General features: G+C 41.2%; 4 protein-coding genes and 1 long non-coding RNA gene across 9 annotated transcripts in view; 2 read left to right on the top strand and 3 right to left on the bottom strand.

The window, feature by feature from the left end:
• Nucleotides 1–137,103: 137,103 nt before the first annotated feature.
• On the bottom strand, nucleotides 137,104–188,821 carry RASEF (RAS and EF-hand domain containing). Its single transcript, XM_073345073.2, has 17 exons — nucleotides 188,311–188,821; nucleotides 172,630–172,776; nucleotides 169,889–169,979; nucleotides 165,926–166,021; nucleotides 164,576–164,653; nucleotides 163,779–163,894; nucleotides 161,917–161,985; nucleotides 159,138–159,222; nucleotides 156,845–156,936; nucleotides 153,830–154,061; nucleotides 152,691–152,828; nucleotides 152,439–152,586; nucleotides 150,545–150,626; nucleotides 149,280–149,394; nucleotides 147,466–147,585; nucleotides 146,054–146,130; nucleotides 137,104–143,329 (listed from the first exon to the last, which is right to left on the bottom strand). The coding sequence occupies exons 1-17, from the start codon at nucleotides 188,640–188,642 to the stop codon at nucleotides 143,224–143,226; spliced, it is 2,124 nt and encodes a 707-aa protein (XP_073201174.1). The 5' UTR covers nucleotides 188,643–188,821; the 3' UTR covers nucleotides 137,104–143,223.
• Nucleotides 188,822–193,350: 4,529 nt separating this feature from the next.
• LOC140911634 (uncharacterized) lies at nucleotides 193,351–311,123 on the bottom strand. 2 transcript variants are annotated; one of them, XM_073345075.2, is made up of 13 exons: nucleotides 310,732–311,123; nucleotides 299,194–301,564; nucleotides 298,431–298,545; nucleotides 292,038–292,117; nucleotides 284,985–285,110; nucleotides 261,027–261,196; nucleotides 236,380–236,534; nucleotides 235,700–235,777; nucleotides 226,141–226,330; nucleotides 223,498–223,625; nucleotides 220,867–220,983; nucleotides 210,258–210,368; nucleotides 193,351–193,795 (listed from the first exon to the last, which is right to left on the bottom strand). In XM_073345075.2, exons 2-13 carry the CDS (start codon nucleotides 301,562–301,564, stop codon nucleotides 193,678–193,680), a joined length of 3,759 nt encoding a protein of 1,252 aa, XP_073201176.2. In that variant the 5' UTR covers nucleotides 310,732–311,123; the 3' UTR covers nucleotides 193,351–193,677. The 2 variants fall into 2 exon arrangements, with proteins under 2 accessions (XP_073201176.2, XP_078709006.1); XM_078852880.1 differs by lacking the exons at nucleotides 193,351–193,795; nucleotides 210,258–210,368; nucleotides 220,867–220,983; ... (3 more) ...; nucleotides 236,380–236,534; nucleotides 261,027–261,196 and adding exons at nucleotides 279,016–279,395; nucleotides 280,695–280,845; nucleotides 282,155–282,216.
• Nucleotides 310,433–339,777, top strand: LOC140911637 (uncharacterized). Its single transcript, XR_012159061.2, has 4 exons — nucleotides 310,433–310,603; nucleotides 320,271–320,469; nucleotides 338,370–338,455; nucleotides 339,467–339,777. It is a non-coding gene; the product is annotated as an uncharacterized LOC140911637 (long non-coding RNA).
• On the bottom strand, nucleotides 324,486–546,749 carry FRMD3 (FERM domain containing 3). 2 transcript variants are annotated; one of them, XM_073345076.2, is made up of 14 exons: nucleotides 546,270–546,749; nucleotides 456,850–456,954; nucleotides 440,426–440,468; nucleotides 422,971–423,049; nucleotides 402,990–403,087; nucleotides 399,905–400,028; nucleotides 374,502–374,589; nucleotides 372,304–372,392; nucleotides 368,863–368,926; nucleotides 365,874–365,962; nucleotides 358,501–358,575; nucleotides 357,619–357,687; nucleotides 351,032–351,153; nucleotides 324,486–328,034 (listed from the first exon to the last, which is right to left on the bottom strand). In XM_073345076.2, exons 1-14 carry the CDS (start codon nucleotides 546,417–546,419, stop codon nucleotides 327,436–327,438), a joined length of 1,794 nt encoding a protein of 597 aa, XP_073201177.1. In that variant the 5' UTR covers nucleotides 546,420–546,749; the 3' UTR covers nucleotides 324,486–327,435. The 2 variants fall into 2 exon arrangements, with proteins under 2 accessions (XP_073201177.1, XP_073201178.1); XM_073345077.2 differs by lacking the exon at nucleotides 456,850–456,954.
• Nucleotides 546,750–572,371: 25,622 nt separating this feature from the next.
• The window catches only part of IDNK (IDNK gluconokinase), a 19,522-nt gene continuing 15,177 nt past the window's right edge, over nucleotides 572,372–576,716 (top strand). For 2 of the 3 annotated variants that reach the window (XM_078852879.1, XM_073345071.2), the window contains exon 1: nucleotides 572,372–572,492. In XM_078852879.1, coding sequence (XP_078709005.1) covers nucleotides 572,452–572,492 — 41 coding nt within the window. In that variant the 5' untranslated portion in view covers nucleotides 572,372–572,451. Of the gene's footprint in view, nucleotides 572,493–573,962; nucleotides 574,215–576,716 lie in introns of those variants that run through there. The other variant, XM_073345069.2, reaches the window with a different exon arrangement.

The raw sequence follows: 576,716 nt of genomic DNA, 5'->3' as shown, positions 1-576,716 counted from the left end.
TTCATTCTAGATCATGTTTGCCCTATTTGCTTCTTTGGCATTAATGCATCAAATCTCCTGCAATGTAATCCTTCTCTCAGCAATTACCAATGAACTATGAAATGGTATTAAATAGAATTAATTAGAAGTTTTAATGAATCATGTCTGTCCTCATTTATTATACAATGTAATTTTCAAGGAGTGATTAATTATGATCTACAGATGAGTGAATGGTTAATGTAGTTTGTTAACCTTACTAAGGAGTTACAGTATGCAGTGTGAGTTAGTTCTCCTCTATTATTGGCACATGCTTATATGCCCACCATCAGTTTAAGTGAATGGAAAGGTTTTAGTGACTTTGACATTAAGATGCAGAGTCAGCTAGTTATGCATTTTTCCCTATATTATACTGATGTAACAAAAGAAAATGGCATATTTTCAAAGCAGCACATTGGAAATCATATGCCAAAATCTTGTTACTTCGCAATATTTGTATGTATAATTTCTCAGGCATCACTTACCTTTAGGTAAAACACAGATTATCTGAAATTACTGGTGTTTGCTTAGTTTTTAGCATGTAATATTGCTGTCATTATAGCTTTATGATCATATGCTTTTTCCAAATGTTAAATATGACCTGGTCTTTGCTAATCATTTGTGAAACATATATTCCTAATTTTTCAAAGCATTCCATGGGATTTAGCCATGCAAGTTTCATTGGAAGCTGTGTGACTGAATCTTGGGAGTTGTGTATAGGGATGAGTGCATTGGTTCAGGTAAAGTAAGAATTTTCTCAAAACTAAATCCAAGCCTTTCAAAAAGCATTGAAAAAGTTTGAATAAGTCCCCCTCGGTCCCTTCCTTCTCTCCCCTACACACTCGCCAAACATTATTTTCACTTTGCTTTCTTGGTCTAGCTGGGACAGGAAACTAACAGTGCCAATAAATAACCTGTAAGGCTTGTTGTAGTGACCAGGCAAGGTACTAACAAACTTCAACAGGACTTTATTTTCTAAAGTGGAAACCTCTTTTCCAAGCTGCTGCTGCACCCTCAGTAGCTCTCCCTCAGCCTCTTCAACTCCTCCCTTGTCCTTCCTGTTTCCTGTCCTTTCAGACTCCCAACAGCCAGTGCTCCCAATTCTAATAATTACAAGCAACATCTAAACACCAAAAGGGTGCAGCTAATGTCACAGCACTTCTGAACTAAGGAGTAGAGTAGGAAGTACAGGAAATACAAGGCTCATAGGACTGGTACTCCCGTTTTACAGATCCAAGGGGTTCAGATAAGCCTGTTCAGATGCAGCTGTTTGAGTTTATGCAACACAGTGCTTGCAGTTCACACAAGACATTTAATTGAGGTCCCTTTTTACCCTCTGGCCTCTGAGGTCTGTCCTCATGGAAGTTAAACATCCAATCGCATTTTTAAAAAAGAATTGAGGATAATACTAACACCCTGCCCAGCACTATCCATCTCAATAAATAGGTTCCTGTTCTGTGTGAGGTATTGATCAGCACATGATTTTGGCTCCATTTGTCTACAGAAGTTACTGAATTACTATTCTTAGACTCATAGAGCTTCAGAGCTCTTGTGAATTAGAATTTATTTTTATCTCTCTCTCTATTATACTTTAACATTAGACCTATATTGCCACCAAAAGCCAGACTTCCCACAAAGACCTTAAGTTGTGGTAGATACTGGTATTCTGCTCTATGGTACCATACTATGATTTTGTAATGAACCTGCTGACTTAGTGGGTACATCTTCTCTCTCCCCGCTGCCCCCTAATGAAACGGAGGGAGAATAAACAGAAGATCAGGCCACAGGACATTCTGGGAAGAGCAGAGATCCAGTTCAACATCTAGCCTGTAGAAGGCTCCATGGTGCCTGGTGAACAGGACAAGGAAATTGTATCTGGCATCAGAGGATCAGGTACAGTGAGAATGAGGGGGGCTTTGTGTGAAGGCAAGCAGCAAGGCTGCCTAGCGACATGCATCTCACAGGATACTCATTTGACAACCTTATCATGCATACCTAAGGCCCACTTGATGTAATGCATCCAGAGTTCACTGCAATACCTATTCTGTAGGTAGCAGCCAGGTGGTGCCTGTGGCTTCCCTTCACTGGATCACAAAGGAGCAGCAGACAGTGGCAGCAGCAACTATTAGGGAGAAAAGATGAGGGGCCCAGTGCTGATTTTAGATTGCCCCATCTTAAACCAAACCAGCCATCGAAAAGGTCTTTCAAGAATGTGGCAGACAACTGACATATCTGTCACATGTAACCCCAAGTGTTAAAAAATCACCACAGGTCAGGAGTCAAAAGTCATGAAGTTATTACAAACACAGACAAACCATGATTTAAGCCAGTAATTATAGGGTAGTTTTATTTGCTTTTTGATGTCTCAGCCTTTACATTACACTCGGTTGACATTTTCAAGCTTTTCTCCACAACCATGTGAGCTAGAAATTTACTTTAACAAAACCAAAACAAAACAAAAAAACCACCCACCATCACCCCCCTGAGATTATCATGCAGGAAACCAACAAATATCATGATATCCATGATAAAAATCATGAGTTAGCAACACTGTACATAACTGTTCTTTACTAGATGGATGGATTAAAAGAGGTAAACAACATTACCTTTGTCCCACTCCATTGAATTGCCCCTATGATGCAAGGTATTGTGTAACAGACCAACCAGATTGTGTATTGTGTAACAGATCCAAGGTAACAGACCAACCAGTTAAATAATCAAATTAAATTAATTTCCAGGAATAAAACCAGACCAGACATTTCTTTTTTTTTTCCTGACTAGTCATACATAAAACAACAAACTATAAAACACAAAAGGGAAAATTACAATGAAAAAGGGCTTTGGGGAGGGAGCCGCAGTTTATATTTCTTCACTAGCCTTTCTTCTGCTCTTACTCACTCTGATACTCAGGAAATAAAGCACTTATTCATGCTCAGTCCACATTTCCCCTCTCTCCTCTGATTTCCTCCTCTGCCCAAGGGGGAAAAAAAATCCCTTAAGTGTTCTTTCTATGCTCACTCCATTCTCTCCAAATCTCTTCGACACTCAGAGACCAACAAAAATGAGTGAGATGTCCACATATATCCTATTCAGAACAAGATTATGATGCATTGATTGAATTCAAAACATTACATTGTAGTTTCAGCTCATGGTAGTTGCTCCAGCGCTTGTAGCAGTCAGATGTTATGGCTCACTAAGCAGCTTGACTTTCAATAGAACCTCTCTACTATGCATATCTTAGATTATGTATCCACTATTCACCTGTTTTTACTATTGAGAAATGGAAGTCTCTCAATGTGTATTAAATTCCTTCTCCTTTTGTCAGCTGTTGAAGGAATCAAGCAATGAAACGATGTATGGTTTGGATTTAACATGCACATGATTAGTGAGTATTATTTATGTGTTTTTAAAGGGCAAGATTGTCACTTTCCCAATGCATTCTTGAGGATGGGCACTATTCCCTTTACTGTGGAGTGGGTAGAGTCTTGGCATTAATATAGGCCAGTAGCACATTCTTGATTCCTGGGGAGGGAGTTGGGGATGACGGGAAGGGAAGTATTTTCTCAAGGTCACAGGAGGTCTGGAGCACAGCCAAGGACAGAACCCTGATCTCCTGACACCAAGTACTGTGCCTCCAATATACAGTACATCCCACATGCGGATGCACATATTGTGAAACTGGCATTTATATACCTAAATGCCTATCTGAAACACTAGATTTCAGGGATTGGGCATGATCTACAGGTGCCCATGTTTGAAAATTGGGGTCTGACTCTTTCATTCATTACTTGACTTTAACTTGTTTTTTTTCCCCCTAAAGGAAAGATGGATGGATACAGGTACAGTATATATTTCTTCAAGAAAGAGATAATTCTGGCACTGATATCAAAACATCAGCAAATCAGCCATGGTTTATTATTGTGCAGAAATGTCGCTCCCAAAAGTACTGCTTTTGAGGGGTTGATAATTCTTAAAGTGATATAATTCAGCATTGGGGCACCTGGCCATTCATAGAAAGGATGAGTATTTTTAATTCCCAACCTACTCTCGAGCCTCCTCAATTCCCAGTGTTTGGAAAATCAGTAGGAAGCACGGAGGCTCCTTGCAAGGCCTATATGGGTAGCTTACGTATAACACATACATTTGCCTGATTTTAATACTGCAAGGCAACCATATGCTAAAGAAATTTCTAAATAAAAATCTTCAATAAAAGTAAATTGTAGTCTTTGAGTACTAAGTCTCAGATTTTATCTGTTTAAGACAACTTTAAATGCGGTCACTTACTATAGGTGATCATTTCCCAGTGTAAATCAAAACTATCATCAGAATGATCCTCTGGAGAGTAGGCATTTCTTAATCACCATAAACAGCGAAGCATCACCAGAATGAGCACTCAGGCAGCAGAGTTTAAGATGGCAGGAGTGCATTTGTATGCCAGAAACATAGTAGAGGGTATAGGGGAAGGCCATCCTCAATAACTTCCTGAAACAATTCCATTGTGGGTGAAGTATCTTTTATTGGTCCAACTCCAGTTGGTGAGAGACAAGCTTTCGAGCCACACAGAGCTTTCTTCAGGTCTGGAAAAAGTTACTCCCAGCATCACAGCAAAATGCAAGGTGGAACAGATTGTTTAACATAAGTAGTTAGCACATATTGTAAAAAGAAAAGGAGGACTTGTGGCACCTTAGAGACCAATTGGTTAGTCTCTAAGGTGCCACAAGTCCTCCTTTTCTTTTTGCGAATACAGACTAACACGGCTGTTCCTCTGAAACCTGTCACATATTGTAAGTGACCATTCAAGATAGTGGCCCATTAACACCTCTGAAGTCATAGGACAAAAGGAGGAAGTTAGTGAGTATACAGATTGTTGTAATAAGCCATAAATCAAATGTCTGTTCAATTCCTGATTTTTAGTGTCTAGCAGACTTGTCTTTTTAAAGTGTTGTGCAGGTTTCCTTTGAAGTAGAGGACTGATAGGTCAGATGCAGAGTGATTGCTCTGTAAAAAAGTGTTCACTCACATGTGGTAGGGTGTATTTGTCTTATTTTCCTGTGTGAGTTCATTTGAGAGCATAGTAATTGTCTGATTTCACCCACATAGTTGTTATTGGAGCATTTAGTGCACTGGATGAGGTACACCACATATTGTGATAGGTAAGTGTAGGATCCATGAATCTTGAAAGGTGTGTTATGGGGGGTGTTGATCATTGTAGAAGTTGAGATACGTCTGCAAGTTTTCCATCTGTTGTTCTGTCAGGGTCTGGTGCTACTTTGAGTTGTGTGTCCTGGTCTGTGGGGAGCTTGCTTCTGATGAACTTGGAGAGGTTGGGGGGGTTGTTTGAAGGCCAGAACAGATTCAGGACAGATTTTTCAGGATGGGGTCCCTGTCAAGTATGGGTTGTAGTTGTTTGATAATACTCCATGTGGGTTCCAGTGTGTGGTGATAGGTGACAACTAGGTGTGTGGTTGGAGGGGTTTTATTTCTGTATTGAAGCATGTTCTCTCAGGGTATTTGGGTGGTCTGTTCCATGATGCAATCTACTTCTCTGGTGGAGTTTCCTTTTTTGGTGAGGGTTGTTTTAAGTGTGCTAAGGCATATATCCCGGACTTTCTCCTTGAAGCATATCCTGTAGTACGGTCTGGCTGTAGATAACCAATTTCTTGGTGTGTTTGGGATGGTTACTGGATCTGTGAGGGTAGGTGTGGTGATCCGTGGGTTTCTTGTATGTGGTTGTCTGCAAGGTTCCATTGTTGAATCTGATTGTGGTGTCCTTGAATGATTGCTTACAATATGTGCTAATTACTTATGCTAAACAATCTGTTCGGCCTTGCATTTTGCTGTGATTCTGGGAGAAGCTTTCCCAGACCTGCAGAGCAGCTCTGAGTGACTAGAAGGCCTGAAAAGTCTCTCTCACCAACAGAAGTTGATTCAAATAAAAGATATGACCTCATCCACCTTGTCTCTCTGATATCCTGGCACCAACACAGCTACACTACGTAAAACAGCTCCAATCATTTCCAGCATTCAGTTGGTTTGTCTTCTGTTCTCAGCATTCCAAAGGACTGGTTCAGTATTTATTACAGAGAGGATTACAGTGTTGGATCACCACCACTACAAATAGGAGAACTAGGTTAGGTAAAATAAGAACACACCAGAACCTTTACCCAAAAATGGAAGGAAACAGTTTTTTAAAACTACCCATTACCTCATTTTTTATTTTTAAAATGTCTCTTACTTCCTGGCTCCAGGTAGTACCAGCAGTGGAATTGCCCAAGTAAAAGAAACGGTGGTATTTGGGACACTGCTGTTTCAGGTACATTTGTATGTTAACTGTTGACAGCTCACACACACAAGATGTTATTTGTGGTTATTAACCCCCTTATAAAAATAAAATGTGTACAATAATACCTTAAAACACTGCAGTGCTGAAACTACAAAATAGTGTTTGAAACTGCCATGGCTTGAACGATCACAGTACATTGTTCCAGTATACTTAAAAATAACCTTTTAAAATAAACACAAATAGATTTAGAAGTGGAGATTCTGTTGGCCTCCATAGATCAGATATGATGAGAATTCAAAGGACTGCTATGGTCTATATGGCTTGAAGAGGACTGTTCTCACAGTAACTATTTGCATTGGGCCTTATTCTGAGCACACTTATGTACATGCATTTTTAGAACAAAATGCATTAGAAACTGCATTATCATTTCACTGTGTCATAAATATAAAGGGAAGGGTAAACCCCTTTGAAATCCCTCCTGGCCAGAGAAAAAAATCCTCTCACCTGTAAAGGGTTAAGAAGCAAAAGGTAACCTCGCTGGCACCTGACCAAAATGACCAATGAGGAGACAAGATACTTTCAAAAGCTGGGAGGAGGGAGAGAAACAAAGGGTCTGTGTGTCTGTCTATATGCTGGTTTCTGCCGGGGATAGACCAGGAATGGAGTCTTAGAACTTTTAGTAAGTAATCTAGCTAGGTATGTGTTAGATTATGATTTCTTTAAATGGCTGAGAAAAGAATTGTGCTGAATAGAATAACTATTTCTGTCTGTGTATCTTTTTTGTAACTTAAGGTTTTGCCTAGAGGGGTTCTCTATGTTTTGAATATAATTACCCTGTAAGGTATCTACCATCCTGATTGTACAGGGGGGATTTCTTTATTTCTATTTACTTCTATTTCTATTAAAAGTCTTCTTGTAAGAAAACTGAATGCTTTTTCATTGTTCTCAGATCCAAGGGTTTGGGTCTGTGGTCACCTATGCAAATTGGTGAGGCTTTTTATCCAACATTTCCCTGGAAAGGGAGGGTGCAAGTGTTGGGAGGATTGTTCATTGTTCTTAAGATCCAAGGATCTCCTCTCGTATGCATTACAGCAGATCCTTGCACAGCAGCTCTCTCCATGCCACAATGCTGTAGAGCGGTGAGGAGAAGTGGAAGGCTGGAGGTGTAGCCATTGAGTTCCAGCACAGCATGAAAACACAAGGGTTCCTAATCAATGTATGGATAGAAGGGAACAGCAGATCTTGTTTACTACTATTCCCACTCAATACCCAGCAACAGCTGGCCTTAGTCCAGCCACACATGACTCTGCAGCTCCTGCTGGGATTTGGGATTCCTTCATTCAGTCACACAATGCTTCAGCACATGTATGCTGGAACAAAAAGACCCTTTATTTGGGCTTTACTCAGTTTTGCAGGAGTAGGCCAAGCGATTAGACAAAGTTTAAATAAAGCCAGCAGTAGAGTCAGAATTTAAACCCTTTTTAAACTGATGACAGGAAGTGATTTTTGATACTTTTATAGTTGACTACAAATAGTTATACCATGGCTCACATCAATACCCAGCACTTTAAGCTTTATCAGGATAAACATGCACCTGACTAAAATACTTTCTTTTGCTTAGAATGGCTAAAAGTACAGCAAGTTTTGATTCAATATTTATAATTCTGTACTCAGAACAGTAGACAGGAAAAGTTATTTTTCCTTAAACTGCATGGATAATTTTTTTTATAATAGCTTATATATTCAAAGATGTCATAGGCAGATGGGGTTAGCCAAGCATTGAAGTATCTTTGCCCAAGTTGAATGATTTGAGCAGGACTTGAATTAGATGGGAATCCTCAACAGCTGATTAGGTGATTTCCACTGAACTCAAAACATACGTACACACACACATACAGTTAAAAGGAAAAGGGGTTCTATCAGAAAATATATCCCAGATACTTGCCACATTGCCTTCTTATCCTATTAATATCAAGGCAGCATAGCAAGCAACAGTCCTTTCACAGATTCATAATTGACGTCTCTGCTAAAGGGGTATCTGATCAAATGAGCTATACATATTTCACTCTGTGTTTGCTAACACTGTCAGTTTACAGAGTCACCAAAATAAAACTGTAATTCATTTCTTCTCAGCATTGGGGAGTTAAGAAAACACTGCTGCTTGAAAAATGAGGTTCTGAAAATGCCCCCAGTGGCCATGAAAGATCAATTTGAACTGAACTGTGTGGCTGTATGTCACCATTTATTGCCCAGTCATGTTAATGTTTAGTGTGCTCCAGCCATACAGTAGTATATCTCAGGTGTTAGCATGGCAGCAGTCTGTAAACATACTTCTAAGCTTCAGGAGAGGCCATTTGAAAATATATTTCAATAATTAAGAAACAACCCCAGAATAATGTCTATGGCACAAACAGACTATATCAATCAGAAAAACCTTAAGACAGAAGCATTACATTAAAGCGAGGGAAATAATATCTGCAGCAAGAATCAATTTGTGAAGAGCTGGAGTCACAGGACTCCTGTTAAAGGAAAGCTGCTGCTGAGACACATCAAAAGATCATCCTTATTGCTGAAGAATTGCATGACCTAGTTTCCTGGTCAGCAACAAGCTTTTGTAGAAACTTCAGGAGCTGATAAAAAGCTCTGAAAAGTTAGCATGCATACTTTTATCTGTGACTCTAGTAAGGACGGGGGGATTTGAAAAGTTTCATGGCACTTTTACCTTAGATTTAGTTGTACAAGTCATGTAAACTTAGGGCTAATAAGGTAAGAGTATTTGCTAATGGATGTCAAACTAATTGGACCCTGTGTCAATATTGTTTTGCCTACCACAGACTTATAGTGCAATAAAATGTAGTGGAAAACCTATTTGACCAAATAATAAAGATTTACTCCATACATCTATGGAGCTATTCCACTCCTCAGTTCTATGTCTCCTTCAGCTGCAGATCTTAGTATATAGGCACCTAAATAGTGCACAGTTCAGAATTCTGATGTGCATCATAAAACGAGTGTAAAAATCAACAAAGTAGGTTTAAATGATATTGAAAGGGAGAAAGACAATTCTCTGAAATGGATCTATGAAATGCGGTCTGGTGACAAAATGAAAGCAGGCAGACAAAACTGACAGCCAGATAGATGTATGCTCAGAGCCAATATACAGGAGAGGAGAAAGCTTATGCTGGATCTAGCTCAAAGCAGATCTTTATTTTCATTGTCCACATAGCTTATTAGAAGGCAGAAATCTTTCCTATGGAGACCAAAAATCAAAGTTGTACTTAAGTCGTAAAAAAATGTTTTCTACTGTTCACCAACCCAGCATTTGGTTGTTTTGCTACTTCTTGGGCCAGTCTCAATTTTGACAGGACTAACCCACACCTTACAACTTAGGCTTCCAAGACAAGAAAATTGTTCTGCCTAGAGGTGGCTGAAATAGTCTTCCATTGATGCCTGCTATAGGGTTCCCTTAATTAGGAGGAAATATCACCAAAATTGAAAATATTGTCAATTTTTTTTACTATACTTGTAGGAGGACATTACTACTCATTTTTCTAATCCAAGACTGGATAAGCTGGTTCTGATTGTGCATTGCATTTGGTCTGGTTCCCTTCACGAGTGATCGACTCTATGTGCTAAAATAGAGTTAGGCAATTTTTTCAGCAACACTAAATTTGCCCCACAATACATTTTTCAAGGCATTGAAACTATTTGTGAATTCAGGTCAAATATGGTGAAGAATTTCAGCCAAAACATTATTTTCTCCCAAAAAGTTGGAACAGTTCATTTAAACCAGGTCAAAACAAAATATTTCAACTATTCATTTTGCAACATTTTGTTTTGAAATTGAGCTTTATTTGTTTTTAAAAAAGTAAGACAAAACCAAAAAAGGGTGAACACACCCTGAAACAAAATGAAACTAACAACATTAAAAAAATGTTTTGGGGTCAAATGAAACGTTTAGTTCAAACAGAAATTTGTATCTTTTTCATTGCAGGGAGGGGGGAAAAATGAAAAATTGCAGTTTGAATCAGTTCAGACCGCCACCCAAAATATCAGTGGTTCACTCAGCTCTGTGCAGGCAGAGCAATAGTATTGAGGTGGGATCACTTCTCATACCCCAAAGGTCCATCAAGGTATTGCCTGGCAGCTCCATAGAAACAGACATGGAAAGGGAGAGCAGACAATATAGACATGCAGGGATGGATTAAGGTTATGAGGGGCCTAAGGCTAATGGGAGAGAAGGGCCAAAGTATGAATTACAGATTGCAAAAAAAATTATGAAGTCATCAAACATTTATCTACATACATATTTATTTATGTAAAATTAAAAAGTTTATTCTATTCTCGCAACACTCAATTCTTCAAAAAAACTTTTTTTCCCTAGGTTAGCTGTGGCAAAGTCATTAATGATGTCATTGTAATTCAAAAACCTGACAATTTCATTCTCAAGAGGGACAAAGCACTGAGATGCTCTTGAGTCATGGTGGATCGGAGGACATTTTTGACCCTTGTTGGAAGACAGATGGAACGTTCTCCATTACAGTTAGTGATTATTAGTGACAAATACAGCTGTAATGCAGTTTCAACATTTGGGAAACATTCTATCACATTGGCTTGAATGATAACTCGGTACATCCAAATAGATTTGGTTTTGTCATCTTTTCTCTACATATCTGAGAGCGATGTGAGTTCAACTAATTGAATAAATTCTTTATTAAAATCTACCGGGAGATTGTCTGGGTACTTCTGACACAAACATTTGATACCTTCACTGACTTTGGAACTTGAAATGTTAGGCGAAAAATTTGTCAGTACACTAAAAGTTGTCAACATTTTTGTAAGCCTTGATCCGATGTTCTAATGAACTCTTCAGTATGTCGATGATTGTTATGAAGATATTAACTCTGAAGGCCTCCTTGTCACTAAATGAGTGGGCAGTTGCATTGTCTCATGTCTTCTGTCTTTTGGGATATTTGGCTGACTTATACTCATGGTTAGCAGTCCTTGCAGTCCCCTGAACTTCATACTCATCAAAACTACCCCACATTTGTTGAAGAACAGTTCCAAGACTCCTCATTAGGTTTACGGCAGTGGAAAGGTCAATTTGAGCAATCTGCAAGCTTAGACTGCACCTGCTGAATGGCTGAAGTATATCATTCCAGAGCTTACACAAAATACCAGTTTCCGAAGTGTGCATTACATCACTCAGGATCTTCACATCTTTGCTTGTAGTTGATTTTTGAGATTCATCATCCTTGAGGCTCTCTGGCACTTCAAAGATGTTGGTGGTATCCCAGAACAACTGCATTCACAGCTTGAGCGTTGGCACTCCACCATGTCCCTAACAGTGATTTGGGTACTGGACATCCCTTTGGTAGTGAAACTCTAAGAATTATCCAATGACTGGTTAATGTGGAGAAAAAAATTGTACAATTCTTGGACAAATCCAAAAAAAGAAACTGCTTCAACACAACAATCCATGGCAGACTGGCCAACAAGGTTGAGTGAGTGCAGCACAGGGTATGTAATCAACCAAAGCATTGCGCTTTTTTATTTTTGCTTGCATCCCTGAATATTTGCCACTCATAATACTTGACCAAGTGTGATGTCAATCCCACTTTTGGGGAGGAAATTGAGTAGGTACAAGGCAAGTTTCTCCCATGTGGCTGGGGATGTTTATGAAGGTCATGAAATGCTCAACTGGTCTGCTGGGTAGCACTTAACGCAAGATGACAGTCAGATGATCTACATGTAACACCTCCGGTGTTGTCAATGGACACTGAAAAATATCCCACAAGTTTGATGTCATCTACAATGGCTAATAGTGTCTTCTTTGCCAGCAGTGCAATGAAATCATCACAAATAGTCTTTGGATATGATGTATGGCCTTTTCCACAATTAACATGTTAATTGATGTGCTGAGCTAGGAAAGGGTCGAATTTAACAATAAGCTCTAGAACGCCAAAGTAATTGCCATTGTGTTTCGACCCAACAGTCTCATCTGGGCCATGGAATAGCAGACCACGTTCAGCAAGAAAAACTATTGTTTCAGCTACATGTCTGAGAATGTTCTTCCAATAAGCACGAGCTTCCAAAAACTGGTTTTCTATTTGGTTATCAATTCTGCCACTGACTTTCTTTCGGGCATGGTAGCTGCTAATTGGCAATGCATGCTGCTCACTCATTGCATGATTGGTAATGTATGCAGTATTCTTCCAATAATTGAAGCCTTCGCAGAATATTCCCCACTCTTTGGTATCAGAAAACAGATGGCAATAAAAACAGTACACTTTCTTAGAAGGCGAATAGATGAACCATTCTCACTTGCCAATCTGTTTGTTAGGCTTCACATATTCAAACACTGATTTGGTCAGAATGATTCTGATTGATGTACTTTCACTTAGTCAATGAAAAGTCAGCATCTAGATTCTGGCATTTCTGTGGGCCCTTCTCAGTCCAGTATGCAATGAGATCTTGAGAAGTCATGTCCTGCTCGCCTGGATTGTTGGAGGAGATATTTTTGTATTACTAATCACTGGGAAAGTCTTCATAGGAGTGGGGTGAGGCTGCAGCTAGAGAAGTCACAGGAGGCTGCTCCTTTTCATCAGGTGCAGGAGCAGCAGGTTCACTTGGGCTGATATTCACCTGGACTTCCTCACCACCAGAGTTAGTAGGAGGAAAAAACTTTAGGAGAGAGGGAGTACCTTTCAGCACAACACCTTTTCTTTGCCTTGTTCCTTTGGCCTCCTTCAATATCTGCCATCCTCTTTTCTTCTACATGGTTTCTATTGTCCAGTGTACTTCTGTGTACAAAGTTCAATATTACTTGGGCCCACAAACACTTACTTAGCCCATAAAAGCAAAATCACAACCACCATAAATTGACTTCACAATCTTGATGGATTAATTTGTACAAAGTAAGATCTGAGACACAAAATTTCTGATGGCTCCACTCCATCACTCAGCTGTTACTTCAGTATGGAATGGAGGTCCTACAGTAGGGCCTAAAAATAGGAGGGCCTAAGGCTATAGCCTTATTAGCCTATGGGTTAATTCGTCCCTCTAGACATGCCAACTGTGGACCAGCAGTCCTCTCCAATGAAAGGAGAGCAGCAGGTAAGAGTTAAAAGGAAAGGTGTTGGGTTTTCTGTTCCTCCTTCCCCATCCTATTCACTTCTCACCATAGCCAACAGTCAGCTTCTCTCCATTGCTGCTGCCTCACAGCAGTTCTGCTCACAGCAGAAGAGGTGGAAACACCCACTTAGTTCCTTGCGGGTGAGGGACTGAAGAAGAGAGGATGAAGGTCCCCAGTTAGATAGATAGGGGCCTCCACCCTCATTGGTCTATCTGTCCTGCATAGTTATAGGGTGCCAATCACCATAATTTCTACTTTTAGCTATCTGGGGTGGGACGGGTGGGAGAAGCAAAAGAAGAGAGCTGAAGTGGAGGCCCATTGACAAGGGGGAGATGAGAACTAGTGTGGAAAGAGGAGAGAGTGTGTTATTTCCCCACCCCCTCTCCTAACCCCTTGAGGGAGAGGTATAGTGGAAAAACTAGACTAGACCCCAGGGGAAGAAGAGAGGGAGGGTGGATGCCTACATCCCAAAATTTAAGCAGGGTGAGAAGATAGAGGCATCAGGAAAGAAAGGAGGAGAAAACTAGGAAAGGCATCTTAACACAGCAGGGGAAAGGTGACCAAACAAGAAAAATAAGAAGAGAGATGTAAAAATCATCCTGCGAGAAAGACCCTCCCTTGTCCATGAAACAGAAGGTGCTGACTTAAAAAGCATTGACTCAGGCCATAGGTGCTGTAACTAGGGGTCCTGGGAATGCTGCTGCACCCCCTGGCTTGAAGTGGTTTCCAACATACACAGGGTTTATAGTTTGGTTCAATGGCTCTCAGCACCCCTACAATACACATTGTTCCAGCAATCTGACTCAGGCATCACCAGACCTAATGAAAACAAACATAAAATGATCCCTCAGCTCCCATTGATCTTAATAAGTAGGCCTAGAATTCCAGCTAACCACTGCCTCTACCTACCAATCAGCCATTATTACCTCCCCAGCCTGTGTTGGCATACAGCACCCCACATCTGCCAGCCTGTGCAGCAGATTATCACCTGTGCTGGCCAGCCCACTTCTCCAGTTCACCACAGTTCAACTTCAGATGCACTTCACTTACTTCCTACAACCTTCCTCTACAGCTGCTGTATTTCTCCCCTACTCCCCACCCTTGATATTTCTACCCAATGTGACTGAAAATATTTGTAATTTCTAGGAGGCAGTTTCCCAGAACTGTTGTTATCTACCCCACCTTCCTACCATTCACTTGCTGACTGGACTTTTCCTCACTCAGAAAGATATGGTAGATGTTGCCCCTCCCTGCTACCCCTTGAAGTTTTGGAACCTCAGTTAGGCCCTGTGCACTAGCCAGAAGACAGAAGGATATGGGACAGATTTCAAAGCCACTTTTCTGTGTGAAATGTTTGTAGTTGTTTTCACTCACACATGACTTGAAATGTTTTGGGGGGTGAGGGAGGGAGAGAGAGCGAGCACACACACATACAAATATAAAAATGTCTGTGATCATGTGCCAATCTCTATTCACCACAAGCCAAAATTCACATAAACACAGTTACTTCCAAATCAATAGGTTTTGAATTTCCAGTCCAATCGGTGAAAAGATTTAGACTCTCAACATTTCACAAACAACAATATTTTTGAGGGCTAGAAAACCACAGAAAAACAAAAAGATGCAAACTTTTTACAACCACATTCAGCCATTTCACCCATACCAGCACCAGGATATTTTAGGGTGACCTATGCCATGTTGTGATGCCCTGAAGTAGAGAATTTTCACTATTTACGCTATGAACTGCAAGGATGAGTTAATACAGTACACTGCCAGAGTATCCAGTCACACTTTGAAGCTTTATGTACTGCGTGACTATTTCTTTGAGAAGAGAAAAACTGGTTCCTAAAGCTTCAAGTAACTCACATTTCATCATTTTGATTGTTCACTCAGAAATAAAGACTCTTTCAAGAGTCATATTAGCTTCCTTAACCATAAAAAAAGTTTGTTTGTTTTTTTGTTTTGTTTTGTTTTCTTACTTACTGTTTGTTTCTCTCTGTCCTCACACAGCTCTGTCTAGCCATCCAAAGAACTGTCAAGGAGTCAATATCAATCCAGATGGTCTACCATTTAAATCAGCATATCCCCAGGCTCTGCTGCTTACTTAAGTTTCAGTGCTGCCATGCTTCACTGCACACGTGCTTTCCCTCCCCTTGTGAACATAGTTTTATGAGGCATGTCTTTCATACTGGAAGTACTACAGAGTAGAGGATGCCTGAACTCCAGAAATAGGCAGAAAACTAGAACACTCACTACCCAGGGTAAAGGCACCTGGCTTAAGGCACCTGTCTTCAGGTGGGCTAGAGATTCTGCCAGGACAATTGCCCAGTTCACAGTCATGCATGAGGAGTAAGGCACAGGAGAAATGTTGGGCAGCAATTCTTTGGCCTGTACTGAAGATGGATAGCTGGGGCTGAGTGAGTGGGAGTTTTGAAGGATCAAGTCAGGGAACTTTTGTTTATGGATATGAAAGGACCAAGCTCTCTCTGGAGATTTGCTAACTTTTTCCGTGTTCATCCAGCAGGCGCTGGTTGAGAATTCTTTGAGCAGCAGTGGGACTTGTGCTCCCTAGGGAGATGAGCACAACATCTCTGTAGAACTCCTTCAGTCTCTCACACTGGGGTAGAACTATTGATTTCAGAATCCAGGCTCATCTGCCTATAAGCACTACTCATTTGTTTGATGCTTCTTAAAGGAGGCTGGAATGAAGTGAAATGGATGACAGAGTTAGTTGAAAAGCCAAGTTGATGCAACCCTTAAATAGCGGAGTGGGAGAAAGTCATAGTAAGATATGGAAAAGCTTTTTAAAATTAGAACTTTTTTCTAAAATATTTTTGTCAGATCCCTTAGTTTTACATGCACCATTCTCTCTCCTTTGTGTTAACTGGGCTTTTCAAGTGTGTGCTTCATCATCTCCACAATTCTCTTCTATTGGAGCAGTTCAAAGGCTTTTTGCTGCTCCAACTGGACTTTTTTCCCTGGTACTCAAGGCACAACCTACATCACAGTAGTACTTCCAGACACTTATCTAGGGAAAACTATTGGATCTTCAGATAAATTCTTATTATTAGCTATAGAGTTAGCAAGAGTGCTACCTTTGGACATAGATCAAATAAGCATTGTGCTTATTTCTTATGGGAGTTTAAAGAAAACACTTGACAAGAGATAGCTATAGTCTGTGAAAGGTCACAGGAGGGAAAGAGGCTGCTGTTTGCATGTTTTGTATTTTATAGTGAAATCCTGATTCTCATTTCCCTTCTCTAGATATTTATTATTAAGAGGCGTGTTCAATAACAAAACCAGACCAATACACTAATTTGCAATAGATATTGAGTTTTAATGCGCGTTTAGGCCAAATTATACCCCAGGTTTGAACATTCAGCCCTTACTCCCATGAGTTAACCCACTGTAGTCATTGTTGGCACAATCACAGCTACAGCAGCAAAGGTGGCACAATGCCACTTTTACACTTCCCCTGCTCCTAGGCTAGCTGGAGAGGCACACTGGCTCCCAGCACAAGTTTAGAGTAATCTGAGGACTACTCTAATTTACTAGACCAGCTAAAATGGACCCTAAAGAGTTCTGGGTATCAGAGGAGCACTTTGCACTCTGGCTCACACCCTTTGGCCCTCTTTTCCCCGCTGCACAATACCAGCTATGCTGGAAGGGGCTTGGAGCCTAGCATAAGACCCACTGATTTCAGTAGTGTTACTCATATGAGCAAGTGTTGTAGAATCAACCTATCTGTGGCTCACTGCTGCCTTAATGCGTTTGCAGGGGTGGCTAAACCCAGATGGTGGGCAGCAGTGAACACCTCTCTCTTCACAATCACAACCTTCTAAGATCAGGGACGACCAGGATTAGCATTGAAAGGGTCAATAGATAATCTCCCATGTTTGTTCTGGGAGGGGGTAATACTTTTCAGTACTAAGCAGTTAACTTGTAACAGCTCTTATTAACGTTTTACATTTGCATTACAAATGTAACGAAAAAACATGTTTTCTTCTGTTAGGAACACATCATCAAATATTTGCATTTGGGAAAGGGTAAAATCAGCTATTTCCATCATTAGTTTGATACCACGGTATCAAGGATATAGCAATGTTTACTATCGTTAAATTTCATATAAAAAAACCTAAGGATTAGAATACATTCACTATTCCCTTTGTACAACTTTACCAATTAAACCAAGACATGTATGTTTTTAACAGTAGCCTTCTGTTAATCAATATGGCATAAATATGTCAACAAAATACATAAAATAAAAAGCATTCTTTTCATAATAGAGATTGTGGAGGGGAACTACTGGATATTTCAGGGTGGTGTATCAAGTGGAGGTTTAGAACAGATGACTTTAATAGAACTGGAAACCAAGGACAGGTAACCGACAACACATTGTTTAATGTTAGCAACAAAACACTGATTTTTTAAAAATCGGTAACTTGGTCTTATGTCAGATAGTTTAGAGTGAGGATGCTCCTCATTCTGTGGCCAAAGCATAGATATTGAAAGAAAATCACCTACTTCCCTAAATGGTTTGCTATCCAGAGTAGAGGTCTCCCACACAGAGATTGCTCTTGACAGCAGCCTCCTCCAGTTTAAATTCCAGCTCAAGCACTTCTGCTGGTTTCAACAGTAGCAGTATGTAGGGTGACCAGACAGCAAACGTGAAAAATCGGGATGGGGTGGGGGGTAATAGGAGTCTATATAAGAAAAAGACCCACAAATCAGGACTGTCCCTATAAAATCGGGACATCTGGTCACCCTGGCAGTATGCCATGGAAAAAGAGGAGATTCTTCAGGTGAGACCCCAAATCATTTAGGGCTTTATAGCTAAAACCGATACTTTGAATTTCAGAAACACACTGGAAGCCAGTGGAGATCCCAAAGCATTTGTACCATATGATCTGGACATGGAAACCTACTTAAGTGAGGATCTGCATTGTGGACTAGCATCAGTTTCTGACAGGTGTCAGCCCCATGAAGAGCTCACTACAGTAATCCAGTCTCAAAAGACATTGATCACCATGGCAAGGTCTGCATCAGATACAAGTGTTTATATTGGGGTCAGCTCTGGTTCCTTTCCTAGAAGATGCAGAGGGGTGTGTCTGCAGAATAGTTGTGGCTCTCCTTCTGCTGGGGTGTGAACAGCAATTGTTTATCCTGTTCTGAGGATAGCTTTTTGGGAGCTTGTGATGGAGGAATCGATCCGCCCTTGTGAAGCACAGCAAAATCAGCCACATGGGCTACCAGAGCCATGGTATGGTATGAAGATGACAGGGAGGAGAATCATTTCCCTGTATCCCTGCAGATCTCACAAGAGTGCAGTCCTGTTGTGACAGCTTTAAGATAGGCCTGCTCCTAACTCAAATATGCTAGTGTTCTCTTAAAACTGAATCATTCTAAGGATTAACTGCAAACTTACTTAGCCAGTTTAAAGGAAATCCATTTACTTTTACACGCAGAAGAGTTCACTTCATTCCTTGCCCACCTCTGACCATGGCAAATGGTCTTACTATCTCCCCAGTTCAAGTTTCCCAAAGCAGCAGTGTGATCCTGAGGTGTGCCACCCCCAGCTGCTTAAAACAACCTGTTGTCCATAAAGTGGCAGGCTATACATTGTACCCAGCCTCCAGAGAGACTGGACACCAAGAGGGTTCTCAGCCTCATGTTTAAATCTGCCATAAAGTAGGACTCAACAGCAAAACAGCAAGACAGATGGATATGGCCAAGAATGCAGCCAAAAAGTGAGACATCTAACACAACAAGAGGGTTGGAATACACAGGGTGGAAGGGGGATTAAAAACAGTTGCAAAAGCTCAACAAAATCAGTTTTAGCTGGCATTTTGGCTGTAGATAATGTGTTTCTGAACCCAAGCCACCCCCTATACAATATTTCAGTTACAGTTTATTATATACAATAGTATATTGGATTAATCAGATTATAACAGCATGATGGCAAATTAGTGACCAAATCAAGTTATGATGTCCAAATATTCTATGCCATTATCCGGGTTTACAAGTAGATATGAAGAATCACTGAGAAAAGTAAACACCACAGTATAAATTGCACAAGTTCATTTCTTCCGAATCATGGTACAGAGAAAACACCTTGTTTTTTGATTAAATGTAGAACTTATTTATTTCTCGCTATCCATTTGCATCAAATGACAATAGCCAGTTATCACCAACCGTTGATTGATACAAATACAAAACAATGCTGTTAATCTGCATTATAAACCCAGCAATACTGAGATATTACTGCATCACCCCAGGGAATTCTGTGGTTGAGATTTATAAAATGAAATATCTGCAGTATGTATGTATCATGAATCCTGACAAGCAGGGACTGAAGCGTGTTGTGGATCAAGCAAAAACCATGCTGCTAGTCCTGCTGGAACTGTACCTTTACAAAACCTTGTTCATTCCCTGCACTTGCACACAAACTAAAGCCACTAGCATGCAGCATCGGTGCCCACTTTATAAAGGTAGCGGGGCTGATTCAACAACTGGACACCAAAACAATATGAAATTAGAGAGGGGGAATTAAATCAATAGTAGGTCCAGGAGCAGACAGTATGTTCTATCCTTTGAGCTGTTAGCAGGTGTGCTGGGTGCATACAGATAAGCCGATAAAAGCTGATTCAATAGACTGGTAGCAAACACATGCTTTGCTAGAGATGACTTTTTAAGTCACCATACATCAAACAGACAGTGTCAGCCTTTGAGGATAAACCTGTGATGGCTTGTTGTGCTCTTTGAACTGCCTCTGAGGTCTAGAAACTAAAAAAGTACCTGAATGTTCCTCTGAATCCACTGGGAGGATTGAAAGCTTCAAAGAGGAACACTATCACATCCAAGCGGAAATGCATTGATTGAGGGAACCAGTGTGAAATAGTCTTTAATAATTACCAGAAAGCTGGAATCGACTGGTGTTTTGCTCAGCTATATTTTATCTTTATTGGATTAACTGTGACACAGTAGGTTATGTCAAAGGAAATCTGCATGAATATTAAAAGTAAATGTGGTGTGAATAATAGATAACTTACATTAGATGCACCAGCATGCAGTAATTTTTATTCACCTACATAATTAGATTAAAACAAATCTCCTGAATAAAATACATTGTTTTATAATACAGATTCAAAAACACACCCACAAAATTAGGACTATATGGATGATTGCTGGTATTTAAAGTGTAAGAGTGTGTGTGTACACACAAACATGACACCTAAGAAATAATTTTCAAAGGATTTCTGGAAATAAGAAACAGCAATAAAAGTGAATATTTACCTAGTTTAGACCAAAGTCAATAAAAAGTACTCTTAAGATCTACTGAGGACTTTGATAAAGTACGTGATGGCTATTTTACTGTGGCTATTTTACTGTGATATTAAGATCAATGTCAAATTTGAAAGGGAGTGGGGAAGACAGAAGGTAGATAAGTTTATTACTTATTTAATTCCTGAAATGCATCTAGACGCACTTCTGTAGATGTCCAGAGCTGGGGCATTCCAATTACTCAGATTCTAGTTTGTATGTTCCTGTAAATAGTGGGTTTGCCCTTACGGGAATGGCACTCAAGAAACACAGTTGTGCTGAATACAGTTGTGGTGTATGGTTGTGTTTTGTTTTTTAATGTAAAGAGGCCATATTTTTCAATCCTCAGCACCTGAAGTTATGCTCCTAAAATCAAAGGCACTTGAATGAAAGTGGCCTGATTTTCAAGCATGTTGAACCATGAAAGCTTTTATTGACGTCAGAGGTATTTCTGGGCTTCTGATACTTCTGAGAATCAGGCCAGTTACACACTGTCAGAGTGTAGTTTGAGGAGTATCTTTACTGGCCTTGCTCCTCAAGACCCAATGTTCATCAAACATTTTAGGTTTTAAGCAGAGTTGGACAAACAGCAAATTTTATTCCAGCCATCTATTACTCACAAGGACAATAAAAGAAATAGGAATTATTCCCTATTCTCTCCAAATTCAGTAAGTCTGAACAGAGAACAAAGGACAGGGACTTATATCACTCTCCATGGTCCTTGCCCTTGTTATAGTAATGTTCTATTTTAATAAGTTTGACTGGAATTTATTCAGTTGACATATTCAGTTCTACATTGAACAAACAGAATACTTGAGGCAGAGAGAGAGAAAAAGAGGCAGTCAGTGGAGCTGTATCTAGCAATTCAGAAAGAATACATAAGATAACCTTTCCTGATCACGTCTCTTGGAAGAGTTTCCAAACAAGCTGTCAAGTTTCCTTTCCCACTCTGAACTCTAGGGTACAGATGTGGGGACCTGCATGAAAGACCCCCTAAGCTTATTCTTACCTGCTTAGGTTAAAAACTTCCCCAAGGTACAAACTTTGCCTTGTCCTTGAACTGTACGCTGCCACCACCAAGCGTTTTAAACAAAAGAACAGGGAAAGAGACCACTTGGAGACGTCTTCCCCCAAAATATCCCCCAAGCCCTAAACCCCCTTTCCTGGGGAAGGCTTCATAAGAATCCTCACCAATTGGTACAGGTGAACACAGACCCAAACCCTTGGATCTTAAGAACAATGAAAAATCCACCAGGTTCTTAAAAGAAGAATTTTAATTAAAGTAAAAGAATCACCTCTGTAAAATCAGGATGGCAAATACCTTACAGGGTAATCAGATTAAAAACATAAAGAATCCCTCTAGGCAAAACCTTAAGTTACAAAAAGACACAAAAACAGGAATACACATTCCCTCCAGCACAGCTTATTTTACAAGCCATTAAACAAAAGAAAATCTAATGCATTTTCTAGCTAGATTACTAACTAACTTTACAGGAGTTGTAAGGCTTGCATTCCTGATCTGTTCCCAGAAAAAGCATCACACAGACAGCCCAAACCCTTTGCCCCTCCCCCCCTCCAGATTTGAAAGAATCTGGTCCCCTCATTGGCCATTTTGGGTCAGGTGCCAGCGGGGTTACCTTAGCTTCTTAACCCTTTACTGGTGAAAGGATTTTGCCTCTGGCCACGAGGGATTTTATAGCAGTGTATATAGAAAGGAGGTTATCCTTTCCTTTATATTTGTGACACAAGCCATCCTCGGAACTTCACAAAACAGTAAATAAAAGTCTTTGCTTCCCCAAAGGATTTTAGTGTTCAAGTGAATTTCAAAGGAAGCTAGAGTTTTCTGTTTAGCCATAGCATGGCTATAGTGGTCAACATTAGTACTTTAATAGATACCAAAAGTTTTCTTCCCTACATATAGGCGGTGAAATAGCTGTGGTTACCAGGTGCTATTTGTTGGCAAATACTGAAGCTAAGATTTTCCAAAGTGACCATTGTGGGCCTCAAGTTTTGGGGTAATCAGAAAAGCCCTGAGCAACGCACCTTGGAAAAATCAGGCCCCTTTTAGATTTCTCAGGTTGGTCTCTCCATAATTGAGGTCCATAGTATCACTAGCCACTTTGGAAAAATCTTGGCCTGACTTTTCAAATGGTGATCATGGTGTAGCACCCACGGGCTTCAGTCCCCACATGGAGGAATTAGCAAGTGAGAGAGTAGTTCACTTCCTAGTCTATCTTTGTTAGAACCCCATAACCATGCTATCGGAGCGCCTTTAATGTAGTCATCTTCACAACATTCCCGAGAGGTAGGGAAGGTCCATTATCTCCATTTTATAGACAGGGAACTCAGGCATAGACACGAGTTCCTTGCCCATGCTCACATAGGAAGACTGTGGCCAAGCAGGGAACTGAAGATGGATGTTGCAGCCTGGCACCCTAACCACTGGACCTCCGTGCCTCACTGAGAGCACAAACAGGATGCCTATGTAGTTTGAGAGATGTGAAGTCCTGATCACTAAATACTGAACAAGGCCATCAAATGATTTCAAATAGGACAGTGAACATCTGTCAAGATAACTTTTGATCACTGCCAACATGGACTAAACTTGAACCAATAATTTTTGAGTGAAAAGCATTATCTGCTTTTACTACTCTCTGGAGACATCTCATTTTTCATTTGTTAGAAGATTCTTGTCTTATTATAAGTTTTCGGTTTCAGCTCCAATTTTTAAGTGTAATATGCACAACATACTTTTAACCTTATTTTACAAATTTCAGGCCTCTGTACTGAGACCAATTTTCATTTACATCAAAGGTCCAATTACACCACTCTGGCAGTGTAAATGGGCCTTAAAACTGAATGTAAATGTAATTTATGCACATGTTAATTCCCCTTTAAACTGCCAGAACAGCATACAGGGGCCTTAATATAAGTGAGAATCAGGCATAATTAGCTTTATCTTTTTATTCTAATGATGCAAATGTACAGATATTAAACAAATAGAAGAATGACCCAATAATCAGTGATTAAAACAATGTGTAAGAGCTGAAGGATATTTTATGGTTAATGTTTGAAATAGTGAATTAAAGCAAACATTTTCCTATCAGACCTATATTCTAATTTCTCTACAAGGGAGAAAAATAACCTTGACATGGAATTTTGCTACACATATTAGAAGAAAAGACTATCAAACTCAAGATTCCTTGGTCTCCTAAAGACATTGTTCCCAAGAAGGACATAAGTTGACAAGTTCAAAAGCTGATTTTACTGATTGGGAGCACTCTTGTAGATCTGGTTTTTAAAGTTCCTGTTATTCCTGAAAGCTGACATTTATTGAGATAAAAGCAGAGAGGAGCTTAGTAAAGATGTTGGCATTGTAGTAGCTGATCAGAATTTCCTGTCAAGAGTTGCAAGAGAAATTATTTGAACATGAAGAAGGAAAACATTTTTTAACTCATGCCACTTACGAAAAGGTGTGAAGGTTCAACATAAGGAAGGAGAGTCAGCCATGAGTAACCGGATGGTGTTAGTTGCTATCACCCCAACAACCTTAGAGAGCCACGTCATACTCAGAAACATTCTAGCATGAAGCTCATTGTGATGCCACTTACTTTTATCTTTATTATTGTAATCCTTGCTGATTATGGAGAATATTTATGTATAAAAGTGCTTGCTTTCTAATGGTCTTTCTCCCTTCTGCCTCATTCATTCAATGGTGGCAATAATCCAGTGACATGTACTGAAATTGTGACATCAGAATCACTTCCAAAGTTAACTACTTTGAGTTACATGAGCACTCAAACCATGTACAGTCAGCAGTATGAGCCATATTAGCAAAAGGGTTCAGCATCAAACCAGCTGGGCTCTTTGGAAAATCTGGCCACTTATTTAGGAGCTGAGCTCTCTTGAAAAAAATATCTATATGCAAGGTGCTCTCCTCTCCCACCAACTATAGTAGGAACTGAGGGTACTTGGTATCTCACAGGAAGTGCTCAGCATCTTGTGGGATATTTGCATGTGTGTGATTGTAAACTGATTGGACCAGATCTTCAGCTAGAGCAAATCAGCATAACTCCAGTGATGTTAAATGGAGCTACAGCAGTACTCAACACCCCGCACTGCCCAACACACACACAAAAATATTCTCATGGGTTAGGACTTTCTATACAAATTGTCAGCTCAGGGCACATTTTTACATCTAAGTTAGAAACTCTTGAAAGTACTGGGTTTATAATGGAAATGCTGACACAACTTTAACTTTAGCGTTGTGAATGGCGATTCTATAATTAAGCTTCGATCTTTTGGAAAAAAAAGAGGGAGGTTATTGCTCAATGAACTGCTCTGTCATTTGGTGCAGCGATTCTTAATTGTGTCTCATTACAGCAAGATGATCATTACTCTACTTGTCTATCTGATTTAGAGACCACTAAAAGTGTCTTGTAACGAGCAGTCGTCTCCTATGCAACCGTCCTTTGGCTCTCACCCTCATTACTCAGAATCTGTTCAATTATTTGTCATTAAAGTAATAAAAAGGACCGCAGTAGAAAATGTAGGAGGTAATTGTTGGAGGCCTGCCGAGGAAAAAATGAAAACTGTTTTCAAGGCACTAGGAAGGTGACATCGTTAATTAAGTGTTAGAGAATATGCAAATCAGTCAGAATCTCAAGAGACTGTAATAAAATAGAGAAAACATTATTACCACTTGAGGTAAAGGAAGGCAGAGTTACCCAGTCACTGTAAGGTTTCATCACTTTCTAATGACTGGCAAAACATGTATGCTAAAAGAAAAATGAGCTGACAGATGCATTTTGGGCACTTAAGCCCTCTAATGTTTTGTAGCTTATGATAAGAGTATAGATGTTAAATGCTTCCAAATTTTTAATGAGAGATGTTTGTCTAATCACTGGATTTGCACATTCAGTTTCCTTCAGAAAATGACTGCACAAGCAGATAACTGAACAAGCAAATTTTCATGTTTATTTTTAAGGGTTTGGTTTTTGTTCCCCTGCCTCCCCCACCCCCCAAGAAATTGTAGTTCGCATCTCATCTTCATGGGCCCATAGCCTCAGGCAAAAAAACTAAGCATGAAGGACTGTGAAGAATAGAAGTGAAACTGGGTGAGTATTTTAAAAGTTAAAGTTATGATTTAAAATAAACACTATACACTGCTATGGGGGCCACCTATTACAAATCTCATGCCCCTGCAGGAGCAGAGATCTCTGGGAGATGATAGTACGAGGTGATTTCTAGTTCTTACTATGTAGGGTGAGGAAGAAGCATGATCCTCAGACACAGAGTGTAGGATTTCTACACCCCTACTTGCAATATAACACCTCCCTGTGGGATCTCTACACCCCAGCATGCAAAAGGAACATGGATGTGAAGTGAGGCCATTGAAGCTACGTGAAGAGGCATTGCACCACATACAAATAACATGGTTCCCAGCCTTGACGGAGGATTCCTCCTCCTACACATAGCCTCTGAAGAGAAGTCCTTCATTAATACTGTGTACTTGGCACATGGTACATAACTAAACGGTTAAACAGTTACAAGCAATTATTACAACTATTGCCATCATTATTAAGATACTATTCTATATGGTAAAGTGATCATGTACCCTGTTTTATTGGGACAGTACGGTTTTTCATATGAAGTCTTTGTGTCTCAGGCACTTCTTTTAGCACACCTGAAATGTTTCCATTTTTCATCTTTTTCTTTCTAAAACAACAAACCCTGTGTCCAAAATGGCTACACTGAGAAAAATTGGCTCTGTACTTACCAGGAGCACACGGTTCAGGGGAACAAGTGTTCAATCTGACAAACAGCATTTCAAGCAAAGAGAGCACACAAATAAGTGACCCGCTGAGCTGTTCTTTTGGCCAGACTAAACGTTTAACCCCTGTTCTGTGTTTCACGATAAATTCATTCAGAGCATGAAGTCACTGGGGACAAACTCAGCCAGGAACTGCATGTGGCACGGTGGAGTCAGAAGCTGACAGTGGCAGCTGCAACAGATTGGTTTTTAAAATGGTGTATTTTTGTCTTTTTTAGGAGACGTCTGTGACTACAAGAAGTGCCTCCACAAAAGTAAGCCAGTTTTGAAAAATATGGTCACCCAATATATTGGCAAGGTTCGAGCAGTTAACAAGCAGAATCCCCCATTCTCTTTGTCCATCTGCCCGTGCTAATTGCACTTACAGATATGCCAAACTTGACAGTTTATGGTCCCAAAGCAGGTCTTCTAAGCAACAATTCTTGTGTGTTTTGATTCACATCCCTAAAACTTTGCTTTGAGTTGGGGATGCAATCCCCCAAACACCAATTCCATAGAAAGCAACAAGTTTAAACTTTCAATGACTAGAAACACTAAATCAGTTTTTGAGATCAACAGTCCCCTTAGGCCATAAAGCTCTATATGCTAAACAAAAGCAAATGGCAACTTAAACTTTTAATATGGTCATTATTGCTTCAGGGAAATGAAGCAAAACAATCAAAATAAAATCTCCTTGATATAAAAGTGTCCTGGATATATCTATAATAATGGCAGATGGCCATCTGTGAGACAGTAACACATTAAGGTATAATCCATTACTACAACCCAATCAAACCCATAGAATGAATACTTTTGGTACTAGCCTTTAGGCAGGAGGACAAGTCAGGGAAAGCCCAAACTTGGATGACCAATACCTAAATAAAAGGGAAAAAAGATAGTTTCTTATTTCTCTATTAATCTGACCTCACTGCAACACAGAAGTTTCTGTATGTCAGTTTAGTTTACTAAAACTGAAGTATCAGATTAGGGAATGGACTTCCGGATGAAGGACTGAATGTTGTAAAGAGAATGAGGTTGTAAGCAGGGCTTGGTTTTATTTAACTAATGAGCAACCATAGTCAGCCGTGGTGAACAGACCAATCTAATTATTTTCAAGTAATCAGAATTCACATAGGAGTATTGAATTATAAATAATTGAAATAGGTAATCTGATTTCTTAATGTGACATACAAAGTCATGCCTTCCAGCATTTGAGTGTGTCCAATCAATCACATGTGATGTCTGGGCCATTAAACAACAAAACCACTGTTTACATGAGGAGAATGGTTCTTCTCAGAAAACAAGAAATTTGATTGACTGAGCAGCTGATCATCCACCAGCCTTTCATGTTCTGGTCACTTCTCTTTGAAGCCAGCTTTGAGCTGATTAAACAACTATAATGCTCTTCAGAGAAATAATGCTGGTGATCTCAGTGAAGCTTATATAGAGATTATAAATGAGAAATAAATTTTATGTCTTTGCTCAGAAGACAACTAGAATGCTTCTAGAGTAATTTAAGGAAATCTGGCCATTTTTCCATACAGGTAATGCACATTCATAAATGGATTATATCCAACCATTGATCTGAATCCAAAGCTTCCATTGACTTAATAAGCAAATATACTTATAAAATTTAGGGATCACAGATCTGGATGACTTATTTTAAAATAATGGAATATGAATTTGTGCAGACTGTATTGTCCATGTGAGGCAGAATTGTAAATAGATCAAAAATTATAAGTCAATCTACACATATACCACATTCCCACTAATGGTCACCATGTTGTATTAGGGTCCTACAGAGGGCCTACGGAAGGCATTATGGATGTACAAGCACATCTAACACATACATATATCCAAACATGATATTCCCAGGAGTCACTAGTTTAGTCTCTCTCATAGCTAGGTCAACAATTCAAGGGTGACACAGACCAGTAATGGCCAAAAGTTGAACTATCTGATGGCTTTTCAGTGACATAATATGAAATGAGTGGATAGTGTCAGTGAAAATGAATGAGCGTTTACAACCCAAAAGAGACTTTCGGGTGGCTCCTTTTTTGGCATCCTCAGAAGAGTACTAAATACTGAGGCCAAAGATGCAAACCTGCCATGTCCCATCCATTCATGACACTTATTCTACTCCCTCCCCTACAAAGCTGCATTCCTAGGCTTAGGAGATATTGATGCTGCTCTTTTTATCAGATTGCATGAAAATAGACAAACACTATAACAAAAGCAAAAGCCTATAACAAGGTTTGTTACAAAATTATTTATTTTTAAGGTACCAATGTGTTATATTAAAACCTCATGAAATTTAACTATTTATTTACTCCATCTCCCAATTTCTGGAGTGAGAGTTTATGAACCCAGATAAAAGATTCACTCACCGTAACTACATCTCACTTTACTGCAATATTCACTTCTTTCATCCACCATTTCTCTTCCTCTCCCATCTGTTCTCACCAATCCCTCTTATTTTCACCGGTGTATTAGAATGAGCCACTTTAAAAAAAAATACCCCCTTCCAACCATTAGAGTTTTGAAAGATCTTTTCCAGAGTTAAAATGGATAGCAGCCCAGGGTTAGCTCTAATTCACATTTGCAGATTGATTTTTTTTCCTGGTGCCTAGAAACCTCAGAGAGCTGGCAGTTTTATCAAGCCTATGGATTCTAGCAGGCCTGGAAATAAGACTCTCCTCATCCTCTGTTCTAAGCTTTTCATTAGCACCGAATCCCTGGCTTCCTCCTGAAAATTAAATGAAGACTGGAAACACTGATATCCAATTGCACCTTGCAAAATAAAAGTGCAAATTTTGTGTGCTCAGAGTCTTATAATTTAACTTGGCCAAGAAGTTGGGGGAGAGAATTCATTCAACCCTTGTCATAATATTTGATACATTGAACAAAAAATTGAAACTATGGAAGCAAATTTGTTTTAAGGTAACACACTGCAAACATTTTTTACTATTTGTTGCCCTTTCCTTTTTTCAAATTAAGTATATAATTAGTTTGACTATATTCTTTCCTTAAAGACAGACAGGGAAATCTATGACTTCTGAAGTTAGAAAACAGAGAAATCAATAGGTGCCTGCCTCAGTGCAGACTTGAAGGGAGTTGTAAGTGTGTCAGCTGGAGTTGCCTGGAGTAGTATCTCAGGCGTTTTCACATTCTCTCAAATTAAGTAAGGAAGAATTTGGCACACTATCTGTTGATTCTGTAGAAATAATTATTACAAAATGGAATAGGACAAAGTCTACATCTACCTTCAGCAAAAGGAGGGGGACATTAGAAATAAAAAGCAATCATTTCTACTCAATAAATGGACTGGAATTCAGAGATATTTAAAAAATAATCCCATGTATATTAGTTAACGTTTGTACAGCAGTCTGAAAGTGCTAAATATTATTCAAGTGCTACATACATGCTAAATATTATTGAAAGTTTGGGAATTGATATACAAAAATGATAGGGAAGGGTACAATGAACTCTATAGTTTCTTTAACGCTTTATGCACACGACTAACTGCCCTATAAATACTCTATTAAGTGTTGGAGGGTATATGCTATGATGCGCTCTTGAATGCATATTTCCTTAATTTTCTTGCTTTCTCTTATAGTTTGGGGTAGGAAAATATTAGTTATTTGACATGCAGGGTATCATTTGCTATACACAGAGATCCTCAAGATGAAAATACCGCCTTTCTGTAGGTATAAATTTTCTCAATGAAACAATACTTTCCTATAAACCAGTAGCCTGGAGCCAGCAGAGGAAATAAACAAAATCATTTATTTCAGTTTCTTTGATTTACTGTACTAAAGAACCAACATTGTTTTGTTTCAAATAAAAGCTCGGTTATTTGCTTCTATAGGAAAATACTATGAATGAATGACAGGCTAGCACTATTTGCCTACTTTCAAACGCAATTTTATACATTTCATACCAGTTTATACTGGACTGGGGTTTGGCCCCATCTGTAAGTTCTGAAAGCCTCAGAAGTACATGAATCCAGTTCTGAATTCCATCTGGGCCTTCATGCTATTCCTGTTACTTACTTTCCAAGCATTGTGACTTGGGACTACCTATAATTAATGTAGTAGAAATTTAACCTAGAATAGTCATCTGGGTTCTTGTTCAGCTGCAAGATGAAGGTGTTGTTTTTTTGTTTTTTTTTGTGCGGGTGGCGGGAGGGTTATCACTATATAGCCAAGTGGCATGACCTTAAGTGTAGCACAGGGCACTTTTCAATTCATTTTAGCTACGAATGCATTTTATAATCATTCCACTTTGGGGTGTGAGCTTGTAAAAGTACTTGGACTGAAGACCTCCACAGACAAGCCAAGTGAATCATAACATTTTAAGGGGAAAAGAAAGACAAGCTGTGGGACAGTAACATTTGGCAGCTTGTCTATTTTCATAAGAGGATTCCTGCTGTATCTGGACCCTGCAGAGAAGGAGACAGACACACACAGAGGGAGCTAATAGAAACACAGCTCTTTGCTGTGGTGGTAGCTTTATTGTTCATGCTGCAAAACTGAAACCAACATGAAAGTAAGGCTTTGCGAGGAAGAGGAAGTGCTCAAATCTTTAAAGGGACAGGACATCACAATTCCCGCAGCAGAGTCTGGGGGAAATAGTTTGTGTATTGGAGGCAGGCTGAGCAAACATTGCCCTTTAATTAACAGATTCAGAGATTATAAAACCAGAAGGAACCACCATTATTATAAATCTGACCTCCTGCATAACATAGGCCATGGAACTTCCCTAAATTAATTTGTTTGAACTAGGGCATGTCATTTAGAAAAGCATCTAATCTTGATTTAAAGACTTCCAGCTCTGGAGAATCCATCACAGAACTTGATAAATTCTTCCAGTTGTCAACTACCTTTGCTCTTCAAAATGTGTGTCTTATTTCTAGTCTAAATTTGTCTAGCTTCAATGTCCAGCCATTGGATCTTGTTATATTTTTGTCTGCCAGATTGAAGAGAAATCATCAAATTTCTGTTTCTCATGTAAGCACTTCTAGATTTATTAAATCACTCCTTAATCTTCACTTTGATAAGATGAATTGATTGAGCTCCTTGAGTCTTTTGCCTAAAAGGCCAGTTTTCCAATTTTTTAATCATTCTTTATTTCTCAACAACATCCTTCTCGAATTGTTTACATCAGAACTGGATTCAGTATTCCAATAGCAGTTCCACTGATGCCAAATACAAAAGATAATGCAACCTCTACTCCTACTCGAGATTCCTGTTTCTACATCCAAGGATCATGTTAGCCCTGTTTGCCACAAGGTCACCATGGTGATGCACCAAGGTGATGCACAAGGTCACCATGTTCAGCTGATTATCCTCCATGACCCTCAAAGGCTTCTTCAGAGTCACTATTTTATAAATATTTCATAAACCAGTCGGAGAACACTTCAATCTCTCTGGTCACGCAATCACAGACATGAAGGTCGCTATCTTAAAACAAAAAAACTTCAAATCCAGACTCCAGCGAGAAACTGCTGAATTGGAATTCATTTGCAAATTGGATACTATTAATTTAGGCTTAAATAGAGACTGGGAGTGGCTAAGTCATTATGCAAGGTAGCCTGTTTCCTCTTGTTTTTTCCTACCCCCCCCCCCAAGATGTTCTGGTTTAACTTGGATTTAAACCTGGAGAATGGTCAGTTTAGATGAGCTATTACCAGCAGGAGAGTGAGTTTGTGTGTGTATGGGGGTGGGGGGGATGTGAGAAAACCTTGATCTATGCAGGAAATAGCCCGACTTGATTATGTAAAGAGTTGTCACTTTGGATGGGCTAGCACCAGCAGGAGAGTGAATTTGTGTGGGGGGGTGGAGGGTGAGAAAACCTGGATTTGTGCTGGAAATGGCCCACCTGTTGATCACTTTAGATAAGCTATTACCAGCAGGACAGTGGGGTGGGAGGAGGTATTGTTTCATGATTTCTGTGTGTATATAAAGTCTGCTGCAGTTTCCACGGTAAACATCTGATGAAGTGAGCTGTAGCTCACGAAAGCTCATGCTCAAATAAATTGGTTAGTCTCTAAGGTGCCACAAGTACTCCTTTTCTTTTTGCGAATACAGACTAACACGGCTGTTCCTCTGAAACCTATTTTCCACAAGAAAGAGTTCCCCAGCTTGTAAGCATAGCTAGAATTCTTGGTTCTTAGATGTAAAACACTGCATTTGGCCATATGGAAACACATATTGCCTGCCTGAGCCCACTGGATTGCTGGGTATCAATGATCCCTATCCTCTCCACTACCTACCACTCCAAGCTTTATATCATCCACAGATTTGATGAGTAATGATTTCATATTTTCTTCCAGGTCAGTGATAAAAATATTAAATAGCATAAAGCCAAGAACCAATCCCTGTGGGACACTACTAAAAACACACCTGCTTGATGATGATTCTCCATTTACAATTATATTTTGAGACTTGTCAGCCAGGTTTTATTCCTTTTAAATGTGTCCCATCCTGAGTTTATATCATTTTAGTTTTGTGATACCATGTGATATGTGGTACCAAGTCAGGTGCCTTTTAGAAGTCTAAATATATTACCTCAGCACTTTCACCTTTATCAACCAAATTTGTAATCACATCAAAAAAAGGTATCAAGTTAGTCTATTTTCTGGAACCCCATGTTGATTTACAGTAATTATATTACCCTCCTTTAATTCTTTCTTCATCAATTGAGTTCTATATTAGCTGCTTCATTATTTTGTTTGGGATCGATATCAGGCTGACAGGCTTATAATTACCCAGGTCATCCCATTTACCCCTTTAAAATATTGGCACAATAATAGTTTTATTTTTATTCTTCATTAAAAATGAAAAGCTGTCACAAGCAGGGTATTGTTCAGGGTACTTGACAATCCACAGATACATTGGAATTAGAGAGTGTTCCCAAAAAAGGCACATTTATAGCTCTACTCTCATTGAGCATGGAGGTGCCTGCTCGAAGGACCTTTTTATCCAATTACTTTTTATATCAATGGGACTATAGAAAAAGTGTCAGCAACAGAGAATGGAAGCTAGAATGAAGGAACAGATTGAGCAGGGAAAAGGCTAGCTGGACTATAAGGGAAGTCAGAGAGACTGAATGAAATAGGTCCATGGAGAATATTAAAAACCAAGAAGGCCATGACAACTTGGCTTGTGGAAGGGACATGAAACCAGTAGAGGTGACAGGGATTATCTTGCATTCTGGAATAGTTGTGCTGAAATTGTCCTCTTACTATAATTTCCCACAGCTCACACAATTGGGGAAAAGGGGAAGTTGGCTATCATAAATGACTTTTACATAAAAACTAGATAAATTAATAGAGAATTGGTCCATCAATGGCTATTAGCCAGGATGGGCAGGCATGGTGTCCCTAGCCTCTGTTTGCCAGAAGCTGGAAATGAGCAACAGGGGATTGATCACCTGATGATTACCTATTCTGTTCATTCCCTCTGAGGCACCTGGCACTGGCCACTGTTGGAAGACAGGATACTGGGCTAGACAGACCTTTGGTCAGACTCAGTAGGGCCATTCTTTGTTCTTATGTACATGACTATATTGGCACACGGACAGTTTTTAAGCGTGCTCTCTGGATGGCAATTTTATGCTAGCTGTTGTCCTTGTGTTCTGTCTCAAAACTATCTAAAACCCTAATTCACTACAAATGTTCTTCCCAGACACTATAGGATCTGTGAGGGAGAAGTTGTGTTGATACCACCAACCTATTTTCTTCCTTTTAAACCAGTGGTAGAGCACAAAGCCTTCAAAATGTGGTACCAATGAATGCATGTGCACTGGAGCTATCCATTACCACACTAAAATCTCACCAAGGTATAGAGACATGTAATAGTAATAAGAGTACCCACAAACCACATCTATGCCCAGCTTCTACATACAGATGTCCCTGCTATTGCTCAAGCTCCATATCCCCATCATTTGATTTTTTTCTTATAATTCAACTTTTTGGTAACCTTTAAAAAAAGTTAGCAATAAGCCTTCAGCTAGAGAGCCTGTATTGTAGCCTGCTACTGTAATGTCAGTAGACGGTACCAGCTGTGACAGGCTGAATCCTCAGGGTGTGCCAACAGGTTTCAGTGGATGAACATCCAAGAAGAGTAGTTGGACTCTTGAAGGAGGAAATGCCATTGAAAGGCAGAAGAGTTAAACTATGATTTAACCAATAGCTGACCCAAACCAGAGGGAAAGCAGCAGGAAACCACCCTCTCTATTTTCTCCCATGAGAACTATGATGACAGAACAAAGGCAACGTGATCTACATGTGGCACGAGATGATTAGATTCCCAGTCGAGAAGGCACAATACATTGTACTGGGGAGAGAGTTCCAGCCATTAAGAGTACTGTGCATCATTAAGGTTATGATGTTAGTGTACCAAATCCTTCAGTAAGCATAGTGCCTGATGTTTACACCAAGGAAAAAAATGACCTGAACCTTCATAAATGAGTCATCACAGTAGCAATGTGTAAAGTCAGGAGTATTACTAAGGGAAGCTACCCATTGTGACCATAGAATTGGAAAGATGCGATGGAATGGTAGGGGACATTTCATGATGATGCATGGGTATGAGGCATACTACCCAGGGTCTGGAAAAGTGACAGAAAATTGGGTTGCATTTATCTGATCCAAGGAGACAAAGTGTGTGCTTCAGTATAATCCAATCAATCCAAGGTGTTTCAGTTAGCAAAAAATCAACACAGAGTGAAAGAGCGACTTGGAGGTTGAAGAACATAGAAAAGAATACAAGGAACTGAGCAGGCAGATTCAAAGGCAGATGAGACACGACAAGAGAAAATACATCAATACAAAATGTGAGGAACTTGAGAATTATAAAGAGAATAATAATACAAAAGGCATGTTCACAGTGGTCAAACTTCTTACTAAAAAGTTTTCCCATGGACCCAGCGTAATAAAAGATCATGATAGTAAAGTCTTAACTGAAGGTGATGATATCAAACACAGGTAGAGAGACTACAGTGCCAGTCTGAATGCCTCATCAGAGCCACTTACAACTCAGGAAGACAAAAAGGGGAGCGTGGAGCCAGAGCACTCAGTCCTATAAGAGGAAGTGGTGCGTACTATTATGAAGGCTAGGAAAGCATCTGGGTAGATAATACACCAGTAGAATTGCTTAAAGCAATTGGTGACCACAGAATTAATCTTGTGGAAAATTGGCAGTGATGAATGGACAACTAGCAATTGACCGAACGATTGGATGATAGGACTCTTTCTGCCCTTACCAAAGAAAGGGAATATAACAGGATGGAGTAACTATCAGACCATCTCCCAGATATTGAAGACTTTGAGATGTGCTGCTGGCAAAGATTCTTGCATATATCCTATATGGAAAAGACTATGAACACTTTTGTTAGTACTATTATTGGAGAGAATCAAACTCTTGTTGGAAATTAACAGACAAGCTTAGTGCTTTCGTCACATCAGGCGGAGAGATGGAAATAACATCAAGAAAATTTTCATGGAAGGCATGGTGGCAGGTCATCATAGTAGGGAATGTTCAGTGAGGAGATCGATAGATAGTGGGAGGTCAGCTGCTGAGTGCTTGAAGCTGGCAATGAATCAAGAACAAAGCAGAATTTTTAGAAGTGATGTCACCGGAATTCAGACATGAATCAATGGACTTTACTTACATATAAAGACTGAGGTATGTAACTCATTTGAAACTATATAGAAGGAGAAATTTGATAAAATGCCTTCTCTGTCTTCCCCCATCCTCCCTCCCAATCAAAATTCAAAATGAATAGAGCTGGTGAGAAAAAACTAGCTGGAACCATTTTCCATTGAATTACGCAGTTCTATCAAAAATGTTTCATGAAATTATGTTGATTTTGATATTTCATTTAGGAGAAAAATCTAGGGATAAGGTTCTCACAGTATTGAAATGTCCCATTTTGACATTTTTAGACTGAAACACTTCACTCTATTTTTAAAAAATCTTTTATGAATAATTTCAAAATGAATGCGTTTATGTCCTATTTGAACCAATACAAGATTTCCAAATCTCAAAATTTTTCATGACACCAAATTTATGTCCTCTGAACAACTCTAAAAATTAAATCTGCTAGTAAATGCCAGGCTTTTTAACAAAGTGAGCTGCCTTTGGAGATTTAGGTTAATTTTATTTGTATCACAACTTTGGATGATTCATTAAGCATTGTAAGATTTAGTAATTCCCATGGCTAAAAATAGGTGTAAGTTTTCCCTGTGAGCAACAGCATCTCTAAAATATTTAAAATAGAAATGCCTCCAAGCTGCAAAGCACCTATATAAACTTACCATAGGTTCATGGGGGGCAGAAGCAAGGGAGTAGAAGGATTTTTATCTGGTTAGGCTCAGCCCATTACTAGGGAAAATTAATCAGGAAGTTATAGGATCATAGAAGTTTGTAACCAGGTGAGAACTTTGGTAAAATGTCCAAGTTGTTTTTTTTAAATTCAAAACTCTTGCTCAGAACCTCATTACCTTACTCACAAAATCCATTCATGTGAGTAAGATTAGCTGGAATTGTCCTATTGTGGGGGTTTTTTTGTTTTTGTTTTGGTGGTGGTGCTGCCCTTCACATTCAAGACCATTTCAATTTAAAAAAAAACACTCAAAAACAATAACAACCAACCTTCATAAAAATCTTTATATTAAAATGGAAAATAAATAACCACCTCTCCAACTGAAAATTCAAAATGTAAGGTCGTCTATCCATGTGTTTATACCTCCCATTGTTTCTATAAGTATGAAGTTAAATAGCTCAACCTGGTGACTCTAACAGCTTGTTAGAACAACTCTGATGCCCTCATGTGGGAAAACAATATTTTAGCACCTGCCAAATAGGTTGCATGGTTTGTTTTTGAAATCAATGAACAAAATCTAGGTCATATTGAAATAAATGGGAGGTTTGTCTCCAAGTCAATTGGAGGAGGAGTAGGCCTCCAGTACACACAGAAAACCTACTAACAATATTTTATACATACAAACACACATACACACCCACAAAATAACTTTAAGAAAGCATAATGATTTTCAGGTTGCATAAACAGTAAAATATGCTAGACTAAGGAAAGAGCTTATCTGCTTTCTATGATTTCTTTACTAGATATTGGTTAAAAAGGTCTTAAACAAGAGCTGAACTTTAACTTAGAAGATGGAGAAACTACCTCCAATGGTGAAAGAGTGGTAAACCCAATACGGTTTACCTGAGCCATTAGCTATTATAAATATGGTCCCTTTTTGGCAGTAAGGATTATATTCTAAGGGACTCATTACACTTTTTGTTTTGTTAAATTAAGAGAGACAAACACATTTTTTATCATAGTACATTACTAATTTCACCACATAGACAAGTTTTTGACTTAAATGTGTGACTATCTTTTGTGGATGAAAAAACTTTTTTTTTTAAGTTTGTAAACGTACTGCCACTTCCCCTTGTGGATTGCTCTTACTAGAACCCACAAAAGAACTGAATGGAAAGTGTGTAAACCATACAAATGTAACCAAATCAAGTCATGTTAAATTCTATGAACAGACCTATTGAAACCATTCAGAACAAAATCACTGTTCCTGCAGTGTCTGGATTTGGGGAGCATACTATTATTTATATGGCACAACCCCATTGTGCTAGGTGCTGTGCAAACCCAGAACAAAAAGATAGTCTCTGCCCAAAATTTACTACTTAAGTGAACTCTGTCTGATACCTTCAGATATAAGGAAGGAGAGATGTAGAGATTTTATTTTGTCTAGGTAAATCTGATTATATTAATATGTAAAAGTAAATGTATGGTTTCTATTTCTTTAAGGGTTTGGCTCTAAATTTAAATGAAGGAAAAATAATATGAATAAATAAACCAACCAAATTCATACACATAATATAATCAGCATGCTCCTACCAAAAAATGCTAGAGAGCTTCATACGCTTACTTTTTACTGGAGCTGGGCAAAACATTTGTAGTGAACAGTTTACTTGCAGAATTTAGTCCTTTTCTGTTAACTTATCTGTGAACAGGCTACTGTATGAGTTTATTCATTGTTTCATCATGAGTACCTTATGTCAGGCTTGGGGCTGATTGCAAACTATTCACTTTAATTACTGTATTTTTCTTATTTACTATTCATTATTTGCATGATCAATCACATAAGTCATGTTATTGTTTCTGCTGCACAATTAGATGACTAAAAAAAAATCTTTGTAAAATAGGTGGCAAAGTCTTCCATTGTGAATAGCGTAAACTTGTGCAAATACCCCTGTTTGCATGTTTATATGGCTGCACTGGGGGAAAGCAACTCTGCAGGACAATATCCCACAGCACAATTCCTGTGAGAGTTAATGCAGACCCTATCATAATTTAACTCCTACAGAGCTGTGCTCCATGGACCTCTGCTACGCTTGACAGGTAAGAACGGTGCGGAGGACAGAGGCAAAAAAACCATGACTCCTGAACAGTGCTGCTATTTTGAACATGGACTATGAAAATAGCATTGAAGGGTACCAGAAACTCTGAATAGCCCACAACTTTAAATTCACAGGTTTTCCCCTCCACATGGGCATGATTTTGCCCCCCAAACATCAAACCATCTCAAAATATTATGATGCTAGATTTTTCTCTCCCAGATCTACCAGTGGCAGGATCTTTCTCTCACACACACACCTACCATCCCCGAGAAAGGGGAGTTCAGTCACCTCCATGTCTCCATCCACCCTTTGCCTGGACAGTCCTTGCCATTCAAAGGTAGGTGCTGGCTAGGAGAGGCGTGTAGGTGTGATAGTAGGGGAAGAGAAAACATAGCTCTCCAGCTCTACACAATTCACCTGGAAAACATAAAACAACTTTTTCGAGTGCCTCACTTCCCACCCCTGCTCTCCCCAGCTGGGATCCTGGTGACCACCATAGCCAGTGGAATCCTTGTTAGCATGGGCGCCAAAGAAACTACACTGCCAGTGAGCCAAAATGAGGAGGGAAGCCGAGTGCACTGAGGGGGCTGGGCAGGCGGTTTTCAAAGGCACAAAGGTGAGTTAGACACCCAGTTCCCCTTACCTTGGGAATGGGGTTTAGGCACATCACTCTCCTTGGTGCTTTTGAAAATCTCCCCTGGCAGAGACACAAGTCCCACTGAAGTCAATAAGGCCAGGACTTCACCCAGGATCTGTGTGTGTGAATTTACCTTCCTTACATCCCTCTGGTTCCGCCAGGCATTGGGGTGAGCCTGTTCCCCTAGCAAGATGACTGGCCAGGGACCACAAAGACAATCCCGAGAGATTTCTTCCCACGGTTTTTAATGTGAAAGGAGACAATTAGGTCCTTCATGACAGAGAAAGTAGAATCCGTGATTAGCACAAGACCACCACCGCCAAACACAGCAAACTAGAAAGGAAACCAATGAAGTATGTGGGCAGCTGTGAAAGTAATCCGTATTTCTGGAGCCCTGTCCACTCTGCCTGCTACAGCACTGCTTCTGCATTGTGTTCAGCCTGTTTCCACTCTACACCCAGAAAGAAGATTTGGTATTTGATACAGCTCCACAAGGACATTCTCATAAGGAAACAACAAAATTATATTAATAGAGCCAACCAGATAGTAAGCACTTTTGGGGCAGGGACTTGCCTTTTCATATGTCTAAAGTTCTGTTCACTTTTGGCTGCCATATAAATAATTAACTACAAAAACCAAATAAGGTTATATTAGAAGGTAGTGTTGAGGGGAGTTACACTGGATTCACAACTCAATATTTTCATTAATAATGGGGTAGGTTGTGTGAGCAGCTACTAATCACATCTGTGGATGATATAGTCTGAAGCTGGGAGGGACAGCAAATACTTTCGAGGCGAGTATTAAATTAAAGTGTAATACAATGGAGAATGTAGTAAGATCAATAAAATAAGATTTGATACAGACAAATGTAAAATGATCCATGTAGGTAGGAATAATCGAATGCACAGACATAAAATGGAAATGCAGGCTAGGCAATAGTCTCTCAGAGAAGGTGTTATAATGGACTAAATATTAAATGAGTGCAAACAATGCAATGTTTTTGCAAAAATGGTAAATGGGATAAAGCTCTAGGAAGATCATGTGTAAAACAAATGAGCAAATTATTGAACTCTGTGCTGGTTAGACCTCAGATGGAGCACTGCATTCAACGTTGGGCAGTTCATCCTTTTAAACAAAAATGCAGAGAGAAAAATTGGAGACTTCAGAGGAAAGCAACAAATACAATAAGAGATTTAGAAAATAAGATCTATGAGGAATGAGCTCCTTACATCCACAGAAGAAAACGTATGGAAGATGTGATATCTACAACTACAGAAAGGGATGTTCTAAAAAGGAGCAGGATCATTTATTCTCATTAGTCAATGCCGACAGAACACCAGGTTAAATACTGTATAAAAAGTGCAACACTATCACTACATGGAAATAATTAGGTACTGGAACCAGCTCCTAAGAGAGGCTGTGAAATTGTCACCAATGGAAATAGACAGGGATGGTGTATAAATAATTAAATCAAGCTTGATCAAATGCAAGATGATGTTAGACTAGAAGCCCTGAACTAGATGTTGATTCCAATCCAAATAGTTCTGACACTCCCAGAATATTAATCCATGCTCAATAAAGATTATTATAACAGTCTTCAATAAACTAGGATTGACTCAGTCAGGGAGGAACAGTATCAGAGCAATAGATTTAGATACGTGGTGGCTATTCTCTAATATACATTGCTTCATTAGGAACACAAGCTTCCTCGTTTAAAATTAAATGCTGACAAATATTCTTGCCACTTGGGAGAGATGAAGAAAGATCAACGAGCTAGTGTATTTTACCCTTAGAATGCATAGTAACCCAGCACTGAAATGGCTTCTCAATTTCCTAAGGAATTAGTGACAGAAGAATACATTTCAATATGGTGCATGAGAATTAGGCACACAGCCCCTTTTATTATTAATAGAAGGTAGTAGCTACATGCCTAATTCCCTGTGCTGAAAATTTACTCCATTGCTTACACAGAATTCAGCATCCAGTAGAACAAAAAATGAATCAGTTTTGGTTTGAATACCACCAAAACAGAAGTGTTGTGTGTGATGGGTTCAGTCACAGAGACACCCCTTGGGACTGTCACCTGACGTGCTGAAACTACCTCTGAGCCCATTTTCCCTGTCAGCTTGGAAATCCAGAACCCTGTCTTATTGAGCCAGACATGCAAGCCTGCTGCAACACAGACCCAGGGTCTGAACCATGTCCTCAAAGCTGCAGGCTTTAACTGAAAATCATTCAGCAGGCTACCAATCTCCAGCAGCTGGACACCCAGCTCCCAATGGGATCCAAACCCCAAATAAATCCATTACACTCAGTATAAAGCTTATACAGGATAAACTCAAATTGTCTGCCCTCTATAACACTGATAGAGAGATATGCACAGCTGTTTGCTCCCTCAAGTATTACTCACTTACTCTGGGTTAATTAATAAACAAAAGTGATTTTATTAAGTATAAAAATAGAATGTAAATGGTTTTAAGTAATAACAGACAGAACAAAATAAGTAACCAAGCAAAATAAAGCAAAAACACACAAGTCAAAGCCTAATACATTAAGGAACTGATTACAGGTAAAATCTCACCCTCAGAGATGTTCCAATAAGCTTCTTTCACAGACTAGACTACTCCTTAGTCTGGGCCCAATCCTTTCCCCAGTACAGTCCTTGTTCCAGCTCAGGTGGTAACTAGGGGATTTCTTATGACTGCAGCCCCCTTTGTTCTGTTCCTCCCCACTTTATAGCTTTGGCATAAGGTGGGAATCCTTTGTCTCTCTCTCTGGGTTCCCAACCTTCCTTCTAAATGGGAAAGCGCCAGGTTTAAGATGGATTCCAATACCAGATGACATGATCACATGTCACTGTAAGACTTCATTCTCCATTCTTTTAGGGTTGGCCTGCACATATCTAGGAAGGTTTGCAAGTAAACAGAGCCATTTACAACCAATTGTTCTGGTTAATGGAAGCCATCAAGATTCCAAGCCATTATTAATGGCCCACACTTTGCATAATTACAATAGGACCTCAAAGTTAACTTCATATTTCTAGTTTCAGATACAAGAATGATACACACATACAAACAGGATGAACACACTCAGTAAATCATAAGCTTTGTAATGATACCTTACAAGAGACCTTTTGCATAAAGCATATTCTAGTTACATTATATTTACACTCATAAGCATATTTCCATAAACATATGGAGTGCAATGTCACATGGTGATCTGAAATAACCCTTTATAGGACCCCCTAGCAGAGCTGTGAGCTCATTCTGCCAACAAGCTGCCTTTTTCCAAAACATGGGATTATTTTTGCATTTCACTTTTTAAAAATAAAGCAGTTTCCTAAAACTCCCATGAATAGTCTTATAACCGCACACCTGCAAGAAATTGTAGTTCATTGTTAGCTCATGAAGGAGGAAACAAATATTACATTGGGTTTGCTTCAACCTCTGTTTTATTATCCTCTCAGAGTAAAATCATACAAAGATCCACATACCATGAAAGCTTAATAAACTTTCCCAGCTGTCAATTAAAAGGCAATAAGATTGGGGTTGGTTTTTTGTGGGTGGTTGTTGTTTGGTTGTCTCCCCCTCCCCACACCCCAAAAAGACCACCACAGAAATGCAGTTTCAGAATAATGCCAACAGTTATATTAAAATGCAAGATCTGAAGACCTGGTGTGTTGACTGATACACTCTAATATCCTTCTGGTAAGGTCAAGACTCAGAATCCAAAAAAAGTTTGTATGATAGAGTCTCGGGAAATTCCTGCTCTCACATATCAAACAAAGAAAACGGACGATAATTCTAACAAGTCCCATTTGAAACATTTAATTTAGTACGTCACTGATAGGTATTTGAGATCTTGGTATGCCTTCAGCTAACAACTTTGTACCTATGAAGAATGCTTTGATTGATCAACACTCTGAGCTGAGACATGTAAGCTATAAGTACCGTCTCTCATTTTAACATATTTAGGCTATGTCTTCACAGTGCAGACTATGGGAGGTGAATTACAGAATGTACTAAAACACTGCTTTCTAACTGCACTGGCATGAACCAAAAGGTACCTAGTTTACATTAACACAATCCTGTTTGAAAGAGAACTATGCTAACACAAACTGGTAACTTTTAGGTCATGCCAGCAGCATCCACAGAGGGTGTTAGAGCACAACACTTTGGTGCGCTCTGCAATCCACATATCCATAGTCTGCACTGTGGCACAGTGTGGACAAGTCCTTAGACTGAGACTAAGCCCTCGATGTGCATTGTGTGTGTCTCACAGCTGTAGCCCCCACTCCCCAGTCACTTGCCACTGTCAATACCATGAGGCTTTATGGTCCCTTCCCCTGCCACAACCTGTCAGTCTGGGGAAGCAGTTAGAACTACCCATGGCCTTTCCATGGAAACTGAAGCAAAAGAGTAAATGTGCCCCACTCAGCAGTTTTTACCCTCCCTCATACTCTGTCTCTGGTGAGAGTATTAATTATTTTATTATGTATGCAGGGCTGTTAGCACTTCGTTTTATAAGGCTCTGTTTTCTGTTGCTTATAACTTTGCCAAACTTTGACCATTGGGCTGTCTGCCTGATCATATAAGTAAATTTCAGCCAAGTCAGTTCAGCCATTTCTGAGAACGAGGCTAGAGAAAAATACAGTGTATGTCCCTTGTTAAAGGACAATGGCAAACTTTTCTTTGAACTGCTCTAGTGTCCCCAAGCTTTGGAGCAGCATCTTAAAATTTGGCAGAGTAGCCTTTGTGCTGGGGGTGTGCCTTTTGCGATCCCTGTGAAAACCCATGCACATTTGGCCAGGTTATAAGACTCTGAAAACCTGAAGTTCACACATGCTCAGTAGAGACTTCTTAGATTTTAGCATCTAAATTCCCTAAATATTCCATCTGCACTGAGCATGATGCAGCCCGGGGCTGTGCAGGTCTGGGCTTCTGTGGGTCATACTCAGTGTTGAGCTGAAGCCGGTTCGCACCGGTTCGCGCAAACCGGTTGTTAAATTTTGAAGCAGTTTTAGAACCACTTGTTAACCCGCTTCCCTGCAGGGAGTGCTGAGGCTTTGATGGGCTCCGGCCAGGAAGTGATGCAATTCCTCCTCCGGCCGCCGGGGGCGCTGCGCTGCGGGAGCCATGTGGGCTGCCGCCTGGCTCTGGGCACAAGCCCTGTTACTGCTGCTGCTCCCCCGACCCCTGGCCCTGGGGCTCCCGCTGCTGCCTGGTGGGTCCCCGTCTGCTCTGCTGGGCCTGGGCTGCGTCCTGCTGCTCTCCCCGTGAGTACCCACCACCCTGCCCGCAGCCAGCCCCCGTCTCCAGCCACCCGCGCACCCCCTGCCTGCAGCCAGCCCCCATCTCCAGCCACCCCCTGCCCTGCCTCCAGCCACCCCCGCATCCCCTGCCTGCAGCCAGCCCCTGCCGCACCCCCTGCCCTACCCAGAGCCAGCCCCTGTCTCCAGCCACCCCCGCACCCCCTGCCCTGCTTGCACCAGCCCCTGCCGCACTCCCTGCCCTGCCTGCAGCCAGCCCCTACCTCCAGTCAGCCCCTGCCCTGTCTCCAGCCAGCCTCATACCCCCTTGCCTTCAGCCAACCCCACACCCTCCTGTCTCCAGCCAGCTCCGCACCCCCTTCCCTGCCCGCAGCCAGCCCTGCACCCCTTGCCTCCAGCTAGCCCTGCCCCATACCCCGTCTGCAGCTGGCTCCATGTCCACTGGTGCCCTTCAGTTCCCAGGGCAGTAACCCTGCACACCTGCTTCAATGAGGGGGGCAGGGAGCAGCTGAGACCCACACATGTGCACACCCTAGGGTGACCAGACAGCAAGTGTGAAAAATCAGGACAGGGAGTGGGGGGTAATAGGAGCCTATATAAGAAAAAGACCCCAAAATCGGGACCGTCCCTATAAAATCGGGACATCTGGTCACCCTAGCACACCCCCAGGGAGTGGCGGGGACCCACGCATGTGAAATGAAGCTCATTTCTAGTTCAGGCCCATCTTTTTAAAAAAGAACTTTAGGCAGGGTTAACATACATCTGATTTTCCCGGACAGGTCAGGCTTTTTGGTTCTTAAATCGCCGTCTGGGAGGAATTTTTAAAATGTATGGACGTATGGTAAAATATGGAAAATATTTATGGAAAATATGGACATATGGTAACCCTGTTGGTACAAAAAATACATACTGGGGCACATCCCTTAAATCAGAACTTTTTATAGGGACCCAGTTGTTAATATTTTAGCAGCTCATCACTTGTCATACTGTGTTCACGTCAAAGCACCTGCCCTGAGAGCATGTCTCTCCCGTACTCTGTGTCCTCCCCCCGTTGGGCCCAGGAAGTGGAGAGCAACTCACCTTAATAACTGACAGTGCTACCAACCCCAATTATAATTCATATAAAAGGTGATGAAGTGAAAACATTTGTGGCTCATTCTATTTTTAGTAAATCCTAACATGAACACCAAGACAACCACTGTGACCCTGTAAATAGAGCTACAGACTGGGACTCAGGAAACCTGGGTTTTGCTCCTGCTTTGGCCACTGGCTGAGGGCAAATCACTTCTCTATGTGCATCAGTTTCCCCATTTGTAAAATGAGTCCAATGAGGCCTACCTCCTTTGTAAAGCACTATGTTCGAGGTAAGTATTACTTCCATAATGTAAAACTTTTCAAAAAGTTCTGCAACACAAAATAATGACAGGTTTCAGAGTAACAGCCGTGTTAGTCTGTATTCGCAAAAAGAAAAGGAGTACTTGTGGCACCTTAGAGACTAACACATTTATTTGAGCATAAGCTTTCGTGAGCTACAACTCACTTCATCAGATGCTGTAGCTCACGAAAGCTTATGCTCAAATAAATTTGTAAGTAAGTAAGTGAGCTATAGCTCACGAAAGCTTATGCTCAAATAAATTTGTTAGTCTCTAAGGTGCCACAAGTACTCCTTTTCTTAACACAAAATAAGTTACTGGAATATTAATAGAAGCTACTTGGCACTAAGTTCTAGATCTTCTATTATTACAACACTTACCTGATAAAGCAATTGCTAATATCCTTACATAAACTGAATACATTTATAATGTTATGAATCATAAAGCAAATTTTAAAATACCTGTAATAGTGACTCCAAGATGCTGAACTTGTGGGATGGTGACTGCCTCACAAGATACAATAGTGATAAGCTAAGAAGTTGCACTGATACAATATGTTAGACATCATAACGTATCAGAGAGCAACACTCAAATCTCTGTCAGGAGAAAGTACTACTGGTATGAACACCAGAAATTAGATTACAAATAAAATTAAAAAAAACCTATGAGTTAAAGTCAGGGGGAAGGTCCTCAAATACCCAATAAACCATCAATTTTGGATACCAGACTTTGTAAACTTAGGGTTTGATTTTTAGTGATACTGGATTCTCCCAACTCCAGTGGAAGTCAATGGATGAAACACCAAGCCTCAAGGTGAGCACCCAAAACTAGTGACCACTATTCAACATTTGAGCCAATGATAGTAAAAAAACCTGGAATCAGATGTGATAGGCACTTAAAGTTAACTACAGGGTTTACCCACACTTCATACAACACCACCACACATACTGGAACATATATTTGTAAAACGCCCTCAACCATTCGTTTTAAAGTGAACAAACTTTAAAGTTTTACATTCACCCACTGTAGCTCAATTTTTTGAATAGCGCTCTCCTTTAAAGGATTGTTCCTACTTCAAAACACTGTCCCTGCAAATATTCATCTAGAAATAACTGATGAAATCAAAAGGAGTACTTGTGGCACCTTAGAGACTAACCAATTTATTTGAGCATAAGCTTTCGTGAGCTACAGCTCACTTCATCGGATGCATACTGTGGAAAACACAGAAGATGTTTTTATACACACAGACCATGAAAAAATGGGTGTTTATCACTACAAAAGGTTTTCTCTCCCCCCACCCCAGTCTCCTGCTGGTAATAGCTTATCTAAAGTGATCACTCTCCTTACAATGTGTATGATAATCAAGGTGGGCCATTTCCAGCACAAATCCAGGTTGGGGAGGGGGGTGAGGAGAAAACCTGGATGTATTAACCCCTGATAGAAAAGGAGTACTTGTGGCACCTTAGAGACTAACCAATTTATTTGAGCATAAGCTTTCGTGAGCTACAGCGGATGCATTCTGTGGAAAGTGTAGAAGATCTTTTTATACACACAAAGCATGAAAAAATACCTCCCTCCACCCCACTCTCCTGCTGGTAATAGCTTATCTAAAGTGATCAGTCTCCTTACAATGTGTATGATAATCAAGGTGGGCCATTTCCAGCACAAATCCAGGGTTTAACAAGAACGTCTGGGGGTGGGGAGTAGGAAAAAACAAGGGGAAATAGGTTACCTTGCATAATGACTTCCGATGAAGTGAGCTGTAGCTCACGAAAGCTTATGCTCAAATAAACTGGTGAGTCTCTAAGGTGCCACAAGTACTCCTTTTCTTTTTGCGAATACAGACTAACACAGCTGTTACTCTGAAACCTGATGAAATCAGCAGCTCTTATTTTTATACATTTAACAGTTTGGGAACAACTCTGGTAAATGTATAAAGTACCCAAATATGCCACATTTCAAACTGATGAACAAGAACAATCATAGAGCCAGGCACTGCACTTATCCACATAAGTAACTTAACCCATGAGAGGAGCCCCACTGAAATCAATGGAGCAGCAGTGCCATCCATCAGTAGAATTAGTCAGGTGCATAAGCATTTGTAGTTTCAGGCCCACAATTGTTGAAGCTTCATACTATGGAATAGCCAATTTATTTTTTTTACTAAACTTTAAATAAAATCCTGAGAAGTATGTTTATTACTTTTCTAAACAGAGGATGGAGTTTCCATTAATATTCTGTTCATTTCTGTCCTGAACGCAAAAATATCAATACAACCCCAGCCACACAGTATGCAAAATGAAAAAAAATAGGATCAGTAATATATAAATATTCTTCAGATTGAATAATCATTCAGTTGTAATAAAATACTTCTTCAAAGTCACTTCAACAACCCTGTAAATGGTGTGACTGGCACTCAAACACAAGTAACAATTTGAGGATACTAGGAAACTAGAAATCAGAACATCTAGAAGTTGATAAAATCAATTACTGATCACATTTCAATATTTTGTACAAGCTCCAGCCAGTAACACAGATTCACATCTTCTTGGTGATTATTTCAGAGAAAGCTTTTAGGGACTTTATAAGGTTCGTTGCTCATAACTCACAAAATAAAGTAGGAAAGGAGGTTTGTGTGTTTTTTTTAAACTATTTTAATTTCATCTCAAGGCTTTTGGATTATTCATCCCTGTGAGTTATCCAGCCTCATTAGATACAGTCACTTTCTCTGAATGCTTGGCTAGAATCCAAAACAGTTATTGTTCAACTCAATAATCTAACTTCATTGCCTTAAATAAATCATACCTGACAACTCATGTTTGAGAAAGATCTCTGAAAGCTGGGTTAAAATGATCCTGTGCTACTGGTTTAACCAAACTGCAGATATCTTTCCCCTTAAACACATTTCTAAATTAGCACTACACTTGTGCAAACTACAGTTTGAAATTTGATGCTACTGCTAACAGTGCATTCCCATGTTCCTATTTAAATAAAATTCCCATGTGGGGGGGGGGGAAGCTGCTCAGAAATATGGTATAAAATTATTTAGATGCATTAGTCTTTTCAGGATCTGATTTTTCCTTATCTAGTCATGACCTTGTTCTGCTGCACAAAAAACAAATCAAGTGCATAAACTCGTTTCTTTCATTGATGTGTGCAAGTAACAGCCATTAACACTGTGCAAGTATAAACTGCGATCATTTAACAGAGAACAAAACTTTGTGTTTATGTTGCAACTTTTGGTAAAAAAGTAGAGCAGACTGTCCTAGGTATTAAAAAAACCACAACTTTATTCTAATTAGAAATAGATGTTATAGACTTCTTAGTGAAATGATGAAATACAAAAATGGCAACAAAATAAGTGATTTGATCTGCGCAACATTTTACTAACTCAAATATACTGTGTTAAAAAGGCTAACTTTGAACTGTAAAAGTATTTTAGTAGCGTATGAAAAAAATACAGATTCCACTCACAGGATAAAATTGAGGTTAAAAATCTAATATGGGTATTTTAGCCAGTAACGAAATTGGCCTAACTTTACTTGTATTATTCATTGTTCAATATCCAAGTTAAGAATCTTCTCAGACCACATTATACACTTTTACCCAACAAGTACTTTAATAATCAATTTGTAGTGTTAAACACACCCTATGACTCTCTTTTTCAAGAATAAAAAAAAAATCAAGTAAAGAACACCCCACATAATTTTGGACAGATTTTCATTTATTCTATATATGAGATTACAGGATTGTGTGTATTAGTTGAACAATGCACCCAAATGTCACTCATGACAAAGGGTCACAGGATTTCTATTCCAGTTCTTATACCGTACCTATCACTAAGGTACTGAGCACCTTCCAGAAGTTCATTAAGAGACTTAAAGTATCAGGAGCCAATGGTCAATATCCATTGGAAAAAAGCAGGCCTTTGCTATTCAGTGCAATTAATGGCACTGTTTGCTTGGGAGAGTAACAAGTCACCACTGTACTATTTGTGTCTCTATATCATCATGTATGACTAGAACCATTTCGGAGGCTTAGAAATATTTTACATGTCTTTACATACGATACACAACCAAAAACCTGCTTAAAGATACATCACCTTATAGGTTAGATAGCAAACATTTGCATTCAGAGAGCAATTAGTATTCCCAAAACTTTGTCATGCTGGAGTACAAAAGCAACTGAGATCTCTTCATTTTTTATTAGGCCTAGTTCTAGGAACTCTTTTGCCCATCAGTCCCCATCAAGCCTCTTTAGTTTTGTTACATACAAAATCTAAAATCCCATTAAACTGTTCAAATCTTCCTCCTGTTTTTTTTGTTTTGTTTTGTTTTTTTTAGCACTGTTTGACAATCCTTGCTATATTCTCTACTGGATTTGGATGAATGTCATCATTATTTGATAGTCATTAGGTATGGCCTCTATAGGGGAATATTCAACACAGGGAAAGGACACTATTGGGAGAATTCCTAAACAGACCAATCCGGAGGTCTGGTGACCACTGATAGTGCGCCTCAATTTACTCAGCAGGATTGGTTCAAAAATACAATCAAATGTCCAAACAAATCCCTATTTACAGCATTCGTGTGTCATCATCTGGTTGTATTTCTACACAGGTCAGTAGCAAGTTGAAAACAACAATCTTCAGGTTACATAGGAAATCCCTGATCTAATAAACATGGAACAAGTCACCACGCTCAGGTTGAAACAGCCAATTGATATTGTTACCTTTACAACAGCAATAATAAATAGGTCATTTTATTTCCACACGAAGTGGAACATTCCAAAAATTCCTACTGTAACCTTTCATCTTTTCCTTTTGGACTCCTTTTAGTTGATTTTTTTTTTTTTTGCTTCCAAATCTTTCTATTCATAACCTATAATCTTTTACTAATAGCTCAAACTGTTTTTGTTTGAATTAAACAATCATACTGCTGCTCAGTTAATTGCTCTGAGATCTGAAAAGCTTTTGGGTCTACTAGATATTCCCAGGAAGCAAGGATGCAGTTCCTAATCTTAAAATACATTCATACACCATTGTTGAGTTCATGCAATCTATCCACAGACTCAAAGATCCGGATTAGCTTGGTGTCTATGGGATTACCCCTCTAGACATTAAACATTTTAGCGCATTAAAAAGCATTAATATTTACTTCCTTGGCTGGATGCCGACAGAGCTCAGACTTTTCTCTGCTCTCCTACACTAGAGTGGATTTTTAATTTGCAGTAGTGGATCTGAGCTGTGTCTGATTTAGGCTCTTCATCCATGCCTCTTACTAAATTTGACCCTCCCCTATTGCTATCTTCACATAGAATACCAGTGAAGTGTAACCTTGGAAAGGCTTGTGGAAAGAGACAGATAGCTAAGGGTTCCCCCCCTCACCCCTTGTTCAAACTAAAAATAAAAAGCTCAAAGGCACACACGCAAGACAAGGTGACTGTGTGTTACCCACATATTCCACGACCATGGAGTCTGAAGCAGAATTTTATTCCAGGATCTCAGCTTTTATTAAAAACAGAATTAAGTTTCTAGCCCAAGCAAATATGAACTGAGTGTAAACCTGTGTACATCTGAGTCTGTAAGAGCCTGCAAACTGCCTCCATCATCTCACTCAGGACTACAACATTGTGTGTCAGTGGAATCTGATATAGTTCCAAGATTTTCAGAGTGTAGCATTTTTGCTACAGAATTCCATATTTTGCTGCAACCAGGCATCTGGCATTTTGCTTTTCATCTTCCTGCTCACTGGGGCCTGCCTCTGGCTCTGCATTTTTGCCCACAAGTGAATTAAATGGCATGATCCTTTCACTGTTCTAGAGAACTAGGCAGGAGGGGAGTTAGGGAGCTAGAGTCCAGGTCACAGCCACAGAGCGGAGGGAGGGAGAAGTGCATGTTGTGCAGCTAGGGTGCCTAGAGGACAGAATAGCAGCCTAGGCCTGTGGAACTGAGATGATGAACCTCTGAGCTGACCACAAGTTTCCTCCTTTCGTGGCATGAATGTGACAGGGAAACTCTATTCTAACTAGGGTTGCCAATTTTGATTGGACATATTCCTGGAGGTTTCATCACATGACAATCTTGAAGTAAAAAGACTAATCTTTAATTCCTGGAGACTCCAGGACAATCCTGGAGGCTTGGCAACTCTAATTCTAACACCTCTTCAGACACCATTGTAACTACTGAGGCCCATGGAGCTGCGCTATCTGGAGAATGCAAGTGGTGTGGGCAGCAGGGGAGAAATCAAAAATAATCATTACTGAAAATAGTAATGGATTAATTATATAGCAGTGAGTATTTTCAACTATGAGCCAAAGTCATGTGTATGTTTAGGGATGGGAATGAAGGGTACATTGTAGAGATACACTACATTAATATTTCTGCAGAGTTTAGTGGGGTTTGCTGCAGAATTTGTTGCCCCTATTCTACAGTCCCACTGTGGGGTATGAAAGATTGTGCTTGACCCATTGACCAACAAAAACAACAATTGCCCATTTCAGATGATTTCTTGATTTTCTCTCTGGCTGCACTTATTTAAACGTAGAAAGTAGCTACTTCATACATATGATTAAGTCTTTATATGCCTGATTCTGACCCTACCTCTAAAAATCTTTAAAAGGCATGAAGATATGAAACTCAGACAATAGGTGAGTTTCTTCTAATGCTTTTTCTCAGTGTCTCCCCTACGAAACGGGTTGTCTTAGACATTCTGAATGAGGTGTTGTGATGCTGTATGATTGAAGACCATTTTTATTGTTGTTACCTCTAATAAAATTGCAACAAATCTTATACAAAATATAGCATGTAAGGTGTCAATGGAAAAGTTGCAATTTGTCAAGTATGATTATCCTGGTTAAATCCATGAATATTACTGTACCTGAAGTTATGAATATCGGCTATGTATTTGTATCTCAAATGTGTTTGTTCTTGGGGTGACCCCCACAAGGTAGTTTAGTCTCAATAGTCCATTGTGAATGGACTATTCAAGCTGGATGGCCCATTTAGAAGAATCAACTCTCTGGACAGCTCTTCCTAAGGTCGCCTCAGACAACAAGGAGCCAATGGCCGCCCCTGTGATTCAGCAAAACGTGTAAGGGCATGTGATATGGACATGTGCCCTCAGATGCCATCTTTGTTATACCTTCCCCTATACAGGGGCTGTGGGCTTTGTTTAGGACAGTAAATTTCCATGCACATGGCAGATGATATAAAAGACACCTGAGACATCTCCAATTCTCTGGACTGTGGATTTACAACTAAGAGGAATATTTTGAACTATGGACTGAGGACCTTCCAATCTTTTGGAAGTTACCAGAGAGACTTCTGCAAGCCAGCAGTCTATTCCATCACTGCTATGATCCTGATCTATGAACACTGAAAATCAGGTGTATGTATTATTCCTTAAATATTCCATAACTCTTCTTTTCTTTAATGAAGAAAATCTTCAGTTAGTTTACTAAGGATTGGCTGACAGTGTGATATTTGGATAAGATATGAAATATGTATATTGACCTGGGGCATACGTGTCTGATCCTTTGGGAGTGGTAGAACCTTAAGTATGATGAATTGGGTTTCCAGTAACCTCTCGCTATATTAGACCTGTTTGTCTGGAAGGGAACCAAAGGCTGGAATGCCTAAAGAGGACTGCTTCTGGTTAACCAATGTGGTGCTACAGAAGTTTCTTTATTACTGTTTTGGCAAATCTAATTACAGAATAAATCACCAATTTTGGGAATTGCTCGTCCTGACTGTGGCATTCTCAGTGTGGTCCATTCAAGGCACCCGGTCACAGGTGTATTAAAAGGTTTGGCAAGATATAGTGCTCAGGACCAATTTCGAGAGAAGGAAGTACATTTGGGAAGTTATTTACTAGTGAGTTAGAAGTGTCAGAATGGTCCTTGGGGACTCTCCACAGTTTGTGTCAACTCTCACATGCTTCATCCTAGGTTTAGTTAGCACTGTTCCAGAGGAACAGAGTGGTTCTGGAGGGTCTTGGATAAGGATGTGGTCACTGATGTACCTAAGTCCTGGCACTGATGGCTTTAAGAAACAAGAATAAGGACCTGAAGTTGCAACAAAAGTGGACTGAGAGCCATAGGAAGGTTCTGAGCATGGAATGATAGCCTCACAGCAACTGTCCATCCTGAAGAAAAGGCAGATACAAGAATGGCCACACTGAGTCAGAGGCACTGGTCCATCTGACCCAGAATCCTGTCTGACAGTGGACAGTTCCAGATGCTTCAGAATAAGCTTCTGTCTCAGCATTGCTTCAGCACAGAGTTGGTAAGAAAACTCGATTTTTTTTGTGCAAAATTTCAACAGAAACCCCCACCCAACTGTCATTGAAACTTGCAGTGGAAAATTATGACTTTTCATCAAAAAAAGTCAAAGTTCCCAAACTGATTCTTTTATTAAAAAAATGCATAGTGTTCAGGTTTTTGGTTCAGATACTAAAAAATCAGAACCTTTCAAGGAAAGCAAATTATTTCTGGGGACGAAAATGCCAACATAAAAGTTGAACAGAAAATTATTGACCAGCCCTACTCCCATCTTAATCCCCCAACACTGAGTTACAGTCTAGACTGGATCACTAGGGCCACTTCTCTTTCTCAGATGGTGAAGTCTCCCAGCTTGCTGAAGGTGTTCAGGCATTCTTGCCATTGTCCCTAGTGGTTATATATAGTTATTGAGAAGTCCAGCAGAACCTTGTGGCTTCACAGCACTTTGGCGTGTGGTTGGTATAAGGAGGGCAGATGCTTTTGATGGGAAGGGAGATCAGTGTTACAGCTAGTTCAAGTTGTTCCCTCTCCTGACTATCACTTTAATCTTACCCAGCTTTAGCTTGACATTTACACTACAAGTTAGAGGTGTGATTCCCCTGCTCATGTTCACATACATGGGCTAGCTCTCATCAAGCTAATGCAAATATAAATAGGAGTGTAGTCACAGTAGCATGTGTAGCAGAAGCAGAGGTACAGCTAACCCATGATGAGTATATACGCACTGGTTCAGGTGGTAGATATGTACTGAATGAGAACTAGTGTATGTATGTGTACATGAGCAGGGGAATCACACCCCTAGCTCATCATGTAGACATAGCCTTAGTTTATTAACTTCACATTATGTTGGAAACAAAAATGTGTGTTAAACATATTTGGAGGTCTGATTAATTAAGAAAGCTTTATCAGATCAATAACGTTGCAGTGATCAAATGACCTCCAAGCATATCTTGTGTAGGTGGTCAGAACCATTAAATTTGGGAATCAGCAAGTTTTCTACCAGATTGCACAGCATAGCACACAGATACTACAGGGATAGGGACCAATAGAAATACATCAACCTGTAGGGACAGGACCCATGTCTGGACATGAGATAATTCAGCAGGTTCCAAGACCAATGAGAGAAGTTGAAGCATTTTAAAGTGGACAACTATCTTATTTTTAATGTTTAACCTTACTCCAGAAGGAGTGCTATGTGTTCAAAGTTACCAAGCCAAGTTTTAAAAATCTCCCCACTCTGAAGATCTATAAATATCAAAGGGTTGTTTTAAGTTTTGTTTTTTGTTTTTTTAATTAAAGAAACCTCTCCTATGCTGCCATTTTGCACCTACAAATAATTGTGTGCAGTATTTCCACACAACTGAATGCAGGTGCTAATTGTGTCATTTAATGTCTGACTTATGAGTGGAATTAAGATCAGGCCTGGAATTTTAGTTCACAATCAATTGTGCTTACAAAATTTGCACCCTCAGTTATTTGCAAGTGCAAAATGGGAGACCACTTTTTAAAAATCTTTATCAATATGGAAAGTAAGTATGTTGCAAATACTACAATGCTAAATCTGTTGGCAGTCAAGAGGTCTTCCCTTAAAAGTCAGCTACAACAAACATTTTATTCCCAGAAAATTCCAGACCCTCCTTCAGAGATTTTCAAGAGGCACCAAAAACCAAATCAAAGCTAAATATAAAGTTGTCCTGAGCTGCTAATCATCATCATTTTTCCCTATAATCAAAGAAAAATGAACCCTTTGTTCAGTCTGTAGAAATGTTCAACAGCTTTTTATAGTCTCACTCAAAGGCTAAAATGATTACTGTTCTGTTTCAATTCAGCAGTATGTCTGATATACACATTGATCCAATTTTTGTCTATTTTTATAGACAAGAATATTTTTAAAAGATATGAGTAAAGAATACCAACATTTTCTAGGTGTTAGATAGAAAATTGTTATTTGCAATTAATTACTTTATTGCCTGGTCTCTTTATGTGAAAGAGACAAAGACTACCAGTTCTTTAGAGAGTGCACAGTTTTATGCCTGCATACACATGGTTATCAATGAAATGCGACCTGCAGTAACTTGGTGCAACGCAATGGGTATGTTTTAAAGAAATATTTCTAAGCAAAGAACAGTCAAGAAACAGCACTTAGGCTGCTCACAGATCAGTAAGTATCCATTATTCACTACAGCTCTAATGAACCTTTTTATACAGCAGTTCCTGATAAGTTACTGTAACACATACAGGAATATTCATGACAACAGTGAAAGATCCAGACTGACTGGCACCCAGGGGTTGGATATAGCAAACCTTTACATTTTATTGTACAAATTAGAGATGAACTATTATCTATTTTGAAAAATAAGGCTCCCTGTTCCCATCCAAGGAACTTTTATTGATATGTTCATGCAAAGTGAACATAATTTTGACTGTGAAAGTTTTTTTATATTAACATGAAAAGAGTGTGACAAATAAGAGCCCTTTGAGATATCAAGCTACCAAAATGATGGAGTTGCCCAAATATTTTTCAAACTTTTTCTCCTATATTCTTAGCCTCCCTTTCCACCTTTCTTTAAATAGTCTTCTAGTGGGGTTGTGTGTACCTAACATCTCCAAGGGGATTTCTGGCCTCATCCCCAGTGGAATGGAGAACCCCGATCTTCTCCACTTCTTGTTCTCTTACAGGACTTGATAGGAGATACGTTCCCCAAAACCCTATATCCTCACCTTCTGGGGGGAGGCTTGTTACCTGCCCCCTCCCCCCAATCCTGTAGCAGTCTGGGCCAGAATGGGCTCCATCCCTTCCTGCTCTTTCTACAACTTGTTAAATACACTCTGGAACCAAGACAATTTTGAATTCACCCCTGATAGTGCTGAAGGGCTGGCATCTGCAGCAACAGAAAGGACTGCAATAACCTTTCCAGCGTTTCATGTGCTAGAAGACAAGCCAGCAGATCAGTATTCCCCCTGCAATTGAGGGCATCCTAAATTGAGAAACAAAGAATCTACCAAACACCCCTTATAAGGTGGAGAGGTGGTCAACTAGCCACATCATGAAGATGCAGCAGGGAAGCAGAAGGCCATCAGACTTCTCCGTACTCCATAAGACAAGGCAAAGTAATGTGAGGGAAAGTCTATTTGTAGAGAGGCATAAGAAAGAGAAGATTGTTTAGGTGGGAGGAACAAAAGCCAGTTCTGGGGAAGGGGACCATACTTGTGATGCTAGACTGCAAACTTCAGATAATTCAGAGAAATTTACATAATTATTCAGACTTTTGGATTCTTAATTAGCCAGACTAAACCTGAACTGTTTGGTCTTCATCTTGATATCGCAAATACCCTCTTAATTCAAGACAGCTTAGCTGTAGCTATTTCAATTTACCAGTTGATGGGTCACTGGTAAAATTTGTTAGATGGCCCCAAAGGTAAAACAATTGTCTTTCCAGGGGTCCTTCTTAGGCCTCAGCAGGATGGTGAATATTTGACCATCATATATAAGTATAGTCAAAGACAGGAAGCAGTTATAAAGTGTCATTGCATGTTTGTTACATGCTTATTATAGGACTGTGCTTTCAAGAATTCCCTGTATAAGGCCAAACCACAGTAGCCTGGACATAGTTCCATGAAAAAACATCACTCATCTTTTGTTAAGCATTGATTCAGGATTACAGCTGGGAAAATATTTTCAGCTCAAACTCACCACCAGCACCACCACCAAAAAAAAAATGCAGATTCATATTGAACAAAATGTTTCATGAATTTGTTGATTTTGCCTAATTATTTCACTCAGGGGGAGGAGGGAGAAGGGAGAAAAAAAAAACCAATGGAAATGTCTAAATAAACCATTTTACCCATTTTCAAAATGAAACATTTCAATTTTTCAAGCTAGATTCACAAGGGGAGTTAAGAATCATTCACAAAACAGAAAGAGGAACTACTGTGCCCCCATATTTGGTAGTCCAGTGGTTACAGCAGTGGTTCTCAACCAGGGGTATGTGTACCCCTGGGGGGTACTCAGAGGTCTTCCGGGGGGTACATCAACTCATCTAGATATTTGCCTAGTTTTAAAACAGGCTACATAAAAAGCACTAGCCAAGTCAATACAAACTAAAATTTCAGACAATTAGTTTATGCTGCTCTGTACAATATACACTGAAATACAAGTACAATATTTATATTCCGTTGATATTATATAGTAAAAATGAGAAAGTAAACAATTTTTACTTTTACTTACTTTGATAGTGTGCTGTGACACTTGTATTATGTCTGATTTTGTAAGTTTTAAAGTGAGGTGAAACTTGGGTGTACACAAGACAAATCAGACTCTTGAAAGGGGTACACTAGTCTGGAAAGGTTGAGAGCCCCTGTGTTAGAGCAATCACATTACACTGTGGAAGACCTGGGCTCAAGTCCTACTCCAGAGCAGGGATTCCAACCTGGGTGTCCCACATCCCAGAGGAGCGTCCTAACCATCAGGCTATTGAACATAAGGGGACAGGAGCACCACCACGTTTTTAATCACCGATGCCGAAATTGCCTTAAGAATCAAGCCCTGAGTTTCCAAATTTCCTTTACTTTTAAAATAAAAGGTTAAAGATGTCTGATTTTTTTTAAAGTGTTTCATTTTGGATCAAATGAAGCTGGAGGTCTCCCAACTTCTCAATTTGCTGAAAATTCCAAAATGTTTAGGTTTCATGGTGACTGAAAATTATTTCCCCCACCCCCAAACACTCCAGGTTTTATTTGGGAACTGTCTACTAACCAATAGCTTTGCTTAGGGTGCCTATTATACTGAGATCCAGAGTGGAATTTTATACCCTTGATCATGGAAGCCTGATTAAGCTTTCAGTCACTCATATTGCCTTTATTGCTGTGCCTATAGATATGTTTGAATTTTAGTGGCAGGAAATGCATCGTTCTCTTGCTCCAGGAGCCTCTGTCCACCGCAACTTCGTAATTCTTAACCCATGTAATTTAGGGTCTCTATATTATTTCTTGGACAGGGGATACTTTGGCATCCTATAGAGAGGATATGCAGCAGCATTATATAACTCTCAGTACAGCAGCACTTCAGCACACTCAGTGCTGCAAGCCTACCTGATTCAGTAAGTACTTGGAATGAGAGAGAGACCATTTAGTTAGTTTCCTCACAGTCTCCCAGGAGAGCTACATCTAATTGCTTCTAAAATGACCCCTGTGTCCTTGCATCAGCAACTTTGACCTGTAGGCCATCCCAAACATTCATCATTCTCTGAGTGAATAAGCGCTTTCTTAGAACAGATGTGATTAATTTTTCTTCCCTGCTTAACTTCCATTTTTTTGCCTCTTGGTCCTCCCCCATCTAGGTTTTGTTGAAAGTACATTTATTGATTTTATCTACAGCTTTAATATTTTTATGCTTCAACTAAATCCACTCTTGTGTATGTTTATATCTATGGTATTATTAGGATTCTCTCTCTCAATAGCAGCACCAACTTCTTGATCTTGAGGTCAGCAGTGTTACCGTTTTTCCTACTTTATATAACATCACCTGTTTGGTTCAGCATTTAGTTGGTTTTTGGTTCAGAAAATTTAATTTCTCACAATATTATCTGTAATTCTGGCACTTCCATATTAAAAAAGGATATTTTAACATGTAATGGCCTTAATTTCAAAAAGGTACTGAGCAACTGCAGCTCTCCAAATCAAGCCATACTTCTTATATCCTATTATTTTAGCTATATATCCTATTTTCTCTTTATAGTCTAGAAATCTTAAAGGAAATTTAAATAATCCCCACTCCTTATTTTTGCTCATTTTGTTCTTACTTATGCCACGTGCTTTGTTTTTGGCGGGAAAAACCTATTCACTTCTTTAAAAAAAAATCCTCTTGCCTATGAAACCACTGATCAGAATCCTCTTTGCAGATACTCTCTGTTTTTTACAGTATGATCTAAAGCTGCTTTGTCTTTTTCTGCCATTGAAGGTGTATTGGAGCAACATGGAGCAAGAACCGTTTGTACTTATTTCCAGAAACAATGACAAAAATGGTATTTGAACATCACCAAGTACTTTCAGATTGTTTCTCTCTGCTCCTGCACACAGTGAAGCTGGTCAGTAAGGACACCTTGCACTACCCCATGTAATTTTGCTACAAGTGAACAATGAAGAGGGCCAGTCCATTTTTACTTTAAGATCAGTAAGGGGGGCTGTCATAAATATAAAGGGAAGGGTAAACCCCTTTGAAATCCCTCCTGGCCAGAGGAAAGCTCCTCTCACCTGTAAAGGGTTAAGAAGCTAAAGGTAACCTCGCTGGCACCTGACCAAAATGACCAATGAGGAGACAAGATGCTTTCAAAAGCTGGGAGGAGGGAGAGAAACAAAGGGTCTCAGTCTGTCTATGTGCTGTTTCTGCCGGGGATAGACCAGGAATGGAGTATTAGAACTTTTAGTAAGTAATCTAGCTAGGTACGTGTTAGATTATGATTTCTTTAAATGGCTGAGAAAAGAATTCTGCTGAATAGAATAACTATTTCTGTCTGTGTATCTTTTTTGTAACTTAAGGTTTTGCCTAGAGGGATTCTCTATATTTTGAATCTAATTACCCTGTAAGGTATCTACCATCCTGATTTTACAGAGGTGATTTCTTTACTTCTATTTCTATTAAAAGTCTTCTTGTAAGAAAACTGAATGCTTTTTCATTGTTCTCAGATCCAAGGGTTTGGGTCTTTGGTCACCTATGCAAATTGGTGAGGCTTTTTATCCAACATTTCCCAGGAAAGGGGGGGGGTGCAAGTGTTGGGAGGATTGTTCATTGTTCTTAGGATCCAAGGGTCTGGATCTGTAGTCACATAGGCAAATTGGTGAGGCTTTTTACTAAACCTTGTCCAGGAAGTGGAGTTCAAGGTTTTGGGAAGTATTCTGGGGGGAAAGAGGTTTCCAAACAGCTCTTCCCCAGTAACCAGTATTTGTTTGGTGGTGGTAGCGGCCAATCCAAGGACAAAGGGTGGAATATTTTGTACCTTGGGGAAGTTTTGACTTAAGCTGGTAAAGATAAGCTTAGGAGGCTTTTCATGCAGGTCCCCACATCTGTACCCTAGCCTTCAGAGTGGGGAAGGAACCTTGACAGAGGCTTATCTAATAAGCCCCAAGTAAATGTACAAAAATTAAACTAAAACCAATTCTCAGTATCTGAACTGAAATGGACACACGTCCAAAAATAGCTTAAGGCCATGGTTCCCCCCCCCACATGCAGTAGTCTTCCGGGAAAACTCATTCCGATGTGGATTGACCCACACAATAGTCACTTAAACCTATAAGTGGGCTACCTCAAGTAAATCATATGTATGTTGACTCATAGGACATGGCAGGGGGAAGGACCACAGGGTACATGTCCCATGGCACTGAGCCTCTGTATATGTGGAGTACAGGGTAGCTGTACTGTTGCCCTGTGCCCTAACACTAAGTTGGAAGCTGGATTCCACCTCCCCAACCCTGCCACACTGCCCATACATAAAGTCAGACTACTCCTGCTTTATGCAACTGAAAGTAATTTTACCCTAAATGACTAGATTGGCCTTACTCCGCACCCAACAATACGTTCTGAGTCTACAACAACAAGAACTTTATTATTCAACAATCATAGGTACTTTGTTTTTCAAAACTATTGAAGTCCCTACAACTTGAATTTTACAGTATGTTTTAACATGTTGCATTAATAATAAATGAACAATAGCCTACTACAGAGATTTAAGATTAATTTTAAGTACAATACTCTCCTATAAATTTATGGAAATTTTATCAACACCAGCAGTATCACAAAGGAAAAACCTAAAGTTCATTTTCTACAAGTATCCTCTTTAATACTAATTACAATTCACTGAGATTAGTAGTGGTAGCAGGCAAACTAGCCAATCAGCCCATTTGTTCTTTTCAGACACAACTCTGTATGCAAACTCTGTACAAAAAAGTCAATTTCCAATTGGTAGACCATTTTTAAAAGGCATTGTATGGGAGGTACTCTATGTGCAGATTGAGTGGGTATCCTATATGTCCCACAATGTCTGAAAGAGCAGGTAAGGCGGCTCAGGAAGCCCCACAAGGTTCACCTTGCAACATTTCCAGTAAATTCTCTCATAAAGGGAAAGGATTATGTGGCATCATGGCAGTGGCAAAACTCTAAGGACTCTAAAAACTGCACAGCATAAAAAAAACAAAGAAAAAGAAGCTCAGAACCCACAGGTCCCAGACTAGCCACAGACTGAGGGCCTGACCCTCTATGTTGCTGTCTAGACTTAACCGTCTCATATGGCATGATGGCCTGAGACTACTGCTTATTGTATGAGACAAGGTAGGTGAGGTAATATTTTTATGGGACCAAAAGATATTACTTCACCCACCTTGTCTCTACAATATCCTAGGACCAACACAGCTACAACAACACTGCTCATTATGTGTTCATTTTAACGTTATTATGACACCCTGTTAACACCTTGCCATGAACCTAGAACTATATTTATTACTCGTCATGTAATTTCTAGGGGGCTGTCATCCTTGAAGCCCATGGCACTACTGTAATCCAAACAACAATAAAGAGAAATTCATGATGAAATTTTGTTTGCTCTCAATCCTTTCTGTAGGAAACATACAGAGCAGAATGAAAACTAATGCTGATCCTAAAAGTAGAATACATAGAAAATTTAAAAAAAAAAAAAAAAAAAAACCACAAACGCATGCTTCTCCAGTGGAGATGCTACCAAGACTGAATAGTCTCTAGCCTTGCACTTCACTCACCAAAGAGCCCCATCTGCATGGCACATATTAAGGCAAAGAGCTTCTATGAACGTTGTGGAGTTACTACTCCCCCTTCTTATCTTGTGTGGGCTTTTCTACCTCCTCCTAATCCATGTTACTCCCCACAATACCAGAGTAAAGGGAAACATACAGCCCTGTATTATTCAATAGTAACATTTGTGTATGCAGTACCAACATAGCACTGCTATTAAAATTCAGCAATGTAGTTTTCCCATTTTGAACTTTGCTTTTAAAACAAGACAGAGACAAATATGTGAAATACCATCTCTCTGGGGTCAACACTGTGGTTGCATTCACTACAGATGGTAAAACATTTTCTAAAGTGGAAGTTGGGCGTCAGAGGTAGGGCTCTCCAAATATTCCTATACTTTCTTCAGTTTACTTTTATGTACTTAATGGACTGCACTGCTTACTGTATGTCATTTCTACAGATCAACAAACCTCTGAAGCAGAAAAGAGCACCTGATAGAAACTTCCCATTTTCAATTTTATGTGAACTCACAGAGATCGGTAGGACTTGTAGGGTGCTCAGGAGTTTTGAAAGGATCAGGCAGGTACCTAAACACATGTCTAGCAGCTTTTAAGAAAATTATTTATAGTGTATGTGACAGGGTGCACCACTCACCGCTAGTTTGGTGCCTCCTCCAGGCCACTCTAGGGATTAGCTAATCAGGACAACACCCATTCCCACAGTTGCACACTATCACTCTATCATGCTCTCTGGTTTGCAGCCCCTTTCTCACTCAGGGACTGCAACATTCTCTACATGACTCAGTCCTCTGGCCAGGTCACTCAGCATTCTTCCCTACTGGAGTACATCAAAGTTTTTCCTTCAACAGTCCTATGCAGTCTTTCCATTCACCACCTCAGGTACCACCCCTTCAGTGACTGGTAGGGGAGTGCAAGCACACCAGCAAACCCTCTATTCTGGATTCTGGTCTAGGGACCCTCAACCTAGCAGTTCTGGGCTTTACTCTCCCAGCCCTCTCTACTACTTCCCTGGACTGCTTCCTGGTTCCCCTCCTTGCTCTGGATGTACCAGATCTAAACCCTCCTTCCAGCAACTGCCTAAAGCCTACACATCTCTGTAGCCTCTAAGCACTACTCTCTCTTTCCAGGGAGTGACTGCCCTTTTCCAGCTTTCTGATTTTATAGGCCCCCATCAGTTCCTGCACAGCTGCACCTGCTTGCAGTCAATTCCCTGCACCCTGGTTCTTCCTCCAGGTGAAGCCTGTGGAGTTAATAGGCCTATCTTGCCACCTTAGCCCCTTCCAATCCTGTGTGGGGCTGATACCTCATCACAGATATAAGACCAGAAGGGACCATTGTGATCTAGTCTGACCTCCCACATAACACAGGCCAGAGGACTTCCATTAATTAATTCCAGTTTGATCTACAACATATCTTTTAGAAGAATATCCAACCTTGATTTTAAAATTGCCTGCGATGTAGAATCCATCACAATTCTTGGTAAATTGTTCCAATAGTTAATTACCCTCTCTGTTACAAATCTGCATCTTGAGTCTGCATTTGCCTAGCTTCAGCTTCCATCCATTGGATCTTGTTATACCTTTGTCTGCTAGATTGAAAAGCCCTCTGATCAAATTTCTGTTCCACTTAAAGGCATATAAAGACTCACACTTTAATCTTTTTGATAAACTAAATAGATTGAGCTCCTTGAGTCTATCACTATGATTTCCAATCCTTTAATCACTCTCTGGGCTCTTCTCTGAGCTCTCTCCAATTTTTCAGCACCAGAACTGGACAGAGTTTTCCAATAGCAGTACTGGCCACATGAGACCTCCAGCATATGTCACTCAGCTTGAAGTCCCCCATGATAATGCAGCTTTTATTTTCTTTACACGTTATGGACAGTTGCTTAAGGAACCGGTAATCCTATTAGCTAGTGTGATTTAGTGGTCTGTAGTAGACCGCAATTGATCCCCCATTAATGTGTTTTCCATTAATTACAATGGACAGAAACTCCTAGTTATAACTAATATTTTCAGCGATTCGTAGTATTTTAAAAAGGGAAATGAAAGAGCATGAATGCCTAAGGACACTTGGTGGCATCGCATTGAAGTGATAGAAGTGTACACAGCTTGTACCTTTACAATTATTCAGAAAATGCATGTCCAGGAATACATAAATTCATGGTGCAAGACAGAGTATCCTTCAGTTTGCTCTAATTTGGGCCAGCTACCCTTGGGACCGATAAGGCAGCAAAGTATTACAAGCATGAAGGGATACCTCAGCCATGCCCCCTCTCTAGCCACACAGTCTGCACCATGGGCCAATAAAGAGGCTGCCAGAGAAGCCAATACCACAGCTTCACACCACCCAAAGATTTGTCCGCGGTAGGAGGCCAGGTCCACCAGTTTTATAGCAGTTGCTGGGTGGCCCAATTATTTTATATATTCCAGGGGACATCTCATGGAGTAACAATCACCACTTGTGTTCTTGCTACTCAGTAGTCATGGCCATAAACAAGCAGATTTGTGTTTTAGTGAAACTCACTCAGCCATTCCTGTACTGATATAACTCCTTGGGAATAGTTTCATGCGACTTGGAAACAAAATGCATCTGAATAATCATTGGTTTCAGAGTAGCAGCTGTGATGAATTGAGCTGTAGCTCACGAAAGCTTATGCTCAAATAAATTTGTTAGTCTCTAAGGTGCCACAAGTACTCCTTTTCTTTTTTTGAATAATCATTGTAAGAGAAAATGGGATTACCAAGCAATTCTGTGGATTTCACTTGTGTGCCCACCATCAGATGTGTACATTCCGGCAGAGGGCACATTTTTCTCTAATATTATCGATGTTCTTTCTGAATGTTATCTTTTGTGCATTTTATTCTGCTTGGTGTGCACTGACAGTTCTGCTTGAATGCAGTAAAAGGATATTAAGCTGTTTTTTTTTTCTGAACAATATAGTAGTAGAATCCTAGTCAGAGTTGGTTCACAGCAAGATATTCCTGAGTTTCTTCCACTGATAAATTTTGAGATTCAGGATCCACATCTTCACTCACCTAGAATAGAATTCAAGGGTTATAGTGGTATGTGTCATGGAGTACACTATTGTGGCAAAGTGTTATGCTACCGGGCAAATGGAAGAGTCCCACTTCTATCAATTTCCATTTGTATGCAGATGCTTAGATGAGTGTGATTTCAAAGAGCAGTCAGATCTATGCAAAAAAGTAGCATGAATATAACAAGAAATCAAGCACTCAAAAAGCCTGACTCAAAGTCCAGAGAAGTCAATGGATATATCCCCTTTGGTTTCAATAGGCTTTCGAACAAGCCTTAAGTCAGAAAATTCCAGAAGCAAATCACTCAAACAGAAGTTTCACAAGGACAACGTTGCTTTCCTGCCCTGGCATGAGCGGAGGACAATTAAGTTGGGGTGACAGAAATTTCAGAGTCACTGCTAAGCAACCCCATGGTAGGGATCCAACAAAGCCCAGAAAGGGCTGCAAAGTTTTTATTCTCTATCCCACCTGAGCCATTGCAGATTCTGATCCCTCCTTCTCCCCCTTACCAGGAGCAAGGAAGCTAATTCTACCCCAAGGCATGGTTTGGGAAGCTGTTGGCATCCTCATTGTCTCCCCACTTGTCACTGAACCAAGGAAAGAGGGCAGTGCCACCCCAACATGTGACTCCACTGTTATTAAAGTTGGCTAAGTCAAGCACTCAAATTAAGCACTCAAAGTCAAAAAGCAATGGGCTAGAACATACCTAGATCTAAGAGCACAACTCGCATTGCTTATGTGGGCAAAAAAACGTAAGAATTAAGTGCTTACATTTTTAGAGATCTTGTGTTTGTGTCTTTCCATCTCTCCCTTCGCTGCAACCCTGCATCTACCAGCTTCTAATATCATAATACCCACTTCTGTGTTAATTCTTGCCATTTATACTCTTCAGTCACTTTGAAGTGTTCATTACTATATTAGTCATGGGGTCATATGTTGTGTTGACACAGGAATGATAGTATATGTTCAAGTGCAGTAGTTTGGACTCTAATGGGTGGCTAAATGCTAGTAGCTATGTACGATATTTCATGATAACCCTTTCCCCTTCTAGAACTACAATCTTCAGTTTTCCAATTTCCTTTCATGTACCTCATAGTACTTCCATAGCTATCTACCTGCCTAGCTACTTACATGGCCCTCACCATCTGAGGTAACAGAATGCCTCACAATCATATGAGTACTGTCAGGATAAAGTATTATGCCCATTTTACAGATCAGGAACTGAGACACAGAGAGATTAAGTGAGTGCTCAAGATAATATAGGAAGTCTGTGGCTGAACCCCAATGTCCTCATGCTGCACCCACTAGTTCTTTGGTATCTGGCTTTCTTAATATAATCCACAATCTGAACAAGGTTGCATATCTATAAGCTCTTCTTCCTATAGAGGTATTAGCTGTGTTTGTCTTCCATCTTCATTTAAGTCTTAATTTTCAGTAATACCATATTTCTCAATACCACTGCTCTGTATCAAATGTTTTCCACAATATCAGAAGCACTATCAAAGCAATCTAGTATTTGTGTGAACAGCAAGAGGATAAATTTGTAATGGTGTTCAAGACAATTATTAACTCCATGTAGTCTCACACCTATAGAAAGCTGTATTTATAAGGTTGCATATTTTATATATATTACATGCACAGAGTGAAGTCTTCTTTGCAGTGAATTCTGATATGGTGAAATGCCACTTATACTACTGACTGAATGAAAGACCAGTTATTTTAAATGCATCAGAACACGTAAAATGCAATTTTAATAATAATGAACCCCTAATTAGAGAAGAAGTGCTGTGGGATGGGATGGAGGGGAAGGACTGTTCAAGATGACCATGTATTATGCCCACACACTATTGTAGTTGATTGCAATCTTCAGGAATATTACTTTGAAAATGGTCCCTCATTTTCACAAATTAGAGAGCCCTCAAAAAATACTAGCTGTTAAATAACAACCATTTTAATGCACAGGTAGCATATTAGTTCCGGGGTATTGCACATCAAAAGAGAAATGAATATTTGATTCAAACAAAGTTTCTCATAACCCTGTATCTTGTTCATCTTTTATTCAGAATAATTGGTCTTTACAAAGCTATCACTTTGCTTGTTAGACTTTGCAAATCTGTTTTCCTATTTATACTCTTCCAGGGCATAGAGAGTATTTTTCTTCCCAGAAGAGATGTCATTTTACCTTTTAGTAGTTCCAATTTACACCTATAAGGACTTAATAAAAGCCTATGCATACTGGAATAGTTCAACTAGAAGAAACAGAACCTGACTGAATTTGGCTTAAACTGTCTTTCCAACATCCTGGGGAGACTCTAAGAGACTTGAAATACTTTTATTGACCTGGAAAGAGTATGGACATACTTTTACTAATCTAGGAAGACTCAGTGGGACTTAGACTAGATACTCACTGACCTGGAAAGATTGCTACTTCAGCCTTGGTAGAATGATTGTAAAAGTCTTTTAGCAGCTTTGATTTGCTAACATTTATTCTGTTTTACTGAGCGATTTAGATATTACCCACAAGGCTTTGCTTTCCAATGGGATATAAGGGGAATTAGAAAAGTACTCTCCTAGAAAGAGTCAGGGGTCCTGTTCCAGCAACACAATCCCATTATGGATCTTTTGTCAGTGCTAATGCTGAGCTGGCATCCATATGGGTGAACGGGTCTGGGCTAGCAAATTGCATTGTGAGATCAGGGCCTTGAACAATACTGTAATTCCAAACCAGGAAAAAATTTGCCACAGTTTTTCCTGATTTAATATTACAGTACTGCTCAAGGCCCTTATCCCACAATGCAATCGGCTACGCAGATCCCTTCACCCATACAGACCCCAGCTCACCATTAGCAGGGGCAAAGGCTCCACAGTAGTGGACTGCATTGCAAGAACAAGACCCATGACTGGTTTTATATCCAAAATTCCTTTCTTGCATTTTCATTAGCTTGGTGAATTTAAAGTGATTTAGAGAGAATTAGAGATGAGCCCAAGCTGCAAACTTCAGACACAAACTTCCCCAGTTCTCAAGGGTATTAGGATCCAGGTTTTAGTTTGACCAGCTAAAGAAATAAGGGGCAGCCACTGAGTCCAGTTCTGGTTGAGAATGCTTGACAGTAATATTTGAGAATGCTTGATCAGGTGCTCAGTAAGCTCTGGGGACTCCTTCAGCACCAAAGAATTTTGTTCCCCTAGAACAATCCAGGGCTGAAATGACTTTTAATATGAGCTCCTCAGCCCACTTTCCTGGATGTTTTACTGCTCACTAGACAACCACAAACAAGAATATGCAGAGGTAACCTTGAAGAAGATAAAGGTTACTTAACATAGTAACTGTGGTTCTTTGAGAACGTTGCCTCCATGTATGCATGCTCTCCACCTGCCTTCCCTTATTTTTTAAGGATCCACTCTCATATAACTCTTAGGTTTAAGAAACAGGATTGAAGTGGTTGGGCCCACAATGCCTTTCTCTAACCTTAGCTTCGAATGCTTAGTGCCTGAAGATGTTGTCAAGTGGTTCCGACAGGTAGTGCATTCCAGAAAGTTCCCAGCACTTGGGGGAGGGGGGGGGTAATACCTCACATGTGTGAATATGCAGAGACAAGAGTCCTGAGGAGCCACATTTACCATGGTAAGTATTTTTTTTTAAATGCTAGGACTATCCATTTTTAACCTGCATGGCCACTAACTTCATTTTAATTTTCTTTTAAATTAAAAATGGAGTCCCTTATCAAAAATAAATGTAAGAGGAAGAAAACAGAACTGGAATTATCTATTAATCACCGGCCCTTTTATTTTCTCCACAAGAGCTGGTTTTGATTACTTTCTTCACTGAAAGGGAAAAAGTCTTTCTATTAAAAAGGAAAAAAATATGGGTATAATATATAGCATATAGTTAAAATAATTGACAGTGCTATACAAGGTAATTGCTTGGTATCCAGCATGATCACGATCAAACTATTTATAAAGAAAAATAGTACTCCCTAGGGAGAATTCTATTCTTGAACAGTTTTATGGGAACCTCATTGTATTTGTTGGTAAAAACTAAAGCAGCTTATCTGAAGAAGTTAATGGGCTCTCCTGATTTGAACTAACCTAGCTACAGTGGGCCAGAGCTTTAGCTGGTGTATAACCATGCAAACTCCATTCAAGTGGAGCTACACCGATATACTCCCAGCTGAATGACATGCATTTGAACCATATCTCTCTCTCTCAAGAGAAACAAGCAATAGAACCATCTACATTATTGATAGGCCCTGAGAACAGTTGACTTTCTTATTGGACTAGTAGGCGTTGGGTCAGTTTCGTAAGTCCAGGGGTTTATTATTTCTATTTTACTAGTATGGAAAATAAGGCATAGAGATTAAGTTGCTTGCCTACAGGCACCAGTCAGATACAAGAAATGAACCTAGGAATTCTGACTCCATTCCTGTGTCCACCCATTGCACAATCTTCTCTTCACTTATTCCCCAAACACTTAGTGTCATACATTTGGGCAACTTGTATGTGGAAATTAAAATTCATTGACAGTATTATACTCACCAGACATATGAAATCCCAAAGAAAATTAGAGGCAAATGTGTAATTTATAATGAATAAACTGATTAATTTTGCTTTTGTCCCCTGGTTTGAATTGTCTTTAAACAGACCATTATTTTTTTACCGTTCAAAAGTGAATATTCACTATTCAAAATTTATTAATTTCTTCAAATATTTATTACCCTGCAGATCATTCATAAATTACAATTATTTGCAATTTGAAATCTCTCTGTGTTAGTTAGTTCTGTAAGTCATGTCATCATGTTTCTGTTCCCTGTATGGAATATTTATGTAACTAACCAACATAACATGTACTGCACATTTTCAAATCTGAAGTTTCTTTTGGTGACTATTCAGACATTTCAGCTAAAATTTTCTCTTATCGGAGAGAATCTCAAGTTGTTATGGAAGATAACAATGGAAGGACAGAAAGTGTTGTTAAAAGAAAGTTTACTTTTGAACTCAAATGAATATGCATGGAAATGGCTCCAAACTTGGCTCCAAAGAGAATCATTTACTGAAATGACAAGCTCATCATTGCTTGAAACTGTGAAAGACTGGTGCTGGACAAAAAGCACCTTTTAGTAAAGGATCATAGAAAAATGACCAGAAAATGATAACTGGATTTATCATCAAAAATATGGCAGGTCTCAAAAGCCCATATGGGAAACAAAGTATCCTCTGATGAGTAATCCCCTTTCACTTGAACATCCGTTGCCAGAACATTATGAGTATGATAGAGTCAGCAGCCATGGAGACTGTTGGTCAGGCATGTGAAACTATTTTTCTTCTAACCAGCATCTCTTCTGCCCCTTCCTGCTGATCTCAGTCATAAAATAGTCAGGGAAGAGACAATGCTGGGAAAAGACTGGTACAAATAAAAGCAGTGACTTCTGCTTTTGCCAAGAGCTAAAAAGTGGTCTTTTTTAATTTCCCCGGGAATCCACATGTGTGCTTGTCTAAGTCCATCCGTCCATTTGAAGTCAACCATCAAATATTTGACATTACAAGAAATCTGAGAAGTTTGGGAAACCCAGACAAGAAGATTGGAACTAGATTCTAACTCTGAATAAATTCTATTTTCAATCTGGTAAACAGCCCAGTGTTCTGTTTAATTTTTCACTTGCTCCAAGTTTTTAAATTAGGGATAGATTATTTCCCACTGATTTTTTTCACATCCTGGAAAAAAGAAAAGAAATCTCAGCCACCCATTTCCAAAAAAGAGAGTCATTTTTCTCTTGATTCTGAAGTCCCTACTGAACAAATACAGAAAATCAGACTCCCCAACAAATTCAAAAGATGTGCAGAAGTTTACAAAAAACAAACAAACAAAAAACATCCCCAGCTAACAGTGGATCATCATGGTTTTTTTTAGCACCACTAAAGATAGGAGTTTGTGGTGTTTAGAAGTTGCATTTGAACAAATATCCCCGAAATCAGATACTTATCTGAAGCTCATCCAAGTTTCCAAACATTTCATGGAGCATTGTTTGATCAACCACATTTCCTGCTCCTATATTTGTGAACAATCTTTTCCCACCCACCACCTGAACACAGGACTCATTGAAAGGATCTTTGATTCAGCAGGTATATGTCGCTGAAAGCCTCTATTCTAGCTTTAATGTACAGCTGGAGAAAGAAGGGCAGTAAAAGTCATTTCTGCAGGTACTTCAAGTTGCCTCTCTTCTTTACTTATTCAGGACCTCTTCCATCTCTGCTGTGATTCTTGAGAACTGGAACTCTGCTCGATCACTGGCCATACTAGCAAGGCTATTTCCAACACATAAGGTTCTCTCACGTGTCTAGCTGTTGTTGTTAGGAGTGTGTTGGGTATCGATTGGCCCTCTTTTGGTTTAACTCCAGTACTAACAATACTCTGCTAGTCACAGAGCAATAATATGGTACATTGCCCAGTTAAAACAATAAGAGAAAACACTACCATTTTCTGTAATTGTACTCTATCTAAATAATCTTCATGTCATTCTTTTCTTCCCCTTATTGATGCACATTATAAAAACACTACCCCGGTTTAGTCAGAATTTTTTTCTGCTTCATTACATTAGCTTTTTCCCTCCCCATCAGTTCTGCAATGAACACACACACACACACACCCTCTCAGTCTCTCTGCTTTTAGCAATAATTTGCACATAATGGAACAGCCAGAGGGGGGTTTGATCAATGACCTCTGTCTCAGAGATGCTGTTCCAAGGGAAACACATCTGCCAACATAAAGTATTGAAGCAATCATAGCTCAGTGAGCGCCGTAATAAGCAACTGTTACACTAGAGCCATCAGTCATGTTCAGTTACAGACCTGAAAGGATACGGCACCTCGGGGAGCAATGTCCTTCCATAAATTTGGGCAGCAATGAAGAATGATTTGCAATCAAATAATAAAAGGCCTAAAAAAGGTCCACCATGCATACTAACATCCAGTACAGCTGACAAAGGAAATAAAAAACCTTGGCATTGTTTGCTCGTTATGTAAACTACACAGCTGTCCAAGCAATTAAGATATGATTTTGGGAATTCTCTCGTAAAAATTTGCTAACAGTTCTTCCACTTGTGAAAGTGACATTCTTCTTTATCAGTAAAGTGCATTTCATTAAGGTAATGCAATTTCATCTAGCTTAATAGTAGGAATTGCTTAACCTTATGGCAAGAGTACGTAAACAACATAAAATTAATGTCACTCTGTGCATTGTGGGAATAGATTTGCATTAGTGACAGCATTGATCAAGTAATAGAGAATCTAACATGTCCTTTCAATTTTCGGTGCTCCAGAGATTCCTGTTCACTATCACCAATGTCATCTTTTGGTCTGCTGGCTGTGAAACAGTTAAAATCCACAATGAATGTTGCAATTTTTCAGCAGCAAAGCTAAAGAAATAAGCCTGATAAAATGGACCTGGGTCTGATGTGATGCAATTTCAGCATCAGACTAAGGAGGCAAGAACCTCCAGGGGAAGGAGCCAAAAGTGGCCTCAGGATAGATTTGGGAAGCGGTAGCTCACATAGACTCTTCACAATCAATATTGCCCAAGAGGAGAGGAAAGGTCCCCTCAGATAAGGGGACTGGAAGTGTTGCTGCTACCACTTCATGCTGCGATTATCCGATGGCCCAGATGCTTCAGTGCTTGGCCTACCTCATGTGCTGCCCTCCTGCCATTAACACAGCATTATGGGGGTTTTCCTAAGGAATAAACCCAGTAATATGTTAAAAGCAAAAGGCAGAGGGTAGCCCCTATTCTCCTGGGATCCTCACCTCCTGGACCCCTTCTTCTCCAGTCGTGAGGCCTCCCGCATGGACCTCTATATAAATTATATTGGGTGCTGTGGCCCCCTGCTTGCCAGCACCTGATTCCAGAGATCAAAAGGATCTGCCACTGCTTGTAGAGAATTCATGGGAAGTTTCTCTGTAGGCCAGTATAAGCCTGTACAGCCTTAGGATGTTTTATGAAATTTACAATCAATCATTATCTTGAGCATATGCATTCAATAGTGCATGAGTTGCAGAGAGAGTAAGGGACATTCAACAGATGGAAAGTGATCTAAGGGACATATGACACTTTTGGGTATTCTCTGAAAACTGGAGGAATGAAGGTGAGCCATCAAAACAGGGTTAACTTAGACAGCTAAATTAGAAATGGCACGTGGGATGTAACAAAGCAAGGACTTGGCAGTACGAAGAGTGTTTTTGTTTTGTTTTTTTAAGGTAAAGATTTCCAAACAAGCCAGCGCAGAATAGTTGACAGTTAATCAATCAAATACCTGCCCACTTCCTTCTTGGATTTTGATGAGGATCATTGCAGAGTGGAAAATACTTTTGCTATCAGAGCCAAAGAGGTGTCTATCAACAGCACTCAACATTTTTGCTTCCTTATTAATGGTCACTGATACACTGCAAGCCAAAAGTGACTACATCTACCATTGATTCCCAAATTAATACAATGCATTCTAACATTGTTTAAAATTACTACTATTTATATACACAATACTATACTTGCACTTTCAGCACCGAGTGATTTCCTCCAAAAGAATCATTAAATAAAACTCTTCTGCAACAATCTCACTTTACAGGAAGTTCTTCTAACCAACACCTCTATGTCAGAACATTTGTATATTGTTGCCATTTGCATTTCTCTGCCTCCTCATTTTTTATTCCAGAACTGTTATACTCAGTTGATAGTAACTGTGACAAAAATGAATCCCATCTATTTCCACCAAAAGGAGGATGTAAAAAAGAAGGATTCAGCAGAAAACCCCATTTGCTGATATAACTTCATGCTGGATGTGGTTTTGCTAAGGCAGATTACACACAGTGAACAAGATGAGAAAAAGCAATATATTTGTCTGTATTCGCTTTAAGCTGTATCAATATGAGGTGTTACCTGGAACAATAATGGGTAAGAGACTTTCAGACAGAAGTCTGGCTTGACTTTAAGTTGAAAGTGCCCCTTTCATGTCAAAGTCATTCCCAACAGGAAACAGACTCAAAGTTGGCAGAACAAGACCCTGTGAGATGCTTCTAAGTAGAAGATTTCAAATGCTTGATTGCACAGCGCTGCAGCCAAAAAAAAAAAAAAAAAATCAGTAAGTGAAGACACTGTGAAACTCAGATGAAGGGCAAATGTGCCAAAAGGTCAGTCCAGATGGCAGGACAGCTCAACTGCTCGATTAATGATAACAGGGTAGAGTGAGTATCAGGTCCAGATTAACCACTGTGCACGTGGTACACTTTCCCTGGGCACCCATCTCAACCACCAGGAGGAAAACAAAACTGAGTGGTGCTGCAACCCTGCATGCCAGGTCACAGCACCATTCATTCAAATTTGGCCTGGTCGTCCCCCTCACACATATCACATGTGTCATGATGAAGGGGCAGCCAGGCCAAATCCAGGTGAGTGACTCTGCGACTTGATTCTTAACTCCCCACTTCTAGCATAACCACTGAACCACCAGGAGATTTGCCACCCCTCCTCCCAAAAAAATGGGATCCCCCAATTTGCATAGTGCACAGGGTTCCAAAATTCTTTAATCCAGCCCTGTGGGTATTACAAATTTCAGGAATTAACAGAGTTCAGCCTAAACCACCAAAGTTCACTCACCTGGGGTACTCAGATCTCCTAGGACAAGTTCTAAGAACAGAACAAGATAATAGCAAGTCCCTAAGTGAGTCACCCCAAAGCCAACCAAGAAGGAGATTAAAAGGATGCAACATGTAGATCCTAAGAAGCCCTTCAGCCCTAACTGACTTGCTGTATCTAAAACCAAGACTACAGGATGCTAGAAGAGATTCACAGAGTTTACTTACCATCATAGAAGGCTGATTCTGAAAGATTCTGTACTCTCTAAGCTCCCAGTGACTTAAACTGGAGTTCAGGTGACTCAGCCCCACACAGGATCCAGCCCTCACAGGCTAATAGAGTCAAACTTACGAAGTATGCCTTTGCGCAATCCCCCAAAGAGATGTTCTCTTCCCCACTGTCAGCCAGACTCTAGTGACTGTAGGAAGGCTAAAGCTTTGAGTTTAAAATGGTTACAATTCCCATAATCAGTCCTATAATGCATTCCAGCCGGGAAAATTACACTTCAGCTTTAATCTAGGACAAGCGACTATCTGCCCCCTTCACAAACAAATCCAGACAAATATCCCATGGCTTTAGAGGGTTGAAAGAAGTCAGAGCAGATTTTAGAGGCAGTGCCAATCACACTCTCAGAGGGAAGAGATACTCAGTATGTGCTGTCATGTAGTCCACTAAAGGATACTGCCCTTTTATAAATATAAAACCCTGTTTCTCGGTACTTTTTCAAGAATAGCTTCACAGGCTTACAAATAGGATCAATTTACAAAATCACATTATCTGCCAAAAAGTGGATCTAAACAAAAGCACTGCTCACCATTTCCATGCCTCGAGACTATAAGAAATTCTTAAGGTTTTCTTGAGACTATTACTACACCAGTGAGGTTCACCATAGTATAGGTCCTCTAATGTTGGAGATCCCACTTCCTGATCTCATGGACCCCTCACTTCTCTCAGTGGTACTCTTTGGGCCCACCTGACTCTCCTTTTAACTTGGAGTCCCCTGGCCTCCATGGGACCCACCTGTTTTCTGTTCTTCCCTGGATGGTAGAGAGTCTTTTTTGGGGCAGGGGAGAGGTGAAGTTTTGTCCACACTTACCTCATTAATAGCCAGATACAAATGGCTACTGCAACTAAACAAGACATGCTTTATTTAAGAAAGAGAGAAAAACAGTGGTTTAACTGCTTTGCTTTTCTATCTCTTCTAAAAGATAAAATTGTATAGCACTACTGTAGTTCTCCCCCCAAGGCACAGCTCAAGCCTCTTCCCTCTTGCATGCAAATCAAAGTGCTACTCCCCTCTCCTTGTATGGGTTGGCTTTGGTTCTCTGTTGTGATGCCTGCTGCCTCCATCCAAGTTGACACTTCCTTGTGCCTGGGACACAGTGGGTGCTGACCCTTGGTAAAGGACTAATACTACTACTCTTAACAAGGAGTACAACGTAGTATCCAAACAACAAAATACAGTAATACAACCCCCAACAAATGAAATGCCACACCCAAAAATAATGACTTTATTGGAGATGGAAAAAAGTGGCTCTAGGAAAGGAAAGCGTTAGAACTAACTAAATACTAAATCACCACCACTATAAAAAGTTATCCACCTCCCAACAATCACAACTGCAACACAAACCCCAGCTCCCTCCCTAGCATCTTCCTATGCAGGTGGAATGCCTAGGACAAGTCCGGAAATGGGAACAGCAGCACTGCAATTGATTGCCCTTTTAAAGAGAACAAAGGGGGCCTTCTTGCCATGGTTTTCACCCCTGGGTGAGGAAGGGTCTTCTCCTTTCCCTCATATATGTCATCATGTGTTCATTCTGTATTATAAAGTACTCCTTTTGGTTTTGTTAGTAAAGGAAGTTGCACTTATATCTTTCCCACCTCTCATTTTTTCTTTACTGTATTTTCTATCCCACTTCCACAAATATTTGTGTCATTATTGAACATTTATATTAAAGTACGCCCCTGAAACATGAATCAGGATCAGAGACCCATCATCTCAGGTACTATAGAAACACATAAGACGACACTGTCCTTGTCCAAAAAAGCTTACAGTCTAGGAATACAAGTGACATATAAAGGGTGGATGAAGAGGAATAAAACCAAGTGTATCTACTTGCAATACTCTACACACTGGGGGAAGTAAATGCGAACGTTCCCTTCTTACCTCAAGACCAAAGAAAAACTCAAAGGAGATTTGAAGGAGAGGTCATTCTATGCAGAAGCAGCACCAGAGACATTCTTGTGAGAAGCCGACAAGTGAAAGCCAATAAAGGAGATCCACAGACACCAATTCTTCACACATTGTACATCTCAGCACTTCTCGGTAGGAGTCAATTTTACTTCTGACCTTTGCTGAATAGCCTTTTAGGAGCAGGAACTGATGCCTTGACAGCCAGGAGAGGCTCCTCTGAAGTCCAGCAGCACTATGGAACATAGGCGAGCACGTGGATTATAAACCACCCTGGATTATACTGAAACTGAGATCCTTCCTTTCAATATATTCATCCAGGACCTCAGAACAGAGTTCCAATGAACCAGAACTTCTGGTCACCTTGGACAGGTAGAACACATCTAGACCTTAGCAAAGCATTGGAGATAGTGGCTGAGGAATCATCACTAGAAAAATTAATTTAAATGGATTTAGAAAAGAGCAGGAATCTGAAGCTGGCTGAAGGGCCTGCAACTATGGAATCGTCTCAGAAGAGAAGTGTGGAAGCACACATGCTTGTGCAGAAGCCCAGCGCAAGTCCCACTTAAGTCAGTACAGCCCTCGCCATAAATAAGTTACAATGGTGGAAAAAATAAAGGCTGAGATTTTTAAACAGGACAAGGGATTTATCCAAACATCTTCCATTAAAATTAAACAAAGGCATTTATATCTAGTTTGAAGCCTCCTACATTATATAGAAAACTTGCATCTGGATGTGATTCACATTCAGGACGAAATACAAATAAACTCCATATCAACTTTATACATTTATTCAACAAACTAAATAAAAGGGGTAGGAGCTACTATATTCACTAAGTACAAACAATTGCTTACCATCCCCACAGTCCAGCCTTAAAGAAACAGTACATTGAACCTCACCTTACATAGTTCAAATAATAGCTCATACCGGACTCCTATAAAAGAAAGATTTCCCTCCCTCCATTTTCTTTCCCTCTCCCCCTCCCTAAATCTAACATTTTCTGAAAGCTTAATTCATGACGCAAAATGTATATCACAGCTCAAGGATACGTAAAAAGCACACACAAGAAACTATCACTATATATAGTCCAATATAAGTCACATTAAACTAAACTTTTCTTATAAAACTAAGGGGACCTGACATGTCATGGAAGGTGTGAAGGGAAGGGGGAAAAGATCAACAACATCTTTTTAGCTGTACTTGCTCACTCACTGTGTAGAACGATACTGTGAAAGTATCTTTTTAAAAAAAAAGAATTAAGGTTAATTGATGTCAATAGGAGTTTTCCCATCAACTTCAGTGGGGCAGGATTTTATCCCAAGAATTTAAATTAATCTTAACCTCTTGGGGCTGACCTCAAGAACCCACAACCTCTGCTGATATGAAGAGCCAGTTCTCCCGATTTTATTTTTGGTCTACTTATTCAAATGTTAGTTAAAGGAACGAATATACTAGGGGTCTAGCCTATACAACTGGGATCCTTTGACTTAGTTACAACACTGTTACAGTGTTCCCAACCCCCAATCCCAACCACAAACCCCCACAAACCCCATGTCTGTTTTCTTTAAAATATATTATTAGACTGCTTTTAAATGAGAGGAGATAAAACTAGTAATTTTATTACATAGTGAGACTTGTTCATTTCAAGCTGCTGTACAACTAGATATGCAATCGACAAATCCAGTCATATCAGCTCTTTACTAAGCACACACACTATAATTAGGATCACACTGTAATTAAAATCTTGATATTTTTTCCTTTAACAACTGCAGTTGCTGTATAAAAATACCAGATTCATAAGAACTTAAAAGTTTCAGTGAAAAGAACAAAGTGTTACATTTTGGGCTTACTTTTTGGCTTTCAAATAGCAAGGTTGAAAGAAAAAAAAACAATTAATACATCAGAAATCTCTGCCAGGCTTTTATAGCATTACAGGATTTTCCAGCTATGAAGAAACATATTGAATCTTTAGAGCACAACCCATTCTTCACTGCTTCAGTTGTCTCCTTTTGTTTACAAGTCCCTGCCATCCTTCTTTGTGAATTGAATGCTAAACTATCTCTGGAGAGACGTTATATTGCTTACAGAATGCCTCAGCAGATGGTGCTTCCTGTTGCAACAGAAGGCTGTGATTACACCTGAACTCTTCAAGAACTCTAACTTAAACAGAAGAACAAGATAAATGAAAGTTCTCTCCCTTCTATCCTCAGTTTCCACAGCAGGGGGAGGGTCCTAGGTTTTAGAAATTACTAACAGATCCTTGTCAGCAGACCTTGTTCAGGTATTATTGACAGGACCGGCATTTCTGATGATTGGTCACTGTGCATTCTGCCATAGGACGATCCATTATAAATAGTAAGGAAATGGAATAGACCTTCATCAGGAAACGTGTATAAATGCCACCTGATTTCAGAAATTCTGTGTTATACAGAATATATGTGATGGAACTTTTTTCAAAACATTTATGAAGTCTTAGCAGCATTCACACTGTTCCACTGAGCATTAAATCTCAGTGAAACTTAAGAAAGCTTTTACTTAGACATAACATTGGGGCAAACCTGGAACATGAGTTACATGGCCTTAAAGGATGCACAAGACACCAAAACCTACATAGTTTGCTGAGCACTTGCTGCCCTCAGGTCAGTCTACAGGAATTCAACACGTGTAGAAGCGTGCAGACCCACAACTACTACACACTTGGAACACTGATATAGTTGGAATGAACAACTCACATAAATGACAGGTTTCAGAGGAGCAGCCATGTTAGTCTGTTTGTTAGTCTCTAAGGTGCCACAAGTCCTCCTTTTCTTTTCTCATAAATGATTTCCATGCCTCTTTCACCTCCCGAACAGCTATACACTGATCCAAACACTCTGCCCTCTTGAGACTGCTGAGTTCACTGCAGCCCTACAGCTGTAATAACCCTTATGCAGCTCCTGCAGGGTGCAGAGAGAGGGTCAATACTATGTCCTGACCTGCAGGTATTTTCTACAACAAAAGAGTGTACATTGCCAGGTAGAAGGTGGATGGACGGCTGCTTCCTTCAACCCCCTGTCCCCACCCAATTTTCAATTCTTTATAGGGTAAGGTGGTTGTTTAGTTGGGGGGAAGTTATTTAGCCTGATGGATCCATCAGCTAGATAGGGGCTTAAAACTGAGCTTGTCTGCTCTGCAGAGATCAAGGAGGCTCTAGAACTTTTGAGGTCTCTGTTGCCACGGCAGCAGACAGGGACAGGTCTAGGCCTTTTATCTTAATTTGTTTTTCACAATTTTCTCCTATCTAAATGGCTATTACATATTTTCTAACATATTTCTTCTTTTCCATGACTATTCAAACAAAGAGAACGTAACTACCTTGTTTTATTAAAGCTGAAGGAAGACTGCATGGCTTAGGTGCCACCTGGCTGGTTTTCATACGGCCTTGCTGGCTAAAAGGTTCAATGTGCTGGGTTGTCTGGTTTTTTGTATTCATTTGGCACATGTTAGACTGCTCTGAAATTCACACTCCCCAATAATCCAGACTGCATCGTCATGTTAGGATAGGTAAGAAAAATAATAAAACAAAAAGTGCACATACTGTGGGGGGTTTGTGTGTATAAAATGATTGTCTAAAACATAACCCTAATAATTGCTACAGTCTTCACTAGGACACTTTTTATTGGTTGGGAGGGTGGCCAGTTGCTGAGTTTTCTGCATCTCGTAGGTGGCAACTGTCAAGGTTCCTTCCCCACTCTGAACTCTAGGGTACAGATGTGGGGACCTGCATGAAAGACCCCCTAAGCTTATTCTTACCTGCTTGGGTTAAAAACTTCCCCAAGGTACAAACTTTGCCTTGTCCTTGAATTGTATGCTGCCACCACCAAGCGTTTTAAACAAAGAACAGGGAAAGAGACCACTTGAAGACATCTTCCCCCAAAATATCCCCCCAAGCCCTACACCTCCTTTCCTGAGGAAGGCTTCAAAAGAATCCTCACCAATTGGTACAGGTGAACACAGACCCAAACTCCTGGATCTTAAGAACAATGAAAAATCCATCAGGTTCTTAAAAGAAGAATTTTAATTAAAGAAAAAGTAAAAGAATCACCTCTGTAAAATCAGGATGGTAAATACCTTACAGGGTAATCAGATTCAAAACATAGAGAATCCCTCTAGGCAAAACCTCAAGTTACAAAAGACACAAAAACAGGAATACACATTCCATTCAGCATATCTTATTTTACCAGCCATTAAACAAAAGGAAATCTAATGCATTTTTAGCTAGATTACTTACTAACTTAACAGGAATTGTAAGGCTGCATTCCTAATCAGTTCCCGGCAAAAGCATCACACAGACAGACAAACCCTTTGTTCTCCCCTCCCCCTCCAGATATGAAAGTATCTTGTCCCCTCATTAGTCATTTTGGGTCAGGTGCCAGCGAGGTTATCTTAGCTTCTTAACCCTTTACAGGTGAAAAGGTTTTGCCTCTAGCCAGGAGGAATATTATAGTACTGTATACAGAAAGTTGGTTATCCTTCCCTTTATATTTATGACAGCAACTCTATAGGATTATGTGTCACTGTTTCAAATTAAGTCCAAATCACTACCTCATAGCTATTCGATGATTCACATGAAGTGATTTGGTTGCCTTGGTTCAATTCCTTTATTCACAGCACAAAAGAGCGACCACAAATGGCACTGTCTCTCTGCAGAGACACCTGGATTGAATGGGAATTGTAAATTAAATTACTGTCCATGGGCCACCTTTGAGTTATGCTGTAAGGAAAGTGATAGCAAGTTTGTACCTCCACTGCACCTTTGTGTGGATAGGTAAAGGGATTGGTCTTCAAGGCTCTCATCGTTATACAATATCATTGTTATACAATATCACAGAACTAAATTACTTTAACATTTTTAAACAGGAAAAATCTCTGCATGTGTCATTAAAATACAATTGTGTCATGTCTAAGAATATTATAGGATGAATAGGTATGAGGAAGAATTAGAATTTGAGGGGAAAGTCCTGCTAACCCTGTGCAGTATTTCTATTTTGAGACAGAGACTATTTAAGAATACCCAAAAGGTGAACAAGTTCCTATTTATTGTCCCAATTTTTGCTCTCTCTGTGACAGTTTGCTGCACACTATGAGAGACTGGAACATTTATTCTTACAGAACTGCACTAAGAGGCATATTTAGATATTCAAGCTTTATCTGGCTAAGTTGTACAAACCATCCTCATCTTTCAGACTGTATTTGTAACACACTAAAAGGCTCCTATCCAATACTGAAAATTCTTCCTCCTCTCCACAACATTTAAAATCATGCTACAGAAAAGTTCTATAGGATTTCATACATAGAAATAACCTCCCAAACCTACAGAATTCTATAGCAGAAATATAATTCCCTATCAAATTCTATAGGTTTTAGAGAATTTCTACAGAACCCCATTGGTTTCAATTGGTTCAACAGGTTTTCCCATGCAGATAATCTTTATGTGTCTTCTACTTTTGTTCCCTTCCTCGCCTCTCTCTATATGCTATCTTTGAGTGACCAAGTCTGCTCGGTGGGCTTAATAGCTGAACTCTCAAATCTGGATCTATCTTCTCTAGTTCACCCTTGCATATATCACTGTACCACAAATATTTGATCTTGGTTGGCTCATTGTCTCATATAGGTCACCAAACTCACTATGCTCATTGTTAACTACATTATTGTGGTGCCTGCCCACAATATGCTGCTCACTTACCAAACATCTAAAACACCACAAAGAGCTCACAATCTAAGGAGGGTTAAAACATAGAATCAAAGGGACTTGTTTGTTTCATAGGTTGTTTTCAACCAACAAAATAAATATCTATTAGTCGCAACCAGTTTTCAACCAAAACATATTCAGTAAGATAGTTTGTTGAAGGTGTCACTGTAGAAGTAGTAGTAGTAGATATGAAGAAAGAGCATAATGGCCTTATAGGCTAATTCAGTGAAGGTGCAACAGGAGAGAGTGCAAATACAGGTGTGGGATGATGCTAGCATCATTGGCGGAGCAGGGAGGACAAGAAGTTAACTCATTACTAATGGCTAGGTCAAGGGCCACTTAAACAATAGTAGTTATTTAATTTTTTTTAAAATCATACCATCTTAAGTACAATTGACAATACCATCATACTTGCAATCACCCAGGCCCATAATCTGATGGCTTCCTTGGACGACTCTGTTGTCTTCCAAACCTTGTCACATTTCTTCTATGACATTTTTCAAATCCATTCTCCCTTTTTGTTCCAAAAGCCAAATGGCTCAGCTATTCCCTAAACCTCTCTTTTTCTCTCCCTGAGTACTGAAACCTCTCAGGTCTTTTTTAATATTCACCTGGACTCCTCCAGTCGATCCAAGTGTTCTCAGAAGTCATGTGTCTTCCCTGTTACTTTGACAATATCCTCCTGGATCCCTACTGTGCTACACATCAAATTAAAATGTCTTGTCCTTATCTTTAAGGCCCCACATAATGCTGCCCTTACCTACTTTTCTGAGCTGATGTTCTTTTTGTATTTCCCCTCTTCCCCCTCTGCCAGTTTATAGATCCCTTCATCGTTTCCTCCTAAAGGAGTCTCTGTGCTCTTTTCCATGCTCCCCTAGTGCTCAGACCACTCTCCTCACCCCAGTTCATTCCAGTCATCTCACTCGCTATATTCAAATCCTCCCTAAAGACATCCTTCTGTCATCTCATCTATGAGGCGAGAGCAGGAAGGAACAGAACAAAGGTGATTGCCAAATCATATCATTGTCTCCCTTGTCTTTCCCTTCCTTGTTTGTTTATGACTATGGCAGGCCCACCAGCTATCCCTAGGGTTTGGAGTTACAGCCCCTTTAAGCCAGACTCTTAAAAAGGAAAACAAAAAAAACTTCCTCCTTCTGAACCAGGAGGAAATAATATCATCACAGAGTGGCTTCCTTTGACCACAACTACAGAGCAAACACAGAGCAGCTTCTTTTGCCTAGTCTCAGTTCTCCCAAACCACACAGGGCTGCTCTTCCTTCAGACAAGGATCCACCCAAGGAGAAAAACAAACGAAACAGTTCCTACTATGGTGACAGTCTCTGGTTAGTCATGTACTCTCCCTGATTATTAGGCAAGCCGTTAATTCCCCATTTCCTTCTTTTCCCTGGCCTGCATGTAGATGAGCAGTCACCTGGATTAGGAAGAGACCAGAAAGCAGCTCCTCACACTTCTCTCTCTGTAGCCCTGTGGAAGCCACTGCTTCTGTTCATGGCTTCCTCCACTTAGGAGGCACAGCTATCAGCTCCTTCTCCCAGCAACCTGACAAGCTGCTGCTGTTGACTCTTCTCTCCAGGTCTGACAGTTCAGGAAGTCGTTTTTAAGAGATAGTTTCCTGCTTTCTCCCCAGTGAATGAGTTTTATTCTTCCTGGTTCACACAGCACAAGACTATGACTCCCTATTTGTTGTATGCTCTCCAGGCTAAGCACCATGTGAGGCACTTAATCATTTTTTGAAGAGCCAGAAATATGCTAAAAGCCAGTCAAAATTTTCCAAAGTTCAGTTTTTCAATGAAAAACATGGAATGAGTTTTTGGGGATTTTTTTAAGTATTTTTTTAAATATCAGATATAAGTAGTAATAATGAAACAGAACCTAACTGAGTGCATGCTGACGGTGTACTGTGCTTGTCTGCTGAGGTTTTTTTTAGGAGAAGACAAGGACTGTAGCACATGGTAGTTATCTTGGCACCTGGAAAGTTATCTTGCTGAATACATTGTAAGATAAGTTTAGTGGAAATAATTCTTCCTAGGGACACAGATTAAAGAGCATCCTTTCATCTTAAATCTAGGTTAAACGGGGTCTGGCACCAGCATATTTCAAATGCATGTCATTCCATTTTTCATTGTATCTTTTAATTCAGCTTTTAGGAACCTAACATTAAGGTGTGACTTTCTATGTGCCCTGGAGTCTTTGATGTATTTATCCTCACCACACCCCTGGGCGGTAAGGAAGTATTATTATTCCCAGCTATGAAATGGGAAATTGAGGCATAGCGAAGTTAAGTGACTTACCCAAGGTCACACAGGAAGTCTGAGGAGGAACAGGGAATTGAACTTGGGTCTCACAAGGCCAAGGCTAGTGGCCTAATCACTAGATCAGCCTTCCCTTTTCCAGGGGGAGAGCTACCACTCATTCTCTGACTTCATTAACACACTGTACATAGTCATCAGGAAGGAGATGGGAGGGGAAAGTCCCAAGCTTGTACAGTTTAAAGGAGTTATATCTTCCTCGGCTGCAAAATTCATTGCAAGGTTCTCTCTGAGACACACTGCTGAACCACTCTGGTAAGCGCTCAGCAGAATGAAGAAACCTGTATCTAAGGTTGCTGCTTTTGTTCTGGAAAAGCTGATGTAGAAAATTTCTAGAGTCAATACTTGGTATGACTTAAAACGGAACCAGTTTCAGTGGGTTACAGTGTGGTGATTTGTATGAACCCCACATATAGTCTATCTCCAAGAGGTAGGAGCCAGCTTGAACCACTTTTCAAGATGCTCCCTGAATTTCATAGCAACTTTCAAGGCTCAGATTACAAATGATTATACTAATGGGCCAAATAGCCATCTCATACCAAACCAGCATCCAAAAGTTTGTGTGTACGTTTTGTGTAAGTACAGCCCATTTATATATATCTACACATGCATTAGATAGATATAGACAGACATATAGATCACACACACAAGATCAAGTTGGTAGGTAACTATTCAAGTCCTGTGTACAAATGTGGAGTTTGTGTTCATGAACAATTTGTGTGGAGTTTGTGTTCATGAGCAAAACTGAAGGTGAAATTTTAGAGGCCGGCTTTGGAAATTTGCCTAAATAGATTTTGTGGGTAAATATCTGCATGAAAAAATTAAACAAATGAAAGAGGTTACGGTTAGATCTAGGTCTAAATTTACCACATACATAATCCGGCTTGCTAACTTTGATATGGGTTACAACGATATTTAAATTTAATCAGGTTTTAAAGAGCCTCATCACAGGAACCTGCAACCTCAGCAGAAGAGCTTGTGACTTACACTGACCTGTTGCAAAAGCTCTGTGCATCTGAATAAGCTTTGAGAACCTAACCTTTTATCCCGTCAAATGAATGTCTTCTATTATTTGTTTAAGAGTATTACTTTGTTTGAACAGCCTGCTATGCAAAGTGTAAACAATGGATCCAGAGAAAAATGGAGCTCTTAGGACTGTTCTCTAAGCACAGATGAACCAACAAGATCTGTAAGGTCATGTCTGGATATTCAGGGACTTTGGGGATTGGGGCTATAGGAGCTATGGAATAATCTATATTGTTTATTTGAAAATATTTGGCTGATTTTTTATCTGTCTTGGTGACCCACTCTTGCTTAGTTTCTCATACACTAACTATTGTATCAACAAGTTATTTTGAGTAGGAATTTCTTCTGTATATTCTGGCTGATCTGAGTCCCTGTATAAGATATACAGTACATTTGCAATTGTTCCAGAAACAGCAAGACACTTATTGTGTGTAGGCCTTCATTAGGAACTGGAAACCATGCACATTAATACCACCATATTATACTTTATACGCTTTATTGTTATATATTATTAGATAGTATGGTTAAAGTTAAATAATAACTTTAACAACAGTACACATTGTGTTATGTACATAAATAAGACAGGGAATTTAGGACAAGGTATTAAAAACAAAATAATTGTTATTAAAAAGTCCTACTAATATGAATTAGGAGGCCAAGGTTTTCCAAAGTTGGTGATTAATAGATTTAGGTTTCTAAATTCTTATTTAAGCACCTGACAAGCTGGGAGCAATGTAGACAATCTGGCTGACAGAGTCACTCTACTTTGGCTTGAGCTAGCAAACTAAAAACAGCAGTGGATGTGGCAGCTTAAGTGGCACCTCAACCACTTTGGTCTGAGTTTCGGGGGCTAGCCTGAGCCTTCACTAATGCTGCGACATCCACACTTCTATTCCTAGCATGTTAGCTCAAGCCGAGCTAGTGCAAATATGTCTACCAGGGCTAGGAAGCACGCTCACAGCTGTAGTGTAGACATATCGTAAGCAGCTAACATGGTTTTGTTGCAAACAAACCAAAATCTAGCTGAACTTTTCCTACTGTTCCAATTTAATATCAAAGAATATGAAACCAGACTGGGAAAGAAGACATGAAAAAGACCACAATAAGCACTTGGGGGGGGGGGTATTTTGTATTTTATTTTATATCCAAGGAGATTGGAGTAATAGGTAGGTATGAGAATGTTTTAACATTTCTTAAACTTCTCAGTATCTAGTTCCATAAATTAAAAAGTGAAATGTTCAAGACAGCACTAATATCATGGCAAGCCCCATTAGTCACTGTGGAAAGAGCACAGAGCTCTGCTTTGTCTCAAACTATCAAAAAAGACAAACCATGAGGAACTAGTTGAAGGAAGAATTAAGATTACTTCCCTCAGTAATGATATTACATGTTTTGTCTCTGGACCAGCCTTCCCCCTTCAACCAACCCATGCCCTAACCCAATCTCACAGCGAAGAATTATGGACCAATCACATTGATCAGCTGGTTCTTTTCTTCCATTCCAAACTAAGTGACTAGGTCAGCAGCACTATGCACACAATGCATGTTAGTTACAGGTTTAGATGCTGAAGTGCTTTAAAAAGGATCTATATCAACTTGGTTGCTTATTCCACTTACAGGACTGCAACAGCTTCAGATTTAGTCCCTGGTTTGCTAAATAGGACCTCAGTGGCAGAACAGGCAGATGAAGCAGGATCACCTCTCAATGGCTGCCCCAGTTGCCTTGGACCTCCTTGCCACTGGACACAGCTGCCTCTTCTGCCAAGATTTGCATGGCTGCTGGTGTGCAACAGCTCTAGCACATTAAACTACTCATGTGCAGGCTCCTTTCACAGGAAGAACTTTTTCCCCACCCTTACCCATAAAAACCCTGTGGCAATGGGCGAATGGCGATGGGGATATGTGAAGTGATCACCAGGAGTCCCTAATCACAGACGCACATGCAGGTGGTGACTGCAAGATGGTCGTCACATGCCCCTGGACTGGGATGGGGGCATTTTTGGCAACTGCGTCATGACTGAGCAGGCCTTTTTAGGAACCCCTCTGCTCACCCCATATGGGGAAGGGGCTAGAAAAGGTGCCCCAAACATAGGCTATCCCACCCAGTGGTGCAAGTAGAAATTAGGTCTTGCCGGTACTTCACTCATGGGAGGGACACAAGGGGGGGGGGCATGTGACCCTCCATGTGACTCCTCCCCGCCCCACCCCCCAGCTCGGTGCTGCCACACTCTCCTCATCACCTCAGACACCCTCCTTACCTGTCTAAAATTTTACAACAGATGCAGATGTTTAACAGATGGAGTTGTAAAATGATGCTTTGGGCCCCTGGTGCCACCTGTATTTCCAGGTGTCACTGAGGATCCAGCAGCACCCCAAATTGAAAACTTCTTAAATGAAAGAAGGATAGGAAGGACAATCACTCCACTTTCCCTTAATACACTATCAGTGCCTCCCTTATGTCCAAACTAAGCTTCTGCCAGCTTGCCTGTATCTAAGTATTGCTCTCCGCCAGGCACTAGGAAAGCAAAGATGCTGCGCCATATGGGTTTGATGGGAAAGAGGCATAGAACTGTGTGTGCCATGTACGTCTTGATAGAACTACAGCCCAAACTGTTTTGTTGTTTCCCCTCAGCATGATATACAGGAGGGGCAATCAAAATCAGCCTGGCAGAACATGCATGAGAACTGTCTCTGGACAGATAAGCAATTGATCAAAATCACATTCTCTGATCTCTTGGGGCCAAATCTTGTTCCCATGGAGATCAAAAGGAGTTTTGCTATTGAGTTCAATGGGAACAGACTTTCACATTTGGAGAGGAAAGAACAAAACCACTCAAGCAAGGGCTCTTCCTGTCTCTACAATGTACCTACTTGTGAATGCCACACCACAGCCTTAAATGGACCCTGGATTAAGCAGATTGTCTAATTTTTCCTCTTCTACACTCTCGCCTTTCACCAAGGACAACTCCAGTCCCTTCCCCATCACTCAGACTCAGGCTTAGCTTTGACTCCTCCCTTTCTTTCTCCCGATCCAGGATCTTGCCAAATTCTGCCTGATATCACTTCTAAAACCTGCCCCTTCCTCTCCAGTCCCTCTGTAAGAACCATGGTTCTCTTTAACCTGCACCAACAGAACTGCCTTCTTTCTAAACCCCCAGCTTTCCACCTCTCCCCCTTCAAATCGACTGAATGTTCAGCAGCAAACTTGATCTGCTTTCCAGCCTATCTAAGTCCCTTCACTGGCTCCCTTTCTCTTCCCACAGAGTGGAAGCTGTTCATGCTCATTTCTAAGGCTTTGCTCATAACTACATCCCATCTTCCCAAGGGAAGCCAAGACTCAAATGCCTTAGCCATGTTCTGCTCCTTTCCCCACTGCAGCAGCAGGGAAAGGAACAGATTGCAGCCCCACTCCCCCAGCCTTGTCCTCCGGCAGGGCTATGCAGTTCTGTGGGGGCGGAGCAGCCAGTGTGGGGCCGTCCAGTGGCCCCACGTCTTTCCAGAACCCCGTACTGGCTAGAAATGTATTGCAGGTACTGGGTACCGGTGGATACTGCCATACTTGCACTCCTGATTCCACCATGCCTGACTGGATAACCATGTCCAGAGGGATCACTCCCAATGCGGTCCAAAAACAAAAATGTTTCTTGCAACTTGGAATGTCTGTACCCTACTGGACGAATCAAAAGAGAAAGACCCAAACACAGAGCAGCAATTGTTGCCTGAAAACTCTTGAGGTACAACATTGACATCACTGCTCTCAGCAAAACAAGACATGCAGCTGAAGGCCACTTGAGGGAAGAGGGCAGTGCTTACACTTTCTTCTGGAAAGGAAAACCAGCAAGCAACAGGTGAATACACAGTGTTGGCTTTGCAATCAAAAACCTTCTAGTCAACTGCCTGACTTAGCTCCCCATCGGCATCAATGAGCGCTTTATGACCCTCCACATCCAATTGGTCAATAAGTCATTTGGCACTATCATCAATGCATATGCACCAATCTTGACACTGAAGAACAGAAAGAATCCTCCTACACTGACCTTGATAAAATGTTGTCATCCATTCCAAAAACAGATAAGATAATCCTTTTAAGGGGCTTAAACACAAGAGTTGGAAGGGAGGAGTGGGCAAGATCAATTCCAATGGCATCCTTCTACTCAGCAAATGTGTAGAGCATGACCTAGTGATCAAAAACACATTCTTCAGTCAAAGCAACAAGTATAGAACAACTTGGCAACACTCCCGCTCAAAACAGTGGGACCTCCTAAACTATATCATTATAAGAACACAGGATCTAAGAGCTGTGCAAGTCACTTGTGTCGTTAGAGGAGCCTATGATTGCTGGATTGACCACCTCCTGGAGTAAGCTTGGCCTGGTTCTGCCCACTCAGGCTGAGGGCGTGGCTCCTCACCCTCTAGTTTAGAGGGAAACCACACTGGCTCCCTACACAGACCAAGGTCATGTGGCATCACATCTCTGAGATCTGAAGATGGTAGTACCCTTCTTAAAGATAATGAATCCATCAAAGAGCACTGGAAGGAATACTACCAAAAGCTTCTAAATTGAGAATCGACTGACTGATGACACCATCAATTCCATTCTCAGCACCCAATCTGGGAAACTCTTGCCAACCCACCAACACCTGAGGAGGTCTGCAAAGCAATTAAACAAATGAAGAAAAATAAAGTACCAGATCCTGATGGCATACCAGCTGAAGTACTGAAAGTAGGGGGCAAAACACTGACTAACAAGCTTCACTTGCTGCTGCTCAAAATCTGATGCACCGAAGAAATCCCTGCTAACATCGTCACCATTTTCAAAATGGAACACAGAGCCGACTGTGGCAACTATCGAGGCATTGCCCTCCTCTTCATCGCTGGGAAGATCCTTGCTAGAATTTTTCTGAATCACCTGCTCCCTGTTGCAGAGGAAGTACTTCCAGAGTCCCAATGTAGCTTCAGACCATCACAAGGCACAACCAACATGATTTTTGCAGCCAGGCAGATCCAGGAAAAATGTCAAGAACACCAGGAGCTGTATATGGCCTTTCAACATCTGACCAAAGCCTTCAACTCTGTCAACCATGAGGCTCTGTGGAAAATCATGTCAAAGTTTGGCTGCCCAAGCAAATTTATCACCATTGTAAGACTCCTCCACGATCAGATGACTGCCTCCATCCTGTGCAGTGGCTCCACCTCTGAGCCCTTTGTCATACGAACTGGCGTACAACAAGGTGGTGTACTGACACGCACCCTTTTCTCCATTTTCTTAGCAGCTATTAAAACATTAACCCAAGACCGTTTACCATAGGGCATAGGCATCCAACATCGGATTGACAGCAACCTCTTCAACCTTCCTCGTCTCCATGCCAGAACTATAGTAATATCGGCAACAATAACTGAACTCCAGTGTGCAGATGATTGTGCTGTAGTTGCACACTCAAAGGAGGATCTACAAACAGCCCTTAATTGCTTCTCTGAAACTTACAAAAGCCTATGACTAACTCTGAACATCAGCAAAACAAAAGTTCTCCACCAGCCAGTTCCCAATCAATCACCAGACCCAGCAAGGAAGATCTACATCCACAAAGAAGAACTGGAAAATATAGAATACTTTGCCTATCTTGGCAGCCATCTCTGACAGAGAGCAGACATAGACGTTGAGATTCAGCACAGAATTCACTGTGCCAGCCTTGACTTTGGCAGACTGTTTCACCGGGTGTTCAACAATCACAACATCAGAACACATACTAGACTGTTAGTTTATAAAGCAGTGGTAATCCCAATTCTCCTCTATGGCTGTGAGACTTGGGTGACCTACAGAAAACACCTGAAAAACCTGGAACGCCAGCACCAGCACTTTCTTCAGAAGATCCTCAACATAAAGTGGGAGGATCATCGCACTAATGTCAGTGTCCTCACAGAGGCCAACGTATTCAGTGTTGAAGCCCTGATTATCCAGCACCAGCTGAGGTGGAGCAGGCACTGTGTGCACATGCCTGATGTACGCTTACTCAAACAACTGCTGTACGCCCAACTCACCAAAGGAGAAAGAAAACGAGGAGGCCAGAAGAAACACTTTAAAGACACCCTCAAGATAAACATCAAGAGATATGGCATCGACACCACACACTGGGAGGCAGCAGCCCAGGATAGGGATAACTGGCAAAGACTTGTCTGAGTCTTTTGAGGAAAATCACCTTGCCCTGGTCTCAGAAAAATGCCAGAAAAGAAAGAAAAGACAACTGTCACACAGCAGGTGTGGCCCAACCCTGTCTTCAACCACCACCTGAGGATTGGGCTCCTCAGTCACCAAAGGACCCATGAAAAATAAAATCTGTGAAAGAGATCATCCTCGACCTTGAGGAATCGCCAACAACTGCAACAGCTTCACATTTAGTCCCTGTTTTGCTAACAATTTTAAAGTAGATTCAAGGTCCAAATTTTCAGTCAGGTGCTTGAATCATATCAACAGCACTCGCAGATGCAAATCCTGGCTTTTGCATATGCAGTTACCTGAAATGAGCACACAAACAAGATTATTGTAGGTGCAATGGCTGCATGAAGATTTTTGCAGGCTTCCCTGTTGTGCCCAAGTTTTAATATTTGACTTCACCCTGATGGATAAAATCCTATTGAATTTAACAGGAACAAAACAAATGAAGACTCCATTCAAATTACAACAGGCTAGAGAATGTAATAGAGTATGGCAGCCTCTCTGTAGTCTCTTTTTCACCATCATATAGAATTCAGTCATGTATAAATTTTTCCAGTGAATAATTCACATTTTAGTAGTAGTCTGATTTACAACCACACCCACAGAGCACAGCAAAGTGAAGAATGTTCATAAATACACATCAGTCAGAAGACGGGCGTAATCATTACTATGCCTGATAAAAAGTGCCTTTTTTATTGAAAAGCAGAGATGAGCTAGGTTCAAATCCTCTGACCTAATTTCCTCCAAATTTAGGGCAATTACAAATCTGAATCCAGAGACAAATTTTGTGGTATGACATCACCATCCGTGCTGGAAAACTAATGACTGAACCTGAAACAACTGATTTTTAATTATTACGTAGCCATGCAAAAATCAAGGACTGTCCAGAACATTATTTAGCACACCTAATAATCAATTGAAGCACCATCATGTAAGCAGGCAAGGTGCATGTTAGCTGAGGTGCATCACATTTTTTGTCCTCCAAGATTATTTATGTAGACAAGGGGTAATATTTTCAATAGCATCTAATTGATGTTGGGGCTTAAGTCCCATTTTATAAAGCAGCTAAGTTACTTTTGAAAATGTGACTTACGAACTTTGGAAGATTTACTCCAAGGCCTAATTCATATTGGCTGGCACTTAAACATTGTCATTTGGGAAGATTTTCTTTTCACAGCAATTCTAACAAATCAGAGAAAGCATTTGGGAAAGGCGTCAGTATATCTGCAGGCATGTTATTCATTTTGCATTTAACATATGTATATATTCAAAAACAGTGCGGTTTGCTGACACTCAAGAAATACCGGGATGCTGTGAAGTACAAAAACATAGAAGATTTGAAAGGTGTCTCTTTTCTCCTTCCCGCATTACACTATGGAGCATAATACCAGCTCATACAGTGACACCTAGTGCAAGTGATGGGGGTATAACACTATTGCAAGTCAAGACACGCTTCCTTGTTAATATTACTTTGATTTCCAATAAAATGAGCTAATTCAATCGTGCTGAAAGGCTCCCATTTCTTTTAGACCCCAATTTGCATGCATATTCTAATTCTCATTTGAATCTATTAAAAAAGTAGCAAGCTTATGGACCATGATCTCTGCTCAGTTCATCACTTAACAGTCAGGATTGTTGGGTCATTAATATCAATAATGAGCTAGAACTGCAATTAGGGTCTAAATGAAATATGCCATGAATTATTGATTTATTATTATGTTTGTCAGTACAAATATACCATGGCACAGCAGACATGACTCCAGAACTGGTATTATTGCAGAGGTATTTCAGATTTGCCCATCTTTCTAAAAGGCATCCAGGAAAAATATTCAAGGAGGCTAATATTTTATTAGAAGATCAGTTGTGTGGAAGACATGAAACAGAATAAAATAGTAGAACCTGGCTAATTTGTATCAGTGCTGGAAGATCTATTGCAAATTACTGAATATTGTCAATTAGCAAGTAATTATTTTGCTTTCCTGTTCATCTGTGACTCTCCTCTTTAAACCCTTTTCACTGGCTCCCCCTTACACAATTCGTCCAGTTTAAACTCCTTGTTTTTAAGGCTCTATGTTATCCCATCCCAGAGTGTTTTTCTTACCATATTTCCCCAGGCAAACATTCCATCAGTAAGACCAGCCTCACTACCCCCATTTGTTGTCTTCTCCTACTCCTGCTCCTGCTCCGTGCCTTTTCCACGAGGAAGCCCTAGCACAAGAAGCCTGTAGGAGAGCCAGGCACCAAACCTACATCTCCTGGGCCAGATTCTCCATTGCCCTGCACTTTATGTCGTCATTTACACCTGTGCAAAGTGTGTGTAAAACATTACTTAATGATGTATAAGTAAACTTATGAAACATTACTTCACGGTACAGAAGTACCTTGATAGATGCTGTCCCTTGTGATCCCAATTTACCAATGCTTCACCCTTCTCATTCAAAGCCTCACAAAAATTCAATTCCATAATACCCAAAAGAACTAAGTTAATCAGACAATTTAAAAAAAAACAACAACACTACAGATTACTTCAAACTGGGTTTCTCAGTGAATTCTTTCTTCCATGGATTTCTCTCAGATTGTATTCTCTTTCGGACAGACTGTATATTTGGGTCTTGTACAGTCCCAAACAGAGTTCACTCTTAACAAATAATTATTATGTATGATATATATGAAGTCAAAACACTATAAACCATGGGTAATGAATCAAAAAAAGTACTTAACTCAGTTAGCTTCAACTTACTGTAATATTTCAAAGTATATTTATAAATAAACAGATATGAAGTTTTAGCAATAGTAGATATCACACACCATTCTGCTATTAAATCTTTCAGAAGCAGAGAGACTTTCATATTTGCTTGTGAACTGATGAAATGTGAATTATCTCAAGTTCTGTAACTTTCTTTTATGATTAATTACAAACTATCTCAATTTGAATCTAAAGTATATGTACAAAGCCTTTAAAAAATGGGACTCCAGGAAATTTAACTTACAGAAGAGAACTAGTTTACCGCAAATTATCTTCCACTCAGTTTGATTCTTTCTAGGCTTGTCTACAAGAGCTGCAAGTCACACTACAGGTTTGTGATTTGTAAAGCACACCATTCATGTGGACCCTGCTGGCATGAACTAAGAATTCCCTGGTGCATTTTAACATAGTCAGCACTATCTTAAAGTGCACAAGCGAACTTTTAACTTGTGCCAGCAGGGTCTATACAGACCAGTTAGTGAGGAACACATTAGTGTGCTTTAGAAATCACACCCCCATAGAGCACATTGCTGCTTTGTGTAGACAAGCCCTCTGGTGTTGCCTTTGCAGATTTCCAAGCAGTACAGTACTTTGAAGAAATATATGTAGCATTTTATGTATTCTATCAGGCAGAGAAGAAAGCACAGTTTGCCTGTTCTAATAAATTTGACACTCATTAAACATGAGCAATGAAAGAAAAGCTAATTTTGTGTGCGCACACATACCGTTCAATCTAGCGAAAAGTTTATTTGTGTTTAGATTTAAACACGGCATGCAATACACCCATGCAAATTTTAAACACACGAAGTATCAGTTTTATATATTTGAAAAGCAACCTATGTCTCTCAAAAGAAAATCACGCACTCCAGATCCAAAGCATAACCTTCCACGGCAGAATGAGCTTAAGAAAATTGATTAGGCTTGCAGCATGTCTCAAAGGGTACATCTACCCTGCCCCAAAAAAAAAAAAAAACACCCACCTGCAACAGCAAGTCTTAGCTCTCAGATAAACAGATCTGGGCTCACCCCATGGCACAAAAAAGAGCTGCATAGACTTTCCCACTCGGGCTGGAGCTCAGGCTCTGAAACCTGGTGAGGGGAATGGGTCTCAGAGGCCAAGCAGGAACATCTACACTGCTATTTTTAGCACTGAAGCACAAGCCTAAGGGGCCCATACTGTTCAGAGGGGTAGAAAGGGATTAGGAGACAGTTTACGAGTGTGTCTTGCATCTTAGAAGCAGAGACAAGGGTTTAGTTATTTCCCTACTACCAACGTGGAGATCCTATCTGCCTGGTGTCCCTGTCTTCTCAGTATACAGGAGTTCCTTCAGGAGACTATCTCCCTGCAAGACTCCCTTCACACTGACCCCATCTGTTGAGCTGGAAAGGTGGGAAGTAGACATGGTTCATGGACTAGTGCAGCAAAGTGCTTGTCTGATACAGTGGCATTTCTGAGGGAGCTGCTAACAGCAAGAATAAGGATCTGAAGGGAGTTCACATTGCGTGGAGATGTGTCCCTGTCCCACCATTTCCTGTGGACTATGTAGGGGGTGATTTGAAGCAAGCATTTAAGAAAGGGCTCTGATGATGGCTCGTGATTGTGAGTTACACTTAAATTTACATTTACAAGGGGTGGTGTTGGTGATGTTTTGTTTTTTGGGGGGAGGGTTTAAATAATCTTGAATAATTGATGTTTTTAAGGGAAAAAGTCACATGACAGACTTATAACTTCATAAGCATAATAACTGGTTTACATTTTGAAGACTCTCTTTATGATAAGAAGGTCTACCAAGGAGGAGTGGGTTAAGCTTGTTTACTTTAATTTTACAATAATTTTTTGTTTGTTTTTTAAAAGAAGTGCATAATCAGAGATTACAACAACATTTGCCAAGCCTCTTGTGGAAGTTACAAATCATGCAGACATAAAACAAAATCTCTGCACTCATGTGTGGTTAAAATTTATATCCTAATGCACTTGTTCTCATTGAGAATTAGCGAATAAAAGCAGATTGAAGTTTTTACAGTGAGTTGAGAGTGAACAAGAATTTTTTTAAAAAATGAACACACATAGCGCTCTTTCAAAATGACACAGCTCAAAGATGACTTTTGTAATTAACCTCTTTAACTTTAAAAAACATCTGCTCTGGGCAGGGACCACAAATTAGGAGCAAAGTTTGTGTTCAATGTGAGGTTATCAGCATTAGTCTTGTAATGGAAAATGTTTTCTTACAGTTACTATGGAGCTGCCCCTAAGCATACTTCTGGCCCTAGGTCCTCCTCCTAACCTTTACAGTACAATTATTGGGCTTAAAGTGCATTCTAGTCTTTAGCAATTCCACTTTCAATTCTCCTGTGCTGAGAGATTGGGATCCAAGAAACCACTGCATCCCAGATCATGCAAAAATTCAAAAGGATAGAACACAGATTCAATCTGGCCCTCTATCTAATCTGTAGAAGTAAAGGTTATGGAGAGGAAGAGATGACAGTCTGGATATACAGCAGTAGCTTCCCCGAAGATTCTGCTGCCAGTCAAGGTAAGAAGGCATCGGTCAGGGATCTGGGACAAAGAGTGCATCCTTTCATGAAGGTATAACTTCAAGGTTCAGGACTTTAACTCTACCAACATGGCCACTACCATGGCAGCCTATGTTCCAAACTAGGTTCCTGAGGTATAATCCAGAAGGAAGACAAATAGCAATCCTATGTGGATAGAGGGAAATCTTGGACTGGAACGAGAATGCCTATTCTTACCTAAAGGAAGGTAATGTGAAGAAAGATTACTAAGTTATTTTTACATGAATGACATGCCTGCCCTTTGCCATACTGCCATTTACCTCTAGACATCTTCTAGTCAGAAAGGTCAAAACTTCTATAGTTCCACTTAATTGCCATGGGATGATTCATGCTCAGGGGCTTCCTTTTATCTGGTTTCTTATCTTCAGCATTTATCATCATATACCACCCTTCATCACTGTCAATGTCATAGGAGCTACATCAGCATTAGCAATGGGCAAGTCACAAAAGGTTTGGCAGTACAATTCAAATAAGCATCCAAAAGTTCAGCTGTTTAACAAAGTCATTTTTATTTAGAAATCAGGCTCTGAATCATGTAAGAATAGACTCTTCCATTGTATTTTAAGTATCTTCACTTCTGGCTGAATTTGGCCAAGACAGGTAGAGAACCATGAAAAGGAGAAATAAATTAACCAAATTATTTTCAATAGCCCAAGAAGATGCAGAGCAATTTTTTTTTTCTGGCAAAGATGGGGCAAGCTGTTATTTTGTCCATTTCCGCTCAGTGTCCCTGGTAGTCATAGCAGCATCTTCGACCGGTTTACTTTTTAGAGAACAGCAGGAGAAAGGTCAGGACAAAACTAAAAGCTTGGATCGAAACACCACTGAATTTTGATCATCTTCAGCTCAAATCTTGCAAAAAAATGACTCTGCAAAATCATCCCCATGGAGTTCCCTTTGAATTTTTCTATTGCAGGAAAAGATCCATTGGACACTGGATTAGAATCATAGAATATCAGGGATGGAAGGGGCCTCAGGAGGTCATCTAGTCCAACCCCCTGCTCAAAGCAGGACCAATCCCCAACTAAATCCCAACCCCCTACTCAAACCAGGACCAATCCCCAACTAAATCCCTAGATTGTTGTGGCTGCTTCTCCTCCCACTACCTCAATCACCAGACAGCCATCTCCTCGCTCCACCTACTCTGGGGAGGTTATGGAGCGGTCAGAATACAGATTAGTTCTGGCAAAAATATGGGGAGGCTGACAAAAATAGGAGGGGGGGGAGGAAACTTTAAGGAATATTTTTTTAAGTTAGTCGGATGCAGGCTAAGTGCTAGCAGAGCATTTTACATGCATTCTGCTGAACATTTTCTCTCTCACCCTCTTATGAAGAAATTAATCTAAAACTCACCAGAATTTACACACAACCCTGCATCTTATTAAAAGAATTGTCCCTGGCAACATTTTTTACTCGTTGGCAACTATGTAGTGGAAAATTTATTTTTTTCCACCCTCTCATAACTCCAAATGTCTGAAGGGATTTGGCTCAAACATCTCCCCCCAAAAAACGTACCTTCAGGGAAATTCTCAGTGCAATTCTCTCTGCGTGGAAAATTTCAGTGTAATTGAGGAATGTTTCGGATTGTGGTTGTAAACAGAAACTGTTTGGCAACCTTTCCAGTGTTTAAAGGGCATGGGGTGAGAGGGTAGTCACTAAGATTATACTACCTGTTACAGGTTTGATTTAAAAAGTGTGTAGAACAAGACTTGGGTAGGTAACAGACTCATTATAATGAAATTTTACACACAGGCGTGAGAGAGAAAATTAGGGGTACATAAGCACATAGCCAGACTTTGCTCTTGGATGATGGGGACTATGGATCTTTGAAGAGAGACATGTTTGGGTTTTTTTGCACAAGAATCTTGAAGTCTTTTTTTTTTTTGAGCAAGTCAGCAGCAGCATCGTGTTCACAACGTAAATCTTACTACATTAGCCAACTAGTGAGCGTCAATCTGCTGCTAAATGGGAAAACTCTCCGGTTGTGGAACTTCATTCTGACTCAGAGCTAGCAAAACAGTGGCCTCTTCCCCCTCCCCACTTTCTCAGAGAAGCTGCCAAGCATGTCAGATTATTCATGTTAAATTATGCTTGATAGCTTTGAGATGTGCACTACTGTCATCTAAAGGCTGAGCTGCAGCTGTCAAGTCCTTTTTACTCAGAATCTTGTGTAAGAATCCAATCATGGTCCAAGCAGGTGAACAGGCCTTTATCAGCCTATTTACCCACTAAAACTGAATAGCTAAATCCTGACACATTGAACAAAACACATAACAATCAGAGGTTTGAAAAGGAAAATTAATCCCATCCTCCAATTATCAACTGTTTAATACCTTCTGTTGACCGGTAGATGAACTATTCCATTAAAATCCGAGGGTCAGGTTCAGTGCTGGCATAAGCAGCCACAATCTTGATGATTTAGCCAGCAATGAATATCTCCCTAGATTTTAAACCCTGCTGCCAGCAGACAAGAAAGGGGAAACAAGCTAGAATGTCAAATAAAGGTGGTGTGCACATATTTATACCTCAAACTTTGCTGTGGCATTCTTAACATTTCTTCTAATGTCACAGTTTGAATCTCTAGAACAATTAGACCTTTCCCTTTTACAATGTTACCGCCCTTAGTAAAGACTATATTTATCTTGTAAGCTCAGTTTTCCTTTAGTCTTGCCACAGTTCAATCCATGCTAGAACACCACCAATCTCTCCCAGGTTTTCATTTTCTCACTTCCCATACACCCATCCTTTGACCTGCAGGCAAATGAAGCCATTCAAATATTTGCTTATCTTGTCATCTGTTGCCATCAGACCTTGCAATTCCTGTCATGCCCCACATGTCAGTTTAAAGCATAACGTCATTAATACCTCCAGTTCACTAATGGATGCTTCACACATGAATGCATTAATGAAATGTGTTATTGTTTTCCCCTCACAGGACATTAACAATCTCGCTCACGCTGAGCCCCTGAAGCCCTGCAGTGCTGCTGAAAACCACTAGCTATCAAATGAACCCTCAGTTACGCCTCAGTAACTTTAAGTTCAAGTTTATCACTGAAGCGTCACTCATGTGAAGAGAAGATACAAGCCTCTAAGGTCTTTTGGGCCCAGCTTCAATTACCATAAAGAGTAACAGGAGGCAATAGCTGCAAAGGAAAAAGCACCATCGTATAAATGAAACCCTGTCAAGATAAAATAGGAAAGATCTGGGTGTTGCTGTAGTGATTTGTTTCTTGTTTTTCCCCTTTGTCTATGGGCTGATGGTTTGAATAATGAAGACAGGATTGGTTTTTTCCCTAGAATATACAAACATGTGTGGTCTAGTTTCCAGATAGTGCCACTGACATATTAAGAGGGATTGAAGATTCTGTACACAAGCTAGATTTAAATTAGATTTTTTAAACCTAAAAGAAATAGTTCCAGAAGATTTGTAAGATGAGTCACAGCAAGTTATGCAGCCATCATGTGCAGGTTACCTAAATAAGGCCAATTTTCTTCTATTTAGGTTGCTGTTTCAAAAGGATATGCTACAGGAAGGGGACGGTAATGCCAGAATCTTTTTCTGTAATTAAAAGGAGGATCCTAGCTAAAACAAGCTTTTTAAGGGGAATCATATTTGCCTGTCCCTGTATAATTTAGTACACAGTAGACATTTTTAACCCTTATTGTACACAGGCAACGGGATAAAGGAGTCCTGACCTCAGCATGGGGATGCATTCCAGTTCATCTCCCTTAGCTGTCATGTTACTGTTCTGAATTCCTTATATCCTTCTTTCCACTAAGTGCCAGCGTCATTTGCATTAATCCCTATAGTTCTGGAAAGTTTTTACGCATAAGGAAAAACAACAATCAGTAAGTGTCATTGCAGCTAGTGCCCACTCTCACAGTGCTATCGTTCTTTGGTTGATCTCTTATTCGGTTTTAAGAGGACTTCTCCCTGAAGGCCTGTGCTCTATGTAAAGGCCCCACAGCATATGGCATACACTAGGTCTAATACGTCTCATAGAACAAGTCGTGTGCTCTGAGCATAAGCTTGCAATCATAATTAGCCAACTTGTCCAGGAAATCAGGAGCTTCCTGTGACATTAACACTGTTGTTATCTGTCAGATAGAAACCAGATTTAACTCTTTCCATGCTATCTCAGAACAGTCACTACTTTTCATTCCCAGCAATGTAAAGGAAAGAGGACTATATTTCTCAGCTTTGCCATACAGAATCATTTCTCAAACTCATCTGCTCCCATGGTCCCAGGCAGCAGCCTCGTTCAGTGGCACTTGCTTTTTTCTGGTATTCATTACCAGGTGGGGCGAGAGGGGGGTGGGAGCAGTGTGTGAGGGAAAGGGGGTAAAACAAGTGCCAGCAGAGGAGAGCTTTTTGCTTCCCTATAGATTTATCAGTCAGCCCTGTATCCTCCTCAGGATCTTGAAAATTAGTGATTGATTGCAAATTCTTTGGCTCAGTATCAGTCTTTGTCGACAACATCCTAATCTTTTCCTTTTATTGCTATTAGCTAATCAATACACCCCATAAACCTATGGCTGCCTACTGCTGTTACACGTGTTACTGGACTTCATTTCTTAACATTTCCAACCAAGCATTTTTCATTACCTATCCATTTCTTTCCCTTATTTGCTAATGGGATGGCCTATGCAGAGTGGAGTGTTCTTAACCTATTCACTGCCAAGTGACAGAGAGGAACAAAAACACCACACTTAGCAAGTGCCTCCTGGTGTATCCTTAACGGATTCTAAAAATATAAATTCGCATGACAGTGGTGTCCGTCCTGCTGGAGTTGAATTCTACTTGCTGTACAGACATTGATTATTTTATATCCAGTATCTTCATTTCTTAAAAACAAATAGTTCCTGTCTTAAGTATGCTGAATATAAAATGCTTGCTTATGTTTTTGCAAGGTAATTAAGTAATCCTAAAGGTGTGTTTTTGGAAAAATAACCCCTGCATGTGTCATCAGTGGTTGCTTAATGGAGAAGAAGGATGCTCCAGTGGTTAGGGCACTAGCCTAGGACTTGAAAGACCCATGTTCAGATCTGCCACAGACTCTCTGTGTGAAATAGGGCAAGTTACTTAATCTGGTTATGGTGCAACTCTTGTTCCCCTGAACACTGCTTATTTATGGAAGATCCTCACTGACATCTGTGAGACTCCTTACATGAGCAAGAAGTACTCATCATACGAATAGAAACTATTAGTTTGGGCCCTTAATCTATAATAAAGGCTTTCTATTCAACCAGGTGTTCAGTCATGTCGTCCTAGTCTCTTCAACAAGTACATTTTCCACCTCAAGCTAGGATGGAAACAGCTATTTTTGTGCACAATATTCTTGGGGTGTACAAACCCCACACTGGCCCCAAAGGGTTAAAGGACAATATTGGGCTCAGGTAGCCCCACCCCTCCAGACCTGCAAAGCATGCTCCTACTGGAGAGAAAGCTTGAAAGGGAGCAACCCAGCTCAGTCAGAGGGAGGCTGTGGAGGAAGACAGACCCACCCTAAGGGCTCTTGAACAAGGGTACCAAAGAAGCCTCCCTGCGGGGAGTAGGGCTGCACACTGAGCCCAGTTGTGGCTGAAGGTTTAGTTGTCTTTTCTTTTTCTTTTGTTACCTTATACTGGACTTGTAGCCATAGGGGAGGGACAGATGGTAGGAAGTGACCCAGGGAGGGTACCTCTGAGGGAATTCCAAGGTGCCGGACTTCGTTGAATCTCACAGGGCCATCGGTTGGAGCCCAGTGGAGTGGGAGAACTCTGGCTCCCCTACACACTGTCCCTGCTAGCCATAAGCCACATTCCAATGTTACTTCCCCCACCTCTGATAAGAAGAGGGCAAGGACATTGCAATCCAGGAGAAGCAAAACCTATCCTCAGGTGAGAAACTGGATGGAAAAGCCTTCCTGCTGAGAGGCAATACTGAGTGCATTATCCATTTGACCACCTGCCCCCACAAGGACTCTTTTACAATTCTTTTAACACACACACACAAATATCCAGCACAACCCCAATATTAGAATTTGCTCTCCAGAAACTATCTAGAATTACTGTTTCATTAGTGAGTACTTGCATCAAAATTGTTTACCTCTACTTTTGTTTAACATTTTCCTTTTAAAAAATCCATGACCAATTGTTGTTTACGCTCTTTACTATTCAAACATGCAGTACAGCAACTCGGGCAGGGAAGGGGTTCTCTTTAGCTGGCATTGCCTGCTGAAGCTATTTAATTCTCAATATTTTGAGCCAGGGCAGCATCTAGCCAACATTTTCATTGGAACAATGCCCAGATGTGCTACATTAATTCAGGAAACTACCTTTTGTTGAAGAGTATTAGAGATTATTACCCACAAACCCTGCAGCGTAATACATATTTCTAGAAATATATCCAACTTTCTGCTGAATGTTACTAAGGCCAGATTTGTACAGGTATTCAGACTTGTAAAGATACAATGAGAGTTAGGTGCTTATGTACCTTGTGGGATTTTCAAAAGGCATCTATCTGCATCTTTCGGAGCCCAAATATCTTTAAAAATCTGACCCATCTCCTCAGATCCAAATACTAGGAGTGAAGTCCTGGCACACTGAACTCAATAGCAGTTTTGCCATTGATTTTAATGAGGTCAGAATTTCACCCTAGGTCTTTATATTACCGGTGGCAAAAAAAAATTAAGGTGAGCAAATACTAAAATATTTCCACATATATTAGCTTCAGTAATAAAATTCAGCAGCTGCATTCGGGGTGGGGGGGAGACGATAGTGTTATGATGTGGTTCTCCCTGGGAAAGACAAGGCTAAGAAAAGGAAGGACGTATGGCTATAGTGAGGCTGCAGCTATGCGGCCAAACACCTGGGTGGGATAGGTGATCCAAAAAACCTCTTAATGCCAATTGACAAGGAAGTGCAGAGGGGTTACAGAAATCTCCTGAGTCTGGTGTGTATGTTCTAGTTCACCAAAAAAATATCATGCGAGGTCTCAAATGAAAGCTTGTGTCACACTGGTCGTCTATATCATTGTGAAATGTATGTACCGGTGTTGTGTAAGAGACTGGTCACAAGCAAAGGTGAAAAATGGGTTTGCTGTCCAACAAGAAATATTTATCTAGCTGCCTATTTATACGTATCTTAAGAACTGCATGTTTCACACGGAGTCTCCTTCTACCAGTCTGAACCGAATGCAAATGAAGGATTGTGAAAAAACGTAGAGAGACAAAAGAAGAAAAAAAAAAAAGAACCGGGGGGCGGGGAGGGGGAGAAGGATGCCAAGGTTTTTTTCTACAATATATGGGGGACAAAGACGATGCCCTGTCATCCCTCACCTAGGAGTTAAGTGGACAGTGAATTTACTTCACAAACGTGGGATCTCAACCAGGCTTGAAACTCTGGCAAGAACTTTAGGTAAGATAAGCTTCTTTAAACAAGAGGATAACTTGTTAGTTAAGTATAGTCTCAAAAAAGCATATTATGATTTTGTTTCCAATATTCTTAGTCACTGTCACTTGAATATCTGTTTTTCAATAATAAACTTATTCCTGTTTTCACTATAGACATATCTAAGTGCTGTGGTGTTAAGCAAAGTGCTGGTCCTGAATTGAATCTTACAATCTGGTGTATACTGTTCCTTTGGGAGCAGCAAACCTGGTAAGTCTGGTAGTTCAGTGGATAAGGTGCGGAACACGGAAGGGAATGCTCCAAGAACTTGGGGGTTGGTGTGGGCATATCACTATCTGTACAGAGACAGTAAGATCTGCTGAGGTCTGGAAGGTAGTACTGCCAGAGGAGGGTGATTTCAGGGAGATAATCCACAGCAGGCACAGACAAGACTAGTTCATGTTAAGGGCAGGTAGCGGTAAGGTGCCTCACAGCTCTCCCTCTCCCCAGTCTTCATTCAGGTTCCATAAACAAACTTCATTTACTCAGACTTTCTACAAAAGTCCAAAATTCCTTCCCACACCATGTCAAAACGCAGGGAACTTCCATAGAAACTGGGATCGTGAACAGAATTTCACTCCCAGAGGGCCTACATAGCCAGTGGATCTCCGTTGTTAGACTGATTGCTTTTCAATAGGGAAAAAAGTTTTGTAATAAAAACAGTATTTTTTTAAAAAGTGCCTGTTTTCCACAGAGCATTTCAACTTTTCACCCAAAAACTGAAAAGTTTCAATTTGAATATACCACCATGGTGCCTCATGCTTCCATTCCCAGCTGGACTACATTTCCCATGATGCCTCAGTGAGAGGGAGCCATAGTTTAGTCAGGGAGCCCAGTCCATAGAGGAGAATGAGGTCATGAAGCATCTCAACTACAACTCCCATGAGACACCTAACCAGCATTTCCCAATTGATATGTTTGGTTATTTAGCTAAATCATCTCATGGTAAGCAAGTACTATTTATAACATCTAAATATATAGCTTTCCCTATTCTCAGGACACACATAAAAAAGTCCATTTAAGAACATGGGTTACCCACAACCAGTTTTCCATTTCTAGCCCTAACTAGAATTTTTTGTTGCTTGTAAGAGCTCTTCTAGCCCATCCCTACTTGCCAATATAGACAAATTATTTGTCTCTCTGTGTATTAAAAATAAAGATAGCTGAGACTAGTGAAGTCACAGAGTAAAGCTGTCTTGATCAAAGGTTGACATATTATTTTTTAAATCTGTTTGGAGTTATACGCACATGCAGACTCTAGAGATACCAAATGCTGTATCCAAACAGAATCTAGTTGGAGCCTTTTAGTATTTTTTTCTGGCAAGGTGGTGTAAGATTTATAGAGCATCCTGACCATTGGCTGTTGGTGCAACAATCCAGGGGTAATCATCTATTATAATATATATTCAGAATTCTTGACAATTTCTCAACTCTTGATAGGCATTTTGCTGCAAATCCCCTTATGAAATGTAGCATCAGTCATTCAACAAGTTGTCAAAATTATATTAAAAGCTATGCAAATAGATATTTCACTGATCAGTTATGCATGTATAAATTAAATAGTGGTTCTTTAACAGAACTAGAAACTGTTGTTTAGTGTACAAATTGCACTGTCTAATCCATCTTCAAAAGAAGAGGAGTTTGGGGAGTTAAATGAATCTAGAGTAAGAGCACAGAAAAAATATTAAACATCTGTCCCAACAGAAGACACAGATTTGCTTCAATTGCATTCATAACCCTGTTTGTACTAGGGGCTTTTTGTTCAAGAATACATAAAGAAAAGGGGTTCAATAGGCACGTGACTATATATTGGTAAAAGTATTCAAATCAGAATAATTCACACAGCCATCTTGAGATCTCTTTGTAGGTTTGGGAATCAACAAATGAGGGAACGGACATCATAACATGGGACTCAGTTCAGCAAACACACAGGGCAAATTACAAATATTGAATACTCAAGTAAATAGCTGTGGTGAATAGGTCTCAAGAAATTCTTAGGCTCATATATATTTGAATAAACTGTTCATTAAATTTCAAGTTAACAAATTCATAAAAATCAAAGTCTGTTCTCAGAGATGTATGTGGGGGTAGACAGCACACTCAAGCAACCTTAACCAGTTAAAAGTAATGTTTTTGTCTGTATAGGGGGATTGAACTATATTTCTTCATGCTAGTGAAATAAGGAGTGAATATAGGCACAGCAAACTACAACAATTATAATGATGAGTTTAATAAAATGCCTCATGATTTTTCACAAATTATTCGTCATTCCAGATCATGCTAATGGACGCTGAATCAGAGGTCAACTGACCATATTACTAATACCCTTGTCATATTAACATTTAATCACATCCGAGAAAGACACTAAATTAATCAGAGAAAAAAGAGACTAGACCACTGAATATATTACTGATAATTCTTTTGATAAATATTCTCGGGTAAGGACAAGCTATTTTATTTGTCTGGAAACTATTCATTGAAAAAAATATTTAGTGGTCTTCAAAAAGGAACAATGGGAGGAAAAGCAGTTTAGGACAATATTATCCTTATTACATGCACTTAACTTACAAGATCCCTTTCACTGTGATATCTATATGAACAACATGAAAATGAGGTTAAAATCTATAATAACAATGCAGAATATGAGTAAGAAAAGCTATTATTTCTATCAGTTTCCTTAATAATACACTAGATATTAAAATCATAGACTATGAAGGTAGTATAACACCAAGAGGCTGCTGTACTCATGTTTCTTCCATTGATATACAGCCGATTGGCCCCAAACCAGTTCAACCCTAGACTCTTATAGTAAAACAAAATAAGTGATGTTAATTAACAGTTCCTTAGTGATAAGGCACAAATGAACACTCCTTCATTGCATTTAATTTAAATCAGAAATATTGCTAATCACTAAGTATATCCAAGCAGCACAATTACCTGCTGTATCACTTTATATATTTTGTATTATATTTGCATCCACCAGTTCCTTTCAGTACAGACATTTTCCCCAGTCCAACTGTACTTTATACAAAGCACACTCTTATTTGTATTTTACACCAGGGAAAATGACTCCTCTATAATCCTCAATTCCAGTGTCTAAAATAGTTCAATCTTTTCCTATATCAGCGGTTCCCAAACCATGGGTCATGACCCCATATGGGATCATACTATCAACAGATGGGGTCATGGTGATCCCTAGTGTGCGGAAGATGCCATTTTGATCTGCACAGTGTGACCTCGCATGTACAGTGCGTGCAAGGTCACAATGCATGGATGACGCCATTTTGCTCTACAAAATGGCATCCTCTGCACAGCGTGACCCCATGCACACCATACATACATACTGGGAGGAAGATGCTATTTTGTGGAGCAAAATGTCATGCCACATGGAGGATGCTCTCATACGTATAGTGCGTTCAAGATCACCCTGTGTGGGGTGCACCATTTTTCTCTTCAAAATGTCAAATACCATGCTGTCTAGGTCCTGGCAGGAAATACTTCATTAAAACAGGGTCATGCCGGCAAAATGTTTGGAAATCCCTGTCCTATGTCATGATTCATCTCTAGGATCAGTGTTATTTAGTCCAAGTCTTCTATCATCTTAGAGGAACAGCAAATATTACTAAAAGCTGGATCTTAATTATAAACAGCTAGGGGAAATCAATCACAAGGAAATGAGAGAATCTTCTTCAGGTGGAAAAATCAATAATCAATTATGACAAACATAGAAGGTGTGGGTGTATACTACTAAGCTTTCCTTTTTATTACAAAGATAATAAGGAATGACACTGCTTAATTATTCACAAAGGTTCTTCATAAATTGTAAAAGACCACACTGATTGGAGTATGCCAAGAGCTCTCCAACAACAGTGTCCACACTGTCTAGAACAGGATTGTATGACTGCTGGACTATGAATATTTCTGTGACCCACAAACACTCATCAATATACAACTGTACTTTGATGATAAGGAGATTCAGAAATGGAATGATGAACACTTATGTTTATTAAAAAGGCAAGATGAGAGGCAGCCTACATATAGGAGAAATAGTAGCAGGTAGTTGGGACAATAGCCATATAATAAAACAGTGCAACTTCTCTTAAACATTTGTTCTTGTGATATATTAAATTGCCTGTTTAGCTCAATACTTGACAAAGTTCAGAGAGTTGGGGTAGCAGTACAGCTGATTTTTATATTACAAATAATTCTTAAAACTGACAGCTTTGTAACAGGGATGTTGAATTTATATTAAAAAGGGATACGTCTGGCTTTTCACCCCTTAAGACCAGAGTGAATGTTCTTTCTTAGATCATTGGGGGGGAAAATCAGTTTGGTGGTCTCAGACTAGTCCTTAATCTAGCATAATGCCGTTATACCATGATGAGGTGCAACCCAGACCAGCGAGGAGCTGTGTCACCACCTGGCCTGCAACCCAGGCTACCTCACAATGTTTTGCTGCTATGGCTCCCAGCCTAGGCTTCTCACAAAACAGCATGCATGTCATACTCCGAGCATCTGGTCCAGCAGCTCAGACTCCAGCAGCCTGGTAGCAAACACCAGCCACACACTGGCTTCCAGCAGCCTTGGTTACTACTTGCAGGGTGAACCTAACACACTCCCAGTCCTGAATTTCCCCCCCAAAAATGTGTTCTGCACTGTCCAGCCCTCTCCTGGACTGTCCAGCTATAATAAATAGGTCCATTGCCCATGTAAGGGAACAATATACAACAACTTGCTCCTTTTAAATAGCGTTACCACACAGCCCAGTTTAACCACAACAGTGGATTCATTTTGATTAAAGAATGAAATAAGTTTATTTAACAAAAGAAGATAGGATTTTGAGCACACGCATAGGCATTCGAGTCAGAAATGGTTACAAGAGAAATAAAGATAAAAAGCTGCCTGATACTAAAACTTCACAAACTAGGTTTGTTTCAAAGTAAAATTCTTACCACATGCATCCCAACTGACAAATCTTCAGGTCAGGATCCCTCTCAAAGTCAAAGAGCTAGATTCTTTTGTTTGTCTTCTTAGGTTCAAGAGAGATGGATTGGGAGAGAGAAACTGGGTTATTTTGCCCTTCACTTTTATAGTCCATTCCCCCTTGGAGATGCATTTTCCAAAAGGTTATCCCTCAAAGCAAAGTTTATTGAAACTGTAAAGAAGGTGACATGATGTTGGATGGTGAAAGAAGTTACATTCTGTTTATTTTTACCTCTGTTTGCTGAAATGCAGATTTTCCTGGTCTCCTGCCTTCCCCCTCAGTGACTCAGGACTCTGTTTACAATTAAACACACATTCCTTTGTTTAAGGCCTACTTGCCCAGTTTTGCCTAATCGAGGCTACGTGGGTTTGAACATGTGCCACCAGCATCATATGATATTGCTACATACATTCCACCATGATATTATTGACCAGAGAGTTATTTGTTTTCAAAATGATACTGTACAAGGCATATTTTGTACAGAGGGAGAGGGAAGTTGATTGGCTCTTTGTTCCCCACTATCATAAATAATTGTCCTATGTTGCTCAAGCCTCTTGCCCCATTTTATCTGAAAACACCCTCAGTTCCTATACTAACTACTGGGACAGTGCTTTTAGGATTCGGTGGGTGTAACCTATTTTAGGGTCAGGAAGGAATGTTTCCCTTTAGGGCCAAATTGGCTGAGGCCTGGTAGGTTTTTTCACCTTCTCAAAAACACGGTTAGGTTAACTAGGAATAGGATTTAGAAATTTAATACCAGGAATGTGTATGAATGTTTAGTTTATCTCAACTTGTGTCCAGTGCAGATAAAAGGTCAGAAGGGCCAGTGCCCAGAAATAAGAGATTCCTGGGCTTTTGTTAGTGGACCTCAGGATATGGGAAAAGTGGAGAACTGAAATCTTCATGGATCAAGGTCCCGCTTTGGTACCTTCTGTCCTCTTCACTGGAGAAGGGTGAGAGGATTCAGCAGAGTGGGCAGAGGAGAGCAGGCAGAGGAGGGCTATTGGCTATATGATAGGAACCTTGTAAATCCTGCACTGAACCCACTTAAATGCCTGGTAAAGGGAGATGGAGCAGATAACACTAGGAAGGGGGGGCTAAGTTTAATAAAATTGTGGCCTGCTGCTTAAATCCATCCCTGTGTCTGTCTTCATTCACCTGCATGTCCTGATCAATGAACAGTCCCTGCTGACAAGAGGTTCAAGTCAGGAATAACTGTCGTGTCACAGGCCAAGTCTATAGTGCACTGGCAGAGGAGTAAGGCCAGAAGGCCAATTTCAACAGTACGGTGTTTCATGAAAACTGTTTTTGCTACAGGGGAAAGCTCAACAGCCCTGTATTTGTTACAAAGAAAAAATGTTTGGATACTTATTCCAATAAACTACTGTACCAGAAGTTTGTTAAAAAGAGTCAAAGGCTACAGAATAAATTAAAGAAAACCAGAAAAATTAACTCGGTATATACTGTATTTGCAAAGCCGGTCAGTTATTTCTCATCACTAACACAAATGTTGGAGACCCCAGGGCATGGCCACTAGTTAAGTCGAGGGGATGGAAGGCCATAAGGGTCGAGGAGGTCTCCCTGCTGAAGGCCTAAGGGCTTCTTCTTAACCCCCCTTAATAGAATTCAGGCCTGGCTGGTTTGAGTAAACTCTTTTGCTCTTAAAATAATGTTGCAGCCGCAGATGCCTTATAGTGTAAGGTTTGCTGTCGCCAAGTTAAAGATAATAGGAGATAGTTACAAGGCCAGACAGAATGTGCTGGTTGTTTAAGTTGCTAGGAATGCTTGTTAGAGGTTGCAGGAAATAAACATTGTTGTAACCCATATAAGGAAGGCAGAGTATTTGCGCAAAGTTTTAATTGGCTGATGTGTAGTGCAGTAGCATTAAGGAATATAAAAGTCTGTGTAATGACCTGCTCTGGTGTGCAGGATTTGAGATTCTATTCTCCCTGTACCTTGTTTGCAGCTGCAAATAAACTTTCCTGTTTCTCCACCCCGTTGTGATTATTGAGTGAAACACACCGGGTAACGAACCCCTGCGGTTGTTTTGCCTCTCGGCATTGGGTGCCGGCAACACAAACAATATTCAGACACTAACACTTAATAAGGTAAAGGAAAGATAATAGAGCTATCTTAATCTAGATTTATGTAAATACAGCTCATCTGGAATAACAAAATATTTGACCTTAAAGATCAGTTAAGTAATTGTCTCTAATCACTGAGAAATCAATGCTAAATTCAACTTTAGCATAAGCAGATAGAACTCCCTTAAAGTTAATGAAGTTGGACTTGCCCACACCTTTGCTGACTTTGTCCTTCATTGTCCAAATGTAATGTTCTGCAAATTCTCAGGATAAATTCAGGAATCATTCTCAGTAATGTTTATTGTTTTTGACACAGAATTTCAGTCAATCATTTAGTCAAGGCTTGTTAATTTGAGTACTTTGGCCAGATTTTATTATAGCTGGCACACATATCAACATTCATAGTAAGGTTCTCTGAGCATTTCCATTTTGAAGGGCATTTTCTATTGCTTATAACTTTGTCAAAATTTGACATTTCAGGCTGAATTTTTCCAGATTCAGTCTCTGCCTGAGAGTGACTTTTTTTCTTTTCTTTTTAAGTTTGAGCAAAACCAATGTAGCCATTTTTGATGATCAAGACACTAGGGAAGGTAGTACACTTTTTCCATTAGATTTTTAAAAAACCAAACAAATGAAGCACCTTGTTTCCTGAACAGTTCCAGTGCCTCAGTGGGAAACTGTCGAAATTTTAGATTTGGCACAAATTTGAAATTTGGCACAGAGCTAGTGCCTAGGTCAAAAGTGTCTTTGGGTGGCCTGGTGAATGTTCATTTTGATTTGGCAGCCTTATGGTTTTCAAAAGCATACTTTGGACATGTACACTTTTTAAAAATATGATTTTCCATCTTTCTGTTGGCACTGCCCATACAAAAGTAAAGCGAGTGAGATTTTCAGTCTCAAAAGGTAATGTTTGGAATGAAGCATTGTGCTCTCACTATCCATTACGACCAGGGCACAGATTAAAAAGGGATGTGGGTTTTCAACAGTACAGCCTACCACCATTTCTCCCAAGCGGCTATCTTATGTTTCAGAATTTATCAGTTCATTTTAAAAAGAAAGCCTCTTGCCTTCTGTGCACATATAACGAAATGCATTTGAAAAATTCTTTGTATTTAAGAGTTTATAAGAGAACAGTACAATTTATGGGGCAATTTGTACTCCCCTTTACACAAGTGTAAATCCACAATCACACCAGGCTTCCAAAAAAGTAACGGAAAACAGGATCTGGCCCTTCAACAAAGAATCCTCTTGTGTGTCCAAAAAAACAGAGAAATTGTTAAACAAACAACCAAGACACCGACAAGGTCAATTACCCAGTAGAGGGGCATCTTTAACTAGAGGTCAAACAAAACTGTACTGGAAATCTTAGGCACATAGTTGCTAAAGACACGGGATGAAATCCTGGCCCCTCTAAAGTCAATGGCGAAATTACCAATGATTCAAATCAGGCTAGAATGTCATCCATCCATATAGTTTATGTTGAAGAGCCTTGCATAGAACCCAGGATCATATAACCAAAGAAACAAAAACAAAACAAAAGAAAGAAAGCCTTTACATTTATAATGAAAAAAGGGGAAGAGCTTATAAAAGAGAAATATCTACCAAATTTTATTGGTATATTATTTGAGATGGAATAATCCTTTAGGAAAAGACTATCATTTAAATATCTCAGGGATTGATCATAGTATCAGTGTTTTAAAATTTTCTAATACCCTGAAGAATAAAACCTCACATACTAACATTGGCACTGTGGCATCAGCAGAACATGTGCTCATATAGCTAACGTAAGCTAAAACCAGGAAATATTTCCATATGAAACTCCACAGAATTAATAGTTTATTTTAGGAAGAGGCCCATTTTAAATACATAATAAAGACAGAATCCCATGACTACTTTATTTTAAAAGTGTAAGTTTTGTACACATGAAAGAGAATACTTACAAATCCAGATGTAAGCTTAAAGTTAAACTTTTACAGTATCTTTAGATTCTCTAGTATTTCAAAAAACTCAAATAAAATTGCCACTTTATAAAACAAATATTTAGGACGTACCAGTAAATCTAGCCTTCTTCCAGCAAATCTGTTTTAAAAGAGCCATTCTAATAATTATAAATATGTAGTCTTCAAAACAGTTCCAGAGAATTTTTAATTGAAACCAAAATATTTTCTGCAAAGGTTTCAGAATTGCTACACCAAATTAGGTAATTCTTCACACTCAGGAGGAGACCAGGTGAAACTAATTGAGAACATTTCAAAATATCTGTCGAAACTAAAACGCCTATATTTGGATGACTACCAAATAGAAACCCTAAACAGAGAAAGAATACAGAAAAATTTAAAGTTCTCTATGAACTTTAAATGGAGGAAAATCCCCAGAATCTACTCTCGGTCTTACAACAGATTAATCTAAAATGTTCAAAAGACTTAAATATTCACACATGGGGAACCCTTAAAATGAGTCTAAGTGATGGAGCGCAGCTCTGAACGCCGCATTGCGGTTACACCAATTAAGAGCTGCATGTATGGGAGGTACACATAAGAAGCCATTTACAGTGCACAGGGAAAAGTTTATTTTTTCTTCATTCTCTAGCAGCACTCAGAACACTGCAGGGTATTCTTAAGAGCCATCTTTTGGCACCTTTTCTGTTTATTTACATGCAAACATGTTTTTGTAGCACCCGGGAAACAATACCTAAACCTGGTGTGACCCTGAAAAGACTTTTGGGAAACTGGAAGTTTATTACATCACTGTCACAAACTATGACTCACCTATGCATATATTTTACCTGCTTTAACCTCTCAATAACTCTTATTTCCTTTTCTTAGCTAATAAACCATTAGTTAGTTTAATATAGAATTGGCTGCCAGTATTGTCTTTGGTGTAAGCTCTAGAGTACCAATTGATCTGGGGTAAGTGACTGGTTTTTTGGGACTGGAAACAACCTAAATGTGATGTGATTTTTGGTTTAAGTGACCTTTTATCGCAAAGTCCAGTCTGTCTGGGTGGCAAGATAGGCTGAAGAGTCTAAGGGGACTGTCTGTGACTCCATGGAAAGACTGGTATAGTGATCCCGGAATCCATAGTTGTTACTGGCTTGATGAAATCTAATTATAGAACACACCACCTGCTTGGGGTGTCTGCCAGTCTGTTTCTGCCAGTCTGCCCTGAGGTAGGCACTCACAGTTGTGAGCCACTCCAGACAGCATGACACCTTGAAAAGGGCGTCTATTACACACTTCCTATAGACTCATTTCACTGTTTAATACAGGTGTCAAGATAATTGCAAAGACTATGGCAAACAGATTTGGTCAGAATATTTCCACACATGGAAGTACACCAAATCCATAGCAAGTCAAGCCACTGGAAAAATTAAGACCATTCTTAGTCAGTTATTCAGAATATCAACACCAACCAACAATACTGATGGGTGCTTAAAAGCATTCAATCAATTACAAATGATCATGACAGCCCTAAGATTAGCCAGCCAAATGAATAAGAATCAGAAAGGTATATAAAATTGTGCTGTATACAGATGACTTTCTTATTTTCATCACATCAACAGAAAAAATAAAAAACCTGAAGCTGATATGGAGTCCAATAACTTTGGTACCTAATCAGGCAAACCCTTGCAAAGAAATGGAATCTTTGCAAGGATCATTTGATAGAGATCTCTGTTCGGACATGGAATATGATCTGCGCAGAAAAAGACATGGATCCTGCCTCCAAACCTAGAGGTCTACAGGGCTATCCTGTACCTCAGGTCTATTTGAGCTATGCTGCCAGGGACTCCCCTGGACACAGCTACCACAAAGTCCCTGTGGACATCTTCACATAAGATAACACAACCCCATGACCCACTATTTGGGCCTCTGATGTTCATATGAAACTCATGTTTTATTGCATCTTAAACTGAGTTAATTCTACTCCTCTGTAATGTCCCAAATAATTAAAAGTTACATTTACAGTGCAAATGGTAAACTTGACAATGGCTTATTAATACTTGACTTCACACTGACTAGTTGTAAATTTCTGAGGTTCTTTTAATTTTTTTTTTAACAGGGCTGAAGTTAGTATTATCTATTTATGTACTTTGTTTATTTAATAAGAATATTTATGTCTGGTAAACTCTCAGTAGATCAGTAGTGCTAACCCCAGTACCCATATAAAATGTTTCATATAAATTTATGGTCAATTTGCTTGAATCCGATGCATAGTCAAATGCAGTAAATTACATGTTATAAAGGTTTATGACTCACTCTGTGATAAGTGTGTGTTTAAAACGGTTATATTTTGGGGGGGAGAGAGGGTCACATGCTGATCATAAATAATCACTAAATGAAGCTTATGGAATGAGCAGTGAGGATAGATTGTCAGTGGAAAATTAGAGGATGGTAGGAGCTGATGATAATGGGTGGAAAGGTGGATGCAGATAATGAGACTGGGGGAGGAAAGCAGGTGTCTTGAGGATTAATTAGTTAACGATTGTAAAGTGCTTTGAAACATGAAAAGTGCTTTATAAGTGCTAACTACTATTATTAATCAATTTCAAGTTGGTAATCTATTTTTCTTATAACTCACTGCAATAAGCAGTTTCCCCCACACCCATATGAGCAGCCATGCCTTTAAGACCATTCAAAGTTGAACATGTCATCAGCTTCTTGATTGCTATGCAAGACGAAGTCAAAATGTAGACAATCACTAGAGAACCGAAGGTACTGCAAAGATTCTTTGAAGATAAAAGAACTCAGACAATAATGCTAGCAACTGAGCAATTAAGAAAGGTAGGACAGTCCGCAGAGAGCTAGAGGTTATTTCAAAATCTTTGCAAAGTAACCTTCTGGGTAGAGATGTCCCTATGCAGATAGGTACAACAGCAATTTGCAAGAAACAAAGAAGCCAGATCAGTCAGAAAAGACAGCTGTTATTCACATCTGTGCTGTTGCGTTACACAACTCTAGTTACTACAGAGTCAAACATTTTTGTCATAGAGTAATTGCCCAGGTTTTAATTGCGTAAGTGGTTTTCATATACATCTTTTAAGATTTGGGGGTTATTGGTTCTCAGTGTTGTAGTTTTACACATGAGAACAACAACCAGCATTTCCTAAATTGTGGGCTATTGACCAATTAGCAGAGCATTTGCTGGAAGGCTGCAAGTAGCTGGCAAGTTACCTATTGCTCATTCCTGCTCCTTGTTGTCAGCTGCTTTCACAAGTGTCTAAATTCCTCGTGACAAAAAAAAGGAGTCTAGAGTCTCAGAGAAGCAGCTGGAATAAGAAGGAACCAGATAATCAGTGCATAACTAATTGCTGCAGCTGGAAGGGGGATTTTGCGCAATTGGAAATGGAATCTTGTTTGAGTGGTGAGTTGATCCACAGGACCATAACTCTGTTAATACATACATTTGTGCAATGGTGGCTAAATACTGTTCTTGTTTTTGTCTTGTTGAGATCTGGGTATCATTTTTAATGATAAAGATATAGGATATGGCTGCAGTTAATCTATACTTGATATGCAATATGGCAATCTGCCAAAAACAGTCAAACTAGCAACTTGGGGGCATCTTTTCTTTTTATTCTCCTCTCTTTCAGGTTTGAAGTAGGTTCTCCATGAGCGTGGAGTTTCTGCTCCAATGAGCTGCCTCAGCATGGATTCTGTTGATGATGTTTGTAAAACCATTGAATGTTGCTAGAGCATGAAGAGAATGAAATAAATCCTTTTCTTCAGCAAATCTAAATGCTTTTTTCTTTAATTTTTGCTTTTTGTCATTTAAGACAGACCCAGAACTGCCGAATGTTGAAAATGACGTTCCTATAAGTTAAAGGTTTGATACTTCTGATCAAAGTTATCATATCTTAATGTTCAGAAAGAATAATGCTTAAGTTGGAGCCAGACTGCTAAATGCTCTGAGCTCAGCCACCAGATCTGAGATAAACAGTAGAAATGAAGGATTATCTCAGCTGCAATACATCATTGTTCTTCCAGCTGCCCCAACAGAGATGTGCCAAGGCAAACAGCTCTCCAAAAGGGATGTGGCAACCTAAAGACACCTTCAGTTTCCTCCTTTCCTAATATTGGCTGAAATAAGAGCCAGCTCAGACACAAAAGTCTTCCACCCCATGGTGGAAAAAACAAACAAACAGATGCACATTAGGCTTTGCAATTTGAGAGATCGGTCAGTCAGAAAACAAGTGAGATGGTCTACACATTTCACAAAAAAACTGCACTGTGTTTTTGAACACTGGTATCTTGATGACCAAACAAGATTTGATGGTGGGTCCACCAAAGGAGTTACATATTTACCTAAATGTATATATTTTTAAGTATTGTGTAAGGTGATGCTATGAAAGAGCCATTCAGATTAACTCATGTAACCATACTTTTTCAGCAAAAGACAAATATTTTGTTTCATGGTCTGATCATTCTAGCCTAAAGGATCTTCTGTATATACTTGGTTGTGGATGTGGGGGTGGGAAAGAATGCAAACCTTTTATGTAAGTAGCAACTGAAATACTGCACCTTGTTAGCCCTGTTCGCTCTTTTATTCCATCTCCTCCTCATTACATAGTTATACCTGCTGTATATTTACTAGTGCTCTATCTAGCCTAGCTCTGACTGTGTGAAAGGACTGGACTGGCCTTCCACATTTTTATTGGGAGATTATTCCATGATCAAATAGATCCCACTGACAGGAATTTTTTCCTAAAATCAATTTTGAATTTCCTTTTATATTCCATCCCAACATTCTTAGTTATGCCCCTTTACAACCTAAATAATTCCTCCTTTTACTGATGTTCTTACGCTATTTTATGAATATTTGAAGGGTATCTCCACCCATAACTATACTTTTCATCAATGTCCAAGCAAGCTATATATATCAGTAGTTTGAATCTTTCCTCACATAAGTCAGTACAGGGGAGTACAGAGAGGGACCATTACCTTCTAGCTCCATGCTCTGATGATACATCTGGGTAGTCAGTCCAAACTTGTTAGCTGTTGCTTAATTTGCCCTCCACTATTTACTCTAGGTCTCTTTCAGTATTAGTGCTTACTATTATGTACATCCCTCCCATTGAATACCCATATTTTTCCTCTACCTTGGACTTTTTGTGTGTCACATTTTGGACTTTGAATCTTTTTTTTTTCCTATCCATACTTCTCACTTCCCCAGATCTGTATAGTATTTCTCAATTGTCCCAGATATTCACAACTCTCCCTATTTTAGTAGGGATGATGTATTCCAACCAGGTCATTAATGATACACTGAGACTTTACACCAGTCCCTGTTGCATTGACTAAACCTCTCCCCCAATTCAATACATTGCTGAGCATCATAACCTCCCTTTAACTAATCAATCAGTCCCATTAATAGTCCCTGCATCCAAGATAAATTTGAATTAATTGAGTACTGTATAAAATTTCATGCAACGCTATCAAATGCTTCCCTCAGATTTATATTTTATAGAGTTTCTATTGAATATTGACATACAGTAGGATTGTAAACATATATGATTACATAACTAATTTTTTAAATGTGTACAAGGTATGGATTTTTTAAATAAAAATATATTTTAGTTCATGTGTATTATACGCACGCACAGGCACAAACCCAACAACATACCCACACAGAACCTTATTTAAGGTTGCCTCAGTATGTGCTTCACTGATAATTAAGATTATCTAACTACTTCCCATTATAATCCTGCTTTCTGATGCTTATAACTTTGGCAAATTTTAACAGTTAAGACTGAAAGTTTCATGCTTGATCTCTGCCTATTCAATTTTAAATGTTTCAGCACAAACAGTTCAGCCTGCTCCCAGAGAGGTCAGGAGAATATATATATATTTTAAAATTAGAATACTTTTAACGAGTTCTACCACCTACATGATCTGGGAATTTGGCTGCCAAATAGTCTAGAGGTCAGTCAGGTAGGTTTTGGCTCAGCTTCTGAAAATCATCATTTCCACAAATTCAAGACTGGTCCCTTAATTCTCTGAATAATCCAGCCTTAGAATGTTCCCAAACCTCACTGAGCGGTCTCAACTAGCCAGCCACCTCGCTTGCCAAAATACCCTTCGGCCTAGTGGAAGATACACTGGGTTGGAGACTGGAGACTTGTCTTCCTCCGTTGACTAGTGAGAATTCTATACACTTCACAATGTCAGCGCTGGTACAGCAGGAATGGAACACAGGTCTCTAATATGGTAGACCCAAATCTTATACACTTAACCATGTTGCCTTTCAGAAAAAATGTGCCAACTCTATGTGCTTAGCTATTCTTTCTGTAACCACAAGACCACACTGCTCTCCCAAAGTCACGACTAGAAGCCAGGATTTGTGATGTCAGCAACGGCCCATGAGGAATACATTGGTTTAGTCCCTTTTTAATCTTCCTGGCCTCTCAGGGTGAGAGTAATAAAGAAGAGAAAGCATACATCAGATAGTCTGACAATTAGCTAAGCCATTCTACTAGGAACAATACCAAGGTCATTATCCTCGTCATCCAAATGGCTTAATGTTTATGCTACAATTTTTTGAGGCATTCAACCAGGTGGCAGAATACAGAGATGACTGTGGAGACAACTTTCTCTGGGATACCTCTCAGCCTTGAAATTTGCTCCCTCCTTGGTCCAAAATGGCCCTAATTTATTGGTCTGATTTGCTGTAAGCAAATGGGAAGTAAAAGTAAGGCAGTCACTAACGTAATTTGAATTCATTCAGTGTTGCGTAAGTATTGGGTTAACTGAGAAACACAGTCTTAAATTATATTCAGCTAGTGGATTAACTTTTACCTAATGGTATCTTAGTCACTTGCCAGAAGAGCCTTTTCTATAAGCCAATTCAGCTGAGCCTGAATAATTTTGGTGGGGGCAATTAGAGGATTCTATGGTCCTGATCCTCCAGCATCATCCAGTTGTAACCTCCAGCATCCTCTAATCCTTGCCCCCATGGTCCCCACATGAGGAAGCTCTGTTGCAGTAATCCAGAGATCTGCCTGCCTGGCTTGGCTTGGCTTGCAGGATCAGGTCCTGGAACTGTCCTACTTAGGATGTTTTTAGGCACACTAGGAGATAAAAATCTCTGCATTTGTACCAATTTTGCCAATAATTCACATTTCAAATACAGGGCAATAAATTACAGCATTTACATGTATTATAAACAAGTTGTTCACAGTCATATAATTTAATATGTTAAAGCCTAATTAACCTTTTAAGTCAAACGGATTGTTTTTTAAAAATGTTTGCTTTCCTTGTTTGCTATAAATATTAATTTAAATACATAAAATATACTAAGCAGCATTTCATCTGAATCTTATCACACAAAGTTATTGAAGCATGAGCACTATATAAGCAGTGAAGCAGAAGACCATGCTATTACATGGATAAATGCTCTAGAGTTACTGAAGCAACACAAAAACAATCACAGGAACATGGCTTTCTGAAGCCTCCTAAGCAACTCATTTTGGTGAAAAAATATAAATAGGAAGAAGCCATTTGCCAGAAAACAGCTCTTAATATATACCAGGCTATGCAGTGCATACTAATGCCCTGAAATATTAAAAGCAATGATTAATTGCTTTGGATAAAATGCAGGTGTTGGAAATTCCAGTTTATTGGCTATTAAAACCAGTTCTGCTATTCTGATATCTGACACAATCACAAGCAACCCAAGAGTTAAAGATAGTTAACTATTGTGTAGGTGCACCTGAATGCTTGTAGAAAACAATTATTTTTATATGGTCAAACAAAAGGGAAATAATAGTTCCTGACTCATTCTACCAACAAAACAACTGTTACCTGAAGGTGAGTTAAATATCCAATAGCCTACAAAGCAATCTGGGAAATGAATAATTACTGGACATTATATAACCAAGTATTTTCTGTTCAGCTTCGCTAGCCAATAAACTGGACTTTCCAGCACCTGCATTTTATCCAAAGCAATTAACAGTTGCTTTTTTAATTTCAGGGTATTAGTATGTACCGCATAGCCTGGTACCGTATGTCACTGGTATATATATTTTACATGAAAAGAAAAGGAGGACTTGTGGCACCTTAGAGACTAACCAATTTATTTGAGCATAAGCTTTCGTGAGCTACAGCTCACTTCATCGGATGCATACTGTGGAAAACATCGGATGCATACTGTGGAAACAGTTTCCACAGTATGCATCCGATGAAGTGAGCTGTAGCTCACGAAAGCTTATGCTCAAATAAATTGGTTAGTCTCTAAGGTGCCACAAGTCCTCCTTTTCTTTTTGCGAATACAGACTAACACGGCTGTTACTCTGAAACCTGTCAATATTTTACATGGACTATCAATCTGTCAGACAGTTACAGGATGTTGGTCTGCCTAAACTGGAGTTTTTGACTGACTCAAGTTACAACACAGTTGATTGCGAATTAACTCAAATTAGCTAATATGCCAGTAACTGTTGGTCTAACCACTTCACAAACCTTTGGTAGCCCTGGCTTCACATCTCCTTGGCAGCCAGGCTTCCCAGAGTACATCTACACTACAGCTATGAGTGAACCATAGGCACCTTCCGCTGCAACCCACAAAGCCAACACACTAGATGGGGAACTACCAACCAGAAGGCATGTTGTAAACCGTGTCCCTCTCATGGAAACAGGCACATAAGTCCAGGCTGCAGGGAGGTGCCTTACTCTGCTTACAATCCACAAACTGGGGGGAAGATAGAAAGGTGGTTAAACACCTAAGTAGCATGTAGGGCCTGAAACTAAAGGGCCGGGGAGGGGGGACACTGAGGAGAAGGACTTCCCTTATAACCTTTGACTTAGTGGGCAAACCGTAGTTCAAGTTACCCCTCCTCCTGAAGGTGAGAAGGGATTTGAACAGGAAATGGCCACCTCTCAGGTGAACCACCCAACCATAAGTTACTTTAGAAAATGGGACTTTGTCATCCAAGTCACCTGGACCTTGCAGTGCTGAGCACAGAAATACCCACAAAACTTTAAAAGCTGGGCATGTCCGTGCCCGTGCTCAGGCCCACAGTGGTGTTACACTCACCTGTCCATGTCACTAGGACTTCTGGGATCATATCCCATGAGTCATAGCACTGCACTAAAGCTGAGCTGCTGTATGATTCTTTCCCAATCAATTGTGGTAAAACTTGTCCCTCCTGGGCACAATGGGGGAATTGTGGGAAGGCACTGGAGGACTATCAGCACTCAGGTGGCTTAACCTATATCCACAATGCATGGGGGGCGGGGGGATGGTGTTACCAGCCCAAGTGAAAGTCTTACTCAGGCTTTAGCCTATAGGGGCAACACCTGAGTAAGAGCCAAGTTAACAAGCCCCATGCTATATCTATCTTAGACATTTTTTACCTAAAGTTAATGGATTGGCAGTTAACTAGAGACACTTAACCTGTTTGTAAAAGCTATTGTGGAACACCCAGCTACAAGTGGTTTTTGTTTTTTTCCATTATGCTAGGCTGATCACTGGGATAAAGAACAAACATTTGCAGCATTGATCAAATGGGCAAAAGTACCAACAAACATCTGGGGAGTGATCAGATTGGCATTTACAATCGTGTTAATTCACTTAAATTAACTGTCAGTCAAGTCATAACACAACCAAAAACTAATTTAGACAAGACCCAGTATTGTTTAAGGACATTTTGTTTCTTCCAGACTTTTTGTATTCACTCAACCTTAACAAATTCAGCCTATCAGTATCTGCATGAAAAAGGACTCTTTAACAGAGTAATCTCTCCGACCCATAAGACACTCCAAAATACAAAAATGTGGTGTCCAATCCCAATACTATACAATATATTTGGATAGTGTAATTCAGACAAAGAAGAGTTAGAGTCCATTTTTCTAACCTTTCCTCCAAATACCGCATTGAACTTTCTTCTCATTAGGGGCAACTGACCTGTAGTAATTCATTTTCACAATCATAAAAACCCCAACCCAAACATTTTTTGCATTTTAGGACAACAGCTAAGTCTCTGCAACCACAAAAAATATCTACTACTTCCCACACTGTAACTTAAAAGGAGCCAAGCCAACTGAAATAAAATACGGCAAAAAGAAATCTGCTCCAGGGTTGAGACTTGGTATGTCAGGCTTTGCCTAGAGCAAATTTTCACAGCTGAGTGATAAACCCTTCGAAAAAGGGGGCTTACAGGGGAAATGCTGACAGACTTAACTAGCGCAGCCTGAACGTGCCGCTATAATAACCTACTTTTTTTGATTGCATATATTTTTAATGATGATTTTTTTCTGCATGCCAATCTAACCTGAGGTACTAAAATAGTTAGAAAACATTTGTTATCTAGGACGTTGCTGTCCTCTAGTGGCTACAAATAACTAGTAATTATGTACTATATTTGCTCTTAAAGGTTTTTCACCCAGGTTGCAGTGACCAATTGTGTACTGCAAAAATTGCTAAGCCTAATATCTGAATGAAGTTTCTTAAATGAGGGGTTTGAATAAACAAAGGAGGAATGCTTCAGTATGCAAACTTAACAGAAATTATCACTACTTTCTGTTGTATGATTATGGAATCATAGATTATCAGGGTTGGAAGGGACCTCAGGAGGTCATCTAGTCCAAACCATGCTCAAAGCAGGACCAATCCCCAATTTTTGCCCCCAGATCCCTAAATGTCCCCCTCAAGGATTGAACTCACAACCCTAGGTTTAGCAGGCCAATGCTCAAACCACTATTTCAGCAAACCTGTAATATAGTCTATAGATTAAAAAAAACAACAACAACAACAACAAAATACCAGCAGCTCCTCAGAGATAGCTAACTATCATTCTCTCTGCAGAGTTATTTCCATTACAAAGGCTGCAAGGTTAGATTTGATTTTCAGCCTGAATTTCAGAGATAGAAAATCATTTGGAATTGATTGCTACAAAAGGCTGAACAACTCCATATGGTCTGAGGTTTCATTTTATTGTAAAAATGAAAAAAAAAATTCACAACTGCTGTAGTACTGGTTAGATATGTACAGATTTGTGAAACTCACGTGAGAAAAAAAAATCAAATCTCATGAAAATGTGTAATTTCTAGAATTTTACAAAGGGCAAAAAATGACAGGATAAATTGGTAACTACTGTATTTGTATTAATGGAAATGATAGTACTATTAATGGCCATAATTTACCAAGAAGAGGAAATAATGATTAAACTCTGATCATGCAAATCCAGTTATGTGTGTGTGTTTGCAGCATGGGAGGCATTGGTAAGGCCCTCAGTATCAGATATGTTAATAAAAGGTTTATATATATTTGTTAAATGAAAGACTATTGCCTTAACTCTGAAGATTCTCCATGTGCAGCATTCCAACTGGTTTCAATGGGAGTCCAATTGGGCCTGATATTTTGTATGATAAAAGATAAATAAGTGATGAACATGTAGTGACATTTGATACCTAATGATGTATCTGATACCGAGACTAGAAGATTTTTTTAAAAAAATATGCAGAATTTTTAATGAAAAACCATGATCCAGCCGTAGGGTTTCTTTAAATATATACATATACACACATATTAAAAAAATTTCCAGAGTCTATATTTTGCAATAGAAAAGCTGTTTGAGTGATCTTACCTCTGCATTTCCATACTTTCCTCTGTTTCTGAGGGAAAAGGGTAGGTGGGGGGGGTATTTTTAGGTTTCATTTATTTACTTAAATTTAACCTTTTACTTAGGATCTGTCAATAGTGGGCAAGGTTTACAAATTTACTACATTAATGTACTTACTTTGATGAAAAACCCTAATTCAGACACATTGCTGCTCAAATCTCATTAAGATTGTAATTTACGCTGGTTAATCACCATAGGAAACCACACCAGTGTGAGCCCTGCTTTACACCAGTATGGGGCATCTATATTAGGAATTTGCAAGACCATGACTACAGTAGTACAAGCATTGCTAATGTAGACAGATACTAGCTTTCTAGTTTTCTTAAGGTGTTTAACAAATATTCTTTTAAGGGTTAGAAGGTTTTCCCCTTTAAATTACTGCTAATTCTTCAATCTTTATTTCACTGAACTGGAGATGTCTCCAAATAATTATTATTTAAGCAAAGTACCAAGTTTCCATAGTGTTCTCTGATGGGATAAGCTTTTCAGGTACAACCACTCTCTCTCAAAAAAAACCAAACACTGTACACCTTTTATACACGAGCTCAGTGCCGAGACCTGTCCAAAGGAAAAACAATCTTCTTCCCATAAGCAACCTTTCATATCTTGTGTCTCCAGCAATAGGTAGACCCAGGTGCAGCAGTATGGTGCAGCCAGGGGCGTAGCTAAAATCAAAGAGCCAGGGATGTGCAAGAACACTTTGTGTCAATGTTTTTACAAGTGAAGGTAAAGAGCTTCTTTCTTCCTCAGCCTTTAGTGACTTTTCATGTCTGTGCTGCATTTGGCATAATGGAGCCTTGATCAGGGACACTAGGCTCTACTGGAATCACTCAAATACTATCAACATGCTTCAGCCCTGAAGCGCGCACACACACACACACACACACCCCTATCACTTCCTGTATTTCTCTTTTTCTGCTCACTCCTATCTAAAGGGAAAGAGTAGTAATAATGGCTACCACCTCCCACTATTTTCAATTAGACTGAAGCCAAACTGCCAACTCACGCAGGCAAAATGGCCACCTCCTAGATGCTATGTTTAATGGGCTGGACAAAAACCATGAGGAGACAGAAGTATGTGGGAAGTGGTTTCCCCTTGAAGAAGAGAAGGAGATATGGCTGAGGGAGGTGCAGGGAGGACACTGAAGAGGAATGAGAGAAAATTGAGAGGTGCAAGGGAATAGGTGACAGCAAAGGGAACATTACTGTGAAGGGGAAAACAGGAACAATGTGAAGGCAGGTGGGCTGGGGACAGGAGACTATGGGAAAATGCGAGTGAAAGAGGAGAGAGGTTGTACTGGGAGAGAGATGGGCAGTAGAGGAGACAGGCTAACAACAATCACTGCAGGCTGTGTCAGAAATAAATCAATGGGAACACAGCATGTCCAGCTGATGAAAGAGTGATTTAAGGAAGTATGCTCTTATCTAAAACTACTATTAATTACATTTAAGCACACACGAACATAAGGAATAGGTTTAGAACATCCCAAATAATTACCTAAAATCTGAGATAGTATTGAGTAATTAGCAGCAGGTCAGCGATGGCCGGTTGCTTCGCTGCTGGGGATCAGGAAAAAAATCTCTCAGGATAGCTTCAGAGAACCGCTCCAAAAGTACACTCTATTAGCTAGTCTTTTTATAACTCATTTTTACAAAACACATAGCTCATGGTGACCCCTACTAGGTCATCACTTCCAACTTCAATCAACTACTTATCAACAAAACAATCCTAACAATCTTGGCCATAATAGGCTTCTATCTCAAAGGTGCCCAAACTCAAGGTCTCCGTCCACTTATTTTCAAGCAGTCTCAAAATTTGTTGACACTTTTCTCCCCTCCTCTCATTCAGATTAGCAGAAACTGCAAGCCTGCAGCAAGTATTTGACTTTGCTTCCAAAAGCCCTGCTTGTCCAACCCGTAACTACGTGGTGTTCTATTTTATTAATTCATGGTGGCTGACTGCACACAATATGGCTGCAATTAGCTTGATCAAATTCTGGGGTAGCATACCCCTCAATTACATGGTAACAGGGGAAGGGGAGGTTAAGATTAGGTAAGGGAAGTTCCCCTTTACGCAGCCAGCAGTGAGGCCTGCGTTTTTGCATGTGAATTTTAGATTGAATTTTGATCCTGAAATTCTCACTGTTTGCAGACAGGCAGTTTCCCCTTACAGGCTAAAAAAAAAAAAAAAAAAAAAAAAAAAAAGCAAACAGAAGGCAAATTTAAAATAATATATATGTATTAATTTTTAAGACAATCCTGGACCTCACTTTTGGGGTTTTATTGTTTTTTTTAATACTGAGAAAGAGCAGTTTCTTATTTAATAAAATTGTTATACCTTAGCAGAATAATTACTGAAGTTGTCCTTTAAGAAAAGGCCCCAGGATAGCAAAGTGCTTAAACCCATGTATAACTGTGTATATGAATAGTTCCACTGAATTCAGTGGAAATACAGTCTTAGAATTACACACATGCTTAACAGCTTTGCTGGATTGGGATCTTAGAGCATCCCCACCTTAAGATCTATGGTTTGGAAAAATAAAAGAATTGAACCACATTACTTTCAGCAAAATACTCTCCAAAGCGAATCTCCAAAAATATTTTACACTCAACACCATCTATACACTGAAAATGTAATACTCCATACAGAACAATTTCAAAGCTTTATTTGCCATCATGCTCTCTGGGGAGCCTGTATAGACATGCCGCAGAAACCCCAACAGTCCACCCCAATAGTCACTTGTAAATACACTAAAGAAAGACTTGTATCATTTTTAAGAGGCAGAAAAATGTCACACTCACAGTTACACACACACACCAAATGATCCACGTGCATTCCCCTTTCAATGGGAACAGATTTCATGCCCATCAAAGCACTTCACTGTTCAAATTATTCATGTACCTCTTTAAGGAGCACATTTATTCTGAAAGAACTGTAGTGCTCAAATGATCCATGAAATCTTTAGGAAGACACTATTTATTCCTTAGGACCACCTTGCAGCTTAAATCAGCCATGCCAACCTCAGAAGAGGATCATCTCGAGGCGTTTCTGTACTCAAATGGTGACTCACATTCCCAAGTAATTATGGAATAGAATGTGAATTTTTTATAGCGGCTTTTATATTCAAGGTAGCCCAAAGAATTTTACAGTAAAATACTACTAATGCTCTGTGGGCAAATGTGGTAGCCATTATGTGTTCAGCAAGATCTTTCCTACAGCTTTGGACTCAGAACTGGCTATTACTGAGAGAAAAAGTTGACAAGAATACTCCTACTCTTTTTGAAAACTGCTGGGGAAAAGTTACTATCTCCCTGCATTTTTTTTTAAAAAAAGAAATCAACTAGAGTTTATTATTTACCCCCCGACCTAGTCCTTTGGTCTCAGGATGTCTCTGAATGGTCTCCTGGTGCTGGGAGGAACACACTCCCCTCCATTAAACTGACATCTCTTAAACAAGCACTCAAGAGACTTGACAACGGTTGCTTAACAGAGAGGAGCAACAGCCTACTGAGTATATTTGCGGCCGCCTCTCAGAACTAGAGGTTGCTTAACAAGAGCGGTCTTGCACAGATTTCTCCGTACTCTTTTTGGTTCCACAATGGATTAGGGTGAAAAGGGTTACACCTCTGTCAAGGATCACATTTAGGCTTCAGTTAATTTAAATTTAGGCTCTCTCCAGGATAGGACTCTGACTAGGGATGACTTTACCATTAATGCTCTTATTAAGGTCAGAACACAGGCATTGTTTTTTGGCTAAAATTGAAAATAAGCACGAGCGGTAACATTTCTGAAAAAAAAAACCAAGGAGTCCTTGTGGCACCTTAGAGACTAAAAATTTATTTGAGCATATGCTTTCATGGGCTAAAACCCACTTCATCAGATGCATGGAGTGGAAAATATAGTAGCAGGTATATTTATACATAGTACATGAAAAGATGGGAGTTACCTTACCAGGTGGGGGGTCAGTCTAATGAGACAATTTACTTATCAGTAGAATACCAAGGGAGGAAAAACACGTACTACTTCAACTACAAATGTTTCAAGTTCTCCATTATTTGATTTATTTATTATGCATCCCCTATGCAAGCAGTTGTAAACACAGCACCCTCTGTTCTGAGAGATTTGGCTTTGAGAAGGCACCATACAGTACAAAGTGATTTGTAACCATCCTTTCCATGGCAGGCCTGATCTGCTGTAGGCAGCCTTGGCATCACGAGTCCAGAGATTCTTCATGAAAGTATGTCTCCCACCCAGCTTTGAGCCTGTATAATGTGGATGTTTGTTAATTTATAAACAGTGATAAAACATTTCTTGTAAAAATGAGAGGCAATTGTATGTCACGTTAATGCGCCATCACAGAATGTGAAAGCCACGCAGGTATGTTTTAAAACATGGGATCGCTATTGCCCTTGCTTAGACCAAAAGCCTAATTCTGAGAAGAGGGAAGTCTCTGAGATTCATAAAAAATTTATTTGTGGAGATGGATGATAGTGCCTTGCAAGAACATCTTGATCACAAAAATAATGATAAAATTGTGAGCTACAGCTCTATAATATGGACAGAGTCTGTTTGGTAAAGAACATACATGTATGTGAGTGGTATCAGAAATCTAGATAGTGGTGGGCAGAAAGCTAAGTACACATTTTTATATTGTACTGCATATTGTAATTCTATTTTTAAGAAAGAAAAATTAACAAATACATTTTTTGAAATCCGATATTGATGGGGACCATGTTCAAAATCTGGCATTTTAATTTGTTACATTTATCAATATATTGTACTTTGTTTTAGATTGGACTGGACAGTATATTGAAACTGAGTGAACTTCTTTAATTAAAATAAAAGTCAAACCCAACCCCAGCCTCTACCAGCTACTCAATTTAAAGAGTTTTAGATTAGATGGCCTCTTCCCACCAGTTCCTCCAAAACAGGTCTTAACTGTCTATCTGGCAATTCCAATAAGGATCCCTAAGGAGATACACCTGTGTGACAGAATCAAATAGTCCCACAAAGGCTACACAAGGAAATAGAATCTACTTACCAAAAAGTAGTGGATGTTGGTCTGTTGGGAAGTCAACTGGGAGCGGGGCTGCTAGCAGCAGAGGGGATGTCATAGGCATTGTTACTACCATACAATTTAGCAGCTTTGATTTTTCTTTTAACTGAAATATTCCTGCTGCTCTTCCTTACCAGAATATGTTATGGGGAGGAGGAGCTCAGGGAGGAGCAAACAGTCCACCTTGCTCCCCTTCACCAAAATAATATTTTTGTTTTTTATTATTATTTTTAAGAGAGAGACCCTCATTTACAAGGAAGCGATTATCTTTTTAGGGAAAAATATAGCAAAGCTGGTGGGAACTGCACCCAGAGGCAGCCAAGTGTACAAGGAGAGAGACCTATTTTTAAAGGGCAAGTTAACATTTCCTGCTGCACGTGCCCAGTTGGGTCTGCCATTGTTTCTAAAGGGCGATAGGCAGATATATAGTAAAAGTAAAACTTTCCATCTATAGAAGGATCTCCAAGCACTTTCCTAAAGGCAATAGCTATTGCTATCTCTATTTTACAGAATGGAAAAGTGAGGCTCAAAGGTTTATTGATTTGCCCAAGTTCATCCAGTGACAGTGTTAGGAATAGATCTGCTTGCTTCTTTTTTCTTTACAATAGTGACTTCTGCCTTTGTTTGAAATGCAAGCCAGCTAAAAGGGACCCTTCAGGAGACCTGCAGGATTATCATAAGGGGCCATTAGACCAATATAAAATACACAAAAATGCTACATTGAGAGCCTTTCAGGTGAATGGAGCTGGGGTCTGTATTTATGCAAATGTCCAAAGGGTCTATAGACTGTAGCGCTATTTCATTTTGGGGTTTTTGTTGTTTGTTTTTGAGCCTTGCATCTCATGCTTTCAGCACAATTTAGCACTTTGTGGGATAAGGATAATTACATCCTGTACTCTCTCAGGGTTTGTTTTTCATATAACTAATAGATTATGAACCAGCATACCCCATAAAATCAATAACATGATATTGTCCCTTATTTAGGACAATAACACTTGCTCCTACTGCATGATGAATGTATTGGTTATTAAATATTAACTGTGGTTAAAAAGTATCATCCCCAAAATGGTGTTTAAGACCATTTAAATTATCCTAAGAGGAACAGAAACTAAACATTTATGTTGCAAAGGGGGACAAAACAATTTTCCATTCTATAGTTCTTACAGTTTTAAAGCCACAGGCAGAATGGATTGTAGGAACAGGGGAGAAAGCGGTCTAAAAGTAAAGATGGATGTTAAAGGAAATATTAAATCTCCTGTTTTAACTTTTCACCTTGGGTCCTGGAAGTAGGGTGAATAAGATTAATTTATTCCTTGATTAAAATAGTTATTCCTCTACCCCTGCTCCCTGTCACCCAATTGCCTCCTCTAGTTATAACCCTAAGCATATTGTTCCCATTGTTTACATGGGAACAGAATGTGGCTGAATGTTAGTGTAAGTGAGAGAACCAATTTAAGCATCTCTTGCTTAAATTCCCAGTCATTGCATTGTACAATGTATTCTGGGGCAGAATTTGGCTCTAAGCCTCGGAAAAAAAATCTACTGTATTGCCAGTCAATGTTACTCCACTCTCTAGCCTATCCCAACTGACTCAGAGAATAGCAGAGCAAATCTGGAGACCATTTGTAACACCCAGAACATCACTCCTCTGATGGTTAGAAACCTTTGTCTAATTTCAAGTCTAAACTTCCCCATGGCCAGTTTATATCCATTTGTTCTTGTGTCCACATTGATACTGAGTTTAAATAATTCCTCTCCCTCCCTGTTATTTATCCCTCTGATATATTTACAGAGAGCAATCATATCTCCCCTCAGCCTTCTTTTGGTTAGGCTAAACAAGCCAAGCTCCTTGAGTCTCCTTTCATAAAACAGGTATTCCATTCCTCGGATCATCCTAGTAGCCCTTCTCTGTACCTGTTCAAGTTTGAATTCATCCTTCTTAAACATGGGAGACCAAAACTGCACACAATATTCCAGATGAGGTCTCACCAGTGCCTTGTATAACAGTACTAACGCCTCCTTATCTCTACTAGAAATACCTCGCTTGATGCATCCCAAGACCGCATTAGTTTTTTTCACCGCCATATCACATTGGTAGCTCATAGTCATCCTGTGATCAACCAATATTCCGAGGTCCTTCTCCTCTTCTGTTAGTTCCAAATAATGTGTCCCCAGTTTATAACAAAAATTCTTGTTATTAATCCCTAAAAGCATGACCTTGCACTTTTCACTATTAAATTTCATCCTATTACTATTACTCCAGTTTACAAGATCATCCAGATCCTCCTGTATGATATCCTGGTCCTTCTCTGTATTGGCAATACCTTCCAGCTTTGTGTAATCCGCAAACTTTATTAGTACATTCCCACTTTTTGTGCCAAGGTCAGTAATAAAAAAATTAAATAAGATTGGTCCCCAAACCGATCCCTGAGGAATTCCACTAGTAACCTCCTTCCAGCCTGACAGTTCACCTTTCAGTGTGACCCGTTGTAGTCTCCCCTTTAACCAGCTGCTTATCCACCTTTCAATGTTCATATTGATCCCCATCTTTTCCAATTTAGCTAATAATTACCGTATCAAATGCCTTACTGAAGTCGAGGTAAATTAGATCCACTGCGTTTCCTTTGTCTAAAAAATCTGTTAACTTCTCAAAGGAGATCAGGTTGGTTTGGCATGATCTAGCTTTTGTAAAACCATTTTGTATTTTGTCCCAATTACCATTGACCCCAATGTCCTTAACTACTTTCTCCTTCAAAAATTTTTCCAAGACCTTGCATACTACAGATGTCAAACTAACAGGCCTATAGTTACCCGGATCACATTTTTTCCCTTTCTTAAATATAGGAACTATGTTAGCAATTCTCCAGTCATATGGTACAACCCCTAAGTTTACAGATTTATTAAAAATTCTTGCTAATGGACTTGCAATTTCATGTGCCAATTCCTTTAATATTCCTGGATGAAGAATATTTGGGCCCCCCGATTTAGTCCCATTAAGCTGTTCGAGTTTGGCTTCTACCTCGGATGTGGTAATATCTACCTTCATTTCCTCATTCCCATTTGTCATCCTACCATCAAGGCTTTAGAGTGTCAACTAGCCTAGGTAGTACTCTATCAGTCTTTGTTCTGAAAAGTGTGCATGTATGGAGCTATAAATAATTACCTAGGTTTACGATGTGCAATACCTACATTACTGCAAATACTGAGGTCAAGTTATCTGAGGCAAGTGGCAGAGTCACACCATGAGGATGTGTATTTTTTTCTTTAAAACTATAGCAGGAAGCCAATCAGTAAAGATCTTTTGTGCCCACTCGAGCAGGACAGAAACTGGCATTACCATTTTGTGGGAAAGTCCGACTTTTTTTTAAAAGTGTTCTGCAACTAAATTTTAAATTTAAACATTCGCAACTGAATTGGAATTTCAAATATTTCATTTAAACTTTCAAGGTTTTAAGGTCCCAGAGTGACCCAGAAACCTGGGAGACCACGAGGCCATGAGCCAGCCAGCTTGGACAGCCTGGGAGTTGGGGCTCCCAGAGCTTCCAGGCTGCTAAGAAGCCACAAGGCCTGGAAGTTTGGGCTCCTAAGATATGTCTACACTGCAATTAGACTCCCATGACTGGCCTATGCAGCTAATTTAGGCTTATGGAGCTTGGGCTAAGGGGCTGTTTAATTATGGTGTAACTGTCCGGGTTCAGGCTGCAGACCAAGCACTGGGACCCTCCCACCTCACAGGGAGCTAGAGCTAAGCCTGAAAGCCTACAGTGCAGTTCAACAGCCCCTGAGCCTGTGCCCCACCAGCCCAGGTCAACTGCATGGGCCAGGCGGGGAGTGTTTACTTGCAGTGTAAATATATCCGCCAGAGACCTGCCAGGCAGTCTGCCAAGTAACAGGGATGCTGTGAGCTGTGAGCAGTTTCCTGATGGGCAATTGAAATTTTTCCACAGAAAACTGATTTTGTAGAAAATGAATTTTCCATCAGAAGATCATTGTTATGAAAATTTCCTACAAGCTCCAGTGACAACTTCTAAAGGCAAAATTAGCAGACTATTCTATCCCTGTGATGTACTTACATGCCCCGCCCTCCATTATCACATCACCCCATTAGGAGGGAAGCATTGTTAAGCCCCTGTCACAGATGGGAACCGAAGGAGAGAGACTGGTCAGCCCAAGGTGACACAGGAAGTCTGTGGTAGAGAAGGAACTCTGCCTGATTCAGAACAGGGAGTTGAACTGCTGTCTTCTACAGTTTCGGTATGTACCCTATCTACTGGGCTATTCAAAATGCTGGTGCACTCGTCCCTCTGTCTCTCCTGTTGAAGCTGTTCCACTCTGTATAAAATATTTATTTGAGCAGGATCTAGAACCTCGGTCCGTGCCCTAACTCCAACAGTCTCACTCTCTGGCCCAGTGAATATTTAAGTAGGTCATAAAAAGTGGAACAGCTTCAACAGGAGAGATTGAGAGCCCACCTCAGAGTACCCTATTGCCTGGTGGTTAGGGCACTCTCCTTGGTTGTGGAAGATCCAAGTTCAAGTTTCTCCTGAAGAGCAGGGATTTAAATCTGTTTCTCCCACATCCTAGGTAAGTGCCTTAAATGCTATTGGACATAAGGGAGGTGACAGGAGCTCTTCTATTTTGTGAAGGGTGCTTAAGTCTCCTTGTGGATCTAGCCTGGAAGAAATTTGTGGCTGAAAGTATTCAGCAAATGCAACACAAATTCAGGAATAGTTTTGGGTCAACCAAATTGCATTTTTAGGTGAAAATATTAATCTGAAAAAGTCACCCACTCTAGTTGGTATACTAATTGTTAGTGCACTGCTGTCCAGAGTCTGCCATTCAGTTGCTTTGGGGAAATAAAGTTACTCACTTGTACTGTATTTCATTAAACAACATATTTATGGGTGCAGCTTAGTGGCAAACTGGAAAAAAATAAACCCTATTGAATAGCCACTAATGCACACTTTATTGTACAGCAATATGTAATAGACAACACGTGGTTCTTTTTAAACATATGTAGAAAATCACACAGTGGTTGGAATGATCTGTAGTTTTGAGGAGAAACAACAAGCACAAACACCACAGTTCTTGCAGTCATATTTGTAAACAGAATAAATCAAAGTTTCAAAACAACTGTTTCACACTATAGGGCCTGTTTATTTTATTGCACACTTTTTTAACACATAGTCCGTAATTAAACTTGGCACATAAAACTAAAGTTCACTGAATCTGCTCGCTATACAAGTATGAAAATAAATCTCTATTTTAAATACTTTGCTTCATATTCATTTAGAAGTCTGCACAGCATGGTTTATGCAAATGTTATTTGTTAGCCAATCATTTAACTACTAACTTCACATATATGCAGCGAGTGGGAAGTTAATTATAATCTGTATCTCTAAGGGCTGAAAATGTGAGTGACAGCGCACTCTTTACAACCTTCTGTGGCACAAATTGAACCTAAAATACAAGTGGTTTGGGTTTAAAAAAAATGAAATGCCAGGTAATAGTTAAACAAAAACAAAAACCTTCAGGCTATGATGTCAGATCTAAGCTAAGCAGCATTATGCCTGTCCGTGCATGGATGGGACATCTTTACTCAAATACCGAGTGCTGCAGGAAGTGATGTTGATAGATTAGTAGTTAGAGGAAACTATCACCTACTGTCTCAACACCTTGGGACATGGTGGTAGGGGACACTGAAATTGCAGGAGAAATGAGGTCTTAATCACTAGTGATGATCATAAGAATCATGTTTTTTTGTGGGACAGAATAAGAGATATTAACCCTGTTGTCCTCATCAAATTCCAATGTGGATAAATACATTGTACCTACCTCAACATCCATCTGCTATCTGTCAGAGTTGATATTCTTCACTTCCTGTACTACAATGTTTAGTATTGCTGTGAGTGTTAAACAGGAACCATGTTTAACCCCAGAGGTGGCTACACTTCAGAATATATAGGCTGCATAGCCCCAGCCTGTCAAAAAGCTTTGTACAAGGATCTTCTTGTGAACAGACCTCTATGCTGGCACAGAAGCCCACTGATGGAGTTCTCCACATGGGTGCAGGGGTCTGTCCACATGATGTTCCTTGCAGGATTGCCAAATTAGTTTTGTAATGTGCTTTGGGATCTTTTTGGATAAAGCGTGCTCTATGATCACAACAGTATTTGCTAAAATAAGAGGGAATTGTTCAATGAATATGAGAGAAGATATGTTTTAAATATGGTTTCAAGCAGTTAGATCATAACTACACTCTTGAGTAAGGGAAATAATACAGTAAATTTTAATAAGCAAGCAACTAAATAGTGCTAAATACATGAGAGATCCCTAGAAAAAAATCATTTGATCACCTGGATATTTAACAGCATCCCACAAAAACTGCTGCCTCAAAATACGTTTAACATGTGACCATTAAAAAAGGGAAAGACAATAAAGGACGAAAATAATACTTGTGTGTCAAGTGCATAAAAAAAATCTTATTTACAGATTCTGTTGGAAAAAAAACGTGAAAAGACGTTCCTTTAAAAATAAATATAGGCATTAAGATAACATAGCCACTGACTAACAAAACGACTTTGTGCAATAAATGAACAGCTTTAAGTACTGAACAAAATCATAGAGAAACACAAACACACACAATAGTACAGACATGCCAGAACATAAATCTGCTGTTTGCTGCCATATGTTTTAGGCAGTAGGCAAGACAACTTTTCAAAGCAAAACAAAAGAAAGACCTTATATAAATATTAGCTTTGATTTTTTTTTAAAGGCAGATATTTTAGCTTCTAAAATTAATAATTTCATTCCAAGCCCTCTTATTTTACCATGAATGCCATCTCATATTATGCCAATTGTCAGACTTAACGGGGGCCATCATTGCAGGATTTCTAAATAAGGCCTTGATCCTGCAAAGTGATTCATGGGAGCAGACTTTTACGCCTGCACACAGCCCCCACTGAAGTCAATGGAGCTCTGTATAGAAGCAGTCTCTGAATATGCATCATATTGCAGGAGCAGGGCCTGAACCGATGTGTTTCTAATAAATTGTGCATGCATACACACACTCTCTCTAATATTTAGGCCCAAATCCTACAATTGATTACAGTAGCACAGACCCTTATGCCTGTGTGGACAACCACTGAGTCAGAATGATCCCATCAGGGCTTTAAAAAACTGCTCTAGTGAATCTAATTGCAAAAGGGTGTTATAAAATGTAACTATGACAAGAGCTCTTCACACTGCTATGGCCAGTGAGCAAAATTCTGTCCAGAGCTGCACTCTCTGCAACTCCATTGCCTAGAATGAGTACAGAATTTGGCTCAGTGACACCAGATTTTCATTTCAAAGCCCTTTTTCTAAGAATTTATAAAAGTTGACCATAAAACACATTCCAGGATGAAATCTGGCTGACACTATTTTGACCATCACACTTTTTTAAAATTTTTAAAACAATTGTTTCAAGGTGTGTTTGCTTAGCTATAGCTCACACGAATGCAAAATAAAAAAGTCACATTGTTAAAAAAAATAGATTCAATTTATAAATTTTGGCAAAATACCTAGACACACACGTCCGGTCATTAAAATCAACAAGAACTGCCCAAGACACCAGTCCCACAGAGAGAACTGGGTGATCAGGCAACTGACATTACTGACTTCAGCTGTACTCTGTACAGGCACAGGACTCCATTCGCATGGTTTTCTTTCCAGGATTCGGGCATATCACATTAAATACATTTGGAAAAGCATTTACTGCACATGCACACAAACTACTTTCCATATGGATTTCGAATCTACTTTTTAAAAAAAGTACATCCCACAAATGCCTGTTTACAGGACCCAGATCTACAATGCCAAGAAGAAAATTTCTATGGAGTACGTAATGTCCTATTTTAAAACTGCCAAAATACTGTACATTTTGTACTTAATTGTACAACCCCAGGTTATTAAATCAGTAACACACTGGAATTTTAGATGTCTCAATAATCAATAAAATATACAAACTACATTTAAATAATATTAAGATGGTGAGTCATGCTAATAAGAAAAGCTAATAAATTCAAAAGTTCGATGCGACTTGGTCCTTTCCTATCTTTGGGGAGAAAATATTAGCCATATGCCAACCTTAGATTCCTAGCTCTGGGGCCCTGTCTTATATTTCTGTACGCCTAAATCTCTCACTGAGGTCAATAGCATTCTTGGGTGCACACAAAGTGTCCCGTTCAGGGTTGTGCTGAACACCTTCAGCTTTCAAGCTCAGCATCTTCCAAAATCAGGCCCAACATATGAAAGGAGCCTCAGCTCAGGTTGAGTTACAGTCCTGTGGATCCATATTATTTCCCACAGAAGATGTGTGGAAAAGGCTCTACAGGACTGGGCCCTTAATATTAAATTGTAACTATTTAATATAGATGAAGACACTGTCTTCAAGACAGCTTCACCGCTGATGGGATTTCTCTTTTGAATACTAACATGACACAGTTTCATTACTTTAAAAAGTTCCTGCAGAATTTTCAAGGATAGCTTCTATTTCTCCTTCATTGTCAATGAAATCAAAGATAACCTGTGATTGTTCTGACTTTTCTCTCGCCTATTTTTTAAACAGGAAAGACAGCTATTATTGGGAAAAATTCTGGAGTGGCAGTAAGAGTGAGCAGAAGTTAAACACTGAATGAGCAATAACTTGAATTGAAATAAAGAGTTAATATGTTTCTAGCTTTCTTACTGGGAAGGTCAATTTCAAACAGATTAATGATTTGAAAGCCTATATATTGTCAGCATAGGCTTTAAGAAGCCAAAAGCTGGATTATGTTCCCTCTTGATCAAAGGAGCAGGCTTTGGAGGAGGAAATCTCCATGAAACCCTTGCAGAGCTCCACTCAACTCACTCCTTTGGAGGGGGGAGGCAGAATTAAGCCCTCCCTCCCTTCCCACTCATTTAAGAAACCCTGGATTCCCAATGATCCGCATGGAGCTCTTCCCCTTGACAGCAAAGCCAAGCTCCCGCTGGCCATGGCTGCCTCTGTAGAAAAATGGCTGCATTATCTTTTCTGCTTATATTCCATGGCCATATGCCTAGCTCGCCCACTCTTCTCCCAGCCTCTGTCATCTCCCCCACAACAGACTCAAGACCCACAGAGAGATTTCTGCCAGGTGGGGTAGGGTGGTGCTGCAGAAGTAGGTTACTCCTTACCTCTTCCATGTGTGATAAGGTAGATCTGTGTCCAAAGGTTCCCCTCAGCTCATGGATACTGTGGGGCATGATCCGGTCCCAAGTACATTTTCTTTTATGAGGCCAAAATATATGGAAATAATGGATGTGTCCATTTTATTTGGCATTATAGTCTCTTTGCCTTGCTGGAATAGCTCAGGATTAGTCACTTGAGGACAAAATCTCTGAGAAAACATAGCTTTAAAAGAATACCTAAAAACACAGATCTTTTTACCTGAAAAGGCATTTTTTTAAAAAACCCAGGTGATAAACTACCCTACTCTAGGGAAGTCCATATTTGATAAAATTAATATCAGTCACTGGCTATACTCTGTTGAAATGTAGTGGCTCAGAAAATATCTAATGTTGCTACAGCTAGTATCCACTTTTTCACGGGTTTGAGGTAAGATCATAAAACTTCACTTAAGTCTGACACTAGGCAGACTGGTTGCAGCTTGAAACCTTTTTTAATATACACAAAAAAAAGGCTGAAATAGTTTGCTCAGCCACTAAGGGTCCTAATAGTACTCCCATTGAAGTCAGTGGGAGCTGTGCCATTTACTTTAACAGGAGGAGGACTGGGCCCCAAGGTTCTGATCCTGCAAATATCTAAACATGAACTGGTTTTAATGGGACTACCTGCAGGAAAAGTGTCACTCACATGCCTAAATATTTGCAGGACTGGCCTTAAGTAAGGGAACAAAAGACTAAACAAAGTCACTAGGGTGTGATGCTTTTTTTGTACTCCTATTTTAATAATTATACTATAATAGTGTCATTTTTACATTAATGATTTTAGGCTTTGCGTTTAAAATATGTACTAAACTATGAGATTTTTAGAAAACTCAATAAAACCAATGTCTTGAATTTCAGAGAGAGATTGAGCAGCTCCCACTGACTTCAAGGGGAGTTATGAGTCCTCAGCCTTACCTTAATGAGAACAGTATTGCCTGATTTTTGGAAAGTGGCTCATAGTCAAGCCAACTGATTCCTTTAATAAAAATTTAATATGGAGTCCTGTGCATGTAGAGCAGCTAACAAATGGCTTAAGGCCTAAAGATTCACTAAGAAAACAGATGACGACAGACTCTTCTGTACTATTAGAGTCCATCACTTTAGCTGTCTGAATTGTCATATGTATCAATGGCAAACATTTGAAGAAACAAGAGGGAAGGGACAATTCACATTCCCCTATATTAAAGTAACAGTAACTGTCTCGTTTATAAACGAGCAGGAATTGCATCATTAATTCATCCCAGTGTTCCTAAATCCTGCAGATACTGTGACCTCTCTTGAGGTTGGAGCAGTATATAATTGGTCTTTTTGCTTTGCAGGATTCATGCAAGTATTTCCTCCATGTGGGATCAGACTTGAGTTTTGCTTTTCAGATGGACCACCATATATTTGCCGAGGTTTACTCAAAACTCACTAATTCACTTGAAAAAGTTCAAAAATTTGACAAGCCTTTTTGACAAACCTTGCAGGTTTGTAATGAAACTAGGTAAGTTTCAAGTGGCAGGGTGGTTTGTTGTGAATATTTCATACAGACATAATTGGACCTGCATTTCCTGTCCTAGGCAAAATTAGATGAAGTAATGATGGAATTTCCCCCTGGGTTCTGAATATCCTGGGTTTAACATAAAATTATTACAGTGTCTTCCGTTTGTGAAGCCTCTTTCACTTTATAAGGAAATATCTAGATGAATGAAATGAAAATACAGTACCGTATGTACTATCATCAATTCCTGGCAAAAGTAAAAGCCTTGATTCTGATCTCAGACCATCTTTAAACCAATGTAACTTCTTTGATTTTACTGACATACACTGATATAAGTGAGATCAAACCACAGCCTGCGAGGCTAGGCAAGTGCACCAGTGCAGAGCAGCAGAAAGTAGGAACTGAATTTCTCAAGTTTTGCAACTACTATATACATATAAATCCATATTAAGGAGAACACATTATGTAAATCCTTCATTTTTCATTTAAAAAAGACATAAAAATACAAAAGTAAAATTATTTAGGGCAGAAAGGGCGTTTGATATTTATATATTACAGCAGTTCTTCATTAGCATCGATTTTTTGACAGTTGGCTCAGCCAGGTTGGTTACGGACCCCGTGTCTTCATTGTCACTTCTTTTTCGCACTTCACTGTAAGACAGCAATGAAATAAATTACCAAGATACAGCCTGGGGAATGTATTTCTACTCAAAATATGTTACACAGAGCACTAAAAAGGAATGCACTGCCCACTGTCAGCCACTGCTTTGTAACGTAAATTCACAAACTGTCTAATAGGATAATTGTTTTTAGTTTATGAAATCAATGAAAGTATTGGGACTGAGTGAAATTCTCTACAGTTTCTGCTTTGGAATGGCAGCAATAATTCCATACAAAGTACAAAATTAGCACAAGGAAATAAGTATAGTTATGTGAAAACTATTAATTATATAACTCCAATTTGAGGTCTAAACAATGTTACGTTTTCCATTCCTTTTTAGCCCATTTTTTCTTTTATTTGTACCCCTCCTCATTTCACAGCAGAGGAAAGCATTAGGCCCTAGATATTCATATATTAAAAGTAAGAAACTATTATACAAATATAAATCTATTCTGAGAAATACAGCATATCATTAGCCACTTTATTACAAAGATGCTTGTAATTGGTTTATCTGTACATATGATTTTCAATTTTGTACCAGTATTATTGTGTCTTGTAAAGCCTCAATTCTGCCACTCACTACTCAGACCAAGTAGTTCCATTGAAATCAGTTACTGACATCAATATGGTACTACTTAAAATGAGTAACTGTGGCAAATCAAACCCTAAGTACAGGTAACATGGGTCTGGAAGTCTAACTTTCCCATTGAAATGTTAAGTTAGAGATGATTACTTCCAGAAAATGAGAAATATTAATCCCTGAGTAGAACCATCCTTCTCAGACCAAACTGTTAGACAGCATCTGGTGCATCTGCCATTGCTTTCAATTACAGCAAATATTAACAGATCCCTCAGAAATGAACTTTCACTAAGCCAGTGAACAGACTGGTTAAAATCATATATTCAAGGTACTGGAAAGCAGATAGGCAAGATGGGAAGAGCAGTTTGTCCCCTCACAAAATTGAACTATTGTAATCAAATGTTGCCTGAAACATGTTTTTTCACCTGTGATTTAACATTATGTAACTGTGCTGTATGGCTTCACTAGAAATTTCTAACAGCACAATGCACTGTTGCATTCATAGCCAGGTTCCTGGAAACGAGTCATACAAGTTAACAATTAACTTTGTATTGACATTTGAATATAAATGAATGACTATACCTCTGCTACACCTGTTCTCACTGGACGTATAGGTATTTTTCCATTTTCTGACTGAACAGACAGCATTACTTCTTTCCAACAATCCAATTTTTTATTCAAGCTATTACCATTAAAAATACTGTAGCATGGAATAGACAAATATTGACCTTTCAAGTCAAAAGATTTGATTTTCCTATCAAGCTACAGAATAAAAACAAATAAATATGGTGAGCAATTGACTCCAGTTTGGAGCTCCATGTATTAAATGTAATACATATTGCTGATCCTTTAAAAATTATATATAATCATAATTAATACTAGTTTGGAAACTGTAGGAAAATTGCAATGTTTTAGTTAGAATTTATCAAGTATGTGCAAGCTTTGCTAGATGGGATTGTTTTATTTAATCCAGATTTTTGCAATTTAAGTGTCTTCGGAAAAAATTTACATTCAGTAGACATCAAGGAAAATGTATGTGATTAAAATTGTCTGTAGCAAAATCATGTATAATGATACAAAACCAAACGTGTCTTCAGTGTATGAAAAGATTAAAAGAATAAATGCATGTATCTCATTAGAAAGTATCATTTATCAACCAGAGACATTTTTAAAAGAATGGGATCCATATTTGAGCTCCACTTTAACATAATTTTGTCTGTAAATATGTTAATATTGTTTTCTTGTTTGTGGTGCAGATTTTTTAAAGTCTTTCTGGCCACTCAGTAGAAGACTTAAGAGAGGCAATTCTGCAACAGAAAGCTTCAAAAACAGACTCCAATGAGAAACTGCTGAGCTTGAATTAATATGCAAACGAGATACCATTAACCTGGGTTTGAATAGAGACTGGGAGTAGCTGAGTCATTACACATATTGAATCTATTTCCCCATGTTAAGTATCCTCACACCTTCTTGTCAACTATCTAAATGGGCCATCTTGATTATCACTACAAAAGTTTTTTTTTCCTCCTGCTGATAATAGCTCATCTTAATTAATTAGCCTCTTACAGTCTGTACAGCAAATTCCACCTTCTCTGTATGTGTGTATATTTATATATTTTCTTACTATATGTTCCATTCAATGCATCCGATGAAGTGGGCTGTAGCCCACAAAAGCTTATGCTCTAATAAATTTGTTAGACTCTAAGGTGCCACAAGTACTCCTGTTCTTTTTGCGGATACAGACTAACACGGCTGCGACTCAAACTTATTCAAGTATGAATCCTGTTTTACATTTATTTTTAAAGGTTTTACAAGGCACACATTTTATTTAAAGTCTCGTTTTGATCTTAGTTGATTCCAGTAGAACAATTTTCAATGTCAAATATCTATATTCTATAGAGATATATTTATATACAGATACACACATAATATAAGTGTTTAGAATATAGATATTTAACACTGAAAATTGTTCTACTGGAATCAACTAAGATCAAAATGGACTCTATAAATAAAATAAAATACATGCCATGTAAAACCTTAAGAATGAATCTTGTTTTACATTTATTTATAAAGTTACTGTAATACATATTAACCAACAAAGCTAATATTTGATATTAGAAACGTGACTACATACCGAGCAAGATGAAGAACTGCTTCTACAATATTAGATCCATCTTTAGCACTTGTTTCACAAAATAGTGCATTGTAAGTCTGCCAGAAGAAAATAAAAGGATCAGATACATTGTCTATTGGACAATTAGGTCTAAATGTTTACTGCAAATTATTTCCTCGGAAAATTTAAGAACTACTGAAGAGCAGATTTAACAAATTAAAGTGAACAGGATTTCTTGGTCCTTTTTATACTTTGTAGATGTTAGTTTTAATACTACAGTAACAACATTTATTTTTGGTTTTATAGCTTTTTAAACTTAAGAACTTTTAAGATATGTAACTGATTCAGGAACAAATCCTGGTCCCAAGGTCCAGCCTGAATAATCTTGTCTGCGAGGCTACAAACCAGCAACAGAAGCTTCGAAGCTGTTACTGGAGCTTACATTCTACCTATCATATTTCCAGAACCCCTAAAACCTTGGTATTTAACTAGTACTAGCTACATCATCATCCACAGCTCTAGGCCCACACACCTTTGCACAGAGAATGGCCAAGGATTCTGCACTGTCACAGATCTAACAACTGAGCAAACTCTTGCTCCACTGCTGGCTAGCCATAAAACCCTGCCCGCGGTGGTGTGGGGAATCCCATAAAGCACAGCTCCACAGCAACCAGCATGTTCAGATCCCCTGTACAAGTGCCCAGAATCTTTCTTTTGTTTTTCTATGCAACAAATAATGCCAAAACTGCTGCAGTCATGGCTAGAGAGTGGTGCAGAATTACTCTTAGGCCCAGATCCTCAAAGGTATTTAGATGTCCACATTCTACTGATTTCAAAGGGAGGCAGGCAGCTAAAACCTTACATAATCTGGAAACCAAAATACTTCAACTTCAGAACATCTATGTACAAGAGAAGCAGAAGCTAGTTTCCTCACATCCTCTCACTAATGTGCCTCACACTTGTAGTAGAGTACAAAGATGAACTCATGCTGAGTGGGCAAGATCAGTCTCATACTTAGGGTAACCAGATGTCTAGATTTTACAGGGACAGTCTCGATATTCGGGACTTTGTTTTATGTAGGTACCTATTGCCCCCCACCCCGTCCTGATTTTTCATACTTGCTATCTGGTCACCCTACTCAGACTCATGAATTTCTTGACCAATTTTCTCAGAATGTCAACCATGTGCCAGTTTGTGATGACGACACTGGACTGAGACAACTAACTCATTTCACAAAGACTAGCAAATTGCCATTATCTGGTGACATTTTTCAACCTCAGCAAGTATGCACTAACCATTCAAGGCCAAATTCCATCTTGGTGACCATAAAATGAAAGACTCTTTGCCTCACAATTATTTTTGTGAATTATCCAGACCTCATCTTAAAGTTTTTAAGGGCAGTTAAATTTGAAACAATTAGATATACGTCTTACCATGGCCAATTTTTCTCCATAGTTGATTGGTACACATTTTTGTCCTTGTTCTGAAACTGTTTGGCGAAGATCTGCCTTGTTACCCACCATCATGATTGGAATATTCTCGTGAGTTGCATCCTGTAATAAATATATAGTTTATTTACCTTTGAAAAATTCTGAATACAAAAAAAGGTCAAATATATCAGCAGGTTATTGGAGCACACATCATATTAATTACTTCACCACCAAAACACCTAAAAATAATGTAATGCTAACACAAGAAATGGTAGATAGTTAAAATATGCTGAACACCAGTCATGCTGAACACTTTGCAGATAAAACAACCTACACTATGTCTTAAAATAGCCATCTTAATAGTGAGTCTATCAAGGAGTGAATGCATTTCCAACAAGAATTGTATTTGCTAGATAACTCTTATGGAAATTAACACTATGCCCATTATGGCTCAAAAAAGACACATTTGACTTGAAAAAGGTATAGATAAGGGCAACAAAAATGATTAGGAATACAGAACTGCTTCGATTGGAGGAGAGATTAAAAAGACGGGGACTGTTCAGTTTAGAAAAGAGATGATAAGTGGGGGATATGATAGAGGTCTATAAAATCATGAATGGTATGGAAAAAATAAATAAGGAAGTGTTATTTACCCTTTTGCATAACATCAGAACTAGGAGTCAACTGATAAAATTAATTGGCAGTGGACTTAAAACAAACATAAGGAAATATTTCTTCACATAGCGCAGAGTCTGCCTGTGGAACTCATTGCTATGGGATGTTGTGAAGGCCAAAAGTTTAACTGGGTTTAAAAAAATAGGTAAGTACATAGAGGACAGGTCCATCAATGGCTGTTAGCCAGGATGGTCAGGACTGTAACCCCAGGCTCCAAGGGTCCCTAAATCTCCAACTTCCAGAAGCTGGGACTGCACAACAGGACGGATCACTAGAAATTGCCCTGTTCTGTTCATTACCTCTGAAGCATCAGGCACTGGCAATTGTCAGAAGACAGGACACTGGGCTAGATAGGTAACTGGTCTGAACCAGTATGACCATTCTTATGTTATTTTATATGACACAATTACCCCTAGAAACAGGGGCTAATTCAATTTCCATGATAAAAAAAAAAAAGCATTCTTTCTAAGAGGGAAATGAAATTTAATTCTAATCACCTTCCTTTCTATTAAACACCTTTGGGCGAAGGGGGGAAGCCCTTTTTATTAAATGCAAATTAGTATTCAGGTAACACAAAAGGGTAATAATAAGATAAAGCTAGAGGGGAAAACACTGCTGTGGATTATTGGAAAGATGTTGGTTGTACAGAAAGAAACACACTGTACTGTGGCAGAGACCACAAGGAAAATTGAGCTTGCTCCTGTAAAGTATTTGAAATGGGTGAGTATTGCATTTTCAGATCAAAGGGAATTGAGATAGTCAGACAAGATGGGGGGGATAAGATGAGGGGAACAATATGAAATGGTTGATTACATGGTATTTTGTGATACCAAACACCACATTTCATCACATTTAATGGGAGCCCAGAAGCTTGTGTCAGGATTTAGTTTACTCTCTTTTGTCCTGAGAGCTGTGCATTTAACTTGCATTACTAGTGGAAACTGCATGTTGGCCAATTCTGCAACACAACCACCTTAATGTAGATTTAAAAACAAATAAAACAAGTATCCCTAAAAGGATTCCATGGTTCTGACCCATACCAGAGTTCTCCCAATGGAAATGCCCATTTCCTAATTAAAAAAGTATTAAAAATGACTACATAGTAAGTGTACTTTGCAAATTTCATACAGTTAAGTTCTTACCTCAATCATATCCACCCATTCTCGTACATTAAGAAAACTCTTTTCACATGTCACATCATACAACAGTAACACGCCATCTGCTCTTCTGAAGTATGACTTGGCAATACTTCGAAATCTTTTAGAAAAAATGATGTTTGAAACATTTTAAACACAGTTTTAGTATTACTATAATAATGAATCATTATTGTATTAGCTTAGTCTGATAATTACATGTCTCCCTCACAGCCTTCTTAAGAAAAATGTGACAAACTTGCATGCATTACTGAATTCATATAAAGGTTTCTCCAAATTATTTATGCACTTCTATAAACACTCCATTAAAACTTGCAGTATCCTATACTGCAATCAGACAACACTTCACAGTAAACAGCTATGTACATGAAGGACACCTTCTTTACACTGGAGTTTCAATGATATGGTAGCATGTTTATGTTCCTGCACGAGAGGCAAAGTTCATAAACACAGTGGGCCAAATTCATTTCTCGTATAACATCTCTGAAGTCAATAAAATGGGTGTGGAATATGAAACCAATGGATTTACAACAGGGATGACTCCCTCAATTATAGACTCCCTCCTCCCTCTTTTCTGTAAACGTACAGCGGCCTGCTCCAAAACTAAGATTACTGACAAGGCTTTACATTGCACATTTGAGATTCTTCACATAATGATGAAGAATGAGTGGGCCAAATATATCTTTTAACTTCCTATTCCACAAAATACACTAACTTTACTCAATGCAGAAATAGATAGCATGCTCAATACAAATTCTACTGAAGTGAATGGAAAGATTATAACTGACTTCAGTGGAATTAGACCAGGCACCTTAATATACACACAACTGTGTCAGCTAAAATGTATTGGCTCTTTGCAGTCCAGGATCTCATGAGATTTTATAGGGTTTATAGAACTACACAGATAGTTTAAAAATTCATTTATGTGAGTTCAGCAATTTGTGCAAGTTTATCATGCTTCTCTTAAAAAGACTTTGGATACTACAGAAGAGACAACTGACTGTGCTCAACGGGAATCAAGGTCAAGGACCCTAATAGGAATTTAGGTCATTGAACACCTCATAAGACTGAGCCCTTACAAATAGCAAAAGTAAGGAAGGGACTGAAAGTAAAAATAGGAGAAATAATGTGGACAAGAAACTGTTACAATTTTTCTTACAACTAGGAAAAAAGCCAGATGCTAATACAAATTCTTCACTAAGAAACAAGTCAATTCACATCGACATCCTAATAATCTGTTGAGCATTACTAACCTCTCCTGTCCTGCTGTGTCCCATAGCTGGAGCACTGTAGGTTCTCCATCAACAACCAGCCTTTTCATTTGAAAATCAACTCCTTTAAAAAGAAAAAAAAAGTGTACAAAACTAGTCAGTGGACATAATATTGGCTTTGATTTAAGAACTACATTCATACTATTACCAACATAATTACAAATGAATAGTAGTGTAAAATATTTCAAATAATAGGCTTTAACAGCCGTTTCAAATTAGATGCCATTTAGTACATTGTAAGAGAGCTCAAAAAGTTCAGGCACCCCAAAAAAATGCTGTAACTCCTCCCCCCCCATGTATTACGGTGCATAATCAATTGGTTCTTTTCGCCGGGGGGGGGGGGAAGAGGGGGAATTAAAATATGCTCTCATGAATTTACTCAGGAGTATTGATGCAAATTTCACATCATAAACAAAAAGCTCCACATATGTTACACTATAAAAGCCTTTTACAGAAAGACAGAAAATATTTTGTATAGTAGACCTTATTCCAGACAAGGAGCAAACAAAAACAAAACAAAAAATCAGAACACACAAACATACAAGTGATTTGATGGGCAGACAAAAAAGTCAAGCTTTGAACTTAATAGAACTACAGTAGTTCATGGATGCGATGATATAGATTGGACTGTTGAGACCTCCAAGCTTGTTAAAATCCCTCCAACTGCATTTGAATTAGAGCTATTCCAGGCTTCAAGAACACTTTGAAGACGAAGGGATGAAGACAAAATGATATGAAAAAGGATAGACACGAGGGTTAGGATCCTTAAGTGTCCCCCTTCTGCCTGTCTACTCATAAGGCTGTTTCGGATTCTGGGAGGGTTTGATACATGCAAAGACCTAGATAATAAGAGGTATTGGTAGAGAGGAAGCAGTTCCGAGTATAAGTATTCTTTGGAGAAAATAAGTTACTGTTTGGAGAAAGTAAGTAAGAGTGGGTGTGGCAAGGCTCCCCTCTCACCTGACTAATTGGAGATGAGCTGGGAGAAGGGGACTAGCATATGTGTTGCCTCCCCTGAAGGATGACACCAGAAGGAGAAAGTTTGCCTGCTGAACCCTCCTAGCATGAGGATCAAAGGACTAATTAGGGGAAGAGAGTCAGTTGGAGGAGAATCCGGCTGAGGCACCACTGGTGACCTAAATGAGGATGTACTCCAGATGAGGGACTCCTGGCTTAAGGAGATAATCAATAACTTCTGAATTATCCAGCTCTAGGGAGAAGGCTGGGGATCCTACTTTAAGGAGAGACAGAGTGATTTCTTGAAGTACACCCCGCTCCAGGAGGAGAGCTGGGGGTTCCACTCTTAAGCAGAGAGACCTGTAATTGCCTAAATTATAACCCTGCTCTAAGGCGGGAAGCTGAAGACTCCTGATTTGAGGAGGGACAGAAAGTGACAATTTAAAGTCCAGTTCCAGAAAGGGGGCTGGGAGAGCTCCTGAAGAGGAGCAAGAGACTCTTATATAGATTCAGAGTGGGCATAAACTGGAGCAACTAACAAAGGGAGTTAAACTTTGTAGAAAAAGTCTTAATAAAAATCAGACTCCAGGACGAGGGTACGTGGTTTTGAACCAACCTAATTGACTGAAAGAATCCCAGGGGCCCTGAGTGCACTGCAACTGCAGGGCCATGAGGAGCCACATGGGGGTTAGCAATCATAGCAGGAAAGAGAAAAGATAATGGAAAACTGAAAGAGAATTTTTTTGTAAAGTCAGTTCCAGGATCCTGATACTGCAGCGCCTCCACACCGATTTTAACAGGGGAGGTCTTTGTGCAGTGTGTGTTCAGGACATGTTTTATAGAGATAACTAAATGGTCCTGTTTCCCCCAACCTAATACATATTTAGGCACCCATATGCTTTAGATCTCAAATCCTTACCCAGAGTTGCACTGGTGTTTCCTCGAAATTCATTCTTGCAAAGTCTCATAAGGAAACTGGATTTCCCTACTGCTGCATCCCCAGCAAGAACTATCTTGTAAGCCTTCTCTGAATTAGGGTATTTCAGGTTACAGTCTATTGTGTCTGTCTAAAAGCAAAAAGAGCCCACCAAATCCATATTAAAAATGAAAACAAATTGCAATATCGTTATGTATATCAAACTAAAATATAAAATTGCTCTGGACTGGTTACCTGTGGAGAGAGAGCAGGGAGACACCTCCTTGTTGAAGCACTAGAGCTGCTTCGACTGACTGGTTGTGAGGGTTTCCAATCTTCTGCTGTACTGCTGTTGTCAGGACTATGAGCCTCTTCATCCCTGATCTCTGGAACCTGCAAGTACCAGCAAATGTTATGTTACTATTTTTGTAATATCTCAATTCAGAAAAAGAATAGTGCTTTGAAGTGTTAGGTATCTTGGATTTTTTTCCCCAAAACAAATATCTTTCTCTACTCTAGTGTTCTCAAGAACAATCATTGCCAAATGCCCAGTACTCATAAACAACCCTACAACATCAATCTGGTTTCCAGATGTAATAGGAGTAAAAGATTTCAGTAAGGAAATATTCAGATTCAAAGGGATTACAAGAAACAGTGCAAAAAAATTACTTCAAAAGTTATGAAATACTTCAACTAGTTTGAGCCACCAACTCCTCAATTAAACAAAGTCACAGCAGTTGACTTTAATTGGTACCCTTAGTAGCATTCTCAACACAAAGACCAGGGACTGAAGAGTCAGGGAGACTGAGCTACTTGGGAGTCAGGAGGCCAGTATTCTATACCCAGCTCTGTCACTGCCTCACAGTAAGTCACAACATCTATCTCCATTTCAGTTTCCTCTTTAGTTAAATTAAGACAACAATGCTTTCCTATGTTGTAAAGTTTTTTGAGATCTCTGCATGTAAAATGTTGTAAGCTTTAATCTATTATTATTATTCTCCTCTTTCCACATCACTGCCAAGGCACATTGGCAGGATGTATTCCCTCTATTGTATCTGTTTTGTTGATAAGAGGAGGACTTTAATCTTCAGGGCTAACAATTTATCAACTTTCACAAATATTAAATTCACTTTTACAAACTTACAAAAAGATATAGGGTCATTAATGAGCCTATACAACCAGTTAAAATAGGACTGTTTTTAAATCACAGAGTGTTCCCTTAAGCATCCCACAAAAATATCCTATTAATTCTGTTTTAATGCTTATAGCCCAGGTAAAGACAATTTAGGTTCCCTGACTCATATGAAAAGATCAATTTCACTTTACAAACAGGGGGCTAATTTTGCCTCCAAACAAAAGGTATCTCTTAGAAATGCAGTAAGACTGGAGCTTACATCTGTATCAGAAGCATCACCAACAGAACTGTCCTGCATACAGTGTGGCTTTTGAAAACTTCTTTGATGTCGCCATTCCATTTCTGAATCATATTCATTTGAGTCTCTCAAGGTAGACAAACCACTGTCAAAGCAGCTTTCAGACAAGCTATCAGCATCACAGTTTATCCTTTGCAGAGGGTCACAAAGGGCTAAACACTCATCTTCATCCACATAGGAAGAACGAGATGATCTGGTGACAAAAGTGGGGGGAAATATGCTTTTTACAGGACCCAACAAAAGAAGACATTTCAGCTACACATTTTATTGCCCTTTACTGAAAGAAGGATCTCTATTTTTTTAATCTCCAATAAATGAGTTCCTTAATTTAGGCCCTTAGAAGTGAGCACCCAAACAGTTCATCTAACATGCCATGGTGAGGATGTTGTAGTTATTCAAAGCCTGGCATAATGAGTTATTCTTAAATCCAAAAGGAAATGGTTGTTTAAAAAATTGAACATTGTACCAGGAACATATTAAAAATAGGGCAGTAGAGATGTTAGTGCATCCCAGGACCTGGAAGATGGTCTCGATATACTGAACCTGAATGTAAATGGATGTATCCAGGTTTTAGCTCATAATTTATTGGCCTGCAAATATCTGTGAATATGAAAAAGGAGGCAACAGAAATCACAAGCTCAGCAACAGTAGAAGAAGCAGTGCAGAAATGTGTTCAGTTCCAGTTTTGGTTGTCCTACACATAATCTTTAGCGTAACAGCAGAAACAACTGGTTTCTCCTAAGTATGGGCTTGACTCTCCCCTCCTTTCCAAGCCAATGTTCCCCTTTGATTCTCTTTCCTTTTCCAAGGCCATCTTTGTTTTGCTTTGGGTGCCATGACAGACAATAGGATACTCAAATGGCAATAGTGCTTGAAGTAAAAGTGACTCACTGTCTTTGCTTTTTAAGTTAATTTGTACAAAAAGGGGAAAGGAAACTAGAGAGAGAAATGGAGGGAGGGAGGACAACCTTCAAAAAAGGTATTACGGTCTCCAGCCCCTATCTGCATCAAGCAGGGACAGGAGCAAATAAAAGTAAAGTGGGGTAGAAAATGCCTGAAAGTAGTGTTCTATCTTATAGGAGTGGAGATGCAGGACATCTCAGTTGCAGCTAATATAGCCAATGGCAGCATTGTTCCTTGTAGAGTTTTGTTGCCAGGTGATCTGAGCACTAGTGTGCAGCATGGAGATGCAGCCTTCTGTGGGGCTGGAGTTTCTATTCATTGGGATTCACAGGGTTGCCAACTCCCATATAATTCCTAGCCACTACTGGCCAGCAAGGGCCATTACAGGGACTATTTTCTGTTGCAACAACTTCAGAACTATCTATTTCCATGCTCCCAGGGTAATGAGTTTTCATTCAAATACTCATGATCTTGGTTTTGGAATACCACAGTAGTACAGTAGTACTATTTGTATTTATGCACATAGCCTATAGAAAATCACTGATATACCTGTATGAACAAAGGGTGCAAACTGTAGCAAAGTTAAGAGCATTAAGCATAAATAACCTCAGGCAGAGGACTACATTAGTCAAATTTTCAAAATCAGTAAATCACGTATTCAGTGTTGGGAATCCATACATGCTTAAGGCAACTTAATTTGAGAGACGTTATATGACCAGAGAAAAGAAAAATATATTTACTATTGCAAATGTCTTAAAAGCAACGTTAGAATCCAAACGAGCACCCAGATTTCTTAACACTGATCTAATGTTTCTTGTATGATACGAAGTGTTGAAAATGGACAAGCATTTTGGGAACAGAAGTTCATCTCTCTCTAAATACTGCTAAACCATACCTGCCAGGAATGAGTTTTACCCCTGGCACATGTACTTTCGAAGAAGTCAATTTTTCCACTTTAGATTGGAATACACTAGATTGCACAGAATAGCAGGTTTGTTTAATGCTCTCAGAGAAGGACATCTCTCAGGCCTGCTAAATAGACTTCTTCCTTCCTTCCTTCACCTCAGAAAATTACTCCATTTAATGTGCAACTTAGTAAGGGACATCTCCTTTCAAATATACAGAGGATCCAACAAGAGGGAACCTATTTTTTCTGCGTTCAGCAGAAGGATAGTTTGTTGCAATCAGAATTTTATAGCCTGCAAACAAGTCTCCAACATGAAGACAGCAGATTCAATAACAGTATTGAATTAATGATATATTTGGATATCATTAGTGTAAAATGAAAGCCAATTTAATGTTTACAAAGGATTATCAACTCACTGCCAAAATATATATTTAACCATATAAAGGCCCTAATATAGATCTATATGCAGTTTGAGTACCAAAGGGGGGGGGAGGGGAAGCAAAAAATCTGTCATTTAAGAAAGAAAACACATTTTTCACTGCAGTTCTGGCTAACTCCAAAGGGAATGCATCAGGCCAGTAAAATGGTATGACCTACAGCCTGATCCAAAGCCCAGTGAGGTCAATGGGAGTATTTCCATTGATTTCAGTGGGTTTTGGATCTAGAACTTACAGCCAATAAAACAAAGTAGACAGTTAGTTGCTTTGACCATTTAATAGGTTAGCCCAAGAATTTTTGAAGCTGAAAATTAATTAAATGGTCTTATCCTCTCTAGACATCCCATTCTGCAAAGTGCTGAGCAAAAGTGCTGAGCACACTCACTTAACTGGGATTTCATTGAGAGATGAGGATTTTTAACCCCTTGAAGAACTAGGCCCTCATACACTGATAGAAGTTATTACACAGGGGACACCAGCTATACAGGTTAAAGATTTGGAAAAAACAGTGCTGTCTCTTTTAAGTACTGAAGGGACCATTTAAGAATGGTCCATATTAGAATCATGTTTTGTAAGGCTTGGTCTTGCTGAGTTTCTTGAGTTGGAACTGAGAAAAGACAGAACAGGCTGTTTAACTCTGTCATTTTGTATTAAGTATTTGGCTGTTTGAAGACATGTATAATTGTCCATCCTTATGCTATAATTTAAGTAAAAATGTACCAGGCCTACCTGTCATATCGTGGATTTTGAGGAGACTGGCCACCATTACATTTGGGGCTGTTTCTAGTAATTGTATTCCCCGGAGAGATGTTTGTTAGACGCTGTAATAGATGAGCAGAAAGGTCTATAAATATCTTGTTGTACATGTGTGTTTGTCTTTTTGTACATGTGGGACTACAGCCATCACAACTAACCCTGCTGTATGTTATGATGTAAATCCAACCTTTTCTTTTCCTTATCCTTTAGAACAGGACTGGATGTCAACATGTATATATGTCCAACATATTACATTCAAATATGTAATGTTTGGGGTCCATAATGTCATCCTACTTCTGGAGTTATTGCTGCCTACTCAACTATCAAGCAGCAATGGGATTTCTGAGAGAGTGAAGTGGCTGGTATGTATAACAGTGTCATTTGAGCAAGTGACCTAATTCCATGAACTATAAGACAGTCTTCTAGAAAAGCAGTATTCTGGGGAATGACCAACGATTTCGCTCTCATTTTGGAAGAGCCACCAGTTAGAATATGTAGGTGGTCAAGATGGAGAGAGTGAAATCTCCAGTGTGATTCAAATACCCTCAGGTCATAGACATTCAGGCCCCTGGAAGACATAATACCAAATTTTAAAGGCTCAATATCTATTTTACCAAAACATGCTCACCTTTCCAGCCAGGGTCCAGCTGTGATGGGGCTAGAAGCAGTGGGCTGGAGGGAGAGAATGGAGTTCCCGGCTAGAAGCAGCTGAGACAGTATTTCACATACCCCCTCTCCTTTCCTCTCTTACCCTTCCCCCTTTGCTTTCAGCATGTAAGGGCTGCTTTTCTCTTCCTTGTGTCGCAGGGTGTATGGGGGAGAGGGAGGGAGTCACATGGTACATTTGAGCCTGGACTCAGGGGGCCTGGCCCACCCACCACTGCTGTCACGGGTGGTGGGAATGATGCTGGATCCAGGTGATTGGCTCCCATTTGGTAGGGGAGAAGGGAGGAGGGTTAATACAGTTTGCTATCTAGGCAGGGGAACCATTGTGGGCTTCCTGTTTCAGCCTCACCCTTCCTAACCCATCTAGTTGCTGGATCTCTGGTGAAGCCAGGGGCTTGTCTGACAACCAGTTTTAGGGTCTGGAAGTTTTAGAGTCTTTTCCTATATGGCAAAACTGGCAAACTGCTGGGTGTTTTTTTCACCTAGAATCAGAATGTTTGATTGAGGGGAGGCGGAGGGTTATGTTACAACTATTGCAATGTTGGATGGTACCAGTGCAGTTGATGGGTTAGAAGGAGTCCAGTGCAGGTCCCTGTAGCTCAGTGGACTGCTTAGGCGCATATCTCCTCAGCACACAGTGAGGGAGTTGCCTCTATATCTCAGCATGTAGCTCCTCTCATCTTATCTCACCTACCTCCAATGTTGAGGAGGGGAGCTGTTTGGGACTCTAGCTTCCGATCAAGATCCCTCGGCAGGCCAGACGGTATAGAGGGGGCCTGGCCTTCACAACCATCCTCAAATTTATAGTCCATTGGGACTATTGGGGCCAGTTGACATTCCCATAAGAAAAACCCTGCAGGGTGGTTTGGGGGAGCTACTCCAGCTAGGTAAGAGTTTTAAATGAATAACATTGTGTCCACTACATTTAACCACACTGTGTCTTGCTGTTTCCCTGTCCTCATCAAACCAGACTCCTCTCAGGGGTTGTTTACACTTTGAGCTGGAGGTGCAATTCCCAGCTTGAGGAGACATGCCCACAGTAGCTTGATCAGAGCTAGCATGTTAAAACTAGAGTAGCTGCAGCGGCACAAGCAGCGTGAGAGGCTAGCCACCTCAAGCACATCCGAAGCATCTTGGACAGGTACATACTTGAGGCAGCTAACTCCTCACACTGCTACAGCTACACTCTATTTCTAACACACTGGTTCACTCAGAGCTCACACGACTATTTCTCCTTAAGCTGGAATTTACACCTTGCAGCTCAAAGTGTAGACATACCTTCCTTCAAATTACAGCAAACAGGGAGAATCCAGAGCACAGGAACTATGAGTGGCCTCATAGAGGTGGGGCAGTGGTATATGATATATGTGTGTATAACCCCAATATTTAATAGGAATTACCTACACACACAGAGACAGTAGACAACTTCAAAATGTAGTAACACTGCACCAAAATCTGCTCTCAGTTACATGAATGTAAACCCAGAATGACCCTACTGAAGTCAATGGAGTTTTCTCCGCTTACCCTGATGTAAGAGAGAGCAGAATACGGCCCATTATATAAAACATATTAGTATAACTTATAATTTTATATTACATACCAGTGATCTGTTGCATTTGCTTAAACTGTTTTCTAGTGCACTCCTTAAACCATCATTGCTGTCATGTAGTTTTCTGTTAGCTGATCTAAGATGAAACAGGTAACAAAATTAAAGTTTTCTTGCACTCTACTGAAAAGTGTGGGTCCAGAGCCACTATTGTACTCAAAGAATAACGTGAGCATTTTCTGATGAACAACTGTCAACTGCGGATGTTTACTCTCAAGGAAACTGTGAGCTAAGACTGGGCTCATCACTGCAACTGTAGACAGGGGGTCCTTAGTTGACTGGCCAGAAGACAAGGAGTTATTACTGCTTTAAGGGCTCTCTCTGCTGAAGAAGGGAAAGTTTACCTGGACAGAACGTGAAAGAGCAGGTGGTCACTGGACCAGGTCAGGAGGGGCACTGCCCTTCCAACTGATCTGCAATGGGGGGGAAGGAAGGACTTGACACCCTGACTAATGTGTCAACAAACCAATTAAGAAACAGCAAGGAGAGTCATACCTCTACAAGAGTGTGACGAGAACGGAATTTGCCCAAACAAAGCCGTACAGATTTTTTAGTGTAGGTGCCTCTCTTTCTTTAGAGGGAAGGGAGTTAGGGGTTCACCCATCCAACTGGGGAGTGGATATATTTTTGTCCAATATTAAGGAAGGAATTGGTAAATATCTGAGAACCCAGAGGTAGAGAGAGGCAGCCAAGCTAATTGCTGGCACCTCCATGTGGCAGATGTCCACTGTAGGTACTCATTATGAAAGGGATACAGTTATCACATCAAATGAACTGTTGCAGGGTGATTTAAGGGGATTTAGAAGGAAGCATCCCTTAAAGGAGCTGTGAAAGGAAGGCTTGGGGCTCCTATATCTGGTACAGAGGGGAACCAACCGTCTCCTTTTCCTAGCCCCTTAGCCCTCATACAAGGGTAGAGTGGCAGGGTCTCAGCAAAAGGATGGCTGGGACTAGGTTGGGGGATTATGTGGAAATGATTAAGGGAAGAATTATGACCTGAACTGTGGAATTTAATGTTAGAAACTCCCAGTTATTTTAGATGAATAAATGTGTGGCCGAATTAAACCATATCCATTGCCTCGCGACTTTCTTCAAACGTGGCTGGACAATGTAAAAAACAGAATAGGTTATTTTAATCCTCCTGCTGGGAATTTGACTGCTTTGCAATCTTTACGGCACACTTCATTGTATTTCTTCTCTTTTGACTATTTTGTTTATCTTTATATGCAAACATATGGCTAGCCTTTGATGTACAAAGTTTTATGGTGGGAGGAATTCAGGAGGAAAAGCCCAATAACTTGGTCCACTGTGAAATCATTAAAATATTATATATATTACATTCTAAAAAAACCTACACTGAAATAATATGACTACTCGTGGTAGTAAAGTTGACCACATGTATGTTTCCAAGATCAGGGCCGAAGGATGTAAAGTCAAGACCATTAAATAGGGGCATACCTGCAAAGTTAGAAAGTTACATATAAAGAACGTTATCTTGAATTCACAAAAGGAAGATCATAAATGCTATACTTTTTTAAAAAATGAGTGCCTCTGAGTGCCACTGGGATAACTTTAAGGAGAGATTTGGTTCAATTACTTGGAAGAAAAACCATGAGTATAATGAGGAAACTTGCTGAGGATATAAAACTATTTAGATTGGTTTCAGAGTAGCAGCCGTGTTAGTCTGTAGCCGCAAAAAGAAAAGGAGTACTTGTGGCACCTTAGAGACTAACATATTTATTTGAGCACAAGCTTTCGTGAGCTACAGCATCCGATGAAGTGAGCTGTAGCTCACGAAAGCTTATGCTCAAATGAATTTGTTAGTCTCTAAGGTGCAACAAGTACTCCTTTTCTTTTTATTTACATTGGGTGATTCTTGAAGGCAGCGGTGTTTGTACATCATACAGCACTGGACACATTGTTGGTGCTTTAAAGATAATGATAAAAGAGGGAGTTACTGCAGAGGCAAAGTCAATAAAAACGGAGCCAAGTGATAATATTTAGAATAACATGGATAGACAAGGATCTTATTCAGCTTATTATAGAGAAATGAAAGACAGTGAGGCTAAGAACAAAAATCCCACAAAGTATTAGAGACTCAGCAGTTTCACACACTACCAAATATTGAACTGAAGAAGCTGGCAGTTGTGGTGGTTAAATCTTTAATATTTTTGGCCCCTTTAAGTAAATAGGGAGCTCTGCTTATAAATCAGTGGCATGATATGGTCCAGTATCCCTCTGCTCAACAGCATTACAGAAAAAAATGCAGACAGAACTGTAGGATGCATAAATAGAGACATCAGGGATAGGCTCTCAAAAACCATTCTAGTGCTATATATAAAGGTAATAATGTTTGCAGTTATTCTGTGGTAAAATAAAAATGACGTAGTCAACCAGTACCAGTCCAAACATATCTGAGCCATTACAACTTAAATTTTTGAGGAGTTGAGACAGAATATGCTTTCATCTTTTGTGAAAGGACAAGATTATATAGGGATCACATGGAGGGATACAAAATTCAGATAGTATTTTTACACAGTGTTCCCAGGTTGCTGCATGTGATACTAAAACTATGCTTAAATAGTCCAGGTAGTAGAGTGAAGTCTACTACAACAGAAACAGTTTAAATTGCAGCTAAAAAAACATTTTCCCTTGATAATATTTTCTTCTCCAATTCCATCAAGATATCCCTACAACTAGAGAAATGTGTTTAGCTGTGCACACTTCAGAATAAAGTTTGTAAATATAGAACAGTGAACTATTAAAAACTTACTGAAGTATTTCAATTTGTCTTTCCAGGCTCTCTCTGTCTTCAGTGTATTCTCGGACCATTTCCAGGTCTCTGCAAAATATGAAGTTATACTTCTCTACATACCCTGCTCCATTGTCTAGAGTATTAACTCTTGCAGAAAACAAAATTCAACTGTAACAGATTTTGAATAAGTTAATTAGAAACCTAAGAAATAATTTAGAGGGGTGCAAATTTATGGGGGGGGGAAGCAATTGGTTTGAGTGTTTAAGTTACACCAGGTTTTGATTGTTTTGTTTGTTTATATTAAAAAAGAAATTTGTGCTAAAATATTTTAGCAGTTTGATAACAGACCAGGAGTTCTCAAACATTCATCATGTCTCAAAAGAGATTGTTTTGCAAATGCTTCCCATCCAATTCACAATCACATGGACCACTTCCTCTCCCAATCGTGGTCAACTTTGACAGCTGTGATAATTACTGATATGAAAAAAAACAGTATTAGTAAAGATTTTAATGCATCATTAACTTGTTCTAAATGTAATTCAGCAGCTGGAAACAAGAAGCCAGCACCTTGTGAACAGCCAGGGTTCCACCCACAAGGAAATTCCAAAAGGTACGGAAGTTTCAAAACTGGCTAGTGTGCATGGACATAGACAACCAGGGACTTGGGTGGCTTTTGCCAGTTCCCTCCTGATCCTCTTACAACCCAGGGATTTCATTAATAATGGAAACACTGCGTTTGGAACAGAAGCTCATTTATCTCACTTTATTAAAAGTGGACAAATTTAGTCATGACACCAAACTACGCATTTAAGCAATAGCCAACAGCTATTATTTTATAATTTTGTAACTCTAGCTTCCCCAAAGATTAAAAATTGTCGATATCCCTGCTATGTGTACAAAATACTTTGAATTCAACAAGTATTTTACAGGGGGATTTAGCACAAGAAATTAATGCCAATTTGACTCCGATGTTCTGTAAAGGTTAAAGGACCAATCCTACAATTGATAGCATATGGGTATATTCCTGCTCCCAAGAAGAGCCCCACTGCCTTTCATGGGGCTTTGACCATACATAAGAGTGTGCCACGGCAGAGCCATTTGAAGGATTTGGGCTTAAATTGCTACTCCTCTATTTTAAACATGCTGTGTCTGGTGAAGGACAGAAGGGAGTCCCTATTCTCCCACCAGCAGCCAGCCATAATTTAGCTGCAGGTGCTTAGGAAAACAGGAAGTGGTGTTGATAGTCCAATGGGTACATCTCTGAGTGACATGCAAATGGATTTATGGATCTTCCTCTTCCGTACTGGCTAACCCTGCTGGATAGGTGTAGCAAGACATGCTCACCACCCACTAGCCATTGTGCCTTTCAAATGCGTAACGCCTCTAGCACCATCACGGGAGCAATATGACTCCTTCCATCTCCAGTGTTGCTCAGCCTCATGAGAGGCATAATAGCTCTAACTTTTATTTCTTGTGAAAGGTCTCAAAATAGCCAGACTAGCTTTTGTTTTCACAGGTTCACCCTTGATTTGGAAGGCTTCCATGGCCTTATTTACCATGACAGACAAGGGTATTTCACTGAAATAGAGTTATAAAGAAAGGGCCCAACCCTGTAGTTCTTACTCACTACTGAGGTCCCAGTGAAGTCAGTGAACCTACTTGCACGAATAAGGGATTCCAAATCAGGCCCAAAATTCGCTCTATCAGAGCCATTCTAGCCAACTAAGTAAACACTAGATATGTGGCAATAGATCAGTTTTAACCTATGTACTTGCCAATTATGATCTATTACAAATAATTGTTACTGACTAGTTATACAATATATACAAAACAACTTATTTTCCCCCCAAATAAAAATTTTATAATGTGAAGTATCTTACCTTTCTGAGCTCAAACTTTGATCTGCATAATCACTTTTCAAAGAATCTAATTCACTCTGAAGAAAAGCTATACTTGTCTGTGCTTCTAAAAGATCTTTTTTAAGTTTCTGATTTTCCTAAAGAAAAACAGAAAATGAAGTTTATGCAACAGAGTTGCCTTTACAAATTATGAAGTGCTGTAGTACTAAAATATAAAAGAACATCAAAATCAAATCAAAAACAGTAACAATATAAAATCTCAATAGAGTTAAGAATATAACTGTTAAAAGTGCCAGTTATGAAAAGCTAATTTACAAAGGTAAACCTTTAAGACTGACACTCAAAAACTCTGATGTAGGCAAAAGCACTTAACTACGCACTTAACTTTAGAAATGTTGATTAGCTAACCCAATGGGACTGCTCACATGTTTAAAGTTTAGCACATTCCATAGATATCTGAGTGCAGATGGTCTCCATACCATGAGCCATATTGGAGTCATAGTTCTAACACTCAAAAACTCAATTTAATTTCAGATTTTTCAGTTTGTCATACACAAACACTGACACTGTTCTATTTCAAATGATTAATAAATGGTAGATCTAGAATTCATATCTAAACAGAATTATTTCTTCTTTATACAAGAATAAGCAATCGCACCACCTTAAATATTTTTACAAAAACAAAACAAAACCCACCATCTCTTAGCCTCATAATTCTAATACCAGTTCTGAAGTGGGAAAACAAATCGCTATTGAAGAAAGTACAAAGTGCAGGTTGAATCTATATCTTCTGTATGTAAATTATAATCAGCTCTTACCAACGACAATTCATGTATCCTTTTTTTTAATGCAGCCAAATCTTCTCTGTGATTTATGTTCTTTGATTGTTCTTCCAGCTGAAAGAGCAAATAAAATGTGCAAATTTTAAAAACACATTCTTGACTGATCCAAAGCCCACTTAAGTCAATGAAAGTCATTTGGATCAAGGGCTATACTGAAAGACACCTAGGTGCATTTTCCAGCGATGAAAGATCTAACTATATATGAGTTCGCCGGGTGTAGGCATAAGAAACCGCCTCTTCCAAATGATCCCATTTATTTCATTTCATTTTTAGAAAAAATATTTTGAAAGTTTCTCAAAGTGTGTTCTACAGAATTTCGTATTGCTAGAAATGTTAACAGTCATTTTGCAACACAAGAAACCAACCAAGGGTCAGATCCTCTGCTGGTAACAAGAGCGGTAGCGTCCCTGATTTCAGTGGAGCTGTGCATATCTACCCAGCTCATCTAGCCCCAATTCTCCATAGAGCAAAAACGCAGTAGTTCTCTTATTTTTCATGAGAAACTTCCACTAATATCAGTGGAATTGTAACTGTGATTTAATGATAATAAAGAGGAAAATGGAGTGCAATTCACAGCCAGGATTCATATTGCTTAAAGACACATATAATGTTACTAACAGCTATAGAAAAGGCCAGCAACAAAAGCCCAAATCTGAATTTCAAACACTCAAAGTGAGCATTCAGTTCTGGGGTTCTGGTTTACCCCATCACAGAAATACGTATCAACTGCAAAATTCAGATTCTGGTCCATGCACGGGGAGTTCAGATTTGGGGTTCTCTGCAGTATTAGGAATGTTAATCGTAGAGATAGGAATATTAATAGTAGAGATAAACCGAATACTGCAGAGAACAGTTCCTGCAGTGCCAAGAGGACAGATATGACAACTTATGATACTAGGTCCTTTTCACCTTCCTATGATTCTGTTCATTACAAATACTTATAAATGATAAATTGGATTCTTTCCAATGTATAAAATTCCAGACTGCTACTGGGTAATCAAAATGCCAGCTTCTTGATAATCATAAGCAATCATTTGGTAATATTATTTGGCTAGCAGTTAGGTCCCTTGGCAAAGTATTTCGGTAAACTATACTAAATGGATTCAAGGACAACGACAATGGGTATTTTAGTCAACACAATTTTAAAAACTATTTTTAAGTTGCCATTTAGTGATGCACATTATCTGGAAAATTTTCACAGCAAAAGCCAGAGCACCCTTACCTCCCATTAGCTACCTCAGAAGAAGCACTCAGCATCTCCCCAGGTCAGGCCCTCTTATATCATCCACAGAATTCTGTCCAATTCAACAAGTCCAAACTACCCACCTTTTTAAGTTTTTTTATGGTCACCTGAAGTTCACCAACTTCATTCTCATACTGACACTTGAGATCATTTAGTGCCTCTTCAGCTTTCCGCTTCTCCTATAACATTTGGAATTTTAACAACAGTCAAAACACAGATTTAAACATTTTCTTTAAAACCTTGGTCACCAAGGTATTAAACATTTCATTATTGTAAAGCCAAACAATTTCCTTTAAACCTGAAGTATGTATCTTTAGCTCTCCATTAAGGTTTTACCCAACACTCAAAGTCAATAGGTGCCTTTCAATTGACTAAAATGGGCATTGAAGCCATTACAGACCCATTTATGAAGTATTTGTAGAAGAGAGGGGTTTAACAGATTGGAGTAAAACTTCAGGTCAGTTCACCAATGTTACTTAATTCAAACGTAACCCAATCGTGTGGACTCAGCTAGATTTCACAGAAGACACACACGGTCCCAAAGTAAATAATCTTTCTCCCCCCCTTCTCCCTTCAGAAAACATCACACGTCATACTTCCTTGTTTCAATGTTGCCAGTGTCCACAATGAAACTGAAAAGGAGAGCTCACCTGTTTTGTTTTGGTTTTTTTTTAATATCACATATTCTGGGAAGAGATTATGCTTTTCAAATCAGCCTTCTACTACAAATGCACACTTCAGTACATAATGTTGTAGTATAGCATTGTTGTATAATAACTGGATATAAATATATATTTATATAGTTATAAAAATGCATCTATCCCAAGTGTCTCTAGATACAAGTAAAACAATACTATTATTATCCCATTTTGGAGGGGAGGAAAGTGGAGGTATGAGTATAAGAAAGGATGATGACAGTATCTTAATTTGTAGGGGACTCAGGAAGGTATTGAACATTGGTCCAAGTGGATTACGGGCGGGGGGGGGGGGGAAAGGGTTGTTTGTTTAAATCAATAAGGTTTACACAGGCTCCCAGAGCTGTAGATGGGAGTGTTAAGGCCTCCTCTCTGACTTGAGCACTACAAACCAGAAGGAGTCACAAAAATCAGCATTAGCAAATGAAGATTTTGAGAGAGCTGCCAGATTTGTGGAAAGAAACAAAGACTGAAACTTTACTCAAGTGCAATTCTTTTCATAAAAGAGCCTTTGGTATGCGTGTGTTTTAATTATAGCAACATAGGTAATCACCTGTCCAGCTAGTTCAGGATTTTCCTACTGTTGACACCTGTACAGATTCCTAAAGTATGACTTGTACAGTAATTGCTTGCTTGCCTGGTGGAAACATGAAGGCAGGGAACACTAAAAATACAGATATCACATGGAGGAAGGTGTCACACTGGTGTGAGTCAGCACACTGTCTGAAACAATAGTGTGCTCACTGCAGCCATTAAGATTTTATGGCTTAGAACAATCCCATAAAATAAATATCTCGACAGGTTACATTTGCTCTCAGGGCGTTTTACTTTTTGAAAATATGTGGAGCTATGAACTGAAAGAAACATGTAAAAGAAACTTAATTTAAAGAATGATAGGAGAAATAAGTTACAGCCCATCCTTGATATTGGTACATCGGTATCAAGGGTAAAATTCTGGCTCCATTGTGTATGCCTACACCCGCAACTGGCCTGTGTCACCTGACTCAGGTTTGTGGGACTCAAGTTAGGGGGTTCTTTAATTGCAGTGTGGACATTTGGGCTCAGGCAGGAGCCCAAGCTCTTGGACCCTGCCCCCTTGCAGGATCCCTGAGCACAAATGTCTGCACCACTGTTAAACAGCCCCTTACCTTGAGCCAAAGCCAGCTGACACAGGCCAGCCGCAAGTTTTTAACTGAAATGTAGACATTCCCATTGACCTCAGTGGGAGCTTTGCCATTAAGTTTGATGTTGCCAGGATTTCACCCTAGTGGTCCCAAAAGACTGTCATTTCTCCGATTTTTAGTCCATCCATTCATATTTAGCCTGTGGTACAGACTGATTTGTATTAGGACAAAGATTGCAATCTACATTTGGAAATATGTAGCAGACAGAACAAGTGCACAACTGCAATGGCTTGTTGTGCCTGGCCTTTGATAACACAGATACATGTTTCCTGTTCATCTGTTGATCACATAATGGTTGTTGAGTGTTACATTTTATTACTGCGATTTATTGCTGTGTGCAAAGAGGAAATTCTTCCAGAAGTAACGTATTTGTTTCCTACGTATACATATTCCATAATTTCCCAGCAGGAAATATAGTTGTGCCCATCTTCCACTTATTTTCCTGTGATTTACACTGTCATTTGCCAAACATATTATGACACACCATTTTACTGAATTCACACCTGAGACCTTTATGTCATCATGTGTGTTCTATCTACTCTAGGAAACTGATACATAAATCACTGATTATTATATTACAAAATGAGTATTTACTGTAAACATATTACAGTACAATGACATACGCATATTTACCTGAATACCATTTACCATCTCACCTACTAACCAATCAAATAACCATTAATGATGTAAGTGGTAATGCGTGTTTGGCAGTTTATTATAATAATGTACTCTTAGGTGAAAGGGGCCGTGTCTTCCAGTATGCAGACTGGTCCTAGTATATTGTGTAGGCTACACAAATTAAATAAATAAATAAATAAAACTATTTGATGTATTTATTGGGCATGTGTTAGACCATCTTAACTTTATTTTTGTTCTTATATTATATTATACACTGAAATAGGTTTGCATTTGAATTTAATAATGATTTAACATAACATTATGTTATATAGACAAAGATGAATATGTAGTTTATTGTATTTTCTACCTTTTATTACATAGTTCATTTAGAATTTAATATATATTCACATAAATAATGAAGAGAAAAGGATTGTTCCAACAGTCAATCAAGGCTGCAACTGGATTAAGATAATGGGTGAAACCTGACATCTCTGAAGACAATGGCAAAATTCCCATTAACTACAATAAGGACAGGATTTCTCTCCCTCTTCTGGAAATCTCTAAAAATTAATTGTGGGACCAGTATGCATGAACAGGGGAAGGAAAGTCTTAGCAGATTAAACAGCCCAAATAGTAATCAGTACATAACTTTGTAAAGATAGAAAAATTTAGGGCTCCGGTACTACTGATTAGACCCTTTCCCCAGGGGATGTCATTCTTCCATTCTGTGTCACCTTCAGTGGCCAATCCCTTCCACTCCCCACCCAACAACACAGAAGCACAGTATCTTGCAATTTGCTACTTCCACATAAGCAGCCAATCTGCTTTGTGAGGAAAATGAAAGAATGTCCTTTGGGAAGTTTTATCCTCTTCCTGGGCCCAATTCAAAGCCCACTAAAGTCAATGGGAGTCTTTCCATTGACTTCAGTGTGCTTTGCATCAGGCCTATGCAAGTCCAGAGAATCATTTAGCCCTCAATCCTTCCTTAAACTCAATGGGAGTTTTATCCAAGTATTTTTGTTAGGCCCAGCAAATGTAAATGGAGATGCAAACCCCCTACTTCTACAGAGGAAATGGATGGCTTTTAGAACATTCATGGTGCAAATCATTCCTTAAGAATTATATTCCTCATTAGCATCAAATGTACACTTTTAAAAGAAAAGGATAAGGAAGGATAATTTAATTCAGTACAGGGGCTGGACTAGATGACCTTTTGGGGTCCCCGGCAGTACTACATTTCTATGATATTCAGGCATTTGGTAACCTTAAGTTAGTCCTAAATTCTACAGCCCACACTCAAGCAAATGCCTTCAATGGAAATATTGCTCAGTTACAGCCTGTAGACCTTGACCCACCCATCAAAACCAAACAATAATACTTCCCTATAAGATGATTTGGAAAATGTGATACCATAAACTTTTAGACATTTGTAAATCAAGGTGAGAAACATTCTGTACTTGGGGCTTGAAGCCTGCACCTTCAATATTGACTTCAATAGGGGCAGGAGTAACCTGATAATTATGAAATGCTGGTAATATCTAGTACTCACTTCCTTCTTGACCTGGTGTTCTGCAGCCTGTATCCGCTGATCCATCTCGTCCTCCATTTCACTGAGCTGTATTGCTGCTTTATCCTGAGCTCTAAGATTTAAACATGAATACACTCTAATGAGTCCTCCATTGACTTCAAAGAAAATTTGAGAAAAAAATACATGACCTATCCAGTTCAAACATACACACGCAAAAGTTGAAACCTGGGCCAAACATGAGAAGCAATTATGTGACAGTTTCATTAGTGGCTGAAAGACAGATACGGCAGTACTGACAGAAGGCTATGATGTTTATGCTCTGTTTAGAAGAAAGTTGGTTTCATATTTTTCCCTTTAAAATAAATCTTTAAAGTGAAATTCTCCTCTGAAAAATGATATGTAAGAAATACACCATCTTCTCAACAGATCTAAGCCCTATATACATTTAGTCATATTGACTTACTTAATGAATATTATCACGCCAGTACTGATAAGGCTTATTCAATTCCTTCTCACATATCAATACGTTAATTTAATTTAAAGTTTAAGGTTCAGTGGTGGGACAAAATTCTGCCTTCATTTACTGCTGTGCCATCCCATTGACAATCTGAGGGCTTGTCTACACTTGCTGGAGGATCGATGCTGCGGCGATCGACCGCCGATAGCTCTCCCGTCAACTCCTGTACTCCACCGGATCGAGAAGAGTAAGGGGAGTCAACGGGAGAGCGTCTCCCATCGATGTCACGTAGTGTGGACCCTGCAGTAAGTAGATCTAAGCTACGTTGATTTGAGTTACGCTATTCACGTAACTCAAATTGCGTAGCTTAGATCGACTTTTCCCTTTAGTATAGGCAAGGCCTGAGATTACATAGCCAAAGAAGTCATTTGAAGATGACCATTCATACATACATTTGGACTGATATGTAGACTTGACTTGTAACACCTTTATTGGAGCCTTTACTGGAGAAAGTCCAGAGAAGAACAACAAAAATTATTAAAGGTCTAGGAAACATAACCTATGAGGGAAGATTGAATAAACTGGGTTTGTTTCAGCTGGAGAAGAGAAGACTGAGAAGGGACACGATCACAGTTTTCAAGTACATAAAAGATTGTTACATTGAGGAGGGAGAAAAATTGTTCTCCTTAACCTCTGAAGCTAGGACAAGAAGCAAGGGGCTTAAATTGCAGCAAGGGTGGTTTAAGTTGGACATTAGGAAAAAATTCCTGTCAGCGTGGATAAATGTAACACACACCTCCTGGGTGCGGTGTTCTATCCCATGTAGTGGGGCACTGAGACCACTTAGCTAAGGCTGTAGCAAATTCATTAATCTCTAACAGTCATGTGGCTTTTAGCTCATGCAGTAGAGGCTCATGCATTAAACTTCCGGAGGTCCCAAGTTCGATCCTGCCTGCCGACGACCGGGGGTCTGTCGGTGTTACATAAACACTGGAATCAGGGCCATGCCTACGGGGGTGTGGGGCCCGGAATAAATCAGCCCCCGTCGGCTTGGGGGCCCAGCTCTGCATTAGCGGCAGGGCAGTCAGGACCCTGGGCATGGGGTGGAGGCCAGGGGTGCTTCAGCACCCCCCCGCACTACTAGTTCCTGCGCCTATATCTTCTGGGACCGACAGTGCCAGCAAATTGCACTGGCCTGCAGCGGCCCCCAAAATGCAGGGCCCAGAGCAGTTGCCCTATTCGCGCTACCCAAGAGACAGCTCTGACTGGAATAAATTGCCCAGGGAGGTTGTTGAATCTCCATCATTGGAGATTTTTAAGGGCAGGTTAGAAAAACACCTGTCCGGTATGGTCTAGATAATATTTAGCCCTGCCATGAGTGCAGGGGACTGGACTAGATGACCTCTCAAGGTCCCTTCCAATCCTAAGTTTCTATGATATTACTGGAGATGATGTACAAGAAGGAAAGAAATCAGCTTGACTCTCAAAGCCACGGCTGAGTTTGCAAGACTGGCAATTAAAAGTTTCTGACTTGTAAACTGAGCAAATTTAGACTGGATAGATTGAGACACAATGAACTGGGAACATCATGATGACATTTGCACAGTCACCTTTTAGAACGGAATCATTTTTATTTCCCTCTACATATGGGAATTTTAATATGTAGTATAAAAATATGCCAATATGATATAGTTACAAAACAGGCAGTCCTCGGACTTATGACACAATTGGTTCCTGAAAATTGTATCGTAAGTCAAAACGTCATAACTCGGAACTGCAATCCACTCCATTGCGGGACAGAGTGTCGTAAAGTTGAAACCAAGTGTTGTAAGTCGAATTAGGGTGTCAATTCAGAAACATTGTGAGTGTCGTTCATCATAAGTCGAACGTCGTAAAGTAGAAGCCTGCCTATGCTACCTAAATACTCTCTTTGAAGCTGGAGATACAAAAATAATATTTGTAAAAGCAAATGACAGTCATGTGTATTCAAAGTCATAGTTACAACCAAAAAAAGAAAGATCGTTAAAATCTGGGATCTTAGCCTGCCTTTGGATCCAAGACTGGCCCCAGAATTTATCCAAAGTGTAAATAATTACATACAGAGTCATTTGCAAATTGTCTGGTTTGTATAAAAAAAACGCTTGGATTCTTTCAACTTGTCAGTTTAATATCTAAAAATGAAAATATTCTGTTCAGCATGTTTTGCCAATAGTACCAGGTAACTTTAACCAACACACTGTTCTACAGGCATAAGTGGTGAAGTTTATAACTGCACACGTGTGACATTCAGAACTATCCACTGTACCTTTTTACAGCTATGGCCAAGTTTTCCATCTCTGTGCTTTGAAGTTTGATCTCTTGGATGAAGTTCTTAATAACATGTTCATAAGGCTGAATTAATCTTGGTTCCACTAAGCTGATGTTCGCATACAGAACACTGGCCTGCTCTTGTCTGGAAAAAAACAAAACCAAAAACACAATGAAGCATATTTCCTTACACAAAAACACTACATTTGGCTTCCAAAATTTATTCAAAATGTAAACAACCTGTGTCTCAGATTTTAAAATTTAACAAGGCAAATATATATTTGAAACATGCAGCACAGCATTTGCCCTTTTCTCCAGTACCTAAATCCTTCCGGTCTCTTTACTGCACTATTCTTCTCCCAGAAAAAACCTTCTAGAAGTATTACTTGAATCATTTCATATTACTTATGTTAGTTGTGTAAAGTGCAGGGTAAAACTGGAGTATCACAATGGTAAATCGGTCGCACTGAGTGCTCTACTGCTAATCATACTATATAAGGAGATGATCACTGTTGGAGGCTGCTGCATAGAGTAAAAGAAGACACCACCTCAAGCACAAAGAAAAGGAGTACTTGTGGCACCTTAAAAACTAACCGATCTATTTGAGCATAAGCTTTCATGAGCTACAGCTCACTTCATCGGATGCATAAAGTGGAAAATACAGTGAGGAGATTTATATACACACATAGCCCATGAAAAAATACACATTGTAAGGAGAGTGATCACTTAAGATGAGCTATTACCAGCAGGAGAGTGGGGTGGGGGGAGAGAAAACCTTTTGAAGCGATAATCAAGGTGGGCCATTTCCAGGAGTTAACAAGAACGTCTGAGGAACAGTGGGGGCGGAGAGTTTGGAATGGTTTAGATTTTGCCCTGCAAAAACAAATTGAGGGCCGGATCCTGCCAACGTTTACACAAGTAGGTATCAATTAATTAATGTAGTATTATTATTAGCTGTCACTTTTAACTCAACAATACTACTCAGATGAGTAAGGACTACTTATTTAAGTCAGGATTGGGCCCTAAATAAAAGAAAATGTGTTCTTTGTATATCAAAATCCATCATAGTCAAATGAATCCTTCATCCCTCTAAGGTAGATACATTCAACATGATATGGATCAGCACTTTTGGGTCTTTGGGATGTGAACGTAAAATCTAAAGCTGAGCAAACAATTTGTAGTGACTACATTATTCAATGAGTTTTCTGTTTTTCTTTTTGTTAATTGTCAATAAGACATATCAATAAGACACGTGGGAATGGGCGACAGGGGATGGATTACTTGATAATTACCTGTTCTGTTCATTCCCTCTGGGGCACCTGGCATCGGCCACTATCGGAAGACAGGATACTGGGCTAGATGGACGTTTGGTCTGACCCAGTAGGGCCATTCTTATTCATTAGTAGGTATTATTCACCCCCACAAAAATGAAAAATTCTTGGTCCATAGATGGTTTGTGATCAATTTATTGAGAGCATTTGATATTCAAAACTCTAATTGCATTGGTTAGTTTTGACAGGATACACAGGTCACATGGCATGTTTCTGCCTCCTGAGATGGATGAGCACAACTCTTTAGAATCAGGATTTTGGTGTGCACCTACATCTGAGTTCAAAGTTTGCATTTTGCAAATATTTTATATCTGTTCTAAATTTGCTGCTTCCATGAACATTCCTGACAATAAAACTCTAAAAAAATATTACTACTAAAGCATCTCTAGTTCACTGTCCAGTAGGTTCTTCCTTAGGGTACAGCATATGCAGCTACAATGCCTCATGCTGAGAAACTGAAAATTAACCAAGTACATTGGTCTCTCCCTACAACAAGCTCCTTGCGCCAATAGCTTCAGGAGCCTGTGGAGGAGCTTTGTTCTGTATTTTTACAATTTTGCATTTTTGTTCCTGTTCCAAGAACACTCCTCTCTCAGTTTTCTATTTTGACATCAAAGATTAAACAAATGAACAAACACAAAGAATGGATGTTGAAAGCAATGCTTCACTACCACTGTGTCTGTCTGCGCACTGATGTGGGTAAGCTTTGTATTAAGAGGTTGATGTCAGAAACATAAGGTAGCTGGTATGGTACTTTACGCCAGCTATGTGATCCAAAAACCTCTCTATGCTCATTATTCCTCATTGGCTCAATTACAGCAGTCAGAGCTAGATTCAGAACATCCTAGTGACATGCTTTTATGCAGAGCCAGTTAGGTCTAAGAGGTAAAACAAAATCCACACAACCACAGTAGTGCAACACCCAACAGAAGCTGCAATAGCCACTGGGAGGTATTTTTTAAAAAATGAAACTGACAGTTGGGGATGTTGATGGCACTTATCTGAGCGTGTTAGAGACAGCTTAGCATGAAATCTTAATTAAAAACATAGCCCACAGAAGCAACAGGAAAACACAGAAGATATTAAACATTTGTAACAAATTTGCTATAATTCCACTTGACCACTGGCATCTTGAGCAAGAAGTAAAACATTTTCATCAATTATCAGTAGAGCCATTGACTTAATCACCTCAAGTATCTGAAAACTATATTTTGTAAATTGCAAGCTCACTGTAATACTTTATAAATTCACAGAATTTTAGAAGGATGTGCCCTTGTGGAGTGAGTGTTTGACTGTTATGAAAATAATTTTTCTGAACTGCTCATTTGCATATTTTTCAACCACTGTTCTGCTTTCACATAGTTTGGGACACTTAACTGGCATAATTACAGCAAGACAGAGTCATTGTACAGTACTGAATAATCTAACTGATTAATGCGGTCTATTTTTTCCAACTCTCTATGAAGAGATCACTTTTCAAAAATGTGCTAGTTATTCAAAATTATTTGCTGAATAAACTTTGAAAATAGGTTGTGGTCTGCAGCTTATTCCAGAGCAGTGCATTGTGAATATCTAATATTTGAAACTCAGATTGTTTTGATGGGACACAGAGGGAGACTAACAAGTTTGTATTTCAATGTCAGAAATTTCAGAAAATTCAGAACTTTCAATTTAAAAATTAGCCCAGTTTGAATTCTTTAAGACTGTTCAATGGTTTTTTTGGCCTCCTTCACTTCCAAGTGCAAAGTTTTTAACTCTTAAAAATGTGTACACCCAGAGATGCACATAAATATTAATGCATGGGATGGATGTTTTAAAAATAATGTGAAAGAAATCATTGCTATTCATTGTCACTAGGGACTGAATCCCTCTTGTGCAATCTGCCAGCTGTTGTTCCCAAAAGGTATGTTCCCAAAGTAGAGCTTTGCAATAAATGTAGAATAGAAAAGCATTCTGGGTATTGATGTATACCTGCCCTGAATACACCTTGCTTCATCTTAAGGTCATGCCTGGACAGGTATTTACAACAGTGTTTAAGATAGAGATTGGCCTAAATCAAAACCCCAAATCCAAACACTCCAAATTTCAGATTCGTATCAGCTCAAACCCATCTCCATTTTATGCAGTTGTAGGGAAAGCATGCTCTACCACAGTTTGGCTAGCCACCATCGATGGAGCTAAAGCGCATTAGAGCGAGGCCAGGTACAGATGACCTAAGGTAGAGTTCTTGTTTTTGTTTTGTTTTTTAAAAATGACTCTGCGGTGTGACTCCATGCACACTGACAAATCAAGGCACCTTGGAACCCAGTTCAACCACAAACAAGTTTAAACTGTGTTTATGTACAATTGTCAAGTTCATTTGTAAAACCTGTATAAATAGGGCCTAGAAATTTTTAATCCTTACGGACATGGGAATTCTGAAGCCAGTTAGGATGCTTGGAGTACTCATTTTCATATTACTATGCGACAGGCCTGATTCTGATCTCATGCTTCCTTCTAACTTTATCTTTCAGTTTTACATCTGTGTAACTGTGGAGTTACTCCTGATTTACATTGGTATTAGTGCAATCAGAATCAGGCCCAGAATGTTTTTCAGGCACACAGTTGTCTCATAATAGTGCTAGTGATTGAAGGTCTGGGAACAAATTGGAAGGTCGAGACAGTACCTGTTTATCTGTCTCAAGTGCTTTGAATGAGTGCACAGTGGAAGGTTTTGCCCTCTTTTAGCTATCACTGCTTTCTTGAGGGTTATCCTGAAATGCAGCTTTTTATGCAGTAGACACCGATACACATTTTTCAGTCTTGATTATTTTGTAGATTTTGCTGGTTTGGTAGCTTTGTGCACTCCAGTGTTATGCTGAGTTTATTACATTTTAAAGATCTACTGATATTTTATGGAAAATGAGTTACTTGTATAGTTCTATATAAGAATTATTATGAACAAAATTATTAGCTCCAACTTTATAGAGATGAAATAAAATTAAACTCTTGTCCTGAAGAGATGGTAGCCTACAATCAGGTAAACACAGGCAGCAGAATGAAGTAGGGCACAAAGAAAGGAACAGATAACAGAAGTGGAGCTTTGTGGTGAAAAGCAAGGAAAAAATGGTGGGATTTTCAGAGAGAGAATATTTATAACCTGACATTTAATGACCTTTCTACTTACGTAGCACCCACTTCCTTCCATTTTTAAAAGTTTGTATTTACTTGGGTATATTTCAGACTGAACCTCAGAGTCCTGTAAGATAGGTGGGGAAAGAAATCAAATTTTTCCAGGTAGTGGGATTCAGGAGCTGGCCCTGAAAAGCTCTCTCTTCCCTACCCCTATCCCCTCCTTCCCCCACCCCACCAACTTCTTGTTAGGGGCATGAAATCCCTGTCTGGGGGAGACAAAATCCAAAAGAAGCCACTATCCACAGTTCAGGTTTGGTGTCCACCATTTGCAGACATCAATAACTGCTGGCACATTTAATGGTTCCATGATTTGCAAGCACTAGTTTTCTCGAGGTGTCAGTGGGCGTTGGATCATACCTTATTCTAATTTCAGGGAGGAAAAAGCTGCTGTCCTTTTTATACAGACTTAAAAAATACTCTGCTGTTTTCTTTTAATGTTGGCAATTGAAATTTCAATAGGTGTGAGGGTAACTGAATACTCAGATAAAGTCAAATAGATTTTAGTTGTATAATCTGATGTGTGCCTCAGTTCTCAATAAAGGAGAACTCCTAAGGCTCATGCAACTATGCTCCAATAGGTAGTTCACTGCATATAAAATGAAATTACTGTATTTTTGTGCTTAATTACTCACTGCATTTGATTTAATATAATAAAGGAAGAATGGTTATTTCTTGAATGAAAAGAAAGCAAAAAAAAGATTCAGTTAAAATCAGATGTCTTGCATTATACTAGGTTACTAGTCTGGAAACACTTTCCACTTTTTGTGCTACTGGCACAATTGCTCACTGAGTATAAAGACTAACTGGCAAACAACACTTTGGCTCACAGTGAATGCCACACATAAGAACCTGACTAAACTAATCCCTGGAAATTTGTGGGAAGAAAATCTTTCTTTGGAGGAAAAAAAAGATAAATTTAGTTCTCTCATCTAATTTCAAAAGATAACAGAGGCAGCTATAACACATGCTTTGAAGGCACCCTGACAGCAAGCTAAATTAAATGAATTGGACAATCAATAAATCAAACTGCAGACAGGCAAGACACATCCCATAACATTTATCTAAAAAATTAAGCTAGTTTCAAAATATGCATTATACAGCACACAGAAACAGAGTACTGCTCACAGATACTGTATATCTAACATCTACCACTATACTGAATGCAGATTTGATTGGGAGATGAATCATTAACAGCGAAAACAATTAAGGCTTATTTTGTGCCTTTTAGGGTTACATTTACTGAAATAATTCCTGAGCCTTGCTTATTGAAATCTCTCTGATTTTTGGGCACTGAATATGAGCCATAATCACCCTGAGAACACAGCAAATTATGACACAGTCTAGAAAATATTAATACCACCTGGTAATTAACCTTAAACTGTTTGAAGCAGGAGGCATGTCTTAAACCCCAATCCTGCAATTACCTACACATGTAACTTTACATGTGATCAGCCCTGCTGAACTCCTATATAACATTGGAGATATCAAAAACTTTCCTTACACCTTATCAACAGTTTGATAAGGCAGCAGTAAACAATATAACTTATTGGAGACCACAGCTGTTCAGCAAGGATTTCTCCTTCAGCTGGTGTGATAGGATTTGTCATGACTAAGATTTAAAGGTGTATCATTAGACAGATGTTGTAAGTAGGCTTCATCTTGGCCAGCTGGCATGTGTTAATAGTCTACATGGGCTTGTCTATGCTAGAGTGTTAGAATGTGCTAGTAAGAGTATGCTAGCTAACCTTCTAGCAACACACCTTTTATTTTAATCAAGACAAAACCCATAAGGCAATTTTAGAAAGTCAAAAGTAAGTACACAGAAAAATGTTAACTAGCTGGAATTTCTGATACCACAGGAATTGTGTATTGTCTCTACTAACGTCAGTATTTAACTCTAGAAAATTATTTTTAAAACCTATATAATACTTTTGCTCCTGCATTATAGCTTTCTAAAAGAGTAACTGATTTTAGCATCTTTTGCATTAACCCTACATAAAGACAACATGACTGGAATTCTGTTAAAAACACAAGTTTTGATTTAAAAAAGTGAATATGCCCAAATAAACGTTAGTCTTTGGGGTGCCACTGGACTCCTTGTTGTGATAAATTCCTGGAATATTTTAAACAAAATAAAAACTGAAAATGAAGGGCCTTAGCCACACCGATGCATTACAAACCTTATATAATTTAAATGTTAATAGCTAAGCAGCAGGGCTTAGTGGATAGGATGCTGGACTGGGACAGGAGAACAGGGCTCAATCCCTGGCTCTGCCATTACATTGCTGGGTGTTCTTGGGCAAGTCATGTCCCTTTCTGTGCCTAAGTTTTCTCATCTGTAAAATGGGGATAATGATATTGATCTCCTTTGAGATACAAAAATACTTTGAGATCTGTGGATGAAAAGCACTACATAAGACCCAGGCATTCATCATTATTAAAACACAAGAGAAATTTCTAATCCAAGATTCAGATTTTTTAATGGTTTCATTCTATTTGTATCATATGGTGAAATTTTCTATCATTTCTTGTTTGTAGAATAAAAGGCAAATTGTTCCCTTTGATGCAAGTGCAAATCCCAATGGCAATACAAACAGAGAAAAGTTGTCCTTTCTATCTTACAGGGAAACAGGTCCCATTTCTGTCTTGTTACTCTGATCTTCTAGGGCTCACTCCTCCAAGCTGCTATGCATTTTTATGAGCAATCCAGCAAGGCACTTAATAAGCACATGCTCAAATGCTATGCTGGATTGGGGCCAATTACCAAGTACTCAACACCTTCCAGGACCGAATGCTGAATTATTCCAGTTTACCTGTATAACTGAGGTCAGAATCCAGGCAGAGTCAAATTAGCATCTCTATTGATGGTTCATATTTTAACTAATTACACATCTGAGATGGCCAGGGTTTGTTTGCTTGTTTTAAATTATTTTGCTTGTGGGTCTCAGTGCAAATATATATCAGGAAATACTGTATCAGAGAAATAAAGAACAATGCATGTGCGGGGACACAAAATGCCATTTTGAGAACAACAGTTACAAACTATTATGTCAAATTTCAGGTGCTAGTGAACTGCATACCTTAAAAACAGTTCTGTAATTATTATGGTGAGAAGTTTGCCATTTTAAGATTTTTTTTCCAGTTTTGATTTCAGAAGTATTTCAGCAGTCCTGCTTAACTTTTCCTTTAAGAAAAGTTTAGCAAATGTGGATTTATAAAAAAGTTAAATGTAAAACAATGTAATATTATAAAGTCATCTCAAACTTTACATTTTTTTTGTCCAAGGCCCATATCCTTCAAACACTTAAGTATCTGCATAACTTTGCTCATATAAGTAATCCTATTGATTTCAATAGGACTACCCAGAGGAGCAAAGATAAACACCTGCTAAAACATTTGCCAGATCTGGGACCAGCATGGAGAAATTGAACTATAGCATATCTCGGCCTCCAGTGCTTGAAAACTGTAAACAGAAAGGAAAAATGAAAGAAAACAAAGGATGCCCTGAATTTGAACTGATACATGCCTAACAAATGAAGCGAAGGATTATACATTAGAGAGCTTCAAAGTTATTTAGAAACCTAAAAAGGAAGAGGACTGGTTTGCATGAAGAAACAGTACAGAATTATTCATTTGATATGAGTACACATGCACTTCAATCACCACCATTTCCTTTTGAATGCCTTTCAGTTGGTAATTTGATGTATGAGAATTGCAACTCAATATAATCAGACCACATCATTTATACCAAACAAAGCTATCCCCATTCCCTCCTACTACCCTCTTAGACAAGCAATGGGACAGCATTCAAATTGCTACTGCAAACACAGTAACGAAGACACTGGGATACGTTTGTTAGTGAAAGGAGATGGATGCTTTCACAAAGCACCATGGCGCACAAGTAATATTTTTTGATCTCCTACCGAATGACTCCTACATCAGTAATCATGGTAGGCCCAAAGTGCATGAAAGAGATCCTTTTTATTGAGTGATGCCAGTTCCCAGCTGCCTCTGCATTACGTAAGGTGGGCTTCTGCAGTTCCCTCTCCTCAGACTTCCTGTCTGGGAAGCGAAACCACTTAAAAGCACAATACCAATACCAGCCTTCCTTCCTCTGCCAGCCAAAACTTAAAAATAACATCTCTTAAATGTTTACATAACACAAAATTCCAAACACTTATAGCCAACCTGATTAAATTTACTAACAGTGTTCTATCAATCTCTGAGGAGCCTTCAACTGTCACTTGGACTTGCAGGTTTCCCTTGAACATGAGTAATGCTGTTGTCAGGAGGCAGTGAGTCTATTTTTTCTGGAAGTAGTATATCCTGGGGCTGGTTGTCTGGATCTGTTGTGGCTGTTACCAAACTGAGACCTTCTCAGGCAAGACAGCAAACTCGGTGCCCCTTACCCCTTTCCTTTCTCAAAGCTGGAGAAAGTGCCATTGTTTCCTCCTCAGTATATGTCCATTTCGAGTGACACCCTCCTAAGACAACATTGCTGTTTACAACCGTTGGTTTCCATCAGAGACATTCACTGTGCCATATTCATAAAGTAGTGATAGTTCCCAGAACCCCAAAACATATCCAGTTTTTTATATAGCTTTATCTGCTTCTTTAAATTTCTGCAAATCTCCAGTTCCTCTGACATCAGCATTTTCATGACAGGCATTCTAGTTCTCAGTTTTCTATTAAATAAAATGCCTACAGGTAACCAACCATGTTTCATTGGTGCCATTCTGTAATGTAAAGGTAAAGGTCTGTACTAAGGTATTGTTAAATTACAGACCACCACCAATGATGCCGCAGCATTTTTCAATAGGCACTTTCTTATTTTAACATCATTTTCCACCAACCCATTGAATTGGGGTAATGGGGTCTAGAGGTTACATTCCTAAACCCAAACTTCACTGCAAACTTCTTAAACTCATATCCACTGAACTGCGGCCCAGTGTCAGATGTAACCACATTAGGAATACTCACATCAGGTATACCATGGCTAGCAAAAACAGACTTGATAAGCACAATCACCTGTTTAGTTGTAGTATCTTCTAGTAAAGCTATCTCAGGGATGTGAGAATAACAGTCTTTAACAAATGCATAGTTCCCCCCACCCCCCTGTCATCATAAACAAATCTATGCCTACGCTGCTCCAAGCAGAAAGTCTTTCCTGTGCCACCAACATGGGCTCTTTTGCTTGACTTAGCTAGTACTTCTGGCATATGAAACAAGCCTTGGCAGCTTCCTTAATGTCGCTGTTCTTTTGAGGCCAATATAAAATGTCTCTAGCTCTCCACTTAGATTTTTCAATCCCCACATGAGCATCATTTATCCCTTTTAACATATTTTTCTATTACAATTTAGGGATCTTCATTCTGATATCTTCAAACAAAATGCCACCTAGAACTCAGAGCTCCCCTCTTAATTGGTCACAGAAGCTGGGAACATGCTGTTCTGACTACCCTATGGAAATAGCCTTATTCACTTTCTGCAGCTTCTCATCCTGATCTGTTGCTCTGGCAATCACAGTCCATATTTTGTCTAAGACCAGAAAGGTTATTTTACCAAACTGACCTGCACAAAAATCTAGCTCTGGAATTTGCTCCCCCAGACAAATATTCTAGAAAGCGTGTCTGCAACTACCAAATCACCAGCAGCTCCCCACCCCGTGCCCGGCCCCAGTTCATCTCCGCTCCACCTCCTCCCCTGAACACGCCGCCCCGCTCTGCTTCTCCGCGCCCTCCCCCACCAGCTTCCCACAAATCAGCTGTTCAGTGGGAAGCCAGGGAGGGCGGCGGCTTCCTGCTCAGGCTGAGGGTGGCAGAGGTGAGCTGAGGTGGGGAGCGGTTCCCCTGCACCCCCCCTCTCCCAGGGTTACCTGCTACGGCGCGGGTGGCCCTCCCCCAGCTCACCTCTGCCACCCTGGGCCTGAGCCGGAAGCCGCCGCTTGCTTCTCAGCCTGCCCCAGCTTCCCGCACAAACAGCTGATTCACGGGAAGCCTGGTGGGGGGAGGGGGTGGAGAAGCAGAGCAGGGCGGTGTGTTCAGGGGAGGAGGCGGAGTGGAGGTGAGGTGAGCTGGGGCCAGGGAACTGCCGGTGGGTACTCTGCACCCACCAAATTTTCCCCTTGGGTGCTCCAGGGCTGGAGCACCCGCGGAGTCGGCACCTAAGGCACCACTTTTGGCCGGTTAAATTTAGAAGTCCTTTCAGAATCGGTTGTCCCTCCAGGAACAATCGGTTCTAAAAGGGCTTCTAAATTTAACAACTGGTTCTAGCGAACCGGTGCCAACCAGCTCCTGCTCACCACTGCAGATATGTACAATGTTTTCTAGAGATAGGTACCAGACTATGACACATCCAGCATGGAAAAATATCTGGCATCAGCCATATCCCTCAAAATTTCTCCCCTGGCAAGTAGTGGAAAATATTCTCTATTTATGCATTTATATATATATATTTTTTAGGTCTATACATAAGTGAAGGAGTCCATCTTTTTTTCCCCTTCAGTAATCAACAAGTGTACTCACTCTTTTGGTTTATCTTGTCATTCTGATAACCACAGCAATAAGCCTGTGCCTCTCTGCTTTAGGCCAAAGGAACTTTCCTAGGTGTGTGAACAGTGGGGCAATTAGGCTCTTTCAGCTATACTCTGTACTCATTTGAGAGCCTCCCTATCCCCTGGAAGATGTCCTCAAACTCTCATCATAGATTCATAGATACTAAGGTCAGAGGGACCATTATGATCATCTAGTCCGACCTCTTGCACAACGCAGGCCACAGAATCTCACCCACCCACCCCTGCGAAAAACCTCTCACCTATGTCTGAGCTATTGAAGTCCTCAAATCATGGTTTAAAGACTTCAAGGAGCAGAGAATCATTTGTTCTGGTTCTCTGCCCCATCAAAGAGTGTACCTCTTGATGAGACCAAGAGTTTAACACTTTTAACCCAACGGCAGGTGTTCTTTTCCCTGGCACTACTACAAATTTTATCTTTCCAATTTGTTATTTACCCACATATCTAGTTAATATTCTCCTTTAGTGGGATAAACTCACTACTGTAAGCCCTGGGTTCTACCATTTACCTTCACCACCCACGGCTTTTCTTTTAGTGCTAACGACACTGTTTCTGGCAACTCACTGGCTTGTGCATCAGTGTCCAAATGAAAATTAATAAATTACCAATTTGCTTTCTGGCAGTCAGCCCATTCATCTTCTGCTGCAATGTTGTCCATTGCTTCTATGAAAAATTCCACTGAGCTAGCAGTGATGTTGTCATCCTCTTTGTCCACAATATGCACAAGTTTTCTTAAGCAGGGTGCCCAAAACTCTCTCACACAAAATTAGTCTCCAAGCCTAGAAGATAAGCTACATGGATGGACCCTTGTGAACGCACAGAGCCCTACTGAAGTCAGGATCTCTGCATGAGCACAAGGGTCAATCTAGGCAAGCTAACATGCAACACTAAAGCCTAAATGTACACTTCTGAAAGTGTGGCTACAAGACAAAGACTCTGAACAAAGGTTTTGGCAGGTAAAAAACAGCTTTTATTCTTAATAATCCAAAATATTAAGACTACATCTCTTGAATGCTTTTTGGGGGGATACTATGTAGATTTAAAAAAAGCATTTAAAGTAACTTTCTGGCCTCATTCCTACAAAGACTTACATACATATTTAATTTTATACACAAGTAATCCCACTGAATTACATGGAATGATTCACATATTTCAAATATTTCAAAGCACGTGCACAGGTTTTTGCAGAATCAGGGCCTTAAATAGAAGTTGTTAAACTTTAACTAAGGTATAACATTTAGATGTTTATTAAAACACTACAGATTATTCTATTTTATTAATATACAGACCTTTAAATCAAGTTAAATAGTTGGACATCTTGATTTAAAATTATAACCCAATGAGTTGAGATTCATCATATCTGACTTGATTTTTTTTTTTCATTTCTTTAATATTAAGTCCTGAGCCATTTACAATTGTTTCAATAAAATAGATCAAAGTATGATCTGGACTAAACGTTTAACAAAATGAAAAACTTGATGGTCCGGAAACATGCTGACATTTTCAACTATCTTTAACAGGTTCACTTGCACCAGAGGTTTTGCCTATTTGTTCTTCTGCAAAATCTCTTCCTTGTTTCTTTCTCAACGTTTCCAACTACAGTTTTAGTCTAGGAATGCTTATGCCGTGCTTCGCTTTTTACATAAAAGTTGTCTGTTTTAATTAGATTGCTTGTGATTGCCTGTGCATATGTGTTTGCAGGATCGGGACCTTAACAAGCAAGCCAGGTTGTTACCTTTGCTGTCTAACATGAAGCTTTACTCAGGATGGCTGGGCAAAATTTTTTGCATAAAAAGTATTTCACCAAAAAATGGTCTTTTAAAAACTCTTCACAAAAAAACTGTCAACGTCAACATTTTCTGATTTTATAGAATGTATCAGTTTTAATGAAATTTTCTGCTAAAAATGATAAAAAGTCAAAAAATAGACAATGGATCCATTTTGAACCCTTCAAAATGGAAACAACTTTACAATTATAAAAGGGTTTGTTTTTTGTTTTTTTGTTTGTTTTTTTTTAACAGTTTTCATTGTGAAGCAGGCTGCTGCCAGTCAATTTTCCCCATTATGGGACTGAATATATTCTCATTAACTTAAGTGGGAGCAGGATTGGGGCCCACACAGAAGGCTCAGAGCATGAAGAGAGAAGTGGGAGAATTCTTGCAATGTAGTGAAGTTTCAGTTGAGATCACAGCACAGGAAGTATTGTCCAGAATGAGTTAATTACAGCCTCCTGGCTTATTTAAGGGGATTCAGTCAACTTAAAAATCTCTTCTGTCTGAAAGTGTATCTTCTATTCTAATGACAGGTAACAACAGATTACTATACCTGAAAGAGATTAGAGCGGACTTTCCCCCCCTCATTTGTTAAATTGTGCATTTGACAATACTTTGCATATAGTCTGTTTCACTTGCACAGTCAGTCATTTCCCTGTTTGGGTCTTTTGCAGTCGCGGAGGAGAGGGAAAGCATTTTAAAAAGTCAAAAAATGTGATTGTAAGGACCACAAAAACTGGCAGGGAGACTCAGGGGCAAAGTAGCACCTAAACCTACTTTTAACTCATAAGTGTCAAGATTTCAAGTTGGCAGTGTCCCATTAGTGTGATTTTCTTTTACATCTGTTGCTTTGTTTGGTACTGAATCATTTGTCTCTTGTTCAAATTAAGTGTGGGTACTCAGCAGCTGAGGGACAGGATATTCACAACTGCCTTTGTAAGGGGAATGATGCAGGACTGGAGAGATGAAATACAGTCCATAAGCATCGGCAACTCCAGAATATAGGGCCTGATCTAAAGCTGCCATTGATTTCAATGAGCTTTGGAGCAGGCCCATAGGCTGGAAAAGGGGGTGCTGGCATTCCAAGCCTCTCTCACATACATAGGTTTTGAGTCAACGCACCTACGTTACTGGCCCCTGTCCAGAACACACTATGCACAGCCTCTTCCTAGCAAACTGGGATCCCACCCTCTGTGTGGCCCATGGGAGGCTCATCTCCCTCTGAGTCCAAGCAGGTACTGTGCCCACTGGATAGCCTAAGTGGTTAGAAGTCCTTGCAGTCCTCTACTCCACAGGTACATTTTAACTTACGTACAGAAGAGTGGGTGCAAGATCATGTCCTGCCCCACCGAAACAATGCAGAACTCCTCACCCTTTCCAGCAAACATTGAAACTCTTTAAGCTGTGCTTCCATTGATGGGTCCCTGAGAATTAATCAGGTGGTGTCTCCTGAGCTCACAACATGCACAGGTGCCTACTCTGGCTAACCAGGATGCACCTTGGGATGGTTTCACCAGCATGGAAAACCCAAAAAACTAATTCTCATATAAGACCAGCATAAAAGGCAACAGTGTGTCCTTGTTGCCAAGAAGGCCAATGGCATTTTGGGATGTATAAGTAGGGGCATTGCCAGCAGATCCAGGGACATGATCGTTCCCCTCTATTTGACACTAGTGAGGCCTCATCTGGACTACTGTGTCCAGTTTTGGGCCCCACACTACAAGAAGGATGTGGATAAATTGGAAAAACGTCCAGCGGAGAGCAACAAAAATGATTAGGGGACTGGAATACATGACTTATGAGGAGAGGCTGAGGGAACTGGGATTGTTTAGTCTGCGGAAGAGAAGAATGAGGGGGGATTTGATAGCTGCTTTCCACTACCTGAAAGGGGGTTCCAAAGAGGATGGATCTAGACTGTTCTCAGCGGTAGCAGATGACAGAACAAGGAGTAATGGTCTCAAGTTGCAGTGGGGGAGATTTAGGTTGGATATTAGGAAAAACCTTTTTAGTAGCTGATGATAGCTCAGTGGTTTGAGCATTAGCCTGCTATGCCCAGGGTTGTGAGTTCAATCCTTGAGGGGGCTATTTAAGGATCTGAGGCAAAAATTGGGGATTGGCTCTGCTTTGAGCAGAGGGTTGGACTAGATGACCTCCTGAGGTCCCTTCCAACCCTGATATTCTATGGTGGTGAAACACTGGAATGCGTTACCTAGGGAGGTGGTGGAATCTCCTTCCTTAGAAGTTTTTAAGGTCAGGCTTGACAAAGCCCTGGCTGGGATGATTTAATTGGGGATTGGTCCTGCTTTGAGCAGAGGATCGGACTAGATGACCTCCTGAAGTCCCTTCCAACCCTGATATTCTATGAAAAGGGGGCAAGGGGGCAGATTGAGAAGGAAAGGAAAAGTGACCTTCCCCTATTTCACACAAACGACTATTATCCTGATTTTACAGCCGGGACCATGCTCGCCAGCACGCACTGCTGTGCTTCCCAGGCGTGTTGTGACTGTGGCTTTTCATCCTGAGCCCTACTGTTCCCTTGTGACACCCCCCTCCTCTGGTCCCTGCTTCTGGTCGTGCGGTCCCTGGGCCATCACTTGGCGCAGCGCCTGGCACAGCTGACCCGACAGCGATGCAAACAGCGCCAAGGCCGCCTTGTGCGCACGGAGGGCCCCCTAGAGCAGGCAGCAACCCCGTGCGGCTCCCGTGCGGGGCGGGCAGGCGCGGAGACAGGGGTGGGTTAACTGCTGCGGCCACACACCCGGCCCGCTCTCTCCGCAGTGCCAGCGGCGGCCGGGCGGGGGCGCAGCCTCGCCGCCAGCGCGGCTCTTACCTGGGGATGTATCTGGCCTCGCCCCCGAGCCGCAGCTCGAAATCCCGCCAGGGCTGGGTCGGCCCCGCCGCGCCCCACGCCTCCTCCTCGTCCTGCCCCAGCGGCCGCTGGCTGGCCCCGCGGAAGCCCCGGGCGAACTCCTGGAAGGTGATGGCCCCGTCGCGGTCCGTGTCGAGCCGCCGGAAGATCGCCTCGGCCTCGGCCGGCCGCACCCGCAGCTCGGCGCACAGCGAGCCGAACTCCGCCCGCTCGATGCGCCCGGAGCCCCTCACGTCGCAGGCCACGAAGAGGGAGCGGAGCCGGGCCAGCTCGTCGCCCTCCTCGAGCTCCATCGCCAGCGGCCCGGAAAGCGCCCTCCTGCCGGCCACTCCGGGCCGGGGCGCGGGCTCCGCTCCCGTTCCGCCTGCTGCCAGCGCAGCGAACCGGCCGGCCGCACAGCTTTCCCTGCCGCCGCCGCCGGCGGCGCCGCCCCTCCCTCCGCCCCGAGACGCGCCCCGCCGCCCCAGCCGCTCACTGGGCGGAGGAGCCCGAGCGAGGCGGGGGCCCGGGGGCCCGGCGGGCGGGGCGCAGGAACGTGCTGCTGCGGGAGGTGCAGCGGTCGGCGCGCCCGTGGGTGCAAGCCACTCTGACAAACTTGCCGGGTTCACCTTAGACAGCTGATGCGCTTACCTGCGGCGCTCCCTTCTATTCGCTGGAGGAAACCCCCGCAGGAAGTAATGCAAACAGTGGGGTAAAGTTACTCACTCCGTTATGGAAGCTATCCAGGAAGCTTTTAAGAGTGGACCCTTTTTGCATATGTTTGCATTATATTTTCTTTGGAAAAAACCGTTAAACGGTCTGTTAGAAATGTTTGCTTGCCAAGTGTTCAGGCCACGGGAACCCTGCCTACACACCTTATTTTATGACCAGTGGTCCAATTGAATCTGGGATTCTCTTTAGGCTGTTAGTAAGCTGACACCATAGAAGTTGTTTATTCATTCTCTGCTTAGTCCCCATACCACAGTCCTCTTCTCTGCTGCAGCAGAAACTTTCCAGGTAACTGAAATTTCCCCATCCATTTTTAAGGCTCAGTATTTGAAGAAGGAAAAGGGGCATTAAGGAACGGGTCCAAAGTCCATTGAAGTCCATGGAAGTATGTTTCTTATTAAAAGTGCTTCCTGTATTAATAAATAGTTGTCTTTAGAATATGTTAATTAAGAATGTCATAGTCCAGCGTCTTGTGATCCAGGTACAATGATAGGAATGTAAGAGGATCCTATTAAAATGTCAAATCAACAGAAAATGACATCAGTGAAAGTTTATGGGGACCCTGTTGTAATATAAGATATTGTTGTTCCACAGCCTGACTTCTGAAGAGACTAACAGATCCAGGAACCATATTTCCCCACCCCCAATCATCTTGTTTAATGTAGACCAGAAATGGCCAATCTCACTGAAGTGTAAACTCTATTAACTTCACTGAGGGTAAGTTACCCTTAAACATAGATGGACATAGTGCTCAGTGGTGTGAAAAATCCTAACCCCTAGTGTAGATGCAGTTAGGTCAACAGATGAATGCTTCTGTCAACCTAGCTGCCATCCCTTGGGGAGGTAGTGTTGCTACAGTTCTGAACTAAAACTTTAACTCTGCAGCACAGGAAGTGCTATGTTCTTGGAATGATCTATAACTATGGGATCTGTCAGAATTTGTGCTTTATCATAAATCTCATTTGGGAAGCCACTGTAGAGTGATCCAAAACACTATTATAGGTTGACTGATTTATTGTAGTATTATGCTCTGTAAAAGGATTCAGGGTACCAATTTCAGTCTCTTCAGAAGAAACTGACATGACCTCAGAAGTAGGTTGGAGGAACAAGTTGTGTGTTGTTTTTTTTTCTCTGTCTCTACACAGGGTCAAGCCAGCATAGCTATGCTGCTGTAGTCCACATAATGTAGACATAGCTAAGAATTAACCTTTTGTACTCCAGCAAAATCTTCCTAACTAGAACAAAAGAAATCCTGCTTCCTCCATGCTCTTATATGAAAGGTGGCCCACTAAGTATTGACCTGATGAGTAAACAGACCATATAAATAAAAAAACACCCATGCTGACTAACATAGGAGAGCTTTAAAGAGACTGCAGTTGTTCCCTCATCAAAATGAAACAAATTTATCTTGCTTATGCCTGCCAGCCCTTTGATAACAGGAATTTTTAGGCACTGGCTTTTGATGTTGACAACCTGTTGAGCTGAAGTACTTTTATTTGTGGGTTGAGTTTGCCTCACCAGACCGTGGTATCTCAAACTCATAATCAACATGTACACCCTATCTTGTTTGTCTTTGTTGCCATATGCTGTTCACTAGATTATACTTCTTGGTAATCTTGTATCTTGGGCATAGTCAGATTCACTCTTTCATTATTACATGTCTCCAGAGGCATAGTCTACCATGGATATGCTATCACATAGAGTATAGCTGGACATTACTTTGGTCCTTTATTAGTCCTGATTTTACACCCTGTTCTCAATCCTTCCATGTGTTGTCTTTTCCTATTCTCATCTTCCTTAGGTTTTAAACTTTTTAGACTAGGGCTTCCTACTTTCTTTGTTTTGTAAAGCACCCTGAACATCTAAGATGATATAAGTAATAAATAGCAATACAAGACATTCCCACCTCACTCCGCAATGTGTCTGATCCAAAGCCTTGTGCAGTCAATGGAAGTCTTTCTACTGACTTCAGGAGGCTTTGGAGCAGGCCCTATAAAAGCAATATTTGCAAGAGCCATATGTAACTGTTACATTTTCTCCAAGTTCTGCCTTTAGTTATATGACTGCAACCCCCTCTGTAGTCAGTGGTTATAACTGAGTGCAGAATATGATGTTTGTGCCTTTCTTTCCTCCATTGCTACAGAAGTTTTAATTTGGCAGATTAAACTCAAGCAATAAGATGAAGTATGCAGTCATTTAGCACTGTCATGGAAGAGGTATATCCTCCAAAACAGATGGTACCTACAGTATTATACAATCAGCCAATTTCAACCTATCCTGCTTGGCATCCATGTTTCTAATCAGAGAGTTCAAACATTCCATTCAAACAAACTGACACAGATACAACAAAACAAAAGATGATTCATTTTATGAGTCCTAACTGTGGATATTGAGGGCAGGATTCCCAGCAGGAAATGGCAAAACAAGGCTTTGTTCTGAAATTATGCCCCTATTGTTAGACAGATGTGCTGCCTGAGTCCAGCGCTAGCCTAATTTAATATTCAAAAACAAAATATCACTTCTACAGCCCTGAAAGTGTAGCTTTTACCCCGGAGACAGAAAGAAGCAGTCATATGAATTCAATAGGTAGATACCAAGGTTACAACCATCTTAGAAATACCAGAGAGATAATTTTCAGTCCCTTTTTGTCTCACTATAAACAGGGGTGAAAATAGCATTCAACACTTGCTGGTACGGGGCCCAGCTCTGCCCCTCAGAAGGGGTGGGGCCTCAGGCAGAAGCAGCGGGGCTGGGGATAGCATCCCCCAGCCAGCCCATCTGCGCTGCCTGGCCTGCACCGCCTGGGGCTCCAGCAGCGATTTAAAGGGCCCAGGGCTCCAGCCACTGCTGCAGTCACAGCAGCTGGAGCCCCAGGCCCTTTTAAATCGCCAGCCCCAGGTCGGCAGCGCATGGGGGGCAAAAGGGGCAGCAACATTAAAGTGCTGCCACAGCAAAAGACCCTGCTTAAAGCATTACCACGGCAGCATTTTAACGTCGGCTGCATACGGGCCGGTACCGGCGGCCACTTTTTACTGGTATGCCGTACCAGCCCCTCCTGGCTTACTTTCACCCCTGACTACAAAATATAACTCCAACCACACTTCAAAACCAGTTTCAGCACCAGATAATGTATGGTTGAATAAGACACTAGCATGGTATGAAATCATGAGCCTGTGTGTGAATACAGAATACCTAACATAATATCACAACCTAAAATATTCTGTTTGAACAGAACTTGAAGTGTACATATGATATAAAATCAGTTTCACTGGTGCTATGTTGGTCACAGTCTAAACTCAGTATAAAACAATATCACTCTGAAATGTTAAATTGTGCATTTTGCCACTACATATCAAATAAGTTAATCAGTTATATTATGGGGAGAAACAAGGATCCTACTAATTTTGGCTACAGTTATGATGATATCTGGTGTCATATTACATTGTCTAACAGGAATGAGAAAGAGGAGAAGAGATGTATTTAAACAGAGTTCTTGGGGCTAAATTCTCTTCTCAGTGGCATGCACAAGGGCATCCTAATTAAGGTTACCAGTCCCAGTCTTCCCCCAGCTTCCAGACCCAGTCTCTTTAACTAGCCAGTCTCCCAGATCCAAGTCTTAGCCTCCCCTACTACCCCAGCATCCCGTCCCAGTTTCCCTTTCCACCCCACTGCCAGCCTCTGTTCCCGGCCCCTTGTTCCTCTCCCCCACCACTGATCCAACTTTTGTGGTCTCTACCTTCAAATCAGGCAGCTTTCTCCTCCCCACTGCCTGGCCACAGCAGCACGGTCATTTACAGCACAGAAGAGAGAATCTCCCTGATCTTGCCAGGTACTGGACTCAGCATAGCCCAGAGCAGCCAGGAACAGTGATAATTATTAATTGCACAGGCAACCTTAATTCTGGCATTTCCTAACTTTTGAGTCCTTAGCTTTGCAATCTTAATCATGTTCTTTTAGTGTAGTTTTGTGTGTAAATATATATTCTGCCGTTAAAACTTTGTATGATCAGCATGTGACCAGTCACTACATGGCCACATTACCTGTTTGTTGTTCCCTATTTGTTTTGTCTTTTGACAGTTTAAGCTCTTTAGGCCAGAGCTGTGCCATTTGTTTGCAAAGCACCAAGCAGATTGCAGGTACAAGAGGAAACAGTAACACATACACAAAAAATCGTGTTGTGAAACGATTAAAATGTTTGTGCACACATAACATAGCCATCACAACTCCACAAAAACAAAGAAGTTAAAAGTTGAGCAGCAGTACATACCCTGTACTCCTTTTTTCATTGTTGATTTTGACTCACGTTTTTATTCTTTCCAATCAAATAGCAAGGATAATACATTTAGTAATATTTAGCATGTGGATTGTATTTCTCATCTTAAAAATGTATCACATGCATTATCTTCACAACACCCCTGTGGGGAAGGTAAGTGACTTGTGCAAAACTAGAAACTGAGTCAGTGTCAGGCTTACAGTTCAGGAGTTCATGGTTCCCAGTCCTGTGCTGAGATTACAGGTAAAAATATGTACAAGATTAACTGACATAGCATCTCTTTGCTGAAGCACTGTCATATTTACAAGCCCAGGTGTCCATAGCAATAGGCAGAGTTCCTCATTCAACTAAATGTTAGCAGGTGGGGGACAGAGGTTGTGATACACTTGCACTGTTTTATTGATTTCTTTAATGGACTCCAGATCAGGAGTGAAGCGGCAGCCATAGAGATGAAGCAACTTCAACCTGAAAGAGAGAAAGCAAACCGTTAGGAACAGAATTAAACACAGATGGAAAAAGAATACTTGGCAGCAAAAGCAGAATGAGTCCCTGACACTGTACTGATCTCTTTTAAAGCCGCTCGACTATCTGATCAATCAGGAGTTTGTGAGCCTCTGGAATGACCAATAAAAGTTCATGGTCCTAACTAGGGAGCTCTTCTAGTCTTCCTCACGCCACTCAACCAAAAATATTCGAATGCCAGGAGGTGACAGGAGAAGGATATATTAAGGAGATGCTCTCAAGTAGTTTATTCCCAACATTTACATTACGTTTTGTTAATGTAAAAACTGGGTGGGAGGGCAGGGTTGCAAGCCCTTATATTAAAAGGCTCCCAATAAAATTTTCAGAATTTTATTTTAACATAACATTTTTATATTTTAAACAATAGAATCATAGAATATCAGAGTTGGAAGGGGCCTCAGGAGGTCATCTAGTCCAACCCCCTGCCCAAAGCAGGACCAATCCCCAATTTTTGCCCCAGATCCCAAATGGCCCCCTCAAGGATTGAACTCACAACCCTGGGTTTAGCAGGCCAATGCTCAAACCACTGAGCTATCCCTCCCCCCCAAACGTTTTAAAAAGAATAATTCTCCCTCTCCCGTGCAGTATTAGAAACCTAAACAAACACAAATTTGCAGTGTACAAGAATCAGAAAATGAAATTGACCAGCCTGGGTTTATAAAATTACCAGTCAAGCTATATAAAATACAAAAAGTAAACATCAAGGCCTCAATTCTGCTCTCAGTTACACAAGTGCATCTCCCTAGGTAACTGAGGGCAGAGTGGGACCTATAATGATAAAAGTAAATTAGATTTAATTCTTTTCATTTTTAATAATGTAAGGAGTTAGTGGCAAAAGTCAAGATTGGATGTTTTCTAAAAGACATGCTCTAGTTCCCACAGGAATTAATTCCAGGCTGTCCTATGGCCTGTATTATACAGGAGGTCTGACTAGATGATCACAGCAATCCCGTCCGGCTTTATAATTATGAATATGAAAAAAGCAAATGTTTTGTGTATTAACATACAATAGTGGGTACCATATATATCACAGGGCTCCATTAAACAAGAGTAAAAAGGTTCATAGATTCATAAATATTAAGGTCAGAAGGGACCATTATGATCATCTAGTCTGACCTCCTGCACAATGCAGGCCATCCACTCCTGCAATAAACCTCTCACCTATGTCTCAGCTATTGAAGTCCTCAAATCATGGCTTAAAGACTTCCATGGTCAAGACTAGACGCGATAAATCGATCCCCGCTGGACTGATTGCTGCCCGCTGATCCGGTGGGTAGTGAAGACATACCCTTTAAGGTGCCACCGGCCTCCTTGTTGTTTTTGTGGATACAGACTAATACGGCTACCCCTCTGATACTTGGCTCCAAAATTTAGAGAGAATTAAAAAAAAAAAGAACAGGAAAGTACTGAGAGATATTTTATTAAATGCTTTTTAGATATAAAGGATACAAATTATATTCTCACTTTTCTGAATTTACAATGGTCTGAGAGAAGAATTTGTCGCAGAATGACAACAATTCTCAATTAAAAGGAATACCCTGTGAAGGGGCTTGGAAATTCCAAGCTTCCACATGGGGCATTTCCTTTGAATTTTTCCATCAGTAATGAGTGTGTGCCCTTTTACCCCATTGAAGAACATAAGAATGGCCATACTGGGTCAGACAAATGGTCCATCTAGCTCAGTATCCTGTCTTCCGACAGTGGCCAATGCTGGATGCTTCAGAAGGAATGAACAGAAGAGGTAATCATCAAGTGATCCATCCCCTGTCACCCCTCCCAGCTTCTGCCAAACAGAGGCTAGGGACACTTCAGAGAATGGTTTTGCATTCCTGCTTATCCTGGCTAATAGCTAATAGCTATTGATGGACCTACCCTCCATGAACTTATCTTGCTCTTTTTGAACACTGTTATAGTCTTGGTCTTCACAACATCCTCTGGCAAAGAGTTCCACAGGTTGACTGTGCATTGTGGAAAGTATTTATTTTAACTACGTTCATTTTGTTTAAACCTGCAGCCTATTAATTTCATTTGGTGACCCCTAGTTCTTGTATTATGAGGAGTAAATAACACTTCCTTATTTACTTTCTCCATACCAGTCATGTTTTTATAGACTGCTAGCATATCCCACCTTAGTCGTCTCTTTTCCAAGCTGAAAAGTCTTAGTCTTATTAATCTCTCCTCATATGGAAGCTGTTCCATGCCCTTAATCATTTTTGTTGCCCCTTTTCTGTACCTTTTCCAGTGCCAATATATCTTTTTGAGATGAAGTAACCAGACCTACAAGCAGTATTCAATATGTGGGTGTACCATGGATTTATATAGAGGCAATATGATATTTTCTGTCTTATCATCATTCCCTTTCCTATTGATTCCCAACATTGTTAGCTTTTTTGACTGCCGCTGCATATTGACAAGGATAATGACTCCAAGATGTCTTTCTTGAGTTGTAACAGCTAATTTAGACCATCATTTTATATGTATAGTTGGGATTATGTTTTCCCATGTGCATTACTTTGTATTTATCAACATTGAATTTAATCTGCCCTTTTGTTAACCAGGCACCCAGTTTAGTGAGATCCCTTTGTAACTCTTCACAGTCTGCTTTGGACTTAACTATCTTGAGTAATTTTGTATCATCTGCAGATTTTACCACCTCACTCTTTACCTCTTTTTCCAGATCATTTATGTATACATTGAACAGCACTGGTCCCAGTTCAGACCCCTGGGCGACACCACTGTTTACCTCTCTCCATTCTGAAAACTGAATTTTTTACCTACTTTGTTTCCTACCAGTTATCGATCCATGAGAGGACCTTCCCTATTATCCCATAATAGCTCACTTTGCTTAAGAGCCTTTTGTGAGGGACCTCGTCAAAGCCTTTCTGAAAATCTAAGTACGCTATATCCACTGGATCACCCTTGTCCATATGTTTGTTGACCCCCTCAAGGAATTCTAGTAGATTGGTAAGGCATGATTTCCCTTTACAAAAACCATTGACTCTTCCCCAACAAATCGTGTTCATCTATAGATCTGATAATTCTGTTCTTTAGTTTAAACCAATTTGCCCGGTACTGAAGTCAGGCTTACTGGCCTGTAATTGCTGGGATCACCTCTGGAGCTTTTTTAACAACTGGCGTCACCTTAGCTATCCCCCAGTCATCATCTGGTACAGAAGCAGATTTAAATGATAGGTTACATTCCAGAGTTAGAAGTTCTGAAGGAATTCAAATGTGAAATTGCAGAACTCTTGGGTGAATACCATCTGGTCCTGGTGACTTATTGCTGTTTAATTTATCATTTTGTTCCAAAACCTCCTCTAATGACACCTCAATCTGGGACAGATCCTCAGATTTGTCACCTAAAAAGAATGGCTCAGGTTTGAGAATCCCCCTCACATCCTCAGCCATGAAGACCGATTCAAATAATTCATTTAGTTTCTCCGCAATGGCCTTATCTTCCTTGAGTGCTCCCTTAGCATCTTGATCATCCAGTGGCCCCACTGGTTGTTTAGTAGGCTTCCTGCTTCTGATGTACTTAAAAAAAATGCTGTTAATTTTTGAGTCTTTGGCTAGCAGTTCTTCAAATTCTTTTCTGGCCTTTCTAAATATATTTTTAGACTTCACTTGCCAGAGTTTACGCTCCTTTCTATTTTCCTCAATATGATTTAACTTCCACTTTTTAAAGTGTATGCCTCTAACTACTTTTTATCTTGTTGTTTAGCCATGCTGGCACTTTTTCGGCCCTCTTACTGTGGTTTTTTTTTTATTTGGGTATATCTGTAGCTTTCACCCTCAAACTTGCAGAATTCAGAAAGATCTGCAGGAAATATATGCTTTTGCGAAGAGATCCTTTGTCTTTCCACTGTCATCTGGCCTGGCTAGCTTCTGGAAAACACACATCTAGGATTCATCCTGCCAAGACCTCTTATGGACCATACTGTGGAGGTCATTGGATTGCCTCTCAAGAGAGTTCTGATCTGTGGAGAGAAAACTGAAAATAGGAGGACATTGCCTATTGACTTACCACCTACTATTTCCTCCTCCACAGGCAAAAATGAAACCTAAATTAAACCAAAATTCTCCTCTCCAATCTGAAGCATGAATCTCCTCCATGTTGTACACACATTCTTTCTGCAACCAAACCAAACTGCTACCAAACTCAGCAAAAGAACTACAAACAGAATGACTGCATAAAATACCAGGGAAAATAACTTAAGTTTGTCCTTTAGTGCACTTCCTTCTCTGTTACTAGCAAACACTTCTTCCTCATGACCTCAAAACCACACTGGAACGAAAACCAGCTGTACTGTGTTGTACTGGACTAACATACCTATGTAATTTAATCAGAATGATTAAGAACTGCATTTGAAACTGCTTCCGTATACAGCATTTGAAACTTACTGTACCTTAAAATAAGAGCAGAATGAGGATCTAGGTAAAATTCTTGCTGAGATTTTTACACTGAACATATACTATACTGAAAAAAGGACAGTTCCTTCTCAACAGGGCCGTACTTTTGTTCTATATTAAAATGTACCCTAACAATTTCTACTGTGTCCATATGCCTGGTTACATCTAAATGCTGCAAAATGTAGAATACCTGCAACTTGAGTACTCTAGGCCTAAACAATTCTTTGGCACTCCCAATTCAGGACAGAAAAAGTTCCCTTCAAAACAGCAAATAATTATTTCCTTGTGTTTACAAGGAAACAGTGTTGGTACAATATGGGGAGAAAAGGAAAGAACAGGAATGTGATTATGGTATCTCTCAAGAATCTTCTCAATGAGGAAGTGTTAAAGGAGTTTCATCTGTTCTTTTACACCAAAGAAGATTAAAAGGTTACAAGACTCAGAACAGCAAAGTAAGACAAACCAAATAAGATTTCCAAAGCTGTAAAACTACACTAATTCTTCTGGAATGTAATATAGAACCACATACTCATGGCATGTAAATTAAGGCGTGAGATGCTCACATAGTTCTTTAACAAATGAGCTGGAAAAATCTTTCAGTATTTCTACCATTTTAAGAGATCCTCCTTTCCCATCAAGGCCCATAAAGGCCTTTTATATTTTTACACTATAAATGTTTTATAAATGGTAGAATAAAGAATGCATGTCATTGATAAAGGATTGGATAGAAAAAATAAAAATGTGAACTCTGTTGGGGGTGCCATTTCTTTTTAACAGACAGGTTTTATCTCAAAATGCAGTGAATTTCTTACTACTAGGTTCTTCCTGTACTCCCCGCCAATAATAACTATGAAATAAAGCTGGTGTTCTTGTGCCCTCCCCACCCCCCCCGCCATTCCATGAATGAAGTGAATATTCCCTCTAAAGTTTATACATTAACCTGGCAGATATAGGTGTTAAGCATAATGTTCTAGAACTGGAGAACACTTAACTATTTTCAACAAATATTAGTTCAAATATTTACATATATTTGCTTAGACTTTGCACACACCCTGTTACCACAAATATTCTGGCAAAGATGATACTGATACTCATGTTTGCTTAAACAGTGAATTTTAAGTGAATACTGAACAATTTACACAGAAAGCAAATTTAGACTCTGTACACAGGAGTAGTTGGAATGGAAATATGATCCTATTCTACAAAAACAACTGAGCCCTGGTCTACACTAGGACTTTAGGTCGAATTTAGCAGCGTTAAATCGATGTAAACCTGCACCCGTCCACACAATGAAGCCCTTTATTTCGACTTAAAGGGCTCTTAAAATCGATTTCCTTACTCCACCCCTGACAAGTGGATTAGCGCTTAAATCGACGTTGCCGGCTCGAATTTGCGGTACTGTGGACACAATTCGATGGTATTGGCCTCCGGGAGCTATCCCAGAGTGCTCCATTATGACCGCTCTGGACAGCACTCTCAACTCAGATGCACTGGCCAGGTAGACAGGAAAAGAACCGTGAACTTTTGAATCTCATTTCCTGTTTGGCCAGCGTGGCAAGCTGCAGGTGACCATGCAAAGCTCATCAGCACAGGTGACCATGATGGAGTCCCAGAATCGCAAAAGAGCTCCAGCATGGACCGAACGGGAGGTACGGGATCTGATCGCTGTTTGGGGAGAGGAATCCGTGCTATCAGAACTCCGTTCCAGTTTTCGAAATGCCAAAACCTTTGTCAAAATCTCCCAGGGCATGAAGGACAGAGGCCATAACAGGGACCCGAAGCAGTGCCGCATGAAACTGAAGGAGCTGAGGAAAGCCTACGAGAAAACCAGAGAGGCGAACAGCCGCTCTGGGTCAGAGCCCCAAACATGCCGCTTCTATGATGAGCTGCATGCCATTTTAGGGGGTTCAGCCACCACTACCCCAGCCGTGTTGTTTGACTCCTTCAATGGAGATGGAGGCAATACGGAAGCAGGTTTTGGGGACGAAGAAGATGATGAGGAGGAGGAGTTTGTAGATAGCTCACAGCAAGCAAGCGGAGAAACCGGTTTTCCCGACAGCCAGGAACTGTTTCTCACCCTAGACCTGGAGCCAGTACCCCCCGAACCCACCCAAGGCTGCCTCCTGGACCCAGCAGGCGGAGAAGGGACCTCTGGTGAGTGTACCTTTTAAAATACTATATATGGTTTAAAAGCAAGCATGTGAAAGGATTACTTTGCCCTGGCATTTGCGGTTCTCCTAGATGTAGTCCTAAAGCCTTTGCAAAAGGTTTCTGGGGAGGGCAGCCTTATTGCGTCCTTCATGGTAGGACACTTTACCACTCCAGGCCAGTAACACATACTTGGGAATCATTGTAGAACAAAGCATTGCAGTGTATGTTTGCTGGCATTCAAACAACATCCGTTCTTTATCTCTCTGTGTTATCCTCAGGAGAGTGAGATATAATTCATGGTCACCTGGTTGAAATAGAGTGCTTTTCTTCAGGGGACACTCAGAGGAGCCCATTCCTGCTGGGCTGTTTGCCTGTGGCTAAACAGAAATGTTCCCCGCTGTTAGCCACAGGGAGGGGGGAAGGTTGAGGGGGTAGTCACGCGGTGGGAGGAGGCAAAATGCGACCTTGTAACGAAAGCACATGTGCTATGTATGTAATGTTAACAGCAAGGTTTACCCTGAAAGAGTGTAGCGACTGTTTTATAAAATGTGTCTTTTTAAATACCGCTGTCCCTTTTTTTTTCTCCACCAGCTGCATGTGTTTCAATGATCACAGGATCTTCTCCTTCCCAGAGGCTAGTGAAGCTTAGAAAGAAAAAAAAACGCACTCGCGATGAAATGTTCTCCGAGCTCATGCTGTCCTCCCACACTGACAGAGCACAGACGAATGCGTGGAGGCAAATAATGTCAGAGTGCAGGAAAGCACAAAATGACCGGGAGGAGAGGTGGCGGGCTGAAGAGAGTAAGTGGCAGGCTGAAGAGAGTAAGTGGCGGGCTGAAGACAGGGCTGAAGCTCAAATGTGGCGGCAGCGTGATGAGAGGAGGCAGGATTCAATGCTGAGGCTGCTGCAGGACCAAACCAGTATGCTCCAGTGTATGGTTGAGCTGCAGCAAAGGCAGCTGGAGCACAGATTGCCACTGCAGCCCCTCTGTAACCAACCGCCCTCCTCCCCAAGTTCCATAGCCTCCACACCCAGACGCCCAAGAACGCGGTGGGGGGGCCTCCGGCCAACCAGCCACTCCACCACAGAGGATTGCCCCAAAAAAAGAAGGCTGTCATTCAATAAATTTTAAAGTTGTAAACTTTTAAAGTGCTGTGCTTAAAGTGCTGTGTGGCATTTTCCTTCCCTCCTCCACCACCCCTCCTGGGCTACCTTGGTAGTCATCCCCCTATTTGTGTGATGAATGAATAAAGAATGCATGAATGTGAAGCAACAATGACTTTATTGCCTCTGCAAGCAGTGATTGAAGGGAGGAGGGGCGGGTGGTTAGCTTACAGGCAAGTACAGTGAACCAAGGGGCGGGGGGTTTCATCAAGGAGAAACAAACAGAACTTTCACACCGTAGCCTGGCCAGTCATGAAACTGGTTTTCAAAGCTTCTCTGATGCGTACCGCGCCCTCCTGTGCTCTTCTAACCGCCCTGGTGTCTGGCTGCGCGTAACCAGCAGCCACGCGATTTGCCTCAACCTCCCACCCCGCCATAAACGTCTCCCCCTTACTCTCACAGATATTGTGGAGCACACAGCAAGCAGTAATAACAGTGGGAATATTGGTTTCGCTGAGGTCTAAGCGAGTCAGTAAACTGCGCCAGCGCGCCTTTAAACGTCCAAATGCACATTCTACCACCATTCTGCACTTGCTCAGCCTGTAGTTGAACAGCTCCTGACTACTGTCCAGGCTGCCTGTGTACGGCTTCATGAGCCATGGCATTAAGGGGTAGGCTGGGTCCCCAAGGATACATATTGGCATTTCAACATCCCCAACAGTTATTTTCTGGTCTGGGAAGAAAGTCCCTTCCTGCAGCTTTTGAAACAGACCAGAGTTCCTGAAGATGCGAGCATCATGCACCTTTCCTGGCCATCCCACGTTGATGTTGGTGAAACGTCCCTTGTGATCCACCAGAGCTTGCAGCACTATCGAAAAGTACCCCTTGCGGTTTATGTACTCGGCAGCTTGGTTCTCCGGTGCCAAGATAGGGATATGGGTTCCGTCTATAGCCCCACCACAGTTAGGGAAACCCATTGCAGCAAAGCCATCCACTATGACCTGCACATTTCCCAGGGTCACTACCCTTGATATCAGCAGATCTTTGATTGCGTGGGCTACTTGCATCACAGCAGCCCCCACAGTAGATTTGCCCACTCCAAATTGATTCCCAACTGACCGGTAGCTGTCTGGCGTTGCAAGCTTCCACAGGGCTATCGCCACTCGCTTCTCAACTGTGAGGGCTGCTCTCATCTTGGTATTCATGTGCCTCAGGGCAGGGGAAAGCAAGTCACAAAGTTCCATGAAAGTGCCCTTACGCATGCGAAAGTTTCGCAGCCACTGGGAATCGTCCCAGACCTGCAACACTATGCGGTCCCACCAGTCTGTGCTTGTTTCCCGAGCCCAGAATCGGCGTTCCACAGCATGAACCTGCCCCATTAGCACCATGATGCATGCATTGGCAGGGCCCATGCTTTCAGAGAAATCTGTGTCCATGTCCTGATCACTCACGTGACCGCGCTGACGTCGCCTCCTCGCCCGGTATCGCTTTGCCAGGTTCTGGTGCTGCATATACTGCTGGATAATGCGTGTGGTGTTTAATGTGCTCCTAATTGCCAAAGTGAGCTGAGCGGCCTCCATGCTTGCCTTGGTATGGCGTCCGCACAGAAAAAAGGCGCGGAACGATTGTCTGCCGTTGCTCTGACAGAGGGAGGGGCGACTGACGACACGGCTTACAGGGTTGGCTTCAGGGAGCTAAAATCAACAAAGGGGGTGTCTTTACATCAAGGAGTATTTCAGGCAGGACTTCACGGAGGGTTCCAATAAGAAATGGTGCACCTAAGTTATCGTTCTTATTGGAACAAGGAGGTTAGCCTGGCCTCTGATTGATACATGGCTAGATTTACCTCACTGCACCTTCTCTGTGAGTGACTGCAGTGTGACCTAGAGGAATGAGTCCCCTAGACAGGGGAGGAGGCAAATGAGTACAAAACAAATCTGGTCTATTTCTTGTTTTGACCCACTCCATCTATCTTTTACATCTTTGGCTGGCAGCAGACGGTGCAGAAGGACTGCATGCCATCCACATCTCATGGCTGCTCGGCAGAAGATGGTACAGTACGACTGCTAGCCATCCTCATCTCTTGCCTGCCTGGCATAAGATGGTACAATACGACTACTAGCAATCCTCATCTCTTGCCTGCCTGGCAGAAGATGGTACAGTACGACTGCTAGCAGTCCGTATCGCCTGCCCGCTCACCATAAGACGGTTCAATAGGACTGACTGCAGAACTAAAGAGAATGACCTGGTCAAGTCACTCCAAATTTAGTCCTTGCGCCCATGTCTGCCCAGGCGCTCCCAGCCGACGTGGCCAGGAGCACCTCGGACATGACGATGACGACTACCAATCGTATTGCACCGTCTGCTGCCAGAAGGCAATGGGTTGCTGCTACTGTGCAGCAAAGCCGTACCGCGTCTGCCAGCACCCAGGAGACATAGGGTTACCTGAGCGGGCTCCATGCTTGCCGTGGTATGGCGTCTGCACAGGTAACTCAGGAAAAAAGGCGCGAAACGATTGTCTGCCCTTGCTTTCACGGAGGGAGGGAGGGAGGGAACGGGGGCCTGACGATATGTACCCAGAACCACCCGCGACAATGTTTTAGCCCCATCAGGCATTGGGATCTCAACCCAGAATTCCAATGGGCAGCGGAGACTGCGGGAACTGTGGGATAGCTACCCACAGTGCAACGCTCCGGAAGTCGACTCTAGCCTCGGTACTGTGGAAGCGCTCCACCGAGTTAATGCACTTAATGCACTTAGAGCATTTTCTGTGGGGACACACACACTCGAATATATAAAACCGATTTCTAAAAAACCGGCTTCTATAAATTCGACCTTATTCCGTAGTGTAGACATACCCTGAGTTTCAAGACCCATATATAACAGTTCTCCACTGACTTGGTTACTATACAGTTAGAATTTTAACACAGACAGGAGCAGAGCCTAACCCAGTGTTTTAACGGGGTTGTGAAACTGTGCTAAGGCTTTTGGACATGTCCATATTGTAACCTCTGTTGTATTCTAACTACATGAAATTTAACAAGTTATAGCCAGCTCTGCTTGTCCAGTTATTTTTGTAGTATAGACTGGCCATCATAATTACTCAGTCACAGAACTGAATCATAACAGGTTATATGATTATATATGTCCAATCAAAACTAAGACAGCTCAAATTTCAAAAACTCACAATGGTCTCGTTTATATACACACTACAAACCAATTATTATTTGCAGTGACAACATAGCAAATAATTCTGAATAATAATAAATTTAAGAACAATGAAAGTTCTTTGCAGACAATCCAAAAACAAAAGCAGCTACATTTGTTAATTAAACAATACACTATGAAGCAATCACAGAGCTGAGTTTGGTTTTTGTTTTTAATAAACCTTTTCTTTTAAACTTTGGCTATAATAAGAAAAGTGACGGTAAATGAGACTTGGAGACACATTTATTCTGTTCTCTATGGCTTCCACAGCAAAGCAACGGAGTTTTCAAGTCCAGGTTTTGTAAACGCCAGCTCCGAAAACTCACCACAGCATCTAAAGATCAACCTGTGTCCCTTTTCCTACCTCTTACATCAAAGATTTTGCAATCAAAGTGCCACCCACCCACATCAACAGGTGGGGGACATTGATGGGGCAGGCGCTGAAAAGGGGACAGTCCTAATAGCAAGGGAGGGAGGCATTTGCCAAGGGACAATAGGTAACTCCTCTCCCTGGGACTTTCTGGCACCCATTGGCCAGCTGGGAGAGAGGGGTGTTGTTTGGCCAGCATTCCTCACTCCCAGGATTTGGCACAGTTCAGGGGCCATGTGGAGCCTGAGATCCTTGCAGGCACAAGTGCCTACCTGCGTATAACTCACTGCAGGATCAGGATCATGTTTTGATCATGGTTAGTAACTCAGGAAAGGTACAGGTTTTTAAGACAGAAGTCACTTAAAACTGCAGCCCCACTTTAAAGATATACTAAAATTCTGAAGTGACTATCACCTCAGTTTCACCTCTCCAGGTGTGACACTTTCATTATACACTATAAACACAACATCAGAGCTTGCTTTCTTTCTTTCACCAGCGATGTAAAGATTAGTATCACTTTGTTCTGTATTTCCATGGTTAATTATATCAGCTCATATCTATAGTGAGAAAGCTGGGTCACTTGCACCTATTCTGAGGCCTGGTCTACACTATGAGTTTATATTGAATTTAGCAGCGTTAAATCAAATTAACCCTGCACCCGTCCACACAACGAAGCCATTTTTTCCAACATAAAGGGCTCTTAAAATCGATTTCTGTACTCCTCCCCGACGAGGGGATTAGCACTGAAATCGACATCACCGTTTTGAATTAGGGTTAGTGTGGATACAATTCAACAGTATTGGCCTCCGGGAGCTATTTAAAAGGTAAAAGTGCACCATTGTGACCGCTCTGGACAGCACTCTGAACTTGGATGCACTGGTCAGGTGTACAGGAAAAGACCCGGGAACTTCTGAATCTCATTTCCTGTTTGGCCAGGCGAGCTCATCAGCACATGTGACCATGCAGTCCCAGAATCGAAAAAGAGCTGCAGCATGGACCGAACGGGAGGTACTGGATCTGATCGCTATATGGGGAGACGAATCCGTGCTATCAGAACTACATTCCAAAAGACGATATGCCAAAACATTTCAAAAAATTTCCAAGGCCATGATAGACAGAGGCTACAGCAGGGACGCAACACAGTGCCGCGTGAAACATAAGGAGCTCAGACAAGTGTACCAGAAAACCAAAGAATCAAACGGACGCTCCAGGACAGAGCCCCAGACATGCCGCTTCTACGCTGAGCTGCATGCAATTCTGGGGAGGGGCCGCCACCACTACCCCACCCCTGTCTGTGGACTCCGATGATGGGGTACTCTCCGCCATTCCTGAGGATTTTGCGGATGGGGAAGATGAGGAGGAGGAGGACGAGCTTGAGGAGAACACAGCACACACTTCTTTCTGACAACCAGGATCTTTTTATCACCCTGACTGGAATACCCTCCCAACCCAACCAAGCCGGAGAAGGGACCTCTGGTGAGTGTACCTTTTAAAATATAATACGTGTTTTAAAATATAATACATGTTTTAAAAGCAAGCCTTTTTTAATGATTAATTTGCCCTGAGGATTTGGGATGCATTCGTGGCCAGTACAGCTACTGGAAAAGTCTGTTAACGTGTCTGGGGATGGAGCAGAAATCCTCCAGGAACATCTCCATGAAGCTCTCCTGGAGGTACTCTAAAAGCCTTTGTAGAAGGTTTCTGGGGAGAGCAGCCTTATTCTGTCTTCCATGGTAGAACACTTTACCACACCATGCTAGTAGCAAGTAATCTGGTATCATTGCATGACAAAGCCTGGCAGCGTATGGTCCTGGTATTTTCTGGCATTCAAGCAACATCCGTTCTTTATCTCTCTGTGTTATCCTCAGGAGAGTGATATCGTTCATGGTAACCTGGTTGAAATACGGGAATTTAATTAAGGGGACATTCAGAGGTGGCCGTTCCTACTGGGCTGTTTGCCTGTGGCTGAAAATAAATCCTCCCCACAGTTAACCAAGCAGTGGGGGGGGGCATTGGCGCTGAGCTGTTTGCGTTTGGCTAGCAGTGATCCTCCCTGATACCAGCAACACGGTGGGGGAAGGGGTAAAGCGATCATCCCAGAGAATTGGATGGGGGGGTTAATTTGGTTTCTGCTGCTGCACGTTAACACGAAAACCGTAGCACTAAATGGCCAACTCAATGGGCTTTGCTTGGTATGGGAAAGGAGGGCGCTGCTGTTATGAAGGTCGCAGAAGCCGAAAGACTATGGCTTACCATGGCTGCCTGCAAGCTGAATTCTGTTGCCCAGCACTGCGTGTGTGCTCTCTAACACCAAAGCTGCAGGCACTCAATATAAGATGCAAAATGCGACCTTGTACCAAAATCACATGTGCTATGTAACGTGAATAGTGTTGTTCACCGTGAAAGAGTATAGCCATTGTTCTGTAAAATGTATCTTTTTAAATACTTCACTCACTTTTTTCTCCTCCTGCAGCTGCAAATGTTTCAAGCCTCCCTCCTCCGTCCCAAAGGCTATCTCAGATAAGGCGGCAAAAAAAAAAACGCATGCGCGGTGAAATGTTCTCTGAGCTCATGCAGTCGTCCAGCACTGACAGAGCTCAGCAGAATGTGTGGAGGGACACAGTAGCACAGTACAGGAAAGCGGACAACCAACATGAGGACAGGAGGGACAATCAAGATGAGAGGTGGCGGCAGGAAGATCAGAGGAGGCAGGATGCAATGTTAGGGCTACTGCGGGATCAAACGGACATGCTCCGGCGTCTGGTGGAAGTTCAGGAATGGCAGCAGGATCACAGACTGCCGCCTCCTCACCCAGACACCCAAGAACGCAGTGGGGGGAGGCTCCGGGAATCCAACCACTCCACCCCAGTGGACAGCCTAAGCAACAGAAGCCTGTCATTCAACAAGTTTTGAAGTGGCCTTTTCCTTCCCTCCTACCTCCTCCCATACCCCACCCAAGCTACCTTGTGAGTTATCTCCCTATTTTTATAATCAATTAATAAAGAATACATGGTTTTTAAATGATAGTGACTTTATTTCCTTTGCAGGCAAGCTGTGATTGAAGAGGGGAGGGCGGGTGGCTTACAGGGAATTTAGAGGCAACCAAGGGGGTGGGTTTTCATCAAGGAGAAACAAACAGAAGTGTCACACAGTACCCTGGCCAGTCATGAAACTGGTTTTCAAAGCTTCTCTGATGTGCAGCGCTTCCTGCTGAGCTCTTCTAATTGCCCTAGTGTCTGGCTGCGCGTATTCAGTGGCCAGACGATTTGCCTCAACCTCCCAACCTGACATAAACACCTCCCCTTACTCTCACAGCGATTGTGGAGCACACAGCAAGTAGCAATAATAATGGGAATATTGGTTTCGCTGAGGTCTGAGCGAGTCAGTAAACTGCGCCAGCGACCCTTTAAATGTCCAAATGCACACTCTACCACCATTCTGCACTTGCTCAGCCTATAGTTGAACAGCTCCTTACTACTGTCCAGGGTGCCTGTGTACAGTTTCATGAGCCAGGGCATTAAGGGGTAGGCTGGGTCCCCAAGGATAACTATAGGCATTTCAACATCCCCAGCAGTTATTTTCTGGTCTGGAAAGTAAATCCCCTCCTGCAGCCGTTTAAACAGACCAGAGTTTCTGAAGGCGCAAGCGTCATGAACCTTTCCCGGCCATCCCACGTTGATGTTGATGAAACGTCCCTTGTGATCCACCAGTGCTTGTAGCACCACTGAAAAATACCCCTTGCGGTTTATGTACTGGCTGCCCTGGTGGTCCGGTCCCAAGATCGGGATATGCGTTCTGTCCATAGCCCCACCACAGTTAGGGAATCCCACTGCAGCAAAGCCATCTACTATGACTTGCACATTTCCCAGCATCACTACCTTTGATAGCAGCAGCTCAATGATTGCGTTGGCTACTTGCATCACAGCAACCCCCACAGTAGATTTGCCCACTCCAAATTGATTACCGACTGACCGGTAGTGGTCTGGCATTGCAAGCTTCCACAGGGCTATTGCCAATTGCTGCTCTCATCTTGGTATTCTCGTGCTTCAGGGCAGGAGAAAGCATCACAAAGTTCCATGGAAGTGCCCTTACGCAAGCGAAAGTTTTGGAGCCACTGGGAGTCATCCCAAACCTGCAACACTATGCGGTCCCACCAGTCTGTGCTTGTTTCCCGGGCCCAGAATCGGCACTCCACGGCATGAGCCTGCCCCATTAACACCATGATCTCCAAATTGCCAGGGACCACAGTTTTAGAGAAATCTGTGTTCATGTCCTCATCACTCTCATCACAGTGCTGCTGTCGTCTCCTCGCCTGGTTTTTCAGGTTCTGGTTCTGCATAAACTGCACGATAATGCGCAAGGTGTTTACAATAGTCATAACTGCTGCGGTGAGCTGAACAGGCTCCATGCTTGCCGTGCTATGGCGTCTGCTCAGGCAATCCAGGGAAAAGGGCGCAAAATGATTGTCTGCCGTTGCTTTCACAGAGGGAAGGTTGACTGATGACATTTACCCATAACCACCCACAACAAATTTTTGGCCCCATCAGGCATTGGGAGCTCAGCCCAGAATTCCAGTGGGCAGCGGGGACTGCAGGATAGTGACCCACAGTGCACCACTCAGAAAGTTGACACTTGCCACGGTACTGTGGACGCACACCGCCAAATTAACGTGCTTAGTGTGGAGGCACGCACTCGACTTTGTACAATCTGTTCCCAAAAATCAACTTCTGTAAAATTGGAGTAATTTCGTAATGTAGACAAGGCCTGAGTGTTTTCAGATGTAACAATGTTGATTTAAAAAAATACAATACAGGCTTATGTTCTGCAGATTACATTTCTCTTATTAGTGTTAAAAACACGGTAAATGGAAATAGACACCTGAAGTACTGTATGAAAAGTCACTGAGAGTTGCATCAGCCTCTGCAGTTTTTAAAAGCTATTTAAAAGGGCATGTAAAACATTTGAATACAGATATCTTAACAGCACCTATTATGAATGGAAAACATATATAAAAAAAAACTTACTGTTGGCTGTAGATTCCCCATTAATTTATCAGGATCAAAGTCTATGTCTGATAGAATAGCTTAGTATTTCAGCCAAGCACTGACAGGATAAAGAAATAAATAAATAACCCCTCAGCTGTGTAAAGCCGAAGCTCTTACCTTTTACAGTTTTTGCAGAGTTTTTTAACTGCCTCCAGAGTAACATCCTTGCAGAAACTGAGCTTCACAGATTCCAAGCTGATATGGCAGAAGCTGGCCAACAAGCAGACCCTTAAACCCAAGAGTAAAAAAAGAGATTAACTTCAAGTTCTGCGCAGGCTCTTGAAAAACACCTCTTTGTTCTCCACACAGAGACCTATAAATAAACTCTCAGAAAAATGTGGTCTCACTGCTAGAAAAATATAAGTATATATTGCATAAAGAAATATAAAAACATACATTCAGATTTATATTTTATTTTCCCTGGTTTAGAAAAATAAAAGGAAGAAACATCCATACCGATAAAGCTGATGGAGCTTAAAAGCTCTGTCAGGGAAGTTGACAGAGTTCTAACCTCCTTGAAGCCAAACTTCTGATTATAGCTCTCAGTATTAGCAAAGGATACTACTCCATACTCCCAGTTTAAACAACATAGTTGTAGGTCTTTAAAAAAATAATAATAATAAAAAAAAAGCATAGAGAGACTTCTGAGAGCATCCACCAACATGAACATTTCAAATTGTAAAGTGCAGTCATTTATGAGTTTAAAATTTTACTCATGATTCACTCATTTTCTGAAAGATGCCCTGAACCCTGCTCTGCCAGGGGACCTGCAGCTGGCCACTGTAACCTGAAAAGTGGGCTGCAATGACCAAGGAAGGGCCAGGGGGGGTGGGGGGGAGAGAGAGTACGAGGGTACTTGGGATACACACAGATGGAGCCTGCTCTGTATTACACTAGTCATAATTGTCTCACTTTTATCTTGTGCTCCCCCAGTCAGTTTGCTCTATATGCCTGCTGTGTCTCCTCTAATATTTGGGCCCAAAACCTCCCTGCATCCACATGGTTTTCAGTGCAGGATGGGGTCTTACACTGCAAGATCTTCAGGGCACATGCCATTTTTCATTGCATGTGTTTGTAACTGCATAGCATATCTGGTCCCCAAGTCCTAACTGTGGCCTCTAGGCGCTACAGCTATAAAAATAATAAATCCCTTAGCAGCATCCATCATCAGATTCCAATTGCAAATTAATGCTGCCCTCCGTTGGACGAGCCCTTGGAGAAGGCTGGCTGCACAAACACTGCCCTCCTCCACATTGGGCTGCAGATATCCTTTCTGATACAGATGGGTGCCATTTGATCTACATATGCACAAAATGCTGAAAAAGGATTGTTAAATGGCACATTCCTGGTGAAGAGCTGTTATGCATTCTAGAGATGTATAAATATACTAATCCCTGGGTGAAGATCAAGAACTCACTCTTCCTTCCAAAACTCCCCCTAAAAATAGATTGAAACCTCAGGAGAATAAAAGTTTTGGGTGCTCTTAGCATCTCTACTCTCAGTAGCATTTAGTAACTGAGATTGTGCCCGTGTGTATGACTAGTGGAAGCATGGGGTAAAATCCTAGCCCACAGAAATCAATGGCAGTTTTGCCATTGAATTCAATGGAGCCAGGATTCCACCCCAGAGACTAAACTTCACAATCTTGAGTAAAAGGATATTTTCCTCTTAGGAGACAAAAAATCGTCCATTAGATTCCACTAATTGATCTAAAAAGAGGCATTTCTGCTGCAGTTTTGAGCAACTTGTTAATTTATGACATCTACTTGTTCATTATTTTCCAAATGTAAGCATGAGAAGATTAAAATCTTGCATACTATACATTTAGGTTTGAAAGGAATAGGTTGGGTTTTTTTTGTTTTTTTTTTAAATTGGTAAATGTTGGTAAGATTTCACATTATACTAACAAACCAATGAAAAATATTTCCATCAATAACCAAAATTATCAAAAGATAGACAATGTAAAAAAAATACTGCTTTATTAAACTTAAGAGTTTGATTTAAGGATATTTACTTTGTATATTTTGACTTGTGATGACAATTTGTTCTATGCAAGATCTCACTCTTCATAGGCAACTTCTTGTCATAAGAGATCACTCTAAATATCACTAAACGAAGGCAAGATCATCATCTGTCCTTTGCATTTGTGCAGAAGAGTAAAGGAGCTGGTCACAGCAAAGGAAGAGATCAACCTCTGCAGGCCCACTACTCACACTAAATGAGTGGGCTGGCACAAATAGGGAAAAAGTGGAGTGGTGACTCAGTCTCTTCCCTTATGCACCAGCAAGTACAGCTAAGCTCGTTTGGAGGACAATGCCTGGTAAACAGACAGCATGGAATACTTCCCTCTGGAACAAAGTGGAAACCAGGGAATGAACTGTAACTTCGAAAGTCTTGGGAAGATTGTCACTGGTCTACTGCTAGACTACATGCCCCCTCTAACTCAGTCAGGGCAGATTGTGTCAAAAGCTAGTCCACAGACAGTACAATTCCATGTCACCTATATTAGGAGACTACTATCAAGCAAATGTGTTTTTTTGTAAGTCTCGAATGGTTACTTAAAACAGGTTTCACTGTAGGATAAAATATTGGAACGGCAACTTAATCCTATTTATAAATAACTAATGTTTTCTTTCATCCTCATTCAATATTAAAATAGCACAGACTAATATGATAAAACAAACTCTGTTAGTAATTAAAGGGTTGGGAATGTTCCGTCCATATAATTGATTGATGAGGCATAGCTAACTAACATGTACTCTTTGGGTCTGACGCTACTAGGTGTTGAGCTCTTCCTCAGAGTCAATGGACAGCAGGAGGACGACAACAGACAGTGGAGGGAACCCAGTGCTATGAAGTTGCATCAAAATTACTGCTATAATTTATACAACAGTAGCAAGCTACATATAATTACTAAAAGGCCAGCAACAAGGACAAAGGCACTGTAATCCTCTTGGATCACAGAAGAAAGAATACTAAAAATCTGAATCAACTGGACATTTTATTTAAAATATCAGAGTAGTATATAAATGGACAGAAACAAACTAGATATTCCTGTAGAACTGAACTATATTAAAGAAACATAAAAGCCAACAAAATGGAGACATTGCTAGAAAACACAATGCAGAATCTTAATGCATTGAATCTATGATTCAGGACTGGAAATTGAAAATGTACTTAAAACGCTCTTCAGTTCTTTAGCCTATTCTCCTCTCTGTTTTAATTAGCAGGCTTTTAACCTCTGAAAACATGGAGATGTGATGAAAAGAGAGCACCCACATTACACCTGCTGGCAAAATATCTGTTATCATGGAGCTTTGTAGTCTCTGACGCACATCAACTCCATCAGTGAGGCCATCTTCTTTTTAAATGTAGATATTTTTCTAATTGAAAAACAGACCTGATTTGTTACAATCATATGAAAGTCTACGTCTATAATACAGGAAATATGACCATAATGAGTCAGATGCCGCTCCTTGTTTCACTATAAATGTATAAACAAAAACAGAAATTTTTATAATTGAATCATACAAACCTAGTATTCATGTATGAGTTACATATTCTCAGTTGTTACAAAATGTAACCCCCCACCCCATCACACAGAGACACACTTCATTTAAATTATTGTTCCTGGGTTTTCTAGCCACAGAATAACACAAAGATGTGTAATGGAAACATGGAAAGCCAGCCGGAGAAAATAAATGTAACAACAAAAAGATGCCTTGTTTAAAGTGTGCTATGTAAGTAAATTGTACTGTTATGTACGCTTATGTATGATTGGACCAGATCCTTTTCCTATGGTAAAGCATAAGGGAATGGGCTGAGGGAAGAAAAAATCCACAGGAATCCCCTCACGAAGATTCCCCCATATCATACTATCAGGGAAGCTGGGTTTATTCCTCCTCTTCCTCCTTGTGTAAGGAGACATATGACCCACACAGTTAACCCTGTGGATCACCCCTGTTGAGGCTCTGTGCTTTTGTGGATTTACGGCTCCCAACAACCTGGTCTCTGCCCTTGGTCTCTGCTAACCCAGTTATGCTCTGGAAGGGGAAATTCTGTCAATGGGTCTGGGGCCCAATCTCCTCCCTTATTATTTAACATAGATTTGATGATTTGCACCCTCAGGTCTAGAATCAAGGGAATCAATTTGCCATGACTTCCCACCCCATAACACAAACTGTGGAAAATCTTACAACATGGGCTGCCTTGCCAGGGTCAACTAGTTAGCCGAAAGGGTTTGTATATAGCTGTGATCAATGAAGCCAGCCAGCCAGCTATAAAGTCCCTCTTGGTGGCTGCTTGCTTTACCTGTAAAGGGTTAAAAAGTCCCCCAAGTAAAGAAAAGGGAGTGGGCACCTGACCAAAAGAGCCAATGGGAAGGCTAGAACTTTTTAAAATGGGAGAAAAGCTTTCCCTTTGTCTCTGTTGTTCTCTCTGGGCTGAAGAGACGGAGGCAGCTGGAATGCCGCGTAAAGTTTGGACCAGGTATGAAAATTCATCGTCCATAAGAATTCATTTACCTTTTTTAAGAACAGGATTGGATTTTGTGTCCTTAAGAGGTTTGTGCATATGTTTAATTACTTGGTGGCAACAGCTGATTTCCTTTTTTTTTTTTTCCCCCTCAGCTCTTCCTAGGAAGCGGGGTGAAAGGGCTTGAAGGTACTCCACAGGAAGGAATTCCCAAGTGTTCCTTCCTGGGTTCTCAAAAGGGCGGTGGTTTTTTTGCACTTGGGTGGTGGCAGCATCTACATCCAAGGTCAGAGAGAAGCTGTGACCTTGGGAGTTTAATACCAGCCTGGAGTGGCCAGGCCAGTATTAATTTTTTTAGAATCCTTGCAAGCCGCCATCTTCTGCGCTCAAAGTGCCAGAGTGGGGAATCAAACTTGACAATAGCAGAACCCATTAATAACAAAAGCCAAAAAAGCCCTTTTGTTTTAGGCAGTACAAAGACAGAGAAAGTTGAAGAGGGGAGCTGAAAAGTCCATATCCTACAACACCCAATTCTCTGGCATTTTCAAAATCCTGTGTATGGCTGTGCAGTAGATTTAATAAGCATTAGAAAAAATTCCCTCTGCAACTGTGTATGAGGGAATGGCTCAGAGATCCAATTCCTGACAAACCTAAAGACTATGTATATAAATATTTTTTAACATACTTGTTCGTCCTGTTGGGGGCATCTCCTTTCTACCAGAATTAGGGGGCTTCATACTTTTTCAGTGACTTTTTTTCTATGCCCCTCTTTTCTCAGGATATGTCTAGACTTCGAATTGGAGGTGTAACTTCCAATTTGAGAGGACACACCTACACTAGCTCTCATAGCCCCCATGGCCTAAGCAACAGGTGGAGCTAGATGTCCCAAGTACGTATCCATCGGAGATGCAAGGCACATACCTGGGACCATTAGCCACTCATGTGGCCGTGGCTACTCTCTGTTTTTACCACTAACACGTTTGGAGCTTGCATGGGTATGTCTCCTTGAGCTGGAATTTACACCTCCAGCTCAAAGTCTAGAGGTACCCTCAGAGATAGCTGGATTAAATCGCACAAAGAATAAAGATTAAGCCATTTGGGCTTAAAGTATAACTTGAATTTTTAACATTCTCTTTTTTAAATGGATCTTAGAGGTCATAGGTTATTCAGTTTTTGCACATTTCCCCATATACTGAACTTCTCACTGAATTTAAAACAATGTAGTTTAAAAGAAAGAACAAAAGAAAGAAAAAACCCAAAGGTGGTGGATTCAAATCAGGACATTTCTTAGACTGTAAGTTACATGAAGTAAGATAGCCATACAGCCAGTGGCCAAATTCATTTCATGAAGAGCCCAAAGAGCCTAGAGTTGGAAGGCTCTGTATCCCATTACCACTTCCCTATGGCATCCAGGTCCTCTACCCGGGGATTCCCAAACAATGGCTCACAGACTATGTAGCGAGGCGATGACTCACCGGTGCAGCGCCTCCTGCTGGTCGTCTCAGGAATTAGCTCTTTCCAGCCTCCGGAGCGCCCTCTGCAGGCCGGTGTCTCACCAGCCGCTGGCCCCATGTCCCTCCCAGACCCTGGTGCCTCCTCACCCTGGGGTGCTGCCCCCTGGCAGTGTCCTCACACTCTGGGTCTCCCGTCCCAGGGGAACCCCCAACCCTCTAAAACCACCTTGCCTCAGTGGCTACTGCCAGTCATCATCTAGCCACTGCTTACTGGGGCAGACTGAAGTCTGTAATGGCCACTCATCACAGTCAAGGGGTTAGGACCTGCTGCCTTTGCCTATCTCTGGGCTGCCCCTCTGCAACCCCAGTACCTGTGTAGGCCTTCACCAAGGCCTCCAGCCTGGGGTTTTACCAGGCGGGAGCTCCCCTTGCCTTTGCCCTTGCCCTTCCCCCGCCCCGCCCTGCTCTGCTCTGCTCAGGCACCTTCAGCTCCCAGGCAGCCGGCCCTTCTCCCTCTAGGGCTAGAGTAAAACTCCTCCATCTTCTGGCCCACAGCCCTCTTATAAGGGCCAGCTGTGGCCTGATTGGGGCATGGCCCCAGCTGTGGCAGCTTCCCCCAAGCAGCTTAGCTGTTCCCAGACACAGCCCTCTTCAGGGCTGCTTTTAACCCCTTCAGGGCCGGAGCGGGGTAGCCACCCCGCTACAGACTAGTCTGTGAAGAAGGGATTGGTCATATGATTCTTTCTTCCCTCCTTGTTTCTGGCTGGAACATTACATTAAAAGAAACTAAACATACATAATCAATATCCTAATGTTTTCCATATAAGCAGTTGCTGTAATTGCCACAAGGAAGTTGTGATTGTGACAAGGAGGGAAGAGGATTCTGCACAGTTGGGAATGGCACACTCTCTATTAAAATCTGTTCCACACTCTGCCTTTTAACAACATCAAAATAGATTAACATTAGCAATTTATAGTAGAGAGAAATTCTTCAGCTATTGACAGCTTAGGAAAATGAAATCGCCTACTCTAACACAATAATGAAATCCTTGACACTCTGGGACAAATGTTTAAAGAGTGCAGTTCAACCACTGTGTTGAAGCAAGAACATGTTTGCTCCTTTATAAAAAAAAATGTCCTCTGTATGTAATCGTATCTCTCGTTCTCCTCACACACTACTCCCTGAAACAATATTTACCTGTCCCTAAAGTGATGACATTGAAAACCAGAGAAGGGAGCAGCAAAGAATTTCAAACCTTCACAGGAAATTAAAATGGGAGGGTACTTGTAATGAATGGCTGCAATAATTATCAAATGTCTCGTTTTGCTTAGGTGTTTAATCAACAGCAGCAAAACTGGAGCAGACTTATGTTGAAGTGCTCTTGTTCCACTGGAATATCAGTACTTCAAAAGATGATATACGCAACACAAGCAGTAACACTGGAGTGTTTTTTTTGACTGATGTACTAGATAGATAAGGCAGCAAAGAAGAGGTTAAATTTCAATTAGAAGAAACAAATACAAATCTAAGTGGGTCACAGGTTACAATTAATATCTAGCTTGTTCTAGCCATCTGTAATTAACTGTTGGTTATGCCTAAGTCAGGGTTCTATGCACAAGGCAACTTAGGGTGACCGGACAGCAAATGTGAAAAATCGGGACAAGGGGTGGGGGGTAATAGGAGCCTATGTAAGAAAGACCCAAACTAGGGACTGTCCCTATAAAATTGGGACATCTGGTCACCCTCAGATAACTGTATAATGCAGTATCATTTAGCTCTGTTCTGATTTTCTCTCCTCAACAGGATACTAATACATACTCACATATATGGTAATTATGTGCCATTTGTCATACTTCTATCTAATCTATACATATTTACATAGTACTTATTATAATAGTACTTAGACAACAGAGAAAAATATATTATACAAAAATATACCACTTTTCAAACCACACTCATTTCTTTTTAGTCCCCCACCCCCCAATTTATAGAAACCACAGACCCCTGATCTCCTGAGTCCCATGTGTGTACTGCAAAGCCAACACATGCACATGCCTATATACTGCAAGGCAACAACTGAAGGATGAAAACATATTGCTTTTATGGAATTCATGGTTTGCCCCTCTGTTTTTCAATAAGTCACTAAAATTTGGCATTTTGTTAATGAAAAGAGTTGTAGGGAGACTTAATAATTCCAACACTTCCCATATGCAAAAGCTTTAAGTTGTCACAGCGTCTCTGTGCTGTGAGGATGTGCTTTAAAACCTCATCCAAGAACAGATTCAGAGTTAACCATACAATACACATTTTTTTAAAAATAAAAAAGATAGATGGTTGAGACAATGTTATTAATAGTTTTCCAGGAACATAATGATGCTGCTGGTAAACATTAAGGCAGTGGTTCTCAAACTTTTGTACTGGTGACCCCTTTCACATAGCAATCCTCTGAGTAACCCCCCTTATAAAATTAAAAACACTTTTAAATATATTTAACACTATTATAAATGCTGGAGGCAAAGCGGGGCTTGGGGTGGAGGCTGACAGCTCGCGACACCCCCATGTAATAACCTCGCGACCCCCGGAGCAGTCCTGACCTCGTTTGAGAACCCCTGCACTAAGGGGTTTATTCTGCTATCAATATCCAGATAGATCCCAGCAATAAGAAAATAAATATGGGACTTATGCCATCTGTATTTCAAGAGGCTATACTTCAATGTGTCTGACTACCACAAGACTTTTACAGTGGTGTCACTGCACTGTGTGAAAAGTCTGCTGCAGAATTTATACCAAAACCAAATCTACCAACCCTATGTTCAGAGTCTCTTGCCCTTCACGCGAGTCCTACAGGACAGGGTCCAGGCACAGTGTGTTCTTTCCCAGGAGCAAGTGCTCCTGCCAGGGCCCAAACTTTTTCTTTTAAACAGCCTAGATCCTTAAAAAGACATCACTGCCAGCCACTCTTGCCAAAAGTAACAGTTTGTCTGAAGTGTGGCAGATACTTCTCCTTCTCAAGGAAACTTATTAACCCTTTCCTCTCTGCTGGAGTGGCATATTTTCACCCTTTCACAGACTGCCACACACTCAATGAGGAAATCTCTCACATTGACGGAAGTCTTTGCAAATAGAAGATACTGGAACAACATACCAGCACATGCAAAGATACACACAAGCATGTCACCCTTCCTCCTATATATCTGACACATATGTACAAACAGAGCAAACATATTTCTAAGAGTGACTGCCAAATTTATGTGTCTAGAAAGGAATCTCCAATGTGGGTTTGTATGTGGGCAATTTGTATATACAGATCTTTATCTGCCCTATAAAAAGAATATAAAACATATATACACATAAATGAATATAAAAATATTTTGATTAATCTTAAAACCATTTGATACATGAAGAATTTCAGCAAGATGTTATAAAGCAGCTGGGGTTTTAATTCCAATTTTGAAACAAAAAATGTGGCTATCAATTTAATCAAGGCAATCACTTTAAACAATAAATTTTAAAATGTTCCCTATGCATCTGTAGTACTTAATACTTTGTTACCAACATAAGTAATGATGGGCATAAAATAGTTGAATGCCTGTACATCTCTGCACTGCAAATGCCATTACAATCTTAATGTTTGCAGCACCATGATATAGTATTTATCTCACACATGGATTTGTGGTATTCCCTGCAATTACAGTGAAGAATATAACAAACACTGTGATAATTGCAAAGTGTGATTAGCATATGTCACTATTTTAGTGATGCCCAGTTATATATTCTTTACACAGAAGGGACTATACAGGTAACTAGCATGTTTGTTTTGATGATTAATGAATGATCATACTGACTATTGCAAATCCTACAAAAGAAGCAAAACGAGGTTGTTACACAGAAGACAGGGGGGGGGAAAAGAGAGAGAATACCAAGTATTAAGTGATATCTGCTGAAGTTATATCTTACTGTTAGGATATAGATATTCAGGCCTGTCTGCAAAGGCCTGTACTTTAAGAATTTAGGGGTATTCTTATCAGTTGGCTAGTTCTAGAGGTATAAAAGAAAGAATCAAAATCACTGTCTGCTGGTGTAAGGGCCCTCTCTTACTGTGACAGTTTGAGGCCCTGTTCTTAGGCTAAGGCCTTTGACTAAGCAGCAGAGGCAGCCATAAGCTAGGAAGCAAACAGTCACATCCTCACATTCCAAACTAGTCACATTGAAATAAGGTGCTATTGGGCTGTCAGGCACTATCAGGACAGGATTGTATTCCTATCACCTCCAGAGAAAGGGAAGTGCCTAGAAAATGTAAAGGGAAACTTAGTTTGATAGCATCCTGTCTGGCAAGAACTCACTTATCAATAGCTGGGATGTGAAATCCTCACTTCTGTATTGTTTTGTCATTATAGTTCCCACTTTGCTATTTTTTGTCTGTATAATCTCTGTCTGGTTCTGTGATTGTTTCTGTCTGCTGTATAATTAATTTTTCTGGGTGTAAACTAATTAAGGTGGTGGGATATAATTGGTTAGCTAATCATGTTACAATATGTTAGGATTGGTTAGTTTAATTTCAGTAGAATGATTGGTTAAGGTATAGCTAAGAATAATACTATATAAATTAGGGGCAAACAGGAAGTAAGTTGGGATTCGAAAATAAGGAAAAAGGAACTTGTATTTAAGCTTGCTGGAAGTTCACCCCAATAAACATCGAATTGTTTGCACCTTCGGACTTCGGGTATTGTTGCTCTCTGTTCATGCGAGAAGGACCAGGGAAGTGGGAGAGTGAAGGAATAAGCTCTCTAACACTTACCCTCTCTTGCTTGTTCCTGTAGAGCTCAGATCGAGGTAATAAAGTTGGCGGCAGCTCCCTGCCAAAGCTTGAATTCCTGTGTCAGTCACCCTTTTACAGCCACTGACATCAAGATACCTGTAGGTTTCAGAACAGATTACTACCAAGGAATATCTAACATTGGCACAGTAGTGTAAAGTGGTGAACAAGTTTCATTTTCAGGGATGATTTATAGAGCTTTACCCATTTATACTATTTTTAATAAATATACAGGTAACTCCAGAAAGCATAACAAAAAACCAGCTTGATTATTCAAAAAACTGCCCTTTCTAAATTCACTAATATTTCATTCCTTTTACTCCCAGGAAGCTCAAATTAAAAGAAAAGTGTTGTTACCTAAACGGTTTTCTTTATTCCACCATGGCAGTTTTCCTCTGGATTCAAAAAAGTATCACGTATTAATGTAATCTCCTCTCCCTACCCTCAACCTTTTTTTTAATATATAAACACTTTTAGAAACACAAATGTAATGATTTCTAGAATATGAAATGACTTAGGTCTCATTGAGAGTTATATCTAACAAGCTATAAGCATGTTGCCTCATTTGCATTCTAAGTGCAAGAACCACTCAGCTTGCTTGTGAGCTTCACGCCTAGATGGCCCATGAATGTCAATCTTATACCATAAGACCAAAACCTGATGGTGCGTATTCATTTATGAAATCTCACCAAGGATACATAATAAAACTGGGGGAGCTTTCAACTATGTCTCAGCTGAATGGGATTTTAGGCTACTAATTGACCAATTAGGAGGTAAAACTGTGGAATAATTACCAAGGCATGTCTTTATTAGAATATATATGCTATGTCAGAATTAATTTAATACCAAATCACTATATCAAATAGTACCATGAAATCTTGTTGTTTGTAAAAAGATTGTAGGAATATATTATCCTTGTAGTTCAATCAACTGTCATTAACCATTTGGAGACTACAGACATATGTAGTATCTACATGTCCTACGATTTCATTTGGCCAACAGCCTGGAATATGTTAGTGTTATAAGAGATTAATATAAAAGTAACGTTTCCTTTCATCTTTGATGTCCACATTTATCAGTGATTTGTGTGTTCAGCCAACCCATTGAACAGCACGGTCAACAGGTCTGCAGAAGCAGTGCTTAGATACTTCATCAGTGAGCAGAATAGAGATACCCAAGATAGATGGATAGAAGCCACTTCCATTGTTTCATCTCTTTCATGGACCTAGCCTATACTTGAGCCACTCAGAAGATTAAAGAGACCAGAGGCGAAATCCTGGCCTGACTGAAGTGAGGATTTCATGCCAGGGATGGAAGATCTAATTCTGCAATCCACAATAATTCATTTTCTGGTATTACATTCACTCAATCAGGCCCTAAATAAATTCTATAAAATCCTTATCGAGGTTTGCACTTGTATTCATTTATTTAAGTTCTTTTCTGAAGTGTTAGAACAAGAATAAATGGACACAAATCAGATGTCAAGAATTATAACATTCAAAAACCAGTCGAAGAACACTTCAATCTCCCTGGTCACTCGATTACAGACCTAAAAGTCGCAATATTATAACAAAAAAACTTCAAAAACAGGCTCCAACAAGAAACTGCTGAATTGGAATTAATTTGCAAACTGGACACCATTAAATTAGGCTTGAATAAAGAGTGGGAGTGGATGTGTCATTACAAAAAGTAAAACTATTTCCCCAGGTTTATTTTTCCCCCTACCGTTCCTCACATGTTCTTGTCAACTGCTGGAAATGGCCCATCTTGATTATCACTACAAAAGGTTTTTTGTTTTTTTCCCCCTCTCCTGCTGGTAATAGCTCACCTTAACTGATCACTCTCATTATAGTGTGTATGATAACACCCATTGTTTCATGTTCTCTGTGTATATATATATCTTCCTACTGTATTTTCCACTGCATGCATCCAATGAAGTGGGTTTTAGCCCACAAAAGCTTATGCTCAAATAAATGTTAGTCTCTAAGTTGCCGCAAGTACTCCTGTTCTTTTTTTTGAGAACAAGATGAGTATTCGGAGATATACAATATATAATTAAGATAAATTTCAAATTAACTGAATAACTTTCTAGCAATTCCACATTCACATACATTTTTTCTCTTATTGTAGAGTATTCCAGAATTCTACAGTATTGGTTCAAATGCTGCATATCTTGCCATAGGGGTACTACAGCACTATGATTGGTTACCGCAGAAAAGTGTACTCTCTTTTTAGTAGAAGAGGTTACTCTTATTCTGACTCATGAGTTTTATACATTTGAAAAGCAAGTGACAACATCCTTCTGTAAATCAAAATCACGTAACATGTGTATGTAGAAGTAATAGGTTTTTATTAAGCAATCTACTCTCAAAAGGCCACATATTTGCTTTGATCCACACCTGTAACATCCAATGGGAGCTGCACTTTGGATCCAGGGCAATTACAGTGTGGCTTACACAGCACCATTGCAATACTTTCTGTGAGCAAACCAAAGCTTCTGTTAGCTGGAATATCAATGAACCCAAAATCATCCTTTCTAAATGATAGAAATGCTTTAACTTTCAAATGCTAATTCATTTGCAAAAAGTTTCCTTTTAGTTTTCAAACTTGTACCTGATTGTTTGTAGGTAGGTGCTAATTTCCACTAGGCTTATATCAGTCACTTGTGAGCAGGAGCTGAGAACCAGACTCTCCAGTTTAGGACATTGGGTCACAATAAAGTGGACAACACGGTCTCTTACCTAGGACGCATCACACAAAGGGAAAAGAAATGCAAAAATTTCTTTCAGATATGAGCAACTGTCTGTCAAAAGCCCACAGAGATATTCGGTGGTAGCTAAAGAAATAAAATTAATTCTTTCAGTCATGTTATCAAACATTAGCTGTAAGCTAACAGAATTGGTGATATTATTTACATTATTCTCCAAAATGTGCTAGGCACTGCAGACACTTAGGAAGACATAGTCTCTGCTCCTTGGAGAACTTGCATGTCAAAAGAGGATACAATAATACAGGCACAGTGTTTGAGTCTGACGTTAAGCACATGTGTTGTTAGTTCCATTATATATATAGTTTGAGTTTATAGAGATGATGTGCCTGTATAATGTATCTCCTTCTCACAACCTTTGTCTGTTGTAGCTGTCTGGTGGTTCTGTATATTGACATAACCCTCAACTGCTTCCTTCACTCTTCCCATTTATCTTTGTGCCCTAACCTGGCCCACTCTCTCCCTTGCTCCTCCATTGCCCCTAATAAATACAGTAAGCTGCCCTCCCCTTCCACCAAACCCATCCTAGAACAGAGACATGGCCAAGCGAGAGAGACAAATAAACAACAGCCAATCAGAAGATGCCCACTTTAGTCTAAGTTTCAAGGGTGAGAGGGATCCTAGGCCTAGAGGCCCCAATAGCCAACTCCTGTCCCTGGAATCTGGGCTGGCTCTTAGTGCTCTCTCTCACCCATGTGGAGGAAGGAGACTGGAAACTCCTGTGGGGCATGGCCCTGATAGAACAAAGGAAATTAATAGTAAAACAACAGAAATAATAATAATAATAATAATGAAAATTTGTACAGATTCATGGGTTCTCCATCACACAGCTGGATCCATTTAACCACGTACATCTATGAAACCCATGGTATGATAACTTTACAAGATTGGGGGAGGTTCATTTAGTAGTAGTAGTAATTTATTTGTCATTTGTGTTGTGGTAGCACCTAGTGGCCTCAGTCTGACCAGCTTCCCTTAGGGCAGCTAGGCACTGTATATACATAGAGCAAATTACAGTCCCTGCTCAAGAGCATTTCTTTCCAAGCCGAAAGGTTCCAAGTGGGATTGAAGGGCTCTATCAATGTGAATGACCTAACTCCTCCAATGCTGAATGAGAAGATACAGAAAGTCTTGGATCTCAGCACTACAGCAGCTTTGGCCCACTTATGCAGGATGTTGTTAAATACTTTATTTATTTGGGGATCCAAGTAGCAAATAAAGGAAATGGGTGTTCTACATGGCCAGACACCATATTTCTTAATGAAAGTTTTTCCAACTCTAATTTCAGCTTGGGTTATTTACTTTATGATTTTTCTAATTTTGGTTTTCTTCAGTTTACTGCACTTGAATTTAACAGCTGCTCACTGAACTCTGTCCTTCCTCCATCTTCTCACCATCTTGGTCATTGTTTAAAAATCTCTGTATGTATTGATCTGGAATGGTTCTGTGGACTCTCAATAAGAGTTGCCCATTTTAGTGCCTCTCCTCAGCACCAATGTGATCCTGCTGACACGCCTTGTGACAAATTAAGTGTTATGGTTCTTAGCATAGGAATGTAGAAGATGTTGGACACTTTCCCAATACTTTTAAGGTTAGCTCTGTTATTAAGAAAAAAACTGAGTCAAATCCTGCTCAGTTTTGTGTAGTCATGTAAAGCCAAACAGCAGCAGGCACCCACCATGTGCCACAGAGAGGAAATTGGGGACAGCGAACAACATCAGCTACACAGAACAATGTCAGCTACCCATCAGTTACACAGAGCCTAAACATGGGAAAGGAGGGTCATTGTAAGTGCAGACACTGCTGTAGCCTAAAGGCTATGGTAGTTGCTGTGGGTATTTTGAAAACAGACATGAGTTTTAGCAAGTGCAGTGTTCCCTTCTATGATTTTTTATTCCAGGCCAGGACGTAAGGAGACCTCTGGGACACTACTAGAGGGAGGATCTGTCCCTTCTAAACTCCAGTTAAGTTACCTGTGCAAAGCCCAGCTACTCAGACTTTGTACAGGGGACAAGTGTGAGAAGCTACTGTCTCTCTTACTGTTTAACTCATTTTGAATTTGTATTATATTTGATAATGGGGGGAGGGATAGTTCAGTGATTTGAGCACTGGCCTGCTAAACCCAGGGTTGTGAGTTCAATCCTGGAGGGGGCCATTTAGGGATCTGGGGCAAACATTGGGGACTGGTCCTGCTTTGAGCAGGGGGTTGGACTAGATGACCTCCTGAGGTCCCTTCCAACTCTGATATTCTATGATTCTTTAACCAAAATAATTGGCTATTTGCATGTCTCACAACTAGGTGAAATGACCATAACATGTATATAAAAATGCTGTTTTCCTTCAATTACTTCACTTTGTCTAGAAAAGAACAGAGAATCTCACACATGCCAGTGTGCATTTATTGATACAAATACCATAGACATCAATCAATCTGCTTCTAGTCGATTTAAAACCAATGAGAAAACAGTGAGAAATCAAAGTGTTCTTACCACATTGAGCCCAGATATATTGAGTATAGTTAGCTTTTTCAGACAATTCACTATCTTTGCCAAGCAGACATCAGTAACCTTGGGGACTCTGCCAATGTTCAGTGTCTGCAGATTTGGACACTCTCTAGCCATGAAACTCAGGCACTTGGTGGTAAGAGCATGGCAGCCAAATATTTCTAGTTTACTGAGACTGGGGGAAGACAGATGAGATTAATGAAAAAGTTAGTCCAATATCAACAGTGCAACACATACAAAAACCACAGCTTTGCATAAACTTGCTTATAAGATGTTTCAGTTTTCTTTCTCCTAAAGATAGTGGGCCTGATTCTGATCTCATTCCTGTGTAAATATTGGATAACTCTATTGAAGTAATTGGAATTAGACTTGTGTAAAAGTGAGATCTGAATCAAGTCCTGTTATATTTGAAAACTTTAAGAAGCAACTAGGAATGGCTTATCACATAAATTGATAAATAAAATCACTGATAAAATGCTTAAAAAAACCTAATAACAATGTTCATTTTCCCTACAAAATTGAGCAACAGATTGAAAATAATTCAGATAATCATATATTACCCTAAAAGTAACCCACTTTCAACATTTAAACCTATAGCATTCACTCTGACTTTTCTAACTCCAGCTGAGCACACAGCATCCATTCAACAAAGTAGTGTAATACACAGGAATAACACAGGTGATCATGTCTCCCTCTTGTGGCTGATCCCAGCAAGGATAGGAGCCTGCTAATTAGCAAAAGCTAATTAAGAGAGATCCCTACTTTGTCAAGCACCATTAAACACAAGAGCCTTTCATTTTCTTATTGTTGATGATGACATGCCCTAAAAACCAGGAAACTCCAATCTTCAGACATTTCAACCAATAACATAGAGGGACTGTTGACTCCCCATAATACAGTTCTGGTATAATTTGGGTAGAGACAAGCAAAACAGGAACCTCAAATCTAAACCTAGATAAGGAATTGAATGTGAATCCCTTGATCTGAACCTACTTCTCTTTTGTTCAGCCCCCAGTGATGAAAATGTCATGAGAACAACTATCTCATCAGATTTTCATCATTCTCAGCCATAATCTCAGAAATAAAGATCGCAAGATTTTGGTGGATGCAAATTTCAACTGAAAATCCTAGCCTAAATCTAATCCAGAACATCATTTCCTCAGTCCACCTCCATTTTGTATTTGATTCTCCACTAAGAACTAGGCAGAAACTGTCAGAGTAGAGATAGGGAACAGCTGAGGTCTGCAGCTCAGTGAGGGCACTAGATAAGAGGAGGAGTGAAGATTTAAGAACACAAAAATCCTGCAGCGCCAAAGCATAAAATGAGAAATTCAAGAGGGAATGTCTTAGAAGAGGCTAATTACTGGAAAAGACCAAATTGCTTGAGACGCATTTCACTCTTTGAAAGTAGTAGAAAAATAATTTATTTTCTGCTGTAGTAAATTTCAGAAGGTTCATATTCTGGTTTTGCTATTATCAATATTACATATTGTTCCTACCAGGTTTATAAATGTTACTGTATGTTTATGTATTATAAACAGATTATTTTGCAGGTTATTTTGCAATCATCATTATTCTGTATGCTGGTATATAAATTCACTCTTTTATGTTATTTTATTACATACGGTTAAAGGTTATAAAAGAGAATAAGTAGTCTACAAATCATACCATGTGTAAACAGAAGCACCAGAGGGACATGGTGCTCATCTGTACTCTGATAATGTATAAATGAGAAAAATGTTATCAAGAAATTATAATTATTACAAAAACCTTCTGAACAACACCTAATTACAGATTGATTAGGCACCTGAAGAAAAGTATCTATGTAACAAATGCTACTGACAGATTCAAATCCATGAAAAGGGAAAGAAGCCTGGGGTCTCTTCTGCTCTCACTTAAATCAGTATACATCAGAAGTAAAAACCTCTGAAGGTTTACAGAGTTACTCCAGTATGTCAGTGTAGGTGAGATCAGAATTAGACTTCCTGAATCCACTGCAAATTTGGATCAAGGGTGCAACTCAACTGAAGTTAACTGAATAAACTAGGGTTATTTTTCATCCATTAACTGCAATAAACACTGTATCAGGAAAGATAAGTACCAACATTCAAGGCATACATTTTTTTAAAAAAGGAAGAGGAGGAACCATTTTAATTAACTTAAGGAAACAAAGTCTTCTTTTTTAAGTATTAAATGTAAGAAATTAGTACATTGAAAACTGCATTAGGAAGGGCCTTTCATTTAAAGAAAAAAACTATTTTTCCACCCCAGCACACATTATTCAAGTACTACGAAGCAAAATGCTGAAGTCCCATTTGGATGACAGCACTGAGTTAATCAATACAAATTAGACAAGGAGTGCTACAGCAATTCCCAGAGTACTAGCTCCATTCATATGTGAAGCTCCTAAAATGAAGTGCACTGAACATTCAGTCCTACCTAATAAAAAGAAATAAACAACAGAAGAGCCACTTTCATCTAAATGCTTTGTCTATGGTAGCTACAATGCAACAGATAATCAATGTTCCTCTTAACGGAACAGAGATGAGTTGACTTGCTAAGAACACAAATATACGTGGTATGAGATCATTCTGAACAACTGGAGAAAACAGACATTACGCAGAGAGGTTTTATTACTCCAAAGGTGGAAAAAAATACCTTTCACTCTACTCCAAATTTCTTTCACCTTGACAAGCTGAAATGTATTCCCTAGATTTTTAAAAAAGAAAGTAGTAATGGGCTTAAATTGCAGCAAGGGAGATTAAGGTTAGACATTAGAAAAACCTTCCTAACTGTAAAGGGAGTTAAGCACTGGAACAAATTACCTAAGGAGGTTGTGGAATCTCCATCATTGGAAGTTTTTAAGAACAGGTTAGACAAACAGTTGCCAGGGATTGTCTAGATAACTCTTAGCCCTGTCTGAGTGCAAGGGACTGGACTAGATGACCTACTGAGGTCCCTTTCAGTCCTATATTTCTATTATTCTATGAGGAGGGTGTGGAACCCTTGTGGGCCAGTCTGTATTCCACTCTGGTTCCACAGCTCACCAGGAATGTTAGCTGGTGGCTCCTCCATGGATCTGTAAGCATGGGCGTGTACTTGGTGTGGTTCACGAATTCCCCCGACACCTCTTCTTTTTGTGGTATGAGGAGACCCTGCCACACATCTGTGTAGAGTGCATCAGGTTGCAGCCCTTCTTCAACTCTTCCAGAACCTCATCCTGAAATTCCACCTGAACTTGCCCCCTCACTTGTTTATCCTAGCACAGCCTATCCACTGCCCCACAGAGTTGGCACAGCTCCTGCTTAACCTCCTCCTGGTGCTGGCCAACATGGCCATCCATCACACCAGAAGGAGGAGGCTGCACAGTGGGGGTGCTCTGCAACTGTGAGGCCTATTTCCGGCTTCTTGTCCACTCACGTCTCTGGACAGAGTTCCTCTGGGTGTTGTACACTGACTGCTTGTACACCTTTGAGTCGTGGGTGCTGTTGGGGTGGGAGGTCTCTGCTCAGTGTCCCACTCTGGATTCCTGATTTTTAACCTTTAACCATCAACTCACACCCCTGCTTTTTCATTTATTTTCTTTAGTATTTACTTGTGACCGAGGCTTTCTCTCCCTCATTTGAATGGGTGGGCCTTTAGCTTTAGGCAGGCCTAGGCCTGCCATCTCCCCGCAACCACAGTAGATGCACACCTTCCAACTTCTGCAACTGCACAGAGATCCTACAGAAAACCACCTCATTCACTAGACGACCTGCTTCAGTCTCTGTGTACTGAATGGGGCTTGGGTCTTATGGAAACAATTATATGTGGTCTTAATTAATGGGGACTGTGGGTGCACAGCCTCCCTAAAAAGCAAGCTCCAAAAATATGACTGTTTGAAACCTGCTGATGAGATTTTTGGCCACAGCATGGTGCCTATTTCATTCCTAAAGAAACTGCAGCATGCAGTCATTCTTCATAAAATCCACAGGGGCCATGTAGACTGGATCAGGCATTTCATACTGTATAGGTACATTCACACAATAAAGTAATAGCTGGATTCTCTCAGTATGGGTCTGGGATACTGTAAAATGCTAAGCACCTTGTGAGATGTTCAGCTGCTCAAGTCATTTGGGAATTCAGCTCCTCACTTGATCAGGCCCTATTCTTTTTCCCGTAGTATTCTTTTTTTCACTTTATTTTTTGTTCCTACTTTCAGTTTCATTCAGCATCTTTCCTTCTCTCTGGTACTGTTGAAATGTATTTTTGAGCTTCCTTTTGTACTACATTAATCCTCATTTCTGTTTTTTCTTGTCATGATATTTTTTGGGGGAGAGCGGTATCTTATTCTTTCTCTGCCTCTGATCCTGACCCTATAGGTTCATCCATAGGGTTCATCAAAATACATTCATCAAAATTCCCCCTCCTCTCTCTGTATGTTATACAACATGTTCCATCAGTTCTAAATGTCCAAAGAGACTGACATGTCTCCGATCAGTATTAGAATACAAATGTGTGTGGTTTGGATGAGATGGGGTTAACACTGAGAGGAGGGTTTATTGCGTGTTCTTTGGAAAGTGGTGAAGCAGCAGAGGGTGTGAGTAGGAGGGATTGCAAAGAAACTTTAATTACAGGATATAGATCCTGGCTGGCTTATAACTAAACATTTTGTTGCCCTAGGCAACCACCTGTTCGCAGTGTCTAAGACATCCAGCCTTAGATGTACAGGCACTGCACCTAGAATGCTGTAGACAAATACTCAGTGAGACAACTCCTGCTATGACTGTGAAAACTAGTTTGTTCTGTGAAATCAATGGGACCTGCAGAACTCTAGGCACTTACAAAAAGGGGTTTGGTTTTCAATGTGGATTTTAGGTGCAAAACTTTAGGCACCCAAATTCAAACATTTTGGACAAGGATCCTCTTAAAACTATTATTAAAGATACTGCTGTCACTCTGCAAGTCTGAAAGAGACTATTATTGGGATTGTATGTTTACTCTTATTACAAATATTTGCCTTTAGCATCTCCACCAACAGTTGGGCTAGAGGCTTTTGAAACTACATCAAAAAATGTCTCTTAGCAGCTGAATTACACCTATTTTTTTAAAAACCCCAAAATTCTATATACCATGAGCTCAGTTCTTCCCTCAGAAATAGTCTGTAGAGCCAGAGCCTCATCATTGTAAATCAGGATAGTTCCACTGATTTCAATCCACACAAGCTAAGGATATGGTCCATTATGCACAACTCTGATTGACTGCACTTATGTCCTGTGTTTTAATATGTGCTGTTTTAGTCTAATTGACAAGACTGTGAGATACCAAGAAAGAAAGGGTACATGAAGGCTTAGCAATTTATTGTTTAAAGGCATTTTATATGTCATTCTAAGTATGAATGCAGTCAGACAGACTAAAATAACAGACAACATTTAGGCTTCCTGCTAGCTTTGAGACTGCATGATTTATTCATTGAAGGAAATCAAATAGATGGGCAAGGTTTTTTGTGTTTCCATAATTCTAATTCATGCTCATATACTTTGCAGAGCATGTTGAAGATCTCCTCTGTGGCCAATGTGGCAGACAATCACCACCATCTTTTGCTCTCAAAGAAAGCACTTTTTGAAGTCATCTCTCTGAAGACATGCAACATGGAGCACAATTCGTGAATAATGAAAAAAAAATCAGTATGCATTGAAAATAGAAGCAGCACTGGCATTATGTCTCATCCAATGCTATTTCTTCAGAGTGTCATTTAGGTCATCCTTACTAATAAATAACCCATATGCTGTATTCTCACATGCCCAGTTAACACTGGGCTTCAAATTGCTGAAAACTGACGCAATGTGACCATTGCTGGCAATTCTTAGAAAAAGTCTCTACTCTGAGTGCAAATTGCCATAAACTTTTAAGAAATCATCTTTTGTGAGCTAAGGATCTTGTGCAATAGAAGACACTTTTACAGCCCTGCAAATCTGCAGGTATCTGCTTTATACCCACAGATATCCGTGGACCATGTTTGCGGATCATTGATTGGATGGAGATACAAATTTTGTGTCTGCACAGTGCTTTAGATAGCTCTTTTCTGGGTATGATTTTATATCATTTCCTTAAATTTAATGAGATTTACGAGGATCCACACAAAAAAAAAAAACAAAAAACCCAGTACCAGCAGATCTGTGTCAACTGGTTTTTGCATACTTGAAGCTATCTAAACCAACACTGATTTCATTATGCGGTTTCTTTTGCAAGCAAGCTCAGTGGTAAAGAATTGGAGAGCTGCACTCATTGTGGCCAAACTGTACAGTAGTTTTAGAGCTAAACTTGACTTTAGTGGGACTATATACATTCTGAAAGTTAGGCATTTGCTTAATTAACTTTGAATACTCTCTTCATGTATTCGCAAAAAGAAAAGGAGTACTTGTGGCACCTTAGAAACTAACAAATTTATTTGAGCATAAGCTTTCGTGAGCTACAGCTCACTTCATGCATCCGATGAAAGCTTATGCTCAAATAAATTTGTTAGTCTCTAAGGTGCCACAAGTACTCCTTCTCTTTTTGCGAATACAGACTAACACGGCTGCTACTCTGAAACCTTCCTGTATTCTGATTTCTTTTGACGAATGAACATGCCAAAGGCTTGATGTATAGGCCACCTTATAGTTACCCCCCCTTATACTGTTCCACAGTAATAATACTGCTAGAAGTGTGCTCAGCACACAAAATGAAAACAGTCCTTGTCAATAAGAACTGACTATCTGAAAGACAAACACAGAAAAGATGGGATATTATGGGATGCTTGGAGGAAGGATCCGTTTTGACTTATTATACTGTAATAAGGCTGATCTTCTCCCCAGTTCCCAAAGGACACATTGCCACTTCCAGAGCTCATTGACTATTTCCTCTCTGGTAAACAGGGTATGTCTCTGGGAGATGTCCATGACAAACCCTCTCCCTAAAGATTTTCAACTCCATCTGAATTCTTTGGGTCAAAAATTAAAACATAGGTGCTTAGAACTCGACTTCTAAAATCACATTTAGAGTCCTAAATACTGTAAGTGACCTGACTTTCAGGGGCAATGAGTACCCACAATTCCCACTAATTTTAATGAGACTCTGCACTCAGTATTTCTGGAGCTCAGGACAATAAATTCCGGTGCCTCAACATGCCCAGATTTAGGCAGCTACATTTGAAAAGTTTGGCCTTTATTTCCACAGCTTCTCTCCTGCTGGTCCAACATGCTTCAATTCTATAACTGAGAAAAGCTTGATTGTGCCTTTTTCCTATGCAGCTAAACAGTGGAGTAAGGCTCCCCCTTCATGCCTGCATAGTACTCTCCCAGGTTGCCCTTTCAAGTGTGAGGGGATAGTAGAGGCTGTGAACCCAAATTCACAGAGGAGCCATGACTCTGTGCCCAAATTCTAGTCATTGTTGCATGAGGGAGCGAGTATGTTGCACCTCAGAAAGGAGTGAAGTAAATTACTCCCTGCCTGCAGGTGCAAGAGAGGAGTCTAGGGAGCCACTGAATCACAATTTCTTCAGGAAAGCGGCAAAGAGTCCTGTGGCACCTTATAGACTAACAGACGTATTGGAGCATAAGCTTTCATGGGCGAATACCCACTTCATCGGATGCAATACGTCTGTTAGTCTATAAGGTGCCACAGGACTCTTTGCCGCTTTTACAGATCCAGACTAACACGGCTACCCCTCTGATACTTAATTTCTTCATGGCGTTTCTCCTGGACACGGTGCTGCTATGCAATGCCCCAAATTTAGGACTGAGGTTCAGCATAGCTTTTAGGTGGAAAACAATATCCACTTGACTTGCCATTTAATTTCTTTATGCAAATTCATACTCTAAAGAGCTAGGACTCAGTCTCAGGCCCCAGATCCAGCGGCTTTGCAAAAAATCAATCCATCAGATTTTCAGCCACTGCAGTTGATGGTTACAGGTGGCATAGCTTAAGGCAGCACTGAGACTGCTCTAAGTTATGCCAGGGCCATTTGAGTGCCCAGGATCGGTGAGAAGAAAGTGACCATGGGGCTACCTTTCCACTCTTTCCTTCATCAAACTGCACATACTGTAAACTCACTTTTCACAGTTCAGGACTGAGCCCTTAGACTTCACCCAAAAAAATCTGAGTGGCTGCCTGAGTTATTATGTTGTCTGCCTCCTGATTAGTCAAACCAAGTTTCTACCTAAAAACCAGTTCCAACACAATTCAGCAGAAACCTACATAAACATCTCGGTTGACTTCATTCACCATGTTGTTTTCATTTCTTCCCTGAGCAAAACATCGAAGGAATTAGAACTACCCACAGATTGCAAATAAAACCATAGGTATCAGCTGGCTGGGTTTATTCATCCTCTGAGTCATGCTTATTAGCAATAACAAATGGAATGTCAGAAACACAATAAAACTAGATTTTCATGTTCATCATAAAACATGAAAACAATTGGATGTATTAGAAGGACATCCAATAACAAGCGAGCAAGACCGTCTCAGAGTACCTCTTTGTCTGGGTAGGGAAAAAACTATCACAATTCATGCCCCAGATCTTTTTTATTTATTGCTTGCACAGCCAAGATATGCTTTTATCGCTCGGTGGCACATGTCTTATTATACCTTATTGCTGAAATAGGTAATGTAAAAAAATGATTTTTCATTAGCTGCAATGGGTTCCCAACAGATTTATTGTCTATTCCTAACCTTTATTTTTAATTACAAATTTTTAGCAAAGAGTCTGTATTCAGAAAGTTATTTACAGAATTATCCCATTACCTCTCACTCCTTCACAAAATGATGTGCTACCTCCTACATACTTCATGTTCACTCCAATGCTTACTTAAAGCTTACTATGAAATCTCCTCTTATTTCCTTTCAATCTACTGCCATCAAAGGGCTTGAGCATGATGCCCAATACATATTCTCACACAACAAAACTTTGTTAGCTTTGAGTTAAGGTTGTTAGACTGTGTATAAACCAACACAAATTCTGTAAAGCACACAAAGAAGCAATTCCATCATTCAGTCTCTCTTCCATGCTCCATTCATCAGCTCCCCTTCTCAACCCTGTTATTTCCCTTACATTCCTTACAGCCCATAAATTTCCACCCTCATCCTGAACAAAAACCCCAAGTAGACCTATGTCTTAAATCTAAGAGTATGATTATTGGTTATATGTTCAGGTATTTTTACATATGTTGTAACTGGTATTGTGTTGGTGCATTGTTTTCAGGTGGTTTGAACATATACCATATAAATATGGTCAGAGTTAAGGTTGCATTTTGATTTTTCAGGATGAGCATAGCAGGAAGTGCAAGGAGGGTAGGTGAGCCACTGTAGAGAATGGATACAAGGGAAATAACCATTCTTAACTCTGACCCATGTCAGGTGACTATGACCAGTCTCTTTACTAGCACTCCTGTGTGTTGCATCTTTATTAAAACTATGTTGCCAGAAGAGAAACAACTGTGAGCTATTAACAAACCAAAGAATAATAGCATAACTACCACAAAATGCTAATATCTCAATGCAGGATCATTGTGTGAATATAAATTACCTTTTCCCATGCTTTTCAACCACGGCATTTATAGCATCATCTGTCAGCTGGCATCCATTAGCAGAAAGGCCCTGGAGGCTGAAATGTAAAATGACAGTTATTTCTCTATATTTAAAAAAATCATCCCTAGTTTAAATCCATCAGCTTCAAAGAAGTTACACCACACTTGTATTTGTCCTGTTGCCCTTCTGACACTTAGGAGACATAAAGGGGCTAGAAACTGGCTGCATCTGTCCAGCAGAAAAATTCCATCTCAGAGGAACTCCCAAATTATACAAGTGTGTTGGCTCCAGTCCCTGTGCCTACTGTCTCCTCCTTCGCCCCCAATGCAGGGAGCAGTCAGGGACTTTTTGGAGCCAGGCAGGGAGGGGTCCATGGCAGAGCTCTGTTCTGTTACACCTATAGTGCCTGCATCAGTGGCACACGTTAGAGCTGCTAGGAAGAATCTCTAACTCTACCAAGGTTGTGGCTTGACCTGGGAACCAGAGCTGGAACCCACTCCTGGCCCCCTTCAGTTCCTCCCCACTGAGCAGAGCTTTGGCACAGAAGTGAATCATGCCCAATGAATACAATTGATCTTTTTCATTACTTTGCACAGATAAGCAGATCCACAGGAGAAATGTATACCTATTGCTGTAAAACAAGCAGGTGGAAAAGTGGGGAGGTGTTAAGTGTTTTACCTTAAAGAAGCTTCTGCTAGAGCAATGACCCCTAAATCAGTAGCCCCTGTCCAGCTTATATCCACGGATATCAGCTGGCTGCAAAAGGTGCTTGCATGGAGAAGAACTGTGTCCCCTCGCAATCTAGGACCACTGCAGCTTGTTATGTTCAATTCCTGGGTGAACAAAGAATAAAATAACTGCAGTGCAGAACAACTTTAAATAATGACTACAGCTTGTAGAAGTTTGCCTTCCAAACGACGAACTGGGTACAGTCTCTGTCTTCTTTCATTGTTATTTTTCCATATACCTTCTCATTTTCATATATTCTTACACATACACACACACACACAGACTATTATATTGAGGGCCAGGTTTTTAATGGGCCTCTAACAGAGCCCCTGCAATATACAAGGAGCATGCATTTGCAAACATAACTGTGGACTTTTGCAGGTGGGAATGGATGCCCCCAACATACTGTTGGTAAGTCTTTAGGGTCCACCTTGGCTACTCAGGGTTCAACTCCATAAGGTGTGGAGCACCCAAAATTTTAACTGACAGTGGCTTGCTTTCACTTTACTAACTTCATTGTGAGTTGAAGATATTTAGCATGTTATAGCATACACTCAGTACTTTGCAGGGTTGGTCTCTTAGTGGCCGAGGTCCATACCACTCATTTTTGATTGGCCTGATTTTTTTTAAACAGTGTCTTAAAGAAAAACTATTCCTTTTAAATTACATGCAGAAAAGATCAATTTTTTCTTTAAGTCACCATTATTTAAGAAAAACGATAATGTTGCAGCCTCACAAGGCATAGGTTTACGGATTTTGCTACATACCTTGAGTACTGTCAACCTCAAGTATTCAAAAATCAAGAATCAGGTCGCAAAATAACATGACTGGCTTTAAAATAATGAAATTTTAAAAATAATAAAGTTGGGATTCTTTATATTTGCTTTCTGGTTTCTGAGCCTTTAGTGTTCCCATTTTCAAGATTTTCTCAGCAACGAAGATAAACTTACTTTCTTTTTTACATTAGAGCTGACATCTCATTTTTAGCAGGGGCACTCTCTCACTGTCTCAAACAAGAAGACAATACTGGGTAAGAGAAGGAAGAGAGGAGGATCCTGGGACCCTGAAAAAAAGGACCAAAACAAAAAGGGTCCTGGAGTTGTGAAGACACTGGAAGCAGGAATTTCCATGCAGGTGTTTGTTATTTTTCCATAGACCTGTATATCTCTTTTGCTTTGTCTATGAGTAAAGTGTTTAGGAATTATTTTGTGATAGCTGTCTCTCCCTTAGTTTAACTGTCCCATACTCTCTGAAGGATGAAACAGTAATCCAGAGAGTCCACAGTTTCAGTGGAACTCTGAGAAGCGTGCAATTGCTAATGAGAAGGCTTGGGAGGGCAATATTAATTTTAGGACCTGTGCTGTTGGCCTGCAGAGTCCCATATGTGAGGAAGGAGTGTTAGACAGAGGATCTGCATCCCACAAATGTGTCTAGAACTACAGAGTTTATGATAGTGACTGGACTCTGTCCCAAACTAGCCAGCCTAAACTCAGGCGAAATCCAAGGTTTGGGTCTAATATAGTGGTATAGTGGTGAGCATCCGCAAGGGAGAGCTCTATTAGGATTGTAACAATTGTAACATATTCTAACCTAACATTTCTTTTTCTGAGTTTAAGTACTGCTCCAGATTAAACAAATAATTTCAACACATGCTTAAAATTAAGTATGTGCTTAAGTGCTCTGCTGCACTGGGGCCTGGATTCTGCAAGGCTTACATGCATTGATCTCCCATTGACTTCAATGGGAGTGCAAAATCAGGTGTTAAATCTTTCTTTACTGTCATTACATCTCTGTAATCCTTACCAAGAGATATGAACTACATGAAGTTACTAAAGTTCCTGCAATTATCTTTTGAGCTGTAATATGTGTAGTTGTCCTGGAAAATAACATGGTTTTGCCTCTGTTTTATACAACATAAATTTTTTCCATCAACTAACAAATATTATTTAGATTTCCCATTGCAGTTGTTCTCCCCTTCACATTCTGTTCCCTTCATAATTTATTTTTAGGCAGTCAACTTTGAAGTACAGTCACAGTAATAACTGAAAAATAATTGTAAATGCCAAGAGCTTCATGACAGTGGATCCATTGACTGAGTGCCACAAGTAATTCCTGTAGAACCTTCTGAAGTGAAAAGGAAAATCCACTTCTTGTCATGGGACCCCTGATTGTCATTTAGTTGCCCCTTTTTCGACCCAAGTGGCTTGTCAAATTTTGGGAGCTTTGTCTTCCAGTAGGGGGTAAAAACTGATGATCAAGTCTGGTATTTTCTTTGATGCAATTTTGTTTATTTACAAGGAATGTGCCAGTCTTTGCTTCTCTGAACATAGGAGGAACCAGAAACAAAAGAATATTATTTTAGCTTATAGCTCCAACTCTCTTTAGTCAACCCCAGACCCCAAATACACACTCTCTCTCTAGTGTTTTCCAGGGTCATACACCGTGCTCACAGACAGCTGCTTGACTTTCTTGCATTTTGGCTATCTCTCTCAGTTTTTGTGTTTTCACCCCAGTTAGTATTTTTCACACATAGACAAACATGGAATGGTAGGAATAGAGAGGTCATGGAAGGAGCACCCCTTAAGGCCACAACAACAGCAGCTGATAAAAACAGATAGATGTATCATTTTATCGTTCCAGTCACAGAGGAAAGGGAAAGACAAGTTTCAAAACTCCCTTCCCTTTGTCCCATAAAAATATTTAACAACACATGTTTATTGGCATTTCATCTTTGCAACACCTCAGCACAACACCGCCCTCCAGCCCAGCCACAGTGAATATGGCCCACCACAGGCAAGGGGTGGAAGAAATTTCAATTTCATGAAGCAATACAATTTTGGTCCCTGGTGCACAAATACCAGTAGAGGGCAATGAATATTGGCACTGTTTTCCACAGGCAGTGGTGCTTTTGGCAGATAACTCACTCCTGAGGGTAACAAAAGCACAGAGAGCTGCTACTGCCATCCTGAAGCTGCCCAGGCCCATATGCTGCTAGCCTGTTTACTGCAATGGTACCTGCTGAACTCATGGAGTGGCACAGGAAAGTGTCCCACATGGAGGAAAACATAAGGCAGCCAACCCCAGAAACTGTTGGAAAAAAACTGCAGAGTATCTTCACAAAAGTTGAGTAAAATAATGACAAGTTAATACCTGTGTCTTGTTAACTTGGGGATGGGCTGAAGGCATCTTTAAATTTGAACATTGTAAGGAAAAATTGCATGCACACACTTACCCGAGTTTCCTTTCCTGTCATTGGGCTGGTCCATGCTTGGCTGCTGGAACTGGCTGCACTGTGGTGGAGTCTCAAACAGGTCGTGGCTTCTGACATGGCTAGTGCCCCCCACCCTCCCAATCTTCTCCCTGTTCACTACAGGAGTCTCTGTCTTGAGCTCCTCCAAGGTATCCATGGTGATCTGCAGGGTGTTGGTGGGGGGTCTCCAAGTATGGCAAGCAGTAGTAAAAGCAGCAGGTCTGTGGCTCAACACCAGATAGTTTTTTGGCCTTCCTGACCTCGTCTTATGCCTAGCACATCCTTAGTCTGAGTGGCACTACTACTGATCACAGTTGCCAACTTTCATGCGGTAAATAGGCACCCAGACTTTCACAATATGCCAAAAATCAAGCTAATCTCATTTCAAAACAAGGCCAAAACAAGCCAATCCCTTAGGACCCCATCACTGTATGTGACTAGATCCCGCCGGCGTGCTGTCTGGGACTGTGGTGGGCCACTGTGCACCCCTGACTCTTTCCGCCCCGTTGCCCCTGCTTGCCCTCATTTGCCGGGAGCCAATCAAAAAAAAAGCAGCAACAAGCTACAACAAGCAACAAGCCAAACAAGCAACAAGCTACATGCCAAAAACTAGCCAATGAGCAACTCACAAGCCAATTAAGCCAAAAACAAGCCCAATTTCTGCATTTTTTCCACAAGTTTGGTATGTCTGCTGCTGATCTTTATCATACCCCTTTGCCTGCATTTCCCATTCAATGTTTTCATAGATGTCCATGTTTCTCCGGCTAGTCTGTAGCTGTGCTTGCACAACCTCTTCTCCTCACAGTCCCTGGAGAGCCTATAATTCATGTCTACTCCAGGCCGGAGCATGTCTAGTGCATGGAGCTGGCATGGTTGGTTGGGCAGTTGCACATAGCAAGGGAGAATTGCTAGATGTGCAAGTGGGCAATCAGCAAAAGGAATTTCAAAAATACACAGGAAGTTTTAACATGGGGAGAGACTTCCAGTCTCCATGACCCCAGGGCAGTTTAGTTTCCAACTGTGACCCAAGCAGTCACTGTTGCAGGGAATGGGGCATTGTGGGACAACTGCTGAAGGACCGTTAGAGTCAACATAGGTCATGCAGTGTCTACACTTGCACCTTATTGACCTCAGGAGATGAGCCATGGCTTCACGCCATTCCAGGAGGTGGTTTTACTACTTTGCTGTAACAAAGCCATTATGTTAGCCGGTGATAAATTTGAGCATAGACAAACACACAAGTAGGTCGATGCAAGGCAACCTATGTTCACCTATCTGTAGTGTACTCCAGGCCTAAGGGACAATCCATCTCCCCCTGAAGTCAATAGGAGCCTTTCCATTCACTTCTCTAGGAGCTGGATTGGGTCCTAAATGCAATTACATTAAATTGACAATAAGCAGAAGTTTCAGAAAACTAAAAAAAAATCATAGCCTAATTTCACAAAATATAGATTTCTCAACAAAATGGCAATATTACTTATTATTGCCATTTTCTTGTACTTTAAAATAAATCAAAACCTTCTGAATGCAAATAAATATGTTCAGTGACTTGCTTTAGAAGAGTAGACTTGGTTCTGTTAATTAATCTTAAACTCGTGGGAAAGGGTATGTAATTAAATAACTATTACACAAAAGGTGAATTACTACAGAAATTAACTGAATTATTTCCAGCAGTCTCATCGAATGGCATAAAATATCAGAACACAATGTTTTCATTATGGAATACATGGCAGCAGTCCAGCAATACTTCTGTCTCTGAAGAAGACTATTCATTTCATATCAGCTGACCTTTTATTTACTAGTCGCTATTTTGGGAGAATAGTTTTATTTGTTTATATGTTTGTTTCTGAAGGATTTATTTATATTATTGAGATGATGCATGGTACAGTGTATCTATTTTATGGATCCAAATTTTCCTGATTTTTTAATTGAAATGATTGAGGAAATGTGTTCCTTCAGAATATATAGTATTATTGATAAACTGAAGTGGGAAGAATAAGTTGTATAGATCACTCTGAAACCATATCCTTAAGGGCCAAAATTTCAAAACTCAGAAGCTTGACACAAACATATATTCAAGTTTTTTATGTGAGTATATAAACACTTGCCCATGTAGATATTCTGTATTCCCATTGGCATCAGGGCCAGGATTTCACCCCCTTTCCAAGTGCAAATGCCCTATCTGTACAAGAAAATATGGTACAAGGAAAGTGTACACTTTTGCAGGTTAAATCAGAGCTTATATTAGAAAGTCTGGCATGTGAGACAGCAATCCATACAAAAAGCAAAAATACATTCTGTGCACAGGCAAGTGACAGTTATTCATTCACAGATCCATAGAAAATGCCAGAAGGGACAATTGTGATCGTCTAGTCCGACTTCCTGCATAACAGAGGCCATAGGACTTCTCTGAATCAACTTCTGTTTGACGGAGTAGTCTCTTTTAGAAAAGCATCCAGCCTTATCTGAAAATGTCCAGTGATGGAGAATCCACCACCATCCTGGGTAAATTGTTCCAGTGGCTAAGACCCTCACTGTTAAAAATATGCATCTTATTTCCAGTCTGAATTTGTCTAGCTTCACCTTTCAGCCATTGGATCTTGTTATATCTGTGTCTGCTAAATTGAAGAGCCCATTAGCAAAGTTTTATTCCCCAGGTAGACCCTTATAGGATATGTCTACTCAGCATTTTGCAGCCGACGGGAGCGAGCCTCCCAGCCTGGATCAACAGATTTGAGCTCGGGGGGCTCGCACTAGCACTCGAAAAACAGCTGTACCAGGCAGCACTTGAAAGTTGTGGCTCAGGCTAGAGCTCAGGCTCTAAAGCCGAAGGAGTGGGGTGGACTTCAGAGCCCAACTCCAGCCCAAACCACAACTTCCAAGTGCTGTCTACACAGCTATTTTTAGAGCACCAGTGTGAGCCCCACTAACTCGAGTTTGTCAACCTGGGCTGGAAGGTTCGCTCCCATGGGCTTCAAAATGTTGTGTAGGTATCCACATAGACTGTGATCAAGTAATCCTTTAACCTTCTCTTTGTAAGCTTATCTGTAAAATTATCAGTAACAATTTCAGGGTTTCTTCCAGGTCATTGACAAATATGTTAACTAGAGTAGGGCCAAGAATCAATCCCTACAGGACCCCATTAAAACCACACCATTTGATGATTCTCCATTTAGAATTACATTTTGAGACCTGTCAGTTAGCCAGTTTTTAATCCAATCTTTTTAATCTAATGTGTGTCAAGTTCCAAGACTTATTGAAAAATCAACATTAACAGTCCAGATAGCTCCTCAGCCAGTGCTTTTAAAACTCTCAGATGCAAATTATTCAGAGCTGCTAGTTTAAAAATGTCTAATTTTAGTAGATGCTGTTTAACATCTTCCTGAGTTGGAAAGGAATGTTTCATTATCATCTTATGATATGAATATATTTTCTGTCTTCTTCCCAAATACAGAATAGCATTGTTTATTGAACACTTCTGCCTCTTCCCTATTATTACTGACAATTTTACCATTTTCATCTTGTAAGGGACCAATACAATACCATGGTTAGAATGTTTTTTGTTTCTTTAGAACCACAGAACAGACCATTTATAACCAAGTGAAGGACTTTCCTCAGGTCTCCCTACACAAAAAATTGCTGTTTATGGTACAAAATATTTACATATTGTTATGTTTCATGGCATACAAACAGAGTAGTAAAATAAAAAACAAATTCTCTTGCTGGAAGGTTACAACATAACACTACTTTACTTCTGAGAATTCAGAACAATAACACACAAACCCCAAAACAGAGAAAAACAGGCTGCACCCTCAGGCAGAGAGGTGCAGCTCATGCCACCCAGCTTTAAGCTGGCTGTCTGCAAACTTCCTCTGCTTGTACGCTTTGCTCTAGAACCCTTTCTAGAGGGTTCCAGGGAACATTTCCCTTCCCCCCTGCTCTTAAAGCAATAGCTTGCAATTCCAACATAGTCCTCAACACATCACACGTATAAACACTAAAATAAATCATGATGTATTAACAACTATGAGCCACAGTACATTACAATGCATGGCGGGGGGGGGGGGGCAACCATCCCCATATTAAGACTTTTGATGCATCAGAACCAACGTGCCTAATATCTACCAGATCACACATTGGTGAATGTATTAAAATAATTATATGGATTGCTATGTGGATGTGAATACATTGTTACTACAAAAATAAGACACAACCTGTGCAAAACACTGCCCAGTAATGCGTTAGGTGTCCCAAAACATGGTTCTCTGTTCCCCCCTGCCCTTTTTTTTTTTTTTAAGGAATGAGCTTTTTGTGCCATAGTAAAACAGATCACCACAAAAATTAAGGCCCCTGTTCAACAGTTAGGTGCACGCTTAACTTCAAGCTCACCGTTCATTAAGTTCAACAGAACAGCAAAGACTACATGGCAGTCAGTCTTCTTTCTTACTAGTCTGATGAATCCGTAGCAGCTAGGATAGCGGTATATTCTTCAAGAAATGGATAAGTTTCCTATGTGGAGATGAGCACTGAAATCTTTCAGTTGTGTCAATGGCAGCATTGGTGTAGTGCAGCACACAGTTTTGACGATCATCGGGTGTGACAAATTCTACCTTTTAGCCATGCTGGTCACACAGAGTCGTGGGTTTTGAGATCTTCTTGTGGCTCAGGGAATTTGAAGCAACATAAGTGAGAAGTTAAGGAGAGGCAGCGGGATGCTGCTAGCTTCAGGATCCCTGGGCCAGGACCTGGAGTAATGGGTGGGCCTGCTCCCCCGCCCCACTCACCTTTGGGGAAGTGGCTAGACTCTAGAACTAAGATCTTCCCACCACCCCTCCCTCCCCCTGGAAGAAGGAAAATATGGACAGTGACATGGCCAGAGGGCTAAGTGAAGGCGAAGATACTGCAATACTGAGACTGAGTCAGGTTTGCAGGCGACGATGACAGGTTAGGCACCACCAGGAGGTAGGGTTGGCAACCCTTTAGGATTGTCCTGGAGTCTCCACGAATTAAAGATGAATTTTTAATTAAAGACTATGTCATGTGATGAAACCTTCAGAAATACATCCAACCCAACTTGCCAACCTTACCTGGAAGGCACACCAGCTAGCAGAGCGAAGCCCTGTGATGGCCAGCAGGAGGTGCCACATTGGTGAGTGAACCCCATGACAGTGGCATAGTAACTATTATATTCAAAATGTTTCTCTGTTATCAAACATAGCCTCTATGTTAAAAAGCATAACAAGAACATACAACACTTGCATACACAATGCAAACCACTTCCATGACACTGAGGTGTGATACTCATTCACACTAAGGCCCCTTTACATTGCTCTGGTCCCCTTTACACTGCGAAGTAATGAATGAGAATCAAGTCCTCATTTTTTTAATCCACACTTGCATTTTTTCCTCTGGTTACCATGACTACCCTGAGACTTTAACTGGAAATTGTCATTCTATAAGAGCCCTGAGGATGATGATTGTCTAAACCATCAGTTTTATCAGTAATTTAGGATGGCCAAAGTATTGGCATTAGACACATTGGCCCTGATTATCCTCCCATTTACATTTGTGCAAAGCAAGAGTAATCCCATGAGATATTTAAAAAAAACAAATATATCACTCCATTCTCTACCTTATGCAATATCTTGCTACTCAGACAGCAGACCTAACTAGATTTTTGGTTTCCAAAAATATATTTATCTTTGACTTAAACTCATTTAACTATCTGCTTCCACATCACCATATGATAGAAAGTTCAAATCTAACAACTCCCTCAAAGAAGCAGCTTGCCCCTCATCTCTAGCCTGCACCTTTCCTTCTGGAAATACTAGTTGTTACACTTTTTTCTTGTAGGTACCATATAGGTCTCCACTCTTTGTGTGACCCTTGCAGATTCCTGAAAACCACAAAAAGTTCACATCGTCACCTTCTTTGTTAACTCCTGAAAACTTTTAAAAAATATTCAAGGCAAAAATTATACATTTTGTAGCCTGGTGGATAAAATGATTTCCTTGAATTTAAGACACTGAGAGTAAAATCCTGGTTCCTCTGAAGCTGATGGCAAAATTTCCACAGACTTCATTGGAGATAGGATTTTACACTGTCCCAAACCTACTAGGGTTGCATTTTTATTCAATAAGTGTCTTCTCTTTGCTATGAGCATTCAAAAATATACTGCATCTGATTAAAAGTTTTCACTAGCTCTTTGAAGAAAATTAAAATACATGGAATTATTAGGAATAATTTTCAAGAAGACCACATACGTTTGCATCTTGAAATAAAGATGGAATATCCTCTGCTATGCTTGTATAAAAAATATTATGTCATATTTATGGGGTAATATGGGCTCCCTCTGGTGGTTATTTTTCACTTGCATTTTTCATTTTCCCTCACAAAAATACTGAGCATCCTTTAGGAATAAGTGGACTCCCTTGGTAAAGACAATTATAGAATCAAATCCTAGCAAGATAGTGTTTTTTATTATAAAATATATTATTCAGATCTATTTTTCCTTTATCTTTTATTTTTAAAAAATCATCATCAGAGCATTAATAATTAACAGGTGCAAAAACAGCCCATCTATATAAAGTTGTACTATATGATTTTTATATATAATCAGACATGTTAGAAAAACTTGACTCATTTAAACTAAAGTCAATAGGGTATATTAAATCTGTAAGTATAAGGCAGCTCCAAAAAAAGCTGTTTGATACTATTTTTCCTGCTTCATTCAATGCACAAGATGCATAGTCAATATTTTGTTTTGTCCTTGTTCAATGTGTGACTCCCAAGCCTTATTCACTGCACACTATCCAAACCCTGTTCTGAAGACAGAATTCATTTCCTTATGAACTTCTCTTTGGTTCTCATCACTATAATATGAGTGCTTCACAAACATTAATTTATTTATTTTCACAACATCCCTATGAGGTGAGAAGTGATGTCAGGCGCTGCCTCCCAGTAATCAGGCCTAGTGGTTGGTGTGGCTGTTGAAGCTGGGTGTAGGGTCAGGACTAGGCCAACAATGACATTGGAAGTGAGATCCAGGGACAGGCCAGGGTCAAAACTGAGATCAGAGTCCGTCGTCAAACCAGAATCAGTATCATAGCCAGAGTCCACATGCAAACCAGTGGTCGAAGCTGGGTGTTCAAAGTACAGGAACAAGCCAAGTCAATAGAAAGACACTGCAGAGACCATTGAGATTGAGATGGAAATAGGAGACAGACTTTGTTGAAAGTCTCGAGTTAAGGATAAAAGAGGTAAAAAAACAAGGGTAATGTCATAATAGGGGTCTACTACAGAACACCTAACTAACCAGGGAGAAGAGGTGGACGAGGCTTTTTTTTTTTTAAACAACTAACAATCATCCAAAGTACAGGACTTAGTGGTGATGGGGGACAACTATCCAGACATCTCTTGGGAAAATAACACAGCAGGGCACAGATTATCCAACAAGTTATTGGATGGTATTGGAGACCATTTTTTTCATTTCAGAAGGTGGAGAAAGCTACTAGGGAAAAGCCTGTTCTAGATTTGATTTTGACAAATAGGGAGGAACTAGTTGAGAATTTGAAAATAGAAGGCAGCTTGGGTGAAAGTGATTAGGAAATGGTAGAGTTCATAATTCTAAGGAATGATAGGAGGTAAAAGAGGAAAATAAAGATAATGGATTTCAAGAAGGCAGTCTTTAGCAAACTCAGTGAGTCAACAGGCCAGATCCAATGGGAAGCAAGTCTAAGGGGCAAAAACAGTTCAAGAGAGTTGGCGGTTTTTCAAAGAGACATTATTAAGGCCACAAGAGCAAACTATCCCACTGCATAAGAAAGATAAGAAACATGGCAAGAGACCATCCTGGCTTAAGCAGGAGATCTTCAATGATCTGAAACTCAAAAAAAAAGTCCTACAAAAAGTGGAAATTGGTCAAATTACAAAGGATGACTATGAACAAATAACACAAGTATGTAGGGACAAAATTAGAAAGACCAAGCCACAAAATGAGATTAAACTAGCCAGAGACATAAAGGGTAACAAGAAAACGCTCTACAAACACATTAGAAGCAACAGGAAGACTAAAGACAGGGCAGGCCCATTACTCAGTAATGGCGGTGGTGGTGGGGAAACAATAACAGAAAATGTGGAAATCAAACAAGTGCTAAATGATGTTTTTGTTTCAGTTTTCACCAAAAAGGTTAGTAGCGATTGGACACCTAACATAGTGAATGCCAGTGAAAATGAGGTAGGAGCAGAAGCTTAAATAGGGAAAGAACCAGTTAAAATTACTTAGACACGTTAGATGGCTTCAAGTCACCAGGGCCTGATGAAATGCATCCCAGAATACTCAAAGAGCTGACTGAGGAGATATCTGAGCCATTAGCGATTATCTTTTAAAAGTCATGGAAGACGGGAGAGATTCCAGAGAACTAGAAAATGGCAAATATAGTGTCCATCTACACAAAAGGGAAATAAGGACAACCTGGGGAATTATAGATCAGTCAGCTTAACTTCAGGACCCAGAAAGATAATGGAGCAAATAACTAAGCAATCAATTTGCAAACACCTAGAAGATAATAAGGTGATAAGTAACAGTCAGCATGGATTTGTCAAGAACAAATCATGCCAAACAAACCTAATAGCCTTCTTTGACAGGGTAACAAGCCTTGTGGATAGGGGGGACGCGGTAGATGTGATATATCTTGACATTAGCTTTTTATACTGTCTCGCATAACCTTCTCATAAACAAACTAGGGAAATACAACCTAGATGGAGCTACTATAGGTGGGTACATAACTGGTTGGAAAACCATTCCGGAGAGAAGTATCAGTGGTTCACAGTCAAGCTAGAAAGGCATAACGAGTGGGGTCCCACAGGGATCAGGTCTGGGTCTGGTTCTGTTCAATATCTTCATCAATGATTTATATAATGGCACCGAGAGTACACTTATAACATTTGCAGATGATACCAAGCTGGAAGGGGTTGCAAGTGCTTTGGAAGATAGGAGTAAAATTCAAAATGATCTGGACAAACTGGTCTAAAGTAATGGTCTAAAGTAAACAGGATGAAATTCAATAAGGACAAATGCAAAGTACTCCACTTAAGAAGGAACAATCAGTTGCACTGCATAGGAAGAAGTACTGCAGAAAGGGATCTGGGGGTCATAGTGGATCATAAGCAGGAGCATTGTAAGCAAGACACAAGAAGTAGTTCTTCCACTCTACTCCGTGCTGATTAGGCCTCAACTGGAGTATTGTGGCCAGCTCTAGGTGCCACATTTCAGGAAAGATGTGGACAAACTGGAAAAAGTCCAGAGAAGAGCAACAAAAATGATTAAAGGTCTAGAAAACATGACCTATGAGGAAAGATTGGCAGAAGCTATAAAAGGCCCTGGAAGGTCCTCCATTTTGCCTCTTTCCTGGACTATGGACTTATACTAATGGAAGCATTCTAACCAAGGGACTGAGGACCTTCCAATGATTTGGAAGCAACCAGAGACTTGACATAAACCAGCAGTTTATTCCATCACTGCTACAAGCCTGAACCAAGAACTTTGCAATTGTTGTATGTATTTGATTCCTTTAACCAATTTTAACTCTCACCTTTCTTTCTTTCTTTTTAGAACTAAACCTTTAGATATTAGATATTAAAGGATTGGCAACAGCATGATTATTGGGTAAGATATGAGTTATATATTGACCCCGGTATGTAGCTGGTTCTTTAGGATCAGAAGAACCTTTTGTTTGATGAAACTGGTTTGAAATAACCACTCATCATTAAGTCTAGTGTCTGGGTACTGAATCCAGGACTGGAATCTTGAAGGAGGCTGCATGTCTGACTTCTTGTTAGCCAGTGTGATGAGACAGAAGTTTACTTCTGTTGCTGGTGTGGTTTATCTCATGAAAGAATAACCATCAGTTTTGGGTGTGTCTGCCCTATTTCTCAGCAGTTTGTCATGAATTTGGTATTCTCAGTTTTGACCCACAGAGGCATGGTGACACCTTGCCAAGCATAGTTCCAGGATGTGGGTTTTTTTCGAATTGCGTTGTTAAACATATCACTGTACGGAAACTTCAATAGAGGTATGTATTTTGTATTCTTTGATAACAACTGCAAAGTGATCTAGGCAGTACCTTAATACCAACATATTGAATAATTTGTAAATTGATGGACCAAAGTTTAAAAGGGGCTTCAATCCTGACACTAATTTTGTGAGAGTAATCAATTGCAAGTACTAATTATGGCATTCAAATGTGAAGTTATCTGACTGCACCAGCAAATCATGCAATTAGATGCCTAAAAGCCATAATTTGCACTCTCAATTATTTGCATTATCAACTGATTGCACTTGCAACATGGGAGATGGGTTTTTAAACTTTGGACCCAAAGTTTTATTAATCTTCAGTGCAAATTATGGCATTTAGACATTAATTCCTGTAGATACCCATTTTTATTAGTCCCACTTCCAAGCATTTGGGACTTCGATGGGTCTTCAGACTAGGAGCCAAGTGAACCAGTGAACTCAGTGAGGGGGGTTTGGTTGCTAGCTCCCAATACCAAAAGAAAGGGGAAGGATCGATGGGAAATCGGGAACCGCAGACTGACTGTCCCCAGGAACAATGGGGAGAGCCTAATCCTGGCTCTGCCACTCATTCTTTGAGCTTGATTCTCCTACCACTTACAGTGGTGTAAATTAGGAGTAACTCCACTGAAGTTGGTAGAGTTACACTCCACACTAAAGTCAGTATAATTACAATTGTGAGATGAATCAGGACCACTGTTTGGCCTCATACAAGTCATTTTACCTCTATGTCTCCACTATAAAACTGAGATAATACTTTACAAGGACATTGTGTAGATTAATTGAGGTTTGTAGACTGCTTTTACAATGTAAAGCACTATACAAATACTAAAAACGATCATTATTCCAATGTGGTAAAGATGGAGTATTACTAAACCAACAGAACAGAAATCTAACCAACTAGGACGTCAAACATTCCCACCTGAGGAAAGTAGATTTCAGATTCTTACTTTACAGAATGAATACAAATACTATAAGCCTATTACAGCTTCCTAGTATTTGAAGTAGTCGTCCCCTTTTAAAAGCCTATGTGGCTCCTTTTGTACTACCACACATGGCTGTGGTAAATGTCAGCGAGGGAATGGTCCTGCTATTGTGGGGAACTTTCCTGGCTTCTGCACTACCCCGGTGAAATGGGCTAGCAGAAGGATCTGAGTCCTCGCTCCCACTTCTTTACCCAGAGGCCTGCCTGCCCTCGAGGACTCCCCTTCCACTCTCCTGTCTGGCACAGTCCTCGTAACGCCAGCAAGGCTGGGCCCAGGATTCCTGGGGGGCTCAACCCCCAACCTTGCTGTGGTCACCTAGGACAGGGGCTAGGGTGTCCCCACTCTGGGGTACTCTCTCTGCACTGGACACTTCCCTGACCCACTGATCATTTTGTACAATTTAAAGCAAATACAATTTATTTAATCAGCAATTAATTTAAAAAAGAATAAGGAAAAATGGGAAAGGTTAAAGGAAAACACATCACCCCGCTCTGTGGCAGGGAACATTACAAACAGTGTCTCTGGAACGACAGGGCAGTTCACAGTTTGTTTCTTGTAGGTCCCAGGCCTCCTTCTCAGGCCCTGGCTGTGCTGCAGGGATGCTGTGGGTTGGACACTTGCTCTGGTGGTGGCCACACACCTCCAGGCTTTGGGTGGTGGGACCCTTCTTCCCAGCATCAGACCCCTGTCGGGTTAAGAACCCCCTCCCGGTCTGCCCTACAAGGACCCTTGGCTGGGGGTGTCTTTCTGCACTGGGCCCTTTGCCCAGGGTCTCCCCTTGGCTGGCCCCAGTTGCTCACCGCACCCGGCTCCAGACTGCTCCAGCTCCACTGTTCTAGCTTCGGCTCCACTCTGCCTCAGCAGTGATGCTGCTGCTGCTCTGCCTCCAGCCCCCTGGGCTGCTTCTTTGACCCCTCTGGCTCTGCGGCTCCAGCCCTCCTCTCAGCGCAGGATCTGCTCTCCCTGGGCTATGTCTCTGGCTCTGTGGCTGCAGCTCTGCTCCCAGCACAGGATCTGCTCCTCAGCTCAGCTTGGGCCCCTTCTTTCTCCTTAGTTCAGCCCCACTCTGTCTGACTCAGGCAATTCCAGCTTACACGGAGGACAGGACCCATGCTGGCCTTCTGATTAGCCTGCCCGCCCTGTCAATCAGGCTGACCTGGAGCATTGGCCTCTCCCCATTGTTCCTGGGGACAGTCAGTCTGAGGTTCCTGATTTCCCATCGACCCTTCCCCTTTCTTTTGGTACTGGGAGCTAGCAACCAAACCCCCCTCACTGAGTTTTAGTAAGGGGACAACAGTCCCCTTACATAAAGCTGCTGTAATCTTTGCCATAAACCATTATGAATTAGAATTTAACTATTTATTGGCAAATCAAAATCTAATAAACATTTTCTTACTAACACTGATCTTATTGTCATTGATGAATATCAGAACCAGTATGTTCTAGACTATGCAATTATGGTTTAATTTACAGGGCACAAAAGTAATGTAAAACTATCAGTATGGCAACTGTTGACCATTTGAGTCACATTCTTGTTTACAGGTTGGATACATACATACTTGATGTTTACAGGTTAAGTACTGTTAATTACATTGTAAATACATTTTATTTTGTGGTTCAAAGGTGAACTACAAAATAAAACAAACAAACAAACAAACACAAAGTTTGTACTCTCTACTTCTCCTTTTTTTCTCCTTTATAATGCATAAGGTCAATCTTAGGCTGGAATTTTCAAAGGAACCTAAGAAAGTTAGCTGCCAAACTGCCATTGAATTCTAGTGGGATTTCAGCACCAAATACCTTTAAACTCCTTTGAAAATTCAAGTCTCAGGGCTTGTCTACACACACATTTAGTCTGCTGCAAGCAAGAGTGTAAATCCACCCCACACTAGCCTGCTGCAGACTAGCTGTCATGTAAATCATGCCGATATGCATTAACAATTCGTTAATGTGCAGTGATCTAGCCTGTTTCAAAGAGGACTAGATCAAAGAGCTTTCAACTAGATCAAAGAGCGTTAATGCATGTCAGAGGGATCCATATGGAGAGTTAGTCCTCCTCAGGCTAGTGAGGGTATATTCACATCTCAACTTGTCATGAACTAACTGTTCATGTAGACAAGCCGTTAGTGTTTTTCCAAACAAAAGGATTTTGTTCAGGGATTTGTTACAGCTTGTTTGTATAAACAGAAACATCAGACCTTGATTTTCCTGTTTTTCTGAAGGACCCTTTGTTCTTGAAGAACTGGAAAAGAACTGTGACATCACATTAGGTTGAAACCTGAGCTGCAGCTTTCCCATGACTTAGATGAGGGAAGGAGGGGACATTGAGTCAGACTTCTCTTAAAGTTTTGTTTTAATTAAAACTTCTTTAATTCTAGCTCCTAACATTAAACAGCTGGGATACAAGCTGTCTCTGTGAGAACCCCAATCTCCCCTAAACTGAGGGTTGGGAAAGTTTCAACACATCTGGTGATATCACTATCCCACTTAATTCCCTAGTCTTCTAGAAGGTCCTTTAGCAAAACAAGTGACTCCAACACATGATATTTCTAATATAAAAAACAAGCAGGAAAAAACCCAACAACTTTCCTACAGAGTTCATCTTTAAACAAGGGCACACATTAAATGGCAATTAAATACAATTACCAGGTAATCTGTAGGGATATGCACTGTATTTACTCCATATTCCACAGATATTCCTGAGAATACATAAGTTTATCCATGCAGCTTATTCCATGGGGGGGCACAACGCTTCCCATCCACACTGCACAGAACTGGATCACCAAGAATGCATCTTTGCAGAGGTTTCCTCCCCCTGTCCAGTGAATACTGCTATGGGAAGAGATTACTTGGCCTAGGAAAACTCATTTGTACTGAAGGCACTGATAGATAGTGTTTACATAAGTGGGAAAAAATCAATGTAATGCTTTGGTTATTCTGGATTTGATATTGGTCACATGAATAAAAGCTGTTTCCCCCTCACCCCCAGTGTACTACACTTCCCCCTCTGTCATGTACCAGACAAATATTCTGTTGTCCAGCCAAAAACCCGTAACATCTAGGGGTTATTTAAATGGTAATGTCACATATGGTCCAATCCTTGAAGATGCTCGAAGTTGAGAGTGAGCTCAGAGTTACATAAGGAGCCATAATATTAGTGCCCTAAAAGGTAAGATGATTCCAATATAGTTAAGGGAAGTTGCACTTTAGGGCATGATTCACCACTGCAGCTCTTGAGAAAGTTAATGGACTAAACAATGAAACCTGCAACTTGTTTGTTAAATAAGTTGCTACGGACAAGTGGTAGACTTTCTATTCAGAATATTTTAAATGCGTAGTTAAAATGTTTTGAATTGAAAGGCTTTTATTCAGTTTGAATAGCTAGGCATGTGATACAGAACTGCGCAATTACATGCCATGATAGAAGGATATCCCAAAGTGAGTTTTGCAAACAAAAGGCAGTCAAATAATCTGAAGTATTCAACAGATATCCAACTAATCTACTTATTTCCTGAATACTGTGACCTCGATGACTATTACAAGTTGCTCTTACAGGTGCTGGGAGAGGAAAGAGGGAAAGTTCAAAATAATGGGTCAAATTCTACTCAGTTACACTGGTGCAAAGCCATCAGTAGAGCGCCTAGGGATTTAGACTGGTGTAACTGAAAGCAGAATTTGATTCATTATGCTTAGGAGAACAGTACATATGTTTATGAACTACAATAAGGATCAACAGGATGTGAAAGCACTGCACCTGGGGCTTTTTAATACCTTGATGATAACATTTGTTTTATTTTTTTTTTTATTTCCACAGGCCTAGTATTCTATTTTTAAAATGAAAGTTCTCAAATACATTTCTGACAAAATTTGAAATCCACTATTTAACTGAATCTGTATACCAATACACACTGAACAATTAGATCACTAATGATAGCTAGAATGAGAGAAAACAACGAGGAGTCCTTGTGGCACCGAAGAGACTAACACATTTATTTGGGCATAAGCTTTCGTGGGCTAGAACCCACTTCATCAGATGCATGGAGTGGAAAATACAGGCCATTTTTATGGCTGACTTAGAACAATGCTTCCTCAGCTCTCGTCCCCTAATGCCCCTACTCTACTTGCGCTACATTGATGACATCTTCATCATCTGGACCCATGGAAAAGAAGCCCTTGAGGAATTCCACCATGATTTCAACAATTTCCATCCCACCATCAACCTCAGCCTGGTCCAGTCCACACAAGACATCCACTTCCTGGACACTACAGTGCTAATAAGCGATGGTCACATAAACACCATCCTATACCGGAAACCTACTGACCACTATTCCTACCTACATGCCTCCAGCTTTCATCCAGACCCACACCACACGATCCACTGTCTACAGCCAAGCTCTACGATACAACCGCATTTGCTCCAACTCCTCAGACAGAGACAAACACCTACAAGATCTATATCAAGCGTTCTTACAACTACAATACCCACCTGATGAAGTGAAGAAACAGATTGACAGAGCCAGAAGAGTACCCAGAAGTCACCTACTACAGGACAGGCCCAACAAAGAAAATAACAGAACGTCACTAGCCGTCACCTTCAGCCCCCAACTAAAACCTCTCCAACGCATCATCAAGGATCTACAACCTATCCTGAAGGACGACCCATCACTCTCACAGATCTTGGGAGACAGGCGAGTCCTTGCTTACAAACAGCCCCCAACCTGAAGCAAATACTCACCAGCAACCACACACCACACAACAGAACCACTAACCCAGGAACCTATCCTTGCAACAAAGCCTGTTGCCAGCTGTGTCCACATATCTATTCAGGGGACACCATCATAGCGCCTAATCACATCAGCCACACTATCAGAGGCTCGTTCACCTGCACATCTACCAATGTGATATAAGCCATCATGTGCCAGCAATGCCCCTCTGCCATGTACATTGGTCAAACTGGACAGTCTGTACGTAAAAGAATAAATGGACACAAATCAGACGTCAAGAATTATAACATTCAAAAACCAGTTGGAGAACACTTCAGTCTCTTTGGTCACTCCATTACAGACCTAAAAGTTGTAATTCTTCAACAAAAAAACTTCAAAAACAGATTCCAATGAGAGACTGCTGAATTGGAATTAATTTGCAAACTGGATACAATTAATTTAGGCTTGAACAGAGACTGGAAGTGGATGGGTCATTACACAAAGTAAAACTATTTCCCCATGTTTATTCCCCCCCTCCACCCTACACTGTTCCTCAGACGTTCTTGTCAACTGCTGGAAATGGCCCACCTTGATTATCACTACAAAAGGTTCCCACCCCACACACTCTCCTGCTGGTAATAGCTCACCTTACCTGATCACTCTCTTGTTGCAGTGTGTATGGTAACACCCATAGTTTCATGTTCTCTATGTATATAAATCTCCCACTTTATTTTCCACTGAATGCATCCGATGAAGTGAGCTATAGCTCACGAAAGCTTATGCTCAAATAAATTTGTTAGTTTCTCAGGTGCCACAAGTACTCCTTTTCTTTTTATGAATACAGACTAACATGGCTGCTAATCTGAAACTCCAGTTAGTGAGGTGCGTGCAAGGAGCTGAGAGTGAGAGGGCGTGCTGCTGGAGGACTGAGGAGTACAAATGCTATCTGGCATCATGAGGAAGGTCCTGTGGTGAGGATACAGAAGGTGTTGGGAGGAGGCCATGGGGAAGTAGCCCAGGGAGTTGTAGCTGTCACACAGGTGTTACACAGAATACTATAGACAGCTGTGATCCACAGGGCCCTGGGCTGGAACCCAGAGTAGAGGGCGGGTCCAGGTTCCCCCCATCCCCACAACTCCCTGTTGGATACCGAAGAAGTTGACTTGGACTGTGGGTCCCACCAGAGGGGAAGGTCCCTGGCCTGTCCCCCGACCCACTAGGTGGGCCAACAGAGACTGTGGGGATTGTTCTCCTTCCTTTTCCCCATGCTGGCCAGTGATGAGGTTATCTGAGTGAACGGCAGATTTGAGCCACAAAAGTGGTGAAACTGAGGGCTACTGTGAATCTCTGAGGCAAACAAAATCCGCCAATAAGCACAGGACCCACCAAGGTAGCAGAGGAACTTTGTCACAGTAAAAAAAGAAGAAATGAAATAAACTTGCTAATGTTTGTTTCCATTCACCACTTCTCACTTTCTTTACAGTGGTGAATGGAAACAAACATTAAAAGAAGGGATTACAGGAATTAATTTGAAAGAAGACAGAGAAAAACAGCAAACAAAAAAATTGAGCGAAATGACAAAATTAAGTACTAGGCAGCAAGCAGAGCAGTATCCTAAAACATTCTATGAAAGTGAAGAAAAGTTGTTTTCTACATCATGCAATGTACATGTTGATTTTATAAGTAACACTAGCTGTGATAAGCATCTTGAAAGTGCAACTCATAAGCACAAATGAAAGGCATTAAAAATGAATGCAGATAGAAATTTTAAAAAGCAGAAAACAGTTACAGAGTGGTTTAATACCAACACAGAGGAGCAGCTTTACAGGAGAAATAAAGTGTTCAAATTAACACTCTGCTGTAAATATACCCCTGCATACCCTTGACAATCCAAAACTGAGATGGTTTTTAGAGACCAAGGTAGGTGTTATACCGAGTGCAGATCACTTAAAAAATGTTACCTTCCAAAGTGTTTGACTGTTATATTGAAGAATTAAAGGAAAAGTTGCAGTCCTGTGAAGGAATTAGCATTGTGGTAGATGAAACTACCAATGCTGAAGACAAGGTATGTGCTTAACATTCTTGCCACCGCCGCCCCACCCCAACAAGCAGTGACAATGCAGGCACTTCTGATGCAAATGAAACACAAGCTGGGGGGTTTTTTTGTAACACTGTGAAGTTTTGGAAGCTGTCAATTTTAAAACTGTCCACAAAGCTATATGGGAAACAGTTGAAAAATCTGCCCTACCATTTGACCGTAACACTGCATTTGTGACCAATAATGCCATGTACATGAGGAAAGCTTGGGATCGAGGTTTGAAAACTTTGTTTTTAAATGCTGCACACCTTACATGCATGGCACATTTGCTTAACTTTGAGGGCAGTCTGTAGAGGAAGATACTTTTGAAAGTAAATGAATTCGTTGTGGCTGTAAAACGTGATTTCGCTGCCTGCCCTGTATTTTTCTAACAGAAAGAGGGAACAGTCCTTCGATCCCAACAACAGTTCCCATAATAACCAGATGGAACACCTAGTTCAATGCAGCTCTTTATCACACTGAACACGCTGAGGATTACGTTTCATTTTTTACAAAAGAGAATGGTCATAGCAGTAGTTCAAGTGTTCAAGAGATAGTTGATCTTTGCCAATATGAAGCAGCTATTGAACTCCAGGCTCTAAAAGAGTTTGCACCCTGAATCGTGAACATATCCCCCCTTAGTCTCCTCTTTTCCAAGCTTAAAAGTCCTAGCCTCTTTAATCTCTCCACATATGGGACCCGTTCCAAACCCCTAATAATTTTAGTTGCCCTTCTCTGATCCTTTTCTAATGCCAGTGTATCTTTTTTGAGATAAGGAGGCCACATCTGTACGCAGTAATCAAGATGTGGGCGTACCATGGATTTATATAAGGGCAATAAGATATTCTCCATCTTATTCTCTATCCCTTTTTTAATGATTCCTAACATCCTGTTTGCTTTTTTGACTGCTGCTGCACACTGCATGAACGACTTCAGAGAACGATCCACGATGACTTCAAGATCTCTTTCCAGATTAGTTGTAGCTAAATTAGCCCCCCATCGTATTGTATGTATAATTGGGGTTATTTTTTCCAATCTGTATTACTTTACATTTATCCACATTACATTTCATTTGCCATTTTGTTGCTCAATCACTCAGTTTTGTGAGATCTTTTGAAGTTCTTCACAGTCTGCTTTGGTCTTAACTATCTTGAGCAGTTTTGTATAATCTGCAAACTTTGCCACCTCACTGTTTACCCCTTTCTCCAGATCATGAATAAGTTGAATAGGATTGATCCTAGGACTGATCCTTGCGGCACACCAATAGTTACCCCTCTCCATTCTGAAAATTTGACATTTATTCCTACCCTTTGTTCCCTGTCTTTTAACCAGTTCTCAATCCATGAAAGGATCTTCCCTCTTATCCCATGACAACTTAATTTACATAAGAGCCTTTGGTGAGGGACCTTGTCAAAGGCTTTCTGGAAATCTAAGTACACTATGTCCACTGGATTCCCCTTGTCCACATGTTTGTTGACCCCTTAAAAGAACTCTAATACATTAGTAAGACATGATTTCCCTTTATAGAAACCATGTTGACTTTTGCCCAACAATTTATGTTCTTCTATGTGTCTGACAATTTTATTCTTTACTATTGTTTCAACTAATTTGCCCAGTACTGACGTTAGACTTACCGGTCTGTAATTGCCGGGATCACCACTAGAGCCCTTCTTAAATATTGGCGTGACATTAGCTATCATCCAGTCATTGGGTACAGAAGCTGATTTATGTGGACAGGTTACAAACCATAGTTAATAGTTCCGCAATTTCACATTTGAGTTCTTTCAGAACTCTTGGGTGAATGCCATCTGGTCCCGGTGACTTGTTACTGTTAAGTTTCTCAATTAATTCCAAAACCTCCTCCAGAATTCTTTGTTTCAATCTGTGACAATTCCTCAGATTTGTCATCTACAAAAGATGGCTCAGGTTTGGGAATCTCCCTAACATCCTCAGCCGTGAAGACTGAAGCAAAGAATTCATTTAGTTTCTCCGCAATGACTTTATCGTCTTTAAGTGCTCCTTTTGTATCTTGATCGTCCAGGGACCCCACTGGTTGTTTAGCAGGATTCAGGCTTCTTATGTATTTAAAAAACATTTTATCATTACCTTTTGAGTTTTTGGCTAGCTGTTCTTCAAACTCCTTTTTGGCTTTTCTTATTACAGTTTTATACTTAATTTGGCAGCGTTTATGCTCCTTTCTATTTACCTCGCTAGGATTTGACTTCCACTTTTTAAAAGATGCCTTTTTATCTCTCACTGCTTTTTTACATGGTTGTTAAGCCACGGTGGCTCTTTTTTAGTTCTTTTACTGTGTTTTTTAATTTAATTTAAGTTGGGCCGCTATTATGGTGTCTTTTAAAAGTGTCCATGCAGCTTGCAGGGATTTCACTCTAGTCACTCTACCATTTTAGCAAAAGGGACTTTACTAAAAAGAATCAGTTACTTTTGTAGTTTTTCATTATTTTTGTTTGAAAAATTATTGCACAATATGCATATATAATTTTGAAACAGTTTACTTTGACAAGGAAATGAAAAATATTGCATTAATGTTGTTTGTTTTTGTGTAAATGTTACACTGTAATATTTTATTATTAAACTGTTACATATTTTTGTTGTCGTGACCATTTTGTACATTTTTACCATGACTGTTCCATAAATTTTGCCTAAGTTTACCATGACAAAACTGTATCCATACTTATTATCTAACACTTTACTAATGATTTTTAACATTGTTAGCTTATTTAACTGCTGCAGCACATCGAGTGGACGTTTTCAGAGAACTGTCCATGATGACTCCAATCTCTTTCTTGAGTAGTAACATCTAATTTAGACCCGATCATTTTGTATGTATAGTTGGGATTATGGTTTCCAATGTGCACTACTTTCATCTGCCATTTTGTAACCCAGTCTCCCAGTTTTGTGAGATCCCTTAATTAAGTCCAAAATTGACTGCAAAGAGTTACAAACCTGAATAATTTTGTGTCAGCTGCAAATTTAGCCACCTCACTGTTTATCCCTTTTTCCAGAGCATTTAATGAATATGTTGAACAGAACTGGTTCCGGTACAGATCCTTGTCCACTGAAAACTGACCATTTATTCCTACCCTTTGTTTCTTGACTTTTAACCAGTTACTTATCCATGAGAGGACCTTCCCTCTTATCCCATGACTGCTTTCTTTGCTGAAGAGCCTTTGGTGAGAGACCTTACAAATGAAGAATAAGATGAGAAATGAATAGTACAACAGACAGATGGGGGAAGCACAGGGAATCAAGGACACGCTACTGGTCATCGTGATAAGCATGACATTTTAAAAATACTATGAAAAGTTGGTAAGAAAAGCAGACAGTTGAATGAAATACTTCTTTACTGGGATGCTACTTTTATAGTTTTTGTGCATATGACAGAGCACATGTTTAGAAATCTGTGGACACGTTTAGAAATCTGAAATATATTAGTATTGCTTCATACTACATGTCTCAGAAAGTAAAGCTGTAAGGATGACCTTACCTTAAGAGAGTCTCTGCAGTGCTGAAAGAACTTCATTAACCCCTTATGAGTAATGCTCTGTGTTTCATCATGGCAATGGTAAAGAGTGAAACACTGGGGATGATGTAGTCCCAGCTGGATCAGCCACTCATCGTTCAAGCAATGGCAGTCTACAATCTGAATCTCCCTCCCTGGAAAAAGAGAGCCAGATTACCGAAATGATCAAACACAAAATACAAGCCCATATTCATTGTCTATTGTTTTGATTAACATGGTAGAATATAAATTATTGATTGATCTCATTTGGATAATTCAATTTCAGGGTATGTTTGCATAATGTTTTCACTAATGTATCCATCGTGAAAGTGCAGCTTTCAAAAAGCCATGATATGAACTGAAAATGCAAAATGTATTTTTATATCAAGTGATTACAAAGCCAGTGCTCTTCCAAATAAAGGAGATTCTATCATATATGCTTCCTGAATATTTTCTAGTAAAGAAAAAAAATCTGAAAACATTGCACTGACACTTAACATGGATTGTTTTGAAATATTCCTAGAAAAGCTTACTGTGGAGGTGTCAACATGTTTTTCCCTTGTGTGTATTTTCTATAAAAGCATTTAAATGTTACTAGAACTTTCAGAGATTTATTTTGTCAGCATGAGATGTGGGAGCATTAGTAAATACTAGTCATAACCGTGATATTGACATAGCCCACACTTTCAGGTAGCTATGTAGTCAAAGAATAATCATTGCTAGCCTGGAGCCTTTCGTTTTTAAAATTTTAAAATTAAAAAATTTTGTTTTTAAAATGGCATAATTGGCTTTTAAAATGCAGAGAAATAGGCCCAAATCCTGAAGTCACTGATAGTTTTGCCTGAGTAAAGACTGAGGCACAGATTCTCAGCTGATGTAAACTGGCATAGTTTTGTTGATGTCACTGGCTTCACTATACTCAATAGACGTAGGGCAGGTTCTACAGCAACTGAGGATCTGCTCCTAAAAACGAAATCCTGGTCGTACCAGGTTTCCGCCCTAAATCTTCCTGGATTTGGTATAGAAGGGCTGATTCTGCAAGGTACTGAGCATCTTGTCTGGGGTGCTAAGGGCACTCAGCACCTTGCAAGATATATCCAGTAATTAGTGCAGTTCACTAGCTATGAGCTATGTGATTATTAGACCACAACTGCATGAGCTGTAACTTTCAGTTACTCTGCCAGGGCTATCCATTTTCTTATTTGAATTAACATACCTATATTGCTTTAATCTATTCCAGTTTTCCAGGCTTTTTTCCCCAACTCTAGTTAAAATCTAAAGATTTCTAAGCACCCAGTGCTAGTGACAGCAGCAGATACTGCAAAACTTAACCAGAACTTCTTAAAATCTGTGCTAGATATAAAGAATTCTCATCATCCTCTCTTAGAGGATCTGATGTAATCGACTAATGGTCGCGTGCAGAGTACATATCCCAGTGGCACCCACAGCACAGATATAAGTAGCTGGGTTGCCAGTGAATCATGCCCTGCAGGGTGTGGGTATGTATGCAAGAATATACCCTTCGCTCTCGACACTCACTCAAACTATGCCTCCAGTCTACAGTGCTTAGCAGTGTAGTATCCTCTGCAGGAAAAGACTTTCCCAGCAAGGGAATGGTCCAGTCGGTGGGAGGCAGCAGAGAAAGGCTCTGCCAGCTGCTCACTGATGGACCCCTGCCCTACTGCAGGGAGAGGTTCTGGCAGCTGGGGAGGCAGCCAGGACAAGCTCCGTCAGCTCCCAACTACTGGAGCTTTTCCCCTCCACACCACCCCCCGGCCTCCGCCCGAGCCTTTCCTCAAGCCAGGGAAAAGCTCCAGCAGCAAGGAGCCGTTGAAGCTTTTCCGTGCTTTCTCGCCACTGCCATAGAGCTATACACCACAGTGTGGACACAGCAGGCTTTTCAATAGGCCTCATAGCCTAAGAGGGAAAACTGTCATGTTACAGACCATCACATCAAGCCAAAGGATGAGTTACCCTTTAAGCACTTATCTGTAAATGTGTGGGAAAAAATTGTGTTGTTATCGGAGACTTCAATTTGAGAGATGTATGATGGAGGACTCATGCAGCTACCAGTAAATACTCATTAGATGTTCTAAAATTTATAGATAATTTTCTAACGCAGAAGGAGTGCACTTGACATGAGGTAACTATCTTGGACCTCATTATGACAGATAAACATGAATTAATGACTGGACTAGACATTGGTTGTTGCCTTGGGACAAGTAATCATGACCTGTGCAAACAGAAGACATGCCCAACCAGTCATTCATATATACTTTATGCTTCAAAAGGACTAATTTCCCAAAACTGAGAAAAATTATGAGCAAAATTGATTGGGAGGAAAGATTTAGACAGACAGAACAATGTGAATAAAAATTTAGAGTTATTTAAGAAGAGTTTATCAGATGGCCAGAAAGCCACAATCCCTCAGTCAAGAAAGAGGCCACTTTGACTAAAAGCCCATCCTGATTCAGTAGCAAAGGCAGCAATTAGAAATAAAAAAGTAATATATAACAAATGGAAAAAGGAAGATATAAATAGCAACTGATATACATTGGAAGTTATGAGGTGCAGAAAGTTGCCAAGGGAAGCCAAAGACAACAGAGAAAAACCTATGGCTAGCAGCACTAAGGACATTAAGAAGTTTAACTTGGGTGCACCCAAGTTAAACATTAGGGACATGTGATGCTTTCTCAGGGCATCGAGAACTGCAAGTCACCTTGTTACCCTCTGCCTTAGCAAAAGCAAGATTTGCTGGTGCCAAACTGAGTGACAACTCCCTGCCACGCCAGTTTATTAGTCAGCCAAATAAACTCCTTAGACTCTGCCAGCCCTTACTCTGCTTTTCTTGGTGCAAACCAGTTCCCAAACCACCCAGAAGAGTGTTCTGCAGTATCCAGTGTCACTGGACACTCACAGAAATTACCAAGTCCACTATCTCCAAAGAGAGAGTATACACACTAGCCTGTTAGCGCAGGCAAGGAGTCCCATTGTAATATAACAGCAATGAGATGAACTTCTAGTAAAACCAAGAATAAGCTTATTACAAGTGAACAGATTTAAGTGATACTAAGTAAAGACAACAGAAACAGAAAATAGTTACAAATAAAACAGAAGTATAATATGCTTTCTAGTGACTAAAACTTAATAGGCTGCAATCCTTGCCTAAGGCATTTTCTCACCTAAAGCCACCTCTCAACATTACCAACCCACATGGCTGGAGATCCACCATTCATGGATACAAAAGGCACTGACCTCTTTGTTACCTCAGTGATGGATAACAAAACGTCTTTTTGCTTCACCTTATATTTCCCCAAAACTCATTGTTTTGTCCCCCCACAGACAAGCCAACCCCCTGTAGCTTTAATCTCTGTCTTTCCATGCTGATTTCACATTCTTCAGTCAACCTGGCTTTTCCTGTTGACTTGCATGCCAATGCATCTTCCTTTGTGTTGGTTTCCCAATACTTAATTTACATGAGAAGCAGGGAGATAACTACCTTCCTTCCTGTCTTGAAAACCTGTTTCTCTCTTTGTTTGGCTACAGATTTTAAAACATAACACCGGTAAGTATCCATAATTCCTCAGGTAGTGTTAATATATAGGTTTCACAATGATACTAATGACCCAAGTTTTCCCAGCTTCCATTTGATACTTTACAAGAAACTCTTCATAAAAAAAATACTATGACAGCAACATGTTAAGTGTAGTGAGTTTGACAGGTCAGACAGGAGATAGGAGTTGCTGACATAGTGTAGTCTACTATGAATGAGCCCCTGTGTCATGAGAAATTCTAGCAATGGGATAGGCCCATTTCTAGATGGAGATGGTAAAACTATTATGATGATGCAGAAAAGAGATGTGTTCAATAAATATTTCTGTTTTGTATTTGGAAAAATAAAAGGTTAATTTACCAATATCATATGAGGATTACAAAATACTTTCCAGACCATTTGTAATGGAGAAGTATGTTAGACAATAGCTACTGGAAATAAACATTTTTAAATCAGCAGGACTGAATAACTTGTATCCAACAGTCCTATAACAGCTGGCTAAGGAGATCTCTGGCCCACTGATTTAAATTTTAAAAAACATCTTGGAATACCAGGGAAAGTCCAGAAGACTAGAAAAGTGTTAATTTTCAAAAAGGGCAAGTGGGATGCCCAAGCAAGTAAGGCTGGTTACGATGACATCAATCCCATGCAGAATAATGAAAGAATTAAGGGAAAGGAATATAATTAATACCAGTCAATATGGAAAACAGGTCTTGACTTCCTTCTTCGATGAGAGTATACGTTTGGTTGATAAAGGTAAATGCGTAGATGTAGTAGATTTTTGTAAGACTTTTCAGTTAGTACCACATGGCATTCTGATTTAAAAAACAGTACTATACAGTGTCAATAGAGCACACATTCACTGGATAAAGAATTGGCTAAGTGACAGATCGCAAAAACTAGTTGTCAGTGGGGACTCATCATCCAATGGGGAGGTTTCTAGTGCGTTCTGAAGGGGTCAGTAATAGGCCTGATGCTATTCAACACTTTCATCAATGATCTGGAAATAAATATAGAATAACTGCGGATAACATTTGTGGATGACACAGAGTGGTGAGCTATCCTGTGTTGCTACACTGCAGTGTAAGAAGGATTAAGAAACCTTTCCTTGCTCCCCTGCTGCAGACTAATAGGGAGAACAGGGATTGTGCTTTCAGTACTTCCTGCCCCCTCCCTTGTCCAGGTAGATGGGGGCGGAGAATGGGCAAAACTTTCCAACATGCCAACCAGATTTTAAAAATATGTGCTAGCTACTTATGCTAAACAATCTGTTCCATATTGTATTGAGCTGAGATTTTTTTGGAATATCTTTCCCAGACCCAAAGAGCTCTGTGTGACTCAAAAGCATGTCTCTCTCACTAACAGAAGTAGGTACTATAAAAGATATTACCTCACCCACCCTGTCTCTCTAATATCCTGGGGCTGACATGGCTACAACTACACTGCATATAACACAGTATAGAGCAGTGGTTCTCAAACTTTTTTTTCGCCGACCACCTGAAAATTGCCGAGGGTCTCAGCGGACCACTTAATGATCTTTCCAGATGTTGTTTGTACCATTAGCTAACAATTGTAAAGTGCTTTGGATAAAAGCACTATATAAAAAAACCTTAATAATTAACATTTTTTGTTCTACAAATAAAAGCACACAACTCATATTTTAATATCAGTAGTTTTATCTTTCTAATTCGATGGATGTGCCCTCTCTCCCCCGCTACGGTAGCGCCCGAGCTGGGGTTGGGAAGGAGTGGGGGGGTCTCTCCCCTGCTGCGGCAGCCCCCAAGCTGGGGTAGGAAGGAGGGGGGTCTCTCCCTGGCAGCCACAGCCCTGGAGCTGGGGAAAGTCACCTCTTTCTCTGGCCGCCGCAGCCCTGCACATCCCAAATTCCCCCCGCCCTCTCTTTTCACCCCACTGCCCCCTCCCACCTACCTCCTCTTCCCCCCGCAAGGCCACCACCTCACCTTACATGCGTCTTTTCCAGGGTCCAGGCACTTAATTAGTGGAGTCACGCCTGCGCAGCTCTACTAATTAGGTGGGTGGCCCTTCGTTCTCTCGTGTGCGACTGCCCAGGCACACACCTTAGAGGGAAGTATCTGCAGACCACCTGAATGGAGTTCGCGGACCACGGACTACATTTTGAGAACTTCTGATATAGAGAGAGAAGGTAGGAGAAGTAATATATTTTATTGGACCAACTTCTTTTAATATCGCCCACCTGGTCTCTATAATACCCTGGGACCAACATGGCTACAACAACACTGCATATAATATAATATACAGAATCGTGGCTGCTTTTTGTCACTTTGCCGGAGTATCAGCACTTTTTCTCTTGTGTTGGGTACATATATATTATACCATCTCTATTTTGTAGGAAGGGGGGACATCTAAATTGTACTTATTCACAGAAATGGTGCACATAAATCACCCAGGGACTCACTTTGAGATTGTCCTGCCAGGGAAATCAATAGGTGTTGAGAGCATTTAGTATCTTGCATAATGTAAGCATTTAATGTAAAACTAGTGGGAATGTCAATGATTTAACGATTTGTGGCTTAATCTGACCTCACCCCCATTTTACATCATTATAACTCCTTTTATTCAGTAGAGTTACTCCTGATTTGCAACAGCGTAAGTAAGAGAAGAATTAGACCCTTTTGGTTGACAGGAGGACAAACTTCTTTGTAGATAAAACTCTATGCATAAAAAACATAGCTATATTTGCTATTGCTATTGTTGTAAAGTTTCTAAGAACACTATGATAAAAGTAAGTCCAGCTAAAGCTTAAGGTAAATTAGCAATTTCCTCTCGGATATGTCAGGCTTTGCGTAAAGAACAGTTCACCCTCAGTCATGCTCTGTTTAGTGCCCAGAATTAGATCATAATGTTCAGGTAGCTCATGTCATCTTTATCCACTACCAAAGCAATGTCTTTGATGTCAGCTAATTAGTACTGTACTGCTTGAGCCTGTTCAACAAGACACAGTTTATCTGGACTAATACAAAAGAGTGTATTAAAATCCCAATAATAAACTCATGATTTTAAATGTATTTTTTCTCAGATTATACCTGTAACCTTGTTCAAATAGATTCCAACTTCTCTCCTGAACACGGCCTTGATAGAATCAAAGAATTTTATCTGAGCAGGGCCTTTCCTTACTAAAAAGCTTTTAATACTTGTCTTAAAAAACTCCTGTTTCCCATGGTTTCACTTTATTTCTTTCCTTCCAGCTGAGACCCTTTCTTTTTCCTTGATCTCTTCTTTGTGTTTCAGGATGCTGCTTAAACTGGTTCCATCAGGATATGTAGGATTTGAGTGATTGATCTGTGACCTGTGCATGTGACTTGGCCAAGGGAACATCTGAATAGAAAGCAAACCTTAGAGAACCTGAGCTGATTTTAGCATTCTAAACATGAAATAAAATCACCACCACCACCGGTAAGGCATTTTAAAATGAAATTGCTTTATTACAATGAAGAGTAATTTGACTTCCACTGTCAGAAAAATTAGACTTACACAGGTTCAGGACTCTTTAAATAACTGAGACTTATTTCCAAGAATGGGCCTCAAGGTTTAGCCCTTATTTGTGTTTGATACACCATTACATAGCAATGCCCATAGCAACGCAACAATGGAACTGAGCTGCTGAGTAAACTTTTATATAGCCCTAGCCACACAGCAGTGGGTGTGGCAAGAGAACAATATAGGTCACTGCAATTCCTTTCCCTTTTCACCGACTTTAAAAAACTGTTATTTTGGGTGTCACCTCAACAGTGAGAAGTTCTCTGCTGTAAACAGACATTTCAAATCCTAATCTAATTGGCTACTTTAACCTCAACTGTCCATAGATATATAAGCACTGTTTAGCACTTCTAAAATAAAAGAGAACTCAAACCCATGACCCCTTTGACATGTTCTGTATGCTGAGATGATCAATACATTATAGTCTGACTGATTACATATGACTTGACTCAAAGTGCACCAAAGAATCCAGAGGAAACTGGACACAAAGGATCAAGATAAAGCCTTTTTTTTCTTTTTGTATGAGGGATAAGAGAAGATACAACTTTAAGTAAATAACATAGTTATTTAAATCTTTTGCAGACAGTGGCTTTAGCTGGTAAGACTGGCTCACTTGTCAAAGCTGAATGACATTCTGCTACAGAATCCAAAGAAATGGGATACAGGATAACAGTTGGATTACATTACTGAATCAGGTGTTTTCTTCATCTCTTTGTCCCTACATAATCCTTTAGGGTTCATGAACACAGGTCTATTTTTCCTTATGATTTTTATGCAAAAGCATTCTTAAATCCTACCTGTATTACTAACGAGATTTCTTTTGAGCTGTCTTGGGGCAGCAGGTATGTCCCTTGCTTTTTCTTTTCTTTAGTAGTAGGCGGGGTTTTATGACAGAAATGCTGGCAGTCTGGACTTTTTTTTTTTTTTTACAGTCATCTGATATATGCCAAGCAAAGTCTTACTGATTTAACCCTTTGGCATTAAGATTCATTGATATAGTTTCCAATGCTTTTTCTAGTTGTTGTGCACTTAAATAACCACAGCTCAGGTTTATTAATAATTTCACAAAACCTCATTAGATTCTGAAGTCAACAGGAGCTGAGGGTGCCCAGTATTTCATGGGAGCGAGCCAAAAATGGGCATCTATTGTACTTTTTCCATCGTTATTGATTACACAGAAATAGAGATGTAAATAGCTGTCCTTAACAGTTAGCCTTTTTCTTTTAGTAGTTATAACTCAGTGTTTGTGACATCACATTAGAAACACCTGCGATGTCACAAATCCTCAACTGTGTCATTAGTTAATGATGCAGGTAGGAGGAACTGACTGTTTACAAAATGTAGAGCTTCTACTATGCACTTAAACAATTTTGTGACCACAGCATCAGCAGTGCAAGAATACAGAAAGTTTCTAAGCTTGATAGGAAAATATTTAGGGCCAAATCCTGGAGTCCTTATTTTGTTTGTACTCAACCCAAACTCTGACATAACTCAATTGCCTAAACAGATCAAATGCAGAGACCTCCAGATTTGACATAATATATTTTAATGTATGCTTGAATGTTGAAGTAACTTTTGATAATTCTAACTGAACTACTGATGTGCATAAATTCAGCTGTCCACATTCATTCCCTGAAAACCCTTTGATTAATATATGATTCCAATGAGACTGAAAAGATATCCTAGCAGGGTCTTCCCCATTACCCCCCACTTGTCTATAAAGTATGATGCACATCTCTGGTGCTGTAGAAATAACAATCACAACCCCAACAAACAATTTAGAACATACACTTCAAGAGTTAGTTCACAAAGGGTCAAGAACCTTCCATTTCAGACTAGGAATGCCAAGTTGCTTTCAGTGAAATAGCTCAGAATCTTTCTCTGTGTGCCAAAAGCCATCATTTAACTATCAAACTCCCCTAATCTATAGAGTCTGACTGAGATGACAGCAACACAACACTGAACCAAAATCTTTCACCTTTTTAAAATTAAACAGTGGTTGTTAAAACAAGAAAGGAAAGTCCAAATGGGATCCTATGTTAAGTATCAGAAGAGCCTTCATAGGATCGTTAGATTGATTTACTCCCTTTCATGCCTTGCGATACATGATGTACCTCATTCAAAACTGCACTAATATAAATGCCCTTTGACATATACAGTAGCTTCTCTAGCCTCTCTATCTGAGTCATACTTGTGAATATAGGGTCTGATCTCTCTCAGCACCAATTGCTTTCCTTGGAAGCTGGTGGAGCTCAGCACATTTGGCCCTGAGCGCTCCAATACAAGTAAAGGGGATACAAATATTATACAAATGAAATGTTCATCGTGAAAGATAATATTAATCCTGAGCAAATGCAAATCATGATACATCAATGCTAACTGAAAGATTCACTTACCAGTCCGCTAAGTCAAGGAAATATGCAACTGTTTTAATGTAATCAGAGGATGTGTAAGTATTATTATTACTTAACTCTTTATTTTCAGACATTTCTAACTCACAGATAAAGATTTATTCCTCATGAAATTTTACCCTCAGTATAAACAACGAGGAGTCCTTGTGGCACCTTAGAGACTAACAAATTTATTTGGGCATAAGCTTTCATGGGCTAAAATCCACTTCATCAGACGCATGGAAAAATACAGTAAGCAGTATATATATTACAGCACATGAAAAGATGGGAGTTGCCTTACCAAGTGGGGGGGTCAGTGCTAATGAGGCCAATTCAATTAAGGTGGAAGTGGCCTATTCTCAACAGTTGACAAGAAGGGGTGAGTATCAACAGAGGGAAGATTACTTTTTGTAGTGACCCATCCAGCCTCAGTATGTGCACATTGCAATTAGACACCTGCGGTTAGCCTGTGCTAGCTGGCTCGTGGGGCTCAGGCTAAGAGGCTGTTTAATTGTGAGGTAGACTTTCAGGCTCAAGCTGCAGCCCAAACTCTTGGACCCTCCAAACTCGCAGGGCTGCAGGGCCAGCCGCAGGTTTTTAACTGCAGGGTAGAAATACCCTAAGAGCTCATGTGAAGCACTTTATAAAAAAAATAAACAAAGTTTTCAAAGCTTTGTATCCAGTCATTTTTCAACTAGTTCTAAAAAGAATCCAAGGGAAAAGATACAAGCACACTAAATGAATCTGCTATTTTAAATATTCAGTCAACAATTTATCAAATTCAGGCACTCCAAGCAGCATCCTATCCCTCAGTAAAGTTGCTTAAATACACCAAAACTGACCTGTGTACACACAAACATAATCCAAACTACACACCATATTGGCAGAACAAATACTCCACAGAGTGATATCCAAGACGACTATTACAGATAAAAATATGAAGATGGCACTGAGAACTGAAGCTAAGAGCAGGGCAGAATTTACAACTTGCAGGGACCTAAGCTGTAGGGTTGGGAAGAAAAATTGGCTGGAGGGATGCTTCCCACTCTTGCTGCCAAAGGGAGACTGAGTCAGCCCATGAATTGTGAAGTCCATAGAAAGCTACACATAGTTGTTTGTGCTTAGCACTAAATGACTTCATTACTTCTGATGAGCCTGATTAGAAGGTATAACTATTCTTTTTAGGATATTGGATGAAAAACTCCTTATATTAGGCTTTTCTTATTTCTATACTGAATAAGTCCTTAAATACAAGATGTTTGTTAGTAAAAGCAAGCAATCCCTTAGGCCGCACTAACGTATAGCAGCCTTACCTATAGGCTGTGGAGCAGCTCAGAATCTCCATAGCACTGTGCTATAAGGGTACTACTCCTCTGATCCACAGTATGCCCTTCCCTCCACCCCCGATTGGGATGGGGGACTGAAGAAGGCCACCTCCCATGTTACTGTAAAACTGTTCTATCAATATCAACTTGGCACTTGTGAAAACTTACAAACAATTCTCTTAGGGCTGGTCTATGTACAGTTTTTGTTCTGCTATAACTGTGTTGGTTTAGAAACCGATAAAGTGGTACAATCCCCTTGTGTGAATGCAGTTACACCAGTGTAAAGGTGTTTATAGCCATACAGTTTATTTCTGTAAATGTATGGAAATAAGCATCTTTATGCAGGTATAATTGCATCTACAGTAGGGGGTTCTACCATGATATGATATCATTTTCTAAACCCATATAGTTAAGACTAGTGTAGACTAGGCCTCAAAAAGAAAATGCTTCTGCCTCGGAAAAACAACCTAATTCCTCTTGCTAAAGTCCCCAAAACAGACTGATAAAGGCCTACACTGCTTTAATATTTGTAACACCATATGCTAGAGTATAGCTGAAATACATGGGCGTATGGAAATATACTATACATCCTCTAAAACACTTTCTCACTTGTAAAAAGAAAAGAAGTACTTGTGGCACCTTAGAGACTAACCAATTTATTTGAGCAAAAGCTTTCATGAGTTACAGCTCACTTCATCGGATGCATTCAGTGGAAAATACAGTGGGGAGATTTATATACATAGAGAACATGAAACAATGGGTGTTACCATACACTCTATAACAAGAGAGTGATCACTTAAAGTGAGCTATTACCAGCAGGAGAGTGTGTGGGGTGGGAACCTTTTGTAGTGATAATCAAGGTGGGCCATTTCCAGCAGTTGACAAGAACTTCTGAGGAACAGTGGAGGGTGGAGGGGGGAAATAAACATGGGGAAATAGTTTTACTTTGTGTAATGACCCATCCACTCCCAGTCTCTGTTCAAGCCTAAGTTAATTGTATCCAGTTTGCAAATTAATTCCAATTCAGCAGTCTCTCGCTGGAGTCTGTTTCTGAAGTTTTTTTGTTGAAGAATTGCAACTTTTAGGTCTGTAATGGAGTGACCAAAGAGATTGAAGTGTTCTCCAACTGGTTTTTGAATGTTATAATTCTTGACGTCTGATTTGTGTCCATTTATTCTTTTACGTACAGACTGTCCAGTTTGACCAATGTACATGGCAGAGGGGCATTGCTGGCACATGATGGCATATATCACATTGGTATAGTGTGGCTGATGTGATTAGGCCCTTTGATGATGTCCCCTGAATAGATATGTGGACACAGTTGGCAATGGGCTTTGTTGCAAGGATAGGTTCCTGGGTTAGTGGTTCTGTTGTGTGGTGTGTGTTTGCTGGTGAGTATTTGCTTCAGGTTGGGGGGCTGTCTGTAAGCAAGGACTCGCCTGTCTCCCAAGATCTGTGAGAGTGATGGGTCGTCCTTCAGGATAGATTGTAGATCCTTGATGATGCGTTGGAGAGGTTTTAGTTGGGGGCTGAAGGTGACGGCTAGTGGCGTTCTGTTATTTTCTTTGTTGGGCCTGTCCTGTAGTAGGTGACTTCTGGGTACTCTTCTGGCTCTGTCAATCTGTTTCTTCACTTCACCAGGTGGGTATTGTAGTTGTAAGAATGCTTGATATAGATCTTGTAGGTGTTTGTCTCTGTCTGAGGGGTTGAAGCAAATGCAGTTGTATCGTAGAGCTTGGCTGTAGACAGTGGATCGTGTGGTGTGGGTCTGGATGAAAGCTGGAGGCATGTAGGTAGGAATAGAGGTCAGTAGGTGTAAGGGACTGCGGAAGACTTTGTTACGGCCTAGCTAGGGAACTTCCGCTTTCTTGAGGCCACCCGGTTACTGTAGAACATGGAGAACCAACTTAAACTGGTTTTAGGCCGACTTTGTCTGCCTTGCATGGTCCGTTGCCAGGTAGCAGAAAGCCCCTTTGGGGAAGTACCTAATTATATATTCATGAGCTGTTTCTGTGTACTGCTTATTAGGGCTCGCTGTTTACCCCTTCGTTGGACTCCGTCCCAGGCAAAGATCCGGTGTGCTGTGTTCTCCGCCTCCGTGACAGCAACGCTTGGAGTCCCCGTTGCGGGTGTGTCACTAACCTTCAATAAAGCCAATAACTCGCTGCTTAGCTGCGTGTGGGTCTTGTTTTCTCAGAGTACCTCTGCCAGCCTGTGGTGCTCCAAACACCTTGGCCCAGAACAGTAGGTTTCCGGTATAGGGTGGTGTTTATGTGACCATCGCTCATTAGCACCGTAGTGTCCAGGAAGTGGATCTCTTGTTTGGACTGGTCCAGGCTGAGGTTGATGGTGGGATGCAAACTGTTGAAATCATGGTGGAATTCCTCAAGGGCTTCTTTTCCATGGGTCCAGATGATGAAGATGTCATCAATGTAGTGTAAGTAGAGTAGGGGCATTAGGGGATGAGAGCTGAACTTGTGTTTGCCATGTGGAGTTGAAAAATCTTCCTAATAGGTTTTCCAACTTTCCTTTCTAGAGTTTAGTTCCTGATGCTATACACCATATGCACAGCAGAGATAAGATAAAACAAACACACGAAGAAAAACCCTGAGTAGAAACTAAGCTGATTCATGGCTAGTTGGTTAGTTCAGTTACCTCATACATGAAATCCTACAATACAATTCAAAGATTTTACAGATAGTACTGATGGCTTCATCTGGAAATGCAAGCCCCTATGGCTACACAACAGTTATAAACATCACAGCTTCTCCATCAAGTTGCAAAGACCATTCATGACAGCTGTTGCTTCTTTAAAAGAACAATACACTTAGTTCCTAGAACATTTGTTCAGCATCACTGAAATGCAACACTCAACTACGTCTAATGGCCCACCTTTGTTTGTTCAAGGTGTAAGTATTTGCCTTGGAGTTCACCGTGGGAATGTGACATAAGCCGAGAAACAGGCGTCTACAGCAGGTGACCTACAGCTTTGTTTGCCTCCCCAGTCACAGCCTTGAGTTTGTTCTTTTTTTAGAAGTCTCTTTCTTTGTTAAATGTCTGGCATTTAGTTCATTCAGTGCTTTTTGTTGTTGTTGTTTTAACTATGTATCTATCTTTATGGTTAGCTTTTGGATAAAAGTATGCTGGATCAGTTATTTTACCCGAAGGAAATTCTGAGTGTGACTGGGATTCCTTTGTTTAAAGGATATAAAAATCCAGATATGAACTACTACTACTGATAACAGGATACAGAATTTTCCATGGCTATCCAGGTCACTGGTTCAAATTAGGCCCTAGTCAGCAGTGAATGAAAAGTAATCATATTTCTGTGGAGCACTTCTTTACAAAGATTAACTAATTAATGCACAAAACACCTTTGGAAGTGACACCTACATATTATCCTCTTTACTCAGATGGAAAAACAAAAACATGATGGATGGGATCCACAAAAGGATTTAGGCATTGCAATGCTGAGCTTCATGGTGCTTAACTTTTAGGCAACCAAAAAAATCACAAGAACAACACTGTGATCCACAAAGCCAAGTTAGGTGCCTAGGCTCCCTATACAATGAACAGGGAGATATAGGCATCTAAGAATGCAATCCACAAAAGCCAGTGCATTAGGCGGGGAGCCTGTACCCAAAGGGAGGTGCTGAGGAGATGGGTGTGCGCACTAAGCCCTGCCTCTCTTTCAGAGATAGGCCCCTAAGTCTGGGCTGCAGGGAGGCACCTAGCTCTTCTTAATGATCCACAAATGGGAACCCATTTGGAGTCAGGCCGCTCAAGTGCTTAAGGTGTTTTTTTGGGACTGAATTAGGCACTCCACCACACAAAATGGTTGGAGAAGGTGGTGGTGCTACCCACCTGATTACTTTTAGCCCAGTGGTTATACCTCACCAGGGAGGTTAAAGACCCTGCCCAGACCCCCTGTTTTAACCACTCATTCATTATTTATCCACAGGTCAATAGCTTCAGCAGGAAAGACTGAGGGAGCCCCATATCAGAACATGCCATAGCCCAGTAGTTAAAGCACTCTCTTGAGAGATAGGAGACCCCAGGTCAAATCATTTCTCCCCCTCTGGCAGAGAGCGAAACTGAACCTGGGTCTCCCACATTGAAGATGAGCGCACTAACCACAGAGCTAAACGTTTTAAGGTGCATACCACTATCACCTTCTCGATTTTGAAAGGGACATAATACTGCTACTCCTCCTAGAGTTTGAAATGAGACCCAATCCAGTAGGCATGCTCAGAGGCAGCCTACCAGATCAAGCCCCCAGGGCATGTGACTTTGGTGGCCAACTACCTGTCTTTCCCTGGTTTATGGCACTTAGGCAGCAGATAGTAATCCAGCTGCCTAGAGGGAGGCAGCACTGCGAATGCCTAGAGGCAGGAACTTACGCTCCTAGGGAAAACTGAATTCTAAAAACTTAGGTGCCAAGTGCATTTAGGCTCCTACAGGGTTCAGTGAGAGTTTTGTGGCTCACAATGGAGTTAAAACGGGGACCTTCATAGATCCCAACCAAAGGAATTTCCCTAAAGTCACAAAAAGCTCATTTCACTCTGCAATCATACAGGGTCAAATTCTACACTGAGGAAACGGGTGCAGCTCAACAGGCTTTAAAGGTACTGCACTCATTCGCCCATACCATTTATGGAGTAAGGGCCGTAGCAATTAGCCCAGAGATAGTATAATCTTACAAAATATATTGGTACTTAACTACCAGTATCTTCTTGTTTTCAGTGTGATCAGGTAATCAGAATCAGTAAGGCCACTTGGATACAAATATCCATTATTAATGACATTTTGCTCAGGCTGTCTGTTCTTTTGAAACAATAGATGCCATTTTATCAATTTTTGTTCACACTGTTGTGTGAGCATAAACTCAACCACAATTTGCTTGGATCACTGAATGTAGGAATAATGATGGTATCTGGAGCAAGTACATGGACAGCATATCAAGGTGAACTTAGAAATAGAGAGGGCACCTTGCAGGAACTAAGTTATCAAAGATAAGCATGACAGAATTTTCCTTTACAGAAACACTTCTTGAGCACTTACCCTATTGAAAAATTCCAAGCAGGGTAATTTATAACCCAGACATGGACAAAGCACAAATAAAAGGCAATTATAATCCCAAAATTAAAAACATGTCATTTTTAAGTCAGAGAATTAAAATAAATTACAAAGATGCTGACATCAGGCATAATAATATGGTTTTGGAAAATCTTTGCCTTTTTTTTTCTTTTTTGTTATAACTTTTCAAAACATTTTAAAAACGTTTTTAAAATACAACAGTAATATATTTTAAAACAGCGACAAAAAGTATCATACAAAGTTTCCATCACAAGTTATCATTGACTTGACCTACAATATTTTGTGAAACTGAAAAATTTCCCCCAGTGTTTTTATTGAGCAGCTTGTCTTGTAACATTATAGTTACCCCTCTGCTTGGAGAAATTCCAAATGGAATTATGGAATGATATTGTCTTTTTCACAGTGGTTAAGAACATCTGACAGGCCAAGGCTGAATTTAAATGTCCAAAATCAAAGCAGAGCATGTCAAAAGTCTCTTTTGTGTGTGATATATGGTTTACTCTGCACACAAACTACTGAAATAAAAGGGATAACTGGTGCAAACAGGTAGGGCCACAATTACACATCACAAATGAAATCATTACACTTTAACTACAAATTGCAAGTAAGGGTATAGAATCATAGAAGATAAGGGTTGGAAGAGACCTCAGGAAGTCATCTAGTCCAACCCTCTGCTCAAAGCAGGACCAACCCCAACTAAATCATCCCAGCCACGGTTTTGTCAAGCTAGACCTTAAAACCCGCTATGGATGGAGATTCTATCACCTCCCTAGGTAACCCATTCCAGTGCTTTACCACCCTCCTAGTGAAATAGTTTTTCCTAATATCCAATCTAGACCTCCCCCTCTGCAACTTGACACCATTGCTCCTTGTTCTGTCATCTACGACCACTGAGAACAGCCTAGCTCCATCCTCTTTGGAACCCCCCTTCAGGTAGTTGAAGGCTGCTATCAAATCCCCCCTCACTCTTCTCTTCTGCAGAATAATTAAGCCCAGTTCCCTCAGCCTCTCCTCGTAAGTCATGTGCCCCAGCCCCCTAATCATTTCCACTGCCCTCTGCTGGACTCTCTCCAATTTGTCCACATCATTTCTGTAGTGGGGGCCCCAAAACTGGATGCAATACTCCAGATATGGCCTCACCAGCGTCGAATAAAGGGGAATAATCACTTCCCTCGATCTGCTGGCAGTGCTCCTACTAATACAGCCCAATATGCCGTTGGCCTTCTTGGCAACAAGGGCACACTGTTAACTCATATCCAGCTTCTCGTCCGCTGTAATCCCCAGGTCCTTTTCTGAAGAACTGCCACTTAGCCCGTCGGTCCCCAGCCTGTAGCAGTGCATGGGATTCTTTCGTCCTAAGTGCAGGACTCTGCACTTGTCCTTGTTGAACCTCATCAGATTTCTTTTGGCCAAATCCTCCAATTTATCTAGGTCACTCTGGACCCTATCCCTACCCTCCAGTGTATCTATCTCTCCCCCCAGCTTAGTGTCATCCGCAAACTTGCACAGGGTACAATCCATCCCATCATCCAGATCATTAATGAAGATGTTGAAGAAAACCGGCACCAGGACGGACCCCTGGGACACTCCACTTGATACCGACTGCCAACTAGATATCAAGCCGTTGATCACTACCCGTTGAGCCCGACAATCTAGCCAGCTTTCTATCCACCTTATAGTCCATTCATCCAATCCATACTTCTTTAACTTGCTGGCAAGAATTCTGTGGGAGACCGAACCAAAAGCTTTGCTAAAGTCAAGGTATACCACATCCACCACTTTCCCCATATCCACAGAGCCAGTATCTCATCATAGAAGTCAATCAGGTTGGTCAGGCATGACTTGCCCTTGGTGAATCCATGTTAACTGTTCCTGATCACCTTCCTCTCCTCCAAGTGCTTCAAAATGGATTCCTTGAGGACCTGCTCCATGATTTTTCAAGGGACTGAGGTGAAACTGACCTGTCTGTAGTTCCCCGGATTCTCCTTCTTTTTTTAAAGATGGGTACTATATTTGCCTTGGAAAAAGGGGTCTTTTCCCTTCTCCTCTCCCCAATGTACATTATGGGATAAATTTTGTTTTGGCCTCCATACATGCAGACATCAGTAAAGAGAAGAAAATTGCTTGAAAAGTAGTACATCTCTACAAACAAGGGCCAGAGTTCCTATTTACATTAGTTTGGGAAACAGCTGAAACCCATCTGCATCTGTTCCTTACCATTGCTGAGCAGCAGAGAGAGAAAGGGAAAGTCTTGGCAAAAATAGATATATTACCTCCGCCAGGCTCCTTCAGCACAAACCCTGCACAACTTATTCCATCTAGAAGATTGAATATGTCCATCCAGAAAACTAAGCCTGCTTCTTTTCCCCTCCAACCTCACTACCAACTAGTAAGGTCCTGGCTGGTTTGGAGCAGTTCATTGGACTAAACATCTCATCATGATAGGGGCTGATGCAGCTCTCCTTGAAGTCTATGGAAAGACAATGAGAGTTGGATCTTACCTTTAAATCATGCTACAAGAATGTGAAATGCTTCCAGGAATTAACATTTTGTACCTTAAAACTTAATGGTATTTCTGTGGTATTTGTATGAGGGAGAATATGCAAATGTTCACCATTTTGTCACTTTAGTACTAGTTTTTTTTAATATACCAGAACAGATACTAAACATTAAGGTCTAGTTACATGCCAAACTCAATGTGTAAGATTCAGCTGTTTTGAGTTATTTCACACACATACAAGTTATTTCAAACACATAGAGGAAACGTATTTTCTTTTCTCCTTTTCATAACTGAAAGGTCAAACGTCTTTTTGCTCAAACTTGCCAAAATATTCACCTCTGTACAAAGATCAAAACATGGAAAATGTATGTCCCTAAGGTGAATATTTTAATTAGTTATGGGCTTTGAAAATGCTGAGCTAGCAAGGAAACAGTTTGCAACCTAAACTTTGACACTTACTTCCTTTCGTATTTAAAAAAAGTATATGCACCACAGTTCTTAGGAACACTTATAGCTGTTTCTCTTTAGCAATGGGTTTGGGCCACAAAGTTTAGATCCGGCTCAGAACTTGTTTGGGTTCTTCCAATTCAGGGTTTTGGGTCAGTATCCATCTCTAATTTCAGTATACATATTCAGTGAATTAGTCTGTTCTCTTTCAGGAGGAGATGCCATTTTGATGACACTTCAAAGCAAGGATTCAGTTTAATTCAAAGTACAGTAGGTTTGAGAGACAGCAGCCCCATTAGAAAGCAATTTGACTCTATTCTAAATTATCAAGTTTTTTAAACAATTTGTTTAATTTAGCATTTGATTTAATCATTGTTAAATCAACTATTTTCTTTTCAATCATAGATCTTAATTTATAATTCCAAAGCTTCATAATTTCCAGTGCCTTCACAGTTTTCTTTACACTGGTAAATGTATACTGTTTGCAAGGTAGCATGATGACCATCAGCTAACATTTTCAAATGCTGAAGGCAATTCTTTCAATTCAACTTTGTAGGAAACAGACATCTTCCAAACTGATTGGTAATTATCATTTTTATTTTATTTTAGACATTTTTATAAACAATTTTAGTGATTTACTCCTCTGTGTAGTTCAACACAGAAATCTCTGTTCCTGCTGCTATTGCCTGTATCCTGGACCCTAGGATATTTTTGATATAACACTAGAGATTTCCTTTATACTGGCATTCTTAGTTACCTTGGAGGACCTTCCTTTCTTTCTGCTTACTGACCATTACTAGCTAGGTATTTTAAAGTACTTACAAAAGGACTCATCCCTCACAAGCTGGTGGAAATGGTGGCAGACTTGGGCAACCTGAGAAAGCTCTTTATGGGAAAACAATGAGAAGATGCATAGCCACAGTTCATCAGGAAGAAGCAGCCACAGTGAGAGGTCACTCTCACGTTTACTATCCTAAAAACAAATCAAAGTAACATGCTATTACAAGGAACAGCGAACAAATACAATGCATTTTCTTGCTGACAGCTAACTCCCGTCCATGCCAAACAGTAAAATAAACAAATCAGATTCAGGTACCGAAGAGAAGAACATTTTCTTCTGTTTCACTGGCAAGCAAAGTGAGAGGAGACTTTAATGCAAGGTGACAGTCTATTTCTCCTCTTCCATTTCCAATCTGAGGCATCAGAACCATGTATTTTTTAATTTTACCCACCTGGATTTTGGGTTAGCTGGCCACAAAATCTGGGGCTTAGCCTGCTGGTCAGAAGGAATGGGGATCTAGCATTCTGATCAGCCACACCCTTATTAGCCAGCTCAGTTTATCAATACAACTTTCTGAATAATAATAATGATAACAATAATTCCAGATCTGGAATCTGTTGGTTCTGCTTAGCTCTCCCAAGTTCGAAACACAGCCTGGAACACACTTACGCCACTTTGAGGACACATGAAGAAAATGACCAACCACCTCTCATTTTTTTAAGTGCTTCCTATGGTTTGCAGACATAGGGCCAGATTGGCCTCTACACAGGAAAAGTACAGGAGACAGGAAAACTCAATGTATAAAAATCTTATAACATTTACACAGCATTGACCTGTATGGGCAGAGATTTGACTCCATACGCCCACAAATCCCCTGAACAACAGTGCTTTCTGGTACCACACCCTCCATGATGACAGAGCTTCTGAAGAACAATGTTTTCCCTTAGGAATGTACTAAACTTCACCATGTTACTTTTATTTTATAAAACTTCACCAGAGTTGTCATTCAAGGTAGCCGTAGATGGGCTTCAATCCCCATCTCTTCTACAAAATTCTCCATCTGAATGCCAATAAGACTTTTTGTCTGCAGAATAGAGAGTCTTTTTATTACCTAACAACTCAATTTTAAGACAAGTCTCATAAAAGCTCTCCAGTTCTCTCTTTTTCAAAATATAGTTATAAAATTACCATTTTGCTGTTCTTACAGCAGATACATCATTAATAGAAATTTGTTCACATTAGAAAACAGATTCAAATGACCAGATTAAATAAAGTACTACAAACTTTTCTAAAAAAGGTAAATAAATACATAAAGAAGTTACTGCTTTGATGAATTTGGCTCTGGGTTATTAAGGCCTGATCCAGAAGGTGGAATATTTTGGGCAGACAAGATCCTTTATTTGTAAAGACCGGATTTGTGGTTAGTATAAAAAATAGATTTCAAAATTCTGAAACACCAGCATGTTTCATATACAGCTAAGGAGCTGATGCAGACACTTACCCAATTTACTGTTTCCTCAAAACCTTGAAATGTACTTTTGCAAGGTTGCTTGGAGTCAGTGCCTGGGTGAAAGAGAAATTATTCTGGAATCCCAGAGCTACATGAAAGTCTGTTTGTTTGGTAATAGAGAGCAACATATGAGGAAAAGATGAAGCAATATTTCCATTTGGCCATACTATAAATAATCAGAATGACAGAAATTAGAGATGAAAAAGACCTGGTAAGGTATTTAGTTTACCTCCTGTTAGGGCAGGATTCTTCCCACCTGCCTTTAATGTAAAACAAACAAACAAACACAGCAGCCACATATAGAAAAATATATTTGGTGGTTCTACGTATCAGTATCTTGGCAGTAGCACCAGATTTTCAAAAGCTGGCCTCCCTTTTTATGACTGCAAATTATGGGGGCAAGTAGTTGCACGCATAATTTTGTGCCATAATTATGTGTGTGTGTAATTATTTGGGCACAAACATTGTCATATGTACGTCTGAGGAGCAATTCGATCATTAGACATCCATGTAACCTTAACGTAACTATGCTGACAATTTTACAGGTGAAAAAAAAGAGGCTGATGAAGGCAGGAAGCAAATGCTGGTACTTAATCTCTAAAACTAACCTAAACACAGAACTAGATAACGATATTCCCATATTAGTAGGAGGATAGATTTCGTGGCTTTAACAGCTCTTTTCCATCTCTAATATATCAGGCATTCCAACGGAATAATGTGTTTTTGGCAAATATTCAAATCAAACTTTTTTCTGTCTTGGTGAGTGGTACAATTATTAATTGAATTACATTAATTTTTTCTGTCACTACAGCTGCTAACAGACCAGTTGCCTTATACTCACTATACATTAAAAAAATAATCAAACATTTGTCAGTACAAAGGCCACTCACTAGAAAGCCTTTTAATCTATGCAATGTCATACACTATTCTAAATACATTATTAGCATCTTTTAGAAAAGCAAAAATGGTTGAATGCCAAAACTGTAATGCCACTGCTGACACACTGATTGTCTTTGTACGTGGAACACCATATCATCAGATAGAGATTCAAATGAACCATAGCTGCAAGTATTCATTTCAAGAGACTATTAAGAGTGCAAATGTCTGCTATATTTCTATTTTAGACACAAGTTATGTAAATAGTTATGCAATCAACCAACACATAAATAGCTGCCTATCCTGATTACTAGGGAGCACCTTAATACTAGGCACTGATGCTCAACAGTGAGTTACAAGACAAAGCTTTATGGATCACATCTACACTAAATGAGCATTCACATAGCATTGAATAAATTCCCAAACTCTTGTCCCATCATTCAATGTACCACTTCGGATAGATTTTTTGAAGGCAGACTCTTCTTTGGCTGGTCAGGAACTGGAAGAAGCAACCCCCAGCGCATTATGAGTAGACAAAACAGATTTGATTTATTCAGATGTCCTCAACTGGCTAAAAATCAAATAAAAATACTTCACAAAAAGCACTCCTTATACCGTAATCATCTGCACAGATTAGTGCTGTGTTTGTTAAATAATGTTCACACTAGAAAGAACATTCACCAAAACATGCAATTTTCTCTGCTACTTTGGATGAGCACAGGAAACTCCCTTACTCTCAATTTTGCAGTTATAAATCTGTGGAGCCATAAATATCCCCAGGATATTTCTGTTCTGCTTGCATGTAACATACCCTTGTTCAGTTTTATGGATCTCTTGACTGGCCTATTTACATTTCACTTGCCTTTAATTGAGGTCCACGCTGTTAGGCTCAGAAAAGCCTTTTAATACTCCAAAGAAATGCTCTTTATGCAGCCAGTAAATTCATTCTCTTGTTTATTTTTAACATTTTAAAGGGTGTTTATTAAAGCCATTGTCATGGAATGGGTCTCTGAAGAGTGACCACTTATTTTTAAAGGAAGGTGATCTGTTTACCCTCTGGAAGACATTGATTTCTACCTTGAATTTCCGAAATCATTTTGTTCATTTAGGATGTAATGTAACCATGTTATATCAGGCTGTGATGTTGTTAGAATTTCCATGGCAGAGTCAGGCCTGACGATATTTACTGGAGGTCTCCAAGGAAAGCCAAAGGTGCTGCAGGAAGTGGTACTGGCAATTTACAAGAAGCCATTTCCCTTCTAAATCAGGACTGTCCCAATGTCCAAACACACTGTAAAGAAGCATTGTGATGATAGCACTGATGTCTTGCAGATGAGATACAAACCCATGGTCCTGACTATTTCTGGTTATTAAAGATCTCAGCATTTTCACAAGAGAGGGACTGCAATGAGAGTCAAGGGCTCTCAGTACCTCTCCAAAAGGTGTTTGTTACCTTCCAGAATCAGTGCTCACACTAGATCTGATCAGAGAACATACACATATTACATAAGACAAAAGAAACTGGGGAAGTAATGATCTTACAAATTACAGTTGGGGAGTTAATTTTTTTAAAATATTTGTTTTTATCTTGCTGTTCTTCCCTACTGTTTAAATTATCCCTAATGTAAATTATTTTCAAATTCTCTAATCTGCATTGTTCCAGTTTATTGACACTTCGAGCTACAGTTTCTTTTTAATTTTCAGGTCAGCATCTGTTGATTATCACTCAGCTTTAGTTCCCTGGATAGAGTAAGCACCTGGAGAATGCAAAAGGAAGGTAGGTAAATGGGAACGAAGGTCAAAAGTGATTAAAAGGAACATAGTGAATACACATGAACACAAAAATTACATGAAACAATTTACACATCGTTCCTGTGCATATCCTAATAAAAGCTTTATGGCCTGTTAACATGCTTAACAAATATGTGCATACATTTTTACTTACAAGCATTAGCAGTCTTCACAAAAGCTACTGATGTGGTTTGATAATTAGGTGGTTTCTGCTGAGCTTTTGTAGATGTGGTAGGTTTTGGGAGAGGATATGCCTTCATCTGTCTGGAATTGACACAACCTACAGAAAGGAGGAAAGTTTTGATAATACTATAGAAGTAAGAGGTAGAAATTAATTATTAGATTATGAAATCCCCAATCCTAGTGCTCTACATGCCACAGGGATGCTACAGCTACAGGGCAAAATTCTCTGGTGTAACTGCCTGTGACAGATATGGCAATTTCCTGCAATATCCTTGAAAACCTTATTTAATTAAGTTTAAGTATCTTTGGCGTCCATTGTATTAAATGCAAAGGTTATATATTATTGTGGACCTAGATGATCAAAGGACTATACTGAACAATGTGGCAGACAAGATGTGGGACAATACAGATGAAGTCGATTTCCTGGAAAATATTTAAGAGGTGATGCATGCAAATTCTCCACCCCAGGTTATGCAAACACCCAGCCTTTCTAAGCTATGCTCTGAGGAGTGGGCTTTTGTCTGCTGATTACCTGTCACATGAGGTCAAGATCAAGGCCCCAAGCTGTATAAAGGAGAGTGATCTATTCCTGCAGGTGCTTGTTCTGAGCTAAGGCTGTTATGAACCACAAAAGAAACCCTATATGGAGTTTGAATGACTGACTCCTACCAGAGCCTTTGTGATCTCTGGTAAACTGTAGATTCTTTATTGTTTCAATATGTTTTCTCTGTAATGCTTTCACCTGAAGAATAAATGTGCTTGCTTATAACAAGCTGTGTGGTAACTCATAACTATTGGCAATTACATTGCTCATAGCCTTTTGAAGAGAAAGCAAAGTGCAGAACTTGCCTGTTTAGGCAGTCAGACTCGCTAAGAATATCAAAGTGTAGGCAGAGATCTGTGCCTGGAAAACCCTGGTTAGAAGGGAGAGAGATGTGGGTCTCTGCCCAAGAGAAGTGACATCTGAGGAGCTGGGAATCTAGAGTGGAATGAGTCCTTGCCTCAAATACATTAGACCTTGATTAAGCAAAGTACTTGAACACATGCCTAATTTTAAGGAAACAAGTAGTCCTACTGAATTGACCCATGCTGCCTCAGGACCTTACATGACAATGCAAAGCACACCTCTTTGCACAGGCCATCCCCCTATAAAATAGCCTCAACATGGCCTATCTGGCTTTCTTGGCTTCACTGGCTTTCTTTGCCCAAAGATGTCTTCCCTAAAGCATCCAAAAAGATGCAAACTAATGGAAGGAAAAAGGACAAATAATCAGCTACTCTTTATCTCTCCATCTAGATTCTCAGTTGCACCCATCTTCATAGCATCTGAGTGGATGGCTAGGGAGTAACTATCTCTAGTCTTTGCCCAGATACTTCTGCAGATTAAAAATATCTAGTTGATAGGCAAAGTAGAAATATATAGCTAGATAGCTACTCAAAATAGAATGTGGAGGAATGGCAAACAAGAATGAGGGAACATAGACCTTTTGATCCCAAACCCGACAGCTTACTCCTCTATCACCTTAACTAAATCAGATAGGTATTAGTATCTTGTACGTTAGGTTATGATTTGCTAGGAAAGGAAGAAGCCAAATTTAAATATCAGTCACGAGAAATATAGATGAAGAGAAGCACCATATGAAACCAGATACTACAGCCAAAAAACAACAGAGGGACTAGGAGAAATACTACTGTACTTCTTTATGAAACTGCTATTACTGAATCACTGTATGATGAGCTAAGAAAGGCACGCTGGCAACTGATTGCACTTCTTGAGCATTCATCCCCTCATGACCCTGAAACATTTCCAGTTAATATGGGATGGATTTCTAGCACCATACCAGCTTATGTAACAGATCTAAATTGAAAGTCTAATTTGTGCGCTTATCATGAGGCTATGTACTCTTACGTACCAAAGCAAATTTTATGCAGATATCTACTGATAGGATCATGTCTCATAAATCAGTTTTCCTGCAGACCAAAAGTCAAGCAAGCAGAACAACAAGAAAGAAGTTTAACAACATATAAATCTGAGTATTATTTTCTCAGTGAGTCTTTCACTGAGCTATTGAGATAACAAGAAATGATGCAAGACTATCATTCTGCAGAAGGCTTGTGATCACCTACAACAGAAAATCAAATAATGTAAAAAGAGATTATTTCATGACAAAAACTCTTATTTTCAGAGTGCACTGCCTCTACAGAGGTGGGGCCTCCTCGACTAAGAGAGAAGGGTTAACCCCTGCTGTACCAGTGCATGGCTGATACACCCCATCACAGTCCTGTATCAGCCATTCCATTATCTTGCTTGGATTGATGTCAGACTGACAGGCCTATAACTGCCCATGTCAGCCCATTTGCCCTTTTTAAATATTGGCACTTTAGCTTTCTTCCAGTCTTCTGGAACTTCCCATTGTTGTAAGACTTAATGAAAATCAGCAGTAATGGTCCAGTGAGCTCCCCAGCCAGCTCTTTTAAAACTCTTGGGTGAAAGTTATCCAGACCTCCTGATTTTAAAATGTCTAACTTTAGTAGCTGATGTTTAACATTCTCCTGAGATACAAGTGGTATTAAAAAAGTGTTATCACATGATATTACTGCATCATTTTTTCCTCCCAAATACAGAACAGAAATATTTATGAACACTTCTTCCCAGTTACATCCCTGTAAACTTTCCCTCTCCTACCCTCTGTCTCCTTTGTAGGGTGGGCCCTTAAAGGGGCAATAACCCCTTTTTCTTCTGGACCCACTCACTGTGGTGAAAGCATTTTATGAAAATTTGAGAGTGTAGATTAGATTAGTCCCTGCATTGATCAGACTGATTCACTTAAAACAGGGGTCGGCAACCTTTCAGAAGTGGTGTGCCGAGTCTTCATTTATTCACTTTAATTTAAGGTTTCGCGTGCCAGTAATACATTTTAACGTTTTTTAGAAGGTCTCTCTCTATAAGTCTATACGTTATATAGCTAAACTATTGTCGTATGTAAAGTAAACAAGGTTTTCAAAATGTTTAAGAAGCTTCATTTAAAATTAAATTAAAATGCTGATCTTACGCCGCCGGCCCGATTAGCCCGCTGCCAGCCTGGGGTTCCATTCACCTAGGCTGGCAGCAGGCTGAGCGGGGCCTGTGGCCGGGACCCTGGCTGGCAAGGGGCGGGCTGGCAGCCAGAACCCCAGACTGGCAGTGGGCTGAGCGGGGCCAGCAGCCGGGACCGAAGACTGGCAGTGGGCTGAGCGTCTCAGCCCGCTGCCACTTAGCCTGCTGCCGGTCTGGGGTTCAGTCCGCCGGCTCCTGCCAGCCAGGGTTCCAGCTGCCAGCCCCGCTCAGCCCGCCGCTAGTCTGGGATCCCGGCCCTGCCCACATAGAGTGGGTACCTTCTCCCTGGTTCTAGCCCATTGTCTTCCTCTCTCTCTGCACTGACAGAGGGTGGGAGTGCACTGAGCACAGGGCTGGGGGTGAAGGAGCGGGCTTGAGGTTGGGGTGTAGGGTCTGGCCAGGAGCTAGAATGAGGGAGGGGGCTCAGAGTTGGGGTTTGGGTGTGGGGTGTGGAGTGCTTACCTGGGCAGCTCCCATCTGGTGCAAGGGGTGTAGGTGGGAATGTAGGGGGTGAGAGGGGATGCAGGAGCTCCTGTTTGGTGCTCAGGGTGGGGGTGGGAATGTGGGGGATGCAAGAGTCAGGACATGGGGTATGAGGGGGCTGGGTACGTGTGGGAGGTGCAGAAGTCAGGGCAGGGGGCATGTGAGGGGGGTGTAGGAGTCAGGGTATGGGGGGCTGGGTATGTGTGGGGGGTACTGGAGTCAGGGTTGGGGTCGTGGGGGGTGCAGGGCTCAGGGCAGGGGGCTGGGGTGTGTGTGAGGGATGCAGGGCTCAGGGCAGGGGGCTGAGGTGTGGGGGGGGGGCGTAAGAGTAAGGGCAGAGGGCTGGGCGTGTGAGCTAGGGTCTTGGGGGTGTTCCCAGCCCCCGCCCAGAGTGGCTCAAGACAAGGGGCTGGAAGGGATATGCCCCCCTTCCCCAGGCCCCATCCCCACCTCTTCTCCACCTCCTCCCCGGAGCAGCGAGTGCGCTGTGGCTCCACTTCTCCCTCTCCCTCGCAAGGGCCATCAGCTGATCGGCGGCGGGGAGGGAGAGGAGGAGAGGCAGAAACCCAGCATGCTGGGAGAAGAGGCGGGGGAGGGGGAGAGCTTGCTTGCTCTGCAGCAGCAGCCGGCAGAACCGAGCTTCTTCATCCTGCCCCCCCCGGGGGGGGGGCAGCGCGAAAAAGAGGGACTGGGGCAGGCAGGATTTTTAATGACACACTGCTGCTGCCGGGGTCCCGGCCTGGGTTCAGCAGCGGGCTGAGCGGGGCTGGTGGCTGGGACTCGGCAGGCAGCAGTGTGCCATTAAAAATCAGCTTGCGTGCCATCTTTGGCATGTGTGCCATAGGTTGCCGACCCCTGCTCTAAGGTGCCACAAGGACTCCTCATTATTTGTACTGGAAATGTTTCAGGGTCATGAAGGGATGAATGCTCAAGAAGTGCAATCAGTTGCCTGCTTGCCTTTCTTAGCTCATCATACAATGATTCAGTAATAGCAGTTTCATAAAGAAGATGGAGTAAAAAGGTTATTTTACCTCTGTACTTGGCACTGGTGCAACCACTGATGGAATACTATGTCTAGTTCTGGTGTCCACAGTTCAAGAAGGCTCTTGATATATAGGAAAGGATTCAGAGAAGAGCCACAAGAAGGATTAAATGATTAGAACACATGCCTTATAGTGACAGACTCAAGGAGCTCAATCTATTTATCTTAACAAAGAGATGGTTAAGGGGGTAACTTGATTACAGTTTATAAATACCTACATAGGGAACAAACATTTAATAACGGGCTCTTCAATCTAGCAAAGAAAGCTGTAACACAATCAACTGGCTGCCCACCGGAGCTAGACAAATTTCGACTGGAAACAAGGTATAAATTTATAAAACAGAGTAATTAACTATTGGAACAATTTACCAAAGGTGTGGAGGATTCTCCATCACTGACCATTTTTAGATACAGATCTGATATTTTTCTAAAAGATCTGCTCTAGGAATTATTTTGGAGAACTTCTATGGCTTGTGTTATATGGCAGGTCAGACTAGATGATCACAATGGTCCCTCTTATGACCTTGGAATCTATGAACCTAAGAAAGAGCAAGAAGCAGCTGGATGAGGTCAGCGGAAGAGGAACACTGCCCTTCTTGCTCACCAGAACTTATATATTTATATATTTATATATATATATTTATAACTCACCAACCAGGCCCAGAGATTGGGCTGGCACCACGCACCCATACACCCACCCATGAAATTTGCAAAAGGACCAGTTTTCCTCATGACCCACTCTGGGCTTTATGCTAGTCGCCCTTTTTTCCTTAGGGATTGCAGGGGAGTCGGCTTCCTCACAGTAAGTCTGGGACTCGGGGGTTAGGTTCTAACATTGTAACTTAGTACATAAAACCCATGGCAAATGTCCAATGCAGGTACTCCTTAGGAAGGTATAAAGGGTTATCAGAGAAAATGGACTGGAAAAGGGTTTGAAAGAAAGCATCCCTTAAGGAGCTGAGGAACAGGAGGTTGGGACTTCTACATTTGGTACAGCAGGGAGCCAACTCCCTCCTTTTAGAGCCCCCTTTTAGCTCAGACAATGGGTGAGCAGTGGGGTATCAGCACTGGGATGGCTGGGTCCAGGTTGCAGATCATGTAGAAATGATTAAGGAATGATGATGTCCTGCACTGTAAAATTCATTGCCAGGTATTGCCAGATATTTTAAGAGAATAAACTTGCAGCCTAATTAAACTATATCCATTGCCTCCTGTCCTTCTTGCAGCAGTAGACAAGGCTCTACTTCGTATTCTTTGTTCATTTGTGCTCATCTCAGTGATGTACAGGATCCTTACGTTGAGTGATCTCGCCAATAAATGGGATAACAACAATTTGTTTTTAATGTGAAATCTACAAACTGAAAAGCACAAATAAATCAGCTCAATGTGGATAGGGCCTTCAGCAAGAGCAAATGCTTATACCAATGAAGGTGTCTCCAAGAAGATGGACAATGTGGGGGAGGGCAGAGAATCACTGGATAGATGACATGCAAGGTATTACAGTAAGATATCCACATTTTTATTTGCCTTCTAAATTATTCTTCTCAGGTGAAACTCACAATACCTAATACGGGGCCATGAAAAGCCCTGTGTGTGTGATTCCAAAAGAAAGAATAAGCAAGGAGGCTCTAGATATGGTCATGGATATATCAAAACTACCAAAAATATCACAAAGTCTGCTGCTGCCTCTGCACACCCTGGAGTCAAGATTCATGGGGCTCTCCCTATAGAAGTGCAGAGGGTAAAGTTTAGTAGGTGGTTGGGTAAGTGGTAGTGGTCAATGGACCCATTAACTGTGCAGATCCAACGTGCACAGATCCTGCACAGTAAGGTTGTAGCAAGCTATGTCTGCTATTAGACCACAAAATACACTAATGGACACAGGCTGGCTGAGCAAGTGCTCCAAGTCTAGCCTCCTGGCTAGGAGAAGGGAAGATTCCATCTTTCTCAGTCTCCATATTCGTCCTCCCTGTGCAAAGCCTGTTTACTTGGGCTTTGGTGAGAGGTGTGATGGCTACCCAAATTTCAGCCCTAGTGACTATTATCCATTTAACACATCACTTTTCTCACAAGGAAGAGAAGAGGAAAGATAAAAGATATGGCAGAGGGGCTCTTTAAATCCCCATAGCAGCAGATCATTTCTCCCTTTTTTCATCTGTGCTTTTAATTAAAATATTAAAAATTAGAAATAGATTTGATCCCTTAGAATACAGTTACATGTGCTATTTCAAAAGAAAGTTCAGATTCTGGAGTCTAGCCAAACTCCCCCTCCCTCTCCACTATCAAAAGTTACATGCTATACATGCATCAAACCAGATACATATTTTCATGATATTTAAAATATTAATTTTCTTTGGCATATCATAGATCTGGTCATGTTTACTGGTTATTGATTCACATACCTGAAGGCTGAATATTTTGAGATATATAGACCATCTTCTTGCCCACATCAGCTGAGACTGGTCTCTGTACACACTGTGATCTAGATCAGGCAAACAAAAAATTGTTGGAATAGTATATTTATTTATTTCCACTTGCCCATCATCAGAGGCTAATAATATATTTAATACTATGGATTGACAAACATAGTGCATAGCTTTGGCACTATAGCACCCGGTAAATGGAAGACAAACATGTAACTGAAATCATACCATTGCTATTTTATTAAACTTACTAGACATTTATTTAAATATATAATGTAAAACATATGTGGAGAGAATAAACATTTGATAAGATGCAGAGCTGAATCAAAGAACATGGAACCATGGTGACAGCCATATGATAAATGCTATGAACCAATTAAATAGTTTGCAGAACCTATTACATATATCCAAGGAAGGTTCTAAAAAAATTCTCTGTTAACTTGTCTGGGTTTAGAAATTTTTTAGTGGCTCTTAAAAAAGAACTGTATGCTGATTCCTCCCACTAAAGTATTATTAGGAGAATATCTGAATCTTGTCGTGTGTGAATTCATCCCTTTCATTATCAGACACTTCCATCACAAATTATTAATCAGATCACTTCTAATAACAACAGCTTTCCTTTGGCTAATCTGGCAAATGAAGGCAGTGAGCTTGAGTCAGATGTTCACACCTCTCATGTGTGTGCACATGAACTCTGGTAACATTAACTTTATTTCAAGAGGAGACTTTGTTTAATTTTTCCTCATTAAGTTACTGTAGAGCAAATTACTCACATATATGGAATTATACTACAAGTGCTTATTGACTCATTATTCCTTCAGTGTTAGTATAAATTGTTGCTCCTTGCCCTTGTTAAATAACTGGGAAAAATACAAGAGCCACAGTGTATAAATAGAGTTGTTTTAAAACATTAATGTTCATTTAGAAGTCAATTAGGAAATACACACATACATATTAAAATGCAGATTTTAATAAAGCATTTGATGTACTCTCTCATGACAGATTATACATAAAGTCCATTCAAATTTGTTTGGGTTTAGAGGAAAGTCACATGGAATGAAAACTGACTGAAGGAACAAAAACAAAGGGTTAAAGATAAACAGCAAATTACTGAATGGAGGGAGGCATCAAGTGGGATACAACAGGGATCCAGTATTTTGTCCTGTCATATTTAAAATACTCTCTAATGATCCAGAAAAGGGAGTAAACTGAAATTAGTAAAATTCTTTCATTCAAGGAATTTGAATTTCTACAGGAACATGTAGGCACTTTGGGTGAAAAGAATTATGAACTTTATCATTTCATGATCACAGCGCATGATTCTGTGGAACGGTAGTAGGGAAAACAACAGAATAAAGACAATGGACTTCAAGAAGACAGACTTTAGCAAAATCAGAGAATTGTAGCTAAGATTTGGGGGGGGAGGGATAGCTCAGTGGTTTGAGCATTGGCCTGCTAAACCCAGGGTTGTGAGTTCAGTCCTTGAGGGGGCCATTTAGGGATCTGGGGCAAAGATTGAGGATTGGTCCTGCTTTGAGCAGGGGGTTGGACAAGATGATCTCCTGAGGTCCCTTCCAACCCTGATATTCTATGATTCTATGATCCCATGGGAAGCAAGTCTGAGGGCTTGTCTACACTGGCGAAAGTTGCAGTGCTGCAACGTTCTTGCTTAGGGGCATGAAAGAACACCCCCCTGAGCACAGCAAGTTTCAGCACTGTAAAGCACCAGTGTAGACAGTGCACCACCGTTGGGAGCCGCGTTGCAGTGATTAGACAACTAACATAGTGAACATCAGTATAAATGGGGTAGGATTTGAGGCTCAAACAGGAACGAACAAGTTAAGAATTACTCACACAAGTTAGATGTCTTACTAGGCAGGGCCTGATTAAATATATCCTAGAATACTTAAGGAACTGGCTGAAGAGATACCTGAGCCATTAGTGATTATTTTGAGAATTTGTGGAGGACAGGGGAGATCCCAAAGGACTGGAAAGGGGTAAAATATAGCACCTATCTATAAAAAGGAGAATAAAGACAACCCAGGGAATTACAGACTAGTCAACTTAACCTCGCTACCTGGAAGCATAATGCAGCAAATAATCAATCAATTTGTAAGCACCTAGAAGATAAGAGTGATAAGTAACAGTCAACATGGATTTGTAAAGACCCAATCATTTCAAACCAACCTAATATCCTTCTTTGACAGGATAACAAGCCTTGCGGGTAATGGGGAATCAGTAGATTATATATATCTCAACTTTAGTAAGGATTTTGGTACTGTCTGACATGACCTTCTCCTAAGCAAACTAGGGAAATATAGCCTAGAGACAAACCTACTTAAGATGGGTGTACAACAGATTGGAAAACCGCACTCAGGGAGTAGTTCTCAATGGTTCACAGTCAAGCTGGAAGGGCATATTGAGTGGGGTCCTGCCAGGATCTATCCTGGGTCTGGTTATATTCAATATTTTCATAAATGATTTGGATAATGGCATAGAGAGAACACTTATAAAGTTGGTGGATGACGCCAAGCTTAGTGGGGTTGCAAGCACTTTGGAGGACAGGATTCATTATGAGCTTGACAAACTGCAGAAATGGTCTGAAGTAAACAGGATGAAATTCAATAAGAACAAATGCAAAGTACTACACTTGGGAAGGAATACTAAACTGCACACATGCAAAATGGAAAATGACTGCTTAGGACAGAGTACTGCTGAAAAAGATCTGGGGGCTACTGTGGATCACAGATTAAATATGAGTCAACAATGTAAAAGTGTTGCTAAAACAGCAAACATCATTCTGGGCGGTATTAAAAGGAGTGTTGTAAGCAAGACACAAGAAGTAATTCTTTCACTCTACTCAGCACTGATAAGACTTCAACTGGAGTACTGTGTCCACTTCTGGGCACCATACTTTGGGAAAGATGTGGACAAATTGGAGAACGTCCAGATGAGAGAAACAAAAATGATTAAAGGTCTAGAAAACAGGACATACCAGGAAAGACTGAAAAAAATAGCTTTGGTTAGTCTGGGAAAGAGAAGACGTGGGGGGAGGGGAGGAAACATGATTGATAACAATCACTGAATACATAAAAGGATGTTACAACAAGGAGAGTGATCAGTTTTTTTCCTTAATCATTGAGGACAGGACAAGAAGTAATGGGCTTAAATTGTAGCAAGGGAGATTTAAGATAGACATTAGGACAAACTTTCTAACAGTAAGTGCTGTTCCAAGCACTGGAACAAATTACCTAGGGAGATTGTGGAATCTCCATCACTGGAGGTTTTTAAGAACATGTTAGACAAACACCTTTCAGGGATGGTCTAGATAACACTTAGTGCTGCCTCAGTGCAGGGGACTGAACTAGATGACCTATCAAGGTCCCTTCCAGTCCTACTTTTCTATGATTCACAGCTTGGGGTGAACTCTCTTTAAATACTCTCTCATACACAATGGCTTGTTCATGATCCACCCGAGGACAGCACCAGCAATAGCAGCTGCCACCTGCTCCGTTACGCTCATGAATGAGCTACTTTGAAGAAACGTTTTAGAACTCCATTGGCCAACAAAGATTCACTGACAAAAGTGTGTGTGGGGGGGGGGGGTTTGAAGAAGAATGCATCATACTGGCCCTGTTTTAAACAGTCAGTTAGGGTCCAGTCCTTCTCCCATTGAAATCAATGGCTAAAGAAACAATGGGGCACATACTTCACCTCTGTTCAGATGCAGTGGAGTGGGGCCACTGCAGAATATTAGTTGCAGCTCCCTGATACTCAGCCATCCACCACCACTGCAAGTTAGAGCTTCACAGTAAGCGCCTCTACCTTTCACTACTGGTGTAGGGTCTACCAGGGACCACAAGCCAATGGAGAATAGGGCACAGCAGAACTCCACTCTACCATACCCCATCTCCATCCCACCAATCTCCCTGAATCTCTCCAATACACCCTCTGTTTCCCCTTAGAGCTGTGTGGCACAGGGGCGGCAGGCACAGGAGGTGGTGGAGAGTTCCTGTGTGTAAGGGGAGTTCTCTACTGTCCATTTCCAGCAACTTTAAGATTCCTTTGTGCAAAGTGGCTTTAGTAGACCACAGAATCCATCCCAATGGCTTCACAGGAAGCAGGGTCAGGGCCTTAACAAGGACAGAAATGAGGCAAAACATGACAGAGGACGTGGGCAAGAGCACATGCACAGATTCTTACCGCCAAAGAACAAATCAATTGAAAACAAGAAAAGAGGCCCAATAGTAACTGAATCTAGATTAAAACAATTCTCTTCTTTATTGGTCCCTAGTGCTAAGAAGTTTATTAATTATGGAGAAAGCACACTTGGATTTTTACAAATAAAAAATGCCGTCCTACACAAACCAACCCAGAGCATCTGAATATTAACACAAAAACTTTTTCAGCTCTCTGCCATGAAATTATAAGAATTTAGCCCTCTTGAGTGTTTGGCCTGAATTCTCCCCAATTCTAAGTACACTTTGACTTTTTCCACTGTTTAGATGTATGCTTTTTATAATATGCTCACACCAATTCTGATAAGCTGTGAGTACTTGGTGAACGCTTTCTTCAGATAATTAAACTAGATGTTTTATAAATCTTATTTTATTTCTCTAAAAAGAAAATAAATACAAAAATAAATTAATAAAAATAAACTTTCAAAATAAATGATGCTTACTATAAGCTGGACTCCAAAAATGGGCCCAATCCTTTCAGGTACCCCACATGAATACAGAGGTTCACCCATGTGAAACCATGTCCAGGGTCAGGGAATATGAGATGTTAATGAGATTTTCCCAAGCTACGATTTATCTAGTTACTACTGGTACTATCCATTGCAGGAAGCAATAAATCAGGTTAATGGTGTAATGAGTAAGAAACAGAATTTGTTAAAACTGGAAATTTCACAGAAATGGTAGGACAACTTTTTCAAACATAGGTGCCTAAATTTGGGTCCCTAAATTGGTACAATTATCATCTTTTAGACATACACAGTACAACTAAGAATTTGACTGACAAGATTGTAAATATGTAAATTTATCATCTTTTTGTTGCTGCTCTGATTTCTTTGTTATTAGCTCTATAACAGACAATGGTGCAAATCCAGTCCTGTGTTATTCTATTGAAGTCAATGCATTTACACCAGGGTGAATTTAGCGTAATAACAATAATGAAACAGTTTTGCATTTCTATAGTGCCTTTCAACCAGCAATTTAAAAGCGCTTTGCTAATTCTAATGAATTAATCCTCGTTTCTCCTGTGATGTAGGGAAATATTATTATCTCCAACTTAATTATGGGGAAAATATCGAGCCTCATGAACTTGGCCCTTTTCCACTGGGCTCCAAATCCAGGAAGCAATGTCATTGGAGTGAGCTGCATCAAAGCAGCTCCCACAGCAAACCAGCATCGCCTCCTGCGCTTGACCCTTGCTCCTGCCACTCTCTACCTGGCTTCTAGAAATTAAAATTGCTGGGCAGTCAGAGAGAGGATCCTCAAGCTCATTCCACTTGATATGGATGGTGCCACAATAAGAGCCAACCCCGCCCTCTCCCCCTACTCAATTCTCTGTTCTTGTCAGATGCCATCTGAAGGCTGCTGCCACCAGACTCCGCCTATCTGCTATATAGATATCTTTTATGTGCCCCTTTTCCCCACTGCCTCTACTTATTCTTTTCTATTCAAAAGTATTCTGTAGTGTGTCCCCAGCACAGAGTCTGATTCTCACTTATGCTAAGGCTCCTTACCTTAAAGCAGGCGTAAATGTCATTTACACTGATTTTAAGCCCCTTTACACTGCTAAACTGGTTTAAAGGGGCCTAAGTATAAGGGATAATCAGACCATAATAAATAATGTTCTGCTTAAGAGACAATAAAAATATTATTTCCCATAACAGTTTTGTATTTTCCAACCCCTTTCTTTAACCATTTGCCATCTAATAGCTGACCTGAAGGAAGAGGGGAGCACTATAAACAAATGTCTTGCCACAGACCTTATTGTGACTCCAGGGGATACTAACCATGTGAGGAGTAGACTTGTTCTTTTCCACTCAGCTGCCTTGAGAATCCCCACTGCTTGATTTGTTTCAGAAGCAATTAGAGTTGTATAATAAAAATCTTGACTTTAATTCTTTGCCAGTCTAGTGTCTCAATTCTGACTAACGTAGTTTGGCTAATTTGAGTTAAAATTAGAATGTTTCAAATTAAATTGTAACTTTAGAACAACATACCGCAGAGCTAGAAAAAAATTGGCAAGGTTGATAAGATTAAGGATGTTGATGTCAGTATTAAAGCCCTAACTGGAGCATTTATTACAGATAATTTTTAGTGGATTATAAATTCAAAAAATTTAAAAAAAAGATAAGCAAACCTTGGCTTCAGTTCTCCATGTGTGTAAGATGACCATGCAATGCTGGATTTCTCCCAATACCTCTTAGAACCAGTCAGTTTTGTCCGAATGCTTTTGGTTTTTGAGAGTTTCCTATCTAAAAATATGTAACAACACTAAATGTTACCAAACATTTACATATAATGAATTTATGATTTTTTTAAAATCATACGGAGTGATCTTACTTCATTATGAGTAAATTCTGACAATAAAGTATAGTACAGTAGTTCCACATTCTACTGTATTCCACAAGAAACATTTCCTAGAAAACATATATCATCTTTACTCATTGAGTCCCAAGAACAGCCTAATCAGAGCTGTTTATTTACACGCAAGTGATAAAAAGGGGCTAATAAAAGCAGTGAATTTCACAAACAGTTGTTATGTGTCATTACTTGACAGCTCTTTTTTAATGCAAAAACTAAGCATCTCAGAGCACATGAATCAATTTCAGTTAACAATGAATTAGGAACTGGAGAGATGGATGCTACTTTATCAGTGCTGAGCCATTATTATTATTATTTTTATCTCAAAGGTCATAAAATTTTAGATTTACTTATAAACACCCAAAATAAATTATGATAGAGAAGAATAATTATGACAGTCAGAGAAGAATAAACAGGATCATGCATATATTCAACAACAGAGGATTACCACATTTCTCCTTAAAGTAATAGTTAGAAATGGTTATATATTTTACATAATTAAAAATGAACAACTTAGCAAATGTGAAAAAATTCTTTACCTATTGAAACGTGGCTTTTTTTCTGCTCTGTTTTACTGTTCAACTCAAGATTATCCAAAAGTTTCATAAAAGTAGATTCTCCTTCAGATGTGTCCTGTTCTTCAAGATGGCTATTCTCTTGTTTTATGGCATCAGGATTTATATCACTAACAGAGCTTAGTTCAGTTGCTCCACAGTCACTGTGAGTTTCTTCAGTCTCCTCTTGCTCAATCACCATACCCTCAAGATGTTTGGCGATCTTTTCCTCTTTAGAGTATCCAAGGTATTCTTGGAAAGAATATGGCTGGTTTCTCTCTTTGGGATGAAGACATCTGGCCTTATTTAACTGATCCAAAACACTAATATCACAGTCTGAATATAACAGTGGCTTATCATCCCAGCATATCTTTTGGCAAACATCACTTCTTTCTCTGAGTTTGGGGAATTCCTCTGAGTTGCTTTCTGAAACATGTGAAGATTTAATGACTTGACTGAAAACATTCTTCTGCTTCTCAGTCGCATCTCCTAGGAATACTTTGGATTTATGTTCCATATTGTCTTTAGTAGACTGTGTTAATATACCTAATAAAACACAACCACATCCACTGCACCAAGTCATATCTGGATAACTGAGGCATGCACAGTCAGGGCAAACTTTAAAAGTGTGTTCCGGAGGGTTCACTAATGAATTCAGCAAAGGATTGCTACTTTGCATGGCTGGATCTTTCTTAGAGCATTTTAGCTCTATTTCTTTTTGAGCTCTCTTGTAGTTATTTCCTTTACCCATACTCTTGTCAAAACTTGTGCTACTGAAGATACTGTCTGTTTGCTTTTCTCCAATCCATTTTCTCACTTCAACAGCGTAATCTGAGTCTTCCATATCCTTGAATCTTGATTCATTTCTCTGATCTGTATCTCTCTTCAGAGGTGTAAAATCTACCACCAGATCTTCTAATTCATCATTTTCTACCTCAGATTCACCAGCGAAGGGGATACATCTGTTTTCAGCCTCTCCCTTGATTCTACCTGCAATAACCTTGCCTTCACTGCAGCCATGAGCCTTTAAGGCCAAATTGAAATCTTTGTGTTTATAATTTTCTTTGTTCTCTAATATGTGCTTTTCTCCCACAGACCGTTTTCCATTTTTGTACGTCTTCTTCATGGAGGCAATACTACCTCCCAACACACCAGAACTCAAATATTTTATATTTTTTTCTTTAAATGAAAATATGCTGTGTGAAGATTTTTTGTGCTCCTTAATCTCAGCACCAGACCTATTTGATCTTTTTGTCTTCACAATTCTGTCTGTGAATTCCTCATCTGAACTATCAACTAGGGGAGCCCAAAAATAAGTACTAGGATCCTCACATGGAACCTCTGCCATTTTACTTGAATAATTGCCAGTTTTACACACAACTTGAGGTTCTGGCTGGACACTATGTATCTCTGACCACATATCTTTTTCACCTATATTTTGAAAATTTGATTTTTCTTTGCTGTTCCAGGTTTCATCAGCAAGTGCAAGTTGGCTCAAAATACCCAGGGAGATCTCAGGGTCCCTTCTTTCTCTCTTGATCCTAATTATTGTCTTTCTCTTATTATTATTATTAGCCTGAATGTTATAAAAACATTTGTTTTCAGGGGATAATGTTTTATCTCTTAAAGGGTCAAGAGAAATGCACCTTTCTGTATGCTCTGAGTTAACTTCAGAGACTGAAGAAAAGCTGGAACTCTTGCAAATATTAGCATGTGCATTGAGGTTAAAACCATCTGTTGATTGTGACAAAGAACGATATGAGCTTCTGGTTTCCCTACTTAGTGCTATTTCACTTTCATTGTCTTGAGACAAAGTAAGTCCTTGAGATAACTGTGAATATTTCGGCATATGAGCTGCTTGCTGAGATTTACTAAGGAACAATTGTGCCCAACTCATAACATGCTGGAGTTTTTGTGTCTCGGGAACAGTCAGATCCTCAAGTAGTCTATGATCTAATTCTGAAATACAGGTCTGGCTCATACACTTGCTATGCGTTTCTGGATTTCTGATAATTGTTTCTTGTTCTTTTCCTTGATGGTTTACTCCAGATGATCTCTGAATTAAAAGTTTTCTTCTATTTGTTGCATCATTAGGTTGCTGAGAGCCACTTAATGTGGAAGTCTGATTTTCTTCTTCTTTTGTGCTCACTGCAGAATGTAAAACTGCTCCTCTGGAAGCTGATGAACTTAGTTTATTATCTGTACCACAAGAGCAAATCTTTGTCCTTCCCCTCCTTCCATAGTAAGCTAAACGCTTGGCCCGTAAGAGCTTGAGGTCGCGGGTGCGAGGTGTATCTGTTTCATTCATGATTTCAGCATGGAGCTGTTCAGCTGCTTTTTCGGATAAATGCTCCATCTGCAAAAAAATATATGTACACAAAAATGACATTTTTCAGCAAGGGTAGAACTACAAATATAACTCTTACAGATAAACTGAGGCATTCCATGAACATATTCAATGCAGCATTACAGAACTGAAGCAACTAATTATAGGCAAAAAGGTAAAAAAAATGCATATTAGTTTAGATTAAGTAATTAAAACAAGATGCAATTTTACTTTTCCATTCTGAGGCTAAAAACTTGATCCTGCATCGAATGACGTCAATGGAAAAATTCCCATTAATTTACATGGGTCCAGAATCAGCTGTAGGAGCACTAGCTCCAGCTATGGGACCACTAGCTCCAGCTCAGCGAAGTACTTAGGCATGTCTAACTTTAAACATGTGAGTAGATCCATTAACTTCAATAGAATGGCTCATGAGTTTAAAAATTAGGCACAACCTTAAGTATCTTGCTGAATCAGGGCCTCAGTTCAGACTTTTTAAAGCTGCATGAGCTTATTGGCTTTAAGGCCAAACAGCTGCTTTAAGCACACAATTATCTTCTAAAGCAACAACATCAAAATACTCATCACATTACAAAGCTTCTTGCTAGAGTTTAGGGCAGGGGTGGCCAACCTGTGGCTCTGGAGCCACATGAGGCTCTTCAGAAACTAAAATGCAGCTCCTTGCATAGGACCAACTCTGGGGCTGGAGCTACAGGCACCAACTTTCCAATGTGCCAGGGGGTGGTCACTGCTCAACCCTTAGCTCTGCCACAAGCCCTGGCCCCACTCCACTCCTTCCCGCCCCCTCCCCTGAGCCTATCGTGCCCTCGCTCCTCCTTCCCCTCCCCCTCAAACCTCCTGTATGCCACGAAACTGCTGAATGGGAGGTGCGGGGAGGGAGGAGGAGGCACTGATTGGCGGGGCTGCCAGTGGGTGGGAGGTGCTGGGAGCGGAGTGGAGGAGCTGATGGTGGGGGCTGCTGACGTATTACTGTGGCTCTTTGGCAATGTACATTGGTAAATTCTGGCTCCTTCTCAGGCTCAGGTTGGCCATCCCTGATTTAGGGGAAGGAATATGTGACAATAAATGGTACATAAGAATGGCCATACTGGGTCAGACCAATGGTCCATCTAGCCCAGCATCCTGCCTTCCACAAGTGGGCAATGCCAGGTGCCCTAGAGGGAATGAACAGAACAGGAAATCATCAAGTGATCCATCCCATCACCCATTCCCAGCTTCTGGCAAACAGAAGCTAGGGACACTTCAAAGCATGGTTTCGCATCCCTAACCATCGTGGCTAGTAGCTACTGATGGATCTATCCTCCATGAACTTGTCTAGGTCTTTTTTGAACCCAGTTATATCTTGGCCTTCACCACATCCTCTGACAGAGTTCCACTGATTGACTGTGCATTGTGTGAAATACTTGGTTTTGTTTGTTTTAAACCTGCTGCCTATTAATTTCATTTGGTGACCCCTATTTCTTGTGTTATGAGAAAGAGTAAATAACACGTCCTTATTTATTTTCTCCACACCAGCCATGATTTTACAGGCCTCAATCATATCCCCCTTTAGTCATCTCTTTTCCAAGCTGAAAAGTCCCAGTCTTATTAACCTCTCCTCATATGGAAGCTGTTCTATACCCCTAATCATTTTTGTTGCCCTTTTCTGAACCTTTTCCAATTCTAATATAGCTTTTTTCAGGTGAGGCAACCAGATCTGCACGCAGTATTCAAGATGTGGGTGTACCATGGATTTATATAGAGGCAATATGATATTTTCTGTCTTATTATTTATCCCTTTCCTCATGATGCCCAACATTCTGCTCGCTTTTTTGAAAGCCCCTACACATTGAGTGGATGATTTCAGAAAACCATCCAACAATGCCTCCAAGATCTCTTTCTTGAGAGGTAACAGCTAATTTAGACTCCATCATTTTGTATGTATAGTTGACATTATGTTTTCCAATGTGCATTACTTTGCATTTATCAACATTGAATTTCATCTGCCATTTTGTTGCCCAGTTACCCAGTTTTGTGACTTCCCTTTGTAACTCTTCACAGTCTGCTTTGCACTTAACTATCTTGAGTAATTTTGTATCACCTGCAAATTTTGCCACCTTTGTTTATCTCTTTTTCCAGATTATTTATGAATATGTTGAACAGCACTGGTTCCAGTACAGAGCCCTGGGGGACACCATTATTTACCCCCTACATTCTAAAAACTGACCATTTATACCTATCCTTTGTTTCCTATATTTTAATCAGCTACTGATCCATGGGAGGACCTTCCCTCCTATCCCAGGACAGCTTACTTTGTTTAAGAGCCTTTGTTGAGGGACCTTGTCAAAGGCTTTCTGAACATCTAAATACACTATATCCATTGGATCACCCTTGTCCACATGCTTCTTGGATACTTTGTCGGATACTTTGAGAATACTCAAAGTAGATTGGTGCGGTATGATTTCCCTTTACAAAAATCATTTTGACTCTTCCCCAACAAATCGTGTTCATCTATGTGTCTGATAATTCTTTTCTTTCCTATAATTTCAACCAATTTGCCTGGTACTGAAGTTAGGCTTACCGAACTGTAATTGCCAGGATCGCCTCTGGGGTCCTTTTTAAAAATTAGCGTCACATTAGCTATCCTCCAGTCACCTGGTACAGAAGCTGATTTCAATGATAGGTTACATATCACAATTACTAGTTCTGCAATTTCACATTTGAGGAACTTTTCGGTGAATACCATCTGGTCCTGGTGACTTATTGCTGTTAAATTTATCAGTTTGTTCCAAAACCTCCTCTTATGACACCTCAATCTGGGACAGTTCCTCAGATTTGTCATCTAAAGAGAACGGCTTTGGGATTGGAGAGGATAGGGAATCTCCCTCACGTCCTCAGCCATGGAGATTGATGCAAAAAATTCATTTAGTTTCTCTGCAATGGCCTTATCTTCCTTGAGTGCTCTTTTGCATCTCGTTGGGCCAGGGACCCTACTGGTTGTTTAGCAGGCTTCCTGCTTCCAATGTACTTACAATATATTGTATTTTGATACCAAAAGGAGTGTACAGGTTAAGGATGTAAATACTGTTTAGAAAGTTAACTGTTTAAACTAAATATTTGTAATTGTTTAAATGGGTAACTTTTAAGTGGCTGGGGCCCAACCCGCCGGGGTGGCTGGGTGGCAGCTTGGCCTGCTCCAGCTGCCCGGCACTGCTCCGGCCGGGCTCTGCAGCTGGGCCCACTCCATCCAGACAGTGCTGCTCCATCTGGGCACTGTGACTAGGCCTGCTCCGGCTGGCCGGCACTGCTGGGCCCACTCCAGCTGGCATGGGGCCGCAGAAGCCGGCTGGCTAGCCAGCCCAGGCGTTAACGGTTAAAGCAGTTAACCGGTAAGACATCTTTAGTACAGGTGTGATGAAATGGACAATCAGTCCACTTTAATTATACCTGTAATACACCTCAGTTTCATTTGAGATAACAGTAATTATACTCAAGAAGGAAAGAATCCAGATCCAGGTTTCTGCATTTGACAGATAAAAAAAATTGATCAAATTTCATACGAAATAACTGAAAGACAAACATGGATCCCACAATGTTATTTCTGTAGAGTCACTTTCTGGATGACACAAAACATAAACAGTAGCGAAGGTTTAACCAAGATCAAAACAAAACAAGCGATCCTTCTACTAGAGAGTGATCAGGTTGAGTGTGTTGTACCAATAAAATAAAAACCAGCAGGATCTTATTAAAGGGAAAAAGGCAAAATACCACATTTATTGTGAATACAGAAAGAATCATAGTAAGCAGTTAGTTATAGCTATAACATTCCATTCAATCTCATATTTATTCACACATTCATTCATACAAACACACACACACACATACACACCCACACACACAGGTTCTGCAAGGTTGTTATCATAGTTACCAGCCTTAGAGTTGCTCATGCCAAGCCACTGGCCAGGTGGCCTGGACATGAGGAGGGAGCAGGGCCTTGTCAGATGCTCATCTGATGCTCCTGGAAGTTGGTTTGCAGAATCAGACCCCAAAGTTCTCACTTTTTAGAGTCTATTTTTATAGGAATTTCTTCCTATGCCAGTCTATGGGAATTGCTTCATCATGCTGTTGCTGAATCAATCAACAGATAGCACATTCCTGACGGCTCCAAGATGTTATCTTGTTCTTTGGTTCGCCCATTCTTGAGGCTGTTGGGTGGATTCCAGTCTGCCCTCCGGGTGGGGTCCTCTGGTTATTTCCACTTGACACCTTCTTCAGCCGATGGACACTGGATTCTTAGGCTGGCACCTCCCTGATCATTCAGTTATTATCCACACCAAGCATCCATCCACATACATCCTCTATCTCTATTTTAATCACAATGGTTAATACAACAAAAGGGTGGGGAGTCTCTGGGTGCTGTTTCTGTTGTTAGAGTATTGCTTTGAGTCTCTCTCTCTGTGAATTGCTTTGAGAACAGACTCTGTCTTAGAATGTACTAACACAATTAGCAGCTTGCAAGTTTCATACATAGAGGGAGAGAAACAGTACCAAAAACCAAGAGACCTCTTAATTAGTAATACCCTGGAATTTAAACTCTGGGGAATCAAACTCATTTGTGATTTTAATACAGAACTTCTTTAATATGATCCAACAAGTGTTACTGAAGCTATGTGGAGTCCCCAAGTACTGGGAGTGAAATCCTGGCACAACTCAAGTGAATAATAAAACTCCCATTGACTTTCATGGGGACAGTATTTCACCCAAAAGCAGTCAGTTGTTTTGTTTGTTCTTAAGGCCAGCTCTGGAAACTGCTCAAGAACTGCAAGAAATGCACACTATCTCAATCTATCAGAAGCATTATCTCAGGGCTCATAAGGGCTAGTGGGGCAGGACAGACTGGGGCAGGGGCTGAATGGGAGTGGAGGCACAGGGACACGGGTGGAGGGAGGTGCAGAGACCCATGGGGACAGGGGGAGGGGGGCAGAGCTACATAGGGACAGGGAGTGGCTGAATGAGGGCACAGAGACACATGGGGACGGGGTACAGGGCGACATAGGGACAGGGGATTGGCTGGTGAGGGCACAGAGACACATGGGGATGGGCAGATGTGCCTACCTGAATGGGAGAGGCTAGGGGTCACCCAGAGTCTGCATGGGGGAAGCTCCCTAATAATCCCTCCCTGCCCACCCCCCCCCAAAAACTGTTCCATATGTTACGGGTTCGGTCACAGACACACCCTTGACACTGTCACCTTACGTACTGGAATTACCTTTGAGCCCGTTTTCCCTGCCAGCTTGGGACTTCCAGAACCCTGCCTTGTTGAGCCAGGCATGCTAGCCTGCTGCAACACAGACCCAGGTCTGGTCCACACCCCCAAAGCTGCAGGCTTTAAGTGAAAACAGCTCAGCAGGTTACTTACCTCCAGCACCCAGACACCCAGCTCCCAATGGGATCCAAACCCCAAATAAATCCGTTTTACTCAGTATAAAGCTTGTACAGGATAAACTCATAAATTGTCTGCCCTCTATAACACTGATAAAGAGATATGCACAGCTGTTTGCTCCCCTATATATTAATCACTTACTCTGGGTTAATTAATAAACAAAAGTGATTTTATTAAGTATAAAAATAGAATTTAAGTGGTTTTAAGTAATAACAGACATAACAAAGTCAGTCACCAAGCAAAATGAAGCAAAAACACACAAGTCTAAGCCTAATACATTAAGAAACTGATTACAGGTAAAATCTCACCCTCAGAGATGTTCCAATAAGCTTCTTTCACAGACTAGACTCCTTCCTAGTCTGGGCCCAATCCTTTTCCTGGTACTGTCCTTGTTAGTTCCAGCAGACATCTTAGGTGGAAACTAGGAGTTTTCTCATGACTGGCAGCCTTAGGTGGTAACCCAGGGTGTTCTCATGACTGGCAGCCTCCTTTGTACTGTTTCACCCCCTTTTATAGCTTTGGCACAAGGCAGGAAACTTTTGTCTCTCTGGGTCCCCACCCCTCCTTCTAAATGTAAAAGTACCAGATTTAAGATGGATTCCAGTCTCAGGTGACATGTCACTGTAAGACCTCATTCTTCATTACCCATGGGCTGGCCCACACGTACACAGAAAGGCTTACGGATAAATAAACCCATTCACAACCAATTCAATGGAAGCCATCAAGATTCCAAGCCATTATTAATGGCCCACAGTTTGCATAATTACATTAGGACCTCAGAGTTATACTTAATATTTCTAGCTTGAGATACAAGCATGATACATACATACAAATAGGATGAACACACGCAGTAGATTATAAGCTTTGTAATGATACCTTACAAGAGACCTTTTGCATAAATCAGATTCCAGTTATATCATATTCACATTCATAAGCATATTTTCATAAAGCACATGGAATGCAATGTCATACTATACTTTTCCCACCCATACCCAACAGCCCTCCAAATTCACACCCAGGCTCCTTCCCAGCAATTTACTTCCCTCTCCCTCAACTCCTCCCTTACCTCTGACTCCCCCAAGCCTTTGCTCTGCTTCTGAGGGGTGCGGGAAACACGGTTCTGTATTGTAGTTTAAATGAATTATTACTCAGAGTTCTGTATTAATATGCCTAGTAAGGAAGCTAGTTGTCAAAAAACCTTTCCTGAATCTTTTTTGTTGTCTGTATTGTTACAGATATACTTGCTGACAGGTATTTTGAAATAAATGACCAAAAATAATTGAAACTGGTGTGATTATATTGTTATTTTGACAAATAAAATATGCAGAATTTTAAAATATTGTGTGCAGAATTTTTTGTTGCAGAATTTTTAATTTTTTAGCACAGAATTCCAACAGGAGTAATCATTGTTCCATAGCAAACTGGATGGCACCAGATTAAACCCTTGAGAAAACAATGTGTTATCATATGATTCTCTAAAACAAATTACAGTCTGCAATTGCCACCTAGAGGTATAAATAAATTATACTTGTGTTTTAATAGTACAGTGTGAGAGACAGAATATTAGTTTATTTCAGTGACAATGCTGCAAATACAAGCTATGTCAAGTGGGGCAATTCAGCAGGGAAATAACTTGGTAAACAACATGATGGGGAGGGGAGACTGAAAATTAGGAGGAGGCTGATGGATGGTAAGACTGGCAACAGAAGGAGGAGAGGAGAGAAAATGCAGAGAAAGGGTTTTTCTTGTTTCCCAGTAGAGACGGGTGATATTTGAATATGGTTAGGCAAAACTAAAAGAAATGTTCATTGGTAATTTACAACATGAGTAACAATCATATTGAATGTAACTTAATAAAGTAGGCAAAGCCTACCCTGATTTGTCCAGCCTGGCCTAGAGTTCCCATTCACAGATAGCCTATTTTACCCCCATTTTGTCTCACCCCACAAGAAAATTATACAATAACAGCCCTCCTTTGGTTCAACAATATGACAATTCTGGATGCAGAAGAAGGGTTAAACATCCAAGTTTTCAAGAGATTGAGTTTTCTTTTGTTGATTTTACCAACACTTATCTCTGATCTCTCCCCTGAGTTCTCTTCTATACAACTTTCTTTAATGTAGACCAGATTAATAATTAAAAATAATACTTTTCACTTCTACAGTACTTTCCCTTAAAGAACCTCAAAAGATTTTACAAACATTACTAGGTAAATATTATCCCAGTTGCCTCAGAGGAAGAAAAAGAAGAACAGGGTGATTGACTTGCCCAAAGGCGCACAGATAGGAATACAGCCCAGATCTTATCAACTTTTGCTAGAAAGCAACACAAATGAAGCAACATAAAACAAATAATATTTCTAAATGATTTCCAAATGATAAAAGGACAAATAATGTTTACTAGATACACAGAAGTCCATTTCAACTGAACACAATACTATCTAAAGTCAGAAGAGAATTCTTTAACACATTAGCTCTCCAACAACTTTTGGTACATCCCTATATACTCAATAACCTGGCCCTTCCAGTAATTAGTCTCTGGCCCTTAAACCAGGCTTCCTCAATCTTCATGTACGCAGGTGGGTCTCTACAGGAGTAGATCTCAAATACTGCTGCTTTAGTGCTCTCTTTAACATGAAGGTCAAACAAACGTCTCTGGCTCAGGTCAACCTCTCACTTAATTTTTAATAGTTTATCCTAACTCCAGCCCACTTTACCCTTTTTAGAAATCTGCTTTCCAAAAGAAATGACCCCAGGGAGCTACCATAGTAACTCAGATATCTTTAGGACTTTAGAGATAAGTTATATCACACCAACAAACAATGCTGTTTTTTCACTGGAGTAGTCAGAATGTCCTTTCCCCCCTGCACAGAACTGGCACTGCAATGCTGCTGGCCCTCGCAAGGAGTCCAGCTCACAAACAAAAGACATTGTCAGGGAAGGGAGTAGGAGCTGGTGAGTTCCTGGCACCTCCTGAAGGAAGGAGGTGGCTTGAAGGAAACTCCATACAAGCCCGGGACCCAGCATCAGGTTGTTTCTCCCCCTGCATTCATGGGCTCTAAGTGGGGAAGTGAGCAGTTGTATGGGCAGCTGGACGCCTCCTTGAACGGGTGCATGGAGAGGTAGATGACTGAGTGAGCAGGCGGGTGGCTGAGTGGGAAAATGAGTGGCTGACCTAGTGGGTGGGTATGTGGATAGCTGTATGGATGAGTAGGCAGATAGATGGTTGGGCGGTCATATGGCTGGGTGAGTGAACGGCTAGAGGGGTGGTTGGAAGGCTCGGTGGCTAGCATCTGTATGGCTGGGAGGGTGGCTGAGTAATTGGAAGGCAGAACAGGTGGCTGTGTGGGTGCATGGTTGGATGGGTGGCTAGGCAATTGGAAGGCTGGGTGAGTGACTGCCTGACTATGCAGGTGATAGGAAGGCTGCACAGCTGCATGGTTGGGCACCTGGCTGGCTGGTTGATTGTACAGGTGCATGGCCAGGTGGCTACGTGCCTGGCTGCACAGTTGAACCTGCAGCAGTTGCATGGTGGGACAGGCGCATGGGCGATTGCGTGGGCAGTTGAATGGGCAGCTGTAGAGCTGGAGAAGTGGCTGGCTGCCTAGTTAAACGCGCAGGACTGGGGTGAGTGGGGGCAGTTCCATGACTGTTTGGCGGGAGGGGCGGCTGCCTGGCGGGAGGCTGGCGGGTGAAACGTTCAGCCCTGCGCCGCGCCCAGCCCAGCCCAGCCCGGCCCGGGACTCCCCACCCACCTTGCCTGCAGTGCCCACGGCGCCGACCGGCTGACTCCCCGGGGCTTCGGGTTCTGCCTGCGGCGCGGCCCCTGCGCCGGGGCGCACGGGGGTTATTTATGCCGGAGCCGGAGGGTCCGGTCGGGCTGGGCGAGTCACCCCTGCCCACAGCCCAGCAGAGCGCCGGACGAGAGCCCGGGAAGGGCCCCGGGAGTGGGTCTGGGGCCGAGGCGAGCCAGGCTGGGGCTGGCGGCTGCCCGGCGCGGCTCCAGGCACTTGCACCCCGCTGTCCCCGTGGAAACCGTCGCCAGGGCAGGGGGAGGAGCAAGCGGCCGCCCGCGCCCCGGAGCTGAGGCAGGGGCCGGTCCCCGCCCCGGCCTGCCCGGCTCCTCCCTCCCCCCCGCCTCGTAGCAATGTACAAGCTCCAAAGCCAGGGGCCAGCCTGTTCCCGGCCTTCCCGCCTCCGCTGGCCCCGAGCCCGCCAGGCCCCGGCCTGCGCAGCGCTGCCCCCTCCGCCTCCACTGCCATTCCCGCCCTGCGCCCCCGGCCGGGCGCCCCCGCGCGCACAGGCTCCGTCCTTGGCCCCCCCGGGCTCGGAGAGCAGCGGGCCGGGCCTGGCCACGGCTTCAGCCGCCGGAGGCCAGACGCGCGCCCCTCCTGCGCCCGGCCCGGGCTGACGCCAGCGCTTTGCTGGGCTTCGTGCTGCTGCCACCGTGGGGCAGAAGAGGACTATGGCATGAAGTTGACCAAACCCGGCCGCGTATCTTCCAGGTTGACCCCAAGGGGCCTTAGCGTACCGTTCAGATTTCGGGCTGTCCTACAAAAACCAACCACCGTGCTATTCCGTTAGGAGCTGAACATGAGAAGGCCCTGAGCTCCTTAGCCGGGGAAAATACAACACTGTCCCAAAGAACATACAAGCTGCATTGGCGTAGCTAGGTGGAGCGAACAGGGGGAGCGGCTAACCAAGAGCGACAGAGCCAATAGGATGCACTGAGAAGCCCGGCAGAGGGAATAGCCAACACAAACATCCTAGTTTTCTCCTTAGATGAAGGTGCAGATCGCAATTACCCCAGCCTGCTTCTGTGAGCAGGTAAAATACGAAGGGTTACTTTTAGGAGAATCCTGCACAGATAGTTCTTCTGCTCTCCTATCTGTTCACGAGAGTAAGGCAAGCATGTCTAGCGCCTGAAGTCCGATATGTTCACCAAGGAAGGGTTTGTCTATAGAGATTTCTAACAAGGACAAAAGATTTTGATGATTTTCACTCTCTCTCCAAACATTAAAACTGCAAGGCAGGGAAATAGTGAACACTACTACACACACCCAGCACAGAGGTGGTGTTGTGACACCAAACTACTTGAAGTTTTAATGTAATAATAGTGCCATTTAGCTTCTACTCTGATTCATGGTAATCACTATCACCACTTGTACTGGAGTGCAATGATAATATGCACCCTAATTATCAGGGGGATAAATGGTTTCTCATCTTACTTCAATGAGCCACAGGCCTCTGTAGGACACATTATATTATGCAGCCAATGGGAGCTGCGGGGGTGGTGGCCTGTGTGGAGGAAGCATGCGGAGCTGCCCAGCCATGCCTCTACCTAGCAGCTAAGCAAGGGGGATGTTGCTGTTTCCAGGGAGCCGCCCAGTTGAGCGCCACCCAGAGCCCACCTCACCCTGTCCTGTGCCCCTGCCCACACCCAAACTTTTCTGCTGAGGGTGTGGGGGCTAAAAGAATGGTGCCTCATGTGAAGATTTATGGGGGAGGGAAGAGAAGGCTGTCAACTTACCTGGAACCTTTTTATCCCCATTCTTTTCCCCCTTGATATCCTTTTCTTCAAGGGAAATTAACAGCTCACACACTGATTTCAATTTGATCAGACCAGACCTGTGGAAAAACTTAACACAGACAGCACACCCAATCACACAGATTTGGCATGTTGTGTCTGAAAAGCACCACAGCTATAGATGAGTTTTGTATCTGCTATTTTAGAGACCTGAGTTCTATTCTTAGCTCCATTAGAAATGACCATGTGCAATCTCTCAGCTCCTCCAGCAATGCAGGGAATGATACTTGCCTGTCTCCCAAGGTAGGAGGGTTGAAGTACACCGAATTAACAACACAAGTCAGTAGAAAAGCTAAAACTTGAAGATTATTTTCAGGTTCCCAATCGTGCACACCTTCCTCTAAGTCATACAATATTCTGCTGCTGATTGTGCTACTATGTCCCACCAAGTCTTTAGCTCTGTACCTACTGTGACGGGTTGGTTCACAGACCCCCCCCCCTTGGGACTGTCACCTGATGTGCTGAGGCTACCTCTGAGCCCTTTTTCGCCTCCAGAACCCTTTCTTGTTGAGCCAGATATGCTAATCTGCTGCAACATAGACCCAGGGTCTGACCCATGCCCCCAAAGCTGCAGACTTAACTGAAAATGGCTTAGGAAGCGCTCCTGTCTCTAGCACCCAGACACCCAGCTCCCAATGGGATCCAAACCCCAAATAAATTCATTTTACTCTGTATAAAGCTTATACAGGGTAAACTCATAAATTGTGCACCCTCTATAACACTGATAGAGAGATATGCCCACCTCTTTGCTCCCCCAGGTATTAATTACTTATCTGGGTTCAATAATAAACAAAAGTGATATTATTAAGTATAAAAAGTAGGATTTAAGTGGTTCCAAGTAATAACAGACAGAACAAAGTAAGTTACCAAGCAAAATAAAACACGCAAATCTAAGCCTAATATAGTAGGAAACTGAATACAGGTAAATCTCACCCTCTGAGATGTTCCAATAAGCTTCTTTCACAGACTAGACTCCTTCCTAGTCTGGGACCAATCCTTTTCAGACCAACATTGTGGCTTATGGCCTGGGTCCAGCAATCACTCACACGCCCATAGTTACGGTCCTTTGTCTCAGTTTCTTTCAGGCATCTCTTTGGGGTGGAGAGGCCACTTCTTGAGCCAGCTGAAGACAAAATGGAGAGGCTTCCAGGCCCTTTTATATTCTCTCTCTCTTGTGGGCGGAAACCCCTTTGTTCTTCTGTGCAAAGTCTCAGCAACAAGATGGAATTTGTAGCCTCCTGGGCAAGTCACATGTCCATGAATGATTCAGCTTTTTGCAGGCCGATGCCATTGTTTACATGTTAGTTTGAACATTCCCTGGAGAGCTCAGATGTAGATTGGCATCTCCCAAAGTCCATTGTCAGTTAAATATTTCTTGATTGGGTGCTTACAGAGAATGGTCCTTTCTCAAGAAGCTGGCCAAATGCTTCACTGAGGCTACTTAGAATCAAACACATTGAGATACAAGTACATAGCCCAGAGGTGGGCAAACTACAGCCTGCGGGCCACATCAGGCCTGTGGGACCCTCCTGCCCGGCCCCTGAGCTCTTGACCTGGAAGGCTAGCCCCCCTGCTGTTTCCCCCACCCCCCTGCAGCCTCAGCTCACTGTGCCGCTGGTGCAATGCTCTGGGCGGTGAGGCTGTGAGCTCCTGGGGCAGCGCAGCTGCAGAGCCCGGCCTGTCCTGGTGCTCTATGCTGTGTTGCGCGGTTGCCTGTCCTGGTGCAGCTGTCAGTGCTCCAGGCAGCGTGGTAAGGGGGCAGGGAGCAGGGGGGGTTGGATAGAGGGCAGGGGAGTTCGGGGTGGCGGTTAGGGGCTGGGGGGTGGATAGCGGTCGGGGTAGTCAGAGGGCGGGGAACAGGGGGGTTGAATGAGGGCAGGGGTCCCGGGTGGGCAGTCAGGAATGAGAGGAGGGGTTGGATGGGACAGCGGGGGGCAGTCAGGGGTGGGGGTTCCAGGGGCGGTCAGGGGACAGGGAGAAGAGGTGGTTGCATGGGGCAGGGGTCCTGGGGGGGAGGGGCAGTCAGGAAGGAGAGGGGTTGGATGGGGCAGTGGGGGGCAGTTAGGGGTGGGGGGTCTGTAGGTGGTCAGGGAGAAGGAGTGGTTGGATGGGGTAGGGGTCCTGGTGGGGGCTGTCAGGAATGAGAGGAGGGATTGGATGGGGCGGCGGGGCACAGTTAGGGGCAGAGAGTCCAGGGATGGTCAGGGGACAGAGAGCGGGGGCGGGGGTGGATGGGGCAGGGGTCCCGGGGGCCCATCAGGGAACAGGGGGTTTGGATGGGGCAGGAGTCCCGGGAAAGGGCCGGGGGGGGGGAGGGGCATGAGAAGCAGGGGGGTCGGATGGGGGCGGGGGCCATGCCACACCTGGCTGTTTGTGGAGGCACGGCCTCCCCTAACCGGCCCTCCATACAATTTTGGAAACCCAATACGGCCTTCAGGCCAAAAAGTTTGCCCGCCCCTGACATAGCCAATATTCATAACTTCAAATACAAAAATGATACACTCATACAGACCGCATAATCATAACCAGCAAATTACAACCTTTCTACAACCTTGACTTCCTTTGTACAAGATTTGGTGCACCTATAGGACCTTGGTTGCAACAACAATCTGTATGGTCACAGTTCATGTCAATAACTTCACACCTACCATGCAGGAAGCTCCTTGGAGCCTGAGGGCATGTTCCATGGAGATGGAATGTTTAAAGATTTTAGCAGCAAGCCTCTAACAAACTCCAGTGAATATGTAGAAATGGTGATTTTCAGTGTCCGATGACTTGGCCAAATCTGTGTAAATTATTCACAGGGGCAGCAGAAGACATCTCTCTTGCCCCAAGACTGTTCCCCTGCCAAATTTCCAAGTTCCTGTTCCAAAGTCTGAAGGTGCTAAAACACAGAAATAAAGGTTTTGGTTTAACATTGGGAAAACTACATTTCCCCCCAATCCCATTCTCAGAAACAACTGAACCATTTTTTATTTTTATTTTTTAAGTTTAGCAAAATCAGGCTGTGGCAGGGAAGCAGGATGGAAAATTTCAGCCCAAGTTGTTACAGTTTGGAATAATTATAAGCAACTAGGAACGGGCCTTAAAATGGAAAATATTATGTACTATAGATTTTGCTGTCATCTCAGTCCATAATTAATGTAGTATAGATTTAAGACCTACCTGGATTACAGAAATGGGACAGGACCCTTGAGTCTGTGTGCTTTTTGTGCTCAAACTCAGTTTAAGCAATTTAAAGCAACCTCAGGGCTATTCTAAATTGTGCCGTCTATCCACAGCCCCCAGGAGATGTTCTAACAGCTAAGAATGACCAATGTGTAGGAAAATCCCAGTCATACCTCCTTTTCATCAACCTTGTCCACTACCCAGAGGTGAAAGTGAGCCGGTCTGGTACACCATGCCAGACCGGACCAGCTTCCCCAGCAGTGATTTAAAGGCCCGGGGCTCCAGCCACTGTGGGGAGCCCTAGCCCTTTAAATCACTGCCAGAGCCCAGCTGCTAAAGCCCCGGAGCTCCGGCAGCCGGGCTTGGGAGGGGATTTAAAGGTCCTGGTGCACCGGGCACTGCGGGGAGCCCCGGGCCCTTTAAATCACTACCGGAGCCCTGCCACCGCTAACCCGAGCAGCCACAGGGCTCTGGCGGAGCCCCGGGGTAGCGATGGCAAGACTTGTGCAGTGATTTAAGGGCCCTGAGCTCCCAGCCACTTCTGCAGCTGTTAGCTCCAGGGTGATTTAAAGGCCCTGGGGCTCCCAGCCACAGCTGGAGCCCGGGGGCCTTTAAATCTTGATTTAAAGCCCCCACCTCTTCCGGTTGAGGCCACACCCCCACTCAAGACTCTGGCATACCAGTAAGTCCTTTAAGTTACTTTTACCCCCGCCACTACTCCAAGGGCGAGGAGGAGGCGGCGGAGGTGGCTCTACACTAGTTAGAATTTCCTAACATAGGGAGAATCATCTACTGGCTGGCTATGCCAGCTTGAAAACAGCTTTTCACCAGCAGAGGATCACAGTGTTGCCACATGGCAGGGAAGAATCTAAGTCATTGGCTTAGAGTAAAATAACATGACAGAGATCCTTCCATTCACAGATGTATTATTTAATTTCACAGTAAGAGACTGGGAGATGTGCTCCAACAGGAAAGATGAAATACAATCAATTAATAAAACCTTCAAAATATTAAAATTTGATTTATTTCTATACTTGTTTTTAGAACTGCCAAGCAGTTAAAATAGTGTTGCCAGCACCCAGTGCCCAGAGGCAAAACAACAGCAGGGGTTTGTTGCCCGATGTGCATTACTTATTAAACACAATGGGATGGAGAAGCATAAAAGTTCATTTGGAATTTTAAAGAAAGGTACAGGGAGAGAAATCTCAAATCCTGCACACCAGAGCAGGTTATTATATACACTTTTATATTTTTCAATGCTACTGCACTACATATTAGTTAATTAAAGCTTTGCACAAATACTTTGGTTTTTTTTATATGGGTTACAACAATGTTTATTTTTTGCAATTTTTAATAAACATTTTTAGCAACTTAAACAACTAGCACATTTTGTCTGGCTTTGTAGCAGTTTTTTTAATTATTTTTAACTTGGCATTAGCAAACTTTATATTATGAGGCATTATTTACAACTGCAACATTGTTTTAAGAGCAAAAGAGCTTACTTAAACCAGCCAGGCCTGAGTTTTATTAAGGGGGGTTGAAAAGAAGCTCTTAGGCCTACAGCAGGGAGACTTTTTTTTTTTTTTTTTTTTACTTTTATGGCCTTTTATTTTTTTGACTTAACTAGTGGCTATGCCCTGGGGTTTTTAACAATTTTTTTTTTTTTTGAGAATACTTATTTTTGTTGCTTGAGTTTTTTTATTTTTATTTGCTTACTAGCGGGCTATGCATAAAATTAAAATTTTTAAAGCTATGTAAAATAGGCATTTTTATATAGGACTACATATAATACTGTAAACATAGCATGATTAATGCAGGGAAAAAAACTTAAATAATAGGCTAAACAACCCACTTAGCCACAGGGAAAGGCCCCAACCAGAAAATAGAGAGCCTGGCCAATCCTCTCCAGTTTGTTGATGAATGCTTTTTGCCAGCTGCTGTAGGCTTCGTAAATTAGCTTTTTCGGATGGCCCTGCTAATAAACTGTGGAACATATCATTAGAAGATGAGATATATCTACCAGCTAAGCTTTGTGACTTGTGGGCAGAAATATACTCACCCTAAAAAGTGGCATTGTGTTGGGTCTGTAGCAGTAAAAGGCCGATGAACAAATATTATACAGGTGTAACAGGTTTCGAGGGGAACCCAGAAGAAAAGCAATTCTAAGCCCCTTCTCCCAAGAAACAACAGAAAAACCACCATCAGGAATTCTTACCATGGAGAAGACTCATAAGTATTATTGACTGCCCTCAGTTTATGGCTTGCTTGTTTACCTGGAGCCACAGAAGACAAAATCTAATTTGATTCCAGGGAATTTCAAAGAATTATGAGTAAACCTATACATTTCTGGTTCAACCATGTTCCCAAGTCTTTTGTTACTTTTGAGGAAGATTTTCAAAATGTCTTAATCCAAAAAAAAAAAAAAAAAAATCCAACCCTGGCAGATTTGAAATAACTTGGTCCTTGTTAAGGAGTAGACCAACCTCTGAAAGATTACTGTCAGGTGTCACTAGAGGGCAGTCTTTCACTGTTTGCTTGCTTTATGAACAAATTTTATGTGTAATTTCTTTCATAGCATTAGTGCAAGAGATGAGGACAAAGTTCTTCAGACTGACCAAGAGAAAAGGTCAGAGTTCAAATGGTAACTATTTAATAAAAAGTATTTACCATTTTGGCTTCTGCTTATATACCTGTTGAGCTAATTATTTTAGCTGCTAGAACTGTGACCCCAGTCCAAGTGAGAACTGGAAACTGTCCTTCAGTTCAAATTCTGAGTCAGATTCAGCTCTTCTTTCCTGACACACTTATTTATATACTGCCGTAACTCCTGCCTCCAAGTGTTTTTCCTCAAACTGTTAGGTTAGTTTCCTTGAGTAGGTTTTTCTTTTTTAGTTCAATTGAGTAATTCAATCTCAATTAATAATTACTTTTAGACATTTAGGGCAAAATTTGCTAGCAGGATACAAACAAGAAATTCACAGACATACTTTTTGAGTATGTGCTTTAGTTATTTGAATTAATATAACCCAGTGTGACAGAACAGAAATACAAACATAAGAAAAGGTCTTCTTACTTTACAATGAAAGCTGATGAAGAGGTGGATGCTTTCAATTATTTTCAACCATTTGTAATGGCTTCCCTGGCCTAGTCTAGACAGGAAAAATGCTGCCTTTCAAAATCAAGTTACTAAATGGGATATGAAAAACCATTTTGCATCTAATGTAGATACAGTTTAACTACCTTAAAATCATGTTAGTTGGTCCTGGTGTACTGTAGACTATCCCTTCAGATAGCTGGCCATGGTAATTTTATTTGGAATAAACTATTTTAATAAATTTTAAAATGAAATTAAGCAAAAATCACAAAATAGATAAATGGGACAGTCCTCAGAGCCTCAGTCATTATTCTTGGCTGGTTGTTAGATCTCCCACCTCACCCCACTTCACATCCTTATTCACCCATACCACATTCCCAAATTGTTTGACTTGGTAGTAGTCAAGTGGATGTAGATAAGGGCAGTCCCCCTCAGCTTGACTGCTGTGGACAGCTCTGATGTCTTTCTGCCAAACTCATTTAGATAATTGCATAGTTTTACAACAGGCTACATAAAAAACACTAGCAAAGTCAGTACAAACTAAAATTGCATTTAATGACTTGTTTATACTGCTATATATACACACTATACTCTGAAATTTAAGTACAATATTTATATTCCAATTTTATAATTATATGGTAAAAAGGAGAAAGTAAGCCATTTTTCAGTAATAGTGTGCTCTGATACTTTTGTATTCTTATGTCTGATTTTGAAAGCAGGTAGTTTAAGTGAGGTGAAACTTGGGGGCATGCAAGACAAATCAGAGTCCTGAAAGGGATACAGTAGTCTGGAAAGGTTGAGAGCTACTGCACTAGGCTAGCTCTGATCCATTGTCAGCATTCCACTAGTTTGGCTTCAACTCATCACAGCTGGCTCCAAACAGATGCTGGAGTTAAAGACTCTGGATTGGAACCTCTCCCCAGAACAAAGTGAGACCTCAGAGTTCTCACTCTTACTTTATCTTTCCACATACACGCATTCACACAAAATAAGTTTAACACAGTTCCTACCAGACAACAAAGAAATACAAAATCAAACAACCGGATGCACCATAAAAAAATAAATAAAAAAGCACCACTTTAGCAGATGTAAATTATACCCTGCATCAGTAGGAACCCCCCTCAATTTTACCATTTTACCTCTCAGATGAGCCAAAGAGCTGAATATACAAATTCACCTGGCAGCTGCTCGGAACACACCCAGAATTTTCCCTTTTCATTTTGTGGGAGCCAAAAAAGCCATGCACTCCCAGCCTGGCTTCCATTTGTAATGTGATTTATTTCTGTGAAAGGTGCTATGTAAATGCTGAGTAATTATTATTAAATTTCAAATTTGTAAACTTTTTATACCCTTTTTTTAATCTCATTAGCCATGATTAGCTCTCATGTTTTGAGAACTGTCTTTTGAAGTTTCTTATGATTGATTTTGTTGATCATTCTACTCAGATGGTGAGGCCAGAGGGGGTCTGATGACTCTGCAATGACACATTTCTATGCAGAGCAACATAACCACCAAAAATTCAGCCGCGTAAAGTAATCCAGTCATTATTGAGAAGCAGGAAAGAAGCCAAATCAGCGGACACAAATCTTTGAAGCAGATGTTCCTAGTCTTTCTGCCAACCCTGGTGGGTGCTGGATGGGCAAGGTAAGTTAAATCTTCTCAATTATCTAGCCATATGTACAAACTTCAAAAATGAGCCTATTATTATCTATAAAATCATGTTTGCTATAATTGGGCATTTTTAGGGTGTTCATAGGAATGGTGAGTATAAATGTAAGTAGATTTATAGAAAACAACATTTTATATCCTACCAATGACACACAGGAAATGATTGAACATGTTTTACTAACCTGGGTGACTTACTGGTTCAGTCACAGTAGTTCAGAGAAAAGGGTTTAGAGGAACAGTTAATTTTAATGCAAGCAGTATGCTTTCAAAATTGGCTGTTTCAATGTAAGGGCTGCTTTTCAGAATGTGACCAAAGAGGTAAAAAAGATATTTCACTGTGTATGAATTATCAAGCATTTAACCTGCCTCTGCCAGGGAGCTGCAATAATGCAGCTGAACAAAACTATGTATCCATGGCTCTTTAAAAGGACCATTTCAAAAGATGAAGATAATTATGAGCTCATAATTATGATGATTGGGAATTGTTTAAGAACACTTTATTAGATAACAAAAAAAGGCATAATTTGACAGTCATGAAAGAAAGTGACCACCATTAAAAACCATCCTGGTGAAGAGGGGAAAAGAAACCAGCACCAAAAATAATTATAAACTTTTATTATAGACAGAGCTGTTAGTGTCACCTATAGTTAAGGTTTCCATCATAAGACACTGTTTTCAGTTACTTAGAATTTTGTCTCTCTTTAGCAGTTTGGGCTGGAATTTTCTATCCTGGGTGACTGTCTCAGGCTGTATTTTTTGGGAAGTTTAAGATAAAATGGTTCTGCCATTTCTGAAAAAGGGATTTGGGAAAATTATGTGTTTAAAAAATTCTTAAAATTGTTTAACTGAAAGCTGTAGCACACCTTTGCTTTGGAGCAATGAATTGAAATTTGCCAGAGGGATCAGTCTGGTGTCAGGCATGTGCCTTTTGCTGTCACTGTGAAAATTCACTCACATTTGACCAAGTTATGAGCCATGAAAAATCAAATTGCACATGCTCAGTTAAGATTTGTGGGTGGCTAAGTTCTCCAAAGCGTTCATCTGCACTAAGAATGCTCCAATCTATGAAGCTCCTATGTGCCAACTAGACTAAGTTTTTGTCCTCCGCACAGTCATTGAATCTTCTCCATCCCAAGACTACAGGTGCTGAGCAGCATTTACCGTTATTGCTGTTCCAGATTGCTATGGGCCTGGGCACCAGAACTGAGAGCAGAAAGACTGTCTCCTATGCTCTCAATGTACCCCTCTGCTGGCACTGAGACAGCCTGGAGGAGGAATCCTCATGACTTGAATGCAGAGAGGGTGAGGAACTGGGGCAGGAGGAAGAGATTGCAGGGGGAAGAGGACAGCAGAGAGTGAGGGGTATAGGATTAGAGGGGTTTGAAAGCCACTAGGAAAATGTGTCTCTCATTCTTTTCTGATGTTTTGGTCCACATAGAGGATAACAACCTACTACTGCTACCAATGACTGCATTACTTCAAGTGGCAGAGGTCAGTGCTACTTTAGTGCTTAGGAGCCCTAGCCCTAATCTCCCCACCCCCAGCCCCGCACTAGGCACTGTACAAACACAGAACATATTCACTGTTTCATCAACAAGTTATTGGACTCAAAATTCATTTATATAGTAGAGAATAATAATTTTTTCCACTGTAGAAATGTCTAGTGAAACTATATGGCCTGTGTTATGCAGGAAATCAGATAAGATTATCATAATGGCCTTAAAATCTATGAATTTCCAATAGGTCACTGAATAACTTACTAGCCAGCAAAAAAAACGAGGAGTCTTTGTGGCACCTTAGAGACTAACAAATTTATTTGGGCATAAGCTTTCGTGGGCAAGACCCCACTTCATCAGATGTATGAAGTAAACGATACAGGAGCAGGTATAAATACATGAAAGAGGATGTGGGTTGCTTTACCAAGTTTTAGGTCAGTCTAGAGAGATTAATCAGTTAACAGCAGGATACCAAGAGAGGATAAATAACTTTTGAAGTGGTAAGAGAGTGGCCTATTACAGACAGTTGACAAGAAGGTGTGAGTAACAGTAAGGAGAAATTACTATTGGGGAAATTAAGTTTAGGTTTTGTCATGACCCAACTACTCCCAGCCTTTTTTCAGGCCTAATCTGATGGTATCTAGTTTGCACTTGGTAAAGCAACCAAGTTTTCTTAGGTCACTGTTTACTTCCTTTCTGCATTGTATTATCTGCTGTATAGAGATAACAGATAAAGGACCTCTCTCTACATAGAAAATGAAAGCTAAAGTGAGAAAGAGATCAGAATGCCACAAATATACAATGTGTCTTATTCATGTTTTATTTTGGAGTATTTTCATTAGCCCATAAATTATGGACAGTGTTTTCATCCCTTCTCCCTGTCCTCTCCCCCCGAGTGAAAACAGAGATCCCTTGTTCTCCTTTATTATGATGCAGTAGTATTGACAGGATTGATTATGACAAGCTGACTGTATGTTACAAAAAAAAAGACTTTTATTGTTAAAAATTACACCATAGTTTTAAATTCAGGTCATTCTACGTCTCTATGCATCATTTGAAAGGACAAAAAGCAGCATAGTTCTCCATGAGGGAGCTCTGCAGCATTTAGGACAGATTGTGGCCCCTTACAGTGGTATACAATGGAATAATCCCACTGACTTTATCTGGCCAAGATGATTGCCATTAAGCTATCTTGAAAAAAATCAAACACAAAGGAGACTGCTTCAAAGACTAAGATGGGGTTCCTATAAGGATCTGCAGGAGAGGGGTAAATCCCGCTGAGGAATGACTGGACCAGTCACTGGCCTTTGTAGAGCTAAGGAATGAAAAATTGCTAAACACAATGTGGACCATTGTCTCTGCTGTCAACAGGGCCATTAACAGTTGCAATGGCTGAAGTAGACACAGGGAGATCACTCAGACATTTCTTGAAAGCTGACATGAGAAAGTCCAAATACGCTGGTGCAAACAGGACAGGCAGTGACGTTCTTGGAGTCACACAAAGCTGATGAGATCCTCCAAATCCTACTGCAGTTTCCCATACTTTTGGGAGCAGAGACTCGCTTTACCAATCCTACCATGTGTCTTTAAAGGTCTACACATCTTAGTTTATACAGAGTTTGTGCTATTTCCGCCCCCCAGTTAGTCCTTTACACACATTTATTTTGGGAAATGGTCACGCAGAACGTCATAATACAATACTTTATCCCCTTCATGCTTTGATGAGTAGTAAACAATTTTGAAATTTAAAGTACTGTATCCTCATTCTCATTGGCATCTGAGTTAGCTCCTATTACCAGGAATGGGGCAATTCACAACTTAGAATTATTGTTTCAGACTCTCTGCAAACTCATTTTTAACTGGAACTAATAAAACATATTTGTTAACTTCCCAAAATTATTGCTTTTACTCTGAATGCTGAACAAATTTTCTGGGAGGATACACGGTATTCTTCATATGTTACAAAAAAGTTGAGTCCCTGCTTAAGTGCATAACTCAACACTACCTTAGCTGCAGAGTTGCAACTAGCAGCTCCATAACTGGGTACGTAGTGGCTTTCTATACAGAATACAAACATACATATGTAGAAATACGGTATAAGTCAACCGAACCTGGTTGGGTTTAGTGTGTGGATGCTGGGTGTTGTATGTGGCTCAAACTAGATGATGTGGTGTTCCCTTCCTGCCCTAAACTGCGTGTCTTTATAACACTCTTCGAATGTTCAGAAATACAACAAAAAGTCCAAACTAAATATGAAAATTGTTTTACATCAAAAATATCTTCTTTTAAAGACTGAGACATACTGTATACAACAGTTACTAAAACATAGATAGAAAACATCAATTTCAAACAGTCCCACATTCTGTACCATTTCATAGGACAGCACAGTCCTGAAAAAGTACATTGTGAACACTACATTTTGTTTGTACAGGATTAATATGAATTTAGGTTGATATCCAACACTAAGAAACATTCCTTTATCATAAGAAGTGCCATCATTGCAGAGTGCTTTTTTTCCCAGTGTATTTTTATTAGGGATTCCTGCCATCATATCAACATACAAAACAATCAGGATATTGACAGAGAAATGTGAAATGCACTGTACAAAGATAAGGCTTGAGTTACAGGTACATTTTTCCCCCCAGGTCTTTTGTATTTCAATGAAATAAACCCATTTTTAATTCTTCCCAGAGTAGCATTTATAAATATTAGACAAACCACAAAATAGATTTCAAGTACATAACATTTTACCATATATCCAAGCACAGACAAATACACAATACTGTACCTACAAATTCTTCATAATCCAACTCTGTCATAGTCAGCACTAAATACAAGATTGTTTCTACATGTGCGGATATGTATATGCCATACTGTGTGTTTGTGTATTACACACAGTGTGTGTATATTATACAAAGTTCCAGCCCTTTAAAGTCCCAAGTCTTATGTCGTAAAATGGTATGTTACAAGAACTCTATGTTTCTCAGTGGAATTCAGTTTATAGACCAGAAAAGCTCCTGCATGGTGGGAGGAACTTTAAAGGCCAGGGCTGTATACGCATACAGTAAAATATACACACACAGTCTCTCTCTTGCATTCAATCTACATATCTCCTTATTGCACTATCAGTTCTCTGAGGTAATCTTTTCCTCATGCAACTTAACCATTTTCTGATAGAGTTAAATCAAACAAAACAACTGCTCCTGTTTCTGGAGCTCTATGAATTTACATAGACAAAACTACACTTTAGAACACAGCGCCTAACTTTTTATAATAAAAGGACTTAATAGGATCCAGCATGGAACCCTGCCCCTGTATTCTAGCAGACTGCCAGCTTTCATAACTATCACCACCTAGAATCCCTCAGCTGACATCTTTGTGTAGGAAATCATTTGTATGAATAATATCCTGTAAAGGACAAGTGTCTACTTTAGTTCACTCTCAAAAGTTCTATTAGGCTGGATAATTCTTGTTTAAGGGGAACAGATCGTTTAGCTGGATGTTACGCAAGATGAAATACACACAAGACGACTAATCAATAGTGATGGTCATTGGGACCAAGCTAGTGACGAAAGAGTTAGAAGAGAGGGGACTAAATGGTTCTACGTAGTCTTTGTTCATTGGGAAATGGGGAAACAACCCAAATGGTCACAATGGAGAAGAACAATTCCTAAGAGCTATGATTGTTTTATCCTTTTAGAGGTGTCAAATAAGAAAAAGGAGAAAAATTCCCCTGTTGGAAATTTCATACTGATCATTTGCAAAGATTTAGAGGAAACAGCGTTGCAATTCCCATTGTCAAGCATAAATGATTCTGAAGTATATGAATTACCGTTACAATATGTATGTACAATATGACAGACTCAAATATCTCTCTTATTGAAAAAAATCTCTTTATAAAGTACACAGACATTATGAGGTGAAGCTGCAGCCAGTACATAGGCAAAACTTCCACTGGCTTTAATGGGAGTATTATGGCTGAAGGATCACGCCTAATGATTTTGATTTAAAAAACAATCCTCTAAGATGATGTTCCAGTTTACAAAATACAATTTCCTATTTTCTGTAGCATTTGGATTGGGATGGGGGTATCCTACTGATCTTTCTAAATGCTTATGAGGTTTTATGTATATTCTCTACACAATATTGGGAGCAAATCCTTAGCACATTAAAGTAACAATGAACCTCATTGACTGGAGTCCTATCAATAGGGAAATAGTACGAGTACAATGCCACACATACATGGTAAAACAATCAGCATGCACAGGAAGTAAAAACACATTAAATGATGATTCTCCGGGATGCGTTTCACAGAATAGTGACAAAAGAAATAAAGAACCAACATATTTCTCTTAAAAATATTTTGACCTTTTATTATGATTCAGTAGAATATCTGCATCTCAACTGTACAATCTAATGCCTTGATTTTTAAAGTATTGTATACTGTTTATTCTCTAGCCATTTAAAAAAGTAGGTTACTTATCTACCAATATAGCTAGACATTTCTGATACTTACTATCTCTTCATCTTTCCATGTTATGTACAATAATCTACATTTAGTCCAAAGATCCATCACCTTCTGGCAAAACTTACACTGTCTTGTAAAAATTTACCACTGATTGAAGTGTAAGATGACAACACACAGATGAAGGTGGACTATCATTGTCTCAATGATATTCACCACCTTTAGCTTTAGAACTGTGCCATTAAAAACTTACTTGAGGATTTTGTGTCATTTCATCTCCCCTCACCAGTCCCCCCGCACTTGAATAAACTTTCTGTGTTCTACAAACTGCAGGCCATCTTTTATAGAGTTATAATAAACGCATTGTCCATCCAAAATATTTTAAAAACAAACCATTGGTAAAACATTAAAAAATCCCCTACAGGCCCTTGTGCATTAATTTTACCAACCTGTACACTTAAATGACTTCAGAAGTCATCTTTTGCTAAAAATTTACCAAAATATTTTCAACACATAAAAATATTTAAAAAAACAAAAACAAAAAACAAACCAAGAAACAAAAACCGAGCATAATAAACATTGCTTGTATAGGCATTGGTTAGAAAAGATTTTTACACCACTAAGGAGTATATTCAAAAACATTTCCCTCTCGATTTTACTATCATTGAGATTCAGAATGTCATGGCTTGTAATGTTACAGATAATGAACCCTAGTACTATCCAGTCTTGTCTGATGCAAGAGATGATCAGGAACTCAACACTGAAATAAAAATAAGACCTCTTCTTGGTTATTTAAAGGCCACCAGATAAGCCTATAACTAAAGCAACTGTTTATGAAAAGTAAATGTTAGATCTTGAACAGTCTGTAATGGATTGAAAATGAAGATAGCTACCTGCTGATGGCCTCATGGGCATTATGAGAAGCTAATGCTAACTAAAATTTTGAATATAGCCCTTAGTTGTATCATATTTCTTTAACATTTAAGAGTTTCCCAGCATGTCACGAATGAAGTTTATTTTACAAGCTATCCACTGCCTAAGAGGACAGTAATATTCAATGTGAAATTGCTGAAACTCTGGCGTCTGACGGATTTCATGAAGAAAGGAGATATCAAGGTCCGACTCCAAGAGGACAAGGAGGAGTGGAAACACAAACAACAACAGTCCAAGACCTACAAAAAGAAGCCTGGAGAAACTCTTCACGAAGGCATTTACCTGCATGTTGCCCATTACAAAGTCATAACTGCACCTAAGTGCTCTACGGGCTTCTTTCAGCTCCTCTTCCTCAGCAACCAAAAATGCATTTTCATCCGCTTCCAGTTCCTCAAATGAATCTGTATCTTCTCTCTCATTCTCTGCTCTTGATGGGGTGTCAAAGAGCATGTCAATCTCATCATCATCAACTGGGGTGGGCAGCAAGCTGGCACTTGGGTTGTACACCAGTTCTGAGATGGTTAGAGGTTCCTCTTTGATCTTCTCTTCCTCTTCAATGGTGAGATCTACACTCTCCCCAACATCCTTAGCAGGGGAATTAGATACCACAGGTACGGAGATTTCATCTTCCTTAGGCAGCTGGATACCTAAAGAAGGGAGATAAAAAGGACTCAATTTCTGATGTCGGACAAATTCATCCTTTCAGTAGGATCTTGTATAAGAAATTGTACAAACGAAATGTTCTGTCAGAACACAGGGGTGGCAGGAGGATTCCACAATCACTTGCTTATAACTTGATTACTGAAATTGGTAAAGTTTTAGTACTGTATAGTTGTGGCTGGCTTAGATTAAATAGGACATTCCCTTTTTAAATTCCACCTATTCTGCAGAAGAGGAGGAGTGTCTTTTACAGGAACTCAATCCTCCGAAACTTGAGGCCCGATTACCTTTTAATCTTAGCATACAATTAAGGCCATTAATATTTGTGGTTAACTGCAGCATATGGCAAGCAAAAGAGATAATTTTCTACTAGAAGGCAGACTTCCAAACATCCAACTCCTGTTTTTACTATACAAACAGGTGTTACTAGGATGCAGCTAGGAAAATGTAGCTTCACCCTTCATTTGAAATGAGAGAGACAGGAAAGTGATAGGATAACACCTAGAGGTTGGGAAATTTAATCCCTACCATTCAACCACAGGTATCATGACATCAAGACAGGTTATTACAAATTCTTGTCAAGAGGAGACCATGTGAAAGGAGAAGAGGGACTACACAATAGGAGATATGGATGGAAGTGAATGGATACCCTGGGTCCTGATAGGAATCTCTCTCTCCCATGTCTGTCTCCTTCCTTTGTCGTCCCTCTCTCGTCTACACTCCCTCCTTGTTATTGGTCTCATTTCCCACTCCTTGATGCTTCTCTCTTTTCCAGTCCTCCTCCCTCACACTAAATCTTCCTTATTCTCACCACTCTGTGCCTTTTTCTTCCTTTCTTTTGTTCTCGAGTTTTCCATCTCCCCAATGCCCTGAAGTCTCTCCCTTCACTTTCTTCTCTGCTCCTAACCCACTAGGTTTCCTCCAATATGACACTATATTCTCTTTAGTTGGCACTGACAAGGATTCCTGCTTCTGATGTACTTAAAACATTTTTTGCTGTTAGTTTTTGTGTCTTTTGCTAGTTGATATTCGTATTCTTTTTTGGCCTGCCTAATTATACTTTTACACTTGGCTTACCAGAGTTTATGCTCCTTTCTATTTTCCTTACAAGGATTAGACTTACAATTTTTAAAGGATGTCTTTTGGCCTCTCATTGCCCCTTTTACTCGGTTTAGCCATGGTGGCTTTTTTATTTTTGTGGTCCTCTATTTTTTTTTAAATTTTAATTTTGAGTACACATTTAGTTTGAGCCTGTATTATGGTCTTCTTAAATAGTTTCCAAGCAGTTTGCAGGCACTTCACTCTTATGAGTGTTCCTTTTAATTTCTGTTTAACTAGCTTCCTAATTTTTGTGTAGTTCCTGTTTGAAGTTAAATGCTACTGTTTTGGGTTTGTTTGGTTCCCCCACACTCCAGTGATGTTAAATTTAACTACATTATGTTGCTAATACCGAGCAGTTCAGGTACATTCTCCTGTTGTACAATATCCTGTGGTCCACTTTGGACTAAATCAAGAATTACCTCTCCCTTTTTGGGTTCCAGGACTAGCTGCTCCAAGAAGCAGTCATTTATGGTGGCTATAAATTTTATTTCTGCATCCCATCCTGAAGTGTCATGTACCCAATCAATATGGGGGTACCTGAAATCCCCCCATTACTGGGTTTTCTGTTTCTGTAGTCTCTCTAACCTTCCTGAGCATTTCACAATCACCATCTCCATCCTACTCATAAATACTTATATTGTCAATGGGTGAAAAACATTGATTCCCCCATGCAAGTTAGACAGCTGAATGTCCATCTTTCCCTGGTTTGTGAATCGCTCTGGGGCTTAGGTGGGAAATACGTGTCCAGATGCCTAGAGTGAGATGGCAGTGCACATGCCCTGAGGCCGGAATTTAGGCACCTACAGGGTTCAGTGGGGGTTTTGTGCTTTGCAGTGGTCCTGGAACTGAAACAGGGACTTAGACACTCAACTCCTTTTGTGCATCCAGGCCTTAAAGCTTTACAAATGATTAATAAAGCCTTGCAACAACCCTGGGAGGTACACAGGTGCATCCATCTTCGGAGGACAAAACCAAACACAAAGAGATTAAGTGACTTGCCCAAAGTAACCCCAGAACCTCATGTCAGAGCTGTAATTAGAATCCAGATCAGCTGACTCCCAGTACTTTGCTTAAAGCAAAAGCCTAGGTACCAGTAGAAACAAAGGCCCTAAGCCACCATTACAGTTTTAATATAAAATGAGAGTAATGCCATGGAGGACCACAGCCAGATGCTACATGACAAAAGTGAGGTATAAAATAATAAGATGCATGGCCATTAATTACTGGATAATGAGAAATAAAATGAAAGCTGTTTCTCCAGTGCCACGTGTACTAGACCTGCAAAGTCTTTCAGTGTTAACAAAAGTGGCGATCAAAGTAGAGCTCCGTCATAGGACAACAGATATAAAACCAAATGTAAAATCAATACACACGAGCCCTTGCTTAACCTCTCCAGGAAAGATGTGAAACTCTGGGTTCTGCCACAGAGATGCGTGACTACTTTGTAACCATATAAAACAGGGCAGGGACTGAAAAACAATAATGCTAGTTAAAAAGACAGCCACAGTACAGCCAGTTGTGCAGACGAGATCATTCTGAATAGGTGTTCACTACTTCAGTTTTAAAATGTAGCTGCATTATTGCTCAAATGACCAATTATATTAAAAATTATTCGACTCAGAAATCAGGGGCCTTCTCACTTTTTTTGAGGGTGGGGGGGACGTCAGTATACATTTTTCTTGTAGTTACACTGTAAAGCATTACTAAACCAGTTTATGGAGACTGCTGGTGTTTCTGTATATATTATGTTTTCTCTAGTTGACTAGCTAGCTAAAGAAGACCACTATCATTCCATTTGTCTATGATCATTAAGACACCACCCAACATGCACAGTCTATCAAGGACTGTTGCACCAGCCAGAGTGGCCATGGCTGATGGCTTCACACCAGGCTTCGTGTAGTGAAGTTCCTAGATTCAGTCAATCCTAGGTCATGAGCCTTGTAATTGATTTTTGACCATCTCAGCACAGATGTCCTTACACTGGTATGAGAACACTAATACCTTCTTAACATAATTCCTATAACACAGGGGACAACTGCAACTGCTCCAAAGCAAGGTCACCCTCATTTGTGCCTCTGAGCCATCTCCCCCTCCCCATGGTGAATTCCAGTGTGCATAATATGCATAGAGAACACATACAAGGAAGATCATATTAGTATGATTAACATTGTTCTCATCTCAGACATCTAGCAAACTTCATTTGGCTTGCTGGTAACATGCCGGAAGAAGGCAGCAGAGTAAATTCCTTCAGCTCATGATTTTCTGAGAGGTAGCATGAAGCGTTAAGACATGAGAATGGAATGGCAGGTCCCAGTTACACAGCGCTATTATTTAGTTTGAGCTAATTATTTAGGAGAAAGGCTATCAAGGGGACCACTCATGAAAAAGCCAAACCAATTAGGGCTATCAATTTACGTTATCCACAGTCATTCACTAATATGGTACTTAAGATATTATACATTATCCTCAACTTCAGCAAAAGAAAAATAGGGCATTCGCATGTTGGCAGTGGGCAGAAGATTTTTCTGAACGTCAAACAGGAATTCTGAATAAAACAGCTACAGCATAATCCAATGCTGCATGTCATGAGTAAATGTCCTATGTTGAGTTCTCACCATAAATATACACTTCAGCAGTTATCCCCTGTAAATGTGGGATTATGGCTAGAAAAGTGATCTTGTAAACATGTCAGTGTTCTACATTTATTCTCTGTATCAAGTGCCCTTAGTTTGCAAGTCAAAAGGGGGCTATTTTTTCCACTACCTTGCATATCATGTTGTCCTTTATAGTGGTGCAAAAGCCTATCAAATCAGAACGGTAGTGCTATACACCTGCTTGGGACAAGTGTAAATTACTGCAGGTGGTGTCTGGCAATGAAGAATACAGGCCAGTGTTTCTAACTGCCAGGTCGATCTGAAAAATAAAAAACTAAATCTCTTCTCTTCTTTCCTTCACACTCAGCACTTACAAGAACATTTGTGGAATCAAGGATTCTGGAAACTTGCATTGTCCACTTATTTCAAGTTAAATTTCCAGTCCTAGTAAAGTAGAGTAGTATATATTTTGGGGTTCATTACAGTTTGATAGAGTCGTGTCATGACATGGCATCATATCATAAGTGCCATGCCATTATGGCAGAACATGATTCAAAATGTTGAGATTTTATAAAATTATATGAGAACACACTGTCAAGATACAGCAATGCAAACTTTTTGACATTATGCCACAACAAATTTTCCAGCAGAGTTTACATCATCTTAGAAGTTGGCCCCTTTGTTAGTGTTTGGATATATTTCAAGAGCATTTGAATTGAAGGTTAACTAAAATGATGAGCCCATGTTAAAAGAAAATCCCTAAGAATTTGAGATCCTGGTGAAAGAGAGATGAAAAACCCGAAAGTAATCTTGGAGACTATTTAATTTAGTCTGTCACACCTGGGAATCTTTTGCACTTACTCGTGTCTGAACCCTATTTTCTCTTCAACCCTATTCAGTCAGGGAGGATACATTATTTAATAAAGTTTTCTGGGAGTTTACAGTCGACTGTTTTTTCAATACTAGTTAAGGTGGGTTTTTTTGTTTTTTTTTTTTACTGTGCGTATTTGGACTAAAAAAAGAATCTCTGGGTTGAATATTAAATTACATTCTGAAAGCACTGCTTCTTTCATTCATGCTTTGTGTACTTTATAGGCACTTACAGTCCATAGATAAAGATCCTTTCGTACATATTATTTGCATCAGATCACTTTAGAATGGCATCTCTTTTATCTTCTATATTGTATCTCTATACCAAAGGTTTGCAACAGTTTGGGGCAATTGTACCAGTTTCACAGAATAAAATCTTACTGAACCAGTCAGGACCCAATTCCTCCCTTCAGCTATGTACTCTATACTCCAAAACAAGTTGGGATGGCTCTAAACCTCATTTCCACAACTGCAGATTAAAACATGAACAGTTGCATAAGAAAAGGAGTACTTGTGGCACCTTAGAGACTAACCAATTTATTAGAGCATAAGCTTTCGTGAGCTACAGCTCACTTCATCAGATGCATATCGTGGAAACTGCAGCAGACTTTATATATACACAGAGAATATGAACCAATACCTCCTCCCACCCCACTGTCCTGCTGGTAATAGCTTATCTAAAGTGATCATCAGGTGGGCCATTTCCAGCACAAATCCAGGTTTTCTCACCCTCCACCCCCGCACACAAATTCACTCTCCTGCTGGTGATAGCATAAGAGGCAAACAAACACTACAGCAGGAGTACACTGTGCACCAGGACCGAGCTGGTCCCCTGGTATAACTTTCACCAGCTATTAATGGCCCAAAACCATCAGCTGAAGATTAAGTAGGATCTAGAGGAGCCCCAGCTCCATTATATTTCCAGTTAATATAGATTCTTTATAGTGACCTAGAAAAATGTAGTGCATCTTAGTGAAACTTCTGCTTTAGGTGACTGGATATATTGTACAGCTTTACATACCAACTGGGGGGAAAAATGGTGGGTAGGTGGGTGGTTTTTGTCTGTAGTAAAAAAATTACATGAGGAGGGATGTTAGTTCTGACAATACGCTCAAAAGTAAAACTAAATCACGCAGAAATTTCAAAACGACACAAAGTAAAACAATTAAACCTGAGATAAGGCAGGTTCTTCCCCCCATCTCCTTTCTTCATCCTGCAAGTTTTTAGATAGGAAAGGAGATACTTCCTTGTGCATACATTATTAGTGCAGAGGAGTTATCAGCTACAAGTAATAACATCCACTCTACTATTGACTAACGTAGAAATACAGGGCATTTGCATGTTGTTTTCAGTAAGAATGAAATTCACCTGTGCAAGCCCACCACAGCACTTAAGCCTCAGAGCAATACTGTGTTGAGATAGTGAATACAATTATCATGGAGTGGGGGCCTTCACAATCCCGTGTGGCTGAGGAGTTGTCTGGCTTGCTTAGACCATAGTGAAGCATGGCAGTATGGGTGAGTTGGGCGATTACTGGGATCCCTTATCTCAAACTTCCTTTACAATTGGTTGGAGTAGCATAGGAGCCGCATGGGAACTCCACCGCTGCCCCTGTGTTGTGGTCTCAGGGTTGAAAGTGAGTGGACTTCATCTCAAGCCTGCATTAATTTTGTACTTGGGGTTTATGTGCACTCTGGCTTTATCCAAGTGAAATGAATTTCACTCTGAAGAAGAGCTCAAGCTTTCATATCTACCTTGCATAATTAGCCAGCTGCCTGCTTTCCTGCTGGTAATTCCAATTTGTTTTGGTTGTACTGTAAAGCTAACTAAAATACCATTGCAATTGCCAACTTTCACAGCAATAATAAAACTAGCCTCTGACAAGAAGTGCAGGCAGGCAGGGATTTCTGCCTGACTATAACTGATGCTGCAGTTCTCACTGCAGCCACCGGAGGCTGCTGCAGGCTTTGGACAGAGGCCCAGGGCTCTGCTTTCTGTGTCCTGCAGAGACACCCTTTTGCTCCACTGAGAGTGCTGCTGCCTGTGCCCAGGAGGAAACCAAAGAAGCAGGGAGTTGTGTTTGGGTCAGCAGAGGCCGTTCTCACCCATCCTCCCCGTCTGTCCAGCATTAAGTGGGGTGAGGGAAGCAAAGCAGAGCAAGCCATAGAAAAGGGATCCCAGGAGTATGTTTCTCCCCTCCCTCCAGCCTCTCGGAATTCAGCTCCTGCCTAGCTGCCGTGTCCCAGAATTGGGCATAGGCTGGGGAAGGAAGAGCTGGGCAGGAGAGCCAGGGGCAGTGTCCTGGGAGGAGGTACATAGCATAGGATAGAGTGTGCGCTTGGCAGGGCCAGCATCCAGGAGTTGGGATGACTAGAGCAGGGGGCTGTCTCCAGCATTAAAAGCTGGACAGGAGCCCTGCCCTGCAGAAGTAGAAAGAGCAAGACAGGAGGCTGCAAAAAGCAGGGCACAGAGGTGACAGCAAAGATCAGTGCCTGGGGAAGGGACATGTGGGACACCATCTATCAGAAGTAAAAGGGAGGAAGGTCCCCAATTTCTGTGTGGCTTTTTTGATAATTTTAGGATGAAATTCCTGAAACACACTCAAAACAAGACACTTTCCTCCAAAGTGTTCAAAAACCAGAAAGCACACCCAAAAGCATCAAGTTTGTCTTTTTTAAACATGATTTTTAAGTCAATCCAAGCATTTTGGGAGATTTCTCTCAAGATGTTTGTGAAGTTGCAATGCTGTAGCCTGAATATGAATAGGTTCCCTATCCAAGGCCATTTTCACATGGGTTCACTTGCATCCACAGAAATCATGACAGCAAGGGTGCAAAACCAGGCAAACATACATTTCTCCTGGCCTTGTGTGGAGTGGAGGTCCCACAGCAGCAGCTCCTGCCCTGCAGGGCTAGGCCCAGCTCATCACTCCAGATGTTGCAACCTGGTACACGGGGTCATAGCACCACTCAGTTTTGGCCCAGCCAGTCCAAACCTGAGTGGTGTTGTGACCCCATGCATTAGGCTGCAACACCACCCATTTATATTTGGCCCAGCTGCCTCCTGTCATGACAGAAGGGTAGCCTGGCCAAACATGAGTTATGCTGTGATCCTGTGCACTAGGTTGCAATGCCCAAGTGAAGAACTAGGCACAGGGCTGCAGGACCGGAGCCACCGTACAGGGCTGGCTCATTCGCCAGCCCCCCCGAACCTCCACTCTGCACTGACCAGGATTAGGTTTGCAGTGCTGGAGCAGAGGGTGCTGCTGCAGGTGGTCAGTGCCCCCTTGGCAGTTTAATGTAATGCAGCCATTGCATCAGGAGGCCACATCCACCCCTGTTCCCACTTTTCTATTTTAATTGATATAGGGATTTGGTATAAATTTACCAGTAAGGATGAAAGCCATACAAGTAGCATTGTTTTCAATCCACATTATCAGAAACTAATTTATGTCCCAACGTCCAGATTAATCACTGCACTGGCTGTAGGTCCAGCAGGAGAGGTGATTTGCATGTACTCAGAGAATGCGTTTGGGCCACTGCAGGGATGCTGAATTTCTGGAGTGTAACAACACCCAGGCCATTCTCTCCCCGTGCCATCCGCCCTGGAATGCCCCCAATGCTGGGGCATCCTGTTGGGAAAGGTGGAGGTGGGGGCACATCTCAAAAGCCCTGCTGCACTGGGGGTCTTATGATACCTTTGTAACCCCTTTGTACCCACTACAGCAGCACCAAGGCATGGGGTGATACAGTGAATTCTCTTGGAAATTTAGGTTTTGGTCAAAGAGAGAAGGGGTTAAAAACTTAATATTAATAGAGATGTAGTTTAAAAGAAAATTAGACAAAAAACACATTGTTCTAAGTGCATGGAAACCAAAAAATTAAACTGACTGAAAAGAAAGTTAAACTGACCAGTCAATTTACATAGCCCTGGCTGACTGAAGTGCAATAAGTAACCAAACAGTATCACAAAAAGAGATATTATATAAAACTGGACTTGAGTCTGACTACATCTATTTTACGGTTAAAGTTTTTTACTTCCATGGAATTCGTCCTGATGTACATCAATATCAAGCCCATTATTTTTCAACCGCACCCCATTAATTAATACATTGAATAAACCTTCAATTATTGCAAAATAAAGAAATCCAAAAAAACACTGGGGTTCAATTACATGAAAAAAATGGCATGGATTGGCAGTTCAACCCGGTCAGCTGTAATTAGTGAAATATCAGAGATAAGCTAAGAATAGTCATTATTGTATTTCAGCTATCATTCAAAAGGTCCCTAACTACTCTTTCTAGGGCTGTTTTGTTGTGTCTAAACTTATCATAGGTTTATATCTTTTTTTCTTTCCTGAAAGACTGCAGGAGTAAAATTCCACTTGCTAGCAAAAATGAATAATTCACACTTAAATATACAGCATGTTAAATAATTTATCCAGTGGATCTCATTCATCTTTTGATCTGATCCTTTTTCCAGCTCTCAGTAGTTCCTCTTTCTCTCCACCCCATTAAAGTAGTATTCTGTTAACAACAATATATTCTGCTTCCATCAGAATGATCTATTTTTAGTATGACAAACTACAAAGAAAACTGGACACCAGACTTCTCTGAAAAGAGTCCAACAAGCAGCTGAGTATATTAGAATGAAACTTACCAGCACTTCTAGCTATGATCCTTGACCCATGCCTCAGCAAGCGAATACACACATCTTTGCTACAGTGGTTAACCATATGCAAATGAATACTTTTCCTGGTTTGGATTTTTACCAGACATTTCACCATACTGACTATTATATTTTCTATCACAGCCTTGTTAAACTACCACCCATACCGGCTCTGACCTTTCACTAAGTTTCCACTGTGTTTAAAGGACTAAAGCCAGTTGCTCAGAACGAATCAAATGACAGGCTTCTAACATGGCCAATAAAAATATCCCACTAGGGAACAGAAGAGGAGGTTATTTTTAAATATTTCCAACTGTCTCATAATGTATAATGCAATATCTTCAATACCATCTTTCTCACTTAGCAGTTGCTAATAAAACAGTTGAATTACACACAAATATAAAAATATGTAATACATTACAACATAGCAAGGTGAAACAACAGGCCATAAAAAAGACACACAAAGTATCTGGACAAAATGACACTATGATCCTTATTTTAAAAAAAAAATAAATTCAGCCATCAGAGTTGCACAACCAATGTTATCTGTGGGTGCATTTGTAATTATCTAGGGCTAGATCCCTAGCCCATGCATGGGACTTAAAGCTGCTCTCACCAGGAAGCTGAGTATTCCTCCTGCATGGGGAGGAAGGTTATAAAGGTATTCTACATTTCAAGGTTTGGGACTTAGATTCCTCAGCTAAGGTCAAAGTCTGACCTGTCCTGTGCCCTGGAATAGGTGGGAGAAGAACAGAAAAGTGCAACTGGGAAAGTGCATCTCCCTTTAGAGATGTGCTCCAGTTCTCGATGGTGGACAAAACCAGAGGATGTTCACATCCATCAGAAAGGTGTTGCTCTAGAAAGCACATTGCATTCACCGGTTTGCAAAAGATATGCTGGGTCACTAAACAGACTTAACCCATATGTGCTTATAATTCATAACTAGTTCAACTGGAAAATGGAATAAAACCGCATACATAGTGCCATCCTGACAGTTGTACTGGCAGTCCTTGCTGGTGCCAATGAAGCGACATATCTCTTTCCACTCTAAATACACAAGAGCAAACCTTTTGTCTTTATTCATAAACAGGACAGCATCCCAAACTGACAGCATGCTTATCTCATGAAAGGAGAGTCCCAGGCCAGCCTGGCTGTAAAGTGCTTCAAGGATGTTGGGTGAGCAATACACTACAAGATATGAGAGTATCCTGTTAATTAAGTCTAGGCTCTAGAATGCATGTCATGATTTTATTTTATATGTATACATTTGTTTCCAGTACTTCTACTTGCTATTACTTGAATTCTGTGCTTTGTTAAATAAATTTATACTGGATTTCACTGTAAACATATGTAAGTGCTGTGTGTTAAGCGGAACAGTGATCTGAGGTGAAACTGGTAAGCTGAGATGTACTGTTTCTTTAGAAGCAGAGGATCTGTGAATACTGCGAATTTTCAGTGGACCAGGGCCTGGACACTCCAGGAGATGCTCAGAAGGTTCACGGGTTGGCATGTGCCAATTGCTACCTGTAGAGTGGCAGCAGGGCCTGCGAGGCTAGAGGGGAGCGCTTGTGTAGCCCGTGACCAGTGCAGCTGGGGAGCTGACCCAAAGCAGGCACAAAGTTTCCTCACACGAAGGGCAGGTGGTAGCAAGGTGCCTCACAACCCTGGGTATCCCGGGAAACATAACAATATGATGTTCAAAACAAATGCAGAGAATATCTTAAAGGTCAGAATTCACAACTGTGTTCTGAGGGAATCCTGGCACAGCTGCTAATTGCCTCTAAAGGACATTAATCAGTATATTTTTGTAGGTTTTTCAGAGGGAATGTGGAGGAACATTTGTTATTTTTGCATTGACAGAACAATTTATGCTTGCAGAACTGGATGTTTCTGTCATGGGTGATTAAACCTCCAGTTTTGTTTGATTTGAAGTTAGAGGACTGTAAATTTGAAAAGCTCATGAAAAACAAATTATGCATTCTATTACATGTAGATCCACTAGGGGACTTCAGAAAGAAATGTTTAAGATTCAGTACCAAGATAAGTAAAGGCAGACACTTCAAGTCACACACTATGGACTTGGCTCCACAAATGAGAGAAATATCTCAACATTCAAAAATAACTGAGCAATTAGCAAGAAATTAAATCACAGGTAAATTGAGTAAAAGATGCCTATTATGTTTACAGGAATTCGCAAGACAACTAGAAAACCTGCCTCCAATCTGTAGCAATCTCAAAATGGAATTATTTAATTTTAAAAAGCCACAGAGCCTTGATGCCCTGCTGCCTGCTCAACCCTGTTTTGTACAGCAAGTATAATCAGCACTCAGAAGTACTATTCTGCTAATTTTAAGATCAAAGGCAGTTTGTTTCTACAGTGCAAGATATTTAACGTTTTTCTCACCATCTGATAAACAGAAATCTGTGTTGTATTTTATATTCAACTGGAATGATTTTAAGAATACAAATGCATAATTGTACATATGTTTAATAGGTGATGTGCAGTTCTAACCTGAAGTAATGATTTAACAATAAAAATATCTTTTAAAAATAAAATTGTGTGATATAACTCTGTTCCGTGCACTGAAAAAAAGAAAAGTGGATTAGGTCAGAAGTAGTACAGAATCCTTACTGCACGAAGGATCTTTCTGAACTTTAAAGATTGCATTAAACCCCCATACTAAAGGCCACGGACTGTTATTTTGTGTTTTTATTAACCTGTTTCAAAACATCAAAATTGTTATGCAAAAGTGGCCAAATATTTAAAGTTGTGTGCCTAAGATATATGCATAAGATTTCCATGTGTACCTGCTGCATGCAGGAAGTTCATATTTTGACATACAAACTTGGATTGGCAAATGTAAAATGGGTAACAACTGTAAGCACTTGAGTGTGTGTATAGTTACATATATGGGTGTGCAGGTGCAGGTTTCAAGTGAAATATCAAGAAAGAAAGAATTACAGGTAAAGCATACCATCTGTACAGGTTTCTCACTCAAAGACTGAGCTGCTTGAGGGATTTGTCAAAATAAAGTAAAGCAACAACAACACACAAATCTAGGCCAATGCCCAACATTACTAAGCATTACTAGGAGAGGTAGCCGTGTTAGTCTGCATCCACAAAAACAATGAGGAGTCTGGGGACACCTTAAAGACTAAAAAAAATGTATTTGGGCATAAGCTTTCTAAGCTATTATTAAGTAAAAATGTATATCCAATTGTATACTCACTATATATCTATCTTTTAATTAGATAGGTAAAGGTACGTACAGAGAGCAGGATAAGATATCTCCAAACACAAAAAGAGGCACATACACAGACCCAGTCAGTCCCAGAGGATATATTCTCAGAAAAAATATGTCCCAAATGTGGCCAACACAAATAGAACAAAGGTAAAAAAGTACAGAACTCTCTGTGGAGGAAGTGCTTGGGAAGCTGACTTTGGGAATTAGTTCTGCAGTGCCAAGAATCAGAAGGGCTCTTTCCTGGAGCCAACTCTCAATACTAAGGCATAGTAAAAGTGTGCAGAGATTCATGCATAAATCTTCAATTGAAAAGGACTTGAAGCTAACAATTAAAGCTACTCTGCTTCAGACTGTTTGACATATGATCCGCAGCCCTCCATAGGTCAAAGCAGTAATAAATACAATGTCTTAAAATAGTTCCTCAGTCATTTAGACGTGGATTTTAAAACAGTGCCGACTGAATTAGTGTCAATTAAAACAAAAAGTTGGGTGGACTTCCTAAAGTCTTAGTCTACTCCAAATAAGGTATGACGGACCTTTGGCTGTCGAGCTGGTGGAAAAGGACCTCAAGGGGATGGGCATGAGAGCAAGAAAATGTTCAGAAGTGGCAGACTGAAGTGGAGATCCATCCCAACTTTAGAAGTTCCGGGTGAGACAAGAGCACCATCCTTTTTTGTTGTAAAACTTGACATAAGGCAGAAAGTCACTAAAAAGACTCAAGGTTGCTCACTCAATTGGCGAACTTAAGTCACTGCTACCAGCAGAATAACCTTCCATGTAAGAAACTTGAGCTCACATGTATCAAGTGGCTTAAATGGCACTTTCATCAGTTTGTCAGAACCACATTCATATCCCATGACTCAGGGGGCTTTCAAATGCGTCAAGCCCTACTTAACCGGGTGACTAAGGGATCCAGAGACACTGGTCTACTTTTGCTAGTTCCCGACAGGCAAAATAACAGCTGAATAAACAAAGAGAATTAGGTTTTATTACAGACACAGAAAAAGAGAGCAACCTAGCAGGTTTTGTGGGGGTACTGTGCTGGTGTTCACTTGGGTCCAGCAGGCCTAGAGAGCAGGACATGGCTTAACAGTCTCATAACGTTAGGATGGCCCTGCCAGGCAATCTGAGGGGCTGGCGGCCTCCACCGTCCCCTGGTACTTCCTGGGATCCTCCAGTGTCCGGGGGCATAGAGACGAGTAGGGGGAACTGGGCCCTCCCTTTCCACCAGTCCCAACCCAGGGCCAAATGGGGAACAGGTTAAGATAGTCTCAGTTCCCGCTTGCTGGTACAAAAGACCAGCCTCCGCGGGGCCACTGCCTAACTCCCCTGTTCTCTCTTCATGTTTGTGGCATGTCCCAGCACTCATTTTCCCTCCCAGTTTCAGTAATTCAGACAGTCAGTTGTCCAGCTCAGTGCCCAGTTGCTCTCTCATCAGGAAGAACAGGGGTAGAAAGAGGACCCAGGCCCTTGGCGTCCCAGCTGGGTCTTACCCACAGTCCAGATCCTTCCGTTCCAGAAGCTAAAGCCTGGCTGCCTTCCTGCAGACAGTCTCAGAGTCCCCTTTTAAGCAGGTCCTCCATTTGGAGCATGCTCTGCTGCTGCTGAGGGGAAAGGCCTTCTTGGCCTAATAGTGCTCCACAATTCCCTTAGCCTCAGTATGGGTCTGTAAACCCCATCACAGGCACCTAAAGAGATCCACATGGGCCCATTTGCCCCACACTGAAAATCTTTTTCCTGGTCCATAATACAGGGACTCAACTTAGGCTTCTGCTTCAAGGATCAATTGTTTGAAGTACTCCAAATCAGCTTATTGTATGGACAGGTGTTTCTGAGGAGTGCCTCTAGAAATGTCCTTGAGCACTCCTCTCAGAGTTTCATGGCTCTGGATGACATCTCCAAGCATATCTGACACTCACGCCTGTAATGCTCATCTTCATAGAGAGGTCACGCTCACCTACGAGGGACATCTTGTACTTATAGTCACACTTTTTGAAATTACTGTGCTCCCTTCCTCCTTCTGCCTCATAGCCAGGGAGAACAACATTGCTGTATGTTTCATTTCTAGAAAGCAAGACTCCGGATCCACGCTGAGAACCGTACAAAGCTAAGAGCGCTTTAGGCAGAGTCAATATGGATCGGGGGATTAATCGATCTGGAAAGCCTGGAACATGACAAGTACTAATTATTTTTCTTCAGAAAAATACACCAAAGCTGGCACTGAATTTTTTTTTCCAGAGTTCCTAACACACTGGAGTCTTGAGAACGCTGATCGCTAAGGCTTTGTCTACACTACCACTTTTGTTGGTAAAACTTCTGACGGCCAGAGGTGTGAGGAGAAAAAAAAAACACTCCTGAGGACACAAGTTTCATTGGCAAAAGCACCGGTGTGGACAGTGCTATGTTGGCAGGAGAGGCTCTTGTGCCAACATAGCTAATGCTGCTTGTTGGGGGTGGTTTCATTATTCCGGCAAGAGAGCTTTCTCCTGCCGGCAAAGAGCGGCTACACAGGACACGTTACTGCAGCACAGCTGTAGCGGTACAGCTGTGCAGTTCGTAGGGTAGCCATAGCCTAAGAAATGCACCAAAGTGCCACATAACTTGTGACAGACTAAAAGTGTTAAGGCTACGATGCTAAAGCATTAAAAAAGGTGCTCTGAGGATACCAATGAAGCATACCAGATCAGCCCAGAGGCAGTAGGAGGTCATGGATTCTGAAAAGGATTCTACTTCTGTGATCACCAAGCCAATAGTGCAGAAGAACAGACAGGCCAGTAAAAACTGAACATTTATTCAAGCAAAGATACCTGAGATGCTGTCACTGGATGAGCCGGACACCTGCAGAGATCTCCTTCCCTGACCAGGGTTGAGAAAGAACCTGCTAGGAGGTTCCAGGAACTGAGACAGCGGAAGCTGGAGTGTGACTGGGAGGGTGTGAAAGGTTTAATTGTCTCACGTTTAACTCCCATGGCCTCAGAGAATAAAAACTGTGAGTTAGGGGAGTTCTGCCCTATCGTGCACTGGGAGTTGGAGACTCAACATTGAGACTCCTGAGAGGACAGTATCTTTAAAGAAAAATATTTTCCATTAACTGTAAATAGAAAGACATTAACCTTCATTTCTATCATATCACCAGGGAAACTGTCCTGATAATAACCAAAATTGGTTAGTCTCTAAGGTGCCACAAGTACTCCTTTTCTTTTTGCGAATACAGACTAACACGGCTGTTACTCTGAAACCTGACCTGATAATTAGTGCCATCTCCCAGCACATTTCTTAAACAAATCTACTCGTTTCTCTAGGGGTTTGCATTCCTCTCTCTCTCTCATCTTGTCAGACTTTTCAAAGTCTCAGGTTGCTCAGCAATATAAACAGGCACCTGTTCCTAGTCTGAAAAATGCAGGAGTACTGTCATTTTAAAAACTTTCAGGGATGCGTGGGAAGGGACATAATTAAGGTATAATGTTGAAATGAGATTGTGGCCTGCCCAGGACACATTGGGACAGGCTGGGTGGGAGAGGTGCTGACAACGTGCCTCTCAAGGCAGTGCTCCTGTGAAGACTAGGCCAGATTTTAAAGCTGTCCTCCCTAAACTGTGAATGTGACCTAGTAGTTTTGTTAAAATGTTTTAATGGTATGAAGACAAAGATGTAGAGCTTCAGAAAAAGGGTGTTTCCCACTCTCCCTCTTAGCAGAACCATTGCTTTTAATTATAGCTGTTGACCACTTAGACTGTGTCTGTATGAATCAGCACTCTGTCCAGTGGTTCTCACGCACATGTTGTTACAATGCATTGATTGAGAATGATCTTTTGAATGCTCAAGACACATGGGAGTGCAAAATCTGACACCTGGAACAGGAAGGGGCAAGGAGGTCCTTGCCAACTTAAAAAAAAATTAAACAAAGTATTAGAGATACATTTCCATCTCAATTCTGTTACTCATAGGCAGAGTTTTATCATTTTCCCTGAAGACATTCTAGTCAGTGTGACTAAGTACGAAGAATATTATCCTTATACTTGTAGCTCTTCCAGCACTGATCTGGTAAACCATCCACAAGAAAAAATGGTTACCTACCTTACATAACTGTTGTTCTTCGAGATGTGTTGCTCATGTCCATTCCATTCCAGGTGTGCTCGTGCCCATGTGCACGGCCGGAGATTTTTGCCTTAGCGGTATCTGTAGGGTCAGCTGTGGTGCCCTCTTAAGTGCCGCGCTCATGCATCCGTATATCAGGGGCGCTGGCCCTACACCCTCTCAGTTCCTTCTTGCTGGCAACTCCGACAGGGCAGGAGGGCAGGTAATGGAATGGACATGAGCAACACATCTCAAAGAACAACAGTTACTAAAGGTAGGTAACTGTTTTTTCTTCTTTGAGTGCTTGCTCGTGTCATTTCCATTCTAGGTGACTCACAAGCAGTATCCCTGGAGGTTGGCTCAGAGTTCACGGTAGTGCGGCTTGCAACACTGCTCTACTGAAGCGAGCATTGTCTTGGGCTTGCTGGGTAAGTGCATAATGAGACGTAAACATGTGGACAGATGACCAGGTAGCGGCCCTGCAGATATCCTGAATCGACACCTGGGCCAGGTAGGCTGCCAACAAAGCCTGATCGCTAGTCAAGTGGGCGGTCACGGTTGCTGGTGGAGGCACTTGTGATGAGACCCCCCTGGGGTGCCACCTGCAACTGGGGTACCACTGAGCCCCCTGACCCACCAGCCTCGGCTCCCTCTCACACTGTGCTGCTGTGGAAAGCTTCAAAGCCCTCCAGCCTGTACTTTTACCAGAATTCATACAGGTAGGGACACACCCAGCTGCAGTTACACGCAGGCTCTCTACCAGCTTCCCAGCCTGGGACCCCAGAGCAGTACCATCCTGCCCTGGTCAAATCTGGTCAGTATATGGGTTTAATACCTAGTCCGCCTCTCCCTCAATGTGAAGAAAACAACGCACACGTGAGTGAACCAAGCAGAGATATTCCGCAAGCACTCCGGTCAAAGCTCACTAGTTTAGATTAAAACATAAAATAACTAACTACTGTAAAACTATTTACAAGGCCTTAAGGCTTGAAGACTGAAGTAGAAGAACTGCTAACCCTTGGAAGGAAAGAGAAAGGCGCTCCGACTACCCACCATGGGCAGTAAGAAGGAACTGAGAGGGCGTAGAGCTGGCAGTGCCTAATATACCAATGGATGAGCGCGGCACTCAAGAGGGTGCCAGAACCAACCCTACAGATACCGCTTAGGCAAAGATATACGATGGCCCCGCACGTGGGCACGCACCTCTACAATGGAATCGACATGAGCAAGCACTCGAAGAAGAATATAATTTTGAAACTTTGGGGCTTAAGATAGAGCAACCAGTTCTGCATCTGGGTGTTCAAACTGGCATCAAGTCATCTCAACCTGATATTTGAGTGATTATTTGCAAATTTAAGTGCCCACATGACGAACCGGGCACCAAACTTTGAAAATTCGGATCTGCTTGTTTGTTCTAAACGGAACTGCTTTATTATTTACTTTTAAAACTTCTCTAACTGACAGAACAGTAATTTTTTATGGCATCATCAAAGTCTATTGGCTTTTGCCTGCACTGCAATGGACTGCCATGACCTCTTGTCCAGTCAGAACACCCTTCCTTCTGTATTATTCATGCTTTGGCCTTGGAGAAAACTAGCAATACCACACAGCATTACTGAACAACTTGTGTATTTATGGAAGAGAATTTCATTTTACAAGCAAGTCTACACAATGTGCTTAGATTTTTAGGAATGACATTAGATAGGTTAGAATGATGGGGATTTATTTTTAGTCCCTACATTCTGTTTGTTTTCTCTTCTGAAACAATTCTCCTACGCACAAACAAATAGGATATTTTGAACAACTTCAGACCTACACAAAGTTTCTTGTGCTGGAGTTCACTCTGATGTCTTTGTTACCTAGCAACTTTCAAATAATTGGCATGAAATCTACCTCATTGCCTGGCAGTTTCTGTCAAGTAATTTAGTTTCATACTTCTCATAGACTTGACCAACTTGTGAATTAATCTCTCGGGCAATTTTTGGAAGCAAAGGGATATTTTCAAGGAGCTCATTAAAATGGCAACACAAGAAACCACCAAGTCACCGCATATTGGGCAACTCATTCAGCTACCATGTATAAGGTTGATTGAAATTCAGGGACAAGCAAGAGGTGCTAGGCTAACAGGTGAAATATTGACAGTGCTAACACTGGTCTGGGAGTCAAGAAACCTGGTTTTTACTGCTGGCTCTGCTACCAATCAACCATGTGAACACAGACAAGTCATGTAACTGCTCTGGGACTCTGTTTCCCCATCTGTGTAAAGAAACTACTAATGCTTACCCCTGTTCATAAGACTGACACAAGCACCTCTGTAGTCACACCCTACACACTATTGTAATAATCTTTGTACAAAATATGCCTTGTGAGGTATCATCTGAAAACTAATAACTCACTACTAATTAATATTTTTGCATGATGTAAGCACACAGTGGGTATTAAGAGTTATGAATATACGCTAAAATTATGACTAAAGTGTGTTTAAAGTAGGCATGCAGGGAGAGTTGGTAAATAGGTTTGCCTTAGAAAAAGAAATGTGTATTTGATTCTCTGACCACCCCAGTCTTCAGACAAAGACAATGAAGGTCCATTTTTACATATTAAGTAAACAAACCTATTAAGCTAACAAGTGGAGGAAGAAAGAGCACAGAGCTTCCTTCTCCACCGGAGAACATAGGAATGGCCATCCTGGATCAGACCAAAAGTTCATCTAGCTCAGTATCCTGTCTTTCGACAGTGGCCAATGCCAGGTGCTCCAGGGGGAATGAACAGAATAGGTAATCAAGTGATCCATCCGCTATTGCCCATTCCCAGCTTCTGGCAAACAGAGGCTAGGGACACCATCCCTGCTCATCCTGGCTATCCTCCATGAATTTATCCCGTTCTTTTGAACCCTGTTATAGTCTTGGCTTTCACAACATCCTCTGGCAAAGAGTTCCACCCGTTAACTGTGCATTGTGTGAAGAAATACTTCCTTTTGTTTGTTTTAAATCTGCTGCCTAGTAATTTCATTCACTGACCCCTAGTTCTTGTGTTATAAGGAGTAAATAATACTTCCTTATTTACTTTCTTCACACCAGTCACGATTTTAGAGACCTGCGGTTCTCAAACTGTGGGTCAGGACCCCAAAGTGGGCCGCAACCCCATTTTAATGGGGTTTCCAGGGCCAGCATTAGACTTGCTGGGACCCAGGGCTGAAGCTGAAGCCCAAACTCTACCCACACCTGGGCTGGCGGGGCTTAGACTGCAGCCCCCTGTCCCTCCACCTGAGGCAGCGGGACTTAGTCTCCACCTCCCTCCTGGGGTCATGTAGTAACTTTGTTGTCAGAAGGGGGTTGCAGTGCAATGAAGATTGCGAACTCCTGTTATAGACCTCTGTCATATCCCCCTTTAGTCACCTCTTTTCCAAGTTGAAAAATCCCAGTCTTATTAATCTCTCCTCATGAGGTTGCCTTCCTCACAGCTTAAATGAACTTTACTTTGAGGGGTAACTCTCAGAAGAATCCATATAAAGATGGGAGGGCTGACCCTTAAGTGAATTGAATTACCTGAATATATACAATATTAAATGAAATGTTTATATACAATATTACTGTATTATAAAAAAGTGTACTGAATGAGATCTTTTCTGAAAGCTGATAGCATACTGTTAATATAATTGTGAAATGCCTGTATTAACACTATATGAGGATATATGGATACTTAATGATACTATTTATTAAAGTATGTGGCCAAACAGGGAGAAATGGGTTCCCTGCCAGACAGGAGAGAAGGCAGCTATTTACCTGTCTCCTGTGTAAAGTAAGCATGGTGGAAGCAAAACAATAGAAGCCCCATTTACACAGAAATGAGCAAAGGACTGGGAAGTTCACAAGAAGAGAAGAAAAGCATGAGGTCATCCTGACTCTTGAAAAGAAGTCACTGAACGTTGGAAGATATAAGAAAAGACAGAAGCCATCTTTGGCCTCCATCACGAGGCAGAAACAAGGGAGTGGAGTTTGTACAAGCTGAGAAAGATGGGTCCTTCAATTTGGGGTGTGGGGTGAGGGTCTAAAATCTCTGGAAACTGAATATGGTTGAGAAATCTGTCTAGGTAAAGATCTTTCACCTAGGAAGACAAGGAAAGACAGCACCTTGTACTTCTGTGGAAGGTCCTGACTGAGGGAAAGTCAGCCATGGCTGGGAAGAAGGAAGATTCGTGAGAGAAACCATCTTGAATAGTCCATACCTTGCCAGATTAAGGTTTAGACTTTTAAATGCATGTTTTCACTTTTATTTGCTTGCAACCCTTTCTACCTTTATTCCTTTTACTTGGCATCACTTAACTTATGTCCTATTCATAAATTTGTTTTATTTTAACTATAAGCTAATTCAGTGTGGGTTTACCAGGAAGAATGTAGTTACCCCAGTTAATAAGCTGTGATGTGCTTGTGTGTCTTCAGAGGAACAAACGAACCTTATTATTTCTCTGAGTGGTCCACAAGAGGGCTGGACATTACAGAGCATATGGTTTTGGGAAAATTCAGGACTGGGAGTGTGGTGGGATCACCTTGCTGGACGTAACCAAGGCTGGTGGAGTAAGCCAGAGCGGAGCTGTAGACAGGCTGCTGGGGTCACAGCCACTGAACTAGGGCTGTCTAGCACACAGAAACTTCAGAGTGTGACCTGTATGCTTGCAGGCTAGTTGTGAATATCTCAGGCTGGGAGCTACAACAGCAAAGCATTGAGAGGCGTCCAGGGTTGCAGAGGAAGTGGTGACACAGCCCCTCTCTTGGCTGGATTGCACCCCAAACCCCATAACAAAGTCACTTTAAGATCTATGGAGGAAAATATTATACAAGTGCTAAGTATTACTACTAGCAGTCATAGTAATTTAATTATGCATATGGTACCTCCTAGGAGACAATCCATAGACAAACATTCGCATTAGGTCTTACAACTTTACCTCTAAAGTAACTATATCAATATCTATTTGAAAGTCAAGGTGGCTACTGAACTGTACATGTTATTTATTTGAAGTGTATCAACATTATTCAGTGAGCACTACCCTTGACAGTTTTCAAAATTGGATTTCACTACTGCACACTTTTCATCATAACCAACAGTAAATTCAGCTGCTCCAGCTATATATACTTCTGCAGCTAGGAAACCCTAGATGGGACATTAGCTGATTTTGCAAAAATACTGTTTTTTTACAAGTAACAAGGTGGATTATTCTGTAATTGTGGTAATTCTGTCTTCTAGTAACACAGTATTTGGTGGTTATCTGGGAACCAGATAAAGAAGTCACCATAAATACACCTTTCAAAGTCGTAGCTAACAAGTAATTTATTGTAAATTAACACTAATTACATAGTTATCTACAGTAATGGGTGAATGACCAGATGTTTAGCTAAGTACCCAAACATTCAAATGCTTAGCCAAACATCATCCAACCCCTTTGGATGAAATCCTGACCCCACTGAAATAACAGGCAATATTCCCATTGACATCGATACAGCCAAGATTTCACTTTTGGGGTCTGTTAAAGGAAGGTAGAACTCTTATGAAAAAACAGACACACTTGTGAGATTTCTAGTACTTCCTGCTGCAGCAATGCGAAACCACAAATTATTTGATCTCCAGCCCAATGAAATCTAATTCTCTGGTGAAATACCATTGGCTTTCCATATTTCTATTGAATCTACAGGGGGGGGGAATTTTTAGGTAGAAATAATGTATTTATGTATGTTGAAATTAAGCCAAGATGTTAAGATTCATACCCTTACTTTTAAAAACCATGCTATGGGATCTTTAATGAACACTTCATCTGAGAGTTAGGTGCAGAAAAAGCAGTGAATAAGCAAACATGTAGACATCCTCTTTACATAAAGAATATACTCAAATGTTCAGAGTCTCCTCAGAATAATGTCCACAGGAGTCAATGGAGTTACATTAGCAGAGAATTTGGGCTGGTATTCTTCACTATGTCCTTAAATTCTATGTAGTTTTGCAGTGCAATCTCAAACAGCTGTCACATTCCATCACAGAGTTCGTTGCATGTCATTATTTAGTGGAATGATCCCCATACTTCTTACCTATTTTGCAGGTATGTTGTGAGGCTGTGTGTGTGTGTGTGTTTTGAGTGCCTTTCACCTGAGGATCTCCAAACTGTTATCCCCATTAATTCCTCACCAAGACAATTATTCTTAAGTCATGCTACTTGCATGGAGCTTTCATACCACACAGCTCTCAGAATTAGTAATAATTTTTCAATACGGTGCACTGAGGAGTTAATGGTGTAATTCCTAGTGGTAACTGTACAGCTATTTCCACACTTACTAAGTTGATATTCCACCTTTAATTAATCTTTCCATGTGCACAGGAATGTTTTAATAACAGTTTATAACAGTTATGATTTCGAGCATGAACCAGTGAGGTAATTGACTCACCTTCATCTAAAGGAACCTCTTCTTCCTCACTTGGAGAAGGGAGGAGGGGCTGCAGTGGTTCCATATTGATTATGAGTTGTTTATTCAAGGAATGAGAGCTACAACTCTGAGGAATGCTGGTTCTAAAAGCAAAGATAAACAGCATCAGTTTGTTCACAAGAAATCATTACAAAATAAATACAACTGCCTTTACCCTTGCCTCAAAATAATTTTGAATAAGTTATAATGGGCCTCCAAGGAGAACATTCCACTTACAGTGAATATGCTTTGACTCCTCCCCTATCTATTAGGTCACACCCTTGGCTGAATAGTGGCTCTGCATCTGAAGTGCTGCAGAGGGGCCAGTAGTGGCTCTGCAGTAGGGGGGCTTTCTGCTTCATTTAGCCTCACATCTTCTCATTTTATACTGCATTTCAGCTTTACTGCTCCATTCTACGCTGCACAGCAGTGAGGAGAATACGGCCCCTTAGAGAGAGAATGCTAATCATATTGCTGAAGAACCATGCTCCACTGTCTTTGGGACTGGGTCAAGGATCTTCTATGGTTTTGGATGTGTAGACTTAAGAATAAACCATGAGTGTTTTCTGCCACTCTCATCACTACATGAGGAACAGCTCTCACTCCAGACACGGTCTCTACAACGTGCCTTCAATCGGTTTTTATTAGTTGTTTATTATTAGCTCTTTGGTACAGCCTTCCCTGTTAGCAAGTGTTGATCTTGTTAGGGAAGGTAAAGAAGGTTCTAACTGACTCACTCAGCCACTTGGCTCACTATCTTAGTCATGTGTTAAGAAGACAAGGACGTTAACTCACCTGTGCAGTAACTGACATTCTTCGAGATGCGCGTCCTTGTGGGTGCTCCACTCCAAGCGTTGATGCATCCCTGCCCCTTCGTTCAGAGATTTTTACAGCAGTACCCGCAAGGGCCGCACATGTGCGGTGCCTACCTCACATGCTGACAGTGCCTTGATATCGCACGCGCGGCCCAAGCTCCTCAGTTCCTTCTCTACAATGGCGACCACTCCACACTCCGAAGTGGAGGGGAGGAGGGTGGGTAGTGGAGCACCCACAGTGCTCAAAGAACGTCAGTTACTGCATAGGCAAGTAACCTCCTCCTCCTCCTTCTTCTTCTTCAAGAGATGTCCCTGTGGATGCTCCACTCCAGGTGACTGAAAAGCAGTCTCTCTTAAGGAGGTAGGGACTTCAGATCTGGTAAGAAAGCTGTAGACAGCACACCTCGGCCCATTCAAGTGTCGGTCAGGGGTTTCTGAGTAAGACCATAATGTTTAGTAAAGGTATGCGCTGAAGCCCAGGTGGCAGCTTTGCAAATATCTGTGAGGTGAATGTTATGTAAGAATGCCACAGATGTTGACACAGATCTGATGGAGTGTGCCCTAAAAGAAGTTGGAGAATTCATCTTCTTTAGTTGGTAGCATAGGCGGATGCAGTCTGTTATCCAGTTGGATAGTCTCCGGGTAGAGGTGGTATTTGCCTCTGGATCATTCTGCGATTGAAATAAAAAGTTTTGGGGAAGCCCTAAACAGCTTAGCCCTGTCCAAGTAAAAAAACAATGCTCTACGCACGTCAAGTGTGTGCATTGTTGATTCAAAAGAATTTGTGTGCAGTTTAGGGAAAAAGGTTGGTAAGTGGATAGCTTCGTTGATGTGGAAGGACGAGTGGACCTTGGGAATAAATAAGGGATGCATTTGGAGCATGACTTTGTCCTTAAAAAAATATATAGTGTATGGTGGGTCAGCCATAAGTGCTCCAACACGTCTGGTGGATGTAATCACAACTAAAAACTAAGTTCTCATGGATAGATGTAGGAGGAAACATGTTGCTAGCGGCTCAAATGGTTGGTGCATCAAGCATGTGAGAACCAAGAACAGGTCCCAGGGTTGAGCGAGCGGTCTAATGTCCATTGCAGATTGCTCCTGTCCGTCCGCTGCAAAAGTGTGCACAGGTTCAGAAGCAGATCTTCGTGGGCTGTGTTGGTTACTGTGGTCCCTGCTGTAGAAAACCCAAGGGCTCCAGTAATGCCATTGTCTGGGGAAGGTTGCCATCCATGGGTGTCCATACCAGGGTGGTAAGTCCCTGGAATATGAGGACGTTGATCTCCTTGGTCCCATGCTAGCAGGAGTCAGAAGTGGGGATGAATGGTGTGGTGAAAAAACTCCCTCCACTTCATCGTCCTCATCACTAGAAAAGTGAGAGGGAATAGGGGATAGTTGTCAGTGCCATGCAGACAGTTCCAGTGAGAGACCGGTACCAAGTAATGGGGGATGGTGAGACTAGCAAATCGCTCGAATGAATAAACTGCAGTGCCGAGGTAGAAGGAGCCAGAATATACTGCGCTGGGTGCAGCGGCAGTGCCGTAGGGTCAGCCAGCGCAGACTGGTGCGGCACCGTATGCGTCTGCATAGGTGGTTCAGGTGTGGGTGCCACAACAGCAACCGTAGTTGTGTGGCCTGGGCAGACTCAGCTGAGTTGGCACCGAGTCCTTTGCAGTGCTGAGCAGTGGCGTATTAGAAGAGGCAGGCAACTTTAAGCCTGTAGCCTAGACACTGGAGCAGTGCATACTGGCAGCAGCTGTAGTATGCATGGTACCGGAGGTGCCCAGAGCGTCATATGTGGTGAGCCGGAGACTTGCTCGGAGACCATTTGGAGGCTGACTGGTTTCTGTGAGGTGATGAAGCTGGCCATTTTTAATCCTTCGGGGACTTAGGCGGGCTTTGTCTTGAGTAGAACTCCTGACCTGGATCAGAGACAGGTCTGAGGGACTTCTCCTTTAAAATTAACTTGAGCCTCAGGTCTCCATCCTTTCATGCCCTAGGCTTCAGCTTACTGCAGTGGGCAAACTTTTGGGGGATGTGGGAATCCCCCAAACAATGAACACATTGAGAATGGCCATCAGAGATAGGGATGGCCTCTCTGCATGTAGTGCATCTCTTAAAACCTGGCAAGCCAGGCATAATATAAACTGTCTAAGTGAGTCACAGAAAAAAACTGGGAAGGGGCGGGGGGGGGTGGTTAAGAGAAAAAGGGGAGAGAGGAAATAAAACTTTTTTTTCATAGATATTTAGGTCAGACTGGATGATCATAATGGTCCCTTCTGACCTCCTGCACAACACAGGCCACAGAACTTCACCCACCACTCCTGCAAAAAACCTCTCACCTATGTCTGTGCTATTGAAGTCCTCAAATCGTGGTTTAAAGACTTCAAGGAGCAGCAACTGACCCGTGCCCCATGCTACAGAGGAAGGCGAAAAACCTCCAGGGCCTCATCCAATCTGCCCCGGAGGAAAAAGTCCTTCCCGACCCCAAATATGGAGATCAGCTAAACCCTGAGCATATGGGCAAGATTCATCAGCCAGATACTACAGAAAATTCTTTCCAACTTATTGGATTAAAATACTAGATAAACTGTATAAACAACTGGCTGTCTAAAAGTGAAAATCCTTGAGTGAGACTGCTGAGCTCCGTCTCAGGCTGGGGACAGTAGAGAAGGAACTGAGGAGCCTGGGCCACGAGCACACAATATTGAGGCACCATCGGCGCATGAGGCAGGCACCATGCATGGGCAGCCTGCACAGGTACTGCTGTAAAAATCTCTGAGCAAAGGCACACACCAACACCTGGAGTGGGCACCCACAGGGACATCTCTCAAAGAAGAATGGAGTGGTTCTTTCAAGAGGATATTTTGGGTTGTTGTGATAATTGGGCCCACATATTTACTGTAGTTGTGAGTTAACTATAAGAAGTGAGTGAAAGTTCGTAAGATGTCACAGTAACTTAGAACAACAAATGTTGATGGGAAAAAGTACGAAAGGGAATCAGACAGACCGAATTAGTCCAAACAAAAAGGCCTACTGATATAAATCAAGGACTCTGTTCAGATCATGCTTGATAAACAAGAAAAGCATTGAACCAGAAATCAGTGAACCAAAATTGGTGTGTCAAAAACTACGTCTTATGGGTGGACAAAATAATGAGGGGATAGGCTCTTCCACCAATCACTCCCTTTGTGGGTCCTTAAACAAAAGGACTTTCAGAAACAAAACTGGCTAGTGGAGGACGCTTCACCACCCAAGCTGCTATCCCCACTATCTCCTCTGACCCCGGACCTTCTTTGTCCTAATCCTGAGAGATGTCCTGACCAGAGACACACACACACACACACCCCCCATCACCACCTCAAATGTTTCCAGATGAATCCCAACCACCACCTGGGATGAAACAGGATCAGACATAGGCACTGGTTTCCTATGGACCCACAGGATGCTCAACCCCCACCCCGCTCCTTCCCTCATGCCCCCACCCCTGTCCCACCTCTTCCTGCCCTGCCCCAGGCCATGCCCCCACCCCACTTCCCAAGTCCCCCGCCCGCCTCTTCCAGCCCTGCCTCTTCCCACCCAGTTCCGCCCCTCCCCTAAGCATGCCCCATCCCGGCTTTGCCCCCTTCCCCCCAGCGCCTCCTGCATACTGTGAAACAGCTGATTGCGGTGGGCAGGAGGCACTGGGAGGGAGGGGGAGCAGTTGATCGGCAGGGCTGCCAGCGGGCAGGAGGCGCTGGGAGGGGGGTTGGGGGGGGAGAGGGAGCTGGCTGCCAGTGGATGCTAAGCACCCACTAATTTTTTTCCTGGAGCACCCACACAGTCGGTGCCATGGGATTAGACCTTAACAGCAACAGTAGCAGCTCCAAGCCGTCTCAACTAGCTTCTCTTTTCCCCCAAAGGACAGTCATTACCATCTCATCTACCATACTATCTAAGAGACTGTCAAACAAGGTGGTTTTTCCTTCTAAAAATTCACTCCAGCTAAAGGGAAATGGAAAGCGAAAAGGGATGTTGTTAAAATGAAGGCCTCACTTAATACTTTACAGTTCAAGTGCTTCAACATTTTTTCCTTCTTTTCTTCATCTTTAATAAAAGGGTAAAATAATTTTTGTTAATGATGTGTTTGCCATGGTGCTAAGCAGGCTGAGGTCTCCGTATACCAAACCCCGAACCTTGTTTAAACACTGGACAGTGAGTGGGTTATACTAACACCTTTGGGCTATATATTCTATTTAAATTAATAGAACAGGTTGTAGGCAGGAGCCCCAGTAGTATGCTGTAAAGGTTTTTGTTAAAAGAGCCAAACACTCGAATGAGGGCAAGTTTCTGATTCCACATAGTGTGTGGACCTTGTTTCAGTATAGGCTGAGAAAGGTACTTGCCCACATTCTACTAAAGCAATATTCTTCTCATCACAAAATTACACACTACTTAAAATAGTTATCAAAAGAAAAGGCAGTTAAGTTCATGCAGCAATTTTGTGCCATGTAGAGTAAACCCTCAGCGTAGGCAACAGAAGTTATGTATTTTGTCACCGTTCACTTATATTATTTTTGCAATGCTTTAAAACACAGAAAAGCCAAATGCAAAAGAAATCTTTAACAAAAAAATCAAAATCATATTTATCCCTCAGAATGGACTGATAGAAAATGGACAGCAAAGAATAAATCAAGACAACTTGGACAATCATATGGATCTCCTATGTTAATGTCCACTTGCACACTTAAATAGTGCATTCAATCTCAATGGAAGACCTGCCCACTTATTTTTGTATACTCTTATTTAGACACCTAATTTTTAGACCCTCCGTTTGGCGCATCATTTAAATGTAACTTGGTTAATGTTATTCAATAACCATGTATACCCATGTTAAGGGCAACACAACTGAATCTTTATGAAGATTACCTTTTAGACATTATTAAGAGCCTAACTTAGGGCAATGCTCCACGCTTCACCAAGGGATAGCTGGTATTTCAGGACACAATGAAAAAAAGTCACACAAACTCCACACACAAAAGTAATGGAAAATTAACTTTACACTGGCTGTGGCTGCAAATATGCAAAAAATTAAGCAATCACTCTGGTCTCTGACACAATAAATATGTTTTTCAAGCTTTCTGAAGTGTTTCTTTTCCTCGTGGCATTTCTTTCCTTTCTTCTGCTTAGTCTCTAATCATGGAGTTTGTGCAAGTTTTCCATTTCCATTTGTTTTGATCAGGGTCTGATCAACTCCTGCTGGCTGTACAATGAGTGACATGTCTCAGGAAGACACCTGTCTATTTTCAAGGGTACAACAGTATAGCTTTAGAAAAAGCAAACCAGAGAACTTTTTCCCAGATGAGAAGAACTATTCTCCTCTCTCTTTAAACTGGTTTTTAAGTCAGTGGATAAGTTGCTACATAAATCCCTCCTCCTAAAAAATTAAAAACAGGTCAATGACTGGGGCTGAAATGCAGGTGATTTTTTTCCCAGGATCATACTTCCTACCTGGTGATACAGAGGCCAGTGAACTATTTTACTGATTGATTAAAAGGAATTTCAGGTCAATACTGATTCAACTCCCTTACCTAGGACAGAAAAAGTGATAGAGACACTTGTATTATACTAACTTAGCATCTTCCATTAGGATTGATTGTCTCAAATGGCTGCTCAGAATGATGGTCCCTTTGTCCCATAGTAACCAAAGTGACTTTTTCTGTGTAAAGCAGACTCATCTTCTTTGGTCCTTAAAGTTAAAGTATCAAAACATACCTGTGCACTTCAGGAGGCTCTCTCTGGATTTTAGAGCTTGCTTCAACAACCTCTTTGGCGACCTTTCCACTGTAAGGAAACATGAATTTGAATGGTTTCAGAGTAACAGCCGTGTTAGTCTGTATTCGCAAAAAGAAAAGGAGTACTTGTGACACCTTAGAGACTAACCAATTTATTTGAGCATGAGCTTTTGTGAGCTACAGCTCACTATGCAGCCGATGAAGTGAGCTGTAGCTCACGAAAGCTTATGCTCAAATAAATTGGTTAGTCTCTAAGGTGCCACAAGTACTCCTTTTCTTTTTATGAATTCGAATACTCAAGCAACTTTTGAGGGATTTTTTAAATTTATGTTAACATTAATATGTAGCTGTAACATGAACTATTAAAATGGCCACAAAGAAAAGCAACACATTTTTAGAAGACAGGATACCAGAGTACTTTTATTTTTTAATTTATCAGAAATCAATGTAGTGCTCCCCCTGAAAATACAGGAGATCATTTATCTGCAGAACAAGTACAGAAGAGCTGTGTCAGCATGAGTTTCACCCCGCTGTCTCACCAAGGTATGTCTACCCTGATTCTAGAAGCATCTGGTGAGAGTAGTTCAATCTCTATGCTATCCAAGTTTTGTCTTGTCTTGAGACTGCAACAAAGGATATTGTGGCTTTTTTTCTTATGTGAAACACTGTTCACTACGATCTAAATGAAACCACCAACTAATTTCATAAAAGACAGTGAAGAGCAATCAGGCTTTGAATCCCTACTGACCTGCATTGGGAACCCTAGAGGTAAAGGCTCAATTTCCCATTAAAAATTTTCCAAGCTCTCCACCCTCGGAATGGTTAATCTTAAAAAAAAACATAAGGACAAGAAAGTGCATACCTATATCGAAATCTACTGCCTTTAAAAAATATTTTGCTGCTGGACATCGTCTTGATCTGACTTGATTTTGCATACCTTCCAGAAAAAGAAGAGTACATGGTTGTCACATTTTCAAAAAGTGTAAAAAGCAACTTAATATACAGACATGAGCAAGACAAATGACCAATTGTGTTATTCTTCTACTATACCAGAATATTCTGTAATTGGCAGTTTAAAACTTTTATAGTGGTATGTGTAATAATTTCAACATAAAATTACATGTGAAACATAACAGAGTTATCTCACAATTTAGATAGTATGGAAAGACTGCATACCAATGAGTGATTATCCGGATAACAGAGCAAGAAAGTAAAACACGTGCCTACAGGGCCCGAAGAAGTTTATATATACACCATGTGAACCAACCACCATAGAACCCAGCAAGGGTTCTTACAATATCCTGTATATGGGAGGATTAGGACAGAGATGTGGTTACCTCCACACTGCCTAGCCATGCCAGAAGGACAGGAGGTAATGGATGTGGTTTAATAAGGCCACATCTTTATTCACCTAAAAATCTGGAAGAACCTGGCAATAAATGGTACAGTGCAGATCATCATAATTTGCTTAATCATTTCCATATAATCCTCACCTGGTCCCAACCAGTCCATTACTGGAATCCTGCCAGGCTCCCCCTGTTGGAAGTGAACAGGGGCTATAAAAAGAGGAGGGGGAACCGTCTCCCTGCTGTGAGACACAGTAGCCCCAAAATCCCCCTCCCTCAGCTTCCTTAAGGGATGCTTTCCTTCAAATCCTTTTCCAGTCCATTTTATCTGATAACTGTATCCCTTCCATTATGGACATCTGCCATAAGTTTTATGTACTACATTGTGACATTATAGCCTAATCACCCCTCACACACAAATACACACCCGTCCCACCAGGTTCCAGACCTGCTATGGGGAAGACAAGTACCCTGCACAACCTCGGCCATTTGGTGGTGAGGGAAAAACTATTTCCCAGCCCCCAAAGAAAAGGGCAACTAGCACAGTGAGTAATGAGGAAACCTGGCCCTTTTACAAATTCATGGGTGCGAATGCCAGCCTGATCTGGGTAAGAGAAGGCTTTTTTGGGACTGCCTGGGATATAAATACCCAGCCCTCACTCTCTCAGTCAGCAGGAAGGGCAGTGCCCTCCCCAGACCTGTCCCAACCGCTTCTTGCTCCTCTCCCCTTTCCTGTTCCATGTTGGTAAACTTTCCCTCCCTCCCCTTCTACTACCCATTGTAAGGGGAGGGCCCCTTAAAGTGGCACAAACCCTTTTTCCTCCAGCAAGCCACACAAGGACTCCCCACATGGATGCTGCAGTAAGCATGCTGGTATTACTGAAACAAATATGAAACAAAAGAACAGGAGTTCCTCACTCAGAAAACAGCCAGAAAACATTTTCTGTGTCTTCACACAGTCTATGTACATGTAGAGTCTACCTAGTCCAGTCACTTTGAATCAGCATGCAACAGCCTTTGGCTACATTAATCAGAGCTTGAGGGAGGGAGGGGGTCTGGCTTATGAACATCAAGGAACAATATGGCTCCAGATATGCCAACCTCTCTGCTATTTTGTAGTTTTGAAATGTCAGGTGGATTTCATATTTCTTCCCCAACCTTGAAGAAACTCTTATTTATAGCTGTGTGCAATTAATCACACAAATATTTTAATACAAGGCATGATTAAGGCATAGGGATGTCTAGGTCCCCAGCTCCTAGAGTCACATGAAGAGAACAGAATCTCAGCCTTCATTTTTAAAAGAGTGAAGTTTCTACTTATTATGGTTGAAAAGAAAGCTTGAAACCATGATTCAAATTTAACCAAGGGAATGTCTCACCAGCAGGAATTGCATGCAAGTCTGTTTGGTTTTTTTTTAAATGAAAATATTTTTTGGGTAGCAAATTGATTGTAAGTAATTTTGTGTAGCCAGTCTACAGGGTTTGTACTGTATGTAATGTTCCAAAGTAGAACTATTCATAGAGTCCAATTTTATCTTGGTTAGACTTTCAGCAGGGCTGCACAAATATTATGCTGTTGTATCACTTAGAATCATAGAATATCAGAGTTGGAAGGGACCTCAGGAGGTCATCTAGTCCAACCCCCTGCTCAAAGCAGGACCAAGCCTGACCTTAAAAACCTCTAAGGAAGGAGATTCCACCACCTCCCTAGGGTAAGTTTATGCACTTACAGTGCAGTTTATGTACTGTTTGGCAAGGTGGTCCGGTGCCAAGATAGGGATATGGGTTCTGTCTATCGTCCCACCACAGTTAGGGAACCCCATTGCAGCAAAGCTATCCACTATGAGCTGTACATTTCCAAAAGTCACTACCTTTGTTAACAGGTTATTGATTGCCCTGGCTACTTGGATCCAGCAGCCCCCACTGTAGATTTTCCCACTCCGAATTGATTCCTGACTGACCGGTAGCAGTCAGGTGTTGCAAACTTCCACAGGGCTATTGCCACTCAGGGCAGGTCTCATCTCGGTATTCCTGTGCTTCAGGGCGGGGGAAAGCAACTCACAAAGTTCCATGAAAGTGGCCTTACACATATGAAAGTTTTGCAGCCACTGGGAATCATCCCATACCTGCAACACTATGCAGTCCCACCAGTCTGTGCTTGTTTGCCAGGCCCAGAATTGGCGTTCCACTACTTAATTGGCAACGTCCAATTTCATAAAGAACTTTATGTTCAGAAACACCAGCAATTTTTTAAAATTCCCCAATTCTGGGTGAAAAGGTGGGAGGTTTCTCTGAATCCCAAATCTGTCTTTGCTGGTTCTATACTATTATCCTAGGCTTTGGTTCACAGTTTTCTTTGGTCCCTCCAGGCTTCTTTTTGACTCTTTCCTATGAGCCATTGGGCCAGCTTTCTTTACTGTCTATGGCCCCCTTGTGCTCCTCTCATCTCCCTGACTTTGCAGTCTTCTGGCTCTACTGGCCCTTTTCTGGTCTCCTCAGCTCTGTTATCAATTTTATAATGTCTTCATAAATCTTCACATTCTCCCACATTACTCATTAATCATAGAATCATAGAATCATAGAATATCAGGGTTGGAAGGGACCCCAGAAGGTCATCTAGTCCAACCCCCCGCTCAAAGCAGGACCAATTCCCAGTTAAATCATCCCAGCCAGGGCTTTGTCAAGCCTGACCTTAAAAACCTCTAAGGAAGGAGATTCTACCACCTCCCTAGGTAACGCATTCCAGTGTTTCACCACCCTCTTAGTGAAAAAGTTTTTCCTAATATCCAATCTAAACCTCCCCCACTGCAACTTGAGACCATTACTCCTCGTTCTGTCATCTGCTACCATTGAGAACAGTCTAGAGCCATCCTCTTTGGAACCCCCTTTCAGGTAGTTGAAAGCAGCTATCAAATCCCCCCTCATTCTTCTCTTCTGCAGGCTAAACAATCCCAGCTCCCTCAGCCTCTCCTCATAACTCATGTGTTCCAGTCCCCTAATCATTTTTGTTGCCCTTCGCTGGACTCTCTCCAATTTATCCACATCCTTCTTGAAGTGTGGGGCCCAAAACTGGACACAGTACTCCAGATGAGGCCTCACCAATGTCGAATAGAGGGGAACGATCACGTCCCTCGATCTGCTCGCTATGCCCCTACTTATACATCCCAAAATGCCATTGGCCTTCTTGGCAACAAGGGCACACTGCTGACTCATATCCAGCTTCTCGTCCACTGTCACCCCTAGGTCCTTTTCTGCAGAACTGCTGCCTAGCCATTCGGTCCCTAGTCTGTAGCTGTGCATTGGGTTCTTCCGTCCTAAGTGCAGGACCCTGCACTTATCCTTATTGAACCTCATCAGATTCCTTTTGGCCCAATCTTCCAATTGGTCTAGGTCCTTCTGTATCCTATCCCTCCCCTCCAGCGTATCTACCACTCCTCCCAGTTTAGTATCATCCGCAAATTTGCTGAGAGTGCAATCCACACCATCCTCCAGATCATTTATGAAGATATTGAATAAAACCGGCCCCAGGACCGACCCTTGGGGCACTCCACTTGATACCGGCTGCCAACTAGACATGGAGCCATTGATCACTACCCGTTGAGCCCGACAATTTAGCCAGCTTTCTACCCACCTTATAGTGCATTCATCCAGCCCATACTTCCTTACCTTGCTGACAAGAATACTATGGGAGACCGTGTCAAAAGCTTTGCTAAAGTCAAGAAACAATACATCCACTGCTTTCCCTTCATCCACAGAACCAGTAATCTCATCATAAAAGGCGATTAGATTAGTCAGGCATGACCTTCCCTTGGTGAATCCATGCTGGCTGTTCCTGATCACTTTCCTCTCATGCAAGTGCTTCAGGATTGATTCTTTGAGGACCTGCTCCATGATTTTTCCAGGGACTGAGGTGAGGCTGACTGGCCTGTAGTTCCCAGGATCTTCCTTCTTCCCTTTTTTAAAGATTGGCACTACATTAGCCTTTTTCCAGTCATCCGGGACTTCCCCGGTTCGCCACGAGTTTTCAAAGATAATGGCCAGTGGCTCTGCAATCACAGCCGCCAATTCCTTCAGCACTCTCGGATGCAACTCGTCCGGCCCCATGGACTTGTGCACGTCCAGCTTTTCTAAATAGTCCCTAACCGCCTCTATCTCCACAGAGGGCTGGCCATCTCTTCCGCATTTTGTGATGCCCAGCGCAGCAGTCTGGGAGCTGACCTTGTTAGTGAAAACAGAGGCAAAAAAAGCATTGAGTACATTAGCTTTTTCCACATCCTCTGTCACTAGGTTGCCTCCCTCATTCAGTAAGGGGCCCACACATTCCTTGGCTTTCTTCTTGTTGCCAACATACCTGAAGAAACCCTTCTTGTTACTCTTGACATCTCTGGCTAGCTGCAGCTCCAGGTGCGATTTGGCCCTCCTGATAACATTCCTACATGCCCGAGCAATATTTTTATACTCTTCCCTGGTCATATGTCCAACCTTCCACTTCTTGTAAGCTTCTTTTTTATGTTTAAGATCCGCTAGGATTTCACCATTAAGCCAAGTTGGTCGCCTGCCATATTTACTATTCTTTCGACTCATCGGGATGGTTTGTCCCTGTAACCTCAACAGGGATTCCTTGAAATACAGCCAGCTCTCCTGGACTCCTTTCCCCTTCAAGTTAGTCCCCCAGGGGATCCTGGCCATCCGTTCCCTGAGGGAGTCGAAGTCTGCTTTCCTGAAGTCCAGGGTCCGTATCCTGCTGCTTACCTTTCTTCCCTGCATCAGGATCCTGAACTCAACCAACTCATGGTCACTGCCTCCCATCCACTTTTGCTTCCCCCACTAATTCTACCCGGTTTGTGAGCAGCAGGTCAAGAAAAGCACCCCCCCTAGTTGGCTCCTCTAGCACTTGCGCCAGGAAATTGTCCCCTACGCTTTCCAAAAACTTCCTGGATTGTCTATGCACCGCTGTATTGCTCTCCCAGCAGATATCAGGAAAATTAAAGTCACCCATGAGAATCAGGGCATGCGATCTAGTAGCTTCCGTGAGCTGCCGGAAGAAAGCCTCATCCACCTCATCCCCCTGGTCCGGTGGTCTATAGCAGACTCCCACCACTACATCACTCTTGTTGCACACACTTCTAAACTTAATCCAGAGACACTCAGGTTTTTCTGCAGTTTCGTACCGGAGCTCTGAGCAGTCATACTGCTCCCTTACATACAGTGCTACTCCCCCACCTTTTCTGCCAGAACAGCCAGAAAAATCCCTCAACTTCCTCCAGCAGGCTAAGGAAATACTTCCTTCTTTCTTGTAGCACATTAGTAGGTTTTGAGTGTAGATGGTTTGCAATGCTATGCAACCTATCTTCATTTCATTTTAACTCTGTAGACTGTTTATTTATAGCAACCACTAATCTAATCTACCAGTGTACTCCTGTCCATGGAATGCTACTTCCAATCCTCACCTTCTCAATTAGTAACATACTTCCACTCGGTCTACAGACACTGAAATGAAACAGGAGAGTATATTTTCAAAAACTTGACGAAACAACCTCACAGGGTTGTATGGAAGCCACAAGGAGAGTGTGGCAAGGAAAAGAGTAGATGGGGTAATGATGCCTGAGACCCACATTATGAATATTGCTACTTGGACAGCAAAATGTCAGATGATATTTTATACCAGTCCACATTGGACATTCATACTTTGACAGCTCCTACTGTCTAAAGGTGAAGAATGTTCTTAAGTAGAACCTCTGTAATGATTCAGCTTCAAACATAGTTTTCAAATGGAATATAACTAAATTAATGGCTGTATTGTAACAGGCCTATATTTTATGCCTTTCATTCAATACACTGTTGCATCCGTGTTAAACTGAAAGAAAGAATCTGCTTCAACATAAAACAGATAATTAACAACCTTGTTAAGACACAAATTCTATCTCCCCAGTCACAAGTCATTCCCCCTCCCCTCAGTGTTGGCTACTTTGCAAGCACCAAAGACACAGCATTTTTACAAAACAAAGTATGCCAGATGCTGTAAAGAAACTCAAAGTAGCAGGAATAAAAAGAACATGTCCAAAGGGAAATGTTAGTATACAAGGCGAAAGATCTAATTAAGTAAACTGGGGAAAGGAAAAAAATGAATGAGTACCTTTGATGATTTATCTGCATGGTATCTTTTGAGGTGTAAGAGAGGGGATAGTTTCTGGACTTCTTCCTTCTCTTGCAACTGATTTATAGCCATTTACTTTTTGAACTAGATGAGTGGCGACTTTCCCAAATGCATCCAACAGGAGGTCCACCTTTTTGAAGTCTATTAACCCATGCTGTGGAATTCCTAGTCACCAGTTACCAGCCCTTGTGGCTTCACTGGAAAATAATGTTTATTCAAAAATGCCCGTAAGAATAATACTTACGGCTCAGCACTCTCCTAGCATAGATCTCAAAGCACTTAACAGAGGTAGGTAGAATTATTCTCACCATGTTACTCAGAGGAGAAACAGTTAAGTGCCTTGCTCAAGTTTGCAGAGGTGGTCAACAGCTGAACCAAGAGTAATATCCATGTTCCCTGACTCCTGGTCTGTCATCCTGTTCACTTAGCTACACATTGCTGCTACAATCTTAGCTATTTGGAAGAAAGTTCTTGATCCTCCACCCTAAAAAGCACCAAATGCCTCCTCAACTATTATCCTCGTTTGTAATGAAGTACTACCTCACCTCCTAGTATACCAATTTGCATATTTATCCAAATATGCTTTTTTGGCATCTACATTTAATGATGCAGCAATACTGGTTTTGTCTTCCATCCTGTTAAAGACACATAGAAAATTTCACATGGAACCATCTTCTACCCTAGTTCACACGCTTTCCTTTTACAATGATGAACTGATGTAGATTTACTTACTTATAAAAAGCCTGGTTCTCCACCCCACACTTCCAAAGATGCTTGCAGGCTGCTGGTGTAGAGGTATGAAATGACAACATAGCCTTTTTCTAAGTGTAGAAAAAAATAAGAAAAAACATAAAAGTTGAATTCTTTGAGACTGTGGAACGGATAGAAACTCTGTCCACTAGAAACATTTAGGACCAAATTTTCCTAAGTGACATCAATCCACACTTCATTGCAACCCATTTGCACTTGATTTTCCCCTCTATCTGTGAAAATGGATTTTTCACATAACCAAGCTACTTTTGTGGGGGAGAAGGAGATGGTTGAGTGATTTGTTAAGAGAGAAATGGACTCAAGGTCATACCCATTTTAGCTGTAGGTAGAGAAAGCTGAGTTTTACGCAACTGAAGCAACATCCCAATTTTCATATTTAATGAATATGCATTACCTCAACTCCCCTGTCAAATCCTTGAATTCTTTGCTTCTTCTGCATATAAAGATAATAAATTCTCTCCCTCAAAGCCATCACTTCCTTCTTGAGTTCCCCCCACCCTCTGACCTGGCTCCCCCTTGACTTTCCACTATGTTCTCCTCTCTTGTTCTTGTTCTCCACATAGGCCCTCCCCCCCGTCCTCCTTCCGTCTCTCTGGCTACCCATTCTCCCTGCTGACCGGCTCTCTTCCTCACTACTATGTCCATCCCTATCTTTGACTCTTTATCCACTACTTCAAGCTTCCCCCACCCCCAACCAGCTTTCCTCATTTAAATCTCCCTATTTCCCTGGACTGACTCCCCCCATACCATGGTTCATTCTATATTCCCCCTCTAGTTTCTGGTTCCCTGTGTCTAGCTTCTTTCTTCCATCCTCCTTCCCCCGTCTAGATTGTGGTCCTCAACATGGCCATAGCCTTAGAGACAGCGATGCCCAACATCACTCTGACCTGCATTACTCTACCAGCCTGAAGGTCATGGGCAGGTTAAGAGGTATGCTCTAGGCAGAGCCTCTGTGGTCAGAACACTGGAGAATGAACAAATACTAGAAGAAACTAACTATACAGACACTAGATAGTGAGCTTTTCCCACAAGTCTGCAGTTCTCCCACTCAGCTGCTTGGGAGTCCAGCAGGATGCACCTCAAATCAGAAGGCTCCCAAACAATCAAGAGACTTTAAAATTCAAGTCTGATTTAAGGCCCATGTAACAGGGTCAGCTGCCTCCTGAGTGCTTCTTGTGTCTGGGGTGACTCTATAGCACCCAGCTTCAGTTTGCCTTTCTGGACTCAACTCCCAGAAGGTTTCACAAGTCAAACAGCAGCAGCCTTTCTTGGGTTCTGGCTTATTAACATAAAAGTCAAAATAATTCAAACTGTCCTCAAAATCCCAACATAATTCAAGCAATCACACCAAGGCTCCTCTTAAGTCTTCCACTGATCCATGTCTGCTTTGTCCAACTCGCTCTGGCTCTGAGGGTATATCTATACAGCAGTTAAACACCCACGGCTGGCCCCAGTCAGCTGACTCAGGCTCACAGGGCTTCAGCTGTGAGACTGTAAAACTGCTGTGTAGACATCTGGATTCAGGCTGGAGCCCGAGCTCTGGGACCCAAAGAGGGGGTAGGATCCCAGAGCCTGGGCTCCAGCCCAAGACTGAGCATCTATACAGCTATCTTTAAGCCCACAGCCTGAGCCCAGCAAGCCCCAGTCAGTGGATCCTGAGCCAGCTATGGCTGGGCCACGGGTTTTTTATTCTAGTGTAGACATCAGCAGGCAAACCCCCTTTGCTGGTCCCCTGGTTTCTCAGAGTCACTGCAGGAGCCTTCTGCTCACTGCAGCTCTTTTACAGTAACAACCACAGCATCCTCTCCCTGGTTCCCCCTCTCTCTAGAAACCAGTTGCCCTCTGTCAGGCCCCATAGTTAGACTGTTAATAAGGCTCAAGTGGCCTGCCAGTTCCCTCCTAAAAATCCCAGTCCACCCTGTAACCGCTGTAGCAAGGTGAGCACCCACTCCAGCCCTGAAAGGATTGGAAAAGCCCCGCAGAGGGCTGGGGCAGGAAGTAAAACCCTGGCTGATTGGGGTAAATGGTGGCAGCTGAGGGCCATGCCCCAATCAGCGCCCAGCTGGCTCTACAAAGGCTTTGAGCCGGAAGTTTCAGCAGAGTCTCCCTCTATAGGCACAGGGAGAAGGGCATGGCTACAAGCTGCTGAGCAGGATGCGCAGGGCTGGGGAAGGGCCAGAGGAGCTGGGAGCTCCAGCCTGGAAAGCCCTATTAGGTATGGGGGCTGTAGAGGCAGCAGGTCCAAACCCCCTCGCCTCTAATGAGTGGCTTATACTGCAGTCTGCCCCAGGGAGCAGAGGGGCTAGTTGGTGACTGGCAGTAGCCTAAGATGGAGGTGAGGTGGAGATAGTGGGTGGAGGTTCACATGGGAGGGGGAGACCCAGAACTGTGGAGGTACTGCCAGGGGGCAGCACCCAAAACAAGGGCACCAGGGTCCAGGAGGGACATGGGGGCCAGGGGCGGCGAGACACTGGCCTGAAGGAGGCGCTCTGGAGGCTGGATGCTAATTTCCTGATGATGACCAGCAGGAGGTGCTGCTGGGTGAGTCTGCACCCTGTGACATAGCCCACTTGAAAATTTAACCATAGGGGTCAGGGGCTCCTATTTTATGCTGGTGCAATTCCCACATTTAGGTAATTTGACCCTTAAAATTAGACTAGGTAAACACTAGGGAACAAATTATACGGAAAAATCCCTGCACTGCATGGTTGGATTAGATTAACCTAATAGGTGTTGTCAGATCTAATCCCTTTGTCAAGTTAGATACCTTTTTCCCAAACAATAAACAATCACAAGTTTATTTTTATTTTACATGTAATCTACAATATATGAAATACAATTTGTCAAACCATCTGTTAAAAAACCTGTTTTAAAATTAAAATACACTAGTGACTTTTTAAAACTAAATCTAAATCACTCATACAAATTTAGTATAAAACTAATATCCAACCTCTTTCTGAGTTCCAAGCACATAAAATGTCTTCCCTTCAAATTTCAATTTACAGACATCAGCCCTAAAAAGAAAACAACTTTTAAGTAAAGGAAAAAATTGCAGTGAACAAAAGTGATGTGCATTTTCATGCAAATTTAACTGATTCACAAATGTAGAGCAGGCTGTTATTATCTCATCAACAGTGCACTCTTGGTAAATAATGTAAAATCCATAGTGCTAGAGCAAATAATATACTAATTTTCCTCAGAGTAGAGAATATAGACTTGGGGTGTTATGCTTTCCACATTGTTGTGAGCCTTTAAAGAGTTCCTTTGGACCAGGGAGGAAAGAGAAACTTACATTTATTTGAGCGTGGGCGTGCACCTGGCGCGGTTCACCCCTACACCTGAGGCCTGCCCCTTTTGCAGCGTGAGGGAGAACCTGGCGCATGCCTATCTCGAATGCGCCAGGTTGCAGCCCCTATTCCAGCTCCTCCAGAACCTCTTGTTGAGGTTCTGGCTACACCTTTCCCCACACTTGTTCCTCTTTGCACACCCTATCCGTGGCCCCACGAAGTCGCGAGACCTCCTCGTCAACCTCCTCCTAGCTCTGGCCAAAGTCTCTGTCTACAATACCAGGAGGAGGATGTTGGATGAGGGGGTGCTCTGCGACTGCGGGGCCTATTCTGTTCCTCCCTAGTTTCACGCATCCGGACAGAGTTCCACTGGGCAGCGTCCGCTGGCTTCCTCAACAGCTATGAGGAGCAATGGGTTCTCTGCTCGGTATCCTCATTTTGAACCTCTGACCCTCACTCCAGTCCTTGTTTTTCATTAGTTGTCCCCCATAATCAGTTGGTCCCTGGGTCCAGTGGTCCCTCCCGCTAGGCTGGGGGAGGGGCCTTTAGCAGTGGGTGGGCTTGCGCCCACCCACTTCCTGGGTTTTCCAATAAGAACTTATATTTATGCTTCAGAATTTTTCTTATCTTTAAAATCTTGGAACCCATTTGGTACTTAAAATGAAGAACAGGTAAAACCTTTAGGAGCCAGATGCTGCACAGAAAGGTCTGGAAGTTTCCATACAGAATGCTGCAAATGCATCTTATTTCTCACCAGCAATATCCCATCTATTCGCATATCTGCTTATTTATGCATTGATGTCACTCATCATTGTATCTGAACACTTACAAATAGCTCATAATATGCCAAAATGCATGGGTTTTTATGATGCTTAGTATCTCTAATATTGGGTACAATGAGATAAAACATATATTTTACTGTGTGTCCTAATCAAGATTTAAACCACTAAAAGAGGACATATCAGTAGTGCAATAACCTCCTTCCCCTCCTAGTTTATGTATTTTCATTTAATTGCATGATAAATTATTAAATGAATAAAACTATTAAAATTACTGTAGTTTCTCAAACATTTCTAAGACTTTAGCAAGCAAATGGTTGGCGCTGAAGAGATTCTAGATGCAAAGAGGAATGTGCTACAAAGAAAAAACTTTCTAACAGGTACTGCATTTTAATCATAAATGTACCGTATCAATGAAAGGACGGAGGATTACTCAGACATTTTAATTGAGCCTCTGTGATAAGCCTAATATTTTGCTGCTTTTTTCTTTTTTGACTGACCCATTTATTTGAGATGAGCATGTTTTGCCAGTACACAATGAAAGGTTTGAACACAAGGGAAGATGCCTAAAGGTTGCAGATCACCATGTGCTCCAACCACATCTCAACCAGACCCCTAGCCCCATCCCCAAGAATGCTTTCATTTGACTGCAGTTTAGAGAAATAGATAGAGGTGGCTACTCTGACTTTAGGCAAGCGGGGGATTCCAGACTGGCCAACTTTATGGGTTTTTAGATGTTTCTGTACATCTGTAGGAAAAAAAACAGTCTACAGAGAAATCCCCATCTGTACGGCTTCTCTTCCCTATTCCCCCACCTCTTGGGGAATGGCAATCAATGACAGCTCTGTTCCATCCCCTTCTAAGATGATGCTCTGGGAATATTTTGTGTGAAGAGCCATCTAGGAGGCAGTTGCTCCTGTCATCGGTTCAGCAATTTCTCTGATTACTTGAACTTCCCACTTAAACCTTTGGAGTTAAAATGGGGAGGATGGCTGAGGCGTCAATGAAAACTCTCCCAGTGCTCCCCACAATACTTTCAGTATGTGTGTGGGGATGTTTTGCAATTAAATTGGCATGGAGTGTTGGTTTTTGGAGCGGCGTTTGGTTTTATCTTGCAATGAAGGTGGTTATTTTGAATGGAGCTGCTTTTATTAGCAATTAGCAAAATTAAACTGATTTGGAAGAAGGGGTTATTTTGCAATGTAGATGATTGGGGAGCTGGAACTAAATCCTGGTAATAGGATGAGACGAATAAAACAATTTTCCAGGAAACAAATGGCAAAGAATATGAAATTCTGAAGACTTTTGCATTTCTTCTTTCCTCTATCCTTCTTTCTCTTAGTCTTGGTATGTATCTACAGAATTATTCAAAATTGTACACATTTATGAAGACTTGAAAGTACTAGGGTTTGCTCCAAGAATGTTGGAAGGTATGGGATTAGGCTATGACAAGAGAATCCCCCTCTGGGGCAGCAGTAATTCTCTTGTACCAATGGAGTGATATAAAGGGAAATTAGCCTGTGCCAAAGACCTGGCTGTATGCCACACCAAATACAACTATAACTGCCAATAATTCTAATCAAAGTAGTGGCCTATTCTAGAACTTGACCATTGACCTTCTGCATAATCCATTTTGCTCATCATAGCTATTTAAAATGAAAATAAGTGGAGTACACCATAATTTCTAAGTTATTCCATCAACCTCCGAAAAGCCGAAGATGTTATGAAAGACTGGAAATGCTGGCAAGGGAGCTTCAATCTGCCTTCACTAATGTTGTCATAGCTTCAGATGTGCCCTATAACAGTGAAATCCTTGAGATATGAAGCAAGTTGCCTTAAGAAAGAAAAAACATTAGGACCAAATCTACTTATATTTAGAAATCTGAAAGGGAATGATCATTTATAAACATATAAAATCCCACCTCCTCTCCCACCTTAAGTCCTTCTTTAAAAAATCCTATTTTTATTCATATTTGAATGAGAAATTGACAGCACATTCAAGAGCCAAGCATAATGTAGTAGGAATTGTGAAACCTTCCTATGCACCCCTGCCATTATACCTCCAACGTCATAGCTATTCAATTTTTGAGCATCTCTGTCAATTAGTTTGACTTATTCAAGTTTGTCATGTAGACTAATTTCCAGTAAGAAGTAGAATGAGACCAATTTCTTTTTCATATGTGATCTAAAAATCCTTGGAAAAATAAAATGCGAAAGGGAGAAGAAGTGAATCTTCAATATTCCACCTCTAGTTTCCTTAAAGGAATTAGGGGGGAAAACACAAATAAAAGAATATTTAATAATCTAATTAGTTGATATGCTTACCATTTTAACAAATGAATTCTTTTATTTCCCTGGAAAACTACAAAGCCTGTTGCTGTGAATCCTAAAAAGGTAGTGGTCCCGGTTGAATCCTTAAAATAAGAGAAAAAAACACAAATTAAAGCTATTTGTTTGTTTGGTTCCCCCCTCTCCGCCCCCCAATATATAACATTCATGGTTGATGGTGTAAAGTCTTAGTCCATTGCAGTCACAGACATGGTATCTGTGTTTTTCTTAGGACTAAGCCTTAACAGTCAACTAATTTTTTTTCTCAACATCTAAGTTCAATCACCAGCTATAAAAAGTCTTGTTTGTTTCTTACTATTTGACTGGATAAAACAGTCTTATGCTTTTTCTTCACATGTAGATTTTGGCACAATGGTAGCACTTAAAGGCTTATTCTTTTCTACGAATACATACACAAATAGTCCCATTTCATAACAGAATGCTCACCAATACAAGCAAGGGATTCAGTTTTGCCCAGATGTGGTATTCTCATCTTATGTCCTTCAGCCTTGAAATTCGTAGGAAAAAACTCTCTCATGTGATTTCCAATACTTCACAATATCGTCTGTGCTGGAAATACTGACACAAGACAGTCTTTCTTGCTGTATTTAGATATTTCCAATTTTGGTGGAAACCAGAAGTGCAAATATAAGTGGTTTTCTTTTAAATTAGTACACCAAACTTTTTTTTGAATTCCACAAAGGAAAGGTGGGATTCAATTTTTTTGAGCAAAAGTTTAAGTCCGTTTGTTTTACACTAACCAGCTTTCCTATGCCTATTTCCAAACTCTCATTTGCCTGGCATAATCTGCTTCACTGTTCTAGAAGCTTTATTTCAAATTATTATGCAGTCAAAGAATATTAGGGTTTTTTTAAGCTTCCTGTGGAAGGTAAAAGCAAAAACACAGAGGGACACAGTTTCAAATGTAAGTACCCTATTGTGATTACTATTAAAAAGTCTATAATACCCATACGATGACATCTAAAATAATGCAGAATGGTTGTCATCCAAAGCTCACTGAGGTAAAGGGAAGTCTTTTCATTGACTTCAGTGGGCTTTGGATCGGGCCCCATACCTAATTTAGAATAGAAATACCTGCAATAATGCAGATACCGCTTTGGATAAGGGTTGACCGTTTAATGGTGAGCACTGTAAACTGCTACATGTGTGCGTGGGATCTATAGGTCACTTAGTTTGCCCCATAAACCATGTTGGAATGCAGTTTTGTTGAAATATAACAATGCAAAGTAACAATTAGAGCATCATAAAAACGGGCAACCTTAAAAGCAAATTATACAGGCAATGCACCATCACTCAAAAACGCAGATGTATGGTGGCTTCATTTGTACATGAGACAACTAGTGGTTATAACCAAAGACACCTTTGTAAAAGAAACACAGAATAGTAGTGGACTGTGAAGTTGAATACATAAGTACATGTCCAATTCACCCTTTTGTATATGCAATTTCCTGTTTGTGTTATGGTTTGTATATGTGGCTGCTGCAACTGAAACACTTGTGTTTGAAATGTCAGCCTAGAAGTCCTAGCAATTGGTGGCGGCTTCTGGACAACAGTAACACTGTTACTGAAATTCTTGGAAAATGTCAAGTATTTCCCATCTAGAGTATTTGTTTAACTCTAATATACTGTTTCTCAAGAATTGCATGCGCCATATAAGATTGAAAACTTAGTAAACCCCTCCATAAAATGGCATTAAGAGTGTTTGGAATGGCAAAGAAATTATCAGTTATCAAAACTTTTCCCACAGTACACCTGGCAAAATATACTCTACTTAATATGTTTAATTAGGCTATTTTCTGTTGACTAGAAACAGTTTGAGTAATAACTGTTGTAAGAGGACAGCACAGAACTACAAGTTGTTCACATGGTTGGGATGGAATTACAGTACTTGTGACCTGCCAGGACCCCTCAAAAATCTCCTCATACTGACAGAGCACGCTAGAGTGTCATACTATGAAATACTGCCTATGCAAGACACATAGGTCTTCTGGGACTGACACATAGGTGTTTGTCAACCAACATTTTACAAAGCTGCAACATCTCTCACTTTCTGGGGAGGCTCTTTTAGAAATGTTTTAGTACACATGGCTGGATAAAAATGGGACTAATTCATTGAATCTGATGGTTTTATTAACCTGTAAGATAATTTAGGTTTAAAAACCCTGAACTATTACCTTGCAAGGATGGGGATCAACACCATAGGTTTCCAAAGAATGTGCTTTCAGTAGTAAATTAAATTCAGCAACAGCTGGGCTCCGTCCTCTGAAATTACACAATGCAAATGTATCAGTTTAACAAAAACAAGGAAAAATGTATAATTCGGTTCAGTTCAGTAGGCCACAGTCATCAAAACCAGACAAAGAAAGAAAAGACCTACCAACACGTACACAATTTCAACCATATAACATTTCAAAGAGGGAACTCTGAGATCTTTCATGTGACTTCTGCTGGTGCTCTGCCCTAATGCCTAGTCTTTTCAGATTAAGTTTTGATGGTTTTTGCATACTGCCAGGACTCCAGTGATCTGTGCAGTTAATCAGGGTTATCAAGTATCCATGAAATGTTCTTGTGTACGCACAAGTCGAGTCTTACCATGAAATAAACCTCAGCAGCTGTTTTTTCCACACACAACCTCCCAAACTAATTTAAAAGGATTGTCCAGATTAAGATACATTCCTTCCAGCTCAGGATATTGACAAGGCAATCATATTACACAGACTACTGAGACGCATGCCTAATTATAGCAAACCCCACTACCACCACCGTAGTTTAAAATCTGTCAGCATTTCTATTATGACAGGTTTCAGAGTAACAGCCGTGTTAGTCTGTATTTGCAAAAAGAAAAGGAGTACTTGTGGCACCTTAGAGACTAACCAATTTATTTGAGCATAAGCTTTCGTGAGCTACAGCTCACTTCATCGGATGCATACTGTGGAAAGTGTAGAAGATCTTTTTATATACACACAAAGCATGAAAAAATACCTCCTCCCACCCCACTATCCTGCTGGTAATAGCTTATCTAAAGTGATCACTCTCCTTACAATGTGTATGATAATGAAGTTGGGCCATTTCCAGCACTAATCCAGGTTCTCTCACCCGCCCCCCACAAACCCACTCTCCTGCTGGTAATAGCTTATCTAAAGTGACCACTCTCCTTACAATGTGTATGATGATCAAGGTGGGCCATTTCCAGCAAAAATCCAGGGTTTAACAAGAACGTCGGGGCGGGGGGGGGGAACCAAGGGGAAATAGGTTACCTTGCATAATGACTCTGTCATTCCCAGTCTCTATTCAAGCCTAAGTTAATTGTATCCAATTTGCAAATGAATTCCAATTCAACAGTTTCTATTATGATTATTTTCTATTATATGGCCTTATTTTTAGGAAGCGCTCCATAATCAACCACAAATATTCACTAAAGCCTAAAACCTGGAATGCAAAGTCAACCCCGAAGCAAATTTTACTGGTTTTAATTTCTTCATTGCCAGCTTCCATTATAAACCAGTGCAAGATTATTTTTTTAAGATGCTGTGGAATGCCGATATTTTCAAAGAGAGGTATTGGTGATTTGAGAGACAACTCTTTGTGGTATCCTAATATCTAGTTTGCTTTGACCACAGCTGCACACTGAAGCAAGGACTTCACTGAGCTGCCCAGGTCCCTGTCCTGAGGTGATACAATCAGTTAAGTACCCTGTAAGCCGTCAGAGTAGTTCAAATGCTTTCTTCCAATGTGCATGATTTTGCATTTACAAAACATTGAACTACATCTGTGTGCTGCTTGCAGTGTTATCCTTGCTTGCTTCGTTCCTCTCTGGCATTCCTCAGTCTCCCTGGGGGTGACTAACCTAAGCACCTTTGTCATCTACAAATTTGGCTATGTCACAGCTCACCCCTCTTTTCAAATAATTAGTAAATATATTAATCAACATCAGATCTAGTACACAATCTTGCAGCACCCCGCTGTAGTTCTCTTGCCATAAAGAAAATTCACATTCGTTTCTATGCTTTAACTTCTGTCTCTTTGCCAGTTTTTTATTCAGGAAAGTCTAAGTTATGTTCGTTCTCTACTAAAAGACCATAGATGAGAGATCCAGGAACAAAGCCCAAGTCTCCTGAGTCCCAGTCTAGTGCTCTCTATCTCCTGAAGAACAGTGCCTCACTGACTCACTATTTACTTTGGCATGTCTGTTCCTTATAATCTACATCAGAGCATTGTAAAACATTAACTCTGAGAATAAGAGAAGAGCTAGTCAACAATTTTTCATTGAATTTTTTCATGATAAAAAGTTTTTTGGAAAGAAATGAGTTTTCACAAATTTTGGTTTCCTTCCAAACAGATTATTATTATTAAACTGAAAAAAAATTCATTTTCTTTCAAATCAAAATTTTCATTTCACTTCAAGGTGAGGGTTTTTGGGAGGTAGAGATTGGGAAGAACAAGGCATTTCTTCACTTTTCCTCAACTTTTTCCAGTAGGAAACAAAAGGGTAAAGTATGAAAACAAAGCCATCTGAAATGAACATATTTAGCCACACTGAAAAAATTCCATGAAAAATTTTAAAACTAAAAATGTTCATTTTGTTCAGAAATTTTTGCAGAAGAGGAAACCCACGTACCTCTTTTTGACCAACCCTACTGAAGTGTAGTGTAAATCAAGTAGAAATAATGAGCCAGACCAATATAAATGAATATTATAAATTCTACAAGATTTTGCCTCATACTTGTAGATTACAGAGCACAAATTGACTGAAATAACTTCAGTTGTTTAAGCCACACAAATGGGGGGAAACTAGAGAGGTTCTGGTTGCTCATTCAGAACTGGTCCTTTTAGTAGAGCCCGACCTCAGAAAATCCATGGATTTTCTGTCTCCCTTTGCTGGAAGGAAAGTATGCACTTTTATGGAGTAGCAGAAATTTTGGAAGCTAGCTTTTAAAATTTCTAAAAGACAGGTTATATTTAAAAAATTGTATCAAAAAATACAATTAATGTCCTTCATGCCCAACATAATGGGAAGAGCTCTCCAAATTCAATGATCTTTGTGCATGTCACATCGCATGCTGTACTCAAAACACAGCAGGGTGGGAGGTTGGGTCTTAATTACAGACATAACTCAAAATAGCTATTGCACAAAGTATTAAAATAAGAAAACAAAAGTGCAAAATACAGAGATGTTTTTAAAGTCAAGCGCAGTATCAAAATTTTAAAAACAATATGCCCTCTATCAGGGGAATTATAGCCAACCATTGGTAATCAACTGCGTTTGCAAGCAACCTAACGCACAACTGTGATAAATGAAGTGGGTGGGGGTAGCTTCCTTTGATGGACAGCCAGCCAGTTAGCTGTAAAATTCCTCTTGGTAGCTGTTCTTTACTTGCTTTACCTGTAAAGGGTTAAAGTCCACCAGATAAAGGGGAAAAAAAGTGAGCACCTGAACAAAAGAACCAATGGGAAGGACAGAACTTTTAAAATTGGGAAAGAAACTTGCCCTTTGTCTGTTGCTCTCTCTGGGCTGAAGAGATGGGCAGCAGGAATGCTGTGTGAAGTTTGAACTGGATATGAAAATGATCAGATCATATCCAGAACTACTTTTAAAAACCCAAATATGTAAGTAAATTAGAAATGTTTAGGAAGACACGATTAGGTTTATTTCTGGTTGTTTTTTTTTAAGGCTTGTGAACTCCTCTGTGCTAACCTCAGATGCTTTTGGTTGCCTGTAACCTTTAAGCTAACCCACAAGAAAGCTATTTTGGGTTCTTAATTTTTGGAATTGCTCTTTTAAAATCTAGCAAAAGCTTAAGTTCCAGATGTATTTTTTCCTTTTTGTTTTTAATAAAATTTACCTTTTTTAAGAACAGGATTGGATTTTTGGTGTTTGATTAGCTGGTTTTCTTTCTCAGGTCTTTCTTTGTTTTCCTTCTCAAGTCTTCCCCAGAGGGGGTGGGTGGGTGTGTGTGGGTGTGAGAGAGAGAGAGGAGAGAGAGAGAGAGAGAAAGGGCTTGAGGGTACCCCACAGGGAGGAATTCCCAAGTGCTCCTTCCTGGGTCCAAGAATTTTTTTGCATTTGGGTGGTGGCAGCGTTTACCAAGCCAAGGTCAGAGAAAAGCTGTAACCTTGGGGGTTTAATACAAGCCTGGAGTGGCAAGTATTTTTTTAAAAATCCTTGCAGGCCCCCACCTTCTGTATTCAAAAGTGACAGCCTTGACATGGTGTCAGAGCGGTGGGATTATTTTAAACCAGAAGGACAGACCTCAGGATTTTAAAAGGACACATTTTTCATTTTGGTTGCTTGAAAGGCAAGGAGTTCTTTTTCTTTTCTTTGCTGCCTGAGTGGGAACAAGCACCAAAGGATTAGATTGCAAAGCCAGGGAGTACAAGAAGCATTTTTTGTTTTGTTTTCCCTAGCTTTGTGGCAACGAAATAGGCTAGAGAAGGGGATGAGGTTGAGGTCAGGCAGCATTACTCTTCTATCCATCCAGAGGAAAGTTTTTGCTTCTGTCTTATTGGCCTGACCCTCAGATATCTTTAGAAAAAAGACCATAAATTGGCTTCACTCCCAGCCATTCCACAACAGAGCAAATCTTCAGTGTGCCAGCTTATGGAGAAGGCATGAAAATTCGAGCATCCCATTCACACTGCATCTGTTATTTCACGACCGCTTTTCACTATTAACAGGGAATTGCTTTGACTGATTTTGAAACTTGCAGGCTTCCGTGACAAACTCTGTAGAATGTTCCATCTCTTATATGATGGCTCCTCAAGCTGCATTCTTGTAAATGGGAAAATAACTGCCTTCTTCCGAATTACATCAGGTGTTCGACAAGGATGCATTGCATCCCCAGAACTCTTCAATGCAGTCAAAGACTAAGTGCTTGACCAGACACTAAGTAAATGTATTTTAGGCATACCCTTTGATAAGAACCTTACCAACATCGATTTTCCCAATGGCATAGTGCTAGTTATTGAACTAGTGGATGAGCTGGCTGTGGCACTGAAAGCCCTGGAAAGCTGAGCCTGAAAATTAATTGGAGAAAAACCAAAAAAGTCTTCCAGTTGGTGGTTTTGGACATGCTGTGGGCTCTAGAATCTTAGTGGGCAACCATCCAGTCAAGATTGTCAGTGATTTCATCTACCTTTTCTCCATCAATAACATGGTCAGCAACAAGAAAGCACTTGAAGCCCACATTGCAAAATTGTTATAAATAAGAGGGTACCTCATCGAGAACGTCTTTCACAAATCAAAGACCTTGATAAGCAGAGAGATGAAGCTAAGGATATATGCTGCTTTGGTCAATATGTGACTTGTGGCTGATCACTATAAAGAGGTTGGACACCACTCAGATGAAGTATCTACAAATGATCAAAAACATCAAACAGTATGAATTCAAGTTGAATGAAGAGAGCTTCTTCCTAACTAGACAGATCATGCTCTCTCAAATGGATGTCCAGCACTCTCTAAGGTAGTACGGTCATCTATTCTGCCTGAGCTTTCCTGTGAGAAATATCTTTGACTTTGACCCAATGAAAGCAGGATGGAAAAGACCCCACAGAAGTCCTAAAACATGATGGCTGGATGGCATCAACAGACATGTCCCTCACAGCCATCCTACTGCATAACATGGCAAAATTGTCTCAGGACAGATCATCATGGAGGCACAGAACATGTTTGACCTCTATGCTGTACAAGCATCATCATGAGAATGAACCAAACCTTACCTTAATAATCTAATTGGCCCTTTTCATGGTGAGGAGATCATTTCCTTTTCTAAATAAATGTACCTGTGTCAAATCCTAACATCAGGGCGAGCTGCAAATTGATCACTGTCTTAACATTAGATGCTACTTTTGATCAAAGACTTAAAAAGCATGCATGTAATCTAATATTCGTAAGTGTTCAGCATCCTCACTTTCCACTGAAACCAATGTAAGCTGTGAGCCCTCCACTCCTCTAAGGTTATACAGGTTTAAACAACATAGAACAAAGTCCCTTTTGAGATTCCACTCAGGGTTGTTGATGCTGATCATCCTGTACTGCAAGATAGATCACAGGGACTTTCTATGAAGGCCCTCCATCTCTGAAATGGTCTCCACCTCATTATATGAGATCACGTGTGGCATCTTTTAGAAGAACTCAAGACATTCAAGTTTTCTTAAGTTTATGTAGATTTGCCTGTGTCCTATAAAGGATTTTCTGGGTGATTCATTTCTTACTTCTCAGGGGCAGCTACCAGATTGTGTGGGGTTGCTGATTTTTTTAATCTTTTTTTATCCATGCTAGTTGAGAATTCTACAAAGCCATGTGTCTAGTATGCTGACGTCCTTACATAGTTTTTAGTTTGCCCTTATTCAGACAAACTTCCTATGTGCTCAAGAACAGTTTTGATTGCAGGCTACATTAAAACCCAAGTAAAGACTTCAGGACTTGGCATTAGGTTTTTAGAGCGGAGACGAGGAGGATTAAGCACTAAAACTATCAGAATGAGGCACCATTTAAATACAAATATATTAAAATTACTAACAGTGCCTTTTTTACTTCTGGGCTAAACTCAGTTAGTATACCATTTTTGACTACATTGCTTTGCAGTAGTTACAATGAAATTACCATGCAGATAACTTTATAGAGAAGTGCAGAATGAAAAATCTTCTAAACTACTTTCTAACCCTGTTCCGTAGTTTGTCACCGAGTCTTTTAAATTGAAAATAGCAAGACAAAACATTGCAAATTATCTAAGCAATGGCACTGCTGCTCTTGGAATTCCCCTGGCAACGGGGATCACAACAGAGCAAAAGCTTTAAATTATTCTGTATGTGAAAAAGAAGAAACACCAGCAACTAGTTAACAGCCTAACTGCTGAAATCCTAGTGGAAAATTTGAAAGCCAGGAAAACACACAAACATCAAGTCCATCCAGGTATCAGAATCCTTTGTGTTCTTTACGTAAATTTCCCATTCCTGATCATAAAATTTTGAAGATCATTCATTTAAAACAAATATTTACAGTATTTGATTTAATACCACAACAGTAATAACACAACTTTAGTTCCTTATCAGATTTCAAAGCACTTAACTAAGATTTCTGAAGTCACACTATCTCAAACTGTGTTTAAGCAAACCACCTTTTAGATATTTGTATCTCAACATAATGACATTCCATCATAACAAAGCAGTGATGAAAACCACTTTGTGCTCCAGGAGCTTATCCTAGGAGACAGACAGCAGTGAGACTGGCCTGTGCCCAAATTGAAAGCCCTAGTAAACCTACTTCCTAGGACACAGTTCTCAATGTGAAGGAGAAGGGGAAGGAAAAAGCTGGCCACTTCCCCTTTATTGGATAACCCAAAAAAACCTCTGCACTCAAGAAACCCTTAACTGGAATGCAGAGAGGCATCTGGATTCATTCAGCTTTGTGATGAACAGCAGAACCCAATCCCCAAAGTCTATATCAGCTAGAGGATGATAAACATGGAGAAGACAACAAATGCCTTCTACATTCATGGTTCCAACTACCTTTTCTAGAAGAGAACTTTGCTGGGAAAGCAGCAGTCTCTGGGCAGCTCTAACAAATGGCACAGCATAAGATGACCATATTTTTCCACTTTAGCAAGTCATTCCTACTACTGAACAGCATGTGCTCCTGACTCACATGAGATTCCTAGTAAAATCATGCAAACCAATCTAAATTTTGTTCCTTGTTATTCACAATAGAAGTATGGGGTGGATTTTTTTGTGTTTTGTTTTTTTTAAAGACACAGAGGATTTCTCCAGACGTTCCACTGCTGCTCTAGTCACCATTTCTGAGACACATCAGCTGGTTTCATATGGAGATTGCTCCTTAACTCAATGCCTCCAAAAATTCTCTCCAGGCTTGCTGTGTAAATGTTAGTTCTGGTCTGATTCACTCTCTCCACCCTCCATTATTCACACACAATTACAGATTGAACTTGTTTTTAAAAATTTCTTTGAAATGTTTTTTCCTATGAAAAACTGCTTGTTTTCCCCCCATGGAAGTTTCCGTTTTTTCTGAATATGTTTTGGGGAGTTTACATCAAAAATCCAAACCCAAAACTTTTCTTTCATTTTTGGCAACCAAAATCTGCAAAATTTCAACCTATCTTTTTTGCCAAAATGAGTGAAATGTTTCAGCTTTTGTTGCTGAAATATTCCATTTTCTGGTTGTCAGTATAAAATATTGCAGAAAAAAATACGACAATGTATATAATTTTTGTCAAAAGAAACACTTTCTGACCAACTAGTTACAGGGCTTACAAAGCTTGAAAGGGTGCAGATATTTTGTGCTGGCCTGGGTCCTTATTCTGCTTAATCTCTATTCCCATCCTACAATGTGTCTCCTCTGATGTTAACCCACATTGGCTCCTTAGCTGTAGAGAAGGCGTTCAAAGAAGGCAGACTAAAGAAGTAATGCTAGTGGACAAATGACTGCCTCCTTTAAAATTGGACAAGGCAAAGCCATTAGACTGAGGTTCGTCTGCTGAAGGGATCTGCTCACAACCTCTTGACAGGAAAAATCTCTCACTTCAAATAGACTCATCTGCCTACGTACTGAGACCAACGCAGCTCCCACAGCACAGCAAACAAACAATCTGCCTATGTCAGTCAAGACTGAAATGGAAGCCCATTAATCCAGACCGGTGGTTATGTTTGTTTTTTAAAAATATTCCATAGATTTACAATAGCCATTTAAATACATGCTGAAGATATTGAGGGTTTTACTGACTTCTGAAAAGTGCAAAGTGAATTGTGGTTGATGCTTGTTCCCCCAAACGCAGTTTATACTAGAATGGGCATGTTGAGTACAATGATCATAAGAATGTAAATTCATTCTCTATCAGACATTTCTGATAACTGTCTGGTATTACTATGGCAACACAGGCTGGGCAGTAGCTATACAGCTTGGATACCTCTAATGCCAGCAATAGAAAGAATTTTCACCGTTAAAGGGCAAGATCTTTACTTTGATGTAGTTATTTTCATCCCCAATGATACGAACATGCTTTACAAACTAAATGATAAACTAAATATTAAGATCACTTCATTCACCACTGAAATGCAGCCATCTCTAAATATGAGCCACTTGTTTCAACAGCTTTCAGATTTAATTCAGTGTCCCCACATAAAACAAAACAAACCACTATCAAAATAGCTGCTTTTATAAGACATGCCAACATTAAGCATAGAAATGTCTGGGACTCCTGGAGTTAGGGGTATCTGCCCTGCAAAATCAGGATGAATGTACACGATAATATTTAGTAGTAAAGTAACAGCCAGTTGAAATTGCAGGAATAAGTCAGACAGACAGAATGCAATTTTGGTAATGAATACATTTTATTTAAATTATGGAAACAAAAGATATATGAATATATTTAAACTGACTGTACTTAAATATTTTCCATATTAAGATGGTCCTTCTAACGCTTCGATGTCATTTTCTTCTCAAAAGAAAGATACCCCACAATGATCACTGATTTCTTATTTGTCTGCAACCAGATTGAAAAGTCTTTTTTTAACTGTAATACATCATCTTAAAAGGTACAACAATGCATATATCAGTCTAAACAGAGGTGTGATATAGTTGAAAGTTTATTATAATAATTACCTAGTTTCCCCTAAACAATAACCAGAAAGTAAAACCAAAACTAAAAGGTCAACCAATTATTTGTTTTTTCTATAAAATGAAATGGCCTATTCAATCTACATCCTCAAAATCTAAAAGGTAAGGTGTTTCTACAGTAGCTGAGAACTGAATTAGATTCACAGCCTTTTCAAGCATTTGCTTTTGATGTCTTTTAAGGACATTCAGTCTTCTCTACCAAATGCAGCTCTACCTTTGCTGGGAGATTAAGTTATTGAAGAGAAAACTGGAGAAAAGCAAATGTTCTTTTTATACCTAGAGAGGTATACGTTTCCTTAAGAATTTCAGTTCCCATCAGAACAGTCTCTCAAAGACCATTAAGATGATGTTGGAGCATTTCACTGCAAATTCTCTCACCTCTAAAACATACAATGGCACAATTATGTTAATTATTTGTTCTCTGTAAGTCATCAGGCAGTTATTGATCAGTGTTGAAGAAAAAGCCTCAAAACATTTGTGCGAAAACTTACATCCAGCACAGACAGTTATTTAAAAGTCTTTTTTTTCCCCAGGGAGATACTTTAGTAAAGTATTTTTGACTTTTCCACTAAAGTATCATTTGAAAAGAATGTCTTTACTTGAGACTGCCATTTACTAATGGAAAGGGATCATTTCCAGCCTTTCCACTTGCTGCATCAAAAATATTTGCTGTCATGTTAAGATGAATTATCCTCCTGCAAAACCTCCTTAAAACTCTCCTCTGCCATATTGCCTAGAAAAAACGTAAGTTATGTTGCTAGCATGCTGATACTTCTGCTATCATGCTGACCAACATTGTCTCATTGTTTCCTTGTACTTCCCCATCTGCATCCATCTGTTGTCTCTTGTCTTACACTTTGACTGCAAGCTTTTGGGGCTAGGAGCAGTCATTTTCTTCTGTTTATATAGCACCTAGCACTATGGTCCATGAATAGATGCTCTAGTAATATAAATAAATAATAACAAGATGATATTTATTTTCAGTGTGAGAAATATAAAAACAGATTATTAATCAACGCTTGGTGTAACAGAGCCTTCGTTTTCAGTTGTTGACATTCATGCTAGTGTACTTTCCAGTCAAACTGGCAAAAAATATGCCAGACCACTACAGTCTTGAAAAGGAAATTTGAGTATCACAACCCTAGCAGTCTTAGTTCTTCTCATATGTCTCATCTCAGGGAATCCTGGCTGTCAACAGCTGTTGCACTGTTATCAAAATGGTAAATCCTCCATTAGAAAGTCATATGATTCCTTGTAAACCATACAGTGTATTTGTGTCTTTGAACAAAGAGCAATCATTTTGATTCCAGTAATAACATTTGTGATGTTCAGCATTATTGTTCTGTCCTTTAAAGTGAATGCAGGTATTGTATCAGCAATAGGGAAACCATTTGGAAATGGCATATTTTCTTTCCTCTGTAAAAGGAGTTGCATAAAGTCATACACTAAGAGCTGCATCTCTAGTTGGACCAATAATTATTATGAACGTAGTAGCCCAAGGAAGCAGAGTCAGTTATGTAATAGAAAACATACAGTCTGGTGAAGGAACTACAGTAATAGAGACTAATTACTGTGGATGTTTTTCTACATTTTCAAATATATTTTAATTACAACACAGAATACAGTGAACAGTGCTCACTTTATATTTTTATTACAAATATTTGCATTGTAAAAATAATAAAAACTATTTTAATTCAGCTCATACAAGTACTGTAGTGCAATCTCTATCACTGAAGTGCAACTTACAAATGTAGATTTTTTGTTGCGTAACTGCACTCAAATACAATGTAAAACTTTAGAGCCTACAAGTCCACTCAGTCGTATTTCTTGTTTAGCCAATTGCTAAGACAAACAAGTTTGTTTACATTTATGGGAGATAATGCTGCCCGCTTCTTATTTACGTCATCTGACAGTGAGACTAGGCAGTTGCAGGGCACTTTTGTAGTCAGCATTGCAAGGTACTGAGTGCCTTTCTTAAAAAGACAGTGCACAGCTTCTGAGATTTGCCCATCAGCCAGCTCACACTGTCTGTCTGTCTCTCTCCCCCTCCCCATCTCCACAGAGCAGGTGAGAGAAGACAACAGGACTCATGACAGAGCAGGAGAACTTTCATTGAGTGCTTTAAAGAGACAACGAACGGCGTCTTAAACTTCCCCAGCACATACACAGTCTCTGTGTCACACACACAGTCTGTTTCACAGTCACCTCACAACACATACTTGTATCATCATTGTTGTTGTTACTTTCTTGGTACTTCCTAAAATGCACGCACATTCTTCAATTTTATTTTTTCAAAGTGTGTTATTTTAGTGTTTTGATCAATCTATGCATTTCATAATTTGTATTTCTCGTACACTTGAATTTAATTCTTTGAGCAGTGAGTTCTAAAATGCCTAACCTGCCCTGGCTGGAGTAATTATCCCTATTGTAACTTCTTAAATATATATATAGATAGATAGATAGGTCTTTTGTTTCTACTGGTGGTGCACATCCACACTTACCTTAGTGCACATAAAATTTATTCCACACATGCATGGAAAATACTAGAGGGAACATTGCATGCCGGATATGCTAAACATTCATATGCCCCTTCATGCTTCAGCCACCATTCCAGAGGACATGCTTCTATGCTGCCAATGCTCATTAAAAAAATAATGCATTAATTAAATTTGTGACTGAACTTCTCGGGCGGAGAATTATAGGTCTCCTGCTCTGTTTTACCGACATTCTGTCATACTTCTTGCCATCCTATACTTCATGTTATATCAGTCTTGGATGATGACCGAGCACATGTTGTTCGTTTTAAGAACACTTTCACTGCAGATTTCACAAAACACAAAAGATATCAATGTGAGATTTCTAAAGATAGCTACAGCACTTAACCCAAGGTTTAAAAATCTGAAGTGCCTTCCAAAATCTGAGAGGGATGAGGTGTGGAGCATGCTTTCAGAAGTCTTTAAAAGAGCAACACCCCAATGCAGAAACTACAGGACCTGAGCCACCAAAAAAGAAAATCAACCTTCTGCTGGTGGCATCTGACTCAGAAGACGGAAAATGAACATGCGTTGGTCCGCACAGCTTTGGATAGTTATCGAGCAGAACCTGTCATATGGTGGTTGAAGCATGAAGGGACATATTTACGGTATCTGGCACATAACTATCTTGTGACACCAGCTACAACAGTGCCATGCAAATGCCTGTTCTCACTTTCAGGTGACTGTAAACAAGAAGAGGGCAACATTATCTCCTGCAAATGTAAGCAAACTTTTGTCTGAGCAATTGGCTGAACAAGAAGTAGGACTGAGTGGACTTGTAGGCTCTAAAATTTAACATTGTTTTTGAGTGCAGTTATGTAACACAATCTACATTTGTAAGTTGCACTTTCATGATAGAGATTGCACTACAGTACTTGTATGAGCTGAATTGAAAAATTTCTTTTTTACAGTGCAAATATTTATAATAAAAAATAAATATAAAGTGAGTGCTATACACTTTGTATTCTGTGTAACTGAAATCAATATATTTGAAAATGTAGAAAACATCCCAAATATTTAAATAAAAGATATTATTGTTAATGGCGTGATTAATCGTGATTAATATTTTTTAACTGCTTGACAGCCCTAATTAAAATGTTACTAGACTTTTTTAACCTGGGCAGAACCAATGTTCTTTTCCCTCCTAGCCTTATTCTCTCAAGTGGCTGGGCCAGTTTGGCTGAAGTTCTCCAAAAGAAATGCAGTCTTAGGCAGACACTCAGCATGGAAAATTTGAGCCCAAATGGTTAAAGTCTGGCACAGATATAAGATTCTGTTTTCAGTTGCTCTAACAGGAATTTGTCAAGCAACAGTGCTACAAGGCCTGCTTATGAGATATAGATAAATATTAACTAAGGGCTTGTCTTCACTGGCAATTTACAGCATTGCAACTTGCTGTACTCAGGGGGTGTGTTTTTTCACACCCCTGAGCGAGAAAGTTTCAGCGCTGTAAAGCACCAGTGTAGACAGTGCTTCCAGCGCTGGTAGCTATGCCCCTCATGGAGGTGTGGGTTTTTTTTGTTGTGTTTTTTTTTTTTTTAAAAGAGTGCTGGGTTTTTTTAGTGTGCCACGACCACACAAGGCACGTTAAAGCACTGCCCGCTTTAGCGTTGCCAGTGTAGACTAGCCCAAAGTCAGGGATGCCTTATGTTTCAGCAAGGAAATACATCTGTTTCTCCCTTATAACATCTGGCATATTGTATTGTCTTAAATGCCAGGGCTGCTTGATGAAGGTAATATTGAAATTATAAACCATGTTGCTATTTGTACATAAAAATAATGAAAGTAATAAAAAATATTAAATGACACCTTGATGAGTCATAATACAGAATTTGTGACCTTCAACTGTTATCCACATACCATATCTGAGCTGAGAGAAATGGCTTGATCTTGCAAGCCTCATGAGTAGCCCTTGCTTCATGCATAAGCAATGCCAGCTAGCTTGAGTAAGGATTTGCAGAATCAAGTCCTTAGAATTATCTCCAAGTTTACATCCTATCACATTGTACAAGTACAGCATTTTAATTAAAAAATAATCTTTCCATAGTTATTTTTATTCCTTTTCAACAGCATATATAATAGAACTTTACAAAGGTACATTAAATTATTCAATTGTGTTTAACAAAAAAATAATCACGGGTTGAAAATAGAGCCCTGCAATTATGCTTCATTAAAATATTGTTAGATTTATAAACATGATACTATTTCTTCTTTCAGGCCCTGATTCAAGAGGATATCCCTATTCAGGACAGCACTTAAACATGTACTCAGAGTTAAGCATTTCCTTACATATTGTACTGAACAGGGGGTGGACTTAAGCACATTTAAGTGCTTTCCTGAATCAGAAATGTCTATATGCATTTATTGGCCCTGCTGCTCCTGCTATATTCCTTCACTGTGCAGTGCAGTGCAGCGCAGCCAGCCCCACAAGTTGTCCTTTTGCTTTATTGGTTTATTAGTCATAATTTGCTCCCAAGGGCATAGACCTCATCTTCCAGTTGTCAATTTGTATATTTCTACTACTGGCAAGAGAGTGTGTGTCTCTATGGTGCTATATAATTAATAAATAGCTGTAGCTGAGCTCTGGTAAAAATTGACTGCAGTGATTCCAAACCCTAATGGTATAGCCATTTTAATTACAAAAAGCTATGTTAAAGCTAGGTTTTAGTTGCACAAAAATAGGCAATTTCTTAGCTGAGTTTCTCTCTGCAACCTTAAATCTGCCCCTTTTGTGAATGCGATTAAAAGACCCCACTGTAATAATCATGTACAATCAGCAAAATTTTACTCATGTACTGGGGCAAGGTTTTTGGGTTTTGGTTTTTTTTATTGTTACTGGTATAAAAATATTCATGTTTTCACTTACAATCATCATTGTATCACTGTAAAGGCAAAAACAAGCTCTGGAGAAGGAGAAGCCAGAAATCCCAAAGGCTTTGAAACAAAAAGCAAGGGGGGTGGGAGGTTTGTTTTTAAAAAACGATGTGCAACTGTTAGCCTGACATTAATGGTAGGAGCTCCAGTTTTAATAGGGATAGAAAGACGTTGTTTCTATGCAAAATGTTCACCCTCTTCAGATTCGTTTTCAAGCAGCAGCAAATTATACGCTGGAGCATGTCCCCAGGCTCACCAAGCCCAGTTGGTACAAGTCCAGGAGGACCAGAAGTCACATTTATCAGTATCTCTGCTCCCCCTCACTCTGCCAGTCAGGGCAAAATTTAAAGTTCAGGCTCAACCCTCCAAAAAGCTGAGCACCCTCAATTCCCATATACTTCAGCAGGAATTGAGGATACTGAACACCTTGCATGGGTGCTCAGAATCCTACAGAATCAAACCCTAAGAGGCAGTCCTGAGTCCTTTAAGTCACAAGGCTCCTAAGGGTTATCCCTGTTTGCTTCTCCTCGGCCATGTAAGGTGCATACGCAGAAATATGACAGGGCTCCATATTCAAGTCAGACAGCTAGAGATCGAACAGCTTTGATTTATTTAAAGAACCATTCACAAAGTCCTATTAAATGCATCCTAAATCTTCCAACATCTACTTTGCTTTTAGTATCCAGTTACAAAAAATGCTTCTTCTCATAGGTAAGCTGCATTTCTAAAGAGCCTTTATTTGTGATGACATGAAAACCAGAATATCTGTTATGAGGACAGGCCTTCATTTAGCCTCTGGTAAGGTTTGATTCGATTGTTACAGTACCCCTCCCCTACTTTACTGAGGTGGACAACCATTAATTAAAATTCACAAGACAATTAATCACAGCTCTATAAAGCTGTCATGTGTCTCTGCCTGTCACAACCTCTGTATCAGATTAAATTTGTTCAGTCAGGTTCAAAGAATGGTCACATGAAAGGTCACAATTTGATAAAAACCTAACAAAGTATTCACTACCACATAAAGAGAGAGAGAAGCAGCACATTGTACATCTGTTTAATTAATTAGAACAAGCCTTCTCATTGAGTCACCAAGTCATTTGTAGCTGTCACTGTGCACTATCAGCTACTTTCCAGGCATTTCCTTCACTGTTTTCATGTTGCCATCAGGAGACAAATACTTCCATCATGCACTGGGATAGAAGAAAAGATGTGCCCAGTTAATGGGCCATGAGAATAATGAGATAGGATTCAGTGAGGAAGCCGATTATTCCAAGCTACAGGGGCCTGGATGATGGAACAACATTCTGCAAAAGTGAGAAATCCTGATTTGTATTAACTCATTTAGCCCTGGTCTACACTAGGAGTTGAGGTCGAATTTAGCAGCGTTAAATCTATTTAACCCTGCACCCATCCACACAACGAAGACTTTTTTTTCGACTTAAAGGGCTCTTAAAATTGATTTCCTTACTCCACCCCCGACAAGGGGATTAGTGCTGAAATCGACCTTGCCGGGTCAAATTTGGGGTACTGTGGATGCAATTAGATGGTTTTGGCCTCCAGGAGCTATCCCAGAGTGCTCCCTTGTGACCGCTCTGGACAGCGCTCTCAACTCAGATGCACTGGCCAGGTAGACAGGAAAAGGCCCGTGAACTTTTGAATTTCATTTCCTGTTTGGTCAGCATGGCAAGCTGCAGGTGAGTGCAGAGCTCATCAGCAGAAGGGACCATGATGGAGTCCCAGAATTGCAAAACAGCTCCAGCATGGACTGAACAGGAGGTACGGGATCAGATCGCTGTATGGGGAGAGGAATCCGTGCTATCAGAACTCCTTTCCAGTTTTCGAAATGCCAAAACCTTTGTCAAAATCTCCCAGGGCATGAAGGACAGAGGCCATAACAGGGACCCGAAGCAGTACTGCATGAAACTTAAGGAACTGAGGCAAGCCTACCAGAAAACCAGAGAGGTAAACGGTCGCTCCGAGTCAGAGCCCCAAACATGCCGCTTCTATGATGAGCTGCATGCCATTTTAGGGGGTTCAGCCACCATGTTGTTTGACTCCTTCAGTGGAGATGGAGGCAACACGGAAGCAGGTTTTGGGGACAAGGAAGATAGCTCAAAGCAAGCAAGCGGAGAAACCGGTTTTCCCAACAGCCAGGAACTGTTTCTCACCCTGGACCTCGAGTCAGTACCCCCCAAACCCACCCAAGGCTGCCTCCTGGACCCGCCAGGTGGAGAAGAGACCTCTGGTGAGTGTACCTTTTAAAATAGCATACGTGGTTTAAAAGCAAGCGTGTTAAATGATTAATTTGCCCTGGCATTCGCGGCCAATACGGCTACTGGAAAAGTCTGTTAACGTGTCTGGGGATGGAGCGGAAATCCTCCAGGGACATCTCCATAAAGCTCTCCTGGATGTACTCCCAAAGCCTTTGCAAAAGGTTTCTGGGGAGGGCAACCTTATTCTGTCCACCATGGTAGGACACTTTACCACTCCAGGCCAGTAGCACGTAGTCGGGAATCATTGTAGAACAAAGCATTGCAGTGTATGTTTGCTGGCGTTCAAACAACATCTGTTCTTTATCTCTCTGTGTTATCCTCAGGAGAGTGATATCATTCATGGGCACTTGGTTGAAATAGGGTGCTTTTCTTAAGGGGACATTCAGAGGTGCCCATTCCTGCTGGGCTGTTTGCCTGTGGCTGAACAGAAATGTTCCCCGCTGTTAGCCAAGGGGAGGGGGGAGAGGTTAGCCACGTTGTGGTGGTGGGGGGGAAGCAAAATGCGACCTTGTAACGAAAGCGCATGTGCTATGTATGTAATGTTAACAGCAACGTTTACTGTGAAAGAGTGTACTCATTGTATAAAATGTGTCTTTTTAAATACCGCTGTCCCCTTTTTTCTCCACCAGCTGCATGTGTTTCAAGGATCACAGGATCTTCTCCTTACCAGAGGCTAGCGAAGATTAGCAGGTGAAAAAAATGCACTCGTGATGAAATGTTCTCTGAACTCATGCTGTCCTCCCACACGGAGGGAGCACAGACAAATGCATGGAGGCAGACAATGTCAGAATGCAGGAAAGCACAAAATGACCAGGAGGAGAGGTGGTGGGCTGAAGCATGATGAGAGGAGGCAGGAATAATGCTGAGGCTGCTGGAGGATCAAACTAATATGCTCCAGCGTATGGTTGAGCTGCAGGAAAGGCAGCAGGAGCACAGACCGCCGCTACAGCCACTGTGTAATAAACCGCCCTCCTCCCCAAGTTCCATAGCCTCCCTCACCCAGACACCCAAGAATGGGGTGGGGAGGCCTCTGGCTACCCAGCCACTCCACTCCAGAGGATTGCCCAAGCAACAGAAGGCTGGCATTCAATAAGTGTTAAAGTTTTAAACTTTTAAAGTGCTGTGTGACCTTGTCCTTCCCTCCTCCACCACCCCTCCCAGGCTACTTTGGCAGTTATCCCCCTATTTGTGTGATGAATTAAAAAAGAATGCATGAATGTGAAGCAACAATGACTTTATTGCCTCTGCAAGCGGTGATCAAAGGGAGGAGGGGCGGGTGGTTAGCTTACAGGGAAGTAGAGTGAACCAAGGGGCGGGGGGTTTCATCAAGGAGAAACAAACAGAACTTTCACACCATAGCCTGGCCAGTCATGAAACTGGTTTTCAAAGCTTCTCTGATGCGTACCGCGCCCTCCTGTGCTCTTCTAACCGCCCTGGTGTCTGGCTGCGCGTAACCAGCAGCCAGGCGATTTGCCTCAACCTCCCACCCCGCCATAAACGTCTCCCCCTTACTCTCACAGATATTGTGGAGTACACAGCAAGCAGTAATAACAGTGGAAATATTGGTTTCACTGAGGTCTAAGAGTAACAGCCGTGTTAGTCTGTATTCGCAAAAAGAAAAGGAGGACTTGTGGCACCTTAGAGACTAACCAATTTATTAGAGCATAAGCTTTCGTGAGCTACAGCTCACTTCCTCAGATGCATATCGTGGAAACTGCAGCAGGCTTTATATATACACAGAGAATATGAAACAATACCTATTCCCACCCCACTGTCTTGCTGGTAATAGCTTATCTAAAGTGATTTCCAGCACAAATCCAGGTTTTCTCACCCTCCACCCAGGAAATAGCCCAGCTTGATTGTCATGCACATTGTGTAAAGAGTTGTCACTTTGGATGGGCTATCACCAGCAGGAGAGTGAATTTGTGTGGGGGGGTGGAGGGTGAGAAAACCTGGATTTGTGCTGGAAATCACTTTAGATAAGCTATTACCAGCAGGACAGTGGGGTGGGAATAGGTATTGTTTCATATTCTCTGTGTATATATAAAGCCTGCTGCAGTTTCCACGATATGCATCTGAGGAAGTGAGCTGTAGCTCACGAAAGCTTATGCTCTAATAAATTGGTTAGTCTCTAAGGTGCCACAAGTCCTCCTTTTCTTTTTACTGAGGTCTAAGCGAGTCAGTAAACTGCGCCAGCGCGCTTTTGAACATCCAAATGCACATTCTACCACCATTCGCAACTTGTTCAGCCTGTAGTTGAACAGCTCCTGACTACTGTCCAGGCTGCCTGTGTATGGCTTCATAAGCCATGGCATTAAGGAGTAGGCTGGGTCCCCAAGGATAACTGTAGGCATTTCAACATCCCCAATGGTTATTTTCTGGTCTGGAAAGTAAGTCCCTTGCTATAGCTGTTCATACAGACCAGAATTCCTGAAGATGTGAGTGTCATGTACCTTTCCCTGCCATCCCATGTTGATGTTGGTGAAACGTCCCTTGTGATCCACCAGTACTTGCAGCACTATTGAAAAGTACCCCTTGCAGTTTATGTACTCGCCGGCTTGGTGCTCCGGTGCCAAGATAGGGATATGGATTCCGTCTATGGCCCCACCACAGTTAGGGAATCCCATTGCAACAAAGCCATCCACTATGACCTGCACATTTCCCAGGGTCACTACCCTTGATATCAGCAGATCTTTGATTGTGTTGGCTACTTGCATTACAGCAGCCCCCATCGTAGATTTCCCCACTCCAAATTGATTCCCGACTGACCGGTAGCTGTCTGGCGTTGCAAGCTTCCACAGGGCTATTGCCACTCGCTTCTCACTGTGAGGGCTGCTCTCATCTTGGTATTCTTGCGCTTCAGGGCAGGGGAAAGCAAGTCACAAAGTTCCATGAAAGTGCCCTTACGCATGCGAAAGTTTCGCAGCCACTGGGAATCTTCCCAGACCTGCAACACTATGCGGTCCCACCAGTCTGTGCTGGTTTCCTGGGCCCAGAATCGGCGTTCCACCGCATGAACCTGCCCCATTAGCACCATGATGCCCACATTGCCAGGGCTCGTGCTTTGAGAGAAGTCTGTGTCCATGTCCTCATTGCTGACATCGCTTACTCACCCGGTTTCGCTTTGCCAGGTTCTGGTGCTGCATATGCTGCTGGATAATGCGCATGGTGTTTAATGTGCTCCTAATTGCCAAAGTGATCTGAGCGGACTCCTTGCTTGCCGTGATATGGCGTCTGCACAGAAAAAAGGCGCGGAACAATTGTCTGCCGTTGCTCTGACAGAGGGAGGGGCGACTGACGACATGGCTTACAGGGTTGGCTTACATGGAATTAAAATCAACAAAGGGGATGGCTTTACATCAAGGAGAAACAGAAACAACTGTCACAGAGAATGGCCCCCTCAAGGATTGAACTCAAAACCCTGGGTTTAGCAGGCCAATGCTCAACCCACTGAGGGAAAAAATTAGCATGGGGAAATAGTTTTTAGTTTGTGTAATGACTCATCCACTCCCAGAATTCAAGCTTAATTTAATGGTGTCCAGTTTGCAAATTAATTCCAGTTCTGCAGTTTCTCGTTGGAGTCTGTTTTTGAAGTTTTTTTTTTTTAAGAACTGCAACATTTAGGTCTGTAATTGAGTTTCCAGCGAGGTTGAAGTGTTCTCCGACTGGTTTTTGAATGTTATAATTCTTGACGTCCGATTTGTGTCCATTTATTCTTTTACGTAGAGACTGTCCGGTTTGGCCAATGTACATGGCAGAGGGGCATTGCTGGCACATGATGGCATATCTCACATTGGTAGATGTGCAGGTGAACGAGCCTCTGATAGTGTGGCTGATGTGATTAATTACATTGATCATAGGACCTAACCACATTAGCCACAGTATCAAAGGGTCGTTCTAATTTTTCCCCTACTGTTACTCACACCTTCTTGTCAACTGTTTGAAATGAGGCATCCTGATTATCACTACAAAAATGTTCAGTTTTTTTGTTTTTTTTTCTCCTGCTGCTAACAGCCCACCTTAATCTACGAGTCTCCTTAGAGTTGATATGGCAACACCCATTTGTTCATGTTTTCTGTATATATATATCTTCCTACTGTATTTTCCACTGAATGCATCTGATGAAGTAAGCTGTAGCTCACAAAGGTTATGCTCAAATAAATTTGTTAGTCTCTAAGGTGCCACAAGTACTCCTCATTCTTTTTGCTGATACAGACTAACACGGCTGTTACTCTGAAACCTCTGAAGTCAGTAGAACAACACAGGTTAAAATCAGTGAGAACAGAATCAGGGCCAATCACCTGCCCTTTACATCAACAAATACATCACTCAAATGCCTTTGTTACAAAACCTTGGTAACCTATTCTCAGAATTTTTTTACGCATTGGCTGACTGACAAACTCTTGATTCACAGGTTATCTGCCTATTTTTCTTATTGGAGGAAAAAATCAGGAATCTGAATTTTATAGCACCTATCAAGTGAAAGACATGCTAATAAAATACATCAACAACATATAAAAACTGGTAAGATTAATGCCTTTTCTGATTATTTGTCATAGTATACAAGTTTTTATTCTACCATTACTGAAAATGTGATATCACAAAAATAGAATGCTGCACTTTCCCAATTACAATCAAGTTTCAACATATTCTCAACGTCCACTCGCGCAACAAAAGTAAGAACTTGTTTTCTTGACCTTAGCCTCCACTTGTGCACATACGCACATCTGTGCATTTATTTTTCCAGCACTGGAACTTGAATGGAATAGGTTAGATCAGACAGACAAACATGCCAGTGACGTGATTCAAGAATCTGTGCACACACATGATGGAATCTATCACCTCTGTGTGCAGGCATTAGTGCTGAGAAAATGCATGCACGCATTTTGTGTACGTGCACACAAGATTGTACATGTATAAATGGAGGCCAAGCTGAGGTCCCAGTGGAAGTCAGGGCCTAAAACAAACGTAAAACAATTTTGATAAACAAGTTTACAGAAGAATGTTTGAGTACAAGATGTATTGAATAAATAAATCCTCCTTCCCTCATTATTTTTCTGCAATCTGTTTAAGGGAGTAGTCTGTTATTGCACAAGAGTTTTGACTAAATTCTTTTCTCTAACACACACACTTTGTCATTGAAATCAATGAAAGTCCTGTGCCTTTGGGAATCTAGAAGACATCGTTTGGAAGAGAGGTTTTAAAATCAAAATAATATTTATTGAAAAATAGAGTGTGTTTTTGGCTTCTCTTTGGAAATTGTTTGTTTTAGTTTAAAAGTTTAACGTGGTTCTAGAATACTTCACTCATGAGATATTATCTTTATGTCACTTAAGGTATGATCCTGGCAAAAGAGATACAAAACAAATACATAGGCTTTGGGAAAAAGGGAAAAAAGGCAGGGAAACAGGATAATGCTGGCACAGTTCCTTGCACTGAAGTATAATAGTTTTTTACTAGATGTCCTGAACATGCCAACTACTGCTGTGACTGTCACGGAGGTTGTGTTCAAGTGTATAAAAAACACTTGATACACTTTAGCTGTTTATCACACAGGCAATATTTAAAGCTTTAACTATATAAAATCTGAAAACTGTCAGTTTCAAAGTTGTTCGGGTTTTTGTTTTTTCCATTCCCCACCCCTTTATGGTAAAAGTGATACTTCTGCATAGAAAGAGACCATCTACCTACCCAGCTAAATACAGTCATTATTTAATATAAGAAATACGATACAAAAGCAAGTAGAGCTAGTTGAAGTATTAATTCATGAATCCTTAAATAACAATCAATCAATCATTGTCCCTCCTCTGCGTAAACAAAGAGTTACGGTGAAAATTACAGAGATAGTATGCAGATCACGTTCTGTTCAGGTCACTACACTGTCTTTCACTGCAGTTTGTAGAAACAACTTTTTTTAAAGTTATGAAATTTCACCTGTACACCTCACTGTTACTGTCATGTCATGTCACATCAGCTTGAACAAATCCCTATTAGTTCCTGACAACTTCAAGCACATACAATGCACTGTGGATTATAAACATTTTGTAATGCAATCAATCTATTTTTCTTTACTTTTTTCCATGTCACATTCATCTTCCACTTCTCCAACAACTGCTCCTTTCCTCTAAGCAGGCTGACAAGAGCGCAGTTGCCTTTATTACTACTGTCCATGTTATTCTTATATGCGATGTTGCTGTAGCTGTGTTGGTCCCAGGAGATTAGGAAGACTAGGTGGATGAGGTAATATCTTTCATTGGACCAACTTCTGTTGGTGACAGAGAGACATGCTTTTGAGCCACACAGTTCTTCTTCAGCTCGAAAACATCTCTCTGTCACCAACAGAAGCTGGTCCAATAAAATATATTGCCCCACCCACCTTGTGTCTGGTTATTCTTAGGCAGTCCTGAAGGGAGTATACATGCACAAAGCAGTGACTGTTCTCCATAGAAACAGGGTGCTTCATCTCAGGATCATGGTTAGCTTCTATTAGACTAAGAAGTATTTTAATTTTTGTCTACTCTGGTCCCATATTTAAAGATCAGAGAAGAAGAGGGAAAGGGTCCTGAATCTAATCCCCCTCAGCTTTCCAAAAAGCTTTATACAGAAATCACCATCCTGGCTATTGCTGTTTTTGTGTGTGCATGCATGCACACCTATCCATAAATGCAACACACACACACACAAAGTCATAGCATTACAGCAAGTGAATAGTTCCTGCTAAAGATACAAACAAGATGACAATATGTGCAATTTAATACACAATGCAAGTGATCAAGTATCATAAATCTCACTGTAAAAATCTCTGCATGGCTACCAAGTTTTCATTTGAAAATCAGATTCACGTGAAAGACAACTAGGGTGACCAGATGTCTCGATTTTATAGGGACAGTCCCGATTTTTGGGTCTTTTTCTTATATAGGCTCCTATTACCCCCACCTGCTGTCCCGATTTTTCACATTTGCTGTCTGGTCACCCTAGACTCTGTACATAAACAGCAGCAGCCCTCATAGTGTAAGCCATGCCCACTTGTGAGAGCCATACATTTCATGCTCACCACATACCATGGTAACAGTTGGCAGCACACACGCAGCGGTCAGTTGTGATTTATAGTGGGTTTTGCATTCCTGTTAATATTTTTAAGCTGACATTGCATTGTCAAATAATGCACCTTTGACAGCATGGATGTATAGAATGCGTGTGGGAGAGAACCTGTATCTTTATGTATATTTAGGGCTCTTCATTTTCGGTTTTTACTGAAAACCCCTTAAAAATTCCCATGTTTTGAAAAACCCAGTATTTGGATTTTTCTAATTTCTACCCAGATTTTGTACCTGCTTGAACTTCCCGGACCCGGTGCCGTGGCCACTCTTAGATTCCCCGCTGGCCTCCTCAGCATGACTGTGCCAGGGAGGGTAAATGCTGGTTAGTGGCTGCTGCCACAGCTGTCCAGTGAAGGAGCAAAACAGGCAGGGACACTGCTGAGACCACCAAACACTGTAGTGACAGGCTGCAGGGAGAGGAAGGCTGTACCCTGTAAGTCCTGGCCCTCTTCTGGCCCCGGCCTTACCCCTGTTCAGCACCCCCTTCTACGCCACCCACTGCCATTGTATCAGGCACCCCCTTGCTCTCACTGGGTGCCCCCATGAGTTCCAGGAGCATCCTCCCCACCACACGTGCTGCCACCGTGAGTACTGGACATGCCCCTCCTCCCCATCCCCTGATAGCCACTGCGAGCAGCTGGGTCCAGAGATCTGTCACTGCCTGGCGAGGAAACCCAGGGCACAGAATCCCCTCCTGCTCCCAGGATGGGAACAATGAAGAGGGTGGAGCTGAGGAGCACCAAGACACACTGGAAAAACTGTTGCAAGCCTGTACCTTCAGGCTTTCAGAATTCACACACTGAAGATCCTTATATCAAGTGTAACTGCTCAAGTCACCAACAGTGAACTGACTTAGTTTTAAATGCAGTTTTATTTTTGTACTGGGAATTAGATATACACACAATAAATTTTTACCGTTCTCTATTTGTTGTTTTTGTTCTGATCTCCCATCCCCAGTATTAAACCTGATATTCACCTAGAAAACTGCTAAATTAATTTTCTGTAGTTATTTTCACCCATTTTTTCATTTTTGAAATAACTATCAACACATTCCTCAGAATTTAAAAAGAAATAACCAGAAACCAAAAGGCTTATGCATATTGTATAGAAACAGACACACAATAATTTACAACTGCCTCTTTCACAAGCAGCCCTTTAAATTACCTGAATTCATTTTGATGTATTTCAGCAATTTTCCTTTCCAGCTTCTGTGATTGTTTGGGAAAAATCTTGAAGTCGCTAATGTAATTGTCTGGGTGTTCATCAGGATCATAATCACCGAGCTCAGCTGGACAAGTTAAAAAACAAAACAAAGCAGCAGAATGAGTTAAATTAAAGAGTAAGTTAATGATGGAAAACAGAGATAGTGAATGAACGTGTCCTCCTGTAGATCAACCTCCATGTGTCATTCAGAAAGTTGCCAATTTTAGTAAGAGTTCAATAAACTGTATTTCCAAAGGAAAGCACGCTTGTTGCATTCATAAGGCTACAAAATATCTGGAGAGATACCTAGTCTTTGAGGAATGTGCATCACCACTGTGGGAGCACAAACTCCTCCCCATCCAATAAATGAATTTCAAAGTACAGTTTGCAGGTAATTGATTATAAAAGGTAATTGAAAACCATCATTTGGTGATAACATGCTCTGAAAAATATATATAGTTAAACCAAACATCTGCCCTTCATCACTCGGTAGACAAGCAATTTAATAAAACAGACCAAAACACTCTGAACTAGATTTTCCTCTCACCTATCCCAGTGTAACAACACTGAAGAAAATAAGTTTAATCTTACCCTAGTATATAAGCACAAAAGCTGTGCTCACTAACATTAGTCAATTTGCACCAGTTTATGCCAACGGTGAATTTGGTCAACTGACTTCGATGGGAGCTCTTGGGTGTTCAGCTCTTTAGAAAATCAGGCCACTTATTTAAGTGCCTAAATATGGATTTAGAAGCCTAGTATTAGGCACATATTTTTAGCCTTGTTGGCCTTTGCTATCCAGCTCTGGGCCTCAGTCTGGCTTTGGATATACTGTACATGAGGGACAATGCTCCCTAATGCAGCAAAAGTTGCATGTACGAATCTGGAAGCAGAATATACAGCCTCTTTTTCCAAACCTTTATACACTCCTGCTGATCATGCTAATAAGGTTGCCAACCCTCCCAGTTTGGCCAGGAGTCTCCCGGTATCAAGCTCTAGCTCCTAGAGGCGACCGAAGCCAAACCAGGAGATTTTAGGATGCTAAAAGTCCGGCGGCACAGTGGGACTAAGGCGGGCTCCCTACCTGCCCTGGCTCTGCACCACTCCCGGAAGTGGCAACATGTCCGGCAGCAGCTCCTAGGAGGAGGCATGGCCAGGGAGTCTCTGTGCACTGCCCCCGCCCCGAGCACTGACTCTGCAGCTCCCATTGGCCGGGAACAGGGAACCGTGGCCAATGGGAACTGGGGGGGGGGGTGCTTGCAGGCAGGGGCAGCGCAAAGAGCCACCTGGGAGCCTAGGAATCGCTGCTGGACATTACTCCACTTCCAGGAGCCACCGGAGGTAAGTGCCGCCCAGTCAGAGCCTGCCCCTAGAACCTCCTCCCACACCCCAACTCCATGCCCCCTCCTGCACCCAAACTCCCTCCTACAGCCCGCACCCTCTGCGACACCCCAACCCCCTGCCCCAGGCTCAGCCCAAAGCCCCCTCCCCCACACTCCAAACCTCTCGGCCCCACTGCCCTTACCAGGGCCCACCCGCATCCCCCTGTCCCAGCCCAGTGAAAGTGAGTGAGCGACAGAGGAAGGGGGGCTGGAGTGAGCAGGTGCGGGGCCTTGGAGAAGAGGCAGGTCAGGGGCATGGCCTTGGGGAAAGGGTGGAGCAAGTGTGTTTGGGTTTGTGAAATTAGACCGTTGGCAACCCTATATGCTAATCACTTAGAAATTATTGTGAAGGACATTATTAAAATCACTAAGATAAATAATAAACAAAACTGTAAATAAATTGAGGTATTTACTAGGAACAACATAAAGGATAAGAGAAAGAAATGTCACTTCTAAAAATATTACGAAGATTTTAAAAAGATTATTTCAAAAGAGAAATCAACTGAGCTCCTTTTCCTCATACACTATTTCACCACTCATTCACGTGGGCAAAAAATTGGCATTTACATCACAGTACTACCCCTCTTTCTATACAGGCCTATCCCCTTCCAGGGGTTTGGTCACTTCTTGGCATTTGCAACAGGCACTAGGGCAAGTGTAATTATCAGAGTCTCCCAATCTGATGGTAGAATTTGGTGATGTACTTCCAACACATCATTGCTGCCAAATTACTACAGCACAATGTATGCCTACACATTGGGTATCTGTGCACACAAATTTCCAGATAGATATCTAACTAGCAATCTGTGTGTGCAATCATAGAATTGTCTGCACCAATATAAGGATCCAATTACGTATCCAAGTTTTGCATGTGCACCTCCAGTTTTTCCTCAAAATTTAGCCCTAAAAGTCAGGCCAGTACAGAACAGCCAGGGAGAACCTATTCCCACATTTTTAAGTTGGTGTCAGGAATCTCCAGCATCTCCAATATTTCCGGAATGTCACTGCATACTCTGTTATCCTCATGCCCAGTCCTCAGTTAACACAGACACAAACAGGCTACATCTTATAGTGCTCATTAGCTTTTCTAAAACTGACTTAGTACAGCCTTTGATTGGCCACCAAACAGTAAAGGAAATGAGGATGGTACTCCAATCACCTAGAGACTGAGACCCCATAACCATGGTAATCTACTTGTCTCCCTCTGCCCTGGGGTCCAACTATCATTCAGATCTCCTTTGTTTCAAAGTGGAAAAATGCAATCTGAACCACTGCCTCTGAATCAATTAACTTTTATCTTTTGTTTAGTTCGTACGGAATTGCATATGTTTATATTCAGAAATATAAAGGTACAGAACCTTGATTTCTTTTATAGCTAGAGCTGAGTACCATACACAAAATACTGTATATTCTCATATAAAAACCTAACAGAATTAGTTTGTTTTTTTCAATGTCCTAATTTGTTCCTGGTTTCTTACACTTCTGAACCCCCTCCATTTTTGAAGCACATGTTCAAGTTTAGAGAGAGGATGGCATAAGGACAAAGGGCTCACTATTTCTTTTCACCTTATTCTGAAATACACTTCTAAACCCTTTGCTGTTTATATTGAATACCACTCTCAAGGTGCTGAAATAATTCACAATGTGCTGTGGGTTGTACTTACCTTGGACAATACAGGCACCGAGGTAGGCAGCATCAGAAAAAGAGCACAGCAAACGACCATGGAAAATGTCCCTTTTTATTTGTAGATACAAAAGATATCTGCAATATAGTTTAAAAAAAGCACTTTAGAGTAAGAGTGAGGCCCTGTTGTGAGAGCTTTTCATGTTGTATTTACTTTACCACCAAGACCATCATTGTGGTCAACTATTCTGGGTCTTTCACTTGCTGCATGAAAGGCAGTGAAGGGGAATGTGAAGGAGGGTATGACCTGCAAAAAAACTAGACTACTGACAAGAAGAGAGTTGTTGATTTCCCTCTGGAAAAATATAATTGGGAAAACAAGAGTGACAGTACTTTACTGAGAGAATGACGAAGAGCACAACATAAGGTGAACCCTATTGTAAATTTAATGTCAAAAATCTATGTTAGCTCAGAGAAAGGGTGTTTGGGGGTATGTCATCCCCTTTCAGAATGTTCATCTGAGCAAACTCAAACTTCTGAAAACAAGGAAATGAAATGTAAAAATTGCCCATGTAACCTTAACTCTGCCCTTTTTCAGCAATGCCCCAATATGCCCAGTTTATTAAAAAATACCTTTATTCTGGCAACCCCACAGTTACTGAAATATACATGCTCTTCACCTCCTTTTACAAGCCATTCACTTTCACCCACAGGATTCTAACTAACACTATTTAAAGGACAAAGCAGGGGGAGGGAGATTGCCCAGGCCATGTTCACCAGAAGATCTGCTAGGTCACCACCTCTTAAGTCACCAGTTAGACGCTGCAAAGTGGGCAAAACATGATGCCAATGCAGGCCACCCCAAATCAGTCTGTAGTCAGCAATCCCTATGTAGTCAGTTTACTCCTTGCTCTTCTGCAAACTACTGCAACCTCCTGGTCCAAGAATCACCCAGTATCCACACACTGGCAACTCCGGCAGCATACACATTTATTTTCCATCAGCGGTCAAGCTACTGCGTGCTGTCGATTCCAAATATCCACACTGTGCATCTTGGGAAACACCGCATTAATCTGCCCCGAGATCAGGAAGTAGCCACTTGGGTCCACTCCCAAGGCTAGTAAAATACAGATTTTCTCAAACCACCGATCTAAGGTTTGTCTACCACCCATCCTCATGTCCCATCCCCTCCACAGCCAGAACTCCTCTCCCTGTTCCTGTCCCCACCCCCACTCCGTCCTCACCACCTGACACAATATCAGTCTCCAGCTCCTCTCCCAATATAAGAAAAATTTTCATTAGACCACCTACTGATTATTCTGCTGTGTTCACAGTAAACCTCCCCATAAAATAAATATATTATAACAGACACCACTTGTAGCAAGCAACATGAATTATTAGATCTTCATTCACAGGGTTACAAAAGTTCCAACTAGAAACATCAGTGATGGGGTATTCACAAGGGGAAATGGCGTTGGCACATTCCCTCAAACTACCCAGGTAACCAAAAAGCAGCTGCCTAAAAACCTTTTTTTTTTTTAAATTGGTGCAAGCACAATTACAATCCTTCCACACTACACATCTACCCAAGTGAACATGTTCTTAAATACTGATCTCAGTTTTCATTCCCCCAGGGATTTAGTGAGTTCCAAGCACTACCTTGGATAACGCTTGACAGATTGAGACCATTTTGACCCATATCACATCAATAGTTTGATCTCTAGCTCTGCACAAAAAATCCCCACCTAGAAACTTTTTGAAAAATGATTTTTTTTTCCAGGGCTTACATCTCCACAACCCCTACCTCAAACGACTCCAAGTTTGGCTTACTAACCTTATCCTCCAACCTCCTGAGGCACACCAAATTTCAAAGGAATCTAACAAAGCATCTATATTTTAGAGGACTTGAAAAAGTTGACTGTGACGGGATAGACTACCCTTCTGGGATGCCACCTGATGTACTGGGATTTCACTGAGCCTGCTTGCTCCATTAGCCTGGGCTCCCTCTCCCTGTTTTGCTGAATTATGCTATCCGGCCTCTGGCAGCACACATACACACTGGTAGGAACGCAACAGCCGTAGAATCACACACAGTCTGCAAAACAGTTCTCTCTGAGAAGACTCAGCTAGGAAATCACCCAGCACTCAAGTACAGCTCCCCTCTGGAAAGTACACCCAAAATAATATTGTTTTGTGCTGTAGAGAAATCTATACAATGTAAGCTCATAAATTTGCCCCGTACCTCAATGTGGAGGAAGATACACACAAGTTCTTGCCCCCCCAGTTAGTAATTGCACAAACTGGGTTTAATAATAAACAAAAAAGTTTATTAACTATAAAAGGCAGATTTTAAGTGATTATAAGGGATAGCAAACAGAACAAAGCAGATTATATGAAGCAAATAAAACAAAACAAAACATGCATACTAAGTTTAAGATTTTAAAGAGACTGGCTTCAACAAGTAATTTCTCACACTCAGTGTTGTTTTGGGCAGGATGCAGAGTTTCTGTAGCTTAGAGTTCCAGTTATTTCTCTTTACAGACTAGACTCCTCTGTCTCAGTCTGGATTCAGCCCTTACCTTTCTCACTGCTCAGTTCCTTTGTCTCTTCAGGTACTTTCAGCAGTCTTTCTTCTTGGGCAGGAAGGCAATGGAGAAGAGTCCTGATTGCCTAACTTCCCAGCCTTAAATAAGATTTACAGAAGGTGGGAATCTTTTGTTTCCCAGACTTGACTTCCCCCTCCTTTCAGTGGTAAATTACTAGAAGTCCAAGGTGGTGTTTAGTACCAGGTGACAGGACCACCTGACCTAGTAGTGTCACAGCTACATCCCAGGACACCTCTCAGGAAGGAGAGAGATCAGTATCTTTAAAGTCTTATTGTTTCTTCCTAATGGCCCATCAAAGCCAATGGCCTGTTTGGTGGGTGTCTCCCAAATACACCCCCAGTTATAATTGTTACATAGTCAATATTCCTAACTTTAGATACAGAAATGATACATGCATACAAATTGGATAATCTCATTCAGTAAATCATAACCTTTCCAATGATACCTTACAAGACTCATCTTACATAAAATATATCTTAGGCCATATTCATATTATAACCATATTTCTATGAAGAACATGAGGTGTAATCTGACATTGACCTTTAAACAGAAGTTGTGATACAACCTTAACAGCACCACTACACTATACACTGGTTAGAATACTCACTTGTTATCTGAAATGCCATAGTAAATTGTTAGTTTGTGTGGACCAACCCACTCATTTAAACACTGGCTGCACTATGGAATCTCTCTCTCATAATACTACAGATAGTAGAAACAATATCCATGATGAACGCACTGGCTCCTGCTGAAATTCTCTCCTTTAGCTCTATAGGATCTGAGACAAGCTTCCAAACAAAGCTGAGAGGCCTTGGGGCAGAAGTGGGCACTGGGGCACAGGACACCTGGCTGGGAGAGTCCCACCCCACCAGAGCTGCTCACATTAGAACAGAACTGATGAAAAGGAAACAGTCACCTTCTGTTGGCTACACCACAGAGCAGCATTGAACACCAGAAGCAAGAAGAGAGGCATTTCTTTAGGGATATTTCTCTAAGGGACAGCTGCCCAGGAACTCAAGTACAGTACCACCAACAGCAACAGATCATCTTGGAGCTCAGGTGCCAGCACTGAGCTCCCTTGTGAGCCAGCTGGCTCCTTGCAGCTCCACCATGCAGCTTCCTAACCCCTTGTGGGAAAACAAGCCATTTGAGCACAGCTGCAGGAAGGAAATCAGCCGGGAGGGATTTTTGGAAGGTCTGTGTACTCCTGGAATCCTTCAAGATTTGCATTCACCATGCTCGGTCCACTCTCACCTTCACCTGCATGGACAGCTTATGGAAATGAACCTCCTGGGCCCCTAAGGCAGCATTGTCAACAGACATCCCGGCAGGGGTCTCAGTTTATATGTCTAGGTTATCTGGCTATGTATTTACCCCATACATCCTGTGCCAAGCAATCTTGCCTGTAAATCTGTAACGAACTCCAGAATGGAGCATGACTCAAAAGTGTTAAGTCTTCCACCAGTGTACCTGCCCCTTCCCCCAGAACAGACTATTGCTAAATATTAAATCAACAGAACATTATATCCCTCTTCAAGCAAGTAAAAAGGTCACTTTTCAGGAATTCCCTTTAGTGTCTTACAGCGTTGGATGTTTCCGTAAGAATCTTGTCCCTGAGAGGCTTCATTTACTCTCACACTGCTCTCTACTATTTATTTTTTTCTGTCTGACTAATGTAATCTTTGTCCAGTCACAGTTCACTAATCCATTTTAAACTTGACATTATTGGAGCACAGGTGGTCCCCAAGAGGAAAAAATGTGCTCCACCTTAGTAAACTGAAGGCCTTGGTGATACGAAAAATCCTTAATCTGCAATGACAATGTGCCAAAAGAGGTTGCAGTGGCACTGCATCGGGGCAAACCAGCAGCCTCAAAGCTTGTTTTAATCATCCTCTCCAGGATTTAAATCAGTCTGCACAGCCCTGGGAAAAACCAAAACTCTGGGAGCAAACTTGGGAAAGCATGTTCGCTGTCTAGTGAGTAACAAAACAAATCCTGTGAAAAGGCAGCTCATGGGTTCATCGCAGCACTTCCTAGCCAATTCTGAGGCAAACAGGTCTGCTCTAACACTGCAGGTTGATGGTTTCCGAGTCTGAAGGTGGGGTAAAGTGAGAGATAATACTGGAACCAGCAAATGGTGAGCAGAACTGAGGAGAAGTGACATTAATCATTTAGTCCTGGCCTGCACTAGGCATACTTCTGATTGAGAACAAAAGGTACACACACTTTCAGAATACAGCATAGGAACAGAGATCATTAAAACAACCATCTTCTCTTGTAGAATCAACTGCAGTTGACACACTGACAGCAGTTGACCCCATTAAATTACATTACTGCACACGACGGTCAATAATATGTGCTATACACAGAAATCATCCAAAACTGCAAATTCCTTAGCCAACCACTTACACCTAATGGCGTCCTGTAGCATTTCTCAGGCAAATAACAAAGAAATGGTAGAAGTGTTATGTTTAAGAAAGTTAATATACACCGGATTATTTGGTATTGACTTAGAATTGTATTAATGGAACCAAATGTTATTAAAATAGCAACGTTTTTGCAAATTACATCACTTTTAATGCAAATGGGAAGAGGGAAAAGGCTTGCACTGTAAAGGAAAGAAAAACACAGTATTTTCTGCCTTTACTGCTCCATTATGGGGTGCAAAACACTGACTGTCTAGGCTCTTCCGTGTTGTTAGGCACCCTCATCCAGAAAAACAACCCCAAACACATACATGTACATTTTTAGCACCCAAAAATAGACCTACAAATGAGTGAGAACTATTTTGCCACATCAGTGACAACATTCTGCACCTAGTGGATAAGATATTACTGTGCCACTTTAGGTCAGCAGCAGCATTTCTAGGGCAGCTGGAAAGTTAACCTAATTTTTCATATGCATTCCTGTAGATCTACATAGAGGGAAAGGGAGTGGACGAGTGCAGTATTTCTAAGCAAACAGTCTGGGCAATTTTAATCTCATGAATAGCACTGTCTTTATTCTACTTGTTTGCCTACAACAAATTAAAAACAAAAACAAGCATGTGCTCTCTACTTTCCCAAAATAAAATCCAGACAGTTTTAAAATCATGTCATTCATTTAGGTCTTAAGTGTGGAAGACTGTGATCAGTAACTCCAATGAACTCTGTATTCAAAGATTTCCTGTTAGAAAATTATAGCTGTATAGCCAGCATTAATCAACAACTCTGGTCTCTAGTCCTATTTAAGGTTCGGGGGGGGCAATCTTCAGAGCATCCGTGACAGCAAATGTCTGATTTTCTGTTAACATTACCAAAAACAAATAATGAACTATACAATAAGACAGAACCCTTATTTTAATGAATTAATAGGGTATTGAGGAGTTCATAAAATTGAACATTTCAAAATTACAAGAGGTATGGTGCATAAATTGCACTATGGCGCACTTCATCGCTTTCTTCTTGTGCTTTAAAACTCTGCAATTGCGATGCATTGAAGGCACTGGAATACGAAGAGATGTCAACTTGTTCTTATCGCTGTTATGATGCGGGGTTTTTTTCCACGTTAGGAAAAAATGGTTCATATGATGTGCTGCTCATAAGATTGGTGTTCATAAAAATCGAGGTTCTACTGTACCCCCATTTTATTACTATAACCCTACTTGCAATAAAAAATACTAATATTAATTGAAATCTTTTCTGGCTCCAAATTAAGTCATTACCATGACTCCTATAAACATAAGATGTTGGAGAAGTGTGGGGCTTTTTGTCTGCTTGTTGCTTTTTTGTTGATTTGTTTGTTTGGTTTGGTTTTTTACTTTTTCTGTAGTAAAACAATGTTAATTTAGTTTATAATGATCATAAAAGAAAACAGAGCAAATATTTGAAAACTTCTGAAAGGGCAAAAGTTGTACATAAAGACCAAATAAGTATCTCTAACAACTAGTGTGTGTCTATTTCTTTCTGTTTCATTTAAGTCTTGCGCGTTGTTGGCCCTAACATGGGCTGTTTTAAAATATAAGTTTTATTGAAGCACCTAATGAGTAAAAGCTTTTGTCAAGCCACTTTACAGAATGTACACTGCCTCAGATGCAAAAATAATTACTGGATGGGGTGCGCTGAATATAAGATCACAAGAACATACAACAATTGATATTTATCAAATCTAGCATTTGCATCTCAAGATCTGCGCAGTATTTTTCCTGATGTATATATTACAGATACTGAGGTAACAAGAAGCAACATCTAAGGTCAGTAGCACAGTCGACTGTTTCTCTCTACTAACAGATTTCCCCTAATCTCAGTCTCTCCAAACATCTCTCTCTATGCATATAAAGTACAGTGTGTTACAGTTCCCATGAGCAGATAGCTTTTAGATTCCTCTTAAAAATCTGAAGTTTTGATATCTTGGGAGCCAGTTTGTAAATTGCCCCTCCTTTATGCTTTCTATCTGAATGATGAGTAAGTACATTATTTTGTCTGATACAGAATTGGTAAAAAAATTGTCAACATTTTGTAAGACAGTTGAAAAATAGCAAAACCAATTTTTTGAAATTTTGAAAAACCATCTTTGCAAAAAATTTCTAAAAATTTCCACCAGTTTTATTTTCATAGCACATCTTCCCTTTTCTTCTCATCTGCTTACAAAACCAGACCAATTTCTTCTTCTTTTGGAACTTCAACAAAAAAACCAAAACATTAGTATTAGGGTTTTGTTTTTTTTTAATCTAAAAGTAGTTAATTTCCTCCCTCCCCCAGTCCCGGGTATACATAACCTGAACTCATTATAGTACGTCATAATTTTGCAGATCTCTAAATCTCCCCCTGTTGTAGGAGAGAGACTAATTAATCTAAATGTTTGCTTTTTAATGCAGAGAAGCGTTTCTTTTAATTGAAGCAAACAACAAATACCATGCTCTATCATCAATTTTGGAATGAATGATCATTTGTACTAAATTTCATTAAACTTTCAGGAACTTTCACAAATAAACCAGTAGTCATCACAATACTCTCAGTTACCACGATTACTCATAAAAATATTCATAAGGGGTCCAGCCTACACAGCGACTTGAGGGAATAGGGCCCCGTCTGCCTCCCAGCTCCCTCATGGCATCCTTGGACCTTGGTCTGGGGGGCTCAGAAGCATTGTTTGCCCACTATTCCTCACCTACTCCAAAGCAAGTGAGGTGGGTGTAGATAGAACCTTGGCTCTGGCCCGCCGCCCCCACACTCCCCCCAAAGCACCAGCCAACATAGCTGAGCTACTATGGGGTGGAGGGTTACTACCCTTCGGAGCAAGGGGGAGCAGGACAGGAATCATACCTGAGAGCTATGATTCTCTTTGTGTTGGACTTTGAACGACACAGTCCTTACACGGAGTCGATCACATCCGTGCACTCTAGCCATTCGTATGCTATTTGATTAGCTCTACTTTTAACTATTTATATCAGCAGCAGCATTTTAAATTCTCAGCAGGCAATTCTATTTGTTCCCCCTCCCCCTTAGACTTAGAGGAATTTTCTTATTTTATTCCAACTTTTGAAGTGCTCTCTTAGTAATTTAGAAGCCCTCTTTTGTCTTCACTGAGGTTTTACTCAACCTCACAAATTTGCTGGATTTGTTTGACTGCAAGATCCCATTCTTGAAATCAGGATTGGTTCACAGACTCAAGAATTACAAGGCCAAAAGGGATCACTGTGATCATCTAGTCTGACCTCTTGTACACCACAGGCCATAGAACACCCCCAAAATAATTCCTCGAGCATTTCTAAAGAAAAACATCCAATCTTGATTTTAAAATTGTCACTGATGGAGAATCCACCACACACTTGGTAAATTGTTCCAGTGGCTAATTACACTCTTAAAAAATTACATCTTATTGCCAGCCTAAATTTGTCTAGCTTCAATTTCAGCCATTGGATCATGTTATACCTTTCCCTGCTAAATTGAAGAGCCTATTTTTAAACATTTGTTCCCCAGATAGGTACTTATAGAAGGTCATCAAGTCACCCCTTAACCTTCTCTTTGTTAAACTGCATAGCAACATGCTCAAAGAGCTCAATCTACAAGACATGTTTTCTAATCTTTCAGTCATTCTAGTGGTTGTTCTCTGAACCCTCTACAATTCATCAACATCCGTCTTGAATTGTGAATGCCAGAACTGGACACAGGATTCCAGAAGCAGTCGCAGCAGTGCCAAATACAGAGGTAAAATAATCTTCATACTCCTACTTGGGATTCCTTTGTTTATGCATAAGCCCTTTTGGTCACAGTGTTGCACTGGGAGCTCATGTTCAAATGATTATCCACTGCAACCCCTACATCTTTCTTAGGGCTTGTCTACACTACCAAGTTTTGTTGACAAAACTTATGTTGACACCCGAAAGTCGACAAAACAAAAATTGCCAAAGGGTGTTCACACTTGCTCCCTCTGTGGACAAATCATGCCCACATTGGGGACACCATCATCGACAGGGTGAGCAATGCTCTGTGGGTATGTATCCCACTGTGCAGTGTTGTGGGAAGGAAGAGCTGATCTCTCCGCATCTTGGGATTCTCTCTGAGTTCTCCCACAGCCCCCTCAGCTGCCCAGAGCAGCATCATGAGTAGCTCTGTGAGCTCTAGGTGCTGAGGAATGGCAAAGCAGCACAGCAGTCTGTCCCCCTCCCGCTGTGGCTGTGTTCTTAGGGCAGAACAGGAGCATTCCAAAGATTTGCTCTTTGTTTGTTCCCCAAAGGGAGCAGCACACAGATACTTCCCAGCGCTTTGAAAGGGGAGGGGCGCATGCCTGCAGAGATCAAAACACTCAGCAGAGCAATCAGGGCAGGCATTGTGGGATACTGGCGGGAGCCAGTTCTGTTGACAAAACAATCAGCAGTGTCTACACTGGCTCTTTGTCGACAATAAAGGGAGGGGAAAAGAAAAGTATCTCCTAGGGGTGGAAGTTTTTTTGTTGCCAAAACAGGACGTTTTTCATGACAAAAGTCCCATTGTAGTGTGTCCACTCTTGCTGTTTTGTCACCAAAAGGCAGTTTTTGGTGACAAAACTTGGTAGTGTAGACACGGCCTCAGAGTCACTAATTCCCGGGATGGAGTCTTCCATCTTGTAAGTAGGGCCTACAGTCTTTGTTCCTAGATGTACACATTTACATTTAGTTGTATTAAAACTCACAGTGCTTGCTTGCACTCAGTTTATCAAGCGAACCTGCCCTCTGTAGTGACCTGCCCTCTTCATTATTTACCACTCTCCTAGGTTGTGTGTCATCAAACTTTAACAGGGATGATTTCATGTTTTCTTCCAGGTCATTAATAAAAATGTTAAATAGCATAGGATCAAAACCACACCCATTTGATGATGATTCTCTATTTACAATTAGATTTTAGATCTACCAGTTAGCCAGCTTTTAATCCAATATATAATGTTAATTTTACATCTTTCTAGTTATTTTTTTAATCAAAATGCTATGCAGTCCCAAGTTCAATGCCTTCCATAAGTTTAAGTATATTACATCAGCACTATTACCTTTATCCAGCAAACTTCTAGTCTCATCAAAAAAAGTTATCAAGCTACTTTGACATGATCTATTTTCCATAAACCCATGTTGATTATCATTAATTATATTACCCTCCCATAATTCTTTATTAATCAAGCCCCATATCAGTTGCTCCATTTTCTTGACGTCAGACTGACAGGCCTATAACATCCTGTTTACCCTTTTTAAATGTTGAAACATTAGCTTGCTTCTAGTCTACTGAACCTCCCTGGTATTCCATGACTTATTGAAAAAATCAACATTAATTGTTAGTGAGCTCCTCAGCCAGCTCTTTCAAAATTCTTGGGTGCAAGTTATCCAGACCTGCTGATTCAAAAATGGATGTGCAACTTTAGTATCTGCTGTTTTGTATCTTCCTGAGGAATCAGTGGAATGGAAAGTGTGTTATCATATGATACAACCACATCATCTGGTTGCTTTTAACTCCCTAACACAGGGGTATGCAAACTTTTTGGCCTGAGGGCCACATCTGGGTATAGAAATTGTAGGCGGGCCATGAATGCTCAGAAAATTGGGGTTGGGGTACAGGAGAGGGTGAGGGCTCTGGCTAGGGGTGCACCTCCAGGGTGGGGCCAGAAATGAGGAGTTCAGGATGCAGAAGGGGACTCCGGGCTGGGGGGAGGTGTTGCAGTGGGGGGGGGGGTGAGGGCTCTCGTGTGGGGCTGAGGATGAGGAGTTTGGGTGTAGGAGGGTGCTCCGGGATGGACTGAGGGCTTCAGAGGGTGGGAGGGGGATCAGGGCTGGGGCAGGGGGTTGGGGCACGGGGAGAGGCGCCAGGCGGTGCTTACCTCAAGCAGCTCCCGGAAGCAGCGGCATGTTCCCCTCTCCGGCTCCTATGTGAACGCATGGCCAGGCAGCTCTGCTGCACGCTGCCCTGTACGCAGGCGCCGTCCCTTCAGCTCCCATTGGCTATGGTTCCTGGCCAATGGGAGCGGCAGGGGCAGCGCTAGGGGCAGGAGCAGCATGTGGAGCCCCCAGGCTTCCCCTACACATAGGAGCAGGAGGGGGGAGATGCCGCTGCTTCCAGGAGCCGCGCAGAGCGGCCCCCAACCCTGCTCCCCAAGCTGGAATGCTGGAGCGGGGCAAGTCCCAGACCCCACTCCCCAGTGGCAGCTCAAGGTCTGGATTAAAACGGCTGGCGGGCCGGATCCAGCCCACAGGCCGTAGTTTGCCCACCTCTGACCTAGTACAATAGGGCCCTCAACCGGTTGAGGCCTTTGGGAACTAACTCATTATAAATGTTAGATAATACCACCACCACCACCGGAACATTTCAATTAAGGGCAAAACTCACCTATATGATCACATCTTTAATGCATATACTGCAGCTATTTTGGCACACAGAGCCCCCACTGAGATCAGTAGATGCCCATGCACAGAATATATAAGAGACTATCTTCATTGTGGCTGCAGATCACAAGGAAGATTTTAATCTCAACAACCATTTCTTCTATTTTATGTCCAACTAAGCAAATAAAATAATTTTCTAGTAAACCTTGTGCTGTTTTACACTTAATGGATTTTTGTAACTTAGTCTGCAAAATAATTCGTCTGCTTCTTTAGACTACCGATCACATCTCCCTGTAAAATTTCAAGTAATCTTGTCACAAATATCATACCTGATCCTACAAGTGGCTCCCCATGGGTGGGCCCCACATGAAGTTCACCACAGAACTGGGTTCTACATTCACAAAATTGCTGGGAAAAATACAGCTGACCACTTCAACCTTCTTTTATATAGGTTCTTCGTCCACGCTGTCAAACTCCCAGGGGCAATTTGGGTTTATTGTCCAAAGCGCATGGAATAGTGCATGGGAGTATACATTTACTAAATCAGCCATGAAGTGGAAAGGAGAGCATGAAAAGCAGTGAAAATGCTACAGTCCTCTGCAGATGTCCTGAGGCCCACGGGATCTCCCATATACACATATATCAAGATGTGTGAGTATTTGGAGGATCATACCCCCTGCTCACTCTGCAAGCAGCAAAACACCCCTTATCCCCCACAGAAATCTCATAAGTTGGAACAGAGTTTCTGGCTCTTACCCAAACTTTTCCTGCTATGGAGATTTGGCTCTCAATTTTTCATTGAAAATATGGAAGGTCAGGGAAAAATGGCTGAATATCCAGCAACTACTATTTATATTGGCCAAGATGTTTCAATCTGAGTGCCTAAAATTAGGCTCTTAAATCCAGATTTGTGTACCAAATCAACTGGCCTTATTTTTCAAAAGTACTAAAGACTAATCACCAAATACTGACCTGCTGAGTACTCCGCATGTTTGAAAATCAGACCACTAAATGTTAGCCCTTATATGATATTTACAAAATTAAATGCTAATCTGACCATAAATAATGTTTTTATTTTATCTACTTTGCTTGCACAGAAATATTTTATAGTGCTTTTTTTTACAACAACCAAATGATTCAAGATCTGTTTCTAAAACATGATTTAGAAAATAACACGAAGGTTTGCTGAAAGAATCCACCTTTAACATTGGTGTGTTTTATTTCCCCTGTAGGGATATTGGTTTCAGCTGCAGATAATCATGGATTATGGCTGATTCAATATTATCTTTTAGACCTTAAAGGGACTTCGGATGCTCTAATTTTAACAACACAATTATAGACAAGACACACTTCTAGTCTTTTAATAGGACTATGTAGGGATTAAGAGTTAGGAGTGCATGAGGCCCTTGGGTTTGAATTAATGGCACAAAAATAAGTAACACTTTTTTTTTTTTAACCAAAGCAAGAAGAGTGAAATGAACTGACATTTTAAAAAAAATAAATGTTTGTGCCAAAGTAGATCTGAGAAACCTACAGATCTATTTGCCTTGCTCCTGTCACGGATCCATTCTTCCCATGCACAATCCTACATACTTCCATAGAGCAAGCTGATGCACAGCCCATCTCTAGGACAAACAGGGGTTTTGGAGACCCTCTCTAAGGCTTCTCTACAGGCTGCTCTGAGCCCCTTGCTTTTTCTCTCCACACAATACAGTTACAGCAGTTTAAGCATCCCTAAATTTCAAACTAAATAAATAAAATAAATCACCACTAGGACAGCTGATTAAAGTGGATGTTACTCTCCCCAAGCAAACTAGATTAGATGTTTATGTAACATGCTGGCTAAGTGCATTGTTTCCCTTTCTAGTGTCTGGTCTATCAAGAGATTAAAAGCCTGCTTATACTAATAACCAACAGTTGCACTGTTCGCTCCAGTGGTAAAAATGCTTTGGAGCAGAAGATACTGAATTCTATCCCTGTGGATGACCGAGGTGATGGGGTTGTTACACTTGTATCTCTCTGCGCATACACACCCACACTGCTAACCCTGTCAAGTCTGTGATGCTTATGTGACACAGGTTTGTGGAGGATTAGTCAGCTGAAATGTGACAAAATAAGGCAAGATGGTTTCAAAAAGAAACTTGGAAGAACACTGAAAATATGTATGCTTTCAAGCTCTCTATCACAGTCCTGCAGAGTCTCTGCCCTGAAATCTGGCTGCAAGAAGGGGGTCTGAGTCAATGAAAAGAGAAAGTAAACTGTGTTTGTACAGGGACAAACAAGCAGATGAAAAACACAGGATATTTTTTTCCCCCCTCAGGATGTTGACTACTTAATTAGTGTAGGTTAAAAATTAGTAGTTACTGTTGTGGTCTGGGATGTTCAATAAGGTCAGACACTTTTTACAAGCAGAGTTCATTACTCTATTAGAGACAGGCTGCTGCCAACATCAGACCTCCAGATATCTTGTATTTCCTGTATCAGGCTATGTCATACAGAGACACACACACACTACGGACATAGTATCTGAGGCCAAAATCACACAGACTACAGACACTCCTAGTGAAATTATAATGCCTGCTCTACAAATACCAGCTCCTTTCCCCACAGTTCCTCCCCATGGCTGCTTCATCAGGTGAGGGGGTGGGGGAGGGGGTACGGCTCACAGGTCCCCTTCCCTCTATTGCTCCCTGATCAGCTGAAAGAACTAAGAACTCCTGAATTAATCTGTAAGGGTAGAGTGCTAGTTTGTGCATTATGGGTAAGGCTGCAAGTTTGTCACAGAGGTCATGGATTCTATGACTTCTGCAGCAGCTGGTGCACCTGGCGCTCCTGGCTCAGGGGCAGCTCGGGCAGCCCCTGCACCAGGCGCACTGACTGCTGCTGGGGCAGTCTCGGGCCACCGTGCCCCACCCCCCAGCAGCATAGTTTGGACGTGGGAGGGGGCAGGGGCACAGGATGGGGTGAGACAGGCTCTGGGCGGCGCTTACCTAGGGTGCTCCCCAGAAGCAGCGACATCCCCCTTGCTCAGCTGCCAGGTGGAGGTGTGGCCAGTCAGCTCTGCGGGCTGCTTCCGCCCAGAGCTCTGGCTTCGCAGCTCCTATTGGCCGGGAACCGCGGGCAGTAGTAAGGTAGTGTTGCATTTCCTGATTTTCAGACATTAAAGTTTGTATTTCCTTACCTCTACCTTTCCTGGTTTTCAGAAGTCTGAGTGTAGCTGAACTAAATGTTCTGGAAGGGCATCAGGCATCACTGGGCGATCTTAACTTTGCCTTAAGAAGTTTTTGTGCAGTTAATTACAATGTGTTTATCCTTCAGTCTATATAGACACCAGGTTCTCTCAGGCCTCTGTTTAAAATTTGATTTCTCTGTTATCTAGTCTAATCCTAAGAGAACATAAAATAACCTAATAATAAGAATTAAATGGAAAAAAAATCAATATTTTGTTTGTTTTAGTTTGGTTTTGGCTGCAGCTGTTAGCCCTGAGGTCACTTTCTACATTGATTTGCTCTAACACAAGCATTACTTGGCTAAAACCAAAAAGATCCCACGATATCTTTCACAAGTCAACAGCTGAAGTGGAATTCCACATGAAAAGTTTCCAACTGGATCCTTCTGCTTCTAGTTTGCTCTGTTTCAAAACCTAATGCCAAAGGTGTGTTAGGCTGCTGAATCCTGAAGCTACCTGGTCCCACAGTACAAAAAAAACAACAGATTAGCTAAAGGAGTCTAGTGGAGTCTACTGGAATTGCCATTAAGGAGCAGGGGCTGACCTTAAATAATCTAGCATCCAGATCTGTCAACTTCTAAAAGGGCAAATCTGTAATATGTTGGGTCTGACGACCCAGCTACCCCTTCCCACCACTGTGCTAATTTATTGGTCCCTGAGCACTGTGGTTTTCAACAAGGGGTACGTGTACCCCTCAGGGTACACAGAGGTCTTCCGCGGGATACATCAACTCATCTAGATATTTGTCTAGTTTTACAACAAGCTACATAAAAAGAACTCGCAAAGTCAGTAGAAACTAAAAATTTCATACTACTTGTTTACATTGCTCTATATACTACTATACACTGAAATGTAAGTACAATATTTATATTCCCTTTGATTTATTTTAGAATTATATGGTAAAAATGAGGAAGTAAGCAACTCTTCAGTAATAGCATGCTGTTTTATATTTTTATGTCTGATTTTGTAAGCAAGTAATTTTTAAGTGAGGTGAAACTTGGGGTATACAAGACAAATCAGACTCCTGAAAGGGGTACAATATGGAAAGGTTGAGAGCCACTGCATTAGCAATTTGAAACACTTTACATAATTAAAGCCACCTGCAGCTTCACAGTTAAATTTATACACAGGTCCTTTATCATTTCAACATGTGTAGCCACCGTTTAAACGGACATCTAACAAGAGACCCATTAGCTTCACTGTTGGTGGCACACACCAGGCCTTTTAACTCCTACTTAAATTCTACACCTGTTACCACTTGTCTCATTTTTTTCAATAAGAAAAAAAAGTCAGCAATCTGATACGACTTTTTTAAACACTGGCATTGAAAAGCAAAGGAAATGAGACCACCTCTTGTGAAAGATCTTCCCCTTTCCATCTATCTATCCATCTCTCTTTGACGATTGTATTCCATTAAAAGTTATTTCTATAAAGCTCTGTAAAGACTACAATGTACAGTAGTTCATATTGTATATTTAGAGAGGGTCAGCATATGTCAGATTTAGCCTTGTGTATCAAACAATGCAAGAGATGTGATACAATAAATACCACTCTATATACAGCATAGGGAGTACAAAGCTAAGTACGGTCAAAGAGAAATGCTCAGAGAACTATAGCTAGGATTCGTAATTTGTGCACTACAGCAGTGGTGGATTAGCCACTGGGCCAATGAGGCCTGTGCCCAGGGGTCCCGGCCAATTGGAGCTCCCCCGCATCCCAACCCGCCCAGCACTCCTGCCAGGGAGCGGGGTCAGGGCATGGGGGTTTGCCGCACTCCTGCAGGGAAGCCCCTGCACCCTGACCCTGCCCCCCCCCCAGCAGGAGTGCCGGGCAGGCGGGGCAGGGCAAGACTCTGCTCTGCAGCAGGAGCACTGGGGGACTGCAGGCAGAAGGGGTGAGGAAGGGCCCCCACTTGCTCTGGCTCAGGGCCCCACAAACCCCTAATCCGCCTCTGCACTATGGGACCTCACCCATTTTTTCCTTGTCATATAGCTGTAATCTATGCCTATAAACTGGCTTGCTTTTGGGCCTAGCAATTAGAACAGGAGATTAGGAGAACAGAGACCAGATTTTATTCCTGAGTCTTCCACTGACTTCATGTATGGCCTTGGGCAAGCTACGTCACCTTGCTGTGTCTCTGTTTCCATATTTAAGGAAGATACATTTATCTTGCTTGAATATGCGTGAGAATAACTTCAGTGAAGTGCTTTGATCTTTGCAGACTCCAGGTGCAATCAGGAGTGCAGCATACTATCATGCTGACTCCACCACTTTTCAGGAGAGAGGTACACTCCTATGGAGCACAACTGGTGCAGAGGTCAAGGTCCCAGAATGTCCTTAATTTTTTTCCCAGTGAAGTATCTGAAAACATGCAGGGCAGGAGATGTAACTCATCAGCGAGGAAAGGTACAATGTGTGTGTGGAGGTGTCCTACTGAAAAAGGAAGCCAGGGCCAAGAGGAAATAACCGTTTGCACACTGCTAAATACTGACACCTTTTATATCTTTTTAAATCCATGGTCATTTTGATAGAAGAAAATGAATTAACTTAATTTAGTTTATAGAGGGGGTTTTACCTCCCATTTGTAATCCCACACACTGCCTCCTGTTTTAGCTGCTGCAGCAAACTCTCAGAGCCTATGTGATTATACAGTTACATTTTCCTTTTTTTAGAAATGTTTCCTATTCCCTGTCTCTACGTGAAAGACCCATACAAGCAACAAAAAAACCTGCCAAAATGACAATATAGGGGAACGAGTGAAACGGACTGTACATAAAATGCTGTCAAATGAAAAAGTTAAAATGAAAAAGAAAATTAATTTTCCTATAGTATTGCTTCTTAGCTTTGTGGCTAAAATTAGAGTATGTTGCCTTTAGCGTCTTTCAATTTATAGTTATATTAATTGATACTTATAAAAATGGTAGTTAAAAAAAATTTGGACAGCAATGTGATTTTAAAATGACAACTTTTTTTAAATTAATCCAGAATCCCTCCCAAAAAGCCTACAGCTATGCTATTTTGCCTCTCTAGGCCCTGTACAGTGCATAGTTCCTAAAAGAAAGCAACATAAAAACAAGAGAAGGCTTTGATCAATTCAAAAGTTTTATAAATAGCAAAATAAATCGAGTAGCATTACTTATATACCATAGCTGTTTTATACCTATAATACACGTTAAAAGAATGCATTCTGTGTAATAATTTATACGGATAACATAAGAATGGCCATACTGGGTCAGACCAAAAGTCTCAAGCCAGTATCCTGTCCTCTGACAGTGGCCAAAGGCCGGTGCCCTTAAGGGAATGAACAGACAGGTTTCCATCAAGTGATCCATGCCCTGTCACCCAATCCCAGCTTCTGGCAAACAGAGGCTAGGGACACTTTTCCTGCCCATTCTGGCTAATAGCCACTGATGGACTTATCTTCCATGAATCTATCTAGCTCCCTTTTGAACCCCGTTATAGTATTGGCCTTCACAACACCCTCTGGCAAGGAGTTCCAGAGGTTGACAGTATGTTGCGTGAAAAAAAACTTTGTTTGTTTTAAACCTGCTACCCATTATTTTCATTTGGTGCCCCCTTGTTCTTGTATTATGAGAAGTAGTAAATAACACTTCCTTATTTACTTTCTCTATACCACTCATGATACCATCGTATCTCCCCCTTAGCCATCTCTTTTCCAAGCTGAAAAGTCCCAGTCTTATTACTCTCTCCTCATACGGAAGCCGTTCTATACCCCTAATCAATTTTGTTGCCCTTTTCTGAACCTTTTCCAATTCCAATATCTTTTTTGAGGTGGGGCAACCACATCGGCATGCAGTATTCAAGCTGTGGGTGTACCATAGATTTATAGAGGCAACATGATATTTTCTGTCTTATTATCGATCCCTTTCTTAAAAATCTTTAAAAAAAAATCATCCTTTTCTTGATGATTCCCAACATTCTGTTCGCTTTTTTGACTGCCGCTGCACATTGAGGGGATGATTTCAGAGAACTATCCACAATGACTTTGCACGTATACAAAAACTTTCATTATATGACCTCAAAATATTTTACAAAGATTAATTAAAGAAGCCTTGCAGCAAGTTTGTTGCATGGCCCGGGGTTACACCAAGTTTACACAGACACACACACACAGAGATTTGTCCAAGGAAAGATACTGATGATTATCCCAAATATCCTAACTCACAGGCCTGTTCCCTATCCAGTAAACCACTTAGTTCTAATATTTATCAAAGGAAAATAAATGTAATATGAACACCATTCTAATGTCGGTTGTATAAATACATACATATACAGAAAAACAGCATTTAGCAGAATGCAAGCTCCATCTTTCAGTACAATATTCAGTAGTACTGGGACCATTCCGACACATCAAGATAGTCACTTGTATAAGAATCTGCAGGATTGGGGACAATGCTATTGAAGTGCTTTGAGAATTTCCACAACATAGGACTTATTTCATTGCACTCCCAGTTGTGAGGCATACACGCACTCCTGAAAAACAAAACTGGTGCAGAGGTCAAGAGGGCCACTACCAGACTCAATTTTTTTCCAGTACATTTTTTGAAAATATCCATGGCAACAGAACACATGTGTTAAACAAGTGAGGGCTACTTTAAATAAATAAAATAAATAAAAGATAGATAGCAAGCCTTATCCCCCATCCATCGAACATGACTGTTCTGCTGCCACAGGCATCTTCAAAAAATTTACTGGAAAAAAATTCAGCCCTCGACCTCCATACCTGCTGTGCTCTACAGGAGTGCATGCATGCTTCACAACTGAAAGTATAATCAGCTGAGTAATAATAATAAAAGTATGCAGCAATTCTATAGCACCTTCCTAAGGAAGGTCTCCAAGTTCTTTACAAAAACAATGTACCTAGTCCTGCAAACATGTACACGTCAGTAAATTCAGTGGGACTACTCATGTTTATATTTGAAGCATCAGGGTCATTACTGAATTAAGCTTTTCTACCACAGTGGTATTATCCTTCTTATTTTAAGATGAGGAATCTGAGGCAAACTTACCCAAGGCCACACTGCTAGTCAGTGGCAGAGCCAAGAATAAATCCTAATTCCAAGTCTCCTATTCTAACCACTGCCTCAATCTATGGTGCATTCCGTTGGAACCCACACTCTGTCACCGCTCGTTTATGTTAATCAGTTAAGCTCCCAAAGAGTGCTTGGAAAAGTGAAAGATAAATATATGTTAAATAAATGCTAGCAACAGCTCAAATGTTTAGCACAGCATATGTGACTTTACATTTTGTTGTGAACCAAGGGAGACCAATCCTGCAACTAAATGTATGATTTCTTGACTTGGTAAAGATTTACATTAAATGCACAGACAGAAAAAATACCTGGTGAGCTCTTCTTTAATCTTCAAGGGTTCATGTGGGTAGAATTTCACTCTAAAGCACATGGTATATGGTGGATGAGCTGAAACATTATTAAAAAAAAAAAAAAGCATGAGAACAGCAGCAAAGAACATCACCTCAATCACACTCCAGGAGAAGCTTTCAACAGTCTTACCAAATAGCCTGTGAGATGATTTGCTCTGCAACATCAGGCAGCACACCAAACAAAAACAAAAAATAAAAATATTCTATGGAACATATTACAGGAAAGTCCAAAGCATATGCAGGATCCAGCCAAACTACGCAAATCAATTACATAGTTTTGCGCCTCACAGTATTTATTGCTCAACACATGCAGTGGAAAAAAATGTAGTTGTTTTTCATGTCAATTAACATAGTAAATCAGAAGCTTTAAACTCCTCTCTTGTTGCAGTGAAGTGCAAATACATCCTGTATAACTGTTTTTCCTGGTGATGGTAATGCCTAGATTACAAAATGGAACAAGCCATTCACTGAATTTCATTTGTGTCTGCAAACAACTTACCTGTATCTGAACCAACAGTTTTGTAATTAGAGATCATCATCACTTTCAGATAATCAGATCTCAAACTGAAGTACTGTATCAGCAGTGGGGTTTGATTAAGTTTAATGTTTTAACCTTTCCAAAGAGGATATATGCAGTGCTTAATTACTCCAGTAAAATTACAGTAACATAATCTATATCTATTTCACTGATCTGATATTTCAGCTGTCATTTTAGTGTTTGCCTATTATACACACACACATTTTTGAGAGGAAGACAGCACACGAGAGAGAGAGCGCGCGTATATTAATGAACACAGCATTACACTTTCTTACTTCATGCCTTAACATGGCAGCAGGGAGATTCTGTAGTTCTATTCCAATAATGTAGTTTCCAGTGAGCACTTAAGTGTAACTGCAGCCCCGGGAGCCCTAATATATAGTAATCATGCTAGGGTGAGAGAACCATGAGCGCAGAGCAGTACTAATGTGAAAGTAAGAGACCATGATCTATTCAGTTAGGAGGAATCACCACAGATTAATTTTTTAATTGTTTGACAGCCTATATATAATAGATAAAAAAGTAATCATGCTGTTAAACAATAATAGAATACCATTTAAATATTTTGGGATGTTTCCTACATTTTCAAATATATTGATTTCAATTACAACACACAATACAGAGGGTACAGTGCTTACTTTATATTTATTTTTGATTTAATATTTGCACTGTAAAATACAAAAGAAATAGTATTTTTCAATTCACCTAATACAAGTACTATAGTGCAATCTCTTTATCATGAAAGTGCAACTTACAAATATAGAATTATGTACAAAAAACCAGCATTCAAAAATAAAACAAATGTAAAACTTTAGAGCCTACAAGTCCACTCAGTCCTACTTCTTGTTCAGCCAATCGCTCAGACAAAGAAGTTTGTTTACATTTGCAGAAGATAATGCTGCCTGCTTCTCATTTACAATGTCATCTGAAAGTGAGAACAGGAGTTTGCATGTCGCAAGATATTAAGATGCCAGATGCACTAAAGATTCATATGTCCCTTGATGCTTCAACCACCATTACAGAGGACATGCATCCATGCTGATGACTGGTTCGGCTCAATAACGATCCAAAGCAGTGCAGACCACCACATGTTCATTTTCATCATCTGAATCAGATGCCACGAGCAGAAGGTTGATTTTCTTTTTTGGTGGTTTGGGTTCTGTAGTTTCCACATCAGTGTTGCTCTTTTAAGACTTCTGAAAGCATGTGCCACACCTTATTCCTCTCAGATTTTGGAAGGCACTCCAGATTCTTTAGCTGGGGTTGAATGCTGTAGCTATCTATAGACATTTCACATTGGTATCTTCTTTGCATTTTGTCAAATTTGCAGTGAAAGCGTTCTTCAAACAAACATGTTCTCGGTCATCATCCGAGACTGCTATAACATGAAATATATGGCAGAATGCAGGTAAAACAGAGCAGGAGACACATAATTCTCCCCCAAGGAGTTCAGTCACAAGTTTAATTAATGCATTTTTTTAAATGAGTGTCATCAGCATGGAAACATGTCTTCTGGAATGACAGCCGAAGCATGAAGAGGTATACAAATCTTTAGTGCATCTGGCACGTAAATATCTTGCAATGCCAGCTAGAACACTGCCATGCGAACGCCTGTTCTCACTTTCAGTTGACACTGGAATTAAGAAGTGGGCAGCATTATCTCCCGTAAATGTAAACAAATTTGTTTCTCTTAGAGATTGGCTGAACACGAAGTAGGACTGAGTGCAGTTGTAGGCTCTAAAGTTTTACATTGTTTTGTTTTTGAGTGCAGTTATGTAACAAAAAAACTACATTTGTAAGTTGCACTTTCATGATAAAGAGCTTGTACTTCAGTACTTGTATGAGGTGAATTGAAAAATACTATTTCTTTTGTTTATCATTTTTACAGTGCAAATATTTGCAAAATATAGAGTGAGCACTGTACAATTTGCATTCTGTGTTGTAATTGAAATAGATATATTTGAAAATGTAGAAAAACATCCAAAAATATTTTACAAACAATAGAATACCAATTGAAATTTAACAGTGTGATTAATTGCGATAAATTTTTTTTAATCGAGATTAATCTATTTGAGTTAATCACGTGACTTAACTGCAATTAATCGACAGCCCTAATACATTTCAGTTTTTAGATTTAAATAAAAATTAACCTTATTTTATAAGAAAATACTGTTTATTAGGAAAGCGGACATTTGTGGACAAATGTCAATATTCTATAAACCACCACCACAGCTTTGCCAGAAGAGAGACAAGTGATGGAATGAGCACAGAGACTGCACTTTCCTCTCAACAACTCAATTCTTTGTACACTTACCAATATGAACACCTTTTTTTTTTCCATGGCTACCACAGGCCTTTAATTTTAATGAATATTCATGCTGGCACGTATCAACACTAACCTCCCTAATATGCCTGGGAGCATTGCTTTTTCTGAATGCCTAATCAGCTTGGGAAAGAGAAGAGTTTTAAAAGAAATAAGAGAAAACAGACAAAACAGGCAAAGAGAAATTACCAAGGAGGAAAAAAAAAAGTTGGAATGGATGTAAGACATATAGACATTTGAGTGAATATGATCCCATAAATCAGAACATAAGAATGCCCATACTGGGTCAGACCAAAGGTCCATCTAGCCCAGTATCCTGTCTTCTGACAGTGGCCAATGCCAGGTGCCCCAGAGGGAATGAACGGAACAGGTAATCGAGTGATCCATCCCGTCGCCCATTTAAACCTGTTGCCTATTAATTTCATTTGGTGGCCCCTAGTTCTTGTCTTATGAGAAGGAGTAAACGCTTATTTACTTTCTCCACACCAGTCACAATTTTATAGACCGCTATCATAGCCCTCCTTAGTCGTCTCTTTTCCACGCTCAAAAAGTCCCAGTTTTATTACTCTCTCCTCATATGGCAGCCGTTCCATACCCCTAATCATGTTTTCTCAACTCCAATTCCAATTGTATTCCAATTCCAATACATCGTTTTTGAGATGGGGCGACCGCATCTGCAGCAATATTCAAGATGTGGGCGCACCATGGATTTATAGACGCAATATGATATTTTATGTCTTATTATCTATTCCTTTCTTAATGATTACCATTCTGATTACCATTCAGATTACATTCTGTTTGCTTTTTTGACTGCTGCTGCACATTGAGTGTATGTTTTCAGAGATCTGTCTACATTGATGCCAAGATCTCTTTCTTGAGCGGTAACCGCTAATTTAGACCTCAACATTTTACATGTATAGTTGATATTATGTTTTCCAATGAGCATTACTTTGCATTTATCAACACTGAATTTCATCTGCCATTTTGTTGCCCAGTCACCCAGTTTTGAGAGATCCTTCTGTAGCACTTCACAGTCTGCTGGGACTTAACTATCTTGAGTAGTTTTATATCATCTGCAAATTTTGCCACCTCAATGTTTACCCCTTTTTCCAGATCATTTATGAATATGTTGAATCGGACTGGGCCCAGTACAGACCTCTGGGGGACACCACTATTTATGTCTCCTCGTTCTGAAAACTGACTATTTATTCCTACCCTTTGTTTCCTATCTTTTAACGTTACCAGTCCATGAGAGAACCTTCCACTTATCCCATCACTGCTTACTTTGCTTAAGAGCCTTTGGTTAGGGACCTTGTCAAAGGCTTTCTGAACATCTAAGAACACTATATCCACTGGATCCCCTTGGCCCACATGCTTGTTGACCCCCTCAACAATTTCTAGTAGATTGGCGAGGCATGATTTCCCTTTACAAAGATCATGTTGACTATTCCCCAACAAATTATTTTCATCTATGTATTTGACAATTTTGTTCTTTATTATAGTTTCAACCAGTTTGCCCGGTACTGAAGTCAGGTTTACCAGCCTGTAATTGCCAGGGTCACCTCTGGAGCCCTTTTTAAAAATTGGTGTCACATTCGCCCAGTCATTTGGTACAGAATCGGATTTAAATGATAGGTTACAGACTACAGTTAGTAGTCCTGCAATTTCACATTTGAGTTCCTTCAGAACTCTTGGACGAATACCATCTGATCCTGGTGACTTATTACTGTTTAATTTATTAATTTGTTCCAAAACCTCCTCTAACACCACCTTAATCTGGGACAGTTCCTCAGATTTGTCATCTAAAAAAAGAATGGCTCGGGTTTGGAAATCCCCCTCACAACCTCAGCCGTGAAGACCAATACAAAGAATTCATTTAGTTTCTCCACAATGGCCTTATCATCCTTGAGTGCTTGTTTAGCATCTCGATCATCCAGTGGCCCCACTGGTTGTTTAGCAGGCTTCCTGCTTCTGATATACTTTAAAAAAATTGCTATTACTTTTGGAGTCTTTGGCTAGCTGTTCTTCAAGTTCTTTTTTGGCCTTCCTAATTATATTTTTACACTTCATTTGCCAGAGTTTATGCTCCTTTCTATTTTCCTCACTAGGATTTAACTTCCACTTTCTAAAGGATGCTTTTTTGCCTCTCACTGCTTCTTTTACTGTTTAGCTATGGTGGCTCTTTTTTGGTTCTCTTACTATGTTTTTTAATTTGGTGTATACATTTAAGTTGAGCCTCTATTATGGTGTCTTTAAAAAGTTCCCATGCAGCTTGCAGGGATTTTACTTTTGATGCTGTACCTTTTGATTTCTGTTTAACTAACCACCTCATTTTTGTGTCGTTCCCCTTTCTGAAATTGAATGCTACAGCGTTGGGCCACTGGGGTGTTTTCACCACCACCACAGGGATGTTGAATTTAATTATATTATGGTCACTATTACCAAGCGGTCCAGCTATATTCAACCTCTTGGACCTGATCCTGTGCTCCACGTAGGACTAAATCAAGAATTGCCTCTCCTCTTGTTGGTTCCAGGACTACCTGCTCCAAGAAGCTCTCTCTGCATCCCTTGCTGAGGTGATATATACCCAGTCAATATGGGGATAGTTGAAATTCCCCATTATTACTGAGTTTTTTTACTTTAATAGCCTCTCTGATCTCCCTGAGCATTTCACAGTCACTATCGCTATCCTGGTCAGGTGGTCGGTAGTATATCCCTACTGCTATATTCTTATTATTTGAGCATGGAAATACTGTCCATAGAGATTCTATGGTACAGTTTGGTTCATTTAAGATTTTTACTTCATTTGATTTATGCTTTCTTTCACATATAGTGCCATTCTCCCACCAGCACGACTGTTCTGTCCTACAATATATTTTGTATCCTGGTATTACTGTGTTCCATTGATTATTCTCATTCCACCAAGTTTCTGTGATGCTTATTAGATCAATAACCTCATTCAATACAAGTCACTCTAGTTCACCCATCTTATTATTTAGACGTCTAGAATTGGTATATAAGCAGTTTAAAAACTTGTCACTTTTTAGCGGTCTCCCATTACATGATGTAATTGAATAAGACATTTTTCATTTGACTGTTTCTCATCAGATCCTACCTGTATTTTATCTTCCATCCTCTCCTCCTTACTAGGTCATGGAGAATCTCCATTACTAGATCCTCCCCTAAGGGATGCCTCTGTCCAAACCACGTACTCCTCCGCACCTGTCCGCTTTCCCCCAGCTCTTAGTTTTAAAACTGCTCTACAACCTTTTTAATGTTAAGTGCCAGCAATCTGTTTCCATTTTGGTTTAGGTGGAGCCCATCCTTCCTGAATAGGCTCCCCCTTTCTCAAAAATTCCCCCAGTTCCTAATAAATCTAAACCCCTCCTCCGTACACCATCGTCTCATCCATGCATTGAGACCCTGCAGTTCTGCCTGTGTAACTGGCCCTGCACGTGGAACTGGGAGCATCTCAGAGAATGCTACCATGGAGGTCCTGGATTTCAATCTCTTACCTAGCAGCCTAAATTTGGCCTCCAGGACCTCTCTCCTATCCTTCCCTCTGTCATTGGTACCTGCATGTACCATGACCACTGGCTGCTCCCCAGCACTACACGTAAGTCTATCTAGAGGTCTCGAGAGATCCGCAACCTTCGCACCAGGCAGGCAAGTCACCATGTGGTTCTCCCGGTCATCACAAACCCAGCAATCTATGTTTCTAATGATCAAATCACCCATTACTAATACCTGTCTCTTCCTATGGAGTTCCCTCCCCCAGAGAGATATCCTCAGTGCGAGAGGATACCACATCATCATCTAGGAGGAGGGTCCAATCTATGGGATCGTTTCCCTCTGCTCCAGATGGATGTTCTCCTTCCCTGAGACTTTCATCCTCCTCAACAGCACAGAGGCTGTCAGACCAGGGATGGGATTGTTCTACTGTGTCCCGGAAAGTCTCATCTGTGTACTTCTCTGTCTCCCTTAGCTCCTCCAGCTCAGGCACCCTGGTCTCCAAAGCCTGTACTTGGTCTCTGAGGGCCAGGAGCTCCTTGCACCGAATGCACACATATGCCACCTGCCCACAGGGCAGGTAATCATAAATGCTGCATTGGGTGTAATAAACTGGGTCACCCCCACTTTGTTGCTGGACATCTGCGTGCATTCTCTTTTTACTCCTGCAGCTGGTTCCTTTGTTGCTGTTTTTATCAGGTGGTGTTTCTTGGCTTAAGTTTAAAGAAGTTTAAGGAATGTTAAGTGTATGTAGCCCCTCCTCACACTCCCATTGTAAACTCCCTCACAAAACTCCCGTTAGCCGCTCCTGTCCCCTAGCTCCTCTGGTTGCTTAGCGGCGGGCTTTTTAAAGCCCCGGTCTTCCTGAGTAGCCCCGCCCTCTAGTTAAAGGTTGCTGGGTGCTAAAGGGCTTAGGGATCAAAGCCTCGTTAAGAAGCTCTCAGCCTTGCCTAGCAGGCCGCTAGGCTCAGCACCCACACAGTCCCCCAAACAAACAGACCACACAGTATATTTCAGTCCAGCAGCAAGCACACCACAACACAAACACACACAACAGACAACAAACTTACCCCAAGGGTCACATAACCGCTTCTCCTTCACCTGGAGAAGTCCCTCACAAAGCTCCCGTTAGACTTATTCGATATCTGGATACATATATATAGCAGCTTCCCAGACTTATTAACTCATGTGCTAGTTATAATGCCTTGTGAATTGTGAAGTCACTTTCATATCATGTACGGAAGTGATAGGAAACAAACATTTGTTTCCTTCTTTGTTATGGTTGGATTTTTAGGTTTATTTGTTTTTTGTTTGTTTGTATTTTTTTAAGGTGGTGGTTGTTATACTTGTTTTTAGGAGGAATATGTTTTACAAGATTTCATATTTGTATATATGGCTAACCACTACAGAATGTATATTGCACTTTTAAAAATAAAAATAAAAATAAATAAATAGTCAAAAGAAACATTGGGAGGAGTGCAAAAAAAAGAAAAATATGAGTGCAATAAAAGACAAAAAGAAAGAAAGGGAAAAGACACAAGTAGAAGGTGTTAGTGGAGAAGAGAATAAATAAGTAAATGGAGACAAAGCAATGAGTTTGGTTCAACTCACAATGGCACAGAGTTTTCTATCTTTTCTCTGTATATTTCTGTTTCTGCACAATGTACAATACAGTGACTATGCCATGGTCAGTGTTTGAATACTGAAGCTAATTGATCATAGGCCTGACCCAAAGCCAATTGAAGTCTAAAGAAAGACTCACATTGGCTTTGCCTTCTGTGGACTTTGGATCTGGTTCCTTGTTATCAAACACAATGCCAACATCTTTCAAATACAATTGCAATCCAGCAGTAAAACAGAGAAGGGAGTAAACTTCTGGAGGTTTACTGTATACTCATCAGGTGCGCTGTGAGGGGGCAAAGTGGAAGGTCAAGTGAAACCCCTCCCCCCCAGAAATGAAAAGAGCTGCTGTCAGATTCAGAGCTAGCCATGTATGAAATCACCACATAAAGAGCTAGTACATGCTATAGGCTAGTGCAGGGCCCTAACGCATAGTGGGCCTGATCCAAAGACCACTGAAGTCAATGAAAAGACTCCCATGGGTTTCAGTGGGGGCTTTGGTTCAAGCCATTGTTTTTCACACAGGGAAAAACACACCTAAAGAGATAAAGAAAGGTCAAATTCTGGCCCCCATTCTGGCGATGTGCGGCGACATAAAAGAGCCATAACAGCCCCAGGGAGAATTCCCCAGGAGCAAGAACAGCATTGGGCCAGCATTGGGTCTTGGATGAAGAGTAACCATAGGTATAGTGCCTTGTGCTGTGGCTATTTTGGGCTGCAGAGTAGCCCATAGGCAGACGTGGATCATGAATCTAGCCCAAAATCTTCAATATTTTTCCCCTTAGCATGTGACATTTCATGGACATTTTGAAAAGAAAGATGACAACATCACTAACAAGTTCTGTCCTATGATCCTAATTACAGTGTTGTTCAGAACAAATGTGGCCCTGTCATAAAAATAAAGGGAAGGGTAACCACCTTTCTGTATACAGTGCTATAAAATCCCTCCTGGCCAGAGGCAAAACCCTTTCACCTGTAAAGGGTTAAGAAGCTAAGATAACCTCGCTAGCACATGACCAAAATGACCAATGAGGAGACAAGGTACTTTCAAATCTGGAGGGGGGGGGAGAAAACAAAGGGTTTGTCTGTCTGTGGGATGCTTTTACCGGGAACAGATCAGGAATGCAGTCTCAGAACTTCTGTTAGTTAGTAAGTAATCTAGTTAGAAATGTGTTAGATTTCCTTTTGTTTAATGGCTAGTAAAATACTCTGTGCTGGATGGAATGTATATTCCTGTTTTTGTGTCTTTTTGTAACTTAAGGTTTTGCCTAGAGGGATTCTCTATGTTTTGAATCTGATTACCCTGTAAGGTATTTACCATCCTGATTTTACAGAGGTGATTCTTTTATCTTTTCTTTAATTAAAATTCTTCTTTTAAGAACCCGATTGATTTTTCATTGTTCTTAAGATCCAAGGGTTTGGGTCTGTGTTCCCCTGTACAAATTGGTGAGGATTTTTATCAAGCCTTCCCCAGGAAAGGGGGTGTGGAGCTTGGCGGGATATTTTGGGGGAAGACGTCTCCAAGTGGGCTCTTTCCCTGTTCTTTATTTAACATGCTTGGTGGTGGCAGCATACAGTTCAAGGACAAGGCAAAGTTTGTACCTTGGGAAAGTTTTTAACCTAAGCTTGTAAAAATAAGCTTAGGGGGGTCTTTCATGCAGGTCCCCACATCTGTACCCTAGAGTTCAGAGTGGGGAAGGAACCTTGACAGACCCTATCTATCCAAACCCAGGAAAGTGACTACAAGATATCCTATATTTCTTTTGAATTGAAGGTTATTAGGTACAGTACTCTCCTTTCCCCCCCCCACCATTGATAAATGAGGTAGATCAACCAACATGGGGGTGGGGGAACTCATACGAGTTCTTTCCCCCATTTTACTTTTAAAATAATCATAAGCCTAATGGAATCCTAGTAAACAATCTTTTCATCGTAAGTGAACAGCAAGTAAAGTCCTCATTTTGTGCATATTACAGCACTGAAATCAACAGCAAGAAAAAATAATCATCTCTCTCACACATTCCTATACATTTGATGACAGCAGGCATGACCACAAGAACAGCAACGAACACTACTGGTTCAGGGGAAACATGATTATCAAGCTTGCCAGTCACTTTCCTAAAACAAAATTACGTTCAACCAATCACTCAGACATTAAAAGTGGAAACGGTGACAAATAAAACAGAACTTCATTTTCAAAAGAAAATTTCTCCACCAAAAAAACAAACAAAAATAAAACCCCAAGGAGAATATAATTGGGTTTATAATAGCTATAAGGCTTTTCTGTCAGAGAAGTCCTTTATCTGTCAGATAAGAACCAGCTGCTGTAGAAAAAATGCCCTAAGGCTTCGTCATGATTTCCTCCTGTGAGGCTTTGCCATATTGCTTAAATATATTCATAACTATAATTATTTCAAAGGATTGTAGGAAAGAGAATTGCATTGGCTGCAACTTCCTCACAATTAGGTTATTAATTCACCAGTTTATATACTAACAGAACTCGGGAGGTGAAGGAAGTAAATGGAATAAAACCCACTTGAATTATATCCTACATTGAAACGGTCAGCTGCAGTAAATCAAGACAAATTCCATGTGAAGGAACTTTACACATTACATGGCATGTTTCCAGGCAATTAATTGTAATGTTTGTATTGATACCCAGTTGCAGAAAGCAACACTTAATTGTAAGAAGTTCTTAGTTGAAACTAGGCATCAACAATGATTTCTAGACTAATGAGGGCCTTGTGTCCTTTCACTACACACACTGGTGTACGAGTATCTGTCTCATAAATGTTTCAAAGCAAACCCACCTGAACAGCTCTGCTCTTCAAATACAAGGCAAAGAGTTGACTAGACAATTTCAGGAGAATGATATGCCTAAGAAAAACTATACACTCACTTCTTCCGTCACTTTGTTCACAGAGTCATCATCATCAAAAGCAACCCTATTCTGGAGAACAGCTATTTATATCAGAAAAATCTTCTTGAAACAAAAACTCGTGAAAAGCAGGTGTAAAAAATAATCCAGAAACTTCAGATGGATGGGTGGCAAGTAGAGAGGTATGCCAACTGGTAGGATTTCTTAAACAAACTGCCTTTGCATGAGGACAGAGCGACAGGGCTCCATATATATCCCCAATAACACTGTTACTTTCAACCAACAACATGGAAGAGAGGCAGTCACTGAAGTCCAAAAGCAGATGTTTAAGCTATTTCTGTATTTCTGAGAGTGCAAGTATGCAGAAAACTTTCTGCCTACCTCAGTGATGTTCCATGTTGCCTGGGCAGTGTTAACCTTAAAAGTTATCAGGCTTTTAAAAAAAAAAATCTAGTATCTAAATATTTTCTATTGTTCATCAGCTCTGCAGAAAAATCTCTGGAGAGCCCTGAGGATATGCCACTATTCTGCTTCCCCTCTTGGCAAGTACATCAAATGTTTATGCAATCCACTTCCTGAACACCTGTAAGTGAGCCTGAGAGGATGCTAGTCTGTATGTGGTGGGGATTTTTGGTTTTTGTTTTGGGGGAGGGGGAGAGAGGGATACCAAATGCACCATAAATTCCATATCACAGGTTCTTCCTCAATTACTGTACAACACAGGTAGGAAGAGAGCACAGCCTGTTGACAAACCTAATGATTCAAAGTATTTTAACAAGACTTTGTTAAAGGGAAGGGATCATATGGGAAGGAATATAGGATTTAACAAAACTACTTAAACAGGGATTCATGCAAACCCTTTCTACCCACTTTGCTTTGCATGGAGTCACATATAGTGAATTTTTCTCTCAGTGTCTGTTTCTAATAGGCTGCAGAAAAGTCAGAACCAAACTCAATTAAAATCAAGTTTCAGACAGTTTTTAAAACTCAGAACACTTAGGGTATGTCTACACTTTATTTAGACACCCATAGCTGGCCCATGCCAGCTGACTTGGGTTCATGGGGCTCAGGCTAAGGGGCTGTTTAATTGTGGCGTACATGTTTGGGCTCAGGCTGCAGCCCGAGCTCGTGGACCCCCAACCCTGCAGGGTCATAGAGCCCAGGCTCCAGCCTGAGCCCAAACATCTACACTGCAATTAAACAGCCCCTTCCAGCCCAAGCCCCATTCGGGTGGCATAGGCCAGCTGCGGGGTTTAATTGCAATGTAAATGTACCCTTAGACCAGTGGTTCCCAAACTGGGGTTCGTGAACCCCTCTTGGTTCATGAAATGTTACAGGGGGTTCTCAGGAAAAAATTCCCTAATGGCAGACAGTTGTCCATAGGGACCCTGGGCAGCATGGTGCCAGGAGCCTGGAGCCCCTGGACTTCCAAGAGCTAAGCAGATCAAAGCAAGCATATCTATCACACTGACGAGCTTTAAACTTCAAGACTCCTTATAAGAAATGGAAAGGGAGGTGGATATTTTTTGCTGTTTTTAAAATTAAATAGGAAGCTAGTATTGTTTTTAAAATTATTATGAAGAACAAGTTTAAGCTTTGTTGTAACGCGTGGTGTTTGCTCAAGACTTGAATGCTTGTGCAGGAGGAACTCTGAGTTGGCTTCTTAAATACCTTCACGCTGTTTCACATCTGATAATCCTTGATGAAACACAGGAGCCTCGTCTTAGAACAGGATTATTCAAAGTGATACAAGCTATGAAAGTGAGATCTTGGAAGAGTGTTGCTGTTTTCATAATGCAGTAAAAATACTGTAATGATAAATAATAATTAATAATAGTGTGTAATAAGCATGGCATCAAAACAAATTTTGTATTTCCAAGATCACTGCTTTTATAATTTATACTCGGGTAAAGGAGAAAATCCCTGGAAATATTCATTTTTAGGATGGGGTTCACAAGACTTGACATTTTAGTGAAAGGGATTCACTGGTTGTTAAAGTTTGGGAACCACTGCCTTAGACAAACCTGGCCTTTGGTTTAGGTTTCACTGCAACAATGAAAGTCAGGTGAGCTTTGCTTGATTTAATATTTTGTTATGAAGTTCTGAACAGGTCTAATTTCTGCATCTCTCTTCATTCTGGACTACCTAACTTCACCTCTTCTCGGGAGCATCAGGTGCGGATGTTCGGAGGACGCTGCTGCCTGAACCCTTTTGGCTAGCATAGCAAACAAATTACACTACTCCCAGATAGCAATGTCATTAGGAGTGGAGGTGGTGAGAGATTAACAAATTGCAATGGCCTCGTGCCAAGAATATCATCCCAGCTCATCCTAGGAGCCAGGCTGCTGAAGCTTATACGAACTCTGATTTTGTGCATCGTAGAGCAATGTGTTACCAATCAAGCCACAGAACTGATCTTCACAGATTTTATTCCTTTTATCATATCATTTCCTTCCATAACAATTATAAAGGCCAGTCGGGAACTAGACCCCATTGGACTGAATGTTTCTCCCCAATGAGCCAAGTTTACAGAATGGCTACAGTACGTAGTATACACACAATTTACTTTTTTTAAAAAAAGGGGTGGACAAATTGCACCCTTGAATACACTCAGCACTGCTGTTGAGGGAACCATTCTGGCATAACCAAGGGCAGAATTTGCCTCAAGAATCTTGAGGGTGATGGAGGGAGAAGGAAACTTTATAGATCAACATTTTGGGAGGAGAGAGGAGGGAGTGTTGCTTTGTCTTTATGACTCTTAATATAGCAAATTCACCCCAAGGACAGATGTGTACAGAAGAGAAAAAAATGTAATTCCTAGTTCTACAAAGACATCTACCCTACTTACCAAAAGGGCACCTTTGTGAATTTTCTAATAATACATTAGTGCAAGTTGATCCCACTGACAAGAAGTCTGAAGTGTGCAGGACAAATCTATTGATTGCTAGCCCTGGACAGATTTTTGACCAGTAAAAAGTGAAACTGGCAGTAGTTCAACAAATGGGAGACCCTTGAGAGCCTAATACAGTATGTTTCCTTTCACAGGCAGAACTAAGGGCAGTAAAAATGGCCAGGGGGTATACTTAGAACTTGTGCACCAAATGTTCTGATGCACTGAACTTACTAATGAAGGTAGAAAACTAAAAGTAAAGTGCTCGGAGAAAGACTGGATGCTGTGGCAGCACTCATACTGTGCTGTCCCAAAGCAGGCTAATGTATTACTACATGACAAAATAGAGCAGAGATTCCTCTCCACTTCCAGGTATTCTTACTAAATATAAACAACACTCTTACCATAGTTAAAGAGGAGGAAATTGCAGAGCATCATATATAAAAAAATCAATATAACTTATCCAGTGTACCTTAAAACTTTCTTACAAGAATTATTATGACCTATTGAATGTATGGCTGCTGAAATACGATAGCTTTGTAACATGACTAAATATAGGGATTATGTTTGAATTGTTTTATGTATTATTCAACACCAAGAAATCTAGTCCCTGATAAAATATGCATAAGAAAACTATTCCCATCCATTCCTGTCTGCTCGTCAATGCTGCACTCTCTGTGAATACAATATATAGAAAGCTTGGTACTGTGCTGGAGGAAAATTAAATCTCCGCATATGCCAGCTGAGATCAAGTAAACAGTCTGGTTACAGACACAAATGGGTTTTTTCCATGCTTTTCTCTACTTTTGCTCTATCTAACCAAGAGCTTCGTAATCCTGTCTAAATCTCACTGGTCAATTACGTTTAGAACATTTTAAATCATTAGTAGTAAGAACAGCCTATTTTTGCACCGTAAGGGAACCAATGTCCCCCATGACAGCGTATCACTGTTTTCTGAATTCTCTGCATTATGCTTACTATTATTCCTAACCTTTTACATAAAGTCCCTATCTAATACACTCCATGTAAAATACTCTCTACCATCCCTCTCCTACCCCTTCTCCAGTCCCCCACACAGAAGTTTTTAACTGAAGGCTGAACTATTTGGTCTGTTTACCAATCACTTCCTCGTTCTTGTTTTCATACTCCTCATCCTCTACTGATCTCAGGTTTTCCTTTGGCCCACCTGGAATCATGATTTTATTTTTTAATGTATTTATTTATTAGTGAATACTCTTAAGTTATAAAAACGGCTTTTGAATCTGAACCTCTGAGATATATTAGATATTTTTGCTTTTTGCTGGATAAAATGAACATTCATTTTGGGTATTTTTTAAAAGTGCCTATTAGTTATCATTGGTACGATGACTTAGGTGTGTATGGCCTTTGACAAATAAACTTGCAGGTCCCTGCTGTGAGAACAGAGCAATTTTGAGTGATCCATTCCCTGTCGTCCAGCCCCAACTTCTGGCAGCTGGAGGTTCTTGAAGGATGCTCTATCTTCCAATCAATACATTTGTTTACGAATTACCCTTTTTTTTTTTTTGCATAGTAGATAAAAGCAAACATTAAATTTCACCTCTTCAGTCTCACCACATTTTAAAATAATGAAATGGCCTCATATATAAGTAATGTGAACTCTGCCACCCAGTGGAATCAAACTCTATACTGAAGCATTCATGTTTTTTTCAAAAAGATTATGCCATAAAAAAGATTATGTGGGCAAAATTCTCCCTCCAGTCATAAATAAAGCAGGTTGACAACACTCTTTAGTAAATCAAGCAGCAGACCCCAATGACTGATTTCAAGTCTCCATAGACTATGAAGCAAACACTCTCCTAGGCTCCTGGAAGGAAATCATTGACAATCAAAGTAGTTTTGCTTCTGAACAAGACTTTGTTATTGGTCCATTTATGAAAAAATAATCCAGGCCATAACATTTCCAAAGCAACTTGGCTGACCTGACCGCTTAGGAGCGGGCAAGATTTTGGAAAACAGGAACCTCAGACAAATGTGAAAAGATTTAGTCTAACTTTTTAGAAATCTTTGATTAATTCCTAGTGAATAGAAACCAAAACGTCCAGTTAAATATGAGTGAGCAGTGTAACGCCATTGCAAAAAAAAGCAAGCATCATTCTGGGATGTATTATCGCCAGGATTGTTGTAAGCAAGACATGAGAAGTAAGTTTTCTGCTCTACTCTGCACAGATTAGGCTTCTATCTGGAGTACTGTGTCCAATTCTGGGCGCCATATTTCAGGCAAGATATGGACAAATTGGAGAAAGTCCAGAGAAGAGCAACAAAAATGATTAAAAGTCTAGAAAACATGATCTATGAGAGAAGATTGAAAAAATTGGGTTTGTTTTGATTGTAGAAGAGAAGATTGAGAGGGGACAGAATAGTTTTCAAGTACATAAAAGGTTGTTATGAGGAAGAGGGAGAAAAAATATTCTCCTTAACCTCTGAGGGTAGGACAAGAAGCAATAGGCTTAAATTGCAGCAAGGGAGGTTTAGATTGGACATTAGGAAGAACTTCCTGTCAGGGTGGTTAAGCACTGGAATAAATTGCCTAGGAAGGTTGCGGAATTTCCATCATTGGAGATTTTAAAGAACAGGCTAGACAAACACCTGTCAGGAATGGTCTAGATAATAGTTAGTCCTGCCACAATTGCAGGGGACTGGACTAGATGACCTCTCAAGGCCCCTTCCAGTCCTACGATTCTATGTCACTCTCCTTTTCTCTCCCACCTCACTCCTTCTCTCTCCCTTCTGGGGTGGGGAAGGAAGGGGGGACAGGGGAGGGGAGGGAGAAAAATAAAAAAATAAAAATTTAAAATAAGACTACCCTTAAATTAATTGATAGCCAAATGTCATGTGTTGTAATTTTCTGCTTGACTGTTCCTGGTATTTAGCAGCCCACTGAAACGATCTAGCATTTGAGATTAGTGGACTGAACCGATGGTACAGGGCTGTGTCTACACATAAAACACTAAAGCAGTACAGATGCAGCAATGCAGCTGCACCGCTGTAGAATTTCGGTGTAGACACTTACTTACAGCAATGGGAGGGAGTACTCCCGTCACTGCAGGTAATCCACCTCCCCGAGAGGTGGTAGCTAGGTCGATGGAATAATTCTTTTGCTGACCTAGTGATGTTTACACAAGGGGTTAGTTCAATTTTAACTAAGTCTCTTGTGGGGAGGAGGTGGATTTTTCATATCCGAGAGACATCCTATGCTTACGTAACTTTTCAGGGTGAACCAGCCTTCACACTCTGCATTGCCACAAGGCAGAAGACTCCAGTTTGATTGCCACTGTGTCTTGTTTCTATAGTCTGAAAAGGACTGGGTGCACAACAGAGCCAGAGCACTCAGTTCTTTTCATGAGGGAAGGATGCACTGAATCACTCCAGAGATGTTGCCAGGCATCTGGTTTTAGTCTTAACCCAGAAAGTCTGTAGTCATAATGAAGGGCCTTGATGGTAAGTGCTGTACAATATCAGAAGTAGTGAGGAGAGTATAGAGTTCACAGGGCTTCAGCAAGAGCACCAGGAAACAAACAAAACACACTGTATATGACTGCAGAGAAACACAACACAACTCATGGGCATTTCAAAACAGGGTACCAAGACATAAAGTGGGCTGTTAGCACTTACATTTCATTTGCTTGGAGATGGACTTGTTGGGCTCAAGCCAGTGCTGAAAAGGAAAAGCAGAGGTCAGCAGTTAACGTGATGTACAGTACAGCACATACTTAAAATTAAGAGGCTGTGATAAATTGACACACAATATTTTCATTTTCCAGTAAAAGCTAGTTTATAGGGGGCACCTCAAAGGTAGAAAAAACAACTCCATTGTGTTACAGTATAACCATAGTATATAGAGAGAGTACGGCACAATTATATACACAAATGGTGTTCTAATAATAGAGTAAGAATTGCTATTTATTGTCTCTATTTGGCATGATACAAGCAGCATTCCAAAGAGATCCATTCAAGCAAAATAGCGCCACTGATCAGTCCCCAGCAGTGATTTAGACCTTATTTTTTTCCTCCTCTATTCCAAAGGAGATGTTCATGTTTGTGAAATAAGGAGAGAGACCATTCAGAATCTAAAACCTATATTTGCTAATCCCATTAATGAACTGGATACGTAGTATAGTCTTTACAGCTGCTGCATATACTAAATTTTACAATCTCAACCCATATCAGCATAAAAGTTCCTATCCTTTTCCAGCAAGAACTGGAAACCTGATCAAAAACAAAAATGGGAAAGGACAAAGAATACAATTGAATGGTGTCGCTATTAGGATCATACAATGCACAATGGGTGATTATGGACATGTTTTGGTCTCTTCACAGCCCACGGGGGACAGGGTAATAATAGCTAACTTTAGTAAATTATTGTCTTCTTTGGAAGAACAAACAGTATGAGGTTGGGAGAGATTTTCAGTCCTGCAAGATGGACTCATACCTATACAAATATCTTGGACTCGGATCTCAGCAGTAGATGGACCAGGGCACTTAACTAGTAATTGCAACAACATTGAGCTGAGCCACTGAGGCAGCTGTTTTAACCGATGTATGGATGGGTTGATACTCATTTGTCACTTTTGAAGCAGCCTTTCCACTGAGATTTTTCATGTACGTGAAAAATCTCCACATTAAAATGAGATTTGTTCTGCAGCAACAGTTGGTCAGCAAGTGCACTGTTCAACTTCACAAAGCATGATCAACCCTGTGGGGCCTCGTACATGCTAGCTCAAAATCAACCTTTAAAAGTTGTATAGGGGCGCTAAGCAATGTAAAAAAATACCAAGAGAAAGGGGCTTTTTCACTGCCTACAATGTCTGTAGTATTGTCTGTCATAGCTATTGTAATGGTACCAACATGCAGAACAAGCTCAAGGTAATTTACAGTACTTGTTAATGGGGTGGTACGGTAATTTAATTTAGAAACAAACTGGTGACTGCCTGAAGAAACAGCTAAATTCAGCTGTAATTAGTGGTGCAGTGGGTTGCTTATGTACAATTGAGAATGAAAGACAAATGCCTCTAAAAAACACATTTCTGAATGTGTGCAACTCACAATTTAGGGCTGTTAAGCATCAGTATTAATGGCAGTATTCTGGGTGGCAAGCACTGCTCCATAGTTATGTTAAGCTGATTTTAAAGCCCATCCCTAACTGCCTCAAAAAGAAACCCATTCCTCCTCCCTGACATATCCCACACCACATTTCATCCTAGGGCAGAGAAAGTTGGAGAAAAAAATTAAGACTGGAATAAATTTAAAAACCAGAAAAGCAGTTTTTAACTAGGGTGTTTAAAAAGAATGACCGTCACAAACTTACTGGAAAATGTACTAGCACTTATTTAATCCCCCCCCCCCCGCCAAATCTACAAAACAGCTTGGATTACACGCGATAAAATGTTGTTCACCTTGCACTGGAATAATGCATTTTAGAGAATTTCTTGGTGGGAAGTAGGCGATTATTGAGGAAACTACAGATATATATTCTAAAGAGTTTGCAGTAGGATCTACATAACCCATGCTAAGTGAGTAGGGAAGGGATTAACAAGGAGCTCATTAGAGTAGGGATATAAGGAATCATAGAATAGCAGGGTTGGAAGGGACCTCAGGAGGTCATCTAGTCCAACCCCCTGCTCAAAGCAGGACCAATTCCCAGTTAAATCATCCCAGCCAGGGCTTTGTCCAGCCTGACCTTAAAAACCTCTAAGGAAGGAGATTCTACCACCTCCCTAGGTAACGCATTCCAGTGTTTCACCACCCTCCTAGTGAAAAAGCTTTTCCTAATATCCAATCTAAACCTCCCCCACTGCAACTTGAGACCATTACTCCTTGTCCTGTCCTCTTCTACCACTGAGAATAGTCTAGAACCATCCTCTCTGGAATCACCTCTCAGGTAGTTGAAAGCAGCTATCAAATCCCCCCTCATTCTTCTCTTCTGCAGACTAAACAATCCCAGTTCCCTCAGCCTCTCCTCATAAGTCATGTGTTCCAGACCCCTAATCATTTTTGTTGCCCTTCGCTGGACTCTCTCCAATTTATCCACATCCTTCTTGTAGTGTGGGGCCCAAAACTGGACACAGTACTCCAGATGAGGCCTCACCAATGTCGAATAGAGGGGGACGATCACGTCCCTTGATCTGCTCGCTATGCCCCTACTTATGCATCCCAAAATGCCATTGGCCTTCTTGGCAACAAGGGTACACTGCTGACTCATATCCAGCTTCTCGTCCACTGTCACCCCTAGGTCCTTTTCCGCAGAACTGCTGCCTAGCCATTCGGTCCCTAGTCTGTAGCTGTGCATTGGGTTCTTCCGTCCTAAGTGCAGGACCCTGCACTTATCCTCATCGAACCCCATCAGATTTCTTTTGGCCCAATCCTCCAATTTGTCTAGGTCCCTCTGTATCCTATCCCTGCCCTCTAGCGTATCTACCACTCCTCCCAGTTTAGTATCATCCGCAAATTTGCTGAGAGTGCAATCCACACCATCCTCCAGATCATTTATGAAGATATTGAACAAAACCGGCCTCAGGACCGACCCCTGGGGCACTCCACTTGACACCGGCTGCCAACTAGACATGGAGCCATTGAGCACTACCCGTTGAGCCCGACAATCTAGCCAGCTTTCTACCCACCTTATAGTGCATTCATCCAGCCCATATTACTTTAACTGGCTGACAAGAATACTGTGGGAGACCGTGTCAAAAGCTTTGCTAAAGTCAAGAAACAATACATCCACTGCTTTCCCTTCATCCACAGAACCAGTAATCTCATCATAGAAGGCGATTAGATTGGTCAGGCATGACCTTCCCTTGGTGAATCCATGCTGACTGGAGGAACTTGCACTCTCTCCCATCTCCACTCAGGCAGGGTCAGGAAGCTCCTGGGCCCAGATTCAGGCAGGAAGGAGACACTTGGAAAGTGACGACCCTGCTGACTTGGTATGCAGGAGAATTTGAGAGTTAAGAAATGTTCCTTTTATCCCTGACTGAAGCAAGCTGTTTTTGTTTGCCATTTTCTTTTTAAAAGGCCAGGCTGAAGTAAGTGTCTCTGCTGTTTCCCATACACTATGCCAGGACTGAAAAACACCGTACATAGCTGCGTGTGCCTTAAAATGCTAGGATGCAGATTTATTTCATGTGTCACAAACACCAAAAGAAAAAAATTGTTTTGCTCAGAGTTGAATTTCAGTTAAACATTGCAGCTTCTATTATTTACCAAGCAAAATTCAGGCTAATTCATCAGATTAGATTTTTTGCTTCAAGGTTAAAGAGGGATCAAAACAGTGCTTAAAAGATCAAATTTCTGTGATGACCTTCCATCAGTGGGGATCAGGGGAATTTAAGGATAGCTTGTTTGAGTACACACGCAGAAGAAGCATTCAGCTGGGTATTTGAGACATCTGAGCAGTTACATCAGCTTTTTCCTGTAATGTATTGGTGGAGATTGTCAAAGACACAGACAACTTAACTGTTGTTTGTGCCTTTGAAAGTCTCCACCATTGTACATTTTTTTAATGTTCTATGTAGAGTTTTGAAAGATTCTCTCTTAATATCTCTCTTCTACCTTTGCAGAAATAGATATTAACCTAGACTACACCTCACAGAGTATTAATGTTATATTTAGTCTCAGACTATGAAATAGCGTTTATATTTAGGACCAAATTAAGGCTTCTACATGTGAGGAAGGGGAGATGTATTTCTCAGCAAAGGGTCCCTGCAGACTACAGCTGTTTGGGAATTCTCACAATGGTTTTTGCTACAGAAAGTCTTTATGCAAAATCAAAATCTTCTTTGGGAAATCTGCAAATTGTACTGACATTTTTCAAATTTCTCCTGGAAAACTGAAACAAAATGTTTTATTTAAAATGTGTGTGGGGGGGGGTAAGCCAAATTAAACAATGTTTTCAGGTCAGTTTGACATTAAACTCTGCTCACCTGTGTTGCTGCACTCCCTCATGAAAGACAGTTTGGGTGTCTCATGTCCCTATTTTTCTCTATGGACTGGACTCCCTGGCTGGACTGCATCTCCTTTGTTACACTGTGGTCTCCCCTCTGGCTGACCCACCATGATGCAACATGGGTAAGGTTAAGATTTTTTATCACGGGTATTTTTAGTAAAAGTCACCGACAGATCATGGGCATTAAACAAAAATTCACAGAAACCCATGACCTGTCCCTGACTTTTACTAAAAATACCTGGGGTGGGGTGGGGACACAACACGGGACGACTAACAATTGGACCCCTGCCACAGGCTGACCACCAGCCACTGCTCCAGTCCCGCCGCTCCTTCTGCAGCGTTGACTCAGACCGGCCGCTGCTCCAGCCCCAGCCCCAGCTGCTGCTCCTGCAGCGGGGGCTAACCACCAGCCCAACCAGCTACTGTTCTGGCCCCAGGCCACTACTCCAACCCCCACCACTGCTCCTGGGTGGGGGCTGACAGCTGCTCCAGCCCCACCATCGTGGCTGGCTAAAGACGAAGAAGTCACGGAGGGTCTGTTGAAATCATGGAATCCGTGACAGAATCAGATCCTTAATCATGGGAAACCCATTGCCATAGTGCAATACAGGAGATGGACTCCTACCAGGGAGCCTGGCCCACAGAAAAGAATGGGAGTATGGGGCATCTAAATTATAACTCTCGTGTGGCAACTCAGCCACTCTCGTGGTCAGCAGCTGAGGCAGACAATTTAATATCAACCCTAACCAACATTAAATATTTTGATTCAGTTTGATACCTAGTTTGATACCTAGTTTCTAGCAAAAACGTTGATATGGGATATTCTGACATTTATAAATTGAATTTTTTCCTAAACTTTCCATAAAAAACAAACAAACAGTATTTTGACCTTTTGTCCCAATTTGGGGCAAAAACAAAAGGTCAAAATATCAGAATTTCATGTACAATAGAAATTCCAATTTTTAAACAGCATTACTGGAGACATTCAGAGGCCACTGATGGTCCCTGTGACACTTACAGAACAATTAGAATGATCTAATCTTATTCAGACCAACTCCTTTCATTCACTCTAGTTGTCAGGCAAGTATAATAACTGAACAAGTTAGTAACTACAGGATCTCTGAATGTTAAAGCAATTTGACTCCTATTTCCCTCCCCTAGGATGCACCTGTAACTGCAGTGCTTCTCATTATGTGCTGCATTTTTAACTAAATGGGGCTTTACTTTGTAATGGCTTGTTGACACTTAAAAGGCTGCAAAAGTGCAGCTGCACCAAGGCAGCTGCGCAGCTTGAGCGCTTCCGTGAAGACACTATCTACACCAATGGGAGAGCTTGTCCTGTTGGCGTAGGTAATCCATCTTTCTGAGAGACAGTAGCTATGTTGACAGGAGAAGCCCTCCCGTCAACGTTAACGCTGTTGCTGTCTACACCGCGAGTCAGATCAGCACAAGTGCGTCACTCAGGGGTGTGGATTTTCCACAGCCCTGAGCGATGCAGTTATACTGACATAAATTGCTAGTGTAGACTAAGCCTAAAAGTATTCACCTCTGATCAGCAGAAAAGTGACACTGAGTAGCTATTTACGATGCCAGGTGTCCTCTTATTGACCCACAATGCTGATGTGTTATGCATGCTTCCACAGCAAAAATTTACAGTTAGAAAGGACACCACAGGGGTAAAAACAATTTAAAAATACATAATATTTAACCCAGAAAGCACCAGAGCTTTTCCACATAAGTATATTTAACAAACTGATTATTTCATTTAACGTAATTAACTGACATACAGGGCCAGATTATGCGTAGGATTTATTTATACATCTGAGAAATTGAGGACAGTGGGGTAAGGAGAGTGCAAGGAGCCTCCCAACCCTCCTCTCAGGGACAGTGTAAGGGTCAGGTATACTTGCAGGCCCCATAGCTCCCAGCACCACCTCACACTGCTCCAAGACCATGGCCCAGCAACACTCCACAGCAGCCCACAGAATAGGAAAACAGCGTAGAGTCCAATGTTGCAATCCCCTGCTACTCTCCCTGGAAACTCCACACAATACAGAGATTATTACCTTAAAAAGCTAAATTAAACCCATGAAGATTTATTGATGAACAAATCATGGACCAACAATGGGAACCTGGGGCCTGACCATAGGGAAGCCTCCCATTGACTGCAGTACACTTTGGATCAGGCCCCTGTTTGGCAAGGATGTGGGAAGGGGAAAGTTTGCCAAATAGCATGAATATTGGTCATATTCAGAAAACAGTGTTCAATCACATACTCAGGAGTGCATGTGGCTGAATGGGATTACAAGGAGAATGCCAGATTTCATAAGTGCATTTCAACCAACCTGTATTTAGCGCTAAAGATGCCCATTCACGCAACAGTCATTTTACTATAATTTTGTATGCTATAGGGAAGCAGTTTCCTGGACTTTTCAAAGTGGAAGCTGTTTGCTTCTGTTCATGGAAAAGGTAACAAGAATTATCTGAAGCAGGAACAGTGAAACAAAAACAAAAAAACCCAAAAGCCTCTGTTATAAATTAGAGCCTCATAGGGAGTTTTGGGATAGAAGCAGAAACTGAGAGATTGTTATAAAGATGTGACAAAGAGAAGTACAGTAAGACCCTGAGTTTTATTTCCTGATCCCAGTTATATGATTTGAGTCAGGAATGCAAAAGTTTGGGTCTGTCACACAACAGAGGTCAGTATTCACTGTACAGTTGTATCATCTTGTTGTGTGCCTAAGAAACCAAGTTTGTCCATTTTAAACAGGACAACCAGATGCAAAGAGCACAAGAACACATAGAAGATACATTGCAATATTTCTGAAACTACTGGAGATGGAACAAAATTAAAGTCTTTTATCCAAACTTCAATCCAAAGCTAAACTTTAAGATAAATACCATCCTGCACCCCTTCTTTGAAAAAACAAAACAATAAACAAACAACCCCTTTTTAGCCACAATGCAGTTCCTTTCTTCTGGTCATTGCCAAGAACAGACACAGAGAAGGACAAACAACAGTAACAGCAGCTATAGCTAGTACAGGGCATCCAGGCACAGACGGGGGAATTCATGGGTGACCACTTCATGCTGGTAGAGCTGATGCAAAGTCATCAACACCAGCTCCAAGTGTCCCACAAGCAATATCCACAGTGTAAGGGGACTACTGAGCAGGTCTGGAGCCTTGCCACTAGCTCTGCATCCCCAGCAGGAGCTCCTAATATAGGAAGCATGACAGGGGCTTTCCACAGCAGGAACGAGCTGTAGGGAGAGAGGAGTGTGCTGTTACAACCTAGCTATTCTGCATTGATATAATAGCCCACAGGGCATCCTACAGGGACACTCATTTGGGCAGCACCCAGGACACCCCAGAATAGGGGTGGCACAAGCGAACACCTCTCAGTCCCTGCATTGGTTTCTTCACCAGTACAGGGATGAATCTGTTCTAGAAGAACAGCTACGAGAACAGGACCACCAGTGTTGGTGACCTTCAGCTGCGTTGTTGTGGGCTGAAAACCAGTAGCGTGGCCTGGCAGATATTTCAGCTTCGTACAACAAATATCACACACGCAGTAATGTGACCTGGGAGAAACCCACAGTCACTGCAGTTGAATCCTCTCCCAAACCACATACTCCTATTTAATTCATGATGAGCACCACTTGGTGCAGCAAAAGAAGCCGCTTGTGTGGCCCAAGCCTAGTCCCCTGCTGCCTATTTCCCTACGCCAGCACATATTCTGAATCACTTCCAGAGGAAAGCAACATTGTGACACAATCTCTCTTCCCCTCTCCTACTCCTCCATGTCATCCAGTTTGCATACTGCAGGCATTCCCACCTCTAGGATTGCAGACTGCTGGTATTTTTCTTCAAGAGGAAGAACGCTGAATGATCCATAGCCATCAAGCAGACCACATAGTTAACCTATGGAATCATGTGTTCTTATTCCTACTTCCCTCATCCTTCCTCCCCCAGGCCCTCCTACGATTTGACAAACCCACTTGTGGTTGCCTTGTCTTAAATTAGGCTAAGTTCTTTGGGCAAGGGACTGTCTCTTCCAAGGAGTATGATCAGCATCTAGAATAATGAGTCCTGACTTCACTCCTGGGTGCTACTATAATTATAGAGGTGCTGTTCGCATTACCATATGTAAGGTCGTAGTAAGAGAGGAGCAGCTGTGACCTTGGCTATATTAGTGCCCCTCAGTAGAAATGACAGTCTGGCAGTACCAGTAGCAGCACCATCCATGAATGGACAGAGGTTCAGCGTTTCACAGATTGATGTATAGTTGGCAAGGACTGAGACGCACTTTCAGCTGAAGATTTATTTCAGATTTACACTGATGAGGCCATCCAGCCTCATCCAGCCAACCCTCTGGGCTATGAGCTCAAAGGCAACACTCAGAGTCACAGAGTTTAAGGCCAGAATAGACCACTCGATCATCTGGTCTGACCTCCTGTGCATCACAGGCCACCACCACCACCCAGCACCTGCACACTAAGCCCAACAGTGGAAAGGAGACCAAAATAAATGAGTCCCACCAAAGACTAGACTATGCCACAGGCAGAGAATAGGAGGGAGTGAGGTACACCAGTGCCTGAAGCCCCTGCAATGGCAGGGAAATTATTTAATGTGATATACCCACATAATCCTGACTAGTGACCCTCACCCACATGCTGCAGAGGAACGGGGGGAAAAAAAAAAACAACCAAGGTCACTGCCAAAGTGACTTGGGAGAAAACTCCTTCCCAATACGACATATGGCGACCAGTTAGATCTGTGCAGGTGAGCGTTAAGCGCCTGAGAAGGTTCACTGCCCCCTCAAAGCACTGACTCTCCCCTGTCCAGTGACCCATCTCCAGCCCTGGCCATCCCTGATACTTCAGAGGACGGAGATTTTTTAAAAGCCCAGAATATACTGGGGGAGGAAAACAATGCCTTCCTGATCCCTGCAGGTGGCCAGCTGAAACCCTGAAGCATGAGCCTTAGAAATACAAGACCGAAACAGGAAGTGAGCCCCAGGGCAGTTGACCCCTTCTTCCCACAGTCACAAGCAACTGAGTCAGACAGTTGCACTCATAAATTTGGTCAGCTCTCTCTTAAAACTAATTGTTTGGCCCCACAATTCTGTGATCGAATGTACCCCTGTATTCACACCCTACACACTACTGTAATAATAATGTATAAAGTAAGCCTTGTGAGGTATCATTTTAAAATTCATAATTTGCTGATCAGTATTGTCCTGATAAAATGTGTGTCATGTGTAAGGTCATGTCATGTGTAAAATGTGAAGTTACAAGATAACACTATATGGTGTTTTTAATGCATGTTTCTAATGGAGGTCTGTCTTAAGCAAAGAAAAGTGTTCTATGCTTAATTTGCATTAAAGCAGTAAACAGAGTCATCAAGCAGGAAGGGAAAGAAAGGAAGCTCAAATAGGTGAGTAAAAAGCAGCAGGGGACATCCTTCCCCATAGACTTGTCATCTCCTGGTATCCAGCTGGAAATGTATTTTTCTTGTAACCACTGCTGACTTTTATGCCTCATTACTTGTACTCACTTAAAATCTCTTTGTGGTTAATAAGCTTGTTTTATTGTTGTGTCTAATCCAGTGTGTTGCAATTGAAGTGTCTAAGTGGAAACTCCACTTGGGGTGGTAAATTTGTGCATATTGTTTCTATTAAAGAAATAATAGACTTTATATAATTTGTATTGTCCAGGAGAAGACCCAAGGCTGCAGGACAAGGGTGCCACAGCTGCTCATTAGTCTAGATTGTTCCCTGGTATGTCACGAACTCTGACTAGGAGGCTGTTCCAGAACCTCATCCCTCTGGTGGTTAAAAACCTTCTTCTAATTTCCAGCCTGAATTTGTTCATAGCTGTTTAGAGCCATTTGTTCTTGTGCCAGCTTTATCCTTTAAATTTAAACAGTCTTTACTCTTCCTGGTATTTACCCCCCTAATGTATTTATAGAGAGCAATCATCTCCCCTCTCAGCTTTCTTTTGCTAGACAAAACAAGTCAATCTCTTCCAGTCTCCTCTCATAAAAGAGGCCCTCCATCATCATAGTAGCTCTTTCCTGCACCTGTTCCAGTTTAAGTTGATCTTTCTTGAACATAGGTGACCAGAATTGTAAACAGTATTTAAAGTGAGTTCTTACCAGTGCCTTGTACAATGGCATTAATACTTCTCAATCTCTACTGGAAATTCCTTGCCTAATACATCCTAGGATTGCAGTTGCCTTTTCCCCAGTCATATCACATTGGTGGCTCAGTCATCATCCTGTGATTGACCCATGCACCCAGGTGTCTCTCCTCCTCTGTCACTTCCATCTGATGAGCCCCCAGCTTGAAGCAGAAATTTTTATTAGACCCTACATGCATGACCTGCTGTGCACTGTCCACCCTGTACCACCTACGTCAGTCTTCAACTGCTGCCAGGACTATTGCATAAGGTCAGAAAAATACCCAGAGTGCTTCTCTCCAGGCTATTTTGATACTGCCATAGCCCTCACTCTGCTGCTTATCATACTTTATACTTTACCCCTCTTAGTTGGAAACCCAGCTATTCCAAAATAACGTCTAAACAGGACTTCTGAATCCGAACATCAGTTCCTTTCCAAAATCTGATTTCAATATTAAAGTAACATTCAGAGAACCAGACCCACTACTGAAATAAATCAGCACAATTCTACTGAAGGCAATAGAGCTACAGTGATTTATACCACTTAAGGCCCTAATCTGCATTCATCAGCATACAGCCAGTAGGCCACACTTTTAAGTAGACAGTGATGTACGTGTGCTATTGATGGAAACTAGCTGATTTGTTTTAGTTTTGTTTGCATTCATATTAAATTGTTTAGCCATCTGTTTGGTTTGTAAAATCATTTAACAGATACTAATTTTCACAAATTATTTCAATTGGTGATTCTATTGCAGAATATTGTGTTTAAAATTTTGTAATACACTACTGATTTTGATTATTTAACTGTAGTTATTAGAGGAGTACTGGAGAGCTTCCCACCACACATACACACAAACTATCATCTAACCCTAATCTACAGGTCTAAGACACAATCTCTTCCTGGCGCTATACATCAATCCCTTCTACGAGGCTGTGGCCTAAAAACCACAATCTAGCCCTCACATATAACTGAGCTTTATAACATGCTACATGTAGGTGTAGTAAACAACTCTTCTACCACAGCTGGCAATTGTCTAATTTCTCTCCCTTCCTTCTATTTTAAACCATAACCATCACCTGGGACCTAGTGCAGATTCTAGAGAGCAAGTGTAATATGTTCTCCTTGGCCAGCATGGCTCCGTAAGACAGCAGCTGCACCCTGCACTTGCTGAAGCTGCCAAAAGGTCTTAGTGATGCAGGATGTTGTTTTGGATACTCTGTGTTAAACATTGTGTGGCTTCACAAAACTACCTGGGGGTTTTCCTCCTGAAATAAACCTACCTGCCAGTAATACAAATAAGTCTGCGCACTTCTTAAAGACTCTACAATTAAGCTGTATCAACTGACAGAATGAGTCTCTATTATCCTTAGCTCAGAATACGCTCAGTGCAGTATTTGAGTAATATCAGCTGATGCATGAAAACCAGCTAGCTGAAGCTGAACCCCGGCAAGCCAAAAGCTGGTGGGCAGAAAAAAGCATTTTCAAGAGTTTGCAGCCACAATGCAGCTTTCTTTGGTTGAAAGTCCACACCCACAACTGTCAATTCAGCCAGTAGTTCAGGAGCATTCTTTGATTCCTAGCTTGTGCTAAGTTCTTGAATAGCAACAGCCACAAGTAATGCCTTCCATCATATCCAGCTGGCAACGAGACTCCATCCCATCTTGGAGAACAATGACCTGGCTTCAGTTATTCGTGCCTTTGTCATTTTACAACAATGCAATATACCTGAGCATGAAGCCTTCAGCACTTACGAAACTCCAGTGCTACAGAATACTGCAGCACATCTCTTCAGCAACACAAACTACCATGAGAGCACATCTATCATCTGCCCTCTAAACTCTGAGGGGCCAGTCTGTGTCTGTGCAATGAACGCCCCCAGGACTCAAGGACCAACACAAACCTCATCACATTCCATTCTAAGAGCAAGGCATTTCTTTGACCATGCCTTCTCTAATATATACACACATAGCAACAGGTATATTTAAAGAAACAAAAACAAAAAAATACCAAAACAAGATACTGCTCTGCACATACTTCTCCCCCTATGGAGAGCATGAGACGACAAACACATGACAGATATTAGTCAGATACTACAGTAATGACTGCAGTGTAAAAATCTATACAGAAGTGTTCTCCTATGGAAGTGATGGATGCATTCTCAATGTCAGTCACCCTCAGTGCTACTCTTGAATTCTGTCTGGAAGGATTGCTGGGTTTCATACTTCTTACAGAGAGTTTGGGAATTTGTCCAAATCCTATTTAGAAGAAAGTCTCTAGACACTGCATCACTGCTAACTTGAGAGTCTGCAGACTCTCCCTTCACTCATTCTTTTCCCTTGCCTACACTGTGATAGGACAGTAGATTCCAACTTCCTCCAAGTGTCTCTAACAGTTAACTGGCTGAACCTGCAGAATTCCGCTGTCCCTCACTCATTTGTGCCCATATGTAATGCAAACTAATCTTGGGACTGCAAGACAGGATATGGCAGCAACCCAAGATCCACTGTGGGAAAAACTATGCACAACTGAATGGGAAGCAAGTAGCAGCAGCACTCTCGAGACCAGCTCAGAGGCTCATCATTAAAGGACTTGGGAAGGATTTTTAGGGGAATCCTACAGCAACTGTTAAAATACTGGTACCTGAAGTACCCAGTGTTGGTACATGTACTGGACCAGTAACTGGGATCAACTCTGTCAGAAGTAGGCAAACAGCAAAAAGCACCAACCTTTAATCTCAAATATTTACAGCCCCATGGTTGGGGAAGATTGTTTATTAAGTCTACAGTTTATTCTTAGGCATGCTGAATCATATCCAGATTGAAGCAATTGTCACATTTACAGAGAAAGTAACTATGCAGTTGGGCATATGTGAAACTCTAGCAGCAGAATTCACAACTCCAGAGAAACAATTCTATAGCAGCAAGAACTTTACTTTTTAGGTATCAGATTTTTCTGATTCAAATTCAGATTTTTCAGATTCAAAAAATGTTCTGTGCATTATTTGCTACCCACCTCAACAACACTGTTTTCATATGGGATCTGTGCTTGTTTTGGCTTTGCTACTAGAATAAAATGCAATGTTAAGGTTGAACAAATGTAAATGGTAAGGCTTTGCTATGGCAATTGTGCAAGTTAGTCTTCATTTATTGTTTACCACTTTGTTGGCATATGGGACACTGAAGCATCTTGTCAAACATAATGCTAAATAATTTATACACTGCAATGGTTTATCATAAATCAAGTTCTGAAGAGCTCTTAGTCAAACCACCAGACTCCACAGCTTTAAAAAGAAGAAAATCTTATTTTAATAATGCAAGAACACCACCTTAATTTCACATAATGGACCTGATGCACTCTGTTTATGGACTTTGTTTGAATTCATTCATTCCTGTTTTATTATAAGCAAGATCAAATTAATCAGTCAGCAGGTATTATGAAAAATAGGGACTTTCTTCTTCCTTGCAGAGGCTGTGAGAACAGTGTGACACTTGGGAAGCCTCTTCCAAAGATTACAGTTGCTTGCCGGTGGCAGTCTCTGAGCAGTACTTGTGCTGAGGACCAACTGTGATTTCATGCTTTCCACAACCTCTCTGTATCTCTACAGCTTCATCTCTCACAATTCACCTTATCTGCTGGGAGCTCACTTTTTATTAGCACAAGTGACTAACCTCAGGAAGCGGAATCATACAAATGAAAGTATGGAAAACGGTATGTGTAAAGCTATGACTCCGACATCACTTCAAATTTACTGTTCCAGCTATTTTTTGTTGAGCTGCATATTTCTGAACTTCATCCAGTATTTTCAAGACAAGTTTACAATGTTTGGGCCCCAGCAGGTTACGTGATATGTGGCCGACCATTTCACAGTAGTAGGAACCCAGGGGGAAGAATGTGCATCAGGATCTGGAGAGTCTCCTATTCGCTCATTTACAATGGACAGTGAAATTGCACAGATTTTCCTCACAAGCTCCAGCTACATGTGACACTTATGCCTGTGTCTGAGGTACAGGTAAAACTCAGATAAGTGAACTCAATCAAGATCATGAGTAAGGGGAAGACAGAATAAACAACGTTGCTTCCTTGGAACAAAGGTATTATATTTTTAATCCATATTCATCACTCGATATGCATTGTCTGAAGTCAAGACAGTAAGGGACTCAAACATTTGTTTAAAACCATAAGCAGCAGTACCCAATATTTGTATTATGGTATTGTCCAAAGGCCCTCATCTGGACTGGGGCTCAGCTGTGCTGTGTGCAGTACACACGAGATAGTATCCCTGCCCTGAAGGGATATACAGTATAGTCCCTCAAAGAACACAGTCAAGGTATGTGCCACTAGCTTCCATGAATTCAGCGTCCAGGCAGCAATCCTGCAACTCCTAAGAAAGGCCAACACAGAATCTACAACTAGCATAAAAAGGACATATTCCTGACAGCGAGTAGTCAGTGACTGCATTGGTGTATTGACTGCACCTTTTGGACTTCTCACTTCTTGAACAATAATTATATAATAATTTTGTGTGCTTGCTTAAGACTAGGCACTGCTTAAGGGAGGGTGGCCCTTAATTTCCCATATAATTCCACAGCATTAACATATTTACCCATGAGAGGTTTAGGATCACACAAAAAAGCCAGAACTGTTGTCTAATTAGAAACAGATATCCCTCTGTTTATGCTGGTGTTTAAAAATTAAAATATATAATTGTTTCTGCTCATTCTAATTTGGGGTAAATATCTTCAGTTTTACTGCTTATGAAGGATTAACTACATTGATCTGAGCTATTGCTAACTGAGACTCTTCTAATAAGGCAGGTGACGTGCAAGTGGCCCAAACATAGCTTAGCAATGCAACTTCTACAGTATTCCAATTCTATAGGTCTGAGCAGAGGGTGCTAATCATCCTGATTTTTGCCAAATTTATTTTATTTGTGGTGCTGACAAGTATCCAATGGGAGCTACACTGAGATGATCAAACTCGTTTACATTTTTGACCCATATCCAGTTTCAGCCTATTGTAGGTCTCCAGAGACAAAAGGCTTGTGTGCTTGCCACTGTGCCATTTAATTCCCCAGCTAAACCTGATCTGTGCAACAGAACTACATGGCGCTGAAGCGGTTCTCAATTCACTGTCCAAAGGCTTCAGTTTCTAATGCTGATTATCGCTTACCACTCACAACCAACAATATTCATTCAAAACCACACAGAGAGAAAATAAGGATACACAGGCATACAAAAAACTGACAGAGGACAAAGTGCAAAGCCACCTTCCCCTAGAGGAAAATGTGCTCATTGCTGTGCAAATGACTGCACACAACATTGGCCCTAATACACTTTGCAAAGTATATTACCTGGAAATAATGCAAAGATGCTAATGGTGAATGCTAATTGGAAAATTTCATCTGACAAGCTGTTTTCTGTATTTACAGCTCTCCAAGCTCATGCACCCTGTAAAAAGTGAACTGGGATAGCGGACTGCCTTTTGCTGTTAAACTCAATGTTCTTTCTGCGAGCAACTTCAGAGAAGCAGTCCCTGCATAAAATGTACTACTACAGGATCCACTGCACTGTCAGAGCCTGGAGCTAGAACCCTTTAGCATAGCCGCTGCTCCTCATGAGTCATGACTCAATCTTGCCCCCCCTTCACTAGCAACTAAAACAATGGCAAGGTGCAGTGCGCAATTTAAAATACACCAATTATCCTCATGTCTGTAGACCTACGTTTATTGGTTCATTTGAATCATATGAAGTGAGGGAAATGAAATTAATAAGCGAATGTAGAATGAATTATGGATTAGGGTCTGAGAGCACTTCAACAGTAATACTGTAGCTTTGCATTAGAGCTTGCCTGCTTGGTACCCATATCAATACAATGTTACTTAGAAATAAATTTAGTGAGTGTTCTTCTACATACCCGCTGTTTCTCAGGGTCGACATATCGAATGCCAAAATAGTCTTTTTCCAGTAAGCTGTAATAGTTGCAGATATGATCTATGAGAAACTGACCTTTGGTCTCCTTCTGGAAAAGAAAAAAAAATAGTAACCTTATCTTGTATTATTCTAAATATACTCAGCACACATGCTAAACCCATTATTTATGAACTCTTAGAAGTCTAATAAAGACAGTTACAGAAGGCGGGAATAAGAGCTTTTATGGCAATCAAAGGAGGACAAAAGCAATGAATAACCACTTCCCTTGAAGCGATACAAAAAATAAAATGTGTTCTAAAAATGCTCTTGTATTCATCTCGGTCTCTTCACAGATTGCTACATCAGAACAAAGGGTGGCATTTCCTCAGGTATACTCCTGATTACTTCTAAAATCGCACATTTAGAAAATCCAATTACAGCTCTCCAAGCTCATGCACCCTGTAAAAAGTGAACTGGGATAGCGGACTGCCTTTTGCTGTTAAACTCAATGTTCTTTCTGCGAGCAACTTCAGAGAAGCAGTCCCTGCATAAAATGCACTACTACAGAATCCACTGCACTGTCAGAGCCTGGAGCTAGAACCCTTTAGCATAGCCGCTGCTCCTCATATATATACTTTTAACCACGTTTCTATGGGATGTTAGTCTGTCCACACCTTATCCATCCTTCTCTGCAGACATAAGCATTTTGCATAATGGCACTATGGCCATTTATTTAGCCACAGAATTTCAAACCATTCACGTGTTTTTTGCAGTCATCAGACTTATGTGTTGGACCTGATTTTGCACTTCTAAGATCTGTTTGCAGAGGCACACCCACTCTGGGTGCACCACTCCAGATGCACTCATTTGTTCTACCCATCCACTCATATGTGCATGCAATTTATGGATTTGAGTGCTCACACAGATGTGGATAAATCAGTTATAGAGATGCCCAGGTATTTTGGGGCTGAAGATCAAATTCCTTACTATGCACCAACACCCTAAAGACTTATCAGGGATTTCTCATTTAAAAAAAACAAAAACAAAACAAAAAACTAGCCACAGACAAATCACTTGAGAATTTTCATCTCTAGTCGGACAATTCTGGAGATGTATGAAATATCCCTGATATTAAAGATAGAAGTAGTATTTATAGCATTTATTATATACCATATCTACCAATAGTTTAAAGCTACAAATACCAAAGGGACATTTGTGGATAAAGGTATGAATATACTTTTTAGCACTACTGAGATACATAGGATTAGGATAGTTTTGTGAGTTTTTAAAAGTGACATGGGAGCAGGGAATATTAAACAATTTACTTGAAAAATAAATGTAATTGATAGATATGCAGTACTTCTCATTGCTGCGCACAGTGACCCTCAGTGGAAAGAACTCCTCACCTGCTAAGGAAAACCGTGAAAGTCAGAGAGCCAGGGAATAAGAGCCTATGCTAAAGGTCTAGCACTAAGTATCACCTGTCTTTCTTGGGACCTTTTTGTGGATAAGGGATTCCCAGTGCCTCTATCCTCACAGCACAGGTTGTAGGGGGGACTTAACTGCCATATCCATACAGATCATTTAGTCCAGTATCCCCTTTGATAATTGCCAATACCAGTAATTCCAGGGGAAACTCTGGGGAACCCCATCTAGAAAGATACGGAGAAACTACTCATGAGGTTAAAAGATTACTTACTCTCTGAAGCATGAGGGTATTTAACCCCACCCAACTACATACATTTTGTTTTAATTTAGCCAAGGTAAACTAATCCTTTCCTGAATCCTGTAAATTTTGGCTTCAATGGTATTTTCTAGCAATAAGTTCCACTCGTTAATTAGGTGTTGCATAAAAAACACCCAGAATATAAACTACCTAAGGAAACCTTTTTAATTTTTCATTCTGAAAGGAGTAAGATCATTTATACAAGACTTAACACTGATTTACTCCAGCAGGTTTTTAAAAAAAACAAACAAACAAACAAACAAAAAAACAACCACAATTAAGCAGGTTTTGAGAATGTCACAATAAATTTAGCCACCCTGAAAAGCTTTCATCACACAGAGGGCACATTCAATTGTTCGAAATTAAACCTACGTCTTGCACAACAATGCTGGTATCCAGCCAGGCATAAGAGGCCTTTGGTACAGAACACATCATACTGAATAAGTTATTCCTTTGTTTCCTTGTTATCAGCATGAATCTAATGATGATCAAGCTATAAGGGAATATGAGATTCAGAGCAAGCAATACTTTCCAAGTGAAACACACACATCACCACACCTCCAAAATGCGCAGGTCAAATGTGTTTACAAATTAAGAAAGCAGAGCATGCTTTTTTCCCCCAAAGCGTATGTTGAACTGCAGAAGTTTACTTTCAGAACACATTTCAATCCTTCTATGACAACTGGAGTTCCAAGCTGCTTGTTGTTGCACTGTTTCTCATGATAGTCATACACGAAAATTTCACTTGTATTGCAAATACTGAGATTTCAGATTACTTATTCCAAGAATTGTATTCTCAGTACTATGCACCCTGATACTATGGGTGCACAGAAATATCTGTTGGTCTCATCCCCTGCATCTTGTTGGTACCTAGACTGTGAGCATTTTGGGGCAGGGACAGTCTTTTTCCTGTATGCCTGTGCAGTCCTCACCACAATAGGGCCCTGATTCTTGATTGGTGCTCCTAGGCACTATTGCTACACAAATTATAAAACAAACAAACAAATAAATAAAATAGACTGGGATTAGACAGACAAAGTACATAAAAATAGCTCCCTTTCACCACTCAGACAACAATGTCCTTAAGAGACTTTAATTAAACTGCACTACACTTGCTGTAGTTACCAACAAGATCCAATATCTGGAAGTTGAAGTAGACAAATTCAGACTGGAATTAAGGTGTAAATTTTTAACACTGAGAACGATATACCCACTGGAACAGAGGTTCTCAATCTGAGGGTTGTGATGCAGGGGGTCACGAGGTGTCAGCCCCAGGCCTGGTGTGGGGCTCCAGCTGACAGCCCAATCCCCACCAGGTGCAGGGTTGACAGCCCAAGCCCCTGTTCAATTAAATTAACACACACACGTTTTTAATTCATGGGGCAGTGTCACACTCAGGGGCTTGCTGTATGAAAGGAGTCGCCTGTAAAAAAAAGTTTGAGAACCACTGGACTAGATGATCACAATGTTCCCTCGGCCTTGGAACCTATAAATCTATGAACTTCCTTCCTTCCTCCTGCTGCCCGTAGCCTCAATGCAGCCTTCAATATTGTGTATCGTCACCCACTCTTCCTGGACACTCTCTCTCACACTCTCTCCCTCTCTCCCCTGCATAAAGACGCTTCTTCTGTGGAACCCAGAGGTATCACACTTCTTGAGCCTCTGTCCTTTTCTATTTTCCCTCTTTTGACCATCTCTTTCTCACAGTCTCTGCCTTCAAACCCAGCTACCACTTACGCACTGATAGTCCTCACTTGAATCTGCCTTTTGTTTAAAATCATGTTCCCTTTGCATCTTCTGTTTCTCCACAATGCATGTATTTAAACCACTCCATTTTTTCTCCTAGTCCACTCCCTGAAAACTAACATCCTATATTTCAATTTTTAAATGGATTGTTAAATTACAAGCTGTATGAGTAGGCAAAAAACTAACAATTAGCTCTCCCGCCATGCTTGCTATAAATAGATCGCATAGCACTTTACAAATGAGGGTGAGTATTATCATCAGCGTTTTATACAAGAGGTAGCTGAGGCTCAGAGAGAGATGAAGCGACTTGCCCAAGGTCATACACTAAGTCACTGCAGAGGCCAGGTCTTCTGACTCATCAATAGTCCAGTGTACCTGACTGCTTTCCACAGGTAAAAATTTTGTACATCATGATTATGCAAAGTGTTACACAGATAACTATGTAAGCACTAACTATTGCAGAGCTTTGTTATTTGTATAATTACCATTTTACAGGCAAGTTTTGGTACATGCATACAGTTTTGGTATGGATACAGTTGCTTTTCCCTGAATCCTCTTCATTGTTCAAAAACTTTTCAGATTCTCTCTAGGATACCAATCCAGAGTGGTGCTGAACAGCTTTTACATGGAGTTGTGACTCCTTAGCCCCTTCCAGGATTGCTCTCTCCCTCCCTTCTGCATTACAATGATATACTGAATCTTCTCTCTTCCTCTCAGCCCATCTCTAGCTCATACTCTAGTTATTCAGACTTTTGTCTCTGTGTTGTTAATTCATCTCTAGATTTCTTTTTTGCTGTACATGGGAGCATCTGCCATTTCCACCCTCCCCCCAACACAAGCTTCTCCTGTTGTGTTCTCCCTTCCTCTCATTCCTCTCTCTCTACCTCCCATTTCCTATGTATTTAGTCTTCACTGTATGTCCCCTACTCTTCCAATCAAAACCCTGCTTCTTCATGCCCAGGAGATACTACTGCCTTCATTGATCTGCCCTTTATTTCCCAGGCATTACTAACTTTCTGCACTTCCAAATGATGGTAAGCCAGTTTGTCTTTTGTCTCCTTGTATGTCATCCTCCTAGTGACAGAGGATCTGGAAAAAGCTAATGTACTCAATGCTTTTTTTGCCTCTGTCTTCACGAACAAGGTCAGCTCCCAGACTGCTGCACTGGGCAGCACAGCATGGGGAGGAGGTGACCAGCCCTCTGTGGAGAAAGAAATGGTTCGGGACTATTTAAAAAAGCTGGACGAGCACAAGTCCATGGGGCCGGATGCGCTGCATCCAAGAGTGCTAAAGGAGTTGGTGGATGTGATTGCAGAGCCATTGGCCATGATCTTTGAAAACTCATGGTGATCGGGGGAAGTCCCGGACAACTGGAAAAAGGCTAATGTAGTGCCCATCTTTAAAAAAGGGAAGAAGGAGGATCCTGGGAACTACAGGCCAGTCAGCCTTACCTCAGTCCCTGGAAAAATCATGGAGCAGGTCCTCAAAGAATCAATTCTGAAGCACTCAGAGGAGAGGAAAGTGATCAGGCACAGTCAGCATGGATTCACGAAGGGCAAGTCATGCCTGACTAATCTAATTGCCTTCTATGACGAGATAACTGGCTCTGTGGATGAGGGGAAAGCGGTGGATGTGTTGTTCCTTGACTTTAGCAAAGCTTTTGATACGGTCTCCCACAGTATTCTTGCTAGCAAGTTAAAGAAGTATGGGCTGGATGAATGGAATATAAGGTGGATAGAAAGTTGGCTAGATTGTCAGGCTCAACAGGTAGTGATCAATGACTCCATGTCTAGTTTGCAGCCAGTATCAAGTGGAGTGCCCCAAGGGTCGGTCCTCGGGCTGGTTTTGTTCAATATCTTCATAAATGATCTGGAGGATGGTATGGATTGCACCCTCAGCAAGTTTGTGGATGACACTAAACTGGGAGGAGTGGTAGATATGCTGGAGGGTAGGGATAGGATACAGAGGGCCCTAGACAAATTGGAATATTGGGCCAAAAGAAATCTGATGAGGTTCAACAAGGACAAGTGCAGAGTCCTGTACTTTGGACAGAAGAATCCCATGCACCGCTACAGACTAGGGACCGAATGGCTCCGCAGCAGTTCTGCAGAAAAGGACCTAGCGGTTACAGCAGACAAGAAGCTGGATATGAGTCAACAGCGTGCCCTTGTTGCCAAGAAGGCCAATGGCATTTTGGGATGTATATGTAGGGGCATTGCCAGCAGATCGAGGGACGTGATCGTTCCCCTCTATTCGACATTGGTGAGGCCTCATCTGGAGTACTGTGTCCAGTTTTGGACCCCACGCTACAAGAAGGATGAGGAAAAATTGGAAAGAGTCCAGCAGAGGGCAACAAAAGTGATTAGGGGACTGGAACACGACTTATGAGAGGCTGAGGGAACTGGGATTGTTTAGTCTGCGGAAGAAAAGGATGAGGGGGGATTTGATAGCTGCTTTCAACTACCTGAAAGGGGGTTCCAAAGAGGATGGATCTAGACTGTTCTCAGTGGTAGCTGATGACAGAACAAAGGAGGAATGGTCTCAAGTTGCAGTGGGGGAGGTTTAGGTTGTATATTAGGAAAAACTTTTTCACTAGGAGGGTGGTGAAACACTGGAATGCATTACCTAGGGAGCTGGTGGAATCTCCTTCCTTAGAGGTTTTTAAGGTCAGGCTTGACAAAGCCCTGGCCAGGATGATTTATTTGGGGATTAGTCCTGCTTTGAGCAGGGGGTTGGACTAGATGACCTCCTGAGGTCCCTTCCATCCCTGATATTCTATGATTCTATATGCTTACTCCCTGACTCTCTCTCTCTCTCCACCCCTCTCCCACTAAGAGTGCTACAAAATATCTGCTTCTATAATTAGCTCTGTATAGCCTCCAGGCATTTACAGAATGACTTGGTACTGGAATAGTTTACACGGTGGCTTGTTAAACTCTATATTTATCACTATGGACACACTAATGAAGGCAGAGTGAAGTGTTGGCTCAGAAGGAAGGAGGTCTGTACCAAAAACACAAAATGTGAAAAGGGAAGATGTCTACTGGATGTCTCTCTGATTGACCAAGAGAAGTGGTGTACTCATCAGATTTAGCTCTGTGACAGCAAAATCTAAAAGAAACATCTCTCTGATGCAAATTTTAGGGGTCACTGCTACATATGCACTTCATGTTGGTAAATATGCTACAGAAAGAAAAGCAAAGAGACTAAAACAAGAACAGTGATCCCTTATTACACAGGCAATCAACAAATCTAAAACACAAATTGTTGAAATTCAAGATGTATTTAGTTATAAAATAAGCATGCAATAATCAGATTAACTAGATTTTAGGAATAAAAGCCATTTTGGTGAATCACAAAAGGAAGCAACAAGACATGGATTTTTGTAACAAAATACATAAAGGAATTCCATTTTTAAACTAACAGTTAAAAAAAAACAGACCTAAAATGACATTTTCATTTGACAAAAGTTATACAGAGGCAGGAAGAACAGTCAATGAATGCACTCACTTTTATAGATGTACTTTCTAAACCATTCATTTTAATGAGTCTCTTGCATCACCCAAATCACCACACGTGGTATTTGAGCTCATTAGTGTGTTATCATCAAAGGCTGGAGCAATCATCCTGTTTTTCAAAACAACAAAGCTCTCTTTCTGAAATCAACTGCTGCACTAACTCTATTGCATGGAAGATTGGTGGATCAAAAAAACCTGAATTGAGTAGAATGGAATTTTGTTTTATATAATGACTTTCATATTCCAGGTATACTTAAACTCTTTATAAAGGAGAATGCAAAGATAACCATGTAGGTAAATACAACATTTCTTATACACTCAACAATAGCTCACATATAACCTCAAGATTGGATCCTGCAAAGATTTAACACATACTTAGTGAGCAGTCCTACTAAAGTTAATGGGTTTTAAATTCCACCTTGACTCTGATCAGGTTTAAGAAAAAATTCTACATTAATAAACACACAAAAAGTTACATTTCTCAAAGTTGCAAAATTTTGCCCCTTCCCACAAACACTGTTTTAAACTAGAAAAAAGTAAGGAAAGTCTCAGTTATGGATTTTTTTCCTCATTAGCTTATAATGAAATCAGAGGTTTGAAATCTGGGGGCTGGTCCCCCAGAGAGGGGTATGGAATGTATTCTGGGGGAGGGAGCAAGAGAAGCTTTAGGGGAAAAAACTCGGGGAGAGGAGGGGGTGGATAGGGGTCGGGGCAGTCAGGGGACAGGGAGCGGGGGGAGGGGGGGGTGATGGGCTGGGGGCCAGGCTGTTTGGGGAGGCACAGCCTTCCCTACCCGGACCTCCGTACATTTTTGCAACCCCGATGTGGCCCTCGGGCCAAAAAAAGAGGGTGTCCATCCCTGCATTAGGGGATAAGTTGGTCCTTAATCTTTCATGACAGACCGTTTGCTTCAGTGTTACAAGGCAGTGGGTGGGTCTTAAAAATCATCAAAATATGTGCTGTGTAACTTATGGACAGCTCCTAAGCATGAGTAGTTTTATTTGTGTGACTAGTCCCTTTGACTTCTATTGGGCTACTTATATTATACAGTGACATGCACTGCTTAAATATTCAGGAGATTAGGCCCTACAGCTGCATACTTTTAGTCCCATTTTAAAACAGGTTTTAATTGAATTTGCTTGTGTTCAGAAAATACCATTTGAATGAAAACAAACAAGGTTATTCTGTGTAATATTGTAGCAGAGAGAGATTACAATATTAATGGGACACCATTAGTTTGAAATCTAGCCAAAGTTAAAGTGAGTTTGAAATAGAAGCACCTGCTTCTCTGAGTCCCCCTGTCAATTTTGGTGGTTTTGCAATGCTTTTCCCTCTCCTGTGAAATATGCAGAAGGCCCACAAAAGCAGCAGGGGAAACTGACTGAACTGATTATATGCAAGTGATCTCAAATGCACAAATTAAATAAACTGGAAAGAGAGGCAATTTCCTTTTCCTCTCATTTTTTTAAATTATAGTTAATGCTAGGTGTTCCTTGTAACAATGGTAGAAACTAGGAAATTTTAGTAGGTAACAGTTTTTCAGACAAAGAAGCAATATTTCAGTATTAAGAATTTATGTGTCATAAAGGATTTATATATGGAAAGAAATACCTGAAGCAGCACATGATGCCACTGAAGCCTGAGATCATAATGAATGATTTAACAAAACAGAGTGGTGTAATGCTTAGTCCATCCATGCACTGCAGAAACCATAAACAGCTGCTTTCATGATTATTGTAACATTGCTGAAAACCCTCTTGAGCTTTGACAACTTAGTGATATCAGTCTTTTCTTAACTATATGTTTGGTACACTTGTCACGTATGGTAAAAAAATGGATATGTTAAATACAGTTCAAAAACTATTCTTATTTGCAAAGGAATATGGACAAATTCAGTGAAAAACTGCCAATCACACACAACGGAGCATGGGAATCAATCTGGATCTTAGAATAATGAATATCAAATCCATCCTGAAACTCAACAAGCACCGAATAATAAAGCCAGCTTTCAAATTAAACACAATCCTTCCCTAAAATGCCATATGAAGAAGCATGTCAATGCATGAAAATAATGTACATGTTGGAGTGTAACATTCTTGTAAGAAGATGACAAAAAGGCTTTACCAAAGTACATTACTTGAAACTTGACACACACACGAAAGTGTCAAAGCCAGGCTGGGTCAATACAGAAATTGAAACAGCTGCAGGGGCATGAGGACAGCACTCAAGCCAGATTTCTAAAACCTACTAGCTAGAAATCTCAGAGAATAAATGTTAAGATCTAGCCTGGTGACCATCAAATGTTTCTCAAGCAGATGATGCAAGACAGCTGGAGAGGAACACAGCAAAAGTCACAAAAGCATACAAAATGGAAGAGCTGAAATATTCTGGAATGTTAATCAAAGTGTCCTTGAAATACTGAATAAGAATGCCAAACAATTAAACCATTTAAATTTTTTTAAAAAGCAGTACCACGTAATTCAAATCTAACATGTGACCTACATCAAAGCTGATGTGGAGTATCTAAAGGGAAATGTCATCCATATCGAGGAAATCTTCAAAATGGCCTTAAATCAAATCCCAAAACAGCACAAGCTGTGCACAAAGAGAGGCATTTGCACTTACAAGTTGAGTAGTCAGAGGCAGCATTATCTGACTTAAAAACAATGAGGAGTCCTTGTGGCACCATAGAGACTAACAAATTTATTTGGGCATAAGCTTTCATGGGCTAGAACCCACTTCATCAGATGCATGGAGTGGAAAATACAGGAACAGGTATAAATACATGAAAAGATGTGAGTTGCCTTACCAAGCGTGAGCTCAGTCTAACGAGACAAATCAATTAACAGCAGGACACCAAGGGGGGAAAAAAATAACTTTTGAAGTAGTAATGAGAGTGGCCCATTTCAGACAGTTGACAAGGTGTGAGTAACAGTAGGGGGAAATTAGAATTGGGTAAATTAGGTTTAGGTTTTGTAATGACCCAACCACTCCCAGTCTTTATTCAGGCCTAATCTGATGGTATCCAGTTTGCAAATTAATTCCAGTTCTACAGTTTCGAATTGGAGTCTGTTTTTGAAGTTTTTTTTGTTGAGGAATTGCCTCTTTTAGGTTTGTTATTGAGTGACCAGGCAGATTGAAGTGTTCTCCTACTGGTTTTTGAATGTTATGATTCCTGATGTCAGATTTGTGTCCACTTATTCTTTTGCGTAGAGACTGTCTGGTATGGCCAATGTACATGGCGGAGGGGCATTGCTGGCACATGATGGCATATATCACATTGGTAGATGTGCCACTGATGTGGTTAGGTCCTATGATGGTGTCACCTGAATAGATATGTGGACAGAGTTGGCACTGGGGTTTGTTGCAGGGGTTGGTTCCTGGGTTGGTGTTTTTGTTGTGTGGTGTGTAGTTGCTGGCAAGTATTTGCTTCAGGTTGGGGAGCTGTCTGTAAGTGAGGACTGGCCCCCCAACCTGAAGTATAACAAGGTCAACCTTTTTGTTGCAAACATCTGTTAAAATCCACTTTACCAGTAGGATCAGAGTTTTGTTTTCTATTCACTGCTGAAGCTTCAAGTATGCATCAAATAGATGAGAAGAGTAACAAAGAAGAAAAAAAATGTAAAAGCAAAAACAATGGACACCTCTCAAACCCAGGGCCTGATTTTGTAAAGTCCTCCAACTTCTCACAAAAGGCACTCAGCAACTCTGAGGATCAGACCCTTTTTTCCTGATTGTTGTTGTTTTCAGATTTGGCTATAACACAGCACAGATATGACACTTAGTACATACAAGCCACTGAATGCAATTATAGTGAAGTTTTACATAACGGCAACCTGGCAAATTTACAGGTGCATATCTGTACCTATTAGGCCATATCCTTCAAGACTGGCACTTAGTCAATAAAAAGATCATGCTGACTATTGTGCATTTAAATCTCATACCATAATAATGCAGCAATATAGCTTTCTTCTTCTTGGCATTTAATTTACCTAGTTTCTCTATTTACGAGAGATAGAGAAAAAACTAATTGTTCTCACATTCAGAGAGAGAGACAGTGAGTCTGATTCTCCTCCCACGTAGAGAAGATTTACACTGACAGAGTTGCACCTAGTTTACATTTATGTGAGAGGAGAATCAGGACTACTATATGCATTTATTGGAGTCCCTAATTTTATATTAAAATTAAGTGGCTAGTCTACGTGTATTTATTTGAATGTGAAATGTGAGAATCAAATAAGCGATCCGAGCCTATTTATTTGAATGCTGCCGCAGATATAAGGCATCAACACAAGCAGAGACAATATATGCATGTGCCCTGATCCTGCAAATGTTTTTACACATGTGAGAAGTCTTCACAGCTGTAATTGTGCTTGCAAAAGATGTTTGCAAGAGACTAACTTGCAGAATAATCCATCAACTGCCTAAGAGAGAGTTAACAATTCAAAATTGTCCGGAGACCTAGGATTAGAGGACATTTTTTGGACAATTTTTTTTTTTAAATGAAGATTTCAGTCAATCAAAACATTTCATGAATTCATGTCAAATTTGCCGAATTTTGTTCAAAAATCCAAAATAGTTTTTAAAGAGAATTCAAAAATCTCATTTTTACATTTTTAAAAATGAAACATTTCATATTTTATTTTAAAAAAAGATAAACTAGAAAATTAAATATTTCTTTTTGGGTCGAACAAAACATTTAGTTCCAACTAACAAAAAAAATTTAATCTTTTTGGTTCAGCCAGCAAACCAAAAAATCAATTATTTACACAAGTCTGCTGGGGATACTCCCTGACCATCACCTCCTTCATTCCCCAGCTCTTATATCACCATGTCCAGTCATTCATTTCAAGCAGCAAGAGCCTTTTCTTTCTATATCTTTGTATAATGAACTTTGTATAATGAACTAGCAAGAATAGAAAGTCCGTGCTATTGACATTTAGTCTGCAGCCAAAGACAGAGGACTTGCACTTTTACCCAGAAATGTAGCTTTAAAAGGACATCTGGGAACAATCCTCTGTTCATTTGCGTTTTGGAACAGTCAACATTATGTGTGTTTTCATTTGCACTGGTGTAGCAATGAAGCTCACTGAGTAGCACTGCCAGATAGGGCCACGTGCTGTGAGAATTGGACAGATTTTAAAACAACATTGTAGAGATGTCTTTTGCTGCTTTTGTGGGGGATGGGAGGGAGGAAAGGGGAAAGAGAACATGAGTGAGTGAGAGCGCACGCCTGCATTTTGCAATAAGGAAAAGCTTTTTAAAAACTAAATTCTGAAAGTTCAAGTCCTACACTAGCAAACAAGATCCAGCCAGTGACAGGATGGCAATAACTGGTGGTAGCAAGGGGTAGCAAGCTCATGTGTTGAAGCTGAATCCCAACCCCACCCTTGCCACCCACTCACTGAGAGGCTCTGGGCAAGTGTTTCATGACTTGGTGAGCTCAATGGGATTACTCCTGGGAGTAACTGCTCATCAGTGTGAATAAACCGGCCCTCAACCTCTCTGCCTCTATTTCTCTCATCCGTAAAAAAAAAAAAAAAAAAGAGGCAGTGCTAGCCTGTTAGGTGCCCTGCACAGGAATACTGAGGGGCGCTTAACCTTCAGAAAATACTAATTGCATTATTTACACAGATCCAAAAATATACCAATACAGATGTTAAAAAGTCCATGTTAAATAAGGTGAATGGTATTTTGGAAATACTACTAAATCAGGGGCCCTGTAAAGGTTCGGACCCTGCGGCGCCTCCTGCTGGTAGTCGTTGGGAATTAGCTCGTCCAGCCCCGGAGCGCCCTCTGCAGGCCGATGATCCGCCTTACCGCTGGCCCCAGTGTCCCTCCCAGGACCCGGTGCCCGTTTCTCTGGGGTGCTTCCCCCCTGGCAGTACCCCACACCTTTGGGTTCTGGGTCTCCCCACCCAGGGGAACCCCCACCCTCTAACCCCACCTCGCCTCAGTTTGGCTACTGCCAGTCCCCACTTCTTATTCAGGGGAAGACTGCAGTGTATACGCCACTCATCACCAGCAAGGGGGTTTTGGACCTGCTGCCTCTGCCTACCCGTGGGCTGCCCCTCTGCAACCCTGTACCTATTCAGCCTGTAGTCAGGCCTGCAGCCTGAGGCTTTCCAAGCTGGAGCTCCCAGCTCCTCTGGCCCTTCCCCAGCCCTGCTCCACTCTAGGTGTCCTGCTCAGCACCTTGCAGCCAGGCCCTTCTCCCTCTACAGGCAGCGGGAGACTGACTGGACTCCTGACTCATAGCCTCTTACAGGGGCAGCTGGGCCTCACTGAGCTGGCCACAGCTGCGGCTGCTCCCTTAATCCGGCTGGGCTTTTCCCCAGAGCCCCAGCCCTCTCCCCAGGCTGGCCTCAGCCCTGTCAGGGCCGGAGAGGGTAACCACCCCGCTACAGGCCCCTTGAGTTGCTTCTGGCCCTAAGCAATTGCTATGCTATTGCTTCTGGCCCTAAGCAATTGCCTGGGCTATACTGGGCGGGGTTCGAACTAAGATACGCAACTTCAGCTACGAAGTTTGCTAGTTTGATTTACCTGGCTAGCCTCACGGGAGCGAGTCGATCGCGTTGGCTCCCCCGTCAACTCCGTCAACTTACTCCTGCTGACGAGGTGGAGTACAGGTGTCGATTTGGGGATCAATCTGCCGGGTGGTGAAGATGTACCCTAAAGTCTGCTTATGCCTAGCCCCACCACTGTGTATAATGGAGATAGTAATAATCACCCTACATCATAGGAGTTTTGTGAAACTAGATGTTTAGATTAAGAGTGCTTTGAAAATACAAAGCACAGTAGAAACGCTGTGACCTATCAATGACATTCTCCTTTTCCTCTCACAACTAGCTCCCTCCAATACGTTGCAAGAAACGAGTTATTATTATTCACTTCTAAGTTGCAAAATTTGTGGAATACCAGGAAGACCCAAATGTTATTTTCAAGTTAAACAAACAAAACGAAAAACAATGTTAAAGAGGCATTTGGAGCTGAGTAAAGCCCAGCTTGGAACTGGAACATTTTATGCCAGTAACAAAACAATTATGCAAAAAACTTTGCTATGGAAAAGTTCACACAGTAAACATCTACACGTCTGAATCATCATCAATATCAACCCCTCTAGGATAGCTCAAAAGCAAATACTGCAAACAAGCACATTTCCCAGCTGGTCAGTCAATTAGAAAAGCCCTCTCCCCTAGACTATCTTCTCATGAATAAGGTCTTGCACATGGTATACTTTACTGTGTATATTCAAACATCTAAGTATGTTTTGTATAACCATTTCCAACATTAAAACATGCAGGTTGTTAGAAGTTTTTTTTACTAGTGGTTAGTAATGCATTTTGTAACAAATAAAGTTCACTCATTATGCTGTGCTCTAAATTTAGATTTTGTAGAAACTAGGTATTTTCCAAACCCCATTCATCTGTGCTTCCATAGCAATTCCATCACTGTATATAGGCATATCTAACAAACAAATTAATAAACATCCATTTTTTAATAAATGATTTTTTAAAATTTATTTTATTTTAGAAACATTCCTCTGCAACGTTGGAAACACAACCACATCATCGCCACACACCTGTAAACCAGAAAGTGAAACTATATATAATCTGAAAGTCAACTAACTGATTGGTCTTGATTCACAGGCCACATTGATTGAGTGAAGTGAGGGGAAACAAACAAAGCAATTACATGAATATAGAAAAGTACTGTCAAAGGTCGGGAAGTGACAATCTAATCCAAAACAATATCACTTATTAGAAAAAGTAACTACTTGCGAAATGCATACACAAACACACAGAGAGAACGAAGCTCAGAGAAGATATAGTTTTATTTACAGTAAAGCTCCTAAGGACATGCAATTAGATTACATGCTTAATTCACTCACCGTCCTTTCATAACATTATACAAACCTCAGTGAAGGTCTTTTCTCATTGTTTTAGTGAAGGGGTGAAGAATGGTATAAATCATAGGGTGGTGTCAACGAATGACCCAAAACTGAGAGGTTAATCATCAAAAGTAAAGCTTTCTCTCTTTATTGATCCATTATCTTAGACCAATTTAAAGTGGTAGAGGCTTTCAGACAAAGGAATGTGTGACTACACAAAACAAAAGCACAGTGGAGCTACAAGGACATGAGCCCGTTTAATTAGGAGTGTGGCAGTCTCTAGTGATGACTTGGCATGCAAAAATACATCACATTTAGTACCAGTGTGAGCTTTGAACTATATAAAACAAGCACCTCTGGCTGAAGAAGGCAAGAGTATACAGAACTGTAGGTATTATAATTATACTGTACAAGAGTCTTCTATCTTGAACATGCAGAGCTGATCTTTATTTATAGAATATGTAAGCCTATGTTTTGTTAAGCCAAAGTCTCAGACTTCAAATTCCATGGTTCTCTCTCAATGCCACCTGGTGACTATGCTTTCTGTACATGAACAATACATGGCTGCACAGTGCATTACATAAAAAAATATGTATTTCCAAACATCTTTAATAATTTTCCTTTCCCTGAGAAAAAACAACATCATCATCATCAAACTGCAAAAGCATCTGAATTGCCTTTGTCAATGCCTACATCTTACCCAGGATTATGTGATCAAGTCTTATTTCTCCCACAGGCAATGGAAAGGATTAGTTTAAAAAGGAGAAAACACACTGCAATCTCCAATGTGCCATAACTCAGGAGACGAATTCAAGAACTGTATGAAAGACTATAAAGATACACCACAGAGTAGTTTTCTTACATAAAATTTATTAACTGATGGATTTACTTCTGTAGAAGGGTCGGGATTGAACAACATGTCTCCCATATGGGCAGTGGTACTACAATGCTATTTGCAAACCTGATTCATGGATTTGCAAATGGGATCTGAAAACATTTTTAGAATGACATTGCTATCTCCAGGGCCAGGTTTCTGAGCCCTTAATTATTACTCAAGCCCCAAGTGTTAATTAATAATTACTGAAGTGGAATAAAATCCTTTCCCTCTATTCCCTTTGGACCGTGAGGAACAAATGACTAAGGCTTTGCCTACACTGGATTTTCGTCAGTAAAACTTTTGTTGTTCAGGGGTATGAGAAAAACACACACACCCCAAACGACAAAAGTTTTACCAATGAAAAGCACCGGTGTGAACACCGCTTTGTTGGCGGGAGAGCTCTCCTGCCAACAAAGCTATCACCTCTTGTTGTGGGAGGAATTTTTTTTTTTTCTTTTTTGTCAGCGGGAAAGCTCTTGCCCATCAATAAAGAGCAGCTATACTGCACACCCTTTAGCGGCATGGCTGTAGGGGCACAGCTGTGTCGCTAAAACGTGCATAGTAGAGACATAGCCTAAGAAAAAGGAGACATAGTCCAAAGACAAAAGGGAGGCAAGAGAAAAACTTTTTTAAAAAATTCCATGCATGTTAAAGAGTGTAAAATTTCAGGGTTGCATATGTACATTTAGCTGTGTAAGTCCCATCACTGTTAAATGGAACCCTACACCTAAACCCCAGCCCACTAAAAATTTAGTCTGTTAAAGCATATACTGAAGTGAGCTCAGAAAGAGATAGCTTTTTAAAAAGTTCAATTTCATCTGTGCCATCTATTACCTCAGATGTTACATGAGAAGGGTAAATTGGAGTTACCTATTTTTCTTTACTTTCAGATTCTGAGTTTGCAAACAGCTGATAATGCTGTCCAAATAACCAAATTTAATGAGGTATTTTCATCCTCTAGCAAATAAGAATAATTATAGGGCAATATTGGTCAAATAATAGATTATGGAAGAGAAACTAAAGGATACAATTATACAATAAAAATAAAATGAACAATATGCCATTTGCCAACCCACACTATCTTTGCAAAGCCATCATCAATCCATAATTATACAGGAAGATGGGGGTTGTATATTGCTGATTGTACAACAAAAAGGGATAGCAGGAGTAGATTATAAAAATAGTGGGTAAAGAGATTTCCCCAGATAATTTGCTTTCTATTGATCAGCTATTGACCTGACTTCTATCCAGCCAGTAAATTAGCCTGACCTGGGAGTAAATTACATACTGAGGCTCTCAAAGCCCCCATCAACACACAGAACAGCCAAATGTACTGCACACTGAATGCTCAGCTGGAGAGTTCATTATCATTACTATCAAGTCATGTTCCTCTCAGTATGGGCAACACTTGGCCATTTAGGTTTCAATGGCCCTGAAGTGCTAGCCTTACAGAATGCCCTCCAGCACTAATTGCTTGGTTCTGCTAGTTGTTTCCATTAGTGCAGTAGTCACAATGCTATCTGAAGGCGCAACTGATTTTCTTAAAAGGAACAACGTGCTTCCATCAGGAAATCTTCATGACATTTTCTTCAGTTTTCAACTTCATTCAACAAAGGTATCTGAAATAATCCCTTCCTGCTCTCCTGTAACGTATTCTGAGTTAAATCTAACTTGCAGAAGACTGACAGTATATAGAACCACAGTAGACCAACACACCAGAATTGACACAGCAGATGAAGTCGACATTAATTGGGTATGACACTGATGCGAGGGCAAGGATATAGTCTTCGGACCTGCTCACTGTGACAAAGTGGGAATGTTCTTAATGTTCTCTCTGAATACTGTGTGGGTGCCTCAGTTTCCCCATGGCATTTCTTAAGTATCTAGGTGGTGGGATAAGGGTGTGAGATTGTTGCAGAGCACTAGAGGGCCAGTGTGATGGTGTCTGCACAGAGAATGGCCGACACCCTATCTCCTGGCAACTGATGGCCCGGGGCCCTCCTCTGCAAAGGTGCCAACTGAAGGTGTTGGAAAACAAAGATCAGGTGCTCTCCTGGCCCAGGAAAGAGACAAAAGCCAGAGGAGGGGCGGGAGAGTTTCAGTTTGGAGCTGGCTGGGGAAATGAAGGGAGGCCCATATGCGGCTCTGGGTTCCCTGGCCCCCAAGATGGACCTGACTGAAGGGTCCTGTTTCCTGTACCTACAAGCTCTGTTTTAGACCATGTTCCTGTCATCTAATAAACCTTCTGTTTTACTGGCTGGTTGGGAGTCATATCTGACTGAGGAACTGGGGTGCAGGGCCCTCTGGCTTCCCCAGGAGCCCTGCCTGTGCAGACTTGCTGGGGGAAGCACACGGTGTGAGAAAGGGATGCTGAATGCCCCAAGGTCAGACCCAGGAAGGTGGAAGTTGTGTAAGCTTCTTGCCCTGGAGACAGTCTGCTCAGGGGTCAGAGTCCTGACTGGCTTTGTATGGAGCAGTGCCAGAGCATTGCCCGCTGACTCCGTGACATCCACAAACTGAGATGCCAAACTGTACATTTGTATTTCAGCATAATTGATCAGGGCAGCCAATTTTACATGCAAGAAAATATTTGTACTGTAATTATGAAGTTAAATGATCAGAAATTATTAAGAAAATGATACTTCAGTTGAGACTTAAAAGTTAGATGCACTCTAATGCAAACTAAACCAACTAGAAGTAATAGTGATTATAGTAGGGCATAGTTAAGGTTGCACCAGGATTTCCATTTTAACAGAAATGGAAATAAGAAGTCTGTGTTTTGATCTAAAAGATCAATTCCAAATACATATTGCAGTGTTTGAACTTTCTTGAACATTGCAGTTTATGAACTTTCTATAACAGTTTGTGGAGAAAAAAGTTAGTTATGACTGTTTTTTAAAATGCTATGTAACGAATTATTCTCATGTCCGGTGTTTTCTTCTGATCCCTTATTTCCTACAGCAGTCTGAAGTAGGAAATTAAATGTATGTGATTGTTTGCTATTAGTGTAATGAAAATTTTTTAACCTTGCAACATGTTTTGAATAGTTAAGTTTTAAAAAAAATATCAGTGTTAGGATTGATAGAAGGTTACTGCTCAGGGTTGATATTTTTCTACATTCAGCTATTTTTTTTTTTTTTAAAAGGAACCTTGGAACAGCTATTGATTTTGAACTAAAATGCTTCATACAGAGTTTCCACTGAAGTAAAAAACGACTATACTCAATGGCAGAATTTGGTCTATTGTTTATAACGTCTGCTGGGAAGAGGGAGCTGTCAGATTTTACATATAGAACATTAAGTATACCCATATATGTTCAAACATGTCCAAAATCAAATGTTTATATCTATATACACATCACACATACAGAAGTGATTCATATAATAAATTTATCATGAACTGTTGAACACCTTGCCTACATTCTACCCTATGTTGTGATGAGAACCAGACAAGCACCTGGATAGAAAAAAAATCCATTTCCCCTAGGACTTATCCTAACATTCCAACTCCAAGAGCAACTTCAAAAGAGCCAGCATTTTATTTTTCCATTTGACCTACCAGAAATGTTTCTTTCTCCTCCCACCTTGCATAGAATTTCCTTCACAAATTAACCCCTCCCAAAGCCCAGGATGAATAAGATTCAATCTGGGACCAGCAAAAATGTTTCTGTATATAAAAATGCTATGATTTTCAGCCTGTTATTTTTGCGTTTCCACTGGGAGAGCCCAACACTCTCCTAATAGCTGTCCCTGAATCAGCCTCTTGGTTAATAGAGTACTCTAAGGGTGCAGCAGTGTCTTTGGATCAAGACTGGACAGAGTGATGACATAAGGCTGTTCACAGAGTAGATCCTGTCTTTAAAGGGGAAAGCAGTCTTATAAAGCTTACCAAGCTTACCCGGGTCCAGTATTTCACATAGTTTTTGGAAAGAAGAGGAGCTTATGAGAAGCTAGTATTTACAGTATTTTGTAATTCAAAATAGTATTTTGAAATAAAAATTAATATCCAAGCCTAATTCTGATATTTTCATATTGTGTGCCTCATCCCCCTGCTTTTCCCAAAAACAGTGTTCATAAACTGTACACTTTTTTAAAATGTGAAAGTTCCAAAAACAGTGGAAGAACAGATATGCAGCACTCAACACACCCTTTGCTCTTAGGAATAGGATTCTTGCAAGTATTTGAGAAAAGAATGGATGAGCAGCCAGTCTTGTGTCTGAGTACAGCATTAATTAGCTGCAGCATAGGAAAAACCAATCAGCTAATAAAATATTCAACAATCCACCCCCTCTTCCCATCCATTTCACAAATAATTTCAAAAGCGTGCACTCAGATGTGCTTGTTGTTTTCCTTATATCTCCACTGAAGTCAAAAGCAATTATGTCTAAGAAACTTACTCTATGTAGCTGAGTAGACAACCATCAGCAGTAAATAGTATACTATCATTTTCATATGACACACAGTCAGATTCATCACTGAGTGTTGTGTGGGTTTGATTCAGAAGCTGAGACTCAACCTTGTAATCAGTGTGATGGTAATAGCAAGTTTGAAACAAAATCTCTTGGAGTGCTATAAACTAGAGGCAGGTTCTGCTATGGCAAGGACAACAGCTGCAAGTAACTTGGCTAAGAGTGTAACAAATACAAGTGTAATAAAGACCCAGATAAACTCTTAGGGATGGACAATAGGGAGGCCTTCCCTACCATGTATTAGTTGGAATAACTGAAATCTGTACATTATTACATGGAATGGAAGATGGTAAAGAAGCCCAGCTAGCTCCACTACCTCATGATGAATTAGCAAGATTAACAAATAGTTTTTCTTCCACATACACCTCCTCGGCACTGCTGACAAGTAGAAACCACATTTTATTTTAGCTACGGCCAGAACACAAAGTGAAAACAGTCCTTTTTGTGTTAACATTACATTGTCCTCAAAAGACATCAAATAGTATTTCCAACAATCAATTAGATTTAATCCAGATTAAATAAATTCAAAGACTTATTTCAAAATACAGAAGCAAACACAAAATAAAGACTTTAGACAAATGTCCGGCAGGAAAACTACAAGAAGATTCTGCAACCTGTTTTCAAATAAGTTATTTAGTTACAAAGCAAAGATTGTAAAAGTAATAAACTTTACAACTCTCGTAAGAGATAAATTGTTGCTTCTCCAAAGATAAGAAATGTTTAATTAAAATGGGTATCAAGACTGCAATCAGAGGAAAAGGTGATCCTCAGAAAGCCACTTTGGGACTGGTAAGCCATCAAGTGCTTCTTGGGCACATATCATAAATCACGTATCATGTCTCAAGACATCAACGGGAGTTGCATCTACTTACACCAGAACTGAATTTCACCCATCCATTATCCCTAATGGAACAAACTCTGAAGTTGCGCAGATGCTACGCGTTCAGACAGAAGGCACTTTCAGGCATTTTCACTGCCAATGGAAAGTTGCTGTGAATGTACAAAAGACTAGTCTGCATATAATCTAGCATCACAAGAAATATCACTGAACTATGGAAAAGAAAAGTCACTTATTCTCCCAGGGCAATCAGAGTCTCTTACACAGTGTGCAGCATTTGAAAAACCTAGAACATATTCAGAACAGATTCACATAAAAAGTACTGGACTCGTGTCATTTACAAATGAATGCTGTCTGAGATTCCAAACTCTTGAAGTCCTACCAGTACCAAATGACAGTGATATGGCTCACACTCAGGTGACTCCATTCTGGACTGGTTTCAATCACTAGCTTGCAATAAAGAAAAGCACATGCACAGCAATTGCATATGTACCTATTATGGATGCCACACCAGCTGACATGGCCACAGGCTGTATTACAACGTTGAAATGTAAGGAAACGTCAACAGCTCTGGGACAGCAGCAGGCCATTCAGACCATGGATCAGCAGCTGTATGTTATTGCTCAGCAACCGAAATACTCTCTCTCAAATGAGCCCTGGTACCGATGTGATTTGTCTGCGTGGTTTTCACACCCGGTGCTATTTTACTGCATGTATTAGGAAATTTTGGGGAGGTGCAGGATTGCCTGACCTTCTAGTGGATTCTGATGTGTACGCGGCATGTACTGCAGATCAAAGGTTTGCTGTTTATCAATTCAGTCATGCTATATGGGGCTTGACTCTAGCATTTGAGGCCCTGAGTGCTCTGAAATTTTATTCATATGTTAAATGGTGTGAGCAGGGAGGAGATACTCATGTTGTTCCAGCATTTGTCTGGCAGATGTTGGCGGATACACAAAAGGTGTAAGGATTCAGTGTGTTCGGACTCAAACATGTCATTAAAGAGCTTGATGATACTGTAATTCAGCATATGTTACCACCACTGGAGGAATTTCAGACATGGGAGTATGCTGAGTCTCCTAGATTAAAGTTATGGGATCATTTTCTCCAGATTATGCAGATACTACTTCTAAATGTCCATGCAGAGTAAGACTGTGGTTGGAAACTTCACCTGCATGCATGTGCGTGCACACACACACCACACACACCCCATGCCATGCTTCCATACTTCTTTACAGCAAACAGGCTCAGTTATAGGCCTGGTGGATATTTTCAAAGTGGATATTTCAAAGTGGTCATTTTAAATGTATTGATGGTGTCATTGTTTATCTCTGTTTCTATGGCTCGACAGCACCACATCATATCTCACGTTGAAATACACATAAGCAGCTTTCAAATGATGTATTGTGTGTGTGTGTGTGTGTGTGTGCGCGCACACGCGTGCACAGAGAGGGTGCATGAAGTTGACCAAATCAATCGTGTTTGCCTCTCACCTACAAGAATAGTGGGAGGTGATCAGGCAATTTCACTCAGGTTGAAATACCCCAGAGAAGGACTACCATCTGGACAGGCTCCATGCACCCGTTCACACTGGATTCTCCAGAGACCAACAGACAAAGAAGGAAGTTTTGGATAAATAGACTGAATTTAAACTGAGTCAGGACCTTCTTTCTGATCCAGCAAACGGACAGGACCTTCAGTCCTGGGGAGCCCCCAATCAATCTTGGGAGGGGTTGGAAGGACTTTGGCTCACTGAGGCCCCAAAATACTGATGGGTGACCTCTGGTAAGCTTTTAGCATGTGTATAAGAACATTATTTATTATTAAGGTGAAAGCATTACAGAGAAGACATGTTGAAAATAATTATTCTTGCTTATAAAAAGCTGTGTGGTAATGCGTAACAGCTAGCAATTACTCTATTCATAGCCTCTGGAGAGGAAGCAAAGCACAGATGCTGGCCTGTTTAGGCAGCCTGATTTGCTAGGAATATCATAGTCTAGGCAGGAAACTGTGCAGCCTGGAAAATCCCCATAAGGAAGGAGACAGAGACATTGGTCTCTTCCCAAGAGAAGTAACAGCTGAGGAGCCAAGAGCCTAGAGTGGAGGACTTCAAGGGAACATGGGGGAGAGTGGGAAGAAGGAATAAAAGGGGAGTTGCCCTTAACTGTGACACTTTTTTAATACATTAAAACTACCGCTACTACTTTGTTCTAGAACGAAGATATAAACGCTATTCACTTCTCTGAGTGGAATGCAAAATCTCATTAAAAAAATAAAAAATACAGGGTCAAGGCCTGCATTCTGTCTTCCACAGAAAAAGTACTCCAGAAACCTTTCAGCATTTGGTCCTTATGGCAGGATGGGTTTGCCACAAGACTAGGGGATACCTGGAGGCTTTCAAGAAGCACAGAGCCTAAGGATCCACAAACAAGTCTAGGCCCATCCTTCTGGATCTCAGAGCCTCCAGGCCCCTCAATGAGACCTTTTGTCCCCTGGCACAAAAACTCCTTCAGGAGTTATACTGACAATGTTTTCCCAGCATAGCTGTACACTAACACCTCTGAGGGCAACTGTCACAGGGGCCTTTTCAAGGGGGTTCTGGGTCCAAGCTGTAATTGGTTTCTGCTTTCCACCCAGAACAGAGTGATTCTGAGACCCAAGACCAGAGGGAACATAGCAGTTGGAGGCTGTCAAGGGTTACTGGCAAGGGGGCTGGCAATCTATATGCTCCTTTCCCCCAGCACAGGTTTGGAGAGGGAACCATTTGTGGGGCTCTCCTGTTCTTGAATAACCAAGCTGTGGATCTCTCCAGTGAGAGGGATCTTGGGTGGCTGTTGGATGAGCGAGAAAGAGTCAGATGGAGAGAGAAAGAAAACCAGGAGAGGAAAGTTTATATTTTGAAACAACTTACGGAAGGGCACCCCAGAGAAGGCAGAACGCTGGCAGCAAGCAGAGAAAATGGCCCCTGGGGGCACCAGACACTTGCTTCCTCTTCTCAGCTCTTCTACAGAGCTGAAGCTCCCTCCCCTCCACGCTATTGGACTAAGGGGAAGAAAGCACATCAAAGGAGGGAAGGACTGGATTTTCATTGGACTTGCTGTCCCATTTATTTCTGAACATTTGTTACTCTGCCAGGGCCAGAGTTTTCATTTTAGCCATGTTCTAAACTACCCAGCCAGCAAGAGGCTGCATTTGTACAGCAGACCAGCCAACAGTTGCACTGCACAGGGACCAAAGCCAATAAGCAGGAGTTAATGCCACGTGGGCTTTCCTTGGAGAGAAGCCAGGCTTCCTAGCCTAGTTGTTCTTCCCTCCAAATACTCCCCTCTGAGCCACATATTGTAACATGCTACCCAGGCTGTTTCTCCTCTTTCAACGCTCTTTTTCCTCTGCTTGGCTCCTCACTGTATGTCATAGCAGAGGAGAGAACAAGAACTGACAAAGGAAGCTAAACCTGGGGTCTCTCGCATTTGCATCCTTAGTGCAGGAAGCAGAAACAATTCTGGTCCATATGCACCTAGAGCACGAGGATCCAGAGAGCTTTAGCACTGCCAGAGAGGCTAGCTTGCAGACTGAAATCAGATAGGGAAGTGACAGTCACATGCTATACCTCCAAGATGTAGGTATAGAAGCCACCTCTGAGTTCCCCCCACTCCCAATGCCCCAGAAGCATGCACCTGCCTGTAGGCTTGAGAAGTCAAATGCCTTAGATGGCTGGGCTATTGCACTGAGCCTTGGAACACCCAGGTCTCATTGTAGCTGAGCTATGAAAAAGCCCTGAAAAACACTAAAGGAACAAAATAGAAACAATGGAGGGAAAAGGAATGCAAGACAAAAGCAAGATCAATGAGTCACATCTTGTGAGCTCCAAAAAGTTGTTGTTTTTTAAAAGCAGTATTTGTAATGCAGGCTGAATTATGAGGCAAGGCATGAAAGCAGGGGGTGTTAGTAGTAGAAAACTACCAGAAAGAAGTGAGTTTCTGAAGGACTTAAGGGAAGAAAACAAGTTTCCTTGGGCCTAGTCTACACTAGAAAAGGGTTGCTGATATAGTTATACTGGTGTACCGGCAATCCTCCATATAGATGTCACTTATACCGCAAAAGAGTGCTTTTGCTGGTATAGCATATTCAGGCTCCCCGAGTGAATTAAGCTATACCAGTAAAGGCACTTTTATGCTGGAATATAACTGCATCTACACTAGAGTTTCTGTTGGTATAGGAATGTCAAAAAAAAAAAAAATCGCACCCCTAACCAACCTGACTACACCAACAAAAATTGCTTGTATAGACCTGGCTGTGGTATGGTAGAGAAGGGAGGTTTCATTAATTACATGTGAAAATAGATACTTGCATCAGTACAGTTACCTATTTGTGCATACCCTGTACAACTACAGGTGCACAACTGCACATGAATTTTGGGGTTTGGTAGATCTTTATTTTTGATAATTTGGCTTCTAAGTCCTCTAGCACATATCAAAAATATGTATAAGGCTGATCAATATACCCATTTCTAAAAGTTCCACTTACAACTGATAAAATACATTTGCATGCCTGGCTTATTAGGATGCATTTTTGGTATCACTTCTTTATGCATTTTTGCTTGGTTTTATGTATCTATTCACTATACATGTGAGTGTGTGTTATAGAAAGAAAGAATTAATGAATTCACAGATTTAAAGACCAGAAGGGACCATTAGATCATCTAGTCCGACCTTGTTTATAACAAAAGCCATAAAATTTCAGGCAGTTACTTCTCTATTGAGCCCTATAAACTTGTGTTTGATTAAAGTATCCCCCAGAAAGGCATTCATTCTTGATCTGAAGGCTTCAAGAGATGGAGAATCTACCCTCCCTTGGTAGTTTGTTTTACTGCATGAGGTTAGAGCTTTTTTAAAAAAAGCCTGAAAAATCTATTTTACTAACTGGTGGCACAGTATTCAGTGAACATCAGAGTAAGATTCAAACTTCTGAGATTTTTTTTTTCTAAAGATTGATCCATCCAGCACGTACTCCTGCAATCAAATGGGTTTTATGAAGGAAAAGAATCTATTTGACAACATTCAAGAGTTGTTGGGTTTTTTTTTTTAATACATGCTGTCACATTTAATATCATCCACTTGGGGAGCTATTTTGGTAAAACAGAAACCTTGAGTATAAGTATTCATATAAAAATTCTGAAAAATACCCTCATCTTTTACAGAGTTCTCAAGATAGCTATGAACAGCCCAGCACTACACTTCATGAAATAATCATTTTTTCCCCAAGCCAAACAAACTCTATATCTACATACATACTAAATTTCACATTTCCCATGTTGGTCATCAACATCATAATTTAAAGAGTTGATGTAATTTTTTGTTTTTCACAAAAAATCATGAAATTGTGAATAATTCTGAAGATTAAATATTCCTCCCCAAAAGTGTAAATTGAACAAAATGTTCTAACATATCCAAAGAAAAAACATATAACTACTAGTCATTTCAATTGCTAATTTTATGTTAAAAATAATTCCACAGGGAGTTTGTGGTAACATTTAGTAAATGATGTGTAATTTCTAACAATTTCTCTCAAAATGGCTGCATCCCTTGCACACAAGGCAAAACTCTCTCCTGGTATAAACGGACACAACTCCATTGACTTGCAGTTTTGCTTGTTTTCTCCATTAGAGAATTTGGCCCCTTATATGTAAGGGGTTTTGCCCACTGGATCCTCAGCCACAGAGCAGTTGCCATGCTAACACTCCTCCCCAAGATTGGAGGAAGAAAGGAAAGCAGCAGAATACGGACCCTGGACTTCAGAAAAGCAGACTTCGACTCCCTCAGGGAACTGATGGGCAAGATCCCCTGGGAGAATAACATGAGGGGGAAAGGAGTCCAGGAGAGTTGGCTGTATTTTAAAGAATCCTTATTGAGGTTACAGGGACAAACCATCCTGATGTGTAGAAAGAATAGTAAATATGGCAGGCGACCAGTTTGGCTTAACAGTGAAATCCTTGCTGATCTTAAGCACAAAAAAGAGGCTTACAAGAAGTGGAAGATTGGACAAATGTCCAGGGATGAGTATATAAATATTGCTCGGGCATGTAGGAATGGAATCAGGAAGGCTAAATCACATTTGGAGTTGCAGCTAGCGAGAGATGTTAAGAGTAACAAGAAGGATTTTTTCAGGTATGTTGGCAATAAGAAGAAAGCCAACGAAAGCGTGGGCCCCTTACTAAATGAGGGAGGCAACCTAGTGACAGAGGATGTGGAAAAAGCTAACGTACTCAATGCTTTTTTTGCCTCTGTCTTCACGAACAAGGTCAGCTCCCAGACTACTGCACTGGGCAGCACAGCATGGGGAGGAGGTGGCCAGCCCTCTGTGAAGGAAGAAGTGGTTCGGGACTATTAGAAAAACTGGACGTGCACAAGTCCATGGGGCCAGATGTGTTGCATCCGAGAGTGCTAAAGGAATTGGCGGCTGTGATTGCAGAGCCATTGGCCATTATCTTTGAAAACTCATGGCGATCGGGGGAAGTCCCGGAAGATTGGAAAAAGGCTAATGTAGTGCCCATCTTTAAAAAAGGGAAGGAGGATGATCCTGGGAACTACAGGCCAGTCAGCCTCACCTCAGTCCCCAGAAAAATCATGGAGCATGTCCTCAAGGAATCAATTCTGAAGCACTTAGACGAGAGGAAAGTGATCAGGAACAGTCAGCATGGATTCACCAAGGGAAAGTCATGCCTGACCAATCTAATTGCCTTCTATGATGAGATAACTGGCTCTGTGGATGAAGGGAAAGCAGTGGACGTGTTATTCCTCGAATTTAGCAAAGCTTTTGATGTGGTCTCCCACAGTATTCTTGTCAACAAGTTAAAGAAGTATGGTCTGGATGGATGCACTACAAGGTGGGTAGAAAGTTGGCTAGATTGTCGGGCTTAACGGGTAGTGATCAATGGCTCCATGTCTAGTTGGCAGCCGGTATCTAGCAGAGTGCCCCAAGGGTCGGTCCTGGGGCCGGTTTTGTTCAATATCTTCATAAATGATCTGGAGGATGGTGTGGATTGCACCCTCAGCAAGTTTGCAGATGACACTAAACTGGGAGGAGAGGTAGATATGCTGGAGGGTAGGGATAGGATACAGAGGGCCCTAGACAAATTGGAATATTGGGCCAAAAGAAATCTGATGAGGTTCAACAAGGACAAGTGCAGGAGTCCTGCACTTTGGACGGAAGAATCCAATGCACCGCTACAGACTAGGGGCCGAATGGCTAGGCAGCAGTTCTGCAGAGAAGGACCTAGGGGTGACAGTGGACAAGAAGCTGGATACGAGTCAACAGTGTGCCCTTGTTGCCAAGAAGGCCAATGGCATTTTGGGGTGTATAAGTAGGGGCATTGCCAGCAGATTGAGGGACGTGATCGTTCCCCTCTCTTCGACATTGGTGAGGCCTCATCTGGAGTACTGTGTCCAGTTTTGGGCCCCACACTACAAGAAGGATGTGGAGAAATTGGAGAGAGTCCAGCGAAGGGCAACAAAAATTATTAGGGGACAGGAACACACGAGTTATGAGGAAAGGCTGAGGGAACTGGGATTGTTTAGTCTATGGAAGAGAAGAATGAGGGGGGATTTGATAGCTGCTTTTAACTACCTGAAAGGTGGATCCAAAGAGGATGGATCTAGACTATTCTCAGTTATAGCAGATGACAGGACAAGGAGTAATGGTCTCAAGTTGCAGTGGGGGAGGTTTAGGTTGGATATTAGGAAAAACTTTTTCACTAGGAGGGTGGTGAAACACTGGAATGCGTTACCTAGGGAGGTGGTGGAATCCCCTTCCTTAGAAGTTTTTAAAGTCAGGCTTGACAAAGCCCTGGCTGGGATGATTTAGTTGGGATTGGTCCTGCTCTGGGCAGGGGGCTGGACTAGATGGCCTCCAGAGGTCCCTTCCAACTCTGTTATTCTATGATTCTATGATTCCCTTCATGTTGGCCTACATGGAGCTGGCACAAAGCCCAGGTCTACTGCCCCACAGAGCCATGCAGTCTCCTCCAGCCTGCATCCACTCTGCAACCATTCACCCAGACATAGTGAAAATGCAGTTCTGCTGGGTCAGAGCAGTTGAATCTCACTCAAGGGACGTTATGAATAATTGATATAAAGGCTTAGTAAAAATATGTTGTGCATACTTATTCTTGTTATTTCTGAGATGAAAACTTCTTTGTTTTTTCAAAACAGTTTATGATAGGTTAGCAGAGAGATGGCTACTCTAGCAATTCCCATAATAAGGTAGGAAGTGTCTTCTCTTGACCCACCCTGCCGGTACATCTTGGAACTGTGACTGGGGATACGGTTTCCTGCTGACTTATTGTGGCAATACACGTTATTAACTCCACCCTACACATAATGAAATGAGTGTGGCTCTTCAAGCACGGAAGTCTTCGGAACAGTGCACAGAAAACTTAGGCTGAAGTTTACATCTGATGAGTTGCCAACAAAGTTAAACTCCAGGACAGGGTGACCAGATGTCCCAATTTTATAGGGGCAGTCCTGATTTTTGGGTCTTTTTCTTATATAGGCTCCTATAACCACCCACCCCCTGTTCTGATTTTTCACACTTGCTGTCTGGTCACCCTAGACAGGGGTAAAATTTTGGACTAAATACAGAGAGTAGATTCTGTTTAGGGCAGGATGAAAATTCCACCCACTTATGCATCTTTACTATAATATAGCCTTTTTAGACTCTTTTGCTTTACTCCAATTGGAATATATCCCCAATTCATTTCAACTATGATCACATGCTACCTAGTGACTAGGGCTCTGTCTTCAACAAAATTAGGAAAGCCTCAAAATATGAAGTTAATGCATTTAATTACAGTTTTACCAAAAAAAGTCAGATTTCACCCACATGTAAAACCCTGACATTTTAAGGGATTTTTGCTCAGAAACTGTTCTCATTTTAAAATGAAAACTTGAATGCTTTCAATATTTAAAATTATTAATTTTGAATTACAAAATATCTGGCTCAAGAACAATTTTTGCATCAAAATGTATGTTAAATCTGAAATTCACATTCTGATGTGAAAAAAATCTCATTTTGCATATTTTGATAGTAAAAATAAATTTGGGGCCAGGGGTTCAAAGATGCTCAAAATAATTATCAACATTTTTTGCATATGCCTATTGATTATCTAGTAATTAGATTATTAAAGGACACCATAAATAATAAGAAGCACAACATTTTAACTCATTTTAAATTTCATATTGTAATTTTATTTTAACCTCCTAATACTGAGAAAATGCACCTGCTCTCCGAAACAAGGGCTGCAACAAGGGTTGCAATTTCTCAGCTTCTTCATTGAGCAACCAGTCAATATCCATCCCACCTCTCCATAACAGGGGACATCTACTGCATTCCAGAACACTGCCCTCTCTCAAGGAAGCAACAGACAGGCAGAGTAAACACTGTTGTTAACTCTTAGGATTCTATTGCAAAATGATGTGATATTTGCTGTTTTTCTGAAAGCCCCAGCTCCTAGGGTCATGCAATTAGGTGAGAATCTCAGATTTAATTTTAAAAAAGTAAGTTGTAGAGAAAATATGAAACAAATTTTCAAAAATTAGAAGGGAAATACAACAAATTATTTTTAAAATTAATATTTTAATACAATTTCATAATTTTGGGGGGCTGACTCCATTTTTTTATTCTTGTGATTGGCACACTTGTGGTGTGCAGAACAGCCTGCACACTAGTATCACATGCAGCAGGCATACTAGTAAAACCAAAACACAGCCATTAGACCTGTTAGTCTCGACATTGTCCCTTTAAGACTGTGCAAGTTAGACAAAACAGATCTCTGCCTTAGAGCTGAAAGATAATTAATCCATATCAAAGACTAACTGCAAGATTCTGCTTTCCTAAAACTGTGTTTTTCTGTCTTATATAGTGGAAAAGATAAAACTCTTAACACCTGCAGATTTCACGTTTTAAAAAGGAAAAAAAAATATTCTATATATAACACATGTTTTTTGAATTAGAAACCATCATTTCATTTAGCTCAATGACTTGAAATAACTGCACTGTAAACACCTGAAAACTGGCATAATAATGGAAATATTGACAGTGCTTTAACTAGAGTGGCACTGACCAAGTCTAGTAAAATAACTTGTGTTAAGACACTATACCAAGTGCATATATATTTTTTACATTTATAACATCTGGTTTTTTCTTCACCTCATGAACTCTAAGTTCAGCCAAGAGTTCAGTATGGAATTTTCTAGCTTTAATTGGCATATTTTATAGCTTCCTGCTTTAATCCCCTGTGAATTTTTTTTTTTTTGTTGGGGAGGGAGAGGGGGTTATGTACAAAACTGTTTCTGCATTCCCTGATATTTCACAGCCTGCTTAAACCAAGGGACAAGAGACTATGGGTCTCCAAATCCTTTTCTACTATATTTTTCTTGCACTGGAAACAGAGACACACTCACAATGTGAAAAGAGCACAACTGTCAAAATTCTGGTTTCATGAAGACAATATACTGAATATCCAATCCATTCCATCCTTTGGTGCAGTAACATTTCTGCCAGTGTTTCAGTTAAGAGAGAAGTCTTAACCCCAAAGTTAAGCGCAATAACTGAATCAGCCTCCACAATAAGACATAGCAAGTAAATTCAAATGGCTTTTTAATTAATAGCATCACAGTGGTCTCATCATGGGCGTCTAGACCGTTAGTAACTAATGTATTTATACAACCTAATTTCTGCACTGCACTGGTGGAGGCCCAGGAATATGGTCCAGCATAGTAATGTCACAGACTATTTTGTATATAGAATATGACTAGCCAATTTATTTAAAGTTACATATTTTTCTCTGCAAAGCAGTGTTTCTTTTACAGATCTTTAAAAATCATTCTGTAATAAGGTGCTTGAGTGCACGAATACGAAATGATGTAGAGCGTCTCCTCAGCAACCAGGACTACGGAGACCATATCAGACCTGTCCTCTGCTCTCTACACTGACTTGCCATAGAACATCGGGTCAAGTTCAAGGATTCAGTCCTTATCCTCAAAGAGCTCAATGGCCTGGGCTCAGGATATCTTAGGGTAGCTCTACACTGAAGTAAAAGCCCTGCAGCAATGAGTCTCAGAGCCTGAGTCCATTGACTCGGGCGCGCAGTATGGGGCTAAAAGTAGCAGCACAGACATGCCTGCTTGGGCTGAAGCCCTGGCTCCGAGACCTCCTCTCTCACCGGGTCTCAGACGCTGGGCTCTAGCTTGAGCAGTAATATCTGTGCTGCTGCTTTTATTCCCATAGCACAAGCCTGAGTCAGTTGACTGGGACTCTGGAGTTATTTTTGCAGGTAGACATACCCAAAAAGATCATCTGAAGCTCTGGAATAAGGACAATGCTCCTCAGGCACAACGAACCTGTCCACCACAAGGGTAAAGCTAATCTGAGCAAGGTAGAGCGCTTTCTCACACAGGAATGAAGGACCATCACAAACCTCATCACTTTCTGCTCCGAGTGCAAGATGCACTTCTTCCATCTCGCCTTCTTTGGCGAACACATCGCAGCATGCGCATATAAAAAGAACCTACCAAAACAAAGTACAACACTGCACACACAATTTTCCCCCTACTGAGAAGATGAGAGTAAAAACCAACCATACATATCCTATATTAGTCACAGCGCTTAATGCACTACTAAAAGGCATTTGAATATTATGGTGGTGAGGGACATATAAGAACTTGAATAGAATAATATTCCTACATCACTGATATTAGCAATCTTTAAAAGGAAGGGGTAAATGAATGCTGTCTGCCACTGACTGCAGTCCACAACCATACATACATACATTCCTTTGACTATAAACACATTCTCAGACGACAGGTCACTTTTGTAAAGTTTCAACAAAATGTATTAAACAATTTTAATCAGAGTGTGTTTTTAAATATGAAATATTTTAATAAAATATTTCAAAGGGTAACTTTTTAGGTCCTGCATACTTATAAGCAGTGTGTTTTAAATAATATATTATTTATTTTTATACACCAACTATGCCTCCTTGCGCAAGTTGCTGGGATACTAGTCAACAGAATAAAACTAAAAATAAACATCCATAAAAATTAATGAATAGAATCCAATTTAGAAGAAAAAAAAAGAACGAACCACGTGTGCACAGACTCCTCTTAAATATATATATTTTTAAAATTCAATAATCATCCCCAAGCAGTCAAGTACTCTCATCTTTCACTGGTTTATGGAGTTTGAGTACATTCAGAATTTTGCAGTCTGAGTTATTAGCATTCTGAATAAGTACTGAGTGGTTCCCCATCTGGATACAAGTGTGTGCCATTCCCAGAGGGAGGAACCTGACTTTCAGCGTTTCCAATGCAGAGTCGCATGCCAAAAATTTGCCAGGTGAGCAAGCTATTTGTGTATCACAGAAGGACTTCTGTGCTATATTTTATTTGCAGAAGCTTTCATACAGTAGTTAAATCTGCACAACGCACTTCAGGGCTTCAAGTTCTCAACACTGAAAGAGTTCAGTTCCGTGGCTAGTTCTTTGTGGTATATGACACATACCGACTCTCCCCCAAGCTCACCTCTGCTTTGTCCTCTGTGTTTATCTCACTCTTACGCTCCTTATCTACTTTCTGTTCTCTCAAATTAAAATTTCATTCAATATTTTCAGTGTGTTGACATCATGAAATGCAAATTTGTAAACCATACACACCTTTGAGGATTTGAAATGTACACAAGTATATGTACATTGCCATAAGCATTACAGCATGTATTTTGGTGCATTCCCAGTATGTAGGTCAGGGTTCAATTATATCAGCCAGAAGCTGGTGGTGAGGGAAGGCTGCAGGGAGTGTCTTCCCCACAAAAGGACTGAAGCAGAATGTTCGGCCTCGCATCGCCTTAGTGCAGGATGGGGATGGCTAGCAAAGCCAGCAGCCTCAAGAGGCCACAGCAATGGCCCACAGAGATCTGTCTGCAGGAGCAAGAGCACGTGCCACACCTTTCACCAGCAGGTGAATAAAAATGGCAACTCAGCACCCTTCCCTGCCTCAAACTTTCCAGGATGCATTCTGCCTGCCTCGGTCCTCCACAGATGGAATACTTCCAGCCATCTCCTCTTGTCCGTTACTGCTCTTCAGAGGTGAGCAAGGGCCCAACATGCCCTTTGTTAGGCTGCCAGTTTCTCGTTAGAGCTCCTGCTGCTCTTCTAGGGGCAGTTTTCTCACTCAGTGACCAGCGGAAGTTGGCGCTTCTAGAAGTTCCAACTTACTGCGGCAAGGAAAAGAAATATTTTAAGATGACCAGGAAGCCTACAGGTAATATACAGATGTTTCATTACTTCCTGAGTGGGAGGTGTACACACTCAGTCTAAATGTGTTGTGTCCCCCTCTAATACCTGGCCCACAAGAAGAATAACAGCCTACTACTGCCACTAGCTAAGGGAATAATTCCTTTAGCTCAAGTAACAGGAGTTTATGTTTCTTGTTGAATGAAGGTAAGTAAGCAACTAAGACACCTAATATCCTAACATTAAACAAGTTCTTCTCACAGGTTCACCAAACCACTGAAAAGCAAGTTTTGCTTTCACTGAGATTTCTAGGTTGCTGGTTGACTTTTTTTTTTTTTTTTTTAGCGTGATGTGATGTATAGCATGGCCATTTTCCACGTCTTCATGCTTTATTATTGTAAAGACATGGACTAATGAATTGACAATCCTGATGCTTGTAAAAGCAGAAGATGAGGAGTATGATAAATTCTGAGTCTATTATTCCCTTGATGTGTACTTGCAGGTCCCACTGATGCGAATAGAAGAAGGAGGAGACATCAGTGAAAGTTTGGAACAAAGACTGAAGGCAGATTATAGCCCAAAAATGATCAAAATGAATAATGGCTGACTTGCCTGAATTTTTAAAATCAAGTCTGTCCAAGGAATATTACTTTGGATTAACATAATAGTAATGTTAAGCAGAGAGTCAAAAATAATGTGAAATGTATTCTTGAGAGATTAAAAAAAGAAGGCATCTATAAAGCTTCCTGCAAACTGTGCATTAGTTTTCCCATTATGGTAATCTTATTTAATTCAGTATTTCCCTTTGTCCTCTCAAAAGGTGAGTTTGGGAGTAATTTTCTTTAAGCAGTGAGTATTTTCAATTTTATTAAGCTCTCACGCCTCCTCATTCACCCACATCCAGCAAGACGTGGAATTAAATCCAGCATTTGGTTCACTGTGGATCAAGTGACCAGGCATAGGAAATACCTTGGGCCCTGATCTTCCAAAGTAACCTATGGGAGCAAACGCTTATGCCAGCATGGAATTCCACTGGCTGCAGAGGAATCCACATGGCATAATGATCTGCTTCTGTAGATCCTTTGCAGGATCATATTTGGTGTGCACTTCAGCTTCATGTCCAAATTTTGTAGCGTAAGCCCATCTCCATGTACAGTTTGGAAGTTTACAGCATAGATTTAAAGTACTTTTTAAGTGCCCAGTCCAACTCCAGTTGAAGTTGATGAGAGACTTTCAAGCCCAAAAAGGAGTACTAGTATTCACAACTGCTGGTAAAAGTTAAGAGATTACATTTAATGCTCTAGTTTACTTTGTAGTTTCCTTTAACTCAACTTGTGAACCAAAACAGTTAAACTTAAAAAAGAAAGAGACCTAATATTCTCTCTCTCCAGTCTGCACTGTTTCAACAAAGCTTACCTGAATTAAATCCCTTATTAGTAATTAAGAACGGTTAATTTTCTGAATCATCCACTATGCTTAAAGAGAAATTCAGACCGAGTTGCCTCAGGCAGGAGAACTAGGATAGTTCTGCTGCCCAAGGTGGGAGATGCTAGGAATTCGGAACAAGGACACAGGAGAAGATGGGCACCCCCTGTCCAGTGTGGTGATCTGCTCTGAAAGGGGGTCCTCCCGCACAGCGGTGCGTAGCAAAGGGAGGTGTCAGAGCATAACAGAACTAAGGGAATCTGCTGCTGCACAGATCCTCCAGTCTTCCATCCTACAGGGAACCATAGAGCCTAGGCCTATTCCAGGCATTTAACTCCATAGAGCAACTCTGCAGCTGCTCCACAGCCTAAGTATGAGGGTTCTTCTCCTTCTCACCCAGTGCATCACGGTGATAATTAATGTGGAAGCCTTATACTGGGAGCTGGGGAGGGGCAGGCTTCATATTACAATTTTATTCCTCCTGCTTCCTAAAATTGAATTCAAAGATTATTTAATAGTGTAACAAATTTTTTTTAAGTTTACGGGAGATACTGCTGCCTGCTTCTTATTTACAAGATCACCTGAAAGTGAGAACAGTTGTTTGCATGGCACTTTTGTAGCCAGTGTTGCAAGGTATTTACATGCCAGATGCGCTAAAGATTTGTATGCCCCTTCATCCTTCGGCCACCATTCCAGAGGACGTGCTTCCATGCTGATGATGTTCGTTTAAAAAAAAAAAGTGTTAATTAATTTTGTCACTGACTCCTTGGGGGAGAATTGTAGGTCTCCTACTCAGCTTTACCCTCCTTCTGCTATATATTTCACGTTATAGCAGTCTTGGATGATGATCCAGCACATGTTCGTTTTAAGAACACTTTCACAGCAGATTTGACAAAACGCAAAGAAGGTACCAATGTGAGATTTCTAAAAATAGCTACAGCACTTGACTCAACATTTAAGAATCTGGAGTGCCGTCCAAAATCTGAGAGGTGTGGAGCATGCTTTTCGAAGTCTTAAAAGAGCAACACTCATATGTGGAAACTACAGAACCTGAATCACAAAAAAGAAAATCAGCCGTCTGCTGGTGGTATCTTACTCAGATGATGAAAAGGAACATGCATCGGTCTGCTCTGCTTTGGATTGTTATTGAGCAGAACCCACCATAAGCATGAACGCATGTCCTCTGGAATGGTGGTTGAAGCATGAATGGACATATGAATCTTTAGTGCATCTGGCACATAAATATCTGGTGACGCTGGCTACAACAGTGCCAAGTGAATGCCTGTTCTCACTTTCAGGTGACATTGTAAACAAGAAGCGGGCAGCATTATCTCCTGCAAATTGTAACTAAAACTTGTTTATCTGAGCGATTGGCTGAAATAGGCTGAGTGGACTTGTTGGCTCTAAAGTTTTACATGGTTTTATTTTTGAATGCAGTTATTTTTTGTCCATAATTCTACATTTTTAACAGTCATGATAAAGAGACTGTATTAGGTGAATTGAAAAATACTATTTATTTTGTATTTTATAGTGCAAATAGTTGTAATAAAAATATAAAGTGAGCACTGTACCCCTTGCATTCTGTGTTGTAAATGAAATCAATATATTTGAAAATGTAGAAAAACATCCAAGAATACCATTTATTTAAATATTTTATTATTGTATAGCAGCACGATTAATCACGATTAATCTTTTTAATTGCTTGACAGCCCTAATTCAAACTTAACAGAAATAGCAGGGATATTTATAACTCAGGTCCTCCTGATCCAAAAGCCAAGGCCCTTACCATATGAGCTAACAGGGAACCTCCTTTAACTGTAAACATTACAGGGTCAGTGACAGGCAATTAACCATTCTGATTGTATCCAAAAGAGGTAAAAGGGTGCATGCTAGCCAGTCCATTACAAAGTATGGGTTTCATAACACTATCATCTTCTTCCATTAGGGCTCCAGATAAGGACCAACAAGTGATGCCAGTCCAATTTTACAGATGACTTCTTAAGTCTATTTTCAGTCTTTTTAGAGAATAAAATGCAATATTTGGGGATTTTAGTAAGGCTAAAAGAAAATGCACGGCAGCCACTCAGGCTCTTGAAGGGAAATATTATCAAGTTCATGGACAGCTAGGGTTGTCAAGTAATGAGTTTATTTAGATCCAAACGTTAAGGTTTTTCTTGCAGTTTCTCATTATTTAACCAAATACAGTTGTTGTTTTTAACATTTGAAAAAGGCTAAGGGCTAAAAAAAATTCAAACTTTCCTTAATAGAAATGCAATGTTTTGGGCATATTTTCAATATCATGTGTAGATTAGACCCAACAACAGGGGAAGATAGGCTGCAAATTGTGTGTGTTTTAGCCTACTCATTAAAGAGCTGTCTCCTGGGTACAGAAATAATTCTCTCCACTCAATTAGTCTCTACATCAGTTTTTTCAGCCTCATAACAGGGATGTATCAATGGGAATATTGTGGTACTGAATATGAAGGAAATGCTGGCATGACTCACTACGCTCTGGGCCAATGCTCAAAAAAGTTGCAGTTGTCATGGGAATGGAGCAAAAGCTTGAAGCAACACAAATGAAAGGAAAGGGGAAAACCTTCTGTGACTACTCCCTTAGATGAACAGGGGGGAAATCAAATGAAGTGCCTTGCTGATTTGCTCAAGATAATGAGATTTAAAAGCTTCTGTACTAGAAAATGTTTTTCCCCCCACCCCTTTTACTTCTCAAGATTCAATTCCTTAAACTTTTATCCCCAACAATGAGAATTAATACTATTTTCTGCAATAAAAGGTAAAATTAACAATTGATTTCCTAGCTACAAACTACTGTATGCAAGGTCCCTGAAGTTCTGCTCTACAGCTGAAGGGTGTACAGGTGAATGAAAGCAGGTAATGTTGGCTGAGTGAACAATCATTGCTGCCAATTGCTGGAACAGCCACATGTCTCCAAAGTAAAGGCAAAGGGGAATGGAATTTAGCTTTCCTATATAAGGATTTTTTTCTATAGATAGTAGTTATGAACGTGCAGTGACTTATATTCACAAACATTAAAAATATGTATTCTACATGAGTCTGAAAAGAAAGGGGTTGCTTCACCAACAATGAATTTGGTTCCATATCCCTTTTCTGTTGGAAAGGCAATGGAGTATGTATTCAGTTTCAGTTGATCACAATGAGAACTTCCTGAGAAAACTTGATCCATATATAAGGCTCCAAACTACAGCCCTTATTCAGGAAAAACTCCCACTGAAGGATTTGCCTGAGTAAGAACTGCAGGATCTGGCCCTAAGTGAAGCACTTTGCAATTACAGCTTTTAATCCCTTTTAAAAACCCTTCTATGATGCTCTAAAGTTCGACATGGCAGTTCTAAACCCAATAATGTATCCCTGAATTAAAAATAACTCTCAAAAATGGTTATAAAAAAGTGAGGTGTTCAACTATTTTAAGACCACCTCTACAGTAGCTAGAGAGCAGATTTAAAAGCAGAGATGTTGCTTCCATTTCGACCTTCATTTGGGCAGATGCTTGTAAGTTTTCTTTTGAATGTAAATTGATAAGTTTTATTAAGTCACTGTCTGATGGGTGTTCACCCCACACACAATGGGAAAGGGTTAATATTGGCCTGGAGAGCCAGGCCTAATTAGAGAAGCTCCAAATAGGAAAGAGCAGGACTTTTTTCCCTGAAGAGCTGGTGAAGGGAGGCCAGAGGAGAGGAGGTCAATATTTCCCTCTCTCTGGGAAGCAGCCTGAAAGACGGCTGAGAACCAGAACCAGAGCCACAGCCAGCCAGGGATGTTGGAGCAGCAACTTTGCCATACACTTATTTGAAATATAGCTGATGTAAACGACTGTACTAATAACATTAGCTAGTGTGTGAATGGCAACAACTAAAAAGTTCGTAAATGATAATGACTGTATTCCAACCCAACAGGGATGCCATCGGAACATGAAGAGATATGGAACATGCAAGACCTGATGCAATTATAAAGGAAGCGTCTCAGAGACTGCAGACGGGGAAAATTAGTATCTTCACCATTGTATATAGACATCTTTAGGATCTCAAAGGAAGAACTGTAATGGGGCTAAAGAAGCCTCAGATCCAAAACAAAGACAACAGGAAAAGTTTGCTTCCAAAGGGCCTGACACTGAAGCGCAGAGCATCACCTGGGAAGTGAACAGTACCCTCAACTCACCAGACTTGGGAGCTGATGCACAACCTGCTAAGTGCTTCTCAGGATCAGACCCAAGGTGTGGTGCCTACACCAGTTGCCACAGTGGGATATAGGTTTGCTGACGGGCTGAAGAACTCCAGAAGAAGCACATTTAGTCTTGCAATGCACAGAATTCCTTGTGTCACTGTGCAGTGACAGTTCTAGTTATCTTCCTAATGAGTTGCAGAGGGAAGTGACTCAGGAAAATAAAAAGAAAAGGAGTACTTGTGGCACAATTGGTTAGTCTAAGGTGCCACAAGTACTCATTTTCTTTTTGCAAATACAGACTAACACAGCTGCTACTCTAAAACAGGAAAATAAAAGGAATTCCCAAGTCTTCAAAGATCCTAGCTCTGGAACAAAAGAAAAAGGAAGTTAAACAAAAAACCAACAGAAATATAACATTATAGTTGAGATAAACTGGAAGTTTTCAGAAATTCATGACGTGCCTTAGTACTGCATGTGTCTGAAGCTAATGTGCACCATCACCACATTTCCTACACACAATGCTGGTGAGAGTCAAGGGAAAAAGACGAGGTTTAATGTCCCTGTTTTCTGTGTTTGTTTTCTCCTGACTTCAAGACCCAGATTTTCAAAACTGACAGCCAATGGTCACACACAAAAATGCATGTGTAATTGAATGCCTAAATTTTATAAATACAGTCACCAGGTTTGCACACACAAATTGTTAGTTAGGTGCCTAACTAGATGTCTGCATGCGCCATCACCCAATTGGCCATATACACTATCACTGCAAAATGTTTGCAGAAAGTCTGTCTGTTTGTATAGATACGAATACAGGACCCCAACCCAGCACTTCATAGATTTTATAATCAGAAGGGACCATCATGATTATCTAGTCTGACCTCCTGCACATTGCAGGCCAGAGAACCTCACCCTCCCACTCTGTAATAGACCCCTAACCTCTGATTGAGTTACTGAAGTCCTCAAATCATTGTTTAAAGACTTCAAGTTACAGAGAATTCACCATTTACACCAGTTTAAACCTGCAAGCATCCCAGGCCCCATGCTGCAGAGGAAAGCCAAAAAAAACCCCAGGGTCTCTGCCAGTCTGACCAAGAAGAAAATTCCTTCCTGCCTCCAAATATGGTGATGAGTTAGACCCTAACCATGTGGACAAGACCCACCAGGCAGCTACCTGGGAAAGAATTATCTGTAGTAACTTAGAGCACTCCCCATCCAGTGTCCTGTCTCTGGCCATTGGGGATTTTTTCTAGTAGCAGTCGCTGATGGGCCAAATGCCATTGTAAGCAGTCCCATCATACCCCCCCTCCATAAATTAATGGATTTATCCTTGCAGCATCCTTGATGTAAATTAGCAATGTTACACCCATTTTACAAATGGGAAACCGAGATGCAGAACATTAAATGATTGGTCCTAGGTCACATAGGACATCTGTGGCAGTCATGTGAAGAAAAACCAGATCTCCCAAGTCCAAATCCATTGGCTTTCATCTAGATCTCAGGGCCTCCAGTTTTAAGAGCCAGAGCTAAAATGTAAATTTTTTTGTACTTTTCCAATGTTGAATTTAGATTTACTTCATTAGTCAGAATCCGCCCCTTTACCCAGAATCATTCCTTCCTACCCTCCACCACTACCACCACAGACGAGGACCAATAGAACTACACAGACTTCAGGCAACTTGCAAGGAAACTAGTACATGCATACGCAGACTTTTCTCACTTGGCACTATGATGTTATATTTACTATCTGTAAACTGCACCACTTTTTCCTCAATCTCCTACCATTTTTGGGACCCCTTGTGATGGCTGCATCTGGCTAGTACAGGACTCAATCCCCACCCTGGAATAACATTTTCCCCAGTTGATGTGTTCTCTGGATTCACAGCTGGCTTGTCTGGCAGCTACATAACAGGGCTGGTGCAGGGTCAGCTGCACTTGATTCATCTGTGTGTCATTCTTCATGAGCTTGGATGAACAGAGTCTACTCCCTGTTGAAAATATGGCAGAGGTTAAGACCTATGGAAATGCAACATGAGCATAATGACCTTGTAGAGCGGTAAGAACGGAATGTGTCCCCACGCACTTTTACAAGTTCTGCCAAACATCTGTGGGGGCCTCACATTCTACTGAACATCCCACTTGCATACCAAAATGTGTTTGAATCACAAGTTAACCCTGGAGCCTCTGCTGTGCAGTGAAGCCATTCAATGAAAAAAAAAAAAAAAAAAAAACCAAACAATTCCTTCTCAAAGCATCTGTAAATTTTCTATTCAGCTTTTTAATTTTAAGCATGTGTTGTTACATTACTATATTTTAATGTTATACTTAACGCACCAAGCGCCACAGCACAAAGAGAATTTGCTTTATAAATAAAAGTGCTTATTAAAAATTAGAAATTAATTTTTCCCTAAAATTTTAATTAAAAAAAATCAGAAAGCATGGGGAATGTGACAGTATATTAATGCTCTAGAGGGAAAATTATACTTAAGTCCATAACTCCCATTGATTTTTAATGGGAGTTAGGGCACCAACTGCCATTTATGCCGATGAATCTCTCTCTGCTTGCCCTCCATCTATGCCATGGAGACTTGGGCTTAAATTCACATGGTCACAAGCGAAAACATATCTGGTGATCTCAAACTATGGTCTATTGGACACAAATCCACATCATAAAGGGGCCAATTCTATCACTGTTTTTCATGTTGAGTAGCACCTTACTCAGTAAATAATCCTGGTGATTTCAATGAGACTATTCAGAGAGTAAGGAACTAGTCTACAGGAGTAAGGGTGGCACAATGGGCCCAAATTTGGTAACTTTAGTAGTATCTACACAGGAGCATGGCCAAAAGGTAAATGAGCAGCAAACCTGTGCCCAAAAAAGTACAAATAATCTCTCTCCTTACCCACATGATTTTAAAGATTTTTACGGAATATACATTAGGAATTCTTGAAAGACAGAGCAACAGCATTTGCCCCAACACACACACTTCTAAAAAGACATCACCAAGACAGGAACTCTGTGAGGGTCTCTATTGGGATTAAGATGCACCGAGCTGTGTTGGGGAGTGTACACAAAACTAATCCACATTATGCCTGGCTGAAGCCAGATCAGTTTTAACAGAGAACAGATTCCTTCAAAAATGAGAAGAAAAAAAGAAAAAAAAAAGCCCAAAAAACCTGATACTCCCTGCTTCTTGAGGAAAGTTTGTTTTCAGGTAGAAATACAAGAAAGCAGCCCTCCAGAATACTGAAAACAAAACTGCCTGTAATTATTGCCAGAGCTTCGCCAACAAGAGGGTGTCACCACCACCAAACAACTTTTCGCAAAAGTTTTTATAAACAGTAGGTGTTCCAAGATTCCATTTTACTGGTTAATGTCACTCTAAACGCAGGGGCGGGCAAACTTTTTGGCTTGAAGGCCGCGTCAGGTTTTGACAATTGTATGGAGGGCTAATTAGGGGAGGCTGTGCCTCCCCAAACAGCCAGGCGTGGCCTGGCCCCTGTCTCTCCCTGCTTCTCGCCCCCTGATGGCCCCCCCAGGACTCCTGCCCCATCCAACCCCCTCTGTTCCCTGACGGTCCCCCCAGGACCTCTGCCCCATCCAACCACTGACCGCCCCCAGAGCTCCCACCCTGACTGCCCCCCGCCACCTGATCCAACCCCCCTCCTTCATGACTGCCCCCCAGGACCCCTGCCCCCATTCCCCGCCCTCTGATTGCCCCGACCCCATCCACACCCCTGGCCCCTGACCACCACCCCTGAACTCCCCTGCCCTCTATCCAACTCCCCCTGCTCCCTGCCCCGTTACTGCGCTGCCTGGAGCACCGGTGGCTGGCGGCACTACAGCCGAGCCCCCCGGCTGGAGCCAGCCATGCACCGCGCTGCACAGAGCAACGGGTCAGGCCGGGCTCTGCAGCTGCGCTGCCCCAGGAGCTCGCAGCCCCGCCGCCCAGAGTATTGCACCGGTGGCACAGTGAGCTAAGGGGGAGGCGGAGGGGGAACAGCAGGGGAGGGGCCGGGGGCTAGCCTCCCAAGCCAGGAGCTCAGGGGCCGGGAAGGAGGGTCCCGTGGGCCAGATGAGGCCCGCGGGCCATAGTTTGCCCACCTCTCCTCTAATGGAACCCATCAGAACAGTCCTACATGAAAATCCACACTGAAAAATGAAAAGAAGGACTTGTGGCACCTTAGAGAGACTAACAAATGTATTTGAGCATAAGCTTTCGTGAGCTACAGCTCACTTCATCGGATGCATTCAGTGGAAAATACAGTGGGGAGATTTATGTACACAGAGAACATGAAACAATGGGTGTTACCATACGCACTGTAACAAGAGAGTGATCACTTAAAGTGAGCTATTACCAGCAGGAGAGCGGGGGGCGGGGGCGCGGAGACGACCTTTTGTAGTGATAATCAAGGTGGGCCATTTCCAGAAGTTGACAAGAACGTCTGAGGAATGGTGGGGGAGTGGGGAAATAGTTTTACTTTGTGTAATGACCCATCCACTCCCAGCCTCTATTCAAGCCTAAAGTTAATTGTATCCAGTTTGCAAATTAATTCCAATTCAGCAGTCTCTCGTTGGAGTCTGTTTTTGAAGTTTTGTTGAAGAATTGCAACTTTTAGTCTGTAATCGAGTGACCAAAGAGATAGAAGTGTTCTCCAAACTGGTTTTTGAATGTTATAATTCTTGACATCTGATTTGTGTCCATTTAATTCTTTTACGTAGAAACTGTCCAGTTTGACCAATGTACATGGCAGAGGCGCATTGCTAGCACACGATGGCATATATCACATTGGTAGATGTGCAGATGAACGAGCCTCTGATAGTGTGGCTGATGTGATTAGGCCCTATGATGGTATCCCCTGAATAGATATGTGGACACAGTTGGCAACAGGCTTTGTTGCCAGGATAGGTTCCTGGGTTAGTGGTTCTGTTGTGTGGTGTGTGGTTGCTGGTATTTGCTTCAGGTTGGGGGGCTGTCTGTAAGCAAGGACTCGCCTGTCTCCCAAAATCTGTGAGAGTGATGGGTCGTCCTTCAGCATAGGTTGTAGATCCTTGATGATGCGTTGGAGAGGTTTCAGTTGGGGGCTGAAGGTGACAGCTAGTGGCGTTCTGTTATTTTCTTTGTTGGGCCTGTCCTGTAGTAGGTAATTTCTGGGTACTCTTCTGGCTCTGTCAATCGGTTTCTTCACTTCAGCAGGTGGGTATTGTAGTTGTAAGAATGCTTGATAGAGATCTTTAGGTGTTTGTCTCTGTCTGAGGGGTTGGAGCAAATGTGGTTGTATCGTAGAGCTTGGCTGTAGACAATGGATCGTGTGGTGTGGTTTGGATGAAAGCTGGAGGCATGTAGGTAGGGATAGTGGTCAGTAGGTTTCCGGTATAGGGTGGTCTTTATGTGACCATCGCTTATTAGCACCGTAGTGTCCAGGAAGTGGATCTCTTGTGTGGACTGGTCCAGGCTGAGGTTGATGGTGGGATGGAAACTGTTGAAATCATGGTGGAATTCCTCAAGGGCTTCTTTTCCAAAGTAAAACTATTTCCCCATGTTTATTCCCCCCCCGCCCCCACCTTCACTGTTCCTCAGACGTTCTTGTCAACTGCTGGAAATGGCCCACCTTGATTATTACTACAAAAGGTTTTTTCCCCCACCCCGCTCTCCTGCTGGTAATAGCTCACCTTAAGTGATCACTCTCGTTACATGTGTATGGTAACACCCATTGTTTCATGTTCTCTATGTATATAAATCTCCCCACTCTATTTTCCATTGAATGCATCTGATGAAGTGAGCTGTAGCTCACGAAAGCTTATGCTCAAATAAATTTGTTCGTCTGTAAGGTGCCACAAGTACTCCTTTTCTTTTTGCTGAAAAGAGGTTTCACTTCTGTTTATTCCCAAGACCGAGTTATACCTCCCACGCATTGGCTGTTCAGCAGCTACATGCAGATTTCTGTAGGAGGCATAATGTGACAGTAGTACAGTCTAAAAATGTCTGGTAAATTATTACTACTAAGCACACGACAGTAGAGGCTTGACTAGAGGAAGCATTTTCTTGTGTTTTCCTCATGGAGAATGAGGGAGAAAAACACAATATAGTGTTTTTACTCATTTAGGAGTAACAAAGAAGAGGGAACTAAATACTGTAAAGTAACTGCAACTGTTGAAGTAATGAACATGGTACAAAGCTTAATAGAAACTCTATAATTGTTTACTGAAAATATTTCTAATCAGATATGTCCTTCCTCAAGGTTCTCAACTCCACTAATAATCAGAGCTTTTTTCTAATAAATAATACTTGAGCAAATTTGGGACAAAATTTACATTGGGCCAGATGCTTAGCTGGTAAAAATCAGCATAGCTCCACTGAAGTCAATCTGGGGATTTGGCCCATTGTCTGTAAAAATCTTCATTAGATTAATACATTTTACTCTGAATAAGGGACAGGATTAAGGCCTCCTGCCTTGTAAATCATGTATTAAAAATAATATGCATTGTGCCTTTCAATCCCAAATATTCCACATGGTTTGTAAACTACATATATAGATTACCACTGAAGAGCAGGCACACAGCAAGCCACACAACTGGGAAGAGAAGGCAGGAGGGAAAATTTTCCACTAGGCCTCCAGAGTAAACTCTTTTTCTTACTAAAAGTGCATAGGAATCCTTGAGAGCCTCTCTGCTTTGTGTAGCTATTAAGTTTGAGACCTTTTGGGTGATCTTATACAAGCTGCTCAGGACTCTATTTTTCTACCTCAGAAAGATAAAGGGCCAAGAGCAACCCATTTCAATTAATTCAATATACAAGTTCAGTACATTACATTACAAAGAAAAGACTAAAAATGAAACCTGACTGCTTCAAGCTGAGCAGCATTAATGCAGAAAGCAAGTTGGACAAAATAAAAGCCTTTGTTGAGTTGGACCCCAGCAGAGAAATACAGAATGGAAGAATTTGGGACAACAGCCCTGATAAGCAACAGTATGTGCACATTCTTCCTTTAAAAAACTGTAATTGACCAGAAAATGTATGAGTTTGTTATTCAAGTGGAAAAATGCATTACTGAAGAACATCACATGCACAAGCAGGACATTTCTTTTTTCTCCTTTGTGCAAACACATACTGGAAGAGAATCATTGCCCTAGGGAACTTGCAGGCTAGATGGATAAAGAGAGAGAGAGAGGGAGGACGAGAGAGACCTGCACAGCATCACACAGTAGGCAGTGGCAGAGGTGGGTAGCTTGGTGTCCAGACTCCCAATTCAGTGCCCTGTTCACTAAGCCACACTGCCTGTTTTGTGCTGGTTGCTCTATACACCTGCATTAAGACAGTCAGTCACTCTCCTGAAGATCTTACAGTTTGCTGCATAATGTCCTAGTGACTGTTCTGTGGCATGTTTAGTTTAAGAGGCACATGAGGTATTGGTATGGAGAGATTTTGCCCAACTGTTGCCTATCCTGTTAAAATCATTACAGAGAAGAAGGGAGAGGTAGCTGCTTGTGTGTCTGTAGATTAGCATGATTCTCTTATAATACATAGCACTTGCATGTTCACCTTCAAAGGAGCTGAAAGGAGTTAGGTGTCCAATGGGGCTTGACACCTATTTCTAGACTCCTTTGAAAACTTCTAGTCTTAGATGGCAACAAAGTCATCCATTCTCCATATTTACCGACTGGGGATGGGGGAGGACATGAGACACATGACAACGTACCCAAGAGGTCAGTAGCAGAGCCAGAATTATACCTCAGACTTCCTATTTCCCAGCCCTGCATTCTGATTGCTACACCTTGCCTCTTTGAACACTTCAATGCCACAATCTCTATAACCATGGAGAGGATGGAAATGTATTTAAATCAGAGCTAGTGTTAAAAAGGTTACTTGGGAACAAGATCTTATTTTAAGATTAATGCAAGAAAAGGTTGAGATAATTTGATCACCTCCTTCAAGTACCTAAATCAGAAAGTGATTTCTGACAAACACCTCTTTAATCTAGCAGAAGAGAGTTGAATCAGATCCAATGGTTGCAAGCTAAAGATAGACAGATTCAGTCTGGAAACGAAGGTGCACATTTTTAATAGTGAAAGTGATCAATCATTGGAACAACTTACCTAAGGACATCGGGCTTCTTCCATCAATTGAAGTTCTTAAATCAAGAGCCAATATTTTTCCAAAAGTATGATCTAGCTGACCCAGATGTTAAGGGTTTAATGCAGATATTGGTCAGTGAGGTTTTTTGGCCTGTGTTATACAGTAGATCAGGCCAGATGATCATAATGGTCCCTGCTGCCCTTAAAATGTAGGAATCCATGAAATGCATTAATTGGGGATCAGTTGCAGTTTTTCTCCAAGGCAGGCAGTCCATGCTGCAAACTACACCAAGGAATATTTGCTAATGGAAAGAGACATATTTCCTCCCTAGTATTCAGGCTGAATGTAATTGGCATGTAGCCTTTGTTCACTAATGCTGGGAGAATCGATCAGTAATAACTCAATACTGGACCACCCCCTTATTAACAACATGCTTTTTCCCATACATCCTGGATGAAACAAGGGTTGTAATGGGTCCCTTTATGGGGTCAATTACATTTAAATACTTTAAGAAAATGTTCTGGATACAGATTTTATTGTTCCATCTTTTTGGAGAAAGGATTACATACTCTGAGAAATAGACTGATTGGTTTTTACAGAAGCTACATTGAAATTAGACAACCTATGTATCCTATTCTTTTTGTAACTTCATACAGAAGTATTCCTTAATAAATCATAAGATCTATCCATACATCTACTCTACCTATAAGACTCATGGAACTACATTTTTTCTTCTCCAGTAGTAGAATACATCTTAGATCAAAAAATTGTGCCAAATCAGGACAGTGGTCATTCCTGCACTGTCTCTAGTAGGTCCTATTCTTAGATTCATACTGTGACAAAGCTCTCTCCTTGTCTCTGTGGGTCCCACGTTTCCTGGCGGATTTCGCTAGTCTCAGAGGCTCCCTGTGACCCTCCATGTAACCCTTCTCTCTCTCTAGAGAGAAGGGTCACAGTCTACTGAGCCATTTTCACCATAAGACAGTGAGGGAGGTGAGGAGAAGCTATCCTCCCTTGCACAGTCTCTGTTGTCTCCCAGTCTCAGTGATTAATCAGGGGGGAGGGGCAAAAAGGGGAGCCCAGGCCTGCCCTCTACTCCGGGCTCCAGCCAGGGACCTTAATAGTATCAGCTATGGTAGCTGACCTTTTAGAAACATGACACATACAATTCCCTGGGCTACTTCCCCACAGCAGCCCCCACTTCCTCAGGCTCTATTTCACCCTTACTTCAGGGCCTCCTTCCTCGTGTCTGATATGGTGTGTACTACTCAGCCTCTCCAACAGCGCAACTTCCTCCCTCAGCTCCTGACATCTGCACTCACCTGCCTAACTGGAAGGCTTTTAACTAGTTTCAGCCAGTCCCTGATTGGCTTCAGGTGTCCCAATCAACATAGCAGTCTCCCTGCCTTCTGAAAAGTTCTTAATTGGCCCCAGGTGTCTTAATTGACCTGGAGCAGCTGCCATTTCATTTATCCTGGTACCAGAGATTTGTTTAGCCTGGAGCTAATATATCTATCTCCCACTACTTTCCTGTAGCCATCTGGCCTTGCCCCATCACAATACCTAAAACAGAAATGGACTTGATCTCATTAGAGATACTGATAGAACAGTAGCAGAAAAACTGATTGGAGCCACACTTGGCCAATAAATTGCTAATGTATAATTAAGCATGTTATATGAACACTACACATAGTAGCAATGAGTTTAAGATTCAAAGGATTAAAACACTGTCCCTCAACAAGACTATCAGCTGAAAAAGAAGAAAAATCCACACAGGAGAAGTTACAGTTCAGTCATAAGGCTGAATATTTGTCACCTGCTAGCAATATCAAGAGTTTCAATGAGGTGTACAATTAGGTTAAAGGCAATTGAATGTCAAAAGTCTCAATCTATTAAAATAAACTTTAAAGTTCAATTTGATGTCAATTTGTGCTTTTATCCTGCTTGCTCTCTCTACACAGAGCATCAACAGAAGGAATTTATTTTAATTTGGTATTTTTAAGAAACTATAGTCTATCTGCTCAGATCAAGATGGAGTATTGCTTACTGGGACCATTGCTGTCCTGAAATACACCTCTGAACTGAAGACAAATGCAACTGCAAATCTGCTGCATTGTTACACAAGCCCAGCCTGAGAAGCTCTTTTAGCCAAGCAAAGTTTTCACACCCTTAAAATAGAATGAACTGGATATGACAATTCATGATAAATATCTCAACACTATCAAACTTTTCAAAAAAGTAAATAAAACCTATGACACTCAAAACACCAGCTGATTGAGAAAACATAACATAACAAGTCTTTAAAGACACAAAGGAGCGTAAACAAATGAGAGACTATTTTTAATACATTAAACTGATTACATTAAATTTAAAAAAGTTTCCATCCTTCACAGACTGCAGCTCCAGCTTCACTGCCAGGAAATCCTCTGCAATAAGCACAACTGTGTTAACCAATCTGAAGCCAACTACCACTAATACTATAAGAAGCTGTTGCCCTCAATTTAATGTTTGATTTACATTGTTTGTTTTTCCAGCAGATGTTTGACCAGTAGCAGAATCCACACAAGCAGCCTTCTTTACCAGGTTTTCCAAACAACTCTATTAAACAAAGAATTTAATCCTGTTACTGGATTCTTTGAGAAAAGAAATGTGTTTTATAAGATAATACCTTATGCTCAATTGTTTGTGTGCGCCTGCCTGAATTGATCTGTACAGTAACTCCTCACTTAATGTCGTCCTGGTTAACGTTGTTTCGTTGTTACATTGTTATGTCGCTGATCTATTGGAGAACATACTAATTTAACGTTGCACAATGTTTGCTTATAACGTTGTTTCGTCACGGGGGCTTGAAACTAGGGTGGGCCAGCAGCCCCCCACCTGACCAGCACCTCCCGCTTGCCAGCAGCCCCACAGATTAGCAACTCCCCCCTACCTCCCCGCGCCTCCCGCCCACAGCAATCAGCTGTTTCGCAGTATTCAGGAGGCTCTGGGGGCGCAAGGGAGACTGGGGAGAGCGACGATGCAGCGTGCAGCTTCCCACCTCCCTCCCTGTGCCTCCCACCCACAGCAATCACCTGTTTCTTGGTATTCAGGAGGCTGGGAGAAGCAAGGATGTGGCACATTCAGGGGAGAGGGGGAGCGTGGGCAGGAAGAGGCAGGGCGGGGGAAGGGGTGGAGTGAGGGCAGGGACAGAGCCAAGGGTTGAGCAATCCCCAGCACTTTGGAAAGAACAGCAAGAGGGCAGCCAGACGATCCACCCTCTTTCACCCTCTGACTCCACCACCTCAACCAAGCTTCATCATCATCATCAATCATCATCAAGTACAGTATTACACTGCTTAAAATTGTTTAAAACTTATACTGTATATGTATACGATGCCTTTTGTCTGGTGGAAAAAAATTCCCTGGAACCTAACTCTATTTACATTAATTCTTATGGGGAAATTGGATTCACTTAAGCGAACATCGTTTCGCTTAAAGTTGCATTTTTTCAAGAACATAACTACAATGTTAAGCGAGGAGTTACTGTATGTCTCTATTGCTCCATCATACCAGGGTGATAATGTGTTTAATATAAGATGTGTTTGAATCTATCCCAGGACAGGAAGAAACACATTGTAAACAAGCTGTCCAACTTCACTGGGTTCATCTGTGGAAATATCTTTGAAGAAATATATCGTAAGTGTCAAAACTAGAATTCCAGATCAACTGATAAAATTAAAAATACATCAAAACAGAAGTTCAAAATGTAATTAGATCAAAGAGGCATCTTCTTGTTTTCATTTATATTCACAGAGGGTGTTCCAAATGAGTATAATGTAAAGAGCCCTGTATAAGTATGAAGGTAATAAATATTTATTTCTTGCGAACATGAAAATGAACGTGGTATATATATAAGCCCTAAGGCATAAACAAAACCTCTAAGAAGCACAGTCACTTCAGAGTTCCCCTGATGTGCACATTTAACAGACTCACAGAGAAGCAGGAATATATATTACTATAGCACACATTCTGCAACACTAAAAATACAACTTCCAGAGGACTGGATGAGGTCTAGCCATGAAAAGCAACAACATTACTCTCCATGAAAAACTGGAGTGCGGTATCTTATTTAAGTTGGAAAGAAGTCAACCTTTATCATTGGTGATTCTTAATAAAAAAATTTACCACAAAATAGAGAATTATCAAACTGCTTCTTGCTCTTGCACTGTTGCTGATAAAAGCCAGGCACAGTGAACTGTGCAAGTTTGCAGATGACACTAAACTGGGAGGAGTTGTAGATACGCTGGAGGGTAGGGATAGGATACAGAGGGACCTAGACAAATTGGAGGATTGGGCCAAAAGAAATCTGATGAGGTTCAACAAAGACAAGTGCAGAGTCCTGCACTTAGGATGGAAGAATCCCATGCACCGCTACAGACTAGGGAACGAATGGCTGAGCAGCAATTTTGCAGAAAAGGACCTACGGGTTACAGTGGATGAAACGCTGGATATGAGTCAACAGTGTATCCTTGTTGCCAAGACGGCTAACGGCATTTTGGGCTGTATAAGAAGGGGTATTACCAGCAGACCAAGGGACATGATCGTTCCCCTCTATTCGATATTGGTGAGGCCTCATCTGGAGTACTGTGTCCAGTTTTGGGCCCCACACTACAAGAAGGATGTGGAGAAATTGGAAAGAGTCCAGCGGAGGGCAACAAAAATTATTAGGAGTCTGGAACACACGACTTATGAGGAGAGGAACTGGGATTGTTTAGTCTGCACAGAAGAGAAGAATAAGGGGGGGATTTGATAGCTGCTTTCCACTACCTGAAAGGGGGTTCCAAAGAGGATGGATCTAGACTGTTCTCAGTAGCAGATGACAGAACAAGGAGTAATGGTCTCAAGTTGCAGTGGGGGAGGTTTAGGTTGGATATTAGGAAAAACTTTTTCACTAGGAGGATGGTGAAGCACTGGAATGCGTTACCTAGGGAGGTGGTGGAATCTCCTTCCTTAGAAGTTTTTAAGGTCAGGCTTGACAAAGCCCTGTCTGGGATGATTTAGTTGGGGATTGGTCCTGCTTTGAGCAGGGGGTTGGACTAGATGGCCTCCTAAGGTCCCTTCCAACCCTGATATTCTATGATTCCTATCTGTGATATCATGCTAGAATAGTGAGATTTTAATGAATTGTTTTATATGGAGTCAATCAGACCTAATAATAAAGCCGGGTGCCTACTCTTAAAATAATAACACATTTCAATAATGGGTTTGATACTTTTCTTCTAGCCTACAACATGGGCAAGACTCTAGCCTCCTACAATTCTGTTTTTTGGTTTGCTTTTGTAGAATGCTACCTGTTGCCCAAAGAAATCTCTTTGCCTAATGCCAGTTTTTCCTTTCGGAACACTTTCAAAGATAACTATTGCCAAAGCATGTACATAGCACACATAAGAAACAAATACAAATAAGACTGCCACATTTTTGTGAGCTTTGTGCAGTGAAGAAAAACTGCATTTTAAAAACCATTCGAGTAGAAATCATAATACTACTCAGGACCTTTTACTTTTTCTTCCTTTCAAAGGGCTGTAAAAGTTGTATAATCTAATAAATCCTCATAATTTACCTGTGAATTGGTCATTCGCTCCATTTTACAAAGAGGGACAAAGATGCATAGAGGGGTAAAAGGACTTGCCCAAGACCATGCAGTGAGTCAATGGTAGAGCTGGATAAGAATTTAGGAGTTCCCACCTCCCGGCCTTGTGTTCAATCCACTAGATTGCATTGCTTTATAAAATGGAGTCACATGTAAGAGTGAGGTCCTGTTTCTCACAATGAGCTATCAGACAGAGCAGCTAATTGTCTCTATGAAACAAAAATAAGATTTGTGGGAGAAGATCTTTCGAATGCCTCTCGAACAGAAAATAATCTGTAGTCTTGCCTTGCAGGCCAGCAAAACAAAAACCCTCACTTTAACAAAGATAGAGGATAAAAATCTGGCCTCAACTCACACCTCATGCAACCATCATGAAGTGCATAGTTTCTCAGGAGGGCAGAATTTTGCCCACAATATAACTGTTAAGGTGCTATTAAGAACTGTGCAACATTTTTTCCATCAAAACATTTTTGGACAAAATGGATTTTCAACAAAAATTTTAATTGGAGTAAAAATATTCTAGTTTTTCAATGAAAAACTGGACACTGAAAAAAATGGTAAAAAATAAAAACCATTCTGGGTCTGGTTTTCAGTAAAAATGGTCAGAGCTTGGTTTTATTTAACCCAAAAAATGTAACCAAAACCCAAATATTTTCACCAAATGTTTTTTTGAAAATCGAGACTTTTCAAGCTTTGTTTTATTTTTAATGGAAATTTTATTTAAAATGTTTTCCATAAAAAAGACAAAGGCATTTTTCAACCTCCTTTTAGTACTGATACTGCAGTGCCAAAGTAAGGTCTGAATTTCAACGGCTCAATGACAGCCACTGTTTCAGGTTGTTTGTATAAAAATAATTTTTAAAAGGCGGAGGAGTTTAAGAGATACTCATTTTCTCACACCTACTTATTTGTAGACATGAATAAACGTTATACAAGAGTAATCTAAACGAGACAATGAGAGTGATTAAGTAAGCAAGCACGCACGCACTGTGGCCAGAAAATAGTGCAAAATATGAATTCTCAGCTTGCTATGATGCCTGTACAGCTTATTATTCTCCCCTTTTGCTTCACAACTCAGACATTGGAGCCAGAGTCAAAAAGCATCACCTACAGTTTCCTATAATCATTATCTGTGTGGATCAGGTATAAGGCAGTTTTGCTGTAGCTCACAAAGAAGAGAATCTCAGTTTCCTGACAGAGCTTTTGAAGAAGATCCTACCTTTGGATAAACTCTGCAGCATGTCACAGAGCCACATGATCTCCAGCTTTTAAACAGTCTCTTGAAGGAACCCCTTCAATATTGCAAACCCCAAAGCAACGCCAGTCTTCCTTCATGGGAGGTCCTGGAGCCTCACTGCCTCCTAGACTGTAGCATCTGGGTTTCAGCACTCCTGTTTCACATTGTGAGCTCTGCCAGCAAGTCCAACTGAAATTGACTCCTGTTAGAAAACTGTACACTCTTCAGAGACTAATGAACCTCAGCAAATATTTGCTGTGATGTTTCACTCCATATGTTTTATGGAAACATGCTAATGAGTGTGAATATGACATAACTGGAATATGCTTCACGCAAAAGTTCTCTTGTAAGGTATCATTACAAAGCTTATAATCTACTAAGTGTGTTCATCCTATTTGTATGTATGTATCATTTTTGTATCTGAAGCTAAAAATATTAAGTATAGCTCCAAGGTCCTATTGTAATTATGGAAAGTGTGGACCATTGATGGTGGTTTAGAATCTTGATGGCTCCCATTGACTTGGAAAATTGGTTTTAAATGGCTCTGTTTACTTGCAAGCCTTCCTGTGAGCCAGCCCTGGTAGAATGGAAGATGGGGGCTCACAGGACATGGTACTTTTCTATTTAGGAGGGGTGAGGACCTAGAGAGACAAAAGATTCGTGCCTTGTGCCAAAGACAGAAAAGGGGGTGGAACAGAACAAAAGGGGCTGCCAGTCATGAGAAATCCCCGAGTTACCACCTGTGCTGGAACTAACAAGGACTGTACCGGGGAAAGGATTGGGCCCAGACTAGGAAGGAGTCTAGTCTGTGAAAGAAGCTTATTGGAACATTTCTGAAGGTGAGACATCATCTGTAATCAGTTTCTTAATGTATTAGGCTTAGACTTGCATGGTTTTTGCTTTATTTTGCTTGGTAACTTACTTTGTTCTGTCTGTTATTACTTGAAACCACTTGAATCCTACTTTTTATACTTAATAAAATCACTTTTGTTTATTAACAGACCCAGAGAAGTGATCAATACCTGTGGGAGCAAACAGCTGTGCATCTCTCTCTCTCTCTATCAGTGTTATAGAGGCCGGACAATTCATGAGTTTACCCTGTGTAAGCTTTATACAGAGTAAAATGGATTTATTTGGAGTTTGGATCCCAATGGGAACTCGTTGTCTGGGTGCTGGAGATAGGTGACATGCTGAACAGTTTTTGGTTAAAAAGTCTGCAGCTTTGGGGGCATGGTTCAGACCTGGGTCTGTGTTGCAGCAGGCTAGCATGTCTGGCTCAACAAGGCAGGGTTCTGGACTCCCAAACCATTAGGGAAAATGGGCTCAGAGGTAATTTCAGCAGCCCCAGGTGACAGTCCCAAGGGGGTCTCTATGACCGAACCCGTCACATTTGCACTGAGACCTCAACACAAAGTAGGATTTATTAGGAAACTAGAACACAGCATTGGAAGTCCTTGGGTTAACATAGAGAAATAAAGGTTAAAGCTTAGTCCATTCTCGTCAAGCCAGAGCAATTCAACTACAAGCTGTAGTGAACTCCATTGTCAGACTCTGTCTCTCTCTGACCTCCTTACACTTAACAGTGCTGCAGCAGCACAGCGGCACCAGTGCAGCTGCATCACTGTAGTGCTTCAGTGACTATGCTATTTATGCCAATGGGAGAGCTTCTCCCTTCGGCAGAGATACTCCACCTCACCAAGAGGCGGTAACTATGGTGGTGAGAGAAGCCTTCCTGTCAACATAGTGATGTCTACATCAAAGGTTAGGTTGATATAAGTGCATTGCTCAGAAGGGTAGAGTTTCCACCCCCCTTAAGTGATGTAGTTATACCGACATAAGATCCTAATATTACTCCCGAGGGAATTCTACACCACTGCGCATGTGTGGAATTCATGTCTCCCACAGATTTCTTTGATTCCCTGCAGAAAAAGGACTTTCTGAAGGGGAAGCAAAGGGACGTCACAAGAGATGTCCTGCAATCCTCCCCAGCAGTACGTTTTGGGTGCCCAGGGAGATAAATCACTGTGGGGCAGGAGGCGGGACTAGGGAGGACCCGGCTGGTGGTCCCTACACTGCGCCGAGCTTAGCTGCTAATCCGGGCGGGCTGGCTAGACAGGACTTTCTCTTCCCCTGCATGGCATCTGGGGCCAGGTCAGACACCCCCCAAAATCTCCCCCCCGGCTGCAGGAAGCTTTGCAAACTCTCCCTCCTGCCTGCTTCCTGCACCCATCACTCCTCAGCTGCAGGAGGAGGGATCCCTGTGCAAGGAGCTGCTCCCCCATCTGCCCAACCCCCCCTCATACCCAGACCTTGCTGCCAAGCCTCACCCCCTCGCCTCACCCAGAAACCCTCCCCAATGAGCCCCACTCCCCATGGACCACCCCAACAAGCCACCCCCACCCAGATCCTCACCCCACCGAGCCCAACCTGTTGCACCTGGATCCCCACCACACTAAGCCCCGCACCCCCAGACCTCCCTGCTGAGCTCTATCCCCTCACACCCAGAGCCCCAACCACCTTCACTTAGACCCCCTGCAGATACCCATTGCACCCAGAATTCCCCCAACAAGCCCCTGTGCATCCAGATCCCCTCCACACCCAGATCCCCCACTGAGCCACCTGCACCCAGATTGCCCCACACAACCCTCTCAACCCACACCTGGATCCCCCACACTAAGCCCCTCCACACTTGGCTCCTGCCTTGATGAGCCTGCCTACCACACTTCATGCATCTGGCATGGAGGGCCGTGGGGTGTTCCTGGGGCAAGGCCAGTCCTTGCACAGTGTCAGGGTTAGGTGCAGCCTCACTGCTGAGTGTGTCCCGGGGGCTGGGGGGAGCTGCACAGTGATCTCCCATCTTTGTGCAGCCAGTGGCCTGTGCTACCCAATGCCATACTGGAGCCTTCACATTTCTTTGATAAATATTTGCAGAATTTTAAAATATTGTGCACAGAATTTTAATTTTTTGGCACAGAATGCCCTCAGGAGTACAGTATAGACCAAACCTGAGACCTGGTCTACATTAGAGTTAGGTTGACATAAGGCAGCTTACATCAACTTAATTATGGAAGTCTCTAACCTACAGCCTTGCTCCCACCCATGTAAGTGCCCTACTACACCGACATAATAACTCCACCTCCACAAGAAGTGCGAAAAGTGTAGGGCTTACATCTGTGTAGTCAGGGTGAGTGTCCATGTAGACACTGCATTACTTACATTGGCTGTTGCCTGTCATTCTTGTCAATTTACCAGCTCCCTGCTGGAGCCAGGAAATTGACAAGAAAGGTTGGTAGGCTCCCTGCTGTGAATCCTGTGCCCAGCTCAGAGCTCGGGCTGTCACCCTGGTGAGGGGCTCCCCACTCCAAGCCAGGCAGCTGCCCAGGCTCCTGGCTCCCTGTTCCCAGTCAGGTGGCCACCCAAGGTTGGGGTTGGGAGCCCAGCCAGCAGCAGGACTCCCTGCAGGGAGCCCCCGGAAGCTGCCCAGCTGAGAGCAGGGAGCTAGGAGCTGAAAGCCTGTGCTCTCAGCCCCCAAAACTGCCCCTCTTAAGTCAGTGCAAGTGCTCCTGGTGAGGATGCGCTCCACCGACAGAAAAAGGAAGATACTGCAGTTTTTCATGTCCACACTCATTATTATAGTGGCTGTATATCAACTTAACTTAAAGTTGGCTTAAGTTTGTAGTGTAGACATGCCCTGAATCAGTCCAAAGTGAGAGTTGCAAGGTTCTTCCAGAGCCAACAATTAATGTCCTGGTAATTGGGGCATCCCATCATCTTCTTGGATTATCCATTGTTATGGGTCAGTCTCAGCCAGGTCTTTTTAAGTGACCTGTTCAGTCCACACACACACACACACACACACCTCTTCTTTGAGAGCAAAATTCCTCCTTTCCCAGGTAGCAATTCAAAGTATGGGGGAAACTGAGGTACATACAATTCATAAAAATTTCCCACTTCATCACATCATGTCTCAGATAATATATTTAGTCTGACTGTACATCCACATATACTTGTAGAAAATTAAATTTCAGAGTTGATCGAGACACTCAAAGGATTTCTGCATCATGAAGCAAGGTATGCTCAAACTCTTAGGAAAACTATGTGGGCAGTGATAGCAGTGTTTGTTAAATCTGTAAATACCATTCTTGTCTATGCTCTAGAACATTATGAAGACAGGGATGTCTACAGTAACAGGACTGGACAGAATATTCCAAGCTTCCAAAATGTAGTTGTGTGTGTTAACTGTACAGCAAAAGCTTAGAAGCAATTTGTAGAATATTTTAAAAAGAAAATATAAAGAAGTTTCTACAAGAATAGATAATTGCCTAAGTTTTAACTTTGACATATTACAATGGAAAACAAAGCAAGCAAACACTGGTTTGTTGTTTTGTTTGTTTGTTACAGCCTCTCCCCTTATGTATGTGTGATTTTGAGATTAAGTCAAGTAAAATTTAAGACAAAAAGTGAGACCATTACCTATAATCAACATGTCTTTTATATATTCTGAACCACATTGACTTCTGCAATCACGGAGAAAGAGGTTGTATTTTCATTTCTGTGAGGATCTCATTGGCTTTGAGGGGCTTTGGATCAGGCCCTGAGAAAAGCAGTGATTTCTCCAGGATACCTGTAAATTAATATAAAGTATCCTTGGGCTTCTCAAACATTTAACACCTTGATACCGGTTCCCCTCCTGCTGCTGAAATATTTTGCATTGCAGATTCATTTTAGGAAATCTCAAATGCCATCAACTAATAAGTTAGAGAGACAAAGTAGGTGAGGAGAGAGACATTATACACCCCCCTCCCCAAAACTTGTCTTTCTAATATCCTGGGACTGACACAGCTACAACAACACTGCATATCACTAACAGATTGACACTGCACACATCTGAATCTAAATGAAACTCATTTGTGTCAGCTTTTTCCTATTATTTATTGTCTGGCCCCCAAGGCGGATCCAGCTTATGCTCTGCTTCCTATTACCTCTAGGAAGCAGAGATAAGCTTTAGAGCAGTGCACTTTGGCCAAACCTACCTCCAAACCTACCCCACTGGGAGCAGAAACAGTATGGAGCCATTACACCAGTTCTACACCAATCAGGGACTATTCTTTAGGGATTGTTTTCACTAACTTTAAAGCCTTAGCACATCTGAAAATCAAGCTCACTATATTTATTTGGGCATTATTTTATATTATGCATTCTGACCGGACCACATCCTCTCATACAACCTACAGACACATGAAAATATACTGAAATAATTTTAAAAATGAAATGTAACTGAAGATATGTTGACTTACATTTTCTGAAGTCTGGTACTCAAGGATAGCACTAAAAAGAATAGTTATATACACCTTATATTCATTTCTGACATGATCAGTCTTCGCATAATATCACAGAATAATTTATGAATAATAGAATAAGCATGCAACCAATTCTTTTTACATCTTTGGTCTCCAGGAATTCAGAATCCTTTCAGTCTAGTAACGTTCTCCTCCTTTCCACAGTCCTTAAGCACACTAAACAACCCTTTAAAAACCAACTGTGAAAAATTCATTAAAAAGTATTTAAGCTCTTCAGCTCATTAAGTTTCTAACAACAGACTCTTTCCAAATTACACCAAAAGTATTAGTTTCTCTTGTAGATCCCAGACTGTCACTAGTTCCCTCACTCCCGGAATGTGTTACCTGGTCTAATTTTGGAAATTAGTTTTATTTTACAAAAAAGTTTTCCACGTGTATTGTGATTTTTCTTATTCTTTCCTCACACTCACGCGTGTGTGCGCACACACACACACACACACACCCCTCAAGACACATCTGTAGACTGTTCAACGGTAACATTCATCAGCATTGACATCCTTCTGCAATGTTCCCTACTGGAGAGTTCAAATCAACCGCTAAGCCAGGGGAGACCAACGTGTGGCTCCAGAGCCACATGCTGCTCCTTGCATAGGCACCGACTCCGGGGCTGGAGCTACAGGCGCCAACTTTCCAATGGGCCAGGGGGTGCTCACTGCTCAACCCCTGGCTCTGCCACAGGCCCTGCCCCCACTCCACTCCTCCTCCCCCCCTTCCCCTGAGCCTGCCATGCCCTCGCTCCTCCCCCTCCTCCTGCACACCATGGTCGGGAGGTGTGGGGAGGGGAGGGACGGGCAGGTGCTGATGGGTGGAGCTGCCGGTGGGCGGGAGGCGCTGGGAGCCGGGGGGACGGTGGGGCTGATGGGGGGCTGCTGGCGTATTACCGTGGCTCTTTGGCAACGTACATTGGTAAGTTCTGGCTCTCTCTCGGGCTCCGGTTGGCCACCCCTGCACTAATCCAACAAGCTAAGTAGCAGCCAATCATCATGTGTTCATTTTTCCCCCAGAAGCAAATATGCTCAGTTTTCTTGCCCTAGGCATTCATAAATGTGAACACTGTCCAATACAAACATTAAGAATCACATTGTGACCTTTACAAGCAAGATATCTGAGAAAGCGGCAGAGTCCTGTGGCACCTTATAGACTAACAGATGTATTGGAGCATGAGCTTTCATGGGTGAATACCAGCTCTCCCTCTTCCTACAGTTCAATCAGAACTTTAACAACAAAAGCATTAGTAGTGTTCCTATAGCTGAGTTATTTAAAGAGTATAGCTAGAATTATATTTTTTCAGTTCAAGCAGGTTTCAAAATCCCTTTAAGCATGAAAAACCATCTATCATATTAAGTTACACTACTCACTCACAGACTACTGTCTATTTTCTGGAAAATTACAAATAAGTCCACTTAGTAGCTGAAAATAACTAAAAACAGGTCCTTTATTAAATGTTATAGCTAGGATCCAACTTGATCAGATTCCTCTAAGATACAAGTGGCTTTGTTTAAACATTTCTAAATTCAGGCAGATTTAGATCTCAAAAAGTAAACACAGACAGAGGCTGGTTTAAAAAAAAAAAAAAAGTGTTTGGGGTATTTTTTTAAAATGGGGAATGCAAAGAAGATACAGATTTTGCCACATACCAAAGAGTGTGTCTACACTGCAACCGAAAGTATGACTGTAGCACGGGCTTGCATAAAAGTGCTAGTTTTAATCTAGCTAGAACTGCTGAAAATAGCAAGGAAGACAGTGGCAACAGGGGCTTCAGTGTGGTGTGGGCTGTACAAACAAGAGACCTATGTACCTAGTCACAACATTAGCCCTCACTGAAGCCTGTCATCATGGCTTCACTGTTGGTTTTAGCTATGCTAGCTAGATTAAAGCTAGCACCGTTATGCCAGCCTGTGCTGTCAATCACACCTCCGACTGCGTAGACATACCTGAAGTGTAATATTGTACACATCCAAACTACAGAATATAAAGTTTTAGATGCCAGCAGTTTTGAGAGAAACAAAACATGACTATCCAGTGGAGCTTAAGCTCAGTGGAAGCAGGGAGCTTTTGAGGCTCTGCTAAGTAGGTAGCTTCCAGAGCGTACAAGGGAGGGAGAAGCGGCGGTGGTGGAGCAGAGGCAAGCTGGGGCAGGGAGCGGTTCCTCTACCCCCCTTACTTTCTGCACTCCCCCCCCCCCAATCGCTCACCTCCGCTCCGCCTGCTCCCCTGAATGAGCTGCCTCTCCCTTGCCTGAGAAGGAGGGGGGAGAAGTGGAGCAGCGGCATGTTCAGGGGAGCAGGCAGAGCAGAGGTGAGCTAGGGTGGGGAGTTGCGGTATGCCTGGGGGAGCAGGCGGGGCCGGGGATTTGGGGAAAGGGTTGGGAAGGGGCGGGAGAGACATGAAAAAAAGCAGGGGCAGCCAAAAACTTTTTTGCTTGTTGCAGCAAAAATCCGAGAGCCGGCCCTGACAGTAGATGTGTTGCCTTGTTGTGGTCCCTAGGAGATGGGCATGCAGTAGCAGAGTCTCCTACTAAAAACATTTTAGGACACCTCTGGCACTGCAGCTCCTTTCCTAACACGTCTCCACACCTTAGGTGGTGCATAGGAAGGCACAGCCAGCAACGATTGAATATTAGGCCATCTGCCCAAAATTCAGAACAGAAAGGTATGGAAGGTCCCACACCTTCCTGGGGGTTTCCAGTAGTACACAGCATACCCAACCCCTCTCTTGGTGGGATTTTTAAAGCTCCCGCCTCATCAAATCAACATTTTTAAATATATCAGACCTGATATTCCTTTAAACATATGTTGTATCCTGTGCAGTAAGGATATGATTTTAAAAAAAACAATAGCTTTTATGTTGCAATTCCCACAAAGTAAACAAAAAGTGTTAAAAAGTACCAAGACATTAATACATCTATGGAAATAAATTAATCCGTATGTTCAGTTCTCTGTGTAGTTTCAATTTACATTTTGCCCTAAGCTGGTTATTTTAATTTGATACACCTAAATGGTTGGAGCAACCGAGATATTTAAAATAGAAATGAAATTGTGTACATTGGACTGCACAGCTGAAGAAAAAATAATTTTGTCTTCAAAACTCAGAAATATAGTCTATCATTTAAAATAGCAAATCAGGTAAAATAAAAAATATAGTATGACAAAGGAAAGCAGAAAAACTCATAGCACTGCAGAACATTTAATAGTAAAGTCCCACTGAGCAGATCTAGACAACATGGGAGGAATCCAGTGTGAAGAGAAACGTTAGCATAGCTAAAGCCATTGAAAGGCAATGGCTTTGAGTAACCCAGAGAAAACTCAAAAGCTCATAATTTGGTCAAGTTCACGAAGTCATGCACGAAATATCTGCCGTAGATTGTTGTGCAAAACAAAAACGAAAAGTGCACAGCTCAGGAGGGATTCAATGCACATGCACGCATGGTTAACTTGTGAGGAGCAGAGTCAAATATGTTGCTATGCACTGGTAGGAGTACCTGAGGCTGAGGGGAAAAGACCTGCTGTGGCATAAGCCCTTGCCTCAGCTCCCGTTTCGCGCAGGGCAAGCCTGGGAGGGAGGGGGGAGAGAAGTGGAGCGGCAGCAGCGGCAGCATGCTCAGGGGAGCGGGCGGAGGCGGAGTGGAGGGAGCGGAGGCGAGCTGGGGTGGTGGGGGTACATTTCTAGGGGAGGCATGGTGGAACACCACCCCTAGAAATGTGCTGCCCCAAGCACCTGCTTGTTTTGCTGGTGCCTAGAGCTGGCCCTGTCTACTGTGGACAACCTAAAGTCATCAGGGGAGGAACTCCCATCTTGTACACTAAAAACAACACGGAGTCCTTGTGGCACCTTAGAGATGAAAAATTTGAAAGCATAAGCTTTCATGGTCTATAACCCACTTCGTCAGATGCATGGAGTGAAAAGAAAGTAGGCAGGTATAAATATACAGCACATGGAATGATGGGAGTTGCCTTACTAAGTGCTAACAAGGCCAACTCCCTTCTTTTCATGTGCTGTATATTTAACCTGCACACTTTTTTTCACTCCCTGCATCTGATGAAGTGGGTTCTAGCCCATGAAAGCTTATGCCCAAATAAATGTGTTCGTCTCTAAGGTGCCACAAGGACTCCTGGTTGTTTTTGCTGATACAGACCAACATGGCTACCCCTCTGAAATATCTCCTAAGGTTCTCAGAAAACAAGCTCTCTTATAGACCTCCAAAAGGTGAACGTGACGGAGCACTCCAGTATCAGACCAAATAGTTCCACCTGATGGAATTTACAGATCTATTGCCAAATTTTTGCAGGCCAGCAGAACTTCAAAGTTCTGGACAGTGCAGTCCCTTCCTTGAATGCCTGCCCTGTCACTATGTATCTTTAACCCCCTCCCTACCACATATAGGAAACCCTGTAGAGAACACTGGAAATAGACCTGTAAGTATCAACAGTTAAACACAAGAAAATAGTCATGGAACATATGAGGGCAGAGTTAGTGTTTTGTTTGCATGAACTATTTATTCCCTGGAAAGATTAGGACTTCAAAGTCACAAAAGCCAGCTCTACTCTTTGTATGTGATTCTGACTGTGACTGGGTTTTCTATACCCTACACTTCTTTCAAAATCTGGTGGTCACTGTATACGTAAGTCCAGCACAGGATCACTACTGGAATGTTTTGGTCTCACATTTAATTATATTTAGCTAAAACGAGACATGATTCTTGGTCACTCTTTACCATTTATAAATAACTGGCCACAATAAATGACATTATGTTACAAATAGAAAATCTTTGGCCAAAACTGCAGATCCCAATCTGTTTAGTCAATGCTCAGAATGCAATGTAAATAGACTGCCTGATGTTTGCCACCACCATTTTTCATATTCTCTTTGGAACAGCTGCAGTCACGAACGGCATACTGCTCAACAAAATAATACATCTTACCAGTAGATGTTGCAACATTGTGTGACTTGCCTCTTCATGGGAAAGGCATTTCAGAATCTGGCTTGCCAGATTCCACCTTAGTTGTGGAATACCCCAATGGACAAACTGGATTGTAAAATATATTTCTCTTCACGGAGAAACATGTTACATGTTAATATTGAAATCTCCCTCCCCCACATTTTTATAAACAATTTCTATCCATTTGTGCTCTTCCTACATAAAGACGATAACTAACGTTACTAATGTGCTGAATTATTTTTGGATGATTAAATGAAGATAGTTATCAGTATTACAGCAGATCTTTCACCAATTAAAGAGCATCTACATATATGGAAGAGTAATCATGCTTCATGGACTCACTTTTTCTCCGGAATGTCACAAATCCCCAAAATGCCCTTAGTGCTGGCATTTGTTTTTGATCTCCAATTAGCTGAAAGATGTGTAAAACCAGGCACAGCAAACTCCATTGAGTAGGCTTCTGAGGCAACCCGCAGGGTGTTATTTTTTCTAGAGAGTGCATGAAATATCTTGCAATTGTAGGTCACAGACTAGTGATACTTGTTTTAAACAGGAGGGTACAATTCATTGGTTCATAAAACAGAAACCTTTCACTTTGGGCAAGCCACATCTTTTATTCTGAGATATTTTTGCACAGAAATCCTCAGATATCAACACAGGTAACCGAATCACACAATCTTTTACTTTAAGTGCCTTTTTGAGCAAATGTTTAGCTGTTTGACTTTGGTAGTGTGCAAAGGTGCCAACTTTTGTCAGCGCCGGTGGGTGCTTGCGCCCCTCCTGCCCTCGGCCCTGCCCCAACTCCACCCCTCCCTGCCCCTACTGGATCCCTCCCCAAATACCCACTTCTGCCCCGCCTCCTCCCCCAAGCATGCCGCGTTCCCCCTCCTCCTTTCCAGGCTTGCCGTGCAAAACAGCTGGGAGGAAGGAGAAGCAGGACCCAGCAGTGTGCTCAGGAGAGGAGGTAGAGCAGAGGCAGAGGCGAGCTGGGGCGGGGGGAGAAGCTGCTGGTGGGTACAGAGCATCCACCAATTTTTCCCTGTGAGTGCTCCAGCCCTGGAGCACCCATGGAGTCAGTGCCTATGGTAGTGTGATAGGTTGAGCCACAGAAACCCTCTTGGTAACTGCCACCTGATGTGCTGAGACTACCTCTGAGCCAGTTTTCCCTGGCAGCTTGAGACTTCAGTGCCCTGCCTGGTTGTGCCCGACACGCCAGCCTGCTACAAACACAGACCCAGGTCTGAACCACATCCTCCAAAAGCTGCAGGCTTAACTGAAAAACAGCTTAAGAAGTGCTCCTGTTTCCAACACCCAGATACCCAGTTCCCAATGGGATCCAATCCCCAAATAAATCAGTTTTACTCTGTACAAAGCTTATACAGGGTAAACACTGATAGATATGCACAGCTGTTTTGCTCCCCCAGGAATTCATTACTTGCTCTGGGTTAATTAACAAGTAAAAAGTAATTTTATTAAATATAAAAAGTAGGATTTAAGTGGTTCCAAGTAATAACAGAGAGAACAACGTGAATTACCAAGCAAAATAAAATAAAACACACAAGTCCAAGCCTAATACAGTAGGCAACTAAATGTAGGTACATCTCACCCTCAGAGAGGTTTCAATAAGCTTCTTTGACAGACTAGACTTCCTCCTAGTATGGGTCCAGCAATCACTCACACCCCTGTAGTTACTGTCCTTTGTTCCAGTTTCTTTCAGGCATCAGTTTGGGGTGGAGAGGCTCTTTTGTGCCAGCTGAAGATAAAATGGTGGGATTTCCAGGGGCTTATATAGCCTCTCTCTTGTGGGTGGAAACCCCGCTCTCCCCCTGTGTAGAATCACAGCTACAAGATGGAGTTCTGGAGTCACATAGGCAAGTCACATGTCCATGCATGACTCAGTTCTCTACAAGCCGAGCCATTGCCCATGTTAGCCCAAACATTCCCAGGAAAGCTCAGATGTGGATTGGTATCTATCAAGGTCCATTATAAGCCAAGTACTTCCATTTACCTGAATAACCCCTTTCCACTATGTTGACCAAATCTGCCTTAGGTGCTATCTACAGCAAACACTTTAAATACAAGCATAGAGCCAACGCTCATAACTTCAGATATAAAAATGATACATGCACATGAATAGGATGAATACATTCAGTAGAACATAACCTTTGCAAAGATATGTTACATGGCATATTAGCATAAAACATATTCCAGTTTGTCATACTTACAATCATAAGCATATTTCTATAAAGCATTATGGGGTACAACGTCACAGGTAATATGTGGGGAAAGGGAGGTGGTGTGGCTATCCCGGTCAAAAGAAAGGAAGAGTATTTTGTAAGGGCTGATTGAATTTTCATAACAAAGAAACATAAGATCTGTATGAAAACAACATGAAAAAAGAATTCATGAGATTCTTATTTTCCCTGGATTCATAACCTCTCTCCATCATACAACCAGAGGGGATAAAGCATTCTGAGAACCTTCTCCTTGTAAATATTTCGTGTTCTGCATGAGTAATAAATCCTCAAGAAGCAGAACGAGTTAGGAAATGCAATGCCTTCGGTACCTCACATGGAAAGAGGCCAAAAACGTGATTTAAGGCACAAACCTGCTCTGCAGGTTTGTGATGATCAAGGTTCTTCTTACTGTCTGTTGGCACTGTCAAGTCATCAAATTAGTAGTTTAAATTATTGTTTACACCCTGCCATGCCTGATGATCACAGTACGAAAACAGAGCAGGAAAAAGAAAAAACTTTTGACCCAGTGAACAGAAGCAAGGTATTTTATTTACCCCTACCGAGGGGGAGTCGATTGCATTGCCAATTTTAGATTTGATGGGGGTTGAGGGGAATAACTCCACAACAGACCACAGTTATTTCTATGGTTATGGGGAAGCAGGAAAGTCTTCCAATAATATTATTTCACATCTCAAATGCTTTCCAGAGCGATCAGCTGAAAAGATGTCATATGTAACAAAACCCTCCTATCCTCAACATATTGGTTAATTGGGGAGTGTGGGGTGGGGGGGGGAGAAGGAGGAAGAGGAAATCCAATTTCCTGACCATTCTTTTGGATATCCATTTGAAAAAGAAAATTCTAATCAGAGAGCAAAAAGCATAAAAAGCTTCCACTCCAGAGAACAGGCATTGGGGCTGCAAATCCAAGATTAAGTTTGTATTTATTTTTGCATACCACAATTTATCAACTGAACACTGGTTAGAAATTTTAATGTATGAGAGAGTCCATAAATGAAGGCCAGAGGCCCTGGGCACCTTAACCAAAAAATGAAATACATATCTAAATTTCCTATAAACAAGGAAACATGTCCAGACAAATCCCAGCATATAAGCAAAGAATGGAAAGTCTAACATGCACACAGAACACAAGTCTAAAAATTTTTTAAAAAGTGTTTAGACAGATTTAACAGTAAATTTCCTTGAACACAAATCATTTTTAAAATGTAATTATTAAATGAAAACACATCTAGGTCTCTTAAAAAAATTGTAAAGTTTTTGAAGGTCACAGAAACTTTTCTAGTATCTTTGATCCCTTCCCCAGTATTTAACATATCATTCAATTTTAATGTAATGATGCAAATGTTAAACAATTAACATAACCTGCACTAGAAAGAATGTTCAGGACGCTAAATTACGGTGACCAGACATCCTGTTTTTAAAGGGAGAGTCCCACATTTAAGGCCTTCTGCAGGTATCCCGACCTTCTTTTTTTTTAAAAAAAAAAACAGGCAAATTGTCCCATATTTTCTGTCTCTGTCCCCCTCCCATCAGTACTAGCAGGACCTGTTGCTGGCTGGATCCCTGCTCCCCAGCCACCTGTCCACTAGCGATGAGTTGGGGGGGGTCCAGTGGCTGACGATGGGGGTAGGTGTGCAAGGCTGGTTGTAGGGTGGAGCTGCAGCACACAGATATATCTGCAGCACACAGGGCCTGGACATTCCCCCTGTCAGTCCATCATCATCAATCCCATTTCCAGCTGGCATTGGCTGCATGATGCAGTGGCTGGTGTGCGGGGGCAGGTGCCAAGCAGCGGCTAGTTACATGTCACCTCTGCTGCTCTCCCATCGGCCCTTTACGTGCTCTCCCTCTCACTGTCCTCTCCTTGCTTTGCCCCTTCCCCCCAACCTCGCTGCTCCTCCATGGGAAGCAATACGCATATTCAATCTGAGTAGCTCATAAGGAAAATTGTTATAAACTACTGCATAGATGGCATTTGACTCCAGTTAAGATCCATCATGTTTTTGCTACTAGGAAGGCCCTCTGTTAGAGGATGTGCAGGGAAGGGGGGGGAACATATTTGCACAAGGTAGTTGTGTCCAGGAATTAGATAGTTTTAGGAGGAAATTATTAAAGAGATTCGTTTTATGACAAAATGCTGGCTTCTTAGAGATCCCTTGACCTGCTTACTGAATGTTCCAGTAAATAATCTACATTTTAAACAATGCGTTTTTTATTGTTAGCACTTTGTATTGCATATTAACAGAAAAATGTGACTTCTCACCCACGGGATAATGGCACTGGATAATAAAATATAGACTATCCTTATAATGAAAAAGCTTTCAAATCAAGTACATACACAAGAGAAGCACCAAAAAGATAAGTACTTAGAAATTTGGTCACCCTTCTTAGCATATTCAGCCAGCCAGCCAGCCAGAATCTTTAGCCAGGTTATTAGAATATTAACTCTATCCTGAGTAAGTAACATATTATGTAGCATGTTAAAAAGTTTTATTGTAACTTTGCCTTGGTAAAGTTTAAAAAAACCCTACAAACATCTAGAGAATAGCAGAAGCATAACTCATGATTAGCATAGGTTTATAAAAACCAAACCTGATCACTCTTTATATAAATAAAAAACCAGTGGACCAAGGGAATAAAATACATGCAATATTTGTAGACTTTTGTAAAAGCACTTTGCACAGTGTCTCACCATCATCATATCTGAACATTTCAGAATTGGCTTGTGCACATTGTATTGTCACAAGGACTGACAAAGGGCTGAACATCAGAAGACAAAAGGGTAACAAGAAACAGCGGCGTATTGAATCATATGACTGTCTCAGTGACATGTTGCAAGGATCTGTGTTAGGTCTGGTGTTAACATAGTCATCTAATATATGGAAATGAACATGTTAATAGAGACTGAAAAGCAATAGTGGAAAGCAAAGCAAACATATCTGCAATGCAGGATCATCATGCCATGGTCCAGGGAGAGGGGAGTCCCTCTATATGCAGCACTGACAAGATTCTACCTGAAATACCGAGTTCATTTTTTGACATGAAGATAAAAAAGATTATCAAGTTGGAAGGAATACAGGTTACAGTAACAGATGTCACTAAGTAGCTGATGGGACCGGGAAATATTAGAAGAATTATACTTCAATTAAAACAGTAGCTAAAGCGAAGAACAAGATAAACCAGCTATAGAAATTTGAAGGCATGAACACATGGCCTGTAACCTTGGAATCTCTCCCCCAATCTCACATAGGCTGCCTCCAAATCTTGCCTCTTCCTCCTCCACAGCATTTATTTTTCTCTGCCCACCCAGCCAGAATACTCTCCCAAGCCCTTAGCTTTGTCTCAGTTATCGTAACCCCCTTGTCTCTTCCCTTTTGATATCCACATTGCTCCTTTTCAGCCCATACAAAATGAAGCTGGCTAAGATCATCCTTTTCGTCTGCTGCTCTATGCACACACTCCCTCCCTCTCCCACCTTGAAATCCACTGATGCAGTGGAAATAGGGAGAATCAAGTTTAACCTTCCTGTCCTCACCTTCAGGACCTTTTACAACTGTGTCCCTCCCTACTCACGTTCTTTATCACATCGCCCAGAGGTAGATTAGGGGTTTGTGGGGCTCTGGGCCAGAGCAAGTGGGGGCACCTCCCTGCCCTTCCATCTGCAGTCTCCCTTGCCCCTCCCCCCAGCACTCCTACCAGGGAGCAGGATTGCAGTGCAGGGGCTTTCCCTGCCCCAACCTGCCTGGTGCTACTGTCAGGGATTGGGGTTGGGGCACAGGGGCTTCCCATGCTCCGGCAGGAGCACTGGGCGGGCAGAGTGGTTCTGGGCACCCATTTTTCCAGGGGCTCCCCAGTTGGCTGCGGACCCTGGCATGGCCCCATTGGCCCAGTACCTAGTAAGTCACTGATATCAACATCCTGCTCTACCAGTCTTAAGCCCTTTGTTTGCTTCTCCCACAATTATCTTCATTCTTTTTTACATTGCCCTTACACACAGAAAACCCACCCCAAAGGCTATTCCCCCTCTTCACAGTCCTCCCCTGCAAGCCTGCTATGTCCATATCTCCCTTTATATGCAAGGTGTAAACCAATTATTTCAAAGTGTGAAGCTCTGAGCTTGCATCCAATGAAGTGAGCTGTAGCTCACGAAAGCTTATGCTCAAATAAATCTGTTAGCCTGTAAGGTGCCACAAGTACTCCTTTTCTTTTTGTGGATACAGACTAACACAGCTGCTACTCTGAAACCTTTTCTTTTTGTGAATTATAAAAGTTTCCTAAGCAAAACAAACATTTTTTTAAAAAAAAAAAAAAAAGGCCATTTTTGAAGTAACACCTACAGGAAATGCCAGCAAATGATAGCTAGGCTGAGCAGCAGTCTGAGACAGTAGATATTATTTATTTTTAAATTAGATTATGTGAAGCCACTGAATTGTGCACACAGGTAACCTAGGGTATGTCTACACTACGAAATTAGGTCGAATTTATAGAAGTCGGTTTTTTTGAAATCGGTTTTATATATTCGAGTGTGTGTGTCCCCACAGAAAATGCTCTAAGTGCATTAAGTGCATTAACTCGGCGGAGCGCTTCCACAGTACCGAGACAAGCGTCGACTTCCGGAGCGTTGCACTGTGGGTAGCTATCCCACAGTTCCCGCAGTCTCCGCTGCCCATTGGAATTCTGGGTTGATATCCCAATGCCTGATGGGGCTAAAACATTGTCGCGGGTGGTTCTGGGTACATATCGTCAGGACCCCGTTCCCACCCTCCCTCCCCCCGTGAAAGCAAGGGCAGACAATCATTTCGCGCCTTTTTTGTCTGCTGCCAGCCAAAGATGTAAAGGATAGATGGAGTGGGTCAGAACAAGAAATAGACCAGATTTGTTTTGTACTCATTTTCCTCCTCCCCTGTCTAGATCACACTGCAGTCAGTCACAGAGAAGGCGCAGCGAGGTTAATCTAGCCATGTATCAATCAGAGGCCAGGCTAACCTCCTTGTTCCAATAACAACGATAACTTTGGTGCACCATTTCTTATTGGAACCCTCCGTGCAGTCCTGCCTGAAATACTCCTTGATGTACAGGCACACCCTTTGTTGATTTTAGCTCCCTGAAGCCAAACCTGTAAGCCGTGTCGTCAGTCGCCCCTCCCTCCGTCAGAGCAACGGCAGACAATCGTTCCGCGCCTTTTTTCTGTGCGGACGTCATACCAAGGCAAGCATGGAGGCCGCTGAGCTCATTTTGGCAATTAGGAGCACATCAACCACCACACGCATTATCCAGCAGTATATGCAGCACCAGAACATGGCAACGCGATACCGGGCGAGGAGGCGACGTCAGCGCGGTCCCGTGAGCGATCAGGACATGGACACAGATTTCTCTGAAAGCATGGGCCCTGCCAACGCATGCATCATGGTGCTAATGGGGCAGGTTCATGCTGTGGAACGCCGATTCTGGGCTCGGGAAACAAGCACAGACTGGTGGGACCGCATAGTGTTGCAGGTCTGGGACGATTCCCAGTGGCTGCGAAACTTTCACATGCGTAAGGGCACTTTCATGGAACTTTGTGACTTGCTTTCCCCTGCCCTGAAGCGCATGAATACCAGGATGAGAGCAGCCCTCACAGTTGATAAGCGAGTGGCGATAGCCCTGTGGAAGCTTGCAACGCCAGACAGCTACCGGTCAGTTGGGAATCAATTTGGAGTGGGCAAATCTACTGTGGGGGCTGCTGTGATGCAAGTAGCTCACGCAATCAAAGATCTGCTGATATCAAGGGTAGTGACCCTGGGAAATGTGCAGGTCATAGTGGATGGCTTTGCTGCAATGAGATTCCCTAACTGTGGTGGGGCTATAGACGGAACCCATATCCCTATCTTGGCACCGGAGCACCAAGCCGCCGCGTACATAAACCGCAAGGGGTACTTTTCGATAGTGCTGCAAGCTCTGGTGGATCACAAGGGACGTTTCACCAACATCAACGTGGGATGGCCGGGAAAGGTGCATGACGCTCGCATCTTCAGGAACTCTGGTCTGTTTCAAAAGCTGCAGGAAGGGACTTTCTTCCCAGACCAGAAAATAACTGTTGGGGATGTTGAAATGCCTATATGTATCCTTGGGGACCCAGCCTACCCCTTAATGCCATGGCTCATGAAGCCGTACACAGGCAGCCTGGACAGTGGTCAGGAGCTGTTCAACTACAGGCTGAGCAAGTGCAGAATGGTGGTAGAATGTGCATTTGGACGTTTAAAGGCACGCTGGCGCAGTTTACTGACTCGCTTAGACCTCAGCGAAACCAATATTCCCACTGTTATTACTGCTTGCTGTGTGCTCCACAATATCTGTGAGAGTAAGGGGGAGACGTTTATGGCGGGGTGGGAGGTTGAGGCAAATCGCCTAGCTGCTGGTTACGCGCAGCCAGACACCAGGGCGGTTAGAAGAGCTCAGGAGGGCGCGGTACGCATCAGAGAAGCTTTGAAAACCAGTTTCATGACTGGCCAGGCTACAGTGTGAAAGTTCTGTTTGTTTCTCCTTGATGAAACCCCCCGCCCCTTGGTTCACTCTACTTCCCTGTAAGCTAACCACCCTCCCCTCCTCCCTTTAATCACCGCTTGCAGAGGCAATAAAGTCATTGCTGCTTCACAGTCATGCATTCGTTATTCATTCATCACACAAATAGGGAGATGACTACCAAGGTAGCCCAGGAGGGGTGGTGGAGGAGGGAAGGAAAATGCCACACAGCACTTTAAGCACAGCACTTTAAAAGTTTACAACTTTAAAATTTATTGAATGACAGCCTTCTTGTTTTTGGGCAATCCTCTGTTGTGGAGTGGCTGGTTGGCTGGAGGCCCCCCCACCGCGTTCTTGGGCGTCTGGGTGTGGAGGCTATGGAACTTGGGGAGGAGGGCGGTTGGTTACAGAGGGGCAGCAGTGGCAGTCTGTGCTCCAGCTGCCTTTGCTGCAGCTCAACCATACACTGGAGCATTCTGGTTTGGTCCTGCAGCAGCCTCAGCATTGAATCCTGCCTCCTCTCATCACGCTGCCGCCACATTTGAGCTTCAGCCCTGTCTTCAGCCCGCCACTTACTCTCTTCAGCCCGCCACTTACTCTCTTCAGCCCGCCACCTCTCCTCCCGGTCATTTTGTGCTTTCCTGCACTCTGACATTATTTGCCTCCACGCATTCGTCTGTGCTCTGTCAGTGTGGGAGGACAGCATGAGCTCGGAGAACATTTCATCGCGAGTGCGTTTTTTTTTCTTTCTAAGCTTCACTAGCCTCTGGGAAGGAGAAGATCCTGTGATCATTGAAACACATGCAGCTGGTGGAGAAAAAAAAAGGGACAGCGGTATTTAAAAAGACACATTTTATAAAACAGTCGCTACACTCTTTCAGGGTAAACCTTGCTGTTAACATTACATACATAGCACATGTGCTTTCGTTACAAGGTCGCATTTTGCCTCCTCCCACCGCGTGACTACCCCCTCAACCTTCCCCCCTCCCTGTGGCTAACAGCGGGGAACATTTCTGTTCAGCCACAGGCAAACAGCCCAGCAGGAATGGGCTATACTGAGTGTCCCTGAAGAAAAGCACCCTATTTCAACCAGGTGACCATGAATTATATCTCACTCTCCTGAGGATAACACAGAGAGAGAAAAAACAGATTTTGGTTGAATGCCAGCAAACATACACTGCAATGCTTTGTTCTACAGTGATTCCCGAGTATGTGTTACTGGCCTGGAGTGGTAAAGTGTCCTACCATGAAGGACGAAATAAGGCTGCCCTCCCCAGAAACCTTTTGCAAAGGCTTTAGGACTACATCTAGGAGAACCGCAAATGCCAGGGCAAAGTAATCCTTTCACATGCTTGCTTTTAAACCATGTATAGCATTTTAAAAGGTACACTCACCAGAGGTCCCTTCTCCGCCTGCTGGGTCCAGGAGGCAGCCTTGGGTGGGTTCGGGGGGTACTGGCTCCAGGTCTAGGGTGAGAAACAGTTCCTGGCTGTCGGGAAAACCGGTTTCTCCGCTTGCTTGCTGTGAGCTATCTACAACCTCCTCCTCCTCCTCTTCGTCCCCAAAACCTGCTTCCGTATTGCCTCCATCTCCATTGAAGGAGTCAAACAACACGGCTGGGGTAGTGGTGGCTGAACCCCCTAAAATGGCATGCAGCTCATCATAGAAGCGGCATGTTTGGGGCTCTGACCCAGAGCGGCTGTTCGCCTCTCTGGTTTTCTGGTAGGCTTGCCTCAGCTCCTTCAGTTTCACGCGGCACTGCTTCGGGTCCCTGTTATGGCCTCTGTCCTTCATGCCCTGGGAGATTTTCACAAAGGTTTTGGCATTTCGAAAACTGGAACGGAGTTCTGATAGCACGGATTCCTCTCCCCAAACAGCGATCAGATCCCGTACCTCCCGTTCGGTCCATGCTGGAGCTCTTTTGCGATTCTGGGACTCCATCATGGTCACCTGTGCTGATGAGCTCTGCATGGTCACCTGCAGCTTGGCACGCTGGCCAAACAGGAAATGAGATTCAAAAGTTCGCGGTTCTTTTCCTGTCTACCTGGCCAGTGCATCTGAGTTGAGAGTGCTGTCCAGAGCGGTCAGAATGGAGCACTCTGGGATAGCTCCCGAAGGCCAATACCATCGAATTGTGTCCACAGTACCCCAAATTCGAGCTGGGAACGTCGATTTAAGCGCTAATCCACTTGTCAGGGGTGGAGTAAGGAAATCGATTTTAAGAGCCCTTTAAGTCGACATAAAGGGCTTCACTGTGTGGACGGGTGCAGGTTTAAATCGATTTAACGTTGCTAAATTCGACCTAAAGTCCTAGTGTAGACCAGGGCCTATATAGCCATGCAACCTTATTTCCCCCCCATCTTCCCTCCTGCCCTTGTCTCGTATATTCCCTTGTTATAACTTGTTTCAAAATTAGATCATAGACACGGGAAGAGTTTACCTGTACAATTGTACAGTGAGAACTATTAGACAATAGCACAAACTTCCAAGTGAAATACTAAATTTCATCAGAGATTATTTTAGACTTGGACTAGGTAAGGCCCTGAAAAATATGCTGTAGGAACAAACCTGCATCTTCAGGTTAATGAGTTTAAGGACTATAAAGGATGAGTTATATCTTAGGGTTTTTTCGTCAGTCTCTGATTTCTACATTTCTCTGGTTAGCCAGCCAAACATAGAACTAGAGTGTCTTGAGACTGTGTAGATTACTGTTCACATTTCACTTAGCTGTGCCGTTATTATTAATGCTCGGTTGGAAGGATTTTGATTACATCCTTCCTTTAAACCTCCCCAGTTCCTATGGCTGTTTCTGAGGTACAAACTGTGAGACAACGTAGGAAAATGAATTCAAGAATCCTAGCAACGTGAGTGGATTCTCCAGTCAAAACAAAACAGGATTTCTCTAGTGACTGATTCAAGTATAGTTGGTTGTTTCATTAGCTTTATGTTAATGGACAAGTCTGCATAATGACTCACATCAAGCACTTTCTGTTCATTTTCCAGGATGAAGCTAAAGAAAATTCACACAGATGGAGTGAGCAAGAGAAACTGGCATCCGTACGTTTGATGGTGTACACCTATTGGCTCACTACGTTTTCCAGCGTAAGTCCCAGAGGTGGCTCATGTTCAGAATGGTACTATATAATTTAAGCTCTCATCCACAGCTCTGATTCACTCTCTCATTCTACATTCTAAGAACCAGTGAAGGATAAGATTCTCTGATGCATCTGTCAGTACAAAAACAATATACAAGTATTACAGTGAGAGTAAGAAATGTGTCATATTTGTAATACATGATCTCAGTGTAACTAAACATGGCAGGAAGCAGAAGTGCTGATCATTTCTCTATGTACAAAAGCAACATTTGAAGCTGCCATTTACTTCATTAAACAGAAACACAATGGTCAATTAAATTAATTTACACAGAAAAGCTTAAGGAAACAACTAGAACCTGGGTCTCCTCACATTTCCATGCACCTGCTGCATCAGTTAGAAAATAATTCTAAGTACGTATTTAGCTCTGTGAAAGAAAATAAGATTCCCGATGAGAGATGTATATAATCTAAGGTTATGTTTTCACTGACAGAGATGTGTTTTTACAGTGAGATATCTAATGCATGTTAGCTATCTCTCTGTAAAAACATAGTAGAGACAAGGCACTTTAGTTTTACTGTGAGGCAAACTATGCACTGTCATATCACAGGTGGGTAGGGTATAGTACGAACCTTGTGGGAAGCACTGCAAATGTCTTGTTTGGGATTTGCATTTTACAGCAAAATACGGTAACCTGTGAAGGATAGTTAACACTTGTTTTGTTAAAACAGAATACATGGGGTCAAAGAAGAATCCTACAGCCCTGTTCCTGTAAACTGATCCCATTGAAGTCAGTGTGGCTCCCCAAAAACACAGGTGTCTATTCACATAGAACCGGTTGCATAATCAACGTCTCAGTGTAAATTAAGGCCTGGATTCTATAAATACCTTGTGCATATAAGGACTCCCAATGAAGTCAGTACTTTCACTAGTTCAAACCAGCAGTAATGGTTTACAATATTACCTACACTCTTAAAATTTCCATTGAGAAGGATAACAGTAATGTTATGCACATAAAGCTTTCACCATTTTATACTTCCTTCATTTTAGAGTGCCTCACATGTACGACAAGTCTTTCTTACGTGGCTATTAGGATTGCATCTTTGTACATATATACACTCTACAACCCCGATCTAAATCATATGTACTAGTTTTCCTAAAGAGTGATCATCAATTTGAAACTGCTTTTAATTATTTAACAAAAAAAACCTGCACACTGTATTGGAGGTACTACACCTCACCTGTAGGTTCTGCTGCTCATTTCTGTTTTATCATTTTCCTGTGTTGTTGGGGGGGCAGGGGCGTTTAGTTGGTTGGTTGCTTTTTGTTGTTTTTTTTTATATTACACATGCACACACACGCCCACCCCTGTATGAAAGACCTACACAGATAAGTGTGCATACAGATTTTTTAAAGGAAATAGTGAAACTAGGTGCAAAATGTTGTCAAATGCACAAAGTAAATGAGCTGGGGGAAAACCTCGGGGGGGGGGGATCTATTCTTCCTCTAGTCTCTCATTGTATCGCCTATGGTTACTACAGCAGGCCAATAAAATTTCCAGATAAGAGCAGCTTTTTACCTTTGAAATGCATGGACTTCTCAAAACTAGATTGATTTCCTTAGCTTAAGCTAAGGAAATCAATAAACAAGGAACAAATATAAAAAGTCTCCACAACAAAAAGAAAGATACATGGAGTCATTTTAGCATGCTGCATCTTCAGTGAAACACAGAACAGCAGCCACTTCACAGCTGTTGCTACTGTCAGAGAATAGGCCTCTGTACTTAAAGGTGCACTACAAAAAACAAGGTGAAAACATTCCCTTCTGCCAGTTACATCGCTACATACACAACACTAAATGACATTGGGGGTTCCAGATTTATTCCTGCTATGTGACTTCCACATCAAATATACTTTGTTTATAAGAAAAAGGATAGAATTGCTTATTATCAATACTGCAAACTACTGAGCGCCCCGGTAATTCAACATCACTAGTAATAAGACTGAAGTCAGAATTTAAACAGTTCTGTGAAGGATGTTCAAGCCTCAATCCCCACTCCTGCATAGTGTAGGAAATCTCAAAGAAATAAAAAGCTAATAATTAACAAAATACTTTATGTAACACTTTCAATTCTAAGCTCTCAAAGAAATTTACAGAAGTATTGAGTATTATTTTTGCCCCTTTTTACAGGGGGAGAAACGGAGATGAAGTGAGATCAAGCAATTTACCCCAAGTCATAGAGCAAGTCAGTGGCACAGTTGACAACAGGAGTCAAAATACAGATTCCTCATGCTGTGCTTTCAACATTAGACCATGTGTCTCCTACTTTTACATTCTGATTGGTTAATAGGCTCCAATAGAATATACACATACAGTATTTTTATTATGTTAACAACAGTATTATGTAAAAGGATTAATTCCTTACTGGTTAAGAAGATTTTGAATAAACCACACAGTGCTAGAATTTATTTTACTATCCTGTCTGCAACAGTTTAAGTCTCTTTTAGAGTAATGCTAACAGATTTTCAGCACTGAAATATACGCAAAGAGAAGCAAAGGGGGAAATGAAGGTTTGGGGGGTTTTTTAAGCAAATGATCATTACCCTTTCTACAGGAATCATTCATTTTTGTTTTATGGTCATACTGCACTGTTTCCAAGGTAAGCAGAGAGTATAAAAAGACCCATTAAGTGTTCTGTTTTATCTCAAGTTTCCAGGGTCACTTTCAATGACATAGCGAGTTTTCCTTTTCCTCTAAAGTAAATGTTACCAGAATATGGATTTCCTTATAACAATAAAGTAATACTTTGTACTTCATGTTTTTCATCCCTCAACCTTTCTTAAGTAAGCTTCACAATACCCTGTGAGGTCAGTAACGATTATACATATTTGCAAGGATCATTTCACTCACTACTGAAGTGCAGCCAACTCTGGGGTTGGAATGCAACAGCTGTTTAACAGTATACACAAACACCAAGATTTTGTTATCAGCTGATGTTTATACAAAATAAAAATAAAGTTAAAAAGGAAACAAGATTTGCATGGGCAAAGAAAATGGAACAAGACTGGATATAATAATCAAAGGTGGGGATGTAGGAGAGATAGGTCATGTAAAGATTTGAAGAAAAGGACCACAATATTAAACTTGATTTAACAGGCATGGGATTGGAACAGGAGCAGAATGTGGTCTAATATGCAGGCATGGAAAATTATTTTAGCTGCTCAATTCCGGATGAACTGGAGAGAAGCAATGGAAAACAAGGAAGCCAGAGAGAAATAGGTTGTAGTATTTAAGACATCAGCTAAACAAAGCATAGACATGCAGTGTTGGGATTAGTAGGAAGTGATGTATTTTCACCATGTGATAGAGAAAGGAACAGCAGGGTTCATTTGGCGACAGCTTGGATGTGACAGGAAAGAGAGAGAGAGAGAGAGAGAGAAAGGAGTCCGAGATGACCGAGGTTATGAACCTTGGTAACGAAGGATGGCAATAATTGTCTGCACCAGGTGAGAAGAGAGGAAAGGGCTTAGAAGGCAATGGGAAGAGACAGAACTTATCTACAGTATGTTTAATTTGATAAACCAGGACACCCAAGAGATAGCAATGCCACAAAAGTGCAAGTATATTTCTACATCAACAGGAATCATAAATAAAAGAATATATCAGATACCAACTTTGCTCATTATCTGGCCTGAATGATTGAGCCGTCGTCAGCTATGTACAGCCTGTCAGATGGTGACAATCTAAATCTGTAGGGAGAAAACGCAGAGATCTTATTCCCCTCTTCTCAGAGGGATTCAAATCCCTTTTTTTTTTTTTTGTGAAAGATAACTTACTTGGCCTCCATCAAATTATGGAAACATGATTTCAAAGAAATATAAAAGTTTGGATTCAAGTGAAAGCAACAAAAAATCCTAAATAGGATGTTTCCACACTGCTGATTTGTTCTGGCTCTAACCTTGAGTGCATTATTCCTGTTAAATGATCTCCCAGTTCATCAAGTGGTTGATTATATCTAGACAGAACTGAGCATCTCAGAATGCCAGAAGTCCCTATCTTGTGAGGTACACAGTACCTGCAGTTCTCTTGCAAGACAGGGGAATCCATGAAGTCACTAGGAGTGGGAGATGCTCTATACCTCACAGGAGTCACTCAGCACATAACAGGATCAAATCCATTATTTGAGGAAATTTCAGTTGTGCTGGACTGTCTTATTTATGTTGCTATTTTTTTTCCTCCACTGGCTTTGAGGGTTTTTTTATTTGTATTACAATAGTACCCATAACGTGCTAGGCTTTGTCCAAATATATAGGATGACACAGGCTGCACCTCTAAAAGCTTATGTTCTTGGAAGAGAAACAACTAATGGAGGATGGGTAGAAATCAAAACATGATTATACATATGATTATTTTAAATTAGTATCAGCTACTCCCAACTTCCCCTCTAACTAGTAATTATTAACTGGCTAATTTTGTGTAGTGAGAAGTGCATTTTTAGCTCTTTCCTTCTTCACATAATCCGTAACAATGATAAGTCAAAATTTTTGGTACATAAGTGTATTTCAACGTGACAGGCAATTTGGGAAAAAAAAAAAAGGACCCAAAAGGTTATTATGTGAGTCTAACGGCATAAACAGAGATCAATTTCTATTCAGGCAGGTACATTTACTTCTAAATTTCACACTAGAGAGAGAGGGAGAGAGAGACTGGTATTGAACAACAAGACAGCTTTGTGATATTAATAAATATCTTCAAACCCTATGAAGGTAAGAGTCAAGATTTTTTATAAATAGGAACTGCTAATATGTTTTTTGGTTTATATACCTAGCTAATAACAGTCACTGTTTTGTTTTGTTTTTTATAATGGAATTATTCAGTTCTTAAAAGGGCACACAATACGTCTACAAGTGTACAAGAGTAGATCATTGTAAGCCTGTGCAATTGTATGAAAGAACAACAGAAATCTAGTTTAATACATACAGGCACAGTCTCAAATTGATCAATGGGGCTTTTGACATCCAGTTCTTGTCAAGTGCACTACTAATAATTGCACAGCTACTAATACAGACCACAGTATCACACCTTTAAATGTATCAATAAAATGTGACATGAAACACATAATTTGCATCCCCTACCTACATCTTCTATCTCCATTTCCTAATAGCTGAATTGTTACAGCACTATCAAGCAGCTCAAGGCATTTGCAGGTTATGGCTCTGACATCACTTACAGGATAAATATAAATTCACTAAGTCTCCTGCCTGCTGCCTATATAATCCCTTAACCTTTCCCTTTCCACAGCTAAGGTTCGTCATCTTCATCCCTGGCTTCTTAGCTCTCTGATTTCCCTTGTTCCCCTCTCCTTCCCATTTACTTTCCAAGTTGTCAACATCTCACACGTCTTCACAGTGGGCGTCATCTCCCAATGGACACTGGTCCTTCATCGCAAAAGCTTGCTTCAGCCGACTCTATTGTTCTTCACATTTCACCGAGCGATGAGAATTTTAAAGAGAACCCTTTGGTTAAAGTTTATTTTGTAAATTGATATATTTCTGTAAGACGCAACGAGAGAATATATTAAATTTATTCAAGAAGATGGGTCCACAATTATTAATAGAAAGATACAGGAGACTGCGAATATCACATTAAAAACCAACATGTTAATAGATTCCGTAAATTACAGCAGTGAACACGTGTGCTCAAGAGAAAAGGTAAAAAGAAAAAACCTGTTCATAAATAATTTATCAGTTTCACAATCTAAAATAAGTCAGAAATATTTTCTGCAAAGGTCTGTAGAAAATTGATATAGAAAAGTCAATGTAAAATTGATGGAGCATTCACAACAGATTGTAATGACCACTCTCAGATTTGGTCTTCCCCATTCTTTTTTTAAGTCATACACTAAGAGGTGTAAGACCTATGAGCAGATCATAACCAAAGCAGAAGAAAGTTTGTTTTCCTTTTTGAACTGAAAACAATTTTTTCCATACCCTTTCCCCCCCCCCTAATTTGACAGCTGGACTCACCAAGATATGTTTTAATGATAATTAAATCATTTATGTACCAAAATAGTAATGTAATGAAACTATAAGCAAATATACACATTTCTATTCAGGAAAGATCAACTCAACTGCAGCATCTTTTGTTGAGAAGGTCCTGTTACTGGAGTTTTACAGCTCAGCTGACTGAAGCATAAGGAGATCAAGTAACTTGCCCCAGGTCATTCAATATTTTTACAAATAGTCACAAAGAAAGTAAAAAGAAAAGGAGGACTTGTGGCACCTTAGAGACTAACAAATTTATTTGAGCATTCGTGAGCTACAGCTCACTTCATCAGATACATTCACTACCAGCTTTAATGTCTCAATCATAAAGTATTATTTGGAGGTGGGGAGCTCTTTCACACCAACTTTACAGAGTCTCTTAAGAGGGTCAGAGCAGCTGGAGTTGAAAGACCTGAAATGCCAGAAGCTGTTAAAGGCTATCAGATTGCAGTGTAATTTAAATTAGAAACATGTTACATTTACTAGCCTTTCTGGAGATGAGGGTTAAAATTCTACCTTTGGTCATCTATGAAAATTTAATGGTTTCACAATGTTCATGACAGACATTTGTTCACATAAAAAACCCACTATACAATTTGATAGTCCAACATAACACTCTCTACTCAAGAAAGATCAGATACTGGAATTAGCACGTGTATATCAGGATTAAAAGTATATTGGAATAATTAAGGCTCCAATTCAACACAGTATACATAAACCCATACTTAATTTTAAGCATGTCAGTTAGTCCCATTGAACTCAATGTTTGTACAGAACCTAGCACAGTGGGGCCTTTGGGCACTATTGCAATATAAACAACCATAATAATAAATATTGAAGAACAGACCCACTAGCACTTAAAATACATAGTCTCTAAGAACATGTGAGTCATAAAGCATCCTATCATCTACTCATTAAGGTATTTAGGTTATGGTGACAAAGTTTAAATCAGGATACTTTGATATTTTAACAGAATATTGGCAAAACCAAGAACAGAATCCCTGTTTGCTTTGCACAACCCTCTGGGTTTCACGGTTCCTCAACAAATTCTTACTGTTCTGAATCTGATTACAGGAAAAGGTTCTAAATCCTATTTTACCATTATCCTCTCCTAAACCTTTACTGAAATCCCTTTAGTATTGTGCTCAGTCAGGCAGGTCAACTGCCTTTTGCAAATGGAAAAAGACAGTGACCACCGTACCTTTAGGTTATTTTCCATTCTGTCTACCTTTTAGCTATGCAACTACAGCTTTACCCTACCACTGCTGTAAGACTATCAAATGTGCAGGTCCCAGAACGGCTTAACCCATAAATTTAAAAAAGTGGGAAACAAATGTCATTGCAAGAATTAGTTAAACCTCAGTCCCCAACTATTTCCTGTGTCACTCCTCACTTTGTCTAATTTGCACTCATGAAGCTAAAGAAAGCAATATTTTGAATTCTGACCTTTGAGCTACATACCTAGCCCTAAGCTACTTGATGACCTACATGAAGACAGTTCTACAGCCTAGTTGGCTAGAATCTGCAAATGCATGATTCATATTAGTCTCTCCCCAACCCACTCCATAGTATTTCACAAAAAAAAATTATTTCCAGCAGTAGACACTATTAGCCTCTTGAGTGACCAAAGTGCCACTGGAAAGAACCTTAATGCTTAAACGCAAATGCTGTTCTTATTTTTCCTTGAATCCCATTACATTTACACAAAGAAAATTAAGCCACTTTTTAAAATCCAGTTAACCCCGAGTGCCCTTATGGTTTGGCTGAAGAATGTGCAATTCTGGTTGCACCTTTTGTTGGGCCAAATTCTGCAATGAAGCTGTGAACAGGTATACAAATGAGTATATTTGTTTAGCTTTATGTTGAAGTGCCTATTGTGAGCTCTAAAATAACTCCACACCTGTAACCTAGCTATGGTCAAGGGTATATATTCAAATAGGATTTGGCAGTGTAGAAGTTTTGAGCCAGCGCGTTACAAACTACATATAGCTGCATTTCTCACCCACACCCCCCAACAAAGCACAAACAGAACGTGGGCACCTCTCTATTTCTTACTACATCCATACCGCCAGTGCTCAGATTCTGTATTTGAGGAATTAGGCTCTACTGTTCTGTTAATGATCAAAACATTACCGTCCAGTGTTATCCAGCTGTCACAACTCTAGTGTTACTGCTGTTACCCCACAGCACACAACATGGGCTGCTCTCTCCCTTATGAATATGCAGCATTTGGATAACATAGCTAACATGCAAAAAATTTTTGTCCAAACAAGTTTTTCCTCAGTGATTCTGGGAAGGCATGCAGGAGTTTTGTGAAAGTGTGAGGATGTCTACTATGGTGCATGGAAATTTTAAAGTGTGTGCGTGGGTGCTCTGTTTGTGTGTACCACTGAAGAATCGGCTGAATTGGATTTTCCTTTTCACATGCCCTATTTTGGACAAAATACACTTCATTCTCCTGCTACAAACACATCTTTTTGCCCTCTGAAAGCAAGTGGCATTGCATCTGTTCTGCATATCCACTGAACGCCCTATTGGGAAAAGTCAGCTTACTTTGCTTTCTATACCTACCTTCTATTCATCTTGCATACAAAGATGAACTTAGAGTGTCAAGTAGGTTCCTGAAGAATTTTGTCCATTCAATTAAGTCCACACACATGACGCAGAAGCTGAAGCTTGGATTTTGTTCATTTGTTAGGCCTTTTTAACTTAACTCCATTATTGAACAAAAGGAAATGTGTTTTAGGCAAGGCCCTCTATGTTCCACAGTGAAGTACCTGGATTTTTGACAGGCTGGAAAAATTGTGTGGCAGATTCTATTTAAAATTTTAAATAGAGATATTTTAAATTTCAATATTAAAATACGATCAGTACAGTAGCTATAGTCTAACAATTCAAATTTTATATTGTCTCTGCATATTCAGTTTTTGATACACTAAAGATTTTTGCATTGACAAAGTATAATTGCACTGTATATGTTACTGGGGGGAAGGTGGAGGCTTTGCCAGCTAAGCAAGAAACAGTTTGGACTTTTGGCAGATGGGAGAGAATGGAAGGCAGTTTGGGATTGTGAAACATACATTGGCTGGACTTTTTGGCTAAAGTGCTCAGCAGTGAAATAAACAATGTTGACATTTACACAGTCATCCTTAGGTTTCAGAGTCCACAACCCATATAGGAAAATGAAGATCTTCACATCTCTTAGATCTATTGTTTTGGGCTGTTTGCAGACTCCAGAAGACATCATTTATAATCAGTTTATGTTTTCAGGGTTGTCTTCATAACTATGACAGTTAAAAAGACTTTAAAATGTTGTTGTTTTTCTACATATATCGTTTTAATACCACAAATGCAACATTTTTACAGGATAACCTGACTGGTTCCATTACCATAATAAGCTAATCACCTGGCACTCACTCTGCTAAGTCCCTAGAGGACTGCACCTTTTAGCCTTCTAGACCAGAGGCCAGATTCTCAGCTGGTGTAACTGTAGCTCCAGTAAGTATATTGAACTAGTCTGATTGCAGTAGCTGAGAATCTCAACCTAAGTTCTTTGTTATATAGAGATACTCTTTTTTTTCCCCCACTGATGTCGGAGATGTGCAGCTTTTTGCAGTATTAAGCTCACACAAGTGCCATTCTGAAGGACATCCAGGTTCATGCACTCATTAAAGCTATGATGTCATAACTACACTGTTCAATTACCAAATAATTTAGTACTGCATGTATACGATGTCAGTAATTCCCTGATACTTCTAGGCATTTTACAAGATCAAGAATTAAATTCTACACTGATTTACACCCTGAACAATCCCATTATGTGACAGTCAATGTAGCTGCCCAGGAAGTAAACCAGAACAGAATTTGGTTCAAGCAAAACAAAAAAAAGTTGAAAAATTCATGGGTCCTGATTTTCAGAGGTGATGTGCACTCACAAATCCTAATGACTGTAATTCAAGTTGTGGGTGCTCAGTATCTCTGGAAATCAAGCCTGTGGTGACCTATGGCCTAGCAAAGGAAAAGCAGCACTCTCTTCTGACATGAAGGGCCAAATCAGTGAAGTCAGTATGGTTACCATGGTTACACAGGGAAGAATTTGGCCTCAAATGCTTACAGAATTCTCTGCATTCCTCACGAGAGGACCATATCCGAGTTTGGGTTTTATTAGGAATATTTCCATTTCACCCAAACCGGTCTGTCAAAATTACCACCACAGACAGACAACAAACTCTGCTCCATTAGAAATTTCACAGGCTTTTCTACATTGTGTGGTTCTCTCAAATGGGTCTGTCTTTTTTCAGGCTGGTAAGAGCAAGGAAAGGTGAGCACAATTAAATCACCCTGATTTTAACTGTTCAGCTGTGTTAAATTTGATTAAAAATCCTCATGTGAGGAACTATTCTCTACCTTAAATCATGGGAAAATACCAAGAAGTTCACTTCATTCCTTCAGATATGGTTCACTTTGAATGCTATGAACTTTCTCAATGCTCAGTATTGCCTAAGCGCAAACACTTTTGGATCCTGCTTTCAAAATAATGTTTTGCTGACAATGGTAATGAGGTCCATCCATCACACACCATCATAACGAGGAACAGGTCAAACACTTCATTGGTGCAATGCTGTTGTACTGGAGCTTCTTTTATCCTAGGAAACTTTAGGTACAAGGAATACTGCCCCCCCGGCTTTATACATATTAATAACATTTTTTGTCCAATAGATCCAACAACACTTGTAATTCATGAAGCTTCTCTGATAACTCTCAATAGGAAAATTGAGATTACTTCATGAGAATATTGAACAGAACCAGATTCCAGGCACTTCAAAATAAATGGAGGGGGGGGTTAATAAATTCTCACATGGTTATTGGTCACTTTGCCAGGACAGAGTGGAATTAAAAAAAAAACAAAAAACAAAAAAAACGCAGCACATCAGTCCATAGTGTATTTCAGATGTAAATTAGCATATCTGCTCTTCTGTTAAAGACACCCTGAATATATTTCCTTCATTGTACACAGCAGGAGCAGCAGCAAGGCTGCCAGAGGGCGCAGCATCTGCTCATTCACATAGGAGGTGCTCTCCAGTCCTAGACAGCAAAAATAAAGGACAGGTGGAAAGGGCATCCCATAGGAACTGCCTACCACTTTGCCATTAACAAGTGATGTAGAGCCTAACGATAAGTAGGCCCTTTGGAGGTGAAAGGGGGTCTGGCTGTGACCGAATTACTTACACAGATCAAAGCACAAGGAAGTACTTATTTCCTGTGCAACAGGGCGGCAGCCCAGCTGTTCCCAACAGCAGGGTGAGGTCTGCTGCTGCCAAAAACCAACCAACACACCACACAAATCTTTCAGTGTGAAGAAGGAGATGGAATACATAAGAAAAACTCCAGGATCCACCACTATCAGAAAACAGAAATGCAATTTACATTCATAATCAATAGCTAATTGCTCTTGGCAGATTTAGCATTGCAGTACCAACTGTAAACTGTGTTATACTTTCTTTGTTTCTTTTTTCCAAGGAAATAAATATTTTCCAGTATGTCACCGAGACACAAACATTACACACACACACACCAGATTTGTCCCTGGCATCACTCCTGCTAAGTCAGAGTTACAACAGAACAAACTACTACAGCCAGCATTTCCGTTAGTCAGTTCCTAGATGCTGGAACTAGGTGTGATGCTGCACTCCCCTGGTTTGAAGGGGTTTCCATCATACACAGGGTTTACAGTTTGGTTCAATGGCTCTCAGCACTCCCACTATACAAATTGTTATTCCAGTGAAGTTCGTTCATTTGCAGTACAGTACTGTCCTTTCACAGCAATTCTCTAACAGTTTTTCTTCTGGCAGTTTTCCCCAATCACACTCTCTCCCGTAACCACTCTGTTTATTTGGCCTTTGCTTTCCCTGTCTGCTTCTCTAGAGGCTCTCACTCCCTATGTATATAACTTCTCCATACACCCGTAGTGAACACACCAGGCAGTGTGCGTGTGAGAGAGAGAAGAGAATAGAACTGGATGGAATGACACACCTGGTGTAAATGTCAATGCACGATTATGTGCTGAAGAGCACATGGGCTAAAAGGAAAGAGCAGACGGGGGTATGTTACCAGGGAAGGGAAACTATATTAAGGGGGCCAGACCTGTAAGTGCCCCCAGCGTGGTTGATCTTACAGAGGGACCTGAGGGGCCAGAGGGTTGGAGTATTGTGTTTTACAGCCCTGGGGCTGCCTGTGATTTAGACCAGGGAAATCCTTCCCACTCGCCCATCTTAGGGCACTCCCCACCCCATACCCCCCCACCCAGCAGGCACCTGGATATGGCAGGAGATCTCAGAGTCGTCCAGCAGCCGGATGGTGCATTTCATCTCCTGGCTCAGGGACCTGATGCTCGAGCTCCGGAACCGGATCATTTTCATGGTCCTCCTGCCGCCTCTCCTCATGCACTCGCAGGGGGCGAACATGCACCAAAGCCCCCGTGGGGAGCGAGCCCAGCCGCCCGCCCGGGCACCTGGAGCCACCCACCCCGGGCCGCGCAGTGCAGCTAGAGCAGAGCTCGGCGGCCGCTCAGCCCCGAGGCGGCGGCTCCAGCCGCGGAGCCGACACCATCCTGCCGCCCTTGCCTCTGCCTGCGCCGCCCGAGCCCGGGCTCTTCCCCGCAGCCAGACCCCGGAGGGGGCGCGGGCGCGCGCCGGAACCACAAGCCCCGCCGGCGTGTGAAGAGAGTGGGAGCCCGGGGTCTGCGCCAGGGGCTGGGACCGCTGCTGCTGCTGCTGCGTCAGGCTCTGCTCGCCTGTCTCCAGCCCAGCCTCAGCATCCCTCCACCCCTCCCTGCCCCGCAGCCCGCCGTTGCCCCTCCCTACGCCTCCTCCCCCTTCTCTCTCTCTCCCCCTCTAGCTCACCTCTTTTCTCTCGCGCCCAGTCGCCACCTCTTGCCTGTCGCTCTCCTTTCCCCTCTCACATTCTCTTCCTCTCCTCCCTCCATTTCTTTCTTCTCTTCCCTGCCTGCCTTCCTCCTCCCATTTTTTCACCCCCGTGCCCCAGCAGACACTGAGTGCATGGGAACAAGTGGGATTAAACTAAGGGCTTGGTCTCAAAGCACCCCCAGGAGAAGGGGGTCCTTGCTGCAGATTTGGAAAAGGCAGCATCTTCCACCTTTGCAAGGAAAATTATGAAAGTGCTAAGGGTGCAACTGCTCTGCTTATTTTAGCATGGCATTTGGCACATAAACACAAGTTCCTTGACCTAAGGAGTTTATAGTACAAAGCCTCACCCGAACGTCCCCTGCACCTGAGTAACTCAATTTTGTGTTTCCAGGAGTTGGGCCCTGCTCAGAACAAAAACAGCGGGGGGTGGTGGTGGACATGGATGGAGTAAGAAAATGGAAAGGTATAGAATGCTATTATCACTATATCCTATTTAAGAATGTGCCTTGGAGCCACCTGACTCCAGTGAGAGCTAGTCCATTATATGGGATATCTTCTCGTCCCATTAGCTGGTCCCTACCTATCTACGATTCACAAGGAGAGAAAATGAAATCATCAGATCACCAGGAAGCCACTGTCTTGGCTACTGCACCATCAAGAGGGTGCAACTCAATGTGCCACCAAACTACAAACAGGGTTGCCAGGGATCCGGTTTTCAACTGGAATGCCCAGTCGAAAAGGGACCCTGGTGGCTCCAGTCAGCAGCACCAACGGGGCTGTTAAAAGTGCAGTTAGCAGCGCAGCAGGGGCCTAAGGCTAAGGCAGGCAGTGAATGAGAGTGGGGGATAGGGTGACCAGATGTCCCAGTTTTATAGGGAGAGTCCTGATATTTGGGGCTTTTTTTAATATAGGCTCCTATTACCCCCCCCCATCCTATTTGTCACACTTGCTATCTGGTCACCCTAGTGGGGGAGAGCAAGTGACATGAGGAGGGAGGATGGAGCAAGCAGGGGCAGAGCCTCAGATGAGGGTCGGGGCAGGGGTGTTTGGTTTTGTTCAGTTAGAAAGGTGGCAACCCTAGCTACAAAGGCTGTGGCATGTAGTATAAGCACTAAGAACAGGTATGGTATAGACAGCAGTGGTTCTCAACCTTTCCAGGCTATTGTACCCCTTTCAGGAGTCTGATTTGTCTTGCATACTCCCATGTTTCTCCTCACTTAAAAACTACTTGCTTACAAAATCAGACAAAAATATCACAACACACTATTACTGAAAAATTGCTTACTGTCTCATTTTTACTATCTAATTATAAAATAAATCAATTACAATATAACTATTCCACTTACATTTCAGTATATAGAGCAGTATAAACAAATCATTGGTTGGTATGTAAATTTTAGTTTGTATTGACTTCCCTACTGCTTTTTACATACCCTGTTGTAAGACTAGGCAAATATCTAGGTGAGTTAATGTACTCCCTGGAAGACCTCTGCGTACCTCCAGGGGTACATGTACCCTGGTTAAGAACCACTAGTATAGAGGCCTTAACAAGGCTTTTAAACAGTCCCACAACACATTCTCATAAACCAGCTAGGGAAATGTGATCAGATTAAAGTACAACTGGTTGAAAGACCATACTCAAAAGGGTAGTTATCAATATTTCACCATCAGATTGGCAAGGCGTATCTAGTGGGGACCTACCAGGGGTCAGTTCTGGGTCAGGTTCTATTCAATATTTTCATTAATGACTTGGATAACTGAATGGAGAGTATGCCTCTAAAGTTTGCGGATGAAGAAGCTGGGAGGGGTTACAAGCACCTTTGAGGACAGGATTAGAATCAAAATAACCTCGACAAATTGGAGAATTGGTCTGAAATCAACAAGATGAAATTCAATAAAAACAAAGTACAAAGTACTTCACTTAGGAAGTCAAATGTGCAGCTACAAAATGGGGAATTACTGAGTAGATGATAGTGCTGTTAAAAAGAATCTAGGTGTTATAGTGGATCTCAAAATTGAATGAGTCAATAGTGTGATGCAGTTGTGAAAAAGGTTAACATTCTGGGGTGTACAACAGAATTGTATGTAAGACATAGAAGGTAATAGTTCCGTTCTATTTGGCCCTGGTGAGGCCTCAGTTGGAGTACTGCGTACAATTCCGGGCACTACCCTTTGGACTTGCTCCAATTTGTCCATACCTTTCCAAAAGTGGAGTGCCAAAAATGATAAAAGGTTTAGAAAATGTGACCTGTGAAGAAAAGATTAAGAAAAAAAAAGGCTGTTTTTTAACCTGAACATGGTTGGTGCATGAACAGCTGGCTGGGGAAGGCTAGTCCCCCAGAACCCCTTTCTGCCTGAGGCCCTGCCCCTTCCGTGACTTCCTGCCAGAACACCACCACCCCCCTGCCCCAGCCACTGGCCCCTGCCCTGGCTAGTGCCGCCAGCCCCAGAAGGGCGGGTGGCGTGGCCAGAGCTGGGGCCACCCCACAGGGAGACTGGAGCTGCATCTAGCAGGAAGGGCAAGCCTAGGGGCAGAGCATGGGTGGAGCTATGCCTGGCTGTTTGGGGAAGTATGGCCTCTTCCAGCCTACGATACCCACCACCCATAATCTTGAGAAAACAAGACAGAGGGGACCAAATAACAGTCCTCAGATATGTTAAGGGCTGTTTGAAGGAGGACTGATCAATTGTCCCCACTATCCACTGAAGGTAGGACAAGAAATAATAGGCTTAGTCTGCAAAGAGATTTAAGTTAGATATTAGGAAAACCTTTCTACAATGGTAGGTAAGCTCTAGAATAGGCTCACAAGAGAGGCTATGGGTATGTCTACATTACTTGCCAGATCAGTGGGCAGCGATCAATCCGGCAGGGGTTGACTTACCACATCTAGTTGAGATGTGGTAAGTCGACCCCCACATGCTCTCCCCATCAACTCACGTACTCCACTGCCACGAGAGGTGCAGGTGGAGTCAACAGGGAAGCAGCAGCAGTCGACTCACCACGTGAAGACACCATGGTAAGTAAGTCTACTTCAGCTAGATTATTCATGTAGCTGAAGTTGTGTAACTCAGATCCATCCCCCTAGTGCATACCAAGCCTATGAAATCCTTATCATTGGGGTTTAAGAACAGGTTACAGAAACTGTCAGGGATGGTCTATGTTTACCTGTATAAGGAATAGTGATAAACAAACCATTTTCATGTATCCTGAAATGGGAAAGAGTTCTCCCTCTCTCAGAGCTCCATCAGTATTTCAAATACGGTGTATGAAATATATATTTGTGAGCACTTTCATAGTACTTACCACTGCAGTAACTGAAAAAATCTCACAGGAGTAAAGATACATAATTTAATTCAAGTGGTAAAACTCCTATGGACTTCAACGAGAACAGAATTGGGCCAACACTGAGTGTTTTGAAATGTGCTTTTAGTCATATCCTGGAGCAGCTATAGGAAAGTTTGAGTTTTTGGAGTTTGATTTTTAATCTTTTATCTTTTATTAAAAAGTTATAGATTCATTGAATTTAAGGAGAATGCCATGAAGAATAAATAGAAGCTTATAAAGTATCATAACAATAATGCCACACACAACACAAAAAAAGTGAAACATGATTTCCATGTTTGTATTTAAGTGCAGATTTAGTGAGTCAAATACATTCTTGGTATAATTCCACTGAAGCCAAGGGAGTTACATCAGTGATATTTCTGTCCCACTCTTATCCTTATAGAGAGAGAGCGCGAGCTAGAGTCCTGGAATTAAATCCTATCACTGAGAGTTTTGCATAAAATGCATGCCCAAAATTTGTCCTCAGAAACTTTGTGTGCACACACACCTGGGATGTGAGCATGGAGGTACCTGTTACAATGCATCTGCTCTGTCTTTTTTTTTTTTTTTTTTTTTTTTTTTGGGACTGGCAGAATATTTGCCTGGTCACATAAGTGGAAGGTGGAGTAAAGTTAACGGCTTGGTGGTACATGCTTGCAACAAGAGCTCAAAGTCTGATAACAAAATGGATTTCTTTAATAAGACCCCTATTCAGGAAAACATGATTCAGGATCTTAAGGAGAGGAGAAAAAGGGACCTTTCCCTTGAGCAGCCTGTGTCATTTGAGTCCCACTCATGTCAAGTCAATGTCCACAAACCAAACAAGCCTACCACCTAGTGTGTGTTATCACAGTATAGTCAAACACAGAAGCTGGGCTTTTAAACACTCTTGCAGCCAACAATTTGTAGCTGACAGCTACGTTTGTGGCAGGAGATATTAAAGAATATATAAGAGGCATTTAGACTTGTAAACCTTGACAGTGTCTGATCTGTATCCAGAGAATTTTATAAGAGTTACTATCAGTTTGAATTTTTTTTAAAATACAATTATGTTTATAATGTATGCTCCAATTGTATATTCTGATAATTTTTAAAAATTCATTTAAAAATTATAAGGGTTTTTCCTGCACTCATGTTGCTATTTATCATCAGGGTCTTTTATACAGCTAAAGGCCAGAAGGCACCATCATCTAGTCTGACCTCCTGTTTTCACAGTCAATTACATGTCACCCAGATACCCTATAATGAGCCCACTGACTTTAGTTGGACCAAAGTATTTCAGTCCTCAGAAAAGCTAAACTGTTGTGTGCAACAGGCAGACAACAGAAGACACCACATTTCTCTTGCTGAACTTTTTATGCATGTGCGTAACGCAAATGGAGTCAAAGTTAAGCATATGCAGAATCAGAGTCTGACTATGCAGGGAAAATAGGATGTGACCAGACACAAAATGCTATCAAATGCCTCAAGCTAGCAGACTGTAAACATAATTTTGCTAACTTTTCAGTAGTAATAATCTTAGATGTTACTTTCAGGTCTAACATTTTAAAATATAAATCTCCCCTCCCCATTGCTGGTCTCTACCACAGAGATAGCTAGATTTCACTAGGGCTTTGAGAGCCTGTGACAGGGAAAAGTCCTGCCCATCTTCTACTCGGTCTACACAGACTGTTTGAAGACCGTCATTTGTTAACCACCACCATGTAGTTTATATACATTGCCATTTCCACCATACATCTCATTTATAGCACCAGTTTCTCCTCTCAATAGAGAGAGGAGGAAAGATCTCTCCACTCAGAGATTCTTCTTGTTTCTGGCTCCACAAGTCTGCCTCTCCCCTAGCACTTCTTTCCTATGCCTTGTTTTACCCTCTGCATTAATGGGATAATCGGCTCTTTAGTCCTTACTAGCCCATTCTAATCCATTAATTGGAAAGAGTCAGGTATGGGGGAAGAATGGGGAATTAATTGGTGTTTAATTTATCAGAGTGCTGGCTCAGCTACTGGTTCCCAAGAGCCTTCAAAATGGGTGGTGTTATATCAATGTAAACTATTATTATACTAAGTAATGCTGAAATACATCATTGCATAAGTTCTCAGGCATGGCTGTTAGGAGGAAGACAAAAGAGAAAAGATTAAACAACAACTTTGTTGCAGAACCTGTATTACAGTTGGAGGAAGGAGACTTTTAAAAATGAAAAAGTAACCTCTTTGAGGCTGATCTCATGTATATTGTGATTACGTCAGTATAAAACCCCATTGGCCTCATCCTCAGCTGCACTCAGTATCTGCTGGATGCAGCTGAAGCATCACATTAGTTTGCAGCTCCCTGAGCTTAGGACCTGATTTAGCCCCTGCTATATATTTAAAGTAGCTTAGACATTGCTCTAAATTACACAGCTGGCTGTGGCACCCCCAAAGGGCCAGCCACAAGTTGCCAGAGTGCAGCATATTCTAGGCATGTCTCCCTGTCCCCCCACCACAGCCCTTATACTGGCAGCTGCAGAGGACACAGGCCATACCAGGGGAATCCCCAAGTAGAGTGAGCTAGATGCTCACCAGCCCCTTTGCTGGACAGAAACAGCACAAGATCAGAGCTAGTCTGAGACTACCGACTTCAGAGTCACTTCTAATTGGCTGATTCAGCAGAGATCAAAATCATGCCCTTTATCACTATTCAGTTATTGTTCTCATGTTTCAATTTATTCTGTTAAAGATTGTGTTGTCTTTTTATCCCAGCACAGTGAGAAGCAGGAAATTATGTTACATGACCAGGAGCTCTGATAAAGATTTGTATTTTGTACAACTTCTGGTAGAAATAACTTATGAGGGTTCTTATACAAATGCCAGGTTTCAGAGTAGCAGCTGTGTTAGTCTGTATTCACAAAAAGAAAAGGAGTACTTGTGGCACCTTAAAGACTAACAAATTTGAGCATAAGCTTTTCTGAGCTTATGCTCAGACTAACAAATTTATTTAAGGTGCCACAAGTACTTCTTTTCTTTATACAAAAGGGTTTACTTTAATCAGTTCACATGGAGGAACTTTTCCTAGGCCGATACAAATTTTGATTTCTTATGTTAATCACTTTTGGCCAGATTCTGTTATTAGTAACATTGATCTATAACTAACTTGACTAACATATGCGTAAGATTACACTGCTCTATACAATTAAACTCAATTCTAAATATAAAAGCCACTTTATTTTTAAATTCTGAGCAAGATAGTTGATCAGGTATTGAGAGAGTGTAGATACATTCAGAATATTAGCTTTCCTGGACACTGAAAAACATCTAAGCTTTATGGGCCAGATTCTGCTATATTGCACTGGTGTAAATCCAGAGTAATTGCATAGATGCTAACATAGTTATCCAGATTTAAATCAATCTGGGATAGGCTCCGATTTGTGCTCCTCACCTTTAATGGGATTCAGTTACATAACTTATTTTCAGTTCTTAAACTTCAAGATCAAACTGATTATGCTTTATATCATCAGCAAGAAACAGCATTTATGGTTGTCACTCCTGTTTTTGTGACTAGTGGGCTGGAAAAAGAATAGCATAGGACTACAGGTGGCTAAGAGCTCATGTTTCAGTTTTTATTTGGATTGCCACATACAGTGTGCCCTGGAGGAATACACTACACTAAGAAAAATTGGATAAGGTAAAGAAAGATATCAAATCTGAATCTCACATCTATCCAAGCAGTTTTAAATTTGGTCTATTGGCACAAGGCTGCCCTAAGCCTAGCAGATCCAGCAGGGGGAGGGATTCCCTCTACAAAGGGAAATCCTCCACTGGGGTAGAGCTGCCATAAAGGGTCCTACATTGCCCTGCTTCTCCCACCCCCACCCCAGTGCTAGTATGGCCAAGGGAAAGAACTGTAGGCAGGGTATCCCTATGATCAGCAGTCCCTGAAGACTCTTAGAGTGGAGCACCCATGGGGAAAAATTAGAGTATTGAGTAAAAAGGGAAGAAAAGCTCCAATGAGGCTTTAGAAGAAAGTCAGTAAATAAACTGCTTGATTAATGTGAAATTCAGCCACTTTAGACAAGAATTGTGTGAAGTCAAAGAAAAACCTGGTCCCTAAAATAAATGTATAGGGAAGCTCTGATACTAAAGCTTGCAGATCCCCTATTCTCCTGGCCAAGGTGACAACAACCATGAAAGCCACTTTCATAGAAGGTGTAACAGAGAACAAGGTGCTAGTGACTCAAAGGGGCAACTCATCAACTTTGCTAGAACTAAGTTTAAATCCACTGTGGAAGCAGGCTATGACCCTATGGGTATAATCCGAGCAGACCCTTTAGCAATCTGATGGGCATAGGGTTGGAAAAAATTGATTGGTTATCCACAGGAGGGTGGAAAGCAGCCAAATGGACTTTGATGGAACTAAGAGCAAACCCTTGTTGTTTCAGAAACAAAAGATAGTCCAAGATACAGCAAATTGGAGTTTGAGCTGGGGAGACCTCTTTATAATGGATCAAATGGAGAAGATCTTCCATTTAGCAAGGTAATTAGATCTACTTGAAGGCTTCCTACTTAGCAGCACTTCCTGCACTCCCTTAAAGCAAGCATTTTCCCAGGTTGTTGCCATGAAGCATCCATGCTGTCAGGTGGAGGTCCCGAGAGCTGGGATGAAGAAGGTGGCCATGGTCCTTGGATATCACTGCAACATCTCTTGGGAATAGCAGCAAAGGTCTGACTGATTGGTTTTTGACTCCACTAACCCCTGTGTGGATAGGGCCATGCTGGGGCTATTAGAATAAGGTGAGTGGAATCTTGTTTGACTTTGGGAAGGAGCAGAACTGGAGGGAAAGCATACCGCAAGCCTTTTGATCAGGCTAGGAGGAAAGCGTCTGTCTGGGAACCTAGGCGGTGATCTGCTTGGGAACAAAAAGGATGACATTTTTTGTTTGGTTTTGTTGCAAACAGGTTTATTTGGGGAGTCCCCCACTACTAGAAAATGGACCTGGACACATCTGTCTGAAGAGATTACTCATGGTGACCTGAAACGACCTGCTCAGGTGGTCTGCCAGAGCGTTTTGCACTCCTAGAAGGTAAGCAGTTTTCAGGTTGATGGAATTGGTGATGCAGAAATTCTAAAGGAGGATTGACTCCTGGCATAAGTGCCCCCGACCCCTGCACACACCCTTGTTTGCTTACCTAGAACATGGCTGCTGTGTTACCAGATTACCAAAAAATTCCACCCTTTGATATGTGGAAAGAACACCATTCAAGCTAAATGGATGGCCCAAAGCACCCTGACATTGATATGGAGACTTAGATCCTGAGAAGACCAAAGGCCCTGAGTCTGAAGGGGACCTGAGTGAGCTCTCCAACCTAGATCTGATGCATCTGTGACTAAAGTGAGTGATTGTTGTGGAGGGGCAAAGGGGGTGCCCTCAAACACGTCTGTAGGTTCCACCCCCCAGTCCAGGGAGGAGGAGACCTGAGCAGGTACTTGAACCACCAGGGCTGGCTCGAGCATTTTTGCTGCCCCAAACAAAACAAGGCCGCCCGGACTGCCGAAACAGGAAAAAAAAAAAAAAAAAAAAAAAAAAAGCAGATGGAGTATCACCGAAACACTGCCCCAAGAATGGACGAAACGCCACCCCTTCACAGGGGCCACGCCAGGCATGTGCTTCCTTAGCTGGTGCCTGGAGCCAGCCCTGTGAGCCACCATGTCCTTATGACGATGGGCTGGAGAGCACACTAAGGCTAGCCCACACTGTACTTCTGAGGTGTAGCCTGGCATGCTGCACCATATAAGTGCACACCGCTATGTGTTCTGGAAGTTTGAGGCAATTCCAAAACATAGTGACAGGGTGTGCCTTTAGATCTAGAGCAGTGACCCGCTCGTTTGAATCCTCAGGTCCAGCAGGAAAGCCATCGTCTTTGTAGAGTCCAGGACTAACCCCAATGAATTCTACTCTTTGGGCAGGCATCAGGACAAATTTTTCAGTATTAAGAGCCCCTGTGCATTGAAAGTGGACTGAATAGAGGCTATGCTGGAGAATACCTGAAACTTGGACCGGCCTCTCACTAGACAGTCATGCAGGTAAGGGAACAGACTTCTGATCTTTTGCAGGAATGCCACTACTACAACCATGCATTTCATGAATATGCAAGGGGCTGCCGACAGGCCAAAAGGCAGTACTGCAAATTGGTAAAGGGATCCATTGACTATGAATCTGAGAAATTTTCTGTGGTTCTGGTGAAAAGAAGACTTCTTCTTGTGCTGGTGGGTGCTTGGTCGTCCCCCCCCTCCCGACTCCACCCCTACTACCTCCTCCCCCATTCCAACCCCTTCCCTAAAGTCCCCACCCCAACTCCACCCCCTCCCTGCCCCCTATTAAACTCCTTCCCCAAATCCCCGCCTATTCCCTGCCTCCTCCCCTGAGCGTGCCACATTCCAGTTCCTCCCCACTACCTTCCAGAGCTTGCTACAGCTGTTTGGTGGCAACAAGCACTGGGGAGGGAGGGAAGAGTGGAGACATGGTGCGCTGGGAGGAGGCAGAGGTGAGGCAGGGGTAGCTTGGCTGCCGGTAGGTGCAGAGCAGCCACTAATTTTTCCCTGTAGTTGCTCCAGCCCCAGAGCACCCATGGAGTCGGTGCCTATGAATAAGCATCCTTTAAGTTGATAGCAGCATACCAGTCCCCAGGATCTGAGGAAAGGAGAGACAATATAGTAACCATCTGGCATTTTGTTTTCTTTAAGAACTTGTTTAAGATCTAAAATACGCCTGAGACCCCTCCCGGATCAGGAAGTAAAAGAAATAAAACCTTTTCCCTCTGAATGACATGGGAACTTCCTGTATGACCCCCACAAGGAGGAGCGACTTGATCTCCTGAAGTAGCACGCTCTCATGAGAGTAGTCCCTTAAGAGAGACAGGGAAGGGGGTGTAAATTGGGGATAGAAATAAATTGAAGGGGTATGCAAGTTCCACCATGCTTAAGACCCACTGATCCATGGTGATGTGGGTCCAAGTACTTAGAAAGTGGAACGGGTGTTTGGCAAAAATTGGGGTGGGGGAAAGATGGTATTCTGGTAAGTGGTAGACTGCTCTTGACCAACTGGTCAGAATGATAGTTTAGAGGACCCAGTTTGCCTAAAAGAACTGGTAGCTGCACAAGAGATAGGAGGAGGAAGATATTGCTTGTAACCCCTGCCCCTCTTTTTGGGCAAGTTCTGGGAACACAGCAAAAAAGGCTGAAACCATTGGGACTGCTGTGGGCAGAACAGCTTTCTTATTGCTTCTTGTGTATAAATCTCCAGAGATTTAACGATTCGAGGGTTATCCTTAAGACTATGAACCTGCTCATCTAGCTTATTAGAAAAGAGCGAGTGGCCTTCAGATGGGAGTCTTGAATGGTTTATTGCACATCGAGGGGAAGACCTGATGACTACAGCCAAGATGAACACCGCATAGTGATGGCAGAAGTCTTAACTTGAGCCACAGAGTCTGCTGCATCCAGGCATGCTTGCAATGCTGTTTTGGCAATTAATTTGCCCTCCTCCACCATAGCAGCAAATTCTTGTTTGCCTCAACAGGAAGCTTGTCTTTGAACTTCAGGATATTATCCCATAGGCTGAACTCGTATCGACCCACAGAGCCTGCTGCTTCATGATCCTCAGCTGTAAACCTCCTGTGGAATAAAGTTTCCTGCCAAACAAGTCTAGCTTTTTTGCTTCTCTTCTTTTGGGGTAGAGGCCTGATGTCTAAGTCCCTCTTTTTCATTAGCAGCAACAACTACCAGGGAGTCTGGAAGAAGGTGGTTATAGAAGTGCTCAAATCCCTGTGAAGCGACAGAATGTCTTCTCCCCATCCTTTTAGTAGTGGAGACTGACATATCAAGATACAATTCAGACTACTGAGGGGCCGTGTCACTCATGCTCTTCAACCTTGGGTGCCTTTCAATGCCTTGCTGAAGTAACTCCCACCTGGGCTCCTCAAACACCCTTCCAGCATGCAAGCCACTCCCTGAGTGTCTCTGTATAATAGAAGCCTGCCAGTTACACTCTGGCTCTCATCAGCCTTGGTTAACTGCAGAATGACCCCAATGCATTCCCAGTCCTGGATTTTCCCCTGGAAATGTATGTTCTGTACTACCCAGCCCTCTCCTTGAGAATACAAATATATTAAGTGTTATTCCTTAAAGAGAATATGCCATTTTATTACCTTTTAAGGTAATAACCCAGACATTCACTTAAGCACACTGGATTAAACAAGTTTATAACTACAAAAAGATAAATTTAAGAGAGTACAAGATTTTAAATGGGTACAAGTAATGAGTAATAAAAGTCAGGGATGGTTACAAGAAAAATTAAGATAAAATGTTTACTAGTGCCTAACAAACTATGTTAGAGTCAAGAAAAATTTCTCACCATATGCATCCAGCAACATTCCTGACCTGATGGGGACTACTGACCAAACTCTTCCCCCCCTCCCCCCAGTCCAATGGCTCTTTTCCTTTGTCTGCCTGTCTCCAGCGTCACACCTAAGAAGAGAGGAGATCCCTTGGGGGTGTTTGTCCCCTCTTTTTATAGTTTCAGTCCCCCTCTTGAAAAAGATTTCCAACTGAGAACCAGGAGACAGTATATGTGGAAGGATATTCCCTGCTGGGTTATTTTATCTGTTTGAACTTCCTTTGTTTTCCCTTCTTGCTCGATGACTGTTTACTGCTTAAATGATAATTAAGGAAAACATACACCCCTTTGTTCAAAGCAGACATGTCTTCTGCCTAGGCAAGGTTGTGGTATTTGGAACACGTGTTAAAATATCCTACAAGAATATCTTGTAACTTCACATACAGTGTTGCCACTCATTTTCTCAAGACAATACTGACAAGCAAATTATGAGTTTTCAAATGATACTTTACAAGATTATTACAGAAGTGTTCAGGGTATGAATACAGGGGTGTATTCAGTCAGAGGCAGTGAAGATAAAGTTTTCCATAACACTTTGACAGGTTCAAGGATAGCTCATTAATAGGGAGAGCTATCCTAGAGGATCCTGCAGGGGCTAGAATGTACACAAGCCTGTGTGACCTTTCCTGCATCTCTTCTGGGTTGGATATCCAGAGCTGCAGCCACCCTTCTCAACAAGTCTTGATGAGCTCTGAAATCATCAGGAGGGGGAAAAAAAAAGTAGGCTCAGGCCTGGTCTACATGAGAAAATTAAGTTGGTTTAACTACATCACTCAGGGGAGTGAAATATCCAAACCCTTGAGAGTCATAGTAAAGCCTACCTAAGCCCCAGTGTTGACAGCGCTGCCTATTGGGGAGGTGGATTAATGCGCCAGTGGGAGCAGTGCAGCTGTAGCATTTTAAGTGTAGACAAGCTTTCAGTCACTACTGCATCATCAGGGGAAGAAGAGACTATGAATTGTAGAGGAGGACCCTCCTCTAGTTCCTCCACAGGAGAGTCCTGAGCTCGCAGTTTCCTCTGCACTGTAACAGTACTGGAGGAGAGAAGACTGACCTTGCTGTGGATGCTCCTGGTGTTGAGCTAATGTCAAAAAAGAGAGGGAAGGGAGCAGAGAGGTTCTAGAACATGGAGGGAAACCCCAAGGGGTCCAAAAGACCCATTGATATGGAGGCAGGACCCAGCTATGTGAAGGGCATTGGTCCTTAGAGTGCTGTGGCCATGGCCGTTATCGACAGTGGGCAGGCATCCCACTGGGGCTTCTGGGCAGGACTGGGTTGAGACACATATGGTCCTACCTCAGGATCTGATGAGGAATCTGCTTCCTCAGACCAGGGGGGGAGCTGACCCCCAACAATACCCTCCATTAAGTCTGGAGCTGGGTGCACCAGCGAGATCATCACTGGCTTCCCTCTAGATGGAGCTATAGAAGCCACTGGTACAGAACAGTGCTCTAGGGCTGGGGCCAGGACTCTGGGAGCATACACTTCCAATCCTGGTACCAGGCAAGATTCCTGAACAGCACGGGAAGCTGGCACTGACTGGTTAAGCAATTCTCTGGTTGCCTCAAAATCCTCAGGTGCAGACAGCACTGAAAAGGGCTCCTGAGTATGAGGTACCAACAGGTGTGCCAGTCCTTCAGTGATTGGTCTCAGACCCTTCTTGGGCTTCCGAATCACTCCTAGCTTACAGACTGTGTCTGAGGGTGTCTTTTGTTTGAGCACACTGAGTCCTGGCCTTTACTCAATGCTTTCACCGTAAACTTCAAAGGTCCCAGTACCGAGTCCTTGGGAGACTTATGTTGTCTCTTTTTAGGGACTGGCAACAAGGATCTGCCTCGGGACCCAGTCAGAACAGGGGGAATGTTCCTAACTTATTTGGACATGCTTGGTACCTGTTCTGAGTGGAAAGGGTCTAATGGCAGGGAAAGTGCAGACTCCATAAGCAGGTGCCCTGTCTTTTCAAATGGGGTTTGAACCTTCTGTGAAGGACATTTGTCACTCACATTTGCCTCTCCCAGGCACTTAAGGCAGCTGGGGTTTGGGTTGCTCACTGGCATAGTCTTCTTACACGAGTCCCAGGCCTTGAAGCCAGGAGAATTAGGCGTTAGTCCAGTAATGAGCCCAGTATCCCACCAGGACACAGAAACCCAATTCTAGAAAATTACTTATTCTTATATCTAAAGACACTACACTAGACTAAGAACTAACTCTACAGCTACTATACACACTAAACGAGGGAAAACTGGCAGATAAAGACCGGAGCTCTAACAGCTGCACTGGAAGTGAGGGGGGACGAGGGCAGTGCAGCCATTTATAGCTGGATACAGTGGTGTGAGGCACCAGAGGGCATTCACACTGTACTCTGTGGGAGAAAGTTTGACAACGTGCACTGGCCACACACACCCCTAACATGGGATGGACATGTGCAATCACTTGGAGGAGGAGAACTAGTAAGTCAAGTTAAGAAACTTGTTAGTGCCTCAGCTCATAGGAGCTGACTTCCTTATAGATGCTCGACACCCACTCCACCCCTTTCCACAAGCTTCCACCTTGCCTCTTCCCACTCCTGCTCATCCCCCTTTCCCCCCCAGCACCTCCTGCATGCCACTGAACAGCGGACTGCAATGCACAGGAACTGCTGGGAGGGAGCAGGGCCACTGGCATGCGGGAGGTGCTGGAGGGCAAGGGGGAGGCACTGATCCACAGGGCTGCTGAGCATCCACTATTTTTTCCCTGTGGGTGCTCCAGCCCCAGAGATCCCATGGAGTCAGTGCCTATGCCTCAGCTCATCTACCTTCTGCATGCTACCTATTTCTTTTCCGTCACATTCCTATAACAGAAGATTTCTCTGTCTAAGCAAAGGCTGTAGAGTAACTGCAACACGCTCCGTGGGCCTGCACTTTCAAAACACTTGGATATTGCAGCTAGTGCAGAATAAAGTGGCCAGCATATTAAGTAGTATATCTTGCAAAGAGCATATCATGGTAGTGCTCCATAATTTGGATTTGCTGTCAATAAATTTCCAGGCATTGGGTTTGACCTTTAAAGTGGTTTGGGACCTCTCTCTCCTTTTGAAACTGAAGCAGATCGGATTATCCAATGTGCTTGAACTATCAGCTCCCTAGTTTGTGTAAGAAGGAAGCAGATGGCAGCAGAGTATTATTGGTGAGGGGTCCTTTTTATTATTCATATTGTGGTGAGACCCAGTCAGGAATCAAAGCTCATAGTGCTAGGTACTGTACATTCTCTTCCTTTCTGGGCTTGCCAAAGCCCACATTTGGTGGCGCTTAGGGCACACTGTAAAACTCACCCCTTTTTCAGGCCTTTCTTAGTGTGTGGTGGGGAGGGAACAGATCTGGTGATGGTGAATATAAATGGAGGCCACTTCAGGTTTTGGTCAGGAGGTTTGCTTTAAAGTTTGATAGGATTATCTACAGAGTTATAGTGATGTGTAGCTTTCATATTCCTAGAGCTTAGGACAGATACCACTGGAAAGAAGGCAGTTTCTATACATCTAAAAAATGTGTATTACTTCCAAAGAACTCAGGTGAGTGAATTTGACTAGTTCATCCTTTTTGGTGTGTGAGAGCGCCACAGCATCACCAAACAAATACATGCTGCATGCTATTTTACACGATTATCTCACCTGCCCTTAGGGAGCATGCCCTTCTTCAGTAGAGTCATAGACAACTGGAAACCCTATGGTAACAATATAACTAAATTTGCATGCCTCAACATGGCAAAATCCTTATGCTAAAAATAGGATTTAAAAAAAAAAAAAAAAAAAAAAAAAAAAAAGGACAACTGGTCCTTCGAAAACAGCTATCTAAAGAAATTATATAGCTGGCCTAACCTCTACTGGACATATTTTTACATTTAAAGCTTTGCGGGTAAAATATAACATTCCTAGTAGTCTGATTATCAGATATTGACAATTCAGGGAACGTATCCAACCCTCAGTCAATAATTTTAATACTAACCAGGCTCACATATATAAAATGATGTATACAATGCCACTTTGGGCACTTGACTCTTTTAATCACCTTTGAAAATCCCAGCCTTAATCAGCAGCCCTTCTCACACCCTCAATCCCCTAAAGAAGCAGTCGCTGTTGGTCATCATCAACAAAACTCAGTTAAACCATTTTAAGGGTAAAAAATGATTTGGGAAATGCTTGCTGTCATTTCCCCCCCCCCCCCCAAAATCATCTAGTGGGCAGAGAAAAGTTTGGAAGAATATTCACAGTACATATACATCAGTGTCTGTCAGTCTTGTTATTGCTTGCTTCTCAAAGCAGCATAGACAGTAGTTAAAATACTGAAACAGGGCTATTGCTGATGTGTCAGGCAGCATAAGGAACATTTGCTAATACACATCTTAATTGCTCCATCACTTATTTATTATAAAATAAAGTTATAATCATTCCTCCAAACAAGTCTGTCATACAATTCACTCACCCATAGTGGCACCTCCTGCTGGCCATCCTCAAAATTAGCTCCACCAGGCTTGTACTTTCCCTGTGGTGGTGTCTTCCCCTATCTTGTCTCACTCTGCAGCCTTATTCACTCTCAGATCTACAATCTCTTCTTTGTGGCTTAGTCCTCTAGCCAGGTCACTAAGGTCCTCCCCTTCCAGTAACTTCAAAGTCCTTCCAGACCCACTGGCTAGCATTGCCAATACCTTTGCCATTTGCCAGTGGCTGGCAGGGGAACCCAGGCCTTCCCTCTATGCTGGGTAACAGGTTCTGGCCCAGGGATCCTATAACAAACAGCCATGGTCCCCGTGCAATCTTACCTCTTGCTGCTGTTTCCCTAGGCTTCTATACATCACTAGCTCCCACGCTCTCTGGGTTTGGGAGAGTCTAACTCCTTCCACTCAGGTAGCGACTGCAGCTTTTCCCAGCAGCAGCCCATGTCTACAGCCAGACAAGTCTGGCTTTATAAAGGCCCCACCTGCTCCTGCACTGCTGAACCTGTTTTTAATTATCTGCCTCCAGCGGCCCTGCTTGCAGCCTAATTAGCTGATTGGTCCCACCTGGCCTCATCCAGCTCTTGCTGGGCCAGTGTGGGGAGTCCATCCCATCACCAAGTCATAAAAACCGAAAACAAAATAATGATCCTTTTCCTTTAAGGCCCAAACATACTTACAACAGGGCTCCCCTGGGTTAAATTCCACAATAAGTATCTAAATTGGGGCTCTTTTCAGTCAAACCTCACAGGTGGACAGGAAAGCCCTGAGTCTCTTCTCATTTCCAGGTGTCTCTCTTGCAACACATTCCTTTTGGGTCTGTATGCCCCTACACATCAACTCAAAGCGGCACCAGACAAAGCAACCGGAGCAACAAATGCAAAACTTGCAGACATATCTCACTGTTACAATGATCAGCACCCTCCACAACACACATTTCAAGATCCATGAATCCTACCCTGCCTATCACAACTGGTGGTGTGCCTCATCCAGTGCCAATAACAACTATGTGGGTGAAGCCAGCCAATCACTATGCTCTCAAATGAACTCACACAGGAAAATGATGAAAGACAAAATCACCCTATCACCTGTGAGTGAACACTTTTCACAAAGTGGTCACCTCATATCTGACTTATCAGTCCTCGTCCTCAAAGGAAACCTGCATAACACTTTCAAAAGACAAGCCTTGGAGCTTAAATTCCTAACTTTGCTAGACACTAAAAATCACGGTCCTAATAAAGACACTCGATTTATGGTTTATTACAACAATCTGTAACCCCAACCCCCCTTTTTATCCTATGAGCCCCTTCATCTTGAATGATGCCTTAGAATATGTGCTTAGAATACTTATGGTAAACTATCTGTTCACCTTTGTATTTAGCTGTTTGTGACATTCTATCCCTTGGGGGAGTGTGCTGTAACCCCCATATTCCTCATTTTCATATAATCGTGATCTTACAGATAAAACATGCCTTGTAAGGTATCAGGAGAAAGGTTATGATCTGCTGAAAGTCATTTCTCTATCCATATAGAATCATAGAATCATAGAATATCAGGGTTGGAAGGGACCCCAGAAGGTCATCTAGTCCAACCCCCTGCTCGAAGCAGGACCAATTCCCAGTTAAATCATCCCAGCCAGGGCTTTGTCAAGCCTGACCTTAAAAACCTCTAAGGAAGGAGATTCTACCACCTCCCTAGGTAACACATTCCAGTGTTTCACCACCCTCCTAGTGAAAAAGTTTTTCCTAATATCCAATCTAAACCTCCCCCACTGCAACTTGAGACCATTACTCCTCGTTCTGTCATCTGCTACCATTGAGAACAGTCTAGAGCCATCCTCTTTGGAACCCCCTTTCAGGTAGTTGAAAGCAGCTATCAAATCCCCCCCTCATTCTTCTCTTCTGCAGGCTAAACAATCCCAGCTCCCTCAGCCTCTCCTCATAACTCATGTGTTCCAGTCCCCTAATCATTTTTGTTGCCCTTCGCTGGACTCTCTCCAATTTATCCACATCCTTCTTGTAGTGTGGGGCCCGAAACTGGACACAGTACTCCAGATGAGGCCTCACCAATGTCGAATAGAGGGGAACGATCACGTCCCTCGATCTGCTCGCTATGCCCCTACTTATACATCCCAAAATGCCATTGGCCTTCTTGGCAACAAGGGCACACTGCTGACTCATATCCAGCTTCTCGTCCACTGTCACCCCTAGGTCCTTTTCCGCAGAACTGCTGCCTAGCCATTCAGTCCCTAGTCTGTAGCTGTGCATTGGGTTCTTCCGTCCTAAGTGCAGGACCCTGCACTTATCCTTATTGAACCTCATCAGATTCCTTTTGGCCCAATCTTCCAATTTGTCTAGGTCCTTCTGTATCCTATCCCTCCCCTCCAGCGTATCTACCACTCCTCCCAGTTTAGTATCATCCGCAAATTTGCTGAGAGTGCAATCTACACCATCCTCCAGATCATTTATGAAGATATTGAACAAAACCGGCCCCAGGACCGACCCCTGGGGCACTCCACTTGACACCGGCTGCCAACTAGACATGGAGCCATTGATCACTACCCGTTGAGCCCGACAATCTAGCCAGCTTTCTACCCACCTTATAGTGCATTCATCCAGCCCATACTTCCTTAATTTGCTGACAAGAATACTGTGGGAGACCGTGTCAAAAGCTTTGCTAAAGTCAAGAAACAATACATCCACTGCTTTCCCTTCATCCACAGAACCAGTAATCTCATCATAAAAGGCGATTAGATTAGTCAGGCATGACCTTCCCTTGGTGAATCCATGCTGGCTGTTCCTGATCACTTTCCCCTCATGCAAGTGCTTCAGGATTGATTCTTTGAGGACCTGCTCCATGATTTTTCCAGGGACTGAGGTAAGGCTGACTGGCCTGTAGTTCCCAGGATCCTCCTTCTTCCCTTTTTTAAAGATTGGCACTACATTAGCCTTTTTCCAGTCATCCGGGACTTCCCCGGTTCGCCACGAGTTTTCAAAGATAATGGCCAATGGCTCTGCAATCACAGCCGCCAATTCCTTCAGCACTCTCGGATGCAACTCGTCCGGCCCCATGGACTTGTGCACGTCCAGCTTTTCTAAATAGTCCCTAACCACCTCTTTCTCCACAGAGGGCTGGCCATCTCTTCCCCATTTTGTGATGCCCAGCGCAGCAGTCTGGGAGCTGACCTTGTTAGTGAAGACAGAGGCAAAAAAACCATTGAGTACATTAGCTTTTTCCACATCCTCTGTCACTAGGTTGCCTCCCTCATTCAGTAAGGGGCCCACACTTTCCTTGGCTTTCTTCTTGTTGCCAACATACCTGAAGAAACCCTTCTTGTTACTCTTGACATCTCTTGCTAGCTGCAGCTCCAGGTGCGATTTGGCCCTCCTGATATCATTCCTACATGCGCGAGCAATATTTTTATACTCTTCCCTGGTCATATGTCCCACCTTCCACTTCTTGTAAGCTTCTTTTTTATGTTTAAGATCTGCTAGGCTTTCACCATTAAGCCAAGCTGGTCGCCTGCCATATTTACTATTCTTTCGACTCATTGGGATGGTTTGTCCCTGTAACCTCAACAGGGATTCCTTGAAATACAGCCAGCTCTCCTGGACTCCTTTCCCCTTCATGTTACTCCCCCAGGGGATCCTGGCCATCCGTTCCCTGAGGGAGTCGAAGTCTGCTTTCCTGAAGTCCAGGGTCCGTATCCTGCTGCTTACCTTTCTTCCCTGCATCAGGATCCTGAACTCAACCAACTCATGGTCACTGCCTCCCAGATTCCCATCCACTTTTGCTTCCCCCACTAATTCTACCCGGTTTGTGAGCAGCAGGTCAAGAAAAGCGCCCCCCCTAGTTGGCTCCTCTAGCACTTGCGCCAGGAAATTGTCCCCTACGCTTTCCAAAAACTTCCTGGATTGTCTATGCACTGCTGTATTGCTCTCCCAGCAGATATCAGGAAAATTAAAGTCACCCATGAGAATCAGGGCATGCGATCTAGTAGCTTCCGTGAGCTGCCGGAAGAAAGCCTCATCTACCTCATCCCCCTGGTCCGGCGGTCTATAGCAGACTCCCACCACTACATCACTCTTGTTGCACACACTTCTAAACTTAATCCAGAGACACTCAGGTTTTTCTACAGTTTCGTACCGGAGCTCTGAGCAGTCATACTGCTCCCTTACATACAGTGCTACTCCCCCACCTTTTCTGCCCTGCCTGTCCTTCCTGAACAGTTTATAACCATCCATGACAGTACTCCAGTCATGTGAGTTATCCCACCAAGTCTCTGTTATTCCGATCACGTCATAGTTCCTTGACATCACCAGGACCTCCAGTTCTCCCTGCTTGTTTCCAAGGCTTTGTGCATTCGTATATAAGCACTTGAGATAACCTGTTGATCGCCCCTCATTCCCAGTATGAGGCAGGAGCCCTCCCCTCACAGACATTCCTGCTTGTGCTTCCTCCCGGTATCCCGCTTTCCCACTTACCTCAGGGCTTTGGTCTCCTTCCCCCGGTGAACCTAGTTTAAAGCCCTCCTCACTAGGTTAGCCAGCCTGCTGGCAAAGATGCTCTTCCCTCTCTTCGTAAGATGGAGCCTGTCTCTGCCCAGCACTCCTCCTTCATGGAACACCATCCCATGGTCAAAGAATCCAAAGCCTTCTCTCCGATACCACCTGCGTAGCCATTCGTTGACTTTGACGATTCGACGGCCCCTACCCAGGCCTTTTCCTTCCACGGGAAGGACGGACAAGAACACCACTTGCGCCTCGAACTCCTTTATCCTTCTTCCCAGGGATATATGTGTATCATTAATGCATATGAAGTTATGAGAATTGTGTACTACGGTTGTCACTAAAACATGCTGTAAGTTGGGGGAATCAGCCAGATATTAGCTCCCCAGAGGCAACAGCAAGGAAAGTAACCAACGCCCAGGTGGGAGGCAAACAACCCATCAACAGCCATTGTCCAGCAAGGGAGCTACAATGCAATGACTCATCTGCATGAGGCCACAGCAGGGGAATTGCTCATCCTTGCTTGGAGAGACTCAGTGATGCTCACCTGACACTGAAGTGGGGGGCAAATCCAAGGGGAAGGAAAGGTCATGATAAAAGGAAGAGACATTTGCCATATTCTTCCACCTACATCTACAGACATCACCACCAAGCAACTGAAGCACTGATTAAAGGAGAGAGCCTGGCTGAAGAGTAACCAGCCAGCCTGTGGTGAGAGCATCTAAGTTTGTAAGGGCACTGAAAGTGTTAAGATCAGCTTAAAATGCATTTTGTTTTTATTTCATTTGACCAAATCTGACTTCTTATGCTTTGACTTATAATCACTTAAAATCTATCTTTATAGTTAATAAATCTGTTTGTTTATTCTACCTGAAGCAGTGTGTTTGGTTTGAAGTGTGTCAGAGGCTCCCCTTTGGAGTACAAGCCTGGTACATATCAAGTTCTTTGTTAAATTGACAAACTCATATAAACTTGCAGCATCCAGTGGGCATAACTGGACACTGCAAGATGGAGGTTCCTTGGGTTGTGTCTGGGACCGGAGATATTGGCTAGTGTCATTCGCTTGCAAGTAGCTGGGAGCAGCTTACATGTCAGACGCTGTGTGTGAACAGCCCAGGAGTGGGGTTTCTCACAGCAGAGCAGGGTAAGGCTGGCTCCCAGAGTCAGGGATTGGAGTGGCCTAGCAGATCACCAGTCCGGATGACACCAGAAGGGAACGTCACACTGACACTCTGAGTGCCTTTCCCAGACCTGAATAAGAAGTCTGTGTCGCTTGAAATCTTCTCTCTCTTATTAACCAACTTCTGTTGATTAAAGATATTACTTCACCCACCTTGTCTCTCAAGGAATCATTTGTCTGTTATGAATGATGCTATCACTTTCAAGGAAAATGTTATTGTTTTGTTGTTTGTTTCACAGTAGCAAAACTGGAGCTGGACTCAAAGCCCCCTTCCCTCTCCCTAGGCCTAATTATTTTGCATAGATATATCCTGTAAACAGCAGTTAGACCTAAGAGTTAAGTCAGAAAATATGTTGGATCATATTAAAGAAGTTCTGTATTAAAATCACAAATGACTTTGATTCCCCATTGTTTAAATTCCAGGGTATTACTAATTAAGAGGTCTCTTGGTTTTTGCTACTGTTTCTCTCCCTCTATGTGTGAAACTTGCAAGCTGCTAATTGTGTTAGTAGGTGCTAAGTCAGAGTCTGTTCTCAAAGCAATTCTTTGTAACAACAACTACTCACACAGAGAGAGACTCAAAGCAATACTCTGTAACAATAGAAACAGCATTCAGAGACTCCCTGCCCTTTTGTTGTATTCAACTCGCTTTGTTAACAATTGTGATTAAAATAGAGATTGAGGATGTTTGTGGATGGATGGTTGGTGTGGATAATAACTGAATGATCAGGGAGGTGCCAACCTAAGAATCCAGTGTCCATCGGCTGAAGAAGGCGTCAAGTGGAAATAACCAGAGGACCCTCGGAGGGCAGACTGGAATCCACGCAACAGCCTCAAGAATGGGAGAACCAAAGAACAAGATAACATCTGGCAGCACGGAGCCGTCAGGAATGTGCCATCTGCTGATTGATTCAGCAACAGCATGATGAATCAATTCCCACAGACTGGCATAGGAAGAAATTCCAATAAAAATGGACTCTAGAAAGTGAGAACTTTGGGGTCTGATTCTGCAAACCAACTTCCAGGAGCATCAGATGTGCATCTGACAAGGTCCTGCTCCCTCCTCATGTCCAGGCAACCTGGCCAGTGGCCTGGCATGAGCAATTCTAAGGCTGGTAACTATGATAACAACCTTGTAGAACCTGTGTGTGTGCGTGCGTGTGTGTGTGTGTGAATAAATATGAGATTGAATGGAATGTTATAGCTATAACTAACTGCTTACCATGCTTCTTTCTGTATTCACAATAAATGTGGTATTTTGCCTTTTCCCCTTTAATAAGATCCTGCTGGTTTTTATTTTATTGGTATAACAACACTGAGGCCCCAAATCCTGCAAGTGGCTTCATGCAGGCAGACTTCTGTAATGCAATTGTGGCTCTGTGTAGGTACAGAGATCTGCTCACAAGAGGCCAGTTGCGGGATCAAGGGCTTAAGGCTTACCATTGGTATGCTCAGCTGCTTTAAAAACAAAACACATCCTGCATCACAATTAACTGTAAACACTTCTCCAAGATCTAATTGCCTACACATTAAACCAAACAGAATTGTAGGACTCCAAAAGGATTAGCTGGCAATTTCTAATGTTATAACAGCCACTATCTCCACATTCAAACCACTCTAAGACATTTATATGAAGCCTGTCAAAGTTAATTTTGAGTGACAGGTTTGAGATATATCTAAGAGATATCCAGCACTATTTTGAGTTTTGACCAATCACCTGGCCATCCACACATTGTGTGTATAAATGTGTATTTGTCTACTTCAGAGGTCATCAGCTCCTGTGAACATAATAGACTCACATATGTGTTTCATATAGGGAAAGGCATACGCCATTTATAGGATTATCACCCTTTTGAATTTGCCATTTAAAGAGCAAGCGTCACAAGCCAGGGACCTCTATATTTTATACATAGGCTTGGAAGGATTAGAATTTTAATGTGGGCAAATGTCAATTTCACCAGACCAACAAACTGATAATCAAAACTGAAAGTGAAGCAAAGTGAGAAAAATGTTGCTTGAGAACTTATTAGAGTTTGATGTAAGGGTATTTATTTTGTTCTGAGGTTGCCAATTTGTGTTTTAACAGTTATAAAGCTTTAACTTATTGAATCTCAACAACCACTGTAATTAAATAATTGTCTGATCCCCACCCATAATTTCCTGCTATTGTAAAATTTTAAATTGACTAAAATGGAAAAAATGCTTAAAAATAAACACGGCTGTTAGCTGTCAAAATGATAAAATAAACATTGACTTCCGCCAAGCCTATTTACAAGCATCAAATACAAGCAACAACTCAGGCCTGAAGGACCCTTGGAGGCAGAAGCCCAAACAGAAATTCCCCTGTGAAAAAAAAAAAGTAATAGCACATTTTTTTTTAAGTATATCAGACACAGGAAGCCTGCTAAACAACCAGTGGGGCCACTGGACGATTGAGATGCTAAAGGAGCACTCAAGGATGAGAAGGCCATTGCGGAGAAACTAAATGAATTCTTTGCATTGGTCTTCACAGCTGAGAATGTGGCAGATTTCCAAACCTAAGCCATTCTTTTTAGGTGACAGAGCTGAGGAACTGTCCCAGACTGAGGTATCATTAGAAGAGGTTTTGGAACAAACTGATCAATTAAACAGCAATAAGTCACCAGGATCAGATGGTATTCACCCAAGAGTTCTGAAGGAACTCAAATGTGAAATTGCAGAACTACTAACTGTAGTCTGTAACATATCATTTAAATTAGCTTCTGTACCAGATGACTGGAGAATAGCTAATGTGACGCCAATTTTTAAAAAGGGCTACAGAGGTGATCCCGGCAATTATAGGCCTGTAAACTTGACTTCAGTATCAGGCAAACTGGTTGAAATTATAATAAAGAACAATATTGTCAGACATATAGCTAAACATAATTTGTTGAGGAAGAGTCAACATGGTTTTAGTAAAGGGAAATCATGCCTCCTCAATCTACTAGAATTCTTTGAGGGGGTCAACAAGCATATGGACAAGGGGGATCCAGTGGATATAGTGTACTTAGATTTTCAGAAAGCCTTTGACAAGTTCCCTCACCAAAGGCTCTTACACAAAGTAAGCTGCCACCGGATAAGAGGGAAGTATTTTTCACACAATGCACGGTCAACCTGTAGAACTCCTTGCCAGAGGATTTTATGAAGGCCAAGACCATAACAAGGGTTAAAAAAAGAACTAGATAAATTCATGGAGGAAAGATCCATCAATGGCTATTAGCCAGGATGGGCAGGGATGATGTCCCTATTCTCCGTTTGCCAGAAGATGGGAATGGTCAACAGAAGATGGATCTCTTGATGTTGACCTGTTCTGCGATCTGGCGCTGGCCACTGTCACAAGGCAGGAGCTGGAGCTGGAGGGACCCTTGGTCTGACGCAGTAGGGCTGTTCTTAGGGCAGGAAAAGGGAGGGAAGGGAAGCCTGTGCACCCTGCAAGCCAGCCTGGCCCCACGCTCGCACGGAGCAGCACCGCACAAACCTGCTCGGCAGAGAAAGGCCGCTGTGCCTTTCCAGGGGCAGAGCCGGAGGCGCGGCAGGGAGGAGGGGCGGGGCAGAGCAGAGAGACCGAGGAGGCGGGAAGGCGGCAGGGGCTGGCCACAGAGAAGGAGCAGGCAGGGCGAGAGGCTGCTGCGGCTGGGCTCGGCATGGTGCTGCTGGTGGTGATGGGAGTGAGCGGCTCGGGGAAGTAGGTGCTTTCCCCTCCCTGGGAACGTGCGCGGACCGCCCCAGGCACCGGAACCCGCCGCGGGGGAAGCTCCTCGCCTGGACGGCTCCTTCCGGGTCTCTCCTTGCGGCCGGGCGGTGGGCGGGCTCGGCTCCCCCGCGTGTCTGTCCCCGGACCCGGCTTGTCCTGAGGAAAGCGGGTGGCGGCAGCTGCCCCAGTGCGGAGTCTCAGCCTGCACCCTCCCTGGGCCTTCAGGCTGCAGCTCCAGGGCTCCCAGCATTGCCCTGGCTGAGAGGAAATTAGCTGTGAAGTGACCAGGACAGGAGAGCGGTTCCTTTTCCCCTCAGCACCCCGCGTCTTTTAAAGGGGGGAAGGGGATTTCCTCCTGGCTGTAAAGGGGAAAAGTCTTCTGAAACCTGCGCTGTCGCAGGGGCTTTGGGACAACAACGGAAGACTTAACCCAAAGGCTGCTCTGTGGCCCATAGCACTTGCCTGCGCTGTGGTCCATCTCCTGCAAGGGCACTTTTCAGTAGTTGGTGGGTTTTCATTCTTCGGGGGGGGGGGGGGGGACACAAAACCACGCCTGCACTAAGGAGACTTTGGTGTTTTACACCCACACAAGCATGGAGGGTGAGTCAGGCACCTCATTACAGTCAGAAGGTACATTTCCTTGAGCCCAAGGAGCCTACAAACCAGACTAGCTTTGTGTAATTTTCACACTGTTCCTGTGCTAGGCTGTGGTACACCTTGCACACACCATTAGTGGATTTTGTTTACTTTAGTAAAGAGTTGTCGCTGAGGGAAGGATGGCTTTATTTTTATTTCTGTACTTCGAACAATATTCAGTTTCTTCTGTTTCATCGCTATATAAACAATTTTCAAATGAATTCTAAATGGACACAATTGAGGAGTTAAGGCTAAAAGTTTCCCTTTTGTTTCCTGATATTTCAGCACACATCAGCAACTGTTCTGGTAGCTACCCATTATGCACTGTGGGGCTTATTAGGGATAACTTCGGCCTTAACAATTTCATTTAATTGCTCTTGTTGGGTTAGAACAGACCTTTGACTGTTTAACACGACTTGTGTCTACTTTGCTTTGTAGATGACACCAGTGACACTGTGGTTAGGGTGACCAGATGTCCCAATTTTATAAGGACAGTCCCGATATTTGTGGCTTTGTCTTATATAGGTGCCAATTACCCCCCACTCCGTCCCGATTTTTCACCCTTCCCATCTGGTCACCCTAACTGTAGTAGAGGGGATCTCAGATCAAGGGGCAAAGGGGGAAATCAGGTTTAGAGGGTTGAGCAGGGCCTGCCTGACCACTGTCCTCACTGCAGGAGTTCCTGAATTAGTATCATCCTAATGCTGAATTAGTATTATCCTATGCAGTGTACCTCAAAGCATAGAGACACCCCTGTGTAGCTGTGGTTTCCCCCACTAAAGGGTTTGGAGGATGACAACAGATATGAAGCATTGGCAGCAAAGCTTCTGATTTAGTGATTGGGAAGCTTTTCCCTGGACTTGTAACTAGGTAAAAAGGACCAAATAATGTGGAACTCACCGCTGTGCCTGCTCCCATCCACCTTCTTTTATTTTTTCAAATGGCCCTGAGAAGAATTTTCAAGGGTGGACTTCCTCACACAAGATTTCACACTACTCTGACCCTTGTTAGCTTGAAAAGAGCTTGGAGAAGACTTCTTTCAGAACTGAGCAGGATTTGTCTTGACTGGGATAAAAGGTGTGTTAGAACATGTTAGCTCAGGAGTTCTCAAACTATGGGTTGGGACCCCTCAGGGGGTCGTGAGATTATTACACAGGGGTCGCGAGCTGTCAGCCTCCACCCCAAACCCTTCTTTGCCTCCAGCATTGATAATGGTGTTAAACTATTAAAAAAGGGTTTTTAATTTACAAGGGGGGTCACATTCAGAGGCTTGCTATGTGAAAGGGGTCACCAGTACAAAAGTTTGAGAACCACTGTTTTAGCTAGCATCTTAGGAACTTCTGAAGAATTGGAAGAGAGACAAGAGTGTAACTTGCATGATAAATTCTCATTAGTTCTATGTAGAGGTTAAAAAGAGCAGAAAGGAATCAAAAGGAGAAAACTAAGGTATATGATTAAAAGTGGTACAAAGAACATGAATATCACAAACCAGTATATGACAGATTTACGAACATCAAACAAAGCAGAAAAAGGGCAAGTAAGAAACAGGAGAAAAAACATTTTTAGCTGAGAATAATTAATGCTTGGAATGGACTAGTAAAGGCAGCAACGGAAACAGCTATCATTAACACACCCCAAAAAAAGTTACTTTAAAAAAAATCAGTGCTATATTAGTGGTCTCCAAACTTTTTACCTCGAAACCCCCTTAACTCTGTCTGCACCCCTGCCCAAGCTGGGGCTGGGAGCAGGGCTGTGGCTCCGGGGGGTGGGGGGCACACAGACAGGGTTAAGGGGGCCGAGGCTGGGGCCACAGCTGGGGATGGGCGTGGCAGCCAGGGCATGGGGAGCGGAGCCTCAGGACAGGGTTCTGGGCCCATCAGCCGGGGCACGGGGCCAGCAGCTGGGGCCCTGGACTGGCAGCCGGGGTCCCAGACTGGCAGCTGGGGCTGGGGCCAGGGATGTGCTGGCCGCTGCTTCCCACCACTGCTTCCCACAGCTCCCATTTGTCGGGAATGGCAAACCGCAGCCACTGGGAGCTGCGGGCGGCCGTGCCGGTGGACGGTCAATGTCTCGCAGCCCGTCAGTGGACTACCCTGATGGGCCATGGGTTGCCCACCACTGGATTAGACCATCTGGTATTCCCAGGCCTCTGTCCAACATCTCTTAGAATTATAAAAAGATAGAGATTAAAGAGATTGGGTTGTCTCACTCTGGAAGTTATCATGAAAATTTATCAGCCCAGGGACCCTTCCATCTTTTACCATGAAGTAAGAAAATGACTAATATTTCATCCACACATCAAAATTACTTTCCCAAGCCAAGGGCAAGTAATGAGTTTATCTGGTCCACCCTCCTTTGAAGTGCACAATTATTTCCTCTAGTGCTTTATCCAGTTTAGTTAGTTCCACACAAATAAAGTTATCAATGAGGTTTCCACCACATCCTTTAGGAGGTTATTCCATAGTCTGATTTCTTCCTCCAGAATGAAAGTGTTTCCGATTCCCAGGATAAATTTCTTCATGCTCAGTTTCATCTTAGTACTCCTAATTATATACTCTTGAATTATTTCCCTTATATTTAATGTGGATGCATATGTTTCACAATATGGTTGGCACTGAATTCATCAATAATCCAACTCTGCATAGATACAATCACCCAATCATTTAGAATGAGGCTGTCAGCGTATGACCACAGTCAAAAAATAATCATGTCTTTACATGCTGCAGCTTCTGTTGATCTAAAAGTTAAAAGCGTCTTGTGATGGGTAAAACACTGCTGGAAGTCACTGCCAAGCTGATGTAACCAAAGACGACAACTGGCTGCTTTTCAAATAAAACAAGCGTGGCTGCAACTTTCAAAGTTTTACCAGGAACCCTGCTTTTTCTAAAATCTTAATTTAGAATAACTTTTAAAAACTTCCAATAGTGAGTCAAATTCTTTTTAGTAACTTGAATGATAATAGCTGTGTTGTGTTAAACTTAATGTGTCAGATATTATTCTTCTTTCCAATAGTACCCAAAATGTGCTAGGTGCTAGGTTTGCAAACAAAAAGGCTAAACTCCTGCCCTAAAGAGTATGTCACGTTATTATATTCTGAATATAAAGAAAATTCATTATTAGCCTAGGCTACCACATGACCAGCTAAAATTGAGCTAAAAGATGTTACCTTGGATCTACTCTAGGAAAAGGGTCAAGTTTAGATCAGGCCTAGCTAGCATGTGTTAGCTAAGCCCTACCTAAATTTGACTATTTTTCCTAGTCAAGACAAAGACTTAGGTACCAGACAACATACGTAAATGTTCTATTATGTGCTAGGCAGGGGGCATGACTGATGCCTTCAATAGCACTTTTCAGCTCCCATGGGACACTGGGAGGCCTGTGCATCCACTGCAGATGACTGAAATCAAGCAATGGATATAGTGTATACTGCTTGTTTCTGGACGATCTGTCATTTGTTCTGTTTGTTCAGCACCTAGCACAATAGGGTCTGGTCCATGACTGGAGCTCCTACGTGCTACGGTAATACAGGTAATAAATAAAATAATCATACCACCTACAATTCTTTAAAAAAAATTCATT

The sequence above is a fragment of the Lepidochelys kempii genome, chromosome 5 (genome assembly GCF_965140285.1).
Source record: "Lepidochelys kempii isolate rLepKem1 chromosome 5, rLepKem1.hap1, whole genome shotgun sequence".
Classification (NCBI taxonomy): domain Eukaryota; kingdom Metazoa; phylum Chordata; order Testudines; family Cheloniidae; genus Lepidochelys; species Lepidochelys kempii.
Note: the sequence above shows the minus strand (reverse complement) of the source record. Positions and strands in the feature narration are given on the sequence as shown.

Bases quoted from the DNA above. Each gene is read 5' to 3' on its own strand.
- RASEF (XM_073345073.2), bottom strand. From the start codon at position 188,642: ATGGAGCTCGAGGAGGGCGACGAGCTGGCCCGGCTCCGCTCCCTCTTC. The intron at 172,777-188,310 runs GTAAGAGCCGCG...GTTTTTTTCCAG, and splicing joins GAGGCCAGATACATCCCCAG to ACAAGAGCAGGCCAGTGTTC. The intron at 147,586-149,279 runs GTAAGAACTTAA...TATTTATTACAG, and splicing joins AATGGGTGGATATGATTGAG to GATGCAACTCACGAGAATAT.
- LOC140911634 (XM_073345075.2), bottom strand. From the start codon at position 301,564: ATGGAGCATTTATCCGAAAAAGCAGCTGAACAGCTCCATGCTGAAATC. The intron at 261,197-284,984 runs GTAAGTAAAAAT...CTCTTTTTCCAG, and splicing joins TGTGAAGACTGCTAATGCTT to GGAGGGAGATTCAGATTGTA. The intron at 226,331-235,699 runs GTAATTTATATT...GTCTTCCCCCAG, and splicing joins GTTGAAAAGCATGGGAAAAG to TCTCAGTAAACTAGAAATAT.
- FRMD3 (XM_073345076.2), bottom strand. From the start codon at position 546,419: ATGTTCGCCCCCTGCGAGTGCATGAGGAGAGGCGGCAGGAGGACCATG. The intron at 440,469-456,849 runs GTATGTAGAAGA...TTTCCTTTTCAG, and splicing joins TCGACCCTGAGAAACAGCGG to CACTGGCTTGAGCCCAACAA. The intron at 365,963-368,862 runs GTTGGATATTAG...TTCTACACTTAG, and splicing joins TGCTTGGAACTCAGAAAGAG to AAAAAGGCTATGTTGTCATT.